Source organism: Spermophilus citellus (genome assembly GCF_964194105.1).
Source record: "Spermophilus citellus genome assembly, chromosome: 8".
In the NCBI taxonomy this organism is placed as follows: domain Eukaryota; kingdom Metazoa; phylum Chordata; class Mammalia; order Rodentia; family Sciuridae; genus Spermophilus; species Spermophilus citellus.
Window position 1 is genome coordinate 133,609,007 of NC_138189.1, and position 576,716 is coordinate 134,185,722.

General features: G+C 39.2%; 5 protein-coding genes across 9 annotated transcripts; 1 reads left to right on the top strand and 4 right to left on the bottom strand.

Annotated features, from left to right (window-relative positions):
- Positions 1 to 46,595: 46,595 nt before the first annotated feature.
- POU4F2 (POU class 4 homeobox 2) lies at positions 46,596 to 48,267 on the bottom strand (the record flags this gene model as incomplete). Its single annotated transcript, XM_081304855.1, has 2 exons — positions 46,596 to 47,537; positions 47,977 to 48,267. The coding sequence occupies 2 exons, from the start codon at positions 48,265 to 48,267 to the stop codon at positions 46,596 to 46,598; spliced, it is 1,233 nt and encodes a 410-aa protein (XP_081160981.1).
- Positions 48,268 to 124,699: 76,432 nt separating this feature from the next.
- On the top strand, positions 124,700 to 382,356 carry SLC10A7 (solute carrier family 10 member 7). Of its 4 annotated transcripts, none has more exons than XR_014023255.1 (12): positions 124,700 to 125,895; positions 132,328 to 132,410; positions 150,938 to 151,074; positions 156,627 to 156,702; positions 220,193 to 220,231; positions 314,456 to 314,491; positions 333,818 to 333,901; positions 345,020 to 345,185; positions 346,128 to 346,179; positions 354,556 to 354,629; positions 370,301 to 370,486; positions 379,734 to 379,819. XR_014023255.1 is itself a non-coding variant. In XM_081303698.1 (12 exons), exons 1-12 carry the CDS (start codon positions 125,796 to 125,798, stop codon positions 382,152 to 382,154), a joined length of 1,023 nt encoding a protein of 340 aa, XP_081159824.1. In that variant the 5' UTR covers positions 124,701 to 125,795; the 3' UTR covers positions 382,155 to 382,356. The 4 variants fall into 4 exon arrangements, 3 of the variants coding, with proteins under 3 accessions (XP_081159825.1, XP_081159824.1, XP_081159826.1); XM_081303698.1 differs by lacking the exon at positions 370,301 to 370,486 and adding an exon at positions 382,125 to 382,356 and having other exon boundaries at positions 124,701 to 125,895; positions 379,734 to 379,879; XM_081303699.1 differs by lacking the exon at positions 379,734 to 379,819 and having other exon boundaries at positions 369,862 to 370,439.
- Positions 136,277 to 146,408, bottom strand: LOC308654951 (mitogen-activated protein kinase 6-like). Its single transcript, XM_081304692.1, is given in 5 exon segments — positions 136,277 to 137,487; positions 144,795 to 144,998; positions 145,002 to 145,394; positions 145,398 to 146,015; positions 146,017 to 146,408. Coding segments are annotated over 5 exon segments (2,163 nt in total). The 5' UTR covers positions 146,308 to 146,408; the 3' UTR covers positions 136,277 to 136,830.
- Positions 382,357 to 406,703: 24,347 nt separating the features above from the next.
- Positions 406,704 to 418,442, bottom strand: REELD1 (reeler domain containing 1). Its single transcript, XM_081304150.1, has 7 exons — positions 418,362 to 418,442; positions 416,606 to 416,821; positions 414,958 to 415,180; positions 412,793 to 412,962; positions 409,303 to 409,552; positions 408,403 to 408,466; positions 406,704 to 407,631 (listed from the first exon to the last, which is right to left on the bottom strand). The coding sequence occupies exons 2-7, from the start codon at positions 416,808 to 416,810 to the stop codon at positions 407,032 to 407,034; spliced, it is 1,512 nt and encodes a 503-aa protein (XP_081160276.1). The 5' UTR covers positions 416,811 to 416,821; positions 418,362 to 418,442; the 3' UTR covers positions 406,704 to 407,031.
- Positions 418,443 to 436,564: 18,122 nt separating this feature from the next.
- Positions 436,565 to 450,206, bottom strand: LSM6 (LSM6 homolog, U6 small nuclear RNA and mRNA degradation associated). 2 transcript variants are annotated; one of them, XM_081303637.1, is made up of 4 exons: positions 448,564 to 448,666; positions 442,734 to 442,837; positions 438,731 to 438,844; positions 436,565 to 436,771 (listed from the first exon to the last, which is right to left on the bottom strand). In XM_081303637.1, the coding sequence occupies exons 2-4, from the start codon at positions 442,825 to 442,827 to the stop codon at positions 436,737 to 436,739; spliced, it is 243 nt and encodes an 80-aa protein (XP_081159763.1). In that variant the 5' UTR covers positions 442,828 to 442,837; positions 448,564 to 448,666; the 3' UTR covers positions 436,565 to 436,736. The 2 variants fall into 2 exon arrangements, with proteins under 2 accessions (XP_081159763.1, XP_081159762.1); XM_081303636.1 differs by lacking the exon at positions 448,564 to 448,666 and adding an exon at positions 450,073 to 450,206 and having other exon boundaries at positions 436,589 to 436,771.
- Between the last annotated feature and the right edge of the window lie 126,510 nt (positions 450,207 to 576,716).

Sequence of the window (576,716 nt, forward strand, 5' to 3'; positions counted from 1 at the left end):
AAACAGATTATAAGCAATAAAGATGATTGCATTGAAAAGTAGGGTTCAACTTGCTATGTAAAAGTACATTTTATGCTTTTAGCTGGTAGTACATAACCTGGTTATCCATGTTACTTTTGAAAGTTTAAGCAAATCCTTCAATCTCAGTACCCTTCTTTAATGTATCTTGCAAATGAAAAGACATGATTGAAATTGTTGTATGTATATAACTTCTGGTCCATGAATGTAGTACGTTACCTGTAATAAAGATGTTCATTCCCATTTAACCTTGGTCAGTATGCATGTGATTCTGGTTCCATTTCGTTGTGGTTTGGATGAGAAGTGTCCCCCAAAGCTCATGTGTGATAAAATGCAAGAAGGTTTAGAGGAGAAATGATTGGGTTATGACAACCTTAACCCAATCAGTGAATTAATTCCCTAAGGGATTAATGGTAACTGAAGGGTGGGTAGGGTGTGCATGGAGGAGGTGGGTCTTTGGGGGTGTGACTTTGAGGGGTATATATTTTGTATCTGGCAAGTGGAATCTCTCTCTCTCTCTCTCTCTCTCTCTCTCTCTCTCTCTCTCTCTCCTTTCTAATCATCGTGTGAGCCACTGCCTTCCACAACACTCTTCCACCATGATGTTCAGCCTCACCTCTGACACACTAAGGAATGAAGCCATCTGTCTGTGGACTGAGGCCTCTGAAACCTTGAGCCCCCAAATAAACTCTTCCTCCTTAAAATTGTTCTTGTCAGGTCTTTTAGTCACGGCCGTGAAAAGGCATTTGATGCTTCCTGATTGAAGGATAGAGAATAACCCTGGAGCAGCGAATGAAGCAGCAGTGGTCACCCAGGGAGGTGGCTCAGGACATCCCTGCAATGAATATGATTCAGGGTAAACACCCAACAACTGTAGGGGAGCCGTATGCAAAAATGTCTTCCAGTGGTGTTAATTCAACCAGAGAGCCAATTTCCACAGCATCCTGACTCCTGAATTGTCCTTCATATACAGACTCCTATGGGTTGTTTTGCCCTAAAATAAAACTGATTCTCTCTTTAAATCAATCCCAGATGTCCACCTTCAGAGACATAGATTACAAAATATTGCAACAGAGGTCTTAAGGAAGGAAGAGGTGTTGAAACACAGGTGGTTAAAGGAGGTCTCTGAGAGTAGACCTTTTCAATGATCATCAGTTATTCTTTTTCCAGAAATGTCCTAGTTTAACTAGAAACAGTCAGCTAAAAAGGGTGATGTTGTCTAGGAACAGATTAATGAAACATTCAAAAGCAGGCTAAATTATAAGTAAAAACTTAACATAAAATAAAGGTGACTTTAAAAAACAATGGGAAAAAGGTGGACCACTGAGACCACAGGAACAGAATCCATAATGTTTCTTTATCTGACTTCATCAAATAAGACCGAACACTCAAATAACAATCCAACAGGGAGCAACATTTTGCTAATCTTGAGCTGGGAAACACATTTCTAAGCAATAAATCAAGGTCAGGGGCAAAACTAAGAACCACTAAAACATACACTTAAAGATCTATATAGTGTCATGTACACCAAAAAAAAAAAAATAGCCCAATCAATAAGTGGGCCAAGGAACTGAACAGACACGTCTCAGAAGATGATATATAATCAATCAACAAATATATGAAAAATGTTCAGTATCTCTAGTAATTAGAGGACTGCAAATCAAAGCTACTCTTAAGGGTTCATCTCACTCCAGTCAGAAAGCAGCTATTAAGAGCACAACAATAGGTGTTGGCAAGGATGTGGGGGAAAAGCACACTCATACATTGCTGGTGGGACTGTAAATTGGTACAGCCAATATGAAAAGCAGTATGGAGATTCCTTGGTAAGATGGGAATGGGAATGGAACCACCATTTGACCCAGCTATCTCACTACTCAGTCTATACCCAAAGGACTTAAAAACAGCATACTATAGTGACACAGCCACATCAATGTTTACAGCAGCACAATTCACAATAGCTAAACTGTGGAGTCAACTTAGATGCTTCAGTAGATGAATGGATAATGAAAATGTGGTATATGTACACAATGGAATACTATTCAGCATTAAAAGAGAATAAAATCATGGCATTTGCAGGTAAATGGATGCAGTTGCATAATATAATGCTAAGTGAAGTTAGCCAATCCAAAAAAAAAAAAATGCCAATTGTTTTCCCTGATATAAGGAGGCTGATTCATAATGGGGTTGGGAGGGGGAAGCATGAGAGGATTAGATGAACTCTAGATAGGGCAAAGGGGAGGGAGGGGAAGGGGGAGGCAGGGCATGGGGATAAAAAAGATGGTGGAATGAGATGGACATCATTACCCTATGTATGAAGACATGAATAAGTATGAATACACTTTATATACAAGAAAAAAATCTATACAGTGTTGTATACACATAATTAATTAATTAAAATTTTAAAAAATTATCTATACAGCGAAAATATTATTAAATAAAATCAAAAGAGCAATGACAACAGGAGAAAAGTTTGCAAAACAAAACAAGCCAATGCCCATAAAATACAATTATTTTTTTTTTAAAAAAAGATGAAAAAGAAGAGGAATACAAAGAAGAAGAAAGAGAAAGAGAACCTAGTAGAAAAATAAAAAGTATATAGACAATTTGAATAATTAGAAAAAATATTAATACATGTAGTAAAAATAACCAAGCTTGACCACTTTTGCAATACTGGTGGGAATATAAAAGGTGTTGTTACTGCAGAAAACAGTATGTCAATTCCTCCAAATATTAAATATAAAATTACCATGTTATCCAGCAATTCCATTTTTATATGTATACCCAAAAGAATTAAAAGTTGGACTTACACATGTATTTATAAAAGAGTAATAATAGCACCTAATAGCACCATTATTCCTAATAAAAAGCAGACCCAACCCAAGTGTCAGTCAATGATGAATGGTATTTACACACAGAGTAATATCAATTGGCCTTAAAAAGGAATAAGATCCTGATACATGCTATAATATGGATAAACCTTATAAACATGATGAGCTAAACCAGAACAACAGGACAAATATTGTATGATTTCATCTATGTGAGATACCTAAAATAAGTAAATTCATAGAAATAAAAAGTAAAATTGTGGTTATCAGGGCCTGGGGGAAGATGGGGTGGGAGTTAGTGTTTAATGGATGCAGTTTAAACTTAGGAAGATGAAGAAGTTCTGAAGACGATGGTGGTTATGGTTGCACAACAATATAAGTGTGGTTAATGCCACTGAACTGTGTGGTTAAAAATAGTTAACAGACAAAAACATAGCCAATTAAAAAAAAATAGCCAAGCTGTCTAAAGATCAGAGAAATGCAAACTAAACATTAAATATCACTTTCTACTAATCAAATTAACAAAAATTTAAAGATTGAAAATATCTAGTTGTGGCTAGGGTTTAGGATGAAGAACATTTTCTTATGCTATTGACAGGAGTAGAAGCTGTATTGCCTTTTTTGTAATCAATTTGGCAAAACTTATCTAAATGTTAAAATTGAATGTCCTTTGAATTAACATTCCTACTTCTAGAAATAACTTCTTCAAGCTATTCAGAACAAGTGAGAATAAGTGCATAAATATTTACATTCAAGAATGCTCAACACATATCATCTGTGATATTACAAAAGTGACCATCTTAAAATTCATTAACTTGGAAATGGCTACATAAATTATGGTATATCCATACTACGATATAATAGGGAGGCTGAGGCAGGAGGATGGCAAGTTGGAAATCAACCTTGGCAACTTAGGAAGACTTTGTCTCAAAATAAAAAGGACTGGTTATGTAGCTCAGTAGTAAAGCACCTCTGAGTTCTATACCCAATACCAAAAAAAATTATGATGTTGTTTAATGTATAGTCAGGGAATTATGTTGTTATGGATTGGATGTGAAGTGTCCCCCAAAAGCTCATATGCAAGAAGGTTTAGAGAAGAAATGGGTTACAAGAGCCTTAACCGAATCAGTGAATTAATCATCTAGTGGGATGAATTGAGAGGTAACTGGAGGCAGGTAGTGTGTGGCTGGAGGAGGTTGGAATTGGGGTCGTGGCTTTGAGGTATATATTTGTATCCAGTGAGTAGAGTCAGTCTCTCTCTCTCTCTCTCTCTCTCTCTCTCTCTCTCTCTCTCTCTCTCTCCCTTCCTGATCCTCATGTGAACAGTTTCCTTCTACCACACTCTTCCTCCATGATGTTCAGCCTCACCTCAAGCCCCAAGAAATGGAGGTGGCCGTCTATGAATTGAGACCTCTGAAACCCTGAGCCTCCAAATAAACTTTTCCTCCTCTACAGTTGTGCTGGTTGGGTCTTTTAGTCGCAGAGGCAAAAATGTTGACTAAAACAGATGTCTACAGGACAAGGATGAGTTTGGGAGCCTTTTCCTTCCCTGCTTGTGACTTGGAGTTCTCAGAATCACTGTTGAATATGTGGGCAACATCCTGAGATGGCCAGACTAGACCAGGCTCAGCTCTGTGACACTTTATTCCAGTAAAATCCAGGACAGAGTGAGCTTTCAGGATCTCTCACCTGTAGTGAGAAATGAGGCTTTTGCCGAACTGGGACATTTCCATCCTGGAAAGCTTTCTTAAACGGGAGACTGACTCTCTGTGAATCCTAGGCTTCTCTGTCCCTTGCTCCCTATCTATGCATAATAAATTTGCTTTGTTTAATTTATGTGGGTGTGCTGCCTTCCCAGACTCATGCAAGTGGATTGATACTGGTGTGTGGTATTGGTGACATGTTTAGAGTCCTCTCCTGTGATTGATACCAGTGCACAGTGAACTTGCTTCACCATGTCCGAGGTGTATTGTTGAAAAAAAGTGGAGATACTAGGGAAAGAAATTGACCAACTTCATCATTTTCTGTTTGCAAATATGAATAAGTAACAATCAATCCCACTATTATGTATGATCATAATGTGCCAATAAAAAATACTCTAGTATGACAGCAAAGAAAGGAAGAAAGAAAAGAAAAATAAATGGGCCCACAGAGAGGAAGTAGCTACACATTCCTTTTTGAAGTTATATCGGACAAAGTCACACCACCTAGTTAGTGAAGCCATATGTTAAACATCATAAGCATGCCAACACTATCAGGATAGGAAGCTCCAAAAATGAGCAGATGACAGCATTTGCTGTAACATGACTGAACTTCAATAAAAATTATAAGGACCATTTCACTACCAGATTATTATATTTTAGCCCTCCCTGTTTTACATGTAAAATTTAAAAGAAGCAGTTTGTGAAAAATAAGATCATTCAAATATAAAGGAGTAAATAAAACTGACTTTTAAAAATTCAAGTGATAAAGGCCAAAATGTAGGAGTTAAAACTATTAAACTTCTGGAAGAAAACACAGAAAATTGTTATAGACTTGAATTAGGTAAATAACTCTAAGAAGACAAAGTTTATGAACTGAAAAAATTGATACACTGTACTTCATCAAAATGAAAATTTTCTGCTTTTCTAAAAATAATTGTTAAAATAAAAAGACAAGACAGACTTGTTTAAAAAACTTGCAAAACAACTAATAAGGACTTGTACTGAGAATATGTAAATAATTTTTATAACTCAATAAAAGACAAAGAATGCAATCTAAGAAATGAGCAAAAGATTGGAACAGGTATTTCAGCAAAGAAAATATATATGTGGCAAATAAGCTTTCATCATCAGGCATTAGCAAAATGCAAATTTAAGTAACAATGAGATATCACTACAAACTTACTAAAAGGGCTAAAATTAAAATGTTTGACTATACCAAGTGCTGACAAGAGTGTGGAAAACCCAACACACTCAAAATCGCTGGTATGAATGCAAAATTGTACGAGTTTGGAAAATAGTTAAGCAGTTCCTTATAAACTTAACAATGTATCTTACGACCCAACAAACCCACTCTAAATATTTACACAAAAGAAATGAAAACGCGTGTGCACACAAATACCTGTATATGAATATTTATAGCAGTTTTACTCATAATAGCTAAAAACTGGAAATAACCCAAACATCCATCAGCAGTAAATGGATAAACAAATTTTGGTACATTTGTAGAATAAAATATAACTCAGCAATAACATGAAAGCAACTGCTGATAAATGAAACAACAGAATGAATCTCAAAAGCATTAGGCTAAGTAAAAGAAGCCAATTGCAATTCCATTTATGAAACAGTCTGGAAACAACAAAATTATGTACAACAGAAACCAGACAAGTGGCTGCCAAGAGCTGGGGGGGGGGGGGCGGATAGGGGGAAGGAAACCAACCACGAAGGAACAGGAGGGAGAGCTGGGGGGGTCATGGAAATGTTCTGTGTCCTGATTGTATGGCAATTGTGTGACTATACACATCTGTCAAAGCTAATTTAACTGCACACATGAAGAGGCTGAATTTTACTATGCAAACTATAACTCAAAATATAAATAAAGCAAAAAAGAAGTACATGGCTACAGAATAGATTCTTCCCAGTCACATTTTTATTTACATGTAGTTATGTATACTTGATTATTTATAATTTTATATGAGTATAAGAAAAAGGGGTGTTAGCAGGTACAGTGGCACATGCCTATAATCCCAGCAGCTAGGGAGGTTGAGGCAGGAGGACCAAGAGTTCAAAGCCAGCCTCAGCAATGGCAAGGCACTAAGCAACTCAGTGAGACCCTGTCTCTAAATAAATTATTTTTTGAATAAAGGGCTGGGGATATGGCTCTGTGAAAATCTCCCCTGCATTCAATCCCTGGTACAAAAAAAAAAAAAAAAAAAAGAAAGAAAAGAAAGTTCTTAGATGATCTAAATCCAAATATGAACTTTGCTTATCTGTAGGAAATGGGTATGAGGACAATTTTACTTTTTATTTTACACATATCTGTATTGCTAATTTTTAAAAAAGATTCATATGTTACAACAAATCCCACATTATGTATAATTATATTGCATCAATAAAAATATTTTTCTAAAAGATTCTCCTACCTTGGTGTACCATGTTTTCTTAACAATTTACATTACTAATATCCCACCTCATCTAACTTAAGAAATAAAATTAACTCTGAGAAATTTTTTTTTCTTTTTATAAGAATAATTCTAACTTCCAAGTTCTAAACTCAAACAGCACATACCTTTTTATTTTTTCTCTGAAACATTTTGTGTAATAACTGCCTTCGCCACAGTGTTGTCTCCTTGAATTAATCTTAAGGCCCCTTAAAAAGATGTCTGGAAAGTTTTGTGAAAATATTTTTAATCAAAATGCCATCTTTGAAAACACTTTGGGAAATTAGATATATCAGACATAAACCTGTCAACAAGGTCAACAGAAACCAGAATTTATAACCAAATGCTAAACAACCACACTGCCATCGCTTCTGATAGATTTAATCAAAAGGTTTCTTTGGCGTTTTCTCCTTAAATTTTGATTTGAGTCATTTTTATTTGTGAAACTGAAAACAAAATCAAGGTTTTATGGGTGACAGATATAAATCACAATTGCATCGAATGCTAGTTTTTATCTATAAAATGTCCTTCTGTAAATAATGCAGCCAGGACCACTTACTGAGAAAATGTAAGTATTTATAATGGTCCCTAATTCCATTTTTATCAAATTGACAGTGCCTAAAATACAACATTCAATAACATACTATAGCTACATTATCTTTTAGTCTTACCTTTCAAAAACTGCTATGATATGATACCTTTTTTGATTTTCAGATTGTTACTAGTAAGGTTCCCTAAAAGGCTGGGGATGTACCTCAGTGGTGGATAGAGCATTTGCTTAGAAAGTACAAGACCCTAGGTTTAATCCCCAGTATCAAAAAATAAAAATAAAAGATAAAGGAGGAAAAAGCATTACAGTTGTTTGTGGATTGCAGAAAACAAATATGTGCTTACTCCGACATTTTATAGATCAGTGAATAGATTCCAGTAGGCATCCTTTAGTACGTTTTTAAAGTCCCCTGAATCTTGCTCGCCTCCCTCCCCTATTCTGTTCCCGGAAGACCTCCTTTCCTCCCAGGACGGTGGTAAGTATTTCCACAGAGGGAGGATGGGATATGTATCAGTCAGCTTTACATCACTGTGACAAAATGCCTGGAAAAATCAACTTAAAGGAGGTTCTCCTTCATGGTTGCTTGGCCCTATTGATTTGGGGCTTGTGGCGAGGCAGCATATCATGGTAGAAATGTGTAATGGAAGAAACCTGTTCACCTTATGAACAGTGGCTAGGAAGCAAAAAAAGAAGGAGTTTGGATCCCAATATCCTCTTAAAAAGCACACCCCAAATGACCTAATTTCCTTCCACTGGGCCCAACCTTCTAAAGGTTCCACCACCTACCAATAGCATACAGGCTGGGACAAAGCCTTTAGTCTGTAGGCCTTTGAAGGGCATTTATGATCAAAACCTAACAGTTTATATCAAAATGTAAAGGTTTGGGGGTGTAGTTTTAGTAGAAGAGCATTTGCCTAACATGTGGTATTGGTTTGCTAACCTGCACTGCAAGGAAAAAAAAAAAAAAAAACCTCAGGTGACGTTAAAGCTCAGTGGTAGAAAACTTGCCTAGCATATGTGATGCCCTGGGATCAATCCCCACCACTGCAAAACAGGTGGGGAGATGCTCACCATCTCCAGCAGTCAGAGAAATGCAAATTAAAACCACTCTAAGATACCATCTCACTCCAGTAAGAATGGCAGCTATTATGAAGTCAAACAATAACAAGTGCTGGCAAGGATGTGGGGAAAAAGGTACACTTGTACATTGCTGGTGGGACTGCAAATTGGTGCAGCCAATTTGGAAAGCAGTATGGAGATTCCTTGGAAAACTGGGAATGGAACCACCATTTGACCCAGCTATTCCCCTTCTCAGACTATACCCAAAAGACCTAAAAAGAGCAGACTACAGGGACACAGCTACATCAATGTTCATAGCAGCACAATTCACAATAACTAGACTGTGGAACCAACCTAGATGCCCTTCAATAGATGAATGGATAAAAAAAAATGTGGCATTTATACACAATGGAATATTACTCAGCACTAAAAAATAACAAGATCATGGCATTTTCAGGGAAATGGATGGCATTAGAGCAGATTATGCTAAGTGAAGTTAACCAAATCCCTAAAAAACAAATGCCGAATGTCTTCTCTGATATAAGGGGGGGTGACTCAAAACAGAGTAGGGAGGAAGAGCATGAGAAGAAGATTACCACTAAACAGGGAAGAGAGGTGGGAGGGAATGGGAAGGAGAAGGGGAATTGCACGGAAAATGGAAGGAGACCCTCATCGTTATACAAAATACATATATGATGGTGTGAGGGGGAAGAAAAAAAAGAGAGAGAGAAATGTGTAGATTGGATAGAGAGGGGATGGGAGGGGAGGGGATGGGAGGGGAGGGGAGGGGAGGGGAGGGGAGATAGGGAGGGCAACAGAATACAACAGACACTAGTATTGCTGTATGTATATACGTGGCTGTATAACCAATGTGATCCTGCAACCTATACACGTGGAAAAATAAGAATTCATACCCCATTTGAATCAAATGTATGATATATCAAGATCATTGTATTGTCTTGAGCAACTAATTAAAAAATATAAAAAAAAACAGGTGGGGGAAGAAATGGCAAAAGCTAAAGATAGTTAATTTTCAAGAGTCATGTTTATTTATTTTTGTTTATTTTTTGCTGGGGATTGAACCTAGAGGTGCTTAACCACAGAGCCACATCCCCACCCCTTTTTTATGTTTTATTTTGTGACAGGGTCTCACTAAGTTGCTTAGTTAGAGCCTTAGCTTCTGAGGCTGGCTTTGAAATTGTGATCCAATTCACCATTTCTACGAGGCTGAGCTTCCCCAGCTGCTGGAATTACAGGTGTGTGCCTCCGCACCCAGCAAGAACCATATTTAAAATTGGAATACAGAGAGTCTTCAGAAAAAGAAATGAACATAACTTCTACTAAGGCAAGAGCTTTTAATGCTTTCTTTCCGATGTTACTTTACCCAGATTTTGTTGTGGGGTTTTTTTGTACTGAGGATTGAACCTGGGGGTACTTTACCAACTGAACTGCATACCCACCTCTTTTTTTTTTTTTTTTTTTTTTGAGACAAAGACTCACTAAGTTGCTGAGGCTGGCCTCCAACTTGAGATCCTCTTTCCTCAGCCTCCCTGAGTCACTGAGATTACAGGCATGCACTACTGAATCTGGCAACCAGATTTTTTTAATCTAATATCATTATTACTGCTTACAATTATCTCCCACCCACCTCCCCCTACACACACATACACATACTTAGATATTATAAAGTATAACCTAGGGAATAATGTGACCATATAATGATTATGAGATTTTTTAAACACTATCTGAATTGACTGAAAATTAAGGAAAGAAAAAGACTCAAATGATGTAGACTAATTAGCACTTCACTGAAAATTGTTTCTCTTTCCAAAAAATTTGCCTTTGTATTTAGCTCCTCAAGCTCTACTCCAAGTAATCTTTCTTGGTGGAATCCTATCTATAACTTCTAAAACTTCAATGACACTGAGTATATTCTAATTACCTCAGTGTTTTCCTGGATAAAAATCTCTATTAATTAATTATTTGCTTGGACAGTCTAGAATTTACCAAGCTGAATAAATATGGTCTCAGAAAACAAAAAGCTTGTCACCAGCTCTAATCTCTAATATCTCAATCATGTCCTGCACACATTACTGATCAAAGAAACACAAAACAATAACATTTCAATCTTTTGCCTACTGTTTCAGCTAAAATTACAAAGATTAAGAATAGTCAGTGTTGAAATCATGGGCAAAAAGAAGGAACTAGAAAAGTAAATTATAAAACAAAAACTATATATATATTCTGAGAGAAATTTGACCAAAAAGTCTGTATTAAAATTCTTTAAAAACTCTTTGACACTGAAACTTTATTTCGGGGAATTTATCCAGGAAGGCCAAAATCAAGGTATCCGCCATGTTGGGCTCTCAGAGAGAATCTAGAGAAGAATCAGCTTGGAAGCGTGTTTAGGTTGTTGGCCGAGTTCAGTTCCTTGAAGTTGTAGGACTGGGGTTCTGGTTTTCGATGGCTACCTTGAACAATTTGAGGACACCTTATTTCTTCCTGTAACCCCTCCCTCCTCACAGGCTTTCTGATTCCCTTTTTTTGCAACCAGCCAAGAAACATCCTCTACTTTTCAGGGCTAATGTGATTAATTTAGGCCCACGGCAGTCATCTTCCTGTCTGAAAGACCAACTGTACCCTATAACGTAATACAACCATGGGATTGATTTTTCTTCATTTGCATAAGTTCCAGAGATTCAGAGGGTGGGGGGGAGTAGTATTTGGGAGGATCATAAATCTATTTACCAATCATGGAACTAAATACAATAACTGAAAATATATTTGATATTTGGTATCCCCATCCAAAAAATATAAACTAGCTATTAAATATTTCTGAAGCAATTTGCAATCAGCTGCTGCTTTAGGTCTCCATCCTCTCCCCAGGCCCTAGATATTCTCCAGCCCCTCCCTGAGAAGACTGGTGCCTGCTATTGCAGTGACCCCAGGCCCCAGTCTGTCCCTTCTGATGCTTGGTGCCCAGCAAGTAATGATCATTAAATATTTTGAACATTGTTCCTGGATTTAAATCCATATTCAATGACAGAAAAGAAAGATACTTGAATACTATTAAGCAAGGTTCAATCTAGGTTTTAAGAAAATAAAAAGGAGATAAAAACAAAGAAGGGAGGGAGGAAACCAGAGCTGCCTTTATTTTGTCCATTTTACGTATTGTAGAAAGCATGATTTCTGGCATGGAGAGATCAGATAGGAGCATAGGCGTCATGCACTATACAAGCTAAAGAATCCAGGAACTGCCATATATTCCCTCTCAGATTTCTAGAGACTTCTTTAAATGCGTGAACTTACTCAGCATTTGCAAACGCTCATAAAACCTGCTGGTGGGACTGTAAATCGGTCCAGCCTCTCCAGAGGGCAATCTGGAAATAAGTATCAAAATGCTTTGAAAGAGCACAGCTTCTGACTGCGTGTTCCTCTTCTAGGAATTTATTCTAAGTAAACAATAATGAATGTGCACTCAGATTTCTCCCTAAGACAATCTATTGCAGTGTTCATTCTAGTAATAAATAATTAGAAATCACCTAAGGTCTACAAATAGGGCATTAAACTAAATAAATTATGGGTACCACCTTGTGATGGGGAAAAAAAAAGATGGTCATTAAGTATCATATTGTGGAAGAGTAGTTAATGGCATGAGGAAATGTTCAAGATAAACTGAGGATTTAAAATTTGTTTTGATTATTTTACCTTCTGTATATTTTTTTCAAATAAGAAGCCAAGTTTTGGAACTTGCTTGAGTGCACTTTATTGGCATGGAAAGCACATGGTACATTTTTAGTGGAATAAAGCAAGTTGCAAAGCAAAACAAAAACAAAACTATAGTTTATTTTTAAGGTGACATAAGTGATTTGAGTTTATGTTCAGATCGTGGGTCTGCCACTTAGTAGCTGAGTGACTTTAAAGTCACTTACCTCCTAATGCCTCAATTTCCTTATCTTTAAAAAAAAATTAAGGTTGGGGATGTATCTCCATGGTAAAGCACTAGCTTACCAGGTGCAAGACCCTGAGTTCAATGCCCAGCACCAAATAAATAAAGAGCTGTGACAACTCAACAATAAAATAAAGCCCAATTTAAAAGTGGGCACGTGATTTAAACAGTTTGGCAGTTCCTCAAATTGTTAAACACAGAGTTAATTTATGACCTGGAGAGTATACTCCTAGGCGTGTACCCAAAGCCATTGAAAACATATGTTCATACAAAAACTTCTAAGTCAATAGTCAAAGCAATATTCTTCATAATATCCAAAAACTGGAACAACCCAAAAGTCCATCAACTGCTGAACTGATTTTAAAAACAGACTATACCAACACAATGAAATATTGTTCATCATTGAAAAGCAATAAAATAGCAATATGTATTACAACATGGATGAATTTTGAAAACATGCTAAGTGAAAGGAGGCAGACACTAAAGACTATGTGCTGTGTGAGTTTATCTCTACAAAATGTCAGGAATAGGCAAATCTATAAAAGCAGAAGGTAGATTAGCTGTTGCTTAGGACCAGGATTAGGGCATGGAGAGGGTGTGAGGAGAACTGGAGAATGACTTTTTGGAGGATGATGAAAATTCTGAAGTTAGACAATGTTCAAGGTTGAACATCTTTGCGACTATACGAAAAATCACTCGATTGTTCAGTTTATAAAAAGGAAAATTTTTAAAAAATATTTTTAGTTGTCAATGGACCTTTATTTTATTTATTTATATGCAGTGCTGAGAATTGAACCCAGGGCCTCATACATGCTAGACAAGCACTCTACCACTGAGCCACAACCCCAGACCTAAGAAGGAAGATTTTATGGCATGTAAACTATATCTCAATAAAGCTGTTAACTTTTAAAGTAACAATAAAAGAATACAGATAATAACAGTACCTATGCTGTGGGTTGTTAAAAATATTTAAATGAGTTAATATTTTGCAAAATGCTTAAAAATACTTGATCCTGGGCTGGGGATGTAATTAGGTAGTAGAGTTCTTGCCTAACATGTGTCAAGTGCTTGAGTTCTGTTCCCAGTACCAAAAAAAAAAAACCACCTTGATCTATCATAAGTGCTATGTAAATTATCAATAAAAGGATGTTTCATCAAGGTAAAAATACATGTTTTGGTACACATACCCACCTACTCTCAACACATAGTACTAAATATAAAAATAATTTGTAATACATAAAACTGGTAAAATATTATATATTATTAATAAATGAATGATTAATAAATGAAAGATATGTAGAATATATATATTATTTGAAAAAAAATTGAACATATAAGATAATGCTATTTACTTTATATGTATAATATGTATATATTGTATATGTATGTGTGTGTGTTATACACATATATGTATACGTAAATTTTTTTTTCTAGTGCTGGGGAGTGAACCCAGAGGTTCTTTGCCTCTGAGCTACATCCCAGTCCTTTGTGTTTTGAATTTTTTAAATTATTTATTTGTTTGTTTATTTATGTATGTATTTATTTATGTGTGTGTGTGTGTGTGGTACTAAGGATGGAACCCAGGAGCACTTTACCACTGGGATATACCTCTGTTCCCTTTTTTGTTTATTTGCAACAGAACCTTGCTAAGTTGCTGAGATGGGCCTCTTACTTGCAAACCTTCTGCCTCAGTCTCCTGAGTTTCTGGGATTACAGGAGTTCACCTCTACACCCTACTGTATAGCCAATAGATGTGTGTATTATATATGTAAAATGTATGTATATAATTCATATATGTATGAAGAACAAAAATACCATGAGAAAAACTAGCAACTCAGAACAGTGTTTTCCTCTGGAGCAAAGGATCATGGAGGGGCACACATGAGACAGCAAGAATATAATGTTATATATTTTTAAAAATGCCTAACTGAAGCACATATAAAGATTTAATAAAGGTGAATGGTAGGCATTTAGGTCAAAATTACATTTTCTAAACTTATGTATAAAGAATGATTTTTAATAAATGAAGAAAATGTATATCTTCCATTCCTTAAAAAGAAAGAATTTTTGTTATACAAAACCATTATTCTTATTATTATCTTATGATTTTTTTCTTGGTAACTCATAATTTTTTGTTTAATTTCTTTCCTATTAGACACAATGGCAAAGTACCTTCTTCTCTCATTAAATGACTATTTTATTAAAAGATAATTTCAGATATTTTATAAAGGATCATAAGCAAATAAATTATTATAAGTTTCTCCAATTGCTGTTCCATTTCCAGATTATCTTTACAGTATTTTTTTATAGCTTACAAATTTTAACATTATTCAATGATTCCAGAGGAAATCATTTGGGCAAATTTCAACACCATTTTTTCTAAATTGACAGGGGAAAGTTGTATATATTTATAGTGTACAGCATAAAGTTTTGACATATACATACCTTGTAATATAGCTAAATCAAGCTATTTACCATATGCATTACTTCACATACTTCTTTTATTATGTAATGAAAAGACTTAAAATCTACTCTTAGCAATTTTCAAGAGTATGTCATTACTAACTATAATCATTATGGTGTACAATAAATCTTTTGAACTTATTTCTCCTGTGTAACTTCAACTTTGAGTCCTTCAACCAGCATGTCCCCAATCTCTTCACTCCTCCAGGTTTCTGTTAACTAACATTTACTGTACCTATGAATTGAACTTTTTAGTTTATACATACGAGATCAGACAGTATTTGTCTTTCTATGACTGACTGACTGCGTTTAACATAATGTCCTCCAAGTTCATTTATTTTGTTACAAATGACAAGATTTACCTTTTCATTTTTTTTAGGCTGAATAGTATTCTACTGCCTCTAAGTCAGTAATATTCATTTGTATTGGTCAGCATTCCATCACCATAATAAAAGGCCTTAGGCAAATAACTTATAAAGAAAAAGGTTTATTTTGGCTCAGAGATTTGGAAGTTCCAATTCATGATCCACTGATGACATTGTTTTGGGTCCCTGGTAGAATGCATGCAGGAGCTGACAGCTCACCTCAGGAGCCAGAGGCAAAGTGCAAAGAAGAGGAAGTGGCTGAGGTCTCACAGTCTCCTTCAAGGGCATGACCCAGATGACCTAAGGACCTTCAAAGCCCCACTTCCTAAAGGTTCTCCCACCAACTAGTAGTGTGATAGTGCAAGCAAGCCTTCAACACATGGACTTTGGACGACCCTTGTCAAACTACAGCACCAAACATCTGCTGATGGATGCTTAGATTGATTCCATCCTATAATTACCACAGTCTTATTAAAACCAGTTTTTAAAATTTGACATAGTATAAGGAAAAATCATTTCTATGTACTGTCAACTGAGGTTGATAGAGGAACATGATATTTGAGGAGTTCCTCATTTTCCTTCGACACCTTTATTCTTTGTATTCTTTCTTATGTCTAGATCAAAGATGATTTATCACAGATGTTGTTGTACATGACTTGGGTTGTTTTCCTGCCTTGTGAAATTTTAACGAGGCAAACTTAACATTTTGCTTTTTATTCATCCTTCATATGTGAAGAATCCCAAAGAGTACTTTTTCCTGAAAGACTCATGGCCTAAATGGAACTAAATAACTAAATAAAAACCTATCAGTACAATTTTAAGGGTTATTTTGTTTGATATTTGGATGCTAATTCAACAAACAATCCCAAAGACTAAGTTCAGCCTTTATAATATTTCTATTCTTTATTATTTAAAATTTATAAATATCTACCAGCTCACATAGAATATAATATTTAAGTTTTCTAACATATTATCTCATAACACTGATATTTATTTTAAATCCTTATACATTTACTATGTTTAATGGTCTGTTCTGTACATAAAACTAGCAGTGTTCACAATCAGCATTAATCACTGTTGTATTTTACTCCTACAGTGTTTATATTTATATTCTACAAGACCTACAGACTGACAACATTTAAATTACATGGAGTTGGGCTGGGGATGTGGCTCAAGCGGTAGCGCGCTCGCCTGGCATGCGTGCGGCCCGGGTTCGATCCTCAGCACCACATACCAACAAAGATGTTGTGTCCGCCGAGAACTAAAAAATAAATATTAAAAATTCTCTCTCTCTCTCTCTCTCTCTCCTCTCTCACTCTCTCTTTTAAAAAAAAAAATTACATGGAGTTCTTTTTCATTCCAAAGTTCATACAGAGTGCAAATCTATATCTCACAGTGAATACGTGGCTAATAACAGTGAACCTGGTTCTGTCCTAAACCTGCTATTGGTTTTGTCATGCAGATTCATTGTGATAGTAACATATGTCAACACCTATGTCAACACCTATGTCACTGATCTTGCAAAATGCTTAAGAATGACACCGAAGTAGGCAATTGGCTAGTCAGGCTTCCAAATGCCATGGCCTAAGCCAAGGGCAAAAATAAATAAATAAAAGGCCAAATAGTGAGGCTGATATCAAACTATGGGGTATCCCTAAAGCTTGAATCTCCTTTATGCCATATCCACATAGATACATATTCTAATTCTATATTTTAATTTGCATGTATATAAAAATAACATGGAAATGAGATACAGAGTTGCTGAGTGGATCATGCTATGGCTTCTCTTGTCCTTACTGATCATAATGATTATTCTCATCTATAACCCACTGCCGCTGTGACATTGGATAGCAGCTTCTCAGGCAACCATCCCTCATATCCAAATCCCAGTGTATTCCCCCATTGTTATAGAACTCCTTCCTGATGAACGTGGACAAAATGGGCTTCCTGGTGAATTCTGAATAAAAGAAGAAAACAAGATTATTTGAAGCATAAAAGGCATTCATATAAATGAATAAATCCTAGGAATCATTATCTGACTGGAATTGAAAAGGTAAAAATAAGACAAGAATGCTCATTTTGGTTTAGCTAAGTGGTACGCTATTCTAAGAAATGTCCATTTCTGGTAAGCAAGATGTAATTTTTCAATAGTGAATAATTGGCCTTGAATCTTCAGACTGTATCCTTTTCCAATTGCCCAACCCCCACATAGAAGCAAGAATAATGGTTTTCAAAGGTTTAGGTCTCAGACCCTAAAAATATATATATTAATGACCCTAAAAAGCTTTTGCCTATAATATAATCTATATTATATTTATATATTGATACTTACTGTATTAGATAACAAAACAGAAACATTGCAAATGTTTATGTGTTGGTCAGCTTCTGGTTGCTGTGTCCAAAGTGCCTGACAGGAGCAAATTAAGGAGGAAAGATTTGTTTTGACTCACAGTTCAGAAGTTTCAGTCCGTTGTTGGTCTACTCCATTGTTTTGGGCTGAAATGAGGCAAAACATCAGGGGATGGGTATTGGCAGTGGAAAGATGTTCAGCTCATACCAGTCAAGAAGCAGAGAGAGGGGCTGGGGATGTGGCTCGGGCGGTGGTGCGCTCGCCTGGCATGCGTGCGGCCCGGGTTCGATCCTCAGCACCACATACCAACAAAGATGTTGTGTCCACCGAAAACTGAAAAATAAATATTAAAAAAAGAAGAAGCAGAGAGAGAAAGAGAGAGGAAAGGGCTGGGGAAAAGAAATACTCTCAAGACACACCCAAGTCCTACTTGCAACCATGCACACCACCTACCATTTCAACTACCTCTCAGTAGTCCAGTCACCTTTCAATGGATGAACCCACTAATGGGGTTAGAGCCCTCCTATCCAACCACCAATGATCACTCTGAACATTTCTGCTTTGAGACTAAACAAACCTTCAACACTCAAGTGAGTCTTTGGGGCACACATCAAATCCAAACCACAACTGGTTTATTTTATTTTATTTTATTTCATTTTATTTTATTTTATTTTAAGGTAACATAATAAACACTTTACAAATTAATATAAAGTTATGTTTTATTTATATAAACTATATTTTCCAAAATAAAAAAAAAATAGTGAGGAGTGATTTACATTTAGTGAAAAGATTTACACTTTTGCAAATCTCTTTGAAGTCTGATTTAACAGAAGACAGCTGGATTTTCATATCTGCGTGTGCATTCAATCTCTTGTAATATATGATTTTGAAGGAAATCCAGCCTCACAATAGATGTGTAATTGGAAAAAGAAGACTATTTAACAGGCTGTTCGATAATTGTGATATCAAAATTTGACAGATGTAATTAAAAATTGCTTGCACTGTGAAATTTGAAAATGCACAAATGAACTTTTCCTGTCTTGTTGCATGAAACCATTGGTTTATCTTACATTTAAATCTACATATGATTTTTATAACATCACACACTGATCATTTGGAAAACAACAGATCAAAAAGTTAAGCAGATCTTCCGAAGGCTGACATTTTTATACAACATTTTTTTAAATCCCATTTATTAACATCACCTCCAACCTCATCAGAAAGTGTTTAAGTGTTGGGAAGCTATAGAGTTGATGATGGCAGATATTCAAGTCTTCCAAAATTCTAATTTTTACTTGAAAACTCCAATTTTATCACTGTCAACAAATACTGTCAGTTGCTCTTCTTGAAGTGACAGTCTCGCTTTGTTCATTTTGGAGAAAATGTCTGCCATTCTTTCAAGTAAAAAATGGTGTTCTTTGGAAAATAAAAGTGGCTGTTCAGCCTACCATTCAGGTTCACAAGTGATTTTCCTTTCAAGCACTGTGGCTAGATACTCAGAAGTGCCTTATGTATGCTTTCCATTTTGTCTTGTAGCATCAATTGTTATGTGGACTCAAGAATTGAGACTTAATAAAATTAATGCATTTTCCTCTTTTATTATAGATAGTAACAGAAAGTGGCTTTTTTTGTTTGTTTTATGTAAGTGCATGCTGTAAAGAAGCCAATGTCCACAAGCAGCTGGTTCAGCTGTCCGGACTTATAACAGTCTAACAATTTTACTCTCCATTCCTTCAGCACCATTCTATTTGCACTGATGCAAATGTCAACACAGTGAAAAGAGCAAATGATGCCTTAGTATCATTATGAAAATAACCTTAGCTTCACCAAGTGCCTGTAAAATTCTTGGAGATCCTCAAGGGTCTGTGGACCACAATTTGAGAATCTTTGGATTACACCGTCTTAATTTACTGTTTTCTGGCATGACTTGTTAATCCTTTCCCTTTCGTGAAAGGAATATCTTACTGTCTGTTTCAAAAACTACTAAACAAAGGCCATAGACTTTTTTAACTTATTATAAATATACATGCTATGGATATACCTGCAGAAATATAAAATCATATATGCACATGTAGCTTTTCCTTACAAAATGTTAGTAAGAACCAAAGATTGAAAACAATGTAGCCATTGATAGATTTGTGAAATAAATCAGGGTACATAACCATAATGGAAATGCACTATACCGAAATATACAAAACTATACAACAGACTGGGGTTGTAGCTCAGCAGTAGAGCCCTTGCCTAGCACATGTGAGGCATTGGGTTCGAACCACAGCACCACATAAAATTAAATAAATTAAGTAATTATTTTTTTTTAAAAAACCTATATAGCAGTAAACAAAACTGAAGGAAAAGAAAGAAAAGAAGAGGAGGAAGAGGAGGGAAAGAGAAGGAATTGAAAGAGGACAAGGGAGAGGTGAGAAGAGTAGAGGTCCTTTTTACACATTTATCACCAGGATAGACTTACTGAACATTTTTTAAAAAGGCAAAGTGCAGAGTACCAAATACAGCATGTGGTGTGGTTTGAACGTTTGTATCCTCTTTAAAATAATTTTTTAAACTTAATCACTAGCATGGTAGATTAAGACATGGGACCCTTAGAAGTAATTATATCATAAGGACTCTGCCCTCCCGGGTAGGAGTGATGCCTTATAAAGGGGCTTCACACAACCTTCACCCCATTTCCTCTCTGTTTTCCATCATTCAAGGACACAATCATAAGGAACCACCTTGTAGAGGTCAGGCATTCACCCCCTGGTGCCTTGATCTCCTGGACCTCCCAGCCTCCAGAACCGTGAGAAATGCATTTCTGTTCATCATAAATTACCCAGTCTTAGTTACTTTTATAGTGTCATGAATGGACTAAGACCTGCTATATGAAAAACCTCCTATTGCTTCTATTTGCATAAGGAAACAATAGGAGGGAACAAAAGGAACCAATAAAAAATGGTTATTAAAGGAAATTGGGGGGTAAAAGGAAGACAGAGACACGGGTAAAAACTAAGCCTCACAACATACATTATGTTTAGTATATTTTAAAAATGTTTGTATCATAAAAATATATTACCCACTCACAAAATATTTTAAGTAAAAAACACAGTATGATCACTTTTGTAAGCTGTACAATTTTAAGTGTTTTTTTAAAATCATTCCATTTCTACAAATCAATGAAGAATAATTTAGGTAATATCTCAGTATAAGCCTTTTGAGCAACTTCAAGAAAGCTTATATATCCCCAGACTCCAGAGTAAATTTCTTCTACATGTGTTCTACTGAAGCACACCATCGGTAGAGAGTACTCAGTATTCAGGCTGGGGGTGTAGCTCAGTGGAACAGCACGTGCTTAGCATGCACCAGGCCCTGGGTTTGATCCCCAGCACCACACACCCACATACAAAAACAGCACTTAGTATTTCCTTTTAAAGAGCAAACTGCTTAAATTATTTTCAAACTATCAAGTGTATTTGTTAATTGACCAATCAATTTACTTTCTTTCCCTGAAAACCACTTTTCTTTCCCTGAAACCAATTTTATTTAATATCTAGTTAATGAATGAAAAATTTACACTGTACTATGCTCATCTATATTTCTGTTTTCAGAGATAAACAGAAATATCTAGTTTTCACAGACTCCTCTAGAATACTTTTTATTGATAGTTTCATCTTTGCTGCTTAAACTCATTCGAATTCTCTTCCAATAATACATGTTCATACATAAAGATGAAAAGTGTAAAACTATTTTATTAGAAATATTGATTTTAAATTTAAGACTGTTGAGAATAAATTGCTTGTTTAAGAAAAGCCAGAGGGAAAACAGAGAACTAGGGCATTCTGTGTAAATAAGCACTGTTAGGGCATGCCATTCTCCTCATAATTTGTATGAGGAAATATTGTGCAATCACGTATAATTCATGTCTCTGAACCTCAGCTGCAAAGAAAAAAGGGATCTGTGACACAATATTGTCACAGATGATGTCTGTCAACTTAAATTCACGGTATGTACATAATACCTACCCACTTATTATTCTCCCTCCTTGTCCACTAAACATCTGGCAAATAAATATTTTGTCAGAAGAAAAACTCTCTCCAAAAACATCTGCAATATAATCTGAAGAACATAAAGGGTGTTTTTTTTAATCAGGTCCAATAAGTAGTGATCCAGCCAGTCAATATCCTTCAGCAAACCCTGCTTAGCCCCAAAAGACCCCTTAGTCACTGGACAGGAAGGGTTCTCCAGGAACTGTCCAAAGGAATCCTAATCAGGGTGACTAGGTTCTTCCTAGTGCATCATTCTATAAAGAGATAAGCTCTAAGCTAGGACTCTGCACACAGGTATGCGAGGATTCTGAAAAACATGACCTTCTTTAAAAGAAAGACAAATCACGCTGCACAGGATTTTAAGTGAAAACTAATTCTTATACTAGTGGATCTGTTAACATGGAAATTTTCAGCAACTCTTCCTGAAAATTCTATTAATTTCCCTGTTATGAATTCCACATGTGTTAGCCAGCTTTTCATCACTATCACCAGAAGACCTGACAAGAACAATTTAGAGGAGAAAGAGTTTATTTTGGCTCACAATTTCAGGGGTTCAATCCATGGTCAGCTAACTCCACAGCTCTGGACTCAAGTGAGGCAGAACTTCGTGGTGGAAGAATGTGGTGGAAGGAAGCTGCTCAACTCATAATAGCTGGGAAGCAGAGAGAGCTTGGGTGTAAGGAGCCAGGAATAATATAATCCCCAAGAGCGTGCTCCCAGTGACCTACTTCTTCCAACCACACCCTACCTGCCTATCACTACCCATTAATCTATTCAAATTATTAATTCTTCAAATGGATTAATCCACTAATTAGGTTATGGCTCTCATTATCTGACCATTTCACCTCTGAACATGCCTGCATTGCCTAACATGAGCTTTCTGGGGAATAATTCCTGTCCAAACCATAACAAGGATGTATTGACTCGTGGAACTAGAAAGAGTATGGATGTCATTGACCTCAGGAATAGCTGAATAGAGGGACTCAACACTCTCCTTTCTCCTGGTTCTGCTTCTTTTCCCAGTTCCAATCCCCCCTCTACTTGTTCTCTTTATTCTCTTTTTCTCCTGTTTCACCCCTCTCCACCACAACTCCCAGGGTCTCATCTCAATTTCTCATTGTACTGCCCATCCCCCAATTGCAGTCCCCCCCCCCCCACCGTAAGGTGGAAGTTCTCAGTTAAACAATCATAACTTAGGAACCCCAGAGGAAGAATATCTCAAGTTTGGATACATAAAAATTTAAGGAAAAAAAAGACTGATGAGCCTAGTCTGGGACACAAGTCTCCTTTCTATCAATTGCTAAGACCTAGGAAGGTATGAAACTGCACCCCTCTGTCCTCACAATCACACTGTTGGAGTGAAGGAAGTCAAAGCAGGGCAGTAGACCTACCAGAAGAGGGAGCAAAGAAGTACGTGACCTACAGGACTTCAGATGTCCCATGCAGAATGTAATCCATTATTTTTGCAAAGTAATTTGAAAACATAGTATCAGCATCCTATAAATCCAAGGCTGCAATCTATGCTAAGAATCCCAAATCAGAAATCATATGTATCAGGAAGCATAGCATAGCCAGGAATGGGGGCTTGCCTGTAATCCCAGCATCTCCAGAGGCTGAGGCAGGAGAATCATCCATTTAAGGTCAGCCTCAGCAACTTAGTGAGGCCATGTTTCAAATTATAAAATAAAATAAAGACCTTGGGATATAGCTCAGGAGTAGAGTTTGCCTGGAGTTCAATCCCCAGTACTAAAAGAAAGAAAAGGAAAAGATCAAAACATCATTATTATACTGTCACTTGTAATCAATCTAAGAGCCTAATAAAAGGAAAATAAATACGTAAATTATGATGTAACCTCAGAGTACAATATAATGTTGCTATGAAGAAAACGGCCTACTGTCTACTACTAGGACCCTGGGTCCAAGGGGGAAAATACAAATGTGTGTGTGTGTGTGTGTGTGTGTTGTGTGTGTGTGTGTACCAGAGAGATAGATAGATACATAGATAGATAGATAGATAGAGATAGAGATAGATAATATCTATAGGTATATAATATAATATATATCTATAGATATAGATATTATATATAATATATTATAGATATATAATATCTATAATATAGATATATAATAATATCATATATATCACAGATATATTATATACACACATGTATGTATGCATATATCCTGAAGAAACAAGTAAATAGAAAAAACAAGAAAGAAAGAAACAACTCCAAAATATTAATAGACTGTGGATACTGGGGCACTGGATGATCATTTATTTTTTACACATAGTCTTCTATTGTCTTCATATTTTTATAACAAACATGCATAATTTTAATGATGAAAAACCACTAACTTGAGACTTAAGAGAAGCTTTGAGACTCACACGTTTAAGTACCAGATGGGCAGTCTCTGAAATTCTCATCTTTCCAAGTTCATAAGTACTCCTCAAACTTGGTGATTTATTTCAAAATATTACCGTGAGTGGAAAGCAATCCAATCGCCTTTACCTATTCTAGGGAAGGAAACCTGCTGGAAGGTAACACAGGAGGTACAACTAGTCAGCCACATAAGAAGGGAGGGTTTGCTTCCCTAATCTCCTCAAATCTGTTTCACAGACAAACGTCATCGGGCAGCAGACACAGCAGGTCGACTGCTTCCATAAGGATGAATTCAAATCATGTAGAATGGATCAGAAACAACCAGGCTCCGTGAGACTAAAGCAAGGTCTAGAGACAATCTCCCCAACCCTACCCGACCTTCAGACTTCCCATCTGCTGACACCAAGCCCTGCGGAGTGCGGACCTTGCCTGCCCTCTCCAGACCCACAGATGCTTCTCTTTCTTCCCAGCCTCAACATAGCCCCTTTGCGTTGTGATTCAAGTCACTCTTGAGGTTTCTACTCAGGAGGATGAGGAAGGTCACTAAGAATCACCTTCCAGTGAAGAGGTCAATAAGGCAATCTGGGCCAACCGGGAAATGACACTTTAGGGACAGAGGTGCACTCAACAGCTGCCCCAGACACATCATGCTACCCATACAGAGTGGACCATTTCTTCACCAAGGTCTTTCAGGGTTCGGCCTCACCATGAACAAAATGAAATCAGGCTTTGAAACTAAGACTGTAGGAGGTACAGAGGTAGTGGTTAATATTTGTGATAATTTACTTTTCTGTTTTTCTAATTCCTTTAGAAGTCATTATCTGAACCATTATAATAATGGTTCATTCTACCTGAAGTCCAATACCAACCGTTTTGCTAACTTTCTATGTGACCTGGAATAAGTCACATCATCTCTTTGTTCCTATAATATGAGAACTTTGAGCTAAATCATCTCTCAAACTTCTTTTGGCTATAACATTTTATTATTCTGTGGAAGTCTTTTACAAAGCCTTAGCTACTGTGCTTCAAAATATAGGACACAATAAATCCGACATCTTTTCTTATTGCTTGTTAACTCTCTTTCCCCAGAGTCTTTCTCACAGGATGAATTTGAAACTTCTCAGTTTACCCATGTGCTTATTATGTATACTAAGACCTTAAGCTCCACTATAAAATCAAAATACTGGTATTAAAAACAAAAAGAATCACGTTCATTTAATATTTTCACAGAAAAATTTTAGCCATTAAAATTTAACTATAGGGCTAAAATTAAAACATCCCACTGTAATGTAAAATAGGTTGCAAATAAAATCTGTGCTGAGAAGCAGGAAGAGAGCTGGGGGTGGGGGTGAATTCAAGGATAGGAGATGGAGCAGTAGAAAGTGCAGAAGACAAGAAAGAGAGAAGTGAAGGAAGGAAGGAGGAGGTTGGTCACCTTGAGACAAAGCAGGAATGGACTCTTTAAATTGAGTAATTAACACTCACTGAAAACTCTGTCATTTACATTTTTCAAATGCAACCTGGGAAGTCAACTTTTGTCACTTTTCATATCACATGCAGTAGCTACTAAGTCACCCAAACAATAAATAAAGATCAAATTATCTTCATTACATGCACTAATTTATTTTGAAACATGATCTCACTAAGTTGCTTAGGGCCTCGCTAAGTTGCTGAGGCTGGCCTCAAACTTGTAACCCTCCTGCCTCTGCCTCCCCAATCGCTTGGATTACAGGCATGTGCCAACGTGACCGGCTATACATTCTTACTTTCTTTAAAAAAAAAAATTGACTTCAAAGAGCGGCCACTTTAATAGACAACCATTTAAAAGGGTGATGTATTAGAATTAGGAGATTGATGGGGAGGTTTTATGGAGAACAAATCCAGAAAGGGTATTAGTCCACAAGAGTAAATGAATTGGGATCCTAATTAAGACAAGTTATACTTATTCTATGGCATATGACATGTCAAAATACACCCTACTGTCATGTATATCTAGAAAGAATAAATAAAAAATTTAAGAGAGTAAATAAATGAAATATGTCCAGATGCATCCAAGTTAACTATGTACAAATGTGTAAGCTGAATGTGTTCAAATGTCTTCCTACTTCAGTAAGTACCACCTGTGCCTTCCATCCCCCAAAGGGTAGCTACATCCACTGGAGTAGAGCTCTCAGCCCCTTGAGGTGTCTCAGATGCTTCCAGCTCTATATAAATTGTTGCAGGCTCCTAGGTCTGCTGAGTATCTCTGCAAAACCCTGCCATATGTCTATATTGTCATCCTTAAAGTTTAGTGAAGTGTTTTAAGACTTATTGTTTGCTGTTAATATGTGCCTGAGTTGAAGCATTTGAAGTATAACTGAAGGAGGGAATCTCTACACATCACTACAACAGGAAAGGGTGAATTAATTAAAAGCTTAACTAATTCTCCTCACTCAACTTCCATACTGCCTTTTCTCATGGCCTGGCTTCTAGCCAAGTCCTGCAGGGCTTCTGACTGCCAAAGTCAGATCCCCAGATATTGGGAAATGTGGGGCAACTTCAGTGGCCAGATTATTACACAATAAAAGCAAATCACAAATAGATAGACTTCTGGCACTTACTGATGTGCTATCATTTTCTTAACTTTACTAGCTCTCTGAGGTTCTCATCCACAAGATGATCACTGTTCACATCCATGATTGTTAAAGCATGCAGATATTTCTCTCCCGAGTGCAATACTTTCCCAAAATATTGAACTGACATGCTTTTCAAGTAGCACTGCAATACTTAAAGTAGTAGTACAGAAAATGAAATCATATAGATCCACAGAAAGTGTGAAGGAGAAACATCTCCCCCTATTCAACCTACTAAATACATGAAAAGGTGTTGATTCAAAGCTCAGTGATAGAACTTATTTTGGCATGTCAAAGCTCTGGATTTAATCCCCAGAACCAAAATAAATCGAACAAATAAAATAAATAGATGAAATAAAATAAAAAGACAATACTACCCGTATAGAACAAAGAAAGGAAAATGATTTCTCTTCCAATTGTAATATGCTGATTTCTAAAAACCAACAAAAGAAAGTACCTATTCTCATTAAAGGGATAATGAATCAAGTTTTTTTTTCTTTTAGCTAAGACAATTTACAGTAAATGTGCATAAAATTATTGAACAAGTGTTACCAAAACATACGCTAGTTAAAATGCCTAATTGCAATGAAAAATATATGCCAAATTCAAAGTCAAAAATAGTTCCTTGAACTATGACCATAGTTCTCTTATGACTTTAACAAATAATTATAATTTTGCAGAAGCCAAAACAGGCTCTGGAGGGGAAAAAAAATCTTCATTCAGCCTAACCTGTCAGTTCAGGCTTAGTGTTGCTGATTGAAGGAAAGAGCAGGTCTATCGCTGATGATAAAATGTAAAGTGCCATGCAACCTTCTTTACTGCCACAAACTTGGACTCCACTCCACAAACATTGGTAACTTGCTCATCAGTCTCTTCAGGATCCTTCTCCCCAAACGACTATCACCTTTTCAAGGATAGGATGTATCTTTTATTCTCAGAATCTTTCAAAACAACTGAAACTCAGTAAAAGGTTGATAGATTAATGGCTGAAATGTTTACTTGACTAATATAAGTCCAGGAATCTTGGTAAAAAAAAAAAAAAGAAGTATCATATATAAGAAGGAAGAAAAAAAAAAAGGTCTCACATCATACTTGAACCATGAATACAGCAACAGAAAATAAAATCATATAGTTCCGCAGATAGTGTGAAGGAGAAACATCTCCCCCTTTTCAACCTACTAATTGTGATTGCTTCCAGAATATACTTTCAAATTCACGTTCATATATATAAAGTCCAAAAAGTCTAAAGGTAACTAGAAAAAAAAAAAAAGATAAAAACTCTGTTCATGTCATTCCTATGCCCCTGCTGATGGTATCATGTGATAAACTGCCCTCATTGTCTGCATTTCTGAGCACCTGCCTTCCTAGAACATCAAGAACTGGTTTCTCATTCCCAGATTATTGATTTAAATCTGAAATATTTGATTTGTTTCTGGTACCTGGTTCTGCTGGAGGATTGTGTACCTGCCTAACAAGTTCTGTTTGGCTGCCTTTTAAATCTTAGCATTATACTCCTACAGCTACCCTTTATATCTGAGCATTATGCCCTTAAAACTAAAGCAGCAATCTATTTCACATTTACCTATATACATTATAACCACTTAGGACTGCCTAGAATGTGAATTATTTTATCATCAATTTCCTCCATAAATGTATGATGAATTTATACCCAAAACACTGGCAAAGTTCTACATTTTTAAGTGATTAATGCAAAATCCTGATCATCAAAACTAGAAAAGATGTTCTCAGCATATCAAGTTCTCTTTTTTAAAGAGATACACATGTGCCTGCTTGAGGTTATCCTTGAGATAATACACGAATATTGCCAGAAAATGTATGTACATTGATACTCTTAACAAATAATTTTGTGAAGGGATATAGAATTATTATCTTCTAAATTTTACAGGTAAAGTAATTGAGAAGGATAAGGTTATTTTCCTATTTTCTAAAAAAAAATAGAAAATGTAAGATTAGCACAATAGGCTCTTTTGTTGTCATAGATTCTATCTACCTCCTTCCAAAAGGGATTAAATTTCGTGCCATAAATGAAAGAAAAAGGACCAATCTTTACTGAGAACCTAAAATATACTAAACACTTATGATTCTTATCTGTAATAAGATACAGAGGTTTCTTTTCTAAGATCACATAGCTATGAAGTGTTAACACTCTGATTTGTTGCAAATACCAAGTCTGTGGAACTGGTGCATGCCATGTCTTCCATAGTGTGTTGACATAGATATCATAAAACTAGATGGCACATAGCAAAAAGAGAGAGATAAACTTAAAATCAAAAAATAAAAAACCAAGTTACAAAAGATCAGAGAAAGAGAAGATATATATTCCAAAGATGTATGTCAAAAAAACCTTTATTTTAACCTAAATCTTATGACTGCACTGTCAGCCGAAAAGAAGGAAATTCACAGGAGTTCAACAGACTTCACCTGCTCTAAAGAGGTTTACTCTCTGGTGGTAGAAGCAAATCACCTAGGGACATAAATATTAACTGTCAAGCCCCAGTGTTAAGAAGGCACTACAAATGCTGAGAGGCAATAATGGGAGACACCATCAAGCTTAAAGCTCACATAGGGAACAAGCTAAGATATGCATCACAGGCTGGATGGTGGCACACACCTGTAATCACAGCTACTCAGGAGGTTGAGGTAGGAGGCTAGCCTGGGCAACTTAGAAAGACCCTGTCTCAAAATAAAAACTCGCCAGGCATGATGGTGCACAGCTGTAATGGCTGTAATCCCAGCAGCTCGGGAGGCTGAGGCAGGAGGATGGCAGGTTCAAAACCAGCCTCGGCAACTTATCAAGGCTGTAAGCAACCTAGTAAGACCCTTTCTCAAAATAAAAAATAAAAAGGGCTAGCAATGTGGCTCAGTGGTTAAGTACCCCTGGGTCCAATCCCCAGTACCAAAAAAAAATTAAAAATTAAAAATAAAGACTGTTCAGAAAAGTGCTGGCAGTGTAGTTCAGAGACAGAGCTCTTGCTTACCATGTATGCCCTGTGTTTGATCCCCAGTATTGAAAAACATATAAAATAAAAAAGGAGAGGAAGAAAAGAAAGAAATGCATCCCTGATAAAGAGAAACACCAGCTGAGCTAGAGCTTGTTTTTGTTAAGCACATAATTAACCATCTTCATTCATGTGGAATACATACCATATGTACAGAGCCACATTAGAGACCAAGGGACCTGGAAAACACATCTTTGAAGGAATTTAAGTTCAATTAGAAAGATACACACAAGAGAAGTTAGTAATACAGGAAAACATCAGAAAAGCATTAAATAAACAGCACAAATAAGGTGATAATGAGTGAAAGTACTGATGAACTGTTAAGGGTTGGTGTGATCCAGAAAGACTTCTTAGAGAAGGCTGGATGTGAACAAAGCCCCACCATGGCGGTTTCCTATGTTCTTGACTAAAATACATTGTAACAAATGCATTTTACCCTGTACCACCTAATATACACATCCAAGTATAAATAACACTAAGCTTTCCTCAAACAAAAGTTGCTTCCACAACCTGTGGTTCATCTGGGTTATTTCTCTCCAATTCCATTTTTTACATGTGTTCTGCATGCTGGCCACAGCCCACTAAATTATGTTCATTATGCACTAATGAGTCACAATCTGAAGTTCGAAGCTTCTACAACAGAAAGAATTTTTGCAGGCAGGAAAGGTTCTTTGCAAAGAGAAAGGGAAAACACAAAATAATTCTCACTTCCTACAAAGGAAGTCCAAGTCCTATAACTCCTCTTTATCTCCTTCACCCTCTCCTCATCCTTGGCAATGAGGACTCCACACCTGGCATTTGGCTACACCATCTCTATTTGCATTATAACCTTCTGCAAGGCATTGGCCCATCCCCTCTACCACAACCACTTCCGGTAGCAGATTCTTAGATGACAGGCACTGAGCTTCTTCACAGAAGTCAAAGAGAAGATTGCAATCAGAGATATGATAAGGTCAGAATTCCCAATCGGCCCTCCATGTCAGGTCCTGAGCTTATACACTGAGTTTTCTTAATTTATCACTGTTCTTTCTCAAAAATCAGATGTGCAAACTCATAAACATAGGGACGTTATCTGGAATGTTTCTTCAGAAGTACTAGTTTTAGGCCCAATTCTACTTTCCAGGTCAGTGCTTTTATCATTCATCAGATCTTCTATTTCATAAAAATATACAAAGACTTACATGCAGACTATGCTGCCAATTCTCATGAATACTGTGGTGGTCCCAAATCAATGCCCACAGTCCTTTTTATTTTTTATGTTGCTGTGGTCTCACTAAGTTGCATAGCCTTGTCTCCAACTTTCAATCCTCTGGCCTCCACCTTCCTTCAGAGTCACTGGGATTACAGGCATTAAAACACTTTTCATCCAGGAAAGAGTTTTCTTTCTTTCCTCATATGTGAAAGGCATAGATTTAACAGAGGACACCAAAAAATCTGATTTCTGGACTAGACCTAAAGGGCCTGAGAAGAAAAGTGCCTACCATCACCAGTTTTATAAAGACTCCACAGATATTCCTAGGTGTTTGAGATTTTTTTTAATGAAGATATATTTTAAAATGAAAATGTTAACTCAAAACAAGATGATAATAATCAGTCTGAATTATATGGGGAACAGGCTGAGAAATGCATTGGTTTCATGTATTGATGCAATGATGAAAATACATTGTATTGATTAGGTATTGAAATTAAAACCAAAACTGTTAAACATAAACGTTCATGTCTCAAGATGCATTCACTTATTTTGCCCTACTCATTTGCAAACCTCCTCCAAAAATTTGGGAAATGGTCACCTTCCTCCATTGCTGGACATAACTAGTGTTAAAAATCTGGAATGAAATAGAGGAATTTCTCACCTGCTCCACACCACACTGTTTCAAAAGCAGCTTTGAACTTACCTCAGTACCAACATTTCCAGTGGAGAATAGAGTTGGTTTCTGGGGTAGTCTGACTCTGGGGATTTTTGTTTGGTGAGGTGGAGGACAGGTGCCTGTAAGGACTCCTAAAGGCATTTAATGCTGTAAAGCTAAAATAGAAAAATGAATGGTTATTTCTGTTTAAAACATAATCCACTCCAAAGTGCAGTGATGTCTCTAGAATTTGCATTCTCCTTAGAATGGACCTGCAAGCCTAAATAGGCCTCAATTTCTTCTAAGCAAGAATAGGAGGGTCTCCCTGGTGACCAGATTCTGAAAGTTATCTGCGGGGGTTTCAGTAAGTAAAGACTTGAATCAGATCTGATTTCTCTAATGCCAAAGATAATGGTTAAGTAGCACTGACCGTTTTTTAACTTCCATGTCATAAACCGGGACCACACTGTTCAAGCTATTTGAATGGAAAGGAAGAAAACGAAGCCTTCTCACTTAGGAATTACAGTATTTGCCTTCCTAGGTGCCTAGTAATTGATAGGTCAGGTTGGGAGCGGTAAATTGCAAAGGTTACATCTTTTTTGCCAAAAGGCAAGAAGATTGTTTCTCTCGGGTCTCCAGTAACTTGTGGGGATGGGTGGACCCCTGGGCCCCTCGGGTGCGGCCTTGGAGGGGAGTCAAGGCCAGGGTGGGACTCCTCGGAGGGACAGGGCCTGGGCGCCTGGAGCAGAGCGTCCGCGATTGGACCGCTGCCCGCCGCAGCCGAGCCTCCGACCGAGGCTGCCCTGGGCCTCCCCGGCCAAAGTGCGCGGCTAAGGCATCTCGGGGGCATCTGCATTCCCGTTTGGGAGAAAAGGCTAGAAACGCCCGAAGGCAGCAGGGTCGATGGGAGGGCGAAGGGGCGGCGGCGCTGGTCCCGGGCGACCGCGGTCCCCGGCAGGCCGCAGCCGGGCGCAGGCGGAGCGCGGGCTGCAGGACAAGAGCTGCGGGACCCACGAGTCCTGGCGACCTGGGAGGGGGCCCCCCGGCCAGGCCCCGGCGCCCTCCTCGCGGTGGATCGGTGGGGCCTGTGGCTCCCGAGGCTTGGGACGCCCCCCGCGCGGCTGCCCGAGACCGCAGCCTCCCTGCGCCTCCCGAATGCAATTTTGACCGGTGTGTCCCTGGTCGGTCGCCTAAGGCCACGGCAAGGAGGGAGGAGAGCCAGGAAGAGAACTGGGAATGGGTGGGGGAGGGGATCGGGAGCGAGGCAGCGGTGTCATTTCCACCAACTGGGCTCTTTCCTGACCCAGCCGCTCATCTGTCACCGCTGTCTCATTCCTGTTATTTACATCTGTCTTTAGCATTCTAATTACTCGCTTTATTACTTTAGCCTGGAGGAATCCTGTAAAAAACAACGGAGATGAGGATCCTACCACACAATAAAACTGCCCAAAATCCCCACTGCACATTATACAGAGCACTTGAGAATATTTGTGCTGTTATATGACCTCAATATGTCCTTAAATTGATCTTATTATATCTTTCTTTCTCCCTTCCCTTTCTCTGCGTGTATGTAATGAACTCTTTTTTAAGGTGTGGAAGTTTCGAGAATAAGCTGTTCAACAAATGATAAAAACGAGATTGGGGAGGGCAAGGGAGAGGAGATAGAGAAGAGTTGGAAGTATTTGGACCAACCCCACATAGGAGTCCAGTTCCTAAACTCTTGGCTTCATTCTTACTTCTGATAAAGTAGCGCCATCTTCACACCCAAACTGCTAAGACTGAAAGAGTCTTGGAAATTTAGAGGAGAGAATAAAATGCCTAATGTCTTTCATTATCTTGCATTAATCTCTGAGATCCAGAAGGTCTCAGGAGGGGGAGTGAATTTAGAGTAGTAATAGAAGTGGGGTTCAAAAATCACAGTAGTTGGAATTAATATATATATATATATATATATATATATATATATATATATATATCCTAAGAGGGGTGTGTGTACATGCAAACTCTGACAAAAATTTCCCTGATAGCGAGATTCACTCAAGACTGGGATCAAAAGAAAGCAGATATAACCCACCAGAAAACTCAGGACTGAATGTAGCTCTCTGTTATTTATTCCTGCTAGTGGAATTATTGTTGCACTCAGTTGCAATTTTCTGGCTGTGCTAATGGTTTTCTTTATTGTGTTACACTAACATAATCTCCTCCAGAAAGAAAATGACAAAATATATGGATTTTTAGATAAATAACAGAGGTAATTTATTGGCCTTTATGCTCTTCTGATGGGGTGGTTGATAGATAATGTAATAATATGTACATAATTAAGCGGGCTTACTGTACCTCAGTCAAAATAGGTTCTGTTTAGGCCTAGGGTTTTCTGAAGGGATATTTACTTCCTGCACCCAGTGGGGGCAGACCTCAGGAAGTAAACAACTATGTGTTAAACAGGGCATGGAGGTGTGAAGAAAAAGAAACTGGTGAGTTCTGCCATCAAGGATACTCCATGTTAGGGCCCCTTTCCCACCCACTCCTCATAAGGTTCAGGAAGCTCCCTTGATATGAATTGAGAAGAAAACAGGGACAGATTCTAATCAACACAGTGGTGATGAATGACCTACACCCAGGTCAGAGAGTAGGCCTTCAACACACCATTGCAGGACGGGAGGACTAAGAGACCTTCTGTCAAGGAAACTTGAAGGCTACTGGGAAACCACTGAGTGAACTTGATCACCAAATGCCCCCTTGCCCTGGCTTCTGGGGGTTGCCCATTCAAGGCATGGTGTACTTGCTCTTCCAAACTCATCTAAATTACATCAATAACAGAGCGCACTCTTTAATGAGCTCTCAACTTTAAAGACTTGAAGGATATTAACAAGCCGCTTGACAAATGGTGCTTAGAAGCACATTAAAGACGCTGCTAATGGAGCGCATAATGACGGCTAATTTTCGATCAGATATAAATTAGAGCCCCAACAGTTATTTGCCTTAAGGACTTTATGTAAATGATTCTGTTCTGTATAAACTGAAAAGCGAAGAGAGCCCTGCCATTTTGGCAATCCTTGTGGATATGATTAATAGATCTGCAACAGAACTGGGCAGAGACAACTGATGGCATTTCCATCTAAAAGTCAGTGTGCTTAGGTAGTAAATATGATATCTTCTACAGTCTATGTGTGCTGCTTCTTCAAGCAAAAGCATAAAAATGTCCTTGGCACCTTCTCCAATTGGCTACAAGAGGCTCACAAAACAAGGGCATCCAGACTCCCTTGGACGTTCACCTTATACCCACCAAGACCCAGAACAGACACAACTCTAGTTCACTGGAACCCAAGTCAGCTTCATGCTTCCCAACCACACAATCCTTCATCATCCCCAAACACAGATAACTTTACTGAAATCTAAATCCTATGTATCACTGTTTAGAATCCCCCCACTTTGGAAAGGCTTGAGATGCTCCTCTTAGCTTGGCACTCAATTCTCATTCTGCAAGCATGTGCTACTCAGGAGAAGGGAATGGGAGAGAGAGGAAGAGAAGGGTGAAGATAAAGATGTAATGGTGAGATGGGAAGGAGAGTTGGCTAGCCTAAGGAGTTCAGCTAAGAAAGGCTGGAAAGAATCTAATAATCCATCCAAAAGATGGATCCTTTAGTTTTTATTTACTTTTTGGCCTGCTGTGCTCTCCTACATTCCCGCATTGTAAGAGTTGCACATTGAGACTCAAGTCATCAGAGTATACAAAAACCTGTGGGGTTTGATTCTTAACATTTATTTCCTTCCAACTTACTCCTGTTCTGGTGGTTAATGGGAAGCTGGGGAAAGTAGTTATCATGAGATAGTGTTACCTATATCCAGTCTCCACTTTGTCATGACTCCATGCCATTCACAGGGAAGATGCTGTGTGAAGCACTGTGATTATTCAGAGCTGCATCTGACTGCAGTTTCAAGGATAGCACCATCTCCTGAACAAGGCAGAAGAGTTTGGGAGTTTGGATGAGTGAAATTGCAAACCCTGAAAAGCAAGCCAACTCTAGCTTGTCAATGGCTTGTTTATTATGAATTGCAAACAAAAACCCAGCCTTGCTGCTGCAGGAAAACCAAACACTATTGCAACTCAGGGTAGGTAAATGCAAGGTAAGTATGGATTTGGCTGGGATTATTTTTATAAGCATCTCATGAGCAGTACTAAAGTCAACAGATATATCCTGCCTTAATAAGTAAGCTGTTTCTATCAGAGACACAGCTTCTAAGATTTCCTTATCCATTTGAGAGATGAGAGGAAAGAAAGAAGGGGAGGGGGAGGAGAAAATAAAAGGATGAGGGATTGGGCATTAAAGAGAGTTAGCCAAGGATGATTAAACCATTTTATCTTGCAGTAACTGATACCTAATGGCCATGAGTTAAATGGTGTGGAGTAAGGATGTTTCTTACCATCATTACTAAGATATGAAGTAGTTTCAAATTGGGGTACAATAAATATTATTGTTCTTAGTTTCTCTTAAGTCTGTCTACTATCTCTTCCAAACCCCCTCCCCAATTGCACATCCTCCCAGCATTAAAAGGACATACAGGAAATATCTGTACATTTCTTCTATCCACTAGGTTAGGATTCTATAGCAATGGGAGTAAATAAAAAGAGAAGCCTCAGGCTTCCCTTTGTCTGATAGCAAAATCCTGCTAATTTTTGTTTCTCACTGGCTCTCTTATGCTTTATGCTGATGCCGGAGTTGGATGGTAAAGACTATTTTTTCAAAAAATAAAACTTAAAGTTATGTTAATAACAAATCCATAGAAACCTACTCTCACCAGTTTTCCCAAGGAAAAGTGGCCGAGCTTTTCAGAATGAGAAGCCTGGTTTAGTCACATTTCAACTCAGAAAACTTGATTTGCTTCTTCCTCCACGTAGTGTGTATATACCATCACCTTTGAGGAATGTTTGATTTTCTTTACAGTGTGCATGCACATTACCAAGACTAATTACCAGCTATCCAGGTATTTGGGGTCATCTTTTCAGAACATACTGAGAATAGCTGGTGAAATGGGACTGATCTGGCTACTGCACAGGAGTCCCATTTTATTAGCACTCACTCCTATTTTATTAGAGCTCCCTTTCTCTTCTGCGCTTCTACACTCTAAGATAGAGAGACTGCGGTCATTCTCTGCATTTCCTTCTCCCTCTGAGGAAAGGTAGGGATCCCACCCCATACTTCCTCACATGCTACCTTTTTCTTATTCACCTCTGAAACTCTGAATGAATCTAAGGGGCAAAAACTGTATTACTGAAAAGGAAAGCAGCATAACAAAAAAAAAAAATCAATGAAGTGATTTAGGAAGAATGGGTCCCTCTGACAATATTGTGATTAAAAGCTCTCACATTTGCAAAGTGAAGAGTTGAAAGACGTGTAAGGTGCCAACTGATTCTTACCTAACCCACTGGGACCATTTCATGGAACTTACAGAATTTAAGAGTGTGAACCCCAGGGTCCAGAAAAACTGCTCTTGTCCCAGAGAGGTTAGGACATCCTGGCTCAGTGGTCTGGCTGAGTTCTCTTCCTCAGACCTCACATTTAGGAGGTGGAGCAGGAAAACAGTTATTCTCATTCTGGCTTCAGGTGCTCACTTCTAGGAACTGATATGGACAGTTAGTCAGCTCAGGCATCATTAGTTAGGATCTTGAAGTTAGTACCAAAATGGAACTTAAAACCAGCTAACCAGTCCATCCCCTCTGGAAGCTAACATGAAGTTCTGGAGAGTCCAGGGCCCAGAGCCCTGAACCAGGACTCTGGAGAATACCTTTAATCTAATTCTGCCCTCATCCCTGCTGAGCCCAGATGTAAGCCAGGCCCTCCTATCCTCCCTGGGAGGCACTGACGTCTTTCATCTTTGGAATGAGAAGTGCTACCACCAAAAGACACCCTGTTGGGCTCTGAGTAAAGGCAGCACGGGCAAGAAGACTTGTAACAAACAAAAAACAAAAAGTCCTGTTAGGTGCACACACACACACACAAAAAAAAAAAAAAAAAAAAAAAAAAAAAAAAGATGATTGTTAGACTAAGAAGGTGAGACTTTGTGTGAATTCGAAAAGTTTCACCTCAAATGCTGGTAGTGGTAAGAGGTCAGGCTCTGAGTGTATGGGTGTGTGTGTGAGAGAGAGAGACAGAGACAGAGACAGAGACAGACACCCAGTTTCCAGGAAAATGCCAGAATTGAAGTAGAGGATATTAGAATCTTGGGGTCTTTGGTTAGGGGTCAAGTCCACAAAGGATTGGGTGTCCTCTAGCTCTCCTCCAAACTGTAAAATGTGCTTTCTCGGTCCTGTAAATAATTTGGCTCCAGCTGATTCTTAGAGAACCTTTACAGTCCAGTCTGCCAAAGGAGAGACATTCCATCCCTGCCCCAGTGCAGCCAATAGGAAGCCGGAGGCCAGGATTAGAGCAGAAAAGATGCCTGTTCTGGGAAAGGATCCAGAGCCTTAAGAAAGCTTTCCCTTATGCTTTAGACTGTGGATTGCTGTTAAAATTTGAGTATAAGGTGATTGTTTTTGCAAGGAGATGCCTCCACTCTCATCACCTCTATACCAGTCCAATAATGACAGCCTTCGCCTAGTTTAATCAAAACGCACAGAATTGCCAACTGCAGTTTAGCAAAGCTAAGGTAGCCAACTGAGAATTGTCCAGTCCTGTGGGCATTAATCTTTCATCTCCAGGTGAGCCTGTCCATACCAGAATCATCTGGATCTTCCAGGAATGCAAACACTACCTTGAGAAAATCATTCAAAGGGTGTCGACTTAAATCTTTTAATTACTTACAAACACATCAGTAAGTTGTTGTTTATTGTTGTTGTTGTTGTTGTTTTATCAAGCACCATTAACTTAACCTGACGACTTTGGCATCTCACAGTTTCAGAACCAGTTGGCTTTTTTTCAAAAATACTGGATACATAGTTTTCAAATTATTCAGGGAGCCCTGTAGGCTGCAAGAGAGCCCCATCTCCAGTCACCAAAGCAAAAAACATAATCACTCACCAATACACCCAAATAAGACTCAGAACCAGAAAGTGGAAAAGTTCGGGGATAGAGGAAAGAGGAAGTATGGCATTGGTGAAAAAAAATGTGACAAAATTTTAAGAACCGGGATTCAGACCCTGTGGGAGGGCGAAGGGGGCACGGGCTTCTGTTAGCTACAGCCAAGTCTGGGATGGGGGAGGGCGCTTGCTTTCCGCCGAGTGACAGCTGGAGTAATGGCTGCAGACCCAGTGAGGGGGTGGGGGTGGGGGCGGGTGAGGCTGGGCGGGGGTTGGGGGGAGCAGTAATTACTAGCCAGGCTCACCCGCCTCCCGACTTTAGAGCGAACGCCTTCTTTTTTGCCGTCCAGCTGCGCGCCGGGTTTGCTGCTCGGCCCCGGGGCATCCTGGAGCCTGAATAGGGGGTGGGATGAGTGATAGAGGACTTTAAAACAAGGTTCCTAAAAGGCTGAACTAGAATCTTCCCCAAGGCCGCATCCTTGCAGGAACGTAGAGCAACGAAAAGCTGAGCAGAGACTCCCTGCCCAGCATCCCTAACTACCAGGCCAGCTATAGGGACCTGCAAAAAGTGAGGACGGGGACGTTGCACAAGGGGTGGTGGCGCGGGAAAAGGTCTGTCTGCACAGGACTAAAACCCTGCCACTCGGGTCGAAAGGACAGGGAGACCAGGTCTCACCACCTGTCCACAAAAGTGCCAACCCTCAGACCGCGCACCAGCTCCCTGGGGTCGCAGAACCTGAAGTTAAGTGTACACCAAGGAGTCCGCGCTGGAAGGGGTGGAGAGGCGGGGAGAAGGGTAGAGGCTAGGTTCTGCAGCTCCTCCCGCCGCCTCCCTCCCGCAGGCTGGAAGCCTCACGTAGTCTGGGATTTTTTCAGAATAATTGATGGGTCCAGTTCTCCAGAGCTTTCCCGGTGAGAGCGCGGCGGACCGCGCTAGAATTTAAATAGACGTGATTAGTAAAATGCAAGGGGGCGAGGAGCCCGGGCCTCTCTTTCTTGCGGGTTCCTGGCTGCGCGCCTGGCTAGGCGCCTGCTCCCCCAGGCTCTGGGGGCCGTGCGTGGCCGGAGCAAGCTCCACCGCGGGAGAGCGGCTCTGCTCCCCACCCCCAACCTTTTGGACTCTACCCCCCCACCCCCTCCCATCCGCCTGTCACCTGCGCGCACCCGGAACCGAGCGGAAAAGAAGGGAATTGAGGCTGGCAGGAACCCAAGGCCAGTGAGTGCAGGGCATTAGGTGGCAGGCAGGACGCAGGGTTGGGTCGAGGACCTTGATTCCTCCGCTCAGCCTGAGCCCTCCGGGCTGGCACCAAGCATTAGCCTTCGCTAAGCAGGAAAGCCTGTGAGTGATCGCTGTTCCTGCACCCTGCTTCTCATCCTCACTCTTCTCCTCTGTGCTGATCCTCCTCTGTCGACCTCTCTACTGGCTGCGGAGCCTGAGCAGCCCACGCCGCGGAACTTAGGGCGCCTCTGCACTTACCCAACGCTCTGAGAAGGTCCCCTCCGCCAAGAAGTGACCTAGGCTTGGAAAAGCCTTCGCCTTCGTTCTCTCCCACGTCTCTATTTTATCGATTTGTTCCTGAAAAGGGGCTGTGCATTCTCATATCATCTACAGCCAATTAATATTGCATTAATTCTATTAAAAAAAAACACAAAAGTACCAGAATACTACACCCTATCAAAGCCATCTATTATTCACGGAAATGTAATTGGAGACCTAAGATATGTGTGTTACGGGGCAATGGAGGAAAACAGAGTCGTGACAATATTTCAGAAAGGAAGGGGATCCGAGGGTATCTAATATTTAATTTCAAGTCTGTGGTTTTCTAATTCGAGATTAAAAGCAGTCACGTCTTTGAAGCCAGACAGTTGGTATAAATGTACAGTTAAAATATTCTATTCCACGGTCCCTAGACAGAGCTCTCTACTCGTCCCAGGCTTCATTAAATTTTTATTATCATCCCAGACTAGAGCAGGGAATGAGCGGAAAGACTGTCCATCTAATTGCAATTGATAAAAAAAAAATGCTCTTAGATAGCCCCCCCCTCATTTTAATACATTAACAGCAGCTTTCTTCCTATAGCCAGGCTTTCTCAGCCCTGTGATACACACAATCACATTATCACACAGATACATTTTCTACTTTCCAACAGGCACCAGGATTCGCCCTCTCCTCTGCCCTTTGGAAGGCCTGGGGGAGGGGGTTGGTGGGAGTAGAGGAAGAGAGGGTAGAGGAGGCAGGCTTCAGAAGGTGATGCTATATGAGAAAAAAAAAAGTGACATCAGTTCTTGAAGCATCTGGTGAAAGATCAACAAGAGACAACATTTGCACTAAACTGGATCTTCCCATGGCAAGATGAAAGCATATTGTTACCCAAACAAAACAAACAGATTATTAGACCAGGCTGCACTTTTCGACAGCCTTTCCACTGTGTGTGATGAAAGCAAAGAGCAATATTTTCATTTTATTTCTTTCTTACTGACTGCTGCCTCCCCCTATCGCAGAGAGAAAAAGGAAAGAAAGAGGGAGAATGCTAAAAACGTTTGTTCTTTTTCAGCCTTCTTCATGTGCTGCTAATCTGACTGTCACACCAGTCGACTGTAGATTCCTGTTCCTGTGCGTTCCGGGAGCTGGTCTCAACAAGGGTGCTTTAAATTTTTCTGAAACTGTTATAAATAAAGCTTTTCATCTTCCGGCATTGAAAGTACAGAATAAAACCCACAGTTTGCTTTCGGAGCAGCTTCCTATTATCACATCGCCACTTAATTTTATTTCTATTCTCTCCAAGTTAAATAGAAAGACTGGCTCACAGGGGAGCTGCCATGTGCCTACAGACTGGGGATGTCAAGCAGAGAGACTCACTGTGCAAAGTTAATTTCAATTCCCGCGGAGGATTTCACATTCCGGCTGGCTCTGACCCACAGTAATTAGCTGAGATAACTAATGATTACTTACTTATTCCTTGTAATTATCTGGATTTAATAATTCGCTGTGTAATTTATTAATTCCCTCATAATAGACTTTCAGTACTGGGAATGGCTCCTTAAAAGGGACAAAGCAGGGGAAATTTAGCAATATTTTTCTCATTGCCATAAATTTGTCTCCTGACAGATGTGGACTTCCAGGAACACCAAAAAACTACCTGGAAACCTTTGTCTTCTTTTTTATCCTATCAGCATCCCAATCCAACTTTCCCCCTTGTTTTGAAGCTTCTCTCTTCCAAGCCAACTAAAATGGAAAATGAAATTTTGAGTTCTAATATTGCATCATTTACCTGGAAAAATGAGATTGCGTTGCCCAAATAATCACAAAGACAAATTTCTAAACTCATTGTTACTGATCGCCTAGAAAATTTGAGATTCACCCTCTGAAGAATGTGCTTTATCAAACCAAGTGAATTTTTTCAATGACTTTTCCATCATCTCCTTAAAATCTTACCCAATAGATCAAAATAAACTGATTTACTTTAAGTTTGAAGTAAAGCATTAAATCCCCCAACTTCCAATTTTCTTAGCAAAGAGATCTCTGGGTCTGTCCTAAATAGTGAAAAGACTTAGTTATGCATCATTAATTTTTAAAATGCATTTTATAGAAGATAGGCAAATATTATGCTGTATGTAAATCTTATTAATCTTCTTTCATTTTCTTTTTCATACTTGCATTATTTTTGCCCAACTTAATGACTCAATGAAACCTAACTGGATAAAGAATTGACCAAGTAGGATCAAATAGTCAACAGAAATTGCATTTTTTCTGAATAATATTATATTTTGGTGTAAAGAGAGCTTAGGTTACAACCAGGGCTTACATGATATTTCCTGTTAAAGTGACTTTTTCCATTTCAGTTTGGTTTCAGATGATCATGTTGAACAAAAAGATTGGATCATTTGCTTTTAAAGAAAAAAATTAAATAAACTACATGGTTCTGAATCATGGAATTTAGGATGACTAGGTGTGCTGGTAAGTCAATTCATAATAGATCTCTTTCAGATAAAATAGTAATTGTGGACCTTGGGGGGAAAGAAGGAAGTGAGTCATGAAAGTCAATAGATTTGATTGATATGACAAGGATTTTCAGACATATTTTAATATTTATTTATTTAAATATTTTGAAGGTCAACACCAAATGGCTATTTGTCAAGAATTTGAACATAGCTCATCCTATTCTTACCTTAACTTTCTTCTTTAAGACTGACTCTTTTCTTTACAAATCTCTTTTATTTGGTTTGTCCCTTCGATTCTAATTAATAAAAACTTTCACAATGTATTTCTTTTTAAAATTCCCCTTTCCCCATAGAATATATATTTAAGCAGGCTCTAAGAATGGAAACATTTTCATCTTGTAGGCAAAAGAAGGTGGGGTTTTCTTGTAATAACAGAGAAGATTAATGTAAATGTGACACAGTTTTTAAAATCCAGAAACACAAGAGACAAAGAACACTTGGTCAATTAGGGGAAATATAGGTCTTTACTATCCACTGTAAAGAGCAAATAGACAGTAGTTGTTATGTAACTTCCTCACAAAAAAACTTGGCCATGCAGGCATATATACAAGTTATCAGGTACTTTCCAAAGTACCAAAAAGAATAAACATACATTCTATCTCTGTTCAGTATATTTTCAACTTTTAATACTTTTAAAAGATTTATCTTTTCTCTAAAAGATGCCATGTTTGAATACATAAAACACTAGCACACCTGTCTTCTCTCCAACTAACTCCCCTTTCTCTTAATGCACATAACCCAGCTCCTCCAATAAAAACCTACATATGGGAAGGTATTTTTATTGAACATCATTTTTATCTTAGATCAGCAAGTCTGATCTGTTATACTTTTGAGTTATTTTACTCACTTTCTCCACTGGGAGAAATGCTCACAGAAAGTTCTTTAGTTGGTTAGAACTACTGGAGCAGGACTGAGATCTGTGGTCACTACCATGGTGCTGAAATCAGTTCTCAGCAAATTGAGACTGGAGGCTGGCTATTTAAAATTATTTTCAGGAGAGTTGAATGTAAGAATAGGGTGGAAATGGAAGTAGTAATTTTCAGCCTCCAGAACACAGGAATAAAATTAAACTATCGGTATTACTATACATGAATTCACAATTCTATTATTTTAATCCTTAGGCACCTATGTAATGCATCCATTATTTCAAAATAGACACTTGAATTTTTTTCTTCAGGTGTCCTCCTTATTTCAGTTATGGAAAAAAGGGTCTCTCCATCCATTCTCCATCCAACTTTCATAACTGTTAACATTTAATCCCAACTTGAGGCCCTATAAGGATTTTCATTAAGTTATAGACTCTTTCCAAAATTCACTTCAAAACAAGAAACATCCCAAGACAGTTTCATATCAGAAGGGTCATACTTCAGATTATCAGTGTTAATCCTGCAGGATGCTCTCATTTATTCCTTTTGTTTTGTTTACAGATTAGCATAATGTTTTAATACTAATTAATAGTATGAGCTATTAATAAAATAAATTTCCAAACCATTGCCTTCCTGGAAAAAAAAATAAACTCTAAAAACTTAATATATCACTCAATCCTTGAAGGGAATCTGAAAATTATTAAAATAGGTGGGAAGATATCTTTAAACTAAGCTCAAAAAAAAAAAACAAAACAGTCTCAATCAAATGGGCAGAATTTCCTTGTGCCAGTGTTGAATCAGTGTTAGATTTCCATTAACTCTAGTGTCAGACAGTCACAGAAAGGGGTAAAAATTTGCTCTAACAACCCAGGGGCTTCTTGCTAAGGCTTGAGTCATTGCTCTCCAGAAGTGGTGACTGAACTGAGAATTATGGTGGGTCAACCCCTGGGCCTCAATCACAGTGCCCTACTCTCCCAAATAGTCCTTGGCACTTGCCACACCCAATCTCCCAGTGCTGCTGAAAGTGAACTAAGTCCCTTTCTTCCTTGTTACCCATGGGAGAATAGAGGGAATGTTGAAATTGTTTCCATCCAATATCTCTGCTTTCCATCCAATATCTCTTCACAGAATCATTGCAGGTCTGGAAAAAGGACCCCAAGGGAGATATTTGGAGCCAAATATCACAATTTCATCTGAGCAGAAAAGCAAAGTACTCTGCAAGATGAGCTTTGGCTATTAAAAGGCTGTTATAAATTCTGTTCTTTCATAATTTTCAAAAGAATCATCCCCTACTAAATCTAAGCCATACTTTGATAACAATCACTCCCAATAAACCATCAAAATGTGCTTCTGTAAAAATCTCCCACCAAAACAATTCCCACATAAATGATTAAAACAGCATCACATTTTAAAAGCCATTTAATATTAATAGCATATTTTAATGAAAAACAGCATACTTTGCCAATAAAACATTAAAATCATCTCTTCAATGAAAGACAATCAAACACCAAAAATAACTTAATACATTACCATAGTAAATAAACCATCTATTAACAAAAACAAGAAACCAGGTCATATACAGAACTCAAGACTTTGGAGAACCTCAAATGGAACAGCAATACAGCAAAATTTGTAAGAATATATCTATATGTGCATCATTTTGAATGAAATATTTACAATAATAAGGTACTGGTCATTGTGTACCTAATTATTTTTGTTCCAAAAGAATTCTACCAAACAATGTGAATTTACAAGCAGTGCACTGTCTTTCAAATAGTTCAAATTCACTTTTCTACAAACAAACCTCCAAAAGGAAAAACTGAAGGGTTCCTACAAATGTTAAAATGTAGTCAACAAAGCAATTGAAAACTGGAAGATTGCAATATTTTGGTGAAATCTTAGAATCGGAGGGGCAAGCACCAAGTGAAAAATGCACCAAATGCTAGAAAATGATGCAGGACTCAAGCTTCCAATTGCTTCTTCTGTTAGGGATGTGTGAATATGTGTTTGTGTGTGTAGACGTGTAAGGGTGAGAGAGAGAGATCGAGCTCCAGTGTAGTGGGGACAATGTGGGAATCCCCATTAAATATGTAACAAAGTAAACAATACTTCAGGACAGTGAATCAGGTCTCCACGATTAAGACATCCATTACTGAGTGTCAACTCACAAATCAGAACACTACCAGTAAAAACAAAGAAAAAACAAGCTTCATTCAAAGTGAGAATATACAAGTAGGCCAAAAAGAACACGTTATAAGAGGGAAGCTGTAAAAATTCAGTGAACTCATCAAACAAAAATTTTTGAACACCACTAGCTATACGTTCCCCCCGGTTTTTTTTTTTTTAGACTAAAGAGGTTTAATTAATTAGAATGTGCACAAATTAAGTTGCTAGAGAGATAAATTAATAATTTACAGAGGGTTGTTCGGCAATAATCTAATAATAGCTTTCAAGATCAGTGAACACAGCAGGAGCAACTCCTTTCTTAAGCATTAACACTTCAGAGAAAGAAGAGGGTAAGAACCACAATAAAAATATATATATAATATACAGTGTAAATGCAGAAAAATCTGCCATCTTTTTAAAATTCAAAATACTTTAGAGATGTCTCTATCCCATTAAGCATCAACTCTAGTTTAAAGTTTTCAGTTCTGAATCAATTTCTATTTCTGAAAAATAGCTGCAAAGTGTACTTTTAAACTTGAACAAGGGTGATGTCTGTAAGAATAAAAACAAATCTTACTTGCTCATTTTTGCGGACTTTTAAAAGGCTGTCTCTTCTGCCTTCCTGCAAACAGCCAGCTCCACACTACCTCTGAAGAAGCCGAGGTGGGGTTAAAAGGGACAACTTTTCTACAACTTGACAAATCCCATCTTTTGTTTCTCTTTTCTTTCAGAAACCTTTTCACATTCTCTCTGGCTTGGGCTCAGTTGCTCGCTCCTTCGTTCCCTCTTCAATCCTCGCTTTCTCTGGATTCACATTTACTGGAATTGTTTCTGGTCGCCAAAAGTGGAAAGAAAAGAGGCAGGAGAGAAAGAGGGAGAAAAGGGGGGACAAGGAGTGGGCTGTCCCTGGAATGGCCAAGGGTCTCCTATATGCCGGCGGAATATTTCATTCTTTTCTGTTTCTGCCTCTGGTTGCAGAACCAGACGCGCACCACGTTTTTCTTAAGATCCAGCTTCTCCGCTATGGCGGCGATCTTCTCCGAGGAGGGTCGCGGCTGGATGGCAAAGTAGGCTTCAAGCGAGCGCTTCTCAGGCGCAGCTATGGACGTGCGCTTGCGCTTCTTCTCAGCGCCATTGAAGAGCTCAGGCTTGGTGAGCTTCTCACGGTGGGACTTCTCCGCCTCCTCCAGCCAAGCCTGCAGGATGGGTTTGAGCGCGATCATGTTGTTATGTGACAGCGTGAGAGACTCGAACCTGCAGATGGTGCTCTGGCTAAGCGAGCCTACGCCGGGGATTTTGAGGTTGGCTAGCGCGGAACCGACATCTGCTTGGGTCACCCCTAGCTTGATACGTCGCTGCTTGAAGCGCTCGGCGAAAGCCTCCAGGTCCCGCGGGTCGGCGTCCACGTCGCTCATGCAGCCCATGTGCGAGGGCAGACCGTGCGCATGGGCCATGCTGAGCGCTGCTTGGTGCATGGGGTTCATGGTGGCCATGTGCGGAGCATGAGCCGGCGTGGACACCACCGCGCCGTCGGGGCCAGCCATGGCACCCAGGGCCAGCCCGGGACTCAGGTGCTCCAGCAGCTCGCCTTCGAGCGCCTGGTGCGGCTGGTGATGGTGGTGATGGTGGTGATGGTGGTGGTGGTGGGTGCCGGCCAGTGCAGACGGGTGCGAGATGGGTACAGATGAAGAGGAGGCAGCCGACGTGCACGGGATGGTGTTCATGGTGTGGTAAGTGGCGTCCGGCTTGAAGGGGCTGTGGTGGGGCGGGTGGTGGTGGTGACTCTTGGTCTGGGAGACGATGTCCACGGCGGCCAGAGCCTCGGCACGGGCCAGCAGACTCTCATCCAGCCCGCCGAATATATTGCTCTGCAATTGCAAGTAGAAGGCACACATTACGCTCAGTAGGGAATTATGCACACTCTCTCCGGAAGCCCCGGCCCAGTGCTCCACACTGCCACCGCGCCTACAACATTCCCAGAACGTTAAAATAGTAATAATGATAATAATCCTGAAAATAGGAGTTGAGCATAAGAGGCAAGCCACCGAGAGAAGCCCAGAGTGCAGGAGGAGGAGGAGGAGGAAAGTGAGCCTGCAGACACAACACAACACAACACGCGCACAGGCAACATCCCAGGTCATAAAAATTAATATGAAAGACAAGACCCGCTGAATACTTAAGAGGGAGAGGGGGGAAATTGGTTGGAGGTGTGGGGTGATTTGCTGTGCAGACATGAAAAAAACATCAAGCAGATAAAGGGGGCTGTCAAAATGTGCCTTTAAGCGGTGATTATGCAGAAATACGCACCGGTGGGGTTGGAAGACAAGCTCTCCGCATCGCCTCCGAGCCCCCGCCGCCGCCTCCGCCGCCGCTGCTGCCACTGCTACTGGAGCTGCTGCTCCGGCCTCCGCCGCCGCCTCCGCCGCCACCACCGCCGCCAGCATTGCTGGAGCTGCTGGGGGAGCTGGCTGAGGGCGCCGCGGGCGCGGAGGAGCCGGGCGAGGCGCTGTGCAGTGCTGAGTACTTGGGCTCCACGTGCAGGCTGCCGCCGTGCGGCATGCTGAACGCCTGCTTGCTGTTTAGGGACATCATCATCATCTTCCCGCCCGCCGGGGCGCTGGTCGGTATAGCACTCTTTGGCCCCAGCTGCCGGGACCTTCCAGAAAAGTGTTCGGTTGGAGCGAGAGCCGGGAAGGGCAGTGCAAAGTTGTGCTCAGCCACCGCCGCCTCCCGGCTCCGAACGCCCAGTCTCCGCTACGGGCTCCGCTCCTCCGCTGCCTCCACCGCCAGCCGGAGCGAATGCTAGGCTCGGGGTGGCGCTGGTTACAGACCTCAACGTCCAAAACTGCCCGGGCTCCTCGAGGAGGCCGCGGAGTTATACTCCCCTCTCCCCGCGCCTGCCCCCGCGCCCCCTCCCTCCCTCCCTCCCTCCCCCGCGCCTCCTCCCTCCCCTACCAGGAAGCGCCTGCTCCTGCTTGGTTTCTAGCGTCGCCCCTTCTCCCTCTTTACTCCCCCCAGGTTCAGCTCCTTTCTGTTCTCCCAGCACCCGCCTCCCGCTCCCCTACCGCGCCCTCCGCCTTCCCTGCCCCCGCACCGGCTCTGAAGTCGCCGCCCCTCCGCGGCGCCGGGCGGTTCCTACTTACGTTCGCGCCCTTGCTGATCCCCACCCAACCCGCCAGGTCCGGTGCTTCAGTCACCAGGCTGTGCCTACCTACGGGCCGGCACACAGCCCCTCCCGCTTCTTCTACCGACTCTGAACCACTCTGGGCAAAGAAACTCCCAAATAAAGTTGCGGCCCAAACCAGCCTGGGGTGGGTTCTTCCCTGGACTACTCCGAGCGCCTCCTACCTGACTGCCTCTCCCCTGCCTCCTGCTTACCATTAAGTTCCAGGCCTTCGCCCCCACTCGGCCCGCCCCTCTTGTGAGCCAAGTGACCCTGATTCCCCACTCCCTGCCACTGCTGAGGACTTTAACGCAGCGGCCAAGCCCGGTCCTCCGTGCTGCTCTGCGCTCCCGCCTTGATGTGTGCGGAGGTCGGCGCTCGGCTTCGCGCCCCCTTGGCCGGCGGGTGCCTGGTGCGGAAAAGACATGGGTCGGCGGGGCTGCAGGGCTTTCTCTCACTCGATTTCTCGCAGCTCTCAGCGGATTGGACAGCTGCAGAGCCTGCTCGGGTCGTCTGTGCGCATGCGACTCCCCCCACCCCGCATCTACCACCCCCCCCCCCGCGACACCACACACACACACACACACACACACACACACACACACTCCCTCTTGCCTCCTCCTTTCTCTTTCTCCTCCTCTTCCCTGTATTCAATACACTGTAAGATGGGTCTTGGGAGGATCCACTGGCAAACCCTGCCTCTGGATTTATTATTCTTCATTAGCTACAATCAAAGGAAGAAGGGTAACTGACAGAGGAAGAGGAGGACCAGAAATTACAGAGCGCATGTGCTGCCGCCTACCACCCCCCACAACATACACACGCGCGCGCACACACCCTCGGGGGCTGGCACAAGCCCCACTTATCTTCATTTCCACTGTCGCTCCGCGCCTGGAGAGAATATTTTTAGCCGACACTTCACCCGCACTTTTGTCCAGGTCCAGACCACTTTCCTGGAAATGGACGCACATTCTTAGTTCCAATTGCAAATGAAGGCGATAAACACCCACCCCCGCCTCACACACATACACAAACACAAACATAACACATGCACAAACTCATCGCCTTCCTCACCTTCACGCTCCCATCTCCTTTCTACTTTCTGCGGTGTTGGGAGCTGAAGGCGCGGGGTGCCAGCAAGGGTGAGAAGGCCCTGTGACCCGGTCTCAGGAACCCGCGGGTGGCCCAAACCGGACAGGGTTGACCAGGAGCAGGTGCAGGCCCTAGGCGCCTGGGGAAGACGAGCAGGTGCGAGAGCAGGCGGCAGGCCTGAGAGACGCTGGCGCGCGCTAGGACAAAAACAAAGTGGAAAGGAGCGTGGAAAGTGAGAACCCTCGGGTGGTCAGCACACGAAAGCCCCGCGGCGGTAGCGGCGAATCGGGAGGTGTCTGTCCGCCCCTAACCTCGGTTGAGCGGGAAGGGTTCAAGTTGGGAGAGCTGTCCTGGGGAGTGATCGGCATAATTCGAAATCCACAGCTAGAGTGCGCGGTGGGCTCTGTCCATGGTCCTTAAATCCCTTTAGCTTTCCTTCCCACTCTCGGGCTTGCCTTTCTCTGCCCTTGTGTGGAGGGAAATAATAAATACAGCCAAAGGGGATTCCTAGGAGCAGTGTCCCTGAGTGTGAGCCTGCAGAAGCCTGAGTGCTAGACTGGGAGAGGGGGGTGTTGACATGAATGAACGTGACTTGTGCCGGACGGACGGTTCAAGTAAGTGCTTAGGTGTTTAATTTCTACCTCAACGGCCAGGATAATTTTCAAGGAAATAAAAAAAAAAAATAACATTGTATAGCTCTCACTGTCTTAAGCTTCGCAAAATGAAATAAATCAAAGTTAAAAGCTTGAGTATCATTTAATTATAGTGCGAACAGCGCTTTGAAAGAAGTAGAACAACATCTCTAAACAAATTATGACTGGGCCAGGAAGGAATTATTAGATTGAAATTTCATTTAGACTCGGGAGACGCCGCGCTTCACTGTGTAATCTGCTGTGCTTCATCTGATTTGTATGCTTAATTCAGCTTGACGAATTTATTAGTTTTCATAATAGTGAAAAAATTGAGCAGCACTATGGGCTAATGCATTGTGTATACTATAAATTGTATGTCATCGTGGAGAGGCTGAAGTCTATAGAAATCTTTTATTAATGTTGGTATAGTAGGGAGAATTTTCGTGCAAGCCTTGGAGAGGTTCATGCCAACTCCACTGCCCCTGTGTCTCACTGGTCCATTAACATATCGTCATACTAATTAGACCACTTCATCAGTGATATAATTTCAAACTTCAAATTATGTTCTAATTAACAAGGGTTGTCCAATTTGCTTAATCTTCAAAAGGCTTTGGGTGATCTAATTAGGATAAACTGTTAAGTATTTCAAAAGCTTAATAAAAAGTCATAAAAATATTTTGGGTGTGTTTTCTATCTGTACTTTTGTAAGGGCCAAAGGACCAAAGTGAGAGTGAAAAAGGATAATAACAGGAAGACAAATGTCTTCATCTCCCATTATTCCAGATTATTATAGTAGGTGAGTCACAGGAGAAACTTTTGGGCATTACAATTCCTAAATAGTGTGTTTATGTGTTTAAATAAAAGCACAAGAATATCAAGGAGAAAAACCACAGGGGGAAAAAATTCTTCTCTTTCATTAGGTGCCTAATTAGATGTAAAGTAAAAAGCAACCCTGAGGAGTTTCCCAAGCATTATTGTGGCAACAGTCTGCTGAACTTGAATTGCAAAATCAAATATTTGGGGTGTTTTGAACCTCTCCTTGTCCCCTCCTCCTTCATTGAGCTTAATTACTTGCAATAGTTGTTTTAATGTATGTTGTCACCTGGGAGTATTGAGAAATGCATATCGTTAATATGAATTAATCTTGATTTTAATAGCAACTGACAACTGATCTCCAAAATGCTAAACACTTGTCACCACTTCGTATGGTAAATAAGGTGGCATAATAAATTTATGAAATAGAGAGGGCACTCTTGAAATGACCAGACAAACTTTGTTTGATATGGAGTGAATTGACTAAAATTATTTTAAGCAAGAAAACTCCCAAGAGAATATTTTCCTGATTATTCAAATCCATATGTCATTAAATTAACCTTAATACCACTTTTTTTCATCTCTCAGATATTTCTTAATAATATCTCTAATTCCAGACAGGAAAAAAAGGAAACCCTTGTTTTCCAGCTCTCAAGTAGAGGCAAATTAATATGTGATGGTAGAGCAATTCAAGAGTTTGTTTACCTGTATTTTCTTCCTGCTAGAAAACACATACATTTTTAAAAAGTCAAGTCAGAGCTAGACTTCTTTTTTTTCCCCCACTCAAAGTGAAAAATGAACAACAGTGATTGTGTTGCATTAGAGGGAAAATGAAATTCTCCCTTCATCACCACGACTTGCAATCTTGCAATCTCTTCCTTCAGGAGTGTCCAGAATACCAACGTCCGTGCGGTGATATCAATAAAACACATTTCGGTTTTGCCCACAGGCATGCTGCGAAGTGCTCCAGCGAAAGTGGAAGCTGCTCTTGGAGGAAGGACTCCAGCCCCCTAGTTAGCAGGGGCCATCTAAACAAGTGGAAAGTTGGCAATAAACCCCAGGGGTGGAAGCAAATGGCTCTAGATTAGAAACGTGCTTCCTAAAACCTCAACGTACTCTCGCATGCCCAAGCCCCATCCACACTTGTGCACATCTACAGACTTATCTAAGTAAACGGAAAACCGAGAAACTAGAGACTAGAAAGCACAGGGATGGGGAATGCATCAACTGTGTGGTTTCAGGAGCGTCTTTCTCTTCGCCAAGCCTCTTTGTTTGACAATAGCTTCAGTCCCCTTCGCTGGCAGATGCGGACAGATGTGAACCGCCTCCCTCCCTCGCGGCAAGGAGGAATCCACCAGTGCTTCCCAGCAGTCGTCCGAGCCATAGGCTGCCCACCACCATTGACCCGCACCCAAGCCAACTCGAGGGGAGAAATCACTGTCTCCTCCTTGTTTCTGGGTCTTAATTTACTATTAAAATTTTAAGCAGCACATTCATATTTTACCGGACCTAATGTGTTTTATTAAAATTTAATCTATTAAGGGCAATGTGATTTCTTTGTATTGCAAACAGAATTGAATTGGACCAAGAGAAAGATTTCTCAAAAGATAGATCTGGCCCTATTGTGCACCATTGTGCTCTTGAGGAGGCAGGGGTTGTTGGAGGAAAGAGGGAAAGGACCCATTCTGTCATCCCATTTCCAGCATTATAGGGATTTCAAGATCAGCCAATGTCCTTCATATTCTGAATAGAAGATGAGCGTCCTGAGCTCCCTTCCGGACTCCGTGACTTGGGGCAGATGAGAGGGAACTGGTTGGTGGCTTAAACTCCTCGGATATGGGTGTTCCAGGGAAGAAGAACATTATCCCTGAGACCCAGACTTCTGGGGACTCCCGGGGACCTGGCCACAGAATGAGGTGCGGAGAAAGGGCACTCCTGGCCTGGAGTGTTGAGATAGGGCTCGATGTTTAAGAAGTGATTGGTGCATTTTGTTCCAACATCTTCTGAGTATGTCCACCACTACCCTGTGCTTGTCCCTTTCCTTCCTCAATGGCTCCCATGAACCCTAAATCCCCTTTGCCTAGAGGTTAGAAGGAGCCCCTATTTTACTCAAAGATGACCAGCACCTCTGCAGCCTCCTCTCTGTGTCTTTCTAGCTAAGTCTCACTGACAGCCTCCCAATGCAAGAAGTAAGCGAGCTCCAGGAATCTCCACATCCACCAGGACCTGAGCCTGGGCTAGGGACCTGTAGTAGCCAAACAAGCCACTTAGGGCTCTGTCTAGGTCGAAAGAGGCTAAGCAAGGACAAGGAATGAGGGGAGGCACGGCAGAAAAGAAAGCAAGGGCTCCCTCCCTCTTTTCCCGGTGGACAGAGAAGAGCAGAGCTCGGTTTCAAGGAAAGCAGACCTGGAGGCAGGGAATGCGTGAGCCTGGCAGTCCCAGGACAGCTGGATGCCTCCGAGGCTCCTTAGGCGCCCTCAGGAACCCACAAGGTAGGTTTGCTGGGATTGAGCGGGGTCAGGAACTCCCACGTGGGGACTGCTGATTGAAGGTACCAAAAAACCAAAATTTGCCTGAAGCGACGACTCCAGCCATCGGTATCCAACTCCAACCTTCCAGAGAGCAGGGACGAAAATTCACACATTTTCACAAGGACGCACACACACAAACACATACGCGCGCGCGCGCACACACACACACACGCTCACACTCGGGAACGCTCGCGCTTACTTGCTTCTCTGCTCTTCGTGTGCTACGCTTGGGGGGTGCTTCGCTTGGGGGTGAGGGCAGACTTTGGTTTTCTGTGCACCAGCCGGTTCCCCTGTGTTTGCTTGTCCTGACACAACTGTTATGTTTTCGTCGCAGTGAATGTCCTTGGTCCACGTCTTTACCTCTTCTCAAAGTTAAGTCCAGTCACGAAACCAAACTTACAGCATTGGAACAATCAATGAAGACTTCTGCAATCCATGGCGCCTTGCGCTTCCTGGAACTAAAATAAATGTAAGAAATCGAAACTTAATTACTTGAAAGAAATCCAGAAATCCTTCTGCATAATTTATCCAGTCATTTTTTTAGTAGCTTTTGTGTTCGGTGCAGTGTATGTTAACTCTATACTTTTAGCTACAAACCGGCTACGATCCTATCAGGGCTCCCTTTGCGGGCTCCTTGGGGTTCCTGCCCTCCAACTCAGCCTGGGAATTTTGTCCTGAACACTAGGCTCCAGCCTCCTGCCATTCCTCACAGCTGATCAGCTTTCCTTTGCAGACAGGAATCCCCAGGGCTGAGTGTTGTGTGTAATTAATAAATGTAAAAGTTCATACATCCTCTCTTCTCTTTTTATTCACTAAAACCATTATTTAAAATTTTTTTGTGTTGCTTAATACTAGATCTGAAACCAGGCCTCTTAGTAAATATAAGCCAGGGCAATTTCTCTGAGGGAATAGTGCATTATCAGAAAGTGCCATACTGGTGGCACTTTTCCCACGAGTGATGGGAAAATTGGTTGAAGGATGGATTTTTTTCTTTCTTTCCAGGTAAGTTTTTTAATTATTGTTAACTTTTTCCTTGAAGTGTTATTATCTTCCTAACAATTAAGTACTTAGTATTTGCTCTTCCTAAACCAGTCTTCAATGCACTGGACACTGATTTCTTCCCCTGATATCTCTTCCTTTCAAACTCACTTGTTTCTCCTCTCCTCTAGTTTCTAATTAATGGAAAATCTTAATATGCATAAAGTGTTCAAAGATCTCTCATCTGGGGGCACCAGATAAAGTAGATGTTCTTGTCTTCAGCTTAAAAATGCTGGCTAAGATCAAATGACTTTTGTATATACTGTGACTCTAGCATTAGGTACCACTGGGAATTTGACAATCTGATGATAGCCAATGGTATGGTCACTAGATTTCTATCACTAAATAGTACCTGATTGTGTTAACATGGTGAGAGGGACTCCATAGAAGCAAGATTTTTTTTTTATAGACACCTCATAGAAATCTGAAGTAATGTTATGAAAGAATGAAAAATACATTGGGGAACAGCTTGGGAACTGCAGTACATTTTGATTTAACTTACATTAACAGAAATGTAATGTAAAAGTGAAAGGATCTAACAAAACCATTAATAATTAAAAAATAATTACAGATAGTCTATCCTTACTATTCATAACCACTCAACACTTTAGACAAAGAAAACGGAGTACTCTTAATGGGAATGAGGTGTGAGCAGACTGCTAATGAGAAGTTAACCAAGGACTGTGCATCTGTCAAAGGAGACGACTTTTCTTCCTTACCCCCACCTGCATATTTTTATTCCTTCAGAGTTAGCTGGGACCTTCATCTTGCATCAACTTATACACTGAGTATCAGAGTTTATACCAGAGAAGTCTCTTGAGCAATAACAATACAGACCTTATTGAGTTCTGAGGATCGGGGGCACTAGATGGCTTGTCTATTAACCATCCTCACTAATAAATATTTACAGGTGCCTATGAAGAAATACCTGTATCTGCAACAGATTTTGGTCAGACAATCCCTTCCCATAAGGATTACCCAAAACAATGACTCTCCAAAGGCAGCAGTTTGTTCCCTGTACCTGTTTGTGATTTTTTTTTCCTTTAATGGATAAACCATCCTTTAAGGATTCATCATCAGTCTTTCTCTTGTACTCCTCATGAAAAGAGTAGTGCCCTAGTATTTTTTAAATTGTGTGATTGTATTTTTGTGTTACCTAAATTGGATTTATTCCATTTTCAGCATGTATTTTTCAACATCCAAAGATTTTAGAGCAGTATCTTCCAGATAAGCAGGCAGTAAACCTTTAATCCTGCACTAGGCCTTAAAAAAAAAAGAGTGTTGGAAAGAAGATATTTTCACTGAATATTCTCCTTTATTTTGTTTGAACAACACAGGGGACTGCCCCCAGAGTGCTCTGTTGATGTTGGAGGCACTGGGAGGAAATCAAAGGAGCCTGGGGAAAGCAAACTTCACTGCCTCTTTTCAGAGATAAAGGGAAATCTTACAAAAGGAGAGATTTGCAGACATACATCTGGAATTCAATGAAGTCATGGTTGAGGCATCTGCTGGGAAGCCACCAGGAAGTGGAGACTTGCAGCCCATGTCAAATCTTATGCATTTGAAGAATCTGAAGCCTCCTTCCTTCCTTCCCCATCCCCAGATGGATTAGAAACAAAACAGCATGTCTTTTGTAGGAAACAGAAAAACCTAAGGAGAAATGCTAATAGGTTGACTGTGAAGATTATGAATACTTCTTAACTATATAAATATGAATTGAGTGCATAAAACATGTGAAATTCCTTGTAGGCATACATTTTCACTTTTTTTAATTGCATCAGAAGGTCATTAAAACAACAATGACAACTTAAACATTTATCCTGTTTAGAAATTGTATATATGGCTCATGATTTACCTATAAATCTCATAGATACAAAAGTGTGTGAACCAAACACAGAATCCTATTATTTGTAACCAAATGTGTGTCAATGTTTCCCTCTTCCTTTCTCTCTTTGATATACATGTATGGATCTCCAAGAAAAAGTTTAATTGATGTGTGCTTTGGTAGATGCTGTCACTTTGCATCTTGACTAGTTTTTCTTATAGGCATATGGGACATCAGTGGGCCCAAGCATCACATTAAACATGTTGTACTTGAAATCATTAAGAACACTCTTTCTCAAAACACTAATACTATATTTTGTGATGTCCTGTGCTTTTTTGGCTTTGAAGGCCAAAGTCTGCATTATCAACATTACACTCACCTGGTGTATTCCTATCCTCATATTTCATTGATTTCTGCTGGCCACATTTAACTACATGCTTCATCTAGATCACATAATCAGTTATTTCTATACAGGGCACCTTGATCTATTTGCTTCCTTACCTTCCACATCAAATTACCCACTTCCTTCAATTTTGTCCACAGACCATTGATTTTACTGGAAAGGGTAAGCACAATAAGCTAGTTTCTTCCTGAATTGTAATTTGCAATATATTTATGCTAATCATCTGTAACAGCTATGGTAGCTCCATGCTCAACATCCCCTCCAGTCTCCTTCTGGTGTGACTTCCTGTAGTGCAGAGTCTGTGAAGCTAAAAATTACATTTCCCAGATGCTTAGAGCTCAGATACTGGCTGGGACCAAGAGGCAGAAGTGTGGGTCATTTATTCTCAGTTGGTGAGAATCTATGAGGAGTGGCACTTTTTCAGAGCCAACAGTTATGTGATGGTAAGAGGGTATATTACTGAAGCCTGTGTTTCCCCAGTGCCTTCCTTTCTCCCTTTCTTCCTGATGGCAGTGGAGCTCACAGCTTTCCTGACAAGCTAGATCTGCAATGTGCTTATAGGAGTCATTCCTGGAAGTTTAGCCTAGAGTCTGCTACTTCAAACTTTCCGAAGATTTGTAGGCATCCACCTGTATTCAGTCTGCCTCTGCTTAAAATAGGTAAAAGTGGGTTCCGTTCCTCTCAGCTAAACCCTGACTGACATTCCAGCCTTAACATTATTTTCTCTATAGCTCAGTTTGCTTTTGACTCACTTTTAATTGACTCTCCATCTCATTTCCTGCAGAATCCATTACAAACATTTTCCATTTCCGTCATCATGACTTTGAGCACATAACTTCACAATTTACTAATAGTGCACTGCAATATGTCCCTGTAAGTGTTCTACTGCCACCTAACTATATTTTCTGTGTTTTTGCCCAAGATTCTCTCCTGTAAATATTAGTCAGGTTACTCCTTCCATGTGCTTATGAATTCTTACTCTCTTTCCAATTTCAGGACATTCATTTATCAATTGACTCCTTTCTTATCTATCTCTTCTCACCCTACAAATTTATCCATGGCACATTAACCTCAGAATTTAAATAAAGCAAAAACTTTCTTTTAATTTCTTCACTCCAGTGTCTCTCTTCTTCAGCATCAAATTTTGGAAATGGTAGTTGCATTTACTGCTTCCATTTTCTTACCACCCAATCAGCTCTTAACCTCTGCCAAGATTATTTCAACCCTTAAATGTACACTGAAGGTGTTCCCTCTTAGGGTACTGATGATATTTTATATCACCAGTTATGTGGCACTTTTTTCAAAAGCAAGAGCTTCAAACTTAACATGTTGTGCTGGCTCTGTCAGTTCTTACCTCTAATTCTCATTTTGCCTCTCTAAAAGATATAATTAATAATTGCATGTTCTTCCCCAGGTTAGTGAATGGATTAAATGCTACACTGTATGTAAAGGACTTAGCATGTTTCCTTGTATGCCATGAGCACTTAATAAATGTCAAGTAACAATATAACAATATTGGTAACAATCTCTGCACACTGTAAGGGTTGGCCCTTCTCTCATTCTTGAAATGAATTGGTATAGCTCTCAGTGCATAATATGTAAAGGCAGGACACGCCAGCCTTAGCAGAGTCATCTAAGTCCTATTTTCTCTTTTCTCGGTTTTCCTTCCTACCCTCTCTTGTCTATTAAACAAGACCAGCTCCCCAACAGCCTATCTTCTCCAGGCTTTTATATTAAAAATGTGGGACTTACACAATGTATTCATTAATTCAAAGACCCATTCAGAGAAGCAGAGGACTAATTGTTATTGGCTAAATGCTTTATTTTGCTCTCAGAGACCCAAGTTTTTGTGACCAGGCTTCCTTTTCTGGTTTAACATCATTTGTAGCTTATTCCCTTAAAAATTTTCTGAATAAAAAAAAAAAAGCATATATGGTATCTGAACTTAAGCTTATCCAGCATAGTTTCTTTTCTCAAGAGTACTCTGCACATCTACCTTCCAAGACACTGTTTCTTTTTCTTTTTTTTTTTTTCCCAGTTCCTGAAAGGTAGTGATTACCTAAGAATCTACCAACTTTGTTTTTGCTCCTTCCTTGCTAATTCCATTCATTTCAATAGTTTCTACTCTTACCAAAATACCTTCCTAACACACAGGACTCTGACCTCTCCTGAAAGTCAGTTTCACCTTCCAACAGTTTATAAGATATTTCCATAGACTTACCTATTCTGCCTTCAAGCCCAACCCCCATAAACACACATCACTTACCAGTATTTCAACTATAGAATTTATTACTTTCCATTTGTATTATTTTTTCTCTTCTCTAACCTCCAATGTGGAAGAGTGAGGTTCCTAAAGACAGGGTCTATGTTTAAGTCCTTGTGGCCTCAACAGGACTTGATGATTAATTATTATTATTATTATTATTATTTCCTGTGTAGAGCAGGTATTTGATATGCATTTTCTGACTGACTGAATGCTCACTAGAATAGCATGTAATGTGAACATTGTGCATTAAAATCTCATTAATGCTTGTCCTCTTCTGAATCTTTGTTTCCTTTTCTTTTGGTTTGTTTTACTTGACCCAAATTACATTAATAGTTTATATAATAGACTGAGGGAAAACATTTGCACTGACAAAAAACAAAAAACCCCAAGGCAGGGTGGGGTGGGGGGGACAGACTATAACAAAGCATTCTTGAAAAAATAACGTTAAAAGAAATCTCATAGAAAAATGGACAAAGGATGTAAATTGGCAGATTACACACTGGCAAAGCCAAGTGCTAACTAGGATTGGAAAGATGCCAAATCTCACTAAGTATCTAGACAAATGCTAATTAACAACTGTAAGGTACCACTTTATAGCTATCATCTACATAAAATTTGAAAGTTAGATAATAATAACAATTATTAAAAATGTGGGCTAGAAACCATAACATGATGTTGATAAATGTAAAATATTGGTACAGCAGTTACAAAGACCAAATTGGCAATCCTTAGTAAAAATGATCATGAAAATACTGTGGCTTATGAATTCCACTTCTAGGTCGTACTCCCCAGAAATTAAAAGGTGACATATTTGAGGGTGTTCTTGTCAGTGTTGTTTATAATGGCTGAGAGGAAGAGGCAGCAGATATAAGCAATGTCTCTTATGAAAATACAGAAAAGTCTTGAAAGATTGAGTGAAAAGTTGAACAAAGTCTAGAGTATAATGTCATTTGTACACATGTACACAAGAAATGAAAAACTGTGCATCTTTCAAGGATATATATATTTCCAAAGGATATATTCAACTCAATATAATAATGTCTTAGTTTATGCTACTATAACAAAATATCTGAGACTGGGAACTTATGAAGAACAGAAATTTATTTCTCACAATTCTAGATGCTGCATCCTCCAGAGGGGAAGAGCAGAGGAAGTGAACCCACTTCCCCAAACCCTCTTATCAAAATCCTAATCCATTCATGCCCTCTGCCCTCATAAGTGTCATGCTCTACCCTCATAGCTTAATCACTCCAACTACCCTTATCACTTAAAGTACTCACCTCTTACTATCACATTGGCTATTAGGTTTCAACACTTAAACTTGAGAGGAGATACCATCATTCAAACCATAGCAGGTAAGTACTACTTGTTGGTAGGAACTGTGAAATAAATTCATTAAATGCTTTAAAACAGTGCATTTCCTTATACTGATGTTTCTAAGAATCTTTCCTTTGAAAACAATAAAAAAAGCACAAAGATAAAAGACAATAATGTTTATAATTGTGAAAATTGGAAACAATCTAAATGCCCAAAAATATAGAAATAGGTTAATAACCTGTAATGCTACAATACTATTCAGTGACATTCAGCCACAATAATCATGTTTTCAGAGAAAATTTAATAACACGGGAAAATGCTTTAAAGTGAAGCAAATAAAAATAAAGTGAAGCAAATATATAAAACCATAATTCTTTTTTATTCAAAATAAGGATGTAAATGCATGAAAACAGTAAAAAAAATAAGTGGTTTTTTTTTTTGGTTTTGCATGTTGATCTGAGAGATTTTAATCTTCCAAATTATTAACAATGAGCTTTTATTCCTCTTAGTACCCAAATTATAGCCATATTTAGATTTAGAGATAGCTCCAGATGTGAATCAGGCTATATACTCTTCATACGAGATTCATTGCCTCTCTTATTTAAAGTGCTATAACTAAGTGACCCATCAACTGAACTCATTCACTGTCACTAGTTGCAGTGAATATTTATAGATTGGAAATGATATTTAATTAACACAAGAAGGTATTTTACCATTGAAGTTTTATAGTACATCTCTGAAATGTGGGAAACCTCACAGACTTATACATAGGAACCAATTTTGACTATCACATATTCAGCTGGGGATTGCACAAATATAACCCTCTATATATGAGTTAAATATGCAATCCATATTGCTTCTCTTTCTCTAATGCTGGACCAAGATACTTCCAAGGTTGCTGAGACACAGGACAAGAAAGGATATATTATCAGATCCCTTATCCTCCTCCCCTTTCTAAAACTTTATTAGAGAAAAGAATGCACATTTGGCTAGTTTAAAGGAAAAAGATATCTTATTAAGAAGTTACAAGAAAAAAAAAGAAGTTAAAAGAACATTTGTACTCTCAGAGGCAGGATCCCTCTTCCTTGGGTTCCCTAGGTGAAATATATGTAGAGAATTTTTGTAAACTTGTCATTTTTAATTTAAAAAGCAATACCCAATGCAGATTGGATTTATACCCAAGAAGATACAGTTATTTCAATCTTTGACTACATATACGTAAACAATGGCAGTTAGGTAAAATGTTTTTTGTTGTTGTTTTTTTTAAAGAAAACCCCACAGTGGCAAGATAAGGAAGAGGTGCCATCTCCTATGTATTAGTGGCAAGGAGATAATATAGACAGTATTTTCATTTTTAACAGAAACACACCACAAGATTTTATGCCCATAGTGTCCAGGAAAGCAATTCCTGGTTCTTTAATTAGAAATTGGATTCAATTAAACACACATCACCTCACATCTCAAGACAAAGGTTCAAGTGTGAACTGGTGTCATTCTGGGGACTTACACTCTTCCATCAACCAAAGAACATATGGACAGTGAACCATATGCATAAGGTCGGTTGGTCGGTTGGTTGGTTTTAATCTAAGGCAGGAGTAATGTGATTCATATTTTTCTCTTTAACATCTCTTAATACTTTACTTAGTTGAATATAGATTAGTGATTTAAGTTCAAATATTTCTTTAGATGAAACACATAGAGGAAATTAAGAGACTCAAAAAATTCTTCTCCTTTTTTAAATTTTACTTAGAACCAACTGGTCTCAGAGGCTCTAAAGCAAGGGGGCAGGGAAGAATTGAGTAATTTTATCATGAAATTAATTTGCAATTGGATTTGATGAATTAATACAAATCACTTTTTCTCAGATTGTCAACTTAATTTTTCAAATTACGTATTCTATACAATTTGCCCAACAATTTGCTTTATACTGATTTTAGAAAAATATGACCATTCAATGTTAAAATAAATATGGTCAAGTCCAGGTAAAGTCTAAAATTTAGATTCAGTCACAGTTGAAGCTTCATTTAATTACCAGGTAATTGGCATCAAGTGAACTGATTTTCTATGTTTATCTCAATTATTAATTTTAAAAAGTATTTGTTGAGTCCCTACTCAGCACTGGAACTATGCTAGACTAGTCTATAGATAATAAGTATAAGCCTATGACATTGGAAAGCTCCTAAGGAATCACCCCTGGGTACCCAGGAAGCCCTCAAGAAGGGAGGATTATAGTTTCAGAATTTTTGGACCCCAACTGAAAGCCACAGTGAGATCGTTTTTGGAAGAACTTCCTAAAGCTGAATGGGAAACTGGAACATATAGATCAGTGACTATTTCTGTCTCATGATTTCAGAAGGTAACAAATTTGTGGGGGGGAGTCCATGGGAGCAGTTTGTAGAAGTATATACTTGCCCTTCTTTCTAAATCTAATTGAGTAGTCCATTGCTCCCACCACAGTTAAAATGAAAAAGATAATTATAAAAGTGAGTTTTCTAAGACACTGGGGAACTGTGGAAACAATGAACTTAGGAACAAATAAAACTGAGGATAAGAAAGAGCCCTCCCTCATTTAAATGAGATCAGATTGAAGGCTCTTTCTCCTGCCACAGGTGACATTTGCTAATTCAAAGCATGAGCTGCAAACCACGCTTGGCACAGGCAGAGTGGTTCTATTGCAGAAGGGAAACTGGAGGAAGCCACACAGCCACCCATGCTAGTGTAACAGATTGAGACAGGGGCATCACCTCCGTGGTGTGTTTTTTCATATTACATGGTGCTGGGCACTAAGACAGCTAGTGAGGCAGGACAGCTGGGCCACAAAAGCAAGACATCTTCTTTGTCTTGTAACCTTAGGGATCAGAGTCCTACTAGATTTTGGATTCATGTTGGGTGGAATGCCAAAGATCTAAATTCAAATCCTCTAAAAGTTAGAACTATGAAGACTATGAAGAGAGAAACTGGCTAGGACCTCCATCAAAACCCTGAATGCAGGACCACCTTTGAGATATGGGGGCCACTAGTAAATATGTTGTGCAGGGCTTGTATACATAAACAGTTGATTAAGAAATATAAAATTCATAGGTCCATGAGAGGTAGAGACTTATTGTTGAAGATTCAGAATATGATGGAGAAGAGGTACTTATTTACTTGTCTTTTGCATGCATGTAAGCATTCTTTCTTCATAGTATTCAGGGATGATCTCTTACCATCCTAGTGCAGGATCTCTTTCTTCATGTTCTTTGTTGTTACAGAAGCTGTTCCTGGATGATTTTATGTCTTCTACCATAAGCAGGCTGTAGCTCCATGGAATCTGTTTGTATTGGTACAATACAGATTTCTTTGCCTCTGACATCTATTTAATGCGCATTGATTCAATGGTGAGTGCATCATTGTTCATGCTGCCCCCCATGCATCTTGCTGCTCATCAACACTGGCTTGCATCAACGCTCTCAAACATTCTTATCATGCTTTGTCAATCGTGACCTCAAATCTAAGTTTATCCATAGCATGCAGGAAAATGTGATTTGCAATTTGTTTTCTGCTAATATCAAATTTACTTTTTGGAGTTTTATAGAATAGAGATAAGACAATATATTTTATGATCCTATTTTCTTTTGAAACTTTTAGGACATGATCACTGCTTTTTTGGATTGTGATTATTTTTTCTATATTGTTCATACCCCTGTCTTCCACATACCACCACCAGTAGGGACAATAAGTAAGACTCATATAGGCAGAAAAAAGAATGATCCTACTTACTCAAATATGTATATATACACACATATATGCGTGTGTATATTGTGTATACACACACATATACATATATCCCTCATTCAATATGACATAAAACGATCCAGGGAAACATGACATCACCACATCTGTGTGAGAACAGAGGCAAGAGAAGGCATTGTTCAGAAGAACCCATGGCATTCTAGAGTCTTGTCATAAAAACCCAGAAGACCAAAGCAGACTCAATATGTGGTATGGAGTCTACGAAGAGGGTAATGCAGTCATATCTTGTGCCATAGAAGAAGGGAAAATAGTAAAATATGTCTAGTCCTCCCTCCCCTCTGTGCTACTGCCCTTAAGGGCTGTAAACCAGAGGTAACATTATGATCCTAAGGTAGATGAGTAAGTGAGTACACAAGCCCAGACACTTGGCTCAAGCCCAAAGGTTGGAAGCAGACCACTGAGAGTCCACAATTCTGAACTCATCCTGTGTTTAATGTGACAAGAATAACCTAAAATCAGACAGTCAGCAGCATTCTGGTGGCCTAACTTTGTACTATTATGTGAAAAAATACTATATTGGCCAGCAGTAGTAATTGAATTTTAAATGTGCCCTTCTGAAATCTAGGATGTCCCTGTAGACTCAAGTCCTAGATCTCTTTGGGTATCTGGTTGAATTCATGTGTAAAGTAGAAAGTTTCAAAGCAAGCTGAGGAGAGAAACAGGGACTAGGGTCCACGGGTCCCAGTGTAGGCATGGGATGCATTGCACAGACAGTCCTGCTGGCAATAGAAAAGGAATTGGAAAATTAAAATAAGTGCTTCTGGCATCTAGGACCCAGCAAGACCAAGACTGGTCTTGGCAAGTTTCACCTGGATCAAAGTTCTGGTTCTGGGCAACCCAAGGTATTGGAGGACAAGTTAGAAATTTTTAGGCAGGGTACTCCAAAGCCTAGGGCTCTGGAAGTATGGGGCCTGCCATGGTGTCCAGTTTAAAAGCTATTCTGCCTGAATGAACCATGACAGGAGATGATAAGTTTTTGAAACAATTTACAGTAGTTACAGAAAAATTACCAGTCAGGCCAGGAAATAAGACCAAATAACCAACAACAATGACAACAACAACAACAACAAACCCAAAGGGGAAAAAACAACAGATGATAGAATGAACCCAATAGGTGGTACAGATATTTAAATAATCAGACAGTCACTTCTAAATAAGTATGAATAATATGCTTAAGAAACTAGATCACAGTTGTAATTCACAAAATTCTAGAAATTAATGAAAGAATAACTGATATTAAGAACTCAGTGAATTATACATAGGAGAAGATAGGATTATTGGCCTAGAATATGAGTTTGGACTAATTGTGGAAAGAAAAGAAGAAGAAAACACAAAGAGAACCACAGCTTCAAAAGAGTCTGTGGATGTCCAGCAGGATAAATACAAAGAAAACAATACTCAGACACATCATAGTAACACTGCTGAAACCAAAGAGAAAGTCTTAATACAACCAGAGGGAAAAAACATGAGCTTCAAAGGAACAAGACTTATAGTAGACTTTTCAAGAAAAACATGGAATAATATAGCTAAAGTGCTGAAATACAATAACGGCCAATCTATAACCTAATAGCTGAGACAATTTGCTTTAAAATAAAGATGAACCAAAGACTTCTCAGACTAATGCTGAAAGAATTTTTTGCCAGCCAAACTATAGCCAAAGAAATTCTAAAATGAATTCTTGAAGAAGGAACATGACTCAAGAGACAGGCATCAAAATTCATGAAAATTGGAGAGCATTGTCAAGTATTAACAGGGGTAAATATAAACCTAAGCAGAATTAAAATAATGAACAACTCCAGCACAGAAGGATGTCAAGGGGTTAAATGAAACTAAAGTGCCCTAACATTCTGTGCTACTCAAGAAGAGATGAAGTGTTAATGTGTAGTAAATGCCACCAAGTTAAGGATGCATGTTGTGATCCTCCAGTAACAAAAAGAATAATAGGAGCTAAGAGGGGAAATGGAAATTTTTAAATGCCTGCTTAAGATGAAAGTTAATAATAGGGAACAATGACCAGAGACAACAAACAAAACAAATAGTAACAGGGGCAATTTAAACCCACATAGATCCGTAATTGCATTAAATGCAAATAGGCTAAATATCCCATTTAAACAAGCACCCTCTAGTCACAGGGTTGGTAAACTTTTTATGTTAATCAGCCAGATAACATTTTAAGTTTTGCAGGCCATATATGTCTCTGCTGTCTATTCTTCTCTCTTTGATGTTCACAACTCCTTAAATATATAAAAACCTTTGTTAGCTTTCAGATTGTGCAAATCAGATAAACCAGATTTGGCTCAAGACCCACAGTTTGCCATTCTCTGCTCGACAATGGTGTAGATGATTTCCACGATGATATGTATTTAGGGCCCACCATGTACTAGACACATAAGAACATCATATGAATTAACTCATCTAAGCCTCATATTAATCATGTGAAATAAATACTGCTATAATCTCTGCCTTCCTGAAGAGGAACCTGAAGTACAGAAAAATTAAGTAACTTGCTCCAATCTTAAAGTAAGTGGCCAAATTAAGGAGTCTAGCTCCAGAGCTGATTTTACTGCGTTATTAGTAACAGTTCTAGCTAAATGTGTAGTCCTCAGGAAAACAGTAGCAATATGTTTGCTTAAAAGAATCTTGCCTCTGAAGGCTAGAAAATAGGTCTAGCTGGGGACTTGAAATATCCTAAATAAGATCCAGCTTCCAGCAAGAATTATTGGCTCTCTTAATTTATATTGCAAAAGTCAGGGCTGTTGATTTATGCCATAGCTCACTACATCTTGGAATCCATTTTTCTTTATCAAGTCTAAATTTCTTCAGTGTTCATGAAAGGACATTTTTTAAAAAAACTACTGTCTCAATATGATGCTGACCTGAGTTACTTTTAAAGACAATCCAGTCAATCTCCAATACTATTTCTGCCATCTTAGAGATGGGTGTGGATCAACTGTAGTATGGCAAGTCTACAAATTTCTTGGAGCAAGTGGTTCATATCAACCTGAAAATAATTTGCAAGTAAGTACAGATGCAGTCTACATTTCCATTAGTAACGTGTTTATATGTTTATAAAAATAACAAGTATGTAATCACGTTGTTGTTTCTTGCTCAAATTTATAGGGCTAATGTCCTCATTAGATAATGAGCATTGTATAGGTGTTTATCAAAGATCAATCCACAAAGAGTTATTTTCAAAAGCTTTATGAAATATTTTTATATAAAAGGATGTAATTGAAATACACAGTTTCCAAGTGGTCATAGTTGTTAATAGCAGTTTTATGCCTTTTTTTCCAGAAAAAAATGTAATTACAAAATAGTGATAGCATAATACAGTAAGTTTTGAGTTTATGATATTGTATAAGCATTTTATGTCCAATCATTTAAACAATGAAATATATTGTTTTAGATTTATAGCTTAGGTATTAAGCAATGTGTCCTAGTCAAAATTTCAACATAGAAATCCTGTAATAAGGGCATTTTTGAGGCTAACTTACCAACAAACTTGACATATACCTGGAAATACCTTTATATTCTCAATTATTTCTCCCTGAATATTTTTTAGCTCTTAAATAGGCACTAGTGCTGTATTTGATTATTTTATGTTCAAAATATTATTCTGAACAGAAATAATTCTGAAAAGAAGTACTAAATCATCAGAACAATAATATAAAATATTTCCTCTTAAAGCTCAGCTCCTTTTTGCAACAGCCAAACCTCTTAGTAGTTCCCTTAGGTGTTGTGAACCCATTAAGTCAATGAAGTTTTGCCACAGTGAACACGGAAGAAAAGAGTTTAATTCCATTTGGTGCTAAATGTATAAGCACAACTTTCTACATTCCTTCCCTTTACAGGTGGACTGCAAATCCCCAGATGTAGATTCATTTTAATTTTGCTTGTTTTCATTCTTCATTCCTCCTGGCAACTTCAAATTCTTGCCAAATAACTATCCCTATCCTTTGGCCCAGTTTCTCTGGCAACACAAAAAGAGAGAGCAAATCACTGGAGATGTTCTTGCTGAGACCAAACATGTGGGGCTGCAGCAGTTGGCAGGGTTTTTTAAATTATTATTATCCACTAACAAAAGCCATAGAAGAGGTTTCTAAGGTGGTACATTTTGTTCATTGAAGATTTCCCTCTGAAGACGTTTTCAGTCAGAAGGTACCTTCAATGTCAAACTAACTCCCTGGATTTTTCAGCCCCACCACACACTTTTTTACATGCTTCTGGTTGTTTTACTCCCTCTTTCTGATTGTTTTACTCCCTCTTTCTGTTGGAGCCCTCCTTCTTCCAAGCTCTTCAAAACCAGCTTTCCAGAAAAGTCTCTGACACATTCACTCACATTAAGGCACAAGTGGCTTATTGATACATTAGGCAGCCATCATGAGCCACCTTCTGTGGTGGTTAATTTTAATGTGTCAACTTGACTGAGCTAAGGGATGCCATTTAGCTTGTGCCACAGTTTAGATATAAAATGTCCTGCAAAGGCCCATGTGTTAAAGGCTTTGTCCACAGCCCATGGTTCTATTAGAAGGGATGGGACCCTCAAGAAATAGGACCTACTGGGAGGTCGTAGATCATTGCAGGTGTGTCCTGGATGGAGACTTAGAAATTCAGACCCTTGCTATACTCCCTTTCACTTTCCAGTCACCCATAAGGCAAATAGCTTGCCCCACCATGCACTCCCCACTATGATGTTTTGCCTTGAACCTCCAAAACTTGATCCTTTCCTTAAGTTGATTTAACTCAGGTATTTGTTAGTGATGGAAAGCTGATTGATACAACTGGTGAAACATTATCTCTGGGTATATCTATTAAGGTGTTGCTGGATGAGGTTAGCATTTGAATGGGTGATTTGAGTAAGGATCATTCTCACCAGTATGAGTGGGCACCAACCAATTCATTAAGGGCTCAAGTAGAACACAAAGGTGGAAGAAGGGCAAATTCCACCTCTCTGTTTGGAATGGGTCATTCATCTTCCCTCTGACATCGGAGCTCCTGATACTTGGGTTTGGGGACTCAGACCAAGACCTACACAATCAGCTCCCTTTGGTCTTAGGCCTTTGGATTTGACCTGAGTTACATCATTGTCTTTCCTGGTTTTCCAGCTTACAGACAGCAGATCATGAGAATTCTTGGCCTTTAAATAAATATTTTTTAAAAAAGAGATAGGAAGGGTAGTAGAATGAAACAGACATTATTATTACTCTGTGTATATATGTAGAATGCACGACCAATGTGATTCTACAACCTGTATAATCAGAAAGATGAGATATTATAATCCCATCTGATTCAAATGTTTGATATGTCAAGGTCATTGTACTGTCATGTGTAACTAATTAAAACAAATTTTAAAAAATTCTTGGCCTTTATAATAATGTGAGCCAACTTACATAAAATATATGATAAATATTTGGATGTGTGTTTTTGTTTATCTAAAGAACCTGACAATTATATCTTTTCTGGTTAAATTTGCATTTAAACAGCATTCATCAAAGTGCATCTATAGTAGAAGAGTGTCTAACATTAACAAGGAAGGCAATGGTAGAGAAGAAGTGAACCTAAAATTTTATAATTCTACCTACTGAAAGAATATATGATACACAAAGGCTGAACTACTTACATTCATTTGGTAAAACAAGTGGAGAGTTGTCCTATTGCTAACTAAACTTTAACCATGTGAACAAGCAATATGTAAAATTAAAGACAATTTTCTTCAATATGTCAACATGTACTAAAGTATTTACATGAATATAAGACTGATAGAAGATGACACATTTGCAAAAAGAAATTTATATTTAATTCAAACTGGTTTCTTAGAATCTAGTAGAAGCTACACAGCTAACAAGCTGAAATTATTTGAAATTTTACTCATGTTGGCCTTATTACTTCAATGAATTGCTCTTTTCCATTTTTATGGCTAATGAAAAACATGGTTTTCAAATGATGAAAACTATGAAGGCTAAAGCTGAAAATTTTTTTCTTAAGGAAAGTTCTTTTGTACTTGTGCAATTTGAAATGGCAGCAATTAATTTCTTAGTGGGAACTAATCACTTGCACAAAGGGAAAACATATCATTTTAGATACAGAATCAGCATTTGATTTGATCAGCAAATTCCTAATTTGAAGAAAGAAAAATTGCTTCAGGGCCTGGGTGGGCCAAGTAGTGAACCACGCATGTAAAATATTGAGCTTTGATTAGGAACATAAATAATTATTAGCTTATACCACATGGTATTTCTCCTTTCTTCTCTTTCATTCTCTATATCTGCAGGGTGTTTTATAAAATTTAACTATGGGGAGGAGGGCGAGCTATCCAAGGGATCCTTGTCCTCCCTTAACTCTTGTTAACACGGATCCTGAAGGCCTTGGTTAAATGCAGAGTCCTACAGTCAGAGGGGTAAGAAAAATCAGATATGTCAGCCGTGGTCAGAGTACATAGCATTTTGAAGTTTCAAAGACAAATTGTGTCTGGTTCTTTTTTTTTTCCTAAAATGACAACTAATTGTCAAAACTAAATATGAACATATTCAGTTTTAGGAATAGAGCTTTTATATCAAAATTACCATTGGGATCATGCAGCCCTTTTCCCCCCCAGACTTTATATTTATGGAATTAATTTTAATCAAGTCATTCTATTTATCCCCAGTGATAAAGCAGTACTATTATCTCAGTTTTTTAGTTTAAAAAAAAAAGTTTGTTTTGCTAAACATTTTTCTGAGACTCAAAACACTGACATTTCATGGAGTGACTTTCTGAACTTTCGAAATATATTGTGTATTTTAATTTAAGAAATTCTGCCTAAATATATAGACATAATGAATGAACTGGTTGATTTGGGTAATTATTCAGAAAAATTTAACACATACTCTCGGTCAGTTTCCTTTTATGAGAGACAGTCTGAATACCTCATATCCACAATTTTCTGTGTTTATCAATCTAGGGCTGAATTGCTAGATAGAACCAAGGATTGGAGAATCATTTTTCACAGGATGTGACATTACTCAAATGTCTGACCAGAACATGCTGTTCACCTCCTTAATATCTGAAGGAATTGTGTGAGTTCTGTACTGAGACAACATAAGGATAAGATGATAGCCCTATGGATAAGCAGGTAATTCAAACCAGAAGAAAAGCAATGATGAGAAATGTCAATGTGTAGTTGACTTTGGGCTTTGGTCATTTTTGAACCAGTGCTGGTGGGAATCTCCTTTGCTCATTGGCCAGTTCTGTGTGTCTTGCCCATCCTTTCTTCTTTTTAAATTAATACATATTAGCTACCCAGAATGATGTGTTTCATTGTAGCATGTTTGTACATGTATACAATATACTTTGATCATATCTATCCCCCCTTATTCTCCCCTCCCCCTTATAACCTTTTTCTCTTCATTCTACATATAAGGCAAAATGTGTCTGAGGCTGGCTTAACACGATGCTGTTTTTGGTGCTAGGGACTGAGCCCAGGGCCTTCTGCATGCAAGGCAAGCACTCTACCAACTGAGCTATCTCCCCAGCCCTTAATGATGATCTTCAGTTCCATCCATTTTTCTGCAAATGCTGGGAAAACTGGATATCCATATGTAAAAGATTGAAACTAGATTTCTCCCTCTCTCTCTCTCCCACCCCCTGAATAAAAAACCAACTCAAAATGGATCAAAGACTCAATATAAGACCTGAAACCTGGAAACTGCTAGAAGAACACATTGGAGAAACACTTCAAGACATAGGCACAGACCGTGATTTCCTGAACAGTTCTCAATTAGCTCAGGAAATAATAGAAAAATCCATAAACAGAATTGCATCAAATTAAAGAGCTTCTGTACAGCAAAGGAAACAATACCAGTGTGAAAAGAGCCTTTATTCATCTTACTTTGATCCACACTTACCTATCCTCTTTTAAACACTAATATTAACTCAGCAATTACGGAGAACTTGTTATGTTGTTCACAATTGTGCTCAGGTATTTCCTTAGATTATAGGCTTTCTGATTCACACTAGAGTTCATTAATTATTGTTTTCTCTGTTTCTAATCTTATTGCTGATTTCCATGGCTCAAATGCATACAATGCAAGACACTCCAGAAGAGGATTCTCCTGGGTCACACTGTTTCTACAGGAGTTTTTCTTTCTCTGATCCACTTCTTCAAATTTTGAGAATGATTCATATTCTACCATGAATACAGGAAAGAAGAAAAAGAAACCTTTGGAAGAGTGTGGAAAACTTTAGCCACTGTTTAACATTTTAGTTTCTTTCCCTTCACTCTAAAGGTTCCTTCTGCTGTGGCAGTGTTTTCCATAGAGGAGAAAATTGGTGGGCATATACATAGGAATAATAAGTAATAACACAGTCCGTGTCCTTCAATCATCATCATCATCATCATCATCATCATCATCATCATCTTGTTTGTGGAGTTCTATTTCAGAGGTAGAATGCCTAATTAGAAACTTCAACTTTAAACATCTGATATGGAGATTTTTGAAGTATAGATGTTTAAAAATATCAGGAATAGATTTATGTTTACCAACATTTTCAGTTTTTGCCTACACTGAAGAGACAGAAAAAAAAAGGAGGTCTAACATGATACACATTCTTTATACCAGTCATTCAACTCTACATGCTTCATAAAACAAACAAAAACAACAACAACAACAACAACAACAAAAAAACTCTCAATAATTCACTTGACACAATTTACCAAATACCTACCATGTTTGACTCTGGAAGGCCTACCAGACCAAGTGCTATTTAAATCCTACAGGAAGCGAGGAAGCCAGCCCTATGGGTTTATGGAAGAAAAACAGGCCAGGAAGATCAAAGAATTTCACAAAGGCCTGAAGCAGGAGAAAGCATGATTCCTGAAAAACAGCAAGAAGGCCACTAGAAAAACGTAGTGTAGGGTTGGAACGATGGAAGAGTTCTCAAGGATGAGCTCAGAGAGGTTGCAGAGAGATAGACCATATGATACCTGTCACATTAGAATGGATCTAATCTAATGTGACAGGGAGCCACTGTAGAACTGAAAACAGAGAAGTGTATAATATTCTTGAGACCAGAAGTTTGGATTACATGAATATATACAGTCATTTGGAATCTGTGATGTGATGGGACAAAATCTTGATTAGTTAGAATATTCTGTTATGGAATATAGTAGCTATTTGGTTTTTCTGACCCAAATCTGTTTTGGCTCTTATTGTTAAGATGCTTTTAGAAGGTATACAGCTAATCTGATTATAGTAATGAAGGCAGAGTAATTCTTTATGCCTCCTTTTCTAATGGCAAAGACTGTATCTACCCTGAAACGTCCTTAATTATGCTTATGCTGTTCAGTGGGAGGGAAATGATGGAATCTACCTACGGTGTGTTAAGTATGTAATAATCCCTTCCAGACCTAGTAAACTAATAATTTTTTATTAGATCATACAGTCCCTTCTAAATATGTTTCTACAATTTGTATGATGGTCTTAGTGGTGGTCTCCATAGGAAAGAAATTAATGAAACTGATACACTTTTATGTATGAATACACAATTATTAATAATGAATATGGAATTGTATACCCATGGAAAATAATTCTGCACAACAGTAAAAAGGACTGAACTGTCAATACACACAATATAATGGAATTTCAGTAGTCACCCTTCTCTTGAGTTTCACTTTCAGATATTTCAATTACCCATGGTCAAATGCAGTTTGAAAATGTGAAGTGGAATCTTTCAGAAATAAACAATTAAGAAGTTTTAAATTGTGTACTGTTTTGCATAGCATGATATTATCTTGTGCTGTCCCACTTCATCTTGTTTGGGATGTGAATTATTCCCTTGTTAGCATATTCGTGCTGTATATGCTACCTTTCCATTAGTCACTTAGTGGCAATTTTTTTTTTATCAGACCAACTGTCATGGTATATTAGTGTTTGTGTTCAAGTAACACTTATTTTACTTAATAGTGGCTCTAATGTGCAAGAAGAGTGATACTGACTATTTGGACATCCCAAAGAGAAGCCATAATGTACTTCCTTTAAGGGAAAAAATTACAATGAGATATTTTTGAGAGAAAAATTATTTACATAATTTTAATTGCAGCATATTTTTATAATTGTTGTATTTTATTATTATTGTTTTCTTTTTGTGCTCATGTATAAATTAAACTGTATCATAAGTATGTATGTATAAGAAAAAACATAGTGTGAATATGATTTAGTGTTCTCTTGTGATTTCAGGCATCCACCAGGATCATATATTATATCTCATATGGATAAGAGAAACCACTGTGGTTGTTACTTTTATTCAAATTTGGATAATCTAAAAGTAATATGAAGAATATTCAAAATAAAATTTCACTAAAACAGGACTTAAAATTGGTTAGGTATTAGATAATTGATATTTTCTTACAAACAAAAAACTCTTTGCTCACTCAGGTTAACTATTCCTTCTTCTCTTCTTTGCTCTGCTTTTTAAGTGCCTTTTTAAATGCCTCAAATTTAATAATTATCTTAATAATGTAACAAATATATATAAAATCTAATATAATTTGTTATGTTTTATTCCAAAAGGAAAAATAAACCATCAACTTTTCAAAATGATTTATTTGCATGGTTTCTTTACAATTATGAAATCCACATATTAGCATTCCAAAGAGCAGAATTACCTTAAAAAATGTATCTTTCTGAGTTGTGGGCCTAGCTCACTGGTAGAACACTTGCCTAGTTATATGTGAGACCCTGGTTTTATCCCCAGCTCCCCCCACCACACACACATGTGTCTTTCTACCAAAAGTACTAAGAAGCATATCAGCAGAACAGTAAGAAAAGTTGGTTGTCTTTTAAAGGCTATCCCTCACTATTTCTGCCAATGTCTGGAAAAAAGAGGAAGCCTATCAATCAATAGGTACTGCATTTCACACAATGCCAGAAGCACCTTCAAAAGGTATTGGAAAGCCAGTAAATCACCTGAGATGATCCTCAAATGATTAGGATGGAGGTGTTCTTCTGACATTTCTGGCTCATCTTGGGGCACTGACAGCAGACCCAGAGCATTCCCCTGAGTCTTGTCTCAAGAGTGTTTGGCTATTGTTCCAATATGATTCTGCCCTTGCAGCCATCTCTTTGCTCTCTTTCAACATGAGTGACTAGTGATTGAAAAAGAAATTTAATTTGGGGGTTCAGACTTTCACATGTATTTATCAAATAAAGCTTGCTCAATGTGTTCTCTAAGTCTTATTTATATTTGGGACTTTTCCCTCCTTTTACCTATCCTTCATTAAAAGGAAGCTATTGAAATTTCTCATTTTAATTGTGACTTCATCAGCTTCTCCTGTAGTTTTATATGTTTCTCTTTATAAAATTGAGCCCTTATTATTATTAAAAACATGTGATTTAAGAATTATTATATCTTTATTATGAAGCAGTGCTTCCTTCCTTCCTTCCCTCCCTTCCTCCCTCCTTCCTTCCTTCCTTCCTTTGGTGCTGGGGATTGAACCAATTGAACCCAGGCCTTGTACAAGCTAGGCAAGTGCTTCTACCACTGAGCTACACCTACAGCCCCATGAAACAGTCTTTTATCTCTATACAATGTTATCAATGTTATCACTTATCCTTAATAATGATCTTTAAGATAAAGTCTATTTCATCTCATAGTAATATAGGAACACCAGATTTCCCTTCATTAATTTTATTTATTTATCTTTTACCTTTAAAAAGTTGGCTTCAGTGGTTCTGGTTTTTTTGTTTTTTCATTTAACTACTTTGTTTTTGTTTTTTTAAAGGTAACCCTTGAACTTTTATCATGGATACTTAACAAGTGGAAAAAAATTTAAAGTTAATTAATGTATTCACCTTTCTTCCAAAAATAGAAACATCTTAGAAAAATCTTATCCCAATTGCCCCCTCCCCAAATTATATTGATTTATTTTTAATAGGATTACTTTGGCTTCTGTGAGGAGGATAGAGGGTAGGGAGGGCAAAAGGGAATAAGAGGAAGCTAGTCAGGAAGCACCGGCCCTGGTCTAGGCAGCTGATGATGGTGGCTTAGATTGATGGATTGAACGCAGTAAGACCATTAGGTGCAATTGCTTCCCAGCATAGGATGAAATCAAAGTACTATCTCATACAAGGTATCTCCTTTCAATGTGTATAATAATAAATAATAGCAAATATTTATTGAGGGCCCTTAGGAGTCAGGCACTACAGTAACACTTAAAATGGATTTCTGCTTTAATTCTTGAAAAAATCCTGTAAATAGATTTTTTTTGCTTTATTCCCCCAAAGAGAGACCCAAGGTTGCAGCCTAAGTATGTGGCCACCCTGAAGCATGAGAAAGGTAAGAAGCCAGGCCACGCCATGACAGATAAACTAAGGGGCTGTGATTGACATAGGAAGAAAATCACCCCCTGGGAACCAGCAATTTAAAATCACCTTGCTTATTTGTTCATTTGTGTTATATTTTGAAGGTTAAATACTCTCTTCTTCTTTCGAGGACCCCCAGCTTTGTACTCCTGACATTCTCTCTGTTGCCTTTTTCCTTTCTCTTTTCTGATTTGTACAGAGGAATAAATGCTCACATTGTTGCATAATCATACATATATAATTATGTATATTTAATGATTACTGTAAGTGAATAGTCATTGAAAACTCCCTCTGTATTAGATGCTGAGACACTTGAGAGTTGTTTACTGTCTGTCCCACATTAAGAGAGTTTTTGTCATTGAATACTGTTTAAAAGTGATAAAAAATTTTAGTGAGGTTTTGATTATGGGTATTCATTTCCCCAATTTATAGATAAATAACATTCTTAAAAGTTGTTTGAAATCTCATCTTCATTTCTGCATATAGCAATAATTATAGTCAGTACTTATAAACTTCCTCCCGTGTATTCAGTACATTATGGATGATTATTTAATCTTCCAGAATAGTATGAAGTAGGTAAGTGACGAGCTAACAAAAACTGCAAAAGACTAAGTAATGTGCTGAAGGCCACACAGCTTTAGGAATGGCTAAGTAGGAATTTTCACCCAGTTCAAGTTTTGGCCTCACTCCTAGAAACTCAAAAAGTCTATTGAAGTCATAAATGCAGCGTCAATAACACTTCTTAGGAAATCAGAGTTTACCAATTCTCCTTGATCTTTTCTAAACCCTGAGTACTGACTGAACTTGAAATCTTTCGTGGTTCAGAACTTAATTCCTCTAAAGTTGAGCAGTCCCTAAACTAGAACTTCTCTAAATCGGAAATGATGCAGAATAGGTGTAGCATGCCATGAGGCAAGAGGAGACCCCGGTAATGGATAGAGAGGCTAGAAGGAGGAAGAGGCAGGGCCAGGAGTGCAGGCCTTGATGCAGGAGGCAGAGGCGGGGACTTGGATCTGGGCAGACTGTAGCAGGTACTAGCTGAAGAAACCTGATAAATAGGTGTAAGTACACGATAAGTGACAAGTGACCTATATAGTATATTCTGAGAGACGTTCTGCTCTGGGGGTACAGAAGTTTAACTTAGAATCCAGTTTTTAGGTGTGAGCATTATCAGTTGTTCCTTCCTTTCCCCTCCAAAGACATTCTAAGAAATAAGTTCAAGTTCATTTCGGCAAAGGGGAAGGTAAGAGAATTTTGGTGAAGACAATTTAGAGGTCACCCTGTCCAATGTCTTAATAGAATTTTATTTATAATATTCTTGTGGGGCCTAGGTTATACAAATTATTAATTTTTTGGCATTTTATAATGACTTTTACATAATAGGTGTCCAAAACACATTTGATGAAAGAAAGTGAATTCTCAAGTCATCAATACATTTTCCTAATCACATTGAAAATGTTTGAAGACCGGATTACAAAAGCAGTCAGCATTGTAGCACATTAGCAGGGTACATCTCTTAGACTTTTATTTTAAGCAAAATATTTAAGAAATCATTTTATTGCCTCTCTGCTAAAACAGGGATCACCATTGCCTAAAGGAGAAAGTCACAATTGCCAATCATGGGTTGTTGGCCAACTAACATCTGGGCTGTTACTTAACTCTGGAATCTTCTTTCTCTTTGTGGTGCCTGCCCCAACTTGCCAAAGGACGCCCAGCTTTGTACTCCTGCCATTCTCTCTGTTGTCTTTCAGAAGAACTGAGAGTCAATTCCCCCAGGGGTTGAAATTCTCATGTTCCCTTTGTATCCTACACCAACTTCAATAGCATTTTTTTCTTTTACTTGTCTATTTCTCTGTACTAGATGAAATTATTTTTTAAGGGCAAAAATCACATCTTGTTCAGCTTTGTGTTCTCAATGAGCAGTGTAGACTATGCTTACCATAGATGTTTATTATCATTATCATTATTATTAATTTTGGTACTGGGGATCTAACTCAGGGCCTCATAGATACTAAGCACAAACTTTATCACTAAGCTCAAACTCCAACCCAACAAATTGTTTATTATTAGATGCCTATCAGCAGCTTTTTAGGAAAAAGAAGAAATGTGTCAGCATTAAGAATTAAAAGAATCAATCATTTATTTTTGCTGCAAACTCAGAAGGCTAGATGTGTAAGGATTTAACAATAAAAACTGGAACAGTTGAATACTGGCCATATTCTATGGAAAGTCAACATCTGCATCACACTTTATTCATTCATTCACCAATGAATGAATAGGATTTTTATAGCACCTATCCCAGGTGCTAGGATATCATTTGGGATGGGAAAGGCAAGGTTCCTGTCCACATGGCCTCACAATTAAGAAAAAGAAACAGATGAAGTAAGTGATCATACATATTATTTTGCAGGAAAGATGGTGGAATGAGATGGACATCATTATCCTAGGTACACGTATGACTGCACATGCGGTGCGATGCTACATCGTGTACAACCAGAGAAATGAAAAGTTGTGCTGCAATTGTGTACAATGAATCATTAGACCTAATCAATTTAAAAAAAAAGAAATGAAGATTGTGTGGCCCAACGGAGCAACCGATAACCAGTCTGACTATAGATTAGAAGTGGAGTGTGTTCTGAGAGGTTTTAACAGGGGGACTTAAACTGGTCCAGAAACCAACCAAGGGTTTTCTAAGTGATGTTAAAAAGGAAGACAAAGTCGAAAAATGCTAAGTAGAAGGCAAAGCATTTTGCTGCTTCTGAGTTAGCAGCAAAAATAAACAAAAATAAAAATAAACAATGGATTCTTTTAATTCTTAATGCTGACACAATTTCTTCTTTTACCTAAAAAGCTGCTTATATGCAACTAAATATCAGTTTGAACCCCAAAATAAGAAGGATTCAAGTGTGCCTGTGAACAGAGAGTGGGGCTTACTACTAACAACCAAGGAAAAGTGGGTTAAAAATTTAAAAACAGGGGCGATGTTGGAAAAGCCAATGAACACGCAATATTAGTGGGCATGCAACAATTTTTTCTGAGGGCAAATATGAACAATATGTATCAAAATCTGACATGTGAATATCTTAGATTCTGAAATACCATTTAACCACACAGGAACTAGTCAAATGTGCAAGGATCACTTTGCTGTGATGTTATTTCTGTTAGCAAATATTTGGAAACTATTTAAATATTCATCAGTAGGAGATAAGTGGATTAAATTATGGAATTAAGTGGGTTTTTTAAATAAATATGTAGAGCTGTGTTTGTCATTAAGCAAAAAAGAGCAAGTTTTAACACTGCATTTATAATGTAATCCCATTTTGTGAAAATGTGGCAGGCATTTCCAGTGAAGAGGGCACAGAAAACTTCTGGTTTGCTTGAAACAATTATGAAAGGAAGTCATTCAGCAAGAAATCGACAGGATCCAGAGGGACACACGGAGATGTAATAACAACAGTGAACCCATAAATTGGTAAAATTGATAACAAAAACAATTTATATTACTAAGTTGGAATTAAATTCCAGGCAGCAACAAGACAGATGGCAGAAGGGTTTTCCGTGTACAGGTTAAGCAAGCCAAAGTCTCTCTTACTCAGGAGGAGTACAGAGATAATGAACAGCTTGAGATCATTGGAAAAACTTATACCTGGGTATGCATCCTAAAATTTTAAATGTAAGCATTTCCACATAGAGCTACATAAATAATTCTAACAAATACAATATTGAGTAAACAACCAAACAAATGGTAGAATAATGTAGAAAGATTATTACTAACTTGAAGCTTTAAAGTTTATAAAACCAAGCTGGGCACACTGGCATGCTCCTGTGAACCCAGCCACGTGGGAGACTAAGGTAGGAGGGTCTCCAGTTCAAGGCCAGCCTGAATGACTTAACAAGACTCTGCCTCAAAATAAAAAATAAAAGGCTGGGGATGTGGAGCTGGGGCTATGGATCAGTGGTAGAGCACTTGCTTAGCATGCATGAGGCACTGAGTTTGATCCTCGGCATCACAGAAAAATAAAACAAATAAAATAAAGTCATTCTGTCCATCAACAACTACAAAAAATAAATAATTTTTTTTAAAAAAGGTTGGGGATGTATCTCAGAGGTAGAATGCTTTCCTAGTATGTGCAAGGCCCTGGGTTCAGTCCCCAGTACTACAAAAAGAACAAGGGGGAGGAGGAAATTTATAAAACCATATTTTTATTAGTTCAAATATATATAAGGAAAATATAAAAATTAATACATATTAAACTCAACTAATGTAACTTCTGGAAGAAAAGGAGGGTGGGATCATGGAAAGATACAAAGGTCACTAAAAGGTCATATATATATATGAAACAAATATAGTAAAATGTTAACATTTATTAAATCCTGCAGTGGGCCTGTGGCCTTTGCCCATGTGGACAGTGGCCTCTGACTTGAGCAATGAAGGACTATGAGTTGAATGCCATACTTAATGTCAGCAACATACACTCTCACAGTTCTGGTTATGTGCTTGCAGTTGGAGTGAAATGAAATAGAAGTGTGATTTAGGGCCTCACAGGATGCTTCTCTTGGAGGGGCCAGTATGCAGGTCCAGAAACATGATTTTTCTCCGCTTCCCACAAGGAAATAGTCAGCCATAGGGTCCCTGAGTCACACTAACTAACCAGAGCAGAGCCAGTATATTCATCTAAGAGTACAACCATCAAAAGGGCCAGACCACTCATGAGAGAAGATTACTTTGGAAAGCCAGATTAAAGGTTTATTAATCTGATGAATATGCATATTAATTTACACTTGATTAACCAGATAGAAGTGTTATTTAGTGAATGTGCAGCTAGGGAAATTCTTAATGTTAGCGCTATGGACTATTGTGATAGACAGGCCACTGTATCCATTTCAAATAGAATTAATTAGTTTCAATAGTTGTCTGTTGGGTATCCTCCAAAGCCCTGCCAGGAGGACCAGGCACCTGTGATGGCAGGTTTGTGCAGCCTCTACCCCCATTTCCTGGAAGACACATGACATTTAATCTCTGACTCTTTGCTCTCTGAGCTTCCTGCTGCTATACCTCATGGTAGCATCACCTTTTCTGGAACCAATACATCAAGGTGTAATATATTAGGTTTAAGCTCTCTAGCCATGTCTTCAAGTGACCAATACCCACCTCACTCAAACTGCACCTGTGTTCTCAAATCTCTTTATCCACAATTGATAGATAGTCACTTGGATTACTACTTTAGTTGATAGTGGCATTTATTGTGTTGGGTCTTGCTAGATTAACTCTTTTTATTTGGGATGTTGAAGATTGAGCCATGGGCCTTGTGCATGGTGGGCAAGAACTCTACCAGAGAGCTATACCCCCAGCCTGAAAGTCTTTTTAATGTTTTTATTAGTGATTTATAGTTACACATAATATTGGGGTTCATTTTGACATAATCATGCATGCATGGAACATAATTTGCTCCATTTCAGTCCCTAGTACTTCCTCTTTCCCTCCCTCTTTCCAACTCCTGTTCTCCTTTCTCTAGTGGTCTTCCTTCTATTTATCACTTTTAATAGGTGCTTTATAGGTATACATAAAGGTGGAATTCACTGTGGTATGTTCTTATGTGCACATAGCATAATTTGGCCAACTTCATTCCATAGTTCCTCCCTGTTCCCATCCCTCCTGCCTCTTCTCCCCTGGTTTCCCTTCTATTAGAAATTACTTTTATACTAATATGCACACATAGTGTGATATTCAACCCATCAGGATGCATGGTGCAATCTCAGCTTCTCTTCCACCTCTGTCTTATGATTATTGTTGCTATTTATTTTGGCAGCTACTGAAATAGAAGCTATAGTCAATGGGGAGGAACTTAGAAAACAGGTTGTGGCTCTTCTCATGTGTGCTCTCCCAGCACCCAGTACTTTCCCTGTCCTTGTTATGTAGTTCTCACTTAGTTGCTTGTGTCTACTATACATTGTCAGATTCCTGAGGAATAGGACCATCTCTGGCTTGTTTATTGTTTTCTTCCCAGCATCTAGCACAGAAATGTACCAAAGAACATGTACAGCAGCTATTTGTAGAATGAAAAAAATATTATCAGTAACTACCATTTTTAGTAAATGTTTACTATAAGAAGGAATAAGATATATTGTGCTAAAGTCATTATTTACTATTTACTATGAAGTGGAATAAGACATATTGCACTAATGTCATTATTTATTGTAGCAGATGCTTTTAATGTCTTCCTCATTTTGGTATCCACAAGACCAACTTCCAAATGCATTTATTTCCCTGAGGGCTTCCTTCTGACCACCTGAGCCCCAAATGCAAGGGAATGAATGATCCCACCACCATCACCAATAATCCTCCACCAATAACTGATGGGAGTCAGGGTATAAATACCCAGTTTGCTTACTCCTAGGGTAGGATAACTTTGAGGCATCTTCTACTTTTGTTCCCAGGTTTCAGAGCAAGATGAAGTCCCAGGTACTTAAAATGGAAACTTTTTGTGAAATGTACTAGTTAACACCAGTTTCCTAAAGTTAACCCCCTTGTCTCCAATTGATCTCACTTGGGTCATAAGCCCATCCTTGAACCAATCACTATCCCCAGAGGGAGACAGGGTTTTGATCGGCCAGACTTAAGTCACGTGTCCATCCTTGGAGTTAAAGGTAGCATAAATTCCATCAGAGACTGAGAATGAAGGATAAAAGAAAAAATAAAAGAAAGGAAAGGTAATGGGAGGAAGGGAAGGGAAAGTCAGAGGCCACTTCCAGAAAGCACTGTGATTAGGTGTGGAATAGCTAAAGAACAACTATATCCCATTAAAGATGGAGGACACCAACTCACTGCAAAGAAAAAAGAAAAATTTTTTTTCATTGCAATCTATAGCTGGTCTGAATTATTTATTAGACCTTGTAAGGAAATAATATTTCTCTATTTTAAATTTTCCAGAGAGCCTAAAATGACAGATTCCTTTTCTAAGTAAAATAGATATTTTTCTTTGGTTGGAAGATGATAACATAAACTTCTAGTGAGGCCAGAGCCAAGCATTTAGCTTTTAGAAATGTACTGAAATATTATTCACTTCGGCAAATACACCTGAATGGACACCATTTTTCGAAATAAAATCTTAAGGAGTTTTCATAAAGAGATGAATATTTTGAGGAGTTGGCCCCAGAAGCTTTGAGGTGTCAGCAACTCAACAAACTTGAAGTTTCTCCCATTAAAAAGCCTAAAATTTCTGAACTTTATTTCTTCAATGTTCCTTTTCTGCTATCAGTAAATTCCTCAAGACCAAAAGATGGACCTGTTTGTGAACATTTCTAATTCTTTTACCTTTTCAATTTCTATGGTCCTAGGAACACTAAATTTCTCACCAACTCAGAGTTTTCAAACATAATATCAATAATAACATCCTCCATTTCCAAATTACAGTTTAATTAGTTAGGGAAAATTCTAGATTTTTGGCATAAATGGATATTTGACTGGGTGTGGTGGCACATGCTTATAATCCTAGGACTTAGGAGGCTGAGGGAGGAGGATATCAAGTTCAAAGCCAGCTTCAGCTACATAGGGAGGCCCTAAACAACTTAGTGAGACCCTGTCTCAAAATGTCTCAAAAAAAAAAAAAAAAAAAAAGAATAAAAAGGGCTGGGGGTGTGGCTCAGTGGTAAAACACAGCTGACTATTTGGTACATGTCTCTTCAATCAAGATGTCTAATGGAGGCCTATCCCCCAAATACCTACTGTGAGTTTCTTTCTCCCGAGAGGTGCAAACTGGAAATGCATGTGTACTACCCCTAAGAAGTTCAGAGAGAGACTTGGGGTGTAGCTGAGAGGTAGAGTTCTTGCCCAACATGTGTAAGACCCTGGGTTTGATTCCTAGAACCCTCCTGCCCCCCACCCCCCACACAAACGCACACATACCAGTGAGTGGAAAAATCACTTATTCCCTCATTGACTGGTTTTTCCTGATAAGAGCTCATAAATAGTGCCTAAAAGATAATAAGGAAATATTGATTAGGAATAACAAAATCGGTTGACTGGCACATTTCTCTTGTCTTTGGAGAACAACTTCAAGGTGCAACAAAGAAAATGTCAGTAACTTAAGGCCTCAGACTCCTTTTGGGGTCTATAGGAATCAAGAGGATAATTAGGAAGAGGACAGAAGGAGACCTCCAAACCTGGTGTGACCCAATAAATAAAACTGCAAAAACTCCAAAATCAAGATGAATCAATAGAGGCCCCTTGAGTAGAATATTTCAGGACACAGAGCATCAGGGAAAGAAAGAAAAGGAAATTTCTACAAAAGTTAATATACACAAAATAATAACATTTAGCAGGCAATTTTGCATCTTTCTTTGATATGAATATATAGAAATCCTGCCTCTCCCCTCCAGTGCTGCTGGCTGGGACATTTGTGTCCCATTGGTAATTGACCAGAGCACAGTTGAGGTCTGCTTAACTTCAGTCATATCAATGTGCAGGAAAGTAGGCCAAAAAAAAAATCTGTTTAATGAAAAGAAAAGACCCTGTGGTGACAGTAATTGTGACAATGAGATTCCAACCTGACATCCATTCCGTATTCACCTACAGCTGCTCTTTACCTAGTTAGAGGCAGCTGGTAACATGGCAAAATATCCGATGAGTGAGAGATGCATCTAGGAAAAAATTTTTCTCTTCCATCTCCAGGTCATAAATGTGAGCTCCAAAGTCATACCATGAAGTGCCAGAGGTAGTACCTGCACCCAGACCTTCTGATTCTGAATGTGTATCTTCTATATTTGCTATGGACATTGTAACATGTTCATGAAGCTAACATGTCTCTTGTTGATGGACCTTTTTTCATTTTTTTGTACAATAGCTTTATTGAGATCGAATTCACACATTATAAAAAGTACATTTATAAAATGTACAATTCAATGTTTTCTAATATATTCACAGAATCATGAAACTTTCACAGCAACCCAATTTTCGATTTCATCACTCTAAAAAGAAATCTTGCATCCATTAGTAGTCACTCTTCATGATGTTCTTTTTTCACAGCTCTGGAATAATGTGATGTATTTATACAATGGAATATTATTTAGCCTTAAAAAGAAAAGAATCTCTGAATGCTATAACACGAATGAAACTTAAAGACAGAATGGTAAATGAAAGAAGACAGTCACAAAGGACTACATATTGTAGAATTTCGTGTATGTGAAATGTCTAGGTAGGATAACCAGTAGAGCTTGCTGTGATTTGGTTAAGTGTTTTCCATAGGCACGTGTGCTAAAAGACTTGGTCCAGCCCAAGGTGCTATTAGGAGGTAGTGGAACCTTTAAGAGGCGGGGCCTAGTTGGAAACCTTCAGATCTCTGGGAGCATGACCTTGGAGAGCTTGTGGGATGCTCTTCAATTCTCCACCACACCCTTTTCTCTCTCCCTCTTTACTTCCCGACTGCCATGAGATAGGCAGCTTCCTCTGCCATGCACACCTGCCATGATGGGGTACCTCACCACAGGCCCCAAAGCAAAAGGGCCAACCAACCATGGCTTGAAACTTCCAAAATGGGGACCCAAAATAGACCTTTTCTTTGTTTAAGTTATCTCAGATATTTTGTCATAGTAACAGAAAACTAGCACAGAGCCATACCTATTAAAAAAAATTGGAATGAAGTATGCACAATAAAATGTATCATCTTAACTATTTTTAAATATACGCTCAGTATTATTAATTATATTCACATTGTTGTTTTGCCAATATCATTCACCATCCCTAGAACTTTTTCATTATCCCAAATTGAGATGCTATACTTTTTGCACACTAATACCCCATTTTCCTTCTTTTAGGCCCCAGTAACCACCATTCTACTTTCTGTCTGTGAATTTGACTACTCTAAGAACTTTGTATAAATGAAATCATACAGTATTTGTCTTTGTGTGACTGATTTACTTCACTTTCCATTACTTTATTAAGGTTTGTCCACATTGTAGCTTGTGTCAGAATTTCATTGCTTTTGAAGGCTGGATAATATTCCATCACATGTATACACCGTATTTTGTTAATCCATTCATCTGTGAATGAACACTGGGTTGATTCCATCTTTTGGAAATAATACTTCTATGAACCTGAGTAGACAAACCAGCACACACATCTCCTAGACCCTACTTTCAATTATTTTAAAAATATACAGGTAAAATTTCTGAGTTACATGTATTATGGTTTGAATCTCTACTGTCCCCCGAATAGTTCATGGGATAGGCAATGAAGGAAGCTCAGAGGTGAGATGATTTGATTATCAGAGCTGTAACCCCATCATTGGATGAATTCATTTGATGGACTCCTAGGTAATACCTGTTAGTGGATGAGGCATGACTACAGGAAGCAGGTCCCTGGGGGCATGCCCCTGCCTAGTATCTTATCTCTAGTTCCTTCCTCATCTCTCTGCTCCTACAAGCAGGAAGCTTTCCTCCACCACACCCTTCCTCCCCCACCACCTCCATGATGTTTTGCCCAGCATGGAGTTGGTGGACTCTGGACTGAAACTCTGAGCCAAAATGAACTTGTCCTCCTCTAATTTGTTCCTTTCAGTTATATTGGCCACAGAAATGAAAATTGAGGTCTAATTCACACATTATAAAATGTACATGGTGATTCTATTTTTAATTTTTGAGGAACTTCCAAACGAATGCCTTTGTTCTTTGAAGCAGTCCTGGGAGCTTACAGTAGTGAATGCTTCAATCCTGACATTTACATACGGGCAGGTAAAACCTGCTGAGAAGAGTTTAAACCAGTCTCCCAAACAATAAGGTGAGGTATGCACCATCTCTTCATTACCACTAGCACTGCTTTTCGTGAACTATTAAGTTAATGAAATGTCTCACTTGTAAGAATTCAATGAGTAAAACCGATTCCAATCTCAGTTTATTGTCTGTTGACTTCAAGGAAATTTTAAAGTATTGCTTCATTTTTAATAATGCTGTAAGTCAAACTTTTCTCCCTGCTTGGGCAGAACCTGCCTACAAATGTGCAGAGGCAGAGCCCGTTCATGAATGGGTGGGTTTTGCGCGTGGCTCAAACACTATGTTATACACTGAATTTTAGTCAGAGAAGATTCAATTTGCATCCCCTAATGGCCATGCCTCAAGGCATAGAAATAGACTGGATTTTGTATCACTTTATTTTTCTGACTCAGGAGGGAAAAGGAAGATTGAGGCATCTTCTTATTTGGAAAGAGGGAGAAAAGTACTACCCTTCTCCCTTTATCCTCAAGTGCCTTTATTTATTTATTTATTTTAATCCTCCTAAATGTCACTCTCCATGAAAAAAAAAAATGGTATTCAATGGCCTTAAATTCCTCAATTCATCACTAATATTGTCTTTGTAGAAGCAACAGAGAGAAAACCACCCTATGATTCTCTGGCACCAGTGCCCTTTGGGGGAGGCCATTCAGCAACATGAATCAGTTGTCTGCATCTGGAGACTCTCTGAGGCCAGCCCTAGGGTAGGCTCCATTTTAATAAGCCAGGTGAAGGTTTTCCATGGAAAATGATCCCCTCCTCCATGAAATTTTACAAAGACACTTCAGAATTACTCATGTCTCAAATTCCAAGGCAAGAAAGATAGGAATCTCAAGTTTTTATATTTTAATTTAAAGCGTGCCTCCATTAGGTACTTTGTGGGCCACTCATTTTCTTATTAAAGAGAAATCAATCGGGTCCCCTCTTCCAGTTAGTCAGCGTGGTGTATGTGCTCTCCAGAGTGATGAATTAGAGATCAGGGAAAACATTCGTTACCTTATTCTTTCAAAAGGAGAAAACGGATTTGTCCATGCTCAAGGAAGCAGGAAGGACTTCCCTCTGCCCCTCACAAACTGAAGCCCCTTTGTATAAATTGACTATGGGAAAGGCCCGACTGACCAGGTGCCTGATGCCACCACATTTGGGTTCACCCTCAAGTCATTACATCAAAATGACTGACCCATGATCCCATAGTGTTCTGCCTGTCTTAATGCACTCATGGCCTCTTTGGCATCCCCTGCCCCAAAATCCAGAAATAATCTTGGTGTATTCTCTTTGTATACTTCAGCAACCCCAAGACCCCAGGGCTCCCAGACCATGTCTCTTAATTTAAACAGTCCTCCCTAAATGGTTCTGTTCATAATAATAATCTGACCCAATCTTTTTTTCCCTCTGCAACCAGGAACCTTCCTCCATTACCCTTGGAACTCACATCTGTCATCAACAAAAATCTGTCTCTTCAATCTCTTCCCGCAGGGACGCTCACAGCTCCAGGCTGACACTACTGCTGCTAGAGCGCCCCCAGGTGGTGGCTATTTTGTCTCCTATAAGCGGGTCCCGGTGTGGTACCTGTTCTCTGTGTCCTTCCTTGCCACTCCCAACCAGGATTTCTCTTCTTCCCTAAACTTCCCAACTGCTTTGAAGACTTTGAAGTCTTTGTCGTTTCCACCAATGACCCTTCCTTGTGGCAGCCACCAACAGCCCTGCAGGTCACTCTCCATCAGTGCTTAGAGCGTTCTATTCTTGGCTGGCTGCAATCTCTCCAGTCATCTCAATATCACCAGGACAGTCCTTCCATGAATGGCACTGAGTCATCAGATCTTGTCCTTCATTCCTCAGTCACCCCTTCCAAGTCATCTGGACGTTGTCATTGCCTCTCCCATAACTCATTGTCAAGCATTAGGCTTCTTGACTCACTGTGGTATCCTGACACCAACAATTCTCCAACCCCCAGAACCTCCTCCACCCATTTTCCCAGCCACTTTTCCACTCAGCCTTACTCCTCTCGTGTCCTTACTTCCATCCTAAGACAGCTCGGTTTCAATTGCTCTTCACTAAAATAATTCCTTACACCAGTCCTCAACTCCCTTGCTCTTCTCTCCTCAAGCACTAGCGACATGGGAAAATCAGCCCCTGGTTAAACCAGTCTCCCCCTCCCCTGCTGGTCTGGCTATAAATTCATCACCACTAATCTGGGGCTCACTTAGTACTGCTCCCTAGCCCCACCTCACTTGCCTAGTCCACTGCTCATTGTTCCCTCTAGATCATTATTTCTTACCTCGTGCCTCTTTGATTCCATTTCCTGTTCTCCATTCTCAGTTGATAACCTTAATTCTTATTTCATTGAGAAAGTAGAAGTAATCAGAAAATATTTTCCATTTGCTTTTATAACCAAATCTTCAAAACTACCTGTATCAGTGCCCACTATTATGTTTTCTCTTCTGTTGTGAGAAAGAAAAACTGTTGGTTTACTCCTCTGTTTGTCATGTAAGGCCAATCCCCAATTCCATTTCCATCCCATTCAAGCACCTCACTCTTCCGAGGGTCTTCTCTCCTCTTTACAGGATCACTCCCATCCGCACGCCAACATGCAGTAATATAGTCCAAATGAAATAAAAAAAATCTTTATCCCAGATCTCCTTCCATCTGCAAGCTCACTTCCCCCCTCTTTATAGCAAACTTCTTAGACAAAGTTATCTATTCTCACTGCCTCCACTTCATCTTCTCCCATTCTTTTCTGAACCACCTTTACCTCCCTTTTAAGTTGCTCTTGTTGAGGTCACTACTGATTTCAATGTTTCTCAGTCTTCCTCTTACCTGACAGCTACATTTGGTGAGATAATTGTTCCTTCCTTTTTGAAACACTTCACTTGGCCTGTGGGAGTCCATCTTTTCTAAATTCTCTCAGAGGCATTTGCTAATTACTTCCTATTTTTTAAGAACTCTTCAGATGTCTTTTCTTTTATACTAACTCTCTAAAAACTTCATCCAATCCCTTGGCTTTACACACTATCTGTTGAGTCCTTCCCAATTTGTATCTTCTGTCCCTATGTCAGTCAGATTTCTGTTACTGTAACAAAATACCTGAGACAATCAGCTTATAGAGAAATTTATTTTGGTTCATGGTTTTAGAGATTTCAGTCCATAGTCAGTTGGTCGCATTGCTTTGGGGGCCTCTGGTGAGGCAGAACATTATGGCAGGGAGCACTTCAGGGGTATACCCTCAATGACTGGAATTCCTCCTACTAAGCCCTGCTTCATAAAATTTCAACACTACTATAATGTCAAGCAGGGGATTAAGCCTTTATACATGGGCCTGTGGGGGACAGTTCAGATCCAAACTGTAGCAACCTGTATCTCTTCCCTGGACTCAAAATTCACATAACCACTGCATACTGTAACTCTTTCCTTGAGTGTGTAATAAAATCACAAAGTTAACAGCTGAACTATAATAATTTCTGGATTTGAGCTCTGTCTCTCCCACTAAAACCTGCCGTTTTTACAGAGCGGCAACTCCAGCTAGTGTGGCTGGTGCAGAGAGAACCAGGGAGAGAGGAGAAGCTGAGAAAAGTCAGAAGCAACAGGACCAGACCCTCTGGGATCTTACAGGTAAGACTCAGCAGGCTGTCTTTTACTCCCTGTTGGTCAGCTTTTCACCACTGTGACCAAAACACCTGACCAGAACAACTTAGAGAAGGAGAAGTCTATTTGGGGCTCTCAGTTTCAGAGGTCTCAGTCCATAGTTGGCTGAGTCCATTGCCCTGGGCCCAAGATGAGTCAAAACATTATGGTGGAAAGGCATGGCAAAGGGGGACTTCTCCTCTCCTGGCAGCCAGGAAGCAGAGGGAGGGAAAAGGGAAGGAGACCTAGGGAAGATGATCCCAGGTCCTCCAGCCACCACACACCTGCCTACAGTTACCATCCAGTGTATTCCTACTGGGATGTAGTGGTTAGGTTACAGATCTCACCGTCCAATCTTTTCACCCCTGAATATTCCTGAATTAACCTAGGAGCTCCAGAGGGACACTATATCCAAACCATAGCTTACTTTAGGTGACATGGATTGCCTTTGAAAGGTTGTAAAGAGATAAGTCATGTTCCTTGCCTTGGGCTTTTCGGGGATAATTCTGGTTCCTGTGCAAAGAATAAGGGCAGAGGGTCAGGGCAGAAGAGAGCAAGGCTAAGGCAATCACCTAGATGAAAGATGAGCCACTGGGACCGGAGAGGTGGAAAGCAGAGGGTGAGACGTTTCACATTTCAGTTGTATTTTAGAGGTGGAATTGTCAGACTTTCAGCTTTAACTGGAAAGGGTTGTTCAGAAAATCAAGATGTCAAGGATGGCACTAAGTGTAACTGGCCTGGACAATTGGAGGGAAGAGGTGCTTTAAACCATGATGCTGAAGGCTGCCGAAGGTGACTTAGAAGGGACTCTCAGCAGCCTGATTTTCAATATGTGTAGATTGAGGTGCCTGCTATACATGTATCCAACTAAAATGTCAAGCAGCCGTGGGATATGTAATTCTGGAAGAGAGATTTTTGGATATCGAGGTCGAATTTGTTGTCTACATTGTTTTTTTCATTGCAATAAAAAGTTGGAAGCAGCCTGTATCCGTCATAATAATCTAGAAATTTATCCCTGGGAATTGGAAGCTTATGCAATTATTGAAAGAGTGAATGTGAGGGAATATTTTTTAGGAAATCCAGAAATAGAAGAAGTACTAGTGATGATCACTTCCATTATCCTGATACAGTGGGACACAAGGTGACATACTGAGATCAAGGTGGATCGGGGAGGCTGATGAGGAGTTTGAGAAAGTAATAAAAGTTGGACTTTCATTAAAAAGATGCCTCTCCACCAAGCCTGTTCATAATTTGTCACAGAATTAGCGAGGATTGTGACATCCTGGGGTTTCATGCTGTTTTCCTACCCTGTGCAACTCTGTGAACATGTAGCTTAACAGTTCTCTTGGGAGCACAGCAGCATGTGGGGTACTAATAGGAGATACAAACAGAGATTTAATTCTGAACTCATAAAATTCAGGTTTTCAGCCCACTGCAAAATTTTGAGTCATTAGTTCTAGGGTAAGGTCCAGGAATTTTAACAAGTACCACAGATTACTTTGCACACTGATAAACATTGCTCTAAGTTGCTTCCAAACTGGAAGTATTGATAGAAACAATTACCAAGAACTACCAGTGCCCTTAGTTGGTGCTAGGAACCACTGTTGCCCAAGAGCAGTCTTTGGAAGCAGTGGACTGCTCCGTGTCAGAGAGAAACAATCTTATAACAAAATGCTGAGATCTCTGTCCTCCATTATTCTTATTTGTTTTGTGTAGTGTTGGGGATCGAAGTAAGCACCTTACCATTGAGCTAGACCCCTAGATCCTAAGTGATTCTAGAATGAATCATCCTTAAGAAGGAAATAGACCAAAACCCAAGGTCTATCTACTGGTTAGAGGAAAAGTAGATATTTCTGGTCTTCTGCTGAAATTTTCAATAAGGGAAAAAAATGTCAGTTTTCATCAGAAAATGAACCGAATTGAGCTCAGAAACTCTAACCTTTGAATCTTCTATAATTTTTTTTCTATTTTTAAAAATTTATCTTTATTTTATGTTTATTTTTTATGCTGTGCTAAGGATTGAACCCAACACCTTACACATGCTAGGAGAGTGCTCTGCCACTGAGCTCCAGCCCCAGCCCCAGCCCTGGAATCTTCTACAGTTCTTAAAATAATAACCTGACTCATGGACGCCAGGATGATATGTCCAAGAGAACCCTAAGTAATCCCTACCCCAAGCCTGGTATCAACTTTGAACTGTATTTGACCAAATAGGAGATGTGGATAGAAATAATTGCATAATATTTTAAATGTTCCAATAAATTCCAAGTAGATCAACTTTATGTGATGATTGCAGAGTGTTTCCTTTATATGACCAATTTCGCCAAGGAGATCTTTTTTTTCCCCCCAAAGGAGATCTTTTTACCCTAAAGGATTGTTTCATTAAAGTATAACAATACTAACATTACTCAGGTGTGGTGGTGCACACCTGTAATGCCAGAGACTTGGGAGGCTGAGGCAGGAGGATCCCAAGTTTGAGGTTGGTTTCAGGAACTTAGTGAGACCAGTCTCAAAATAAAAATTAAAGAGTTGGGGGCGTAGCTCAGTGGTAAAGTGTGCCTGGGTTCAATCCCCAGTACCCCCTCCAAAAAGAAAAAAAAACACCCTAACATTAAAGAAACATTTTAGCCAGGCACTGTGGTGCATGCCTGTAATCCCAGCAGCTTGGGAGGCTGAGATCAAAGCCAGCCTCAGCAAAAGCAAGGCACTAAGCAACTCAGTGAGACCCTGTCTCTAAATAAAATATAAAACAGGGCTGGGGATGTGGCTCAGTGAACAAGCGCCCCTGAGTTCAATCCTAGGTACATTCCCCCCTCAAAAAAGAAACATTTCGATGCTTAAATAAAACCAGCATGTCAGTATGTACTTGGTATATTCTCCTAAAAAAATTATAAATTTTCTACTTATTACTAGCAACCACTTAACAACCCATAGTATTTAACTCAATCAATTAAATGAATCCCATGAAATAAAATGTGAGGTACGGATAATGTCTGAAATCATTTTTAATTCATGGCTAGAGACCATGAAGATTCCTTTGACAAGCCCTTAAAAACCTTGTGGGTGATGTTAAAAACTTCAATGTACAAGCTCTACTTCCATTTGGGGGTGGAGTAGGGACCTTCCGATTTGGTACAGTCGATTCTATATAGAGACCTCAAGAATAGGAACTCCAGGGCCATCCAGAGGCTGCTGGAGTTTTCACGGCGCATGACCTGAATTTTCTGATGCTGAACAACTGAGCAATATGAATATGCAAAGCTCCTAGACTCTGACCACTATCTGCCTCTTTCATCCTGTTCTGAAAAGCAAGTCATTGTGCCTTTGGCCAATATGGCTGAGTTCTGAACCCCCAAACCAACAGAAGACAAAAGAGAAGGAGCACAGTTTGTTTGCTTTTAAAGAGGAACAAAAATACAGAATTTATCTTTTCAGAACATATGCTTAAATATCAGATTCTAGCCAGTAACTTCTTAAGAACTCATTTACCTAACAGAATCAGTGTATATGGTTGTCCCAGAGGCAAAATAAAAGAGATCTCATGGCTTGGCATCCTGAATTGTCTCAGGTGGCCTGCCAATTCTTTCAGTTTTCATCTTTCTCTGTTCTCTTTTTTTAAATAATAAAAAGTATAAACATCCTCATTTGTACTTTATATATTTCCATAATTATCTCTGTGCTCAAGTTTTAAAAAAATGTCTCAGTCCTTTCTGAGATTTAGTACCTGTTTGTCAACTCTATCAAACATTAATTTTGTATAAGAATGGTTCATTCAAAAAGTGAGATCTCCTCAATCTACCAGCATTTCTTATGCAAATAAGTGGAAGAAAACCGCGCCTCTTCTCCCCATACCCATCCTGTGACCTCCTCCTCTTCCCTTCTCTGTGCTGAAGAGGGACCAGCAACCAAACTATCTTTGGCCAACAGCACCACCTACTGACCATGTTGTAAGTTACTACGACTGCTCTAGCTTATGCACAAGCCTTGTTCTCCCGTCACCTTGTTCTCCCTTGTTCTCAGTCACCAAAATAAACTCCAACCATTATTTGTTGTTGCAAATCACATCCCCACATAGCTCTGGCCATTCCTTTACATGAGTCAATCTCACACCTTCCAATGCCCAGGTTCCTCCACTGTGTCCTCTAGAACCCACCACCTGTCATCAGCAAAATATCCTGTGTCCTCTAGGTCTTCTCTACATCACCTCCAACCCTTTATTCTAAATGAAACCTGGTCTTCCCAAGTCGTGCATACTTGCTGCCAGTTCCACGTCATTCTCCTTTCCTTTTCCCTAAATACCCTGGCTTCCTTTGAAGCTCAGTCATGGGTCACTCCACTTCTCCTCCATGTGTCAATCATCTACAGATTTTATAGTCACATCTTACCATGATCCTTGAAGATTCTCATGCCTGACCTACTGTCAGTCCCTCCAACCATACTCTTGTCCTAATTCTTGGTGATTTCAACACCATTGAGAAGATCCTTGTAGTAATCTAATTTTTCAGGCTCTTGATGCCTCAACCTCCTGAGTATTACAGGTGTAGGCCACCACACCTGACTATCCTCCCCTCTCATGGTCTCATTCTCCACGTCATTCCAGCCACCTACTGTTACAGTCACACTCTACACTTTGTCATCACCAATAACTGCACCTCCATAATGTCAATTTCAGACACTACATGCTCCCATCACCTCCCATCTCTCCGTCTCTGATATTTTTCATCCCCTGGAGGAAAACCTTAGCTTTTATCCCTCCCCTATGCATGTCCCGATTTACCTCTTTCTTTTTTAAAAGAGTCAACAGTTCAACTTGGTAATCACTGCCTGGCACACATACCAGATTCCTTGTCCTCTCCTACCATAAACTTACTTGTTCCTAGTTATATCCAAATATCCATTCACTCCTTCCTGTTCCTGAACTGGTAAAGGTGGTTGAAGGAAAACACACACTTCTGATGGCATATCTGACTGTGATTCCTGATTATTGACCTCAAGTGGGTCTTTGCTGTGGACAGGTAATTTTACCACCTTTGACTAGTTGCTTTCCTCTCATACTCTCCCAGACAACTATTCTGCACCTTTCTTTTCTCTTTGAACCTAGAACACTTCATCTTTTATTGTCACACAAATTCTCTTTATTCCCTTTTCAATGACCTTGCTCTTTATTTTACCAAAAAAATAGAGGAATTTATAAGGAGTTTCCTCCTAAAACCAAAGTACATGTACTGTCCTCCCTCTCTGCCCCTCACATCCTGCCCTTCCTACTGTTACATTGAACACATTGTCTCTACTTCTATTTAAGGAAAATTCTATGGAAAATTGATATCCCCATCTAATCAAGAACATTCTTTCTAAAGTTGCTCCTCTTTCCCACATCTTCAATATTTCCTCTCTAACTGGATCATTTTTCCTTCAAAATCAAAACCTGACCTTGACCATACGTGCATCTCTAGGTACTATCTGATCTATGTTCTTTCCTTCATAGCAAATCTAATTAGGTTACAGGTTGAATATTTTAATCATTTTAATTTTGAAAATTCCTACATTAATAGGAGCTTCTGGAGGACACCCCATAGCCAAACTGTAAAATATCCTGGTTACTGGAAACCCACCTTCAATGGCAGGCTATATTTGTTGTCTGCATTTCTTGTCTTCACACTTCCTGAATCAATTTCAATTAGGCTCAGTGCCCTGCCAATCAAAAACCAATAGCAATTTCCAGGCTGACAAGCTAATGATTATTTCTCAGTTGACATCTTCCTCCATGACCAGCAGCATTTGGGTCAATCAAACACTCTATCATCTTACAGCATTTTCTTTGTTCAGCTCTGTTTTGTCTTCCATCTTTCCCTGATAATATCCTGTGTTAGTCAGCTTTGAATTGCTGTGACTAAAACGCTTGACAAGAACAACTTAGAGGAAGAATATACTATTTTGGGTTCATGGTTTCAGTCCATGGTCATCCAACTCCATTGCTCTGGGCTCAAGATGAGTAGATCATCATGGCAGAAAGACGTGGTGGAGGAAACCTGCTCAGGTCATGTCAGCCAGGAGGCAGAGGGCGGGGAGGAAGAGAAGAGAACACTCCAGAGACGAAATATGAACCCCAAAGGCACAGTCCTAGTAACCTACTTCCTCCAGCCATGCCCCACCTGCCTACAGTTATCACCAAGTGAGTTAGTTCATTCATTTTTTTTTTAAAGAGAGAGAGGGAGAGAGAGGGAGAGAGAATTTTTTAATATTTATTTTTTAGTTTTCGGCAGACACATCTTTGTTTGTATGTGATGCTGAGGATCGAACCCGGGCGGCACACATGCCCTGCGAGCGCGCTACCGCTTGAGCCACATCTCCAGCCCAGTTCATTCAATTTTTAATCCATCAAATGGATCAATCCACTGACCACATCACATAATCTAATCACTTCACCTCTGAACATTTCTACCTCCCCTCTCATGCTTTCCTCCCTAGTCTGGCCTCCTTTCTTCTCTAACCCAGCAACCATGCCTCAGCTTCAGGGCCTTTTGTTTGCATTTCTCCTCTTCCTGGATTGCCATTCCTTTAGATTCTTCAAGTGTCTGCTCAAGTGTAACCTCATCAGAAGTCTCTCCCCATCCACCATATATATTAGAATATTCCATTATTCTTGGATCATCACTTGCATCCTTACTTTTCTGTCCCTCCTTCCTCTCATGTTTTGTTTTTGTTTTCACCTCCTTGTGTGTCTCACTATATTACCCAGTCTGGCCTCAAACCCCTGGTCTCAAGGGATCCTCCTACCTCAGTCTCCTGAATAACAGAGTGAGGGTCTACCCAGCTTATTTTTCTTCCTCTTCCTTATTTCTAAGGACAATATTTATTCATTTGTTTTATATTTCTCCCACTAGAATGCAAAATCCTTGAGAGTAAGAACATTATCTGTTTATTTTTATTGTGTTTGTTCAGTTGTTTTGAATAGCTCTTGGTGCATAACAGGAATTAAATAAATAGTTGCCAAACAAAAATCTTTTTCTCCTTTGCTATTCTTTCAACCCTTATGGATTGGACAAGATAATTTCTTCCTCCTTCCATTCCCATCTCTCCTTTCTTGGTTCACTCTCTTTCACTACTTTTCTTAATGTGTGGGTCTTGAAGGAAGTAATGTAACCAAAGGGCCCAAAATAAACACCTTCAGGACCCCAATGCACACATGGAGTAGCAGGGTGCAGAGCTGCAGGGTCCTGGGGTGTGTCTGTCCTCCTCCAAACTATTTGAATTTTCTGAACTTAAACAGTACACTTAAAGGCAGGCTTTGGTCTTTTTACTGAAAAAAAAAAATATATATATATATATATATACACATACACACACACATATACACACACACACACTACACACACACACACACACACACACACACACATCTGAGCTACATCAACTTAAAGAGAAGAAAATTTTATTTGCAGCTCACAGTTTTGGAGTTTTCAGTGCAAAGATCACTTGCCCTGTATCTTTTGGCCCTGAAATGAGCCAGCACACTAAGGCAGGGAACATGTAGCATAGAAAGCTGCTCACCTCTAAGAGGCTGGAAACAAGACAAAGAAAGGAAGGAAGAGACCCAGGGTTCCATCTCCCCTTTGAGAGCATGTCTGCAATGACCTTAAACTTCCCACTAGGCCCCCCTCTTAAAATTGCTGCCACCTACCAATACCTCCATGCTGAGACTGGCTGTTTAACGTACTGGCTGTTGGGTACGGTCCAGATCCAAACTACAGCAGGTCTGTAGGTCCTACGTCTGCCATCCTCCCTAATCCTAGCACAGAAGCCCAGGAGTGGTGGTAGAATTAGATAGTTCTTGTATTGAGGAAAATATAAATTTTAGATTAAATTTGACAAATTACAAGTACACAGTATTCACCTTCAGAATCTGATTGGGTTTCTCTCTTCATCCACGTTACAGCCCACCTACTTTCCTCAAGTTCTAGCATTTGAGATGTTTTCTCTGAGATTCACTGTTTTCTTTGAATTTATGACTAATCTCATTGTTATTCATCTACTATTTTTCAAAATGAAGTTAGTCGTCACCTAGTTATGTAAATAAGACTACTATTTTTCAAAAAGAAGTTAGTCTTTGGTTCATCCTATTTTAGAGATGTAAAGCGTTGAGCCCCCTAACAACCAGCTGGTGACTTTCCTTCCAGGAAGCAAGGAGATTAACAAACTGTGGCCAGTGTCTATTTTTCCTAAGCAATGTAGACCAAAATCCGAATTACTTTCAGAAACATAGACCTCAAGGAAAGAACACATACAATGTCTGAAAATCCTCTGCTTAAAGTTTTTCTTTCAAAACATTTCTTTCTTTTTTTTTACTAAAGAATAGGGAAACTACTGTCCCTCAGTGACTCCAACAGGGTAAGAGCAGTGTCGAATGCTCACACAGACCCAGTGTCTGCCCTAATGAAATACTGAAATAAATTAGAACCCAAACCATGACTACCTCTTTATGTCCCCCTCCCTCTGAGTCATCACTGCGTTATGTAAATAAGACGAGAGCCACCCTCTGTGGTCTCCCCAAAAGCTGACTCCTCCTGAAGGTGTCCCGCCATTCCAACAAGGGAAGAATTCCGTCTTCAGGTCAAGGGCAGGAACAGCAAGGATACACTCTGCCTATTCCAGGACATTGCATTTGGAGGGAGTAAAGGTCAGGGTTCTTGTGGTCATAGGAATTTCTGTTTCACAGAACTTTTTAAAAAACATGGGTTCTGCTCTGCATGCTTCTCCTTAATAGAACTTGTCAGATCCCCAAACACCCATGTTCGTATCTAGTCTCTGATTTTAAGTTTTCATTGAAAAATGATTCTAAGCAGCTAGCTAATGAATGTACCCTGGGAGCATAGTTCAAGTATAAATGAGAATATCATTCCTTCTCAAATAGAAGCCAATTCAACATTAGAATTTGGGCTGGGGATGCGGCTCAAGTGGTAGCACGCTCGCCTGGCATGTGTGCAGCCCGGGTTCGATCCTCAGCACCACCTACAAACAAAGATGTTGTGTCTGCCGAAAACCAAAAAAAAAAATAAAATAAAATAAAATAAAAATTCTCTCTCTCTCTCTCTCTCTCTCTCTCTCTCTCTCTCTCTCTCTCTCTCTTCTCTCTCTTTAAAAATAAATAAATAAAACAACATTAGAATTTTCTGGTCTGTCTGGGTAACAATAAATGAATGGGAGAGGTGTTATCAGTATAGGTAGCCCCCTGCCCCAAGATAGCCAAAAAACATGAGTTTTTTTGTTGTTTTGTTTTGTTTTTCCTTTCAAACCTGATTTAAAGTTGAGGACAAAGTTATTTTGCAGAGTTAACCAGACAATACTCAGACTGGGTCGTGGAATTTTATAAGCAAGTCACTCTAAAATAGACCCCTCCCCCCAAAAAAAGGCTTTAGATGCTAAGCCCTAAATAGGAAATTGGCCCAGTTGTGAAATATGTTGGCAACAAAACTTCACTCGATATTAAGTCTGACTCTTGAGCTCAGCTATAAGATTTTCTACTTCTGAGCAGAATTCTAATATGCAAACCAAAAAGTCAAACTATGAGGCTAACAGGAAATTGTGTCTTCTCAGAGGTCAAATTTGCTGAAATTTTTGAATAAGGTACAAAAGGGCAGAAGGACCAAAGACCCTGGTGAAATCAGGACCCTGTCCCCTGAAGCCAGTGACTGAATGGGAAAATAATTTCATATCCTCATGCCTGGATTTTAAGTGCAAAAAGCAATATACTGTGGCAAAAATATAAGACATAAATTTAATAAAATGAGTTTTATGAGTTGGGGTGCTGCAAAGCTTCCCTAATTAAACTTTATACTCACGTTAGGGCAACCTTCTTCTTTTGGAGACCAACCTACCCTTTATTTCTTAACTTCTTGTCATTCTTTTTATTGGTAAAGCAATTATTTTTGCTAAAACCGGTGGCCAGAGCTCATAAAGTAACATTGTTTCCCTTACACTCTTCATTGTTGGAAGATATAAAGAATAAATATATACTTTTGGAAGGGAAATAAATCATCCGACTATTACTCATTTCAGGAGATTGTTCCTGTCATTATAACTTTAAACTAGTTTTTCTGGATGAATATTGGGGAAATATCCTTTTAACATAAAAAAATATACTTTTGGAGACATTTTATCAAATAGTTTAGATTAAAATGTGAATTCATAGGATCAAGGGAAAATATACCTGGGGTCCTTGAATATACTCTCTTATGTCAGAAAACTGTACTTAAACCAGTCCCAGTTGTTAAAACTGCTTTATGAAAGCATCTCAAAGTGATTTTCTAGAACTCACACCCCCAATTTTTATCTGCAGTGTAAATGAACTCGTTATACAAGTCATTATAGACTTCCACTATAAATAAACATACCAGGTCTCATCATTAAATAACATTTTTAGCTCTTAAAAAGTCAACCAGATAATGGGGAGTGAGGGGTCATGGGAAAAATGGAGGAACTGTGATTGGGAAAGATAGGGTGGGATCATGGGGGCAGGAAAGATGGTGGAATGAGATGGACATCATTCCCTAGATACATGTATGACTGCATATATGGAACGACGCTACATTGTGTACAATGAGAGAAATGAAAAGTTGTGCTGCAATTGTGTACAAAATGCATTCTACTGTCCTATATACCTAATTAAAATAAATTAATAAAAATGTCAACCAGTTATGTACTGAGCTTTACGCAATGACTAAAGTATCAGTGCTAAATAGTCATTACATAAGGCAAAATCCACATAAGAAGATCTTACTTACAATTACTTGTTTTATTATATGTGTTTAACCCTTGATGAGACAGATGTTTAGGAGGAAATTTAGAATAATGAATTCTGATTCCTTCAAAAATAGATGTGTTGTCATTTGTAGGAGAGGATGAGACAGGTAATATCATGAGACTACCGTCTTACTGTTGTTTTAAGGTAAAAGACCTTAAACTATATGTAGTGACATGCATGCCACATTTTTCAAGTTAAGATTTCTCAAGATATCGTTGTATTCTACCTGCTGAATTTTCAGGAAGAAATGCCCAATTATATTGACAACAGCCTCTAACTATTTCTTGGAAAAAAATAAGAATGATCCTCATCTATATCCTGTTACCAAATCAGGCTGGTTTTAACTGCCAGGCAGTATGCCAATCACTGAAACCATGAGTTTTGCTCAAGAGGAAGAGTTTATTCACAAGGAATTAACTATGCAGAGACTGGGACAAGCCTCAAATACTCCTATTCTCTAATCTCAGGATAGAGGATAAGGAATTTAGGAGGAAATTTAGAATAATGGGTAGAGACTAGAGAATAGGAATATTTATGGGATAAGAAATAGGGTGGTCTGAGGTGATAGGGGCTAAGAAAAAGTGAAGCAGCTGTGTTCCATGCTCACATTGTCAAACTTCATGGCTCTTCATGGCACCCATGTTCAGAAAATAGTGATGTTAGCATGACCTGAGGAGGGCAGCCCTTTGGTGTCAAAAAGTCACCCACTGGTCACCTGTGCAGCTTCAAGTGAGGGGTTATGGTTTCAACCAGTTTGAGATAGAGGAAAGTGACCTCCCAATTCCTGAAAAACCTAGGCCATCATTACCATCATAAACTGTACATCAGAGGTGTGACCTACAGGAAAGCTAATGGGAGTATACTGCCTAGTTATGTCACCTCTAAAATTGCTGATAAAAGCAAGTAACTCAAAGCCGTTGGAGCTAGAGGTGCCAGGCCCACCATATGCCATATTGTGAAATTTTTATAGGGAGACCACAAAAACTGGACTTCTAAAACAGTCTGTGCAAACACGAATATGCTTCCACTGACTGCTTTTTCATGAAAATAAAATGCTCCCTAGGATTTTTGTCATCTCAGGGGATACAAGGAACTGTGACGAAATGCCAGTAAGAGTAGGAACTAGATGGAGGATAAGAACCTGAAGAAAGGGACTCAATGTATTAGCATGAAGGCTTTTCTCTCAGAAAAAAAAATTTTAAACACAAATATAAGTGGATTATTTGCTTTGGGCTATGTTAAATAAAACTTAAATAAAATGATGCCAAGTGTTGATTCAATCAGTGTCTTTTAGCATCAAATGATGCAGGATTTCTTAATTTTAAAAGCAGAAGAAGATGATTTTAAAGCACCCCAACATTCAGGAATATTTTACTTACTATTTTAATAAACCTTTGTTTATGCCTAGAGGTGCCATTAATTTACCAGCCAGACATTAATATACAGCTCACCAGGGACCTGTGTCTACACAGTGATTATTGCTAGAGTTTCACTTGGGGCTCACTCACCACTGTTTATACACAGTTACTGGACAAAAAAAAATTTAAAAAGTTTGTGCTTTCTTTATGTCCCATGATTATTCTTCTACCAGACTTGGAAAAAAATAGCTATTTATGATGGGGATCAAATAACCATAGCAGGCTTTTAAGAATATTTAATACATTTATTTTTCCTTAGTTGTAGTTGGACATGATACCTTTATTTTACTTATTTATTTTTGTGTGGTGCTGAGGATTGAACCTCGGGCCTCACATGTGCTAGGTGAGTGCTCTACTGCTGAACCACAACTCCAGCCCTATATTTAATGCATCTTTAGAAAGTATTTTTATGGCTATAGTAAAGAATAATTTGCTTTTTTTTAATTTGAAGAAGTGATTGAGAATAGAGTGGTTGATACTGAATAATATGCCTTTGTGTTATTCCAGTCTATGGCTCAGAGTTTAGCATAGAGTCCAAAGGTAAAAGACCTTGTGTACCCAAGAAGATGACCAAGGAGGCACCAATTTCCACCTGTGTATATATATGATAATTATTATAAACTTTGGAAAATCAATCCGAACAATGCCATGAAATCTTATCTGGATAGGTTTGGTTTGTTACTGCTAATTATATATATATACTGCACAACGGGTTGATGGCATAACATTTATTTGATGCGTGATCTTGATTTTTTTAAACATTCAAAACATAAGAATGCTGCCAAGAAGCTGACTCATAGCTCTGAACCTTTTTTCCAAGTTCATAATGCAAATCAGAGCAAGGACATTCTATTCAATGATTTAAAATGCATCTTTAAGCTGCTTTCAGGTGCTGGAAGCAAGGATCACAGCAGTGTGATGAAAATCAGAAAGCAATGCTGGTGAAATGGGGCCATTTTTTTCTCTGCTAAATGGAATGCAGAGAGCATTCTTAACTCCAAGGACTGGGGGAACTAAGTGAGTAACTTCCCACTGTGGCTCTCAGGAGCTATAGGTGAAAGCTGTCCTTGGCTGCTTGGCATAGCTTTGGAAATGTGCTTATGCAACTCACTTTTTAAAAAGAGAGGTGACTGGATTAATGAGTCAGGTAAAACTTAAGTAATGACTGAATTTTTCTGGCATCCCTAATAATGCAAATACTCGGTTGTAATTATCCCCAACTCTGTGTGCATGTGTATGTGTGTGTGTGTGTGTGTATGAAAACATGAAAAATAAATATTGGATAATATGCAAAGGGAAATGTAAACTATTAATGTCTTTTGAGAATGCAAATCTGGCCATATCTAGTAAGAGTGCAAATACATATGCCCTTACCCCTAGAAATCCCATAAAAATAAACAGTCAACACCTATGTGTGCATGTATAAGGGTGTTTACTGCAGATTTATTCATAGAATGCTCCTAATTAGAGGTGTAGAGGAATGGTTCATCCATTAATTAGTTTAACCATTTAAAGTCTATATTGTTGTTAAAGGTGGTATAAAAATAAGAATCACTCAGGAATCCAATTCAAATTCATAGGTCTTGTAGATAGTCAAAAGGTAAGCCTCAATGGATAAAGTTGTAATTCTTGGTTGTTATTTTCTCTTGATGACTTAACTGGGCAGACTAATAGAAATATTTTTTTTTAAAGGTGCTATTCAATGTAGGTAAGAGAAGATTTTGATACAATAGCACAGACTGAAACCAATGCTTGACTTCTATGGAATGACTCTATACAGGATAGCTCAGGCAGGGAGACTGCTACACAGGTGGGCTTGTTCTTATTTCAAACTCTAAGGGTTCTTCTTAGAATCCACAATTGTCTTAGAAATGGGTCCAGCATCCTGGTCCCCTGAGGGATCAGTAGCCCTGATCTTCTCTGTCTATTGAAGTGTTATCAAGGTCTCCTGGGCTTCTTTGCAAAGGTGGGTACTGGAGTTGGAGATATCACAGGAAGGGCACCTCACCTACTGCCCTGGGGACTTCTTAGAGAAGACACCTGAAGTGAATCCTGAATAATGAGAAGAAATTGTCTAGAAGAGCAAAGCTACTAGAAAAAGAGAAGGTGAACCAAACCTATAAAAACGGAAAGAGATCCAGTTTACAGAGGGCCTCATATTCTATGCCAAGGAACTTGGGCTTAGTGTGATAAACCCACCATAACTTGATTGGTCTTAAATAGAGCAATTATAACCAGATTTGAATTCTAGGTAAACAAGGTAACTCAGCTGAAGGCCTGGTGGTAGAGGTGAGTGGTTGATACAAGAGACCTACTGAGAAGCTACGTCATGGTTCTGTTTTATGACTGATCCCAATGAGTAGGGGTTGGTAGAAGAGGGTGAGGAAGAGGAAGTGACTCCCTGGCTTTTGACTTTGGGTGACTGGGAAAGCAGTACCATAGTTGGGCATGTTTACTGGAGAAGTTTGGCAATTTTTAAAACACAGCTTTACTAGGAAATGAAGGTAGACAAAAACAACAGCCCAGAAGCACAGAAACAGAATATTTTTAAACAACACAAGCTTTTCACTAATCAAGGTTAATTGGCTAGCTGATTGTTTTTTCAACTTTTGCATGCATCTAAATCCTGTTTGAGAAGCCAACTTTGGTTATTTTCCCTTCTGTTGTGTTTAGTTCTCTTCCTCCATGAAATAGAGTTAGGTTTATGTGTCTATCCCCCTCAGGTGGGTATATATACCATATATATATATATATATATATATATATATATATATATATATATATACACATATATATATGTGTGTGTGTGTGTGTGTGTGTGTGTGTGTGTTCAACCAATGGATCGGATTCTTAGAGAATGAAAGCTCTATATGAGATGCTGTCTTTATGGGCAAAGTTTTAAGGATCGCCAGTTGGAGACTTAACTGAAAAAGAAAAATAAAGTAGAGATTCATAAACTACATTTTTTGAGATTTAAATTCATGTATACCTTATAAATATTTTGTATTATGAAAATAATATAAATATACATGGAACAAAAGTTTAAATGTCTATTTTTTTTCAATCTTTTGATGTAAAGCTAAGGTATTTTCTTTGATTTTTGTATCATCTTTCTCAAATAACCATAGCCATATGCCTCATCTGTAATTTCCAGTTTCTATTTCTTTTTTTAAATTTCTTTTTTTTTAGTTGTTGATAGACCTTTATTTTATTTATTTATTTGTGGGGTAGAGAATTGAATGGGTTCAATCATGCCTTACGACAGGAAAGTGTCTACTGCTGGGCCATAAACCCAGACCTGGTTTCTATTTCTTTAAGTTTCAGTAAAGATTGTGAAGCAATCTCAATGTAAAATCCTAGATTTTTATGAATTAACCCCAATATTTTGCAAGTGCATCACCCACATATATTTGAAAGCAATTTAAAATGGTATTTCCAAAGCTTTCTAGTTTCCACAGAAACAATAAACTTCTTTCTTCTGTATTCATATTTCATTTAATTAAATGATATAATCTAAATAAAAGGATGTAAACTAGTTTGGGGACCAATTCAACTGCTTCTTGGTAAGAGAATTTCTGTTGTGTACTTGAATAGCTTCACATTAGCATATGGGATCAACCCCAAAATAGCTTTTAGCTAGAGTTGAGGAATTAGCAAGGACTGGGTTAAATCAGGCTCTGTAGTTTACTAATTGTGTTACCTTCAGTAAGTTGTTTGTTCTTTCTGAGCCTCAGTTTCTTAAAAAAAGAACATGGGAATCAAGCTTCCACAATTCAGTGTTAAATAGAGTTGCATATTTGAGGTCATCAAAAAAACCCTTGGTATACTACAGATTCTCAATAACTACTCATTTCCTTCCTTCCTAGTGAGAGAAAAAGATAAATTTCTGTCATCACTCTTCTTGCTAATTCTTTGTCAACCAATATTATGTCTGTTTACCAAAGTTTCTACTGAATAAACAGTTGAATCAAGCTGATTGAATCCTAAAATATAAAAGTTATTAGGATATGCTTAATGGATTATCCTAAAGACTTGAGTATTTTACAGAATAAAAATCACTTGGTTTCTAATCTAGGACACCACTGAGCATTTCCAAAGAAGGAACAGGATCAATATCTCTCGGGCTCACCCACCTTCCATACCTCCATGTCTCCCCTCACTCCTTTTCTTAGAGACACAGTAACTGGTTACTGGAGAAATAGAGAAAGAGGAATGCAGACAGTAAGGATCTTCAACACAATAGGCTCATTTTGAAGCCTTCTCTTCCCATGCCCCTTTCTTATGAGAAAACCTTTTCTCTTGGAGGAATAGTCATTACTCCCAAAATGTTGCGGGAACCATATGCAACCTTAACAGGTCCTTGAGTCCTGTGTGAGTCCTGTCCTGGTCCTCTAGGAACCCTCCATGTTGGGCCTTTGTGTGCTTTCTTTTGAACATGGGCTGAGGTGATGGTGGGGGAGGGCAATATGGATAAATGAAATGATCTTCACACAGCACTTTAGGATGTTCTTATGAAACGCACCTTTGTAAATATGAAGTATTCTAAAAGGCCACTGACTGCAACTTCTATTTAAAATAAAAATCGCTGACAACAATTTCAACCCTGGAAAGTAAACCCATCAGCTTGAAATTGAAGTGCACTTTGCTGGGTAGCAGTAGGCTGATGGCATATCTGGGTCCTTACAGCACATAAGGCTAAATGTTAGCATAGATCGCTATGCACAGTTCCCACCCCTGCTCTGTTATTTAAAGCATCTAAAGACAAAGGCCTGGCCCTGCCTTCTTTCTAATTCAAAAAAAAATTCTGAAAATGGGGTTTTGTCTTATCTTGGAAAAACTAAGATTCGAGGCATCCTGAGAATCCTGAACTGCAGAAGGATCCAAGTTTCCTCCTGTGATGGACTGTAGTCCTTCAGGACACATTAACATCATCCATTGGAATTAGTGTGAAACCTGACCCAAGTGACATTCTGGAAAACTTTCATCCTGGAGAGAGGAGCAAATTCTTATCCCTCAAATGGCCACTATGTGGGAATGAGGCCATTCTTCTGGAACACATTTGCTCTCCACTTACGCACTGGGAGATATTCTGACATTGATATGCTTTATATCATATCAAGCGAAATATGGCTCAGGACTAAAGATCATACAACTAACTAATTTATCATTCTGAGTGAAGAGGGGATGACCTGGCAGCAGGGAAACCAGGGTGAGTTAACAGGGGACCAAGCCAACAAATGCAACAGGGAGAACTAGGAAGAAAATGAGTCTTGGGTAGTGTGGCCCTGGTAGACATCCCGAGCCACTATGCAGTTAGGTCCTAGCTCTGGAGTGAAATAGAATAAAGCCACAAAGACCCAGCAGTGCAAAAACAGAAATTTCAGTAAGAGGCAGAGGGCAGCGATTTCAACAACAACAAAAGAACAATACAGCTTCTCAAACAACTCCAGCCATGGATGCTACATGTGTACTTGCCTACTTTAAATCTCATTCTTTCCACTGAGAAGTTCTCCTTAGGCCTTCTGCTCATCTCACAGATATAATATAGAATAGGGTATCTACTTTAACATTTTACAGAAGAAGGATACAACCCCAAAATAAATGGTGATTTTACCACTGATTTGTATGCTAATTCATTTATCAATATACCATTCTTATGGTGTGTGCTAAGCACATGCTTTTTACCCCAAAGGACTATAGTCAATCACAGGAGCAGATCTGAATCCTTCTGCAGTTCAGGATCCTCAGGATGCCTCTAAGCTTTTTAAGATAACATAGAACAACATTTTCAGATATTAAAATCTCTGTTAGGGTTGTATGTGGCAACCCTAATTGGAGATTTTAATATTCTTTTTCGGATTTGTTCTTCATTAACTTCAGAGAAGGTGTTAACATTTTGATGCCAAGGTATAGCTCAATGGTAGAGCATGTGCTTAGCACACGTAAGGCCCTGGTTTTAATTCCCAGCATCAAAACAAAACAAGCCTCCCACTCTGCAAAAAAAAATTTTGGGGGGTGCTTCTACTTCTGTTTTGGAAGAAGAAAAATTGTGCGGTATCTGCCCTATACAAAGATCTGAGAAAGGCTTTAGATGTCTTGTCATCTTATGAATTGAGGATGAACATAAATTCATCATTTAAAAATTTGCGCCTACTTTTTCTTCTAATAGACAAAGTGTCTCTGGTTTAATTCTTAGGTCCTTGATCCACTTTGAGTTGTGTTTTGGGCATGGTAAGAGATAGGGGTTTGATTTCATTTTGTTGCATATAGATTTCCAGTTTTGCCAGCACCATTTGTTGAAGAGGCTGTCTTTTTTTCAATGTATGTTTTTGGCACCTTTGTCTAATATAAGATAACGGTAATTATGTGGGTTAGTCTCTGTGTCCTCTATTCTGTACCATTGGTTTACCAGTTTATTTTGGTGCCAACACCATGATGTTTTTGTTACTATTGCTCTTTAGTGTAGTTTGAGGTCTGAAAAAAAACAATGGGGGACTTTTGTCCTATTCTGTTCCTAAGTCCATTCCACCAAGATTAGTATTTACAATCACTGTTGACTTTTCTCTTCATTGAGAAAAAGAAAAAGACAAAGAACAGGGCAAAAGAGTAAGAATTTATTGACCATTAACTCTTGTGCTCCATTCATATTTAACCGTCACAATCACCTTAGGAAGTAGACATTAATCAGGATATTTTCACCTGTAGTAAAAGTGTCACTTCCCTCTCAATGAGATAATAGGAGATTTTCACATAATTCTTAAGAGTAACCACAAGGATATGTCTTTCCTATGATTTTTGAGAAATTAAATGTTCCAGATGTTAATAACCTTGCTCCTTGGTTATTAGTTGTATCAATGACAACAAGGATTGTCACTGTGGTTAGGTGATTTACTCAAATAGTAGATAGGTTTGAAGCCTCCAGGTTTTCACTCTGTCTTGTGTTCTTAAGTGTTTCAAAGTTAGGCATTTTAAATTCATTTCAGAAGTACGTTCATCTGTAATCGCCACTTAGTCTTCAAAATAAATCTTTAGGTAGATGACTAAAGTGATCATGAGAAAGTCATAAAGCATAAAAATGGAATCATTTAAAACATGTTTATTCTTTTACTCTTTATGGCTTTTAGAATTTGGTTTTAGGAAATTCAACAAGTGGGAATCATACCACGAAAAGTGATAGACTCCAGCTGTTTGCCAAGTGGTAGATACCAAGAGATGAGACATGTCATTTCAAGAAAAAATGTACTAGGGAACATACAGCTTACAAAGGACCTTTTTTTTTTTTTTTTTTTTTTTTTTTGCAACAGAAAATGGCACAGGAAAGGGTTAGTGATTTCTTTAGGTCTCAAGGTTTACACATTGTGTTCTTCAGTTAGATAGCTGGTGGGTTTAGGCATGCTTCTTATAACACAGACGTCAATATAGGCAACCAAGTTGTGAGGAGATCAAAGTGTTGTCAGATATTTCCAGCACTTCCTCGAGTTAACCCAATAACAGATGACACACATCCAGAGGAAATGAAGATTTTCTTCTTTGACAAAATCCCAGTCTTACAAGCTCATCAAAGCAGAGAATCTGAAACAGCTTTTTTACAAGATCTTTCGGTTTAAAACACAACTGATGACAAATCCAGTCCCAGAGCCCTCTGGGGATTTGGCTACTGAAACCCCATGTACCAGAGAAACATTTATTTTGTAAATAATGTGTATGATATTCTCTGAGCTCTGTGTTTATTGTTTAACACTGTTATCATTTATTGATGACTAATGGCAGATAAACAGAACCCCTGCCTTCACTCTAGCTTCTAGTCAGTATTTATGGACTAGGTCCATTAGTCTCCTTTTGAAAGCCATTGGCACAATGCAGCTGGTACCCAGCTGAAGAAGGGGTGCAAAAACCATCAACTGCCACTGAGGTAAAGAAGTTGTAGGAAAGAAGTCCTGCTGCAAACACAAGGAAGCACTATCTGTAGGTACTATAATGACCTAATTAATATTTCTGAGTATCTGGTAGTATGGTTCTTCTTTTAACTCTAGCTTCTAAAATACTGATGTCTAATAGCTTCCATATTCTCTAATGCACTTACATAAGTGTCTATGGGAAAATTGTGATTGACAAGAGTCTAAGGAAAAAGCATGCCCAGACCTTTAAGAATGCAGAAAATACAGACACAAAAGAATGAGCTGGGTGTGGTGGTGCACACTGTAATCCCAGTGACTCAGGAGGTTGAGGCAGGAGGATCACAAGTTCAAGGCCATCCCTGGCAATATACAGAGACTCTTATCAAAATGAAAAATAAAAAGAACTGAGAATGTAGCTCAGTGATACAGCACCTCTGGATTCAATCCTCAGTACCCCCTCCCCCCAAAAAGAAAAGAATGACTAAGGAATTTAATTTAATTATTGGAAGTAGACAGTAAAAGAAAATGGCACACAATTCAGAGGGAAATATACTACAAGGACACAATTATTGAAACACTAAAAAAAATCTTATTAATGTGTTTCCATCATAGGGAAGGTAAAAAATATTAGTGGTGATTTCCCCTTCATCAATCATAATCTGAAGATATATGTGTTATCTGACTCTGGTTACATTATAATCAGTCTTCAACTAGCACATGTATACTTCAGAATTGATTTTATCTTTCAATAAACTCCTGATTTTCCAATGGGTACTGTAAATCCCTAAAAGATTTTATGTTTTATCTCTGTATCTAATAATCTCTACCATCAAAATGCTTTTTTTAAAAGAGTAAGTCATTTTGTAGTGAGCACAGGAGAAAGAACACAGATCAGCAACTGGGATCGTTGGCTATGTTACTGTACAGCTTATAACTTTTTATATTTGTGTCCTTGATCTTGTGTTGATCCCATTATTCTATATTTTTTTAATATTCTAGAAACAAAAATTAAGTCATGATATCCTCTGGCTACCCAAGGACATAACTTTCCAGATTTAGTCCTTAAGTTCCATTGACATATTTTTGGCTTCAGATCTTTATACTGCATTTTTATAAATATGGTACTTGTTTGGGATTGATGCAGAAAAATTCACCGGAAGGATTTCATAGGAAAATTCATACGATCTAACAAAGCATGCAGTTACTTACACCTGGAGTTGATGGATGTGGGGAGTTATCTTGGAATACAAAGGGCTTAAGAATTAATAATGAAACCTAAGAACTTTAACTTTTTCTTACCTAAGGCAGTGCAGCGCAGGAAAGGAAGAACAACCTTCCTTTGCCAAGGAAAGCTTGGGTGATGAGTCAGGTAAGAAATACCTCACCTTTGCTGGCTAGTAAGATCTCAACTCTACTATTGTAGTGACAGTCACAGACAATACTACATGATGGGTATGGCTGTGGCTACTTTTCCATAAAAGTTTATTTACAAAAAGATTTAGACCAAGGTCTTTAGTTGTCTACCCTTGGTATATGACAAAGAATTCTGGGTTGGTAATGATATCAGGAGATGTGGGTTTAAGAGCTCTGCTTTGTTAAGTTGTATAGATTGGGAAATATCATTGATCCGGTTATTCAATCCTTTGTTGATAGGAAAACACAAATGCAATAGCCTTTGAAACAGAGAAAGAATAAGTGATGCTTCCCTTGGAGAATGGTAATGAAATTTGTTTTCTTCCTCACTGTTTAAGAGTTTCGATCTCATTACCCAGAGTTAGTCTGAGGTCAAGCACCAGCCTCATAATTGATATTTGGAGACCCAGTATATTCAAAACTAGTATTTAGAGATGCCTCACCTGGTGTGATTCTAAGGTGTCCTCAAATACAGCTTCTGGCTCTTTCTTCCTCCAAGTATGCACAGATTTGATTTACCAAGCCAATCACATCAGCAAGCTCCTCCCTTGGTTTTCTATTTAATAATCTGTCTGTTGATGATTTCATTTCTACCTCATGTAAGTTCAAAAGACTGTGCATTGAGGCAGTCAATCGGGCATTGGTCGGGGTTAGCAATTCACTTCGTTGAGTACCCTTTAGATCAAGAGATAACTGCTTACTTTTCTATTTTTCAGAAATGCACATTTATTGAAGATTAGGCTTGTCTGTAAATAATAGAAAACTCAAAATAAATGCTTGCCTGTCGTCAATCCACGTATACTCGGGAGGTAGTTTGGAACTCACATGGCAATTCCAGGATGCCTTCATCTTCCTGCTGCCAGTCTTGGAGGAAGATGTCTGCAGGAATTTCAGCCTTTATATCTGCATTTCAGCCATTGCAAAGAAGGAAGGAATAAAGAGGCGAATGTCCCACTCCCTTATGGAACTTCCTAGAAATCAGGCCCTTCCAGTTACAGTCCATTGCTTGAACTCAGTGACGTGCTCATTTTTTACTAGCTTCAAAGAATACTGCAATCTTTATTCAGCAGCCATGTGCCCAGCTGGAACGAGGGGTTCTAACACTAAGGCAGAAGGAGAGAATGGACAATGGGCACCCCCTGCAGTCTCCAGTGCCATCCTAATTTTTTCAGTTAATGTCCTACCTTGGAGGACACATGGAGATATAGCAGCTGTATATAATTTTCTAGGAGGAGATAAAAATCCCCTCTGGAGAATTTTAATATATTTGGCATTTCCCTGGGGAATGAGAAGTGGGCAATCACTCTATAAATAACCTTGATCTGCCCTAGAGGAGTGTAGGCAGCTATCTTCCCCCTGGAAATCAACATTTTAAAAAATTACACAGGTAATTGTTATTCAATAATTTCTTTTCTGATACTGTAAGGGAAAGGTATATATTTAATTTATTTTAAACAATAAAGCCTATATTATTCATATTACTCTTACAATCCCCCCCCTCAATATATGCCTTTGGATTTTCTGTTTTTCTCAGTTATCCTTCATTAATGGTGCCAAGTTGTGCCTTTGTTTTTAGCTTAGCTAGTTTTTCCGAACGCTTCTGTAATATTGTTATGCTCAGAGTGTTGGCTTTACTTCTTTTACTCTGTCTATCCTTCATCATTTATTAATGACACAGATTGTGTGATGAAGAGTTGTCAACATTATCATTTTTCTATATTTACAGGTATAATAACCGCACTGAAGTGGATTTGTCATCTAATAGCCCCAAATGATCCTTCTCGTTCCAACTGCATTTCCCTCCATTATTTACTGTGCCTCCCAATAGCTTATCATCCACTACTGTCTACTCTCCTCTTTCCCCTTAATTTCCTGAGACAGATTTCCACTTAAGAGACTGAAAAACTATTAGATGGAAAGGTTCCACAAACCACCAGAGCATAAGGTCCTCTGCGAAGAGATACATTCACCCTCTGTGGGTTAACAGTGACCAATCCAGTTGCCATCCATGTGGTGGTGGTGGTGGGGAGGCACAATCTCATTTGAATTGAACAAATCTGCATGCATAACTCTCACTAACACGAACACAATAGACACAAAGTGCCTAAATTACTGTGCAGAGAAAAAGAGAAGTGGTTATACTGCTAGTCTAATGTAAAACATGGCTCCCAATATTTGAGTTGGAATTTTCATATCTGCTTAATATAGTCAGTAAGTTGTTCTAGGGAGAGGCAATATCAAAGAAGAAAATACTATTCCATCTCCGTAATGCATTTTAGCAATGCTCTGAGAAGTGGACTACCAGACATTTATTTTGGAAATTATCTGGTGAGCCACAATATGTTTTCAAATTATGCATTTATTGGTACTATTTTGCTGTAATTGACAAAGCCACTATATATCTTTATCTTCACTGTATTTGGGATACAGGAAAAGAAGTCAGCATTTTTGGAGCTAACAATATTTGCTAGTATAAAAAAAGCATTCCCTGATCAAAAAACAGTTGTTTTTAAATATACATTGTTTAAAGATTACATATGTCTTTGTGGATTTTTCATTTAATTTATGATTACTTCAAATGATTAAAAAGGATACAAAGGACTTACATAATTTCTTTAGAGGAAAATAGAAAATAATAGTACCATGCCATATATGTTCTTCACAAATTATCCATCCAGGAGAAATAAATTACATGGGTTGATTATAGAACCAAATACTACATTTAGATTATGTTTCTATGCATTGCAGGGTGGCATTTTACTTAATTTGTCAAAAGGGAGTCTTATATTTCCAATGCCCATGCTAAGACTTGAGAAATTCTTTACAGAGGGTATGGGATGAGTTAAAAAAGCATCGTGAGGACAGGACGGTGTTGGTAAAGGTTAGGCAAATTATTACAGCATATAGGCAGCTGAATTAAAGCAGGGTATGAAAGTTGTGTTTGGTTTTTTGTTTTGTTTTGTTTTGTTTTTTTGGGCCTCGTGCATGCTGGTCAAACACTGTCTCACTGAGCTACATCCCCATCCCTTCTTAAAGCTTTATTTTAAGGGAGTGTCTCACTAAATTGCCCAGGCTGCTCAAACTCGTGATCCTCCTGCCTCGGCATCCTGAGAAGATGGGATTATGGATGAGTGCCACTATGCTCAAGAGTCCTTTGACTTTGAACCCCAGAATTAATAGGCACAAAATTTTAAAGGTTTTGCTTATTTTTCATCCCTAAAAATGGTGATAGTAGATATGTATTAGGCTCAGAGACTTATTTGCCTGATATGTCTTTTACTTCAGCAGATAATTCTCATGGCTCTGGTCTAAATGGTGTGAAGTCTCAAATTTTTATGTTGAAATAAAATCCTGGGCTGGGGATGTGGCTCAAGCGGTAGCGCGCTCGCCTGGCATGCATGCAGCCGGGGTTCGATCCTCAGCACCACATACCAACAAAGATGTTGTGTCCGCCGAGAACTAAAAAATAAATATTAAAAATTCTCTCTCTCTCTCTCTCTCTCTCTCTCTCTCTCTCTCTCTCTCTCTCTCAAAAAAAAAAAAAAAAGAAAGAAAGAAAAAGAAAATCCTGAATTGATAGTATTGAGAGGTGGGGCCTCTGGGAAGCAATTAGATTTTGAGGGTAGAGACCTCAAAAGTGGGATTAGTGACCCACTAATAAAAATGTCTGAAGGAGCTCATTCACCTCTTCTGCTCTGAGAGGACCAGCAAGAAGCCATCAACTGGGACTAAACAGTGAGGCCTAACCAGGTGCTGAAACCTCTGGCACCTTGATTGTGCACTTCCCAGTGTCTTATGCATGCTGGTCAAGTGCTCTGCTACTGAGCTACTTTCACAGACCTTTTTAAAATTTTTGTTTTGAAATAGGATCTCACTAAGTTTCCCAGAGTGGCCTTGAACTTGAGATCCTCCTGCTTCAGCCTCCCAAGGTGCGGGGATTACAAATGTGCACTACCTCACCTGCCTAATGGATCATTTTCATATGCATATCACTCAACTTCAAAAGAAGGAAATTCTCTAGTCTGCATCTCTCCATGATTACCAGGTAATTCCTCTGGTCTCCAGCATTACAAAACTTCTTGACTGAGTTGTCTATGCTCACTGCAGGCACTTTTCAATCCTTCCCAATTTGGTTTAGGATTATTTATTACTGCATAATGAATTATTCCCAAATTTAGCAGCTTACAGCAAAAAAACCATGTATTTATCTCACCATTTCTGGGCTTGGCTTAGTTGGATATCTCTTGCTACTATTAACATGCAGTATGGGGTTGCAATCCTTTTAAGATTTCCCTGGGGGAAGATCCACTCTAAGGTCATTTTAGATATGCTGATGGCTACTCAATGTGGGTCTCTAGCCCCAGATCTCCCCTGATTTCACAGTCACACACTCAGTTGCCTTCTTTTTTTTTTTAATTTTTATTTTTTATTAGTTGCTCAAGACAATACAATGATCTTGACATATCAGACATTTGATTCAAATGGGATCAGTTGCCTTCTTGCCACCACAGATGTTTAATAAGTATCTCAAAGAAGTCCACAACAGAGCTCATGGTTTTCCTGTGAGTTTTCAAAAATCCAGTTGTTTTAGGCAGCTTTTTTGTTGCTGTGACCAAAAAACATGACAAGAACAATTTCAGAGAAGGAAAAGTTTATTTGGGGCTCACAGTTTCAGAAGTTACAGTCCATAGATGGTTGACTCCCTGGCTCTGTGCCTAAGGAGAGGCAGATCATCAGTGCAAAAGGGTGTGGTGGAGGAAAGCAGCTTAGGACATGACACCAGAAAGCAGAGAGAGACTCCTCCACTCACAAGGGACAAAATACACCCAAAGTCATGCCCCTGATGACCCACCTCCTCCAACCCTACCCACCTGCCTAGAGTTAATCACTAACAGAAGATTAATGCATTGATTAGGTTAACACACTCATAACCCAATCAATTCAGCTCTAAACTTTCTTGCATTGTCTCACACATGAGTTTATTGGGGGGATACTTCATATCTAAACCTTACCACCAGTTCTTTTTATTATTATTGTTATTATTAGCGGTACTGGGGATTGAACCTAGGAACACTTTACCACTCACATATATCCCCAGCCCTTTTTATTTTTTATTTTGAGACAAAGTCTTACTACATTGCTTCAGGCTAGCTTTGAACTTGCTATCCTCCTGCCTCCATCTCCCAAATAGTTAGGAAAAATCCAGTCTTATAATGCTAGGAAAATAAAACAAACAAACAAGCTTCAATCTAAAATGAATGCAATTAACCAAATAAATAAAAAAATCCCAAGGAATCAAGACAGTTTAAAAGCATCTTTAGGGACTGGTAATGTAGCTCAGTGGTAAATTGCTTGCCTGGCATTATGCTCCCCAGAGTTCAATCCCCAGCAGTTATATATATATTAAAACATGAGTCAGGCTCTGTGGCACATGCCTGTAATCCCAGGGACTCAGGAGGCTGAGGTAGAAGGATCAAAAGTTTTAGGCCAGCCTTGGCAACTTAGCAAGACCCTCAGCAACTTGTGAGATTGTATCTCAAAATAAAATATAAAAAGGGCTGAGGATATGACGCATTAGTAAAGCACCACATTGGGTTCAAGTCCAGTACAACCTGTATACTCAGAAAAATGAGAAATTATATCCCATCTGATATATCAAAGTCATTGTATTGTCATGTATAACTAATTAAAACAAATTTAAAAATTTTAAAAAAGGAAAGAAAGAAAAGAAAGTGGAAATATGAAAAAAATTTATTCAATGGCATCATAACTTATATAATATATTTTATATCAGAATCACTTGAAGTCTATAGAAAATTTTGCAGACATGAGACCTATAATATAAATATGTTATTCCTTCAAGCAATTTATATATATATATATCTCATAATACATATATGTTTTGATGTGGACATATATACTATGGAGGTGGATATCAAAGGATGAGTTAGATGTGTGACTTTATACCATTTAGAAGAGACAGAGACAAAAATGCTAAGGAGTTAGGGAACAGAATGATTCTTTCATAACAAAAATAGGAAAAAGCCTTCATGGCATGGTAGCAGTTTCCCAGGGATGCTATAGCAAAGTACCCCAAAGTGGGAAAATTAAGAGAAATTTGTTGTCTCACTGTTCTGGAGGATAGAAGTACAAAATCAATGCTTTGGCAGGACCTTTCTCTGGCTGGTGGTCCTAGGAGAGAATCCTGCCTTACTTCTTTCAATTTTCAATGTTAGCCACCAGTCATTAGGTCTCCTTAGTGCATCACTCCCACCAAAGACCCTCTTCTTTGGCTTCACAATGTCTTCTTTCTTTGAGTGTCCCTCTGCAGGGTATGCAGGCAGCAAGAAAAGGAAAGGTAACTCTCCCTCCCAATCTCCAGAAAGGAGAAAGCCCTGCTGACATACTGATTTTAGCCCAGTGACATCTATTTTGAATTTATGGAATCCAGAATTGTAAAATAATAAAACTGTGTTATCTTAAGCCACTAATTTTGTGATCATTTGTTACAGCATCAACAGGAAACTAACACACATGCCAAGATCATTTCTACCTTAGGGTATTTATTTGAGTTGTTCATGAACACTTGTTAGACCAGGATGCAAGAAAAGACCACTGACTCCAATTAAAATCAAATTAAAGCAAGCTTATTATTTCGACCGGCCGGGCTGCCTCTCCCTCCCAAAACAGCGGGGGAAAAAGACAGCAAACCCATCTTTCCTGCAGCCCAGCTTTATAGCCTAGAAAGTTACACAAAGGGGGGGTTACGGATAACAGAACTCTGACAAGCATCACACTAATGGTAGTTTACATTTTTTGCTGGCCCCAACATCAGAATTTATGAGGACCATTAGAGCTTCAGAGAGGGTCCTTGTCTGGCCAGGGAGGGCCAATATTTATGAGGTGTCACTAAAGTTTCAGAGACGGCTGCTGTCTGGTCAGAGAGCCAGGCATGGGTGAGTTGAAGGCATGGGCAGGCATTCCGAGCAGGTTCAGAATTTGCAGTAATTTACAGTAAAGCCGAAATTATCTTTTCATGGCTTTGTGGCGAGATGGCTCCCAATTTTAAGAAAAGATCAGGTTGGGTCTATCACACTTCCTTCTACTATAAGTACTCATCTCCCAGGTAAGAGCATGGTAGGATTTTCCCTGAGATTTGGTCTCTGCTTCAGTCATTCTCTTTCAGAGGTCTTCTGTTTCAGACTGAATGTTTGTGTCTCCTCGCCCAAATTTACATCTTGAAATCCTGACACTCGGTGGGATGGTATAAGAAGGAGGAGCTTTGGGGAAGTAATTAGGTAATGAGGATGAAGTCCTCCTAATGGGATTAGTGCCCTTATTAGATGAGACACTGACTCTTTCTGCTCTTTGCCAGCTGAGGACATAGTAAGAAGATGGTCATCTGTAAACTGGAAAGTAACTCTCACCAGACTGAGATCTGTTGGCTCCTTGATCTTAGACTTCTCCAGAAGGGAGGGAAATTAATGTGTCTTGTTTCAGACAAGCCTATGTGAACTTGGTGTATCATCCTGAACTAAGTCACCTTTCTTGACCATTCAGTTAAAATTATTATCACATGAAGTTGTTTTATTCATCATGGACCTCACCACTACTTGTTACTTTTCTTCTTTATGTCATTATCAGAACACTCAAGGAGAGCTCACACCATATTTCTTATTTTTTTCTCTCATCACTCCAGTATCTAGACTAGTGCCTAGTACATAACAGGAACCCAACAACTGTTTGCTGAATGAAAGAATGAGTGAGCAATTATTTCACAAAAGGAAATGTACATGTGTAAGGGTCCGGCGAAACGTCGGAGAAAGAGACCACGAGACTAGCTTCATGCAATTGCAAGGGGGATTTATTGGATCCGTTCCAGCGCGCTGGGACTCTGTGCTCACTCAAGAAGGGAGAGCAGCCCAGAGCCCAGAGCAGAGGTCAAGCAGAGCTTAAGTACACTTTTTGGAGAGGGTGGGGGGCTTTGCATACATCAGAACAAATCATCATGAGGCGCGGGAAAATTGAACAACAACTCTGATACATGATTAGTCCATTCATTGGCGGGAACAGGCTGGGCAGGGGTGATTGGTCACTTCTAAACTGGGTACACATTCAAACTGATTGGTTCGGGCCCTGTGACGAACTGCACAGGGCCCTAGGCTGAATGGCCAGTAGGGCGTTGTCTTAACTATCTCAGGAATCTGGGTGTAACAGAGGAACTTAATAGTACCTAATCTTTTACATTTCAATTCAAGGTTTCCAGCTTAGAAACTTTACCCTTTCAATACAAATTGTTTTTACAGCTCCATGACTTAGTCATTTCTTCCTGCATTACTGTCCAGGCTGTTTCTATAATAATCTCTTTGACAAAATTGGGCATGCTACTTGCAAGTTCAAGATTCATTAGTTAAAATTCTTTAGCATTTGATAAAAATCAAATCCTTTACCACAACTACCACAACCTGGACGTGATCTCAGCCTGGTAAGCTCCCACCTTTCTGACATGCCCCCCCTGCTACTGACTAGTCAACCAAGCTCCTCCCTGCCTGGGCCTTCTCCGCCTTTCACTCTTCAAATCTCAGGGATACCTTTCTCAATCCAGAGTGTTCTCAATATCTTGCTCTTTTCCTTCCACAAATCACAAGTTGCTCGAATTTTGTTTCCTTTACTGGATTATAAACTCTGCAAGGGCAGGTTTTGTGTTACTTTTTGTTCACTATCAAATGTGCAGCGCCTGATATGTGCTTGGGGTACAGTAGAGTCACACTCAAAATTTCTTCAATTAAAAAAATATATTTGCTATGGTTTAAATGTGTCCCCCCTACCCTCCACCACCCTCAGTCCTAGTGTGGGAAACAGTCCCCAAACTCATATGCAAATGTTATTTGGAAGCAGGGCCTTTGGAGGGAGGGCCATTGGGAGGAAACTAGGATTAAGACAAAGGCATGAGGGTGGGGCTCCATAATAATAGAAATTGCTTTATAGAAAGGAGGAAGAGAGGCTGGGGTAACAACTTGTTTGGTCTTGTCATGTCATTTTATGATGGAGTGAGCAGCCTCTCTCCAGATGCCAGTCATGATCTTGGGACTTCCCAACTTCCAGAACCATGAGCCAACTAAACAATTCTTTATAAATTATCTAGTCTCAAATATTTTGCTATAGCAACAGAAAATGGATTAAAACAAGATTGATTGAGTCAACAGCTTTTGTTTTTGAGATATGTGGCTTTCTCATATCTATTTTGACTAGGATGATGTCAGGAGAAGTGGCTGATATAAAAAAAGCAAAAACAAAACAACAACAAAAACCCCCGAATGTGAAGAGGCAGAGAAAATGCAACAAAGAGAAGCTAGGAAAGAGTCTTGTACTGAATTGAATGGTGGTTACACCGAGGAGAAACATATCAGATTCTTGGAACTTATAACTATCACTATACTGGTGACGAGTCCTTGCTTCCCCGAATGCAAGTGTAGAGTGGGAAGTAGAAGCTTTATTAAAGAATAGCAGAAAAGACTTCTCCCCAGAGGAAGAAGGGGACCCAAGAGGTGCAATCCATGGAAGGGAGAGGTCTTCCCTCTTTTATAGCTAAGGTCTTCTCTCAGCTTTCCCGAATTCCTGTCCTTAGTTCTGTTGTCTTGCAGTGATGGAATGTAGGTGGGAAGGCCCAAAGGGTGGGGGACAGGTGGGCTGAAGGAGTAATCCGGGCAGGGTTGGCTTTTGGATTAGTATCTCCAGTTTGCTGGGAGCTGCTTCATTAACATTTCCTTGGGATGGGCTCTGCACCTTGAGGACATTTTCAATTCCCCTTTTCCTGGACTCCATTCTCAATATGACCTTCATTTTACTCAATATTAGACCCGATTTACCTAACTACACTAACTACCTATCTGTAAATCTGGCTTCACTGTCACAAACTACTGCAAACTGTGTGGCTTAAAACAACATTTATTTTCTCGGAAGTTTAGGAGGGCATAAGTCTGAAATAGGTGTCACCAGTTTCCTCCTGGAAGCACTGAGGGAAAGTCTGTCCCATTTCTCTCTTAGCCCTGGTGGTGGCTTGCAGTCCTTGACATTCCTTATTTTGCAGGTACATCTCTGCTTCCATCTCTACATGGTCTTCCCTTCTGTGTGTCTCTCTTGTTTATCTTCACACTATAATCTTAAAAGGATTCCAGCCATTGAACTTAGGCCTTGCCTTAATTGGTAAAGACCTCATCTTGACTAACTAAAACTGCAAAAATCTGATTTTCAACTAAATTGGAAATTCTGAGATTTGAGAAGGATATGGATCTCTGGAGGACACTATTCAACAAAGCAGTTTCCTAATTTGGGGAAAGGATATACATGGATGTAATTAAGTAAAGGATTTTGAGAGCTTTCTCTGGATTAGGTAGGTAGGTTCTAAATCCAATGACAAGTGTTTTTATAAGACAAATCTGAAAGCAGGGTAGACTAGAGCACAGAAGGCATAAAACCAGGGAAGCTAAGGAATGTAGACAGCTACCAAAAACCAGAAGAGGCAAGAAAGTGAAGCCAGATTTAAAGTTAGGTAGTCAGTGTAGTTAGGTAAATCGGGTCTAATACCGAGTGAAATCTAAATTGGAGGCCATGCTGGGAATGACTCAGGGAAAACACAGGACAATTCATGGAATGATGACGAAGTCCCAAAAAGGCCCTAGGCCAAAGTCCACCTCAAAGAAGTGTTAATAAACAGCCCCCAGCAAACTTAAAGATAGCCCATCACAAAGAAGTGTCCCACCCCTCGGGCTCTCCAACCTACATTTCATCACCAAACCTATAAAAAGGGGAACACATCTGCCCACCAACTGGATTCCATCTCTTGGGTCCCCTTCTTCCTCCGGGAGAAGTCTTTTCTGCTGTCCTTTAATAAACTTCTACTTTCTACTCTGACCTTGCCTCGGCGTGCTTCTTTGGTGTTATTCTTCAACATCGGGGAAGCAAGGACTCGTCACCGGCCAACAGCGGTAACAAAAGGATGCTTCTCTAGTGTGTGGCCTTGACAACACCTTGATTTTGGACTTCTGTCCTCCAGAACTGTGAGACAACAAACTTCTGTTGTGTTGAAGCCATCCATTTTGGTATTTGTTCCTGGAGCCCCAGCCTTCAATGCAATGCTTTCTTTTCCTTCAAGTACTTTTAAAACCAAGACGGAAACATGTCTCTGAGATAGATTCTAAACAGATCGATCTTAGCAAATAAAAATTTGTGAAGAGCCACAAAGTGAAACCAGCTCAATTCATGTAATGATCTTTAAATACCAAAATACCCTTCAATGTCCAAGATACACAACTCTTATCGGAACAAGTTACCATAAGAAAATAATTTGTGTCATAAACTGTATTTCATATTCCTCCATTTTCCTTGTGACTGCCTTTATAATTAACATCTGATTTTATCACACTTCATGTGCTTCTCTCTTTTCAGGGTAAATTGTTTAATATCATCTGTGTCTCCCTATTCTTTTTATCTTGAGACTAACTTTTCATCACGCTGTCTGATGTATAATTTACATGACACGGGGTGCTGTGTAACCTACAACTGATATCACAACTGTTGAAGGCAGCTGAGTTTTGGGGGAGCAAGTCATGTCATCATAATAAAGCTAAACTAAACAGGGGAAAGTACATGATGAATCTCTTTCAAGCTTTGCATAAATTCGGAATTCAAAGTCTAGCATCACCAAACCATCCCTTTCAAACCTAAAATTCCACAGTTAATCATTCAAGTGGCAGATGTCAGGCTACCCCAAAATGTCACAGTAGTTTGTGTCTTTATTTGGATACACAATGGAGAGGAGTTGGGGTTCCTACAGTGTGTACCGGTAAGGAGTCCATTCATGAGGCTCTCAGTGTCACGGTCACTTAGAAAACACTTGAAGAGATCGAGGAGCCACACCCCTCAGTCCCTCACTACTTTTGCTTTGGAGTCCCTGACCCCTCCCCAGGGCCGTCCTGGGTGGTCAGTTCTGGGGAGAAAGCGAACGCCCTCCCAGCCCCTACCCAGCCCCGGGCGCAGGTGCTGGCCGGAGATGGGAGTGGAGGCGGGTCGGGCGCCCACCCTCAGGCGGCCTATCCGGCGAGGTCCGTTCCTGCCTTGCTCCCGCAGCGGTGGCTGCTGGAAGCAAGGGGTCTGGTGAACCTGGGCGTCCGCTCGCGGCCCGATGGTGAATCCACCCCCGCATCCCAGACCAGGAGCCGCTTTCCCGCGCACACGTCCGAGCGCGTCTGGGTCGGGCAGTTCCAGCCCGGAACCCGGCGAGCTGGAGCGGCCGCCCCTCCCCCGCGCAACGTCAACGCCGGCGTCCGGGAGGCGTCGTAATGTCCCGAAGAAGCGCGCCTCAGAAGCCTGCGCCCAGCCAGCGCCGCTCCAACCCAGAAATTCCTGTCCAAACCTTGCACGCCCAACCTTCCCAGTGGCTCATGGCAGTGCAGAGGAGAGAACCTCGGTGCGTGCATGCTCTAGGGGCGCGGGCAGGTTTTCCTAAAGGTTTATTGCAGAAAGACCCTTGATGAGGCTGGGTATCTGCGGCGCCAAAAGACAATTTTAAGTCCCCTTCATTCCCTAGCTTTGGCAGGTCTGGACGGCAGCGCGTCTGTTAATCCCAGCCGGTGGCTAGCCTTCCTTCCCCATCGCCTGCTATCGTCAGTCTGGGCCAAGTCTCCGCTGCAGATCCTCTTCGCTTGGGACCCCGCGGCCGGAACGGCTAAGGGCGCGTGTGCGCGCCTATTAGGAGGTGCGTGGTAGTGATGGCGGCGCTCAGTGAGACTTTCCTGTCACTGGATACTACTACTCCCAGCCCTCCTCCAAGCCGCCGGAGCAACCCTCTGGTCTTTAGTTTACAAGTGGCAATTTGACTTGCTCTGCTGCATGTCTGGAGGGATCCAGGAAAGTGTGGAGACGCCCCGGGGATTCAGGGATCGCAGCTTGAAAAGAAAAAAAGCCAAACAAATAAACAAAACCCACCCACCCTAACAAACATGCGGCTGCTAGAGAGGGTGAGGAAAGAATGGTTCATGGTCGGGATAGTGCTGGCGATCGCCGGAGCCAAGCTGAAGCCGTCCGTGGGCGTGAACGGGGGTAAGTCGCACCTCCGCGGGCGGCGCGGCGGCTCCCGCGTCGGAATCGGCCCGCGAGTCCGGGGAAGGAGGGGCGAGCCGCAGCCGCAAGTGCCTCTCGCCGGAGCGGTGGCCAGCCCGGCGGGTCCTTCGGCCCTCTGCTCGGTCTGTCATTTTCCACCCCTACAGGGGACTTGTAGTTAGGAGCGAGGCAAAGGCGTTTGAGTGCAGGTTGCCTTTTCTTGGAGCAATCCATGACCAGCCTCACGGTCTAGGAGTGAGGTTACAGAGAGTGAAACTTAACTCCTCTTGCCTTCCAAGTAGCATCCCATCCCCAGGGACTCCAGGCTGCCCTTATAGATAAGAATTCTTATCTATCTCGGAGTGACCCTCATTCTCTAGTCGATTTCTGACTCCTCCCCCTCCGCACATTAGGGGAAAGAAAATGTGTGTGTGTGTGTGGGGGGGGGGGGGGGATGGTCACACTGCCCCCAGCTCAGATTTGGTAGCCCACGTGTTGGAGAGTGATGATTTGCTGGAGTTGCTGCCACTCCAGAAACTCCCAAGCCGACTGACACGTTGCACTCTTTCATTTCAGGACACTACTTCCGTGTGCTGCTGGGATTCAGTAGCTATACTAGCAGTCTAACAGATACAGACTGTGTTAAACCATAAGTGATGTGTATTTTGGCAAGGAAACGCAGATGGGCTGAAAACCTACCTAAGTCTGTATACTGGAAGCTTTGTAATGTGGCCTGAGGACACTGGTGGGAACCCTGGAAATATCATTAGCCTTTTAGAACCTCCTCCTTCTACCTTCAGACAATCTCGTCCTACTTTTCATCAACATTAATTGAATTTCTTCATTTATTTTTGACCTTGTCAATCTTCGAGTTTATTTTTTGATTTAATATCTAAGTCTCACAAGGATGGCAAATAAGGATAGAAGAGAACACACAATCTTTTTATAGTAGGAAGTGCTCATAGGATATTTGAAATTGTTTGTACCTCTTTATGAAAACATGGTGGAAGTGAATGAAATAGTAGTTCCTTCTAAGTTGCTTTTGGAATTGTTATGTGCTTTTCAGTTTTTGTTTTTTACAATGCTGGGGATTGAACTCGGGCCCTTGCACATGCTGGGCAGGTGATCTACCACCTCAGCTCCGGAATCATTTTAAATGGAATGAATTAAACAGTGATCTTGTAGATGAAAGCTTTTCTGTTTGTTTAAAATGTTTTTTTTTCTTCTATACATAGTGCAAAATATGTACAGTACATAACTGTGAGAACAAGCCTGTTATTCCTAGTGGTTTCTCCCTCTGAAGATATGGGTTTCTTCTTTGACACAGCCTCTTGGTAAGCTTTTGAGAAATTCTTCTGAAAGCTGGTATTTCAGATTCTGTCAAAGGAAGACCTTCTGTGCCTGGAACTAACCAAGCAGTAAGATTTAGACCATGTTTGTAGCCATCTGCAACATACACTTCACTAGTTAGAACTTCTGGTGTTAGATCTGTTTGCTCAGTTTTGAGATGAAATCACTGGTGACGTATGATCTTTAAGTTTAAATCTGTGGGGGCTAGGTTTGCAAATTACTTTTACCTTATGTTCCCTAAATGCTGTGCCAGCAGGAAGGTTGTTGAATGGTGAATCAGTTCCCTCCAGCTCCCCTGGCAGTGGCAGATATGAGCTAGATCCTGTAATCATGTTTCTTCCCTTGGCCATTGCTTATTGAAGTTCTGGTACATTATTGTATCTTAGAAATATTGTTTCCCATTTCCATTCCTCCTTATGGCATTAATAGAGGATAATTCATTTCTTTGCTTAATTATAAGAGAGTAGAAGTAGAATATTAAGAGCTGGAAGTATTTTAAGCCAGCGTGTGGCTTTCTTTCTTTCTTTCTCTTTTCTTTCTTTTTTCTTTCCTTTTTCGTTCAAGTGCTGGAGATTAAACCAGGGCCTCGCACATGCTAAACTAATCTACCACTGATGCTCTACCACTGAGCTACATCCCCAGCCCCAACACTCTATTTTTAAGTGTAAGACTTTTTAAAGTATTGCACATATGTGTGGTCGGACCTCCCTTAAAAAAAGTCTTTACTGACATCTGGTGAGTTAGTGTGCTAAGAAATTTATAGATTTAGTAATCCTAAAATTAAATAAGTTGAATAACTTTCCAAATGGAAAGAAGTATAGTAGATATTAGCTTAGATAACTTAATTCTTAGTTCACTGCTCTTTTTACTCATTTGCCTTTCTTTCTTTCTTTCTTTCTTTCTTTTTTCTTTCTTTCTTTCTTTCTTTCTTTCTTTCTTTCTTTCTTTCTTTCTTTCTTTTCTGTTTTTGGTACTGGGGATTAAACACAGGGGTCAGGGGTGCTTTGCCACTGAGCTATATTTCCAGCCCCTTTTATTTTTTATTTTAAGACAGGGTCTCACAAACTTGTTGAGGGTCTCGCTAAGTTGCCCAGGTTGGCCTTGAACTTGTGATCCTCTTGCTTGGTTCCCTAGTTTCTGGGGTTATAGGCATGCACACTGTCCCTGGCTTATATTTCATTTTTAAATATATAGGAGGCTAAAAAAATGTCTTAGAGGATATAAATATGTAGATCCTGAGATATTGACAACCTATTCTAATGGGACCCAGGAAAGCCTTGCATTATTATTGCACACCTTAGAGTTTATGGCAGTTCAACACTGTTCTATTCATTCTTGGGAAGAGAAATGTTTCTTTGGAAGTATAGAGGAATTTTGTCCTTTCTATTTGTGTATTAAATTATTGTTGTTAATAAGACATTAACCCTAAAAAGGAAGTTGCTTTGTTTTTCCATTAAAAAAACTGGAGCTGGGTGCCGTAGTGCATGCCTATAATCCCAGCAGCTTGGGAGGCTGAGGCAGGAGGATCATGAATTCAGAGCCAGCCTCAGCAACTTAGTGAGGCCCTAAGCAACTCAGTGAGACATTGTCCCAAAATAAAAAAATAAAAAAAGGGGCTGGGGATATGGCTTAGGGATTAAGTGCCTTTGGGTCCAATTCAAGTACCAAAACAAAAATAAAAACAAAAAATAGAAACATGATATAACCTACATTTATTGCCACAGATATCTTAGAATATTTTGGATTATGTTTGAAAGTGTAATTTACTTTGATAATAAGTGGCTTTTGTGAAATGGTAATAATTCCTTGCTTTTTTAAGTATTCCAAAACATTTTCTTTTTTCTTCCTATTAGAAATTGCCTCATTTTTTTTAGTTGCCAGTTTTTCTTTTGATTGATGTGCTACCCATTCCATTTTTTGGATGAACATTTTTTGGATTTTGTTTAAAAGAAAAGTAAAAATATATTTTCAGGTTAGCCATTTAAGATCGGAATCTAGTTATTTTGGTGACTTGGAGAACATAATTATTAGCTCAAGGAAGGGCCAGATATCATTTTTATGTCTCAGCTTCAACTCTTTGCTCTGCAAAAATTTGCCAAGTTTTTCTTTCTGCTCTAGGTGACTTCCAGTTCCACATTCCCAACTTGAGCCGTTTGTTAGCCTATTGGTTGAGTATGTCTCAGAAGTGACTTCTCTGAAGTCAAAATTAATTCCTCTTTCTCCCTCACAGGTATATTTTAAGGAGCCCTGGAATAACCTCATTGTGTCCTTTTGTAGATTAGAGTTATTTACGTGTGCATCTATTATAAAAGACAACATACCTAATCTTAGGGATTTAAAATATTAAAAGTCCAGGATTATTTCATTGAATTACGCCAATTTAGTTAAATAGTTCTGTGTATTTATGTATATATGTGTAGAGCATGGGAAGAATTAGCTTCTTAAAAAGTGAAATTATGTGGGCTAGAGGTATAGCTTAGTGGTAGAGTGCTTGACTAGCGTGAATGAGACACTGGGTTTGAGCCTCAGCTCTGTCAAAACAACAACAATAACAAAAAGAAGTAAAATTATTGGTCAACAAAAGTGAATGCCTGAGCTATCCAAAGAGCCATGTAATCCAGGTAAATACCTCCTGCTGGCTTTGCAACTGGTCTGTGGTCTCCTAGCTCTCCCCTGCAGCCATATTGCTAAATCTGACCCTTCCTGTATAGAAATTCTGGAGGCATCACTGAGAACAGAACCACAATTAACAAGAATAAGATCTCAAAAAAACAGGGCATAAGAGGAAAATAAAAATGACATGAGTTTCAAAAAGCAAGGTATTTAAAATTCCTAGGAACCATCCTCTTCCAAAACAAGCCAGATTCCTTGGATTTAAAATCTGCTCTTGGCTGGGGATGTGGCTCAAGCGGTAGCGCGCTTGCCTGGCATGCGTGTGGCCCGGGTTCGATCCTCAACACCACATACAAACAAAGATGTTATGTCCGCCAAAAACTAAAAAAAATAAATATTAAAAAAATTTCTCTCTCTCTCTCTCTCTCTTTAAAAAAAAAAGACTCAAATTTTATAAAATCTGCTCTTAAATCACCCTTCTCAGCTGTTGAAGTAGTACGTTTGAGTTGCTGAGCAGATTCACAATTATAAAAAAAGTACTTCCTGAGAAAAGTTGATGAAAAGCCTTTATTGTCCCCAAACATCATGCTTTTCATACTTGTATTCATCCTTTGGCTCCCTTTTCTCAGATCTCAGCAAAATGGTTTGTATTAATGCCAGGTATATAAAATAACTTATTGCAGTGTTTGATGAGATCTTTGTTTCTTTTATGCATTGTTGTTCTACAAATGCCTAACACACAGTAGTTGCACAATAAATATTTGTTGAATGAGTGAATGGTAGTTTTTATTTCTGAGCTTGGTCTTCTCTCTATTTTTTGAGCAGTGTCTGTGGATATGGCAGAAGGTTTTGGAGGATGGAGGAGCCACAATTTTTGTCTTGTTTTGCTTTAAGGAAAATAAATTAGGCAACAAACGACCTAAGCATACATATCAGGTGGCTTAAAACAGCAGAAATGTATTCTGTCACAGTTCTGGAGGCCAGAAGTCCAAAGTCAGGGTGTTCTCCATTCTCTGGGGAAGTAGCCTTCCTTGCTGCTTCTGGCTTGCTGTAGTTGCGGCTGTCTTTGGCTTCCTTGTCTCGTGGTGTTATCACTTCAGGCTCTGCCTCAGTCTACACGGGGCCATGTTCCCTGTGTGTGCCTGTATCCAGGTTTTCCTATTTATTAAATATGGGTCATTGGTTTGTGTGTGTGTGTGTGTGTGTGTGTGTGTGTGTGTGTGTGTATGTGGGTGGGGGGAGGGGGAATATCAGTCATTGGATTTGTAACAATCCCAATCCAATAAGACCTCATGTAAATTTGATTATATCTGCAAAGATTCTATTTCCTAATAAGGTCACATTCACAAGTCCTGGGTGGACATGACTTTTGGGAAGATACTACCCAATCCAGTACAGAGGGCTTTACAGAAAGTCAAATATGAGTTGATCTCAGATTTTAAGATCTTGGTATATACGGCGTATATCAGGGTTTCTCAGCTGGGATATTAATGACATTTTGGACATGACAATTTATTGTTAGAGGGGCTGTTGCACGCCTCCCAGGATATGTATGTAGCAGGATTCCTGATCTCTTTCCACCAGATGCCAGTAGCACACCCTCCCTGCTGAGTTATGACAACCAAACACTTTTTAACCATTGCCAGATATCTGTGGGGACAAAATTGCCACTGCTGGAAAACTGCTTGTACACAGGTATAAAATGGCATTTCCTCAGAATTGCATCTTTTAAAGGAGAATTGTTCTGTGGTTAGCACATTAGGTCTTCAAGCTGATTGTGTGGAAGTCAACAAATGATACTTAAATATCAGAATGGCCCCTGTTGTTCTCATAGCATTAATATAATTCTAATGATGCCAGTGTAGCTCCAGAGGGAATTTTCTGGAGGGTAAGGACCAGGCCTGTCTGGTTCACTGTCATGTCCCCAGGACCTAGCACAAGTAGTTAAGTGTTTTGTGTGCAGTATCTCACATAGGATATGCTCAGTACATTTTGGTAGAAAGAACACTCTAGACTAGAACTGAAGGCATGTATGGATACATGCTTTTATTTCTGCTAACCAAAATAAATGAAATGACATTCACTATATTAGAGAAAGGAACTTCTTTCATTGATTCTCTTTATGAGATTGGGTTATTTTGATTGTTGTAGCAGCAGTCATGAGTGGTATACATAGGACCTGTATTGAAGGCAGGTGCTTTTCTACTCTCCTGTGAGCTTTTTTATTCTTCTAGTCTGAGGATAATGTGCTGGGCCAGAGAGCCCTGATCCTGGTCTTCTGGAAAAATCTTCTCTGGGGTTGGGCTGCATTACAGCAAATGAGCAACTCCGCTGGGCAGGGGTGGGGTGGGGTGGGGTGCGGTGCTAATATTTAAGGTAGCATTCACTCTCCTACAAGAGAATTTTCTTCCATGCCAAATTTTCTACTGGAAATTCTTTTCTAACAGTAGCTAATTTCTCTCTTTTTAGGACCACTGAAGCCAGAAATAACCGTATCCTACATTGCTGTTGCAACAATATTCTTTAACAGCGGACTGTCATTAAAAACGGAGGTACTGTCACCTATGGGGCACATGAAAAAAGGGTAGAAATTTAATTTGTACTTCGGTTTTGAAATTGCAGGGTACTTTTGAAGAGCCATTTATAGGTATGGTCTGAAGGCTTCACTGTGACAGAAGAAAACTTGGACTATGGCAGAGGACTTGTGTTTTGTTTCTACGTATTATAGAAACTTCATAGTTGAGCAGCATGGACTCTAAGTATGGCGTTAAATGAATATCTTTTGTCAATTTAGTAAGATCCTGTCATAAATTCATGAGTGAAAAGGGCTGGGGTTGGAGCTCAGTGGTAAAGCACCCCTGGGTTTAATCCCCAGGACGACAAAGAAAAAAGAAACAACATTTATTGCATTCTGTTGAATATCAAGCTAAGTAACCATTATTTAATTTTCTAAATTCACAACTACTTGCTTTTGAATAACTAAATCTTAGCCTCATTTAAAAAATTAAATGCTTATTCAACAAAGCTAATTGAATGAACATATCTATACAAGTTTACATCCTGGAATACCAAACAGGTGACATTATTCAAAGATGAATAAAAAAGTCCTGTTCTTTGTTGTCATCTATGTGGTCAAGTTGCAAAGGACAGGCTTTTCTTTTGCTCTTCCTGAGCCACTGCTTCCTGCTGCTTCAGGAATCTAATTCTCTCTTTCAGAATCTTCAGGAGATAGCCTGGAGAGACCTCTAGTTCTTTTTTTGCCACTTGGAGTTGGGCAGACACAAACTGGATTTCTTCCTGCACACTTATTTTCAGCTTTTCTTGATGAGAGTGATAAAGAATTAGTGACAGAGGTGGAGGAACCAGGGGCCAGAAGCCTAGGGGCTCTAGCCACACTTTTCTGTAGGTGCCTAGACACAGTCTGCTTTAGTTGGCATCAGGTTCATAGAAGAGGAGACAGGAAAACACTTTCCACCTGAGGGTGTTTTACTGGACAAGAGCCTCATGAACAGCCCTTTTAATGAACACAGTGGTATGAACAATATCCTAGTGAAGAATGCAAAGAAAACAGAAAACCAGAGAACAATAAGGTAGCACATCTCACCTGCTAATTTGGAAAAAATTAAAATATCTGATAATACCAAGAATTAATATATTTTTTCTTTAAAAAAATTTTAAGCTGATACATAAAAACATAAAAATTATAAGAATGAGTGTTTTAAACATCTACTTCACATCTTCTTCTGGATGAAAATGACAGGTGCCTGCTGTGCTTGGGCACATTTGTGCTGTTGAGGTTTGGTTTAGTTTCCATAACTTTTGGGGATCATCTTTTTTTCCCAGGACTCATGCTGTTCAAGTGCTTCTTTGGTTATAACTTTTAACTAATTTTTATTTTTTAAAATCATAGGTTTTCCTTGCTTATCTATTAAATGTTAATAGTTAAAAGAAATACTGGTATTTTTCATACCAAGTCACAGTCTGTCATCAAGTCACAGTCTGTTGTGCTTATTGATAACATTTACTGATCCAGGCTTCACCCAACATGGTATTCTCTTAGAAGTAAAGAAATCGGGCTGGGGATATGGCTCAAGGGGTAATGCGCTCGCCTGGCATGCGCGGGGCGCTGGGTTCCATCCTCAGCACCACATAAAAAGAAAATAAAGATGTTGTGTTCGCCGAAAACTGAAAAATAAATATTAAAAAAAATTCTCTCTCTCTTTAAAAAAAATAAAAGAAATCGACACATTTTTACATCTGAGAAAGGAATGAATTGGATTTGTGATTCTCTTTTGATGATCATGAATGAAAAAAAAAGAGGAGAATATACCCATTTGTTCTTGAAGAAATAACATAAAGTTATTCATTCTAACATACTTATTCTTATGCAGTTGGGAAAATATTACTATAAAAAAGATTTTTTTTTGGAAATGTCTTGAAAAGTTAAAATTCTTGTTCAGCATTATTTCTTGCCTTTATTTATTTAAGTTTATTTTTTTAATTTTAAGTCTGTTTGTAGGCTAAATTTAGTTATCTCCTCCATAGAGCACTCTTTAACAACATGGAAAAAACATGATTTACTAAGTTTGTGCCTTCTGTGTCTATTGGCTTGGTATAAATATTTTTATTGGGGTATTCTTTTTGATTTACATAGGATCAGTGTAGTGTTTATAACTGATAAATCGTATCTCAAGAGTTCTAAATGTTCTCACTGATAACTCACTGTTCTGAAAATAACTGGGATAGGTCTTCATAAATATGTCAAATTCAAGATTTTATAAGAACTGTTGATATGAAAGAACCATTATTACAGGGAATAGACCTTTTTTTTTTTTGTCAGCACCCCAATATCAATATTGGTTCTGAAATGTGGGGCACAGTGATACTGGGAGATATTTGCCACTGCTGTGGCTCTGGGCTGATCCGACTTGGAGGTCTTCCTGCTGACCTTGGCTGATGCTTCTTGTGGAGCAGCTGCCTTACCCAAGTCCTCTGTCGGGACCTTGCTCTAACTACGTCTCCTGGTGGCCGCTTAATGGCTACAGCTGTTACTTAGGCCATGGGAAATCTGGCAAGAGTCTTGATGTCTCTCACTCCTTAGCTTCTTACATCATGCTCTTCTGTAAAGCAGCCAACTTTGTGGGATGCAAGAGTTGCAGAAAGAAGAATGTCACAGCTATCAGCGTCTCTCTAAGGACCAGCTACTCTAAACACCTAGGAAACCTTCAGAGTCATCCAGCTAATTTGGATCTAATGATGAAATGTCTCGATCTGTGCTTTATCATGGTATCTAAGTAGCCATCAAAGCCATTTCCTCCTTTTAGGCCCTTTTCAATTCAATACAACATTAAGTAATTTTTCAAAAGCCATTTAATGTGCTAGATAGCATCGCTGTGTAATATTAGACCATCTCTATTTTCTTGGGCAAACAAACAGTTATAAATTAGGAGGTAGCATCTTGTTATTTTCCAGTTAATAATCCTGAATTAATTTCAATTGCTATTATGATTTGTGTGTCTTAGTAGGTCCTAGAATAGTGTATTTTTGCACACAAGAGACACCCAGTAAATTATTGACTTGAGGTTATTTGGAAGCACTTATTTGGTTCCACTCAAGTTTGATTTATAAAATTGACCATTTCAATATCTGTTTTTCATACATTGGTTTAGTGATGTGATTCTAAAATTTGTTTTACCAATTTATTAAAATTATAAAGGATACTATGCTAATGCAGTGCTACATCTTCAATTTCATGACTATTGATTTCTAATTAAAAATTTTTTTTTAGTTGCAATTGGTCACAATACCTTTATTTTTATTTATTTATTTATTTATTTTTTTACATTTAACCTAATTTTATTCATGCTTGCCTCGGGATGGGGAATAGATCATTCGGTAAAAACATACAGTAAAAATAAAAAATGTCTTATCATGTACAACTTTAAAACTACAATAATGATGTACCTTAATTACTTCCATGCACACAAGTCTAACATTACAGTATTTTTTAAAAATAAACACAATTAAGACTTCTAGGAGCATTTTATAATAAAGTAATTCCTAATTTTTCTTTGTAGATAGATCAAACACCTCCAAAATACAAATTCCTATACACAGTGAGTACTTTACTTAAAATGAACACTTAAGTAAATTAAATACGTGGACAGCCTTAGGATAAGCTGATATTATATATTCAGCTAGGTAGGCAACAAACCATAGTGCCAAATGGAAAAAGTATAGTTGCAAATAAAGTTTTAAAACTAAGTTAATTTTATAATTAAATACAGAAAATATACTGATTTGCTAAAATAAAAAAGATGTGATGTATTAACACTTCACTTTAAAGAATGAATACCAGAACATTTATAAACAATGAGTCTTAATAGTTTACTACAATAAACGCTGGCTAAATAGAAGTGCATATTGTGAAGCACTATGGGTGGTATATGTTTTGCCACATACTTTTGTTACCTTGAGGTAGATAACACATGTGTACCAAAATCGGCATTCATTTTCAGTTGCTGCTGGTATCATGTGTTTTAAGAAATGTGTACAGTATGAAAAACTGGAAAATACTAATGAATGAAAAATGTTTTAGGGGAAAAAATAGATATTTTCATGCAATTATGTACAGTCTCACTGTGTAAATTTCAAGGCAAGATTTTTGTTTCCTGTAAAACAGATCATTGTTCTATGAGAGAATGTTTTTTACTTGTCTTAGTGCATTTCTTTTGTCTCCTCCTGCATTGCATTATTTTGCTCTATTCTTTTTTTGTGTGCAAATGACATGCCAATTAAATGAAAACTATCTCATGTAGAAAAAAAATTCTGGATTTTAAAAACCAAGAACTAATAAAAATCCTTACTAAATGACACCATCTGATTCAAGTAAAAAATGACTTAAACACTAGTAATAAAAAAAAGACAAACACATTTCATGAAGAATACAAAAAGAAATGTCTGCTGAGTGTTTTAGTTCAGATGTTTCAGAATGCTGCTGTATGTTTTATGAGGAATTTGAGGGGAAGATTTCATAGCAGAAGGTGTTAACGTGGCCTGGATTGACTTAAGTGGTGACCCCACTGGACTATGAAACTGTGGGATGCCTATGGATTCAAGCTGCTTGTTAAAAAGGAACTCCCCACTGTTGTTCAGAAATCCTTCCTCATTTCCTCTCTCCCCAAGTTTCCTATCCTCTACTAGCTCAGTTTCTAGCATTTCAGTATCTTCTTTCCTGCTAAAGAACTTGTCCAAGTAACTGGTATAAGTGTTTTCCTTCTCAACCTGTTCATCCTTCCTGACCTCACAACAAAACTGATTGATGAGAAAACATTCCTTCTTACCACTCACAAACTGTCTATCCCAAGAAGATTGGTACAAGGCTTCTAATTGAGCCAAATTTGCCATTCCTTTTTCCAGTTTTTCTCGGCTTACTGACTTTGATATCAAACTTTTCAACTCTAGTTGGGAAACTGAGCTATTCAAGTCATTTAATTTATCAACAACATCAGTAGGCTCATGTTGTGAACTAAGTTGAATAGTTCCTGCAATAAAGGAATCAAAATCAAATCCCTGATTCTTTTCCCTTTCTTTTTCAGCCACTTGCTGTGATGCTTCCTCTAGCGCTATCTGGGCTTTTTTTTTTCTTAATTTATTATTTTTTTTATTAATATACAAGACAGTCTGTTCTTTATTGGTTGTTCACAACATTACAAAGCTCTTGACATATCATATCTCATACATTAGATTGAAGTGGGTTATGAACTCCCAATTTTACCCCAAATGCAGATTGCAGAATCACATCGGTTACACATCCACAATTTTACATAATGCCCTATTACTAACTGTTGTATTCTGCTACCTTTCCTATCCCCTACTATCCCCCCTCCCCTTCCCTCACATCTTCTCTCTCTACCCCATCTACTGTAATTCATTTCTCTCCTTGTTTATTTTCCCATTCCCCTCACAACCTCTTATATGTAATTTTGTATAGCAATGAGGGTCTCCCTTCATTTCCATGCAATTTCCCTTTTCTCTCCCTTTCCCTCCCATCTCAAGTCTCTGTTTAATGTTAATCTTTTCTTCCTACTCTTCCTCCCTGCTCTGTTCATAGTTGCTCTCATTATATCAAAGAAGACATTTGGTATTTGTTTTTTAGGGAATGGCTAGCTTCACTAAGCATAATCTGCTCTAGTGCCATCCATTTCCCTGCAAATTCTATGATTTTGTCATTTTTTATTGCTGCGTAGTACTCCATTGTGTATAGATGCCACATTTTTTTTATCCATTCATCTATTGAAGGGCATCTGGGTTGGTTCCACAGTCTAGCTATTGTGAATTGTGCTGCTATGAACATCGATGTGGCAGCATCCCTGTAGCATGCTCTTTTAAGGTCTTCAGGGAATAGTCCTAGAAGGGCAATAGCTGGGTCAAATGGTGGTTCTATTCCCAGCTTTCCCAGGAATCTCCATACTGCTTTCCAAATTGGCCGCACCAATTTGCAGTCCCACCAGCAATGTACAAGTGTACCCTTTTCTCCACATCCTCACCAGCACTTGTTGTTGTTTGACTTCATAGTGGCTGCCAATCTTACTGGAGTGAGATGGTATCTTAGGGTGGTTTTGATTTGCATTTCTCTGACTGTTAGAGATGGTGAGCATTTTTTCATGTACTTGTTGATTGATTGTATATCCTCCTCTGAGAAGTGTCTGTTCGGGTCCTTGGCCCATTTGTTGATTGGGTGATTTGTTATCTTATTGTCTAATTTTTTGAGTTCTTTGTATACTCTGGATATTAGGGCTCTATCTGAAGTGTGAGGAGTAAACATTTGTTCCCAGGATGTAGGCTCCCTATTTACCTCTCTTATTGTTTCTCTTGCTGAGAAAAAACTTTTTAGTTTAGGTAAGTCCCATTTGTTGATTCTTGTTATTAACTCTTGTGCTATGGGTGTCCTATTAAGGAATTTGGAGCCCGACCCCACAATATGTAGATTGGAGCCAACTTTTTCTTCTATCAGACGCAGAGTCTCTGATTTGATATCAAGCTCCTTGATCCATTTTGAGTTAACTTTTGTGCATGGCAAGAGAAAGGGATTCAGTTTCATTTTGTTGCATATGGATTTCCAGTTTTCCCAACAGCATTTGTTGAAGATGCTATCCTTCCTCCATTGCATGCTTTTAGCCCCTTTATCAAATATAAGAAAGTTGTAGTTTTGTGGGTTGGTTTCTGTGTCCTCTATTCTGTACCATTGGTCCACCCGCCTGTTTTGGTACCAGTACCATGCTGTTTTTGTCACTATTGTTCTGTAATATAGTTTGAAATCTGGTATCGCTATACCACCTGATTCACACTTCCTGCTTAGAATTGCTTTTGCTATTCTGGGTCTTTTATTTTTCCATATGAATTTCATGATTGCTTTATCTATTTCTACAAGAAATGCCATTGGGATTTTGATTGGCATTGCATTAAACCTATATAGAACTTTTGGTAATATCGCCATTTTGATGATGTTAGTTCTGCCTACCCATGAACAGGGTATATTTTTCCATCTTCTAAGATCTTCTTCTACTTCTCTCTTTAGGGTTCTGTAGTTTTCATTGTATAAATCTTTCACCTCTTTTGTTAGGTTGATTCCCAAATATTTTGTTTTTTTTGAGGATATTGTGAATGGAGTGTTTTTCCTCATTTCCATTTCAGAAGTTTTGTCGCTGATATACAGAAATGCCTTTGATTTATGCATGTTGATTTTATATCCTGCCACTTTGCTGAATTCATTTATTACTTCTAGTAGTTTCTTTGTAGACCCTTTTGGGTCTTCTAGGTATAGAATCATGTCTTCTGCAAATAGTGATAATTTAAGTTCTTCTTTTCCTATTTTTATGCCTTTAATTTCTTTCGTCTGTCTAATTGCTCTAGCCAGTGTTTCGAGAACTATATTGAATAGAAGTGGTGATAGAGGGCATCCCTGTCTTGTTCCGGATTTTAGAGGGAATGCCTTCAACTTTTGTCCATTCAGAATGATGCTAGCCTGAGGCTTAGCATAGATAGCTTTTACAATGTCAAGGTAAGTTCCTGTTATCCCTAGTTTTTCTAATGTTTTGAGCATAAAGGGATGCTGTACTTTGTCAAATGCTTTTTCTGCGTCTATCGAGATGATCATATGGTTCTTATCTTTAAGTCTATTGATGTGGTGAATAACATTTATTGATTTCCGTATATTGAACCATCCTTGCATCCCATGGATGAATCCTACTTGATCATGGTGCACAATTTTTTTGATGTGTTTTTGTATTCGATTTGCCAGAATTTTATTGAGGATTTTTGCATCTAGGTTCATTAGAGATATTGGTCTGTAGTTTTCTTTCTTTGAGGTGTCTTTGTCTGGTTTCAGAATCAGGGTGATGTTGGCCTCATAGAATGAATTTGGAAGAGCTCCCTCTTTTTCTATTTCCTGAAATAACTTGAAAAGTATTGGTATTAATTCTTCTTTAAAGGTTTTGTAAAACTCTGCTGTATACCCATCCGGTCCTGGGCTTTTCTTGGTTGGTAGTCTTTTGATTGCTTCTTCAATTTCATCCATTGATATTGGTCTGTTCAAATTGTGTGTATCCTCCTGACTCAGTCTCGGCAAATCATATGACTTAAGAAATTTATCGATGTCTTCACTGTCTTCTATTTTATTGGAATATAGGTTTTCAAAATAATTTCTAATTGTCTTCTGTATTTACGTAGCATCTGTTGTGATATTGCCTTTTTCATCCCGTACGTTATTAATTTGAGTTCTCTCTCTTCTTCTCTTCGTTAGCATGGCTAAAGGAAGGTCTGTCGATCTTTTTTTTCGAAGAACCAACTTTTAATTTTGTTAATTTTTTCAATAGTTTCTTTTGTTTCAATTTCATCGATTTCTGCTCTGATTTTAATTATTTCTTGCCTTCTGCTACATTTGCTGTTGTTTTGCTCTTCCTTTTCTAGGGCTTTGAGATGAAGTGTGAGCTCATTTATTTGTTGGTTTTTTCTTTTTTTGAGGAATGACCTCCAGGCGATGAATTTCCCTCTTAAAACTTCTTTCATTGTGTCCCATAGATTCCGATATGTTGTGTCTGTATTTTCATTTATCTCTAAGAATTTTTTGATTTCCTCCTTTATGTCTTCTGTAACCCATTGATTATTCAGTAACATATTGTTCATTTTCCATGTGATGTAGGATTTTCCTTCCTTCTTTTATCATTGATTTCCAGTTTCATTCCATTATGATCAGATAAAATGCATGGTATTATCTCCACCCCTTTATATTTACTGAGGGTTGCCCTATGGCATAATATATGGTCTATTTTTGAGAAGGATCCATGTGCTGCTGAGAAAAAAGTATATCCATTTGATGATGGTTGATATATTCTATATATGTCAGTTAAGTCTAGGTTATTGATTGTGGTATTGAGTTCTATAGTTTCTTTATTCAACTTTTCTTTGGAGGATCTGTCCAATGGTGAGAGAGGTGTGTTGAAGTCACCCATAATTATTGTGTTGTGGTCTATTTGATTCTTGAACTTGAGGAGAATTTGTTTTATGACTGTCGCAGCACCATTATTTGGTGCATAAATATTGATAATTGTTATGTCTTCTTGGTGAATGGTTCCTTTTAACAGTATATAATGTCCTTCCTTATCCCTTTTGATTAACTTAGTCTTGAAGTCGATTTTATTCGATATGAGGATGGCCACCCCTGCTTGCTTACGAGGACCGTGTGCGTGGTATATTTTTTCCCATCCTTTCACCTTCAGCCTGTGTATGTCTTTTCCAATCAGATGTGTCTCCTGGAGGCAGCATATTGTTGGATTTGTTTTTTTAATCCATGATACCAGCCTATGTTGCTGTATTGGAGAGTTTAAGCCATTAACATTTAGAGTTACTATTGATATATGGTTTGTACTTCCAGCCATGTTTGATTATTTATCCTTTTTTTTAAAATTTAGTTTGTTTCTCCATGATTATCTTTCCCCCCCACGCCCTCTGTCTTTACCGAGGCACTTCCCACTGATGGTTTTGGTTATTGTTTTTCATTTCTTCCTCGTGTAGTGTTTTGCTCAAGATGCTTTGCAATGCTGGTTTTCTGGCTGCAAATTCTTTTATTTTTTTATTTTTTTTTATTGATTGTTCAAAACATTACAGAGCTCATGATATATCATCTTTCATACATTAGACTCAATTGGGTTTTGAACTCCCATTTTTACCCCAAATACAGATTGCAGAATCACATCTGTTACATACTCACATTATTACATAATGGCATATTAGTGACTGTTGTATTCTGCTATCTTTCCTATCCCCTACTATCCCCTCTCCCCTCTCCTCCCCTCCCCTTCCATCTTCCCTCTCTACCTCCTCTGCTGTTGATATATGGTTTGTACTTCCAGCCATGTTTGATTATTTATCCTTATTTTTAAATTTAGTTTGTTTCTCCATGATTAGCTTTCCCCCGCCCTCTGTCTTTAGTGAGGCACTTCCCACTGATAGTTTTGGTTATTGTTTTTCATTTCTTCCTCGTGTAGTGTTTTGCTCAAGATGCTTTGCAATGCTGGTTTTCTGGCTGCAAATTCTTTTAACTTTTGTTTATCATGAACGATTTTTATTTCGTTGTCATACTTGAAGCTTAATTTTGCTGGATACAGAATTCTTCGTTGGCATCCATTGTCTTTCAGTGTTTGAAATACATTGTTCCATGACCTTCTTGCTTTCAGCGTCTGTGATGCAAAATCCGTTGTTAACCTTATTGGTTTACCCCTGAATGTAATCTGCCTCCTTTCTCTTGTAGCTTTTAATATTTTCTCTTTGTTCTGTATATTGGATATCTTCATAACAATGTGTCTTGGCGTTGGTCTACTGTGATTTTGTGTGCTCGGTGTCCTGTATGCATCTTCAATTAGTATATCTGTTTCCTTTTTTATTTCTGGAAAGTTTTCTGTAATTATTTCATTCAGCAGGTTACTCATTCCCTTGGTTTGAATCTCTGTACCTTCTTCTATCCCGATGACTCGTAAGTTTGGTTTTTTTATGTTATCCCATAACTCTTGGATGTTTTTCTCGTGATTTTTTACCAGCCTTTCTGAGTTGGCTAGACTCTTTTCAAGATGATATATTTTGTCTTCATTATCTGACGTTCTGGCTTCTGCTTGCTCCACTCTGTTAGTGATACTCTCACTTGAGTTTTTAATTTGGTTTATCGTTTCCTTCATTTCTAGAATTATTGTTTGATTATTTTTTATAATCTCTATCTCCTGATAAAGATGCTTAACTTCTTCTTTTATCTGTTTATGTAATTCGTTTTCAATGTGTTCTTTCACTGTTTGAATTTGCTGTCTCGTATCCTCTTTAAGGTTCCATTCCATCTGTCTAAGGTGTTCCTTGAGTTCTTTATATGACCATTTTTCTGATGACTCTAGGTCCTCCTGAATATTTAGGCTGTCCTGCATTGTTTGTACTCCTTTTCTTCCTTGCTTTTTCATGCTGCTCATGTTACTTCTTGTTCTGTTTGACTGCTGAGTTACTGTTTACTCCTATAAATTAATTTGATGCTTGGGAGGAAAGGTATTAGAAGGGAAGGGAAGAAGTCACTGAAGAAAATGAGAGTAAGCAGGTAGAATTCAAGGAAGGGGGAATAAGAAAATTGAAAAGAAATGAAATGACAAAAGAAGAAAAAAAATAGGAAATAAAAAAAGAAAAAAAATTTAAAAATAATAAAAATAAAAAACAATTAAAATTAAAATTAGAAGAAAAAAATAAAAATAAATAAAAAAATTTAAAAAACAACAAGAAAGAAACATGAAAATATTAAAAAAAAAAGCCAAATCAAAAAAAAAAAAAAAAGAAAAAACTAATAAATGCAGTCTTAGAGTTTGATTTACTTCTCTTCCAGTAGGTGGAGCTGTACCCACCAGGCCAAGCTTTTCCTGTCAATACGCAGGAACCAATCACTGTGCAGCAGCTCCTCCTCCCAGACTGGGCGAGTCTCCAATCCTGAGTGCCTAGGGCCTCCTCTTGTGTCTAGTCACTTCCCACTTTTCCTGTAGCCAGGCCCCTCTCATGGGTGCCGCTCACCACAATACTGGCTACACGCCAGGTCTGCTGCTCCCGGGAGCCCTGTTTTCATGAACGACTGGGCACACTCTCCCTGTTTGCCATTCCCTCAGACCCTAAGTTTGTAGAGCTTGGGGCTGAGAATCCTCAGCAAATTTTACTTGCCCTCTGGTAGCCACGCCCCCGGTAGCTGGTGCAAGAGACCTCAGTTGTCAACACTGGTGGGAGCGGTAGCCAGGAGTTCTGTGCCATGGGTCCCGCGCCACTCCGGATTCCCTCGATCTGTCTATCATGCTCACGGGAGACCTGGGAGGGGCCCTTAAGGTTTTCCCGATGTGTGGAGAGGGAAGGCTAGGGAATTACACACCTGTAGCCGCAGGTTTCAATGAAGTTATCTCCTCCGCTGCAGTCTGATGACGTCAGTTCTCTGTCATGGTGGTATCTCTTGCAAATGGCGACAGTTCATTTCCCTTTGCCGGGCGACCAATGCAACGGGTGGGTCCTTACTGTCTCTCCCAAGCCCCGTTTCAAACCTGTGGTCACTACCTATGAAGGCTCGGTAGGCATTTACCTCCGTAGGATCAGAAGGGCTGACCAGTTGTTTCAGCCGGATGGATTAGTGCTGAGTCACAGGTGTTTGTCTGCGGGAAGCAGGTGAACGGGAGCTTGAATTCAGCTGATCTGGGCTCAGTGTGTGTTCTGAGAGGCCCAGACTGTTCGCCCCAGATCCACGTCAGCTCAGCATTGCCTAGTGATCCTGAGCAAACAGAATTTAGACTGTTTACAACTCCCTATGCCCGCACAGGTGAAGAGGTCAGAGACTTGATCTCTCCGAGCTCGCCGCCATGTTGGATCTCCGCTATCTGGGCTTTAACCAATGCATTCCTTTCACATTTTGACTTGCCTTTCTTAGCAGATTTTTCTTTGCTTTGTTCTTTCCAATTGGAAAGATCTATAATAAGTTTGGGTTCATAATAATGATTAACTTCACTCTCTCTCCAAACTAAATTATCTAAATATGATGATGACCTTGTTTTGTAGTTACAAGTATGGCTGCACTCTAGATCTCAATATTTGTTTTCATGACGATCTGGGTACTGCCAACAAGGCTCAGTGGAGTAATTGGTATCAAAAGCAGGATCCTCCAGATACTTTTCTCGATCTCCATCCAAATATTTTTGAGGATCAACCTGTACTTCTTCTTCATCAGTGACATCAGACAGAGCTCGTGGGTCAAGCTGAACTTCATCAATATCGAAGTTGTTATGTATAGGCCAATCATGCTCTGAAAACTGACAATCATGGTACCTTTCCCAGTTATAAATGTGAGTGTGAGTTTCATCCATAAGCAAAATATCATCAACTTCATCTTCAATGTGCAAAGGATGGCTTGAAATTGGCTCATCCATTGGAAAAGAATATATACTCATATAAGGATGGGAGAGTGCTTCCTCTGCTGTCAATCAATCCATGGGGCTAAATGTCAAAATTTGTTCCAGGAAATCCCGTGCTTCTCGACTAATTCCTGGAAGCAGCTGAGTTAAAGGTTTGTGTGGCTCAGTCATATCATTTCTAATGTAAACTGGAATTACACTGAGAAGCTCCTGACGATCTTCCTCATGTACAACAGGAATAGATTCTAAAATCATTTGCATCTGTTGAAGTTTATGTGCACATGCAAAGAGGGTTTTACCAGTCAGCATTTCGGCAAAGATGCAGCCTGCAGCCCACATGTCAATGGCTTTAGTATAGTTATTAGGAGAAAATAAAAGATGTGGAAATCTGTACCATTTAGCAACCAAACCTTCAGAAAGATGACCCTTATGGGAATAATGAGGATCCATAATCTGTGCAAGACCAAAGTCACCTATCTTCAGCACCAAGTCTAAAGTATTAATGAAAAGATTAGCTGGTTTGAGATCTCTGTGCAGTACATTTGCAGAGTGAATATACTTGAGGCCCCGTAGCAGCTGATACATGAAAAGCCTGGCATGCTCTTGCAGTAAAGGGCCCTGCTCCAGCACATTAGCCAAGTCTGTCTCCATGTACTCCTGAACAATGTAAACACTGTTCAGTTCAGTTAAGAGAGCCCACATCGTCTGTTAACTGGCTTCCACTGGGGCCAAGAATTTCAAACACTTTTACAATGTTATCATGGTCAAGTCTTCTAATAATTTTGATTTCACGGAGAGCATGTTTGACACTCTGGGGATCAGTAAGGACAGTTTTCTTGATGGCTACTCTTTTCTCACAGTCATTGTCTACAGCAGAAAAAACCAAGCCATTGCCTCCACAACCCAATGGTTTTAAGTCCATATACCTAGAGCCCAGATCAAAACCATGAATGTTCATAAGACTTTCAAATTTCTCTGCCATTTTGAAACCCTTACTATGGCCTTTTCCTTTCGAATTGTTGAACTTGTGTAAACAAGGAAGAAAACAGGCATCAAAAGGAAAGATCTTTCAAAAAGGGAGAAGAAAAATAATGATGCTTCCACAGCAAGTTGGTTTCTTGATGTTCATTGCATATGCCAACCAGGCCTGTTGAGTTCCCCTCAGATTTAAAGCTCAAAAAGCTCTAGTCATATTGAGACTTAAAAAGATTGCAGTACTCATAGTTCAAGAAAGGGGCAGGAATTCTGCAGACATTTAAAGAGAACACTCAAGAAACTCAAACGGAATGAAATGACATACTATGCACTCAGATATACTGTGCTAAACGATTTAACATTTAACAAAAATGTGAATAAATATGCACACAACAGGCTTCTATGAACATTCTCCTCACAGTGCAGATACATTCAGTGTTGGACTGGTTCTGAGCAGCATCATTCTAAGGTGCTGGTAAGCACTATTTCCGTTTTGCTTCTTTTCTTCCTTTGTTGCTATATATTTCAACAGGAAGCCCTGGCGACTGTTGGTTGACAGATGTCTTTTGTTAGTGATCAGGTGGCTCCAGCTCACCACAATCACAATCAAAGTCACCATGCATCTTACTCTGATACAACGGGACTTCTCCGACTCATCAAGGGAGTGCGGGGCCCGTGGACAGTCCCCAGTGTCGGCTCAGGTCTCCGGCTGTACTGGCGCCAGCAGCGTCTCCGAGGAGGCTCTCGCTTTGCCGCAGTCGCCGCCATGTAACCCCGACCCGCCTATTTTTATTTATTTTTATGTGGTGCTTTTATGAGGATTGAACCCAGCACCCCGTGCACGTGCTAGACAAGCGCTACATCAGTGAGCCCCAACTCTTGCCCTGATTTCTAATTTCTGAAATACCTGTTGAATGGTTTCTGAAGTTTTGTTATATTGAAATAAGGTTCCATTTTAAATTTATTTCATATTTATCTAACTTCAAACATATTTATCTAACTTCAGTTTCAGAGAATATGTCACAATAGGTATGGAAGGGCCAATTCATTTAAACAAATACCTTTTAAGTGTCTGTGGCTCCAAGGCACCCTGCTTGGTGCTGGGGATAGAAACAAAGATGAGCAGGAAGCTCAGGTCCTGAAAAGGGGTCCAGAGTAGGGCAGAATACATTTTCTTTATTTTTCTAAACCGATTATGAATTTTTAATCCCTTTAGCTGAAAAATAAATATAGCAAATTTAAACTTTAGGCTCATGCTGCTTGTTCGAAGCCCAGAGCTATGAGGCTGACTCTTGGAAAGGGAATCAAATAAAGGTCAAATAAGGGCTAGAAGGGAAATTGGTATGTAATGAAAATATTTCTACTTCCCAGTCAGAGCCCTGGTTTTCTTGATGCCGTCAGTGAGACTCTGGCATAATCAGTACATTATGTGGAGTATCTCCTTAAGTTTATTTTAATGGAATTTGACCTGTCTTACATGTGAATAAACAAAATGTCATGCAGGGTCTCCTTTTTAATTATTCATGATGGGATTTATTTGAATGTATGACCATCTATACGTGGGTATGTATGGAATGATACTATTTTGGATTTTACAGGGTTTACTTATTTTTTATTTTCCATTGTTTCCTTTTCTTACCTTTATGATTGTATGAAGAAGATATGGAAGATATTTGATACTGGATTTTTGTGAGAGTCTTAAAAATCTTCCTTAGAAACACTTCCTGTCTGTTCTTTCCTGTGCTTCAGAAGCCCCTGGTGGCCCATGGTAGGCCATCATGGCTCGTTTTGCTCAGTTCTTTACTGTTCCATTGTTCTTTTACATTTGCAGTTGCTTTTAATTTTATTTGTTAAGAGAGTTAGTATTTTTAAACTATAGTTTTATTACTTTTTACTGATTTAAAAAGTGACATTTATTTATTGTAAAATGATTAGAAAGTTTAAAAATGACTGCTATTAATATCATGTGTTTTTTAGTCCCTTTGCCCTACAAATGCTTTATGTATATGATATTTTTAAAATAAAGTTTTTGTTTTTAAAAATAAAATTATATGTATGTATGTATATCTGTATACATGCTTGTAGACATATATGTAAATATGCATACACATATGACCTTACCTTATTTTTCCATGTAACAATGTAAAACAATTTTTCATGTAATTTAATAATATTAATTAATTTTTCATCACTTATATATGAAAATAAAATAACTTACATTTTGTTTACTTTGAGAAGTATATGATTTATTTACATAGTTCAGAATCAAAAGGTACAAGATTTTTTAGGATGAGAAGTCTTCTTTTTACCTTTTCACCACATATCTGGTTCTTTTCTCTGGGGACAACCAATTTTTATAGTTTGTATGTATTTTTCCAGAGATAGGCTATGCAAAGCATAAACGTGTAATCCACCCCCGTACAAGTTGTATTATTTATGTTGTTTGGTACCTTACCTTATTTTACTAAAAAAAAAAAAAAATGCCTTGTAGGTTGTTTTACATTAACACATCAAAAATACTATTTCTTTTTATATGCCAAATAGTGTGCTATTGTGTGGATGCACTATGATATATTTTACTTTTTACTTTTCTTCTATTGATGGACACTTAAGTATTTTTACAAAGTTTTGCTATTACAGATGTGTTGTGAAGATTAGCCTAAATATATGCCATTTCCCACATTGGGAATATAAGTGAAGGATAAATTCCTAGAAGTGGAATTTCTGGCTCAAATAATATACACATTTTAAGTTGTGATGTATAGTTTAGGTAATAATATCTACCTAATGGGGTTGCTGTGAGGATTAAATAAAATAACATGTAAAGCCACGAATTCACATCATCATGGCATATGGTTATTATTAATAGAATGGTCCTATGTGCTCAGCAAGTATTTGATGAATAAAGGAATGAGTTGCCAGAATGTTCTCCATAGGCTGTGCCAGTTTACACTCCTGTTGTGGAGTAGGGTAACATTTCATACTCCGACATCCTCACCAACCGTTTTAATAGCTCATAACACTGTGGTTATACTTGATCTATTTAATTTTTCTCCCATTTTTGGACTTAACTATTTAAGTTGTTTTTAGATTTTGGTCTAAAAGATAGCTGTGATGATAACTCTGTGCATAGCTATTCATTACTACTTTTTATATTTGTGGAGTAAGTGCCTAGACATGAAGTTTTGGGGTCTAAGAATGTGAATTGTATTATGGGTCTTGTTATAAATTTCCATGTTACTTTCCAGAAAAGTTATGCCAGTTGATATTCCTATCAGAAATAGATGCAAATGCCTCAGTTGTTGCATTCTAGCTAATCATTTTACTGCTTTTTTTCTAAATAAAAAAATAATATTTATTTGGCATTTGTGGTTTCTTTAGGTCTGGTGTTTCCCAGTGACCCTTTATTAGACCCAGACTGCCAGAAATTTTTTACATTTCTTCAGAGATGACTTATGATCAAATAGGAACTGCTGTGTGCCTCTACATGGGGAGATAGCAGAAGCTAATGGGATAGATCAGAACGTGGCATTAAGTCAGTGAGTCTCCGGGGCTGACTCTTTATCATACCATGAATGTCTCTGAGTTGAATATCTCCTCAACATCTTACTTGAACTAGGGCCATAACCAGTGAATTTCTGACATCTTTGAATATGTTTTCATGGTTACTTGTTTTCAAGGTGTATACTTTTTCTACTACTTTCTAAATTTGTTTGATTTTAACTGAATAATCACATAACACAAATTCAAATAGGCATATATATTTGAACTCTGGAGATGAACTAATTATTCCTTTTTAGCTGTGAGACTCAATAACAAGTACCTGTTTATGTTTAATGTACATTTTCCTCCCTAGTGTGCCAAAATGGATTTGATAACTGATTTTCACTGTGTAGTAGCTATCAACCTCAGTTTCCTCATCAGTAAAATAAGCATAATATTATCTATCTAATGGGGTTGCTGTGAGGATTAAGTGAAATAACATGTAAAGCCACAAGCTCAGATCATGGTCTATGGTTATTATTTAATAAATGTTACAGAATACAGTGACTGTACTGTACAGGGAGTCATTTTTAAATTATAGACTATCATTGAGGCGATTGTGTAAGAAATTATTATTTGTAGATCCAGGAACATCTTGAGAAATTGAGGCCTTATAAATTTGGTATAATGAATAGAGATTAATTAATTAAAATGTGATAGGCCTTATAAATTTGATGTGATGAATAGAGGTTAATTATTATACTTAATTAAAAAGTGATAAGTCCGGCAAAGATTTTTTTTTTTGAAAGATTAATTGTAGGTAAGTATGCTTATTTGTTTATGGAGTCAACAATCTGTAAATCTTTAGTAGTGTGATTAGCTTATACTGCCTGGTCCAGAGTTCTACAGATCTGAATTGTTAGGCCATATTGTGTATTTGAAAGATGTTAAAATATATTTTGGAAATTTTTTATAAAAGTACTTTGTAACCATCATGAGTGCCTTTTTTTTTTTTTTTCTTGAGGTCTGTCTCTTATAGATGTGCTCATGGATAAAACTATGAAACAATTCAGAACTAAAGACGAACTTGTGATACTATCTTTTTCAGAAATAATTTTCTTACCTTTATTTATTTTGTGTCCTTCCTTTTCCAGGAGCTGACCAGTGCTTTGGTACATATAAAACTGCACCTTTTTATTCAGATCTTTACACTTGCATTCTTCCCAGCGGCAATATGGCTTTTTCTTCAGCTTTTATCAATCACATCCATCAATGAATGGCTCTTAAAAGGGTACGTTTAAATCTTTTGAAGGGTGTACTTTTAATGTGGCATGTGCTTTCTTATAAGGAAATAAAAACATTTTACATTAGCATTACTATCCTTTAAAACAACAGTATTTCATCAAAAAGATTCATAAGAAATAGTTTAATAACATCTTAAAATACATCCCCATGCTTAATCTTAAGATACTACGATAAACTGGGCACTGTAGTGCACACCTGTAATCCCAGCAGCTCAGAAGTCTGAGGCAGGAGGATCGCAAGTTCAAGGCCAGCCTCAGCAACTTGGCAAGGCTGTAAGCAACCTACTGAGACCCTGTTTCAAAATAAAAAATAAAAAGGCTGGGTATATGGCTTCCTAGTGGTTAAGTTCGTTGGGTTCAATCCCTGGTACAAAAAAAAAAAAAAAAAATCAACAACACACACACAAAAACCTTAAAAGATACTATATGCCTTTTTGTGAGTTTTAAAGAGGAAAAAAAAAATTGAAGAAACTAGAGGTCATAAGATGTATGTGCATGTGTGTAATGTAGGCTGTCCATTGGATGCTTTAACTTTGCATTCTGCATCTTAAAAAATGTATACAGATAACGATGGAATATTTTTTTTTCAAAATGTACAAGAAGGGAAAAATATGTATATATTTCTGTAAATATTTACTTTTCCATGTGTTTTGTTTTGTTTGATGTAATAGTTGAGTTAACAGTAGATTTTATTAGAATCCTTTTCATTAAAAAGTCATATTTGATGAAAATAACAATTAAAGAATTTTTAAAGTGATTTAAAACTAAACCTATTCTAGAATTGTAATATGACAGCTAAAATACTGAGCTTAGAGCCTGAAAGTTGGTTTCTGATCCTATCCCTAACATGCCTTTGAGCAAAGTTATTTAATAGTTTTGAACCTCAATTTCCTGGTCTATAAAATGTAATCATACTTTTACCTTCTACTTAAAAATGATGTGGGGATATCAATTAAAATCACCTATTTATTCAAGTCACTTCTTTAGCCCCTACTATGAGCCATGAGTTTTTATAGGTAATAGTAGAGAAACAACAGCAAAACTGGCAGCATGCCAGTTCATTTTGTGTGTTGGGGAGACTTGGGGAACGACTGTCTATAAACAAGTAAATAGGTGAGCAAGATAAAAAAGAGGTGTGAGAAGAGTTCAAACTGTGATGTGGTTGAAAGCTGTTAGGCAGGCTGGTGATTAATTTGAACTGCAGAATTCTTAGGGCAGAATGTTCTAGACAAGGAAAACAGAATGTGTGAGGCTCTAAGGCAGCGAAAAACCCGGTGTGTGTAAGGTCAGTAGAACAGCCAGGATGGCCAGATCTTGGTGATGTGGAGGAGAGATAACATGGTGTGGAGGTGGGAAAGTCGGCACGAGCTGTGTATGCAGAGGCTTATAAATACCCAATAAAGAATTCTGACTTGATACTAAATGCTATGGGAAGCTATTGCAGGGACTGAAATGAGGGAGAAATGGAGTTTGATTTATATTTGAAAATGATTCTTCTGGCTGCTCTGTGGGAAGTAGGCAGTAGAGGCAGCCGAGAGAAACATAGGAGATGAGTTTGGACACCAGAGGGGAGAGGCAGTCGTGCAATAGAGAGGTAAGTGCACACAGGGTAGAATTTAACAGAGCTCTCAGAGCCCAGGGGTGGAGAGGCTGTAGTGAGGACTTCTAGGTTTTAGGTACAAGCCACTGAGTAATTGGCAGTGTCATTTACTTAATTGGGGAGAGACAGGTTAGGAGCAGAGGGAAAGTGAAGAGAGCCACTTTGGCCAGATTGAGTTCTGAGAGGATGAGCATTAAATTCATCCCAAACCATAAGAGCTCATATAAGTAAAATGGCAGCATTTTAGAGAAACACTGTATGTGCATCAAGAACCAATTGTAGTTGTGGGGCATGATGGTGCAGGCCTGTAATCCCAGTGACTTGGGAGGCTGAGATTGGAAGATCGAGAGTTCAAAGCCAACCTCAACAACTTAGTGTAACCCTAAGCAACTCATTGAGACCCTATCTCTAAATCAAATACACAAAAAAGGAGGTGGGTGGGATGTGGACCAGTGGCTAAGCACCCTTGGGTTCAATCCCCAGTAACACACACACACACACACATATACACACATCACACACAAACACACACATACAGAACCAATTGTATCTGCCACATGTAGGCAACTCAAAGTATAGGGACATACTAACTCGGTTTCCTTGTCTTCAGGGACCTTCCAACCTAGTTGCATACAGAGGATAATGTACATGGTTGTTTCTTATAATAAAGATGGGGCCGCCTATGTTTATCAAATGAATGGTAAAACCAGCTAAAGGATAAATGATTCAGCAAGGGTTGTATATGCTTTAAAGTAGAAAGTTAAAAAATGAGACATTAGTAAAAGTCAAACATAAAAAATATTTCCTCTGGACCACGTCAGCAAAGGTCTGCACTGAGGATTTTGACTGAGGAGTTTGGGTTTGAAGCTACAAGTGACGGGGAGCTCTTAAAAGTGCTAAAATGAAAAGACATAGTGCTAAAAGGTGGTCATTCCGGGAGATTGGTCTGATAGCACTGTACTGTGTTTATTATTAGAAGAATAGTGCTTGCAATTCAGTATGCTAAATAAAGCAAGCATATAGTTCTCACTTTGGGAAGTTAGACTTAAAAAAGTACATCCTTGGTTTAACTCCAAGAAAGCTCTCTCCTAGCTTACCTTTTCCTCTGCCCCGTCAGAGAGTACACACTTAGGATGTTAACTTGAGGGAGTTGCAGACTCAGGATCCTGTTAAATAAAGGTATTCTGAGCACACTCTCCTCACTGTGCAGTGGTGAAGGGTCAGTGTGGAGGTAGAGAGCATTCAGTACATTTGAAAGTTTCTAGAATCCAATGAAAAGCATCTTAACAAGAATGATGGCAACAATCATGGAGAAGAATGGGAACTAGGATGTGGGGACTGGTTAATTTATAAGGAGCAAGTGGAGTTGCCTATAACTCTGGAATTTCAAATTGGATCATTAGGTGAAAACTGGTTCCTGTGGTAAAGTCACAGGAAAAAATTGATTTTTTAGAAAATATATAAATTTGTTCTGGAGATCTATTGTACAGCCCAGGGACTATAGTTAATAATAGTGTATTATGTACTGCCAAATTTTTGGGAGAGGTCTTAAGTATTCTCACTGCACAACACACACAAAGATAACTTTGTGAGGTGATACATATGTTAATTAGCTATATTATGGAAATGATTTCACAATGTAGACATTTTAAAACATTTTATATGTAAATATATTCAGTTTTTATTTGTCAAATTATGCCTCAATAAAGCTGAAAGAAAGGAAATATGTAAATTCAATATTAGACGTGTTTAGTTTGAGGGAACAATCTGGCTATAAATTTGGTGGTAGTAGTTAGGGCTAGAAATGTAAATTTAAAAATATTTCTATGGATTAAAAATAAGGTTGAAAAGACAGCAGGAAAGCCAGCAAAAAAAAAAAAAATAGTTTAAAAGGGGTAAATGAGTAAATGAGAATGATGAAGTAAGCTGGTGACCAAGAAGATAAGAATAAGAGTTGCCTGGAGAAGCGAGAATGTAAATAGAGCGAATAGGGAAAGGATGTTTAGTTTGGAGATTTGGAGATAACAGGATACTTTCAGATCACTTCTAGACTAGTAGAAGTGGGGAAGAAATCCAATTCCAGAGACATTAAGGGAAAATGCATTGTTGTGGGGTCATGGGGGTAGAGTATTCTTTAAAGACCAACAGTGAGTTGCAATGAAAAATATAGGATTGGATCTTGAGGGGGGAACAGTACTAATTTTGCTGTTAGTTATCTACATTTGTGTATTGAATCTTCTTAAAGGCAGGAATAATATCTTATGCATTCTGTTTTGGATACTCTTACGTAGTACCCTACTCGTATATTCCATATATAGTTCAATATACAATTCAAAGATTTTTGTTTTTTAAGATAGGGAGAATTCTGTTTCTTTGTAAGTTAAAGGCAAGGGACTAGGAGACAGAAAAGATTGAAAAAGTTAGAAGGATTGAAAATGCTCTACAGGACTCACCTAGTATTGGTGGTAGGGGAAATAGAAGGCTGAAGGAGTCCTAGATAAGTAAATCTTTGACCCTGGAAGCCAGAATAAAAGTTTTAACTCTAGAGAGCTGGCTTTGGGAGTTTGCGCAAATTATTGACCTCCTGTCTTAACTTTAGTTTTCATTAAAGTGAGAATAATACTTGAGAGGAATAGATAAGACAATATGTGTCAAGTGTGTAGAATTGGATCTACTACAAATGGTAAATGCTTTGTATTAGTGAACCTGAAGAAGGGGCAGAGGCTGGGAATTCATAATAGGACAGACTACATTAACCTCACTTAGGAAACAGACCTAAGACCAAGCTGGGTGTGATAGCATGTACCTGTAGCCCTAACTATTCAGGAACCTGATGCAGAAGAGTCGAGTGAGCCCAGAAGTTCCAGATCAGCCTGGGTTAACATAGCAAGAGGCCACTCTAAATATAAAAACAGTGGGAGGAAAAAATATATATATATTGAATTGAATGAGTTGGAAATCCCATAAGTTGAGTTTTCTTATGTTTTAATCAAAAGGAACTAAAACATTTTTTTCTTATTTCAGAGCTAACATAAATTTACTGCATAAATTTTAGATAACACATTCTTAAAAGAATCAATAAAAGTCATCTATAAGTACATTATTCAAAATCTGTTTTATGTCAGATGCTCTTTGTCCACTATGCCCTATATGAATTTCCCCCTAGTTAGGGTAGCTCCTTGCTCCTCCTATATCTTTTCCCTAGAAAGGTATATTCTATATGAATTCTGAATATTTTTTTTAAATTTTTAGTACTTAGATATAGTACTCATTATTTCATTTTCTTGTGCAATTTATTTTGTATCTTTCTTTAAGAGAGTAGACTTAAACATAATTTAATAAAAACCAAATTTAGAACAGATATGAGACTATCACTATAGAATCTAAATTCAACACATATGATTATGTCATGCCTATTTTTATAATGACAGTACAACATGAAAATGTCTTTTATAAGGTGAAAGTTTGAGAATTGCTGTTTCATAGAAAGAAATTGAAAATGTAAGTTGTGTTTTATTAAATATTTTTCAACTTCAGATGTAGTTTAGAGCTTTATTTTTACTAAAAGATTTCTAAAAAAAAGTTTAAGGAGCATTTTTACTTTAACTGAAAATAACCTGAGATTATTTATGTTTCAATGACTGTACTTACTATAAGTTGGCTGTGTTTTGAATTGCACAATCAGAGCTTAAATAACTACGAAACTAAAATCACCCTCGCTTGTAGAATGTAACAAGAGCTCAAAGGCTGCACGTTTGCTGCATCTTCTAAGTAATGTTGCTTCATATAAAATCGTCTAAACTCACCAGGGAATATGCATCAATAAACATTCTCCTATTTTTATTTGCTCAGTTCTGCTATTTTAGAATAAATACAGTGAAAGCTGTTATAATTGGGGGAAAAAAACTATTTACAATTGGATTTTCTTTTATTTTTCAGTTTGCAGACAGTAGGTTGCATGCCTCCCCCTGTGTCTTCTGCAGTGATTTTAACCAAGGCAGTTGGTGGAAATGAGGTGAGTCCTGGGGGCTAACCTGATTTAAACATAAGTGCGTGCTGTGCTTCTATTTTGTTCAAAACCGTGTTTTGAACATAAAGCAGTCATGTTACAGAAAACTCATAACCATAGCAGCTTATGAAAGAATTGGTTGTATTCATATTAAGATGTACTAAAATTGGTGATATTGAGTGGAATTTAGGATTTGAGATAGACAAGTAAGAGAGGTGGGTGAACCAGAGATGGCAATTTTTCCACCTTAGTGGGAAATCGGGCGACCAAGGACAGAGAAGTCCAAGGAGGAACGTTCCGCACAATACTCACAGACTAAGAGCTATGGCCATTTCTTAGTTCCTATAAAATTTATAATAAATTAAATTGGTGGGAAAAGGCTCAATTTGTTTAATGGCAAGTGAAAAACAACATAAAAAGGAGAAATTAGGTCAGGTTTCTAAGATGGATTCAAAGAAATCATTCAGCTGCTGGGAGACTGTGGCAAAAGATTCATGCTTGTGTATTGGGGTGGCAGCTGTTCATTTCAGAAGTGATTGGTGGTTCTTCCTTGGTTGAAAGCCCCTATAACTTTATGTTGAGGGATATTTCTTTGTGATGGGTTATTCCTCCTTTCCTACCAATATTCTCTCATTTAGAAAAGAACTCTGAAGGCTGGGCACAGTGGCACCCGCCTATAATCCCAGCAGCTTGGGAAGCTGTGGTAGGAGGATTGCAAGTTTGAAGCCAGCCTCAGCGACTTAGTGAGGCCCTGTATTAAAATAGAAAATAAAAGGGATCAGGGATGTAGCTCCTTGATAAAGACCTCCGTATTCAATCCCTAATACAAAACAACAACAACCAAAAAAAAAAAAAAAGAATTCTCCGAGGGAGGATATAATGGGTTTCCACTTCTGTTCATTCTTGGATTCTGTTTTTTAACCAATTTTATTTTATTTACTGTATTCTTTCCAAAAGTAAAGTACATGCTATATTTTATTTTGATAATAGGTTTGTTGAAATATCATTTTTATTCACTAATTTGCCACAAATTAACATATTTTCATGTTTTGACATACCCCTACAAAACCATCACCACAATTAACATGGTAGACATAACTGTTACCTTCTGTCTTAACTTCATTTTGGTCTACTATAACAGAATACCTGAAATACCTGAATACCTGAAACTGGATAATTTATGAAGATTAGATTCTGGACTTAGGAAAGTCCAAGGCCAAGGGGCCTGCATCTGGTGAGGGCCTTCTTGCTACCTCATCCCATATTGGAGGTGGAAGGGCAAAAGAGAACATGATGGAGGGAGAGAGGGATTCATAGCCTCAGGTCCTTTTATAATTGGTCTCATCTGTTCTTGAGGGTGGAGTCTTCATGACTTAAAATACCTCCCATTAGGCCCTCCTCCCAACACTGTTGCATTAGAAATTAAGTTTCTAACACATGATTTTTGGGGGACATGTTCATTTATTGTTTTTTTTTTTTTTTTTAAGAGAGAGTGAGAGAGGAGAGAGAGAGAGAGAGAAAGAATTTTTAATATTTATTTTTTAGTTCTCGGCGGACACAACATCTTTGTTGGTATGTGGTGCTGAGGATTGAACCCGGGCCACACGCATGCCAGGCGAGCGTGCTACCGCTTGAGCCACATCCCCAGCCCCTTGTTTTTGTTTTTTGAGACAAGGTCTCACTGTATTGCCCAGGCTGGCCCTGAACTCTTGGGCTCAGTGGATCCTTATGCCTTATCCTCCCAAGTAAGTGGGACTGCAGGTGTGGACCACCATACCTGACCTGGGGAACATATTCAAACCATAGCACCCTCAAAGCTTCCTGTGTCCCTTTGAAATTCTTTCCTCCTGCCATTCTCAGCACCTCTCCTCCCTAGGCAACCCCTGATCTGTTTTCTGTCACTATAGCTTATTTTACAGTTTCTTGTTTTATATGGTGGAATCATACAGAATGTACTTTTTCTTTTCTTTTTTCCATTTACTGAGCATAATTATTTTGAGATAATCTACATTGTGTCTATCAGTAGTTCAGACCTTTTTATTGCTGAGTAGAAGTATTTTGTATGTATGTACCACAAATTGTTCATTCATTCACCTGCAGATGGACATCTGGGCAGTTGCTAGTTTTCAACTATGAACATTCAATATTTAAATGACATATACTTGCATTTTTCATGGGAATACCTAGGAGTGGAATGGCTGGATCATCTTTTGACTAAGGAAGAATTATCTGTATGTAGTTTTTATCTGCTATAAACAGCTTCTGAAGTAGACAATTTCCATCCATAATATGTAAATACCCTTCTTTTAACTCGGACATATGTTTAATTTTTTAAGAAATTACCAAACTAATTTCCATAGCGCTTATGCCCTTTTATAGTCCAACCATTAGTGAATGAGAGTCCCAGTGTTCCACATCCTAGTTAGCACTTGATATTGTCAGTCTTTTTGATTTTTGCTATTCTAAGATGTGTATGGTGTTATCTCATTGTAGTTTTAATGTTATTTGCATTTGACTAATAATGTTAAGCGTCTTTTAATGTGTTCATTTACTGTCTATCCATATGTCTTCTTTGGAAAAATGCCTATTAAATTTTTGGCTCATTTTCTTAAATTGAGTGGTTTATTTATGTACTGATGAGCATTGATAAAATCCTGATCACATATATGCACTGTAAATATTGTCTTCCAGTCTGTGGCTTGCCTTTTCATATTCTCACCCTTGTTTTTTCAAGTGCAGAGTCGTGGTGAAGGCAGTGAAAGGTGATAGGATTCCGGATGTAATCTAAAGACATAAGATATGCTGATAAATTGGATGTGGGGTGTGAGACAAAGACACAGATCAAGAATGACTCCAAAGTTTTTGGCTGAACAGCGAAGAATTTGGAGTTGTTGATACAATAAAGAGTACTACGTGAAAGCAGATTTGGGGACTATTAGCTTAGAGAGGATAGGCTATACTGAGGTCCCTAAGAATGTAAAAATCTTGGTGGCTAGATGTATACGTTTGTTTCTTTCTCATGGCACATACCACTTGTGGGTCAGTAGGAGTGTCTTTTGCCATCCCTAAGGGAGGCTGGTTGGAGGTACACCATCTAGATGGAACAGGGAGCATTTTCAGTTGCCATAAGAGAGGGGCAGACAAAGAAAAAGAAGCAGAGAAAGAGATATTAGGGAATTACGAACAGACTTCACTGCCCAGGCTGGTAGCGATACATAGAACTTCAGTTTGCATTAGATTGGCCAGCAGAAGTCCCATGTCCTTACCATTCTTATGCTCTGGAGAGAACTAGATCTTGGTGAGCACTGTTAATGTCAGCCATACTGATTAAGAGTTCATTTTTGTGGCGAGCAGTAAGGCTGCAGCCCCAGCTGCACGGCTCTATCGGCCCCATCTCCTTCTCCTCTCCGCCTCTCCGCCTTGCTTCTCCCCAGCTGTCTCTCCTCCCAAGCTCAGTCTCTAAATCTAGATCTCAATTTCTTTCCCCCACCCCGCCCGCTCTCCCGCGTGTCCGGTACCCGGCCCGCGCGGCCCCGAGGCGCCGCCTCCCCTCCCCCAACCCGCACCCCCTCCCCGGGGGTCCCGAAGGCCGCTGCTGCCGCCGCTGCCGCCGCGGCCTCCCACAGAGTACCATAGAGCAGACTCTTCACCGCGCGAGTGAGCTGCCGAATTAAATGAAACAGCTGATAAGATGAGTGACAATTTAAAATCCAAGTGATCCGAGAACACGCACTGAGCCCTGATCGGCTGAATTCAAACTCCCGGTCACCTGCTTCCCGCAGACAAACAGCTATGAATCGGCATTAATCCATCCGGCTGAAACAACTGGTCAGCCCTTCTCATCATACAAAGGTAAATGCCTACCGAGCCTTCATAAGTAGTGGCCACAGGTTTGAAACGGGGCTTGGGAGAGAAGGACCCACCCGTTGCATTGGTCCCCTGGCAAAGGGAAACGACGTCATCAGACTGCTGCGGAGGAGATAACTTCGTTGAAACCGGCAGCTACAGGTGTGTGAGCCCCTAGCCTTCCCTCTCCACACATCGGGGAAACCTTAAGGGCCCCTCCCAGCTCTCCCGTAAGGGCCCCTCCCAGCTCTCCCGTAAGGACCCTTCCCAGTTCTCCCGTGAGTGCTACAGCCAGCCCGAGAGAATCAGAGGTGGTGCGGGTCCCCGCGGCGCGGAACTCCCGCTCCGACCACGGCTGACTGCTGAGGTCTCTTGCACCAGCAAGAAGTGGATACCGGAGGGCAAGTAAAATCCGCTGAGGATTCTCAGCCCCAAGCTCTATAAACTTAGGGTCTGAGGGAATGGCAAACTGGAAGAGTGTGCCCAGTTGTTCATGAAAACAGGGCTCCCGGGAGCAGCAGATCTGGCGTGTAGCCAGTATTGTGGTGAGAGGGGCCTGGCTAGAGAAAAAGTGGGAAGTGACTAGACACAAGAGGAGGCCCTAGACACTCAGGACTAGAGACTCGCCCAGTCTGGGAGGAGCTGCTGCACAGTGATTGGTTCCCGCGTATTGACAGGAGAAACTTGACCTGGTGGGCACAGCGCCATCTACTGGAAGAGAAGTTAATCAAACTCTGACGGCATTTATTAGGTTTTTTTTTTTTCTTTTCTTTTTTTTTCTTTTTCTTTTCTCCCTTTTTTTTTTTTGATTTGGGTTTTTCTTTCATTTTCATTTTTCTTTCTTGTTGTTTTATTAATTTTTTTTTACAAAATATTTTTTTTAATTTTTTTTCTACTAATTTTAATTTAAATTTTTTAAAATTATTATTATTATTATTTTTTAAAGTTTTTTCTTTTTTAGTTCCTATTTTTTCTTCTTTAGTCTTTTCATTTTTCTTATCCCCCCTTTCCTTGAATTCTACCTGCCCACTCTCATTCTCTTTAGTGACTTCTTCCCTTCCCTTCAAATACCTTTCCTCCCAAGCATCAAATTAATTTATAGGAGTAAACAGTAACTCAGCAGTCAAACAGAACAAGAAGTAACATGAGCAGCTTCAAAAAGCAAGGAAGAAAAGGAGTACAAACAATGCAGGACAGCCTAAATATTCAGGAGGACCTAGAGTCATCAGAAAAATGGTCATATAAAGACCTCAAGGAACACCTTAGACAGATGGAATGGAACCTTAAAGAGGATACAAGACAGCAAATTCAAGCAGCGAAAGAACACATTGAGAATGAATTACATAAACAGATAAAAGAAGAAGTTAAGCATCTTTATCAGGAGATAGAGATTATAAAAAATAATCAAATAATAATTCTAGAAATGAAGGAAACGATAAACCAAATTAAAAACTCAATTGAGAGTATCACTAACAGAGTGGAGCAAGTAGAAACCAGAACGTCAGATAATGAAGACGCTGAAAGCAAGAAGGTCATGGAACAATGTATTTCAAACACTGAAAGACAATGGATGCCAACCAAGAATTCTGTATCCAGCAAAATTAAGCTTCAGGTATGACAACGAAATAAAAATCGTTCATGATAAACAAAAGTTAAAAGAATTTGCAGCCAGAAAACCAGCATTGCAAAGCATTTTGAGCAAAACACTACACGAAGAAGAAATGAAAAACAATAACCAAAACCATCAGTGGGAAGTGCCTCAGTAAAGAAAGAGGGCGAGGAGAAAGACAATCATGGAGAAACAAACTAAAATTTTTTTTAAAAAAGGATAAACAATCAAACATGGATGGAAGTTCAAACCATATATCAATAGTAACTCTGAATGTTAATGGCTTAAACTCTCCAATAAAGCGACATAGGCTGGTATCATGGATTAAAAAAACAAATCCAACAATATGCTGCCTCCAGGAGACACATCTGATTGGAAAAGACATACACAGGCTGAAGGTGAAAGGATGGGAAAAAATATACCACGCACACGGTCCTCGCAAGCAAGCAGGGGTGGCCATCCTCATATCGAATAAAATCGACTTCAAGACTAAGTTAATCAAAAGGGATAAGGAAGGTCATTATATACTGTTAAAAGGAACCATTCACCAACAAGACATAACAATTATCAATATTTACGCACCAAATAATGGTGCTGCGACATTCATAAAACAAATTCTCCTCAAATTCAAGAATCAAATAGACCACAACACAATAATTATGGGAGACTTCAACACACCTCTCTCACCATTGGACAGATCCTCCAAAGAAAAGTTGAATAAAGAAACTATAGAACTCAATACCACAATCAATAACCTAGACTTAACTGACTTATATAGAATATATCAACCATCATCAAATGGATATACTTTTTTTTCAGCAGCACATGGATCCTTCTCAAAAATAGACCATATATTATGCCATAGGGCAACCCTCAGTAAATATAAAGGGGTGGAGATAATACCATGCATTTTATCTGATCATAATGGAATGAAACTGGAAATCAATGATAAAAGAAGGAAAGAAAAATCCTACATCACATGGAAAATGAACAATATATTACTGAATGATCAATGGGTTACAGAAGACATAAAGGAGGAAATCAAAAAATTCTTAGAGATAAACGAAAATACAGACATAACATATCGGAATCTATGGGACACAATGAAAGCAGTTTTAAGAGGAAAATTCATCGCCTGGTGGTCATTCCTCAAAAAAAGAAAAAACCAACAAATAAATGAGCTCACACTCCAACTCAAAGCCCTAGAAAAGGAAGAGCAAAACAACAGCAAATGTAGCAGAAGGCAAGAAATAATTAAAATCAGAGCGGAAATCAATGAAATTGAAACAAAAGAAACTATTGAAAAAATTAACAAAACTAAAAGTTGGTTCTTCGAAAAAATAAATAAGATCGACAGACCTTTAGCCATGCTAACGAAGAGAAGAAGAGAGAGAACTCAAATTACTAACATACGGGATGAAAAACAGATGCTACAGATGCTACAGAAATACAGAAGACAATTAGAAATTATTTTGAAAACCTATATTCCAATAAAATAGAGGATAGTGAAGACATCGATAAATTTCTTAAGTCATATGATTTGCCCAGACTGAGTCAGGAGGATACACACAATCTGAACAGACCAATATCAATGGATGAAATTGAAGAAGCCATCAAAAGTCTACCAACCAAGAAAAGCCCAGGACCGGATGGGTATACAGCGGAGTTTTACAAAACCTTTAAAGAAGAATTAATACCAATACTTTTCAAGTTATTTCAGGAAATAGAAAAAGAGGGAGCTCTTCCAAATTCATTCTATGAGGCCAACATCACCCTGACTCCGAAACCAGACAAAGACACCTCAAAGAAAGAAAACTACAGACCAATATCTCTAATGAACCTAGATGCAAAAATCCTCAATAAAATTCTGGCAAATCGAATACAAAAACACATCAAAAAAATTGTGCACCATGATCAAGTAGGATTCATCCCTGGGATGCAAGGATGGTTCATAATACGGAAATCAATAAATGTTATTCACCACATCAATAGACTTAAAGATAAGAACCATATGATCATCTCGATAGATGCAGAGAAAGCATTCGGCAAAGTACAGCATCCCTTTATGTTCAAAACATTAGAAAAACTAGGGATAACAGGAACTTACCTTGACATTGTAAAAGCTATCTATGCTAAGCCTCAGGCTAGCATCATTCTGAATGGACAAAAGTTGAAGGCATTCCCTCTAAAATCCGGAACAAGACAGGGATGCCCTCTATCTCCACTTCTATTCAATATAGTTCTCGAAACACTGGCCAGAGCAATAAGACAGACGAAAGAAATTAAAGGCATAAAAATTGGAAAAGAAGAACTTAAATTATCACTATTTGCAGATGACATGATTCTATACCTAGAAGACCCAAAAGGGTCTACAAAGAAACTACTAGAACTAATAAATGAATTCAGCAAAGTGGCAGGATATAAAATCAACACGCATAAATCCAAGGCATTTCTGTATATCAGCGACAAAACTTCTGAAATGGAAATGAGGAAAAACACTCCATTCACAATATCCTCAAAAAAAATAAAATACTTGGGAATCAACCTAACAAAAGAGGTGAAAGATTTATACAATGAAAACTACAGAACCCTAAAGAGAGAAGTAGAAGAAGATCTTAGAAGATGGAAAAATATACCCTGTTCATGGATAGGCAGAACTAACATCATCAAAATGGCGATATTACCAAAAGTTCTCTATAGATTTAATGCAATGCCAATCAAAATCCCAACGGCATTTCTTGTAGAAATAGATAAAGCAATCATGAAATTCATATGGAAAAATAAAAGACCCAGAATAGCAAAAGCAATTCTAAGCAGAAAGTGTGAATCAGGCGGTATAGCGATACCAGATTTCAAACTATATTACAGAGCAATAGTGACAAAAACAGCATGGTACTGGTACCAAAACAGGCGGGTGGACCAATGGTATAAAATAGAGGACACAGAGACTAATCCACAAAGTTACAACTATCTTATATTTGATAAAGGGGCTATAAGCATGCAATGGAGGAAGGATAGCATCTTCAACAAATGGTGTTGGGAAAACTGGAAATCCATATGCAACAAAATGAAACTGAATCCCTTTCTCTCGCCATGCACAAAAGTTAACTCAAAATGGATCAAGGAGCTTGATATCAAATCAGAAACTCTGCGTCTGATAGAAAAAAAAATTGGCTCCGATCTACAGATTGTGGGGTCGGGCTCCAAATTCCTTAATAGGACACCCATAGCACAAGAGTTAACAACTAGAATCAACCAATGGGACTTAATTAGACTTAAAAGTTTTTTCTCAGCAAAAGACACAATAAGAGAGGTAAATAGGGAGCCTACATCCTGGGAACAAATTTTTACTCCTCACACTTCAGATAGAGCCCTAATATCCAGAGTATACAAAGAACTCAAAAAATTAGACAATAAGATAACAAATCACCCAATCAACAAATGGGCCAAGGACCTGAACAGACACTTCTCAGAGGAGGATATACAATCAATCAACAAGTACATGAAAAAATGCTCACCATCTCTAGCAGTCAGAGAAATGCAAATCAAAACCACCCTAAGATACCATCTCACTCCAGTAAGATTGGCAGCCACTATGAAGTCAAACAACAACAAGTGCTGGCGAGGATGTGGAGAAAATGTACACTTGTACATTGCTGGTGGGACTGCAAATTGGTGCGGCCAATTTGGAAAACAGTTTGGAAATTCCTGGGAAAGCTGGGAATGGAACCACCATTTGACCCTGCTATTGCCCTTCTCGGACTATTCCCTGAAGACCTTAAAAGAGCATGCTACAGGGATGCTGCCACATCGATGTTCATAGCAGCACAATTCACAATAGCTAGACTGTGGAACCAACCCAGATGCCCTTCAATAGATGAATGGATAAAAAAAATGTGGCACCTATACACAATGGAGTACTATGCAGCAATAAAAAATGACAAAATCATAGAATTTTCAGGGAAATGGATGGCACTAGAGCAGATTATGCTTAGTGAAGCTAGCCAATCCCTAAAAAACAAATACCAAATGACTTCTTTGATATAATGAGAGCAACTATGAACAGAGCAGGGAGGAAGAGTAGGAAGAAAAGATTAACATTAAACAGAGACATGAGATGGGAGGGAAAGGGAGAGAAAAGGGAAATTGCATGGAAATGAAGGGAGACCCTCATTGCTATACAAAATTACATATAAGAGGTTGTGAGGGGAATGGGAAAATAAACAAGGAGAGAAATGAATTACAGTATATGGGGTAGGGAGAGAAGAAGGGAGGGGAGGGGAGGGGGGATAGTAGGGGATAGGAAAGGTAGCAGAATACAACAATTACTAACAGGGCATTATGTAAAATTGTGGATGTGTAACTGACGTGATTCTGCAATCTGCATTTGGGGTAAAATTGGGAGTTCATAACCCACTTCAATCTAATGTATGAAATATGATATGTCAAGAGCTTTGTAATGTTGTGAACAACCAATAAAAAAAAAAGAGTTCATTTTTGTGATGTGTTAAGATGCCTATTATATGTCCAGGAATAAATGTCAAGTAAGAGTTATAGATATATTAGAATTGGTAGTTCAGGGAATGGTCTAAACTGGAGGTATAAATTAAGGAGTCATTAGTGAATATATGGTATTTAGAGCTAAAACTGGGTGAGATTACTCGGCTAGACAGCATAGGTAGAAAAGAGAAGAAGCCAGGCATAGTGGCACATGCCTATAGTCCCAGCAACTTTGGAGGTTGAAGCAAGAGGATCACAAGTTTGAGGCCAGCCTCAGCAACTTAATGAGATCCTGTAAAGCTCATTGGTAAAGCTCCCCTGGGTTCAATCCCCAGTACCACCCGCTACCTTCCTTAAAAAAGAAAGAGAAAAAGGAAAAAGAAAAGAGAAGAAGTTCAAGGACTGAGCCCTGGGTCCCTCCATCAGGGTAAAGGTAATGAGGAATCATCAGCGAGGCAACAGAGGAAGCATAATTAGTGAAACAGTAGAGAAAACAGGAAAGCATTTCAGGGAATTCTGGTGTCTTGGAAGCCATGAGAAGAAAGTGTGAAGGAGCAGAGTGTAATCAGCTGTGTAAAAGTTAGGCTGATATATTGTGTGTGTTAAGATGAATTCTGAAAATGAACCCTAGCATTATGATACATGGAGGTTATTGGAAAACTTGGCCAGAATTGTTTTGATGAAGCACTGGGGCAAAAGCTTGTTTAAAGTGAGCTTCAGGATAAATGGGAAGAGAAGAATTGGAGCCTGTTTTGAGATCATTTGTGATGAAAAGGAAGAGGGAATGGGGCTGTAGTTAAAGGGCAAGGTGGGGATTTTCTATGTGCACTAATTGAAGCATGTTCCTATCATTATAAGCATGTTTCAGTAAGGAGAGAATTGATATGAGGGAGAGAGAGAGAGAGCAAGCAATGGAGTGATAGATTGAATGAGAGAATGATATGAGTTTCAGGATGGGTTTAGACTGTTTATTCATAATAATAGGAGTGAAGGCAGAGTGTGTAGACACAGATGCAGTTGGGAGTTTCCTTTTGATGACTTTTCTAAGTGGAGTAGGAAACAAGGCAGCAGCCAACTGTGCTGATGGAGTAGATGGTACTGAAATTTGAGAAGAGAGGAGAAAGTATGCAATTGACATCTAGGTAGAGAGAGAGATTAACTTGAGAGTGGTAGACTGCTAGGCAGCACTGAGGCCCCAGCTGAGAGCCAGAGATATTCACCCAAAGTGAAGTCAGCCATCCATCATGGTTGTATATTTTTTCTTGACCACATTTAGCTTTGTGGGGTAGGAAGTGAATTGGTGGATGGTTGGACTTAGCCAGGGTTTCTTATGCCAGGTATTTTCTGTTGCCACATATTATTGAAATAAAGGAGTTATAGAAGTTTTGTTCTGGTGCCTAGTATTTTTTTTTTTTTCTGTTATCCTGAAAGAATTTGAGGAAGGAGTCTCCTTTGATATATCTAAGACCTGTGTTAATTAACTTGAAGGTGTCATTTGCTACATTCTTTTAAATGTGAGTCTCTAAAAAGATATAGAAGTTACACTAACTTAAATACCTTTTTGTTTTCAGATGTCTTTTGGCAGAAGTTTAAAGTTCATCTGTTTTCCTGACATTGATATATAGCATTGAATTCTTTTAAAGTGTATTTATATGTCCATTCCATAAAAGATATTTAAATTATTTACATTGTGTTGCATATTAATAATGTGGAATTTACAAATATTTCCTTAGTTTTCTAAAAGTTGCAGTCTACTGTTTTAAGTGCTTATATTGTACAGCTTATTGATATTTAAACATTTTGGAGGCTGAAGGAGTAAGATACAATTTTTTCATAAATTTTCTAAAAAGAACTTCAAAAATGAAATTGAGGGTCCAATGAGGTCCAGTGGAACACACTTATCTCAGCAGCTAAGGAGGCTGAGATAGGAGGACTGCAAATTCAAGGTCAGACTCAACAATTTAGAGACCCTGTGTCAAAAAACAAAAAAGGGTTAGCAGCTCTTGAGGCCAGAAGTCACTGGTAGAGTGCTGCCGGGTTCAATCTACAGAATCACAAAATAAAACAAGCAAACAAACAAATAAATAAATAAATTTACATGTCACATCTGATGTGAAAGGAAGAGACCATTTCATATTTACATTAGATTATGGGAGAAAATGATCTGCAAGTAGATGATTTTATATTTAATGTTTTTTCTAAAATCATGTTAGCAGGTAACTGAATATAGACTTTTTTTAAAAAGGAAATGTAAGAGATTTATATTTTCTATAATAGGTTGGGAAAAATCAAATCTGAGAATGTGAAGTGAATTTGCTGATGCAGGTAAATGAAAAGGTTCAATAGCTATGTCCAGTGTCATTTGATGAAAGCTCTCTGTGATGGTGTCCTGCTTGGCATGTAGTGTCTCTGTACTCACTTTTAATTGGACTAAGGTCCTGGTTGCCCCTTACTCAAAAGCCTATATTTGAAAGATGAGTTGGTAGGAAGGAATATGGGTTATTTACAGGCCAGCATCTTAAGAACATGGAGGGGCTGACAGGGGGTCTTTTTTATTTTTTGCAATACTGGAAATTGAACCCAGTGCCTCTCATATTCTAGGCAAGTACACTACCACAGAGCTCCCCTTTTTTCAACTTTGAGATGGTCTCACTAAGTTGCCTAGGTTGGCTTCAGACTTGTAATCCTTCTGCTTCAGCCTCCTGAGTAGCTGGGATGAGAGATGTGTACTACCAAACCCTGTTGGAAAGCACTTTCATAGGGAGGGGAAGGACGTGTAGAGAGACAGTGGGCAAGAAGCCTATGTGCTGAGTGGCATGCTTGTGCTAAGCAGTCTTCATAATCAGTGTCATGGATCTCTTTTTTTTTTTTTTTGTTACTGTCATCTGGCTGGAGCTTTGCAATAATCAACCTTTACCTTCTGGAGCTTGATGCTGTATTTCTTTAGACAGACAAGTTACTTTTCTGCAAGTTAAATATCATAGTACTTTGCATGCTTCCTGTTATACTTGGGAATAAAGACTAAGGAGGGATCTTACAAAGATCACCAGTTATTCTGGATTCTGTAATTTTAAGGAAGATGATATAGCAGTTAACATTTTAACCATTTAGGTGGGGTTTCCTTTTAGAACTTAGAAAGACTGGCAAAAGGAAGGGAACTGAATCCTTACAAAAGGATCAGGGAGGGAAAACAACCTATGGAAGAGGAGAGGGACAGTGACTTGCCAATGACACCTCCAAAAGAAGTGGCCCTGTTACATTATTGCCTTCAACATGGTAGTAAAATTACTGGGGCACATTTCCATGTGTCACTGTCCTTTCAAGCTGATTAGTTTTTTTTTTTTATTGGTTGTTCACAACATTACAAAGCTCTTGACATATCATATTTCATACATTAGATTGAAGTGGATTATGAACCCCCAATTTTACCCCAAATGCAGATTGCAGAAGCTGATTAGTTTTGACAGTGATTATGACATGTAAGAAACTATCTCCCTAAGGATTAACTTCTTTATATTTAGTTCATGATCTTGTGTATTTATGTTTACATCTTTATATATATTACATACCTGTTTAGTATATGCTTTCATGTATTAAAGAAAATGTATGTGTAGTATATTTATTTTTAAGGATTTAGGGATAAGTATATATTATCATTTGAAATGATGCTTTCATATGTGTATTGCAAAATTGTTACATAACTTAGAGAAAAATTTTTCTGTTAAATAATATACCTTTAGATGATTTTCAGTAAAATTATTGGTTATCAAAATATTTCATTATGGATTGAAATAGTTATTTCATCCCTTTAAAATCACAGCTTAAAATTTGGTGAAAAGTGTTTTCAATACTTTTTGTCAAAATTAAAAAGTGATTTATGTTTTTATAACAAGTTATTTTTGTTTCAGCAAAACAACTAGAGTTTCTAATAGTTTTTAGCAGTGGAGGGAATTCAGTGCATGACAATGTTTATCCACTCAGATGCCAGTATATCTTTTAGGTATTTAAATGAGACTACATTTTGTGGCATTTAAAATTTAAGCTATCTTTATTTAAATACTAGAAATACACTTAGGTTCTTTTTTGAAGTTATATATTCATTCCAGTATTTTAAATGCATTTTTTTTTTCAAAATTGTAGAATTTGAGTGTGCTGTTGACACAGTCCAACTGGTGGTGGTGGTGGTGGTTTATGTATGTACGAGCACACACATGCACATGCATACTCACATAGTTGTATTTTTTTTAAATAATGGAAAAAGCAATAAGTGAGGACCAACTTAATTGCTAAATATAAGAAGATAGATCAAAACATTTTAAGTTTTATTCTAACATGGGAGACATAGGATGAACACTTTTTCGTTGTATAAAATAAGATACATGTATTTAATTTAGATTTCTGTTCCAAATATAAAGGTCTGTGGTAAAAAATTTGATTTTCCCCAAGAACCTTTGCAAAGGTTTTAAACCTATGAGACTTGCTGGTTGAATAATTGTATTTAAATCACAGTTATTTCTGCCTTTTAGTAACTGCCATAGGGATTCCTTTTATAAAATAAATTTCTTTTTTAAGAAACTGGAAAATTATTTCCCTGTGTTTAGAGATAGAGTCCCCCTCCCCCATTACTGTGGTTATGGAGATATTTCATCTCTGTCATTCCTGCTGGTGTTTAGTTAAAGAGAAAGAAAGTATGGTTTGGGAGATGCCCTGACTACTTTTACCACAATATTTCTTCTTTTTCAAGCTAAGAAAGGGAAGGTTTCAGCTAAAAGCCATTTCCTAAAGCTATGAAGTGAATATGAGGTCTTAACTCCCAAATAAAGTTGCAAAACTATGCAACTTTGTAAAATTTTGAGTCTAGCATCAAAGCAAATATGAAAAAATATAATTAATGATTTCTGCCTTTGAAATCTTTGAATCAAAAAAGAAGAAGAAAAGCATTAGGAATCCTAATGGATAAAAGTTGGCAAGTTAGGAAGGAGTTTCTAGTCTTACCTGGGAGTACTATCTAGGTTGCACCCTGTTATCTGTGTTTAAGGCTAAGTGGTAATTAGAGCTATGACAATAGACACCTTCAGCACTAAAAGCACTGTGCTGATTCTAGGCATGACATTTAAGCTTGCTTATTTTGTTTCTTTGTTTCTCAAAATGAACTTCAGGGATCACTTGCCTGAGCATTATCTAAATGACTAGAAGGATAATCTTAAATTATTCCTATCCTCCCTATACCTATTGAATTAGAATGTGTGGTGGATGGGGCTCAGGATTCTCTTTTTAAAAACTGTGAAGTCCATGATGTCTACAAAAGGGCATGTAAAACATGTATACACTTTAAAAACATAGTACACACTTCTGTGTGTGCCATCTAACATTAGAAATAGAATGTGATATTTAACCAGTAGTTAAGCATCCACTTTACTGAAGACACTATCTTCTACCATAGGGAATAAGAGGTAAGATGTTGTATGGGAGAAAAAATAACCTTTTCCTCATCCATTACAAGGTACATGGCTGTCATCCCTATAATAAAACACAGATTAACAAGATAAAAGTATAACAAATCTGTTCAACCAAAGTTCTAACGTGACTTGGGAGGCTTCAAAAAGAAAGAGGTACGGATACAGAAACAGGAAAGGTTAGAGAGATCTTCTTGGTTTCAAGACCCTCCTGTCTCCATCAGCTTAATAGTACTTAGGTGTCATTCGCTGGGGTTTGAGCACCAGCTGAGCACCAGCAATCTGTGCTTGCTTTTGAAAAACTTATATTGAGTGTGACATTGGTCTATTCAAAACCTCTATATAAATAGGGAAAACAGTGAAATTGTTCAAGATTGACCTTTATTATTAAATTATTGTGTTCCTATTTTAGTATAGAAAAAAATAAAATACACTCAAGCCCTCTGTGGGTTGGGTCCCACCCAGTTTAGGAATTTGGGCTGTGTTTACTACTTGGAGGCATTAGGTTGTTATTTTGCCTAATACAGGATTAAGACCCCCTTGCTTCTTTTAACATAAACGTAATTAGGCTGCTATTTTAATTCTATTTTATTTATCAGGTTGAAGGATTTCAGAACCCTTTGATAAGCATGTTGAATTCCAATACATATGAAAGAAACTTTTTGATTTTGGGTATAGAAGAAAGGTAATAAGTAAAAGTGTGTGTGTGTGTGTGTGTGTGTGTGTGTGTGTGTGTGTGTGTTTCACCATTGGGATTGGTGCCCTAATCTCTTCAAAGAAAATTTAAGAATGTCTCCTGAGCAAAGAAATTTATAACATGTGATGAACTCTTTAAGTTATGGACGAAGGTCATGCAATCTGAGTGTATTTTAAAAAAGATCTTCTATCTGCTTGGAAAGCAAATGAAGCACTCATTACTAACTTTAAAAGTATAGCTATGAGATTTTTGCTAAAGGTGAAAGATCAAGATCATCACAGTCCAATTGGAGACCAAAAGTTCAATTTCTGGCTTATCAGTGAAGCATGAAACATTTCAGGGTTATTTTGCATTATCAGTGGGGAGTTGGTCTTGCTAATCTAATGCATGAAGATAAGATTCATTGAAACATTTATAAAGGCAGTTAGAGTAGATCTGATCAGCAGAGGGAGAGAGGACTTGGAGTGAGAAGGAAACTTGATCTGTCAGTCACCCTCTCTTCGCAATCACTTAGCCTTTCTGTTCCTTGTCTTCTCTTCTGTTAAATGGGGTTACTGCTTTCGCTTGCAGTGGAAGGTTAATGGCCTCCTGGAGGAATCTTATATCTGAAAAAGGCTGTCAGTGCTGATCCATCTTGGAAACTGTAAGATGTGTGTTTTTCAGTTTCCAGCCTCTCGTGGTCTTTGGGAAATAGTAATCATTTTCCTACTTTGACAGAAGAAAGAACAGGTATAGCAGTAGTAGCAGCAGGAAATTCTGTGCTCTACCCTTCTTTCATGCCTGCCTTTGATTTAAGTCTCATTTTCTGGGTTGGATTTGAGTTCTTAGCATTAGAAAGACTTGACTGTTTTAAGCTGCTATAAAACTAGTTGAAAGGTGTCTACATTTCCCAAGGTTTTTGTGCATAACTTAGAACTTTTTAATTTAACCCTGCTGCCTTTCCATTTGTCTTTCATTTATATCATGCTAACAAAAGGGTCTAGTGGTTAGCAGTAGTTTCTAGGCCCTGAGCCCCAGTGGTCAGTTCTCAGTTCTCATCTTCCATGATTTAACTGCAGTTCTTGATCCCTAGCTTCCAACTTCCTTTTGCTTCCCTAGCACTGTTCTCTCCTAATTTCCTTCCCACATCTCTTTTCACTTCTTTTTCTCTTTTCTTCTTGTCTTCTTCCCCATCCAAGGGGAATATATGCCTGAGATCTGATCTTGAAATACTTCGTTTAGCACTGCCGGATTTCTGTTTCTGAGTCCTTCTTCTCTCTATAATAAAGCCATGTGACCCTTCAGACCCAACCAGGATTCAGATATTAGGACCATTGCCATCTTGGAAATATTTGAACAACTCCAGCTTAGCATGCTGTGGCTTGATTTCACCACCTTGGCTGCTATCCACCTGACCTTGAGCATTGGATACCCTTGTCTTGGCATCAAAACGTGTTTGATTCTTGCTTTTACCATATTCCTTAGTTGCCTCAGTAAGCCCTGGACCTCTCTGACCCTTGGTTTTCTCATCCAAGGATATTTCATAGGATTGCTTGCAAGGATTTCATGCCTGTATATGGCAAAGTATTTGCAAATGACAGGGGAACTTATCAAGGAAAAATCAGTATTATCATCCAAGTGTAGGCAGGTCACTGATGAAATCACATTACTTGATGGCTTTTTCAGGACTTTGATTTTCTAAGTTCATTCATTTACTCACTTCATTCATTCATTTGTAGGTAGTATATTTATAGAATCTTCAGTTTAATAAGTCATTTAAAAGAGATGAATGGTAAATTACAGGATAAGATGCATGATATTTAAATAAATTTACAAGATGGGGCATGGTTGATTTTTATTAACATCCATTTTGTATGATTAGTTGTATTCGGTACTTTTATTATCATATTTCCTTTCATAACCTGGAATACTCACATCAGATATCTAAGATAAGCCTTTCTGGGAATGAAAGAGCATGGGAAGCCAAATTAGGAATTGAAAGATTGCTTTTAGAATTTAGAACCAGATGAAGGGGATTGAATAGACTTACAGAATGTTTCCCCTAAACTCTACAGCCCGGAGGACCATCCTAGCTCCATTCCAGCAAACAAACAGTACAAAAATAACCACGTACCTTTTAAACAATTCTGCAGAAACATTGAAAATTTGTTACTAACCTAGTTCTCCTTTTTAAATTTCAAGAGTTTCTGTAATATGCTATGACTAACAAAACATCTTTTGATAGTTTGGTTTACTTTGGTTAGTTACATTTTTAATATTACATTTCCTTTTCAAGGAGACACCCTAGTCTATCAGTGATTTTGAGGAAACATTATCTAAATCACAGCACACTTATCTTTCCTCTCTGCTAGTCTTATCTGATTCGTGTTTATATTTTTTTTCTTGTTATAAAGAATTTTGTTATTTTTCCTTTATTTTCAAATTCTAGGCACATACCTTTTTTAGGTTCTGTGGCATATCTGTGCACTGATTACCTGTCATTTGTACTTGTATTTGTGTATATTTATGGAGTTATTACTATTGAAAATAGCCTTAATCTCAACAATTTATTGAACTGTAGAATTATGGAAATGTCACTAAATTAAGCTTCAAAAAGCAGCTTTTTCTCTTGGCCCCGTCAATAACTCGCTCTGCTGTCATGGATGTTATCTTTTTCAACTTTTAAATCAATTCTGTACAGGTAGAATTTTTTTTTATTTCTTTATTTCTTTACTTTTTGGTACTGGGATTGAACCCAGGGGTGCGTAATCACGGAGCCACATCCCCAGCCCTTTTTTATATTTTATTTTGAGAGAACGTTTTGCTGAGTTGCTTAGGGCCTCACTAAGTTATTGAAGCTGGCTTTGAACTCTGATCCTCTTGCCTCAGCTGCCTGGGAGTCCCTGGGATTACATGCACGTGCCATCATGCCTGGCTGGCAGGATTGTTTTAGATGAAATTATTTTGGGAAAAAAACATGTAAGAACGTATACAGATGAGAGAAGGTACTCTGTCACTTGAAGCTGTTTGCTTCTTGGTGAAGTATGATCTACTTTATTGCCTTAATTGTAGATCTTTATGCTTCCTCGAATTATTTTCCTCATGAGATTACATGCTTCCTAGAGGTGTTACATGCTACATGTTGTCTTTGGCTTGTAGGAAGGTTTTGGCTTCTGTTGGACTATTATTAAGGGCATGGCAGTTGTGGAGATAGGCTAACAGAATCAGTCAGGCTTGATCTTTGCTGCTTTGCTGCAAACTTTGGAAATAACCCTTTTAAACTTTATTTGTTTCATGAAAGCATCAGCCTTTGTCTTCTAAGTATCTGAAGAGAACATTCTGTAGTGAGGATGCAATAATATTTTCAAGTGCATTATTCATGGCCAAGAACACTTGGCTCTAAACTATGGTCTTCGTGTATTGATTGGGCTGAGGTGTGTTTTAATCAAGTGCTGAGATATTGAACTTGCAGAACTCTCTAAATGAGTGAGTTTTATTTTTATTTTTAAATAATATCCTATAGGTAGAAGCTAAAAAGCTTCTTAGAATGTAGCTACTGTGGATGTCATTCTGACCCTAATCTGCCTTCCTGTTTCTCCTCTTCCTATTCTTCCCTCTGCCTTTCTCTTTCTTTCCTTTTTTTCTTTTCCTTTCCTGAGGTGGGGGAGAAGCCAGTCCATATTCACTAAGTTTATTTCGTGAACCACAGCTTGGAAAACACTACTCTCAACTGCCCTGGAAACCTGCCATCTACCTTGCCTCTTGAGTCAGCTCTTTTTGCTCCCTTGCACAAACTTTTTGGCTTTGTTCTGTGCATAGGACATGGGTGGCTTTCTAGGACTTGCAGATGGTTTCTTTGGTGTTGGGCTGCTCACCATTGTGAGGACTTTGTTTTCTTGATGACTTCTTCCACCATTTGTTGTCACCTTACTTGACATGGCTGTTCCTATAACAGCAACCTCTTCATCATCCCATATCTTAGTTGAGGCCCCACCCACAAGTCAAGGCCCAGTTTAAATACTAGTTCTCTCTCAAAATCTCTTTTCCTTCCACAATGTAGTTCTTTCTTTGTGCTTTTGTTGTAACACTCACCCTTAATCAGATCTTTTTTGCATGTATTCAGCTCTTTAGCCAATATTTTAAAAAAAATTTTCTGTGCATGGACTGCTTTTCTTTGTGACCCCTTAGTGCAGGACAAGAGTATCCATAATAAAATGGCCAAGGAGACTTTGGGGAAGCCAGAGCATGATCTAGTTCTCTCCTGTTCACATCACAGTCCTAGAATTATTTAGAACAATGAAGTCACTTACTTGAAGTAATTCCAAAACGTGTGTTTTCCATCTCCCTTTCAAGGATCTTTTCATGTATTTACTGTGCCAGAATAAAAATGGGATAGAATTGAACAAAGTCTTAGATTAGACATATTTTCTCATTTATGCAAGTTCATTTTAGAGAGCTTATCACGTTCTTTATTTAAGTTTATGCTCAGAAGGATTTCTCATTTAATGATCCTTCCGATATGGACCTTGAGACAATGTCATTACAACATTCAGTCTAATTACAGTTACATGAAGTTCACACTGGTTTGAGGCTGGTATACTTTTTCAAATAGGCAGATCAGGATAATCTAATTCTGAAAAACAGCCCGAGAAACTAATGATGTAAAAGAAAGCCCATTTATATTTTTATATGTACCAATCATTGTTTAAGTCCATTACAAGTTAGTTAGCCTATTAAAAATGCTTTTTTGACTTGTGTGGCCTTCCTTATCAACAACAACAGGGGAGCTGGGCTTGGTGACACATGCCTGTAATCCTAGTAACTTGGTGGCGGGGGGGGGGTGGTGGTGGTGGTGGTGGTGGTGGTGGTGGTTGTTAAGGGCCGAGGCTGGAGGATCTCAAGTTCAAAGCCAACCTCAGCAACTAAGCTAGGCCCTAAGCAGTTTAATCAGATCCTGCTTCAAAATAAAAAATGGAGTGGGGATGTATGAGGATGTGGCTCAGTGGTAATGGGCCTCCTGGGCAGGTGGGTGGGGGACTGATGTGCCTTAGCTGTCGTTTGTGTTTACAATAAGTCCTTGTCAAAATAACCTGATATTAATACTCATTTATGTTCCTCCAAAGTTTGATATTTTCAGTTTCTCAATTATTAAATTACCAACTGTCTGCCGTGTGTTTCACATTTGTTGTTAAAGGTAGTAAAGGTAGTACATAGTCATTTTTTGACATGAAAAATGAGAACTGGTATAATCATTAAAAAAGAAATCTGCTATGCTCAAGTTGTCTAGCGAGACATTCTATTGGTTTGATTTTTTTCTTTTTGATAAAATACGGAATTTTTGTTAGAGGAATTATGTAGCTCTCTTTAAAAAAATTTTATTTTCCAATTATATTTGAAAACATCAAAGGGTAAAGTAAAAAAGAAACTGTTGGTCTATGGTTGATGAAGTTTTACAATTTCAAGCCCAATTCATTATAAATTGATTATCAGTAGAGAAATAGGAAAGAAGTTAATTGAGCTAGAAGCTTATTTGCTAAATAAAGGAAACTTGTATAGGCTGGGAGAAGCCTAACCTCAGCTTTTATAAGCCCCGTAGGGATGGGAGATAATGCTAGCATTTTCCTGCACCTTCCCAATTTCCAATCTAGAAGGAAATAAGGAGGACTGTGGGATGATGGAATAACTCAGGACTGCCATCATGCATAGTACAAGGGGACACTTTTAACTTTTCAGAGCAATCCCCTGCCCCTGTGGGTTTGGGGGGCTGCTACTCTGCACATGAGAGATGACTGTAATCAGAGTAAGCTGTCGCCATCACAGTAGTAGGACCAGCTGGTGTTTGCTCTGTATCAGGTCTTGTTCCTTTAATCCTATGACCACCTTTTGAGATAGGTACTATTATTATTCCTATTTTACAGAAGAGAAAACTGATACAAAAGAGATTAGGAAACTTCTCCGCTGTTATCAAGTATAAGAAAGGAAGAGAGAGGATGTAAACCAGATTCTTTTGTCTTCCATGCCTATACCCCACCCCTTCCCTTTTAGTTAACAGTGGAGGTAGGACAGACATATAAATGGGATGGATTCAAACTAAAAAGTTTCTTCTCAACAAAAGAAACAGTCTGTGAGGTGAATAGAGAGCCTACATCTTGGGAACAAATCTTTACCCCTCACACATCAGATAGAGCACTAAATTAGAGTATATATAGAACTCAAAATGCTAAGCACCAAAAAAACAAATGACCCAATCAATAAACAGACACTTCTCAGAAGAGGATATACAATAAATCAACAAATATATGGAAAAATGTTCATCATCTCTAGCAATTAGAGAAATGCAAATCAAAACCACTCTAAGATATCATCTCAATCCAGTCAGAATGACAGCTATTATGAAGACAAACAACAATAAGTGTTGTCGAGGATGTAGGGGAAAAAGGTACACTCATACACTTCTGGTGGGACTGCATATTAGTGCAGCCAATATGGAAAGCAGTATGGAGATTTCTTGGAAAATTGGGAATGGAACCACCATTTGACCCAGCTATCCTTTTCCTTGGTCTATACCCAAAAGACTTAAAAACAGCATATTACAGGGACACAGCCATATCAATGTTTATAGCAGCACAATTCACAATAGCTAAACTGTGGAACCAATCTAGATGCCCTTCAATAGATGAACGGATAAAAAGATTGTGGCATTTATACACAATGGAACATTACTCAGCAATAAAAGAGAATAAAATCATGGCATTTGCAGGTAAATGGATGGAGTTAGAGTAGGTAATGCTAAGTGAAGTTAGTCAATCCCACAAAACCAAATGCTGAATGTTTTCTCTGATATAAGGAGGCTGATTCATAGTGGGGTAGGGAGGGGGAGCATGGGAGAAATAGACAACTCTAGATAGGGCAGAGGGGTGGGGGGGGGGAAGAGAGGGAGCATGGGGTTAGAAATGATGGTGGAATGTGATGATCATTATTATCCAAAGTGCAGGTATGAAGACACAAATTGGTGTGAATATACTTTGTATACAACCAGAGATATGAAAAAATGTGCTCTGTATGTGTAATGTGAATTGTAATACATTCCGCTGTCATATATACATAAAAAATTAATTTAAAAAAAGCTGGAATCTAACTATTTTGGTGGGAAAGATAAAGTTGCCCTGAGAATAGACTACAGAGCCCATGACTTGGTAGAATGTGATCCTAAGAAGTTTACACTTGATCTTCTGTCTGACTGGAAGCCTCCCTTTAGGAAGCTTTCCCCGTCTCCCAGGGCCCTGTGGTCCTTACCCCATCCAGGCACCTCAGTGCAGAATATTGCAAGGACTGTGCATCTCACCAAAGCTCTCAGTGGATGACCAGGGGCGTGTGCTCCTTATTCACAGTTGTATCCTTTGCATCTAGTGCAGTATTTGGCATGTATGGGGCATAGTAAATGCTTTTAAATAAATGAATATTTTTTGGAGAAATTTGTTTAAATTTAGCCCTGAAAGTGTCTTGATTTAAACATGTGATATCACCAGGCATGGTGACTCACTCCTGTAATCCCAGCAGCTCGGGAGGCTGAGACAGGAGAGTTCAAAGCCAGCCTCAGCAAAAGCAAGACATTAAGCAATCAGTGAGACCCTGTCTCCAAATGAAATACAAAATAGGGCTAGGGATGTGGCTCAGTGGTTGAGTGCCCCTGAGTTCAGTCCCCAGTACCCCTAAAAATGTGATATTAAAGTAATAATTCATATTCAGTTATACTTTGTCCTGTGTTAAATTTTTATATAAAAATCAAGATACATAATTGGCTGTATTTTGGAACATTTTTGCCTTTCTCAGTCATTTGTACCTATTCTGCTTGTCTAAGCCTCAACAGCCACAATTTTGTGGTAGCAACTTCCCAAAGTGTCTGGCATCATGCCTGGAAGGAAATAAGACTTCTTTTTAACAAAATTATGGTTATTAATGCATATTAATTGTACAGAATAATGGGTTCATTTTGCCAATTTCATGCATGCATATAATGCACTTCCATCATAGCCATTCTCCTTAGGATGCTGGACTTTTAATGCCTGGAAGGAAAGAAAAGGCTTCTATAGGGTTGGTTGTGCATTTTCAAACATATTGAGTGGTGAAAGGGATATACAACAATTTTAATACCTGAATGGAATCTTAGTCTGTTTTATGCCATTTCTAATTTTGGATGACCTTAAATCATTTCCTTAAGTAACTATGTCAGAAAAATGATTCAGACATTAGTAGATACTTAATAAATATATTTTTTTAAACGAATTGATGAAGTAGAAGTTCTTTTTCTTCCTTTCAGTAACTGATGAGTCCTTGTGGAAATTTCAGTATACACACAATGAAAATACATATGAGAATACTTCTTTAGGTTGTGTCTTATTGTGATAAATACATTTTTAAATCATTATGCATCTCTTTGGAAATGCTTTTGTCTTTGTTTTCTATTTTCAACTTCTCCCCAAATTGTGTGAAGTCCATAGGACTGGTATTATATTATTCTGATTTTACAGTTAGGCAAATTAGGATTGAGAGGTGAGGTGGCTTGTCTGAAGTCCCACAACTGGGATGTTCTGACTTCTGCAGGACACTTTTATCCCATTATACATTTTTCAAGCAAAATTGGGAAAGCTTCAGAAACCAGCTCTATAAGATCTAGGTCTCGTGTTGGCTCCTCATTACAGGTGAATGACTTGACATCTGTCTGAAGGGTGGATGTCAGTGTACTATTAATTTAAAATGAATTATGAACGCCTAAAATTACAGAGGGCTAAGTTAACATTCTGGGAGTGAGGCACTAGAATACAGACCTCAAACCTCATCTGCTTTCAAAAAGCTTGGTAATGAAGTGCAGGAATTGGCAGGAACCCTAACAACAGGTGAGTGTGAATGAGCATGTGGGCTGAGTAAGAGACATAGACATAGGGCTGGGGAGGTCTCTGGAGCTTGAGTCAGGCTGTGGCTTAGATTGTTGATTCTTGGAAGTGAGAGTTTCAGGTTCTCTCCCAGGGATATTAGACCTTTTTGGAAAGGGCTTTCTGTGGTCAAGATAATGAACTCGATGGAAGATCCAAGAAGCTGGATCTGATGGAAGGGGTGTGTTATTCAGAAATCTTCCTTGGAATAGCGTTATCTGGGATGGGAGAGGAGGGCAGACTGGCTGAGGAAGTAATTGCATTTCTGTTGACAATTGGACTGCAAAGTTGCTTCCTTATGGTGAGTTGGTGGCAGAATGATTGCTTTCTGGGCCCCGTAGATACACATTCTGAATGGAATCATTGAGCACTTGGGTGGGCATTATGGCAGTGGAAGAGCTGAAGGAAAGGGGAAATTCTCCTGTTTGTCTCAGGAACTCCTACTTCCTATAGCTGAAAGCCAAGCTGAGGTTTCCTTCCATACCTCAAACATGAGGGAACCATTGTCCTGAAAATTTGTTTTGGTAGCTGAGATCCAAATGCTCTCAAGAAGCTATTCTCACCCAGGAACACATTCCCATGTATATCCTGTTCTAACAAATGTTTTAAATGATGTTTGAAACTATAAGACACCATGTACATGTTTTTTTTTTTTTTCCTTTAAAATTTGTTTGTTTAAATAAAGGAAAAAATAATCAGTATGGCCTGGGATTGTGGCTCGTGGCTGAGCATTTGTCTAGCACATGTGAGGTACTGGGTTCAATCCTCAGCACCACATAAAAAATAAATAAACAACAACAACAAAAAAGGATTATGTCCATCTACAACTAAAAAAATGTTTAAAAAAATCAATTACAATGTTAGGAACCCTATTAGGCTATACCTTCTTTACTCCTGAATTTACTCTATTCATTAGGTTATATAAAACATCCTGGCAATTCACATATGTTTCTTAGTGTAATTTTGTTAAACAATTAAATAAATGTGTATGTGCTCAGTAAATTATGAAACATTATACTGTTATGTTATTGTTCTTGCTACGAGAAGACTGGCTTTATACTTTTTTTTTATTAGAGTGCCTTTTGGTTGTAGTTAATTGGTGATAAATTAATTATTGCTATCTTGACAGCTTTATTTGAATGACCTACATTTTCTAGTAGTATATTGAATTGTCTTACTGAATGTTGAGTTACTACTTCAGAGTTTAGGAATTCAATGTCATGTTTACTACTTTTGTGTATAAAATCATAGTTTTATCATGACAACTGAAAAAATATTCTCTCCCCTTTGCCTGTGTTGCTTCACACATGTCTTCTTATCCCATAAAGCCCAGAAGAGAGAATACCATAATAGTTTACCTGATTTTTTTTTTAAAGTTTCTTCATTTTTTTGTCTTCATATTTTTAAAATTTGTGCCTCTGTCTTCTGCTCTTCTCTCTTTCTCTTTCCAATCCTTGTTCTTGTTTCCTTTTATCTTGTTCCTCCTTTTTCTGGGGAGTTTTTGTTCCTCCACTCACCAGATCTTAACCAAGCTGGGGTCTTTAGAAGGACTCTGCTTGATTCTGTGGAAACTTCATTGTTGTCGTATCTTCCTGTGGTCCTTGTACTCTTTTCCTCTGGACATAACTGTTTTTCAGCCCATAGTGGGGCTCCTGCTTAGATTTCCAAGTCCTGATCTTGGACTTGTAATACTAAAGCATGTGCTTCCCTGGCACTGTGTCTTCTTGTAGAAGTTCCAGTGGTTGGCCAGTCTGTTGCAGCTGTGGTAGACTCTAAGGGTCGTCTAGGTCAGGGGATTACTGTGAACCTGGCACTGGGTGGAGCAGATGTTCCCAAGGTATTCCATCTCCAGCTTCAAGCTGTTAGGAAGCTTTCTTCAGCTTGCTGCCCTGTTTTGCTGCTGCCACAAAGTCCACTCCAAAGCTTGCTGTTGCTGTCATGCTCCTTTGGGACTTTCTGTTAGATAACAACCTCTCAAAGGATAGCTTCCAATGTGATCCTAAAATGAATCACTGCAGCTTTATTTGGATGCTGCAGAAGCCAGGGTGATCTGTGATCGGCAGAAAGGAACTTGGGCTATATCTGTAACTCAGAAATCCCTAGTCACAGTCAAATGAAATTTTCTTCTTAAACTCCCTCCTGGATTATTTTGCACAGATAATTCTCCTTTTGATCTGTGGAATAGACCCTATATAAAATTGTTTGGGTGTCCTAATTTTCACTCTTTTGTCTTTGTGTGTGTGTGTGTTTGTGTGTGTGTGTGTGTGTGTGTGTGTGTGTGTGTGTATTTTTTCCAGTGGGAGAAAGGGATTGGAGGCATGGTGGAAAAATCAATGACTGCAGTCCATACCTAAGGTTATGTTTTACTCCCCACATTTAGCTCTGTCTAAGCCAATACAGAATGTTGACTTATTGGAGGATCTGCCTGATGAATTTATTTAGTAAGGATCCAATTCATACTTAAAGAAATAAAGAAAATTTACTTTGTTGCAAGGAAATTGATACCTTGTGCCTGTTTCCTTAATTGGATATTATTTTTTCTTTTTTTTTTTTTGGATATTATTTTTTCAAATTGACTCAACTTTATATTTCTTTTTTCATCATGGTGATTTATTGATAATTCCTACTCTTTCATCTGAGTTATGCTAATTCAAAACCAGTAATAGGAATAAATTTATTTGCCTTTTTTTTTTTTAAAGCTAGTAACTGACAATTGTGATTTTATTTCTTTCTTCTTTAAAATAGAGCTCCATCTTGCAACCAGGCATACCACTGCCCAGCTAAAGTACCGCATTTATTAGATTTCCTGACGTTCTCTTTGGCCACGTAAGACCTAAATGAAAGGATTGTATGTTACATTCAGGTGTCTTCTTAAAAGAGGGTGGTACAACCTTCATTTTTTTCTTCCTCTTTGTCCTTGTTGAACTGTTGATTTGATGATTTAGGAGCATTCTTGGGCCATTAACCTGCCAATGATAGTGATGCAGCAAGAATAGCACTTTGGATCCTTGGACTATGAAGCTACTATCATGCCAGCTCTGGATTGTTTTTGGACCTCTCTTACATGAAAGAGAAATTAAAATTTCTTTTTATAAATTATTGGTATTTGGAATGTGAGTCTGTGAGTGTGTGCATGCACAGCTAAAACTTAAGCACAATTTATATAAAATATGTTAAGGGTATCATTTTCAAATAGTAGGTTATGTTAAAGTATACTTAACTTTGGAACCATTAAATATAATTTAAAATTAAATGATATCTAGTACATACTTTAATTGCTGAGTTACTTTTTGGGTATATTATAACTTAATAGTGTTCAGTAGTATTCATTAGTTGTTTTAATTTTCTAATCTGGATTCTTTTAGAAATGCAGATTGATATTCAGAAATAGTTTTGTAACTTAGCTGAAATAATTTTAAATTTTTTTATTAGCACGTTATAATTATACATAATATTAGGGTTCATTTTGACATATACAAGCATGACTCTTAATACTAAGTACAAAGTTCTAGACATCTAGGGGAATTTTTGGAGACATTCTTTCCAGAATCCATTTTGCTAATATATCCAGGGACTAGTATTCTGCTTTTTTGTTTGTTTCTTGAATATTGGTGATACAAACCTGTAAACTAAAGTGATTTTGGTATTTTTCTCATAAATTTTATGCATCTGTGGTCATGGAGAGAGAAAGAAAAATTCTCTGACTTTTCATTGTCTTTGAGTTTTCATTTTGTATTTCTAACAATGTTTTTGAATTGTGGTAAAATATACATAATAAAAATTTATTGTCTTAATCTTTTTTTTTTTTTTTTTTTTTTTTTATACTGGGGATGAACTCAGGGACACTCAACCACTGAGTAACATTCTCAGCCCTATTTTGTATTTTGTTTAGAGACAGGGTCTCACTGAGTTGCTTAGTGCTTTGCTGTTGCTGAGGCTGGCTTTGAACTTATGATCCTCCTGCCACAGCCTGCTGAGCCACTGGGATTACAGGTGTGTGCCACTGTGCCCAGCTGTCTTAATCATTTTTAAGTGTTCAATTTAGTGGCATTATGTACAGTCACATTATTATGTAACAATGGCCATCATCGATCTCCAGAACTTTTTCATCTTCCCCTGTTGAAACTCTGTACTCATGAAATAATAAGTCCCCATTAAACTGTAAGTTTTCATATCTCCTTTGTCTCTGGAAGCCACCATTCTACTTTCTGTCTCTAAATTTGACTACTCTGGAAAACTCAAATAAGTGAAATTACTCAGTATGTGTCCCTTTGTGACCAGCTTATTTCACTTAACATAGTTCTTTTGTTTACTTCAGAAGTTATTAAATCACAAATGAATTATTATTGCATAAGATGTCTTTCTTATATTCATCTTCTGAAAATTTCATCTGTCATGGTAAATATAATGGATGTTGGAGTAGGTAATATGATAATAGAATAGGCTTTTGGAGGTTGTTAATGGATATAGTATGGTCTAAGGTAGAAGTCGCTACATAGTTATGTTTTTGTTTCTACAAAGATAGCTGAAACATCAATAAGAAATTTCACTAACAGTAGAGCTGAAATGAGCACATTGGGTATGTTGCCATTCTAGTCAGTTTTCCATCACGCTGTAGAACAATATAAATATCATATTGCATAAAACATTTAATTTCTTATATTATCTAAATCTATAATCATGTAGTAGAAATAGATAAAATGTGATTTTAGGATAAATTATCAAAGTTTTCAAATTAAGCAGTTGTCCCACTTGGTTTATATTCTGTTCATAGCAAATGGTAAATGATTTTTTTTTCTTCCTCAGACTGTATTGATTTTGAGGATTGAACAATAATCCCTAATAAGGTGTTAAGATATTGATGATGATTTGGTGCCTTGGGAAAAATATTAATGATACCATGAGTACAAAAATAACATTTTGTCCTTAAAAAACAAAAACAAAAACAAAAAAACACCTTGTATCATTTCTTGCTCCTTGGTTTCCTCAGAGACAGTTTACAGAAGCACTCTTTATAAAACCTTTCTGCTAGATTGGAAGCTAAACTAAGATTTTTTTATTTTTTAAATCCCAGTTAAAAGAAGAACTAAGATAGGGAGTTGGCATAATGATGGTGGGAGGCATGCAGCTGTGTTTGCAAATCTTAGACACTGTCCCACAGTTTTGGTGTCACCCTTCAGCTGACAATTAAAATCTTTGTTTTATCAGTCATCACCCAACCCTAACAGATGGATGAAGAATTAATCTGATTTGTATTTTTCCCTACAACTTTCTCCTACACATCGTAATTTCTTATGATTAACAATCAGTGAATTCTTAAAGATGATTGATGGGCTTTAAAGATCTCTGTACTATATACATCCTATTTAAATTATGCCAGAATAAAACCACAGAACAGAGGCCCTCCAAAGACCCCTGTAGAAATTTGAAGACAATTTTTACACTCTCGTCCACTCAAAAAGAAATCTGCGAATACTGTAATGTTTTTTCCCTTGCCAGGACCCTCCTTGCCTGGTGTCATTTCTTGAGCTCTCTTGGGAGGAGATTAGTCTAAAACAACAAAGTAGCCAGATGTCTGGTTCTGAGAGAGTCCCAGAGGCCAGGCTACAGTAGGCAATAGAAACCATGTGGGGCTGAAGATCAAAGATACCTGAGAATTACTTATGGGCACAGAGTATGTGTCATTCCCATTATTAGCAGTCTGAGAAAATTTGTTTCTCTAATTAACCCTTTTGTTGGAGTAACCTCAGATTTTTAGTGAGTATATTTATGTTTTGATATATTTTCTTTAGTGTATCTTTGAGAAGTGTGTGGTCTGAAAAAGAGAAATGAAAAGGAACTCATGCACTTGGTAGAAATCTCTAAACTGTAGTGCTTATCCAAAATAATATACTATCAAGTATGTCATCATTTATCATGAAAGAAGTGGCCATTATGGTCCTAAATTAAAATTATAAACCATAGGAACCTACGTGGCTTATATGTACAAAGAGCTTTTCTTAAATCCTTAATCCTTACATTTTAAGCATTGTTGTTTTACCTTTTATCTGTTTTAGAGTGGAGATTTTTAGATCACAGCTTCCTGGTCTTGAAATGAATTCAGAATAAATCCCAGTGGTGGGAAATCTGTACCTTATTAGTAGTAGGCCTCTTTCTTTTCACATTGGTATTACTAATGAAATGCTAATTAAAAATTCTTGTTATCCTTTACCTGTTTGCTTTGTGGGTACATTTTTACATTGTTTAGACATACTGATTTGGAAGCTATGAATGCACTTGCTATTTTAGATTATTCTTAATTCTAGACCCTCTAAAAGCTTTTAGCTGAATTTATTCCAAAGGATGTGTAAAAATCCAATTTTAACTTTTGATGCCTTAGCCTCTTGATGTGAGTATCAGAAGACAGAACAAAAGATTTTGGTTGACCTTGCTACTTGTTTTTGTTTCTGTTCAACAACAGAAGCATATAAAAGCCTCCTTCTTGTTTTCCTTGGGATATAATCATAAACCATTGTTATCAAGAGCATGATTAGCCAGCTTTAGAGCTTTTAAGTGCTACAACACATTCTTTAACATTCAGTAATATAAACTTGGCATAAAAGCTATAAAAATGTCTTTAAATCTAATTGGAGATATGTGTTAGCAATTTAGTGCTGAGCTTTTGTATTCTTTCTGTAGTGGTCAAGGGTTCTTTTAACTCCTTGAGGAAAATGAAGCTCCTAGGAGCAGTTTATAAGGATTAATTGATTTATCTCTTTGTTTCTGGATTTAAGTATTGAAGCAAGAATAAAAATCAGCTTCTTGCACAAAGAACTGGAGAGGCAACTTCGTTTTGTTCAGAGCAGAATTTATTGTTACCTGACAAAGGGTGATGCATGTTTTCACTCTTTGCACCTGTGTTTCTGTTACCGACTTACCCCCATTCTGAACAATACCATTTTCTGTAACTGAACCAATCTAGTTTTCTGTTTTCCTCGTTTGAATGCAGTTTCAGTCAGTTGTGGCCAGTGTGCCATAAATATTTCTGAGCCCCAGTTAATGGATTATCGTAAGCAAGTAGTATTGAGAGTAACACAACATTTCCCAGTACACACTGTTGTCACTCCTAGGAGTTGATTATAGCAAGAATTGCTCCGAGGGACTGAGGGTCAGAGTTTGGTGTGACTGAGGTCCAAAAGAAGATGCAGGATGCAGCATCTACTCTACTGTGGTTCAGGGAACTCTTCTGGTTTCCCTTGTTCAGGGAACTCCATGCCTTTCCCCTGACCCCCGAGACACATATCTGCCTGTACACACACACAAGCACACATTTTAAATTTTATGCTAAGGAGAAGACCAAAAGGTATCTCCACTTTCTGTCTTCTAGAAGTTGCCAATACAATATTGTTGTCCCTTCCATCCGAATGTCTTCATCTTGGGTTGCTTCATTGACTATTGGTTCTCCTCTCCTTCCTGCCTCATCTCCTACCTCCAGGTACCTTATGCACCATTCCTGTGTTGTCATCTCTTTGTGTGACATCTATTTCATGACACTGTATATGAATTGTTTAAATTATGTTTAAAAAATAGGTATTATGTCAAGATGGTTAGTTTTCTAGTTCCTGCTCTTTACTGACTCATTTTTATTTACCTTTGTCTCTCATAGATTTCTTATTACATCACCTCCTCCTATAACCCTATATTTTGTTTCTTTTTTTCTTCATCTTTTAGTTATAAATTCTGTTTCTTCATACCATTTGTATAAAAAGGTATGATCTGAAATAGGAGCTCAACTGTAAGAGCAGATAATTAAGGTCTCTTTTAAAAACTTTTAATAACTTAATGCACAGTGATTTAGTGCTTAAGTGGATATTGTGGGTATTGATGTTGTTTGACAAATTTCTATAGCTTTAATTTAGTCATATTTATCCTTACCTGGAATATGGAGATAGCCTTGGAAGATCTGTTACTGTTTAGAATGGTGGTCTTTGACTTTAAAGTTGGTAAAGCAGTAGAATTAGCAGGTGGGAGGGCCCTTTTCTCAGGTGCCAAATGTGGGGTAGTGTGCTGCTCAAGAGGGCACCCCTGGAAGGTAGGTTGTGTTTTAGGTACAAAAACAATCAGCTTTTGAATATTGTGCTTTCTCACTCTAGTACTAAATAAGGATCAGCAAATTTGAAAAGAAATAGTGGAAAATTAACTACCCTCATCAGTTGCATCCAATAATGAGCAGCTGAAAGAAAAGAAATACTTTGAGTAGATTATTTTTACTTTTTTCAAGTAAGATTTACATGATTACATATGAAGTGGAACTACTGCTGATGGATAATCAGACACCTAAGAATAATGTTTGGGAAGCTGGGTTTCCTGAAGATGTGAGGCTCAGTTATTGTAGCCTGGGGATTTTGCCTGGGGAAAAATGTATGTGCCTCAACAGCTGAAGGGCTATTCAGAAAGAAACAAAGTAAAATGGCATCAACTTCAACGTGTAATTTTGATATTTCATACTTAATTTCATCCTTGGCAGAAATGTCAAAATATAGTAACTGTAAGCTTTCTCTGAAGCTATATCTACACTAAACTGAATGGGGTAGAGAAAGTCCTTAAGAATCAGATAGTTCTCATTGGAGAGAGGAAGGACCTTTCTAGGTTATTCTCTGGAGGGAAGGGAATGCTCTGGGAGAATCAAAACAAGTAACTGACTTATTTCAAATATAGGAATGTACAGCCTAAATAATGTACACTCTAATGGCGGGCAAGGGAACAGATTTTAAAACTGGGATATTATACTTAAGTACGAATATGATTTTTTTCACAGCATTTTTTGTTTATATTTACCCCTATTTAAAAATTTTAAATATACTTTCTTTCATTTATGTTCATTTTTTGGTGTGTTTTTAAAAATTTTAAGTGCATAGAAAGTTGAATTGCTAATGTTAGAAATGATACTATGTCCTCATTGCCTTGTCTACCATCTTTTAGAAACCAAGTTATTTTAGCTGCATAAGTTGCTATTTAAAATCAGTTCTTATTAATGGATTAGCTAGCTAGATTTCTATTTTATATAAATGCTTTTGTTTGGTTTACCCTGGAGTGGAAGTATACCCCTTTAAGGAATTAAAGCCTAGGCCACTATTTATCCTATTACCACCACATAGCTGTTGTTGATCGTTTTTTAATCAAAAATCAAGTTTCTGTATTTAATGACTTGAAAGATCTATTACATTTTGTCACAATGTAAGAATTTATGAAAAATAGAGAGGCCCTGGAATCCCCGAAAGATCAAGAAGGGTATGTATATAATTTTGCTGTTTAACACATATGTAAACATTAATATTTATAGTAGAGTTTAGTATTTTGTATTTATACTTCCATCAACATGTACTATATTATGGTATGCTATTTAGAGACTATTAAATAGCTCAGACTTTACTCACAGAAGAAAAAAGAAACTTTAGGATATTTTTTTTCTCTTTCATTTGAGTTTTCCCAGGTGTTTGGTAAAGAGCAAACAAATTTCTTCATGCTGAGGGTACTTACCTTATATAAACCCCTCTCTGCTGTGTGTGGAAATAATGCAGAGAAGTGACAAGTAATTGAATGTTCACCATCCTCTGTTAATGTAATGCAAAAACTGTTAATGTAGGGTGACAGGTCACACCAGGAAAAGCAGTGCTATGTGTCCACATGGCCCTTGATACTTAATTTTTACTTAATTATTAGACTGTACATAAAATATATCAGCTTGGTTGGCTTAAATAATGGTGTTAGTTTCTTAACATTTAAAATTCATAGAAATATTAGATAAATGTACTGGAGGATTCATTTTTTATTAAAATACCAATAAAAAATAAAATGTACCATTCCTACTCACTCATTTTTACTTAGAAAGACTTGATCAGTAGAAAAGGTTTCCCTAATCAAATTGGTAGCGTCATGTTCTTTTTAATAGTGTTCAAAGCACTTTTCCCTGTATTAAATTACATGTCAAATTATGCACCTTCTTTGCAGCATTTTTAAGGGTAAATTTTAAGGAAGGAGACACTGTGTTTAACTCACTGAAGTGAATTATAATTTCATACTTCCTTTAAGTTGTTTTGAAAATGATCTTGTGTTACATGGTAGTAAATGTGCCTATTTTAGTGGAATATACCCATTGGCTTTTCCTTACTTTATACATATTGTAGCTTGGAAAGTCAATGACGTGTAAAGTAAATCAAAGATTCCAGCAATTGAGCAGCACAAAGATAAAATGTGCATTTTATACATGCAAACAGTAAAAGGTATACCGAGGGGCCAACTTTTCTTTCTTTTTAAAAGAATCTTCAGTAATACTTTGAGATTTAAAAAATAATTTGGCTGTGTCTTTTGCAATCCAGCTTATTTATTGTGATCTGTCTACACACTTCCATATGGGGGTCAGTGTGCAAAGGCTCATCCTTTACAGTGACCTTAGGATATGCCTGGATTAGAATAAAAACCTACATTAAAAGAAGACAGCCATGTAGGATTCCCCTCCTTTTTGTCCCCTTAAGGAAATAGTGATGATTGCCATTCAGGCCCTCCACACACCTCTAGTCCTTTGTATTGATGGAAGAATCTTTAGACAGCTGGTGTCCAAGCAGTTAACTCTTTATCATCTTGGGCTTTTGCATTTGAAATTCACATTTTAGTGTCATTCCTGCCTACTGCAGCAGAATGGCCTTTAGACAACTCGACTTTAAAAAAGTTAAAAGGCAATAAGTCAGTCTCCTGGAAATGATGCAGAAATGTACATTCAAATAATAAATAAGGAAATGCATTGAGTACATTAAATAGACATAGAAAAATGGATTTCTGTCTTTTGTAGTAAGGTAATTGGGCACCGCTGCTTGGCAGGAGCTGGTGCTATTGAGCCAGCTATAGCTGCCACAGGTTGATGGGCAGGTGATAAGGCAGCTTCCACCGGGTCTGCACAGGAGGCCTACCTAATATGCTGTCTGCCCTAAGGGCCTATGGGAACACAGTTGGATTATTATGTTAATGCATGAGCCCGCTGCCCTCTTCCTATCCCAGCTGGGTTCCCTGTTGTTAGGAACTGCTTTGCACTGACAGTGGAGTAATATGCTTCATGATTGAAAGGGCAAAGGGGCTTGAAAGAAAAAAGAGAGAGAGAGAGAGTGAATAGGCCTGCACAGATATGTAAATGAGGGAAGGAAATCTGTAGGAAGATTTTACTCTCCGTACAGAGAGAAAGTTTATTAGAAAGTTCTCCCAGTGCTCTGTAAAACCACTCGTTTCTTAATTAATTTCTGGCTTGCTTTCCTTCCTAAGGCTGGTGTGTATACTGTGACTGAAAATGTTCTCCAAGATGGGCCTTTTGGTTGATTTCTTGGTTGATTGTTTAAACTAAGGTAATGTGGTGTATTGGTACCCAGGTATAGTGCTGACAGAGTGTTTCTTCTTCTATTCATTCGTTCTTTTTTCTTTTCTGGGTTTTTTTTTTGCAACTTCTTTCCTTTAAAAGTTGTTCCTCAGCTATTCCACTATATTTTATAGAAAAGTTATTTTTTAAGCTGTTGAAGGATTTATATTTTGTGTTAAGGCACTACTTTTATTTCCCTTTATTTTTGATGTAGGTTTAGAAAATTCTGTGCCCTTATCTTTTGGGAGTGGGCTGGGAGAGAGGTGAGGAATAATTTGATGAATCAGAGGGATAATTTCTTGTGTTTATGAATTTGTTATGAGTGGTGGTTCGAACATTTTGTATTTAGTGGAGTTTTTTAATCTTGACACCTTCACATTAGTGAAGAGTGTGACTTTTGGTGTCTGTAAGCCTATTCAAATCCTGACTTTACTAATTAATTATCAACTATCTGAATTTAGAGAAATTACTTTTCATTTATCTCAGCTGTAAAAGGAGTCTACTCTGAGTTTGAATGGGAGGATAATAACTGTAAATCATTTAGCCTCATATAGAGCACTCATTAAATGCTTGCCATATTTTGATACCTATTGTCATTATAACAACTGTCATGTTCAGTTATATGCCTATATAATTTCAATGGAGTGAGGAATGAAGATTTTTATATATTTCATTTTCAGCAAGCCTCACCAGAAAATAGGAGTGACCAGCTTCAACCAGAATTTGATACAGGAAAATATTCAGAGAGACCCCATTTAAATTGAAAGAGTTAAAGATTCTTCAAACAAAATGCTAGGATATGTTCCTCAACAGTTTTATAATCTCAACAGTTTTCTAATAAGCTGTACTTCAAATATAAAAAGAAAATCAAATGGAAAAGAAAATCTAGCTGGGCTCATGTTCTAAATAGCTCTTGGAATCACTTTAAGAATATGCCTGTATTTGGGAAAATATCCAAATATCCATGTATTTGTAATTGTTTCCAATATATTTGTTTATTTAAGCTAACTTGAATGGCAATGTGTAGTTGGATGCTATTTTAAATATATCTCGTGTCTTTTGCCTAATTAATACTGCACCTACTGCACGAGACAATATGTACACGAGGATATGTGCATGGTGCCTAGTACACACTGAGGGACTGAGAGGTGGCAGTCACTGTTACTAGTGCCAGTACATTTCCCATACCAAGGGACTGGCTTTCATTAGTAGTGCTTCACAGATTTACAAGGAGGAATTTCAGAGAGATTCTCAAGGTCAGCAAATGAGAAAGTTTGGGGCTAGTGTAGGCTCCTTAGGCTAGTAGAATGGTTTCCTTATAGCTGGTAAAAAAGAATCCACATGAGTGCTTTCACAAAAATATAAGTACATAAGCATCATTTTAATACTGTCATGAAAAATTCATTAAGTAGCTTGTGTGCTATCAGAAAGGAGACTCCTTTCTGAAAAGGCAATTGTGTATTTGACTTTAGGATAAAGGGAGAAGGAACTAGTTCTATCTAAACTATCCTTCTCTGTAGCCATAGGAAAATCCTTTTATAACATGTCTTCAAACTACCTAGTTAATTATGGATTTGGGAGTTTATGTGTATGGCACAGATGTTTTTGTGTATAAATAGGTATATGTGTATATATCATTGCATGAAATATATACACATATATAATACACTTCTGTATGTATCCAAATGTATATGTAATATTGTAATATTTACCTCTGTACCTCAGAATCAGAAGTGTAGCTAGGGATATTTCAGGAGGCGGTCTGGTCCAGCACACTCTTCGATAGTGAACATTTTAAATACTGCATTGAGTCTGAACCATAGCTGTTAAGATTGTGAATAAAAGACATAAAAGGAAGCAATAGCCCATAAGAGAGGTAAAGAAATAGTTAAAGCATTACATCTGTTTTACATCTTTTTTCTTCCACCAACCAGTAGTGCAGGCTCATAGCCATTAGGAAGAAGCCCATTACTGAGTAAATAATATATGCCATTTTAAAAGAAGTCTTATTTTAAGTGAATTCCTATTTTTTTAAAGTGGATTTGTATTTGATAAATGCTCTATTCCCTTATACGTTGAAATGATCTCAAGAACATGGATCATATCTTACATTACAAAAAAAGAAAATTCCCAGTATCTAATACACAGTAGAATTTTAATGATAATACTTAGATTCAAGGAATTCCATAGGTTCAATGTGTTTATTACATGGGCCTTTTGGCAGCTTTGTGAAACTACTGACTGAATGAAATTTCCAGCTTCTCTGAAACACCAGTGATAACTTCTGCTTCTCCTGACTAGCTTCCTGCCTTTACCAACCAACTATGCCTCTTTACCTCCTCCCATTTTATCAGAGACTCAAGAAAGACCAGAGCTGGAGGAATGCCTGTTAGGAGATGGACTTCACAGGAAAGACACACAGATCTTTCTGCCCTCCTAGAAACCATGAGCCTCTCCAGGGGCTCTGCTGACTGGTCATGTTGCAATTCAGCTTTGCTTCTCAGGAAACTTTTAGAAGCACTCTGAATTATTCCTTTTTTCCAAACTACAGTCCTAATTGAAACTCTTAGGACATCTTCCTCCATACAGGTTTGTTTTCTTTACAGTGAGGGTATAATAAAAAAATTGTTGAATATTTTCTTAGGCTTCACAAGTCTATATTAACAAGGAGGTTACAAATAACAAATTATGATTTTAAATAAATGACAGTGAGTTGTCCCAGAACCTAATGTCCATCCTTCCTTCTTTCCCCCTTAAAATATTTGTTTCTGTTTCCAAATTTACCAGAAATTTCACATCTGTATTTCTGGATTCCTAATTTGGCAAGTTATTGATTAATGATTTTTATTGGTGACAACATGGCTAATAATAGCTAATCTTTATTAAGCACTTACTATGATAATGCTTTATATGAATCGTCTCATTTAATCCTCACAAATTGTTATAAGTAGATATTAATATGATGTGATAAGAAAACAGAGGCTTAAAGTAGTTGAATTAAACTTATGAGACGTTCCCTATTTAATCTTAGGAAAACTAAGTTGAGGGCCCTCTGATCCCTGCATAGCTCATGATTGTTTTAGGTGATGAATGACACACTGGAATATCTCTCTTGTCCAGTCTATGTCCTTCTAATCTTGATTTTGTTTGTTTTCTGTTGCTAAAGTGGAATACCACAGGCTAGGTAATTTATACAGAATTGAATTTTGTTGAGCTCATGGTTTTGGAGGCTGAAAAGTACAAGAACATGGTGATTTCATCTGCTTGGCTTTCAGTGAGATTCTTTTTCCTGTTAATAACATGCCAGAGAGCACGGCATGATGAGACACAGCAAACTTACCAGGGTGATAATTTAAAACAAAGTCACACCCATGATAATCCATTAATGCATGAATGGATTGAACTATACATGAGGGCAGAGTCCCCATGACTCAGGTACTTCCCCAAAGTTCAAGCTCTCAACACTGCTGCACTGGAGACCAAGTTTCAAACACAAGGAATCAGTGGAATACATACAAGCATAGCTTGTGCATATCTATCCTGTTGGTGTGTTACGTTAGGCGTAATCACATCACATAGATTGAGGAGGGAGGATCATGGATAGATAAGCACAGAAAGTTGTTTTGGCCTTATTTTCAGGATTGACTGAATAGTGAGGTTTTGGTGGTTCTGATGTTGACTATCTAAAAAGAAAAAGAGCTTGCTTAACTAGTCTCTGTTTTGTTAGTAAAGTGTAGCAGCAAAGTTGTATGGAAACTGATAAATTAACAGCAAAATGACAATGGAAGAGAATGAAAGGCAGAACTTGAATTTGCCTTAGTTTCTTAAAGACAAACCTAGTTTTGGAGTGGGTAGTCTACAGAGCACACAAGCAGACCTGAGTATAAAAGAGGAAGGTCACCAAAAGGAAATTCGCATAGATGGATATGCAGAGCTTTACTTTATGGAGAAGCCAGACAGTGCCTGAGAAGACCACAGAGGAAACCTGACTTTCAGCAAGCTTCTGGCCTTTGAACACAGAGCTCAAGAATGAAACTTCTGGAAACGTTCTAACCAAGCTTACCCTGAGAGATGAGGCTATCACCTGGGGCCACCAATATTCCAGCAGCCAGTTTTAGAGGATTATAGTTACATTGAAAACAGATGTTTGATCCTAAGCTTTTCTCTTAAGGCCTGACTTTTGCAGAAATGATGCTTTTACCTGACAAGTGTATGGGTTTAGGACTGAGATCTTGATTTCACTATCTATTTATTTAAATTTATTTCTCTCAATCACTTGTCTTCTCTGAGCCTTTTATTTTATGTTTGTAAAATGGAATAATACTTTACTTCATAGGGCTATTTTGAGGATCAAAGAAACAGTTGTTGTCTGGAATATACAAGATGTTTAATAAATGCCAGTTTTTTTCTTCTTCTCAAATGCTATTTTGGAAAAAAAAAAGTTAAAGAAGCTAGTCATTCCATTATGTATTCCTGGGTTAGAAGAACAAATTCTGTCTCCTGCCCTTACAGAATTGTATGCATCACGGCTCAGTGAAGACTTTGTGAATTACTGATCTAAGGAAGAAAAAAATGAAATTCAGTTTGGTTAATAAAACCTCTTGGAAGTCAGTTTTTAAACTGCACTGAAGCTAGGTTAAATGGAAACCAAGTGGGGCCATTTTCAGGGGTTTTGGAGGTGAAGCAATTTGTTTTTATACTTGTATCAGTGCTTTTACTCTTTTAAATCTCCTTTCTGGTCCCTTAGGTTCTATAATAAAGTCTTCAGTACTATACATTTTTATTAAACATCTTTTTTTGGACTCCAATTTGCATTTCAGATAATATAACAAAATATATGTGTTTCAAATTCACTGCATAATTGTGATTAGAACATGTAATCCCTCAAAAGATGTTAATTGCAATTTAAATTCACACTGAATTTAATTAAGTGAGTTGGGGATTAGAAAGTAGATGTAAGAAGTAGTTAAGGGAATACATTTTTAAAAGGCATCCACTTTTTTTCTAAAAAAAAAAAGTAAACCTCTTTCAACTTTAAGATTAGAAAGATAAGGAAATACTGAAGAGGAAGAAGCAGGTTAAAGGACATCTTAGGAAAATCTTCAACTATGTTCACTATTTGGATAGTGAATTTAAGCTAATTGTGGTTTGAGAAGAAGGTCTGTTTTGAGTATTCTTCTCATTTATATTCTCGAAGAATCTTTCAGTACATATTAACTCACTTGGCTTCTGTTAAAGACTTCAGTCAAACTGAGATGTTTAAGAACTGCAGAGAAGGATTGGGTGGGAAATAGCAACAGAGAACTTTCAGTCCAACTGTTATTTGGTGCTTCAATCTTCCCTACAATCTACTTGCCAAGGGGGTATTTTTTTTTTTTTTTAAAGAGAGTGAGAGAGGAGGGGGAGAGAGAGAGAGAGAGAGAGAGAGAGAGAGAGAGAGAGAGAGAGAGAATTTTTAATATTTATTTATTTTTTTAGTTATCGGCGGACACAACATCTTTGTTTGTATGTGGTGCTGAGGATAGAACCCGGGCCGCACGCATGCCAGGCGAGCGCGCTACCGCTGAGCCACATCCCCAGCCCCTTGCCAAGGGGGTATTTTATGAATAATTAGATTTAATAGAATCCTGTTGCAAAGGCAATTCATATATAAGCAGCACTTTTCTATGAAGACTCCAGTGTATTCATGGAAATAAAGAGTAGCTTTGGAAGAACCGAAGATGGTCTTATTTTTTCTGATATTGTAAATATATTAAAACTTGAGATTTAAGGTTTTGCAAAGTTGTAAGCAGCCCTGTCTTCCAGTGATTGGGAGAATGAAGTGCTTAAGTTAAATTATTTGATGTTGGCTCAAAAAGCAGTTTTTCAAAAGGCTACCAGAAAACCATTTGTGCCTATAAATCTCATTTTATCAATAATTTTTTCAGGAATGTTTTAAATCAGAGATCAGTTTTAAGATGGTCTAAAATAGTTTAAAAGCAAAAATGTTATTTTTACTTTTAAGTACTTTCATTGTTTTCCTGTGTGTTTAGAAGTAGAAAAATATCAATTAATTTTGTAAAACTGGTCTGAATGCATCATATCATGAATGTGGTGCACAAATTTCTGGCGAGAAAGAGAGGAGTTGGGGAGGGCATGTGTGTTATTCCCACTAACTGCCTAATATTTTGTTAGACTCTATAAGCAAATAATTAAAAAAAAAAAAAAACCCAAATTTCAGAATTTCAAAATGTTGCCCTTAGTGAACTGTTGCATGATAAGATTGAGATGAGAAGCAATGAGATACTGTTTGTGGCTTTAATTATTTAAATCACTATTCATTTTGCTTGCAATGTAAAATTCTACCAAATTTATTTGTAACTTATTTTCCCCATAAATGACTACTTTGATAATGACTAAGATTTCTTTTCTAGTGGCAGACAATTTTTGTTATTCCCAAAGAAATGACTTTTTACCTTTTGATTTTGATTCACACTATCACATAAACATAATTTTGGACCAATGGCATATCAAAGGAAAGGCTTAGCATTTATTCCCTGTCATAAAGCACATTGCATTGTGACAAACCCTAGTTCAATACAGTATTCCATGATGACTGTGTAGTCCACAATGACTATGTGGTTAAAATTTTAAATTACAAAAGCACTATGTACTCCTCATGTAAAGTTTGGAAAATATAGATGAACAAAATAAAGAAATGGCCAATCCCACTTTTCAGATAAGTTTATTGATTTTCTTATGTATATTTCTCTAAACTGTTTTATCTATACCTTGTGTAACAAGATTATATACATTCTTTTGTAATACTATTTGTCCACTTGCCAATATATTGTGACCATTTTTCCAGAATGTTCCACAACATTCTATTTATACACTTTTTTTTTTTTTTTTTTTTAACTCAGGGGTGCTTGGCCACTTAGCCACTTAACCACATCCCCAGCCCTAGTTTGTGTTTTATTTAAAGACAGGGTCTTACTGAGTTGCTTAGCGCCTTGCTTTTGATCAGGCTGGCTTTGAACTTGTGATCCTCCTGCCTCAGCCTCCTGAGCTGCTGGGATTACAGGTGTGCACCTATTTATAGGCTTTTTATTGTTCTCATGTATGGATGTGCAGTGATTAATTTTAGCTCTGATTATTTAATGTGCTTTTTGCTCTTAAAAAATAATAGTATGATGAAAATCCTTTTAGCTAATTATTTTCTTGGATTTGCATTTTTTTTCTTCCTAGATAAGTCTTTAGAAATAGACTTGCCATTAAGGGGTTTTGGACATTTTTAAGACATCAACACTTGTCATCCTCCCAGCCAAGTTAGGAATAATGTGTAGTTACCGCTTTTCTGAACTCTCCTCAATCTTATGCATTATTATTTTTAAAAATCTTTGCTCATTTGGTAAATTTCTCCCCACAGTACTTTTGTTTCTCAGTGCAAGCTAGGTCATGTTGTAAAAATGGCGAGTCCACATAGTATTTTATAACAATATGTATTTAATAAATATTTTAAAAATCTTTTAAACTCCTATCCACTTACATATTAGAGTAAAATCTAGAGAGCAACAGTTAAGATGTTGCCCTATTTCTTTGTTTACTTCAACCAAAAGAAACGCACGTTGAAGTTGCTGAATGCATTATTTTACTGGAGCTCTAACCAAGTGACAAATGGTGCCTCTAGAAGGACCCAGGGACAAGACCTTTATGCTTTTTTTTTCTTTTTCTTTTTTTTAATCACATCTTAAGATCTCAGAGAATCTGAACTTATATAAGAACGTTTGGCCTACTGTTATTACAGTGAAACCTTCTGAGAGTATCTTCTCAGGCCATTTTTTAAGAGAAAGTCACTTACAGATATAAAACGTTTGACCAGAAGAAAGCCTCAGGTTGTCAGAGTTACTTATACACCGTTGTTCAGCTGGGCCTCTTTATTAAATCATCTCTTGGCAGTCCATTAGTTGTGGTGCTACGGCTATTGCATGGACCACTAAGCTAATCTACCTTCAATCACTAACACAAGGATACCCTTAATAAAAATTTGAAGTCGATTTAGTGCTTCACTGCCTGCTGACTAGTGTTTCACTTTTTAGTGTGCCTGTACAATTTCCACGCTGTATATTTTTGATACTCACATATATCTTATCTACATAGTATATTAGAGTCAAATAAAGATTAATGACCTGGAGAAGGAAGAGTGTTTGGAAGCTCTTCCTTGTAATTCTGACCCAGCCACTGTCAGACATTATGATCTTGAGCAAGTCACTTCCCATACCAGGCTGCTGGCTAATCCTTATATGTAAAATTAAGCAGCACAAGTCACAGTAGCCATATTATGGAATCATGCCAGATGCCTGTAAATAGATGAATGGATCAGGAAAACGTCATATATATATATATATATATATATATATACACACACACACACACACACACACACACACAATGGAGTTTTACTTAGTCATAAAGAAGAATGAAATTGTGGCACTTGCCAGTAAATGGAGAACAGCATGCTAAGTGAAATGAGCCAGATTCAGAAAATAAAGAGTTGAATGTTTTCTCTCATATGCAGAAGCTAGAGCAAACTAAAGAAAGGAACTTGGACTTACTTCTGTATAGCTCTATTATTTGCAGAAAAGGTAAATCACATTTTGCTGAGAGTTACACTTTGAAGCTTCTTTTTTAACCTTAGCTTGATTTTATAGAATATAAAAAGAACTGCTGTGTTCTGTGCCCTATGAAAATTTGAGTAACTCTATTGACAAAAAGAAAACCACATTATTCAGTGGTAAATGATATAGGAAAAAGTTTTCTTAAAGTCAATTTTAAAAAGAGAATCAACATTTCATAGTAAAAACTGAGAATACATTTGATCACTTTACTTTGAAAAAGTGAAATTTTAATTTATGAAAGCAAATTTATATTATCATTCAATAGCAAAATTCAAATTATAGTTATTTGCTAATTCTTGGAATGCAGAAAAAAATCAAGTCCTGTTTTTTGGGGAGCAGGAGTTAATGATTTTCCTAAGAAATTTGTATGATGACTTGATGCCACATCATTCTCTCCTATTTATTTTTGCATCACAATCATAAAGAAACAAATCTGAACAAAGAGTTGTCTTCATCAATCTTCATAATCTGATCACTCTTCCAAGCACCTATATATCCTCTTTTCCCTTACTTGTCATTGCCTTGTTCTGATTTCATTGATTTAATTAAATCCTGCATCTTCTGCAGGACTTGAACTTTTTTTTTTTTTTAACAACCTGTTTGCTATTTTATTGATGATGTATTGCCAGGTGTCAAAGTACTGTATAGTCATTGAAGGGTAGAGATATAATACTGTGTGTAGTTGGTTGGGGGTATAGGAATGGAAGGGCAAAGATGATGAAATTTATGTGTAAAGACGGATTCATTTTTTCTTTTCTAATCTGTATGCCTTTAGTTCTTTTTCTTGCTTTATTGCATGGGTAGAGCTTTTAGATTGTCAAAATAAAAATCAAATCAGATTACCATAAAAATTTTAAAGTCTATTATTACATAAAAGAAATAATACCTAGCCAAAGCTGGGGGTCATTTAACCTTTACAGTGATTCAACATAGCAGTGGAAATTTCCAGATAATAGGAGACTGGCTAATAACAATTATTTTTACCATTAAAAAGTCATTTTCATGGCCTAAGTGGCTTCTGCTTGGAGAACTTTAGTCCCAATGTTCTTTTCATTTTACTTTAAAAAGGCCAAAGTTAAATAGAGGTAGCAGTCAGATTAGACATTCTCACTTTGTTCCTAATTTTTTAAAACATCATTTCCATTCTTTTTAAAATACTTCGTTAGTTGTAGATAGACACAATATCTTTATTTTATTTTTTTTACCTTACATGTGCAAGGCAGGTGTTCTACCACTTCAGTCCCACTTTGTTCCTAATTTTAGGAGCGTTTAGTCTTTTGCCCTTAAATACAATATAAGCTGTTACTTTTTGATAGAAAACCCTTTATCAAGTGGAGGAAATTCTTATCAATTCTAGTTTTCTGAGTTTTTATCATGACATACATTTTTCTGCATCTTTTGAATATCCATGTGTATAGATAAGACCATATGTTTGTGTGTGTGTGTGTGTGTATATATATATATATATATATATATATACACACACATGAATATATGTATACATATATATTCATATATATGGTAAAAATAATTGTTATTAGCCAATTTCCTATTATCTGGAAATTCCCACTGCTATGATGATTCACTATAAAAGTTAAATGACCCCCACTTTATATTCATATATATATATATATATATGAATATATATGCACATATATAAGAACATACACACATACATACACATATACATTTTCAAATAATTTTTTTGGGGGGGTACTGGGGATTGAACCCAGAGGTGATTAATCACTGAGCCATACCCTCAGTCCTTTTTTCATATTTAGGGACAGGGTCTCCTTGAGTTGCTAAGTGCCTTGTTAAGTTTCTAAGACTGTCTTTGAACTCATGATCCTCCTGCCTCAGCCTCTTGAGCCACTGGGATCACAGGCATGTGCCACTGCACCTGGCTTGATTTTCAAATTTTAAACCAACTTTGCATTCCTGGAATAAACACCACCTCTTGACACATTATTCGTTTCATATATTCAGTTAGTTCAGATTTTGTAAGGAGTTTTGTGCCTAATTATATGCATAAGGATTATTATTATTTGAAAAAAATTTTTAGTTGTAGATGGACACAATACTTTTACTTTTCTTTATTTATTTCTATGTGGTGATGAGGATTGAACCCGGTGCCTCGCACGTGCCAGGTAAGCGCTCCACCTGTGAGCCACAACCCAGCAAGGATTATTGTTTTGCTTCTTCCTTTATGAGTTTTCATTTGGTTTAGTACCAGGCTAATGGTAATCTCATAGAATGGTTTGGCAAATTTTCCTTCCTTCCATATTTTCTGGGGGAGTTTTTACAGAATTAACATTATTTCCTTCTTTACATGTTTGGTAGAATTCACCAACAAAACCATTTGATCCTGGAGATTTCTTTTTGGGAAAACTTTTAACCATACGTTCAATGTCTGTTATATATAATGATCATATATAATAGGTTATTTATTCTTTCTGAGAGAGCTTTGGTAATTCATGAGTTTCATCTAAGTTGTCAAATTTGGGGATATGATGTTTATAATAATCTTATCTTTTAAATATCTGAAGTATTTTAGGATGTCCAGTTTTCCATTGCTGATACTGGCAATTTCTTTCCAAAAGCAAGAATGGATAAACTGTAGCTTAATAGAACAAGTCAGGTTTGCTGCATGTTTTTGTATGGTACATAAATTAGGAATGTTTTCTACATTTGTTTAATAGTTGGAAAGAAGTAAAAAGAAGGATGACATTTTCATTACATGAAAATTAAAAATCAAATCTTAGTGTTCATAGAAAAGGTAAAGTTTTATTGGAACACAGCCACACTCATTAGTTTAGCTACTATCTATGACAACTTTGCATTTAACAGTAGAAAAGTAGAGCATTTGTGACAGATGGGCCTCAAAGACTAAAATATTTATTATGTGGTTCTTATATAATAAAAACCTGTTTCAAGTCTTTGTTCATGTTCTTGGCACAGAGCTCCAAAAACCTTTGGAATTTGCTGAGAGATGGGAGTGTCCATGTTATGCTAATGAGACAAGCTTGGAGGGTCTCTAGATAGCTTCAGGATGGGTGCTGGTCACTAGAATTAGTAAGCCAATCAATCATTAGATTGAAACTTTCAGCCACTCCAGGGAGGCCTGGGAACTGGAGATTGAGTTCAGTCATGTGATCAGAGAGTTAACACCTTATACCTACATAATAAAATCCTAATTAAAAAACTCTGGACACAGAAGCTCAGTGTTGCTCCCTGGTTGGTAAACACATTGATGTTCTCTGGGGAGAGGATATGGAAGCACTGCATTCCTTCCTAGACCTTACTTCATGTGTACTCCTTACAATAAAATTGTAAGAACAACATTTTGGGCAAGCTCCATGAATTATTTTAGCAAATTATTCAACCAAAACTGGTCAGGAGAACCCTATAATTTGTAGTCGTGTGGGCATCCTGGGGAGTTCCAGAGTTTGCTGCTGTCTAGATGAAGAGCAGTCTTGTGGAAGATGAAGCCTTTAACTTGTGGAGTTTAATGGTAACTCCAGAATGTGAACATCAGAACTGTATTGCAGTATCCCCAGTTGGCATTAGACCAGTTGGATCCATTACAGAAAAACCCCACCAATTCTTATTCTAGAGGTGTATCAACTTTATTGATTTTTTTCCCAGAGCACCAGCTTTTGATTTCATTGGTTTTCTATTCTTTGTTCTAGCCACTATTTTCTGCTCATGTCTTTATTATGTCCTTCCTGTCTTTATTTTTAGTTTGCTTCTTTTTCTAATTTCTTTTGCTTTTGGAATTGTGCCATCTTTCCCATCTTGGTATATAGTGACATCATGTTTGCAGCTTGAAATTGGCCATGGTGGGAGTATTTGCACCATGAAAATTAGCAAATGTCACAGACTGGTGTTCCTCCCCTCCTTCTGGGAGCTAGTTGTTAAATGTTTACGAGCACACTACTTCCAATGCCAATAACAGCTCTTTTAAAATTTTGTCAGGGGACCTAACCTGAAAAAAGGGATCTCAAATGAAAGTTAATTTAGAAAAGAAAATAATTTACTAGTGAAAAAAAATGCGACTTAAAACATACTCTTTAAATCTAAAACTCTAAAAGGGATTGTGCAGTCATTGATCCTGAAGACATGGAGAATAGGAATGGCAGACACCATTTGCTAGTGATTTCAGTGAAGTCCTTTTTGAGAGAAAAAGTACCTTGATTAGATGATCTGCTGAAGTCCACTGCAGCTCTGTGACTCTATGGTAAGTTATTTCCCAGAAGATGGTAGGAAAGCTATTTTATTGCTAATGAAAAGCTGATGAGAGAGTTATTGCTGAGGGATTGATCCATTGCCCTCTTAAGAAGCTCTGAGATTTCCAGACCTAATGGATGGAAAAGAGCAGAAATAACAGTTAGGTAGCTAGAGTCTGAAATTTGTAAGAAACATTAGATGCTTTGACATAGGTTGTCACTTATGTTTTGTGGATGCCCTTCTAAACAAAGCGTTAGGGGAATTCTTGGCCAGTTTCTTTCCTGGTGTGCTGAGAGCTTCGTTCATGTTTGGCATTAAATAGAACTTCCATTAATTGATCAGAGAAATGCTTGTCATATATCAGGAGGAGACACTAAAAAAATTCATTCTAAAGGAAATTTTAGCAGTTAATTTCTAGGCCGCAGTAACTCTTTGATGTCATTGATCTTGCATTAAGCTACGACGATGTCTTTCTTCTGGTCCTAGATTTCGACTTGGTACTGTATACTATTTATTTCTGTTTTCTGAGGGCCTGACTTAATAAATTAATTGCTTAATAAATCTGTGTTGAATAATGAGTAATTAGAGAGGTATTTGTTTTATTCCTTTTTAGTAGGGATAGAAACCCAAAGTTAAACTTTAGGAATATTATAAAATTGCATTTTTGAAAGATAGAAAGTCAAGTAACCTATAACATTTTAAGTAATTTTTTTCAGCTTAATCTTAGATATTTATAAGTGTTGAATAAGCTACAAATAAATATATGTATTTTCAATTTAGGAGTGAGTATTCGTGTTTATATCCACAGTTTGCTGCTCTGAATAGTCAGTGGTAGGACAGCAGTGATTATTTTTCAGGTAGTATCTTCTTGGTAATATCCTCAGTTCACTCAATTTTTAATCAGACATTGATTGAGCACCTAATATATACATAGCATTGTTCCAGGTTTGCCTAAAGATTAAAGAGAGAACCTCTAAAATTCTAATTTATACTTAAAATCTAACATTCTGTTTTTTTTCTACTAAAGATATAATCAGTACAAAAACCTTAAAAATCAAAGAAAAGTATAAATGGAAAGTGTCCACAATCTCATTATTTCAACATAACCCCATTAGTGTTTTGGCCTTTTCTCTATTCCACATCTATGAAGGTGTGCTTAAAATAACATATGAAGTAGACAGTGTGACTGTAACTGAGGGTCCTGGGATTGTGTGGAGATGAATTCTGGTTTGGCTTTGCTGTTATCCAACATGACCTTGAGAAAGACCCTTTGCCTCTCTGGAGCTTTGTTTCTTGATTATAAAGAGAGATTTCTAGTATCTAAGGAGTCTTCCCATTTGAAAATTCCAATTTCATTGAAATTGAACACCTTTGAAGACCTGAGATTTCAGGAGGATGAAATCCAAAGCATTTCATTAAGTCTATATTCATCTCAATGATAAAGCAGATTTAAAAATCTTGAACTAGAGTAAGTTTTTCCTGGTAATACCATTAGGTTTTGTTCTTATGGACTAGTAACACTTAAAGTAACAAATTTCACCTGGAACCTGAACTACCATCTGAATTGACATACTTATTTGAGTTGTTAAATATGTTTTTAGGAAGCTGAAAACAATTCTTTTAAGTTTCGTATGCTACTAGAAATAAGAAATACCAAATCTCCACCATTTTAAGTACACAGTATTTTATCAAAAAAGCATACCAATGAGAAAAGCAAAGCAGTTATGTGATTTGATTCTTTTTGCACTTCAAGAAAATTGATTTTGCTCTCCTTCTCCTGCTCCCTGCATTTTGTGAAAATGTAGATTGGTATGCAAGAACTATTGCATATTAGGCACCAAGCCTTTAAAAGTGTTAAAAGGTGTCTGGTTTGCCTTAGAAGGGTCAGTTTGCACATTAAACGATTTTTGTTGAACAGTTAAGATGTCCTTTTACTTTTACATTTTGTACTAGAATTTTTTGTATGCATTTTAACGGTTATTTAAGAGTCCCCATGTGCTTAGAAAGGAATCTGAATATATGTGCCTTTTTAAAAAAAGGCCTCAGCACAATGTAGGTTACTCCATCAATACCATCAAATGACTGGGAGCTGTAGTTGGAACAATATGTAAAAATACAGCTTGTGAAAGATTTCCTTTATTAACTGTCATCATCCGCAGAATATATGTTCAAATAAACGTTGTGTAATAACTAAATTTGAGATTAATAGGCCCCTTAAGAAACAGCGAAGTCATTCAGAATAGTCAGTGAAAAATAGGCTGTAAGACTGTAACATGAACATATTGTCCTGCTTACGTGCTCTCTCTGGTGTCATTCCCATTTATCACTGTCGCCAGCTCTGTTCTCATTAAAACAGTCTCGCACAAAAGCAACTTAATTTTCTTAAGAGGAGAGGACACCTGATTCAATTTAGCACCCAGAAACAGGAACTTGAATCTATTTTTTTCCTGGCCTGAATTGAGATGAATAGTTACAAATAAGAATACCAGCCCCCATTCGCCTCAAGATTAAGGATATTAAATAATTTTTTTTCCACCATGGAATCAAGAAATGGACCTGTAGAAAGAGGAAGGAGTTGAAGCTTAGTCTTGGAAATGCAGCTGAATGTCAAATATTTACTCCTCACTTAGAGATGTGTAAATATCTGTCTATTTCTATTTCTGTTCATTTCTATAATATTTTTAGAACAAAGAATTAAAGTGTTTTTAAATTAATCTTGCTTTACATTGGTGGATCGCTTTGTAGCAGTACTATAGTTTTCATTTAGATTTCTTTGTTGAGAAGACCCTTTTTCTAGTACTGGTTTCAAAATAATATTCTTACTTTTTAGTCATTACTGCTTAAAAATCACACATAAATGGAATGAAATGAAAAGTGCTCATTCTGTATTTAGCATGGTGTGTAAATTCACATTTTACTTGATATCCTGTAGGTTCAATAATACATAAACATGGTATACAAATGCATAAGTCAACTTTTACTTCTTTTGAGATTTATACAGTGAGAATAGTGCTAATTAAGTACTCAGAATAAAATTAGAAACTAAGTTGCTAGTTAGAGAAGGATAATTGACTTTGAAAGCAGATAATAAACTTTTCTTAATTGTTTTTCTTTTGCCTTTGTTTAGCACTTTATAGAATACAAGTAAGAAGAAAGTGTTTTATGTTTCCACATTTAATTGGAGGCCAAGGATTGGAATTTACTCCTTGATGTTTTAGTCGTCATATGTTTTTCAAACTGAACCTGTGCTTAAGAAGGAAATAACTATTAAGGCCAGTTCTCCTTCCGGGGAATCAGCCTAGTGTGATCAGAGGTTAAATCCATATAGTTGAGGAACTTTTCCAGATAAGGCAGTTCAGCTTTGGTCTCTAACAATCATGACCAATAGCTAAATTTCTTTTCCTTCTTTTGCAGTGATGCCATTGGCAGTGAGAACAAGAGATTGTGTTAAATAAGCATCATCCACCTCCTTAGAGTTATCTTAGGGGAAGCACTTTTTAGTTTATCCCACCTGCTCGGTTAGTCCTTTGTTGTTTTCTTCTGTTTAGGGACATGATTAGGTTGCTTAGGCTTCAAGTCATAGAAAATAAACTAAAAGTGGCAAAGCAAGCAGGGACATATTTTTCTCGTATACCACGATGCTTGGAGGCTGGCCCGCTGGCTTCGGCCTTATGGCTTAACCATACTAGTGCTGCCACTGCCCTGCTCTTTTTACGGATGCAGGATGGCTTTCACCGCTCTAAGCAGGAAGAAGGGAAGACCAGACAGTACCAGATGCTAACCTTTCTAGGTCCCCACTATCAAGCAGGTATCAATTGCTGTTTCATTGGCTAGAACTTGGTTACATGGCAACCCCTAGCTTTTCCTTTTTCGCATGCACTTATTTAAAAAAGCACTTGTTTAGAACTACTTTCTTTTCTCAAGGCATAAAGATAGTTTCATATTTTCTTCCAGAAGTTTTAAAGTTCTGCCTTCCACATCCGGGTCTTCAGTCTATCTAGTGTTTTTTTCCTTTGGCATATTGTGCAGAAGCCAATTGCTTCTCCTGTCCTCGCTGCTCAGTGATATACTCTTGTCATATACAGCTTCTTCCCATTATTCACAGTGTTTCATTGAAAGCTTCTCTTCAGTGGGGATTGTTTTCTCTGGGAACTCACTTTTTCTGGGAAGTGACCCTAAAGAGAAATTTTGCATTTGTTTCTTTTAGGGTGTCAGGAGTTCCACTGGTCCATGATCTATCTTTTCTTTAACCCTTGGTTTGGGATTCTTGAATCACATGGTAGTGTAAATTCAGCTCCTGTACCCACATTTGATGCAAGCCTTAGGTTACTTTCCTGAATGTGTGAGTAGAGTTTTCTAGATGCTCTCTACTTGTGGGTCAGCCTTTCTAGCCATCCATGGCACCCTGCTTTAGACAGGGGTCTCAGCTCCAGACCTCCCACATGGCAGCAGAAGCCTGGGCTTATTTCTTCATGGGCACGTGTGCAGCATTAACTCGCGCAGGTCACTGCTCAGGTTTTACCTGACTGCTACTGGAACAGTGTAATTTTTGTTTTATTTTAGTCAGCTATATATTTAACATACTGTGTGGTCATTGTAGCCCCTTTATCAAATGGTATAAATTTAAGAATTATCTATCTGAAATGACATCTCACATCTCCTCAACCCAGTCTTCCTTTGACAGCAGCTCTGTCAGATCTCATGGATTTCTGGTTACTTTTGGTTCAAAAATAGTCATATATTTAATAACTAGATTGACTTTTAGTTATTGAATAATCCAGGGTAGTATAACTAGTAACTTCAAATTTCATCTTACTCAATCTAGGCCTAACCTGTATTTCCAAAGAATAGAAAATTTTACTTTTTAATTAATAACTGCATACACAGATACAAATTTAAAAAGAGGACCGTGAGAAAGAAACAGCTTCTGTTTTATTATTATGTTTTCACTTCTCCTCCTCCCTACTTCTGCCCTTTCCAGAGGCAGGGTGGGGCCAGGATAAGCACACAAAAGTGAGTGGGACAGTCTTTATTTGTTGGTACTATTGTGATATGGGCCTCAGTGCCCTCTGCCATCACAAGTGTCCAAATACTGTCTCTTGATCTGGTTTGATTGTTAATGTCCCCCAAGGCCCCTATACTAAAGGCTTGGTCCCCAGCCCATTGCACTGTTAGGAGTGGAGGACTGTAGGAGGTAGGACTTAGTAAAGGAAGCTCTGTCATTGGGGGGTGTCTTTAAAGGAGGCTCTTGGGACCCTGCCCCTTCCTTCTCTCCTTTGCTTCCTGGCAACTGTGAGGTAGGTGAGCAGCTTTGCCCCAAGATGTGCTCAAACCTTGCCGTTGTGTCTTTCCACAGGCCTCAAAGCTATGGAGCCAAATGACCGAAGACTGAAACCATGAATCCAAATCAGTCTTTTCTCCTTTTTAAGTCATTTATCTCAAGCATTTTGTCATATTGATGGAAATCTGACTAACATAGTCTTTGCTGGACACGTTAGGGGAGGGGTTATTTTTCTTCTAGTCCTTTCTCCTAGTCAGGTCCTCTAATTGCTGGAGTCTCTTCTTGGGCATCTTTTTGGCTCCTATGGAATTGGCATAACCTTGCCCTTCACACAATTGAAGTAAACTGTCCAAATACTAACCCTCTCTCCTTGCCCTGCCATTGTGGACTATTCTAAGCAGCCTCCCCAAGTCCTTGCTGTTTCCAGTCAGGAAGCAAGTGCCCGCCTTTGGTTTACTCATACAACCTCCCCATTTCTGCCACTAGTTCTAAAGAACACACCATGATATTTCTAGGACTCTTATAGCATGTACTCACTGCTCCAGCATATAACTGTTTCCTCAGAAGACATCTAGCAGGGGACAGCAATACAGTTCTTGCTTCTCTTCATTTTCTCTCTTCATCACTGGCTCTTTTGTACATCATTCCCATCCCCCATTTGGGAGCTGTGGTGAACAGATTAGTTTTTTCCCCTAGAAGAGAAAAAGTCAAAACACTACTTCTGGAAATTTCCTTCTTGAGTCTCTGTAGTTTCTAGTACTCACTTACATAGCCTGTACTTGAAGTGATTCCTGGTCCAGTTTTGGCATCCTTCTGTTAGTACTAAGGTATCTTATTTAAATAGTGGGATATTTGTCACATATTCTCCTTAGTTTGGAATATTTTTAGAAATTCTAAAACAAACATAAATATCCTGTTTTAACATTTTGGAAAGCATTTCTGTGTACCCTTACTGGGATTTGGGGTATTCAACAACAAAAATCAGAAATTTCACAAATTAACTTGTAATAAACCATTCATTCTCAATGTAAGTAATGACTTTTTTTTTTTTTTAACTTGGTGACTCATAAGGAAAGAAAAAGAGGGGATGTTGGACAAACATCAGGAAAAATTTTGACATCATATCATAGGAGAAGATTTGGATAGGACCCATCCGTGTTCATATGTGTAAAATGCATTTTTAAAAGGGACTAGATATATTTGTGTAACTCTGGAGCATAGACTATGGTCAGTGCATAACAGTTATAGGAAGTTGTGGCTTTCAGGCTAACTGTAAGTAGAACATAATGTTTAGAGCCATTCAACAATGGAAATGATTGCTTTTATGAGTTAGAAAACTCTCTGTTCCCATTGTTTTCAGATTTTTTTTTTTAGAAATTTACCCTTTTATTTGATATAATTGTAAATAGGTTATGAAGAAAATAATTTATTATTGAACTTGTTCAATTTTCCCAAATAATTTAATAAACACATGCTGTATAATATATAATAAAACATTAGTACAATAGCTAATATTGGTTAGATACTGTGGTGCATACCTATAATCCTAACTAATTAGAAGGCTGAGGCAGCAGAATTACAGGTTTGAGGTCAGCCTGGGCAACTTAGTGAGACCTTAATCTCGAAAGGCGGAGGGGCTGAGCATATAACTTAATGGTAAAATACCCCTAGGTTCAATCCCTAGTACCAAAAACAGCGACAATAACAAAAACAAAAAACAAAAACCCTTATTGGATAAAATTGGGTTAATACCCAAAGCAGTATATTATCTAAAAATGTGTAATATAATAAAAGCCAATTCTCTCATTATTAAAAAACTACCATACTATGAACATTTTACAGTTAATATCAATCTAATTATCTGTCAAATGTGATTATTCCGATATATATACACTTTGCAGAAGTGACTCATGAGTTAATATGGAAAACATTGTATAAGACATTCAACTAGCACAAGAAGTATTTGTTCATTCGTTCATTAACTCATTCTTTAATTCAGTATTATTTGTAGAGAGTATAGTATGAATCAGGTGCTATTCTGGGTACTAAAGATGTAACCTTGAATAAATTGGAGGATAATTTTATTGAAATGGGGCATTCTAGAGAGGAATGGGTTTTGAAATTATTTCTAGCAAAGGAAATAATAACTTTTTCAGTCAGCTTTGTGTTATTGTGACAAAATACCTGAGATGAGCAATGTAAAAGAAAAAAAAGGTTATTTTGGCCTTTAGTATCAGAGGTTTCAATACATGGACACTTGTCCCTTTTGCTTTGAGCCTGTGACAGTGCAGTACCTCATGGCAGGAGCAAATTGCATAAGAGGTCTATTTACCTCATGGTACCTGGGAAGCAGAGAGAGGGAGAGGAAGGGAAGAGGTCCCACTATTCCCTCTAAAGGCACGCCACCCATGACCTAACTTCCTTCTACTAGGCCCTACCTCCTAAAGATTCCACCACCTCCCAAATTACCACAGGTAGGGGGACTACACCTTCAACATGGACCTTTGGGGTATAGTCAAGGTCCAAACTAGAGCAGTAACAGATGAATTAAGAATCAGTGGATTTCTCTCACTACTTCTGTTCAACATAATGATTGAAATTTTAGTCAGAGCAGTTAGGCAAGAAAGGAAATAAAAAAGTATAAGTAGGAAAGGACAAAGTCAGATTATCACTGTTTGCAGATAATGTGATCCTATACTTAGACGATCCAAAAAGTTCTACCAGAAGGCTTCTAGAGCTAGTAAACAAATTCGGATAAGTAGCAGGATACAAAATCAACAAACAAAAAATTAAAATAGTTTTTCTATAAACCAATAATGATTTACTAAAAAAGAAATCAGGAAGTAAATCTATTTACAATAGCCTCAAGCAAACAAGCAATAAAACAAAAACGTAGGAATAAATTTAACTAGGGAGGTCAAACACTTGTACAGTGAAAATTATGAGACACTGAAGAAAGAAATAGAAAAAGACACTAGAAAATTCAAAGACTTTCCATGTGCATGGATACATAATAAATATTGTTAAAGTGGTCGTATTACCAAAAACAAGATTCAATGCAGTCCCCATCAGAATACTAATGACATTCTTCCAATACCTAGAGAAAAAAAAAAACAGTCTTAAAATTCATGTGGTGGAATACAAGACCCAGAATAGCAAAGGAATTCTTAAAAAAAAAAAAAAATGCTGGAGGCATCACAGTACCCTGCTTCAAATTATGCCACAGAGCTGTAGTCACCAAAGCTGCATGGTACTTGTATAAAAGTACACACACATATCCATGGAACAGAATAGAAGACACAGAGACAGACCCACCCAGATACAGTCATCTCATCTTTGATAAAGATGCCCGAAACATACATTGAAGAAAAGACAGCCTCTTTTAGCAACTGGTGCTGAGACAACTGAATATATGCATGTAGAAGAATGACATTAGATCTCTATCTCTAACCCTGCACAAAAGTCAACTTTAAGTGGATCAAAGACCAAGGGAATAGGCCCAAAACTTTGCCACTCCTAGAAGAAAATATAAGGTCAACACACCAACATGTAGGCACAGGCAATGACTTCCTCAGTAGGACTCCTAAAGCTTAGGAAATAATGCTCAAAATTAATAAATTTGGATGGTGTAAAATTAAAAATGTTTCTGTACAGCAAGGGAAACAGTAAGAGCACGAAGAGAGATTCTACAGAATGGGAGAAAATCTTTGCTAGTTACTTTTCTGACAGAGGACTAATACCCAGAATATATAAAGAACTGAAAAAAGTTATCACCAAAAACCAAGAAACAAAAATAAAATAAAAACAAAAAACATAATCAATAAATGGGAAAATGAACTAAACATACTTCTGAAAAATAGAAATACAAATGACCAACACATATATGAAAAATATTTCAATATCTTTAGTAATCTGGGAAATGTAAATAAAAACTATATTGAGATTTCATCTTATTCAATTAAAATGGCAGCCATTAAGATTATGAATAATAATAAATATTGGAGAGGATGTGGGAGAAAAGGAACTCTTATACACTGTTGGTGGGACTGTAAATTAGTACAACCACTATTAGAAATCATTGTGAAGGTTCCTCAGAACACTAGTAATGGAACCATCATATGACCCAGCTATATCATTCCTTAGTATTTATTCTAAAGAATTCAATTCAGGGCCGGGGTTGTGACTCAGTGGTAGAGCACTTGCCTAGCACTTGTGAGGCCCTGGGTTCGATTCTCAGCACCACATATAAATAAATAAAATGAAGGTTTATTGACAACCAAAAAAAAAAGAGAATTCAAGTCAGCATCCTGTAGTAATACATGCATACCATATTTATATCAGCACAATTCACAACAGCGAAATTATGGGACCAGCCTAGGTGTCATATCAGTGGGTGCATGGATAAAGAAAAGGTGGTATATATACACAGTGGAGTTTTATTCGCTATAAAGAAGAATGAAATTGTGGCATTTGTAGGAAAATGGATGGAACTAGAAAACATCATGTTAAGCAAGGTAAGTCAAACTAAGAAGGTCAAGGGTTTTCTCTCATGCGGAGGCTAGAGATGGGAGCCTGTGTTTCTGTCAACCTAGGTTCCTTTAGCCATGAAGAAGAATGAAATTGTGGCATTTGTAGGAAAATGGATGGAAGTTTGAGATTATTTTATTGAATGAAATAAAGCCAAATTCAGTAAGTCAAGGTTCGTATGTTTTCTTTCATATGTGAAAGCTAGAGAGATAAAGGGGAGAGGAGAGCGGGGAGGAAAATTATGAAAATAGAAAGGAGGCAAATAGAGTAGAGGAAGGGAACCCGGGGGAGGGGTGGAGGAGAGGTATTAGGGAATGAAATTGACCAAATTATATTGTTCTATTGTGTGCATATATAAATATGTAACAGTGAATCCCACTATTATGTATAATTATAATGCACCAATAAAAAAAAAAAAAAACCAACGAATCAGTGGACTGTTCCAGGAATGGCTTCAAGGCAGAAAAGAAGAATTTCATATCCCAAGAGAATCTGGTGTATAGCCCAAGGGGTCTTACCTTCAGAACAAATTATCTTTGGTGGCTTGTGTTTGATCTCAGTTCATAAAGTTTATATTCTCTATAGCTATTTGTTTTAATATAAAGACAATAGTGGATTTTGTTTTCAAAACTGAGTATTCACATTGCTATTTATATTTCTAGAAAATGCCCACCATTCATCCTGTAGCCACCCAGCACAGTGATGTGTGCTCCAAGGGTGCTCAGTGGCCAGCTTGCAGGCGACCAGCAAGGGATACTAACATGCAAAGTAGGAATTGAAATCTTTATTGTATTTTACAATGAAGTATTATATATATATTTTTTAACACAGAGGGGTTCAAAAAGTAAATAATAAGTGGCTTAGCATCTTCCTGCCCTGATAATCCTCGTTGAAATATACAAAGACAATGTGTTAAAGAAAATTAAAAAGTTAAACAGGACTAACAGAACAAATGAAACAAAAATGACCTCCACCCCAGTCCCTTTCAACAAATTTAATCACGGGTGGGATGTGTTTTGTAATCCCTCTGAGAAAGATATTGTGTGTTTATACTGTCTCTGTGTGTACATATTTATTTACACAATGGGAATTATACACATTGTTTTGAAACTTGCTTTTTCACTTAATATATCTTGACCTGTTTTCATTCGTATCAGTGTATGCAGATCATCTTGTAAGTGGTTGTAGAATATTCCTTAGTAATTCTAGATTTTATTTAACTAACTTGATTGCTGTGTAGCAATGGCAAGTCTCAAACATTATGCCATTATCTCCCTGTATCATAACAGGAAAACAGGATGTTGTGAAAAAGATTCTTAGATTGGATGGGAGACTGAAAATCTGAAATTTGAAATGGGAGACAGAAATCTAGATTTGTCATTGCTTTGTAGTACCTACCACATGTGAGATCCAGTCTTCTCTGCCTGCCTGTTCTTGGATTTTGCCAAATATAGAATAACTTAGTAAAAGAGGTAGACTTTGGACTTTCTTGGGCAATCCTGCTTATTTCATTGATTCAGTTATTAAACATATATATGCTTATGAAGAGCTTCCTTGCTTTCCTTAGAATACTTTTGACTCTGGTGGGGCAGGGAGGCATGTCTGTAGGTCATTTCAATATCATACGACAAACTCTATGGCAGAGATAAGTTTAACATGTTCTAGCAGAAGGCCTGGGGGGCATTTAGTCCACCTGGAAGTGAGATGCATGTTTGTGCTAAAGAATGATGCCCAACATTTGCAGGTAAATGGATGGAGTTGGAGAATATAATGCTAAGTGAAGTTAGCCAATCCTAAAAAACCAAATGCCAAATGTTTTCTCTGATATAAGGAGGCTGATTCATAAGGAGGTTGGGGGGAGCATAGGAGGATTAGATGAACTCTAGATAGGGCAAAGGGGTGGGAGGGGATGGGAGGAGGCATAGAGCTGGAAAGACAGTGGAATGAGATGGACATCATTACCCTAAGTACATGTATGAAGACACAAATGGTGTGACTCTGTATACAGCCAGAGATATGAAGAGTTGTGCTCTATATATGTAATATGAATTGTAATGCATTCTCCTGTCATATATAACAAATTAGAATAACTTTTTTTTTTTAAAGTATGAGGCCCAAGCTGAGTTGCAAGATAGGTCAGAGTCACCAGGTAGAGGAGGGGAAAGGGCATTTCAGCTCAGGGAGCAAAGAGGTAAGAAGTAGCATGAAGAGTATGGGGAAACTGTAAGAGGTTTAGTTTTCAAAAGATAAAAGTTGAGGCAGGAAGTGAGATGAACAGAGACCTATTCATGGAGGGCCTTGTGCAACCATGTTATTCGTGATCGTTAAGCCAATAGATATGCATGTCTTTTACGTAATAATAAAATACTCTATTATTATTCTTCAGAACTCTAGAAATCATAATTCTCTAATTTGCTACAACTGTAAAATTGAGCCAACTATTAACTTAATTTCGAGCCCAGGATCCTTGGTTTAGTCTGATTTCACATGGTCTTCAGAGCACCTGGGACAATAAGCGACCATTTTACAAAAGTTCACCAGAGTTGACTGCATGGGAGAACAGCACAACAGAGGGAGCTCAAATCCATCTCCACTGTCAGGAAAAAAGCAAGAAGGAGTTGGCCTGCAGTGTCTTTGAGGGCCCAAGATGTCCCATCACTGGCACCACTGTCCTGTCAGAAAATATAGGAACATAGCCAACACACATATGTGTTGGATACAAAAGAGAGTTGGACAGAATCTGGGTGTGATGATCCCATCTCATTAACAGAAGTTAATACTTATTTTACTTTGACTTCTGAGTCTCTTTACTTCTAGTATTTCCATATTTCCTTAAATGCTAGTTATCAAGTATAAGGTTAATGAAAAGCACTGGAGAGAATACAGGATCTCAAAGGAAAGACCTCATTACTTTATTAAAAGGAGAGAAAAATTAATTTTATGCACAAAATAGGGTCAAGACTGTTATGGAGAAGTACATTTTGTAGGAAGGAAAGAAGCGTTCCCTGTTGATCTCACCACAATTCACTTATTTATATCTTTTTATTTCTCTCCATACATAAAACTTTCTTGGAATCATCCATAATGGAATTCCAGGAAGATGTGTGAAATATGTGCTATAGTTTACAGTTGTCATCTGTAATGTTTTATTTAGCTGAACCTTTTTCTTTAATTTTCCCTCCACTGCTCCCAATACAACACAAAACACCATATGCCATTGTCCCTGTTAGGAAGCAAAGGTCTCCCTGGCCTGTGTCTGTGCCTTCGTTTATGCCACAGAGGAGCTGTGGTCCAGTGCCATCTTTTATTGATAGGGCCAGCAAAGGAGAAATCTAATGAAATTATCAAAGCTTTGAATTAATTATGACCTGGAAGAGGAGAGCTGAGCTCTCTGGAGCCAGGGATCTCATTACCCATTCACTCTCATTGCCTCCTCTTCTGGAGCAGAAGGCATTTCAGCTGCAGCTCTTAGCCTGGGCTTTGGACTTTATTCAAACTTACTAAACTGACATCCTCCTTTTACTACAGTGAGGCTGATAATGTCCACGATGATTAATTTAGCTCTGCTCTGGATCTGCTGGAGATGTAAATAGGTTTTCTCTACCTACCCTTCCTTTTCCCTTTTCCTATTTTTCCCCTTATTTTCTTTCATCAAATTGGATGTTATACGGTTTTTCTTATTTTTGGGTAATGTGAGAACCTTTCAGGACTGTGGTGTAGCTTCATGGAATATAGTGATTGGTGCAAAATTAAGAGCTATATTGCATCTACTGTGTATTTCATGGATGTTTAGGTAAGCGAAAAGTCAAATATTATTCTTTGAATTTTGAGTGCCAAATTGAAGTTTTTCTTGCTTGTTTCTACTGGAGAGATTGATGGTTTAGCAATGCTCTCCTGGTCTTAACTGCATCATTCACATTTCCGAAGTGTGTTGTGTGGGAACAGATCTCCCTCATGGTTATAGTTATAGGACTTCTGCTCCCTAATAGGGAGTATTCATGTTTGCCTAAAGATTTTTTTTCCTTCTCTCACTAACATGAATTTTCTGATGCATAAATTAGCCTCTGATTGTTCTAAGTCTAGCAGCAAAATCAATAACAACAAGGTTTTGATTTACTATTGGTGAAGATTCTTTTGGTGCTGTCACACAGGTTCAGAGCATCTCATGGCAAGCCTTTCTGCCAGCTTTGAGACCCATTATTTATGAATTCCTAAGCTGCAGCTCATCTGTCTTAGTAAACTACAGGCCACTGGCAATTTTTGTAAGCAGTGACTAACTCTGCTCAATAGGGTCAATGTTTTAAGGTTTTGAGTAGTGGGGGAAGGGAAAATGATAATCTTTGCTTTTCCTATTCTTGTTTACTTTCAGTGAGCTTTTCCTCCCATTTATTTTTTCTATAGGCAGCTGCGATATTTAATTCAGCCTTTGGAAGTTTTTTGGTAAGTAAACATGGTTTAACTTTTCTATTATAACTTGTTGTGATGTTGTTTATATGAAAGATTTAGTAAAAGATGGACATTTTTTACTTTTTGGTTTATATGAAAATTCTTGAACCTTTTTATGTGCCATTATCCATACCCTAAAGAAAATTGGTTAATGAATAAAGTAAATGTCCTCTTATAATTATTTTGGAGGCTTGGATTTAATATTCTATGTAATGGATTCAAGGAATCAATTAAAACACTATGTATCTCCTTATAGAGGTTATGTCAATATATTGATCAATTAATGAGGTCTTTTAGATTATTATTATTTCGTATCATGGGACTGAGATTTTGAAAAGGAAACATGACCCAGCTGGTCAGAAAGGGAATGCTAATTTATTTGTTGACATGTCATTTATTTTGTACCTTTCACTGTCAAAGAAGCTACTGTCTTGGATACTTCTGAGAAATCTTTGTGAAAAAATTTTGACATGAGGGTATAATTAATGAGCGATTTGCAAGATAATGTAGTACATTGAGAGGTTTGAATTGAGTTAGGTTAAAAAAGATTGAAAAGTAGTTCAACTTTCATAAGCAGAACTAATATTAAGCATGTTACTTTAGCTTTTTAAAATAGATGATATAACAAAGACTTGATTTTTTGTTATGAAAGAATGGAAAAGAGACTGAATTTTCTGTTAATGTTATTATTTATATCATAAAACTTTGGTAAATTTGTGAAAATAAATTAGAACATTGTATTTTTAGGTGCATAACTCATTGACAATATGTGGTATGGTAATTTAGAAATGATTGAGAATAAAATCAGTGGGGTATGATGACCTGTTTTATATAAAATAAGTAAAATATCAATTACATATTTTGAAAATGCCCTTTATGTCACCTATTATTGTATTGTATGTAACTAAATTTAGTTAAAGCTTCTAAACACACTGCTACATGGTGCTCCATAGCTTTTAATGTCTATAGCCCTACAGAACTTTTAATGGTGTAGCTTTCACAAAGTGCATGATATTTTACTTGAGCAGTAATGTTTCTAGTGATGCTGTTATTATTGGATTTTAGAGAAGTAATAAAGCCTATTTTTAAAAGAGATCTCTTATTCTACTTACTTTAGACTCAGTAATATTTTGTCAAATCATTCTTTCTTGTGTCCAAGTGTTATTACCTATGTTGTCCCAGTTGTTTGGCAGAATAATATCTATAAAATATGATTTTTCTGGAAGCCAACGTTTGTATGGTTTGAAATTGTACATATGCACCACAAAACATGGCTTCTTGAGTTAGGGGCTCTTAGGCTTGAAAATGTCAAGGCTAACTGATAAAGTAAAACTCAGGCAATTGTCTGAAGCAAAGTTTATTGTCCCTTCATTGGAGGACAGCTTACTAAGGATAATTTGAACTTCACACCGACTGTCTGAGCCTATAATGATATTTTCCTGCCAGGCCCAGTTGTTCAGTAAGGTCCTGTGAGGTAAACCTCCATCCAGAGTTTCTTTAGGAGTTTATTATTGCTCCTTCACTTTAAGAAGTTGTGTATTCCCATTCCTTAATCTCCTCCTCTTTTTCCTTTCTTTACTTTCATTTCTTACCTTAATACAGTTAATCAATCAAAAGTATTTATTGATCTCCTGCCACACAGAGGTAGTTTTCTGGTAGCTGTGGAAAGGTACAAAGAAATATGAGGTATATCCCACTAGGTTGTGGAGGTGACACATAGTGAAAGAAACAAAAGATGTTGCTGAGGTGTAGATTGTCAGATGAAGAGCAGAGGCAGTGAGCACTCTGAATTCAGGGGCCTCACAGACCAGATTTCTTTGATCTGGGCCTTGAAATACTGGTAGGACTTGGTGGCCTTCTACGAGGAAATGGCACCAGCAGAGACCCAGAGGCAGAAATGCCTTTCCCACTTCCCTCTCCCATTCCTTCCCCTCCTCTTTCTTTCCCAAAGCTGAAAATGACCGAGAGAGTCTGAGAATGGAAATGGTGATTGGATATATTTTGCTTCAGTGTTTGTAAGGAAAATAATTCTATTTCTTCCCCCATTCTTTGACAAGTAATAGCAAACCTTGGATTTTGAAATACATGTGGGTCCAAACTGTATAAGTGAGCATTAGGTTCAACTTCTTTAATAGTAATCCCTTTACAAATGACAGTGGCTTATACAAGATAAAGATCTGTTTCCCTATTATATAAAGTCTGTGGGAAGGCTGTCCAAACATGGTATAGCAACTTGCTAGTCAAGACTCCTGTCTTTCTCTTCTACCATTCGCAGCATGCAGCGTCCTTCCTCTGTTGCCTCATGGTCCAGGGTAGTTGCTGTAGCTCCAGCCAAAACATCTGGATAGTAAGGAAAAGTAGTGGAAAAGGACAGAGAGCCCCCTAAGGGCCAAGTCTTCTTTCTTTAAACAGCATTCCTGGAATTCCAACACCATACTTGCATTAATATCATGGTGTTATAGTTACTTGGGAATTTTCTATATGAATGGAAGCTAACCCCCCTCTCCTTAAAATGTATGATTACGAGTCGTAGTATTTTAGGAGTTTCTGGAGTCAGACTATCTGGGTTTAGATCCTCGCTTGACTGAATACCAGACTGACCAGATGCCCTTCCCTATGTATAAAATGGCGTATGATAGTACCCACATAGAGAGTGTGGTGAGGCTAAAGTGCTATAATCTATAGCAAGTGCTTGTATGATGTGATAAAAATCGCTTTGAGTGATTTTTCTCTGATTAGGAGCAACGATTCATGTTATATATTCATATTAGAATTTGAAAAGTGTATTTTTTTCAGATTACCAAAACTTTGAATGAAAGGCCTTTAATAGAAGAATTTTTGAAGAAAGAACTCTGAGGGTGTTCTTGTTGATTTTCAGGCATCTGGGTATACCAAATAAAATACTGTACATATTTATAGCTAGTTTAATAATGTCCCAGGTCTAATTAAAACACAGTGTTTTTAAAAAGTAATTGATGCAGAAAATTGTTTTTTTTAAAGAAATGTAGCTAGACTGGTAATAACTAATGATAGATGAATTCAATTTACATAAATTTCAGACCAAGAGAATATTTTAAAATTGTGCCACAGAGGATTGCTTAAGTTAAGAAGTTAATGTCATTATCTCTTCCTCTCATTTAAATTGTTCAGTTTATAATAATTGTGGAACATAATAAGTGATTTGAGATTTCCTTCTTGATGATGCTTTAATAAAATTTGATAGTCAAGTGCACCCTGAAATGCTATCAAAATTTATATACATATACACTTTGTGTATGTAAAACCATGTGTTTCAGGTTCAGTCATCTTACATATTAAAACTCCCCATCAGAAGAAGGGTTGTTTGCTTGTTTAGATATTGGCAAGTTTTTGAAAAAATTCCAGTTGAGAAATTATTTTCCAAAGGTTTAACATGGTTAAATAATTTTTTCCCAAAACCAAATATAGATCACATTATTTGTTAGCATTTAGCATTTTTTTTTGTTTGTTTGGAGGTTAAATTCGGTGTTTCCATGTCTCCCAAGACTTACAGATTAAAGATTAAAAGGAAAAGAAAGAACATTTCTTGTTGGATTACTCAGCCTATTTTGTTATTTGTGGTGACTCCTGATCTTAAAGAGAAACCCTAGTGAGTGACAAAGTTAGTCGTGCTGTTGCCTTTCCAGTAACCGGTGTTATACAACACTGGAGCAATCCACGGCAACACAGATGTAAGGATTTCTGAAACCGCAGCAAAGAGTCAGAAGAGAGGTTTGACCACCTTGTGAATGCATAACAGCTGGTCTCATAAAGACCTATGAATCACTGTTTGCTTTCTTCATTTAAAATGTCAAAAAAATGGGTTTATTTCACTTTTTTTTTTTAATACCCACTGCTACAACTAGCAGGCTATTGTACCATGAACATTCCTCCTTACAAGCAAGGCCAAGGTTAAAAAGAACTCCTTCCCTTGAGCTGAGGGACTAGCCAGCACAGTTCTTCCTTCACCTGTCTGTTTTCTTTCTTTGCTTTGGCTGGTTCCCCCATCACTGCCCAGCTTTGTAAAAAGATTTGAATAGTTAACTGATGTTATGGAAGTTGCTGGAAGAAAGGAAGTTGCAAACACTAATGCCACATTTTAATAACTTGAGATGTATATTTATTCCCTCATTCTTCCTTTCTTCTTCCAAAATACACTCAGCCACATTGAGAATGTTGGAAAGGAAGCATGTTAACTTTGCTGCATGACACTGCTTTTTAACAATTGGAGCAAGAATCTCAGATGTGAACTCAGAGGCATAAGGGTGGTACAAGACAAGACACGGTTTTTCTTCCACCTAAGTCTAGAATGTAAGTCATTTGTGGTTTTGGAGTATTTCATTTTGTGCAATAATGAGAACTATGCTGATTTTGTTGTTGTTTAATTTTCTTAAAATCCCAACCACTCCAAATTATTCACTTAGGATTTTGCCCCTCCCCAGTTCATGACTTCTTTAAAATTTTTATTTTTATTCAACTTAAATGCCAGAAAAAACAACTTCTTTGTTAACTGGTGTTTAGTGTCACCATGTAGAATACTGTTTCAAGTTCATCCTTGTACTGATGAGGACTCAACACCACCAGAGTTTGAATGGCCCACCTGGTCTTTAAAACTTGTCTTTTGAACTATGTTCAGATCAATGGATGCTGTTTTCCACCTTACAGAACAGAAATCCCATCATGCCATGCATTTCATTTGACCACCTTTTGGGGCAGATGAATATTATGAGAGCTGAACTAGTCTTAGCAGACTACTTTTCCTTTTAAAAATACTGTTGGTTTAATTTGCAGTGTGGCACAAATAGGAAAATAGGAGAGGAAATCAGCACACATATACTCAGAGCCCATTAGGTTCAAGACATATTTCTAGATACTGAAGCAAGACATAGAATAGAAATATGTGAAAAAATAAGTAACAAGAAGTGATTTAAGAAAGGGGGAGGACAGGAACTGCCTTCAATGCAGCGTTTTCCAATGTTCAGGCACCACGATGGCTTCTGTCATGTCAGCCCACTGTTTGTTGAATAAGATCCACTTTTTAAACCATTTCAAGTCAAAATATCAACACTATAAATAAAAAAAAATCTTTTCATGAATAGAAGCTTACTGAAATTAAATCAAATGGGGAATAGAAGCTACTATTACTCTGTAGCTCTGCTCTGCCATCTACACAGGCTGTCTGGGGCCTACCCTCCTTTTGATAAAGCTGAAATTAGCACAGTACCAAATCAAGACTTTCCATCTCTGAACTCTGCAGGTTTGAAAGGGATTCGAAAAGAGAGTAAGTTTAATGACTAATTCTGACAGTGTGTCCTTTGAGTCGCTTTGCTTTGCCTTACAATTTGGGCAGCAGTGTTCTTAGAGGTCATTTCTCAGTCACTTCATCCAAGAGGTGAGTGACACTATTTGGGAGAGGCAGAGAGGAAACTCCAGGAATCAGGGCCTCTGGCAGTCTGAAGATGCTCATGTCTCTTTCACTGGAGCATTTTCTGTTTAACACTTGACTAGAAAAGCAGAATGCACACCATGTTTAGTTAAAAATGTGCTATAATGCTGCAGGAAGGAAGACCCTGCAATAGCCATGCTTGGATTTAGTTTTTAAACAAACTCTTATCTGAAGTATAGTCATTGTAAGTAAAAAAAAATGGCCTCATTACTCAATAAAAATGTATGGAATCTTTACCTACTCCATTTTAGCAGCATAGTGCTCCCTGTGCTGTCTGACAGGACTTGTGTAGCAGTAAATGCATTAGTCACAGTGACCATTTTTCTTGCAAATTTGTGACACAGATTTAATTATATGAATGACCAGCAACTTACAAATCTAATTTTGGTGGAGGCTGAGGCAAATTTTTTTTTATTTTAATAATGATGGATTTTTTAAAGCAATGATTTCATTACTATTTAAAGAAATCTACTGGTGTAGAACTAGCCAATTGACTGGAGTTATTTTATTACCCTTTAACAAATGCCATGTACTTTCATGTTTATTTTTATTAATTTTTAAAATGTCATCATTCTCAAATTGGAAAAATATTTGCTCCTATACCCCTTTGGGTAACAATAAATAAGTATAAATTATTCTGGGCCAAGATATTTGTAAAGGGCCTTCTAAGAAACATGATCCTAGTAGTTGGTTAGAACCAAAATTAAATTTCCTTAATTTGAATCCAGTCCACTTGGAATTGCTTCATTATGGACTGAAGTAGGAGGGGCCCACCAACTATTAGCTGACAGTAATAATGTGACAGATAGTTCACATTTTCTGGCTTCTGTTTCCCCAAACTGAAAGTTTACCATGGTTAATCTATTTATTGAGTTAATATTTTGGGGATCTTGGCATAATAACATAGTTAGCCAAACAGTGTAGGTTTCTGCCTACACAGCAATACAGACTCTTAAAGTGAGAAAGTCAAATCCCAATTAGGGTATGGGTGGAGGGGGGGCAGGTAGAGAGAGAGTATTAAATATTTGCTTAAAACTTCTTAAACATTTTTCCACTATTGCTATATCATTGACTCATATTTTTGATTGACAGAAACTTATAAATTCAGGTCAAATTTATTGAGGTATAACTTTTATACAGAAAAATTTACTTTAGGCATACAGTACTAAGCTTTAACAAAGGCACACAGACATGCAACAGTCACTTCATTCAAGGCAAAGGAGAGTTCAATATTTCAGAAAGTTTCTTCTTGCCCTCTTGTAGTCAATTCCCTCCCTCTTTCTTAGCCTCTGAAGTTTTTCCCTAGCAGCAGGCAGGCAGTTGGAAGCATGAGACATAAAAGAAAATACAGATTAAACTCAATTTATTTAAAGTTTAGATCTTCTGCTCTTGAAATTCACTGTTAAGAAAAGGTAGAAAGAAGCTACAAATTGGAAGAAGCTACTTGTAAAATACATATCTGACAAATGAGCGGTGTTCAAAAGACATTTCAAAACCTCATTATAAGAAAATAAGCAACCCAATTAACAAATGGGTAAGAAATTTGAAAAGACACTTCACCAAAGAAGATATATAGGCAAATAAGCATATTAAAAATATACAACATTACTAATTATTAGGGAAACACAAAATTATACTGACATGTCTATATAGCTCTTGGAATGGCTAAAATAAATGCATATTGCTAATACCAAGGGCTGGCAAGGATATGGAGCAACTGGATTCTTTATGTATTTACTCTTGGGATATAACATCTTGGGATATTCTTGTGCAAAACAGTTTGGTAGTTTCTGATAATGTTAACATACTTACCATATCAGCAATCCCATGCCTAGGTATTTCTCCAAAAGAAATGGAAATACGTGTCTATGCCAGAACTTGTAAATAAATATTCATAGCAACTTTTTTCTGTATACAAATATTCATAGTGACTGTATTCATAATCAACAAATATAAAAACACTATTAGTCAGCTTCCTATTCACTATAACAAAATAACTGAGATAATTAACTTACAAAGAAAAAAGGATTATTTTGGCTTACAGTTTTAGAAGTTCTAGTCCATGGCTGAGCAAACCCATCTCTTTTAGGCCTTGGGTAGAAGTGCCACATAGGAATAAAAGGGAGCATGTGGCAGAGTAAACTGCTCTCCTCATGGCAAAAAAGAAAGAATAAGGGGATCTGGTATCATAATCTCCTTTAAGGGCATGTCCCCAATGACCTAAGGGCTCCCTTTAAGCCCCTCCTAGAGGTTCACAGCACCTCCCAATAGTACCACCCAAAGGATCAAATCTTTAATACACAGGCCTTCGGGGGATATTCAACATTCAAAGTATAGCACAACCCAAAGTTCATCAACTTATAAATGAATGAACAATGCAATACTACTTAGCAAAAGAAGTAGATTCAAAACATTTACACTAGCCATTCCAATCATATGGCTATGGAAAAGGAAAAAGTATAGGGACAGGGAAAAAATTCCCTACCATAGTGTCAGACAAAGCCCACATTTTCTTTTAGTTTTATAGTCAAAATGCATATCTGATATATGTTGAAAGGCAAAACCCATCATCTGGGGGTTCTGTAGATACAAGTAATAGTTTGGAAGTGCCTCTTCTGATGGTGAAACCATTGGTTAATGAATTGAATCTGTTTGTTGCTGCCTTTACTGGTATTTTTCCCATGAAAGTCCAGCCTCATCGTGTTATTCTCACATCTGCATAGTGATAATATGCTTGTCTCTGAAAATAATTGGATCAGTATTCATGACTGTTAAAAATTATTTCTCTATCTTAAGATATTACACATGACATTAATACAATTACTTAAGATAAAATTGTTTGTATGGAACGTAAAATGAAGATGAACATAGAAGAGTAATTGAAAATTCTAGAAACCTCATTTTGATCTCTATCCATTTAATTTGCAAATATTCACATAAATTAACAGTAAAATTTGGAAAATTATGCACTTAGGTGAATGGAGGTTCCGATAATAGAGGACTTTAATAAAACAAAATGTATTGTGAGGTTAGTATTTATAAAATGTATATCTTCTGAGCTTAGAGTTTATATATTTTCTTTATTTTTTGTTATAACTACACTTGTGTTTATTTTTCCATTGTAGCTTTTTTGGTGATGTTTCTAATAAGTGTAGTAATTAAATTTAAAATGCTGTGTTTATAGTTCAACTTTATAATACTGCTTGGTCTACCAGTCAAGACTTATTTTTTTTTTTAATCTTTTGGGCAATTCTCTTATAAGTAGTTATTTTCTAAAATGTTCTTAGTTTTCCCTTGAAAGCTTAAGTTAATATGTTTATGCATTTGCTTAGGAGGGGTAATGTTTATAAATATCGTTGTGCTTTGGTCATTTCCAAGAGCTAAGGTGATGAATCCTATCTTCTTTCTCATTATCTTCACAAGGGTCTAAGACAGACTGTCATCACATACTACTTTTACATGTCCCCTCCATGCCCCAGTGCCTTCAGTTGGCTCTTAATAGCCCTCCACAAGATGGACCTTTCAAGGGTCCTCCCTGTTTCGAACTCTCTTTTTTGTCTTCAGTGTATTTCATCCTCATATTAACTCTTGATTCACTCTCCTTCTTTCTTCCAGCACTTGGGCATTTGCTTTGCTCACCTCATAGTTGCACGTCTCTGTCCTCCATTATTCTAGCCATCTCTCAAAGCCTCTTTTAAAAGTAATTTCTCAGGCTGGGGATATAGCTCAATTGGTAGTGTGCTTGCCATGCATGCACAAGGCCCTGGGTTCAATCTCCAGCACCACTTAAAAAAAAAAAAAAAGTAATTTCTCTTGCTTTTAAAAAAATGCTTATTTAATGTATAGAATGTGGATTTCTCTGTTTTGCTATAATGAAATAACTGAGGCTAGGTAACTTAATAAAGAAAAGAAGCTTATCTGACACAGAATAAGTGCTCAAAAATATTTGTTAAATAAATAGAAATAATTCATTTAAAATATCTTCTATATAGCCAGGTATGGTGACATCTACTTGTAATTCCAGTGACTAGGGAGGCTGAGGCAAGAAGATCACAAAGTGCAAAGCCAGCCTCAGCAATATAGCAAGGCCCTAAGTAACTTAGTGAGACACTGTCTCAAAATTTAAAAACATAAATAAATAAAAAAGGGCTGAGGACGTTACTCAGTGGTTAAGTGCCTCTGGGTTAATCACTGGCATGCATGCATGCATGCATTAATAAATAAATAAAATGCACCTCAAATGTATGTTCATTTATTAAAATTATATGTTGAATTAATTCAACAAAAATCCCGATGTCACTTTGGTTGGTCACCTACTGAACTATGTTAAAGTGATTTTACTTTGTTTTTACGATGTTAAAATGATTTTAGATCGTGAGCTTTTAAACTTCTATAAAACATGGACTACAGCCATAAACATTTGTATTGCTTTACCATCACATGTTGATTGAGAATTGGGGTAAAAATTCATTCCCACATTTTATTTGATATTGGATGATTTATAAGATTTTCTTCTAATAATAATCTCTGCGAAATAGATTAAGTCAGATTATTCCTACATAATAGATTACTAATCCATATGCCCTTATCATTGAAATTATTGATTTTAAATATCAGAAAGTTTTCCATAAAGATTACTATATATGTGATCACTACATATATAGCTAGAGATTTTCTAATAAAATGTTAAAACAGGTGAATGCCATTATATACATTATAGAGAATTGTTACACTCTTGGTAATGAAAGAACTACTGTTTTAAAGTTAAATTTAAGCTTTAACAATTTGTGAAATAGATCATATAGTCAAATTGACCAGTGAAAGCTGAATTTTTGGACAGTACTGAAAAAAAAAAACAGTATCTCAGAGAAAAATTACATGTTTGAAAGATTAAATAATCAATTCAGTAGTGTGTAAAAGCTAGATAAAAATCATATCTAAGAGGCACTCGAAGTACTTAGAAAATGGAAAAAGGGGTGGAGAGGAAAGGTAAAGAAAAAAACCCAAGGTGATAGTGAGGAACCAGATAACTTGAACTTGCCACATGATATGAGAGCAAATGGAAGCTAATGCAGTTCCTTCTTTAGAAGCATCATGTTACATACAGAGTTTTGCAGTTGAGTTTGGTAGATTCATAGCTCAGAGTATTGCTTTGACTTTTGTCTTACCATTTTATTAGAGGTTAAATTTTGTTAAATGAGAAAATAATTTGTGACTGCTGGAGGAGCTTTGGAGAGTGATATATATCTTTATATAAAGAAGAAAAGAAGATATAGACTTTGAAGATACCCAGAGAAGGGATGTATAGTTAATCAGACGTGATTTTTAATGGGAAAGTTGGTTCTACTTTCTTATAGCATCTAACAGGCCACTCAGAATCCCTGATCAGTAGCCACTGAGGTCTATAAATTTGGAGTAGGACAGATTTTTCAAAAATTAAAATCAGCAATAGAAAAATAATATATTTTTTGTTTATTGAGAAAATAGTAGTTACTACTTTTTCTCTTCATTTACTTCTGTTTCTTTGAAGAGGAATAAATTAAGTAAGGATCATGGAAAACATTGTTCATACAGGGCCATCTTTTTTCTTTTTTTCACAGATACTTTTCCTCAAAGATAGTTGAATCCTGACTCTACAACATTAAGGATCTATAGAATTTGGCATCCACATCTCTTGTAGTTTCAGGCCAATTATTGAAGTCAAAAGGTTAAATTTTCAGCTTAAAAAAACCCTCACCAGTATAAACAACTGGTTAAAAAAGTTTCCAAACGTATTAAAGTAGAAAGCAATTCAGATTAGAAATAATTCTTCTTTTATAATAAAGTGTGTTCTGTTTTTTTTCTTCTTTTATATGAATTTCAAAGATATATTTGAAAAATAACACCAAGGTCTCCTACAAGGAATAATCTCAATAATCCTTAGTCCTAAAGCAAACTTTCCATCATATCTGCCTTTTAATTTTTTTTCCAGATTCTGTCAATCTGGTGTCATAAGCACTGTGAGTTTTCTAGAGACAAAAATATCATAAACTTTTGAATATCTCAGACAGCACTGTTGTTGCTTCTCTTAGTTTTCCTAAATGTCACTAACCTTTCATTTGTATATGAGAACTGTAAGGAGTGGGTCACCGAAGTACTTATTTTGATATATGGTTTTAAGAATCTGAACAAATCAGAAAGAGAACTCTTTCAAGAATGAGACATTGGGTTCCATAGTCCTTGAGGAAGTTTTTCTTTGTCTGCTGGAGATAACTCTGGCACCCCAACATCTGTGAGCTCTTCTCCCTTGGCTTTGGTGACAGCAGATGTCATCCCCAAGTGAAATCGTTTCCAGTACCGTCATCGTTCTTTTCCATCATCTATTTGAATCCTTTTACATTTTCAAGGTACCGAGCTCTTCACTGTCGGGGACACAGGTGTCATACACTTTGTACATTTACTACGGTCCTTTTCAGAAACTGATTCTGTAACTCCATCTCCCAGGAATGGACTAAGTTATTCCTACTCAGATAATGATATATAAAGCAAGTAACCAGTTTATTAATTAAGTGGAAAAATAATTATGGGAAAATCTTAAGAAATTCGAGTTGTTGCATTCTCTCTTCATGGTTCATTCACATGAGAAGTATTTTAACAAGAAGTTTATTTGGTGAGAACGGGATTAGAGAAAGTTGACATAGGGAGATAGTTCCCAAGTTTGATTCTATCGGGCTCTTGTAAATGGATGTGTCTGGCTCCATAACAGGGGTATGTTACCCTTGGAAACAGGTCCATCATTTGGACCAGGGATATTCTTTCCTAGATGATGCTTAGAGATAGGTGTTCTTAATACTGGATTTTAAGTGTGTTCTCTTTTCCATTGCTGACTGCTTTCCCTTTTTATTGACTCACTGTACCTTAAAGTAGTGTCTTGCTGACATTGAAACCTTCCTGGTTTGCATGTGTCTGCTGTAAAGGCAGTTCCTTTATTTTGCAGTTCAGGAAGGGGAAGACAGTTGAATGCTATCATTTCATATCATTCATAGCTGCACTGACTAATTTGGTAGCCACATGGCAGTTTGACTAGGTATTTAAAGTTAAACTGATAGAAATTAAATTAAACTTTAGTTCCTCAGTCACACTAGCCACTTATGACTGGTGGCTACAGCATTGAACAGCTTAAAGTGTTGAACATTTTTATCGTTGCAAAAGGTTCTGTTGGATAGCACTGAAATGTTTATTATTACAAACTATTTTGCAAATATAAGTATAATTTGGTGTCTACTTTTATATGTCTTTATTTTTTAATGTTTATTTCAGGTAATAGCCCAACTTTCCACTCAGATCTTCTTATAGTGACTCAGCCGTACTCCCATGTCCGGCTTGCAGGGATTTATTGTTCGGATACTACCTGGTGCAGTATTCAGCATTTTGCCTTATGAAAAGTGCTCATGAATTTAATTTGCAGTTCCCCTTTAGTTTACTGAGAGGACTATTTTCTTGAGGATATTAGAAAAAAAATCCAGTGCATAGCCAAACTTTTTTAGTGGTTAAATTCCAATAAATATATATATTTTAGCTTTTCATAATGGTAGATTGCTTTTCTCCCCCAACACTGTGCTTATTTTGATCAACTACTAATACTCTTAGAAAATGTTTACAGTCTCAGGAAAATAAATAAACTAATAAATAAGACTTGGGAAACAGATGATATTACAGCTAACATCCCACAAGTTAGTTTATTTTCAGAATCTGAATATTTTTACTTTGTGCCTTCCTCTGTATTCATGGTACTATTATATTTTTTAATCGAATCTACTAACCATCAAAAACTACTTTTTAGTAGTAGTGGTCTCTTACGTGGCAGTTTGACTAGGTCAGTGATCTTCTGACTTTTGGATTTCACTGATCAGTAAAAGTTCAAAAGAAATTTTAGTAAATGCCCAGTGTTTTCAGTTCTTTATGTTGATAATTAAGAACTACCATTTGTTATTATAATTTTTGAAAGAATATTTAAGCCTAAAACCTAAAGGATATATTTCAGAGTAACTTTAATGAACAGCTTTCTGACAGTCTGACTGTTCTTCTTACCTTTCCTATTCTATTCCTTTCAGGCATTGAATAGTCCCAAACCTAAGCTCTTCATTGTAGAAATTACCAATTTTTGTTGGATTTTTTTTGTTTACCTCTTTGATCTTCTTACCACCCCTCTTTAGGGGTTTGAATACTGATTTTGATTTAAAGTTAGGCAAATACTATCTCTAGTCACAGAAATCCTGTGTTGTAGTCCACGCTGGTCAGAACATTTGACAAAATGGCAATTTATCAAAAAGTTAAAAACAGTCTTACCTATGCTGATTTTTATTCTTATTTTCATTTTTCTAATTCATACCTGAGTTACGTTTGTCCAAGTTATTATTCTGTAGGGGCTCAGAAGAAATGATTTATCTTTCCAGAAATGTAGGCAGAAGAAAACAAAGGGATAAACAGAAAAAGAGAAAATAACTAATTAAGTAGATCTAGGAATCATTTTCAAAGAAAAAATGCTTAGGGACTAGGATAATTCAGCCAACTTGTCAGGAACTTAAAAGTTTTAGAAAAAAATTATAAAGTTTGTAAAAGTGCATTTTAAGGTGCCATTTAAGTTATGGACGTAATTTTTACTTGTAAAATTTTTGATGTACTTGTTGGATTTGTGAATGAATGTCTTGGAGTGTGTTTGTATAGATGTGAATGTTCATCTATATTTTTATACACAATTGTTCTTATCATTAGAAAAGATCACTTTTTATTGAGTACTTGCATTAAAGGAAATGGATCTTGGAGCTGGGAGGAATATGATGTCACCAGGCATAGATCCCAGTCTTACAGAGTGTACCCTGCAGTGATTAAGTCTTTACAGGAAGTACACATAAAAGATAAGTGGAAGAATGGATGACTGGAGAGATCTCCTAGTAGAGATGGTGTGAGACGAAATCTTGCAGAGTGGATAGATTTGGGAAAATAATGACATTCATTCCAGACTAAGGGGATATTACTGCTGTTGATTCTTGTTTTAGTCAGCTTTTTTTTTTTTTTTTCCTGCTATGACTAAAGGATCTGACCAGAACAATTGCAGAGGAGGAAAGATTATTTAGCATTCATGATTTCAGAGGTCTTAATCTGTAGAAGGCCAGCTCCATTTCTCAGGGCTGAAGGTGAGGCTGAATATCACAGCGGCAGAGGGTGATGGAGGAAAGCCAGCTCCAGATACAAAATATATACCCTATGTCCACGCCCTCATTTAACTACTTCCTCCAACTGCACCCCACCTTCCTCTAGCCCCACCCAGTTAACCCCATCAGGGAATCATTTTGTTGATTGGATTAAGACTCTGGGGGTCTGATCATTTCTCCTCTGAGAATTCTTGCATTGTCCCACACGTGAGCTTTTGGGGGACATCTCATATTCAAACCATAACATTAGTTTATGATGAATTATAATGTTACAGCCTTGTAGACAAAATATAGTATAAACCATCAGAATAACCCACAAGGAACTAATAGTTCATTGAAGGAAACCTAGTCTAATATTTGTTACAGCTGATTTTCTGTAGGAAAGTTATATTTGATATGAAAAGCTTGCAAATTCATTATTAGACTTTTTAGTTACATTTACACGTGGTTAAACTATGCTAATGTTCTTTTTAGGTTAATATTATGAATACACACATAATATTAATCTTTGCTTCTATTGAAAACTGGTTTTTCTTCTAAATAACTAAAGACTTAATTTGTTTCTATCAATATTATTGACATCATTGCAGAACCCTAATAAATTTGGTCTATGATATGGCCTCTAAATTATATTTTATAAAATCTAAGAATTAAAGAAAAAGACTGATATTTAATATAACTTATAAAATACTATACATTATTGGCAATAGCTATACCAGAGCAAAAGAAATTTTCCTTTTTGTACTTTTTTCATTTGTAAATCTATATCTTTCCTAGAGTTTTTTTTGTATTTCCATTTTCAAAGATAAATTAGATCTTGTGTGTTATTATTTTGACTTAATATTTTTAATTATTTTCAGTATTGAAGATAGTTTTCCTACTTTTTACTTATTTATTTTTTGCAGTGTTGGGGATTGAACCCAGGGCTTTGCATGTGCTAGGCAAGCGCTCTATCACTAAGCTACACCACCCAGCCCTGAAAGATATTTATTGGCTATACAACATTTCCATGCCATTGATTTCAGTTTAGTTACATTCAGTTGTGTGATGCAAAAGAATAGAAGTCACAATTTCTGTACTTAGTGTAATGGAAGAAAGAAGATGCATAAAAGTAAAGCATTTAGAGAAAAACACAATATGAAATGTGATTAACTACTTAAATGTATGATATCATCAATCAAAAAAGGGAGAGCATGATAGAGCAAAATGGCCAGGAAAGGATTCCTGGGGTATGTTAGGCATAAGGTTTTGAAAATCAAGAATAGCCTAAGTGGGAAATCAACCTGAGAGTGGATGTGTCCCCAAAAGGCAGAGACCATGCCTGTTACCTTCACTGTTATATCTCCCTGTGTATGGATAATGGCAGATACAGCACCTCGTATACAGTAGATAATCAGTATAGAATGAATGAATGAATGACATACTGGATAACAGTGGCTTACTGGATAATCAGTATAGAATATTATAGAATGTAGAATCAGTGTGGAATGAATGAATGGCTTACTGTAGTAAGCCTCTTCTTATTGATGACCTGGAGAAAAAAGGTGAGAAATCTAATGTAGAGGCTTGAATGGGAGGCTCAGCTTGCACTTGATGCCATGTAAGGTACTGCTGTTGATTTTTCAAGAAGCATATTATGTAAAGGTATATACTGGGGAAAAATGGCCTGGCAGCAATGCATTTGTTAGTAAGTGAAGGACAGAAGTGCAGGGCATTCTGAGTCCAGACAAACGATGATGAGCACTGAGCCTTTGAATACTCTTAGAAAGAAAGAGGGAAAGGAAAAATTTTCTTGGTCATTTCTTCAGTGATCTAGTGCCTCCTGTGTGCTGGGCCCTGATACAGGAGCAGTTTCACAACTAGTTTTAAAAGTTTTAAATTAAGGATGCCTTGCTTCCCAAATTTTTAAAGAGATGAAATAAGACCAAGTATCTGAAATCCTTAGTAGAGTGACCCATTAGCAAGCATTCATCAACGTTAGCTGCAATTTTTATCCAGTTTATTTTTAAAAAGGTGTATTCCCAACCTTCTCCATCCCTGTGGCCAAAACTCTGTAATCCTGTTTTGAAACTTTTTTTATCTAGTCAGTGGTATAGTATTTCTTCAAAACCTCTGGCCCTTTGAAACATTTTTTTTTCACTAGAAGTTATGAAACATTTGCAGAGTAGATCAAATAATATTAATGAGCCTTGTGTAGCCATCCCTCAACCTCAGCAGGTGCCATCTCAACCCACTCTTGTTCCCTCAACACTCCCATCCAGTCTCCCCCTCTTGGGTATTATTTTGAAGCAAGCCCCAGTATTTGTCCCTTTTTAGTAAGTGAAGGACAGAAGTGCAGAGCATTTCTCTCCAAATCTCTAATAGATAAGGACTTTTGTTTTTTAAGCATTATTGTAATGCTCTTTTCCTACTTAGATATTTATTCTGGCAGTTTTTCATGAAAGTGTCGTGGTACTGGGTGGTAGAAAGAACAGGACATGTAAAGAGCATAACGAGGTAGGGATGCCAAAGATTTTAGGATTAGTTAGTGTGGTGTTAAGAACAAAATTAGTGCATTTAGGTGAGATAATCAAAAGTCGGATTTGATACCTATTAGGTATGTGGTTTCCAGGGGTGAGCATAGCTGATTCCTGTTTTTTCTTCGTGAATGAAAGACAAATAGTTATTAAGTCAGTATAAAGGTGAGAATTCCATTCGTTCCCCCCCTACCCTGTTTTGTTTTTCTTGACTTCTTTTCTCATCCTAGACTCCAAGTCCCTGCCTATACTCTCTTACATTCCCATACATTTTCCCATATGCTTTGTAACTTCACTTTTCTATCAGTTATGTTATGTTAAAAAGTTGACTTTCTTAAAAAACATTTTGGCCCTTTTGACAATACTTGGAAATAGTGATGATTAGGCAATGAATAAACATTTAAATAGAATGGATGATAGATTTAATTTTAATTTTACACTGATTTCAGTTTAAGATCATTTTCAAAGTAAAAATGTAAAACTTTTCTGTGTACATATATGAATGTACCACAATTAATCTCCACATCATGTACAACCACAGACTGGGATCCTAATTAGAATAAGATGTACTCCAGGTTTTTATAAGTATGTCAAAATAGACTCTACTGTCATGTACATCTAAAAGAACAAATAAAATTTAAAAATATTATTATAAACAAAAATCCCATTTATCAAAGGAACACACAAATAAATGCCATTGATTCCTGAAGTTAAATTAGAACCAAAAATGTCCCTAAATGAATAACTTTAATTCTTTAAAAAAAATCCCTTCCTCTTTCTCTTTTGAAAATAGGATAAGCAATTTAGCTTTTAGGTCAAACTAGAGATTCTATTATTCTTTTTGATGCATGAGTATCATCACGTTAATACTGATTCAAGTTATATGTTTTTATCCAGAGTAAAAATTAGCCTTGTTTTTGTTCCTGATTTAAGCCTGCAGCAGATTTTCACATCAGAATTGTAAACCCTAAAAATTAGAAATTTGTATAGAAAGTGGAAATATATATGCCTAGGACTTCGGCTTTATAACACACTCACAATTATTAGCAGTGGGATCCATGCTGTTAACTGGGGACACTGTTTGAATGTTGTGTGATAATTTATAGAGTTGATTATTCCAGCCTCAAGTGGAAGCTTAGAAGAGGAGCAGCAAATGGTAAATCTTTGTCACAGTCCCTGGAGCAACATTTCCATTGGAGGCTCTGAGTTATGTGGGTCTCAACCTCTTTCCCTCCCTAGCCCTTTCTGTGGCTTGTCATCCTCCTCATCATCATTCGTTCAGATAATGTGTGTTCAGAAATCACAGGTCCCCAGGGACGAGAGAGAGGGGCGAGTCCTGTTGTAAGCAAGCTCGCTTCGAACCTTTCACCTTGCTGTCAAGGTGACAAATGTTTGTCCTTAAGGGAACACTGGAGGTTAAATCACCAGTGTTTCTCTCACTTATCTTCTTCCCCATACCCAAGCTCTTAGCCAAATTTGTAGCTAAAAGAATATCAGCAAATTAGGCTACTCTTAACCTTTATGGGTCTTATTCAGAGAGATTTTTTTGTGCATGCTCCAAGTACTAACCATATGACATACTGGTGTCTCAGTAATGAGAATTTGTGAAGTCTTTATATCAGTGCATTCTCATGTGAGGGCTTATTCAGAAAGAAAAAAATTTAGGAAAGAAATATTTAAACTTTTAGAGACAGTATTGGAAACTTTGCAAATACAATGTGATAAGGTGAGCAAATGACTTATTTTCATTTGCTAAGGGTGTACAGATTAATCACATAGATAGATGCCAAAGCTTGTGTGAATCCCAGGGATGGGAGTTGACCTAAATTTCTTCATTTCTTATTTTGGTCCATTCCACTCCATTCCATTTTCCATATACAAATTAAAATGATCCTGAAAGATATAAATTGATCATGTCATGTTTCTGCTTAAAATCTGTCAATGGCTTTCTCGAGATAAATACCAAAATTCCTTTTATGGCTTATAAGGTCTTTTGCCTTAGCTCCTTCTCCAGCTTCACTCCACATCACTTTCTTATCTCCAAGATCTGCCGTGAGAATGTAATACATGTTCACCAGTTCATTCATTAAACAAAAGAGGAAAGCTAGTGGAGCTTGCATTCTAGGGAGGAAATATTCTTAGTGTATGGTTTTACAATTTATTTGTATATATACTTCATATGGAGAAAATACAGTAATTTATCACTTCATGGGGGATTCTAAGAAAGGTGTTGTTGGGCAATTTCATTGTGGTATAAACATCATAGACTGTACTTACACAAACTAAGTTGTCACTAAGCAATATAATCTCATGGGATCACTATCATATATACATATATGCAGTCCATCATTTTCTAGAATATTTTTAGGTGGTGCATGACTGTAGGGAAAGGGAGAAGAATAGAGGAGTTGCAAATATGTAAAGAGTGATAGTTGACAGTCTCACCCATAAAAGAACATTTGAGCAGACACTTGAAGGAGGTGAGGGAACAAGCTATGGGTTATTTGGGGAAACAGTGTTCCTTACGAAGAGAATCCACAGTGCAAAGGTACTGAGGTGAGAGAGTGGCTAGAACAGAGAGAGCAGTGGAGAAAATTCAGATATGTGTGACAGGGGTCCAGATTATGTAGTTAAGGACTTTGAAAGGAATGTGGCTTTAGATTTGAATCTAAATGAGCAGAGCAGTAACATGATCTCTCTGGAGAAGCAACTGTAGAATTGAGGCAGGAGCAAGATGGCCAGGTAGGCCTTGGCTGCTGGAGTGAAGTCCGGAAAGCCTGGTGGCTCTCAGCAGGATGTAACTTCTGAGTCAAGCTCATTGTAGTCTCAGGGCATCCTCACAGGTTGTCTCCCAGATGGCTTTTACATCTCTTTATGGGACCCATGTTTAGTGACCAACTTATTTCCCAAGTTCCAGCTTGAACATCACTTCCTCAGAGAAGTGTTCTCTGACCCTCCTTTTCCAGACCAGGTGTTCTTTCTGCACTCTCCCTGCACACAGTAAGTTCCTTTTAAGGTCTAATCAGAACTTCAAATAATTATTTGTTGACCTTTTGTTTTTTTTCTTTGATGCCTCTCCTACCCTTTGAGGGCAGGAGTGAAGTCTCACATCCTAGCAGAGTTCCTCAAATGGTCAGATGAGAAGATGAATATGTTTTGAGTTTTCTGATTTACCCTTTTAAACAACTCATCTAAATTTTTTTTGGCCACAATTAATAAAATTATTTAGAAGTATGTTATATACTCTTCAATCTTCTTTAAAACTCTCTGTGGTTTAATCTTTTGTCAATGACTCCATTGGTCATTACCATGACAGTCATGCTGTGCCTCAGCTCCCATACCAACCATGCTGACCTCATGGCGTGGTCAAATGTCTTGGGTCTTTTCTACTACACTCAATGGCTCCTATACTGCAGTGCTGTCTGCTTTGGGGTGTCTGGGCTGCAGTATTGGGCATCTCCCTTGCTCTGAGTTAACCATCCTCATGCATTCAACCAGGTATCTGCCCCATGCCAGACCCTGGGCTGTGCTGTGAACATACCTGGTAGGAGGAAGAGTGTGCCTGGTAAGAGCAGCCCACTGGCCTTCATTTCTGTGGATCTGAAAAGTAGTTTGTTCAGATTGGTTTCAAAAAGGAACAGGTTCTGAGAGAGGGAGGGAGGGAGGGAGAGAGGGAGAGAGAGAGAGAGAGAGAATGCACACATGTGCCCGCTCTAGCTTGGAGAGTTTTCCTTTATGTATGTGCTCCTTGGGTCTGTATTTCTTACACATTCACAGTTTACCTATTTCAAGCCATGTTAAAATGGATTTAAAAGTATATGATACACACATATACTGCAAGTAATTTTAATATACTTGAGAAATAAATTCAATATTTTATACTTTACTGATTTAATTAATTAGAATTAATTAGATTGATTCTGCTAATTCTTAATGAATTTTTATCTATTCATTAAATACTAGTGATTTCTTATATATGTATAGCTTCTTAAGTTTCAACACTGTTTTAAATGTATTTTTTTCAGGCAAGCACCAGTCACTCCTGCGAAGCAGGCACAGTACTGCTGAGCACCAATAGCACTGATGCTTACTCAGACCCTGGGCTCCCTGTACCTCTGATTCTTGTAGGGGGAATACAGGAAATAGTAACTTTGAGAACCTTGTTGGTTGTTGTGCAGATTAAATGAAAAGTTTGGTGTTAATAGAATGTGAAGCATGTCAGTAAATACTCAGTAAATATTAATTCTCCATTATTTTTGCCATTTAATAGATAATGAAACTGAGATTCAGAGAGGTTAAGTAGTTTGTTCAAATTTACCCAGCAGGTAATGAGAAGAATCTCAGCGAGGATCTACTTCCTATTATTTCTTTTACAGTCAATTTTGTATCATGTCACAGATGAAGGAGTTCCATTTTACATCAGAGGTTCATTGAGGTTATATAAAGTAGTAAATGTTTTTTTCTTTTAAAATATTCTGCAATTTGAACTTTTCAGTACTCAATCTTGACTTACATAATTTCTTTCTGATATTCATTCATAAAATGAGATTTCCCCATGTTACTACTATTCATAAAGTTATTTGTAAAGTTTATTCATAAAGTTTCCCTTAAGTAGTTAAAAAATTTGTATCTTCAATGAATTATTAAAGTCATTTACCTCTTTGGAAATTGTTTAATTTCTTTCTGTTCTGTTTTCACGCGGAGTGAGAGTACAAAAGCTGGAACTATTGGATTAAAATTATAAGGTTTCTGCTTCCTTACCTGACATTTCTTTTGTTTTGCCCTGCCTCTCCTGTTGGTTAGTTTACTTACTGAGGAACAGTATAATACAAGTCCTATAGCACTCTCGTATGTCCAGGCAGGTCTTAGGTGTAGTTTTCTCTGGATACTGTGAGTCCTGGATACTGATAATCTCTATGTTGGCCCTGGCTGAATCTTAGAATAGGCTAGAAATTTGTGAAAAAGCTATATGATGGCTATTGTCATTTAAGAGCTGCATTTAATGTTCATTTATCTAGAAATCTTTATTTCACCAGAGTAGATGCTGTTGCTTCCTAGTCCTCTTGAGCTTGGCCCAATGTGAGATTTCTAGTTCTCGGCTTCCCCAAGGCTATGCCTGAGGAAGCTATTGATTAGCACCATCTTTCTGGGTTCTGGATATTTCTGCTTCACCATCTGTTCCAAGGAATGTCCTCATATTTGACCTTCCTACCCTGCTCTTCCTCCGTGCATTTCTGTTTCCCTTCCTGTGGTTCAGAAGCCTTTTCAGCCTGCTCTCTGGGTCATGAAGAGTTCCCTGGCATCTCATCCTGGACTTTTTCTACATCCATGTTTGTGTTAAGCATTGGCTTTCAACTCTCCTGAACTTGATCCTTCATCTGTAATAAGCATTTAAGGACCTTAAAAAAATCTTTTTTTTTTTTCCTTTGAAAGATACTGAGAATATTCTTCGGGAATCTTTTCTCTGTAGGAACTGAAACCGAAAATTTGACTGTCCAAACTGAATAGTAGGGCTGGGGATGTAACTCAGTGGTAGAATGCAAGCTTGGCATATGTGAGCCCCTTGGTTCCATCCCCAGCACCACAAAACAAAACTCAACAAAACCGGAATTGTAACTTGCTGCTGTAGACTACCCTCACCCCATTTTGGATAATGAAATGGTTTAGTTTGAATGGAAACACTGTCAGTAATATTTACAAATGGATTTTTAAAAGATATATTTTAATATTTTCATAATATTTCTGTTAAAGGTTTTTTAAATTTATGGGACAAGATTGCTTTAGGAGAGCCTCTCATTCATCCTAAGTGATAAATAATAACTTATGAGGAGCAGGAACCTGTAGTGAAGCAGCAGCTAGAAAGTAAAATATTGAAAACTGCATTCAGAAAAGGAGACAACAGAAGCGAGTCCATATTCATAGGTCTTCTTGGGACCCAGGCGTGGAGACACAAAGCCTTACCTGCTTCACTAACATCTGAGGGAGTCATGGTATCATATGGAAAAACAGAAAGTTTTAATGAATAATTTTGGTTGTAAGATAACAATAAATGATTAAATTACATGAAGCTTATTTTTTTGAAGGTAGAGAAATAATTATATGTTTGACTCACTTAAAATAGTTAAAATTCAGCTGTCTTGATATCTTTAAAAGGTCATTTTGCCATTTCTGGCTATGTGAGAATATCAGCTTATGTTGAAAATATTATTCTATAGCAATGCTAGTTAAGTGGGGATTTTCCATGTGTATGTGTGTGTGTGTGTGTGTGTGTGTGTGTGTGTGTATCTGTGCATTTTAAAGGAAACAGAGAATTGGAAATAGTTCTTCAGAGTTCCTTCTTATTCAGTCTGATTGGGATTTTAAAAATTTGATAAGAACTATTTACTATTTGCTGTGGGCTTGGAGTTCAGCTAGACATTAAGAACAAAGCAGTGAATAGCCAACACACTCTTTGCCCAAATGGAGTTTATATTTAGATGGGGAGACAGACAACAGATAAGATAGTCACATTATAATTATATGCTATGGAGGAAATAAGGAGAGAGACAAGAATCCAGAAATTGTTTAATTTTATTTCAGTTTTTCCCACTACTCCCATTTTTCCTCCTCTCAAGATAATTTTCTGTATTGGAGAAAGGCTTAAGTCCTCCATTTAAAGTTGTATAATACAGGGCAAATAATGTAAGTCATTGACAGTAGATTGAGGGTCAAAATTTAGCTGATGTTTGTTGATATGTATAAAATTTGAACTTAGGTAGGCTAAGCTAGAAAAACAAGCAATATAGTAAAAATGAACTTAGAAGAGATATTTGTGTATTTTACAAATGGTATCAGTCATTACAGTTAGGTTTTTTCTTCCAGTTGTACCTGAAACAGACACTCATTGCAGAGGAAGTAGATTCTGTTATTTTTGCTCTACACAATTAATATTAATGTTTCAAGGAGATGGATACTATAAAGAATGACAACATTAATTAGTAACTTGTTTTAAAAATTATCTTTTGATAAGATAAAGGAGAATCCCTTTCAGAAGATTGTGTGAATTACTCCCTATCCATTTTAGGCCAAGTAATTATATTCTATAATGTAATTTTTTTTTGTTAGATGGACAGAGTAAAGATAAAAGATGACTATAGAGATAACAGCACACTTCACAGCTGACTGAAGCAGGTGTTAGAAATGCAGATGAAGTAGGCTGACTAAAGACTATACAAATTTGAAGTGAAAATGCCCCTGGTCTGCATGCAGTGTTCTGCACATATGAAGTTTCAGGTAGTTAAATTATTCATTTTATTGTGTGAACTAGTTCAGGAGTTAGGGAAAAGGTGCCTTTTACATTTAAACTGTTTCTTCCCTTCTTCCTTTTATCTGCACTTGACAAGCAAAACGAACTTCGTTTTGTAAGTTTTATTCCAGCAAGTGAATGACTTACATCTCTCTCTCGCTACTCAGGAAAAAAAAGCACCTAGAGTATAATTATAACACACCAATAAAAACATGGACAATTAATTTTTAAAAGAAAGGCAAAAATATAATTTATGGGCTACCAAAAATATATCTGAAAACAGAAATGCTGAAATGACAATATAAAAAAATAGAAACATGAGTAGATTAGACTAATGGTGAGTGATAGCCTACACTGGCATGTTGTTGTCCTAAAGAAAACAAGTTCTCTTGGCAGATAAGAAGGCAGGAATGCCTATTAGGTAGGCAGTTACTAGGGTCTCATATAGTAACTGCTTAAATGTTATATTTGATTTTAGAATATGCATATTTGGATTTGAATAAAAACATATCAGTTTCTCTCAGAAGTCAACTGCTAGAGAGTGTAAGGGAAATGGGGCGTTTTGGGATAGGTATAAAGTTTTAGTTCTATAGATCTGCAGTAAAGCAGCATATAGTTGACAATACACAGTTGTGCATGTCAGAATTTGGTAAGAGAGTAGACCTCATGTTAAGTGTTCTTACTACAAAAACAAAGGCACACGGGAAACATTGGAAAGTGTACCCTGTGCCTGTGACCTTGATTGGTTATAGCATCGTGGCTATTTGCAGGTCCAGACTCATCAATTGTACTGTACACAACTGTGAAGTTCTTGCTATGTCAAATAGACCTAAATAAAAACTTTTTTTTTTTAAAGAGGGGGGGGGAGGAGGAGAATTTTTAATATTTATTTTTAGTTCTCGGCGGACACAACATCTTTGTTGGTATGTGGTGCTGAGGATCGAACCCGGGCCGCACGCATGCCAGGCGAGCGCGCTACCGCTTGAGCCACATCCCCAGCCCCTAAATAAAAACTTTTAAACAGTCATACAACTGTATTGTGAAAGAGGAGCTACAAAGTTGCCTTCTCTTTTCAGGTATGCTATCTGCCTCATTTTTGATAGTCTGATTCCTGCGTGCATTGAGCTGTCCTGCTCACCTGTGAAGGGAAAGTGAGGGGCAGAAAAGGGCCCATCACCAGCACGGTTTGGGCTTATATAAGAGAGGGCCAAAAAGCATAGTAAACTCATAAGGAAGGATCTTAGGAGGCAGGCACTGAGCAAACCCACATGGTAGCTGACTTACGTGTCAAGTTCTCTGGCAATTAATTCATTAGGTCTGCATGTAGTTGAACTGGATGCTTCTTGTGAGTAGTCAGTAGCAGAGAGGAGACCAGGTTTCCGGGCCTGAAGAGGCTTATCCCTGCAGAATACCAGTGTAGAGTTTATGAATGAGAATGTGGAATTTTAGGTCTTCTGTGCTTCAAAATAAGTAGATGGAGCGCCTAAGGTAGAAACAGGAAATGACTTCATGTATTAGGTATCTGGTTTTTAAAACAAAATTAGAAGGCAAAAATAATACCAAAATTTGCTCTGGAATTCCTTGGCCTAGAGGCTTGAGATACTTATGGTTAAAATTTACTGTATGATTAGATATGGGTTTTTGTAGAGGGAATGACAGTAGCTCTCACCTCCTTTTCAAAGATTAAGAAGTGAGAATCAATTGAATGTTAATTAACCCAGATTTAAAGCAGTCTTCCAGATCTTATGAGTTATTCTAGGAGATTGCAGCTCCTAATTGTCCTATGACCTGGTAAGCTATTTAAATTGTAATTTTCCTTTGTTATACAAGGTGCTTTACAGTTTGTACTATGTATATCACAAATTGCTTTATAGAAAATTGTATGCTTTTCTACAGAATATTCATCAGCCCTGAGTCCACAAATTCAGTTTTTCCTTCAAAGAATTTAAAATATATTTTATGGGATGAACAAAATGATATGCTATTTTATAGGTAATATTGCAAAGGGGCCATAAAATTCTTTCTTCAACTTCCGAGATTGTATAGAATTAAGAGTAATTTAGTTAAGCCCAGGCATGGTGACTGTGAGAAATAGAAAGTCCATTTTCAGAATACACTATTTAGTCTTAATTGTAAAATTGTTGAGGATGCAAGAAAAATCAGCTGAAGAGGAACTAGAGCAAATGGTTACCAGCAGTTAACACAGTTAATATAACAGATTCACAGCCCCCTTGACAAACAGGAGGTAAGGAGGAAGGGGCCAGCCTGACCCATACAGATAAACTTCAAATTTGTCAAAATGTACTCCTTCCCAGAAAGGGCTTCCTGCCACCAGGGAACAAAAGGAGGTGGGAACAACTAAAGGTATATTTGTTTAAATAACCCAATAGGCAACAGTAAATTGGGTTACCTTTGGGAAGATTGTGTACCCCATAATACTCAGCCACCAAGGAACTGGGGAAGGGACCCTTCTAGAGGATAAAATGCTGATCATAACAGCCCAGGGGTGTGCCCCCTGCCCCCCAGTCTTTTGCAAGATTGTCATTTAAGTAAAGATTCATTGTACCTTGTATCTTTTAGTCCATTTGGGGGAGTTGGACAGGTGAGCATGTTTCTTATGGTGACACACATATATAATCCCACCTACTCAGGAGGCTGAGGCAAGAGGATCCAAGCTGGAGGCCAACTTGAACAAGCTTAGTGAGAACTTGTCTCAAAATTTAAAAAAAATTTTAAAGGGCTGCCAATGTAGCCTGTTGTTTTATAAGTACTGCCAAAAAAAAAGAAGAAGAAGAAGAAGAAGAAGAAGAAGAAGAAGAAGAAGAAGAAGAAGAAGAAGAAGAAGAAGAAGAAGAAGAAGAAGAAAGAAAAAGGAAAAAATGATTTAGTTAAAATAATACTTATTTACTAGTAGCTCTTACAGAATTTGAATATCAAAGATATTAGGTTAGCTACCTAGTTAGGCTTGTAAGCATAACAAAATAGAAGTGATAGAAAGAGAAAGAAAGCTGGACAAAAGAACTATTTTTCTCTACTGTAAAATCATCCTTGGTATTCCTTTAGATGTGTGTTTAAATATACCCTGCCCCCCCCCCAACCAAGGATGAAGCTGACAGCATTTTCCAAATTGATTTTCTATCTGTAACATTCCAACTGTTTTTCAAACCTCATTAAAGCCCTTTTCATCATTTCTCTGACTCCATTAGTTATGGAAGCCTCTCAAAATCTGATTTCTCAGTAAATTTCATTATTGTGGTTACCAATTCATTATAAAATGATCAGAGGAGTAGGAGGGAGAGAGGAGGAATTGACATATGAGGACAAAGTGAAAGATTAGGACTCCTTGGCCTAGAAAGTAGAAATCTATCAAATCATAAGATGGTATGGAGGTATGGGAAAGGTGAGCATGATCAGGATGGTAGATCTGGAAACAGAAAGTTGGGGTGACATTCTTAAAACTTTCTTGAAAAAGAAGGTCAGATACCAAGCAGAAGCAGGAAACTAATTTAAAAAGCTATGGATGAATTTATTTCACAACCAATGAGAAATTCTAAGAAATTTATCTTCCTATAAACTCTGATCAGACTTTAATTAATTATATTATAATGCTAAACATAATTTCTTATTATTTATATTATTACATTCTCTGGGACATTCTTAAGGATCAGAATTTTACACTGGTTCTAAAATTACTGGTAATTACTTACTTACTAGCAAGTAAATCTAACTTGGCCAGATTTATAGAGTCAGATGTAGAAAGATAATCCCTATGCTGTTTTGGTTGGAAGCAGTCTGGCAAGACTTAATGACTAAAATCACTACAGAATGCAACTATAGAAATCACATCTTTAGTATATTCTTTACAATGGTACCTCTGGGAACTCATCCTCTGAAAACTAAGTGCTTTCATATCCAAAGTTCATGTAGCAAAAATCAACATGTAGATAAGGATGTTTTTATCTTTAATATATATACAATTCTTAAAGATCAAGAAGAAATAAATACTCATAGAAAAATGAGTAAAGATCTTAAATTGGCCATTCACAGAGAAGCAACTTTGGATGAGCAGCATACTTACGAAAAGGTCTAGCTGGACTGGTAACCACATCATTGCAAAGAAAAAATGGTAATTCTCATCTTTGAAATTATCAGGTTTCAGATTTACATGACCTATTGGAAATGGAAAGATGTGGAAACACACATTGGTTGTTGGTGTATAAATAGGTATAGTCTTTAGTTGGTAGCTTAGCAATATGAATAAAAATTGAAAGCAGAATAATAACAGCAATAATAATAGCATCTATCAAAGCCACCTTGGACTTGGTATTATGTTAAACACTTAGCAAGAATTACATTTCTTCCTCACAATAATTATTATTGCCCCAATATTTAAAAGTGATGAAACCAGGATCCAAAGAACATGCCCCCCACCCTAGAAAGATTTTAAGTGAATTCAAGATTTGGATTTAGCCAGGTGTGGTGGTATGTGCCTGTAATCCCATTGACTTGGGAGGTTGGGTCAGGAGGATCACAGGTTCAAGGTCAGCCTCAGCTACTCAGTGAGACCCTGTCTCAAAATAAAAAGTAAAAAGCATGGGGATGTGGTTCAGTGGTAAAGCACCCCTGTATTCAATCCCCGGTACCAAAATATAAAATAAAATTAAAAGATTTAAATTTACTTTTTTAAAATTCTAGATTTTAGGATGATAATCACTTTGTCATTCAGCTTGGTCTTGTTTAATTAGTTTCACTTCTAGGAATTTATGTCGAAAAGACATTTATCAGCTGTCCAAGTTCTACACATAAGAATATGATCAACTTTCATAATTAGCTGCTAAGTACACAAACAAATATGTAAAATGTAGCCATGGGCATGTTCAAAGTAGTTAGCTGGCACTGAGATCACTGAATAATCTAGAAACCTGTCAGGTGTCCCTCAGTGAAAACCATACCAGAAAAACCCTACTCAAGATAAGTGAGAGTGTCATCCTAGTCTGGTACTTTGTATGAGAGGAAATAAGTCTCCCTGGGAAAACATCATACCTGTGTTACAGGTGATTGTAGAATATCAATTTATGCCATTTCCAGGGGGCTAGAAACTCCAGGCCTAGCTATTCTAAGCAGGAAGTGTGAATCAGGTGGTATAGCGATAACAGATTTCAAACTATATTACAGAGCAATAGTGACAAAAACAGCATGGTACTGGTACCAAAACAGGCGGGTGGACCAATGGTACAGAATAGAGGACACAGAAACCAACCCACAAAACTACAACTTTCTTATATTTGATAAAGGGGCTAAAAGCATGCAATGGAGGAAGGATAGCATCTTCAACAAATGCTGTTGGGAAAACTGGAAATCCATATGCAACAAAATGAAACTGAATCCCTTTCTCTCGCCATGCACAAAAGTTAACTCAAAATGGATCAAGGAGCTTGATATCAAATCAGAGACTCTGCGTCTGATAGAAGAAAAAGTTGGCTCCGATCTACAGATTGTGGGGTCGGGCTCCAAATTCCTTAATAGGACACCCATAGCACAAGAGTTAATAACAAGAATCAACAAATGGGACTTACTTAAACTAAAAAGTTTTTTCTCAGCAAGAGAAACAATAAGAGAGGTAAATGGGGAGCCTACATCCTGGGAACAAATTTTTACTCCTCACACTTCAGATGGAGCCCTAATATCCAGAGTATACAAAGAACTCAAAAAATTAGACAATAAGATAACAAATCACCCAATCAACAAATGGGCCAAGTACCTGAACAGACACTTCTCAGAGGAGGATATACAATCAGTCAACAAGTACATGAAAAAATGCTCACCATCTCTAGCAGTCAGAGAAATGCAAATCAAAACCACCCTAAGATACCATCTCACTCCAGTAAGATTGGCAGCCACTATGAAGTCAAACAACATCAAGTGCTGGCGAGGATGTGGAGAAAAGGGTACATTTGTACATTGCTGGTGGGACTGCAAATTGGTGCGGCCAATTTGGAAAGCATATTGAAACTAGTTCTTGACAGGAGTTAGAAAGAGAATGGCTGAGAAATTTTTGGAATTACTGAGACACAAATCCTCAGGTTGAAGATCACAAGTTCTAAGCAGTCCATTTATAAAAGAATCGACACTTGTGTACATCCTAATAAAACTTAAGTACGACAAGTTCTACTACAACTGAGAGCACTACTAGCAAGAGCAGGCACTTAGATAGTGGACCTTGTGCCTAGGAATCTTCTAAGTACTTTATATATATACAGTCACCCTGACCTGAGGGTTGCTCAGCAGTAGAGCACTTGCCTGGCATCAAGTACAAGGCCCTGGGTTTGATCACCAGCACCTCTAACAAAAAAGAAAAAGAAGAAAGGAAGGAAGGAAGGAAGGAAGGGAGGGAGGGAGGGAGGGAGGGAGGGAGGGAGGGAATAATGGCAAGGGGAAAAAGACTGTACGTGTTTACTACAGACATAATTTTTTTTCTGAATATTTTGGACACATGGTTGGTGATATCTGTAGGTGGAGAACTTGAGGATATGGAGGGTTCATGTACTAATTCACTTACTTGTAGATATAGGATCATTATTATCCCCATATTATTGAAAAGAAAAATAAAGCAGAAAATATTCACAAAATTTCCCCATGACCACATAAGCTAATATGTGGCCAAGCATGGATTTTAACTAAGATATTCTAGGTCCCAAGTCTATATTTTTACTGCACATACTGTTCAAAGAGGAAATATTTAAAACTACCAGAGTGAAAAACAACAACAACAACAACAACAACAACCTTCTTTTGAAGAACAACAACAACAAATTAGTCTGACAGCTGACTTCTCTAAAGCAATAATAGCAGCCAAAATAAAATGGAATATCTCCAAGGAAAAGTGACTACTAGCCTGGGAGATTAATCCCACATAACAGTCCTTCAAAAGGGAAAGTAACCTCTTCCTCTTCTTCCTGCTCCCCTGACCCCTCCTACCTTACCTTACCTTACCTTACCTTTTCTTTTCTTTAAAAATTCTGTTTTGGTTCTTTCCCTCCACTTGCGGAAGCCAGGGTTGGGACAGCTTGTGGTGCTGGGGCTGATGTGGTGACTGGTCTTGGGAGGGGGTAAGGTTAAGAGGCTGTGGGAGCCAGTGGACAGATGAGGGATGGAGGAGTAAATCGAAGGTAATGGAAATCTGTTTCTCACCATTGGGAGGACAAGTCTAGAAAGGGTGGAGACTAGAATAAGTTCTGTGCTGTTGGGTTGGAGTTGTTGCTATCAGTATGGGCTCATGCTTTTTAAATAGACATAGGTAGGTACATAAAGAATAAATAGAGGTGTTTGTGTACACACATATATCTTTCTGTCCTGTGTCTGCTAAAAGAGTATAAAGTCAATTTTACCCTAGTGACAGTAAGCATACCTAGCACTCCAGATCTTGGTTTCTCAATGCTGTTCTCCACCAAAGAATATTATGTTTGCAAGTCACTTTAAAATCTGAAGATTGTGTGTTTATGTGCATGGCTATGTGTGTGTGTGTGTATATGTCTTCCAAAGTGATTGTGTGATTTTAAGTTATTTTTCCATCCCAAACAGATCTTTATACTACCTAATTATCATCCTTTAATCTTATTTTTAAAAAAATGCTTCATAAATTTTATTTTTATCTAGTTTTTAGCTTAGTTGACCTGTGCAGAAAAAAAAAGCTGATTCAAAGCATCTCAGGTTACACATAAATTTCAGTTATATTTGACTTATTATTTTCATAAAATTTCTTCCCAATTGAATACATTTTAAGCATATTTAACTCATAATGTATTGTGATGGGAGAGGGTGATATTTAGGATCACGTAGACTTCCTTTATGACTCAGTTGTGTTTCTGTGTAGCTGTGTGACTTAGGGAAAAATTCTTACCCCTCTTTCATCACAGGATTGTTTAAAATATAGGAAAAGCCTAAGCAGAGTAGATGTCATGCAAGAAGCATGCAATAAGACTTACCGTCTTTCATTTTATTTGTTTTATTCTTTTTCTTGTCAAAAGTGGCCATACAGCTCTACTGGGCATAGGGATATACAAAGCTTATTGATAAAGAACCATAGTGAGAAGACTGTGTCCCTGCCCTTTTGTTCAAATTTGGCCTCTCTCCTTGTATCTCATTCTTACCTTTGTTTCTGTAATTAAGTCATCCATCATCATCCAGAAGATGAACCAAGCCAGACGGTGGCCATAATTTGCGGGGAGGATGAGGGGGATGTGGAGGGGAAGGGGGGCGTTGTAAGCACTGAGAGCCACTAAAATGCCAGAACCCCCTGTAAGTGGGGAGGTTAAAATAGGACATCTTTCCAAACAGAAGACGGCTATTGTCTGCTGTCAGAGTCACTTATGATCTCCAAGAAAAATACTCATTGATCACAACTGGATGACTCCGCCAGTGCCTCTCTCTGACTCCTTCCTTGGCAAGCAGATTTTAGCTCCTCTGAATATAGGGGACATTCAGTGTTTCAGTTTCTTTTCTTTCTTACATTGATGTGTTCATTTTGTTTCCTTTGGGGGAGGGGTTTGGAATATTTTCCTTATTGCTAGCTTTTGTATCTACTTTTATAGAAGTCTGTATTCCCTAAATATGGATATATATTTTGTGCAATTTTTATTGAATATTGATTCATTTCTATGTCTTTATATTCCTCTTTTTTTTCAGTATCTTTAAGTTCATACTGATGATGCAGGTTTTTTTTTTTTTTTTTTTAAGAGAGAGAGAATTTTTTTTTTTTTTTAGAGAGAGTGAGAGAGGGGAGAGAGAGAAGAGAGAATTTTTAATATTTATTTTTTAGTTCTCGGCGGACACAACATCTTTGTTGGTATGTGGTGCTGAGGATCGAACCCGGGCCGCACGCATGCCAGGCGAGCGCGCTACCGCTTGAGCCACACCCCCAGCCCCAGATGATGCAGGTTTTAACTAAACTACACTCATAGAAGGTAGGAGCTCTTATTGACAACCTGTCCATTCATGGCTGTATTAGATGGGAACTATAGTAAGTTCAGCAGGACCTGAAGCTTAGCCTGCTCTTTTTGGTTTGTTGGAACCAAACTTTTGGAAACATCCCACAAGTCTAGGATTAGGTTTGCTGCCAAGCAAGAGCTCAAGCGCTGAAATTCTGAGCCCATATCTTGAGTTCCAATCCTGACACATGACTTGCATCTAATAGATGTTAAATGTTTCATTGTTTATTATACCAGTGACTCAGTAGCTCAGGATTCTGCTTTCCATCACTCATATTTGTATTTGTACTAAAGCCTAAAAACCAGAATAGAATTGACCATGAACCTCTATTGGGTCACGCTGTGGTAACACGTCTCAAGTTCTCCTCCAGCCACTGCCCAGTTTCACTTCTCAAGCACAATTTGAAACAGCTGTTCCAATCTCCACTTCTGATAACACCCTCTTCCCAGTTTCTCTAATTGAACCTCCCTAGCACTCTACCCAGCACTAGACTCTGCTCTTCTCAGGGTCCCCAATGACCGATCTCCTTCTTGCCAAATTCAGTAGTGGTCCTCCTGTCCTTGTCTTCCTCAAACACCTGGCACTGGTGGACACCACTGGCCGCTTGCTCCTCGCAGCATGTTTTCCTCTTCACCTCCATGAGGCCTCCTTCTTTTGGGGTCTCCGTCTCCATCACTGAGTGATCCTCAGTTTCCCTCACGGGGCTCTGCGTTCTGCATGTCCTCTAAATGTGAGATCACCTTAGGGCTTGGTTATGGCTTCTGGTTTTATTTTTTCTGTCTGTATTATCTCCTTAGAAAAATTCATCCAATCATGGTTTTATATCACACCAAAATCTTTGTTATATAAAAAAAATTGACATCTTCAGCTCTGTGGGACATCGGATAGGCATTTCAGGCTTGCCATGTGTGAATTAGAAGTCTTGATCTCCCCATCCTTAAACTGTTTCTTCCTCTCTATTTCTTTTTTCGGTTAACTGCCCTACCCATTACTTGGATTTAGGATTGTTTCTCAGCCTCTCCTTTTCCATCATCTTCCCCTCCGCATATCTGATTCATCAGAAAATCCTATTGGGATTTTCTACCTTCAACATGTATCTTGAGTTTTTTTAATTTCTCTTCATCTTCACTGTCACTGTCCAAATCCAAGATGCCACCAGCTCTTGCCTGTTGTGCTACAGTTATTATTCCCCAACTGGTTTCCCTGCTTCTTTTCTAATCCCCCTAAAATTCTGACTCTACCGTTCAGCTAAAGTAAGCTTTTTAGCATGTAAACCTTACATTGCGCCACCAGACCCTCCCAACTCTTCCCAGTGTCTTGTTGCCCTCAGGGTAACGCCTAGACTCCTCATCTCAGCCAGCAGAACCCCGTTTTCCAGCCCTGTGCTCCAGGCCCAGTCTTTCATCGTGCCCCAGGCTCAGGGCACAGAGCAACACAGATTTTCTTTCCTCAAACACGGGGAGCCTGGCTTCTCCTCAGGGCTCTGCACCAGCCATGCCCTCTGTCCCACATTCTTCATCAGCTCTTGCCTAGTCCTCCTTGCATCCTCCTGGTCACTCAGGTGGCAGCTCCTCCCTGAGGACCTCCCGGGCACTCTTAATCCCATCAACCTTCTTTCTTTTCTTCACAGTCCGGTTCCCACTTTCAAAAGGTGCCTTGTTCACTTCTCTCCTGTCTGTCAGGCCCCGCTAGATGCAAGTGCTGAGAAAGCAAGGTCCTCGCCTGCCATTTTTACTGCAGTATCTTCCCTGCATACACAGTGCCTGAAGCCCGATGTGGCTAAATATAAGTAGAGTCAGTGAACCACTCTCCGGGACTCAGCTGGGACAAGAACTCTGGGACTCTGGAGTCTCACCAGTCACTGCTCCGTGCTCCTTAATCACATGCAGGGTTTCACCTCTTCCATAATGGCCACCTTTTCTCTTCCCCCAGAATGGACTCATCTTTTGTTTCTGTCTCTAAACAGCTTTTACAAAGCCACATTTCATTCTTCCTGTCTTTTGACATCACCCAGAGATTTTTTTTCTGAAGCATAGTAATTTCAGTCCCTAAGTCTGTTTCCTATTATATCAAATTAAAGGACTTCCTGATCACTGGCCCAAGGCTTGTCTACTTTTCGTACAAGAAATGTTCCACTGTTGGTAAGATGTAGATCGACTGTAGATCCGTCTTTGTTTTTTATGGCTTTCTTGATATTAATTTTTTGACTTCTTTTGTGATAAAGAATCTTTCAATACCACCTCTCTGTTTTAAACCGTAAAGATAACTAAATATTTAAGCTGTAGTGGATGCCTGTGTTTATTATATTTGTGTGTCTCAGTGTGTGTAAGTGTATGTGATCAGTACTTTTTTCGCATGATTCTTATATCCTAATTGGTATTTCATTGCCAAAATGAATGTCAAATTGTAGCACACTGACTTCTGTCAAGAGATTTACCTGTGTTTTTCAGTACAAAATGAGTCTCTTTTTCCCTAGTTGTTCACAGGCACTTACTCTTGCATGCATATAGCCACATTTTCAGAAGTCTCCAGAAGCTCCTCAGAGTTGTTGTGTTCTGACTGCATGATACTGTAGAAAATACCAATGCTGTATCAATAACGCGTGGAACCTGTGTGACACTATACATCTGGGCTGCCTGAAGAGCTGACTAGCTATGTAACTCCACCTAGAACTTCTTTTGTTATTGCTCTATGCGGTTTTCCCTTTAGCTTTAGTTCCCTCCCTCGTTTTGTATTATTCAGTGCTACTCAGAATTCTTAAGGTGTTTCTTCCACTGTCCTATTTTAAAGCCACTTCAGATTAACTCACTGTAAAATGACTGCTTGGGCATCCTGTTGCAATATCTTATTAGCTCTTGAACAACCCATAGGTTAATGGTTCAACACTGTTTTAGTGTAAGTGAACTGGCCATAATGAAGAGTTACCTGGGAGTGACCTCCCTCTGTGACTTTAAGTTCAGGAGTGGTGTAGATGAAAGCTTCCAGCTCCCCAACTGTGGAAACCCTGTACAGATAGTCTCTGGTGCAGCCTGGACCATTGTCATGGTTTCTGCAAACTGAAGGAAATGGTCCCCACAGCAAAGACCAAAGAAGATACCTGTGAACAAGATTATATATATTATGAGGGCCGTGCTTCTAAAGCAGACTTATCTTACCCTGAAATTCCTGGGTGACTTTGTTGTTGCTTGTAGTTGTTAAGCTGGAAGAAATTCCCAGATGTCTGAAAACTTTTCTGACATTATTTTAATTGACAAATACTCTGCAAGTGGCCCTGCTTTAAAATAAGTATTATTTAATCCACAGTAAACCATCTTTTAGCTCTCACATCAGTCTTGACTTTATTAAAGTCAAAAGTAATGTTTAGGGAGGGTAAAATCATAAATATGATTCATAAATACTTAAAAAAACAACAACAACAGAGCTCCTAGTTGAATAGAAATCCCACTTAGAATTGTAGTTTATCTTTGAAAGAAAAACTTCTGGGATTGAGGGTAAACCAGTTTTAGAAAAGAAATCAAATATTATAGAATTTGAAAATCTAATTTAGTATATATTAGATTAATGCCCTGTAAAATCCCGAAGTCTGAATTCAGTTAGCAGGGTGTTTGACTTAATTCTCTTGTTTCTTTTCCTTCTTATTCTTTTGTTATTTGTGTTTAAATCTCAGTGACTTTTCCTTTTATGGGTTTAAACATTTAGTACTTCATTTCTAAAGGGGCCAATCCTTCCTTACTTTTCAGGGAAGTTTTGAGGAAGTAGCGGTCAGGAATGTGTGTGTGTGTGTGTGTGTGTGAGAGAGAGAGAGAGAGAGAGAGAGAGAGAGAGAGAGAAATCACTCTCTTTATGAACACATACATAATCTTATAATTTTACCAATGTACATATATTTTGCTTGCAAATAAGCAAGGATTTAAAAATTGTGTTCATAAAGAGCAAGGTTGATAAAGGCCTTTTCATATATCTGTATCCTAATGTGTTTTTGTTTTTTAAAAACATGCTGAAGCTGATTGAAATAAATTTGATTTTCACTTGTGCCACAGAACTGTAATTCCTTCAAAAATGTGTCAATATGCAGTATATTTAAGGTGATGTCAGCAACAATTCCTTCTTTATTTAGAGTAATGTAATCTAAAACTATCAGCCTTTTCTGCTTTCATGAGCTTTTGACTCTCTTGCCGTAATGCTCAAAGTAATTCATTTTGTTTAGAGCTTTGGGTAAAATGTCCATCACTAGAGGGAACTTATTTATTTATTTATTTAAATATGTGCCTTCTACTAAAGGCTTTTCTACCTATATCTGCGTTTCTTTTAATTTTCTGAACCCTTTGAATTACTTTTGTTTAGTTAGTTTTTTATTTAAAAGTTAATATAATGGTCCCCTTCAGTGGCCAAAGAAATGAACCAAGCACCAAGATTCAGATGGGGAATTACATGCCAAATGCTTTCAGAATCTAGTTACCCTATCAATCGTCTTCAGATGGACATCACTAGGTAACCTTTTGGATGGGTCTGAGTCAGAAAGAAGAAGAAATAATTAATGTTGGAAGGCTGTGTGAATGTGTGTGGGAGGAACCTAATTATTCTATAATGAGAACAATCCATGATACATATATTTAACAAAGAAGAATGATCAGTGTCTCGAATTCAGAAACTAACTTGGCTTATTTTTATGAGGAAGTTTTAATTAATTTTTATGATTATGATTTTCTAAAAAGTCCAAATTGAGCAAGAACAAAATGGCATATATGGTTATCTACAAGTGAGGCATGGAGGGATGGGGAACTTGAGGGATAGAAAAATACATTGAAAATTTTAATAAACAAAGTAGAAACAGGCTAGCAAGATATCCATGCTGTGCATACACATTTGGTTTTGTTTAGGGGTTTTGGTTTTTGTTTTGTACTGGGGATTAAACCCAGGGTCCTGCATGTGCTAGGTACACATTCTACCACTGATGTATATCTTCAGCCCTTTTCGTTTTTAAAAATTTGAGACAGGGTCTTGCTGACTTGCCCAGGCTGGGCTCAAATTTGAGATCCTCCTGCCTCAGCCTCCTAAGTAGCTGGAATTACAGGTGTGTTCCATGTGCCACCATGCCTGTCCACGCTTGTTTTGATTTTTCATTTAAGTCAGTACATTTTATCACTAAAGAGCACGTTTGATGTTATTATATGTTGGCAGAAGATATATATCTGCACATTACTCCAGTTTACTCATAAGCAACCGTTTTCATTTATTTGTGAAGTGAATTGTTTTCTTATGTTCATTCATTATGAAAAGTACTGGGGACATGAGGTGGACACAAAATGTATCCAGTTAAAAAGCTTGCCCTGGATCAACTTTTGGCTTCAGCGGGGAGCCATGGGCACATAAATATAAGAAATAAAAAATAGTAGGCACTGCATGTTTTAACAAGGTAGCATGTAATGGGGAAAGTGTGACTTAGTAACAGAGTGGGAGTTCAGAGATTTAGGGGGGAAGATGGAAATCATCTGGGATTGCTTCATGGAAGAAGTAGAGGCATTTACTGGAGAACAATATTTCCTTTAAATATTTCTGATAGTCAAGCAAAATTTGTTTATGTCTAATGAGGCATGGATTTTTAAAAATATATAGAGTACAAATGCTCATGAATAAGAATATGGAGAAATGTGATCCCATGGGAAAGAAAAAGAACTTAGAAAGAAGGTATCTTTCAATCTTTCCCCAGTTCTTCCATATTTTCATTTGGTCATGTGGTTCATATTTATGTGTGTATACATGGTTGGCCTCTGTGAGCTTCCTAAATTAATATATTGCTAACAAAAACGTTTTAAACATTTGTCTTGGTGTTTTCACATACATTCTGATGTAGCCTAACTGGTCATTTGCAATGTGTGATTTAAATTGTAATATTTATGCTCTTTGGAAAATTTTTTCTGGCAAGTTTCCTCATATTCTTGGCCATTTCAATACTCATTTACTCATTGTAGGAAGGAAGAATAGGAAATGAGACCTGTTTATTTTGTTCTGGTGGATAAAAAATTTAATGAGGTAGGATGCTGAAATAAAGACTGAAAATAAAGAATGAAATCAAGCTTTCATTCAAATTATAACCATGGTTTATAGCAATTTGAAATTTGGGGCTGACTTTCACCAGTCCTCAGAGTCAGTGGAATTGGCCTTCTGTTCTAGGTTTGAGAAAATATGTAACCACTCTATTTAGATTTCCTGAAATAATACAGAGTAATACTGAGTCTGTTTAGATGCAAAGGTTAGCTATATTCATTGAGGTAGCTGTTCTAAAGGCTTAGAAACAATTTTACTTTAATTATACATACTATTTCAATGAGATTTTTACATTTGTTTACACTTTGGAATTACAGTCAGGAGCTATGAAGCCTACTTTGAAAGCTATAGATAACTGAATTTTCAAAAGGTGCCCTGATGACTCTATACCATGTACAGCCAGAGAAATGAGAAGTTGTGCTCCATTTGTGTACAATGTGTCAAAATGCATTCTACTGTCATGTTTAACTAATTAGAACATATTTTAAAATTAAAGCAAATGAATAAAGAAAAAAACACACAACAACAACAACAAAATGTGGCCTGAGTAATTGTACACACCGCATTGCTTTCCCCTACAGACCTTTCATGTAGTTCACGATCAGGCTATGTTTACTGTGAACTTGTGTGGACTGCATCTAGGACTTAAAAATAATTTAGACCTATTTGAGCTTTTTAAAAAATATATCTTTAGGTGTAAATTGACACAATATCTTTTCTTTTTTTTTTTTTTAAAGAGAGAGTGAGAGGGGGGGGAGAGAGAGAGAGAGAGAGGGGGGGGGGAATTTTTTTTAATATTTATTTTTTAGTTCTCGGCGGACACAACATCTTTGTTGGTATGTGGTGCTGAGGATCGAACCCGGGCCGCACGCATGCCAGGCGAGCGCGCTACCGCTTGAGCCACATCCCCAGCCCAACACACACAATATATTTTCATATATTTATTTTTATGTGGTGCTGAGGATCAAACCCAGTGCCTCACAGGTGTGAGGCAAGCGCTCTGCCACTGAGCTACAGCCCCGCCCCTCTATTTGAACTTTTTAAATTCAGCCCTTAAATCGGCTGGGTAGCAGTGTATCGCAAACTGTTTTCAATTAGTGTCTCTTTTCTCTGTGCTAGGAGTTACTGAGCGTGCCATGCTGAGTAATTTCAAAAGGAATATTGCTTCCCCTGTGTTCCCAGCACTAGCACAGTGCCTCTCCCGTAAGGAACAGGGTGACAGTTTCTGCCTTCATGGAGGTTAGTGTGGAAAGCAGACATTAAATAAGCTACTGATTAGGTGATGGTTTCACCAAAGGGTAGAAAGATGTAAAGAGACAAGGTAATAGCTAGAGCACCTCTGTCAATTCCTCCTCCACCATTAAAGAACTGAGTGATTGCACATGTTCCTTAATCTTTCTAGGATTCATTTTTACATCTGTAAATAGAGGTAATAATAATGAGGGTTGTGAAAGCTAAATTTTAAAAATGCATATAAGGGGTAGGAGACAGTGCCTAACACATAGTCACATGTAGTAATTATTATCTATCATTATTAATTTATTCATTTATTTTGGTGGGGGGAGAGGTTCAGGGAAAACTTCTGTGAGCAATTGAGATCTCAACAATGGGGAGAATCTGCTAACTGGAGAACATTTCAGAAGAGAGAACACCGTGTTCAAAGGCCCTGAGGCAGGATTGCCACGATGTTTTCAAGGAATTAAAGAAAAGCCTTTGCACCTTGAGCTCAGGAAATGAAGAAGAGAGTGGCTGCGACTAGGCTGAGGTGGGTAGGGGCAGTAGATCGCATAGAGTCTTGTGGGCTTGTTGGAGGATTCAGCGTGTTTATTCTAAGGGCAGTCTGGAGAATTTTCATCAGGGAATGGCATCATTCCATGTGAGTTTAGGAAGACTGTTCTGGCTTTAGTCTTGAGCAGTGTTCTCCCATCGGGGAATGGTTCAGTGATGGAGCTCGGGCTTAGTATGCGCAAAGCCCTAGAGTCAATCTTCAGCACTCCCCACCTCCCAAAAGAAGGAACTGAGGATCTGGCTTGTCTCTAAAAGGACTTCCTGGGAAAATAAATATTGGTGAATATTTTTGCTAGTGTCACCTTCATGAGTGATAGTCCCTGAGTTAATAGTGACATAGTTGACACTACTAATTTCTCCTTTTTCAGTAAGTCTGAGGGTCATAGTATGTGAATATGTACATGAGTGTGTACATCGTCATCTGTGTCCCTAAACATACATAAACGTAGAAATACCCTTACACACACACACACACACACACACACACACACACACACACACACAGACTCTCTCCCAGCAGGGAAAGAGCCAACATGTTTTTCTTTCCTTTTTCTGCTTTCTGACCATTCAACTTCAATGTCTTTTTAAGAGATGAGGAAAATAGAACAAACTAACCAGTCCCTTTTGTCTATGAGGTAGGGTGACATCATGAGGCCTGCTCTTCCTGTGAGAATGCAGCGTGTTCTATTATGCATAATGACTTTATAACATAGATTCAAAATTCCAGACACTGCAGAGGTGCGGCAGGGTCCTGTGTTGTGCGTGTCATGATGAACGCAGCAGTCACGCACATACACAAGAATAGATCATACTGAGCATCCCCTGAGCTACGTTTGCAGACAAGTCGTATCTCCACCATGACAAAATTCCCACAAGATTTTGAATTATTAATGTCTTGGAATCTGCGGGATTCAGCAGATATGTTCAGTGTTATTGATGGCAAACTTTATCTCTTTTATTTCTGAGACATAATGAAATAGGGAGTCCCTCAAATAACCACAGTTAGTGTTTAGGCTAATTTTATAGGGGCCTGTGGGCTTTTGCCTTAATATGTATAAATAAGATTTTTCTCTCTCCCAGCAGATTGCATGGTAGATAGAGGGAGAAAGAATTGGCACTAATTTATGAATCTTCCCAGCCTTCTCAGTGCAGTACACCTGGTGAGGGCAAGATGCTCTAATTACACTTACTACATATAATGAGAGCTTTTAATGACAATTACTGATTAGAGTTGGGATGTTTGGGGACCTTAGAGAAGTGTATTGACTCTCAGAAGACAGCAGTTCCTCTGGATACCTCAGTCCCTACCAGTTGTCCAGCCACACAATGAAACTCAGCTCTACCGACTTGCCCCCAATCCTGGAGTAGACTGAACTGCGGGGCTGAGACACACTTTGTTTCTCAATCAAATTAGGTCAGAGAGTTCAAGAATTTGGTTTGCTTTTAGCAGCGTCTTCACACTTTTTCTTCCTTGGTGATGATCACACAGATTGTTTTCCTGTTTGGTAACAAGAATAACCCATAGTCCAGATGCTCTTTTTAGACATTGATTTGCACTGTCACAAATGGATACCTGACATTGATTTCCTCTTAACACATTTGCAGTGTTCAAACTTGGGAGCCAACATTGAAAAGCTCTGGTATATTTTATATAATATGTATATGAGAATTGTAATGAAGATTTAAGAAATTACAATTTTAGTTAGATAGGTAAGTAAGTTAGTAAGTTCTTGGGTGCCCTTGCACAGAAGGGTGTCTAAAGATAACAGTAATTTATAGTAGCTTGCAACAGTCCAGAAGAAAGGATCCTGAATGTTTTTACCATAAAGAAATGATAACTGTTCAAAGATATGTATATGTTTAATGTTATTTAAACATTACTCAAAGCATATATGTATTGAAACCTCAATTGGTATCCCAATAATATGTTCAAAGTTTGTTTTATATCTCAATTAAAAAATAAAGAAATGTACTAACAGCATGAATCTGTGTGGTTTACTTGTCCTTTTGGAGCAGAGCAGATGACATATTATGTGCATGCCACATTTTTATCAACACGAGCATTTCGTGAACACAGCACACTGACAGTAACTAGCAGGATGACAGAGCCCTTTCTAGCTTCAGCATGGCCCTCTCAATGAAAGATCAAGCTTTGTTTGCTTGCTTGCTTTTCCTTTTCAGGTTGCATTGGTTTCTTTTAAAACCCCTCTTGCTTTAATATTTCCCACCTTTATAGCCATTTTTATTTTCTTTACAAATTTTCTATCTTCATGCTTGGCAAATCTGAAGTTAGATTTAAAAGCAAAAAGTGCTTGTAACACAAGCAGGTGTAAATGTGGTAAATTCAAAGAACTTACAAGTAGTGTAACTGGTAATGTAGGAAGGGAAATGGCTCCTGTTTCTTCCTCTTGCTCACAATCTCCCCAGTTCCCAGATTCTGATTGAAATCACTGTGGCTGATTTATTCTGCCTCCTCCCCGTGCCCTCCCTATGCCTCCTCTAATTGAATCACTATTAGCTTCAGCAGTGCAGATACCAAGCAAGGGCTTGCTGACCAATGTGTGTAGAAGCCAATACCAAGGCACTTGGTTTTACAGAAAGAAAGAGCTTTACAGAAGGTTGAATTGAGGCACTAGGTTCGATCGTCAGCATCACATAAAAGTAAATAAATAAAATAAAGGTATTGTGTCCATGGGCAACTAAAAAGATTATTAATTTTTTTCCTAATTTTGAAAGAGCCCATTACAAAATCATACCTCTACACTTTTGTGATATTATGTACCATTATAATTTTCATCGTCATAGCCTTTAAAAATCAATTTTTGAATCCCTGTAAGTTGTGTTCAGATACACTTGTTGATCATCTATTAAGCCAGGCAGCTGTACTAACTGCTCTCTTATCCATTATTTCAAGGACAAAGAAGGCATTCTCAAATCTGTCTCCCAGATTAGCCAGTGAAGAGGGGTTTTAGGGCTTTGGGAGTTGATGGGTCTTGGGTTTTGACAGGATAGTATTGTATCTTTCAAGGTTTTCACTGTACTGTGTTGTAGTTTCATGCTCAGCACCCAATGCTCTTGATTGTAATTCATGCTCCTGGTCCTGAATCTAATTTTCATTGGTCTGAGCTTTTTAGTTCCATCCACCTCAGGGTCATCCCTTAGGTCAGACTTCATCCCAGAACAGCATGTTCCATAAACAACTCACCTAATAGTTTGGAATTAGGGATTTATTGATTGATTGATTGCCTAGCAATAGGAGAAAGTTCTTAGCTCCATTTTGACTTGGACTTTTTTAAGGGGGGATTCTGGGGGCTCAGAAAACTGCAGAAGTACAAAGAATTTGTTAGTGATTAGGCCAGCTGTGTTTATTAGCTGGCAGTTATCAAAGTTAGGCCATGCCTTCTCATGGCCTTTTAATGGTTACTTTCTTGGGAATGATTCTCAGGTCCTTGAGAGATGCTTCTGAATTGCAAGAGATACATACTTACAGTTGGAAGCCCTTTCTACTAAAGCCTGGCAGGAGGTTGTGGCCTCTGGAGCAAGGGCTGGTGGCAGTACTAGGATCGGTAATTGAAACCATAAAACATGGTTGCATTCCGTCAATTTCCACATGGTTGTTTCAGCAGGTTTGCTTATAACTAAAGAACCTGTTTTCTTTTATTCATTCAGTGAACACATATATTCACTTACTCATTTAATGAACACATATTTTTTGATTGATCATTGTGGATAAGGTGTAAAATTAGTCTTTCAAATTGCAGAATTTAGGATGTCTTCATCAAATTTTAATACTAAAAAGTTAGGTTAAATATGTTTTCGAAGTCCCAAGCCAGAGGCCTGACTCTGGGGTATCAATTATGGTCATCCACCATCTCTAATCTCTAATTAAGGAAAAGAAACTGTGATGAAGAAAGAAAGGAATTTATTCTTGGCTTGACTGAACCTGGAAGATGCTCAGTTTGGAAGGTAACTCTAGGAATGTACAGGAAAGGACGAAGCTGGGAACCAGTGTCTGCTGTACACGTTTTCCTGTGTCTGCAGTCCTGCTGGCGCCAGGAGTAAAAAGCAATTTAAAGAGAACAGGTTAGAAGGCAGGATATTGACTGAGTCTTCCTTAAAATTTCTGAATTTGGGGCCTGGGTAATAGCTCAGTGGTAGAGAGCTTCTTAGCACATGTGAGGCACTAGGTTCGATCCTCAGCATCACTTACAAGTAAATACATAAAATAAAGGTATTGTGTCCATCGACAACTAAAAAAATTATTAATTTTTTCCCCAATTTTGAAAGAGCCCATTACAAAATCATACCCCCCATGCTTTAGTGATATTATGTACCATTATGATTTTCATTGTCATAACCTTTAAGAATCAATTTTTGAATCCCTGTAAGTTGTATTAGGTACATTTGTTAGTCATCTGTTAAGCCAGGCAGCTGTGCTAACTGCTCTCATATCCATTATTTCACAAATCCTAACAGCCCACTGGAGGAATGGTCATGTGCACTTTATAGCTAAGGGTTTTGAGGATCTTAGAGGTTAGGTCAGTGATCTGCACAGAGGTCATAGCCCCGAGGTTGACCCACCAGGCCTCCTAATTCCAAGCCAGGAGTTCAAATCTATGTAAAACCCTGTTATGTTAAAAACTGATTCCCTGGCCTTCAGAAAGTCACTGAAACTGCACCAAAGAGAATGCCGTTCTCTCTGGGAGTGTTGGGCTCCCGCTTGTCTTGGCCTTGCTTACAGCTTTGAAAAGACTGTGTAGTTCTCAAGAGTATATATTTCCTTACTTTGTCTAGGCTGCAGTAACAAATTGCTATCATCTGGGTGCCTTAAACAATGAGCATTTATTTCTTGAAATTCTGGAACTGGAAACTGGAGATGAGGGTCCCCGCATGATTGGGTTCCAGTGATGGCCCTTTTCCAGCTTGTAGCTAGCCAACTTTTGCCTGTATCCTCTGATTGCACAAGGTGGACTAGCCAGCTCTCTCGCCTCCTCTTATGAAAGCATGAACCTGATTCATGAGGCCTCTCAAAGGCCCCTCCCCTAAATACCATCACATTTTGATTACACTTTCATCACATGAATTGGTGGGGGGAGGCAAATCAGTCCATTGCAATGTTCAAAACTGAAACTCAGCAATGTCTTGGAAGAATGTCTATATACTGAAGGGAAACAAGAAATTTGATAATCTATGCACTAAATTTTTTTCTTATTGCATTTTAAGAGCAAGGCTTATCAGTGACTTTGGCATTAGGCTTTAAGAGAACTGAATAATTGCCCAATTATTTCAGGTTTCAAAGCCCTTCTTAGCCAGGAAGGTTGTACTTGACCCACAGACTTCCCTGAGTTGGGAGCTGGGAACCAGATCCCCTATGTGACAACAAAAGGCAATGACACTGGACTTTGGGGCTGAGCCTTTTCCAAGGTACTATGTTTGGTAGAGAAGTTACAGATTCTCATCTGAGGGGTTTGGTAGAATGGCCAGTTACACAAGAACAGCAAACACTACCTAGCTTATAACCAAAACCTGCTCCTCTCCCAAAGAAAAGGCCACTCAGCACTGCGTATGTTTTAAGTATAGGCCTTAAGTATACACATAAGATATTCATGATAAATCAAAGTTTAAAGCTAAATCAAAAGAAGTGAAAGACCTCTACAATGAAAACTATAGAACACTAAAGAAAGAAACTGAAGAAAACTTCAGAAGATGTAAAGATCTCCCATGCTCCTGGATAGGCAGAATTAATATTATCCAAATGGCCATACTACCAAAAGTGTTATACAGATTTAATGCAATTCTTATTAAAATCCCAATGACATTCTTCATAGAAATAGAAAAAGCAATCATGAAATTTATTTGGAAAAAAAAGAGATCCAGAATAACTAAAGTAATCCTTAGCAAGAACAGTGAAGCAGGAGGCATCACAATACCAGACCTTAAACTATACTTGTTGAAGGCCACAGCTGAGTCAGGATGACGCATGGCATTTTTGCCAGAAGTAGTAGTTGTGAGGTGATGCCAGCGAGCCGTTAAGATGATGACTTTTGAGTTCTTTCGGAGTTCCTGTTGAGTTCCGGTTGAGCTCTTGTGGAGATTCCTGAAGAGTTTTTGTTGGTTGGTGAAGTTCCGGTGGTGGGAGTTCCGGTTGGTGTGTGGTGTGTTCCTGGAGGAGTCGCGTGGGTGGCATTCGGGAGAGTTCCTGGGGAGTGTGCTGGTGGAGTTCAGAAATAAAGTTTGTTCCTGCTTGAGTGCCTCATGATTTGTGCCCAGCCAGACTGCGGCATATACTACAGAGCTATAATAATAAAAATGGCATGGTATTGGCACCAAAATAGACTTAGGAATCAATGGGACAAAATAGAGGACACAGAGACAAACCCACATAAATATGGTTATCTCATACTAGACATTTTTTGTCAGAAAATTCACTGGAGAAAAGATAGCCTGTTCAACAAATGGTGTTGGCAAAACTGGAAATCCACATGTAGCAAAATGAAATTAAACCTCTATTTCTTACCCTGCACAAAAATCAATTCATCAAAGTAGATCATCAAAGACTTAAGCAGTAGAACAGAGACCCTGCATTTAATAGAAGAAAAAATAGGCCCAGATCTTCACCACATCAGCCTAGGATCTGACTTTCTTAACAAGACTCCTAAAATGCAAGAAGTAAAATCAAGACTCAATAAATGGGATGGATTCAAATTAAAAAGCTTCTTCTCAGCAAAGGAAACAGTAATGTGATACAAGAGCCTACAGACTGGGAGAAAATCCTTAACCACATGCACCTCCCATAAAGCGTGAATCTCTAGAATATATAAAGAACCAAAAACTTAACACCAAAAAAGAAAAAAAAAGAACCCAAATAATCCAATCAATAAATGGGCTAAGGAACTGAACAGACACTTCACAGAAGAAGAAATACAGCTGATCAACAAATATGTGAAAAAGTGTTCAACATCTCTAGTGATTAGAGAAATGCAAATCAAAACTACTTTAAGATTTCATCTCGCTCCTGTCAGAATGGCAATCATCAAGAAAACAGGCAACAATAAATGTTGGCGAGGATGTGGTGAAAAAGGTATACTCATACATTGCCAGTGGGACTGCAAATTGATGCAACCTCTATGGAAAGCAGTATGGAGATTCCTCAGAAAACTGAGAATGGAACCACCATTTGACCCAGCTATCCCACTCTTTGTCTTATACCCAAAGGACTTAAAATCAGCATATTATAGTGATGCAGCCACATCAATGTTTATAGCAGCTCAATTCACAATAGCTAGACTACGGAATCAACCTAGGTGTCCCTCAATAGATGAATGGATAAAGAAATGTGGTATATATACACAATGGAATATTACTCAACTTTAAAGAAGAGTAAAATTATGGCATTTGCCAGTAAATGGTTGGAGTTGGAAAATATCATGCTAAGCGAAATAAGCCAGTCCCCTAAAAACCAAAGGCCGAATGTTTTCTCTAATATGTGGATGTTAATTCACAATAAGGTGGGGGTAATAGGGAAGAATAGCATTACCTTAGATTAGGTAGAGGGAAGTGATGGGAGGGCAGGGAAAGGGATGTGGGGAATAGAAAAGAGAGTAGAAGGAAATAGACATTATTGCTGTATGTATATATGTGACTACATGACCAATATGATTCTGCAACATGTACACTCAGAAAAATGAAATTATATGCCATCTATGTATATCAAAGTGCATAAATAGATTCTACTGTCATGTATAACTAATTAAAACAAATTAATTTTTTTAAAAAGCCAAAACAACCTGTTACAGAGCCCCAAAGTACATGATGTCAATTTTTGTGATAACAGAAAGTATCAGCTTTTCTTTAGTTTTCTTTTATGAAGTCTGAGTTATTTTGTTGTTGTTGTTGTTATTATTTTGATTAAATTGAGTTCACGTGTGCGTAAGCAGGCATAAACACTCAATTTTAAACAAGTCCTTCTACGTTTATTGAATACCTCCTTCAGGTCAGGGGAACCATACAGACAACGCAGATGAGCAAGATAAAAATCAGAAGCCAGTGCCTCACCTGTGTGGCCTTAGACATGGTACTTGATCTTGCTCACTTGAGTTTCCGCTTGAAATATGATGATAATGTCTACTTCATAAAGCTGTTGTGGGAATTAAATGGCACAGTATGTGTGAAGTGCCACATCTTGGGAAAAAAAAAGAACTGGTATTTTATCATCAATATTATCACTGCTAATGTTAAGTAATGTACTTAAAGTTTCTGAATGGGTTAGTAATACAGTCTAATATCTCCTGATTCTTTTGCACATGAACATTTATTCCGTGATTTTTAATGGCTGATTTTTCAGAATATTTGTTATATATCTCCTCTCTGCAAATGACTCTTATAAGCTCTGAAAAATATAGCTTGCTTTCAGATATGCTTCCTAGTCTCCAGTGGTCATGGACTATTAGAGGGTATGAGAAACATACTTAAATAACTGTGCTGCCAAGAAGAAAGCAAGAAGTGGTCTAAAAGAGTCACAGAGAACAGAAGGAAAATTTTTTCCAAAAAATATTTAGGGCAAAAAAATATCAAGGTATGTAAGAAATACCTAATCAATAGGACAATCTATCTAGTTTTAAAAATGGGTAAGAAAATATTAAAATCAATATCAATAAACTAAAATATGTTTAACTTCTTAGGAGTTAGAGAAATTTAATTTCAAGTAATGAGATAAGATAAAAATGGGGGGAGGATCCCACAAAAATAGAGGGAAGATTGGTGGAATAGAGGACGGAGTTTGAGGGGGAAGGACGAGGGATGGGAAAAGGGAAGAGCTGTGGAATGAAATTAACCACATTATGCTATCTGCATGTGTAAACATACCACAGTGATTCTACCTTTACGTACATCGATAAAGACCCATAAAACAACCAAGCAAATAAATAAATAAATAAAAGGAAGACCAGTAGAGTAGAGGAAGGGGACCAAGAAGAGGGAGGAAAAGAGAAATCACTAGGGAATGAAATGGAGCGAGTTATATTCCATGCATGTATCAATTTGTCAAAATGAATCCCACTATTAAGTATAACTACAGCGCACTAGTAAAAACATTTTTTTTTTAAAAAAAGAAAACTAAATGAGGAAAAAAATTTTAATGATAATACTTTCCACCTATCTGATATTACATTTTCCCCCTTTTTTCAGTGCTGGGAATGGGACCCAGGGCCTCTTGCATACCAGGAAAGCTTTGCTACTGAGCCATAACCCCAGCCCCTGATCACACCATTTTTTAAGTGTAATGTATTGTGGGTATTTGGGGAAAAGATGTGACTGTCTTCTGAGATTGCTATAGGGATTAGAGAGAAAAGATATGAAATACCTGCCACATAGATAAACTGGGACAGTATCTCCTTCTGATGTTATCATCTCGCCAAGGGTCTCCTGGCAAAGAGTGTGGAAGGCACTCAACTGGACTTGGCAACATAATTGTATCTGAGGGAACAAGGAGGAGGAAAGAGAGCTCAGGGCAAATCCAGAAGTGTTTCCATTGTTTGTGAGAGAAAAATTTCTTAGGAAAAGAAGATATTGCTTTGGAAAGAAAGAGAGAGAGGGGAAAAGAGGGAATAGAGAAATTGATTTGTTTGCTGTATTATTTGGAAATACTCTGAAGGAGTCGTCCATAAGAGTGGTTGAATCTTGGAATCACTAAAGATAGACCCATAATTTAAAGATTCCTCTCATAAATGTTCTGCTTTTAAAGATTCTATTCTTTAATACATAATATAGGCACATTTAAAAAGGTATATAAATGTAAAAAGTGAAAATATCCCATTTGTCCCTACGGATAGCCACTAAGTTCCTCATGTTTTCTACCAGAAAAATGTTTATGCTGATACTAGTATAATATATGGATATGTACATGTATGTGTCTGTGTTTTTAAAAATTCACACAAATGGTAGAGTATCGTGTAATTTCCATGCCTTCCTTTAAAACTGAAAAAAAGAAAAAGAAAACAATACCATCTTCTTTTATTCTGTTTAACACCTGCATAATAGAGCACTGACAATATACCATATTTGATTGGACCAGTCCCTTTTAATGAACAGAGAAGATGATTTTAGTTTTTTACTCTAACAAACAACTGGTCAAGAATGTTCGTACGCATTGACCTTGCTGTTGGTTTTTCAGTTTTTGTTTAATTTGTTTTGGTTTTGGTTTCTAGTAGAATTGCTGAGCCTAAAATATTTATTTTTTAAATTTTGGTAAGTAACTTTCCTATAAAAAGGTTCTACCATTTTATCTTCCTTCCTTCCAGCAGTGTGTGAGAATACTGTTTTCCCTACACCCTACTAATAGTGGGTGTTATTGACGTATAAATTCCTTAAGAGACAGCATTATTTTGTTCAGATACATATTTGTCAATTATTTAAATCATTTATCATGACATTATTTAAATGTTTCTTATCAATTACCTACTATAACTGAGGTTGAACCACTTTTCAAATGTTGGCCTTTACTTTTTTACCTTTTTAGTACACTATTATGTGTTTATATTTCTGCAAAGTTCTTTAATAATTCTGTAAAATTAACCAGCTATTATTGTTCCAATTTCTATAGATAGGTTGTGTACTTTTTTATATTAAGCCTGATAAAGAGACTATAAGAGACTATAAAGAGACTATAAGATCACATAGTGCATGTTCATCATTGGTCTTTTGACCATTTGTTTCTTTCAAGAAATCTAGGCTAAGCACCAAAGATTCAAAGAAATATGTTCATATCTCTTTACCTATTTTCCCATTAGTCTTTTACATTGATTTTATAAGCTAGTCATAAAATAATAACCCATGTGTTTTGCATGTGTTGCAGATATTATTTCCAATCATTCGTCTTTTGACTATATGATCTTTTTGTCTTCTGGGATTTTTTAAAAGTTATATAATTAAATTTACTAGTCTTTTCCTTTATAGCTTCTAGGACTTAGTTTCATTTTATGTTCTGAATTAATCTATCAAATAGTTTTGAGCACCTTATGAAATACTGTTGTCAATGACATTGTTTGAACAGTATTATCATTTTGTTTTGAGAATAGAAAGGTAGTTTCATTCAGGTGCTCCCCTCCCCCTCTCAAGAGTCTCTTGCACTGCCCTGTTTATGGTATAAATGTAATTTTAGACCTCAGAGATCATTTGGTACAATACCTTCAATGTAGTCTGGAAACTGAGACCCAGAGTGGTTGAAGAGACTTCCCCAGGTTACATAGTTAATGAGGACCAGCATTTGGACTAGAATTTGACTTCTGATCTAATGTTTCTTAAATAAGTGAGCAAATACATTTAAAGTGCTTAGAACTTGCCTAGCATATAATGAGTGTTCCCTGAGTATTAACTGTTATCATCACTCTGCTGTTATCATTATCATCATTATTAATAAAGAGTACAGATTCTGGAGCCATACTGAGATTGAATCTCCATGATCTTAAGAGTTGATTGGTAGCCTTTCTGAGCTTCAGGTTTTTTCATCATAAAAATGGGAGCTCTCATAGGAGGTTTAGAGAATTAGTAAAGCACAACCTGAATCAGAATAATCATTATATAAGTATTTAGTCTTATTATTACAGGAACCACCTCAGTCTCCCAAAAGCAACCCGAACCACCTCATCTTGCCCAGTTTCTACCTTCTGAGTTCTTGAATATAAGCACAATCTAAAGGGTCACTGAGATAACAGAAACGCTTTTATATTGTATAATGATGTTGTAGATATAATAGATTAGGAGACAAAATTAGCTTCATGCACAAAGAAAGAGAGGCTGTCATTGGAAAAAAGAAAATGTGGGAGCCACGCATGGGAAATAGTGCAGGAAGTTAGAACGTATCAAGCAATGTTCACAATATTGGTCACATTTAACACCTCCCTGCTACCACCACCAATATGATAGAATTCTGCCTCAAGATATCCTGGACCCATAATCGTGAGTCAAGATTGAGATTTGGGGGCTGGAGTTGTGGCTCAGAGGAGAGCGCTCACTTAGCGCATGCAAGGCCCAGGGTTCAATCCTCAGTGCCACGTAAATGTAAATAAATATAAACAAAGGTGTACAAGTAAAAGAAATAAATATTTTTAAAAAAGATTGAGATTTGGATTTTTCTGATGTTCAAGTCTTCAAATATTATGGAGTGGAATATCAGGAGACAATTTTATAAGGAAATAAGTGATATAATTTAAAATGTATTTGCAATATTTTAAATCTCTTGAGTTCTGGAATGTTTTTCTAGGAGATATTGCTATATAGGCATTGCTGTATTAAAAATCACTCCAGGGCTGGGGATGTGGCTCAAGCGATAAAGCGCTCTCCTGGCATGCATGCGGCCTGGGTTCGATCCTCAGCACCACATACAAACAAAGATGTTGTGTCCGCCGAAAACTAAAAAATAAATATTAAAAAAATTCAAAAAAAATCACTCCATACATAGGACTGGTCATCTCATCAAGAGCATCTTCTGTACCAGCTCTTTATAAAGTGACTTAAGTGTTTATCTTTCCAGTGTGCCACTCCTCAAATATTGGTCAGGTTTCTTGCCATTCACATTTAAATTGAATAACCCAATTCAAAGTCAGTTTTTGAAATATATAAACCTCACAATTTAATTTTATCCATTCCGTAACTCTCCTTCAACGAATTTCAACTGTGTGTCAGCACTTAACTTATCACTAAGAATACAAAAAGGGAAGGAACCCCAGTGCTTCTTCATTAGCCCATCCAGTGCCCTAAAGTCTACTGGGTGAAGCGGTTTAAGAACCAGGTACTTTGTCATGTGATGGTATAAATTCAGGGATGACACAAAGGAAAGACCACTTTACACATTCCTTGAGCAAATTTAGTCCTTCTCTGGGAGCATAAAAATTTCAACTTCTATCCCTTCATATGTGTTATTTTGTACTATTGCTCCAACTGCACAACATGTATTGTCTTCCTATCATATGGTAACAGAACCCAGACTGCTTAGTTTTTGCAAAGGTCAAAACACAACCTTTTCGACAAAGCCCTTTGTTGGAGCAGAGTTTTTTCTTATCCCATGAATTTAGAGAGATCAAATGCCTTCTATAAGAATGGAAGACATTTTTCTTTTGGGGTTTAGAAATCATTATTTTCTCAGTCATCTTCTATAAACTATGGATACCACAAATGCTTCCTAGAAAGTCACTGAAATGTGTACTTTTGTAGATTTTAGAATCTAGGGCTCAGCAGTTGTCTCCTGACATTAGAAAGCAGGCCTAGAATAAGGTATAAACGTTGTCTCAGTGATTGATAACGTGGCCGTCAGTCTCAGGGGCTAGCTTCTGGAGAAGGGTAGTGTTAAGAACAATCGCCTAGGGCTGTCTTGGGCTAAGTGTGTGGTAGAAACAGACCTTGCTCCTTTGGGGGAAGGGAAAAGAAGGCCTGGCATCCCTGCAGACTGATGGCTTCTCTTTGTCTGACGACAGAATGGCATTGACAGAGTGCAGAGTGGAACATAACAAATCTTGCTTGAGATTTTTCTTTGGTGGGGTGGAGGGATTCGGATTGTGAAGTCTATTTGGGATGAGTTATCTGTAATCTCTCCCTATCCCTGGAGAGAAGGAGAATGACTAATTGAAGCATCCCATAACAGTAATTGAGACGAATTGAAAGGGGAAATGAGTGATTAACCTTGAGCCTCCTCCTGACACTGTGCATGTTCATGCTAGAGTGGGTTTCTGGGGGTTCCTTCGCAGTTATCTCACAAAAGCCCACATAGCTCTTATAATTAACTTTTTAGGTTTCCGCCCCAACTTACATTTCAGATACTTGTTGCTCTGCTTTACATCATGCCATTAATGAAAGTTGGCTACTGGAGGCTGAAAACCAGAGGCAGATTTACTCAGGATTAATGAACCTAGAGGGCCCCTCATTTGCATCAGCCCCGTTGAGCCCTGAAACTAATTTTGTGTTCCTTTCTTAAAGAAGATCCCACAAAACCTGAGTCTCTCTCTGCTGATAAAATTCCAATTTTAAATGAACAATATAGCATAAATTAAAATGTTTGACAATATAGTGGCCAGCAGTTTTTCAATCAAGGATTTTGGAACTGTTTAAATGGCTTTTAAAAGAAGAAATGCTTAGGTCTATAAATGTTTACTCTAAATTATTTATATTCTGAAATTTTAAGAATTAAGGTAACATTTCATTAGCTCATTATGTGTTTTTGGAAATATAATGATTACTTTGTTCCTTTGAGATAGTATTTGTAATGTTAAAAAGGGAAATTAGAAGAAAAAAATCTGCATGATATAAGAATATAGAGGTTTCAGTTCACATATTTCTGTGTACTGGTACAAGTATAAATAGGAATCAAATGGATTAGTTTCAAAAAAAATCTCAGCAGACTTCCTGCCTTCTGAATTGTGATGCAGTTCGGCTCTGTAGCCTTTCTTTAGCCACAGCTCACTTAGTACCCCAGGTGTAGTAGGTGGTCAAAGAAGTGTTTGCTAAACCAAAACTACTTTGTATCTCATGAACTGAATGGCTTTTAAAAGAAGAAATGTTGGCAGGATATCTCTGGTTTGAAAAAAATAAAACACATAACCTAAATATAAAGGTTTGCACATTGATGGTAAATAACTCTTTCAAGGCAGAATTCTCCTGCTTTCCCAGAAGTTATGTAATCATCCTTTCACAAGCAAGATTAATATAATATCACAAACCTACTACCACATTATTACTTGACTAGTGAGTACATGATTAATTCAGGTGACCTATATGCCTTGTGTGAAAATTCACATATGCTCAGAGATGGGTTTTTTCCCTTAGCTTTTATTATTAGTGTTGATTTTGTTTTTCTGCTTTTGACAGGATTGTAGATTGACCTGGATATATGCCTGGTTTTACATTTTGGTATAGACTTTTACCTGAAGCTCATCTTTTGAATAACTCTCTTCCCAGTGGGTATCAAAGCTGCTCCAAGAGCTTTCCAGGAGACAGGAGTTAGCTCTCGTTTGCTGCACTCAGGCACCCACACACCCACACACCCACCTACACAGCGACAACTGTTTGGCAAGCAGATAACTATGTAGTATGCGTCCCTGAAGGAACTCTGAACTGCATAATTTGACAAGAACTTGGGGCCATTCTTCAAGCTATCAGGAATATTATACCCCTCAGCTAGGAGTAATATATCTGATTCAGTTCTCATGGTGGAATGGTCTAGAAGTACTCAGTAAAGGTGTATGAATTCTTATTACTATGTTCTTCATAAAGAATACAAGACATAAGAAGGAATACATTGATTTGGAGCAAAGTATTTGATTCCTGGTATCGATGTTGTTCATTTAACATTTTTTCTCCCAACTGAACAGTTCTTAAGCTTGGAATTTTTGTCGTTGGAAAAATTTGTTTCTTACATTTTTTTAATCTCTGTTATTCACAGTTTCATAGGGGATTAAGTGAGAAAAAAATGTTTTATTGTTGTAGACCAGCTATATTAGTTTTGAATGTTTGCTTGTCCTATCACCAGCAGCAATTACAATATTAATATGATCAATAACTTTTTCATTGGATGTCTTGTTTACCAAAGACTTGTATATATTGATGATCTTACTGAGGCTCCTGATGAACGAGCATCAATAAAAGATATTGTATCTATCAGTGAAGCACAGAGCCAAAGCTGCCTATGCACATATCCATTTGTCAGAGATTGCTACTTTTGATAGGACTACAGGATAAATATTGCAAATTCACCAACAAATGTGAACTATGTAGAGCTGTTGGATCAGCACAGATCTGAACAAATAGGACTTTAATGGTTTTGTGAGCTCAAAGGTAGAATGAAAGTAATTTGGTGGCATTCCTAAGTCTGCCATTCTGTTAGGCCAGTTCAGGCACTCTCCACAGGAAGCGGCCATTGAGGTCAGAAGTTGGGTCAAAGCCTTTTAATCATGAGCCTCCAGGATGCCTCTGGGCTTGGGTCAATAGCCTGAAAGGCCCCGTTTGTGGGCCTGGAAAGGGTATATTATGAGGGCTCAGGTGGTCTCTTAGACTGTTCTAATGCTCAATTGTGAGAAGCAGATTATCTGCTTTGCAGATTATCTGATCTTCTATCATCAGCCTTCCCGTTGGGCTTTCGGTTGCCAGGGATGAAGCTGAAATGTGAAGTGCAGGGTTAGACACGGGGAATCCACAGTCCTGTTACCCATCCAAATCGGACTCTGTCAAGCACTGCTTTGTTTTATTTGGTTTGGCATTTTCTCCATCTTAATGTGTATTCTCTAGAGTTGCCTAAGCTTCATTTATTTTATTCTTATCTGCTTGAAATCTTTAGACGAGAAGTGAGACATGTCATGAAGTCCGACAAAATGAAGTGACTCCAACACCTTTCTTTCTTTTGTGTTCTTTGTAATGCAGGCATAGCCTTATGTAGGAGCTTGATTTCTCTGGAAATCTGTGAAGTCATTCCAGACTAGCTGTTGTTGGTGTCCTGGAACTCTTGGTCATTTGTGCTCATTCAGGGCAGCTGTGGTTTGGTAAAAAGAGCAGTGGTTTTCTAAGGGAATCAAAGTCTCCATGGATTAGGAAATAAGAGCTGAATTGTGAGTTATGTTTTTATTAAACATCAGAGAGTTAGCATCATCCTTCCATGTTTTCTGAAATGAGGAGAGAAAGGGAGGGAGAGACAGAGATATAGTATCCCAGATACATTGTTAAAAAATTGATTCATGCCTTGTTTGTTTTTAAGAAGACCACATATTCCCAACATATTTAAAAGCAAAGTGACAACTGATAGACTCTTAAATGCTATCTCTGTTCATTTCTAGGTCATTCCTCTCTCCGAAAGTTAGTCTTTTCCCCCTGAACTGGGTATTCTTTTCTGTATTTCACTCACCCTTACAGAGATACTTTAAGAATAAAGAAACGTCAATTTGTTCTAGTAAACAAAAAAATTTGACTTTCAACAACTCTCTCACTTATCTTTTCTAAAAAACAATCGGTTTTGATGACTTGCTTTTATATTAGTATCATTCACATAATATTGCCATATAAATCTATGAATTTTGAATTTTGTTGGCAATTTGGAAGTCTTTTATTATTCAACAGATACCCATTTCATACCCTGTCTGGGACAGGCTCTGTTCTAGGATACTTGGGATATACAATTTAATAACACATCTCCACCAGGCATGGTGGCACATGCCTAAAATCCCAGCAGCTCAGGAGGCTGAGGCAGGAGGATTGTAAGTTTGACACCAGCCTCAGGAACTTAATGAGGCCCTAAGCAATTTAGAAAGACTCTGTCTCAAAATAAAAAATAAGGAGGGCCAGGGATGTGGTTCCATGGTTAAGCACCCCTGGGTTCAATCCCCAATACTAGAGCAAACCTGCAAAGAAAAGAAAGAAAAAACACATATGTCTGCCATTGTGGAATTTATAACTATGATAATGTGATATATAATAAGGAATATTTATTGGGTCTCTGTCCTCTGGTTCCTGGCACAGAGCTCCTAAAACCTTTATATGTAGGGATTATAGGAGAAACTTTTGTTCTGTTTGGTCCTTGGCCCTGGGTACCTGAATAGAGTTCCTGCTTGTAATTTTCTGGGTGATAGGAGCATTTTAAAAATAAGTTAAACTCCATGGATGTATACCTTTATTTTATTTATTTATTTTTATGTGGTACTGAGGATTGAACCCAGTGCTTCACATGTGCTAGGCGAGCACTCTACCACTGAGCCACAACCTCAGCCCCTAGGAGCATCTTTTGTTCCAAGGAGACCACTCTTGGTGGGCTCCAGAATAGCCTCATGATGAGGGCTGGTTGCCAGGGAAACCAATCATGTGATTAGAGGGTTGGGACTTTCAGCTCCACCCCCAGACTTCTAGGGTGGGAGAGGGACTGAAAGTGGAGTTGATCACTGATGGCCAGTGATGTGATCAGTCACAGCTATGTAAGACGCTTCCATAAGCCCCCAAAGGACAGGGTTCAGAGGGCTTCTGGATAGCTGACTGCGTGGAAGTTTCTGGAGTGGGGTGCACCTAGAGAGTGCTTGGAAGGTCCACACCCCTCTCTGTCTCACGTTGTGCATCTCTCCCTTCTGTCTGTATACCATATAATAAATGTGTAAATGAAATTAAAGCATTTACTTGAGTTCTGTACACCACTCCTGCATGTTAATCAAACCTGAGGAGGGGCTCATGGACACTGTGGTTTACAGCCCAGAGACATAACTACTGGTCACAACCTGAGATGTGTGATTAGCATCAGAACTGGATGGCAGTCTCAGGGGAGTGAGTCCTCAACCTGTGAGATCTGTCACTATCTCCAGGCAGGTAGTGTCAGGATGGATGGAAGTAGAGACACCCAGTTGGAGGAACAGCCCCCCCACACACACCTGATCTCAGAAGTGCTGTTAAGTGAGAATCGCAAACACACTTGAGGGTTTTGTTTAGCCTTTGCAGCTTCCTGTTGGGAGTAACAGACAATAAAATAGTAAATAAGATAAACAAGTTACAAGTTACAAAAGAGATAAGTCCTAAGGGGGGGAGGGAGGGAGGGAGTAAGGGAGGGAGGGAGAGAGAGAGAGAGAGAGAGAGAGAGAGAAGGAGGGATGGGGAGACACCAGAGTTAGGGTAAAGGTTATATGATACAGGGAAAGGGCACATGTGCTAGATGGGGTGAGGAGGTTACTGTGTGAGTGGGAGAGCAAGTTGGCCTCATTTAGGAGCAACAAAACCTTGAGGGCCATGAGGGAATGAATTTGAGGATTGCTGGAGGAGAACATTCCAGACCAAGGGAACAGCAAATACAAGAGCTTTCCTCCAGGTATTCACAGACCTTGTCCTTAAAATTTAGACCAGAATGCTTTTCCTAAGACCGATCTTTTATTATCAGGCAACTTTCCACGTTTACTTTTGTTTTTTGAAATAATTTAAATGTTAGAAGCAGATAGTTTTTTTTCCAAGACGTCCATGTCTCCAGAAATGATGATACACTGCAGGGCGTGATGGCACACGCCTGTAATCCCAGTAACTTGGGAGGCTGAGGCAGGAGGATCACAAGTTCAAAGCCAGCCTCAGTAACATAGTCAGACTGTCTCAAAATAAAATATATTAAAAAGGGGCTGGGGCCAGGCATGGTGCTGCATGCCTGTAATCCCAGGAGCTCAGGAGGCAGAAACAGGAGGATCAGAAGTTCAAAGCCAGCCTTAGCAAAAGCCAGGCGCTAAGCAACTCATTGAGACCCTGTCTCTAAATAAAATACAAAATAGTGCTGGGGATGTGGCTCAGTGGTTGAGTGTCCTCGAGTTCACTCACAGGTACAAAAAGGGGGGGGCTGGGGAGGGGGCTCAAAGGTTAAGCGCCCCTGGGTTAAATCCTCAGTACCAAAAAAAAAAAAAAAAAAAGAAGATAAGAAGATAGAAAGAAAGAAATGATGATGATGACATATTCAAGACATCGTTAAAAAAAAGTCTTACATAAATAAATGATGGTGCATGTTAAAGGATCTCATGTAGTGAAACAAATTCAGTTCCTTTAGGAATCTAAACCACTACACCTGACCTTTCATGGTAGCCTCATCTGGAGTAGCATGAGATGAAAAGGAAGAATATTTACAGGCCCTGTTCTAGGTCCCTTCTACATGTTATCTCATGTAATCTCTACAGTTTCTCTGTGAGATGTGTTATTATTACCTTTTTGTACAGTATTAAAATGGATTAAATAATCTTCCCAAAGCCTCAATATGGAAAACAGACAAGCAAGATCCAAACCCAGGTCCATTACAATCTGAGGCAATGAATAGCACCACAGTTTCCCCCTTTTCCTGGGAGGAATCTTCTGGTGATTTTGACTGTATTTCTCTCACTTCCCCCAGGTAACCATTACATGCTGTTGATTTTACCATCTTAATATCTGTCGAATTTATCACATTTCTGTGTTTCTACCCCCAGGACTCCAGTTCAGCCATCCTGCCTCATAGCCTTGCTGGTCTCTTGGCTCAGTTGGAACAGTGGTTTCAACCTTGGTGTACATTAAAATAATATGGGTGGTTTTCAAAAATGACTGATGTATTGGTCCCACTCTAAACCAATTAAATTAGGATCCTGGTATAGGGGACCTTGGGTGATTCTAATATTCTAATATTTACTCAAGGTTGAGAACTACAAATGGTCTCTGATTTAGGATGAGTCAACTTAAGATTTTTCAGCTTTATGAAGATTTGAAAGCAATATACATTCAGTACAAACCAAACTTCAAATTTTGAACTTTTCCCAAGCTAGTGATACAATGCTGTTTCTAAATGTTGAGCAGCAGGAGTGAGCCACAGCTCCCAGTTGCCACATGGTCACAAGGGGTAGCAGCAATTACTGTACAGCATGCTGTGCTGCTACCCTGTGATGTTTGGTAGGTTCCTGGATTCAATGCATTTTTAACTTATGATTAATTGTCAGGTTACTCTGGGCTTATCAGGCTATAACCCCATCATAAGCCGATGAGCATCTGCACTGTCTTAGACTTTTTTATACCTTGTATATTTTACCGTTAGAACCTCTTAGTTGCTTCCTATTCTTCTCAGAATAAATTTTGAACTTCTGCTCTGCTGCTGCTTGGCCTGCTGCCTGTGCTTCCCTTGCCAGCCCTTGTATCGTGCCTGCTCCTGTGTTCATGTAAATCCATAAAATTATTTTTATAACTTCAGAAATATTTATTTTTATTTGTCTCCAACATTTTGCTTAAAGATGGTTTTCCTCTGCAGACGAAGAATGCTTTTTTAGCATACACAGGGCCCTGGATTGTATCCCCACCCCTGAAACACAAAGTGAAAGGTGAAAACTGTTTTCCTGTATGTCTTTCTGTGGAATGATGATCAATGAATCCTTAGGTGCACTAAGAAACTGTAAGTGATTTCAATGAAAGAAACCATTTTGTGGAGCAAATAGACTCTCTGATGTGGCTGATTGATATTCCTTAAGACAGACCTACCAAAAGCAAATGTATTGTAGCAAATAAAAACTAGATCTTCCTAGTGATAATGTTGAAACCTTGATAAATTAGTTGGATTTTTCATATCATAATCTAATAATTTTTCATATCATAATCTACATTTTTCATAACATAATCTAAATATAACTGAGAATATAGTTAATAATGGCAGAACAACTTATTCTGTCAGTGTCGTAATACTCAATCCAGAAAAGGAGTATTCTAATGTTTAATGAAACTTTGAATTAACTTGCCTTTCTGTTGTTCCCTGCTACATTATGCCTTCATCATTGCAAAATATTTCATAGCTTATGAAGAAGGAAGACATAATCTTATTAATGCTTTATGCAAACAAATCAGTGTTTTTTTATAGGATTAAAGCTAGAAAGGAGGCTAGTAGTCTCATGAATCTGTTATTATTAGATAAGCCACGTTTTCAGTGGGCAATAAGAGCAAGACATACTGACTTGGTTTCCAGGTAGACCAGAATGAATGTCTCCAAATATGGCTGTTCATCAGAATCACCTGGGAAGCCTTTTAAATAGAGCAGATTCCTCAGCTCTACTTTAAATTTATTGAATAAGAATCTCTAGGTTTAGACTTAAAGGCCCTGTTTTTTATTTGTTTTCCCAGGGGATTCTGATGTATAGCCAAGTTTAAAAATCACTAGACCAGAATATATTTAGCAACAGAGAGAGACAGAAAGTGTCCCGATAGAAATAAACCATTCACCCCCCCTTGAGATAAAATATTGCTTCCAGGTTACTAAGCAATAAGAGGCCTGGAAGTCAAATGGTAAAATGAGAAACACTACTCTCAGAACCCACACTTATCCTTTTTTTTTTTTTTTTTTATGCTTGAACCATTCCCTATCATCTGGACTTCTAGTAATGTCTTTATTAATAGAAGCTCCAACAATAGCAGTAATGATGTTTAATATGTGCGAGTCCATGTTTATTTATTTATATATGTATAAATATAAATCTCCATTTAATCCTTTTTATACCCATTGGTTTAGGTTATGTTTTTATTTAGGCAAAGCACATGAATAAAGTGAAGGCAGGTCACCCCTAGGGGGCAGCAGAGCCATGATCCCACCTCAGGCAGGCCAACTCATACTCCTGACTACTTCCTTCGGCACCCTCTGAACATACCAAGTACTTTTTCTTCTTGTTGTTGTCTTGCTAAATTGCCCAAGCTAGCCTTGGACTTGCCATCCTCCTGCCTCAGCCCCCAGGAGTTCTGGAGTTACAGGTGTGGGCCACCATGCCAAGCACAATGTACCTTTAACAGCTCTATTTCTTTTCTCATGATGCTCCCTTTGCTAAGAACCCTTTAGTTCTCATTCTTCTCTACAAAAATCCCACTTGTTCTCCAAAATCCAGCTTTTGCTCTTTATTTTGCCCTTTCTCCCATCATTTTCACACCTTTGGACCAGATGAATTGTATACAAGGACAGAAAAGCCTAACATATATTAATGCCTGTCAAGGTCACCTTGTAAGGTGAATATTATTATATCTATGTTATATGTGGGTACAATGAAGTTCAAGAGAGTGGTACCTTTTCCTCAAGTCCTCCAGTATGTGACAAAAGGAGATCTGGACACAGTCTGTCTCACTTCTACACTGTCTGCCTCATGACATGACGTTCTGTCCTGTGACTTCTTGTCCATGTCATAATGATACATTATGTTGTAAGATAACAAATTATGAATTCCCGAATGGGAAGAGCCATGTACGTCTTTGAAACCCTAGTTCCATAAAAAGGGTACTGTGTATAAAATATGAGCTCTGGAAAGTTTTCAGTGAATGAATTCTAAGATTTTCTATAAAGTAGATCTGAGCAACTGTTATGGTGCTGTGAAGGACACCATTAACAGAAGGCGTCAACTTTATTTTCTTTCTTTAAGTGTACAGATTACTTCCCAAGTCATCAAGAAAATGTCAGAGTCACCTCTAAGGTTAATTACTGGATCCTCTCTCTCTCGGTATGAAATGATTAGTGACTTTATTTGCCTCATGATTTTTCTTTTCTTTTTTTTGGGAGTAAACATTTAGAAAGACGAGTAAGGGAGTAAGGGAGACAATGAAGATGAGTAAGAAAGCAGCATGGGGCATAAGAAGAGTGGTATAAGATAATTTTTATTTTCACAAAGCCATGAAAAGCAGCCCTGAGCTGTGTGAGGGAAGAGAAAAATAAGGAAAGGTTGACTGCTGGAACTGGCTCTGCTTGCTTGAGAATTCTGCACTTCTCTCTGTGCCCCGCAGTTTAATGGAGAAACACTGACAATTCTGATTTGACCTTAAGTGCCTGGCCAATCTGCTCAGGGGACTCCCTGTAGGAATATAAGCTGACACCACCTTGCCTGAGCTTCTTCCAATCAATACCATGGCACAGCACACATGATCCGAGTAGGCAGACCGATAAGAAAGAAAAGTGTTATCTGTTGGTATAAATGGAGCAATAAATGGACTGGCTTCTAACCAAGGACTTTGAAGGACAGATCAAGATGGGGCAGGGGTGAGGGGAAGAGCATATGTGAATGTATAGCAAATTAATTTTTTTCTAAGGGATGATTTTTTTTTATTACATTCAGAAGAGAATGGTCAAGTTGCTCTATGCATGAAAGGACTCTGTTACTCTGATTTTTAGAGTTACTCTGATTCAGGCCTCTTGGGAGCCTGCATTTTGTGACTGTAAATCTACAGTGGCAAAATTGTGTTAATTTGACTGACTAGAAATATTAACCATATTAAATCAAATAACTGCCAGAAATAATTCTCCAGCATGCCCTGTGACTTTATTTTAATTGATTTTTTAAAACTTTCAGCTTCTGTGATTTTTGTTTATTCTGACATATATTTATTAAATACATGAAGAAAATTGTTTTTCAAATTATTTTTGGTGTTCTTATCTTATTTAAATTGGTAAGTTAACTATTTTTTTCCCAGAATTCCAGTCTTTTTTTTTTTTTAATTTTTAACCTTGATAGTGCTGATTTAGCTTTTGGGGCCACTAATGACATTATCATCCACATCAGCAGTCTCTACAATTAAGCTGTATGCTTAGCAGTATCATTTGATGTTTCACAAAGATTTGAAAGTTAAGAACTGAATATGATTGATTGCTGCAAGATGTGTTAATAATAGGATTCCTGAGCTATGTTATGGAATAAATCATTCACTGTAATAACAAAGATAATTCCTCCAATATTGCTCGTTTTGTCAGTAATCAGGCCTTGAAGATCATAGAAACATTATTTATGACAGGAGAATTTACCTGTCAATATTGCCAGTAAATACATGTTCAAAGGAAGAGAACTCTATTTCCTTTACACCCTGTTTTCTTCTCTCTATTCACCTCGACCTCTGATGTTTAAAAATGGAGCTATATCTGTCCAAGTGCCAAGTACCATAGGATGCAATAGCATATTCATTTAATCCTTCTCACAACACTAAAGGGTAGAAGAACTGTTGTTATTGCCCATGTTACTGAGGAAACCGAGGCCCGGAAAGGTCAGATAACTTGCCTAGTAAGTGGTAGGGGAAAATTTGAACCCAGGATGTTTTTGTTCCTTCTGTGGGATACCTGCTGGAAAAACATATGAGGCATGCTTACTTTCTTATTTTGGTGATACTAACCGTGAATAATGAGTTACAGTAGAAGACAGACTAGTTAAGTAGCAGAATTGGTGCTCCCCATAGGTGTTGCAGACATTGGAGAGTAAACAAAGACTAGTCAAGACCAAGTAGCTCTGAAAGTAACTTGTCATTGTTTACTTAAAACTGAAATGCCTAGGAAAAGTTTTAAAATTCCAAAATACTAAATGTCAATACTGGAAACAGTTTTGTTGATTGCAGTATCTTGATTTTTACTTGTGACTCACAATACTGGTGAATGTTATCTCTTACTGATTCCAATTTACTCCCAGATTATTTTGAATATTTACACATTTTGGGAAACTCCATTTGTAGAACTTTTACCTGTGATGTAAATTAATAAAAAATATGTTGCACGATGCTGATTTAATATCTAGTGGGTTTATGAAGGGAGGAAGTAGCACAAGTTATATTCTTTTATAGTCTTTAAGTATTACTCCTTTCAAGTTTTAGGCTAGACAAAATAGCCTTTATTTTCTTTACATAATCCAGTCAGTGCAGGGTTGATACCTTTGTACAAATAATAACTTGCTAATTTAATGTAAGCTCAGAGTGGATTAATTTCAGTGATTGGCTGTCAGCAGCTTTGGAGGGTTTTAGCAGTTCTGGTTAGGAGAAGCTCCGTGGCAGTACCATTAACAGAGCATTTGTGCCGCTAAGCCTTCAATTCTTCCTCAGCTGTCAACACTTGGGCCCTTTCTGGAGCCAGCTTCTCTCATGCTGTGCACTGCCTGCAGCTCGCCGGAAGCTCGACTTTGACTAAAAAGGGTTGATTTCTCCTCTTTTACCCTTGTTCTCATTTAGTGATAAAACCTGCTTAAAGTCCTCCTTTTATTCTGAAAAGTACACACACACGTGTCATCTCTTAAACCATTCTGATGTCAAGGTAAGGAGCTCCAAAGAAATGCTAGACTTCTTAACGAATAATTGATTAGAAAGGAGTCTGGCAGTGTTAATTGTGAGCTGTAGCATAATGAATGACGAAACAGCTTTCTGGATCTTTCCAGAAACGGGGTAAGATTGTTAGTACTGAGCAATATGGGCAGTGTGCTAAGGTGGATTTTAAAGGGATCTTTTTTTATTTTCAAACCATGATAGGCTTTTCAGTTGTTTTTGTCACTTGCAGTAGTTGTTTGATTCAAGATTCATTTGTTAAGAACTAACATTGGCTTTTTGTGGTGGTTTTGTTTTGTTTTTAGTATTTGTCTTCCTGGAGCCACTTTGTGGATATTTATTTATTAGACATAATTGGCAAGGTAGGGTGACACATGAGCCTAAAGAACTTACGAATACAGAGAAGCATCCACGTTGGTCAAGATGATGAACTCTTGTCAGCTATCCCAACGCAGCACCCCAAAGCAGGAGCCTCTCATTCCTGGAGGATGGAGGGTCTATTTGGAATTCAAATGATTCTTTTTAAGGAAGATTATAGGAAAGAGCTCTCAAATTTTATTATACAGAAAACATTACAAATAGTTTTAAAATAGAACTGGCATTCAGTGTCTCTGTTAAAAAAGACTGCACAAACAATTGAGGTTTTGTGGAAAGCAGTATCTAATACATTAGTAAGCAGCCACATGTGGCTAATTAAATTTAAACTTAAATTAATTTAAAAATTAAATAAAGTTGAAAATTTAGTTCTGTAGTTTACCACTAACCACCATTCAAGCTTGGTAGCTACATGTGACAGAGGCTGTTGTATTGAACACTTCAGATTATAGAACATTTTATTACAGAAAGTCTTATTGGACAACACTGTACTGGACAATAATAAGGACAGTCAACAGAAGTATTTGTTTGTTTCTTTACTTTGTCTTGTTTGCTGTCTTTGGTTTTTTTTTTTTTCAAGGTGATTATAACTTTTATTTTTTTTTCTTTATTGTTGGTTGTTCAAAACATTACATAGTTCTTGATGTCTTTGGTTTTTGATGGTAGCTCCAACTTTGAAATGTTCCTTCATGGAAGAAAAAACTATTGAAGAATTAATGTGAAAATTTTGGTGTTTATCTTGACACCATACTATTACGATACCTAACAGCTCATAGATGAATAAAACATTATTTCAAGAACTAGAGAACCGAGGAAATGCCTTTCAGATGAGCTAAACCATGTTTTTAATGTGAGTAGCAGAATATGCCTTGCTTACAGATTGGGCAGAATGAATGAATGAATGAATGAATGAATAAATAAATAAATAAATAAATAAACCTGTTTTGTTATGAATATAGTAAATGTCCATTACATAGAACTTATAAAGTATGCACAATAAGAAAGTTTGTTTGGAATTCCATTAGTCAACAACTATGACTTTTAACAATTTGTTGTGTTTTCTAGTCTTTCAAAATTGTGATAATGCTGGTGATAGAGCCAACACCAGTACTAAGTATGACCTAGTGTATGCTCTGAGCTCCTCAGACATTTTTTAAAATTTAACACTTATAGCAGTCCCAAGAAGCAGAAATCCTAGGTCTTTCACCCCTTTTCTTCATTAAGAAACAAAAAACTCTGGAAATCAAGAGCAAAACCAAATGTGTTTGAGTCAAAGCAAGATCTAACCTGATATGATATGAGACTGTTTTATTCTTTTTAAAAATATTTTTAGTTGTAGATGGACATGAAATCTTATTTGATATCTTTATTTTTTTTATTTTTATGTGGTGCTGAGGATTGAACCAAGTGTCTCACACAGGCTAGGCAAGCGCTCAACCACTGGGTCACAAGCCCAGCCCTGAGTCTATTTTATTCTTTATTTATGTCATTGGACATGAATCCGAGTAGAATATATTTGGCTATAGAAAGTAATGTGTTTGATTATGGAGTGCTTCCCCATACACCATTGGCAAGGTTATGTAACAAATATAGCCTTTCAAAAATCTGACAAATCTGAAACCCATCTGTCACTGAGCTTTGGGTAAGATGGAAAACTGCAAACCTTCTAGAGCCTGAGCAAAACTCTTAAATACTGATAACATGCTAACCATTTAGTAAGGCAATTCTAATTTGCTCATACTTCAAGACTTAAATTTAATTATCTAATGCCAAAAACTCTGTTAACTGTGCATTAAGTAGAGGTCAACTTTAGAATGTGGTAATAAAGTCAGCTACTATCAACTATGATGTACTAAAATAATATTTTGCTATATACTTTGTAATTTTTAAATTGAATGATTTTTACCATATCTTACAAAGTTAGGTATCAAGTTAAAGATTGAAAGTTGAAATTCAAACATAGATAGTTGACAAAAAGAAAGCAAATATCTGTAATATTATTGACTGCATTCAGTAGTTATATAAATATAAGATGGTGTTTTGCTTTGTACTTTGGTTCCAGAAATATGAAAGATACTTAATGAACAATTTTGGAAGGCTTTTTATATGTTCCCTGTATTTACTGAATCTTAAGCAACATAAGGTGATCTTATTGTACACTCATCAGAGAAAGAATTACCATTTCTGTTGATACTTTGACTAATTCATGGACTTCATAACAAATTGCCACCAAAATTGGACATCTGCTGTTCTGAGTGGTCTGCTTCATTGGGAGTAGAGGGAGAGAGGGAGTATCTCCCTAATGAGAGTACTATTAAAAAATCAAATGGAATGGCTTCCATTGTGTATTGGTGTTGGCTTTTTTTTTTCTTTTTTCTCTTAAGCTATGCAGTTGTCAGGAATTTAGACAAGCAAGCTTGAATCAGCAACCTAATCCTTTTTACCACTTTTACTTTGACTACCCCATTTTAATTGTCTATCAAAATAATTCTTCTGTAGCCTCTGAATCCATTCGATTTATATTAAAAAACACAACCTCGAGTAGTTTGACATAAATAGCAAAGTGTTTGTCCACCTAAAAACATCTTCTACTATGTCATTGGCTATTTTGTAGAAATGCAATCATCTTTCAGTTTACCCAGTTCTATTTATTTTGGACCAACAACATGTGAGACATAATTACACCTGGTACTGTGGAAGAATTTAAAAGACAACTAATGTATGCACTTTCAAGGAGTTCAGAAAAGACAAAGATCATGGCAATAGTTGCAATAGTAATAGTAATAGTAACAGCCCATTAACTGATATTATATGAACACAGATAGCCTTGGCTAACCTGAAGGTATGGTGACTAATTGGGGAGCCTTGTACAGTGATAGAAGAGAAAAAGAATGGTGGCCTAGAGTAAGGTCGTAGCAGTGGGAATGAAGAGGATTAAATATATATTGCAATGTTATTTGAGAGAGAGCATCCTTGGTGAGTAACTAGCAGATGCAGGTGAGCAAGAAAGGAGATAAGGCTGACTCCTAGGTTTGTAGTTTGAGATCACTGGGTGGTTACCCAAAAAAAAGATTGTAAATATGAACCCAACTCTATAAGGACAGTTGTGGGAGATCAACTCTGTTGTAGCTATGAATGGGCCATTGCTAGGTAGGTAGTGACAGAGCAGGATGGGAAATACTTGTAACTCCCTGATCAGCACTTTTTCACTAAGACACAAAAACTCCAATAGCAAATTCCATGTCTAAGAAAATCAAATTATAAGAGATGAACATCTTTGTGTGGATTGCCCTAGGGCATTCAACATATATTCAATAATGGGAAGTATTCTGATTCTGTATAACTATGTCATATCTATAATAAACTTAGCTATTAATCAGGAGTGTCTCATATATTCACTAGGAGGATTGTTCATTTAAAACAGACATGATATACTTACTTCTCAAATGAATCTTCACAGCCCAGCCAAGTATAACTGATTTATTGAAGAATCTAGCCTATTGGTTGTAAGCAGAAAGCAATATTAAAATAGTTCATTAGCATCCCTTTATACTTGTTCAGAGAATTCATTCCTTCCTCTTTTTGGATAAAATTTCAGAATGAACCTATATTTTTTCTAGTCATTTTCAGGTACTAACATAGCCAGTCTGCTAGAGAAAAACATAGGGCAATATCTTAAATCACAAAACAGCCATATGTGAAAAGATTGATTAGTGGGACTTCACTGAAATTAAAAACATCTGTTTTATTATAAGCCAGGCAAGGTTGGGCACCCCTGTATTCCCAGTGACTTGGGGGGCCTCTTATGTATACCTCATATACCTCAACTGTCCTATAGAGTTGGGTTCATATTTCCAATCTATTTTTCGGTAACCACCCAGTGATCCCAAACTACAAACCTAGGAGTCAGCCTTATCGCCTTTCTTGCTCACCTGCATCTGCTGCTGTGACCAAAAGACGTGACAAGAACAATATTAGAGAAGGGAAAGGTTTATTTGGTGCTCATGGTTTCAGAGGTCTCAATCCATGGCTCCATTGCTCTGGACCCACAGTGAGTCCTAACATCATGGCAGAAGGGTGTGGAGGAGAAAAGCAGCTCAGGACATGGACCAGGAAACAGAGAACTCCTTTTACCTCAGACAAAATATAAACCCCAATGGCACGCCCCCAGTGACCACCTTCTTCAACCATAACCTACCTGTCTACAGTTACCTCCTCATTAATTCCTAGCAGAGGATTAAGTCACTGATTTGGTTAAGGCTCTCATAACCGATCATTTTACCTCTAAGTTTTCATGCATTGTCTTGCATACGAGCTTTTGGGGGAAACCTCTTATATAAACCATAATAATGAGCTACTGCCCCCCACAAAAATGGTTAACTTTCACAGGCATAAATCTGAGAAAAACAAGCCAGATACAAAATGAGTTCTTACATATGATTTCATTTATGTGAAGTTCAAGATAAGAAAAATTAATCTGTGATGATAAAAGTCGGGTATCTTTGGCAGGGTAGTTATTGACTCAAAGGAAGTATAAGAAATCCTTCTGGAGTACTAGAAATGTTTTATATTTGGATCTGGCTTGTGCTAACACAGGTATGTGTAAGTATGCATGAGATATACATGTAAATTTTGCACTATGTTTTACATCAATAAACAAAAAGCCCACTTAAGTCTAATGCAGAACTTCAGTCTCATATTACCAAGTAAAACCTTTGCCCCGTTTCTCTTTTCCCACATCAGCTCATAATCAAAGTCTGCAATAGAGAAAAAGAATTGTGATGTTTCTTTTCTCATCATTGGTTCACCTCCTCTTCCATTCTTGAGCTGTGACTTTGTCCTTTCAGGATCAGGAAGATGGAGAAGGAAGGATTAGAGAAGAATGGGCAAAGTCTCATGTGTCTCCAGTTGTAACCTGGCATCAATGCCCTTTGATGTCCACATTTCCAAAGCCTGGATCTTTCTCTTGTGGGGTTGCCTCTAGGAGATTTTCAGTGGTCCTACCTCATTAGGAGCAGCCTAAGCTAACGTTAGGCATGGACAGGGGTCCTCTTAGAACTTCAACACCAGCTCTGGGCTCCTAGTGATCTACCTCTTTAGGTGGAGAACTGGTCAGGATGACTCAAGTCCAGCTCTTTGGATTACCTGACTTGCGGGTAAACTGACATGGCTTTGCATGGCCAGTTGGAGAACTCTCATTTGCTTCCCTTGTAGCCCTCTCCCCTTCCAGTCTCTCATGCTCAAAGTTCTCCAGGAGGGAATTGGGTCCACTCCCTAGCATTCTCCCTGCTTCCCCAAAGTACAGAAGACAAGTGGTTCTCTGAAGCACCCCTCTAACACCTTAGAGAGGGGATTGGGTATCTATAGTCCAGTGTCAACTCTCATCAAAGAAATTCCTTCCACCAGTCTTCCTTCTACCTTTTGTGTAGCTGGAAATTGGATAACAGGTTATGGTAGAGCACAACTATTGGGTTTTTGTTTTTGTTTTGTACTAGGGATTAAGCCCAGGGATTCTTGAGCTACATCTCCGGACATCCCCAGCCCTTTGCATTTTTAATTTTGAGACAGTGTCTCACTAAGGTGCGTGGGGCCTCCCTAAATCACTGAGACTAACCTCAAACTTGCCATCTTTCTGCCTCAGCCTCCTGAATCACTGGGATCACAGGCACGTGCCACTATGCCCAGCATTGTTATTCTTTAAAGCTAGATAACAAATGAAAGGTTTCTGCCTAGAAAGAGAAGTCATCCTTTTTTCCCCTCCTCTCTCTGCCTTCTCTGCTAGTTACATTAGCCTTTTGCAAGTGAAAAGAAGCTTTCTGGAATCCCAAATACTGTGCAGTTGTTTTTGTTCTGTAAATGTTTCACTTCAAAAATATTCTGGTAGAAAATAAACATTGGTAAAATATAGGTTTATCGTGGATTCATACACACATTCACATGCACAGACATCATCGGGACTTTCTGAGTAGTTGCAAATTACTCTCTAAGTCAGGCATGCACACACACACATACACACACTCAGAACAAAGTGCACAGTTAGTGGGATTTACTTTTTCTTTCTTCTGATGATGTGACTGTCATCCCCTTTCTTTTAGTAAAGCAGCTTTCTTTAGTTATAGGCTGTGGGTAGAACAGAGAGAGAGAGGGCTATAAGATTCATTGTAAAGGTGTGTCACTTTCTTTTGGAAATTTTTAATGTAGGTACACTGTATTTGAAGTTAAACCAGCTATAGTAAAATAAACACAAACCTAGAGTTAGAAAGCTGTGTATTTAAATCCCAGTTCTTATAACATCTGCCCATTTGTTTACTCAACAAGTTTACTGAAGGATTACTTTATGCCAGATACTGTTGTAGACACAGAATACAGGGTCGGGTGGGGTCTCTTGTAGAACTTATTTGGGGTTAGGGTAGGAAAACAGTGAGGCAAACAGATAATAAGCAAATAGCTAAATATAATGTCAAGCAATAATAAGTTTTATGGACAAAAATAAAACAAGATAAGGCACTAGAAACTGGTAGTGGAGGAAACATAGGGGGCAGGGCATGGGGTAGTAGTATTGGTTGGGTGGTCAGGGAAAGCATTATAAAGAGACCTGACTAAAATGAGAGAGGAAGATCTAGAGGAAGAAGGTAAAAGAGAGGAATAGAATATTCCAGAAACCAAAGTGTTTGAAGAAGGAGGACATCAAAAGGTATTGAGTGATGGAATAACAAGACAATCTCTCAGTAACCATGTGACCCTATTTATTTACCTTTTAAAGCAATAGTCAATAATATATTTTTGAGTGTTGAGATAATTGATGTAACATGGTTGACAGTGTCACATGATAGACAGTGATTTACATCACTTCAGACAGATTACTGAAGATTTTCTTCACATTTTATCTATGTAATAAAATAGAAGTTAAAAAATTCATAGTGAAAGATTTTTTAAGTGGTCTCAAGTCAGTTTCTAAATTTGCAAAATGTTTAATTAACCAAGTATGTAAGCCAAAATATGGAAGTCAATAAGTTTAGCTGTAATAGTTGTGGATTTGTAACTTTGTCTTTTTTAATGCACTATATTAGTAACAACTGGATGTGTAACAATTTGATGAGTTTTGGGTCCAACTGACATGGATTTAGATATGTTGGAATTTGTCATGCACAACCTGGCAGAAACCATTTGTTAAAAAAAAATAAGAGCTGAGAAAATCAAATATTTCAGCATTCATTGAGGTCTGTTTTGCTAAATTATACTTTCTGTGAATGATCAGCAAATTATGCCCATTTTAAATCTAAGAAATAATGGAATTGATTTGGTTCTCATCTGTTTCAGGCATTTCCTAATGTCTTAGCATTGATTTTTAAACATGCTTTCAATTTTACAGAATATAGCGGAAGATGTGGCGTGTGACCTAACCTAGACAGTTATGACAAAATGAAAGCACTACACACTCTTTAAAGTGATATGAAATCAGAATATCCTTGGCTACCTCACAATATTAAATGCCAACTAAATTGTTTTATAGAAATCAGGCATTAAAAATTCTACCTTGAAGCTGTTAAAGAATGAAGATGTATATTCAAGAACGTGTGGCTCTGGAAATTTCACATGCATTTAAATGATATGTTTTTATGTACTGTAGTTTTCTCCAGAAGAAATCTATATGCTTTCTGAAAACATGACTCTTAGATGTTTAAAAGCCTGTCAGATACCTTAAAGTCATTTTACGTAAAGTAAATCATTTTTCCAAATTTTCTCAAGCCCATTTATGTAGTTACTGAGAGAGAACAAGAGTTCTTTTTCATGTTTAAATACACAACACACCAGCTGCTACCCTAGCTATCCACTGGAGAAGGAGCAAATAACTAAATTTCTGCAGCAATGTATAGAACTAAATTTATTGAAATCCCAGTGAAAGCTTTTGCTGTGCTTGGTATAATAGGGAAAATTCCATAAGATATCTTAGATTGCATTTTGTTCATGTTGATCTTCATAGTCCTGTGCTCCCAGGTCAGTTTGTAAACATGCTTCATTCATTTAGGATGAAAACCCACACCTCAGAAGCCAGTCCATTTTGGTAATTTCAAGACATTCTATTTCAAATAACACAACTACTCCTTGTTGTAAACGCCGAATCCATTGGATTTGGTTCAGGGAGGCTGGAGCTTGGTGACCCCATTTGTTATTTTTCTGCAAATATGTGAGAAATGGATTTGTATTCTGAAGTGTGTGGTTCTGATGAGCCAATGTCAGCCTTTCTCGTATCTATTTGCAAGGCTTTCCTCTTAGCTATATTTCTGATTTCATTTTAAGTGTTTTTTTTTTAAATTCATCTTTTTGCTTATTACAAGTCAGATATATGTATTGAGAATTAACTCTCATTTTCTTTCGTGGATCTTTCTCTTTTCACCTATCCTGTGTTTTCTAAAAGTAGACACAGTCAAATGTTTTTGTTCCTCTTAAGAAATCCCTGACAGGCCCATGACACTGGCTACTGCTGTAGCTGTACATTTCTATACATAATTGATGACTTGGGGCCGAGCAGACAGCACCACTACACAAGCCATATAGATTACCATACAGTGAGGTTTGCAGGTCTTTGAATTTTCCATTTCTGAATAGAAATAACTCCTTGCTAACAAAAATTCCAGCAGGAGTAAGTTTACTCTAGTAATAAATATTCTTCAGAGAACAAAGCATTCGCCAGCATTAGAAGACTCAAGACAGTCTTAACATCCTAACTTTATTATCTATCTTCTCATCCAGCATGCCTCACCTTAGCATCAGTGAGAGTATTTGTTTTTTTTTTTTGCATTTTGCTAGGAATATTTTTTAAAAAGTTTTGGTGCTGAGGAAATTTAAATTTCAAGCAGCATTTATGAGTTATTCCTTAATCTAACTGCCCTTCCCCCTTTTTTATTTACTAGAAGATGAGAAGGTGAATAGATAAAGCTGTTTATCTTTTTGTGAGGGTTTTCAGAGATTCGTATCATGGAGTGGTGTTTGTGTGTCCCCTTCACTGTGACTTCTCTTTCTTTCCCTCTGAGCACCAGGAGCGCACTTTCTTGTCTACAGACATTTGTACTTACTGTCCAGTCCACCCCAGCCCTCACCTCCACTCCCACGCAAGGCCATTTTCTGGTACTTCCTGCTGATCCCCTTCTCTTGGACATTCCTATTCACGGTTTGCTTTTGTTTAAATGTCATCTCCTTCATGGTCCCCTGTGCAGTTAGCTGAGCTCAGCCTCCTTTCCTCTCCCCTGTAATCTGACTTCTGCCTTTTCCCTTTGCCATAACTAGACTATAAGATCTCTTAGGCCACTTTATCATTGTTTCCCCAATTTCAAGGACATGCCTGACAGAGTAAATTTTCAGTAATTTGTGGTTGAATAAAACTACAAAGATTCTAATAATATAAAATGGAACTTTAAGCATATAAATAGTATGGGCTATTAAGTTTCAGATGAGCAATTATTAGAATTTATAGACTTCCTGTATGTTTTACTTTTTCTTATAGCAATATATATTAAGTGTGCTGTGATAACAGAAAAAAGATTGAAATTGTGATTGTTATATATTTAAAGACTTATGAAACTATGTTTTAATTTCAGATGACCAACTTGACATAAATAAAACCTGTGTTAGTTAAGAAACAAACATATCTGAAAAATTGTAGTTTAGATTAAACCCATTCAGGGAGGGGGATATATATCTGTTTAATTCTAAAATTATAGGTGCCTTTTCTTATTTTGATTCACTTCCTTTTTAAAAATCAGATTTCATAGAAGAGAAAAGAATTTATTTAAATCTGTACTATCTAGTTCTAGATATCTATCTAGATAGCAAGTGCACAACAGCCAGAAGAGAATATAAGTTTTGGTCAGTATTTCTTGGATTGCCTTTAAACTTTCAGAAAATAGACTATATAATTTTTTTAATCAATGAAACATAGTAAGTTATTAAAGCTTTCACACAAAATAATTGTTTATTGCTTTTTAATTCTGTTTAATTTTTGAACATCTACAGCTTAAACACATTTTAAAACACAATGCTTATTAAGTCAATGGAGTCAGCCATCAGTTTGCAAATTAGCTTCCTAGAGTTTGTAAATTAGTCATCGATTTCTAGGAGCAGCAATTTTGAATTCCAACCTTACAGATGGAGACTAGGCCAATTTTTCATAAGAGAAATGAACTACAATAGGAATGATGTTGTGGGCTCTAGAATCTCAAATCCTGACTTCAAAAATAACTGTCTGACCATGGACAAATTATCTAGCCTCTCTGTGTGCTGGTTTATTCATCTGTAAATGAAGATAATATTGTACCTATCCTTTGGCTGTTTTTCAGAATTCTATCACGTGGGGAAAGTGCATAGAATAGTGTCTGTCAGGTATGCTTAACCAATACTACTTGTTGTTATTATAATCATTAATCAGTCCTAGAGGCAAGAAATTATTTATTCCATCATTCATTAAAGGCAGCTGAACCCCTACTATGTCTCTATGTCCCAGGCAGATTACTAGGTAGAAGGAATACAAGATGGAGTAAAAAATAAGCACGGTCCCTACTCTTAGAGACCTGGTGGAGGAGACAGACGTGAATGAAGAAAGCACATAAATAATTGTAAAATTGCTGCTGTGATACAGGCTGCAAAGAAGACCTATGGTGCCATGAGTGTGCATCTTCAGGGGGAATTGCTATTGGCAGGAAGGCTTCCTCAGAACTACAGGAGGCCAATGTCTGCAGATGAGAGAGAACATACGGCAGTCAAGGAGTAAGCTGGAGTATGGAGAGCCAGATGGAGAACAGGGGAGATAGAAATGAAGAGGCAGTAGGAGTGGATCATACTGATGTAGACCATGATCAGAATATTGGTCTTCAGTGACCAGTGGGAAGCGAATGAAGGACTGTATTTCAGTGTGGAGACTGGATTGGAATCTCCTGGAGTATAAGCAGCAAGAGACGGTGTAGTGCCGACCCCTTCCTAGGTGTAATATCAGTCCCAGACTAAATTTGAAGTCAGAACGTTTACCAGCACAAACTCCTGATGCTCTGTTTCTTCTACTGCCTGGGTCATTCCACCTAGGTCTGTTTACTACCCCTGTGTCAAGCTAGTCAGGCTCACCTTGCCCTACAAGTGCTGCAGCCAACATACCCAAACTCTCCTCCTAATCAGATCTTTTTCTGGGAAAAATCTTAGGTTCACGGCAGTATAGAGGAAAGCGTACCACCTAGGATGTGAACAGCTTGCCTCAAGAATAGCATTCTCAAACTTTTGGACCCCTTTTACAGTCTTCACATTTGCTGAAGTTCCCTGACAGCTTTGTTTTTGTGGCTTACATCCATTGCTGTTTATCATATTTGAAATCACAGATGGAATTTTGTTTTCATTTAAAAATAATGCTAAATCTCATGATATGCAACCCTATCTTTTTATGAAAAATAACTATATTTTCCAAAACAAAGAGAAAAACTTGTGACAAGAGTATCGTTGTTTTACATTTTGCAAATGTCTTCTCATGCATGGCTTAATACCAGACAGCTGGATTCCAGTATTAAGCCAGGTATGGAGCTTCTGTATTCAATCTGCTTCAGTGTCACATGTCATGTAGCCTCTGGAAAACTCCACTGTACAACTGTGAGAGAAAGAGAGTGAAAAAGGCAAAAAGAGTGTTACTATTATTATGAAGATAGTTTTTATCTTGCTGGCCTTCGGAAAAGGTCTGTGGGACCCCTGGGTCCTACTGGGAGACTATTTGTGGACCACACGGGGAGAACTGTCATTCCAGAGAGCAGCGTGCAATTTTAAAACAAGATGCTTATGAAGCCAACGATTCTCATCTTCGATGGCATTGCAGGTAGTCTAAAGAGTAAGTCAAAAACATTCAGGCAATGGAGCTCTAAGCTCTTTGCAGCACGTCTTCCGTGTGTCTGCGTTTGAACCCATTAGATTCTCTAAAAATTCCAAATAATGTTTAATGTTGTTAGGGACTCCTGCAAGTGTTTAGCCAGTATGGTATTTGAAATTCCTGAAACATGATCTTTTTGCCTTGGAGGCTGGTGGAAGGCTTATTCCCCATTCAAAGTAAATTGTGATTCCCACACGGCTTCCTGTGAGCATCAGGTCACTTCGCTTTCTGTGACACAGCCTCACCTGGAGACTGCAGCTTCACTGTGTTTATCTTTCAAGAAGAACTGATTTGTGAGGTGTAGCTAAAGCAACGAGAGGATTGGTTTGTCTCTGAGGTCTTTTCCAGTTCAGAAATGACATAACTTTATATTATTTTCTTAGGTGGCAGAGAACCACTGATGTACTAGTGCTTCTTATTCACAGCCAAAAATGTCTGGAATGATGTATCATCACTTAAAAACGGGGTTGGCTTCTTTCACTGACAAGCCTGAAGAGCAACATTCCTATATATAAATTTTGTTGCATTTGTTAAAAATTCACTTTCATTCCTTTTTATCAGACTTTGTAACTTAGTATTAAGTTCTGTGATCACCATTTGTGGGAATAATTCTTTTTTCATTTAAGATAATCATACTTCTATCCATTGAATATTAGATACTTCAGTTTTGTATTTTTCCTTCACAATCATAAGAGTACCTGCAGGGAGAGGAAGACCAGGCAATGAAAAAGACCACTAGTATGTACTTCTCTTTGAGCCAGTATCTTATCAGGGACAGTTAATACTTTCCACTACTTAGTTTATGTCTCCCAAAGCTTTAGTAATTTCTGTTCTTTAAGAATGACATACATAAATGATAAAACATTCTAGAGGGACAGCAAGAAAGTATCTCTTGAACCGAAATTCTTGGGTTATTTTTGAGATGTCTCACTCATAGATAAATTGGCCAGGAAAATGTTTGTCTTGGTTAGAGGTCACAAATGAGTGGCCCCACAGGCCATGTGCAGACCACAGATGTGCCTTCTTTGGGTTGCATAATGTGGTATATGTGTGTGCACATGCACAAGTGTGTGCACGTGTGTGTGTTTGTCTGAATTTGGAATCTTAGGTGCCCCCACCCCATTTCTTACCCATGACCCAGTTCAGTTCATACATTTACCATGCCAATCTGAATTACCATCTCTGCAACAAGCTGGGGAGAACAGAAGATTATAGCACATACTGTGATATGAGAATTCACCTAATAGTTTCTTGACAAGACTATGGAATTACTGATATATTTATTCATGGACATATGAAAAATAACTTTAAAGATAAATGGCAAATAATGTTTGATTGAGAAGCCTGCATCAAAAATCCATTTATTATAAAAGATTTTTTAATAGTTTAACACAGGAATTAGGACAGGGAATTAATTATGAAAGGGGGTTGTGTCTTCCTGAAAGAAATCATCGATCAAAAGCTCTACTTTTGCATTATGTTAATGTTATTATTTATGTGCTGTTGGTTTACCTATACAAAATATTTAATGTACATTTAAATATATAGAATCAACCACACAACTGATTTGTCCAGAGCACAACTTTGCCATGCTAGTTTATCTGGAAGGTCCCACAGCACCACCTAGTGCCCTAGAATTTATTTTGCATAATATTTTTTATAAATATAAAAATTCTGATGACCACATTTTAAGTGAAAATATTGAAATAAATACATTGTTTAAACATTATTTAAGCGAAATGATATTAAACGAATTCTTACATGTTTAACTGAAAAATTTAAGTGGCATTCTAAAAGAAATGATGATTGTACAACAACTGTATAAAAATTCCCTGGTTTAAAAAAAAAAAAAAGTACTAGTGCTTCCAATTCACAACCAAAGACATACTTTAGAAGCTTGTTACATTGTGTGTGTCCTAATAAAACTATTGGTAATTTTTTTTTTGTCCAAAGCAGCTGCTTATTCCTTTTATTTTTTATTTATTGTTCTATGATAAATTAAATTCATTTTCCCAGGCTGTCTCTTGAAGTCTGAATCCTAAGTCTTCATAGATTATACCGATTAATACCACATATCACAGTCTTTTCAACATAAGACAAAATTGTGTAACCACTTTTAAAACGAGTTTGTGAATTATTTGGAGACGGATATTAAGTGAGTCAAATAAAAGAATGAGGTGTTCTTATTTATTCTTTTATGGAAAAAAAACTCCAAGAAACATACCAAAATGAGGAAATACAAGGCTATGTTCAGATATTGTGTATAATATAATTGTCTTAGGAAAACTATGTAAATTTGAATAATTTCTGGAGGCTAGATGGATAAGCTGGTAGGGAGAGAAGTGAATGGATACTTATTTACTTGTGTTACTCTAATTTCTGAAAGGAGTCACAAGAAACTCAATGTCTGTGGGGTGAGCAGGATGCTGGAGAATTTTACTTTTCATTTGTACTTTTCTATACAACAGACTTTTTCTAAAGAGATTCATGTATTATTTTGTTTAAGGTCAGTAAGGCTTAGTTGAATATGAAAATTATGAGCCACTTCATTTTTTCTATACTATCCCCTTCATTAGAAACAAAGACAAATGTTTTCATTTGAAGAAGAAACTATAGAGTTGCAAGACTAGGTAGACATTCATCTTATAAGCCTATCTGTTCAGAAGGTTTTACAATAGGTTATTTTTTGTTATATAGCATGCAGGCTCTAAGAGGGCATAGAATTTTGTCACTTTTTCACACTGTATCTTTGATCTCTAGGATAGTATATGCCACATAGTAAGTGCTCAGTAAATATGTGTTGAATGAGTGAATGAATGAGAATATATTGATTGTATCACAACTATTTGGAACACTGTATAGTAATGTGGTATATTATAGTGGAATTTACTCTATTTGCATATATAAATGTATATGTATAGTTACATCCTTATATCTAATGTCTTTAAAATATGAGCACTGATAAGGATTAGTTTAAAGTTTATAATATCAAAAACAATTATATCTTCAAATGTTTGTGTATGTCCAGTTTTTCCTTTTTGCTTTTTTCTAATACAAGAATATGCATTTATGTTAACTATATTTGTACTCAGCCATAATGAAATTAAATCCAAATGATTACTAAAGAACAATAATCATCTCCCTTTTATATTTCAGTTACTGATAATTCTATCATGGTGACTTAAAGATTGCTTAAAGTTGCTTAAAATTCTATCGTGGTGACTTAAACAGTTTCACTTATATTATAAAATGCTAACTATTCACTAAATATACTCAATTTCTAGTTACTTATTTAAAATTCCTTCATATTTTATAGCTTACTTCTTGGTGAAAACCCATTCCTAGGCATAAGTTACATTGTTTTATTTTAAACATGCAATGGTTTTCCTCATGCTGTGTGCATACATTTTTTTTTTAAACTGTCAAAATGTGTAGAAGTTGCCCTCTACTGGGGAAGTAGAAAAATTATGTGACATAGAGTTTTCAATTTCTTTAAAGACTCTTAGTTGAATTCATTGATATTATTTACCAGATGACCACTTCTTGCTCTCTGTGACACTTTTAAGTTCCAAAGATATTAAAGTACTTAGTAGAAAACATTTATCTGATATGAATATATGTATACCCATTTCTGATTTTTAAGAATTCCTTATCTGTAACACCCAAAAGCTCTAAAAGTAATTGTGTTAAGATGAGTCTTTACTGAAGCATTAAGGGAAATTAGCTGTGTATAATTATGCAAAATGAGACAGTGCTGTTTTTAACAATTCACCCTAAGAATTTTGGGGATAAAAGTCTAATTATTCTAAAAGTTCTTTTAGCTAGCTCTTTTCCATTTTCCTGGTCTTAAGAGGAAATTTGATTTGGGTAAAATGATCTGCTTGTTCTATTAGTCGTTCAACTTATTATGCACCAAAAAAGGTCACGTGGCCATTAATGACCAAGTCCACTCTCCAGTTCTATCCTAATAAGACGGTGCTCTTCTTGGTCCCAGTATTGCCTTTCCTTCTGCCTCCAGGAGTTTGGTCATGCTTTGGGTGGCACTGCCCTAGAGAGGTTCAGAACCCAGGCTCCATCTCCAAGTTGTTCAGACCCTGGTATCACATTTTCTTCTGTCCATTAGTAGTTAATAAAAATAAATATATTAAGTAGTAACCAATTTAAAACTGACATCCTTGGTAGGAGTAAGTAGGGAAAGAAGAGACAAGAGTCTGCCCAAATCCTACTGCCTCTTTGTCTGTTAAATGGGGATTTGAGGACCAGTGATGTTCATGTGGGGTTCAGATCTTTTTTAGAACCATTGGCTCATCCTCCCTCCTCTCTAGGCCTCTGAGTCACAAAGTTCAGGGCCGTTTTCTAGGCTACAGGAATAGTTCTGGTTAAGGAATATTATAAACCAGAGTAACTCAGACTAGTGATATATGAGACAAGGCAAGTGGAGTGAGCTGTCTCCATTCATTTTGTCCATCTAATACTAGTATTGATCGTCACAGCTAGACCTAACAGCAGTGTGGGCTGTCACTTAGACACATCCAGAAGGAATGGGTGAGCTGGGCCAGATGCATTCCTTGCACGTGTATAGATGGCCGGGTTTTGTCTTTGTTGTTGTTGGTGGTGGTGGTGTTGCTTTGCTTTGTTTCTTCTCTTTGGTCTGTTTGTTTGTGTTCAAGGTTTATCATAAGTCTGGACACTAGTTTGTGTTAACCCATTATTTGAATGTCTTATTTAATAGGGAATCAATTTTAATTATTCTAGAAATTTGTTTAATATCCAGAGGCTTTTGTGAAAAGCTGCCTTTTTCCCAAACCTCCCACAAGTTACTTTGTTTTCTCTCTTCTCCGTCCTCATTGGCCCTCATACTATCCCTGGTCTCTGTCTTCCACATTTCTACCTCATTTCTGAAAAATTTTGCAAAAACAAAAAAATGTTCTTCCATGGTCTTTCTGGCAATTTATGGACTTTCAGGGAGGGAGGTACAAAGGGAAGAGAGCACCTGTTTCAAGATTATTATATGGAATATTATAAACCAGAGTAACTCAGACTATTGATATAAGAGACAAGGCAAGAAACCTTTCTCAAGTCTGTTCTAATTTTTCTGTCTATTCATTTTTCTTCCTTGTGTGTGTGATAAATAATGTCATCCAGGGAGCACTGTCAGGTTTCCATGTGTGAGCTCTGCTGCACTCCTGTGATTTGTAGGAGGCAGTGTGGCATCAGGAGTACAGAACTAGGCAGGACTGGAAGCCCCGGATGCCAGTCCTTGTGTTTCCATGAAGCTGAGTGAGAGAGATCACCTTCTTGGGCCTTGACTTCACGATCTGTAAAATGATGGAGCAGATTATTTTTGATGTCCCTTTTAGCTAGAATTCCTTGATTTCTATAATTCTTGAAGAACTCCTTACCAGTGTATAAAAAAAAAAGAGACCATGGATTCTGGAGCAAGAGAGTATGGCTTGCTTCCCATTCTGCCTTTTTGCTTGTGCTTTCTGTAAAATTCTTTTCTCTATGTGCCTCAGTTTTCTCTGTAAAATGAGAATCATAATGGTGCCTTTCCTACCAGTATGTTGTGAGGACTGAATGAATTAATATACATAAAGAGCATGGAAGAGTTCCTGATGAACAGTAGGCATTCAGTAAACATGAACTAGCCTCAGTATCATTACAAAACAAGGATCTTAAAGCATTTCAGAAAGTTTCTCATCAGACGGACATGCTGCTGCCTGAGAGAAGCGTTGGTGAATATTCATTAATTTGTTCATTGGTTCAGAGAAAAGACTGATTTAAGTGCCTAATATTAGCTGAGTGTTGTTCTCATGAGTGTCAGATTCACTCCAAATATTTAAAACCAGTAGTAATAAATATTCACTGTCACTCTAGTGACCCAAGAGAGTTAGTTGCTGCATTGACTTCACTTATTCCTACACCATGGCAGGTGATAGATAGATAATTGATAGATAAATAGATCATTTTTGACCCTATTTTTTTATATTACATGTTTTGTGTTGATTTCCTACAATCTATTTCCTGAATATATTTTCTTTCAAATTTCCTACTTCCTCCTGTATGATTTTAAAAACACCTTTTCTTCCTCTAGAATCATCTCCTGATCCCTCAGCTTTTGTTTTGATTTCTTTGCTGGGTTCTACTTCCTGACACTTCCCACAGCTTAGCCATAGTCTCTAAGCCCCTTTTTTCTCACCTGTGAAATTGAGACAACCAGTTTACTTATGGGGATTTTAAATTAGATAATGTTTGAAAAGCACTTAGCACAGTTCCTAGTACGTAACATACCTCAGTAAATGTTGGCAGCATCTGGCATCAACTGAAGCAATAATTCCAAAGCAAGAAATGCTACAAGCTCCTGTGAATGTTTCAGCCATAGGCGCTTCGACCAACCATTGGTAACATGGAATCTTGCACAGCTAAGATCTTGCCTTAACTGTCTTACCTGTGTCTTTATAATTTGTCATCAAAAACTAAAATTTTATTTGATTTCCTCTTGCTGTCTCCTTGGTCTATTACCTTCTTGGGAAGGCCTCATGGATTGCATTTTAAATCTATAAACTAAGAAAATACTCACAGGAAAATTCATTGGAAAATTAAGAAAATTTCCATATCTATTTTGCTTTGGGTTTTAAATAAATTTCAGATCATTTTTGTCACACATAATCTAGATATAAAAAAAAATCAGGTCAGAAGTTAACAGTTTAATACAGGTCAGTGAATTTACATGGCCTGAGAAGAAGATTCACTTTTTCAGTTAAAAAATAAATGGAGAAATCATGAGTTTGGTTATTATTTTTCATTTTAACACCTATCACTATATTAGTTGTAATTAGTACTGTACATATTTCTCTTTTGTGTTTTGGGGAGTATCCTTTATCTACTTTATAGCTCTGATATTAGGACCCCTTCAGCATCCTAATCCCCACCCCACCCCCCAGCCCTTCCCTTTGCTCCACCATCCTTGGCAAGAAGAACCATCTTCAGATTAGAAATGGTAAAGTCAATATTGACCAAAGGAAACTAGGCCCAAGATAAGTAGGCTGTATTTGCTGGCTTGGACAAATTACTTCATAGAGTCCTGAGAAAAGTAACATTTGAGAATGCTGAATGTTATTTTTGACAAATCATAAAGAAAAGGAACAGAACCAACAGCTGGAGAGGTACAGATATCACTCTAAATATCAAAAAGAGGAAGAAAGTGGACTATGCACACTGCTAACTAGTAATTTTGATGTCTGTCTAGGAAAAAAAAAAACGATTGGTTAATTATATAGTAGCTTATAAGGAGTCACAAAGGAACAAACTGTGATGTTTAGAAGTGAACACAGGTTAAATAAAAGCCAAGTTATTAAAAATAAAAGTGTGCTACACTTACCTCTTTTTGAAATATAATTGCTAATTCAAAGCAGTACTTTGGAGCAGAGACCTGCCAACCACAGCCCTTGAGGCAACTGCGGCCATGCCCGTTTGTTTACCTGTTGTCCTTGGCTGCTTTCCAGGTGCAACAGCAGAGTGGAGTAATTGCCACAGCATGGCCTGCAAGCGTAAAATAATTATTATCTGGCCCTACACAGAAAACATTCGCCAGCTCCTGCTCTAGAGTCTAAAACCATTCTTTCTGAATTTCACTGTGCCTACATATTATCCAGAGATCTTACTAAAATGCAGATTATGATATAATAGGTCTGGGTGGAGCCTAAGGTTCAGCAGTTCTGACGAGCTTCCAGGGAAGGCCAATGAAGCTAGTCCCCAGACCACATTTCAGTCTAATGAGGATCTGGATTTCAAAAAGACAGCAGATTCCCCTATTTAAAAAGACTGTACACGCAAAGGGGGGGGGGGTGTGTTATAAGAGTCAGAAGTTAGTTCAATTGATTAGCATCTTACCTGTTTGAATGAAAGTGACCAAAGAATAATAGAGGATCAGTGTTACCTAGGAAGGTAACATCAGTGTTACCTAGGAAGGTTACCTAGGAAGTTAACATCTGGTCATTTCAATTGATTATCCTTTCTTTGCACAAGGATATTAGCCCAGTGATGATATGTAAAAGCAGCAGTAATGAACTTGATAACTCACATATTTAGATAACTAGCATAAACTGCTGTGCTCTTCTGGATGTTTCCTCTGTTGGAAGACAAATCTTGATGTGCTTATATTCTTGTACATTTCTTGAGCAGAGACACTGATTGCCCTTTATTGTGAAGTTCTTTACAGGGATGTTTGCATAGCAAACAGCCTTGAAAGAAAGAAATAGAATTCCACTCTCAGGAGCAAAGGACAGATTTGCTTCCTACCTATTATAAAAGATTCAGGTTCCCAAAGTTTAGTATTCCTCACCTGTAACAGAGCCCACTGCCTGTACAGTATCCCCTGACCCCATACACATCACTCTGCTTAACTTCAGGGTGGGAGAAACCACGACCAGCAACAAGCTTAGACTGTGACAAAATCCTTTGTCTTTGACCCCAGAGTCTTATGTCTTCTGCCAGCATACCTGGAATGTGGCAGACAAGCATCTTATCTGCAAAGTGTGATAAACTTCAGACACTCCCCAATTTACACATGCTCACTCAGTAGTCCTAACATAGGTCTCCATTTGCTGACTTTTCCTTCCTCTGTACCCACCTTCCCTCAATAAAATCTATTACTGACTACTTAATAAAGAAGAGAGAAGCTTTTAAATGAAATTCCTTCACCTTTCTGACATCAAACTTACAGGTCTATCTTCATCTGAACCTCTATTATCCTTTTCTTGTACAAGGAAGAGATTCACATTCCCCCTCCCACCTTCTTTCTGTAGCTAAACCCTCTAGCTGTGTGCCAGAAAGTCTTGCTGCCTCTGTTGGTGCAGTATGTATCATTCTTTTTCTCCCAAGTTTCTATTCCTCCGACCCGTTTTACCTCTTTTCTATGAATTTTGAGACTCCTCAAGTTTCCCTATCCAGAACAAACAAAACAAAACAATCAAGAACAACAAACCTCCTTTACCCCTCATTCCCCTCAAGTTCCTGCTCCATTTCTCTCCTCCTTGTTATACCAAGATTTCTTGAAAGCATTGTCTTCCCCACTCTGCTTCTTAGCCATCAATCCACTACAGTTTAACTTCCACACTAGTCATTTCTTTGAAATTGTTTTCTTCTAGGCCTCTGATGGGCTTCAGCCTGTATTTTATGTTCCTTAACTTCTTTCATGTGCTGGGGACTCAGTCACTACACCCAGATTCTACTCTGAGCTTCAGTCTCATCCATCCAGCTACTTAGAATATCTCCAGCTGGAGACCTTGAGAATACCTCAAATTTATAATCTTCCCATAAGATTCATTTCCAATGCTACCTTGGCTCAGAAATTGGCTCTATGATGTCCTCTTTAGTCAAGAATGACTTAATTCAGAAAACTAAGGAATAATCCTATCTTTCTTGTAATCATTTACCCCATACTCAGTTAATTGGCCAGTCTGGTTTCAAATTCTTTTTGCATCTGGTTTATCTATATTGATCACTAAGATTCCATCACTTTAGCTCATATCAGTTCCTGCCTGGAGTATGAACTGAACCACCTCCTTATGAGTCTCCCCCTTCAGTTTTGACTCCTTCTCTAAGCTGCACCCAGAGTGATTTTAGCCTAACTGTAGATATGGTGTCATTGCCATAGGCTCCGCTCCCACACTCACGGCTACCCTAGTTCTTTCAGTGACTCCCTCTTGCTTTGAAGTGAATCCAAACTCTGTGGCCTAATAATAGTTCCTTGCCACAGATTATTAGGCCTGACTGCCTACATTATCTGACTTTTAACCTCATCTCTCACAACCACACCCACACTCTATTCTTCACTTTTCAGTTTCTGTAGGTTCTTCTCACCCCAGCGCCATTATTCAGTCCCTTCTCTGTTCTGCACCTCTGTTGCCTGGTTAACTCCTAATTCTCCTCAGTTCTTACCCTAATTGTGCTCACCTCCCTATGGGGCACTCTTGTAGCTCCCTGAGCCGTTTGTGTATCTGTCTTCTCTAAAACCATGGAGGACACTGGTTGTGTATGCATCATTGACCATTATGCCTCAGAATCTAGCAGGGTCTGGCCTTGTGTGAGTTGAATGGAGCAGCGACAGACTGAACTCTAAAAGGATCCTGGGCCATATCTAATAAGAAAACACTTAATATGAATATACTTATAATATCCTTAACTTTGGTCTGAAAAAAATTTATGATCTTATGAAAGTAAGACGGTAGAGATATTTCTTTGTGGAACAAATTTCGAGTGCTTTCTGTGATGAGAATCCCTTTTGGGCATGGACCTTCACCTTTTCCCTCTACACCATTGGAGTCTGTCTGGTACACAGCACTCAATAAATGCTTGTTTATGGAAATGTAATGTCACTGGGACAAGCCAGCTGTCTGTCATGCTGGTAAGGCCTCGTGGGGCAATGTTGTTGTTGTTTTAGGTTAAAGCTTATTTGTTTGTCTATTTATTTATTTATTGGTTCTTTTTAGTTAAACATGATAGTAGAATGCATTTTGATATAGTTTTAATAAGCATGGATTATATCTTATTCTAGTTAGGATCTCATTTGTGTGGATGTACATGATGGTGGGATTCACTGTGATGTTCTCATATGTGTATACAGGAAAATATCTTTTTTTAATGGGGCCACCACAATCCAAGAATAGGGCCTTAGATTTGCATGTCCAGAAACTCATTGTCATTAGCACACTTCAGTGTGATTTGAGTTTCTTGTTTATATTTTTTAATCAATTTTTTATTTGTTTTAACTAGTTATACATAACAGTAGAATTCTTGTTTATATTTTAATGCAACTAAATCTCAGTATCTCAGATTTGACACTTCTTTTCTTTCCACTAAAGTCATTGAAATATATTCACCCAATCATTCACATCAGAGGTGTAAATGGATTTTCTCAGACTATTTCAGGAGACAAGGAAAGCCATCACTTTGTGACTTGACTGCTTCAGGTGTTGCCGTCCAAAAGCTTTACATGCCATCCCCGATGCAAGGATGCTAAAAACTATGTCTTGACCTTGCATCTGCAAGGAGGGCTAACATCTTTTGCTAGAAGTGCTCTTCCACCACATATTTTGAGGGTTTTTTCCCCCCATTTGTGTAGAATTCTCTTAGGAAAGTGGAAGGAGAATAAATTAAACTGAGACTTTTTTTGGCGGGGGGAGGTGGTGCTGGGATCAAACCCAGGGCCTTGTATATGAAAAGCAAACACTCTACCAATTGAGCTATATCCCCAGCCCTAAACTGAGCCTTTTATTGACCAATAGAAAATAAAATCTTGATTTGAATTTCCCACTTTCAATGATTATTGCTGTCACAGTTTAAATTTTTATTTCATCCTTTTTAACATTGATATTTGCAAAAACTTGATTTTAAAAAAATGTGTATCATCCCTATCACACAATGGCCTATTTCTCAATTTGTTGCATGTCATCACAAAGACATACTGAATCTAAGCTCATCTCAGATTTACTCTTAAAATATAATGCTAAAGAAATAGCTTCATATTGCAAAGATTTTATGTACACCATTCAGAAGTCACAGACCCTGGAGCCAAAGAGTTAGAGGCTCAGTACCTGGCATTGCCACCTCCCACATCACCCAGCGTCTCTAAAGCTCACTAGGTAAGCCTAGTGTTTGAGGATAATAATAGTACCCATAAGTATTAGCTATTGTTATTTTAATAATAGTTATGATGACTTCCCCAAAACCTAATTATGGTGCTCTTGTCAGAGTTAGTGGCATCATGGCTGACTCATTTCCTGATACAACTGAAAAGCACATTTCAGCATTATATAATAATTCAGTTTAATTAATAGACGTGGACATCCATTCTTGAAAAAAGAATGAGGAGTATTTAACTCACAATTAGAAAATACATCCTACTTAGTAACATTTTAGAAATAAATATTATAAGTCCTTGGAAGAGCTGCAAAGAAACTATTGTGTGTTGGTGACTGTAGATATTTAAAGTGTTCATGCTGAGAAACCTGCAGATAACTGTGCACTGCTTTCCAGAAATGACGGCATCTCTAAGAATCTGTTGTCAACTGGAGACAAAGATCATATGGCAACTAATCCCTACATGCATGTTAAGAATAGAACTCTGTAGAAAACCATACTGGTAGCTGTGATCTGCTTCCCAGTGACCAGTGGTATAATGGAGTCAGCTCAAGATTTAGAGTTGGCTCAGGCTGGCTCAAGTCCAGGATTTGCCATTTATTTTCTGTGTGGCCTTGGGTTTGGTTGCTTGGCTTTTCTAAGCCTGTTTCCTTGTGTATAAAATGGAGCTGGTATGTAACCTAAATCCTTCAATAGGGAATGGTCAAGTCTTCAAATATACTTAACAACACTGAAGCAAGATACCATTATTAATAGTACTAGTATTATTACTAATATAATTATCATTCCATTAACAAAATGAATATCCAGAAGAACATGTGTCCCCATGTGTGACATGAATTCCTCCAATACAAGACAAATGTCCAGAATGGTCACAGTGCTCACTTTCTTGTTAGGTAAAAAATCTTATTCTATCATAACTCTTGTTATTTCTTAGAAGTGTTATTAGTGTTATTAGTGGTATTTCATAATTAACATTAATTCAAGTTTTCAGTTTCTTTTACCTGCATTTAGGTGAACTGATAGAGAAAGAGAAAACCAGGTTAGGTTATAAGCCAAGTCACATCCATTCTCCATATACTAAATTGTTTACCAACTCATTATACCCTCACCTTAAATAATCCACAAATTTCCTCTTGTTAGTAGGATGAACTTCAAGCTCCTTCTCCTGGCCTGTGAGGCCTTTGGTGATCTGGTCTCTGGTCCTCTACTTCACATCTTTCTTACCATTGTGCTCAACTTCTCATAGCTTTGAGTGTCCCTCCCTCTTCCTGCAATAGCCCTGCCCTTTTTCAACTAGATCAGTGTCCATTCATTCTTCCTGTGTGTTCAGAGTCTCCTCCTTCTCTTGATCTCTCAAAGAGAGATAATCACCACTTCTTTCACACCACTTTTCCTCTTACACCAGTACATTCACTCTTATACCTCACTCGATATTGAACCCTGGTCATAGATGAGCATCCCCCTCTGGATTATAAGTTATTCAAGTGTAAGCACCACGTTGGATTCACTCTTGCCCTCCACTGATTCACCCTTGCCTTCCAGATAAGTGGAAGTTCCATAAATGTTTAAACAAATTAACTTGAAATTGGGTGACTCCATCATAGCCAGATTGTTTTATTTCCACGTCTCCTTGTAAAGGTTGAAATTCATCCTAAAGTCTGACCACATTCCACGTCCTTGAAGAACAGTGCCTTCTAAATTTTGGCATTTGGCATGTTTGTCTCTCTGAAATGTGCTAGTGAGAACCTGTTTCATAGACACCAGTGGAGTTGATAAGCCACAATACATGTTTTAATAAATAGATTTAAAAGCATTACACTTAAAATGTTTTACTCCTTTTTGCCAATAGTAAAAGTTTACATAATAAAAAGCATTCATTCTATTATTTAACAGTAAAACAAATTTGTTTGAGAATATTCATGTGTGTATATACTCAAAAAAGTCCTGGTTCAACATCAGACATGGTAAGCCAGTCCCTCGTGCAGCACAACCAGAACAATAAATACCTAGAGCACTGTTTTCAAAAGTAACAAAGTGCTCCAGACACGGATCCTGGGCACAGTGTATAGTCTGTCTGTCTGTCTCTCCCTTTCTCCATTCCCTCACACACACACACACACACACACACACACAGAGAGAGAGAGAGAGAGAGAGAGAGAGAGAGCGCCTCAGACTCTGAAATTTTAAAGTTCCAAGTAGAATGCATTAATGAAAATATGAAATGCTTTTTCTTGTATAAATCATAATGAAGTGTTGAGAGATAAAGGAAGAACTAAGGGGGTGGATAATCATCTGCTGCTCTAAAACTGAAACCTGTCATGTAAACTCCCAACTCAAATGCTTAGTTTTAAAGATTTACCTTCAAGAAACCTTAAAGCTTGTATCCCGCCTCATCGGCAACAGCCTCAAACTGTTCCCTGTCATTGAAGAAAACAAATCTTTTGCTCATTCCTGCCTCGGGGAGGCAGAGGGACCGAGGTGGTCCTGTGTGGCTGAATTAGATGAAAGACTTGCCTTCCACCATGGAGACATGGAGTCTAATCAAGTGAAATGAGTTTTGAGATCCCAGCTCATTTCCTAGGGGAGATCAGTTCACATTACAAAATCACGACATCTCATTCATCACAGTTGACGTGGTCTTTGCTCAGGAGAGGACCCCAACTGGGACTAAACCACCTGTCTTCTCTGAAAAGGGGCACTTTATCCAAGTTAGAGTTGAAAGCCTTGGAGTGAGCAAGCATGCCAGCCACCAGCTTCCATGGTGTGGAAGGGAACTTAAGTTTAAAAGAGAAAAGCAAGTTTAAGGAAGATTGGTGGTTGTATTCTTTTTTTTTTTTCATTCTTCTCAAACTTTATTGAATTTGTGGTACAAAATCAAATTTTGCACTTGAATATGTTCTTTTATATCTTGGCAAAATTTCACACTTTCTTTTAGAACAACATTTCTTCCTTTGAAAACAACAGGACCTCATGATATTTCAAACACAGCTGCATTTCACACATGTGTGTGCTTCTACAGGCTCAATTACCTGTAGGTATTATATCACTTAACCAAATCAATTGACTTATATTTAACTGTGAAGTAGGTAATTGTTATTGTTTACCATAAACTAGTAATTTCGTATAGTAGCCAAACTCACCCAACACATCAACTTCATACCTCTGAAAACTGATAAGAATAGCAGGGTACATTCATTTACAAGACCTAAAAGTAGAGCCACTCTGTAAGACACTAAAGTAAAAATCAAAGTGACTTGTTTCAAAACCTGTGCCTTCAGATATGCCAAAAAATACAAATAATCTAATCTAATGGAGATACCGATGCATGGTGGTAGGAGAGCCAGGATTGGGGCCTCCCTCTTCTTTATCTCCCAGATTTTATTAGAGACAAGGATAGCATTTCCTTGTATCCAGATTTAAATTAGCAAAGAAAGTGTCTTTCTTGCCAACCAACAAATGATCATTATCTCTTTTATTTCTTTCAGGGTATCGTTATCACCCCCCTGTTACTGCTGCTGTTTGTGAGTATTTTGATGTTGTCTTTAATATCTCTTATGAAAGCCGTCTACAACCCTTTAAGAGAGATTCTTAGAATAACATTGAAGGTTGAATTCTGCACCATTTTTCGTCACAATTCGAACTGTCCCCCCAGTGGAGCTGTATCCAGTGGTTACATGCCGATACAAAGAGCTCCATAATCTTGAAACCCAAGGACAACTTCAGTCCCAGTTATTAGGCCTCCTGACTAAATCATTCATTTCTGCAAATTAATGACCTGTGACAGAGGTAAAAAATCTGCTGCTCTTTATTTTCTCATTAATAAAACTAAAGTGATTGATAGTGACCCAATGTTTGACAGAAAAGAACCGTGGGCCAGGGCATCAGAAGAAGCTGAGGTTCCAAGGCTGGTACTGGTATCACCTAGGCTCCTCACCCTGGGGGAGGTTGCCTTGGTTTTTTTCATCTGTAGAATGGGAAACAGTAACATCTTCCCCAGTCTGTCTTCCAAAGGTAATGGAATGTGCTTTCGAAATTAAAAAATAATAATAATAGTGGAAATAAAAGTAGATACAAGCCACTGGTTAACTCCATAAGAATTGTACAGAAAACAAGGAATGCTAATTAACTGTCTTATTTCTTTTGGCACTAAGCATATGAGAAATTAGATGAAAGATTATAATAGAAATTAATGTTATCTCATGCTGAGCAAAGCATATGTAATCATGAATGATACCTAAAATATTTTATGAACTGTGCATTTTTTCATACACACATCTTCCAAATATAAATCACTCCACTTATCACTGAGATGTAGTGGGGATGTGTTTCTGGGAGTGAAATAGAGCTGTTTGACTAGCACTATTTGTCAGTGAATTGAAACTATGGGGAGAATTTATTTAATTATAGTGTAATTACCCAAGTTGGAATTCAATTAGAGTAATAGAGTGAGGGACTTCATTTCTTACCAGCTGTGTGGGAAATAGAGAGGGATAGATATCCTACTAAACAGTTGGATTCTGCATCTTTCATGAAAGACATTACCTTCAAGTAATAAGCCACAGCCTCACCCTCCCTCCTGAAATGCCGGCTCCTATTTGAGAAGGTAAGAAGAGTCAAGTAATCAGATCACTTCCCACAGCAGAACAAACCTCATTATTTTAGACTCCACCAGTTTAGAATTTGCAGTGAGTCAAATTAAACCTAAAGTGGATATTTGCATTAATTTGGAAGAAAAGACATGTGCTTACCTACTTGCTCAAACTAGAAGTGAGGACCTGTGGGTATCCATCTGTGGTGCTTTTATTTGACCAAGACTTGAGTCAATGACCTGTGACAGAGGTCAAAAATATGGTGCTCTTTATTTTCTCATTAATAAAACTAAAGTGACTGATAGTGACTCCAGTTTTCCTGGAGCTGCTCTCAGTGGGTGCAGGATACAGACCTGACTGAGCATCAAGGGACTAGGACAGAGCTGCGTATGTAGCACATGCACAATAAATGACTGCACAGCCTAGATGTTCTGCACTGCAGACGAATGGCATGTCTTACCCTTGAGATTCATTTAAGAAGAGCAGGACACAAGCTACAGCCACAACAGGTGATTGAACCCTGGGGTAATATTTTTAAGTGTCTCAGAGCCTGGAATCTCTGATACCCTGTTTCAGCTGGTGGCTGAAGTAACCAAACGAGCACTTTTCTCCCTCTCCTTCCCAGCTCCCTGCCATAACAGATGTTCTCAGCTGATTACTGTTGTGGCATCACATTACTACAAGCTTTCCAACTCAGACCCATGAGCTTGTGAGCTGTAGTTCAACATTTTAAACTAATAGAGCTATAAGAATAGTGAAAGAAACTCCAAGACCCTCAACTTAAAAGTTGAATACTTCCCTTCTGAGCCAACTGGACTCTCCCAGTAGGTTTAGGAACATCATTGCACATTAATAGGTACTTAATAGGTTATATGACTTTAAATCACATGCACAGTACATACTTTTTTTTCTGGTTAGGTCATTGTGAATTTTATAAACCATGAATTTCTTAAACATGGGGGCCACCTTAAAATACAAACATGTGCATAAAAGGCATACTGTTTTTTTCTCTGCACCGCTGTTATGAGTTGAATTGTTTCCCCAAAAGAATACATTAAAGTCCTAAATTCCAATAAGTCGAAATGAGGCTTCTTTTGAAAATGGGATACATTGCAGGATGTAATTAGCCAAGATGAGGTCATATTGCAGTAGGATAGGCCCTTAATCCAGTATGACCAGTGTCACATGAGGAGGCGAACACAGAGGGACAACTTCATGTGGCAGTGAAGGCAGAGATTAGAGTGCTGCACCTCCAAGCCAAGGAACACCAAGGACTTCCTAGCAAGCCTCAGAATCCAGAGGCGGAGGAGGGCTCCTGCACAGACTTCAGAGGTGGCATGGTTCTGCTCAGTTTCAGATTTCAGACTTCCAAAGCTGTGAGAAAATACATTTCTGTTGTTTTACACTTCCCAGCTTATGGGCTTTGTTGCAGAAGTCCAAGAATCTAATACAACCCCTGAAGATTGTATTATTTTATCATATTTTGAAAATGGACATTTCTCATATTCAGGCCTAGTTGCCATGAAAGGCAGTATTTGCTGATGGAATCTCAGGTCCCTGTATTATTGACCTCTTCTCAGAATATCCCCTTCCCTTTCTTGCTCCAACTGAAGTGTGTCTTCCAATTTATGTTTCTGCCTCAAGCATGTTTCCTGTCACTGAGTCTTGAAGTGGGGTATGGTGTCTTCCTTGTGCCTCACCACAAATTCCAGGTCACTTCCCATGCCTTCTGCATAAAATCCCCTGCTTCCTTTGTATGTTATGCCAGTACACCCGGTGTAGTGGTGCAGACCTGTAATCCTAGCTACCTGGGAGGCTGAGGCAGGAAGATCACAAATTTGAGGTAACCCTGGCTCAAAACTTTTAAAAAGGGCTAGGGATGAAATTCAATTGCAAAGCACCGCTGTATTCAATCTGTGTGTGTGCGTGTGTGTGTGTGTGTGTGTGTGTATGTGTGTGTGTGAACGCTATGCCAATACATCAATTCCATCTGTTTCCCCTCCTTGTCATAGTTTTCAGTAATAACCAGTTCATTTTTTATCAGTCTAGAAAGGTATTAGCATCCTCCATTGTTTTCTTCTTAACAGTGCACCAGTACTTGGTGTTTTCAGTCTTCACATATATGACCTCCTGTACTCTGGCATCTGAGTTCTCTTCTCCAAAAAGGTTGACTTCTACTTCATCTCAGACAACTATCCCAATAGTCAGTCCCTTGACTTTGCTACTGCTGAAAAGCTTCATTCCTCTATAATCCTATTTTCAAATATCCTCTCTGTCCTGTATTCATTCATGACTTACTCTCCAAGTCAGAAATTCTTCAGACTCACTGGAATGGTGAGATCATTTACCTTGTCACCTTTATAATTCCTTGACCCATCCCTGCCTACCCTTCTCCTGATGCCCTCATATCTCATCATAGGCAGCCCAGATCCCATCCCTCAGTACAATTCCTTTATTATATGCACCATCAACAATCTTGCTCATCCCAGGGCTTAATATTTACCTGGTAAAGTACTAAGCCTGCTGCAATTCAATTCTACCTCTTCCCACATGTGCACCTGAACACCCTGACACAAACACTACCATGACACTGGTCTCATTTCAAATTCATGACAACTGACTTGTAGTGAGCCTGGTATCATGCTACCTTCCCCTAATTCATTCACTTTTCTACTTTGGAGAATTATTTCACACGTTCTCCTTGCCTCTCAAATCTCTAATGTCTCTCTTTTTGTATCAACTAATGCTGAAAGGAAATTAAATGATAAGGAAATGAGAAGCAATCAGAGAAAATTGATAAATTCCCACCTACCCATATTCATAGTCATATTCTTTACCACCTCTCCTGTTTTCATAGATAAACTGTTTTTACTCTCATCTAAGGCCAGTCCCTTTAGTAATGCTATCTCTTCTTGCTCACTTAGTGATATAAATCATATAGATTTCTCTTTCTTCTACATCATCAAATTTTCTCTTTCTTCTGGGTCATTTCCATTAGCATAGAAGCACTCATCTTAAAAATTAAACCTCACTTTTTTCTATCTGAACTCTATTTCTGTGCATTTTAAAAAATATTTTTTTAAGTTATTGGTAGACCTTTATTTTATTTATTGATATGAGGTGCTGAGAATAGAACCCAGTGCGTCACACTTGTCAGACAAGCGCCCTACCACTGAGCCACAGCCTCAACCCCTCTATGCATTCTTTATAAATTTTTATTTAAGTTATTTAAACCTATTCATCACTTGTTCAATCTATGTATTAAATTCTTTCCCTCCCCCTTCAGTACTAGGAATGGAACCCAGGACCTTACACATGCTAGGCAAGCAGTCTACTACTGAGCTGCATCCCCCCATCTATATTGAGTTCTTCCTTCTCCAGGCACTTTCCTGGGTGCCAGGATATAGGAATGAGCAAAAAGAGGATAAAAAAGGATGTCTCTGCTCTCATGGAAGTTATATGCAAAAATGGAAAGAAACAGCCAAGTAGAAATACAGTGTGGAAGGTGGATGCTAAGTGCTGCAGAGAAAATGAAGTAAGGAAGGGAAATAAGAAATGCCAGGGTGGAGTCAGGGAGAAGGTTCTGTTTTAATTAGGATGGTCAAGTTCTGACTCTCTGTGAAAGGGATATTTGAGCAAAGACCTGGCAGAGATAAAGGAGTGAGTCTTCTGATGTCAGAGGCATAGGAGGGGCCAAATGATATAGAACCTCAAAGTCCTTTGTAAGGACTTGCAATTTTAATTTGAGAGAAATGGGATATTATTAAATGGGTTTTGATCAAGGGAACTGCATGTTCTGGCATACCTTTTAAAAGGATGATTCAGGAAAGGTGTCTCTTGAAATGACATTTGGCCAGACCTGATGAAAGTGAAGGAGGGAGCCATGTGGATACCTAGGGTGGGAAATTCAGGCTGAGCCAAGAGCAGATGTTAAGGCTCTGAGGATAGCCAGTCCAAGTACTTCACTGGGATTGTATTAACAGGAAGCTAGTATGTGAGTTTGATCAAGGGAATGGCATGTTCTGACATATACTTTTTAAAAGGATGATTCTAGATGCTGGGTTGAGAATAGATTGTAAAGGGATGAGTGTGGAGGCAGGAAGACCATTAGATAGATAGTTCAATATCATAACAAGAGATACTATTAGCTTGCACCAGAGTAATTGGATAAATGTGGTGGGAAGTATTTGGAAATAGAACTTGAAAGTAGAACTGAGACTGAACGAAGGTTATGAGAGAGAGAAGAGTCAGGAAGACTCCAAGCCACAGTAACTGAAGAATTTAGTTGCTATTTACTAAGACAGGGAAAACCTGTTGAGCAGGTTGAAGACACTCTAGAGTTCAGTATTCACTGTGTTCAGACTAGCTGCCTTTTAGACAGCTAGGTAGAGACCTCAGGTCAGCAATTTTGACAGTGTGAGTCTGGAATCCAAGGGGAGTCTGAACTAAAGATATTCACTTTGAGAGGTCAGCACTGAGGTGGATTTTAAGTTAGACTAGAAGCAAATGGAGAATAGAAAAGGAAGATACAAGAGTTCAAGGCCTAGAGCATTGCTGTATCAAGAGAACAGCAAGGAAGGCCAAGGAATGGCCAATTTGCCTAGAAGGAACACCAAGAGATTTTGATATTCCAGAAGTCTAGCTGAGAATGTATTTCAAAAGGGGGGCAATGATCAACTACTTCAAATGCTGCTAATAGTTCAAATAAATGAAGTTTGAGAAGCAACTATTGGTTTAAACAAGATAGTGGTCATTGTGGGCCTTTCCAAGAACTGTTTCTGTCATTTTCTATTTGTAGAGAGTTGGCACAGTAAAGTGACAAAGCATAAAATTTTGGTTTAATTTGCAGTAAATACCAGTTATATAATTATAATCTTCTTTACCTTTCTTGGTCTCAGATTTTACCTCTGTAAATTGAAAATTATGATAAGAAGTAGTGAGTAAATGTATGTGGAAGCATGTTATAACCATGCAGATGTTAGCTACTTAAATTTCGCACTTCATAGAGAAAAACAGAAAATAATTCCAAGAAGGACACCCAGGTTCCTCTCTCACATCTGAAATGCAGAAACAGTTCTACCGCTTCAGACCTTAGTGATGGGCTGAATTTTAAACCATAAGATTCTATAACCATGTATAATCTATAATCTTATAATCATATATGTAAATTCTACTATGAGTATCACAGTCACAGGAAGAACAGTGAAACTTTTCCTGAAATATTACCTTTTATTCCTAAGATCCTATCTTAGTGTGTTCAGGCTGCTATAACAAAATACCATAAACTGGGTGACTTTACAAACAACAGATATTAGTTTCTCATGCTTCTGAAGCCAGATTCTTGATCCTTCAAGATCAAGGCAGATTCTGTACGTGGCGAAGGCATGCTTTTGGTTCATAGATGGCTCCTTCTTGCTGTATCCTCGAGTGATGGAAAGAGCCACCTGGCTCCCTAGGGTCTCCTGTATAGGAATACTAATCCCATTCATGAGGGCAGCAGTCAGGACCTACTCCCCTCCACAAAGCTTACCTCTTAATGGGCTGGGGGTTCAACTTGTGAACTTGTTGTAGGGCATGGTAACATTCAGACCGTAGCAGACCCAAAGCCCAAAGCATTTTCATACACATTACCTGTTATCTGACTTGGGCAAGGGCAACCATTGCCTTTATTTATTTTGTGAGTACAAATACCTCAGTCCATGAAATTTGTCTTGGGGGTTAATTAAGACCTTGTCCAGCTTTAAAAACTGCACATATAAATTTACTACTTGAAATCTTTTTAGTCATTTTCCTTATGAAATAATATTATAAGTGGTAAGTGTTCACAAGATTTAGCTTCTATTGGACTAGGAATCATGCATGTCATATTCATGATCTTACCTCCAGTGCCAGGTATTCAATAAATATTTGCTGGAAGGAGGGCAGTAGAAAGATGGTTGAGTAATTAATGACTAGAATGATCCAAACGGTAAATAAATAAATGGTTAGGAGGTTAGATCACAGCCATACTCATAAAGTCTTTTATTTGCTCTGAAAAATAAATTACTTTTTTGAATATTATTAAACAAAACACCTAGTATTTTATACCATATTTGAGTATTACAAAGATAATCTGACACTGATTATTTTAGTTAGGTTGTTTTTTTTTTTTTTTTTTTTTTTTTTTTTTTTTTTTTTTTGCCTCTGTGACCAGACGACCTTATAAGAACAGTTAGAGGAGGAAGTTTATTTGGAGCTCACAGTTTCATCCATAGGAGAGCTGATTCCATTGCTCCATTGTTCTGGAACCAAGGTGAGGCATAACATCAGGGCAGAAGAGTATGGTGGAGGAAGGCAGCTCAGGACATGGCACCAGGAAGCAAAGAGAGATGAACGCTCTAGACAAGGGACAAAATATGTACCCCAAAGGCATTCCTCCAATTACCCACCTCCTCTAGCCACACCCTACCTACTTACAATTACCACCCAGTTAATCTGTTCAAGTGGATTAATGCTCTGATCATAACCCAATCACTTCACCTCTGAAATTTCTTGCACTGCCTCACACATGAGCTTTTGGGGGAACCACATGTCTAAACTGTAACACTAACCCTTCCCTGAAAGAGCTTTTGGTTTAAAAAAAGACACTAGGATATGGACACAGATAATTAAAACTCAAGGTAGAAATTCTAAGTATCCCCAGTATCATCATATTTCAAAGGAGATTATTAAATACAAAACATTTCATTAAATAGAAGGTGGTTTTTTGCATGAATTTCAGGCTGAAAGAAACATTTTAATTTGAGGAGCAGGGGATGGTGGTAGAAACTGCTAATGTTTCTCAAGGGATCTCCTGCTTGCTTCAGATTTTTTCATAGGCATAGTTCTGATTTTCTGCTATGTCTAACATCACTTAAAAACTTGCATCTCTTTCCTTTCCTTTGATGTGGTTTATCACTAACAGTATGTTTAGCAGCCATTATTATGTTCTTTATTCAGCAGCATATAATAGAGAAGATTGAAGGAGAGAGACTATAAAACTTAAAAGTAGTGTGGTGTGATGTTTAGGTGGACGAGGCCCCCGTGCTGGGTGAAGCAGCTCAGCAGTGAAATCAGGCTGTTGGGTTTTAATTCTGGTCAGCAGTGCCAGGGCCCTCATCGGGCGGAGTGAAGGCCTCCTTATGGGCTCCTGTTCCCTTGAAGTCTCCACAGTAACTACTTCACAACTTCTTCCAGCCACATGAGGCAGACCCTAAGAAGAGGAATGCAAGGAAGCAATGTCTAAACTTCTATCTTACTCCCCTTGAAAGTTAAGGTAAAGAAGCACAGAGATGACTGTTCACACCGTAAAAACAAGTCAGTCTAATTGCACATAATTGTGATTGAAGGAAACCATATATTGGATTATGTTGTTATGGTCCCGAGCTCCAAAGTTTTGCAGCCCACCATTTTATTCAAATAAGTTCATGCTTGGCACAGGAAGATCAGTAACACTTAATGCTTGTACTATGGAAAGCCTTACCTCTGCTCTTCCCAGCCATCAAGGTCAATTAAACTTCAATACCTCTTGAAACTAGGGTCCAAACTTTGACCACTATTGAAAGCAAGTATCCTCAGAGTTTATAGGTGACATCATTTTCCTACGTAGGGGGTATTTGGATATTTGGCATTTACCTACATGCTTACCCATTCGGTATCATGTAAGCACCCCTTAAGTAAATGGGGGCACCACTAGCTACTGGCTATGCTGCTGTGTCGATCAATCTCTTATAACTTGGCCCCTAGTCAAGTAGATAGGTATTTATAAGGCACTGTGGTAATTAGACGTATATACAAACATACAAATGTGAACACGTACACCAATACATATACACACAATGCAGACACACCAGCCTCTTTCCAGGCTACCTCGTCCCCCTGACCTGCCTGTCTCTTCAGTTAGTTTCCATTTCAGCAGTTCTTAAGGCCAGTAGACTTGCATGGTCACAACACTGCATACAACACCTTGTTTTTCCAGGATGGGTAGGAAAGGTAATGTTTATTGAGTAGCTATTATGTGTATTTTATGCATAGGCCCATGTAACAAACTGACTACCTTTAAAGGTTGGTGTTATCCTCACATTGTATGAGAAAACAGAGGTCCAAGAAGATTACGTAACTTGAGACTAACTTTAGTTGTAAAGTTGGTAGAGAACACAAGACCTTTTTTTTACCCTGGGCTTCCTCTCCTTGAATGATCCTTCTAGGTTATTCCTCAAAGCCTGCCTTCAGGGAGACACGGTTTCTTTTTAAGATATATTATCAGCATTCAATTACTGTTTTTTAAACATCTGTAATCTAAGTAATGTGGGAGACAAAGAAGAATGAGGCATAATTATTGCTTATTGTGGGTAAACAGGAATAAAGAATATGGGAAGAATTTAGAGAAAAAAGTAACTGTTAAACTGTCATTCAGACTGAGTTTAATAGAAATTCATAGAAGGGAGAGGTCTGGGTCAGAAAGATCAGGGGTGGCCTTTGAATCTATAATCAACAATTATTTCCCTGGTAATTGGCTGACTGTGATAAAAAAAAATTTTAATTGCATCACCATCAACAAAAGTAATATATACAGCCATTAATGTCATGTATAATACGGGGATTATTTTTTATACTGTGTTCTCAATTATGGTTGCATAATTGATGATCACATGTGTGTGAGATACATAAAATGTTAAAAATAAACATAAAGCACTCAAAGAGGAACTAGCCATTTGGTTGCCCCAGTTGCTCCTTAGAGGAGCCAGTTTCTCAGCCTCTTGCCCAGAGTGTTTGTTCCTAAAGAAAGTGAAGATGAATCTTCTCCTCTTGGAGTCCTTAATAGCTTGTCTTCTTACTGCATGTGTAAATCACAGAGAGGTTGTTCTCAGAATTTAGTGAAGGACAGTAATCACTGGTAACTTTAATAAATGCTCCTGCCAGGGCTCCCCACCTTACTGACCCATCATTGGAGGGAATGCAAGGAGAAGCCTTCTAAGCAACTTTCAAACACATTAGAGGTGACATTGATCAACTCCCTCCCCTCTTAAGGACCAGTGACCAGAGATATCAATTTCATTGCTGGCCTGAAACTCCTGCGACCTAACAGGAGTGAGGTGGAGACACAAAATGAGCTGGCGGCAGCTCTCTCTTAGCCTCCTTCTCCCTTGCCCTTTGGTCCCCCTCTAGCACCAGCTCTGGGGGGGCGTAGGGTCCTGCCAGAATGGGAGCCACTGCAAACCTGTTGGTTACCAAGCCTTGAGCACCCTCCTAGAGGAACGTAAGCATTTGTTCTATTTGAGGGAGTAAATTGAGCAAGCTCTTTGGTTCCCAAAACAAACTCCAGATTGACAAGATCAAGCCTTTTGTCAGGGAATAGGGAGCAAAATTTGTTCCTAGACGCCTCTGCATATACCTGCCTCTGCTCTCCATGTCCTGGAAGCTGCCCTCTTTATGTTAGAAAAAGCCAATTTACAGTTTATTGTAACCTGAATCCATGACCATGACCATTAAGTTTCCATCAGGGCTGGGGCATAGCTCAATGGTAGAATGAGATTTTAAGTATACACTGGGCCCTGAGTCCCCCCCCCCGCGCTCCCCCCTCCCGGCACTGGGGGGAAAAAAAGTTTCTATCAAAATTATTGGAAGATAAGCTTTTCATCTTACATTTTAAACTAGTATTTTACGTGTTATTAAATTACAACCCGTATAAAGCTGGAGGATTTTAAGTTAAATTAAATAAGCCAGAAAGACAAATACTGCATGCTGCATGATCTCACTTAATATGAACAATCAAAAAAAGTCAAACTCATAGAAACTTAGTAGAAGAGAGGTACAGGGTTTGGGGCAGGAGAACTAGGTACCAAGGTGCCGTTGTAGAGCTGGGGTTGTGGCTCAGTGATAGAGTGCTTACATAGCATGTGTGAGGCACTGGGTTTGATTCTCAGCACCACATATAAGCAAATAAATAAATAAAGGTCCATTAATAATTAATAAAAATACTTAAAGAAAAAAATTGCCATTGTAAAATGAATAAGTTCTAGACACCTTGTAGCATTTCAGCTTGGTTACTTTAGTTAGTAATCATTTATTGCACAATTAAAATTTGTTAACAGTAGATCTTAAGTATTCTCACCAAATAAATAAAAAGCAAACTAGATGAGATGATAGATATGTTAAATAGCTTGACTGGGGTTAATATTTCACAGTTTACATATTATCAAAGCCTCATGTCATATACCTTGAATTATGTGATATTATCAGTTATACCTCAATAAAATAGAAAGTATACATTTGCATATAAACAAAAGTGAAGCCATGTTGTATATAATTTTTTATCTTTAAAAATGTCATTAAAACCTATTTTGTTCTTGATTTCTCAGAGAAGAAAAAAAGACCATTTAGCTAGAAAAAAGAGCAATTCTTCTACTTAAATACTCCTTCTATGCAATAACCCAATTTTAATTTGATGCAAGCAACTGAATCATTATGACTATATAACCACCATTTTTCCTAAGTTGGTAAAGTTGTCATCATTTTCACATTGAGTCCGTCACCTGATATACAAGTGACTCATCAATTGTGTGTAAGTAGTCAACTTAGTTTGCAGGTATCCCTGTGAGAGAAGGGGCACAGGAAATGCAGGAAAGACAGAACCATAGTTCATGGGGAAAGGCAGAATTCTGGAAAAATTTGCGAGACTCTCCCTTCTCCTGTCTAAATGCTTGGTTTGGGAACAGGAAGGAGATATGAGTCTGAGTGTGTCTGAAAAAAGCAGGTGCAAGAGTTAGATGGGATAGACAGCTTGTCCCTCCCTGCCCTCCTTCCCCCGGGACTGGGGTTCTTGGCCGTGTAGAAAGAATGGAAATAGGGTGGGAAAGGAACAAATCCTGCTCTATGTCTGAAGCTGCTGCTTCCTGATTTTCTAGCCAGAGAGGTTTCATGTTCATCGTTCTATGGTATAAAATGTAAATATCTATTCTTATTTTCCCCTGAATATGATGCTAATGAAAGTGAAGGCCAATCATCAAGGGTGAATTATTTAATACAATAATGTTTTAATAGCTGAGAAGAGACACAAGTAGTGGCGTTGCCTGTGGCTAATGGATTTCCCTGATAGGAGATAAAAGGCTGATTACACAGCAGAGCCAGTGAAGACCCTGTGCATTAATGACAGTTTACAGGTCAGCTCACTTACAGGAGTGATTTAAAACGCACCATCTGTTTTCTAACTGCTGGTTGATAAGTGTGATTCTGCAGACAGTCAGCGTCTCTTCATCAGAAATTGTCACTCGTTTGTCTTCCTGAGTCTGGTTAGTTTGGCCCCATAATATTTACCGACTCAACTCCTCGATTCTTTACAAATGAAATAATTTCTAAATTGAGTGGATTGATGGCAGTCAGTCCTGCTTCCACTTAGCCCTTCTCTGCCAGGTTAGAAAATGAGGCCCTAATGCCCTACGGCATCCACTGTGTGCACTGCATTAACTCCTCTGTGAGGCATCTACCCCACCCCAGCCCTACCAGTCACTACCCTCCTTGGCAGTGTTGAGAAAATAGCCACTCACATCATCTCCTGCTTCCTGTAATTCAGATCAGGAGCTCCAGTCGAGAAAGGAACCTGTTCCCCAACCCATGGAGGCAGATGGACGCATGTGCTCCTGTATGCCTCCCCCAAACCCCCTCGCCTCCCCCCACCCCTGCCATTCTCACATCGGTGAGGAAAGGAGAGTCCAGTTTGGGCTTCCACTCTGCCCCCTTCCCCATTTCTGGTGCCTGTGTCATCTGTAATAAATATGCAGTGGATGTAGGATGAAGTGAGAGGGCTTTGGAGCTACATTTCTGGATTTAGATCCTGGCTTTGTCTCTTCGAACTTTCATGACCCAGGTCAGGTTGTTTAAGTTGTGTCACTGTTGCCTCATATGAAAATGGGGGTAGGAACTAGTTTCTCTCAAGGCATTGCTGAATATCAAACTGTTGGACACACATTTAGCATTGAAAAGCAGTGACTGCCACATGAAAGTGCACAAAAAATGTCGCTGCTGTATTTATAGGACACAGTGGGGTGGGAGGCCAGTGTGATCCTTTCTTAGATCTATGAGTTGAGTGGAACTTTGTAACTCAGCTGAATGGAGTTGGAAGAATGGAAAGGAAACCTTGTCAAGCTCCTTTTTTTTTTTAACCTACTTATTGTAGCCATTCACTAATTAACAGATTTATTGAGTACCTACTATGTGTGCTAGAGTACTGGTTCTCAAAGTGTGAACCTCAGCTTAACAGCACCACCTCCTGGAACCTTTATTAGAAATGCAAATTCTCACCATTCTACCCTCTCCCATCATTCATTCTCCTTAGGCTTTCTGAATCAGAAACTCTTAAGGGTGGGGCCAGGCTGTTTGTGTGTGTGGGGGGGGGGAGGTGTTATACCTTCTTTTTAGATATACCTGGCAATAGAGTATATTTTGACATATTATACATACATGGAGTATAACTTATTCTATTTAGGATCCTATTTTTGTGGCTGTATAAGATGTGGAGTTTCACTTTGGTGCATTCATATATGAACACAGGAAAGTTACATCAGATTCATTCAACTGTCTTTCCTTTTTCTATCCCCCCTTCCTTCCCTTCATTTCCCTTTCTTTAATTCACTGAAATTTTATTCTTCCCCCTTCCCATCCTTTTTGTGTGTTTGAAGTTATATACTAGAGAGAACATTTGGCCTTTGGTCTTTGGGGATTGGCTTATTTCACTTAGCATGATGATCTCCAGATCCATCCATTTATCAACAAAAGTCATAAAGTCATTCTTCTATATGGCTGAGTACTATTCCATTGTGTATATATCTCACATTTTCTTTATCCATTGTAAATTAAGCTGCTATAAACATCAGTGTGGCTGTGTTCTGTAGTGTACTGATTTTAAGTCCTTTGAGTATAGCTAAGGAGTGGGATACCTGGGTCAAATGGTAGTTCCATTCCAAGTTTTCTAAGGAATCTCCATACTGCTTTCCAGAGTGTTTACACCAATTTCAGTCCCACCAGCAGTGTATGAGTGAACCTTTTCCCCTATATCCTTGCCAACATTTGTTGTTACTTGCATCCTTGATAATTTTCATTCTGCAATTGCTAGAGACGTTGAACATTTTTTCATATATTTGTTGACCATTTGTGTTTCTTCTTCTGTGAAGTATCTGTTCAGGTCCTTTGCCCATTTATTGACTGGGGTATTTGTTTGGATGTTAATTTTTTTTTTTTAGTTTTTTGAATATTCTGTAGATTAATGCTCTATCTAAGGTGCAGATGGCAAAGATTTCTCCCATTCTTTAGGCTCTCTCTTCACACTCTTAATTTTTTCCTTTGCTATAAAAAAACTCTTTAATTTGATACCGTTCCATTTATTGATTCTTGGTTTTACTTCTTGTGCTTTACAAGTCTTGTTGAAGAAGTCAGTTCCTAAGCTGACACAGTGAAGAGCTGGGCCTACATTTTCTTCTCAGAGGCACAGGGACTCTGGTCTAATGCATAGGTCCTTGATCTACTTTGAGTTTTGTGCAGGATGAGAGATAGGAGTTAAACTCTTACTACAAATGGATTTCCAGTTTTCCCAACACCATTTGCTGAAGAGGCTATATTTTCAAATGATGTTTATGGCACCTTTGTCTAGTTTGAAATAATTGTATTTATGTGAGTTTGGTTTTTTGTTTGTTTGTTTGTTTTTGTATGTGTGTGTGTGTCTTCTATTCTGTTCCATTGGTCTTCATGTCTGATTTGTTGCCAATACCATGCTGTTTTTATTACTATAACTCTAATATAATTTAAGGTCTGGTGTTGTGATGCCTCCTACTTCAGTTTTCTCACTAAGGATTTCTTTGGCTATCCTTGGCTTCTTATTTTTCCAAATGTAATTTGTGTTTGTGTTTTAACTAGCCCTCCTGGTGTTTCTGATGTGCTAGAGTTTGAGAACCACTGCCCCAGATGTAAATTGTGAATAAGTAGTGTTCTGACCTGAAGGAGAAGACCATCTCTAGGGAGAGACCATTTGTAAACAAGAACAACCGAGGATGCCAAGAGGTTCAATGGAAATGCAGAGGACAGTGGTTCACAAAAGAGGAAGGTGCAATTCAGCATCTTGGGAGAAGTTTTTTAAAAAGACTCTTAAAAACTGAGTCTTGGAAAGATTAAAAAACTGCCAGTTGTAAGTGGGGAAATGACATTCCAGAGAGAGAAGTTCATGTGTACTTGGGATGGGCAGGCATGTGTGTAGACCTCGACTTTTTATGAAAAACAGCCCTTTGAGAGAGGAGGGGTTTTACATTTTGTCCACTGTTATATCCCAATGCTGAGAGCATCCCCTGAGAATGGGCAGCACACGGTCACTACTGAAATGATTGAACACCAAGGTCCTAAATTCCCACAGACTGAGTTTTCATGAATCATTTCTTCTCAGCATAAGATGTGAAAACCAGGAAACCAACCTTCTTGTGAGTCCTCTGCTTTAAAGTACCACATTCCTGTAAGAAATTAGCCAGTGACCGGATTGCTTGTTTAACACACTGTATCTTAAAGCCTGGCTTGGCGGTAGGAGACATACTGAAATCTGCCAGGGTAGTTCAGTAAAGCCCAGAGCTCTTGCTTAATACAAGATGACTCTGAACCTGCAGACTTTACCTGCAAATTATTGATGCTTCTTCCAAGCCCCACTGGTCTTTACAATAGAAGCCACAACTGGTTCCTCATTAAAATATGAAGAACTAAATATCCTAGGCAGCATATTTCCTTCTGCTTTCATTAAGATCAACCCTGCATACAAAATAATCAGGTCTCGTACTTTGCTAGTCATGTTCTCATATGCTGCCCTGAGCCAGATGCTCACTCTTCTTTCTTCTGGATGCCAGGGCACTTCACAGCATCAGAAACTTCCCAAGGGCACTCTGCATCTTCACTCTGACCACAGCGACAGGTCTGGTGGCCAATTCAAAAGAAAGGACTTATGCCAAATTAGACTTCAGTCCTGAGGTTTCCGTCCTTTCAGAGCCACTTCTAAGGGACTCATCCAGGGGGATTTGCTCCCCAGCACCCCTACCATCCCTTATCTGGCTTTGGGTACCTTGTTAATTTCATCTGTGGCTCACTCTGATCTCTCATCTGACAGTGACTCAGAGAAGGGCCGCTCCAGCCTGTCTTTTCAGTCGAGTAAGTCAGAGGTCAGAAGCATCTTGGGGTCATGGACACCCTCCTCCTCGGTCCATTGCCTTGTTCCACTGTCTTCTCGTAGCATAAAGTTTTGCAACACTGAGCACATGATTAGCCTATTATGTGATAGATGGAGAAGTTTAAAAACTAATGACTTAATAAGTAGGCAAAGTATCTAAAGAGATATTTCTCAAAAGAAGAAAAACAGATGGCCAACAAATATATGAAAAAATGTTCAGCATGCTTAAAACAATCAGGGAGATGCAAATCAAACTACACTGAGATTTTATCTTACCCCAGTTAAACTGACAATCATGAAGAATGCAAATAACCATAACTGCTGCTGAGGATGTGGAGAAAGGGGTACACTTATACATTGTTGGTGGGAGTGGAGATTAGTACAACTAATTTGGAAAGTAGTGATTCCTCTAAAGACAAGGAATGGAACCACCATATGACTCAGCTCTCCCACTCCTTGGTACTTACCAAAAGAACTAAAATCAATATATTATGTGGTGGTGCAAGCACATCAATGTTATGGGACCAGCCTAGGTGCCCATCAGTAAACTAATGGGATAAAGAAAATGTGGTGTGTGTGTGTATATATAGAGATATTTATATATACACACACAATAGAATTCTACTCAGCCATAAAGAACAATGAATGGGGCTGGGGTTTGTAGCTCAGTGGTAGAGCGCTTGCCTAGCCCATGTAAGGCACTGGGTTCCATCCTAAGCACCACATAAAAATAAATAAAATAAAGGTACTGTGTCCATATTCAACTAAAAATATTTTTTAAAAAAGAACAATGGAATTATATAATTTTGTTGGTGAAAGAATGGAACTGGATAGCATTGCTAAATGAAATAAACCAGACTCAGAAAGTTGAGTGAGGAATATTTTCTGTCATACAGGGAAGCTAGAGAGAAAAAAGAATAAAAAGGGGGGATGTCTAACAAACAGAAGGGAGATCTGTAGAGTAGAAGCAGGAGACCAAGTGAGAGGGAAGAGGGGAGGGAAAAAAGAAGTACTAAGAATCAAAGTAGAGAAAACTATGTTATATACATTTATAAATATGTCAACATGAACCCCACTGTTATGTGTAACTAATAAAAGGCACTAATAAAAATAAATGCAATACATTTTTTAATTTTTTTTAAATGCAATACATAATAGTTTTAAAGCCAAAGTCAAAATTAGTTCTTCTTTATTCCACTGGATTTAGAGAAGGAATATTGCTTGATATGTTATTCATTTAAAATTTTTAAAAACATAAATTTAGGTTAAGGTAGAAGGAGGAGCCAGAGATACAGGAGATGAGTCATGAGGGTCCAGGTAGAAATGGTCAACTCTTATGTGAACACCATACCTCTAAATCCATGCCTCTCTCCACACATTGTAAACCTTATGGATAGAGCATTGAGACGGATGGTGTTAAACTTGAAAACTTGGTTCATTAAGATTTATTTTTCTATTCATGTGGTGCCTCGATTTATCATGAAATGTTTTTCTTTATTTCAGTTCTTATTCCAGGAACAAATGAAAGGCTAATATTTATGGAGAAAATATATTTGTTAAGCACCTTGTGCTTCAAAGACATAGTTGCTGTAAGATAGGGTATAATTGTTAGCTTTTTACTATTTTAGTTTGGCATAAAAAGAAATGGCTAACAGCCAGGTAGCTGTCAACACTCCAGGAATCCTGTCCTTCATTGGTTTCATTTTTTCTGCTTGATTTTCTTCATTTTTCACTGAAGCTACAGTTTTAGGGGTGAAAATGACAGCCAAGGGTCAATGTTGAAGCTAATATCAAATGGTGTGGGCCACTGGTGGTCAAGATGCCTTAAGTCATTGTGTCTTGTATATGGGGACTGAGGATGGTGACAGTTTTATAAAATTCACCAATATAGAGAAAAGATTTTGGTGAATGATTCATTCAAAAAATCAGAAATCAGTGAAAACATTGGTCTTACATCATTTCATTGTGAGCTGTTAACTTTATCTAAATATTTTATTTGCTTTATCTGACATTCTGTGCCCTCAGTCATCTCCAATGTCCTTTCACAAAATGATTTTCCAAAAGATATTTCTAAGTTAACTGAACTTAGGTCGATATGAAATTGAGACTGGATCTGTAGGATAAGGGCAAAAAGGAAGTTCCAAGGGCCAAGGAAAGCACCACTGACGGTTTGGGAGACCCTGGCTACCCGGGACTCAAGAAAGAGAGAAGCAGGCTACTGTTTGTCAGAGAGATCTGAGAGCCAAGAGGAGGTACTAACAAAGATGAGGCAGTTCACAGGAAGACTTAGCAATGCCTGATGGTGAGACTAATATGCGTGTGCAACTGTGTACCTAGTTCGACACTCCTATGCTACAGGGAGTAGAATCTTTATGAAGCTGAGATTGCAATTTTGTGAAGAAACAACCAAAAATGAAGGAGAAGGAAAAATGGGAGTTAGGAACAATATTAAGACATACAAATTTAGGAGAGAGATATTGAAATTTTAAGTTGTAAAATAAGTTAGGCATTAGGATTTCCCATTTACTAGACCTTGTGCGAGAATAAATTTTGAAGACTCTGAGATTTATTGTCTTTGACTTGAAGGACAAGGAAAGTTAGAAGTTTTTCATTTACAAAAGTAAGATATCATCGTAAGAGAATGAGACATGCTTGTTTCTTTTATGTGTCTATGAACAGATGAAATAAAAAATCACATACATTTTGATTGTAGGTGAAATGTCATGGTATATGACAGTATGGACATAGAATGACTTACTTTTTAGAAATGTATTTAATAATAAGTAATTTGAAGGGATTAAAAATTAATGGCAAAATAATTTTTTCTCAACCATAATCTACTAATAAAATTATATATTAAAATACCTAACAGTCTATTTTGTTTTAAATTTTAAAAATTTGAGGTAATTCACTTTGTTGAAATCTACCAAATATTTGGTGTCTGTGAGAGAAATTTGTGGAAATGAAATTCATTACATTACTTAATTAACAGTAATATTTAATAATTGATTCAGACTGGTTCTAACTCCTATTTTCTAATTTTACAGCTTGGCTCGTCCTCTACTGTGCCTTTTACATCGATTTTTTCTCAGCTTTTTATGACTGTTGTGGTTCCTCTCATTATTGGACAGGTAAGGTCTTCCAATTTTTACCTGTTATTTCCTTAAAAGATCAGATTGTAAATTCTTCTGTAATATCAGGGAAACTGAGGTGGAAGAAACAACTAAATTAAAATACACAGCTATGAAAATACAAGTTTTCATCTACCACAATATTCTCATCTTTTAATTTTAAATTAATATTAATCTTCTTTGCATTTAGCTAAATATAAGAACTACTGAAATGAATCTTAAAATTGGATCTTAGATTACTTAGAATTTCCTTTCAGATTCTTATTTAATAGGACCAATAGAAGTTCTTCTATTTAACTTCTTATAACAAATTACTAATAAGCATTCGATTTAAGTATAAGCATAAAATTTTAAAAACAAGGTTTTTATTTGTTGGTTTCTGGTGGTGTTAAATCACAGGAAACCACAGGAATAGAGAACAGAATCGAATGTCCACCTGAAATGAGTGGGCCTGAGGGAAACAGTGCGCAGGATGACCGAGAGCTCAGACCTAGAGTGACTGGATTCCAGACTCAGTTCTGCCTTGCATCTGGTGTGCGACCATGGGCCAGTCATTTCACCTCCCTAGCTCTAGGTTCATAGTTCATTAAGTGTTATGCTAATAGTACCTGTCACTTAAAATATTGTTGTGAGGATTAAATGAACTATGCATGCACATCAAGTTCCCAGAATAGAGCCTGACACAGATGAGTGCTCTGTGGTTTCTGTGGAGGTTGCCATCATCATCATCATCATCATCATCATCATCATCATCATCCCCATTATCAAATTGCCTGCAAATATTAAACAGGAAGCAGCTCTTTGGAATATTGCATGTAAAATTATTTATATTTATTTATATGAGAGAGAGAGAGAGAGTGAGTGTGTGTGTGTATTTATATGCTCTCTTTGGTCAGATTCTCTGGGCAATAAACTGAGACAGGTTTCTATGCAGGAAGTTTCCTGGGGAGTAAGTACTTTTGGAGGGGTGAAAAAAGTAGATGGGTTAATATCTTCCTATCAAGGCCTACATGGGTTCCCTGGTGAGTTCTGGAACTAGGGCGACCCCTTAGAGTTGCAGTGCCTTAAGGTAAGAGCGCCTGGTCTATACTCTGCTCTGACCAGTCTTTCTGCTTACTCCCACCCCCCTGAGGCCTGTTTAAGGACCTCAACTGAGATCCTTCATCCAAGCCAGGCTTCCTGCTCCCAGAGCCTGTGGGATTAAGTACCTTATTCCTGAAGAGATTGTTCTGGATAGAGCACCACAGAATTCACTACATAGGCACTTTTTTTTTTAATGTTATACTTAGGGGGCTAATTTTAGCTTAAATGATGACGATTTAAAATACCATTTGCTGAAGTGATACATGGAAAAAAATACTTTCTCCACAGTGCTGATCACATAATAGGGATTCTGAATAAATATTATATCCCCTGCCTTCTTCTTCAGCTTCTGCCATATTTTGTATTGCTAGCTTTCCTGGCTTTTCCTCAACTCCTACTTATTTTTTCTGGTGTTTTTGTTTGTTTGTTTGTTTTGCAGTACTAAGGGTTGAACCTAGGGTCACTCTACCTAGTCTTTTTATTTTTATTGTGAGACAGGGTCTCACTAAGTTTCCCAGGCTGTCTTTGAACTTGTGATCTTCCTATCTCAGCCTCCTGGGTACCTTGGATTACGGACATATTTCACAGTACCTGTCTATTCCTTCTGTTTAAAATATCTTTGTGCCAGGTGTGGTGGTACACACCTGTAATCCCAGCAACTTGGAGGAAGCTGAGACAGGAGAATCACAAATTCAAGACCAACCTCAGCAATTTAGTGAAACCCTAGGCAACTTAGTAAGATACTGTCTCAAAATAAAAATAACTGGAGGTGTAGCTCAGTGGTAAAGTACCCCTGGGTTAAATCATGAGTTTAAAAAAAAAAAAAAGTCTTTATGCTCACCCTTCCACTCCAACTTATCACACTCATTTAACTGTAATTCAGATCTTCTTAGAACCACCTGAAGTGTTTTCCTGGTTATTCTTTTTTAATTTTGTTTGTTAGTTGGTTGGTTTTTAGTACCAGGGATTGAACACAGAGGCATTTTACCACTGTGCCACACCCCCAACCCTTTTTTATATTTTTTATTTTTTTAGATAGGGTTGCTTAGTGCCTTGCTAAGCTGCTAAGGCTGGCTTTGAACTTGTGATCCTCCCACGTCACTGGAATTACAGATGTTTGCCACTGCACTCAGATTCCCTGGTTATTCTTTGCAGCACCTTATTTCATTTTTTGTCGTGGTCCTTCTCACAATGTTTACTTATCTTTTGTCCCCCACTGGACTAGAAACTTCATGAGTACAGGAACCATATTTGCTTTGTCCACCATTACATTCCCAGACCATAGGCACCCCAGAAAGTTGTGTTGAAAGAGTGAAAGAAAAGTGAGAGTTATGTGATCAATTAGGGGCATGCTTTGCCTTCTAGAGGCATATCTGAATCTACCTGTCCTCATCTCTACACAGTTTTACTACAAATGCATTAGATTAATTCCATACTGATTTTTTTGGTTCTGAAAATAATTCCACCTAATAACTTGGAGCTCATAATTCTCTTAGTGGATCTTGGAAATAGTCCTGTTAATAATTAAATGCTTGGCTTGAAACATATGGACAAATAATATCTAAATTAGTCAATTTTTTATGTATAGGGTCATGTAATTTATGTAAAAAAAAGAATATTCATAGAGAATGAGTTGTTAGATTGCTCATTCTTTGTGGGCCCAGTAGTAAATTATTCCATAAATCATAAAGTAAAAGAGACAGGAGACAGTCAAAAAGTGGAATATGTAGGGGTTTTTTGTTTGTTTGTTTGGTTGGTTGGTTGGTTTTTTTGGTAGTGAAGTATTTTGATGGTGTTTTTCAATGAGGAAACCTATATGCTTGCACTTACCCCGCCCCCCAGTGTATTGCATTCTTAGGAATTAGCAATCACCAACTCATCTCCACATCTAGAAACCCCTAACAGCCTTGCCTCCTCCCTCTTCTTGCCTCCTTTCTCCCTTACATGCAGGCAGTTGTCACATGCTCCCATTCAGAAATCTGTCACATATGGCACCTGAAACCCCATTCATACTGCCGGGGAAGATGGCACCTTTGCTATCTCTTGTCTAAGCTTGCACTTCCTGAACCAGTATTTGCATAAAACCTGTGCACTTCCTCCTGTATCATTTAAACCATATCTAGATTATTCATAATACCTAATACAATGCAAATTGTTATTATACTTTTTTTGTTTAAAAAATAATGACAAGGAAAAAAGTCTATACAGTTTCAATACAGAGTTTGTTTTTTCCAAATATTTCAATACAGGATTGGTTGAAGCCACAGATACAGAACCCATGGATACAAAAGGCCAACTGTATGTAATTTTTTAGGTTATCAGTTTATGGAAAAATAGATTGTTCCAAATTTTATGTAAAAGAAAGACCACATTTTTAGCACACTCTCTTATTTTTGGTCTTTGAATGAACTGTGCTGTGACAGGCCCACAGATACTTTAATATAAAGGACATAGCCACATATATGAGTACATCCTGGTATGAGCACTGCTTCATGGAGAATGATCCCCAGGTCCTTGAGTACCATAGGGAGGGATGAGCATCTCTGCAGGCAGTGGTTTCCAGGACAGGCCGAGCCACCTCAGTCACCTGACCTGTGATCATAGCTTTATGGGTGTAGGCCCACATTTGTGTGGATTGTATAGTGTACATGATGCTACCTTTCGGAGAAATGTATTTGCCTAGAGGCGTCATGAATCTGTGTACCTGTCACTAGAATTTTCTGGCAGAAGGAAATCTAGTATATTAGAGAAGGGATTTCCTTTTTCAAATGTGTGTGGAAATGCTTTAGGACTTCACAGCAGGCCCGTTTGATCTTGATCAATTCCAACAACTCACTTCTGTGGTACCACTCCTTACCCTGTAAGCTCAGGTTCTCACTAATTCTTCAACCTCATCAAGGCCCCTTCCCCTGTCAGTTGACCTTACTCTCTACCAGCCACCGTCCTCATGACTTTCCCTTTTTACTCAGCTTGGATTCCATAGTCTATCACTATGATCACTCCTTTGCTGATATTCTCAGTTCCTGCATCTTTTCCCCCTTTGTTGTACTGCTCAGAAAGGCCCAACCCTGGTTAACCCCACTCTGCCACACCAGCTATGCAACTGAGCTGCTTAGATGCCTGGTCCATTGTTAGCCTCACTTCTTGGCAAACTCCACTTTGTTGACTTGCTGTCTGTCTGTTTTATTTACTTCATGAAGACCCAGTGCATGCTTCTACCAGAGCGGCAAAGCTCTGCTTCCAAGAAAGCAATACACATTGTTCCCATTTTCTTTAAAATTCAGGACCCCAAATTTAAAATTCAAATGTCATGTAACACCTCCCAGAAGGTCTACTCTACTTCCTTTTAAGGTTCTGTTTCTACTCTAAAAAGATTATTGTGCCCATCCTCAACCTTTTACTTGCCCTGCACACTCCCAACATACCTACCTTTGACCCTTGGGTATCACTGACAGCCTCTGTTTTCTCAAACAACCCAGCCTCATTCCTTCCTTAGAGCTGCCATTGGCTCTATATGACACACCTGCCTCCTCCTGCCTCCTCCCCTCTCCTCCAGGAGCTGCCCCACTGCCACCAGAAACTATCCTATCACCCAGTTTAAACTTTTGCTTAGTGTGCTTCATTATCTCTTCCTGTTTGTTGTTGTTTTACTCTTTGTTTATCTCTCCAATCAGAATGTGAAATCCATGAGAACAGGGACCTTGTCTTTCTAGTCTCTCTCTCTCTCTATTTTAATTTATTGACTTGCCTACCTGTGCAGTATGACCTTTGAGGGCCTTGCCAAAACCACTCATACACACTAATCCAGAGCAAAGAGATTCCAGGCTAGTTTCTCAGTTGTAGCAAAGAGGGTGCCAAAAGATGAAAATAAATATTCCCATATTGTTATATGCATCTTTTAAAATGAGATTCTGTCATTACATGTTAAACAAATAATGGAAACTAGAAGGTGAAAAAAAAGACCCGAGTATAAGCTGAATAAATTTCTTTAATCTCTAACTAATAATAAAACTTTATCATTCAACTTTTGGTTTATATTTCTGAGAGGGAATTTGTTTTACATATACAACACTCCCTTTGGGTTAAGTCCTCGTGGACTAGCTTCAGTGTGATATGAGGCCTAGTTTGGTCTTCATCACTCCCCAGCTGCACACATGATTTCTAGGCCTCACTTTTCAATCTGTAGAACAAACAGATTTATGTTTTCCAGCCCAAAGGTGCTGTGACTCTGTGAGATGAGTATTCTTTGCATAGATGATGGTTAAGAGATTGCTGCTTCTCTCGGTTCTAGAAAGAAATAAATTTTGTGCTATTGAAACATTTTCCTTCCTTTTCCAACAAATCCTTTTAATACATCCAAGTGCTGGTGACAAATACTTATTTTATGCAGTATGTGTAAAGCAATTTATGAGTACATTTTAATGATACAGAATTTCTACCACTTTTCATTATTTTCTGTCACCTTGGATAGTTTTCTAAGCAACCCAATAAAGTCCACATTTCCCCCTATAAATAATAAATAATAAAGCTTATCTATACATTATCAATCATGCATTCTCTGGTCTTTCCCTCTGTAATTAGTTTCACTGTTTGAGGTTGGTCTTTCATATTAACTCAGCTTCAGCCAAAGCTGAAGTTGGTATTCTTAATGCTAGTGAAAATTTTCACTTATGAAATATTAGATTTGAACTATTTCTACTGCTTCATATGAACAGCTTTGAGAGAAAAGTGTACCTTTATAAATGGGATATATACTGGTAAACATTGATAGAAACATCACCAAACTAAAACCAGGAAATAAGAATGGGGATTGTTTACTATCTACAGGCCCTGTTTTGAAAGCATTATATAGTCACTTAATTATTTAATCATCAAAACTATTATTATATCCAATATCCATTCTGGAGATGAGACACAGGGAAGTAAAGGAATTCACCCAAGATCACAAAATAGAGAGTGGATCCAGGATTTAAGGTCAAGCACATCCTGGATCCAGAATCTATACCTTGACCCCTATGCAATGTTTCCTCCAAAAATAGAAGTCATAGTCATACTCTTCCACCTGACTTTTTAACATTTTATGCAAATTGTTTGGGTTCTTTATGCCTCTGTTTGCAGCTCTAAACAAGCAGGATAATATTTGCACAATCTTTCTCCTAAGAATGAAATAAGAGTAGCACTGGGAGAGGATTTTCAAAAAGTGAAGTAGGTAATGGGTGTTTATTATACTCATTTATTATTATCTATGCTTTATAGAATAAATTAATATGATTTGAATCTAATCAATAAATTTAATAAGACCTATCTTTAAAGAAAAGTGTTATATACATTGGATTTGATTTCATCTCTGACAACAAGATATTAACAAAGAGACAAAAGACTTTATGAAATTATGTGGATTCAGTATAATAGAGGTTAAAATTGAAATAAGAATCTAAAGCCATCTTGAAGAAAAATAAATTTTGAAATTCAGGCTTACTATGAAAAATTATCTATCATATATCCTCACTCAAAAATCAATTTATAAATGTAAAGACAGAATAGAAAGAAAAAGCAAGGAAATACCGTGACCAAAAAAATTTAAGAAAACTAAAATGATGAATATACTACCCCATGGTTACCTTGGTGTCTGAACATTCTTCACATAAGACATGTCATTTTTCACGGTTTCCAACTTGGAAGTCATACAGTAATTGCTAGGTAACCCAGATTATTAGAAGTACAGAGTCAAATTTAAGTGTTCTTTTAACCATTCCTGCTAATTAACTTAAAATAAAGAAGATAAAAATGCTGAAGATGAGACAATAAAATAAAAAGCTTCCTGAGGAAGATTTTCTTTTTTTTTTTTTCTTTCTCCGAAGGGAAAAGCAAACAAGTTAATGAGGATGTGTCACTTAATCTTTAATGCCTAAGTTTCTCTGAGCCATGAGGACGAATGAATCAGTGTAGATCCTAAGCAAAGATGCAGCTGGCCGCCTCCTCGGAAGGCCTTTGTCCCCGCATCTTGCTCTGTTCTTTTTCCCAAGAGAGAATGCTGAGGTGCTGTGTCCAGTTGCGTTAGGCTACTCGGCAAAGTCTTGTTACCTATCACGCTATTTAAAATTCCTATAAGGCATAGGAATGGTAGCAGAATACAACAATTACTAATAGGGCATTATGTAAAATTGTGGATGTGTAACCGACGTGATTCTGCAATCTGCATTTGGGGTAAAATTGGGGGTTCATAACCCACTTCAATCTAATGTATGAAATATGATATGTCAAGAGCTTTGTAATGTTGTGAACAACCAATAAAAAAAAATTCCTATGAGGCAAAGAAGTTTGGAGTATTTTAAATGGTATGAATTCTTGACAAATGGAGAATGATTGTGTCAAAAGTGTAAGTTGCTAAATTACAAGAAGATGAGGTTTCCTGGAGTTTGTAGCCAAAGCACATCTCTGAGGCACGTCAACACTACTCAACCCAGTCTTGTTTATGAACCTCGTTAACATTTTTCTAGCTACACAATGCACAAGCAGCTGCTTTGTGAGTTTAATTTTAGAGAAAGAAGGAAACACTCATTGGAGCCTGGAAGATATAAAATGGCTTACTTCAGAAACACAGATAAATATAAAAAGAAGACTAAAAATGATGAAAGACAATTTGGTTTCCTCTAGGGTTACTGTTTCACTTGGGAGTCTGTGCAGTTATTTTCTTTATGAAGAACAAGTATCCTTCATTAACCCAGGGATATGTTTTAAAAAAGACATTTTGGTGTAGCATATAATATTTGTTAATAAAAGATCAAACAACCCAACCCGATTAATTGGTGAGTGTAATCCATTTACATTGATAGTGATTATTGACATATTTCACTGAAGACTCATCTAAGACAGAAAGACTCAAAAAAGTATAAAATAAGAAGATATAAATTTAAAACACTAACAATATAATTGGCATTAATAATAGAAAAATATTCTTTGAAGTAATAAGTATTATTAGAGATAAATGAAGTCCTACACCATATTAAAATTATCAACTTTGTTAAAATTTCTATAAGGGGAATTTTAAAAAACTAAAACTTGCATGCACTTATTAATATAACTGCAAAAATATTTTAAGGGGCTGGGGTTATAGCTCAGTGGTGGATCTCTTACCTTGCACATGTGAGGCACTGGGTTTGATCCTCAGCACCTCATAAAAATAAATAAAAGTATTGTGTCCATGTACAATGAAAAATTAAACCAAAAAAAAAAAAAAGACATTTTGGCCAGGAGGATTCTTTGTTTCTTGTTATATCAAAAGAGTTCTATTCCACCATGAGACTCTGAGAATTTTGTAATGAAGAAAGAGAGACTACCAAGTTTTATTAAATCAAATTGCTACTCATAAAGTTGATCCACAATTAGATATTTGTTTTGGTTTTAAAATGGCTTTGGCTTTTAAGTTATACCTCATTCATATTTATTTTTTGTTCTCTTGGGGCCATGATATTGGGATTACTTTTGAAATTGGGATCATGCATTCTATGGCCTGTTGCAGAGAGAACTCGTGTGTGTTTTTGTTTTTGGTGTTTTGTTTTATTCTGGTACAGGGCCTCACACATGAGCATTCTACTACTGAACTACATCCTCAACATTTTATTTTGTTTTATTTTGAGACAGAGTCTGAATTGTCCAGGCTGGCCTCCAACTTGCAATCCTTCTGCCTTCAGACGGAGAGCAGCTGGGATTGCAGGCATGCACCTGGAATATATGCGTATTTAACCAGTGTATATTAAAATAAGATTGAAGGACAGCATAAATTTCAGTGATTCCATGTATTTTCCATTTATTTTATTTCCAAAAGGAATTGAGTAGTGTTAAGTTTGACTTTCTGCTACCAAGCACAGCAGATTATGAATTGACCCTCTAAGTGAAGTTCCCTTGGTAGCCTCCTCATAAGCACCAATGGAGACATATTTGAACACGGGGCCAACTGAGCAAACTATGAGACCTCTAGTACTGCTATCCAAAATTTATGTTCTAATACATCAGTGCATCATACTGTGCAACAGAACTGCTCTTCTTTCTCTATATATTCTGCATTTTTAATTTTAAAGAAAGAAATGGACAGATGAAATACTATGGGATCACTTCTACCTTCCCATCATAATATTTTATAAATCCATATAACTTCAATAATATGATCCACTTTTAAGAAAATCACAGCTGCTCTCTGTGCATTACACTCTTTCGCCTTCATTCCCAATCCACCCACCTTTAATGGTTTTTCCTCTACCTTGAACCAACTGATCTGCTTTCCTCCAAGACTCTCTATATTTTTTTCTTTTTTCCCCCTCCACTGGAGATTGAACCCAGGGGCTCTCTATCACTGAGCTATATCCCCAACCCTTTTTACTTTTATATTTTGAGATGGGGTCTTGTTATGTTGCTGAGGCTATCCTCAAACTTGTGGTCCTCCTACCTGTCTCAGCCTCCCCAGTAGCTGGCATTACAGGTGTGTACAACCACACCCAGTTTACTCACATTATTAGGACACTTAGTGAGTCCTAAACAGATCCAACAGCCATTTTTCTGAAGTTCTAATGAGAGTACAGTAGTCCTTCCATATCTTCAGGGGTTATATTCTAAGACCCCCCCCCCATAGATGCCTAAAACCATGGAGAGTACAAAACGTATGTATACTCTTTTCTATACATATATATCTATGATAAAGTTTGATTTATCAATTAGGCACATTAAGAATATCAGCAACATCAATAATAAAATAAAATGATTATAACAATACACTATAATAAAATTTATTTGAAAAAATAAAATAAAACAATTATAACAAATACTGTAATAAAATGTATTTGAAATTTATGAATTGCTTATTTCTGGAATTTTTCACTTAAACATTTTCAGACAGCAGTTGACCATGGGTACCTAAAACTACAGAAAATGAAACTGAATCCGGGTGGAGGGGACAAATGTAGCTTATTTTGTTCTTAAGTATGTATAAGGATATGCTCCATTGTGAATTAAGCCCTTTTGGTGACAGAGTAGATAATGTCAAAACCCCATCAGCCTTATCAGGAGAAGTTCCCTGACCTCATTATTGCTAATGGATCCACAGTAACTCAGCCTGTTGTGAAATCTCATGTTCAATTATGCAGGATAATGAGTGAGTCAAAACTTAATATGTCTCCACTATCGTCCTTCTGATAGGGCTAACCTAGCTTCTTTCAAAAGCCAAGCAAAGTTTTAAGTAGAGTTGTTCACTTTTATGTCCCAAAAAAGTTATCATCAGTATTCAGACTGTCCTAATTTTATAATCTGATTTGAATTTTAAATGAGAAAGGATTGTTCTATAACTTTATATTTCACTGATCCTTTTGTAGGAAACTTCGGACAGGTTTATTCATTTTTAAGTGTTAATTTTGGAATTCCAAAAGCATGCAAATGGCATTTGTCTTTGGATTCACAAAAACTCTAGATATTCAGAGTTTGAATTATTTAAACTCCCACAACACATGCACTTTTGCTTTTCAAGCATGAGTTATAATTTAATTAAAAACTTCTGGTGCATTGCTAGCATTTTAAATATTAATATGTTCCATGGATCACTTTCGATTATCTACCGTCTTGAAATTCTTGAAGATGTCAGATTTTTAAGATTCCCAACGTTGCACTTGGAATTGTCTGTTGAGGCAAAGGGGACTGTGATAATTACACACATCCATTAGGATCGGCAGAGGAGATAAACTTTGGGGAGGCTTAATGGGCATGTCTCAGTGACAGCTAGCAAAGAGCATTTGGCATGATTAAGGATGGATTTGAATGCAGTTGAAAATATACTCTCATTATGGACACCCAGTGGAAGTTGCACTACAAATGTTAAATTCCCCAGAAGAAGTGTGGTGTGGCAGGGAAGCTTTGAAATCCATTGTGGCCATCATCCAAATTATTCCCTTTCCTTTATGTCTTTCTGCTGTCAGAATCATTTTGTGACGCCCAGTTCAACTCCCTACATCTCTGAAAAGAGGCAACCTGTTGATCTCTGTATTTCAGATTGTCCGACGATACATCAAGGATTGGCTTGAAAGAAAGAAGCCTCCTTTTGGTGCCATCAGCAGCAGTGTGCTCCTCATGATCATCTACACCACATTCTGTGACACGTTCTCAAACCCACACATTGACCTGGATAAGTTCAGCCTTGTTCTCATACTGTTCATAAGTAAGTTGGAAGATGGGTGCCCTGGCTGTCCTGCAGTAGCAATGTGAAGCCATCAGTGTTCTCTAAATTCATCTCTCGTGTTGATTTGATTAAATACTTAGTTTATGTCTGTTTGGTGACTTTATCATTTGTATTTGTTCTTTGGAAAGACATCAATTATGCACTTGTAATCTTAATCTCCTTTACTTTTTATGTCCCTTCATCATTTTCTGATTTATAATACTTGATATTAGATGGAAAAAGCCTTGATGTCTTTTAAATTCTAATATTAGGTTGAGCATTTTGTCACCAATTCAATTTATTATAAGTTTGAACAGATCTTATTCCTTATTGTGATTTAAAAGCAGGATTTATAATATTATTTTTATATGTATAATAATTTGCCTCCATCAGCTAAAATGCGAATATTCACATCATTATATGCTAATAAGATATACCAAAACAATATTTCATTTTAAAGAGCAATAGACTATAAAATGCCAGTAACTTCTACGGCTCATAAAACAATCTTTTTTTCTATTTATACTAATATGAAAGATGTTATTAATATTATAGTATCAAATAATCTGTTCTTCTTAAGAATCAAGATGAGTTATTCCAAAATACATATTATATGGTACCACTTTTGTGTTATTTGCTATACATACATATAGTATAAACCAGCTTTTTCTAAATTGAACAAATCAAAGAGGGTTTTAGATTTCCCCTAAGTAGTGGATGACATAACTTGTGTCTATTGTTAGATATTGTTAATAAGAACAGGTCCTAGTCATTGGAATGATTCTATCAATTTAGCAGTGTACATTTGTTTGGTTTTTTTCACCTGTTTTTCTATTTGAGTTCCCTTAATTTTCAGATAAAAATGCATATAGTAAATGTGCTACAGATACTGCTTTTATGTTGCCAATTTATATTGAATCTTTTTTTCTTCTTTGTCTTCAGTAGTCTCTATTCAGCTGAGTTTCATGCTTTTAACTTTCATCTTTTCAACAAGGTAAGTGACTTGGTGTCTCTTGCTGTTAGTCTCCTAAAGGAGGAGTAAAGCTCTTATTTGGCTACTGTGCCACTGTACTGTCCTAGTTTTCCTCCTGTCTCCTGGCCATTGTTTCTCACTCCTCCTTTCTTACCCTCGAGTTGTAGACCTTGTCAAAGGATCTTCCCTGAACGCTGTTCCATATGTCCACATCATGTGCTTGGGCAGCCTTCTCCACTTTCCTGGCCTGAGCCATCAGCTTCATGCCGATGACTCCAAGTCTAGACCTGCCACTCCAGTGCTATTCTCGAGTTTCCCTGCCAGTTATATGTCTACCCCTGATTGTCTTAACAAGACCTTAGACTCCAGATATTCAAAATGGAATTAACCTTTTCCCCCCAAATTTCTTATTTCTTCACTTACCTGTTGTGGAACCACCATCCTCAGAGTTACCCAGACTGGAATCCTTCACATAATCATTTTGTAAATGTTTTGACCCTGCTCCCAAAGCTACTTCTCTCACTGGGGCGCTTGATGTCTCCTTTTCATCTCATCTATTGCAATGCATATCTTGCTCGTAGCTCCATTTCTAGGTGCGAAGTTTCTTATGCTTTTTATACCACTTCCACTGACTCAAAGCTCATCACTCTCTTGATCAGATATCTTCTATTAGTCAGTGCCTACAGAATGATGTCTATTTTTCAAGTGCAAGACCATCCAGTCTAATTACTCGTCTCATGAATTGCCAAAAGTACCCATGCTCCCTAAGCTTTATGTTGAAGTAAAAATCTTTGCTATTTCCTGAAAGAACCCTGCTTTCTCATTTCAATTTTTTTCTTTGAGCTATCCACACATCCAAATTGGCCATCATGTCCAATTTCATCTTTTATGTTCCTAAATGCAGCTTCTTCCACTATATTATTCACTCAACAGATATTACCTAAGCCTTTAGTTTGAGAAAGTTAGCATAGTAAATGCCATAAATAAGAGGTGATTCTGATCCTGCATGAATTTTCAGACTAAATATGTATACTGACAAGTAAGTGTCCTCTGAGCTGTACAGTAAGCCAACCTGTAGTCCATTCAAAGAAGGCGGCACTTCCAAGGAGAATGGTAGAGCCAGCCTTCATGAGAGATGCAGTTTGACATGAGTCATAAGAAAGGCTAATTGTTCAGCAGAGTGGAAGACAGGTGGTTCTCATGGGAGAAAAAGCAATAATACATAAATGAATACACAAAAACAACACAGGATAGGATCGGGTGGCAGGCATAAAGGAAGATCAGAAGTAAAGACAGTCACTGGAAAGGTGGACCTGAGCCCAACTGCAGGGCCCTTGAACTGCAGGCTCCAGCCATGAATTACCACAAGGGCAGCCTCCCAGGCTGTTTATGAGGCTTGAAATAGTATCAGGGCCATGGACAGGTGGGTTCAGGCCTCATATTAGGCACTTGGCTCGTACAGTACTTAGATAGCACTAGGCTGATTGTAAACAGTCAATAAAAACGTATTGATTAAGTAATTTAAAGCATTTTCGCAAGCTTGAGTTGTGATTTATGAAGTAAGAATAAAGCCTGGAGCCCTTAAGTCACAGAGAAAATGTTACTTAATTGGGTAAGTCTGAGAGTAGGAGCTATTTTAAAGTTCTTTTTGTGAATGGCTTGTTATGTCACCCTAGAAAAGGCGTTTGCCTTTCTGTGACTGTTCGCTGGTCCTTGTGGCAGAAGTAATAATCAGGCCAGGTCATCCTACCCGATTATGTAGGAGGCAGATATCCTGTTGGTAACGTAGAAATTCCATGAAAAGATAGAGCATGGAGCAGCCACCACCGGGATTACTGAAGGAAGTAGGGGGACGAGGGAAGTGTCACAAATAAAATAGTTGAATTAAACAGCTGTTAAAAATAACAATTTTTAGCATGCAGTAGACTGAGCTTTCCTGAGAACCTCGGTTTTGATATTTATTTGTTTGTTTGTTTGTTTATATCAGGGATTGAACCCAGGGACACCTAACCACTGAGGCACATCCCCGCCCTTTTTAATATTTTATTTAGAGACAAGGTCTCACTAGGTTGCTGAGGGCCTGCTAAATTTCTGAGGCTGCCTTTGAACTTGTGATGCTCCTGCCTCAGCCTCCCAAGCTGCTGGGATGACAGGCGTGCACCACCACACCCAGCTGAGATCCTTCTTTTCTGCCTTATTCTCCCTTCCATGAAATTCTGTCATGCTTTGTCCCTCCTTGACCCACAGGCAGACATGGATTCTTTGATAAAACATAGAATATGGAAAAGCTGTAAACATGTTCCACAGTAATGGTGGTGTAGCCCCCCACTTTTTTTAAAAGTCCATTAAAAATTGAGGATTTTTTTAAAGGGACATAATTTAGAAGATGGTTTTGTGCTCTGTTGTCTCACTGAGAGACCCCATAGTGCCACAGAATTTTATTAGAGGAACGTAGGATACCTACTCCATACCAGGCACTGTCCTAGGGATTGTGCACATAAGTCTGACAGCAAGACTGTAATATTATGCATTTTCTTGCTTTTTTGTAGATGAAGACCCATCCTTAGAGTAACTTGCCTCAAATCATATCTTAGTAGCTTAATAATTTACCCCAAATCAAAGAGTAAGTAGCACGCCCAGGACCGAAATCCATTTCAACTTGACACTTCCTAAAGCATTTGCCAAGCTCATTTCCACTGCTTTAAACTATTTTTATTACTTTTAAACTCAATGCTTGCTTTAGAGAATTTGTAAGGACTGTTTAACTGAACTCTACAAGTTTATACACCTTACAAACAAGTTTGTGAAAGATACCAGGGATATGAATGAGAATCCACTGGTTTTTGCTGAGTTCCATTTTCTTCTCATTGAAATGGGTGAAATTGGGGTGTGTGTGTGTGTGTGTGTGTGTGTGTGTGTGTGTGTATTTTCATTTTTTCCTTACCAAGCCAATAAATCTAAAATCAATTTGGGTATCAAAAGATAAAAATCTCAACACAGAAATCAGTCTTCTGTAGTGTGGCATGTTACCACATTCTGATGATGGAAATTTAGTAGTGTAAAACCAGGAGAAACCCAGCCCAGGAAATTCAACTTTGCTGCCACACTCTGCTTCCCTGGTAAGCATTTCTTAGATTTACTGACTGCTGTGATACCATTGTAGTGAGTATTTAAAACAGACTTGAGAGTCATTTATCTGTCTACAGAACAGTATCAGGGTTCAAAACTCCAAAACTAGAGCCAGAGTTGAGTTTCAACCCTATTTAATGCCTTTGTAACTTTACAGTTTTCTTGTGTATAAAATGAAGACAGGAGTAGTACCTATCTCAGGAACATTTGTAGAATTAAATAATAAGCACATAAAGCCCTCAGTATTATTCCTAACATATAGTAAGTGTTCAATAAATGTCAGCTACTCTAGGATACTTATCATATCAAAATAGTTTTATATTATATCAAAAACTAATGATAAAAAAGAGTGAATTTGCTGGCTTTACTATATTGTAATGCATCTCATATTTCTTTTCTCTGTCCAGTTGTTAGGAAATGAGAATGAGCAAGCTATCTATAGTGATGTAGGCTTTCTGTAACTTGGGGAATTGTCAGTCAAAAAAAAAGTGAAAAATTTTAGGAAAACAAAATAATGATTAGGAATCTTTTTAAAAATATAAGAACATTGGTAGACTGATAACTAGAGTAACAGAAACCTAGAGTCAATCGTGACAAAAGAACCCCTTAGAAAAGGAAAAGGAGGAAAACAAACATTGAAATAGTTCTGTAGGTATTGTAATTTTTTCCAGTACATTTCCAGACAGAAGTATCCTTACCCCACAGTCCCCAGAGGAGAAGGTGGGCGAGGAGGACAGGCTTTATTATTAGAGGCAATTCTTCTTACCATTTCGGAGATGAGGACACTAAACCTTGGAGCTCCGGGTAACTTGTTTTGCGCCACACACTCATGACAGTCTTCTGAAATCAACCAAAGATAAGACACTGTTACAGAGGTTAACAAAGGAACCACCTCGCATGGACGTTTCCATGTCTAAAAACAGTGGGTTTTGACAGAACTCTCCCAAAGGACCTTTTCTGCTCCACATTCTGTGATTCTGCTAGTAAAATCTGACACGTTTTCCTTTGTGGATACTGCAAAGGAAGGCAAAATAAATATTATGTGGAAAACACTGATTGAAAGCTTTGCAAGAGAGAACAAAAAGACCATTTGGGAAGAAAAGGAAATAAACATCTCAGGGGAAGCCAAAGTGATCAAAAGAATGATGAAAACAGGATAAAAAGAAAATCAATATTAAAAAGAGATAAGGTAGAGTTAGAAATGTGACTCCTTTCAAGAATGTGAGCAGACACAATAGAAATGTTCATCCCTGGAATAGATTATGGTCGTCACTACTTAAATTTAATGTACAGGACCCTTGGTTTTTTTGAGTATTGTCATGACCTATGTCATGAAGCCACCCGTGACAGTATGGCAGAGGGTAGATGACTAACCAAGAGAGCTGCCCTTGTTCATTAAACTTGTACTCTCCTTTTTTTTTTTTTTTTTTTTTTCTGAGTAGGCAAACTGACCTCCAGAATTTGGACCAGCCCACTTCCTAGTTGTGACTTTAGGGAATCTGCTTAACCTCTGTGCTTCAGGTTCTCCTTTTGGAAAAAGCAAGGCCATAATATTATCTAACATCTAAGGCTAGATAATATTATGGAAGGAATACTGGAGGCAAAGTGCTTAGAGAAGTAGTCAGTAAGGTTCACTGATGTGGTCACTCATTATGAATGAAAAGCCACACCATTATGAATGAAAGCATCCACTCTCGGAGCTGCACTGTATAGCTGGAGTTCAAGTCTGCCCTATAATGAGGAATAAGGGTAATAAAAAATAATCTGTTTTATTACCCTGTGGCCCTTATCCTCCCCTCCCCACTGTGGGAGTTTGTGTCAACAGAACCATAGAGTCATGTTCAGTTCCCATAAGCCAGAAATGTCCCAGCCTGGACCTAGGCTCAGTCTTCTTACCTGAAACAGGACAAGTGATCTTCTCTGCAAATCTCTTAAGCCACATTTAAGTGCTGCTGTAGTGATTGGCAGCCAGTGTCAGACCAGTACTTCCTTGGCCAGAGACTTTGACACACTGGAAATGTGCAGTGATCTGGACAGGAGTGAATATGAATCAGAATAAAGTGCACAAAAGGAAAAGTATACTGTCAGACTCTCCCAGAAGAAAACCAATATGTGTAATGATTGGTTATAAGTAAGGGCAGCCAAAGACTGGAAGGTCTTAGTGTTACCAACACCAGTGCACTTTGGGGAGCATCCCAGACTAGGCTTCCTGCCTGTGTGCATGTTCTACAGCCACAGGTGGACACCGGCCTTGCAGGGAAGTTTATTATTCATTGTGAATTGACTGTATGTCTTATGCTCCAATCTGCCTATTTCAAGCTTTTCTAATTTCTTCAGGTCCCAGGCCTCGGTAACCTCACACTCTGTGGAGGTGTGAAATGCCTCTCACTTTATAAAGAAAGTAAAAGCCTAGACATAAGTTTTCCCAGCTTTCCCATTCTCCACCTGAACACTGTTCATATTTTTAAAAATATTACTGATATATTATTATTATATATAATAGTGGGTTTCATTGTAACATATTCCTACATGCACTTAACCTAATTTGTTCAATTTCATTCCCCAGCACCTGCCCTCTCCCTCCCTCCTCTACTTTTCACCCACTCTGTCTACTTTTGCTTTCAGCTCAGAAACTATAGGAAACTCCCGTCTCCAGCTTACCCCTCCAGTCCTGTCTCTCAGGCCCTCTTTGGGGACTTGGAGTCATCAGTTAGTTCTCTCTACTGTACCTTCACTCTCTCTGTGTATACTTCTGTTCATATTTCCCAAGATCCTTTTCTTCTCTTTGCCAGATTTCTTGAAAACACAGTCCCTCTCACTACCACACACCCAGCACCCTCAACATTCGCTCCTTGGCCTTCTCCCCAAACCCCACAAGGTCTCTCTTGCATTAAAACCTTAATCTCAGTCCTGGATGTGCAAAGTTTCTAACATCTCTTTAATTTCTCCTCTTTCCAAACAATATAAAGTAGAAATATCAATCAGCATTATTAAATACTTTTAATGTGTCAGATTCCTAACAAATATTGGTTTTCGTCTACACAAAGGTCCTAAGAGGCAGGTAGTATTATTCTCATTTTATATATAAGCAAAAGGATGGTCTGGATTTAAAATCAGGTGTGCTTGCACCCAGAGCATGTGCTGCTCCCAAGCTGTTGGAAGGGAACGTTGACAAGGTCTATTCATCTTATTCTGAGTCTCTTAGCACCATCTCCTGCTCTTATCCAGGCCCTTCTAGCTCCCCGCTTCCTGCATGGCCTCACCAACTTCAGTCTTATACCATACTGGCTGCTTACTTTTGTATGGTTTTTTTTTTTTGGGGGGGGGGTGTGCTGGAGATTGAACCCAGGTGTGCTTAATCACTGAGCCCTGTCCCCTGCCCTTTTTATTTTTTTATCTTGAGCCAGGGTCTCACTGAGTTGCTTAGGGCCTTACTTGTTAAGCGCATCTCTGATCCTGTCCTCCATTGTCCCAGGTTCCTCACTGGCTCCCCTCATCCCATCTTACCAAGTCCCCACTCCTGGTCACAAGGCAGGCTGAAGAACCTGCTGTTGGCTAGCTGTCCCCTGCACTCCTGTACTGCAGTGTCACCACCCCCTGCCTCTTAAAGGGTTCTCTGTGTACTCCATCAGCATCCTCCACTCCCTGCCAAGCTGGAGGTGGCCCTTTCCACAATTCCCTCTCTCACACATTCCCCACTCTTTTCTCCCTCTTTTATATAAAGTATTCATTCTACTTTCATCTCTCAGTCCATTCATTTACAGAATTACTGAGGTCCTTCCCATTAGAGCTGCCATGCAGAATAAAGGGGAAGGAAATGTGTCAGTCATGTAGCACAATGTTTAAAAAGTTAAGAGTGGATCACCATATGCACAGGCGAGTCAAATGTGGAAACAAAGCAGTCTTACTGTCCTCGGGTGGTACTCATCTGTGGGGAATCCTCAACTGAGGCGAGATCCCAAAACTCCAGTCAATGTCAAGAAAGAGCTGGAAGGAAGTCTAGCTAGGAAACAGAAATGTGCATGTGTTCTCAGAGGAGAGGAGATCAAGGGCCATTTAAATGTTCTCTTAACACCTGCACCTGGAACGAGGGAGAGGAGAGGGCTCTTCTTCCCTCCTGTAAACATTTGACAAAGAAAACAGGAAGTGGGATTTTTTAAGAGATTTTTCTAAATAGTTAAGATTTTTCTCCAGCAAAAGTTATACATGGGGATGAGGAGACTAAGGGAAATGTGGATTCTTTCATTAGAAATCCTTAAAGATCAGGTAGAGGGCTAAATGTGCTACTGTAAAAAGTCCGTTTCTGAACATTTTTCTATGAGCAGACTTTTGTCAGAATTCGAGGAGTAGGGGGGTGATGAATAAATAAACTCATTATATCATTCAAAGCCTAACTTTCCAGGAAGGAAGAGTTTCTAAAATATAAGGCTACAATACTAATAATAGTCACGTCTAACCTTTTTGGCTTGTGTTCTCTAAACCTTACATTCTAGCATAAGAAATTTGATTATGATATTTAACCCATAGCACTGGCCCCTCATAACAGGCAACCAGTTTTGACAGGTAAAAATTGTTTTTAACCGATTGTATAATGATAGTAGAACATAGTAGTTGAGAGCACAGGCATATGAGCTAGACTTGACTTAAATCCCAGCTCTGTCACTTACTATCAGGGCTCTGATAAAGTGACACACCTTCTCTGTGCCTCAGTTTTCTCATCTGTAAATAGGGTTATGATATCTCCTACCTTTTGGTGTTACACACATGCAAAGACCTTTGAGAAGTACCTAATCCCCACCCCGGCAACTTGGAAGAATTAATATATCTGAAAATGCTTCTTCAGAAACAGTATATCTTCATGGCAGCAAACACACATTTAACATCATATTTTGGTAAGAAAAAAAATTTTTTTTTCTTCCAAACTGCTGGATAATGTCAAGTGGCAATCTAAAGATTTATCTAGAAGAGATCCTTGCTACATTGTTTTCATAAAGCCCGATACCAACAGCTAGGTACACGTGTGATCTTAGGTGACCCCCACACCACGTATTATTAAAGCTATTTTCTTTTCAACAGATAAGTGTCTCAGAAGTGGTTCTCTAAAAAGAAATTTAGACACTTCTGTACATTTCAATCTAGAGTTACTTCCGTCACCAAGATTGTTTGAGGGATGTCAACATGAAGGTAGATACTACATTTGATTTAGGATGTTTTAAATGATATTTTATGCAAATATTTTAATAAACCAAACCTTTTTCTTGCTTCTAGGAATAATTCAGGTTTCACACCAGCAGACACAGTGGCTATCATTTTCTGTTCTACACACAAATCCCTCACATTAGGTAAGTGATCCTCAGAGCTAAAACGGTGTATTACCCTCACAGAGTTGCATCTTAAGATATTAAAACTCATACAGAACTCTTCAAATTGAGAGAAATAAGGCATTGTCCATTCTTAGATCAAGAGTGTTAATGAAGTGAAGATAGCCATTCTCTGAGATACTGTCATTTGATCAACCAATCTCTGAAGGCCTACAGTTAATACTGTCAGATTTAGCTTCATTTGTAATCATGTATTAATTCTCATAAAAGTTGATAATGTACAATGTTAACATTAGAGTTGGGGGTGGGGTGGGGGTGGAAGTCTGCTGGGACTGTTTCTAAAAAGGGGATTACAAAAAATTCCCTTTGGAAGATTCCAGAGTTGCCCCTGGAAAATGTTAACTTCTTTATTAGGAGCTCAAAGCAAGGTAGGAAAAATGTTATTCTCTTAATTCAATATTCACATCAGCTTGAAATTCATTTTGAAATATTATGTTGTTTTCTATAGAGAGAAACAGTATAGTGATCTAATATTTACTCAGTCAAATTAGCACTAAGAGTGAAATAAGTATTTGTTTAACGGACAAAAACAAATTAAGAAGAAAAGTGCCATTTTCTGCTTAGCTTTATCCAATTTAGTGCAGTTATTCCAATAACCTCTTAGACACCCAGAATCTATGTTTTTAGTCATTAAAAGTCATTAAGTAATCAGAAACTTTATTGAAATATACATCATACACAAACTCCTTGGGGTGGTAGGCATTTTGTGGCAAAAACTCATATTAAAAATTCCTCTGCATTTTGGCTTCTGACTCACTTAAGAAAATGACATCACTAAAAGAAAGTCCAACTGTAAACTAAAAAGTAAGGAATTTTCAGAATGTTTTTATTAGTCCTAAATGTATTTGCCTGATAGAATCTTTATCAGTCTTACCAAATTTGGAAATGGTTTAAAAATTGGATTAACCCTTTAATGACCTCAAAGAACTCACCCCATATATTCCCATGTGTGTTTTTGTGGATGCCATGTCTGGTGTTCTGGGTCTTCCAAAAATTAAGGGGCTTATATAAAGAAAGGGATTCCAGAGGTGGTGAAGAGTCCAGGGATCAGATGATCCCAGGTCCTCAGAGCACCCACTGTACCATGGTTGGCCAGTGCGTTCCTGCAAAGGGCTTTTAAACCTAACCCCCTCTTAGGGATTCGCTTTTGACAGTAAAACCAAAGTGGATGATTTAGGGTTTCTCCATGATGTTCTTCTGTGCTGCCAATACTTGATATGCTGAAGAGAGGTAGGAAGCATACCCAAGATGCATACTACAGTGTGATCAGTTTTCTTTGTTTTATTGTGAGAGCAAAACTATCCATTCAATCCATTTTTTTTCTTTTTGTCTCTTCATTTTTCTTAATCCCAAAGCTATATACTCTTCCTCCTCCTGCTTTTTGATATCTCATTTGCAGACAAGCAGGTAGGTGCTCTGAAACCAGATCAAAAGTAGATTTTTTTTTTTTTTTGCTATAAATAGTTGGGTAAACCTGGACTTTTGTTTGATTTTGCAGTGTTCTCCCATAAAACAGGTATTTAGATCCTCCAATATGGTACTCCAATAAACTATTGTGGTGTCTGTAACCACGTAGTATAAATCCTGGGTTTCTTTCAGCATGACAGATTTAAAGTCTCTTGAACTGTAAGACCTAGATACTTGATCTGGTCTCAGGTTCCTTAGCAGTAGACTAGGGAATTTTATTTTCAGCTTGATTATCCTGCCATACCTTGATCACACCTGCCTTCCCTCCTATAGTCTCCTTGGTAGCATTTATGAAAAATGGCCTCTTTGTTGTTCCTCTTGTCTCAAGAGAGATGATCCTTATTTCCACTTATATCAATGGATATTTGGATGCAGTTTCTAGAAGAAGTTTATTAAGCCCTATAATTTTACTATGTCCATTTTCACAAGATACAATGCACATTTTCCTCTTCTGGGGACCTGATGTCACTGATACAGAAGATTGACCTGAGCTACAGGCTGGTAATTATCATCCTAAGGGAAATTCTTATTTGCATGGAATTGTAAGAACATCACATTGAGTGTGAAAAATTCATATTCCCCAAAGTAGGGAAAATTTTCAAGTAATATGACTCAGTGCTATTTTCTCTCAGATCTCAATACAAAGGTGAAATACAACAGATAATAATGTAGTTTCTGTGCACTTTAAAAACGAACCTTTCCATTCTGCAATCACTGCCATAGTATTTCTACTAATGATTTTACATCTACACATGCACTTATGTACACACATATACACATCCAAATAGAATACATGAAGGAAGCTTATAAAATACTGTTTATTATTACATCCAATATTTATATATAAAAATAAATCATTGTAAACCAAGTGGTACTCATATAACTAATAAACCAAAGATGAAAACTCTTGCTTGAGAAGCTTTCTGAATATTCTCTTGTGCATACACCTTCAGTTTACTTTATTGTTCTTGCTTCTGCCCTGTCCCAATCCCTTCCACATACTTGCATCTACACACATGCTGAATTTGATTCATTGCTTTTATTAGTGCATTTGCCATTGATTGATTAGTTCTTCGTATTAGTACTTTTTCTATTGATTGATTGCAGATGAAGTGACTATTTGACCTTTAATTATGAGGCTTCCTATTGAAAATGACATTGAGCTATGGCTTCACATAATCCATCTGGAAAGCCTGACATGATGCCATTCCCTGGAGTTCGTTCAGTAAGAAAGAGGAGGCCTGAAGGAAGTGCAGAGCTATCACTGTGCTTCATCTAAAACAATACTACAGGGCTTGTTTGCTGCGCTCCTATAGTTTCAACTCAGGGTTGGAGGCAATTTTATATTTTGTCAAGACAGCATCACTTGCTGTGGGTTGCCATAGAAGCCACGAACTCTCCCAAATTATTCTCTAGTTTGATGGTGATATTTGTACAATAGCAAGAAGATATTATATGTGGTAGAGATGGAAAAACAGCTTGCACCCTGGTTAAGAGTGGCTCGGTGCACAGTCAGTCAATAGATTTCATTAAGAAAGAGATTACATCCCAGATATCCCATGGAATTGGTGTTCTACTTATCGTTTTCTCTTGAGTATTTAAATCGTTTTGCTTAGAGTTTCAACATATGTAGAAATTTTTCTCACTACACCTAGAAAGAGACTGTTTCAGGATGTTTGAGGTTATTAAGTCAAGCATATGTTTATGTTAGTTTTCAATTTTTTTTTAAAGAGAGAGAGAGAGAGAGAGAGAGAATTTTTTTTAATATTTATTTTTCAGTTCTCGGCGGACACATCTTTGTTTGTATGTGGTGCTGAGGACCGAACCCGGACTGCGCGCATGCCAGGCGAGCGTGCTACCGCTTGAGCCACATCCCCAGCCCCAGTTTTCAATGTTTTTTGAGTAGCAAAATGAAAGTACACAGGACTATTGACAGCCAATTATATATTGCCAGTTTTTTGTTATTTGCAAATGCATTTCGAAATTCAATGCATGCAATTTCAATTCTAGATTGTCATGAGATTTACTAAATGTTCAATACGTGTCCCATCCACCCCCAGTGCTAGGGGTTAAACCCAGGGTGCTCTATTACTGAGCTACAGCCCCAGGACTTTTTTTTTCCCACTTTTTAAAATATTTTATTTTGATACAGAGTCTTGCAAAAAAAACTATTGCTCAGGCTGGCCTCAAATTTGTAGTCTTCCTGCTTCAGCCTACTGAGTTGTAGGATGGCAGGCATGTACTTCCCCACCAGCTGTCCTGGCTTTTCTGGACATGTGTACAAAGGCAAATTAAGGTAGCTATTCCTCATGTCTATACTTCATTGTGGGTCTGTGGTCACACTTACATGGCTGACAAGAAACTATGCATTATGCTAAAAGCATGTAGCATTTTTGTTGACATATGATTCAGGCAAGAGTGGAAAGAACACAACCTGATTCTAGCCTGTGTTCCAGTTCCTGTCCTTTCACAGCAGTTGGAACAAACCACTGAACTGCTGTTGGTCTCATTTACCCATCTGTACTAGGAGAAGATGGGCAAAATGATACTTTCTTCCAGGTTTAAGTTTCTGTGAGTCTACAATTAATATTTCTGTCCTATGAAATAACATTTCTCTGTATTCAAAGGAAAGGAACTCTTGAAAGGAATAGTTCTGTAAATAGTGTCACAGGAAAGGAAATATGGCTGGTGCTACTTCCTACATAGGTCAAAACATATCTGCACTCTCCAAAGAGTTGTTTGAGAGTCAGAATGTTAAGGGGATCTTCTTTTCAGTTTTAATTGGAAGTTTTTCAGGAATGTTAAAGGACAACCTACAATCTGGGCCAAAAGTATCACTTAATAACATCTGGGTCACCTTCCCAAGAGGAAACAGAATTGAAATACCATTGAAATTGAAAGTTTGCTTTTCTGGTATTCTTTCACACCAAAGCTTATCTGAGATTCTATTAACACATGAAGATTATCTTAACAAAACTACCCCACAATTGCACAGTAGTTTCTGAAAACAACCTATGTTACCTAACAATCTTGAATTATTAGCAAATCAGTAATTATCTCACCTTGCATATGAAGAATTGAAAGCATAGAAAAAACTGTTAAAAACTTATCTCAGATCATGTAACTTAGAGAAACTAAATTCCAGTCCTCTTAACTTTCAGAATTGAACATGGTTATAGGGTATGAAAGCACTTTGAGCAAAGAATAGGTTCTAAGTTCTAGAGATGTGAGATCTTGGCATGGGTTTGAAATGTTCTATTACTTGCTCAAAAAGGAAAATTGTTTCTGAATACACTGCTGCTTGTAAGACAGCTTCAAAATTTAACATCTGCATTTGTTCCCATGAACATGTATTTCCATGTGGCCCAATCATGAACTGGCACATGTTCCTTATATTTATTTTAAACAAAAGGTTATATGCTACTTACAATGGGTCTCGGTGAGCCAGCCTTACCTTTTATGAGGCTACACTGTCTGCACTCTGATCTCGCAAAGAGCCACAGTGCTGTTTGACAATACGCTGTTAAAGTGGAAATGGAAATCCAGAGTCAAGACAGAAAATAGAATCTTTGGAGTATAGCCCATAAATATATTCCTGCCCTGCAGTTTGCCTCTGTTTACAGTTCTGAAAGGAAAAGCAGTGTGGGAACCTCTGCCATTTGACAGATTCTTAAAGACGCCATTGAAATCGTGAATCCTGTAGATTTTGCCACCAGGCTAAAGAAAGTTAAGAAGCGTCTGTCAACATGTGCTATTTCTCAAACAAAGTAATGTACTTATCTTCCTGAGAAGTTTCTGGACTATTTTATTTTAGATTTTTTATTAAATTTGATGTCTCAAAATCATTGCTAGCATACCTAGGTTTTGTGATCAAAATTAGGGAAGACCCTAGGGTTCCAGGTCTAGGGTCACAAGGATGAACTTAAGATAATAAAACTCATTTGAAGGATCCCAGCCAGGCCCTCACATATTATTCATCTTAATGATATTCCAGATGTTTGCCAGAAGACCGAAGCCTGGTACCACACACTTCTCCTCCTACTCTCTTTTCTAGACCAGGGGCTGTCAAATGTTTTAAACCACAACATACACTTAGGAATTCATCTAATAATGTGATCCAGTGATTAGTGATTTTGCAACTCACTAATAGGTTCTAATCTAAAGTATGAAAAATACGGTTTGTACCTTGCTTTGTTAGATTTCTTCCCCTTTCTTAGAGTTACCATTAGGCTGTGGCTCCAGCTATCCCTCCCTTTGTCACCTGACTCTACCCACAGTTCTGATTTAGAAAAATCAGAGCTAAATTATGACTTAGAGTAATTCTTGAGTTAAGTAATGTAAGATTACTTTTATTTAGATTATTATTTTATTCAACTTACGTAAGAGTTTCTATACCTTTTGTTGGTATAGAATGTGTTTTCAGTCGCAGTAAATAATATCAGCAAACTTCAAGTGGGTACTTCACAGGCCAACATTGCATCAAGTACTGTTAGGGAAGTTATTTGCTTTAAAATACTTTTGTGTTGTGACAGTGTGGCAGTTTTGCATGTACTAGTTCATTTACACTTCAGCACCAGGGACAGCCAATTGCTCTAATAGAAAATTCTCACTGGAGTGTTCAGCTACTGTTTATCAGAAAGGAAATACTCCAAGGGCAGCTACAACAAATACTTTTGTTGTCTATCTGTCTAACAGCTAGAGACTTTACTAATTAGCATAATGAATTCAGAAGTAGGTTTTGATTGGTGAAATACTGACATGCTGCTTTACATGATAAATGTAATAAATGGGTTCTCATTAGTATGCGGACTGCCTAAAAACTTTAGAAACACTTACCACTTGCTAGAAGAATCTAGCAAATTCCACAGCCTGCATATGAAATCCTCAGGGATGTGCTGAAGGCTTGATCCCTCCTGGGTTTGTGTTCAGCTCAGGTAAGGAGGAGCTGTGGTTGCCTGAGGCTGACTGAAAGGAGCACCCATCCTACACTGGAATATAACAGTGTGGGGGCTTTGAGAGACCCCTCATGCATGGTGCTGGAGGGCACCTGAAAGGACAGGGCTGGGACTGCCAGTTTACAGGATAGTTTGCACTGCCTATTTTTGTACTTGGATGGTAATACATATTGAGTTAAAAAAAAAAAAAAAGATGCCTGGATGGGGGCAGTTTCCTTTCATTGAAGCCTGCTGGCACAGTGGTAGAGGTGTTGCTAACCTTTACCGACCCTGAACTTCTTTGGCCCCTGCACATTAGACATTAGCTACCTGGAAAAATCTGAAAGTCATGCACACCAACTAGAGGTCACTTCCCTGAAGTACTTTGTATGCACCAGCTCACATGACTCCCACAGTCACCCCAGATAACAACAATGAAGTTCATAGTGACAGGTAACTTCCTAAGACACATGATCCCAAATGGCAGAGCCAGGACTTGACACAGGTCTGACTGTGAGCCACTGCGCTGAGCCACAGAGAGAGTGGCTCTGCAGAAAGCTCCCTGCACAGTGAGCCTCTCAGTCCTGCTGTCCACTAACCACGAAAAGTTCAGGCCACATGATCTCTGAGCCCTTTTAGTTCTGTCATTTGATAGTTTTCTAATGGCAAAGGGCTGAAGTATTTAGTTTTAGAACCTGGGCCCCCTCACATGGACACCATAGATTTCATACTCCCCAAAGAATGGTCCTCAAACTTATAGTGAATGCTTCCTAAAAAAAAATAAAATAAAAATCAGGCCTTGGCTTGGGCCTAGTGATTCAGAATTTTTAAGGATAAGACTCTGAGATCACAGACTTCAAAAGATTACTGTGTGCATTCAAGGGTGAAAGCTGCCCTATGACACACACCCAGGATCACCTCTCAGCCTCCAGAGACACTGGCTCCTGCCCCGAACCCCTTAGGGAAGCCCAGTCAGGCTTCATGAAAGTGCTTTTTGATGATGGTGGGACAAGTTTGAATGGTTGGTTGTTTTTTTACTTTAGCCTGGCCTTCCTATAAGCCACTTTTAGATATTTATTTCCTCATCATTAGTCAAAAAGAGACACTTAGGACATAAGTGCTCATAACACACTACTAAGTACTGTTTAAAAGTAAATAAACAATAGGGCTGGGGCTGTAGCTCAGTGGTAGAGCGCTTGCTTTGCACATGTGAGGCACTGGGTTTGATCCTCAGCACCACATAAAAGCAAATAAATAAATTAAAATAAATAAACAAACAATAAAAATTAAAAAGAAAACAGCTCAGTAGACCTGAACCCTCATTTCCAGGAACTGCCCACTTCCTTGTTCCTTGATGTCAGTGTGTGATGTTGTGGTCCTAAGAAAGGTAAAACCCTGACTCAAGTCTTTCTGGTCTGTAGGTAGGTTTTCATATTTTTGCCTAACTTCAGATACCCTTTCAAGTTCCCTTTGTGCCAGTCCAGTTACACCTAAGCATGTGCATGTGAAAGTGTACTGGTGTTTCATCAGATACAATTCAAACAAAAGAAAATCATCCATTTCACATTCATCACACCTAGCACTCACTCCAGAAGTGGGTCTCATTTTCCTTAGGACCACATCTTCCTCACAGGCTAAGGGTAAAATTGAAGCTTACTTAAAATAATTTCAGAATGCCTTTTAAGTTATCCTTATATAAAGCTCTCTATGGAAGAAAGTATGTATGATTTTCCAAAAACCCTCTCAGAGCTGTAGATACTGTGGGCAGATTTAAGAGAGAGAGAAGACGACAGAATCCCTGCATTCCAAACATCTCTGAAAGGGGCAGCAAATTATCGTGGTCATATGGAGAATACGCGTAAGCACATGAAGGCAGTGGAGTGGGGGGGAGGCGGTGGGGAGGAAGGCTCAGACCCCATGCCTTGCCACTCTTAAAAAAAGTTTCAGAAGTGCTCAGACCTTCTCCTGAATGACTCTGCATGAGCCCCTTCCCTGGTCAGTCCTGTAAACACTAAATCTGAACCCAAAACTACTTCTAATAATAACAACAGTAGCAGCCTGATAGCTGGGGGTGTTGGCTCTGTGTCAGGCACTAGGTACTTCCCACTCTTTTGTCTCGTGTGAACTTATAGCCACACTTAGAGGTATTTTGTTTTGTTTTACCCTCATCTTGATCAAATGTGCAAACCAAGGCGTACTTAGGTGAGATCACCCTATCTCCTAGCTTGTAGGTGGCATAGTCAGAATTGAAAGCAGGTCCCTGACATAAAAGTCCACATCCTGGGCTTCGGGTGTAGCTCAGTGGCAGAGCACTTGCCTGGCACATACAAGGCTCTGGGTTCCATCCCAAGCATAGCACCACAAAAACAAATAAATAAACCTCCTTCCTTTCCATCACACCAGAAATTCCTAAATGCAGCAAGCATATCAGCTGTCTGCTGTACACTCAGCCTGAATGATGGAGCAAGGGCAGGAGGGGCCAGGTGTCTCCTGAGCTTACCTGCAGTTACCACCCAACAGCCAGTGGCAGGAGATGTGAAAAAGCCCACGTATTCCACAGTGACACCTCAAACTGTAATCGGACTCTGTGGCACTCTGTACTTTGTAATGTCAGCTCTTAGTGTTAAAAGCTTTTAATTCCACAGTTTCATATTCATTTCAAACTAAAACACACCCTGTCATAGTCAAAAGTATCTCTAAGGAGATGCATTTTACACATTCATGATTAGCTCATGTGCCCCAAGTCATATACAGCCCATGTTCCCAAGTGGGAAAGTCCACAATCAATAAGGGGAACATATGCTCTCATCCTGCGTCGTGTCCTCTCTGATGAGGCCTTGACCATGGCCAGAGAGCCAACGGTATTCCATTTCCCAGGACTTCCCATTTATCAGCACCTTCAATGTCAGTTGCAGAGGGATTTGTTTATTATTATTAATATTTAGAAAGTTTGCCTCTAGCATACTAACGAGTGCATTACAGATCGGCTCTGGTTTACTGTCTTGAAGTGAAGAAGCTCACCCAGGAGATCCCACTCACTTGAAGTCGTGTCTCAGTCTCAACTTGCAACCAGAGTTGGATGAATAACAATCCTCCTTTCCACATTGCGTCTCTCCAGTTATTTATTTGATCACATCTCTTCCCAGAAGTTCCCTTAATCGAGCCAGACACTATAAACCAGATTGCGTGTATTTAATGACAGCCAGTGTCATGGTTCTCTACAGTAAAGAAAAACCAAACTTGCAGCTGCAAAGCAAGGGAAGGGCACCCATCTTCATCCCCATCCACAGCTCATCCAAACAGCTCCAGCCACAAATTAAAGTTGGCTGCACACTGGTTAAAGCTGTGGGGTACCCAGTAGGTTTTTGCCAAGTTACCCTGGGGGTGGGAGGATACATAAAATCAAACACAACTCAAAAGTGGCTGGGCCCCAGAAGCCAGTAGGTTTGGAATGTCATCTGTATTGAAACTGAGCATGTTGATGGTATTGTAGTGGTGACACCTCCCATAACAGCCTTTGCTGCAGGTTTGCTCTATAAAGACGCTAGTGAAGAGATACTTTGAAAGTCTGCATTCATCCTTGCATTCATTCTTTCATCAAGTGTGTTCAGTCAGTGCCTACTATGTGGTTGGCTCTTTTAGGCCCCAGAGGTACAACAGGGAACAAAACACAAAAAAGTTCTTGCCCTGCCAGGTGCAGTGGCACTTGCTGATGATCCCAGTGATTCAGGAGGCTGAGACAGAATTTGAGGCCAGTCTCTAAAACTTCATGAGACCCTCAGCAACTTAGCAAGACCCTGTCTCAAAAAAAAAAAAAAAATTAAAAGGACTAAGGATGTCGCCCAGTGGCAAAGTACCCCTGGGTTTAATCACTAGCACCAAAAAGGAAAAATAAAGTTCTAGCTTCCTTTCCAGTGGGGATAAGTAAACAAACCCTTAGGTGTAGAACACTTCTGTGTTAGTCAGCTTTTTCACTGCTGTGATCAAAAGACCTGACAAGAACAGTTTTAGAGGAGGAAGAGTTTATTTGGAAGCTCATGGTTTCAGAGGTCTCAGTCCATAGAAAACCAGCTTCATTTCTTAGGGCTTGAGCTGGGGCAGAACACCATGGTGGAAGAGTGTGGTGGAAGAAAGTGACCCAGGACACAATCAGGAAGCAGAGAGGGAGCTCTGTTCAACAAAGACAAAACATATACTTCCCGGCACCCTACCTGCCTTTAGTTACCTCTCAGTTAATCTCTATCAGGGGATTAATTCACTGGTTGAGTTATGACTTTAATAACCCAAACGTTTCACATGTAAACCTTCTCTCATTGTCTCCCACGAGTTTTGGGGGGACACCTAATATCCAAAACATAACATCCAATGGTGATGTTCTGGAGAGAAATAACAGGAAGGAGGATAGATAGAAGGCCTGGTTGGAAGTAGAAAAGTTTGGGGCTTAAAGGGTGCCATGGATCAAAGATCTGAAGGAAAAGGAACTGAACATGTAGATATTTAGGGGAAGGAGACCAGCCAGAAGTCCCCAGTGTGCTTGGTGTGGTTGAGGAGAGGGGTAGAACAGTATTCAGGAAGCAGACTGCAGGGAGAAGAGAGAACAGCGGGTTAAGGTAATGGGTGAGGGGATCTGTGACATTGGGTAAGGACTCATGGGTCATTGTAAAGATTTACTTTTTGCTCAGAATGAGAGGGGAAGCCATTGGATAAGTGACAAAATCATACTGTCACTTTGAAGGGATGCCTGGGGCTCTCCTGTGAAGTATAGATGGGTTGGGTGCTTGGAAGGGTGGAACAGAAAGAAGTGGAAGGACTAGTTAAGTGATCTGAATCCAGACAAAAGCAGAGGGTGGTTGAGTGGAGTGTAACAGCGGTGGAAGAGGCAAGAAGCCTTACATTCTGGCTTCATTTTAAACACAGAATAAATGGGAATTGCTGCTGAGCTGGAAATATTAGAAGAATTAAAGGATCCCACAAGGGTGGGGTTACCATGTACTGGATGAAGGGAGACTGTAGAGGCACAGATTTGGTGGTGGAAGAGGGATGTGGGAGCAGGTCAAGAGTTCAGTTTGGAATGTGTGAAGTTTGAGGTTCTCTTCCACATCTGGGGCAGTCTGGAGCTCTATTCCTGGCTGGAGTGTTCAGACTGTATTATTTTAAGCTGTTGGACGGGATGAGATCACTCAGAGAGTGGACAGATGGAGGGGAAAGAGCTCTGAAGACTGAAATCCTGACATTCCTCAGAGGATATGGAAGTATTTCAATAATAAAATGATAGAAAGGTTCAAATAAGCCAGACATATAGATATCCAAGCTTGCAAGCCCATATTTTTGTCCTATGTCACAAGGACAAAGTGAATATTAAACCAGAAAGTAGATGTGAAAACATGTCAAATGTTGAAAGGTAGGCCTGGCATTTATTTAGTACCTACTATATACTACACATTGGATTAAATACTTTGCTCGCCTTATTATCTCATGTAATCATCACAACAACCTATACAATAATTATGATTGATCTCACTATCCAAACTGGAAAACCAGGCCTCGGAGAACTCAAATAATTCATCCCAGTTCCCATCATGAGTGAATGGCAGAGCTGGCCTACAGTGGCCCATCTGTCTACCTCAGAGCCTTCATCCTCTACCTCCTTAGCAGACCTGGCTTTTTAACCTGTCCCAGGATACATTCACCTGGGAGCTCTCCAGGGATAATGTTGCCAGGACCTCTTCCCCCAACCCAGGCACCCCCTCTCAGGATAGATCCAGACATTGTCATATTCTTAAAAGCCACCCTGCAGTTCTGATATGCATCTGAGGCTGAAAACCATCGCATTAGACACCTTGACTGTACTTGTCTTTTATGCTCCTCTGTGTTCCAAGAAGAATGCAAAGTAGGACTTTGCCCACTCACTTGTTGACAAAGATGACCATTCTCGTTCGCAGGAGTCTGTGAGAACTAGAATTCTCTGTATCATGATTAAATATGATGGTTAAATATTCAAAGGAGAAAACAGGAAATTAGAAAAACATTTCCCAAAATGACTCCTAAGATATTCTTAACTTCTTTCTCTGCAAGAAGTCTTCTAAATGGGGTCTTTAATCTCCAACTTTTAGCTCATTGAGGCTGAATGGAGATAGGAGGTATGTTATCCGGATATTTATCATCTGGCCAAGAGAAACCACATACTTCTGAGTCAAACTTTTCAAGAGAGATGGATCTAAGGTTAAACTCTGATTTTTATTCCCCAGATCAAAACTGCCATATTCTTGTATCTCAGAAGAGAGGTCTTGTGAGGCTTTTGTTCATCACAAACACGGTGCCATAAGGAAGACGATCCAGGGCCATGCTGACAAAATAAAATAGATATTAAAAGTAGTCAATGTGAATTTGGGTCACAGCTTGCTCACATTTACCACTCAACAGGAGAAGTCCCAGTGTGATAAAAAGATTATCAATGCTACATTTTAGGGAGAACTAAGTTTAGATGGTGTATGTGGTGGCAAAACCTATAGCTCATATCACACCATCAGCTTCTCTTCCCCTCAGACTTAAAATGTTCAAGTGGGTTGGCTTTTTTTTTTTATTTTTTATTTTTTTATTTTTTGGTTACATTAAAAACACATCTAAAACGTTCTGTAAAATAAGATAAAGCTTTCCAGAGCTAGTCAGATGGGACAGTTCTGTGTTGGTGACCATGTTAAATATATTCTTGTGACCTTGTGTTATTTTTGTCACATGAAATTCTCATTCTGTTTTTGGTGTTTTCACACCTTGGAGTGTGAACATTAGCCAGATTTTCTCTTTCAAAAACTAACAACTCTTCATTCACAGCACAGAAAAGGAGGAAAGTAATCTCACTACTTCCTGCCCACCTTATCTCCATAAACATGGTGGCCCCTCCTGGAAGACATAGCCAGTATTTGAATGAAGACTTCATAGCTCAGTTCTTTAATTCATTCTTGAATTCCCTGTTTGCTAATTACTCCTACAATCCTGTCAGACAGGTGAGGGGTGTACCTGCTCTTCTGAGGCAGAAACCTTCAATTGGTAGAGTTAAATGTTTCATTGTTAGCATCTGGTGAGCCGGCTCAGACCATTCATTAAACATCTATTCCAATCAGAACATACCTGTTTCAAAAGAGAAATAACACCAGCTGCTCATTTTGGTCTTTCTTGCTTCTTTATTTACACAAAACTTTCAGCAAAGTGATAGGATTACAGGCCAGGTAATTGTAGGTTGAAACCCAATCTTTAATTTTCCTAATGGGCTGATTCAAGTCATCAACCAACCTTCATTCAAAGAAAGTAAAAACCTGCCAGGCTTTAAGTAGCTTTGTCCAAAGACACACCCTCTTTCTTTCAAGCCTTTCTTACGCAAATATTATTTTCTTTAGTTTTCCACCTTCCATTATTCTGCTAGCATTTTCAAGCATCCCTAACTCCAGGATTCCTAAATACTCTAACAAATTACAATTCAGACACTTTGCTGGTGAAAGTACCAACTCTGCAGCCAGTCTGTCTGTATTCCAGCTGCGACCTGTTACTAGCTGTGTGTGGCCTGGGCCAGTTTTATTGTTTTTGTTTTTTTCCTAGGTTGGGGGGCCTGGGGATTAAACCTAAGGGCTCTTAACTAGTGAGCCACATCCCAAAGCCCTTGTTTTGTTTATCTGAGACCAATCTCACTAAGTTATTTCAGGTGCTAAGTTGCTGAGGCTGGCCACAAATTTGAAATCCTCCTGCCTCAGCCTCCCAAATCACCACTATGCCCAGTGGCTTGGGGCAAATTTTTAATTTTAAATTAAAATTTTAATTTTAATGTCTCAGTTTCTTCATCCAAGAGATGGGGATGATAATGGTAGTTGTGTTTGCATTGTGGGTGAGAAGAGGGAATAAGTTCATGTTTGTATGCTCTCAGAACCGTGCCTGGAACATAGTAAGCACTGTATAAGTATGTGCTACAATCACTGTTCTGCCCTACCAACAGTAAATGAAAACGAAAAATATTCATGAGCTCCAGATATGGCTTCTGAAGTCTTGTGTAAGGTGTGATCGTCAAGAGACTAAAATGTGGATACTGCTCTTTTTACTAAAGGTCTCAATTACTGGAAAGATTAATAGGACTTCCCCTTAACGTTTCTGGAAACTTCCTGTCTAGAAGGCTTAAGGTTCTACTGAATCCCTGAGGAAGGTGGGACAGGATGCCACAGATCCTATAATTCACTCTCGTTGCCCCCCACCTAGATAGAATGATTGGCCTTTTGCTCAAATTCTCAAAGCTTTTTAATACACCATTGCCATGACTTAACAGTTTGTGCTGCCTTACCCATTACCCATCTAGTTTATAACCCTGTTTGTTAATCTTCTTTCTTTTCCAGGCCTAATTTTTCTTTTTTAGGTAAAGGAATCTTTTTTGAATTCTGGTTTTGAAATATGAACGAAAGATAAGTCTCTTAGAAAAGCTATACATAAATATCAATTTAGAAATTCAATAGCTCCGGCCTCCACCAGAAAAGAAATCTGGGCTTAAAATCTTTCCCAGTGCAGAGGACTAGGGCTGGAGAGCAATACCAAAACTCCATGGGGAAGTTGGCCCTGGGGACAGCACAGTGTGTGGGTCATGTGTGCAGTGTGTTGGGATGACGACTCCTGTGTGGATTTCAAAGTGTCCCTTTGCTTCTCAGATGCTACCTACAGAGAGAGCCACGTGACATTTTTCAGGTCTCAGAGGCTAGAAGTTATGGTGCCATTTGCCCATATCTGTAAGACTGATGCCAGGTTATCCTGTTTTCCAGCCGGAGATCTAGCAAGGGCACGTGTCAGACATCCCTGAGCTGCTGTGTCATTGTGTTCAGCAGTTTGGAAACGCTGAATCTTCCTGGATCCCATGAATCCAACCCTGGAACACTGAGAAAACCACCAGGGAGCTCTAAGTCATGTACATCATTTAGCCACACCTCATTTTGGACAATTTTGTATTAAGAGGATAAAAATGGTTTTTTTCTGTGTTTCATAAAGCAACAGTAAGGCTCTGATGCTGTGGTGGGTCACACCCAAGACAACATGGAGGAGTTTCAGAATGCCAAAAAGAGGAGGAAAGCAAGTAAAATGTAAACTTCTGGCGATGATATATTAAACTACCTTTGAGAATTTAAGCACAAGACCAATCACATGGAGAGGGGAGACAATGAAAGCAGATCATATGATCTGTGATTTCCTGTCTCTCTTCCTAAGGAGTTCTGGAGAAAGCTGACTTGCTGTACTTTAGAAGTTTTCAGAATGGTGTGGGGGAAGTCTCAGCATAGCCAGCATGATGACCAGAATGGAATTGTCGGGGCCATGCAGTCTGAACACCACCTGATCCTAAAAGCAGCAGGCCTCTGATGGACTCCAGACCAAGCCATACCCACCAACCTGGAAGTCAGTGGCGACCTTTCTTTTTATACCTTCTAAAAGGGAGACAGAAATTAAAATAAGCCAGACTGCTCACTGAATCTATTTTAACTTAACAGCTTTTGTCCGACCCAGTAGTGCTACCTTTTCTCTCTGCCTGTACCCTGATTTTGTTACTGGGAGTTCACCTGACTTTGACACTGTGCTCTCTACCTTCCTTCCCTGTTAAATGGGAAGAAGGTAGGCTCCCTGAGGGCAGAGGTTGTCCGTGGATCTACTGCACCCACCCAGAAGAGTGCCTGGCACATAATATACTTACTGTGTACAAAGTATTGGCATTATTTCACATACCTTTTATTTAAAACAAACAAACAGACTTATAAAACAGGTGCATGTTACAGATGCGAAGGTTCAAAACCTTCCCAGGCAAGGTCACACAGGTGACCAGTGGTGACCAGGGATTCCAATCAGGACTCTGCCTCCTGCTCCAGGTTTCACCATGCTACACTGTGCAGCCTCATCATGTGGGCCACTGAGACCATAACTGGTACCTGTGCATGAAGGGACAGCTGTTATTACTGTTTTCAGACAATCCTGTGCCTGTTTTTGGACAACCCTGAAAGCCTTTTCTAGCCCGATTCCAAACTCATGGTTATACCTTATCTTGGCATCGTTTCATGATTTAGACAGTGAGGCACATCGTGCAGTGAGCTTGACTTTCTGTGACTCTTCTCTCTGAAGAGAAGGTGTGGGTGCCTGTGTGCGTGCACAAGGGTGAGTGTAGTGGGCAAAGGGACACAGAAATTGGTATTTAGTGACATCTGAAAAGAGTAGTTGTGTTCCTTGAATAGGGATTGCCTCCCAATGAGCTTTAAAGACAAACAGGAGCTTTTCTGAGAGCTTCACCAAAGAGGAAGAAAGAGAATTCAAATAACAAGAGATAGGACATTTGGATAGTAAACTTATGGATGTTTCTAACTAAGAAGAAACTAAACAAAAGTGGAAAATCACCATGACAACTGAAAAGAGAAGCAACTGGATTCCAGATTTGCCAGAAGCTCCCTTCAGAACTCAGTGAGACTGGGAGAGAGCATTTAAATGGAAAACAAGTGAATTCAGGCGGATGAATCTTTGAAAGACAGGAAATGATCCAGGTGATTGGAGTATACTATCCTATCTCTTAGCTAAGTGGGAAAGTCAGTGCAATATTGACTCCAAGAGACAAAGAGTGGTTTTCAGTTTATTTCTTTTCTTACTCCACCTCAGTACTCATTTCAAATTTTGTGTTCTTGGTCAGTCCAACTTCTTTCCTTCCTGCCATAGCACATATATTTTTGTTCCATGAAATATATTCCTCTCCCAGAGGAGTGTATGAAGGCATTCTCCTTAAAGTCTAGTGAAGCAGCTAGTGTTTAGTCTAAATCCTGTCTTTTTGATCCACATAGGAAACATTAGTACCTATTCTTAAATAATCAATTATTAATGTATCATGCACTAACCCCGTGCCTAAATGTTGCAAGAGATTTGAAGAAAGATGTGTGTTGCCTGCATGCAGGGAAATCAAAAGTATGCCAAAGAAAATACTGGCAACATAATCCAAATATTAAATTATGTGATGCAACTAGGAAGAATGTCCTCCTTCAGAAGACAGATCAGTATGAAGGTCACCTTTGTGGCAGAGGAAAATATAAACTGAGCTTTGGTGAATTCGCAGCGCTTAGGTGCATAGAGAGAAAGGCAGAGATCCAGGTGGAGGTTGGCTTTCACCAAGACACAGAAGGGCTATGGCTGAGCCAGTGATAGCAGTTGGCCATTGAAAGTGTGGCTTAATGGCATCAACATAGGTTAGTGATTAAACATACTGGGGCCACTACCAGATGTATGAGTTAGGCAAGTTACTTAACTGCCCTAAACCTCCGTTTTCTCATCTTTAGGTGGGAAAATTGCTATCTACTTCATGGGTCTGTTGTCAGGATTAAATGTGCTTAGCATACAGTAGCACTTACAATGGTGGTGGTAGTGATTATCCTTTACTAAGTTGAATAGGTAGAAAATTTGATGAATGGGCCCTGGAAAGTCATTGCAGTTCTTGAGCAGGGTGTTGGCTTTAATTAATGTAGGTTTGGGGAAGATTAATCTGGCTGTGCTTTGTAGGATTGATGAGGGGAAGAGGCTGAAGACAGGGATTTGTGTCGGGAGGCCATGATGTGATCTTGGCTTGATTTTATGAGGAACTGAATTAAGAAGATGGCAGTGATATCTGAGGGGGAAAGGGAAATGAGGAAATAATCCATAGAATTCCACAACTTGGTCTAGAGGCACAAAGAAAGGGGCTCGTCACCGGTGATCCTCAAGCTTCAAGTTGTAGAAACTGAGTGGCCCAGAGATAACAGGGTTTGTTGATGCACTCACCCAGCAGACAGGGAAAACAGAGGTGGCCAGGGCAAGAGCTACCAGAAAACAACACCAGGAGTACAAGGACCCTGTCTGCGTCCTCCTTCTATCCCTAACAGCCAGGAAAGTCACTCACAGATAGCAGAAGCTCAGAAAGACGGGGGGTTTGGTGGTGGTGGTGGTGGTGGTGGTGGCTTTTTGGCTTTTTAATGAATGAGTGGTGGGAATTTGTCCATCTACAAATACTGTAAGAAAGCTCTGACAACGATGTAAAGTGGATACTTATTATTTTATGAACAATGGAGCAGCCTTCCATGGGGGTGAAACAAAAGTCCATACTGAATCTGGGAAGGAAAATGTCTGTTTCTTAAGGAAAAAAAAAAATTAAAACCATCCATCTAACAGAAAGTAGTAATTGTTGAAACTTGAACATAGATACAAAGGGAATTTTCTAATTCAGAGAACATAAAATAAGCATATTTAAAATAGGGGGGGAAAAACTTGTTCTCGTGCGTATTGTTTCATCCTTACCATCCTGGGTATAGGATAAAAGAAAACCCTTACTTGCTTGTTAGAAGAAGAAAGCTCTTACTTGAAGTTCCTACTTGGCAGATGTCAGTTGAAAGCTCTGCTTATGGAATATGCTGCAGTGTCAAACTCTGTTGGATAATTTTAGACAAATGTGTCATGTGTGACATGGAAATATGGCATGCTGTACATTAGTGATTTCCCAAGTGTTTGGATCAGGTAGTAATGTGCTGAGAAAGTGCTCTTTATCTATCCACACAGTGTACTTGTAGAGCAATGGGAAAATGCTTTTGGTGGAAATTACTTTAGTCAGAAAAGGAATCCATTTACAATATGCGCCTTCTAACATCTTTCAGACAATGCATTGTATTAAAGAGGCATTTTTTGATTAATGTTTTATAAACATTTTTCAGCATGACAGCTTAAAGTCCCTGTAAAATTGTAAATGTGTGCATAGTGTTCACTTCCATAAAGTCAAATGCCATCTCATAAAGTCTAGTTGAATCCTGTCAACCATGGTGACACAGAATCAGTACCTGGGAGCATTAAAATTAATTTGCTTCATTTATATCACTGCAGTGATAGCAAGATGAAAAGAACCCTATATTTAAATTTTACTTTAAAAAGAAAACTCTTTCCAGTAAGTTTGTTTGGGTTTTTAAATTATTGCTATTTTTTTCTAATTAACAAATGTGGAAACAGGGTGATAGTCTGCACAGTAACTTTATGATAGAATCTGGAAAACATACAGATCCATCCATCTTTTGAGCACCTACTATGTGCTCAAAGATGAAGAAGAAACAGTTGCGGATCCTAAGAAGCTTGTGGCTTGGTGAGATTGTAAGTTCAAGGCTAGAACAGGGGAACATGAAATAGAAGGAATCTAGGCCAGCACTGGATCTTCAGGGGGGCTTCCCAGAGGAGGCAACCTAAGAACTGAGGCAGAAGTCAGGCAGGCTAAGAAGTGGGCGACAGGCATTTTTGTTAAAGGGAGCTCCAGTGCAAAGGCCTTCAGCCGAAGCAACATGCTGCACCGGCAAAGATGGGTGGGGAGGAGCCACAGGTGCTCGGTGCAGAGGTCAGGGATTGGTGGCATGTGTCCAAACCCAAGGAGGGGACTGAGAGATGCGGGGTACAGCAAAAAGCGAAGCTTTCATTTAATGTCTGTCTTGCAAGATCCAGTGTCTATGGGAGAGCAGGCACTGGGGCTCTGGGTCCCTCCCCTGGTTCCTCATTGGCTGAGTACTATGGGATGCACAATTTTCCTGACTATCACCTCGGTTTTACTTTCTCCTGTTTGGTTATTTAAAGAAATACACCTTTAGTCATTCCCATCTTACTTTATTCTCTTGTGGCAGGAAGGCCTTCTTGGGGTGAATGCATTCTGATACATATGAAGCTCTTCTTTACCTAAGTTACTATTTTGTAACAGAGAGATTTCTGCCTCTATTGGTTACGCCCACCCTTCCCCCACCTCCTCTTTGTCAAGGGGCTGTTCAGATGCCTGGACTTTGGGTCTGTACATCCATAAGCTACAATGCTGTTGTGTAACTTTCCCTTCTACTCTATTTCCCCCTCTGGCTGCCTTTCTTACATCCCAATTTTACATTGAAGGCTAAATACTATATTCTGAAAATGGACCACGGGACTTCCTGTTTCTCACAAGAGTTGGAGGGAGGGAAAGCAAGAATGGAGGGCCAGGCCGCAAAGTCCTTGTATGCCACCCTTAGGAGTCTCTCTCATGTTAACAACTTTGATTTTATGTAATCAGATTTGCAGTTTAGAATATTCACTCTGGTTGCAAAGTGGGAAATGGCTTCGACAGGGCAAGATTGGAGTCAGAGGGGCTCATGGGGGACGTATGGGAAGTACAACTGAGAGCTAATGTGTCCTGAAAGAAAGTGATGGGGACAGGGGTATTAGTGATCACCAGTAAGTTACTTAAATGCAGGGTGTGTCAGCCAGATTTCTGTCATTGTGACAAAACACCTGAAATGATGGAAGTTTTAAGGAGGCAGGGTTGATGATTTGGGCCCACAGCTTCAGAGGTTCAGTCCATGGTCACTTGGCCCCATCACTCTGGGCACTTTGGTAAGGCAATAGAACATATTGTGGGCGTGTGTAGCTGCAAAGGTCTTCCCCTCATGATGGCCAGGGAGCGAAAATAGAAACAGAAAGGGGCCAGAGTCCCAGTGCCCCTACAAGGACACACACCCAGTGACCTAACTTCCTTCCACTAGGCCCCACCTCTCAGAGATTCCACCATCCCCCAACAGCAGCACAAACTAAGGATCAAGGCTCCAAGACACATGTTTTTGGGGGACACTCCAGATCAAACGGCAACCCAGGCCTCCTTCCTGGTTCAGCTGCACGGTGCTGGTGAATGAATGAGCTGTAAAATGACCACTGAGCTGTGAGTGAAGAGGATGAGAGCACATGGGCCTTGGCTGGAGATCAAACTAGGGCCTCGTGCATACTAAACATGCACCCTTCTCCTGAGCTACTCCCTGCCTCTCACCTCTTTTTTTCTATCCTGACCTCGGAGTAAATAAAATTGTACCAAGTGCGCTGTCTGCCAAGACTGGGGCATAGAGAGGTGGAAAGAGACAAAAAAATCAGGAAGAAGGAAATTTTGAGATACCACAGGAGATTAAGAGGAAATCCTAATAATTGAAAAGGAAAGTGGGTAATTAATAGCTGAATAGTAAGGTAGACTTTAAGACTGAAGGAAAATAAAAGTTCCCCAAACAAATAACGTGTGACCTGAATTGCTAGGTGCCCCTGCCCTCATCAAGTGATGACTTGTGAATTCACCCTATGAAATGACAGAGAGGGGGCTTGGGCCTCTCTGATATGCTTTTCCTAATCATATTTTTAGCTTTAATCACTTGGTGCAATTAATGATAGAAAATGTGATTAATAAGTAACAGGACAGTATCACAGGGACAGAAAGTGATGGGGAGAAATTCCTATTTGACAAATATCTGCACAACAAGTCACCAGGGATCCTGTTTTCCTTAGCTTTTGCATCACTGTGATCAAAATACCTGACAAAAACGACTTTGAAGAGGAAAAGTTTATTTGGGACTCAAGGTTTCAGAGGTCTTAGGCTATAGACAGCCAACTCCACTGCTCTGGGCCCACCTCCTCCAGGCTTGCCCTTCCTGCCTACCGTTACCACCCAGTCAATCCATTCAAACTACAATGGACCGATCAGGTCACAGCACTCACAATCCCATCATTTTGCCTCCAAACATCCCTAATTAACAGGAGCTTCATATCCAAAGCATAGCATCCTGGATCCCTCCTCTTTTCAAGTAAGGCCAATGACAATTGTACAAGGCAACGTCAGAGAAGCTCATCAGGATCCCTCAGCAAAACAGAATCCACCCTTTCAATTCAGAGAATTGATTCCACACTTTTGGGAAACAGAAAAGAGAACAGGGCAACTGAGGAAATACGGGAACAATAAGTGTAGGAAGTAGCTAGAACTGGTGGGGACAAAGGACGGTCAATGAGGTTCTCAGAACCTAGCTGCTTGTAGGAGGAGGTGGCAGGAGTAAAGGTTCAGACCTCAGAGGCAGGGACTGACCCCGGGGGGCTGGCAGAAATCACAAGCAGCTGGAAAGAAGGGCCTCCTCCTGCCCTGCCTCCTCTTGCTGCTGTTGGAGAATATTGCAGGGCCCTGGCCAACAGGACTGATAAGTCCCAGTGAACAGAGGCTGTGATTGATGATGAGAGATCAGAGCTGAGGAATCTTCCAAAAGAAAGCTTCAGAAAAATGGACACTAAGGTCTAAAGAAGGTGGATACCACCAGTATACTAGAAGCTTCTGGAAGGTCACGGCTCATCAATGTCTTTGACTCCATGACTCCCTTGGCATGGTGGGGCATTCCCAGCATCTTTTTTTTTTTCACCCCTATGAATTCTCAGGAATATGGTGGTATGGGTAGCAGGGAAGTCAGACAAGGTCTGCTGCCCCTGGAAGGGTTTCTGCGAGGATGTCAAAAGGAATGAGTTCTCGAAGGACAGCTGGACTCCAAAGCTTCTTGCATATCAGGCCCTCTTCTGCTTCCCAGGTGTGCAGTGCATGTGGCATCTTGCACTGACCTTGCGTAATAGAGCTAGAAACACAGTGTGCCAGTTACAGCCTGGACTGTCACCTCAAATTTCCTGACCACTGGACGCTTCCATTTTCTCATCAGTCAAATAATGAGAATAGTGATTTTCACTGACCTCATGGGGTTGTCATGAGGATTTCCCATCAATATGGGAAAGCTCTTGACAGAACCAAATGCACTCAGCTCTTGGTATACACTTGCCATGATTATCATAATTAGTGCTGTCCCAGCGTACCTACTTTATCACATTAAAGGGAGTTTCTGATGTTGCTTACATTTAGGTATATTGTGTATTTTACAGTTGAGTTTTTATTCACTTACTGTAGCAGCACCACCTGGCAGAGTCTCTGTGGCTGAGCCCACATACGCTTGCTGGAGAAGGATACCGAGCCCAGATTCTTAGCCAAGAAAGGCTATCTTAGATGATTTAGCCCAGCAGCCACAGTCTTTGAATTTGGGGTTCGAAAGCCCTGCTGTGATCATTTCTAAGGACAAACTACCTCCATCCCTCATGTGTTTCCCCCCCTAGCATCATCCTTTGGGCTCAGGAATGAATAATTTTTCTTGGAAACATAAGGAGTTATGTTCAAGTGTTATTATTTTCTCATTATAACAACTTACCAAGACTATAGTATCAGTTGATGCTTTTTAACAATAAGTAGATTTTTTAAAGCTTTTTAATTTTTACAGGAGAGCTCTTTTGTGGGTTTTTTGTTTTGTTTGTTTTTTTGTCATTGCATAGTTGTTTGTTGTTTTTATTGGTGTGAAGGTAGAAATTGTGCACAAATCTAAACAGGACTTTGGAAGCTCTAAGAGGGACTTATGTTTGGGAATGGTTAAGTGTCTTCAGTTTATGGCAATGATATGTGAGGCTGTGAAAAAGAAAGCAGCCATGAAATACATTTTTGCATAAAGGTTTAAAATTTATTAGAAGGTAAAAATAATTGAAAAAGCTGAGCCTTCCTTGTTGTGTTATAAAAATTTATTTATGTGCCATCATCCTGCATGTTTAGGAGCATGGGTCCTTTTCAGAGGCTATTCTTAGAGAAACAAGAAGAAAGCTCAGCTATTAAAGCTATTCAGTTGAAAAAGCTGACATATATGCACAGCAATCTGAAGATCATGGCCATATTAAAACAATTGGTAATAATAGTTAAACTGCTAGGGTCTGAGTTTTGAAGCTGTAGAAGCTCAAAAGGTATGTTCTGTGACAGCTGCTTACAAAATATGCACAGCCTGCCCTTTTATAATAGAATGGTAGATTCACAAAGTGGTATTTATTTGTTGGGGTTCCATTAAGACCTTCACATTCAGCACTAATTTTACAATTTGCCTACAATACATAAAACTGCATGGGTCTTGCTTGATGATCTTAAAGAACTCAGATCCTTGGCCAAAAGAGAAAGTGCAGGACTCAGGGTGTAGCTCAGGGGTAGAATGCATGCTTCACCTGCACAAGATCCCGAGTTCGATCCCCAGCACTAAAAAGAAAGAGAAAGGAAGAGAACGTGCAAATTTTTAATTACATTCATGAGGCTAAACTACCTTCCTACTACAGCAGTGTACCATACATTATCTCCCTATATCCTTTCAACTCCGAAAAGTGACTGTTGGGGCTTTGAATTGGTCTCCCCAAAGACCAACAGACTAATTCACCACTGAGCAAGAAGAGAAATCTTCTTTTTTTGGCACCAGGGATTGAACCCAGGGGCACTTACCATTGAGCCACATCCCCAGCCCTGTTAACTCTTTATTTTGAGACAGGGTCTCCTGCATTGCTGAGTCTGGCTTTGAATTTGTGATCCTCCTGCCTCAGCCTCCCAAGATGCTGGGATTACAGGTGTGCACCACTGCACCTGACTAGAAGAGATCCATTCTTAACCTCTACTTACCAGTGTTTTTCCGTCTTCTTAAAGCAACTTCATTATACACGATCTTCTCTCCTCCCCTTGGTAGATGGGGTGCTCCTAATTCACAGGGAGAGGTATTGGTGCCCTCAAACACTGGCCATCTTTTCACTTTCATCTGTTGTTGTTAGAGTTAAGAGCTTGTCCAGTGAGAGGAAGATAGAGAGGCTTATTGACTCACTTGAAACCTTCCCATTTCCATTTTGTGAATACACCGGGAAAGTATGTGGATAATCTCCTCCAAAGTCCTGATTTAACAGTGTGCCTTTAATTTGATGACAGCCTGAATTTGCCTCCCGGTTTTCTGTCTTCTTTGTTCATCAGGAATTCCTATGCTGAAGATAGTGTTTGCCGGCCATGAGCATCTCTCATTAATATCTGTACCCTTGCTCATCTACCACCCGGCCCAGATCCTTCTGGGAAGTGTGTTGGTGCCAACAATAAAGTCCTGGATGGTGTCAAGGCAGAAGGTGAGACTCTAGAAAGATCTTATTCGGATCAAGATCAGATTAAAATGTGGTGCCTGGATCTGAGCTGTCTGTGTTCTTCCACTTTTGCTAACATCACTCTCAGGTACATCTTCTCTTAACTAGCTACAACAGTAACGGTGCATCCATCAATTTCCATTTGAACAGAAGGATTGGTTTTAAATGTTTTCAGTTGTTATACTTAAAATGCAGTCTTTAAATGCTCCTTTTAATTCACTCCCACTGAAGAGTATATTGCAGGCGGTACTCCAAATACATACCCCTCTTCTTGTGCACACTGTCTTTGCCCCACCCAGTCTTCTGTGTCCTGATTTCACATGCCTTTCTAAATATGGTAGAACTTGGTTTTATCTAGAATGTTAACTACATTTCCAGTTTCCAGACACATAATAACTTCTTTGTCTGGCAAAACTGTGTTTGGGTGTCAAAAAAATAAGTAGCAAAGGAGTGTGCACAATTTTAATTTCAACACACTTAGCACAGAGTCTGGCTACACGTTGCTCTTTGTGAATTTCATTTCCTAAATTATTAACCAAATTAAGCCAATCAGTTATTCAGAGAAGCTCAGATGATGCATAGAACATGGTAGCACTGCTAGAGCTTGCTCCTTCCCAGTGGCTTGGACATATCATGACTTATTTTTGTCTGTACATGAGGCAGTGACTGTTATCAGATTTGTGGGAAGAAGAAGCATTCAGTGATAAAAACACACGGTGTAGTGTCCCTGCTGTCCTGAAAGCACAATGGCCACAGTACCTACATGACCCATTAGCTGTGTGTTCTGAGCAGGTCCATCCTTTACCTGGCTCAGAGGAAGGACCTTGACCAACCTGTCTGGGCCTAGTCCCTATCAATGACCATGTTCATAACAGACTTTGATTCCCCATTTTACAGGTTAGGAAAAGGGCTCAGAGAATTGAATGAATTGCCAAGGTCCTGTGGGTAGCTTAGTAGGGGCAAGATTTAGGACTCGGGCCACAACACAGCAACCCTCCAGACAAAAGTAGGACATCACTTCTAGAAGGCTCACCGAGCTAGGCCCTCAGGATCCTACCTGAGAAGGTCAGCCCATCCAGTGTATTCACTAATTCAGTTAGTTAACAACATGTTAGTGACTGCTGTTCTGCCTGGCACCACTCCTGGCTTCTGAGCCTTTTACTCAGAGTTGGCAGAGTAGTAACTTAGTGTCTTTTTCTTTCTTCTACTCTTCATCCCCTTTGAAGACTCTTTTATCTTTATTTTATGTTTATCAATGTGTGTGTGCATTGCTGCTCAGAATGTATACATATAAATTTTGACAAAGAATGAAGAAAATTGAAAATCCTAATACCCTTATCAGCAATGTGTTGTAGTAGTGAACAGCAAGTTAAATCAGAGTGGGGTTTCCTTCTAAATGTTCCAAAACTCTGAGATTTATTCTACAGAGTAACAGAAGCACTTCCGAAAGGGAGACTAAATTGAACAATATTGTTCATTTTCCCTTTGCACAGCAACCCTGGCCAAGTTGGAATTATCCAGAAGGCCTACAATATTTGACCACTAAAATAAATACCAAGAGTCCATCCTCAGGGTATCCAAGAGTGACCCAGAGGCATACTTCCTCAGCTTTGCAAACGATGCTGATGAGAGTGAAAGCCACCATCTGGTGCAGAGCAGAACTGTACAAATAGCCAGGCAGACTGGGGGCAGATGGAAAAGTCTGTTGGCCAGTGAGATGGGCAGGGAAGTCTGAATACAGAGGTTTGGATTACTGGTTATATCATGCATCCAAGCGAGTATGTCAATCAGCTTTCCATTATATAGTAATGGAAATACTGAGATAATCAACTTACAACAAGAAAAGCTTTATTTTGACTCCCACTTTTGGAGGTCTCAGTCCATGATGCTTTGGCCTGTAGAGAGGCAGCACACCACGGTGGGAGAATGTGGTAGAGCACTTCACCTCATAGCCAGGAAGCAAAAAGGAGAGGCAGGAAGAGACCAGTTTCCACAGTCCCCTTCAAGGGCATGTCCTGAAGCCCTCCCACTAGCCCCCTCTCTTAAAGGTCCCACCACCTCCCACGAGCACCAACTAGAAACCACGCCCTCAACACACAGGCCTGTGGGACATTCCAGATCCAATGTGCAACAGTGGGCTTCTTCCTTCTGGTAGGAGAAATTACCTGGCGTCCATTTCACTTGATTCCGGATTCTGTCCAGCTGAACAGCGTCTTTTCCTTTCTTGCAGGGAGTGAAGTTGACGAGGCCACCAGTGTAACAGAGGAGGCGCCTTCGTGCAGCGGTGTAAATATGTACAGGATTGTACATACAAACAATTCTGAAGACTTGTACTTGTGAATGTTGCTTCGATGCATATTTTATTTTTTTACAGAAAAATATGATACACCTGTTCAAGTGCCTTAAAATGTGTCCAACGAGAGCGTCATCTCCAACACATACTCGTTGGCTACTGCCAGGGCTGGTGCAGTATTTGAGTTAGTGTTTTTCCCTAATGCCGAAAGCAGTCATGGTAAGGGATGGAAAGCTAACGGGTTCTCCTGCGCCACCTTTTGTGCAGTACCACTCTGGAAAGTTACTGTAATGCTGAAATGAGGTCACACCGTCAGGAAAATACCCTCTGATGACAGTGAAAACTTCCAAAGTCTTACTCGCACGTACTTTGATTCACTGCGTGATTCTTTTTTTCTACAACTGTGACATGTCTCTTCCTTATCAACTCAGCAGGGGTCATGGATCCAATAGATGCTGAAACGTAAGATAGCTCTGCATTCCTTGACATCGTGTTTTTTTAGACATTCCTTCAAATAGTTTCCACACAGAAATTCTTCAGTCCCATCAGAAGAGAGTGTGGTGTTATATCTTAAATTTATTATAAGCTGCTTCAAAGAAAGGGCCTGATGTTTGAGTTATGTGTGAAGCACATGAAGTTTTGAGGTAAACTACAGGATTTCGAGGGTTTTAATTATATTGTGATATGTTTTGCCTCTTTCTTCCATAATTTCTTTCTCACCTGTTTCTCTACAACTTGAACGCTCATAACAGCCAAATGGGAGACACAAAAATGTTACCATCCGTTAGACAGCAGCAAAGAGATTATATTCACATTCCACAACTAAGCCCAAAATTCTTTTCCTGTTACACAGATGTGCTGATCCCTTACCAGATTGCCCCTTTTTGCTGAGAAGCAGCCTGTTACATCCTTGGATTAAGCACATTTACGGCATTTGAGGCCATTAGTTAGTGAGAATTTCCTTCTCTGATTTGACAGATGTTTGCAACATTTTTTAAGAAGTTAATGATTGCTCTTATGAATAAATGAAAATATAAAGGTCATGGATGCAAACAAATGTTACATGTACACACTGTATCTAGCCAGATGGAAAGAAAGACACAGGAAATGCAAGACCATTCATTAACCAAAATATCAAGTGAATTATGCCCATAATTTAATAATGTAATCGAGCATCAGTTTTCAAAGGAATATCCAATGTTTGCTTTTTTTATGGGTGGAAGAAGTTGAACTGGACCCAAATAGAAAATAAAGCAATATATTGAGTTAAGGGACCCTTTTTCTGTGATTTCTACATACCATTTTGTCTCATTTCTCTACGTGTCCCTTCTGGATTTGACAAATGACATTAGCATCCTGGGTCTCACTGAGGCCATGCTTAGCCCAGCAGCTGTGGGTATAACCCAAAACAACACAATCATTCCTTCTAATCCTTCCCAGTTCATCAGCAGTGTAATTGTATTATTGTTACCACCAGGTCTCATCTTTTGTTACTTCTGACTCATTCAGAGGTCACTGAAGTTTTAAAGTTCTAAAGCTGGTGCCAGACCTGCAACAATCCACACTAAATGCACTGTGGTGTACACTGTTATCAAGAATTACTGTCTAAAACACCAGTAATTTTGCTTGATATTATTGATGCTTACCTAGGGAGCACAGAAAGGTTTTCCTGTTTTATTCCTGTAAGCTTCTTGGAGTTTTAGAGTGAATGGAAATGTCTTGTCTGTCTCACTGTCTGAGCTATCGTAAAAATCTTTCTCCCCTTTTATTTGAATACTGAATTTTTCCTTCAACCTACCTACCTCTATTGTCTTAACACCTATAGTAGGTGTGATTATGGGATAAAATTCAACTGAAAATGTTATAACATTTTATCTTTAAAAATGTGTTTTGTTTTCAAATAATCCTCTTTACATTGTGAATTTTGTGACTTTAGTGCTACATTTATGAAAATTTCTGTTTTACACAAATGCTGTAGCATATTTTTCCACAAAGAACAAAAAAATAAAATAAAATTTTATTTTTAATTCATACTTATCAGGATTTAATTATTCAGAGTTGAAAATATTTTATTATGTTTATGCACTGTCAAGCTGTTTAATGCAGTTGTTTCGTCCAAATGTATTTATGAAAGAAATACATTATATTTATGTTTAATCATTTTCCACCTGTGTTTTTTTAAATGCTTATGATTTTTAAGTAATGATAATGTTGATCTTTACACATGTTCTAAGTTTTAAAATTTTGTAGATTTTAAAAATTCTTCTCTGTTCTGTTGAAAAGTAACACACCTCCGGTTAATGTCCCGTCTTTATGCTAAATACCAAATCTTTTCAAAAGGATGGCTAAGTAAATGAAGTGGATTATTTATGATGAATGGAAGATGAAAATAATTCTATGATTAAAGAAAGAGATGCTTGAGAAATCTCAAGAGAATCTGTGGCTTATTTTCAACCTGATTTCAAATGCCCTCCGATGCCTTCCCGGTGGTTTTTGGATTCTCTGGAGCACTGTGGCACCAGTTGTGGATAAATAGAGGTGGCTCCAGAGTCTCCAGGCATCCAAACCCGTTCTGCCACCACAGCGTGACATTATAATTCAGAAGCAGCTCTTGCTCTTTCATTAGAGAGATTTTCTCTGCATCAGAGTTGAGGACCCAAAGAGCAACACACGAAACAGAAAGGACAAAATTCAGGTGCCCTGAATGCCAGCCACCCTTGTCATTTTTTTGAGCACGAGGCAGGCAGAAACTTTAGCAAGCCCAGTGAGTCTTCCAAGAGCAAGTTACCTTGTGTGGAGTTGCATGCCTTTGTTTTCCTGTCCCTTCTGTCTTCTTGTCCTCTTTCTTGGGAGCCTGACAGAAATGTCACCTCCCCCCGGAAGCTTTCCCACTTCCCAGCCATCTTCTGAAGCCCTTGCACATTCTGCATCCCTGTCTCCTCCACTGTGGAACGTCTCTGTTTCTTCTGTGCCTCACACAGTGCCTGGCTCAGAGTAATACAAATTTCTAAAAATATGATGGGACACAAGCCTTCCAAATTATGTGCTCCCTTCCCTACACAGAGATCGTTACTAAGTTAGAAGGAAAACTGACCTTTCTGCCACCACTCCTCTCCAAGGAAAGCCAGGATGCTCTGCGTGGAGCTCTTCCGAGGGACGTGCCGCTTCCTGGCTGTGTACTACTACCTCTCCCCTGCGAGACCACAGGTGTGACACGCACACAACTTTCATCTCCCGTGCTTTGACAAAAGGATAAACTCTCAATAATTCAGGCTAAGTAATTATTTGATTCAGATCGAATTAGGTTAGTTTGATGTGAATTATTTTTTATACATAAAAAAATAAAGGCTTTCCTTATAAAAATTCTGACATACTATTAAGACTAGGTAAAAATTATCATGTTCATCTGTAGACAATAAACAAAAGGTCTTCTAAGACTTTTATTTTCTTTCATAAATCTTACACTCTAGGATAGTTTTTCTCAAATGTGAGTAAAATATTAACTTTGTTTAAAGGAGAAAAAAAGGGCTGGGGTTGTAGCTCAGTGCTCAAGTGCTTGCCTCGCATGCATGAGGCACTGGGTTTGATCCTCAGCATCACATAAAAAATAAATAAATAAAACAAAGATATTGTGTCCATCTACAACTAAAAGAACTAAATGTTTAATAAATAAATAGATATTCTTACAGACCCTGGAGAACTTGTCTGGCTTAAACACGAAGCACTGTCACTTTAGGGGTTCATCAGTGCTGGTGTGGTTGTCGTCAGTAATGCACATGAGGGCACTGAAGTCACAGGGCCATCCTGAACCACAGATGGTCATCAGATGAGCCCACGTAGCCTTTCCCAGACCTCCACCCCCGGGGCACTCCCTCGCATCTCAAATCCCCTGATGGTTGTCCGGGGTGCACTCAACCCACCCAGGCATGAAATTTGGCTCCCATCACTGGTTTCTACAGAATTCTGGACATGCTGAATGTTTGGGGACATCCTAACTTAAAACTGAGCAGTACACATCCTGTTCTCACCACCTCCCAACCCAACCGTCCTGCCACCTAGAATTCCCACAGACCTCTCCTCCCCATCAGCCCCACCTCCCCACCCTATTCCCTGCTCCTCCTCTTCTCTCTCTTCTTCCCTTCTCCCCAGCTCCCAAATTCAGACATTTAGCTGTCTTGTGCTCTCCTGACTTCTTGGACCTGCCTCGGGGCCTACTTGCAACATCCAGGGGACGCTTTAAAAACGCCATCTTCCCTTGATGACAAGGTAACCTGACAGGCTTCCTCGTGTCCATTTCCTCTGGTTTAGACTGGCTCCCATCCTCCCACCAGGCACTGGACAGGGTTCCTATGAGGACCCGTGTGCTTCCTAGACAAGTCGCACCCAGAGAGCAGGAAGGAGAGGTAGGTGCAGGTGACTGACTCTAGGCACACTAGAGAGAGGTAGACGATATAACTGGGCCACTCACAGTGGACAAAATAAAAATGGTAAGTAGACATGTTTCCAAGTATGGGTAAGAGAGAGATACTCCTAAATGAAATATTTTTCATCTATGAGATTGACAAAAGTTTGAAATTTAATAATTTCCAAAAAGGGGCAGGGATAGGGGAAAAGGGCACTCATGCCCTGGTAGTGGAACCCCAGCAAGATGGAATTTGCAGAAGGCTATTTAGCAATGTATATTATTTTCTTTTTCTTTCTTTCTATTTTTTTTAGCAGCATCTCAACCCAGTTCTTTCATTTCCAGAATCCACCTTGCAGAAAGTGCATAATGATCTAGCAATAACGTTTCAGAGCACTGATAAGGGCTGAAAGCACCACCCAAGTTCCCCCAAGCAGAAGATGTTTAGATAATCAATGGTATATCCTTAGAGAGTGTTTCTGAGCCATCAAAAGGCCTGAGGGTAGATTACCTTGTAATAACAACATATTGTTGAGTAGGAGAAAAAATTAAATTTCAGGAAAAGTATCCGTTTTTTTATCTGCTTTCCTCTCACATTTTGTCAACTATATGTTACAAATGTTAAGGACACTGTATAGTTTCAAAATGTTTGGAAAGATAGTTATAACTAATATTTATTAATTTCTTCCTTTATGCCTGGCACTAATCCAAGCACTGTGCGTTATCTCATTTAATCCTTTCAACGGTGCTATGAGGTAGGTAGTGTTATTATCAGATGAGAAAAATTATCAAGGTGTAAGTGGCTGGCTTAGAGCCACAGAATGAATAAGTAGGACTATTTGAACCACTATTAGACTATATCTAATGGTGGTTACTCTGAGGAAACAGAAATGCAGAGATGTTTAATTTTACATTTGACTTTAGTCACACTTTGATGGGGTTATAAGCATGTAACACAAAATGGAGCTACTACTTGGAGAAATACCATAATTCATGTCAGCCCTAGCCCATTTATCAAGCAGAACATCTCTTTTTGTAGAAGGAGAAGGAGGAGGAGGAGGAGGCAGCTGTCTGAAGATGGTAACTGAACTCAGGTAGGAAATGCCTGGCACGTACTTAGTAACCTGTATAAGTGGAGAGGTGATGGTGGTGGTGGTTTTTATCATCGTCATCACTTATCTGTTACTTTTATAATTTATTTTTGGCAATTCTAAAATATTTGCTTTTCCCATCCAAAACCCCACAACCAAAAAACAACCATAGTAAGAACATGTTTTACATTAGAGGTGTTCATCCATTGGACAAAAATGAACTACACATATTCAACATCCACTAAGAGGTGATATAGAGAAGAAAAAATAGAACCTTCTAGTAATAAAGACGCCAAATCACAGGCAAGCAGTTCTGTTTATGAGATGATCAGAAGAACGGAAACCCCAGAAATTTGGGGGAGACAATACTTCCCACACAGAACATGAAATTCATTCTTAAGCCATAATACACGTATGAAGATGTGAATTTGGTGTCAACATATCTTGTATACAGAGATATGATAAATTGTGGTATAAAGGTGTATTAAGAATTGTAAGGCAAAAATCTTGAAAAAAAGTTAACATGTACTCAGATGGATGGGGGGGATTTGCCATTGCAGGGGGCAGAGCTCCCATTATAGCACCTGCCCATTTCTGAGGTGTAAATGCTCCAAGCTGGCCAATTTCAAGCCAGGCTGTTGCTGAAGATGGAGTTAGGAAGAGGTGTGTGCCCAGGATTGGCCCTCATGATCCCAGCATACCGCTATGTTACAGTTACTAAATTCCTTACTTACAGTTTTCATTTAATTATTTCATTGACCCTCAGAGGAGATGCACCATTATTATCTGGGTTGCATTGGTAAGGAAGGAAACTAAGTCCAGAAAGGTAAGTAGTGAGTCCAACCTCACAAATCCTACAGGGGTGGAGCTGGGATTCAAACTCAGATTTTCCTGACTTTAGGAGCCCACCGGGACCTAATCACTAAGCAGATTTCTTTCCAATCCCCAAGCCACATGGTCCTTGCAAGATTTATTTTCTCATGCTTGGAAATTCTGGAAAATAACAGTGATTTGGACCTCTACTTGAATTCTGCAACCAAGGTTTTGATAAAGGCTGTTGCTCTTTCTTTGGGTGGAATCAAAAGCCCTACAACCCAGAAATACCAGACAATGGGAAGGAAAGAACCTGGGGTTGGTGACATATGTACCAGGCCTCAGAGTCCATGGTAGGGAAAGACATGCTAGAGCTGAAGAAATGGATCATTTCCTTGTCAACGGCTGTTCCAAGCTTGCGATCCTTGCAGCCATGTGGACTGCTGCCACTGCTGGAAGATCTAGACCCGATTCTGAGTGCTCACAACCATCTCTTGTCAGTGCTCACAACCATCTCTGGTTTTGCCAGCTCAGCCAGAACTTATCTTTTCCACCAATACCTGTTTACCATGACTTAGAACCCCGTTACATCTCACATGTCAGGCATTCAACATGGACCCTGAGCAGCTACTCTGTGTCCACACTGAGGAAGTCCCGGTCATGTTGAACACAGGACAAAGAGTTCACTCCTCTGCTCACAAAGCCAAAGTGACAATTGTGTGACAGCACAGGGTTGTTATTAGGGTGGAATGAGAGAATCCCCACAACTAGCTTGTCACATGCCTGCCAGGTGGTAAGGGCTCCATCAGTGGATGGGACCTGGGCAAACCGAATTGGATATGTGGAATCATACCTGTATTGGCCAGGGTTGGATTCTATTCTGCATAACTTCTAATCTATTACAGAGTCCAGCAAATATCACTGGTCAAGTCAGGAAGGGACCTGGGCAGGAGTCTATACCATCAGTAAATGAAGACTCTGGATTCTGAATCTTAAGATCCCTGACTTCCAACAGGCGTGCCCAGGAACACCCAGGGGAAGGACAGATGGAAAGGCCCTCCCAGCCCACCTCTGCCGCCTGGGCTTGTCTTTTCCTTCCTACTCCAAACAACCCCAGGAAGAAATGGTGCCCAGCTCTCTCCGAGTCTGGCGGAGAACCCTCTGATTACACAGAGCTGCCCTCACTGATTCCATTAACCAATAGGAGATGTGTTCTCCCTTTGGGGCCGGTTCCTGGAGCAGGCTGACCCTTGCACTCCAGCTACATCCAGGCCAAAATGTCCCCTTTCTGCTCCATCAAGTGCATCATAACCAGGAGTGGCTGTCAGTCCCCTTCACAGACTCTTCAGTGTTACCAGTTCCAGGAATTTGGGCCTCGGAACTTTCTTCCCAGTGTTCTCCCAGTGGGAACCTCCCTCAGAGAGTGACATGGTGTCAATCTTCTGTTGTAAACCAGCAAATCCATTGCCCTGAGCTCCTGTTTCCACCCGATGCCTTCAGACGCCTCCAACCCCACAGGCCCTGAACACTCAGTAACCCCGGCACTCCATCCTCCCCAAACCGGCTTCCTCTGTTGGCATAGCAACCACGAACTTCATAACATCCCCCGCGAACTTCTCATCCCACTTTTCTTATTCCGATCGTCACCAGTTCTGTTGATTCCATCTGAACTGCCCCCCACTGACCCCCTACCTCCCCAGCAGTCCACTGTCGCTGCCTTTCTCTCGTACCTTTCCTAGAATGTTCTTTTGTTCTGGCCACAACCCCTGCTGGCCAATCCATGAAACTGCTGACATTTTCAACCCTCTACTGTGGGCTGAGCCCTCTGCTACATGCTCCAGTGCTTTAAATGATCTATCCACCTAATCCTCACACCAATTTTTGACACTGATGTAATGATTCCTGTTTTACAGATTAGGAAATAGAGTCCCCATGAGACCAAGTTCCCAGTTCCATGGCTTGTTAGTGGCAAAGCCCGGATTCCACTGGGTCTCAGGAGTGGTCCACCCCTGTGCTTCCCTCCACCTCTGTGCTACGGCTAGCCTGGACTCCAGACCCCCAGACCCCCACCACCATGAGACCCCAAGTGACACAGTCCTGGGTTTTCAACTATCTACTGAATTCCTCTACTGGCTCTTATGTCACTCATCAGATTGCACCAAATCATCTTTTTCCACTTCTCTCTCCCTCTAAATAATTCATTCCAATGGGGACCTTATTATGCTTATCTCTGTAACCCTGGTAATTAATAGAACACTTATCAGACAGGAGGAAACTCAATAAATGTTTATTGGATAATAAGGTAACCCTTGAGGTCTGCTCTCTGGGCTGTTTTTCTGGTTCTGGATAACAGATATCTTCAGATGGTAAAACATGATTTTGGAAAAGAGGCATGTAACTCTCAATTATCATTCACTGAATGGGGGTCATGGTGCTAATCAATTTACCGATGCTCCAGAGAGGTTTTTTTTTAATTATTTAAAAAAATCAGTACAAATAATGATGACAATTTCACCCCAGATTACTTGAGACCTAAAGAATCTCCTCCAGACCCACATCCCTTATGGCTTTGGCTGATCTGTAGACACGCAAAGGTCCTGGGGAGGCTCAGCTTAAAAGGAGCATATGGCATGTGGATCAAGCAGGCCTTGCCTCTCTGCCTTCCATTTCCCATCCCCTGGGACACAAATGCATCCCCTGCTCACACAGGGACATCAACAACTGGGCCCCATGCTAAGTTAGGACCAAAATGCACCTGGATGAGAACACACAGGCAGATGCAAGAGAGATCTGAGCCAGGCACAAGGAGGCGCGGGTGGCTGGTTACTGTAAAGGAGCCCTACATCCGACCCTTCACCTCTGGGTCACAGGTTCAAATCCAGCCAGGCCTCGCCTGACAGAAAATCATTACCAACCCTGTGTCAGACGATGTGACAGATGGGAAATGAGTTTCTGTCTCCATCCAGCAGGCACGGGTCCACATCAGGCTTGGCACTAAGCAGCCCTTGCCTCCGTGGAGACAGAGTAGAAGTCCTACAAAAGTCACCCCTTGTCAGGCAGGGCTCTGAGGTCAGGCCCAGACTGCATTGTGGCATTGCTGACGGCTCCCCCAACCCCCACCCCGTCTCACTCCTTTCACGAGCACTTTATTAATCAGTTGGTTTTCCTCTCCTCTGAAGGCCCTGTTTAACAAGCAGCTTGAAGTAACAGAACAGCGGGAAAAAATCTGGGTTCTGCAGCATTGAAATAAGAGCACCAAAAATCACCTCAGAAAAATATCTAAAGAGAACATTTAGCCTCAGCTCTAGATTGAGTTCACTCAAGTGCCTCAAATTCTTCAATATTTTTTCAATATATTTTAGGTGTATATGGACACAATACCTTTATTTTATTTTTATGTGGTGCTGAGGATTGAACCCAGGGCCCCCCATGTGCAAGGCAAGAGCTCTACCACTGAGCCACACGCCCAGCCCTCACCCCCTCACATAACTTGGTCCTTCCTAGAGACACCCAAAGACCTGAAATAGGACTTGCTGACTGCACATTGGGGTGGCTCTCACAGGTGGATTGGACTCTTCCCTCAATATAATTCCCCTCCCTGAAGGACAATCACTCAGAGTGAGGTAAAGGTGGTGTATTATTAGTGAGCTCTCTGTCACTGTGACAAAATACCTTATAAAGTCAACTTCAAGAAGGAAAGATTTATTTTGGTTCATGGTTTCAGTCCATGGTCAGTGGGCTCCATGGCTTTTAGGTCCATCCCAAGACCAGAAACAACATGGTGGAAGAACATGGTGGAGGGAAGCTGCTCACCTCATGGCAGCCAGGAAGGAGGAGGTTGGGGGTTAAGGGCCAGGGACAAGATATAGTCCCCAAGGACACTCCCTCAAGGACCCACTTCCTTCGACTAGGCCCCACCTCAGTTTCCACCACCTCCGTAGTGCATTCAGCCCTGACTCCACCACTGGATTAATCCATTGAAGAGGTCACAGCCCTCATGATCCCTAAAGCCCCACCCCTGAACACTGCTGCACTGGGCACCAAGCCTTCAACATATGAGCCTTTGAGGGACATTCCAGATGCAAACCATGACAGATGGCAGAGCATCAAACAACATCTGACGGCCTGTCTGGGAACCGCTCATGTGGGAAGGGCCTGCCATTCGCGCCATCAGAAGCCCAGCTCAGGAATGTTCTCTCAGGGTGCGTATCTCACCACAATGAGCTTTCTCCTCTCAGCCCAGAGGAGTCTTAGTTGTGCAGGGTTTAGCTGGGTTCGACTAGGCTGGGCTGGGTTGCTAAAAATCTGTCCACATGGAGGGCTCAGGGCAACCGGCAGGTCAGGCAGGTCAGGCAGGACAGGACAAAACAGAGTAGCTTTCTATGAAAAAAAAAAAAAAAAAAAAAAAAACTATAGAACTCTCCAGATGAAAAAGAAAACACATCCTGAGATAAACCAACTTATAAAGAGGAAAGGTTTCTTTTGGCCCACAGATTTGGAGATTTTCATCCATGGTTGGTTGGCTTCCTGCTTATAGGCCTCTGGCAGCACATCTTTGTGGGTGTATGTGGCAGATGAGGCTTCTCACCTTATGGTGACCCAGAAGAGAAAAAGAGACAGGAGGGATTGAGGTCCCAATATCCCCTTAAGGGCATGCCCCCAGGGACTAACTTCATCCTCTCAGTCCCCTCTTCCTGAAGGTTCTACCACTTCCCGGATAACACCACAGCCTGACGAGCACGCCTTGAAGGACCTCTGGGGACACACACAATTACGGCAGGCATATTATTTTCACCTCTTTTCTTCTCTCTCAGAATCATCTAAGTCATCATCCTAAATAACATTTCAAGTTTGGAAAACCATTCTTCCCTTCCTGTACACAGATAGGCCCTGCAAAATCCTCCAAAGGGGACTCACTAAACGCATATACCCTGCACTTTTCTTAATACAGCCTAGTAGGAAGAACTCACCCACTCCCGGATTGTTCTGGAAAATGTACAGCATGAGTCAACCTCACTGCATGAGTATTTCCAGATTCTGTCCCCCTTCCTGGGGCCATGAAACCTGACCCTGTACAATTTCAGGCTGGGCCCTTGGAGAACTTCATCGAAGGAGCTGTCCTGCTTTCTAACCCTTCCTGGGATTGCTGCAGAGTTGTCCCCAGCCCCCAGATCACTTGCTAAGTGAAGTGATAGTTTCCCAATTCATAAGTTCAGCTGGCTTGTGGGAACCAGGCAGAGGTGTGGCATGGGACCTGCTGAGCAGACAGAAAACCAGGAAAGCCACTTTCTGTTTCCCTCCTGAGGAGAACCACTTCCTCCTTCTTCCTCCATCCCTCCAGCCTTGTAGAATGAAACACGTGCTCCCCTGACCGCGCTCCTCTCACACCTTATTGCAGGAACTGGAGGGAAAAGCCCAGAGCATGGGAGAGGCCCGAGAGTGGCCCAGCAGCCATTGCAGCAGGCCAGGCTTTGTTCCCGCCTCCCTCACATCACCATCTTCTTACCACCCTCCTGGGAATTTCCTGAAGTCTCCCTGGTGTGCATTTCCTATTCTGCTCCCACTCTGGTGGACACAGTGGCATTATCACACAATCACACATACCAGATGCTTTCATTACAGATTTCCTGCTGGGTCTGAATTTCGAGGGTGCAGATATTGCTGCATTGGGAGACAAAGGAGACAAGAACAGGTTCCATGCCCCTGGGGGGAAATTCAGCATGGCCGAGAGTGAACCAGAAAGTTGGAGAGGCCACCTCCAGCTTGTGCACTTGGGGAACCACTGACCGGGGCCCCCTCTTTGCTCCTGCCTCTTTGACATTCTCTGCTGCAGGTACCTTAGTGTACAGAAGAGCTCGTTTGCAGCCCTTTTGTTTCTTCCAGGAGCCCTCACTGTCACCCTCAAATACAACATTTAGGCAGAAACAGTGAACCTCCAGTGCCAATTTCCTGGACTTGCTCCCCTGTTCATATATGGGCATCCATAAAGGGGGTCAAGTTCCACAGAGAGGATGGCCCCTAAGAGGGGCAGGACAGTGACGCAGGCTGTGATCTGGGACACCTGGAGCTGCCCAGGTCTTCCAGAAAGTGTTCCTGCGCCACGAGAGGGCGCCCCCTGCTGGCCTAGCCCCAGCAGAGCTGCTCCTACTACTCCGGGAAACACCACGTGGACAATTTCCCCAGCTGCCTGGTGCTTCCTCCCCTCGCTGAGCTTCTGGAAGACTAAGAAACGGTTCCAAGTGAAGTCACAGGGCTTGCCTTGGCTTTGCCTGTTTTTAAGGACGAACAAGAAGCTGCATCTCGTGCACACCTGGCCCCCAGCTTGGCGCTGGCAGATGCTCTGGAAAATGTTACATGGAAGAAGTGAACCAGTTCCAGCCCAGCCCTCCCGCCAGGCTGCACAGGGGGCCCATTCAAACACCCCTCCCTGAGCTTGGGGTCCCCTCCCTAAAGGGGGACGGCGGTGAAGACACCTATCTCACCCGCTGTTTCCAGGATGAAAGGAGGCCACTCCCTTGAGGGGATGGTGTAAAGTCTCCAGGGTGAGGCCAATGCCTGGATGGGAGGGTTGGCTGCTGGGTTTCAAATATGATCCAGAAATGGGTTTAGCGGCTAAAAGGCAGTCCTAATGGACCCCTGATATTCTTCTGCTCGTCGAGGAAGACATCTAAGTTGTAAGAATGATCTTTACCCCAATCCCCACCCCCAAATGGAACTTTCTTCCTGACCACAAATTAAAAGTCACACACACACACACACCACACACACACACACACGCACAGAGAGATGTTCTGAAAAAATAAGGAATAGTTCTAAGTAAAGGCAAAAAAAAATTTACTCTGAAATTTAGATGGTTCTTTTATGTCTTTAAGGTTTTTTTTTAAGTATGTGTGGCATTCCATACATGTATGGATTTGTCAGGATGAGCCCAATTACTATGTATAACTATAAAGCTCTAATTTAAATATATATATATATATATATATATATATATATATATATATCCTCTTTTTTTTCTAAATTGTTACATGGAAGAAGTGAACCAGTTCCAGCGCAGTGTGCAAAACAGGGCGCGGGGTGGGGGCTGGCTCCACCGAGGTGCCCCCCTGGCTTATTTACCCTTATTTACATGTGCAGCGAGCTCTCCCTGGCTGCCCGCCTGGGAGCCCTATTTTTAATTGTCTGACTCCCCGGCGCCCCTCTGACCCTTCCTGTCTCTTTCTGAGGATTTCCGGCCGTTGCTAGTTTGGGACCAAGAGCAGAAGCCCAGCCTTGGCACAGGGGACCCCCGCGGACGCCGCACTCAACCAGAGGCCCCCAATCGGGACCTCGCGGCCTCTTCCCGGAGATCCGCCCCGTCCACCAGGGCCCGTGCGGAGAGGAGGGGTCTGCCTGCCACTCGCCCCCTCCACGGCGCGGGTCGCCAGCTGCATCCCACGTGGACAAAGGGACAGGGAGGAGGACAGCAGGTGCATTGACATCCCGGGCTTTCTTCTCTAGTTGAGCTTCTGGAAGAATGAGGAATGGTTCCAAGTAAAGGCAAAGACTTTACCCTAAAATTTAGATGGATTCTTTTCAGTTTTTTGAGTTTGTTTTTTTTTTTTTTTTTAACAGCACCATTTCCTAGACAGAGCCATAAAATATAGACTTATAAATATTTTCCAAGACTGCCCTCTAGTGGAAATCTGCGGGCAGTAGCAGCTCTTACAAACAAGCTCGTCGGATTCCAAACTTTGAATAAAAATACGCAGAGTCTAGTGAGCCCTCCCTTCCCACGTGCCCTGCAACCACAGCGCGTTTCCCCCACCGGCCCAGAGAGCAGTCCTCTGCCTAGACTGGAAATGAAGGCTGCCTTAAGTCTTAAAAAGAAATTGCGTTTTACCTTTAGAACTGGAAAGCACCATGTTATCAGTATGATACTTTTTATTTGCAAGGGCAAGGAAGTGTATCCGATGGGACAGTGGAAGAGACCCGTGGGTGTATTCCTACCCGTGGGTGTATTCCTGCATCTGGGACAGGCCAAGCACTTTTATTTTGGCTAAGGAAGAAGCCAAGATTGCAAGAGCATCCAGCCCCAAAGGCCACACACACTGCTGGGTTTTCACCTTGGAGGATGTGGAACAATGAGTCATCTGTGCCTCTTCCTGCTCTTCCTGGCCAAGGTCAGCTTTCCCACTGGAACAGAGCAGCTTGGCCTGGTGCCCCAGCCGTCTGGAGCCTTTCAGTGAAGCAGAGCCCAGGGAGAGGGTGTGGTCCCCACCCTGCACCGCCCCAAGGGCCCGAGTTCAGGCGGTGAGACAGCCCTTATCCTCATCATGAAACCTCACCCACCCTGCTCAGCTTGGCATGAAGGGCACCAGGAGTGGAGGCCCGAGGAAATGTCCTATGCAAAGGCTCCCAGGCAGAATTCCATGGGGAGGAAACTGGAGTGGATTCTGACCAGGCTCATCCTTTTGATGAGCTTTCCAAAGATGATTCAATTTTATCTGTTTGGGCTGGTTCCGATACCTTGTAAACCTCCACTGCTACTGGCAGTCATAAAACAGCTGCCGTGCATGTTTGTATTCACTTGACAAATACATGTTTAGCAGCTACTCTCTACCAGGCACTGTTCCAGACTCCGATCAGCAAGACAGAGTAGGTATCTGATCTCATGGAAATTACAGTCTAGCAAGCAGACAGAGGATACACAAGTAAATGAATCTGGTCCAGGGCAATGAAGAAAACTGGCATTACAGTGAATAACAGGGGGATACCTATGTAGGTGAAGTATTCAATCAGGCCTCTCTATGAAGATCTCATTTAACCACCTACTGTGCGCCATGTGTGGGGTTGAGGGTACAGAGTTGAAGAAAACGCATTCATGCTTTCAGAGAATGCAGAGCCCAAAGGTGAAATAGTATTTTTATAGGATTTCAAACAGCTGAGCCTTAAGATCTATTGCTCACAACAAATCTGCCAAGTAAATCATATCGTCCCCATTTTATAGATGTGAAAACTGTGTTTAAGGAATGTGAAAGTACATACTAAAATGGTTATGTTCATCTACAGAGCCATCAGGTTTTGAATTAAGCGCTGTCTTACTCCCAAACATTTTATTTCTTGTTTTCCTAAGCCAGGTAACTTGGTAGAAATGAGGTGGGAGGGGACATACTCTGAAATTTCAACATCTCTGAGCCCAAAGGCTGTCTACAGGTGCACTTCCCTGTCTTGAGCCGGTTGATAGTACACTACTCCACCTGGTTCTCAACAAGTAGCTGAAGGGCCCTTGTTGGGGTGCAGAGCAAGCAAACTAACTTGATCTATCAAGTCCACACTCAAGGTCCCTCTTTAGCTTCCTTTCGTGATACATCTCTCAGCCAAGGGGACAAGTCTCCTGACTCCAGCAAAAGGACACTTTCTACTTATGCAAAACTCATCCCTGACCCTACCCTGAGCAGGAGCAAGAAGGAAGGAAAAGCCACCAGATGTGACCTTTGATTCTTCCTCAGCCACCAGTGGAGAAAGATAACAACCCACAGCAGGCTGTGTACAGACGGCAGCAGGATGGCTTGAGCCTCCTCGCACCCTAGAACCTTGTGGTCACATCCTTAAGCCCAGAGAAGCAAGGAGGATGATTGGATTAACTTCTTCAGTGACAGGGTTGTTGATTTGGTGGCAATCAAAAAACCTGGCTCTAGAGAGAAGAGGTTATCAGATCAGTAGTGTGCAGCCCAGATCCTCAGTCCCTGAGGACATAAAGGGTATTTTGGAGAAGGGGTGACAAGAAAGCGGTAAAGGAGAGGTCAGAGAGCAGGGCTTCCCTCCTATCCAAAGTAACAGTGCTTGGATTTGACTTCTGTAGTGGGCTTCCATGAACAGCAGATTCCTTTTGGAGAAAAGGCTTCCAATACTTGGAGAAGAGGGAAAGAATGGGTTGGGAGCTGGAGGAGTAATTACCCTTAGCTTAGGTGGCTCTAGAGATGGCTTTGAAATCAAATAATATTGCCACCTGCATGGGCTCAAGCCTCACTTCCCTGTGTACCCTCAACCGCCAGCGCGAACCCCGTCATGTGGTAGGTACTAATCAGGGTTTGCCTAAGGGACCCCAATTAGTTTGGGGTCCATTTAAGTCTTGACTTTAGGATTTGCTCAGTCTAAAGCTTCTCTTCTTACTCCTTTATTTCTCGATGTCCGGCTTCTCCAAGTCAGCGTTGACAGACACAGGGAAGGCTGGAGCTCAGCAAAGGATTTCCTCCAGGAGGGACCTGGAGAGTTCCTTTCTGGGCCATTTTCTGCAGTTGATGGCTGCACAGGTACAAGTTCTCCTTTCCCCCAACAAGAGCTGAGGGCATGGTGTGTGTCTACTCACACTGGAACAACCAGGGACCCATGTGTGCCTGACGGCATGGCACTTGGAAGCCAGAGAGGTGACTCTCCTCCACAGGTGTGTTGTATGGCCTAATTAATATTGTTTCCATTACAGAAAAGTTTCATCTATTATTTTTTCCTAGCAGAAATTGAATCTGTATTCAATTTCTATCTAGTACAGTGTCTGGCATATAATAGAAGTTAATTCAATTTCTACTCTGTGTTGGACGCTAGATTCTAGGGATATAGCAGAAAACAAACATAGAAGTCCTGCCCTTATGGAGTTTAAATTCATTAGAAGCCAAGCAGTGATTCTCAGGTTGGCTATACATAAGAATCACCCATATTTAAAATATGGATGTGGACTCCATTCTCACAACGTCTGATTTAGTTGGACTGGGCCCCTGATATCACAGTTTATATTGGGAGGGTGTGTAGTCAGATGAGGGAGTTTCTAAGGCTCTGTGGACAAGATTGTATTATTTCTAATTGTGCAAATGACCAATCTCCCTCCTGGCTCACTCACTGAAGTTGAATCTTTCCTCTGTGTATTAGTCAGTTTTCTATTACTATAACAAATACCTTGGATAAGGTAATTTTAAAAGAGAAAAGGTTTATTTTGGTTCACAGTTTTAGAGATTTCAGCCCATGGTTTGTTAGCCCCTTTGCTTTTGGACCAGTAGTGGGCAGCACAGCATGGCAGGAACATGTGGTGGGGCCAGCTTCTCATCTCCTTGCCACCAGGAAGCAAAGAGAGAGAGAGAAAGGGGCTGAGATTCCACTATTCCCATTGAGAGTTCTCCCCAAAGACCTAAGACCACCCACCAGGCCCCATCTCTAAAACTTTCCACCACATTCCACCAGCACCAAGCTTAGCACCAAACCTTTAACACATGGTCCTTGGGGGACTTTCAAATTCCAGACTACAGCATGGTAGGGCCAGGCTGAGGAGAGAAGGAGGGGAAGTATATTGCTTGTTTTTTGTTTTTTCTACAATTTCACTATGGCTTCATGTCTTACTTTTGTTGACTTCATTTCCCACATCAGGGGATTTTTCTTCTGAAAGTCAGACTTTGCCAATTGAGGTCAAGCAATCTGGACTTCAAAGATGTTCAGTCTCTGCCTTCAACCTCTCTGGGCTTCTAATCAGTTGTCTTTGACTTTTCGCCTTCTCATTTATTTCCTTGGCTTTGTTGCCTGATCAGTAGCTTCTTCGTTTTCTTTATGGTTCTGATAGATAACAGTGACCTGTGAGCAGGAATAAAGGACATTTCTCCTTCTAAGGCCTTCTGATATCACCCAGCATCTCTCTCTCTCTTTGATCCTCCTCCTCATTTTTTTTCTTTTCTTTTTCTGCAGTGCTGAGGATTGAACCCACGGCTTTGCAGATGCTAGGCCAGTGCTCTGCCACTGACCTAAGTCCTCAGCCTTTCTTCTTTTTTAAATTTTGAGACAGAATCTTGCTAAGTTGCTCAGGCTGGCCTTGAACTTGTGATCCTCCTGTCTCAGCTAAGCAGCTGGGATTACAAGACTGTGCCACTGCATAGGAACCCCCTCACCCCACTTTACACCCCCAGATCTATCCTTTATCCCACTCCAACTCTATTCTTCAAGCTGCTTCTAGACATTTCTACCATAATGCCCTTGGGCAGAGAGAAGGTGGCCTGTCATTAAGCTTCTGGGGGTAGAAATTGAACTTTCTGAAATTCACACCATTTTCACCTGTGTCTACCCGAGAAGCAGACACAATATCAACGAGCATTAAAGACAGGAAGAAAAAAAAGATTTTTTTGTTGTTTGTTTAATATAAAAAGGAGTTGATTTTCAGTCCCAGAATAGTCTGGGCAAGTAGGGACTCAGCTTAATCAGAGGGCTTGGGCTTACATATGCCCTACAAATAATAATAATAATAACATAATAGTACTAATGCTTGTGGTACATTTGGAGCTTGAAATGATCAGTGACATTTCCCCTGATGAGGTTAAACAGCCTGGCTCACGGGGCTGCACATTTGCATAATAAAGATCAGAAGTCACTGCCTTCTACATTTCTCTCAGCACCAGCCACCCGGTGTCCTTGATTCTGGGACACCACATCCTAATGTACTTCCATACGCGGTCCTGTGCAGTGATTCTAATCTTTGGCTTGCATGTGCAATGTCAGCTTTTTATTTTTTTTCCTGGTCTGGGAGAACAACAAATTATGTTTCTAAATGAGAAGGTGCTGTCTGTAATGGATAATATAATCTGAAAGCACAGAGGCAACATCTGTGACCCATGGTGCTAACCTAGCAAGCTCTAGTCTATTTTTCCAGCCTATCAGTTGATAGGAACGCATCACTTTAGATATAATAATTAATCATTAGTCAAAATGGATATCCCCAATGGTTCCTTGACTCTCAGACAACCCTGCCTTGCCTGTCTATAAATCAGGGAAATACATTCTTTAATATCCAATGGAATATATTTCCAGGCAGTCTCTCCCTTCTATAAAGAAACAAAACACTTTATGCTGAACATCTGTCATCAGCTGAGAGGGGAAGATGCTCCCAAGGTGCCATTTGAAGGAAAGAAAATGTGGAGCCCAGAGAAAAGGAGTAGTGAATTCAAGATGGTGGCTGTAAAGCACTGAGAAGCATCTTGCAGTGGTGAGCACTTAGCTGGCTAGAACGGTAATGGCAATCAGCCCCTTCCCCATGCAGGCCCTTGGGGCCCTCTCCCCTTTGTTCTGTCTCTTCCTTGTAGCTTCTGCTGGACTCTGTCCTAGCCTGGTAGGTCACACCCTAGCCTGGCCCATTTTTCTCCTTGGTTCTAGTCCCTCTCTGGATCCACAGGAATATTTATAACACCCAATGCGCTCCCAGAAAATAAATGAGCTGCCAAGAATGGTGGAAAGGAAAGTTGATTTGGGAGTCAAGATGGATGGAGGGAATCTGAGGATTACTCCAGACTAACTTGTTTGACTGTGACCTCTGGGGGCCAGGTTCATCAAAGAAGGTGTCCTTAGTGGTTCTCAGGCTGTGCCTGTTGAGGCCCCAAATTTCAGTGCCTCAGGGAAGATGAAAGGCAAAGAAGAGGAAGATGTCCCCCACTTCATCCCTGAATGTGGGAATGACTTAGGAAATGCCACTTCATCTGGAACCTGTAATTGCATCTCTTAGTTACTAGGCCAGTGGTTCCCAGAGAGGAGGTTTTGCCTCCAGGGGACATTTGGCAAAGTCTGGAGCCACTTTTGGTTGTTTTAAGTGGGGAGGAGGGAGATACTGGCATTACTGGGTGGAGGCCAGAGACGCTGCCAAACATCTTACAAAGCACAGACAATGACTCAACCCCAAATGTTGATTGTGTGGATGTTGAAAAACCCTGTACAAACTGTAAACTGAAGAAAACATGCTAACAGAGGAGCTTCTGATTGGGGAAGACACCCTGCAGCTTTTTTTTTTTTTTAGCCCTGGGTCATTACAAGGTTAAGTCTAATCTCCCCTCCTCCCTGGAGCCTTGGATCTGAGATCCAAGACCCAAGAGAGATGCCCATAGAACTTCTCAGTTTACCTCTAGGGAGAGAATTCACTTTGCCTGGTTCCCAAGCACCTGGAGCTGCTCAAGATGCTACCTTGTCAGCTTTACTCTACACAGAGAGCTGGTGAAAGTACCATGAATATTGAACTCCTTGTTCCCTCATTAACAAAGATTTATTATCTATGATCTTCGATTATTTATGGATTATGTACGGACCAGGAATGATACAAGGAACTATGAACTGAGATCTAACAGTGAATGAAACAAAGTCTGTGCAAGATCCAAGTCTGGGGGACTGGAAAGCAGAAAATAAAAACAAATAGCTACATGACTCAGTGGGTGATAACGGCTATCCATGCCCCCACAGCAGGGTAGGGGCTTTGGAGTGGGAAGAGGTGACGATGGTCTAGTGAGGCAGCATGGGAGCAGGGTTCTGAAGCCTTGTGAATGTCTGGGGGTAGAGTTCCAGACAACAACGACAGCGAGAGCCAAGGGATGAGTGGACCTCCTTGGGGTGTCCCTGGCCACCCAGAGACTGTGCTGGAGCCAGGAAAAATGGGTGATGTTGGAAGGCCACGTCTCCCAGGACCTGGTCATCCCCAGCAGATGTTGAACTCTTACCCTGAAAGAGATAGAAAGCCTTTAGAGAAGTCAGAAACAGTGTGACATAAACCAATTCATGCTTTTCATGGTTTTTGTTTTGTTTGTTTGTTGTTTTGCTTCTTAAAGCTCCAAAGGCCTTTGAAGACCGAAGTTGCCTTCCCTGGGACCAGGAGTCTCTAAATGTTGACATTTTCTTTTTGCATTTAAAGAACCTATGAACAGGGCTGGGGATGTGGCTCAAGCGGCAGCGCGCTCGCCTCGAATACGTGCGGCCCGGGTTCGATTCTCAGCACCACATACCAATAAAGATGTTGTGTCCGCCGAGAACTAAAAAATAAATATTAAAAAAAAAAAAAAAAAAAAAAAAAAAAAAGAACCTATGAACAGCCAAAACATTAGCATTCCTTTTATTACAGAGTTCCTCCTGATAGTCTAACCCAGAGATTGCTATGGCTGATTTTGCAAAATGCTTTGGAATATCTTAAGAAGAATGGAGCAGCGTTCAAGTTTAATAAGACGAATTAATGCAGACTCATCTCACTTGAATAAAAGAAATTTCTAGCTGTGCACTACTTGTAGAAGAGGGATAGATCAGAGTGAAATAAAAATTTTAAATTCTGCATTCCAGAAAGGCTGAAATCCATAATTAACACGGGAAGTTCAAGACAGAAAGAGGGTCTGACCATCATTTGTTAATTTATTCAGAAATTGCCAGCTCTTCCCAGACAACTTTTCAAACAAATCCTGACACTTGTTTAAATATTTGTTGACTTGATGACCTTTGTTTTGTTTTGGTTTGGTTGTTGTCATTATCGTTGTTAATTATTTTTTTAAAAATAAAACAAACATTGTAACAGCAAATAAATGTTGACAGCTTCAACTGTGAGTAACTCAACCAAGCTATGCCTAGGTGTTAAGTGGTGATTTACCAAAATTGTATCTGTGGGGAAAAATTCATTGGCAATATCAGAAATAGTCTCTGAATGTAGAAGGGTTAAGGCCCATTCTAATCCCTGTCCTGTGGTTATTAAATCAGTGCAATAGGTGTAAAAACATCTGCTTAAGATACAGAGTTTTCAGCAATTGTTTTTCCATTATTTTCCCTTAAATATGTGTTTAGTCTCAAACCCCTTTCCTTCAAGAAGAGTTTGGCTGAAGGATTCTATAGCTGTGCTTACAAAACAAACAAGCAAAAAGTTATTTTAAGATGTTGCATTTGAGTCCTTTGCCTCTTTTAAACTTTTAATGGCTTTGTGATTTTGTAACAGCCTCCAGATTCAGTTAACACTTCCTACTCACTCCCTTGGGGCTGCTCTTAAGCCAGGCTTCGGGGGACCTTGAAGAACACAGTGACAGAGGGGTTTGATGTGGCTGGACTGTGTGGCTGTGCTCCAGTTGACCTTGCCAAGACAGTTGAGTCAAAATGTCACAGCAAACATATCTGATACATGGCAGGAATTGTAGCCAGTGGCTACCATGGCAACTGGTTCCACACTACCCCTCAAGTTGCAGGAAAGTGGGGTGGGGTTGGGGCTGCACAAGGGTGGGAGTTGCCATAGCAAGGGAATGACAGTTGTCTGTGGTCACAGAATTCTCTCTAAATGGGCAAGATTTAAGGACAATATTGAAGCTGCAGGATGACATTAATAGCAATGGCATGTCAGATCCGTTAGCTATGGGTAGACAGCCAAGTGTGCAAGCATTTAATATTTACAACAACCAAAAGAATGATCTTGATTCCCTTTTCTCTGATGAGGAAGCCAAGGCTCAGAGGTCTACCTTGTCTTTCAGCAGAACGTCACTCTTTTGCCTGAGCCAGAACCCACCAGGAGAAGAGAAAAACCCTGAGCCTGGAATCAGAGAGTTCTCTCAACTGCTCTGATGCTCTTCAGGGGAGGCAACTGAGGGCATCTACCTGAGATAAACAGCTCCTCCTTCTACTCTCAGGTGAACCCCCAGAGCAGGTCAGGGTCTAACCAGAACTAGTGGTGAATTAAAGATAGTTGCAAATCCTTTGACAACTCACCTGTCAAAAATGTGAAATTGACTGATCTTCAATGGGGGCTGGTCCTGTGACTTGCTCTGACTGGCAGAGAGAAGCAGAAGTGAAACCAAGGTGAGGTCCCAAGAGATCTGCAGTTTCGGGTTATATGTTCTTGGAACTCTCCCTCTGCAGGCAGCATGGTGTAAGAAGCCACAAAAAAAAAAAAAAAAAAAAAAAAAAAGAGCCAGATGGCTTCCCATTTTCAACAACAAGCCCAGCCAACAGCCAACACCACCTGCCAGCCAGGTAAGCCATATCCAGATGTCCCAACCCCTCAGCAACTCAAGGAGCCTCAGAAAGGCCCAGCTGAGCCCAGGTAACTCCAGAATCAGGAAGGAGAAAAAATTTGGTGGTAGAGATTGTTTTAAACCACTAAGTTTTAGGAAAATTTGTTCTACATCCATAGCTAACAGTTTAACATAAGAAAATTGCCCCTTGGACCTGAAGCTCTTGAAGGTGATGTGGCTGGATGAGAGCAATGACTAATGAGCTCCGTATTTGCTTCTTGGGAGGAAGGTGGTCTTTTAGGAGGGTTGGGTATAAAGGAGGGCTATCTGTGCCCCCATTGTGGGACAGCACATGTGGGTTCTTTCCATAGCCTTCTTAGAACATGTTCATTCATGAACACACAGATTACCAACCAGTGCCTCAGGATTGAAGCTGGGGACAGAGTTGCCCAGTCCAGGGTGCAGAAGGAGCTATGCCCAATGAGCTAAAGTAGGCTGTTGAGATAGCTGGAGCTGTGATTTCGTACACTCTCAGTCTTTTTAAGGAAATGTTTTTTGTTGTTGAATTGGGGTGTCATGAATGCCTTGCTGTCCTTGGAAAGTTACTGAATTTATTACTTATTAAATTATTGTGACGACCAAATGTGAAAAACCTACGCTAATTTACCAGTATCCTACCTCTCTGAAATAGGTGCAAGATAACTAAATATCCTTTCCGAATTTCTGGTGGTGTTTGTTTCCATATTAAAATGCACGATGACTTGTAATGGCGTTCTCTCAGGAGAGGCCCTTAATTCAACTAATGTATTAGTTGAACGTGTTTAAGAATTCTAGTCAACCCTAATGTCTTGACACTATTTAGATCCCTGGAACCATTCTAAGTCAAAGTGAATTTCATAAAGAGAGGAGATCAGATGGACCGTGTCCGTCCATGAAGGTTTCTTTCTGACATCCCCTGAGAGAAAAGGTAACAGCTGTTCTTCAAACTCTGCTGGTAATTTTTTTTTTTTTTCCAGCCTCACCTTTGGCAAAGGCAAGATGTCTGACACTTGTGGAGAAACACAAGTCTTTCCACCAAGTGTGAATGGTTGGGAAGTCCCAGATCCATTTACATCTGATAGGGAGGCTCCTGCCCTGCTCTGGGGCTTATGTTTTCCCAAAGATGTATTCATCCAGACTCTCTAAACGGTCTTGCTTTGGATTAATTTCTATGGCAGATTTGCCAGATTGCTGAGTTTTAGCAGACCAAATATACTCCCATTGACCTAAGCAACTGAACAGAGTTCCAACTTGGTTTTTTGAGCCCCAGTTTCAAAAAGTAAACTTCTAGGGTGGTTTAGAGAGGAAAGAGAGGGCTGCAGTTCTTTTTTATTGCAAAAGCCACAAACCCAACATTACTTCTTTTCAAAGAGTTAGAGGAGATGAGGCTGAGACACTGAGGAGGGACAGAATTTCTATTCCAGCGGGTTCCTCAAGGCAGCGGAGGAAGCTTGATGGCCACAGGAGTCTAGTTAATGAGCAGGTTATACAATATTCATTGTGTCGAGTTTAACTCTTCAAACAGAACGTCTAATTGCAAAAAGGAAAAAAAAGAAGCTAAATTACAGATGTTAAGACAACAAAGCTGGGCGAGAACTCCCTCTGTTGATCAGCCGGGCCTCTCGCTGCCTCCTCCACTGGCTGCGTGCTGACAAAGGCGCCATGAATCCCCATCCTCATCAGGAATTCTCATTAGTCCTGTTTGGACTGAGCCGCTCTGCAGAGTGTCAGGAGGCCACTGAGAGCCCAGAGTCCTTTCAGAGGACTGCTTTCCTGCTACCCTCAGAAGGAGAGATCCTGTTGTATTCCGCTTGAACCAAAACAAACCTGTTCTCCCCAATCTTCCTGACGTGAACAGTCTCCCCACCGTCGCTCCTGGCGATGGCATCCGCGGCTGGCTCACTGAAGGACACTTCTGTTCGCTTGTGGCAATGCTGAGCATGCAGGTAGCAAAGGCCAGCCACCAGGGCCATGCCCAGGGTGGCTGACAGACAGAGTAAGGTGCCCAACTGCGGCGTGCTGAGCTGGATCCCCAAAGGGGCACTGGCACCCTCCTGCCCTACTGCAGGCCTCACAGTCTTGCTAGGGTGTCCCACACCACCTTCTCCCTCCCCTGTCCCCATTCTGGAATCCCTGTACTCTGACTCAGGTACAAATTTGGCAGAGGGCCTTGATGCCTGGCCACCAGCCACTTGACGCTGGGAAGCACTAGAGATGTGAAAGTCAGGGGTTGTGTTGGATGCCCCCACTCCACTCCCAGTGGACGCTTCAGAAGACCAGAGACTTCGGGGCTCAGTAAGGTGGCCAGTGTACAGAGCAAGCCTCACTGGTGACCTATGAGAGGCTGTCATCTCATCCTAGAAAAGAAAAGATAAGCTAAAGGAGCTGATCTTCCCCCCAATTTGCCAATAAACTTTACCACTAATTTGTGTTCCTTTTAGGCCCAACCTCTTGCCTATTCCTAAAAGAGCTGAAAGTAAAATGCCCAAGTAGATAACTATGCATTTGTTATCAGCGGGGACAGAGCAGCTAATGGAAACCCCACTCAGAGTGTGGAGGCCAGTTACTAGAACAAGCTTAGGATCCTTTAAGAGGCTTCCAAGCCCACAGGGGACCTGCATCGTTCCTGGTGCTGAAGGCTTTGAGTATGTTTTTTGATGGCAGGACCCATGCAGGAGGGACTGTTAATCTTGCTGAAGGTTCTAATAAATTCAAGCAAGAATATTATACTATGTTTTATTTTGTGTTCCTTCTAAGGCTTCAAAGGAAGAGTAAATCAGGGGGCATGTATATTTTATATTGCCCATTGATCTACCCTCTGAGCCATCCATGGTGTTTCCAGGCTCGTGTTATGAAGGAGAAGTGGAGGGGGAGAGAAAAGAAATTATTAACCACAGCTAAGTGGGCAAACAAATCTCTAAAACCATCCATTTCTACAATTGCTGATAACTTCAGAGATACTGCATAGAAAGCAATGGCTGGTATTGATCAGTACCAAGACACTTCGTATATATCATATCCTTGCCTTCTCTCTTCAGCTGCTAGTCTCATAGCTCTGTTTTCCTGGAACTTCCCACTCAGGGATCAAAATACCAACCTTGACCTCCACTCACCATTCAAGCTCTTACCTGTTCATCCCTATCCAAGGGCAGGCACGTTTCCAAGGAATGAAAGCTTGGATCATCCTGAGTCCTAAAGGGAAGAATGGGAGGGCTGAGAAGGGTCATTAAGTATTTGGATGAAAAAGTAGTATCTCCTACCATGTTTTAAATGCTGATGGCTTCAGATTTTCCTGGAATAACTCCTGAGTTTGGGACGAGAAGACAGAAGGAAAAGTGAGGGGTGGGTGAGTGAGGATAGTAGTAAAGAACTCACCAGGAACTATAACTTATCATTTTACATAATATTTATATATCATACCATAAATATATTTAAACACTAAATGATTTCATTTTACTTATAGCAGCCTCTCAGAGACCTCACCCGTCCAAGAAAGGAGGTTTCCCTGGGTGATTATCATACCCAACTCTTCTGACCAGTAGCCTTGCTATGATAAGGGTGTTTTTGTGCACTTATAAATAAATATGGCTGAGATTTTTTTTTCATCAGATTCCAAGTGCCACAATATTTAGCTTCATCTCACCACCTGTACCAAATGACCCATGTGTTATGGTTTGGATAGGAGGCATCCCCCAATAAGCTCATGTTAGATGATGCAGGAATGTCCAGAGGTAACATGATTAGACTTTGAGAGCTGTAACCTAATCCTACATTAATCCTTGAATGGACTACCTGGGTAGCAATGATTGGCCCCTCTTCCCTTCCTGGCTGTCATAAGCTCAGCACTCTCCTTTGCCATGCCCTTCCACCATGGTACTCTGCCTAGAGCAATGGAATCTGCCGACCATGGACTAAACCTCATAAATCATGAACCTAGAACAAACTTTTCCTCCTCTAAGTTGTTCTGGTCAAGTATTTTGGTCACAAAGATGAAAAGCTGATTAACGCACAACTCCATCACCCATTACCTATGGTGGGTGCTCAGGCTGGAAGCAAAGCCCCCTGAGGAGAACTTCTTGAGGGCCCCAAGCCGCTCCAGCCTATGGAAATCCAGGGATGGTTCTAGGATTCGATTGCTGTCTCCCCTGGGTTGCTGGCCATGGCTGCTTGCAGTAGCTATACGTGACGGTGATTGGGACAGAGTCTCTGTGTCCCCAGGCAACTCTGTCACCCCGATACTAGCAGGGACAGGATGTGAATTGTCCTCTTCTGAAGCTCCTGTAAAAACAACAGCAACATCTCTGTGCCATCGCTAAAGTGTGATGGGGCCCTGGGAGCTGAGCCCAGGCCTGAAGACGGTGAGAGCATTTTCCCCATATTGATTTGTACAAATGTCTACAAAAACAGGGCAGATAGTGGATACTCTAATGTGCCTTAAGAATGGTCATTAAATGTGAGGCACTCAAAAATGTCAACAGGAAGATGATCTGCTCAGTAACATAACCTCCTAACCACGTAGCGAAGCACTGATTTCTCACATCTCTTTAGGGAGGAAGTCACTGGCTCTTCTGGACTTGTATGTTCTTAATTGCCATCACACAGGGAATAGAGAAGCCACTGGAACACTGTATTTTTATTTTCACCTCTGCCAGAAACTCTAGCTAGAAGAAAAGTAGAATCCACAAATCAGATGTCTTAAAACCCTAGATCTTTTGCCATGTGTCTTTTGCCATATATTATTAACACTCTAAATCCCCCGGTGATGATAGTGACTTGAGTGTCTGTTATGGGCAGAGGCGAGACCCATGCACTCCACTGCCCTCCACCAGCTGATTCCTCATCTGTGACAGGCTAACACAGGGCTCAGAGCATTAGAAATATCTGCAAACAGGGCAGCAAGCAAGCAAGGGCTCCTTCTGGAGTCAGATTATGATCTGGGCTCCTTGCTCCTCTCTGCCAACTCCTAGCTTTGGGCAAGTCTTCCCAGAGCATTAGTTTATTTGCATAATGGGGCCAATAACAGAACCCCTAGTGCAGAACTGTTGAGGGAGGACATAAAATAACTGAAGCGCTGTGGTTGGCACACAAGCAGCACTGAGTAAGGGGTAACCACAGTTATGGTTTAGATGACAGGGTTGGCGTTGACCAAAACAGTATTGGCAGAGTTCATCTGGCCAGTATTTGGTGCCCCTTTTTTTCCGATGTTTTCATCATTCAAAAACACTGAGGAGAAGAACAAAGTAGTATAACCCAGGCACATACAGCAACGGACAGTTTGGAATTCCTGCCTGAACTCAAATTGCACTCAGATGTGGTGGACAGACCCAATGCATGCTGGGAGTTTTTCTGGTGTCTGGGCATGGAGAACTGAGGCAGATTCATGATCATTGTCCCTGAACTCAAAATCTAGGAGGTGAGACTCTACATGCTCAACTTATGAAGTATAAATGTGAAGAGGACTTCAATTCCAGAGCTAGGGAAGCAATTACTTTTGCTGTTATGGTCTGAAGTGTGTTCCCCCAAACTCATGTGTTGAAACCTAACCTCAATGTAGTAGAGGGCCTTGAAGAAGGCGATTAGCTCATGAAGGCAGTACCCTCGTGAATGGAATTAGTGCCCTTACAAAGAGGCCTGGGGGGCTTTGTTTACCCCTTCCATCATGTGAGGCACATAGAAGGCGCCATCTATAAGGCTTGATCCCTCACCAGACACTGAACCTGCTGGTACCTTGATCTTGAACTTCTAGCCTCCAGAATTGTGAGCAGTGAATTTCTGTTGTTTAGAAATAACTCAGTCAAAGATATCTTCTGACAGCCACCTACATGGAGAAAGACACTAGCCTACCAAGAAGTATGAGAAAAACTTCTGTCAAAGAGGTAAGAGATGGGGCTGGGGATGTGGCTCATGCAGTAGCGCACTCGCCTGGCATGCGTGCGGCCCGGGTTTGATCCTCAGCACCACATACAAACAAAGATGTTGTGTCCGCCGAAAACTGAAAAATAAATATTGAAATTCTCTCTCTCTCTCTCTCTCTCTCTCTCTCTCTCTCTCTCTCTCTCCCCCCCTCTAAAAAAAGATTTATTAAAAAAATAAATAAAAATAAAAAGAGATAAGAGATGAGCTGTGTCCTGCTAGCAATGTAGATCATCATGAGGAACCGCCCATGTTGAGGGAATCTCAGAGAGAAAGCTTGAAGTAGAAGAGTAAATCATCCCCAGGGGTGCAGTGGGACCCCAAAATGTCCTGAGGGTCTGTGGCAAATATGTTTGAGAAACACAATGTACTATTTTTCCAATTTCAACAAGTCTTCATTGACATATAACTACTGAAGTCTTCTTACGCTTCCTCCTGATGTCTCTCTTTTATTCACATCCGTATTAAAACAAACATGTTCGTGCTTGGGGCTGGATGCAGCATTTTCCTGTTTTATAAAATAAAACATGAGACTTCCGCCATGTTGGGTCTGCAGGGTGTTTCCTGGGCCACCTCTCAGACCCTGAGTTCTTCACTCTGCTTTCTAGAGTGTGTTGGCAGAAAACTGGAAGAGCTGTTCTGGGGCAAGAGTAGAAAACAAAGTTTTGGGGACAGGGACAGAAAAGGGAGGGTGGCCCTTGATTGTCCCTGTGCCTGGGTCAGCTACCCTGAGCACAGGCAGGGATTTGGTTGGAGTTTGACTTTTTAATGTATCAACTAAGAATTTTAAGGAAAGAATCAAGAACAAAGGAAACTGGGATTGAATGGGTTAAGGATGGAAACTTCTGTGGAGGTGATTGGGTGTTTTCATGAGAGCGTCTGCTCAGCACCCTTAACTAGAAATAGATAATGAGAAGCGGCTCCATGTCACAGGATGCCAGGGAGGTCAGGCCTTCTCTGGCTGGTTAGGGGATTTTGGTCATTTGTTTTGTTTTGTTTCTTTTTTTTTTTTTCAGAAGTTCATGGGCCAATAAAATCATGAGGATAAAATCATGCCATAAACCAGGGGAAAAGTTGATTCCTATTGAAACAGTCTCTTATTCTTCATTCTGTTCTCCAACCCAGGCTGCAAAGAGCCATCTGCCTACCATGGAAAGTAACAATAAAAACTGGATGAGGTTTTACAAAGAAAGAAAGAAAGAAAGAAAGAAAAATAGCTCATTTCTTCTTGGTGCTCCCTGCGTAGCTTCAGGGGACTAAGGCAGTCCTATGCGGACCAGCAAAGATGAAGGTAGAAGGGTCTTGTCATCTTTTGGTTTTGCAATGCAGCCCTAACTGTCCCCCACACACCAGGGTTTATCTAAATTTGTTGGGTTGAGCCAGAGGAAGTGTGTTTGCTGCAACCAATGAAGCAACCACGAGCAGCACCCCCTCTCACCACCCAGTTATCGCGTTTCATTCCTGGGATGTGCTGCAGCCGCGAGAGGCAGGTGTTTATTGCTTGTTTTGCAGGGACAGGAAACTGGCAGTAGTCACTTGTAAGTGAAAATAGATCACTGTCAATAACGATGGCAACCAGATTGTAAGCACAGTGGTCAGCTGTACCTGGGACTGTCCCTTCAGAGTCATCCAGCCTTCGCCCAGGGGTTGGCACCAGCGTCCCCAGCACAGCGTGGTGGTGGTCATCAGAGAGGGCTCTGCTACGTGTCTGTTGTGACACAACAGCTGATTCAATCCTTGCCCAGTAAACAAAATACGACTGGACTACTGATAAACTGTGGGAAAAGAGCAGAGTGAGTCATGGATTTAGTTTCCCCTAAATCATACCCTGGTCCATCCAAATAGCAAGTTGTCAACATGCTGGACACTAAACCTCAATGATTAGAAGAACTCAAGAGAGATTGTTTTATTTCTTTTTGAGTGACTTCATTGTTGGATAAAACAAAAACTCAAGAGTTGCAAGTAGTTAGACTAGGAGAGGATAGATACAATTGACAACCCTTCCTAATAAATATAGGCATCAAAAATCTCTTTTGGGGGCTGGTAAATCTCTGGCTGAGCAGTTATGAAGCACAGGGGAAAGAGTTCGTTTTGACTAACAGGTGTCTTCTTGAATTGTTTAGACCCAAGTAAAAGGTTGCTTCTTCAGCTTTATTTTTAACCCTCACTGAGATACTACCAATGACATCATTAATTTTTCAAAATTCTGTGGTACACTGGTATGATTCTATTGTAATTGTAGATTCTATTGAAGGTTAGAGAGAAATCATTACTATTCAAAATAGCATTTGGAACCCACAATGCCTTTCTTCAGTGCAAATCACTTTCACAAACGTTATGCCATTTATTTATCCTTCCAAATTTTCAGGGAGGTAGGTATTCTTGGCGAGTATCATTTTTCCCACTTTACGTTTTCCAAGGGCAGTCACAGCAGGACCCTGTGACTCATGCAGCTGAGGTCTCCCAGAGAGAGAAGGAACAACTGGGAGTCCTGGATCAGGCCTCGGTCACCAGTGCGTGGCAGGGATTCCAGGAGGGGAGAGTCCACGGTGACTGGGAACGACTTCTGACCCAGTGACGGGGCTCCTTTTCCTGTCACATGGAGGCAACAGCCTTTAAACCACTTCCTGTGAGCACAGGGCAACTGTGGTGGTGAACCCCAGAATAAGAACGGAGGGGCTTTGAGAGGGAAAAGCCACTGGAGAGATTGAGGGAGTTCATGCGGCAGAATCCCCTGCCCCAGATAAGAACTGAAGCCAGGACAGAGGCTGTTACACTCAGCATCCTGCAGGCCCCTTCCTGACCACATGGCAGCCCTGTGAGGGCGCAGTGTTCTCTTCCTGCTGTCCTGGCCTCCAGGAAGGGATGGAGGAGGGACAGCACGGGGTGGACCATGACCCTTGTCTCTGGCTCCCAGGGCAGAGGGCAAACATGGTGGAGAGGCCTCCACCCTTGGGTGCAGTCTCCCTTCTGTATTTCCAAGGGTGTGGGGGGAAGAAACTCAGGGACACACTCCCCTTACCCAAAGGATGAAAAATTCTCTCTTGGTAAATGGCAGAATCTCAAAGGAATGATAAAACAAGTATTTCATTTGGAGGAATGAAGATAAGATATGAAGCTTGCTCTTACCGGAACTGCCCTAAGTACTCTGCATGCATGGCTTTTCCTCCTTACACAACCCCAGGAGGTGGATGGTATAATTAGGATGCCCTCCATTGATTTTATTAATTAATTTTCATTTTATTTATTTATTTACCTGTGACATTGCCCAGACAGGACACAAGCCGTCCTGTGCCTCAGCCCCCAGGGTACCAGGACTAAGGCATGTGCCGCCACACCAGGCTCATTCTGCCCATTTGGTAGAGAACATGCCAAGGCACAGAGACTGCAGTGGCTCTCCTTGATCCAGGGAAGTGTCCATTTGTCCATCTGCCTCTGTCTCTCTCTGTCTCTCCTCTCCTATCACCAGCTCTTTTGTCTTCTAGTCAGAATTTCCTGGAGAGAAATTCTGGAAGAGGTTGGCTAAGGTTCACCTGCAGCTCCGGGGAGGGAAAGAACACGCCCCAGGACTGTGGATAATGGCGGAGATCTGAGGCCAAAGCCCTGTTTAGTGGCCCTCTGCATAGGATGTCTGGATTAGGTAGCCGCAGGAACCCTGTCCTTGTTCTAAGGTGGCTACATATGGCAAAGGGGACCGAGGATATGAAAGACTCCCCGCCCTGTCCTCAAAGTGAACTCAGAGACCAAGAAACAGCACCTCCCTGACTTACAGGAACCTGATGTCCCCCACAGGCTCAGCAGGGGCCTTCCACACGAAGGAGAGGTTTCTCTTCGGGGACTTGTCAGAGTGGGTGACTGCGTCCGCCTCTTCAAAGCAAGTGATCAGTTTGGAGCGAGGAGGAATGAGGACAAAAGTGCCAGCCATCTGATGATCAGACACCCTCCGAGCCTGCAGCAGGAACCCCATGAAATCCAGACTGCTCCTCACGGTCACTGCCACAGAGAACACTCGGCTCAGCTCCCATAGTGGGTGATGGGGGTGTTTTCAAAGCTAAGAGTGGAAGACCTGTCACCTCTCCCAGAAAGTGAGCAAACTATTAGGAGGAAAAACAGTCCAAGTTTCACACCAAAATAAAGTCTGTTTGGACCAAAGGTATGTAAAAATTAAATTAAAAACTAGAAACATTTCTTTTTACACATCAGAAATAAGTACACCTCTCTAAGCAAAACCCATTTGCCAAAAGGAAAAGATGAGTAAAGTTTACTATATTTAAAAAAATATGGATGGAGATGAAATAAAAATACAGATAATAAACTAAGTCTTTATAACATTTAAAACAGACAATGGCATAGAATTAAGGTGAATCAGTACATAGATGATCCCTCCCAAAATAACAAAAGGACACTAATAGAAAATAAAACAAACTGGGTCATAATTTTAAAAGCAGTTGTAAATGAGTCACTATTTTGTATCTATCATATTAGCAAATATTAAAATATGAACATGACTAGTATTGGTAGCACTGTGGAAAGATGAGGATATTCATTCTCTTGTATTGGACTTAAAAACTGTGTATCATCTTCTGTATTTAAAACACAATTCCTATGATATATCCTACAACATCGATGGACCCTGAAAACATAATAAGGGCAATAAGTCAGATGCAAAATGACATATGAATCCATGTAGGCAAGATACCTAGAGTAAACAAACCATTAGAAAGAGGTGAGCAGGGGCTGTGTGTGGCAGGAGGGTACATATAGCACATGCTATAAAACTGAGCTACACACACCCTCATCCCTGTATTTTATTTTTAATTTTTTTTCATATTTTTATTGGTGCATTATAGTTGTGTATAATGGTGGAATTCATTACCACATATTTATGCATGCACACAATATAACCATATAATTTGGCCAATATCATTCCCTACTGAATTTTATTTTTAAAGATTTTTATCATATATATTTAAGGTATATAACATGATGTTTTGATGCACATTGCAAAATGGTGACCATAAGTCAAGCAAATCAACACACCTATAATCTCACAAGTGTTAACTGATGGGTGAGTTTTAGTTTTAAATAATGAGAATAATTATATTTTTCACAACCAATATAATATTGGGGTACCATATTTCCATCTATGATAACATATATTTATCTTATGATAAGGACAAGATCACGTTTTATAATAACATTACTTTGTTCTCTTTTCAAGATTGCTACCAATACAGAGATTCATTATCCTGTGGTTTCCATGACACAAAAATTTCATGCTTAGTTTTGGCCACATAATTGCTTCTTAGGAATTAGCCAAACTTCAGTTCAAGAGGTTCCTGCCTGGGGTAAACACAACTGGGAGGACCCCCCAGGGCTCCGGGGCTCCTAGAGTGTCTCCGATGCTCCCATACCTACCTGGAATCTTGTCCCCTGGTGAGTAGGACCTGCTGCTGTGGATGGTGAGGTGGTGGGAGCTGGAGCGCTGGGGCTGGGCTTGGATGTGTCTGGGCTGCATATCCCCACACGCCACAGCACCAGCCCCATGGGAGAAGGCAGATGAGCAGGAAGTCAGGAAGAGGGAGGCACAAGCCCAGCCTGCAAAGGTAGCTGGGACCTTCATCCTGCCCTTCCCTATTTAGTGACAAACAAGGGCTTTAGTCCAAATGCTATTTAAGAAAATGATACAAGTCTCTTTGAATGTGACTGACCTGAATCCCTCACTCCCTTTGTACCTGGGATGCTTTTAGTGCTGCCTCCTCAAGGTCAAAATCAAACAGACATGCCAGGCTACAGGAAATGTTTCATTTCCAAACACTTAAAAAAAACCACTTTTCTTCTTGTAACTTTGTCATAAGACCAAATTGCCGTTTTTTAGAAAAAAAAAAAAGCATTGATTATTAAGTCAAAGAAATAATACCTGAAAACGTTTGGATCCTGAAGTGAACTACTTGCAAGCTGTCTATATCCAGGGGCTGGGTGGGGGTACTAAGTTATTGTTGAGGCAGACCCCCCCACAACGTTCCAATAAGGGCAAGCGAATGACAGACATATGGGGACTTGAATTAGCGTCTTACCTCTACAATCACAAACTACAGAATTAAATGCTACAAAATTTCTACCAAATATCAATTATTTAGAAGCAGTTAAGTTTGCAATGCTTTGATGATTCCCTTTCCCTTTCTCCTGTCCTTTTTTCAGTTATTTCACTACTTTCAGCAAAGAAGATGAGCCGAGAGATCACACCCAAGATGACTCATCCTGTACCTGGTTTAATACGTCTGCAAAGCCTTTGACTCAGGGGTAGAACACAATGATGGGATTTGACAGCACCAATACAGTAAATTTCATTTTTGTTTACTACCTCAGATGCCCACCCATAGAAAGAATGAGAAGTATACAATATAAAGAAGTTACACCTAAAACTAAGGTTAAAGAGAGCAAAGCAGGCAGATAAGAGCTCTCTGAATAAATATTCAGGACTTTGGGGTATTTTTAAAAATAGTTCTATGTTCTTATTTTTTGATAGTGTTATACCTAGGTATTTTAAAGTTTAATACTTTGATCTGTGGGACAACGGAAGTCAAAGTCTTCCCCTTTAAAAAGTTGGTTTTTGAAAGGTAAAAATAAAATCCCCCAAATTTAGTGAAACTAGCTATAAAAACAGTAGGACAATCCACACAACCCAAAGGCGAGGTCACCCGTCTTACCCTCCCACAACCATCACCGCCAGCACCAGCCACAGAGAGAGGGGAATATGATCTAACAGGTCCCTAGGCTTGTCTCAAGAGTCCTTCAGACAAGGTCTTTCTCTTCTGGATTTGTTTTCCAAGGGGCACAGGTTAAAACCCTGTCCCATGCAGCGCCATGTTTGCTGCTTCCTCTAACGGGGAGAGAATGACCATGAGCTGAGAAGCACAATCTCAGCAGAGGCTTCCCAGGCCCTGTTCTCTCACAGGGGTCCCTAGAAAGTGCCCCTGACCCCTTGTTGGTGGCACAAGGTGGTGTCCCTCCCAAAGGCAGATCAAACACGGAGGCTAGAGAGGAAGGGAATGAGTATGACATCCCTTCCACAGCCACAGTCACAAATCTCACCCTTCCCAACCTCAGCTAGTGGGGTCTTCTTTCCTACCAGCACCTTATCTATCTGAACCCCCCAAAACCATCCACTTACCTTGGGAGACGCTTTCCTTCAGGCTTGATGGAGCAGTTTCCCCCCTGAGTTGCAAAGTCACACTCTTTAAACAAAAGTCCTTTCTTCTCCTTCAACCATGTCTCTAATGAGGAGGGTAACAGCTGTTACCACTAATCCTCAGCATCTACAGGAAGCATCCCTCAGGGTCCAAATTCAGCCTAAATCATATTAGTTGTCCCTAAAGCCATGATCTCACACACAGTTTCCAACCACATCTTCGTTCAAGCCTGTGTGAAAAACTAGAAAAATCTGGGACTGGTTTTGTACATGACAGGCATCCATATCCTGGGATGAAGCCGGATGTCTCCAACTTGGACTCCTTGCCAAGGGGAAGATGCTTGATTCAAACACTTCTTAGCATTCTCTGCTTCTCCAGTCAATATGGGCTGAAGAAATTAGCCACGGTGAAGTGGGATTGACACCCCAGAGCAGTGTTTGGTATTAAAAAAAAAAAATCACATAGTACATTCTTTCCCATATTGATGGCACTGAAGTTGGATTTCACAAACTTGCTGTGCATTTAAAAATCACACAGAACTTTTGATAATAGCACACATCCTATAGGTGGCTTTTAAAGTGGGGTCCTGAGAGTACAATACCAGCATCACCTGAAAACTTGCAAAGGTGACAATGGGAATAAAGAAAGTAGAATGGACTAAGGAGATCATTTGTAGGCAGACTTAGTGGGGTTTGGTAGCTGACTAAACGCAGAGAGCCCAAAAGGTAATTCTAGAATTGATGGTGCAGAGAGATATGAGCTGGGGACTCCAGAAAAAGCAATGGTCTGATCACTAAGCCTAGTCTCTACATCAGAAAATTTGAGACTATCTATCCTACAAACACTAAGGGAAGTTGACCTTCCTTGGCCTAGGACTCCAATATCCACCCCCAGCCCCACTGAATTCCAACCAAATTTGCTTTCTCTGAGCCTCTGTCGTAGGAGGATGGAGGGAATCTCAGTCTCCCATTGAGTCATGAGAAAATCTGGAAGACTTAAACTATTAGGCTGAGGGTCTTCCATTACTGATATTCACCTACTTTTCCAAGCTCATTTGGCCTCTTGGAGGCTGTTAATTCAACAGCTTCCATGCAAAAGAGGGGCTCAAATCTGTAGCAATGCAGAAGATTCCCCTGTGAGGTCCCCTACTGCGCTCCTCTGAGCACCTCACCCTGCTGCTGGCGGAGCGTGGCTAACCTCTTCTCCACTCCCTTCTGCTCCAAATGTCCCCCCACCCTCCTTCCTCCTCAGCATACCCCCTTCCCTCTGGTCAACTGGAATAATTTACCTCTGAAACCTACCAACCCCTCTGCTTTGGCCTTAAAGCACAACTCCCCTGAGGTTGGGGTTCTCAAAGGCCCAACTACTAGTTTAGAAAGGGGTGCAAAGATTCAAGAAAGCAGACCTAAAACGCTGAATATGTCACCCCGCCATTCACTCAGTTGACATTTCTGGTTAGAAACCAGGAGGACCTCTTCTACTAGACACGGCCCTTACTGCCTGTCACATCACAGCCTTCACTGAGCTGGCAGCAGATGGGGACAATACCTGGTCCCAGGGGAAGGCACTTTTGAGCAGAGTTGAACCAGACACTCCTTCTGGGAATCTGACGGAGAAAACAGAAGGGAACTTTACATGAGCACTGCTCAAAAGAAATATAATGCAAGTCACGTGTTAAAATTTCCTAGTAACACTTTGGGGAGGGAAAAAAAGTAAGAAGTGAAAAAAGAAAAAAAAAGACTAAAACAAATGATGTTTATTTTAGGATATTTATTTAAATCAACATGTTAAAAATATTATCACTTCATATGCAATCAGCATAAAAAATGTGAGACATTTTGCATTCTTGTTTCCATAGTAAGTCTTTGATAGCCAGTGTAGATTTTGCACTCATAGCACATCTCAATTTGGGCGAGCCACATCTAGGTGCTCAGGGGCCACCCATGAGGCCGTTACCCAAATGGGAAGTGCAGGTCTGTACCAGGAGAGGGGGCGAGCAAAGCCGTCACGATGTGGGGTTGGGTCTGACATGTGGTACCATGTGCAAGGTTCTGAAGGGGAGACAGTGTGGTTGGGAGGATCCCATTGTAACTAAACATAACGGCACATTTATTCAGGGCTTGTGTAGGACCAGCACTGTTCCAGTCAACCTGTTAGTAAACTACCCACTGACACAACACTAGGCAGTCTACCCATTTTATGGATGAGGAAACCGAGTCCCCGTGTTTCCATAACTTGCCCAGGTTCAAACAGCTTTCAGGCTGTGACAGGTAGGATTTCTCACCATGACTTTGCCACTGAACAGCTTTGAAGCCTCTTCTACAAAAATGAGGATAACAATTAGGCAGTGGCATGAGGTTTGACCCAAAGGAAGTGCTCAGTACACATTTTGGGGAAGATGGTGATGGGGCCTGTGCACCCAGAGGAAGCATCCTACACCAACCGCGCCCCCAAGCTGGAAAGAGACAGTGTGAATGTGAAAGAAGCAAGAACCAAACCAGCCCAAGAGAGAGACAGCAATTCCACTCTCGGCCTCCCGTGGAGGAGCCCAGCCCAGTGCATCCAAAAGGGGAAACTTCGGGGGCTTTTTGGTGAATCTGCTAGAGGTCATTTCCCACTAGCAATCTGGCTGAACTTGATATATGAAGAGAACTAAATCCATTATATTAATATCCTATGGCCATGACTATATTAATGTCACACACAGGGTAAGTCTCATGGTGGTTTTTATGGCTATAAATCAGCCACTTTCTGTCCTTCGGCAAATCACTTAACTTCTCTGGGTAGCGTCAGGTATGAAGTAAAAGGTTTGGATTAAATAATCAGATTTCTTCCAGCTAGAGCATGGTACATATTTTTAAAGTTTTATGTAGCCATAAGGTATTGGAAGGAGTTACTCTTAAAACGTCTCGAGATGACATGAGATGAAAGTCTGGCACGTCAACATCACCTGTATCAACACCTTCCCTCATCACCTCAACTGAAGAGCCAACCTTGAAAAGTCTCCAAGCATCTCAGGAAGAAGACCCGGCGGTGCTCACTATTCCAGCCCTGTTTCTGGACACATAGATGTTTCCTCTCGTTCACGGTCTCTGGTGATGGAGAACACGCCAGGACATTTTCCTCTTTTCATACCTTAGTCATGAATTTCCACTGAAATTGACCAGTGTTTTTACACATGCTGGGTAGACTAGTGTCGTTATCAACGTTTTAATGTTCAGATAGATTAAACAAATCAATAAACACACCAACAAATTTCTGGAATGCTGGCACCATCTGTGCAAGAAAAGCGAAAAAATTCGTAATAATCTTCAAACTCTGATTTACATAAAAATGGGAAATCAATGGACATTTAGCAGGCTGGTTAACTTTGGCTTCATTCTCTATACAACCACTTTCTGCCATTAAAACAAAAGAGCCAGGCGTGGTGGTGCACACCTGTAATCCCGGTGGCTCAGGAGGCTTAGGCAGGAGGGTCGCATGTTGAAAGCCAGCCTCAGCGATTTAGCAAGGTTCTGAGCAACTCAGCAAGACTCTGTCTCTAAATAAAATATTAAAAAAGGGCTGAGGGCATGACTCAGTGGTTAAGCACCCCTCGATTAAATCCATGGAATAATAATAATAATAATAATAATAATAATAATAATAATAATAATGGTTTAGTGCTTTTATTCTACCATTTATCTTCTCTTTCATTCTCCCCTAAAGAATAATGCAATCAGGGTTTTAAAATGAATTAATATTTGAGTGTTTACTATTCATAAAGCAATATGGAAGAAAGTCTCCTGATAGAAGAAAGTATCAACAGAATCTCTCTAGAAGGTGACATTTTACTTGAGGTGAATTACAAGGTGTAGAAGAAAGAGCTCTGGATTCAGACCTTGGACACATTCATGTTGGAGCCCCAGTTTTCCCATCTGTAAACTGGGGAGATTCTTAGTTTTCTCACAAGGACAAGATGCACTAGAAATGATGCACAGCAGTTAGTAAAAGCTATTATCAGAAGAGAGATGTTATGGTTTGGATATGAAGTGCCCCCCAAAGGTCCTGTCCGTGTTAATGCGAGAATGTTTGGAGGTGAAGTGTTTGGATTATGATAGCTGGAACCTAAGTGGTCAATCCTAGTTTGAATGGACTGACTGGGTGGTAACTGCAGGCAGGTGGGGCATGGCTGGAGGAGGTGGGCCACTGGAGGCCAGGATGCATCTGAGTTCCCTTCCCTTGCTCTCCTCTTTTTGCTTCCCAGCCCTCCTGCCCTGAGCAGTTTCCCCCCGACCATGACTCCCTGCCTCACCTTGGGCCTGGAGCAACGGACTCAGCAGACCACGGACTACATCTCTGAAACTGTGAGTCCAAATCAACTGTCCGTCCTCTAAGCTATTCTTTTCAAGTATTTTGGGCACAGCACCACACAGCTGATTAACACCACCAGATAGAAAAGCCAGCTATAAGAATCTAAGAAACCAGAATTTTCAACTAGCAGTGAGAAAATATGGTGGATCTTAAAGGCTGGGAGGAGTTTGGGTAGATGGAGAGGGTAACAGGACATTCAAAGCTTGAACAGGGTGTGAAGGTGGGATGTAGGGCATGATTACCCAGACACCAAGTGAGGCACACCTGACGGAGACTGTTGGGGCCTGAGTGTTGACTGAGTAAATGGCTGCAAAAGGAAGAATCTGTAAGATTTAGAGAGTTTATGGAGGCAAAGGCAGGATCAAAAATGATTGGCATCTAGAGGACCTGGACTAATAATAAAATCTATACATTATCTGAAAGAGGGAAGTCCCGGCGCTGGGTTGTAGATCTGCTGGAGTGCACTTGGCTCTCATTTAATCCTTCAGGCAAACTTCACTCAGTGGCTACAAGTGCCGACCTTGAGCTCATAAAGATGAAAAACACACAGTTTCTTCCCCTTTAGGGCTGGCAATGGAGACAAATGAGTCAACAGGTACAAAACAAGGAGACAAACAATTAGGAGAGGTGTGAGCCCACATCATATCATTACAGGCACAGGAAAAACAATCTCCTGGACTTGATGAAGAATTTCTCTTTTCCTTTCAAAAATTCCAAGCATTCCCATCGTGGGATTGGATGCCAAAAATTAATCTTGAGGACTAATTTTAAAATTAGTTTTAAAATACTGAAATAACTCTGAGGACTCCTCCATCTGAATGATGTATGGTGTCTGCTTAGGATCCTCCGCCATGTGCACCATTCCTCTTCAAGTGGGCTCCGGGTCTCCTTCGCTGCCCTGCATTGCGACTGATCAGCTTTATTTATGCTGTCTTTTCTATGGACCTAGCTTTAAGCCCTGGAGGGTCAGAATCATCTTAAAATTGCTTAGCCCCAATGCACAATACCCTGCACATCATAAGTCATCTATTAAAACAAATTTAGCATAGACATAAACCAAGGAAGACTAAGATGTGTGCAATCTCTCTGTTCAGAGCTCTCTCCGGCTCATTTATTTTAATACGTCCTTCTTCCAACCATTGCAGGGTTGGGAGGATGAGCTCCATCCCATGCTTGAACAGGAACAGAACTAACACTCATGAACTGCTCACAAAAACCCAGTAAAACATGGTCTAATTCCCTCCCCAATGTACAAAAGAGGAAACCGGGATGCAGAAAGATTCAAGTGCCTTGTCTGAAGTCGCACTGCCAAAGAGTGCAAGAGCTGAGTGTGGGACCCTTGTAGAGCAGTGCCAGAGCCTGTGCCACCAAACTATCCTGTTACAAGTGTCAAGAAAACTGCTGCAGAGGGTGGCGTCCCACAGTTCTAGAAAGCTCACTAAAGAGGAGGGGCAAGAGTTCAGTTTCCTGCTTCTCCAGTCCCGCCAAGGTCTAGAGGGGCACTTTGGGTAAGTAAGAAATCTCTCTGGAACTTTCTCTCACTGCAGACCAAAGACCCACAGACCCAGAAAACCTTCCATAATCAGGCAAACTGACCATGAAATCCACTCCTCCCAGGTGTGCAGGTAAAAGCCATCAAACACACTTGGACTTCAGAAGCCCTCACTATTGAATGCTGCCAATGTTTTCCCTTCCTTTCATCCGTGGCAAACTTTCTCAAATTAAACAGCATTTCAGAATTATCTGGATGGATTTCCTTTGTCTCTTTTTTTAAGTTGAGAAACGCAGCATCATGGTTGAATATCTAAATATCCTTCACTATTTTCTCACACTCCACGCTGTATTTTCATCACCTACCACAGAAGCAATCACAACAAATTAGGCTGGGGTGGAGCTCAGTGGTAGAGCGCTGGCCTAGCATGTTGGAGGCACTAGGTTTGATCCCCAATATGGCAAAAATGCTTCTCTAGTAGGAAGAAGAAAATTGGTTGGTTGGCTCCTGTTCTTCCTTGGCAATGGGGATATCAAAATGAGAAGTCCTTTATCAACACTTTTAATTTTTCTTTTAAGATATTTTTCAAGGCATCTACAAGGATCAAATTCCAAAAGTGATTCTCTGATTCACTTTCACAGACCATTTCCACAGGAAAGATTCCTTCTTTTGCTTCATGACCCACTGAAGTTTGGATCTGAAGTGTCCCCAGAGACCCGTGTGTTAAAGGTCTGGTCACCAGCCTGTGGCACAACTGGGAGGTAGTGGAACATTTGGTGAGGGGGGGACTAGTGGAAGGGAGTTAGGTCATTGCAGGTGGACCCTTGAAGGGGATATTGGGATGTAGACCTTCCACTCTCTCTTTTGCATTCTGGCCACCATGAAATGGTCAGATCTCTTCACCACTTGTGTCCACTGTAATGGATTGTGCCACCACAGGCCCAAAGTGATGGTACCAATTGACTATGTACTGAAAGCACTAAAAAATGAGCCAAAATAAAACTTTCCTCCATAAAAGTTATTTTTCTCAGGTGTTTTGTCACAGTAATGAAAAGCTGATTGACACAGACTCTCAGCTTCAGGGGTGGGTCTATACTTACCCCAAATCAACTGCAAGACTGCTGTTATAGCCCTTCCTTTTACTACATGACATCCAAAATTGACAGACCTCAACGTGTTGAAGTCAACATGTTGGGAAGCACCCCAATGTCCCAAAATGTTGCACCTGCTCTTATTGCCAGAATCTGAACTGGCTCTCTAGAGAAAAAAACTGCCTGGTGACATTGAATTCTGTGAGTCCCCTACACACACCTCCAGCGCACGAGGGTGGCCCCTTGTCACCAGCTTGTGGCACTGCAGAGAAGTTTAATCATTTGCTCCTGATCAACTGTAGCAGTCCCAGGAAGCTGGAAGGAGAAATACCAGAATTCCCAATTCCCCAGTCAGTGTTTAACTCTTCCTTCACATAAAATAGTTGGAATTTACAGGGCCACCGTAGGCCAAGTCAATAATAGCACTCGAATGCCATTTTCACTGCACCTCAACTTGACTCTTCTCCTTATCTCACAAGGTGAAGGAGCAGCAGTATTTGGCAGTATCTTGTCCACAGATTCTTCCTGCCTCTCACTACTTCCGGGAAACCAGGAAGTGAGCAACTTTGCTGAGCGTGGTCTTCCACCATGTTGTACTGCCTCACCACAGACTCAGAAATAATAGAGTCCACTGACCATGGACTGAAACCTTTGAAACCATGAGCCAAAATCATCATCATCATCATCATCATCATCATCATCTTTCCTCTTTTAAGTTGTTAATGCCAAGAATTTTGGTCACAGCAATGAAAATCAGGCTAATACAATTGGTCCAGGCTCTGAGCCTCCTAGCAGCTAAGTAAAAAAGGTAAACATAATCAGTTTCCGACTTCTCCTTATCTTTATGGACCATAGAAACAAAAATGGCCAAAAAACATTCAAGCACAACTGGATGGAGTCTAAATTGTTCAGAGGGTCTCACCAAAAGGAATGCTGATTGTCAGCTTCATCCTGTCACCTGGATGGGACTCTTTCTGTGGCGTTTGTGCTGGGTGAAGGAGCCCTCAGACATTCAACTCTGGCCTGTGGGTAACCAGCCACTGGGTGAAGCAGACAGATGACTGCATGATGGAATAGTGATGAAAAATGATTTTGACAGGCCAGAGCAGTGAGCTGAATCCAACAAGATGAAATTAAACAAGGACAAATGTTAAATGCTTTTCTTAGGTCAGGGGGAAAAAAGGATGGCATAAACCCAGAATAGAGGAGACCTGGCTCATCAGCAGGCAATTAAAAAAGAAAACACACACACACACACACAAATACACACACACACACATACATACACACACACACACACACAATACCTGTAGGTTTTACACTAAAACCATGATACTCAAAACAAAAACAAAATCAAAGTTTTTTTTTTTTTTGGTGCAATTTTGCACAAAACAAGGGATATAATTGTTCCATCCTTCTTTGAGATTACTAGACTACCTTTGAGATTAGATTCTGGGGACCTTACATTATGTCTATGGAAAATAGGGTACACGCCACCATTAAAAACAGGTTTTGAAAAAGCAAATTATTGTCAATAAGCTCCTCTACCTAACCTAGTTATTTCCATAGCTTACATGTCATTTTTTGTACTGCACACTATACTTTAAATAAAACAAAGCAAACACATCCTACTAGAGCACATTTTGATGAGTGGTTGATGGACCACAAACCACAGTGGTTCATGGACTCCACTCCATGGATTTCAGAAGGACAGTTGAGCAGGCAGAGGGTTTCATGATGGGGGAGAGATGGGCAAAAAAAGTTTAGGCTGGTCCCAGGTTACCGTAAGGGTCATAAGGAATACTGGTTGTAAAATCCTCATAGCTTTTCAAGTGCCTTCTCTTTTAAAGAATTGATCTTATCCTCACAATAGGTTTGGAAAGTTTTGTTATTATTAATATTTCCATTTTGATAGATAGGCACATTCAGATGAAAGATGTAAAATGATTTCAGAAAAATCACACAGCCAGTGTGCAGCCAGCCAGAGGCACAAGCAATGTGTTCAAGTAAAGCACGACACATTTAAGTTCAATCTTCAAAACAAATATCTTCCTGCAATTCGGACTTGAGCAAAGACAAAGCAGTCATGTTCAGATTTCCATGTAGACAGTATCTCTAATGGAGCGATGAAAGAAACGTATTGAAGAACTGACCATTGCTATGGCTTTCAAAATTTTTGACCATAGCCCTATATAAGAAAATATATTTTGTATCATCATGGGCACACACACCACGTCAAAAGTTTAACACACTAGATGGGTGTGGTGGCACACATTTATAATTCCAGCAGCTCGGGAGGCTGAGGCAGGAGGATCCCAAGTTCAAAGGCAGCCTCAGCAACTTAGCAAGGCCCTAAGCAACTTAGCAAGATCCTGTCTCAAAATAAAAAATATAAAGGGCTGAGGGGCTGGGGCTGTGGCTCAGTGGTAGAGCGCTCGCCTAGCGCACGTGAGGCACTGGGTTTGATCCTCAGCACCACGTAAAAATAAAAAATAAAAACAAAAAATGGTATGTGTCCACCTACAATTAAAAAGTAAATTTTTTTTTTAATAAAGGGCTGGGGATGTGGCTCAGTGGTTGAGTGCTCCTGGGTTCATCCCAAGAAAGAAAGAAAGAAAGAAAGAAAGAAAGAAAGAAAGAAAGAAAGAAAGGAAGGAAGGAAGGAAGGAAGGAAGGAAGGAAGGAAGGAAGGAAGGAAGGAGGAAGGAAGGAAGGAAGGAAGGAGTTAGTTTAACACACTAATGCAAATAATTACTATGCATTCGATTCTTTTCTATTTAATTGTCTTTAGTGCTGACCTTTGCCTACTAAATTGATCTCATTTCCCAGGCCATTTCACCCAGATTCACAAACATGGAAGTAGAGAACTACTTATTGGGACTGCTTGGGTGGGTTAGAGAACCAAAAATTTCTCCCCAACAATGAAATGCAAGAGTACTGGGTCTCCCAAATTCTGTTATATAACTTTATAAAAAATACAAAGAACCCCAAACCCTCCATAGAAACGCTTTTTTTTTTTTTTTTTTTTTTTTTTTTTTGTCTCCAGTTTATTGTCTTTGCTCTCGTTCTGGTTTAGTGAATGTTTCCACTCTTGATCCTACTGCTTCCAGGATCATCTGTCCCCAACTATATACTACGTCATGTGAAAAACCCTTTATTACTTGACATTACCCCACCCCCAGCAGTTACAAATCCCTCGATCACACTAACAAACAACTCTATTTCATTTTTGTGCACCAAGTTGAGAAACTTTTTTCAATGTGGTTTTTGAGAGGCCATGACCATGACCTTGAATGGCTGGTGCTCAGGGTCAAAGGAGGCAGTGTCTGCTGAGCACCATGGACAGGCCCGGCCCAGGCCAACCCAGATGATGTTGAAGGAGGTGAAGCTGATGGTGATGAGGTTACCATGGTGAGGCTCCTCTCCTCTAGAAACCAAACCTATTGAATATCCCATGGTCTTGACACGCCTTCTTTAAGCAAACACAAACTGGTTTCTAAAAATCATGCCTTATTATTGTTTTTTTTAAATCTCTATTCTTTTGAGTATTTCAAGGTCTTACATTAAGCTCTATGGTCTGCTGTCTCCCTGCCTTTTCCTTCTGGTTTTAAGCAGGACATCTGACCAGTCTCATTTTCTTCAGTCTCTCATAGGCTCCTGTGCTTCCTGCATCACTGGCAAGTTGCTGTGTGCGTTGAGATGTAATTCAGTGCCGTCAGAGACCAGAGTTAGACTAGAGGAGCAGGTCTTCTGTGGTTTGGTGGCTTCTGTTCTCTCCTAGAAATGTTTTCAGCTGGAGATCATTCTTTTTGAACAATAAAGAAAAAAATATGACACTGAGCAGTTCAGTCCTCAGGCCATCTGTGAACACCATGCTACTCTCACTCACAGGTGGGTCTGTCTCTTTATTGTTCAATTTATTTTGAGAAGTCTCAGAACATTTGGGGTTTGGGCAGCTGCTGCCGCCACCACCACCACTCCTCCTCCTCTTCCTCTTCCTCCTCCTCCTCCTCCTCTTCTTCCTCCTCCTCCTCTTCTTCTTCCTCCTCCTCCTTCTTCTTCTGTATTGGGCACACTACCACTGAGCTCCATCCCCAGCTTTCTTCTTTTTTTGAGAATGGTCTTACTAAGTAGCTGAGAAACTTGCTAAATTCCTGAGGCTGGCCTTGAACTTGGGGTCCTCCTGACTCAGCCTTCTAAGTTGCTGGCATTGCAGGCATATGTCACCATACCTGGTGGGGTTTGGGCCTCTTGGCACATTCCAGTGGTAGGTATTTAAAGTCCCTGGCCAGACTGCTGGATTTAAACCTCAGTCTCCCACTTACTAGCTGGGTGATGTTGAACAAGTTTCTTCACCTCTCTGTGCTTCTATGTCCTCATCTGAAAATGGAAAAAGACCTATTAACAAATAGAATAGGTCTTATGCCATCTATATTGCAGGGGTTTTGTGAAGTTTAAACAAGTAGAATACCTATAAGCTCTTGTTAGCATTATTTGGAACCCTCTAAAGGCCTCTGTTTCTCTTTGCAGATTATGCACTGGATGAAACTCCACAAAGGCCCTTAAAGTTTTGCAATCTCCTTCCACAAGATGCTTTTACTGATAAGACAATCCCCGCAAACCAAATGTTCTCTCTGATGTGTGGATGCTAACACACAATAAAGTGTGTGTGTGTGTGTGGGGGGGGGGTGATAGAAGTTCATTGGATTAGACAAAGGAGGATGAAGGGAAGGGAGGGGGATGGGAATGGGAAAGACACTGGAGTGAATACGAACATCACTTTCCTGTGTTCGTATGTGAATACGAACATCATGTACAACCACAAGAATGGGATCCTGATTAGGATAAGTTGTACTCCACTTATGGGTGATACATCAAAATAAACTCTACTGTCATGTATATCTAGAAAGAACAAGTTTTTAAAAAGTGGAAAAAAATGATGTTTTTCCTGGATCCTTTGATTCCTGCTTTCATAATGGCCAGGATGTGTTTGACTACACTCAACATTTATGTTGTTCTCTGGTCAATACACCAAGAGGAGAAAGCCACTTTGTCTAATTCCAGCCACTTCCCTGTCAGGGAGCAAGGCCCCTCTTTGAGTCCAGTATGGGCCATTCTTTGTGTTTCTTCTGATTTCTAAGTGACAAAACCTTGTCGGCTAGGCAAGCCAAAATGCATCAGATGTGCAGCTTGCAGCAGAACAAAATTCCCGTGTGTGATAGGAAACCATGCTCCCTCTGCACCGTAACATGCCTCCCTGCTGTGTGTCCAAGCTTTCCAATCCAGATAACCAGGGGACTTGGGGGGTGGGGGGGACAAAAGATTCTTAGAGATAATCATCTCAAAAAAAAAAATGCAAGTCTTTGCACACAGTGCCTGCAGACCTGAGTCCAGGGGCAGTTTTGTACCTTGGCCATCAAAGAAAGGGCTATTGGCTGCTTATTGATCTTTCCTGTCACACTGGAGCAGAGTGATAACAAATCACTGTCACCAACATCATCTTGGAACGTGGAGGACAGCAGTCTATGCACACATTATGCGACCTTCTTCCTTGCACTACTAGGAGGATGAACAGGAGGAGAGGAAATTAATTTATTGATTAAATGCATGCTAGAAGAAGGAATATAGGAGGCCAGCACTTAAGCACTTGACCAAATAGCAGAAAGTGATTATTCTAGTTGCAGGAACTTCCCAAGTGACTCAGGGCAAGTCACTTAACCTCTTTGCCTCAGGTTTCCTCATCTGGAAGAGGACTACCTTGCTCAATAACCATGTTGGGGGAACATGGGGACTCGCTCAGGTGGCTAATGAATCAGGGTGGTGGGGTTGACCTCCGAGTGGTTCCTCTACTGCACCTGTGTGGGGAAATCCCTGGGAAACTTCTGCACCTGTGCTAGTGCCAAGGCTCAGGAAGGGGCTATGAGGCAGGTTTGGCCAAAGAGGTGCCATTAGAAAAAGGAAGAAAAGCAAAGAGAACATCAGGTCCTACTAAGGGCACATCTTTGAACAAGACAGGTGGCACATGCACTTTCTCAGGATGAAGATACTCATAGAAGGTCATGCATTTACTGAAACATAAGCCACGTACACCTAATGTATCAAAAAGCCAAGTTTTGGATGTGATGTACAACCTGCCATTGAAACACATCGGTACTGGGGATTGAACCCAGAGCCTCATGTAAGCTAGGTATAGCACTCTACCACTGAGCTACATGCCAGCCCTGAGACCCATCTTACACAGAGCATGGTGTTGATGTACACCAAAAGCTGTGTGATCATCTCTCCACAGTATAGAGGTAGCTGACATATTTGATTGGCTTGGGACAATGTTTACCTGATCTATGGAAAGGTTGTTCTTAAATTTTGCATTTTCTTTTAAATCTAGAAACATAATAATTGGGAATTTGTAAGTTAACCTGGAACAACAAAATCAGACCCAAACAAATCTATTCAGTCCTAGTTTTTCAAACTATGAAAAAATCAGTCACTCTTTTTCTTTGGTCTAATGAAGTGATTAAGACACCAGGAACACAAGTCTCTTGACCCCAGTCTTAACAAAGAAGGATTCTTTTTTCTATGCAATAAAAATTGCTTTGAGATTTTTATGCCTCTGTATGCTTCATGAAGGATGATTAAGAACATCTAGAAGGCAAAGGACACGGTACCACATCAGGATGGTTAATTTTATATCAACCTGACTAGGCGCCACTGCACCCGGATATTTGGTCAAACATCACTCCAGATGCTGCTGTGAGGGTACTTTCTAGATGACAATACAGTTCAATGAGTAGATTTTGAGTGTGAGTGAAGCAGATCACTTTCCATCTTGCAGGTAGGACACATCCAATCAGTTGAAGACCTTAACAGGAAAACACTGCATTTCTGGGAGGAAGAGGAAATTCTTAGCAGACAGCCAGAGATCCAAACTGCAACCCTACCTTGCCCATGCTGGACTTGTCAAGCCTCCACAGTTGCATGAGACAGTCTCTTAACATACATCCCTCCCCATATCCATCCCATCAGTCCTGTTTCTCTGGAGAAGCAGACACTGAGATAGGTATTACCAATGTGTACCAACACTTTTTTTTTTTTTTTTTTTTTTTTCCTCCTGAATCCATAGGATTGTACTTTCCTAAAAGCTCAAAATTTAACACCGGTCCTGCAACTTGCTTTGGATATTCAGGTGTCGCTTCTAAGCCAAAGCACTTAAGGGTCCCGGAGTGATTCTTTATGTGCTCCCACTGTGGCAGCAATACCAAAACCTTGCACTGAGATGGTGAAAACATCAGGTTTCTGTGTATATGGAGCATGAATGAGAATTGTGTTGTTTCAAACCACTGAGATTTGAATATTTTAACACCATTTGGTGTGTGGGGCAGGTTGTCCTGTGTCGCAGTAACATCTAATCAACTATACGTATTACAAAATTTGCAGTTTTTTTCAATAGGGCTTCTATTTGATGTAAGTCCTGAATAGTGATTTGAAATACTGTATGTACTTGATGGTAATAAAACCGTTTCTCTAAAATTATGTTAATTTTTCACAAATTGGTCTTGCCTTTAATCCAATTATAGGTATAATATTTTGCCACAATGATCAGCATCCATTCCATTAAAGCCCAGAATACATGGAGTTCATAGGGATTTTAACAGTTTTGGAAAGTAGGCCTTGAAAACTGGTCTATCTCCACTGTTTCAGGGTTTTGTGATTTTATGAAGTTCTAGAATATGTCCATCTTTCTATCTGCCATAACTCTGAAATTATTGAGAATAAAAGGAGAATGTTCAATACTGCAGATGTATCAAAACTGATCTTCAAATAAAATAACATCCATTGTGACTGTTCAGTTTAACCATAGAAAATCTGGCTTGTGCTAGGTGGGGAGAAAGAGAGTTAAAAATAAGAGCTGAACCACATGGGCCTGCAGAGAAACAAGAGATAAATAGATGGAAATAATTAGATTTCAAAATTATCCAGTCCTGAATTTATCTAGAATTTTAAGATAGAAACATACAGTTAAGGTGATCAAATTGGAAGTATTCAGATTTTAAAAAGAAGTCTGTTTTGGTCCAATTAAGTGTAGGACCACTTTCCCACATAAATATGTAAACCTAGAATGGAAACTCTATTGCTTCATTGTACGTGGAGGATGTGAACAATGTCATACTTACTTTTCTATCCCCATGAGGCACAGCAGTATCTGCCTACAGCTGTTGTTCATTAAATGCTAAACTGATTTCTGCCACTGCTTCCTCAAATCCCTACTTGCTGGCCACCTCCCCTACCTTCTAAAGGAAGGAACAGAGCAAGGAATGGTCAGGGCTATCTCCACTGTTCTCTCCCATGTGGAGTGGATCGCTCCACTCCTACAGTCTTGCCCCTTTGGATATCTGGCTCCAGTGGTGAGTCAACTGATCTGTCAACATCAGCGACACTCACGGTTGCACTGCCATGTACCAAGAGGCAGCAGCTACTGGAACTAAAGTAGCTACTGGATATTCAGACTCCAGAGAGGTCATGGCTAACACCGCACCTCTTAGGAGTCTAGTTCAACAACCATCAGGGCAACCTCACTAAGGGCAGTCAGCGGCATGCTGCCGAGCACCAAGCCTCCTGAAACAAGGTCGGAAGAGAGAAGAATTGCACGTTGTCTTTCTTTCATCAACAATTTCTTTTTGTGGAAGAAGAACAAGGGTCGAAGCAGTTTGGCTGTGAACTGCAAGGTCATTGTGTGGGCTGTAATCTGCCTTGGAATACAAGTGTGAGCCAATACTCTCGAGGGTTATTTGCTTTGAGGACAAAGGTCAGTGCAACGAGAAAGGTGTTGTCTGACCAGAGTCAGGAAAAGTCTGGGTCCTCAGGTTGGAACACTGTACTGAGGTCACCAGAGAGTCAGTGTGCTTATCAGAGCCCATTCCCCTCTTGAGGTTGCTTCTGTGCTTAACATGTAGATTACCACAGCCTCCAGGGTGACAAGCCTTACACACCAAGTGGATGCTACTGTGTTTCCAGGCCTTAAGGAATCCCTTAAGCATTTGTTACTATTTGCCACATAATTAGAAAACTCCTAGCATGCACTACATATTGACTCAAACAAGAGGCTCAAGATGTAAACCATCTCTCAGTAACATTCCCTCCCTGAATGCTGAGATGGAGAACATGAAAATCAGACCACATGTCTGCCATCTGTATTTGTACTTGTCAACAGCTCTGTTTTGGGATAAACAGTTTTGAAATAAGAATCAATTCAACTTGTTGGAAGATTAGCCAAGGAATAGCTCAAAGACCAAAACAGAATGTGAAGTCAGATAGTCTAAAAATCAACCACAATTTTGTTTCTCACTAAACATTCTGTTTTGTCACAGCCCAGGAGAAGTGTGGCAGCCAGGGTTTGAGGTGGGGGGCGGGGGCGGTAGGGGGCACAGAGACAGGGAGAACATATTTAGTCAAGTGAAAAACTCTTCAACCTAGAACAAATATCTTTGCTTTGCTGCAATTGGAAATCATTCACTGACCTCTAGGAGACTACAGTTAAGGAAAAAGTAATTTTGGCATTTGTACTTTGTTTCACAGTTCTACTACTTGAAGGTATACCTGGGAGACAGCTTGTGCTGGTCCAAGTGCATAATGCAGCCTTTATTACCATAAAAATAGTAGCATTTCCCAAAGTCGATCTTGATTAAAAGTAGTTCCATGGATGAAAACACTACTTTACCACAGAGCTATTAAACTGGAGAGATGGCAGGGGAAAATAAAGACTCATATACTGAAGGGGAGGTCAGGAAAGAAGTTAGCAAAAATAGGATGCTAGATTGGTGGGAGATAACAATGGAATTGCTTTTAGAGGTGGCTGATGTGAGTGAGTGAAGGGACAGTCACTTGGCTGGCCCACATACTCTACAAAACAAATGAGAACATGTGTCCTCCACGTGGAGGGACATCCATTTTCTCCTTAAAAGAAGTCATTTATAAAAGAGCAAATTGGTGATTTGTACTTACAAACTGGACCCTTTTCAAGCCCCTGTCAAGAAGTGATAAATTATTGAAGCAAAGTATAAAGTGTTTTATTTTCCGTGTACACACAGGAAAACCTGGTGAAATGTTTCTGTTCACCTTTCCTGAGTTATTAATTTAAAAAAAATGTTTCCAATTATTCTCTGATCTTCAAAATAAAATGGCACAAATGCCACACATGCCCCTCCAGAGCCAGCACTCCTTCCCACCTCCCCCCCTCGCGCCCCCACATCCTTCAGCCCAGCAACTGTTTCAAATTGCACCTCAGCTCTGAACAGGGATGCTGCTGAGACTGGGCAGGGAGGGTGCACGCTCACACAACTACCTGTGTCCATTCCACCGCAGCACCAGATACATTTGTTGTTACCAGAGACAGAGTGGAGCTATTCAGAATACGGAAGGGTGGGGGAGCTCATTAGTAACTGTGCAGATGCCCTCAGCAGGAGTCACATGATCCAGAGATACTGCCTTTTGCCAGGCGATATGAATGCCTGGGGTTCCTATCTGGGACAACTTCACCCTTTTAAAGAAAGTTTTCCCCAAAGCCAATGGCTAAGCAAGTTAGAAGAAATTCTTTCCCAATCATAGCTTAGCAACTGGAACCTGAATGAGTTTATGAGCCCTGGGTTTTGCTTTCATATAAATGACTGAGTTGTACGGAATGGCTCTTTCTCTCCTGTGGCCACGAACTGATTAACACTGATGCTACACTCCTAAAAGGAGAAAGGAAACCTAAAAGGTCTAATTGCACAGGCGGAGTCACAGGGTGACTGCTGACAGGAAGGTTTTTGCCCAACTGGCATATGGTTAATTCTTTAGAATTTCTCTCCCAACTCAACTGGGATTTCCACTCAGTCTGTGGAAGTGCCACTGTTAGAACCCCCATGCTATTTTCTATCTAGGTGACTGAATCAGCAGCTGAACTTCTGACCTCATGGCCCCTTTTTATAGTCTCCAAGGGAAACTGGATGCCTTTGTTGAACATTTTTCACCCAAGTATCTTGTATGTGAGTACAAGGGGAGAGGATAAAGGAGGAAATCTCTGGAATGTTTTAATTATATACCCATACACGCACCACTGTAGTCTGCTGAATAAATAAGGCAAAGCGAATGACATGACATTTAATAACCTTGTAGGAAAAAACAGACTTTGTCTCTTGTTTTTAATTATTATAGCATTCTATACACTGACACAGAGGTAAAAGAAAATGACTGAAACTTAAATGTGAAAACTCGTAAATTTACAAGTCAATCCACAACTTTATACATTTATCTTACTCATATGTCAGTGAAAAGTCACCAACTACTATGAAATCAGGATAACTTATAGCACAAAAGAATCAAAAATAGAAAAACTTTCATTAAAAAATACATCCAACTATGAAAAGAACTGCTCCTTGGTGTCTTCACATCCTTCTCTTCTGCGTACTTATGTATAACACTGAAAAGACAAAAATAAATATTTAGCAACTGCTGTTAAGTATCGTAATAGCAAGTTTTAAAAGCAAATTTTGGCTTGACACCTCTGCAAATTTAAAAGGAATGCTCACAGCATACAATTAATTCAGGAACAACTACACAACTTGTTTTATGAGTCTAGATCTGGGTTTGATTTCTTATAGGACTGCAACTAATCTTTTCCATCCACTGATTGACTTCACAAATTGTGGCCAGAATGATAAACAGGAAAGTCCCTTAACTATAAGACTTGTTCATTAGTAACTGTGCAGATCCCCTCAACAGGAGTCACATAATCCAGAGATACTGCCTTTTGCCAGGCGTTGATATGAGACTACTCTATCATTAAAAGTACAATAATGGTACTTTTATTATCAAAGTAAATCTACCAGGCTAGATTTCAGATTAGGAATAGTGTTTTTACCCATCTCTCCAACATAATTGTAAACCTGCTGCTCACCTTTTCAATTGCACCAGGATCAACAAAAGCTGAGTTTTTTTTGTTGTTGTTGCTTTTCCAGGCACCAAAGTCCTTAGTCTGAGTTACCTGACAGAGACTCAACCTTTGGTATTATCCAGTTTTGCTTTGCTAGTCTTGTCATGACCACCAAACAGAACTCAGTGGGGTATGTCATATGTGAGAATAAGACAAAACTGGATGATGGGTCACTGGTCAAGCTGTCACCAGAGGTACATTCCTTCCCTAATCCCCACCATGAGTATTCAGATTCTGACAGGTTTGTTCAAAGTGAACATTAATGGATGTCTTGGCCAAAGAAAACAGCTCAGATTCATCAATTAAGTCAGGATTCTTCTTAGGAGCTGAAGAGGTAATCCAAAGATAACAACTGCATTATAGAAAAGGCCATATGAAGGCAAGCACTGAATGCCACAAAAACACCTCTGGGGAAACTGGACAAGTCTTAGGTACGAGGAGCAAGTGAAAGGCTCCACCTGTCATCACTCACAGAACGTCCCGTGGACTGTTGCTATCAGCTGTCTTAAGGCAAGATCATAACACTTCTTAGTAAAAAGAACACGAAAAATAGGAGAAGAAATTCTATACCCTGGAAGCATCAAAGCATGTATATAAAGACATGATGCAGAAATGTGGTCCTGCAAAGATAGAGGCTAGAGTATCTACTATATGACTCTGGAAATTTCACCCATACCACAGAGATCCAACTGCTAAGGGAGGCAAAGATCTCCTTGCCAAGAAGCAAAGAAATCAAGAAAAAAATCTGAACTAAAGAACCTGAGAGCTCCATTTGGGGAACAGGACCAAAATGTGGGAGTTGGTCAAGGGATAAATGCCATAATTCAATTTCTTCCCCTTCCTGCCAAAAATTCAAACATGACTTTACTGAATAAGTTAACTTGTGTTTTGAAATGAAGTACTTAAAAATAACCATAGTAATCATAGCAATATATTAGCAATTAAAAAGCTGAGTACTTCAGAACCATATTTCCTATTTTTCCATTTTTGCCCGACTTAAGGTACAAACCTCTAAAAAAGCATGTGAATGCTTTATAGAAAAAGGTCAAATAGGATAAGCTAAGCACCAAATTATGTAAACTCAACAGAGCAGGGAAACAGCACCCGTTCTTACAGCTCCAACTTCCAGACTGTGAGAAGCAAGAATATGTGTTGGGGGAATATAAATATATGGGAGAGAATGGGGTTCCGGGTCAGTATACCAACATCCCTCATCAGCAAGAGAGGGAGAAAAGAATTTCTAGTTCCACAATTCCATGATGCACCTAAAAAAAGAACTGGCAACACTGAAAATCCAAGACTCACAATCATTTAAAAAGAAAAAAAAAAAATCTAAAACTCAACCTTCAAATGATCTAGAAACCCCCCTAGTACTCCTGATTATAAACATTTGAAATAAAAGGCTTATTTCAAATGCTGTAGAACTGTAGAGTGAAGAAATATTACCATTGTTTCCTCGGATAAATGCATCCCCATACTTATTCTTCAGCTGTCCATTAACATATTCTTCTGTCTGCTCCAGGGCTATGTTCATGTAGCCATCCAGGCAAGCTAAGACCCCTAGAGACAGAACGAGTCAAAAACAAGATATACAAAGTAAGTAAGAGTTGAAAATTATAGGGCATATCTTAGAACTGACAATTTCTTTATTCAATAGTCCTTAAATGTATAATATAAAAATTCACACTGATAACAAAACCCAATAGACTTAAGCACAAAACAAGCCTTTATTCTATGGCACTCTGAACGAAGGCTAGGAAGTGCATAATGTGAACATGGTCACACATCACCACTACAGGACAAGCAACGAACTGTCACTTCCCTCCTGGAATGCATGATCACCACAGCAACTTTAAAAGCCTTCACAAAAGTAACAGAATAAGAATATTCCAACTAAAATGCCATTCTCTGGACGCCAAAGAAAGGAGTGGGCAATTATGCATGGACAAATGATCCTCAGTTCCAGTGGCATTTCTTACTTTAGCCACTAAGTGAAATACGGGTCTGGCAGATTTATTTCACTCTTTCACAACATCTACTGCAGCAGATGAATGTACTCCAGGGTTAAGAGGAAGTCTCCACAATCTGTTAAAATAATAGAAGAGGAGACAGCAGGTGCTCCTGAAAGAACATCTCAAAGCTGTGACTCACACTGAAGAGCAGCTTGAGAATACAGGGCAACATATTGCATTATAACACATCCCATTCTGTTTTGTTACAGTTATAATATTTTCAAATCAAAACTAATAAGAGAAAAACAGCTAAAAACATTCTAGGGAGCTTTCAAGGAAACAGTGTGAGTGAATCACTTTAATTGTGTTAAGACAGTATAAATTTTGCAAAATTTGACCAGATGATTTGTTTTCAAAGGCTGAAAATCTGTAAGCCTCTCTCAGCATCTAATTTAAAGTGCTATTTTCTAGGGAAAAGAAAGAAAGAAAGAAAGAAAATAAAGCAAAACCACACACTACAGATTCAATTTGATTAACCAAGTCAACAGTTTCATTTAAAGTCTTAACTTCATTAATATGCACCTCACTCTCTGCTTCTGCCCCCATTATCTTCCACACAAAAAAGTTTCTTTTCAAAATTGTGTGTGTGTAACGAGAGCACAGACATTAACCTAAGGGAATTCAGAGAGAGGCTATAAACTTTCAAAGAACGAGAATGGACTGTGAACTATTAAGAACAATTATTTCCCAGCAAAAGAAAGCTTAAGACACAACTTTGCAGTCTGGTTCCTGCTGGACTAGATTACATCCAAATCACAATCCTAAATGAGCAGGAAATGTCTAAGATATGATATGCAACTATGAATAAAAGCTAAACAAAATGATTATTTCAAGATGCAAGGTTTACTTCTAATGGGAGTATCTGTTTTCAAAGCAAAAGTTAAAAAACAAACAAACAAACAAACAAACAAAAAAACCTGCTCAGGAGGTTAGAGTTATAGTCCCCTTCCTTCTCTAGGAGATTAAAAAGTACTACAAAATAATAGGAAACAATGTTTTCTTCAACATTAAAGAGAAAGAAACTCTGTCAGAAAGTTACGATTTTGGGGGGGGGGGGGGTACTGGAGATTGAACCCAGGGGCACTTTGCCCCTGAGTTTCATCCCTAGTCTTATTTATTTATTTAATTTTGAGACAGGGTCTTGCTAAGTTGCTGAGGCCAGCCTTAAACTTGTGATCGATCCTCCCACCTCAGCCTCCTGAGTCACTAGATTACAGGAGTGCGTCACTACATCAGGCTTTTTTTTTTTTTTTTTTTTTAATTATTTGTGGTTAAATAATAAGCACATTCTTTTAGTAAGGCCCCCTACATAGTGTAAAATATTTTGCTTTAAGAACACAGAGATCATGGACAGACAATCATAAATGAAGAAAAAAGTATGGTTATTTCCCATGTAAAAGGCTGTTTGGTCTTGTTAATAAACAAAGAAAATACAAACAAAATTAAATATCACTTGCTGCTACTTAGATTGGAAAAGAAAAATAAAAGCTCATAAAGGCTCTGAGAACACAGAGAAGAAAAAATGTGGGACCTAACGGAGGACCAGCCACCTGGCAAACTCAAAAATCCCAGCCTAGAAGATTTATCCAGAAAGACTCTACACACTCAAGATGTGCTAAAAAAGCAGTTGCTTTTAATGGCAAAAATTTGATAAATAAATCTCAGTGGTCATTAAAGGAAATCAAGTAAAAACAAAACTGGTATAGTCACATGAGGGATTCCTATGTAGCCACTAGAATTTTTTCCATACTGTCACAGAACTAAATGTGTTAAATAAATAAATCAGGATCATGTGCAGTTGATTCCATTTATGTAAAATAATATACAGAGAGATAAAAATTGGGAAGGCAGATTATCTCTGGATGGTAGAAATTGAGGAGATTTTGTTTTCTTTTTCTCCATGATTTGTTTTTAAATTCTTTCTTTCTTTTCTTTTTTTTTTTTTTTTCATTACTAGAGATTGAATGCATGGATGCTCTTCTACTGACATGTCCCCAGCCTTTTTAAATTTTTTATTTTGAAAGAGGATCTAAGTTGCCCAAGCTAGCCTCAGATTTGTGATCTTTCTGCCTCAGCCTCCCAAATCTGTGGGATTACAGGTGTGTGCAACTGTACCTAGCTCTATTTGTTTTTAAATTTCTAAAACTAAAACTAAAACATGTATTACACCTTTATAAATATTTTCCTTAAAAAATACAGAGGAAACAAGGTTAAGAAGACTGATGTCTTCAATAAAATGTCTTCAAAAATATCCCCACCCTAATCAACAGTCAAATATACTCAAACCTGAAAAATCTATTGATCACTTTATCAACTCCATAGGGCTCATCAATAAGTCCATGGGTGAAAAGCAGTATACAGAGACTTTATAATTTCTCAGTAACTGGTATAAATCCACTAGTTATAATACAAAAATTAAATTAAATTAGTCATTAATGTCAACAAATAAAGCAAGCTGGGCATGGCATGTGCCTGTAGTCCCAGACAGTCAGGAGGCTCAGATGGGAAGATCACTTGAGCTCAGGAGTTCAAGATCAGCCTAGGCAACAAAGAAAGAAAAAGAACAAAGGAAGGGAAAAAGCAGTAAAGCAGTGGCTTCTTAACAAGGTTCCTGACTTAAGCCTGAGTTTGAGTCCCAGCTCCTCCCTTTCTATGTGGGTATAATCAAAAGACACCTCAAAGGATTCATGTTCGGATAAAATGAAAATGTGTTAAAAAGACCAACACACTGACATGTAGCAAGTTCTCAACAAAATGATGTCTGCATGTGCAAAAAGAGAAAGCTCAAGAGATTACCATCATTAATTATCTAGAAGTGACCAAGGCCACAAAACTTTGCTAATGAATTAATTATCTATACTTGTGAAATAGATTCTAAGTAATTTCATGTATCTTAACTTTGCAAGATTTGGGGTTTAGCAATTTTTTAAAATGAAATTTGGTATCATTCCTTCTGCAAAGTTAATTTCAGAGCCTCTTAAAGAGTATGCTCTACAAGAACAGAAAGGCACCACCCAATACCCCACACATCATATGATTGGGAAAGTCAGGCTACAAAATGATGCTGCTCAACAGCCGCCTGCCAATCTGGAATACTTCTGCAAAAACAAAGGCTGCTGCATGAAGGCGTTCTTCACTACTCAGTTATTCCTATCTGAGTTGACTGTGAGTCCCTGGCTCCCACCAGGGAACTTTGGTATGTATCATCTCCAAAAGGAGACAGAGTTCACACAACTAACAGTGGAAGTCAGAAGAACACACTTTGCTGTTAGATTTTTCTCTCTAAAAGGAACCATCTCAGAGGTACAAAGAGGTAGAAAAAGAGCTGGACATAAAAAATGTTGATGATCAATGCTTTTTTGGTCTACTGGGTACCCTGAGTAAGTCACATTGGCTTATTTAATTACACCAGTGAGGATAAAACATGAAAATATTACCTCGATAATCCACTCCAGAATTTAATTTTACCACAACTGGCCGTCCGATGATTTGCTTTAAGAAGTCACTAGGGGTTTGCTTCCGCAGACTCATTTTAACAATCCTGATTAGAAATATGAAAGGAAGCAATAAATGTAATGACAAAAGTTAATTATTCAACCAAAAAAACCTTGAAGCTAGGAAGCTGAGTAGCTAAGGACCACGTATTATTCCACTGCTACTACTACATGATCACTAACAAGTTGTCAGTGCTTACTATGAAGCCAAGTGTTTTACATGCATTGTTTCATGCAGGTCCTCACAATATGGTTTCATGGCAGGGCCTCATTAGAGCGCTCTGTATTCACAGAGCAGCTACTCCTTGTCACCTGTCACTGCTATCTCACACACAGCATACCCATTACAACCACTACTACACTCACCATTTAATGAACACATATTTTATGCTGAGCATTCTATCAACATCTTTAAAAGCACTATCAAATTTAATCTTTACAGGAACCTCAGGGAGAAGGTCTTTCTATCCCCATTTTGCTGATGAAAATAAAGATACTGAAGGAGTAAATAATTTTCCTCTAATGTGATGAAACCAAAATATGATGAAACAGTCAAGTTCTAACTAGTCTCATTTTAAAGTCTTCTCTATATACAAAGGCACATTATGAACAACTGATGTCTAAACAGTACCTATGAGAGGCTGGCGATGTGGCTCAAGCGGTAGCGCGCTCGCCTGGTGTGCGTGCGGCCCAGGTTTGATCCTCAGCACCACGTACAAACAAAGATGTTGTGTCCGCCGATAACTGAAAAATAAATATTAAAAAAAAAAATAAAAAAAAATAAAACAGTACCTATGAGGATAATTATTATAATCGTTACTGAAAACTAATAACTGAGTATACTACTCAAATTGGTTTTTTGTTTTCAATCAAAATAGTCAAACATTTTACTTCCAGTAAAATCACCCAATGATCTGATTCGAGTTCAGGATCATTGTTTGAGATGTTCTTAAAGTGAATCTGTGTATCTAAGCAGTTTGGTAAGCTGAAATGCCAGGAACCAGTTTTCATTGGTTCAACAAATACTCATATGCAAACACTGTGCAAGAAATTCAAATATACATCACACACAGAAGCTGTGACCTTAGGACCTGAGAATCTAGAAGAATCATCCAAACGCTTGTTGAAGGGTCATAAGTAAATAAGTGATCACATTTTAGGTAAAATAATTTTCTCTTAACAGGAAAAGCCAACACCTAGGTTAAATAAAATACAAATTTAATAACTATCATTTGGACCATCCACAGTACCCACCTACAAGGATGGTAATATTTTTTAAAAAATATGATCAAGTAACTATTTTGTTCAGCAAGATTCAACTTTGCCACTGAATTGCCAGCTCATTTTTTTAAAGCAGCACAGCCTCAATAGATAACTAAAATTACAACAACTACTACTACTACTTAGACCACATAGCAATTTTATTTATGTGTTTTGAGTGCAAAGAGAAAAATTACAAAGTAAATACTGTAACAGATTCAGTTACCTTTAATGAGTTTAGTAAAAACAAACAAATGTTCTCATTCATCTATAAACTATCTATTTATGTCCCACATATTTACCGTTTTATGGCTAAACAACGATACTCATCTCATCTCATGAATCTTAGAATCATTTCCTATTGCAGATGTCAAATCCCATTAATGCCAGTTTCTTCATGTACAAAATCGAGATAAGATCAGCTATCTATTTAGCATTTAAAAAAAAACACTAAAATACACTGTGATGGGAAAACCTAGTTCACAGGTTTAAGTGTAAGGGATTAATTAATTATTAGTAATTTCACCTATTCCTAAGTATTTACAATTTAGGATGAAAAACACTTGAAAAGCAAAAAGTGAGAAGCAGAGTTAAAAGTTAATATTGGAAGAGAATACAAACCCAGATGACCAGTTGCTTGACATTATCCCTTAAAGGCATTAACTTTCTGTATCATAAAAAAACAAAACAAAACAAACAAACAAACAAAAACACAGATATGTTCTAAGCTCTCCAAAGGAAATACCTCCATTAAGCCTCAATTTTAGTCCAGTTAATATCAATCTCTTCCTGAAGGCAATCAAGCACTGAAACTCTCATGGAGCAGCTACAAAGTGTCAGACACACAGGCTGGAGATGCAACCGCAGCCCTTAGCCCTTGGAGCTATACTCCAGAGGGAGGTTAAAAAAAAAAAAAAAAAAAAATCAATGGAGATTTTTACAAAGGCTGCATGCAATCGGGTAGAATATTTATGTATAGAGAAGGAAGTAGGCAAGATAGATCAGAGGATTTCTGGAGGTGACACCTGAGCTGAGTGTGAGGGAAATGGAGTGCACCAGCTGAAAGGAGAGAAGTCTCAGCAAAGGCACTGGATGACTGGATGGTGTGTATGGATTTGAAGGTCACATCTACACAGGCAAGGAGGACACAGCTACATTCCTTTGTGGGGATCATAAGCTTGAGCTTCTGCGTCAGTTTCCCACATTTGAGTCACTTGAAGATTCCTGTCGGCGGTTCTAGAGAAGGACTCAGGGTCTGTTCGCACAATCCTAGGAGACTGGCATGAACTGGCAAGCGTGGGAAATACTGTCGTCAAGGACAGGGAACAGGGAGGTTTCTAAGCAGAATTGCCTGATTCCACTTTCTGCTTTAAGCTGCGGAAGAGAGCAGGCCATCTCAGTTTTGGTGTCTTGGTTTGGCATTTGGGTTGTATGTAATACAACCTGGAACTATTTACTTTTTTCACATTATTTACTTTTTTTTTTTAACAGGTCTTTTCTCATTCAAAGACCCATAAGCCACATGAAAGGAGGGGCTGGTAACAAGCTTCTCATTTGTTTCCTAGAATATCTACATTCTGTTAGAACTCTTGAAAAAAATAATATTTTAAAAGTTATTTGGAAAGACTATGGTTGCCTCAAACACATTTTATCCATCACTTTAGTAGAGCCATATCTTTTACATTAGTCTTCATTAGGCCTCCTTGGTACTCCCTGTTACTTAATGACTTGCCCATAAATCCATTTTGTATGAGTAAATTGGTCTTGACACCACAATTTTTCCCATCACTTGGCTCAAGTAATTTTAAGTTTTCATCTTTTAAATTGGATAAGGCAGAAAGAAGGGTTCTGACAATTTCTGAAGCAAGAGATAAGACTCCTGAACCATAAACACGTAAGAGGAAAAAGACCTCCTTTCTGCAGGGTCACCTTGGTAAAACTTCTCCCTTCAAAATTAAAGCCATCATCACCTTCTATGACTCCTATCCCTCCCCTGACTCCTACTCAGGCTTGTTTTAAATGACCTATTTTCATAAATGGCTATTAAGTCAAAGGCAGTGTACTTTCCGTCAGAAGCCACAGAAAGGTCTATCGAGTATGAGGACATCTGCATACTGCTCTGTAGAGGTTTTATTTGTTTGCTTTTTTTGGTAAAAGAATCAGGGTGAGAGGGATCAAACTTCAATCATCCAATGGTGTGCTTATGGATTCATAAGCAATTCACACAGAAACCCTGTGAAGTGGATGATGAACCAAGGCTTGACCCCCAAAGCTCAAACCTTTTCAAAAGTACATGCTGTCCGTCGCCTTTTTGAATACGCCAAGATTCCCCTATTAAACCTGTGGAATGGCCGTGGAGACATGTAGTTCTTATTGGATAAGAGTAACAAGGAGGGAAAATTACCCAGTGACAAAGTACTGTAAATTTCCTGCAAAGAAATATAATAGCTGAGTGGAAAGAGATTTGATGTGATTTTGAGTTATGCTATTGAACAGAAAACCTGGAAGTCCTTAATTCTTGGCAGTGTTTTCCTATAAACCTTTACTTATGCCTAGTGTTTACAGTTTAGGGTGGAAAAAGAAAATCTGAAAAGCAAAAATTTGCATGGAAACATAAGTTGTAATGTTATAAATTAAATGCAGCATCATACAAAACTGTCAAGGTCTGAGGAGGGTGCCCCACTGAGAACAGCTCTCCACACAGCACCCTACTGAGACAGAGGAGTGCCTGCTTTTCTGAAGAATTCATACCAGTCCTTCCACCCCAAGCACAGGATTACTGCCTCCTCTCTCCAAGGGCCAAGAGAGTCCCCTCAGAGCACCTCTTTCCACTGTCAGTCACTACCCTTCTCAGCTAGTTGCCCTTCTCAGGCCATTTTGTCATTTTCCCATTTGCCAACCAATCTCCCACAGTAGATTCTAACAGCTCAGGGACAGAGAAGGCATCTTCCTCATTTGGTATCCTGGTTACCTGAGCAGACTGCCTGAGTCTGTGGAAGAGACATTTAAGACCAGTGCCAAGCAAAATCCCTGTCTCATTCTCTCCCCAACCCCACCACTCAAACTACAGGTTCAGAGGCTAGTAACTATCATTTATGTACTTCAGCAGTTACCAACTTAGAAATGTCTCTGTTGTTGAGCACCAAGTAAGAGAAAGAGAAGGGAAAATAGGAAAATTTCTGTGTTATTGAAGAAAGCGAAACATCCAAGTCTACAGAGATGCTTGTTAAAAATGCAGAGTCCTAAAGCCTACCTCAAGCAAAAGGTAGTTACTTACTTGTAAATTACTGTAATTTACAATTTTTCAAGTTCCCCAGATCATTCTTATTATCCACTGGTTCTCAACTAGGGGTGACTTTGCACACTACTGTCAGGGACATTTAAAAATGTCTGGATGGATTGGGGTTGTGGCTCAGTGGTAGAGCGCTTGCCTGACATGTGTGAGGCACTGAGTTTGATTCTCAGCAGCACATATAAATAAATAAAATAAAGGTCTATCAACAACTGAAAAAAATATATTTTTAAAAAATGAAGATTCTCATGTCTGAGGGTGGTGCTAATGGTATCTGGTAGATAGAGGACACAGATGTTGCTAAATATCCTACAATGCATAGGAAAGCCCTCCATAACAAAGGCTTATCTGGACCAAAATGTCAATTGACAAAACTTGCTAACTAAAATAAAAAACGTTGTTCTCTGGACTTAAAGCAAAAAGGAGTTTTAAAGAAATCTTTGAGCCAGGCACTGTAGTGTGTGCCTATAGTTCCAGCTATTCACTGAGGCAGGAAGATCACTTGAGTCCATGAGTTTGAGACTAGTCTGGGTAATAAGTGAGACCCTTTCTCCAAAAAAAAGAAAGAAAATAAAAGAAGCCTAAGAAATGAGAACCAATAATTATGTCCTAGCCAAATAATGGATTATAAAATAATTAGCTCTCCAGATCGTGTGATTTTCATGGATCACAATACTAAAAAAAAAAAAAAAAAAAATCCAGTTAGACCTATACTGGTTATATATAAAGTCAACATGACTTTTGACGTTATTTCCTAAACAATCCAAAAGAACTATTTACGTTGTGTTAAGTAATCCAGAAATGATTTAAAGTTATAGGGGAGGATATACATAGGTTATAGACAAATACTATGATGTTTACATAAGGAACTTGAATACCCATGGATTTTAGTATCTGTAGGTGTCCTGGAACCAATCCCTCTCAGACACTAAGGGACAACTGCATAGCTTACTAGGAATATTTTATTCTAATGTATAGAGAATCTGAAAGCAACTGAAAAAAATCCTGAAGGGAACTGCCTTTCTAAATAATGGGTTTCTAGTCCTAGCCATGGAAGTGGTCACTTTCCCATTTTTCAGTATTATAATCTCTTCAGACAATTAAACTCTGTTACTAGGTAAAATTCTAAAAGGAAAGAATAATCCAGATGATGTAAAATTAAAATTCTCTTCTATGCCACATTTAGTGAGAAAGCATCTTGATGCAGATAAGGGTACTCACTTGGGAGGCAGGAAACCTGAATTCTAATCCCATCTCTGCTATTTAATTAGCTGTGTGACTTGGGTAACTCATCATTCCACCACTCAGGCCCCAGGTTCCTCATCTGCAAAATAAGGCAGTTATGCTAGATGACCACTGAAGTCTCTTCTGCTCTAACATCCAATTAGTCTACATCATAACTCTACTAATACACACACAGACACACAGACACACACACACACACACACACTCTCTCTCTCTCTCTCTCTCTCTCTCTCCTCTCTCTCTCTCTCCTGAAGATTCCTGCAAAAAAATTTTATCAAGCACAATCGCTAGGCATCACTATTAATAATAAAATTGCAAAAAGAGGCTTTGCTAGTTGATGTGTTAAGAAATATACCATACAGTCATACCTGAATGATATCAACTACTAATACTTGATTGAAAAAAAAAATGGCAATGTTTATGAAGACCTTAAAAAGACTCTGTTAGAACACAGCATCTGATGATTTAACTTCTGAGAATTTAGTCCATGGAAATAATTTTCAGTACAGTTGAGGGGTAAAAAGTTTATCAAAGTATCATCTGAATGTATTAGCTGATGCTGAAATGGAGCAAAAACTCAAAAACAATCCAAATGCCTCACAGTCAGGGAAACAACTGAATAACTGATGGGACCCACGAAATGATAAAGTAGCCAGCCAACCAAAAGAAGAAATGGAATCAGAAATGATACTTAGGAAAGGTTTTTAAATTAAAGTGGAAAACTAAATATACTGTTAAGTGATAAAAAATATGCAGAGTCTTAGCTAAAGTTGAAATTAGCACATACAAAAGAAAAAGTGGGTGTAGGTTGAGGGGTTTCGTGCATATTATTTTCTTTACCAAAGACTGTATTTTCAATTTTTTTTTCCTACAATAGTCATGCATTAGTTACTACGGAGAAGAGTGAGGAGGACATTAAGTCACCACCAACATGAAACGCATCATCTTAATCCTAGACACCCTAAATAAAACACCCTATGCACACGCGCACAAGGACACAGAAAACTCCAGGTGACAGGACTTCACACCGTGCAAAAAAAAATCGTGAGGCTCCTGACTTGACAATTCGGTGGATGGGCCAGACGAGTTCTTAATTCCTGGGGCTAGGCACAGTGACCCAGGCCCCGCAACTCCCTGCTGCCCAGGGAAGCTGGCGAAGCTGGGCCTGGGTTTGGGTCCTCTTTCCCGCCATACCCCGGGTGCCCAACAGGGCGGCCCGGGAACCAACCCCGAGCCAGCCGGAACCGCGCCGCTCCTCCAACCAGAAACCTCGTGGCCATACCAGGCGCCCAGGAGAGAACGCGGCGGGGCTCGTCGCGGGGACCCGACACCCCCGGGCGCCGGGGCCCGCTCCCCAGGCCCTTTCCGGGGCAGCCCGGCCCGGACCGGTCGCTGCAGTCGCCGCCCGGCGCGACACAATACTGGGGCCTCCGACCCAGGGCTGCACGCGACCCCGTCCTCGGCCCGCGAGGCCGCCGGGCTCACCTAGAAGCCGGGATCCAGAACTCTCACTCTCCGCGCCCCGCGAACCCGGCCTCCGCGGACAATCCGAGCGAAAACCGAAACCGCCGAGGCAGCGGCACTTTTCTGCCTCAGCCAATCAGTGCTGTCCTCTACTACGGCAGCTCGCGGGGACCGAAAAGCCCGAGCGGGCCGGAGCGCGCCAATCCAAGAACTCTTGTTTAGTGGCAACATTGGTGCCATAGGGTTCGAGTAGTAAGAACTGGCGTTCTCTCTTGTAGTAGAGAGCCGAGTGCAAAAACCGAAATAAAATTATGAAACAAACTGGAAATGATCTTTTGGATAAGATTTCTTAACAGAAGTGTAAGAAATAGTAAGGCATAAGAAACTGAAATGCATTCTTAAATAATGGACTGGTATGTACCCAGAAATGCCCTTGTGTCATTTAAAGCAAATACATAAAACAACCTCAAGTCTTTAAATACACCTTTGAATGTTAATTAAATATATGAAGGCTCAGACACTATTAGCAAGAGACTGTTTCCATGGGAATGTTAAATGTTACAAAAAATTAAAGTCACTAAAACAACTGAATTATAAATGATACAAGTTGTAATGCATTACAAAATAGTTCCAGTTGAAAATAGTATGCATACCAGTGTAACTCTACATCGTGCACAACCACAAGAATGGGAAGTTATACCCCATGTCTGTATAATATGTCAAAATATACTCTACTGTCACGTATATCTGAAAAGAACAAATAAAAAAATAAAATTCAATTTAAAAAATAAAATGGTATGCAGATATCATTTAATTGCTACTATGGGAACTTGGTTTGGAATTTTGCATGAATTCTCTATAGTGTAGCTATTAATGGGAAGGGAGAGAAAAAAGAAAACTATTCCCTACACACAAAAATCCTGATCAGCCTAAAATTTACACTTTAATTCTATTTATGATATAAAACACTATAAACAAAGTAATAATAGCTTCAAACAACAGATCCTTAACCCTAGTAAAAGTTATAGAATTTAAGGTACAGAATTTTTCTCAGATGAAAAAATGGGTTCCCCTTTTTTTAAGTCTAACGGCAAAAGAAAGGAAACTTTGGTTGATATTATGGAAAGAGAACAACTAGTTCAGACCAAATAGTTACAGATTTATTGGAAGGTCTGTATTTGAAGTTCTTGCAATATAAAATCGAATGTAAATAAAAAATTTAAGTAAAGTACTATTTAAATCAAATAGCTAGCTGCAAGGAACAAATATGGTACCCTATAAAACCCTGTCCCTAAAAACTTTCTTCATAAACGAAGTCAAATTGCACCACATTCCTCACTGATCGTTTTAATTATTCAAAAAAGTGTTTGACTCAAAGCTGCTTTCCCTCTGCCCTAGTCCTCTGGGAGCTATGAAGCCTGGTGTGGTGGGAAGGAGCAGGGGGGCATTCTCAGGACTTGGTTCATCTGCAGAACAGCTGCCACCTTCTCCAAGGGACACAGATTTGTAAAGTCTCAACTAGACAAATAGTTTGGGCCAACAAACGTATAAAAAGTGTGGTTGGTCCCAGAAACCCCTGAGCAGCTTAGATTTGGCCTTTACTAACTTGCAGGCAACTTTCCATTTGCCACATTTTTTTTCATCCTCTTTTATTATACGAAGAAAACATGTGCAAAACTTTTTTAGCATTGGTTCAAAAACTTGTCTTTGAAACCCTGTACATAAGCCTTGCATTATTAAGGAGACTTAAAGTCATAAAAAATGATTTGGAAAGACTGGGTTTAATTCACATAGTTTAGTCTGGTTGCTACAATTAGTGAATTTACAGTGGTATGTCATTATCATCCAAAGTCCATAGTTTACATTAGGGTTATATATCATGTGGGTTCTGATAAATGCATAATGATGTGTATCCACAAATAGTTTCACTGCCTCCCCAAATTCTCTGTGCTCCACCTATCCAGCTCTTCCTCCCCACTAACCCATGGCAACCACTGATCTTTTTACTCTTTTTCCCTTTTCCAGAATATTGTATAGTTGGAATCATGTCATACAGAGTTGGTGGCACACCACTACATTGTCCCTTCTCTGTAGCCTTTTCAGGTTGATTTCCTTCACTTAGTAAGATGCATTTAAGAATCCTCCATGTCTTTTCATGGCATGACCACTCATTGAAGTGCTGTATAATATTCCATTGTCTTGAAGTGCCACTGTTTACTTATTCATTCACTTACTCAAAGATATCTTGGTCGCTTGGAAGTTTTGGTAATAATAAATAAAGGTACTGCCAATAGGCAGGTTTTTGCATGAAATTAAGTCTTCAACCCATTTGAGCAAATGTCAAGGAGTATGATTGTGGTAAGAATATGCTTAATTTTGCAAGAAACTGCTAAGCTGTCTTCCAGTGTGTCTGTATCATTTTGCATGCTCACCAAGCATGCTCCTAATTCTTACCAGCATTTGGTATTTCCAGTGTTTTTGATTTGGGGCCATTCTAATAGGAGTGTAGTTGTATCTCATTGTTTTAAGTTGCAATTTCCTAATGACATGTGAAGTATCTTTTTGAATGCTTATTTGACATCTGTATATCTTTGCTGAGATATCTATTTTGGTCTTTGGTCCATATTTTAAATCAAATCATACTTTTGAATAACTATGTCTTTAAATGTTTTATGTTCATAAGAGAAGGTATCATGTCTAACTTATTTTCTAAAATACCAAGAGCTCTGTGAACATGTGAGCAATTTTATAAAGATGATGATGATGATGATAAATAAAAACATAGAATTGGATTGGCCAACACTTTCCAAAGCAAATTTCAATACTTACCATCACTGTTAAGCTTCTAAGAATACTGGTTGGTCTCATCTGAGCAACACATTAACTGGTGTGAGGTGCTGGTGTAGACCCAGACCTTTCCTTGACCTTCAGACTGGGCAACCAAAATACCTCAGCTATGATGCTCTCATTTGGGTACTTAAGGCACTGTTATCTACTGTTCCTCATGGGATGTGAAAATTACTTGCTAAAGAAAATGGGAAGAAAGACACTCTATGTTTGTTGACTATCTTGAGACATAATACAAGCTTATTGGTTGATGGGAAAATTTCTCAGGAAAAGCAGGTCTTGTTTTTAATCCCAAGAAAGGCTATGATTCTACACCCTGGGTAAGTGGTTTCAGATACCGTATTTGAGATGTTGAAGTAAATGTTTGGACTCCATCAGCCACTATTTTGGTATGACTTGGATTTCCAGAGAAAGGCTCAGGGTCTGAACCCCCATGAACAAGGTCTCCCAAATGCTGCGACGTTCCCTGCTGCATGGTGAACTACGGAAAACCTCTCTCAGCTGTAGAACTCAGTGAAATTGGTGTGAAGCTGCCCTTGTATTTTAATCAAGATGAACTTGAAAGGTGAACATTGTAAGTGGGAGAAATTATTTATAATTTGGTAATAAAAGTTTATGTCTAACACTCCAAATTTCATACATCTGCTATGTGCGGCCCTGAGATATAAAACAATTGAAGTTGGCTTTACATTTGGCCTCATATGAAAGGTCATAAATTAGAATGATGGTGTTCATCCTCTTTCCTAGCTCACAAAATTTCCATATTAACATCTTCACCTCGAACATAAATGGTTACCCAGCTACAAAGAAAAGAGTTGTATTGGCCTTTATGAATTATAGTTTATGTTGGAAATCTGTGGGTACATAAGGCAGCAATTCAGCTTGCAGTGGTGCATACCTACTTCAGTGAAGCTAATTCTACCACAGTGAAACTAATTAAAACCGTATGGCTAATTTAAATAAATAAAGTGCAATATATAAAAATTTAGGAATATTTTAGATATCAGCAAATGCTTGCCAAGGTATGTGATTCTTTTAACTCATAATGCATATCTTCCAGGGATTTTCTTTGCTAGAAGACCTCTACTGAGTTTATTTAAAATTAAACTTGCTTTCAATTTTCAAAATGTCTCTTTCTAATGTGGTTTTAACTGATAATGTGAAAAATCTGACTTTTTTTTAAACTAAAAAACACATTTTATTATGATATATAATAACTAAATTCATTCCAAAATATTGATGAATTGAACCAGTACTTTATGTTTAGACTTTTGAAAAATGTTTATAGCAAAAAAAAAAAAACCAGATGTCCTTAATTTTCCAGTGTGGAATATCAAATCCATATGGTTTTTTGGTGTAGGTTTCTTTCACCAACCCATTGGTGTAGTTAAAATACAATATGTTATATACTCGCAGGGTCAAGTTCAAGAACAACTTTCGAATCTTAGGCCTTCATCCAGGCCTTCATGCAAAACTTTGAGAAAGTTAGTTCTCTGTAATTTTAAGCATTAGAATCCATTTACCAAATTCTGCATTAGAGAACATAATGTACTCAAAGTTATAAATATGATTGCATGTCTTAGTGTTCAGGCTGCTATGACAAATTACCTCTGACTGGATAATTTATAAACAACAGAATTTATAGCTCCATTCTGGAGGCTGGGAAGTCAGATCAAGGCACCAGATAATTTGGTATCTGGCGAAGTCTTGTTCTCTGTGTCATGGATGGTGCCTTTTAGCTGCACTATGCAGAAAAGGGCGAGGGAACTCACTCAGGCCTTTCATAAAGGGCACTAATCCCATTGTTAGGGAGGAGCTCTCATGACTTAATCTCTTCCCAAGGCCCCACCTCTTAATACCATATCAGGAATGAGATTCCAGCATATAAAATCTGGGGGAAAACAACATTCAGATCATAGAATAGTATAAGCTCTTTTATCTCATCTTTGCTTTTTCCTAAGTAGTTGACTTTTTTTTTTTCTCTCTCTTTTATCAGGACCACCAGATGTCTTTGTAGTCACTGAATTCCTTGAGCCAAAAAGTACACCCTTCATCACCTAAAACTCTCAGGGACAAAGATTAGAGTTGTTTCTGTTGGGATAAAATTTGCACAAATATCTGGATCTGTTTCTAGAAGATCATCCATCCATAGAAGGTGACCACTTGTCTCACAAACACAACATTGTGTCTGTTCATATTTTTCCCCCAAACAACTGGGATCCAGGTGAGGGTCATGCACACCTGTAGTCCTACCTACTTAGAATGCTGAGGCAGGGGGATCAATTGAGCCCAGGAGTTAAAGGCCAGTCTGGGCAACAAAGCAAGACACTGTCATTAAAAAAAAAAAAAAGACTAAAATAAAAATAAGAATTGGGGAACTAACAATCATTTCATAAATGATAACCAGAGGGAAGAGTAATAGCCTCTTACCTTGAGAATCTTCCATATAAACTCAGTTGAGAAGAGTCTTAGCTGCCTTCTTTTGGAAGGAGAAGCAAGACCTTCTGATTCATGCTGAGAAACTGAGCCAAAATTTGCAGAAGATACAAAGTGTGGGGAGGACTAATACCTTCCAACTTCATCAACGGCTAGGGTGAATGTTATAATGCTGGCTTTGCTTTATTGACAGTGGGTGGGTGAGGTGCTAAATAGTGGATGAATTAGGATCTATCCTGACATTATTTCCAAACTGCAACATGTTTTTTTTCTAACTTTTATATTATCTTTTTGTGCTTGTCAAAGAAAATGTGCTCCTAAATGTAAGTAGAAGAATAAATGACTAAGTGAATAAATCGTCCATTGATCCCAGAATAAGATCCTCTGTGTACTGCAGATTTAATAAATATTTAATGGAATATAAAGGAAAATGAGGTGTGTTGATGTGGACTCTACCAGAATTAGAATCTAAGCACATCTTGAACTTTAATCTCCCAACCCCATCACACAATTAATTAAAAAATATTTCTCCATCAATGATTAAGTGGGCTGAAACTGATGATTAAGGTCCAAATCTGACTTTTTGCATCCATTTTTATCTCAGAGCAGCAAAAAAAAAAAATCTGAATCCTCAATGAATCTTATGTTGCTTTCCTTTGTACACAAAGGACACGCCAGTTTCCCTGCAGCATATAAAGTATTGATTATACATGAAGGGAAATTAGGGTCTTATAAGTACCACCCCACTCCCAAAATCACTCAAAGAGGCTTTATAGTATAATTTATTGTGAGAACAATTCAATAGTACATTTATAAACATTCAAAACTAAGAGAAAAAGAGATTCTGGAGGAACTCTTTTATAAAAAAAATTGATTGCTTTTTCAAAATAGAAAGAAAGATGGCTTCTGTTTTCTTGGGAGTCTCAGTGAAGACCTTTTTCTTTTCTTCCTTCCTTTCTCTTCCTTCCTTTCTTTTCTTTTCTTTTTTTTTTTTTTTTTTTGTGTGGTATTGGGGATGAAACCCAGGGGTGCTGTACCACTAAACTACATCCCTAGCCCTTTTTAGTTTTTTATTTTGAGACAGGGTCTCTCTAAATCGCCCAGGTTGGCCTTGAACTTTGACTCTCCTGCCTCCGCCTACTGAGCAGCTGGAATTAACAGGCGTAAGCCACCTTGCCGGGGATTCTCTCCATCTTTGAAGTTCCTTGATTCCTAAATCACTGACATTTTTCTGTTAGCTCAAGAATGCTTGCCTAACTTTGCTATTATACGACCAAATGTGAAACCCTGAGTTTTGACACATACCTGCACAAAGTGCCACAGAAGAAAGAGTGAATGAACATTTTGCCTGGAAATAGCTGTTTCCAGGCAATGGAACAGCGATTGGTTTTATCCTGTGGACATTTTCAAGACCAAAGCCAATACTAAAGCTGAGTCCATACATCTGTCAGAACCTGAAGGAGGGGGAAAACTGGCAATCATTAAACAGTGTGCATTGTTCTCCCTCAGTCTGTTCTCCTCCCTCACCATTAGTTCAAGATGTGGACTCAAATGTCCATCTCTGGATGAATGAATGAGGAAAACATGGTATATACATACAGCAGAATATTATTTAGCCTTAAAAAAGAAGGAAATACTAGCACTGGCAACAACGTGGATAAAACTTGCAGGCATTATGTTAACTGAAACGAGCCAGTCACAGAGGGACAAAAACTGCATGCATGATCCCACTTATCTGAAGTGTATGAAATAGTCAAACCCACACAAGCAGAACGTAGATATGGATGCTGGGAAACTGGGGAGAAGCAAATGGGGAGCAGCTGTTCAATAGGGTAAAAAGTTTCAGTTGTGCAGATGAAAATGGTCTCGAGACCTGCTGTGCAACATTATGTATAGTTAGTAATATTATGCTGAGTACTTGAAATTGGTCAAAAGGTTAGATCTCAGGTTATGTTAATAATAATAATAAAACAAGCTGATTCAAAAAAGGGGAAGTAAGGAGGGACAAAGGGACATGGGTTATATTTTATTCGACTTTAATGCTGTGCATTAAAACTTTTAAGCCACTCACTGTCATCCCTGGAAAATGAAAAGCCTCCACCCCGATCTTCACCCAACTAGAATAGTGGCAGCTCTCATGAAGTCAAGGGCACCAAAGACTTTTGCAATGAAGATGCCTGTGATTATTTTCAAGAAAACCCACCAGTTAAACCACAGCGTGACACATTATTTTATACTGTTAGCATTTTATTTGTTTATTTGTATTTTTGGTTCAGAGAATTAAACTCAGGGCCTTGCACATGCTAAGCACCCGCTCTACCACCAAGCTACATGCCTGGCCCCTCGGTTAGCATTTTATACCACACTTTAGAAGGTAGTTCTACTCTGTCCATGGACTTGGATTTGGAAGGGCAGAGGGTCTTCCAGAAAGGATTTGTGTCTTGTTAGCTCATGTCCAGCCTTGACTAACAAACTTGTATTTCAGTATATGACAACACATCCAAACCCAAACCAGAAGGTTATTCCAAAACTGGAAAAACTGACAGCTTATTAAATGTGTGTTTTTATTGAAGATGGATCAAGAACTGAGGGCAAATATGAACATTTAATGAGACAGGTTTATTACTCTTAAGGAACAGGCAAGTCCTAAGTGAGATGTGATCATTCTTTTTTTCTTATTTTTTAGATTTATTGATGCTTATTAGGCAAGTGTGGCATATATTTTTAAATAAATAAATTTGATGAAATTACAGACAAAAAAGAGGGAATGTCAGGACTGATCCCATATTTCACCACTCCCAGGCAAAGAGCCTTGGAAGGATGAAGCTTTCCATATGATTCCTCACATCTTTTTCTCACTCTTGTTTTTTCTCAGCAAGATACACACTATTTTACAATCTAATTTGCTTATTTGATTTTACCTTATAGAGATCTTTACATTTTTGTAGCAGCATAACATTCAACAACAAATTGGTTAACCCATCCTTGTTAACAAATACATAGTTTGAGTTCTATGTCATGAATAATAAATATATCTAAATGTCTGAGTATGGGCATTCTATGTATACATAGAGAAAATATATATACATATTCACATATGCATATATACATATGTATATATATATATATATATATATACATACGCATATATATATATACATATACATACACACATATAGAAATATAATAGATAAATCCCACAAAGTAGAATCACCATTTCTAATGCTTTGTACATAAACATATTTTTTTCAATAAAAACACACATTTAATAAGCCTAGGGAAGCCAATTTATACTCTTTGAAGAATAAATGAGAGTTCCCAAACACAACTGTTTTACAAATAATCTGACTAATTGGTAAATGTCTGCTTGTTTTTCTATCTTTGCTTGTAGAGGACAAGCTTCTGTAGGACAGGAAAATGTCCAGTCATGCTCCTGTCCCTAAGCCTCACTGCATGCCTAATCCTGAAGATTCCTAGTCATTGTAATTTTGCATATTTGTATAAGGGAAACCCAACTGTATATACTCCAGACACTACAGAATCTGAAATTCTCCTGCTAACACTTGGTAAGCACTTCTTATTTTCCAGGTACTGCTCTGTGAATTTTATGGGTATCAATTAATTTAACCTTCATACAAACCCTTGAAATTACTATAGTTATCATCTCCAAACTATTAATAAGTTGACTGAAGCTCAGAAAAGTAACTTGCCCAAGATCACACGACTAATAAATTTGTGGATATGAAATTTGAATGCAGGGAACTAACCTTTCCAATTCATGATCTTTAAACACTTTCTTTTAACCCAGCTGTCATGGGTCAAATAGCTAACTTCTTTCTAGCTGTTATTGCATTTCAAATCCAAAAGTTAGTGATTTTGTATTCAGTGAGTGAAATAGCAACCATCTTATTATTTTTCAGGGTTGGTGAGTAAGATTTTGAAACAGGCCCCGATTTTCTGGCTCAGGGTCTTCCTAGATTGTGATCAGATGGTGGCTAGAGCTAAAATTAATGGCAGACTGCAGCGGATGGGGGTTAGCTGAGCATATCTCTCTTTGTGTGGTCATGAAACCACTCAATATGGTCGCTCTGCATGGGTTAGTTGTGCTTCCTCACAGCATGGCAGCTTTAGCAGTCAGATAACTTACAAGATGGTTGAAGACTTTGGGGATGAGCATTTCAGCAAGTGAGGCAGAAGCCTTTTATGATCCAGTCTTAAAAGTTACTTAGCGTCACTTCTGCAGCATTCTATTGATCAAGACAGTCAAAAAAGCACCTCCAGATTCAAGGGTGCCAGTCATCACACCTCTCAATCTGAGAAGCCTCAAAGTCACACTGTAAAATAACATGAGGGGTGGGAGAGCTTGTTGCTGCCCACTTTGAAAATTACAATCTGTCGCACAACTAAAAATTTCTTGTCTATAAAATATGCTTTAAAATCCATTTTTTGTTACAGAGCTGATAATGTGTGTGCTGATTCATTCTTGTTTGTCAGCAACCCACCCTTCTGATTGATGGAATATACTTATAAAATGACACATTGGCAGTGTATATTTATAAGGCGGAGGTATAGTTTATGGCTCTGAAACAAAATGAACCCACTAGCCTGTATGTAAATTGAGCCTGGGACCCTGGCCTCATTGTTCAGGATTTTCAAGTTATCTGCAGAATTTCAACAGATTTTTCTGCTTCTAAAATATTATCCTTATTGAAAAACTGTTTTTTATTACATACTGGAATTGGAGTCAATGTTGCTGACTGTAGCAGAGCTGCCGTTCCTCTGTGGGGCCAGGGATATCCAGTCAAGTGTTTGCCTCTGGCAGCAGGCCAGCAATAAAGGGCTGGTTGCAGAAGGCAAAGGCAACTTGACCTCTTCACCACGCAGCAATGCCCACTGCAGTGGCTCGTCCTCTTCTAACTGTGGGTTTTACTTACTAAACAAGGCCGATTAAGGAAGATGTTTGGAGAGCCAAATAGTGACCTCTGCTGTACTATTTACTCCTTTGGTTCTAGGTGAAAAAGGTAAAAAGTCCCCAGAAGGAAAGTGTTCAGAGTGATTAAGTCCCTCCTTTGTGGCTTGGGGGATGCTGCATTTCCTTCTGTCGGTTGGTTTGTTTTATAAAGCTGTCACTGACCTCAAATGAGTGTCGTTGGAGGACCCTGTGTTTCTGGGCAGGTTAGCAACCCTGGCTGAGAAGTCGATGCTGCCACTGTGCTAACTGTCCCTTGGGGCCTGGAGGAGTCACCAACCGCTCCAGCGCCTGGCTTACTACTTCTAGAGTCAGGCCGTGACAGGGGCACTAGCCCATTTTATGGGAAAGCGTGACCGTGATTCCAAAAAGAAATGGCAACCGACAATAACATCTCCCACCTGCAGAGCCCAGCTAGAGAAGAGCTTTCTAGACCCAAGCCAGACTCTGCAAAGCCCAAAAGGTGAAGATTCCCCCTCCCTCCAATAGAAGGATCATTAAGTCAGGGATTCCCTTCATTGATGATTGAATTTGACGCTTAGGATGATGATTTGGTTTCATTTTGAATTGTGATTCCCCCCTGGTCCAGACTCCCCTTGGATAATTTTCCAGGTGATGGCATCTGAACTGCTATTTTCTACCATCAGCTTCTATACACTGTCATTAGTTTTAAGTTGTTAATTTTTGTAACGTGGTCTAAATTTTCCAAGAGGGGGAGGAGAGGGCTGAACTTCCCCTTGAGAATATTCTGTTGATAACTTGAAACATTGCTTTGCCTCACTAGATAGCTGAGTGCCCCAAATTCCTCATTTTGCAGCATTGTCAAAGAGGATTCTTTGCCCAGAAGACCACAGAGTCTTGTTCCCTGTTTTGTTTCTAGATATTTGCAAACCTTGTTGACCATCCTCATCTGGATTTCTTGCTTTCTTGAGACAGCTACAGAGTAGGTCCCAGCAGGTAAGGCTGCAGCTGGGACAGAGAGCACAGAGTACCTCAAACCAAGTTATCGCTGCATGTCTGATCTCCAGCCACCTCTAGGAGATTTTTGTTTTTTGCTCTGAGAAATTGAATAGTTGGTTGCTTATCCAAGCTTTTCTGTCTTGTATAAGCATGCCTTTTCTCACTTGAATTAATCTGTTAACTCATTTGAGGTTCTAGTCATAAGTCAAATGGTCGAGACATACTGCATTACAGATAAACACTATACACACAATTATTTCACAATTTACCTTCAAATATTATAATGTGCAGTCTACACAGCATTGTGTCAAAGCAAGGGAAGAAGATTTGTGTCATTTCTATTCTTTTGTCAATGTGATAAATATAGATTGTTATAGTTTAGCTTTTTCTGACTGCAAAACAAGCTAATTCCATCCTATGAAAAGTTCTGGATTCATCAGCTTTGAGAAGCTGGATTATCTGTCTTTAAGGATCCGTAGAGGAAGCCAGCTGCCAAACACAGCTGTGCTAACTTTTTTCTCTTAATGGGATGCCCCAAATAACCCCACATTGATCTTAGTGGTCACTTCTGCAGAAAGAAATAATAGTATCTAAAATCTTACTTCTTTACAGCTACCACATCAAAATAAACTTCGGAGACGAACCCAGAGATTTAACTGAGAATCACTCCTTGACTTCACGGATGGATGGATGATCACACACATGCCCTGCATCTAGTGGTGTTTGAGGGTTCAATTTAGGTCTTTAACTATGAGATCCCTGGAAACTCTAAGAGCCTCCTTGCCTGCAAAGGGTTTATTTGAAAGGCTGAAACTCATGAAGGGAATGGGTTACAGGAAGAATTATGAGTCCCTCAATATTTTTTTTTCAAATTTTTAATGTTAGGTGGAAACTCACCCCCACATCTTGTGATAAGATTCCTTCAACCTCACCTTACGTATACACAGGTACAAAGCAAGCAGGTCAAACCAGTTCTTCCAGTGAGTGATGATTTGGCGGTAGTCTTCAAATATACAAAGAAAAAACTGCCATCCAACACAAAGGCTGCTTCATGTGTGCACTGAAGGTGAACTGCGGGTTAAGTATTCCTCTGCTACTTTTCAGACTGGACAACTAAAAATGAAGGGCTAAAATCATTGGATATGTCTAATGATTTACTATAAGAGCAAGTGTGAAATGCATGCATTAATAAATCTTACTCCAGCTCTATTTCGTAGCTAAGCTATGCCAGCCAACTTTTTAAAGCCTGAATTTTAAAAACTTAAAAAAAAAAAGAGAGAGAGAGCTAGCTCTTTGAAATTTGCTTATATAACACTCAGCTAAGAAAATGTATATTTATTTCTTAAAGTAATGTCATTACTAGAAGTCTACCTCTTTCCCTTTGACAGTAAAACAGAGTGCTTATCTTCATAGTTTCATAATGAAACCTCCCCAAGCTCAGGCTACTCTGGCAGATTTACAACCTTTGAGCAGGAGAACTGACAGGCATTTTAATATGAAAGGAGATATGATGTCTTTAATGTACAGTGATGTCACTTCTAACAAGGTGGAAGCAGCCATCACAAGTCAGACCCAGCTGCCTGCAGATGAGACCTCTTAACCTAGAGAAAGGTCACCCATAACGCAGGAAAGAAGGGACTCTCAACTCAGGGGCAAGGGCACAGTTGGAGGTTGTGATCGCAGCCTATCGTGGGTGTGCATGCAGGAAGTTAAAGCTAGGGGCTGTCTAGACAGGGCTGACCTTGAAGAGGGAATCGGTGAGGCACGGTAGGGAAAGGGTCATGAAAATCCTCCCGGGAGTGTTACAAAGAAAGCCGATTGCCTGTTGCCCATCGTCTTTCTCCCCTTTATCCTCCCCTGAATAGGTCTCATCTTGAAAGTAATATTGACAGCCACACCATCATTAGCAGGGTGCTCCCTTATTATGCCTTGAGAAGTGACAGTAAGCAAAGGCGAGGAACTTGCCGTCTTTTATTTGCAAATGAGACCTTAAAGGTTTAGCATTTTGTGTAGAAAATATTGGTTCTGGTTTGGAAAAGAGCTTTAAATTCTCAGAGACTGTTATTCAAATGTCCTTGTCCTAAGCCCCTACTTAAAACCCGCTAGCGACTTCTAACTGAGCAGGAAGGATTTTTATCAAATAATCTGAGAGCTGCTACATGGCTAAGTCCCTCCTACCTGGAAAAGAGTGAAAGGGCCTCATAAAGGCCATTTCCCATGAAACCCTAAGCACACCACCAGGAAGTCAGAGAATGGGGCTAGGTGTGGAATTTTCAAGGAAAATCTTAATATTCAAAAGTTGGGTAAGTTCTCTATTAAACAACAACAACTACAACAACAAAACACCACTTTCATTTATTCATCAAAACTTCTGGAATTTCAGGGGTTAACTGAAGAACTTGGAAGGTTTTGCCAGCTCAGAGGATAGCCAAGCATTTAAAATTTGCCAGCACAATTAAATGTACTTCTCTTTAATTAAACGTGGGCACATTCAGCCATCTACACGCTCAAAATTAAGTATCAAAGATTTATTGTGCAAGGGAGCCAAACAGCAAAGGCAAGGGTCAGAATTGACCAATATCACAAAGGACTATAATTTTTTTATTATGTTATTATCTAATTAATTTTAATGCAGTGAGACAGCAGTTATGAGCTTGGGCAGGCATTTCTGGGCTATGCTTTCTCTCTCTCTGCCGCTTGCAAGTTATGTGATTTGGAAAACTGGCCTAATTTTGTTAGGTCTCAGTTTCATCATACGTAAAATGGGAATAATCACTTCATGTGATTCCTGTAAAAAATTAATTGAGCTAATAAATAGAAACCTCTTCCTTACCCTTCTGTCTAAAGCACGGTTGTGTTAGTCAGCTTTCCATTGCCATGAGAAAAACACCAGAGAAAATCTTCTTTAAAGAGGGAAGATTTATTTTGGCTCACAGTTTTAGAGGTTTCTGTCCATGGTTGCTGTTTCTGGGGCTGCGGTGAGGCAGAACACTATGGGTGGAGCAAAGCTGCTCACTTCATGGCTGTCAGGAAGCAGGGAGGTGGCAGGTGTGTCAGGAAGAGATAGAAAAGAGCCAGGGTCCCAATATTCCCTGCTAGGACACACCCCCAGTGACCTACTTCCTCCAGCAGGTCCCCACCCACTAAAGTTTCCAATACCAACCTTGCACACATAAACCTTTGTGGGACATTCTAGATCCAGCTCTAACAATGGATGAAGCACTCAATCTCCTATTAATAGCACTATTAGTATTTTAGAAAGATAAATATCCATCCAATCATCCCACTATAATCTCATTTTAATACTTCAGAATATATAAAATTATCTTATTCACAATAAGTACACAGATTGTAATAGAGAATATTTTTACTTCATTTTGCTCCAAGTATCATGCTTCGGTCTCTAAAACAAAACATGTGGCCCTAGGACCATAGATTAGAAATCCTTGCCTGTTGAATTTGACCCGAGAATGGGTACAAAGCTGTGTTCAAATCTTGCTGATATCAACAACCCCTGAGGCATGTCCTCCCAACCTCCATGTGACTCTAACCCAGTGACTCGCAAGTTTTGATGTGCACAAGAAAATCAGCGGAACTTATAACTTCAGATATTCTGACTTGGTTAATTTGGACAGGGGCCCAAGATCACCATTTATTCTGACGGAGGTGTTACTTGCAGAATGATGCCTGCCTCCCACTTGTCAAGGTTAAGAGGGTGAGCTTTTGGAAGAATATGTAGCTTCCTTCCTCATCCTGGAGAAGACTGGGATTACCTTCTGCTTAGGAGGTACACTTTGATCCTCCTTAGATCTGGAAGATCAGGAGTGGGTCAGGTTAGAATAGAGAGGGGAAAAAAATAAGGCAGATTTCTTAGGCCATCTTTTTTCTAGATTCTAAGGGAAAGAGATGAGATTTTATTGATGATTTCACTAAACCAGGAGGGGTGACAAGAACATGGCTAGAATAGTGACACAATGCTGAACACTGCAAATGGCTGGAGCATCCTTTGCTTTTGTGACTTGGGTTCTAGGTGCGACAATAGGAGGTAGAAGAGAGTTCACTTTCAGTGGAAGTAAGGGAGCCAAACAATAGCCTTGGGACGTAGGGGTCAAGGTGACAATACATAGCCTATACTCATCATGACCCATGTACCACATCAGTTCTAGCCTTTCATTTCCTTCATGTTTCATTACATGTACATGTTTATACATTTACAGTGAGAACTTTACAATACTGTAGAACATGGTGCAGCCTTGTGAGTAAAAATACTGAATCAAACTTCCCATTAGCTTATAAATGACAAATAAAATAAGAGACAGTTTCTGGTCCAACAGGTAAGAAGCATGGAAGTCATCCCTACTGTCCATGCACCAAGAAAAAGCTAAACAAACTGGAAAACCAACAACACTTCCTAGACCCATCAGAGTATTGAAGTCATAGAACAAACTGTTGCCCTAAAACCTGGAGAGACAATCAGGTGGGTAAGGAGAATTACAGTTTACTGGGGCAAAAACCTAACTGTAATCAATGAATTGCTAGATCTTGGTGTGGACAGCCTGAGAGTGAAAAATACCATCATGGAGGAGGTGAGGCCAACTTGGAGACCTCCATACTTGTATGAGTTCTTCCTCCTGGAGCCTACAGGTTCTCACAGTCAGGATTAGAAAACAAACAACAACAACAAAATCCCTTGTGCTTATTGCAGCAGGAGGGGAAATGTGATCATTTTGAAATAGCCCAGAGTTCTACTCTCTTTAATAAGGCCTGTCCTCAAGGGAAACATTTAGGAGGCTAATCAAAGTGAGTTTTACCAGAGCCTGACTGACCTGTGGAAAGAGAAATATTCAACGTGAGCCCCTTCTCACCTTCCTCTGTCCTCTAAGAGGGAGAAAATGTCTGAGAAGTACTTAGAAGGTCACAGCTCAAGGAAACAGACTCACTAAAATACTGAGACCTAACCATAGGACTATAGAGTGCTTTTCCTCCTATCCCCACATCTTGCCAACACATCATTAAACATCCTCTAAAATCATAGAGGATTTCAACTGAAATAACTGCTCTTACCAGGTTTTCTTTAAGAAGATGTCTCTAGGGAAATTCAAACACTTCAAAAAAGACAAAAATGTGGCCATTCGAGGAAATTTTAGCCTCTGATACCTATAGCTACAGCAAAAAGCATACCAAGTCTAACTCCTATCCAGATAAACATGAAACCTTATGCTCTTTATTTAGTGCTTAGTTCTTATTATGTAGTACATCATGTTCTGCTTTCAACAAATAATAAGGCATAATAATCAAGCAAACAAAAAAATTGTTTGAAAAGTGAGCTTCAGAATCAGACTTAGATATGGCAGAAATTTTGGAATTATCAGAATAGGCATTTAAACCAATTGTGATTAATATGTTAAGGTTTCTAGTGGAGAAAATGAACAATGAGTAAGAACAGATGGATAATGTAAGCAGAAGAATGAAAATCCTGGAGAGAATCAAAGGAAAATGCTTCAAACCAAAACCATTATAAGAGAAATGAATGCCTTTGATGGGCTTTGAATGGACTTGACATAGCTGAAGAAAGAATCAGTAAACTGGAAAGTGTATCAATAGAAACTTCCCAAACTAAAACTCAAAAAGAGGAAGAAAAAAAATTATACATATCTCAGAATATCCAAGAACTGTGGGACAATTATAAAAGGTATAAGTTCCAATCACTAGTCACTGTGGAGGAAGGAGAATCAAGTTCCCCTGATGTCATACGTCCTCAAAATAACATATAACAGAGTATATCTCCTGAGCTGTTCTCACCCCTCACTTTTCCCAATGGTGGGAGATATAACTTATTTAATTGGTGAGTTTGGTATAGGATTTAAATATCTTTGATAATACTAATTCTCTCTCTATCCGTTAGTTCTTCTCCACCATGCAAAAACTGACCTGCCTCAGTAGGGAACACTATATTTTTCAACTTCTGCCTTTTATTATGTGAGTAAATTTTATTCTGGTAGAAAACTTCAGAAACTCACTTTTGTTATATATTATTTCAGCACAAGTTCCATAAGAAACAGAAACTGAGATGAAGTTTCACATGCTAACTTTTGTGGAGAAGGGGTGCAATCAAAGAACAACTGGAGGGAGAGTAAATGAAGAAGAGAAGGAAGGAGAATGAATATAAAGAGGTTTATTATCAGGCTGTCCAGAGCATTGGGGGAAAACAAAACCACAGCCCATGACTCCATCATACGCAATATATCCATACAGAGTAAGAAACCACTCTCAGAAAAGCCCTTTGTTGGGTGTAAGGAGAAGAACTAATTGATAGTTAATCCCCAACCCATTCTGCGTGCTGTTTCTCATTGATTATAGTCTGCCCCATGGGATGTTTCTGCCTTTACATTTCTGTGTTGCATGATCTGTCAGATCTCACATCCTCTGGATGGGTGAGACCAGATCCTCAGTGGGACCCATCAGTTTGGTCTTAGTTACCAAAGCTGTTGAAGCTTCCATAATGGCACCCATGATGGAGGTAGTATTAATGCCTAGCTGGGAAAATCTGGCCCCTGGGGATGTTAAATGAAGAGTAGCCAGGGTTGCCTCAAGACAGTCAGAGCCCCATTCCCCAGGCACATTTGAAGAGTGCTTGGGCCGTAGTAGCACTCTTAGCTTTTCTTGATAATCAGGGTGAATTATACCAGCAGGATAATTTACACACACACACACACACACACACACACACACACACACACACACACACACACACATTTTGCCTGCTGTTCCACTAGCATAAGGCCAAGGTGGCCAGGAGGTAGTTGCAGCTTCTAGTTCAGCGTTTCCTCTGAACCAGGACCCCACTTCTGGAATCAGGATCCTTAACATAGGAGAAGCTAAGTTTGTAGTGTGTGAGAGGCCAAGTTTACTCTTTAATTGTCTCCCTTTCACCCTGTTGGAGAGGGGGATGGGGCTGGCCAAACATGACAATGCTGGACAGATGAGACTGACAGCTTATGGGTCACATATACTCACAGCCTGTGGAAGGAGAACATCACCCTCCATGAGGGGCCACATAGGGCTGCACTTGGGAACAGTGAACAACCAGAGGCTGTGGGAGACCAAAGTCTTTGGATCAAATTTAAATCCTCTCTTCCTCCATCCGCTGGTTGTAGCCATTTCCCTATGAAGCCATAGTGCTCATGGTCTCATATTCATTAAAAGAGAGCCATTGGTGCAACAGAGATAGGTGACATGAGATTTGGGTCACCTATATAAAAAATTTTTAGTATCATCTGCCTCAACTTGAGCCTACGTTTGAATTTACCATTCCATTCAAATGAAGTTTTTGCCTAATTTTACGGCTCATGAATCTGATAATATTGAGAAAAATGTTCATGGAGAAATATTCTCAAGTGAAATATCAGCTGTATCTAAATCCAGAAGACAAAATTTCACCATACCTCTTTCTTAGTGGCAAGAAATACAATAGATAATCATTTTTTCCCCTTTTCTGTAGAGGAGCTGTGCTGGTGTGCTTCAAGAAACTTGACTCCTAAAACTTTCATCAATGTGGGAGACCCTAAATTTCTGTGAAATTTATCTCCCACCATCTGGCATGCATGTGACTTTCTAGGTACCCAGGGTTCTGGAAACCTTCCTCTGATCATGTCTGATTAGCATAATTTTATCCATATTGTAGATTAGTGTGATGTGTCTTATAACAGAGAGCTGACATAGGACTGAGGCAAGACCATGAAAGTATCTTTACTGCTTGTGTTAGGCCCTTTGGACAATTATAACAAAAATACCATAGCAGATATTTATTTCCCCAAGTTCTAAAGGTTGTAAAGTCCAAGATCAAGGTGCCAGCAGATTCAGTTCTTGGTAAGGACCCTCATCCTGGTTGGCAGATGGATGCCTTCTTAGTATATCCTCACCTAGTGGACAGAGGCATCATCTCTCCTTATAATGGTGTAATCACGTTCATGAAGGCCCCACCTTCAAGACCCAATTACCTCCCCAAATCCCTATTTCCTAATACTATCACTCTGGGGATTTAGGCTTCCACACATATTTTGGGAGGATACAAAATTCAGCACATAGCACCACTGTTGGAGAAGCTAACCCACCATGAGGCCTGAGTGTCCCTGAGTATTGTTTCTGATGGGCCAAGAATGCAAGGCCCTGATCACCCTTTGCCCAGGTGATTTTTCAGGGTGCGTTTGCAGTGAGCAAACTTGAGGGATGAGGTAACATATCCTTCTAGGCAAACAAAAGATTTAGGACAAAGGCAGTATATTTCCCAGGCTCAGAGGTCCTCTCCTGTAATGCAACCCACCAAATAATTAGGCATCCTCCAGGTCCACCTGTGTCTTCGCCCCTTTCCCTTCTGTGGAACTTGGGTGGCATCAGGAGTCAATACAATGAACACAAAGCCTTGGTTACTGCTCTTTCTGTTGAGTGATGAAGCCCTTTGTGTCTGACCCCGGAATCTTATGTCTTTTTCCAACATCCATGAAGCTGACAGGACAACTAAGCTTGCAAATAAGGTGAAACCTCAGGTCCTACATAGTTTTTGACAGTCAAAGGAGAGTTGCTTCAAGTTGCTTCTTTTCTTCCCTGCTGATAGCTATTTAGAAGAAAATCTTTGCTAAATCAGTAGTGATCTCTTCAGTGTTAGAGACTTTCTCTCTGTAGGTCTGACATGGTGACTCTGAACAGGTCTACCCCTTGGATAAGTTTGTGAGAGTCCACTGTCATTCTTTATGATCCACCATATTTTTTGCAGAAACTAGAGGGTTGAATCAAAAGAGAAAAATCATGGGAATCCCTCCAACTTGTATAACAGTGTTAATCTCTAATTCTTCAAAAATTTTGCTGTTACTTTTGCAAAATTTACTTTTCGTTTCAGCTGTGCCACCCTTATAATCAAGCAATTTCAGAGGATTATGCATGGCCACTAGTTCTCAGTCAGGGATGATTTTGCCCTCCCATGAGACATGACAATGTCTAGGACCATGTTTGTTTGTCACATAGAAGGTGTTACTGGTGTGTAGTGGATGAAGACCAGCAATGCTAATAAACAACCTACAGTCCCCAGAAAAGTTACCACAGCAAATCTTGCTGGGCTTAAAATGTAAACAGTATAGAGATTGAGAAAATTCATACCTAGCTCACAATGACCCTTACACCTCAGGACAGGTAATCAATTTGAGGGTACTGCCAACAGCAAAGTATTTGTTTTGATCATACATTTGGAAACCAGATAAAAAACTGCAAAGTGGGTACCCCCAACCACTGAACCAACCAATGGAGAGACTTGGTCTCCATAATCCTCTGTTCTAACTAAGGGATCCTGATGGTGTTTTCGGTCTCTTGATACGGATTACCATCTCATACTCTATAGCTAATAGTCTTTGAAAAATCTAGGGGTTTATTCTTTCCTTAACATGCAGACACCCCAGCAAATCTCTCCTGAAGAAGAAATAGGGGAATATTTACTGTACATACTTCCAATAGCATTGTAGGCTTCTTCTCAAAAGGATCCAAATCTCCGTCAATCAGTGGGCTGTGGGTTTGTTAACTGACAGGCCTGGGAGCTCAGTGATGGAGCAATCATGGAAGTCACTGATAGCTTTTAGCTCAATGACTCTTGATTTTAAGTTATCTGAATCAAGTGTCACTCTAGTTAATTTCCCATTGCTTCATCTTAATTCATATTGGGGTCTTGCTGCTCATTATGGTAATTAGGTCTATCTTCCCTTGGATAGTTAGTGGGTGCCACCTGGTATTTGATAGTCCAGATTAGAGTCTTACTGGAGCTTTTAGCACTATGAATAAAAGGGGCCCACTTCCACAGGAGCATCTCTCACTATGAACCCTAGAAGACGCCTACCACCGAGCTTCTTAAATAGGCTGGTGGTCCACCCACCCCACCCCTATTCCCATGGTTCTCCTATTGCCTTATGAAGGGCACCCTCTGGAAAACATCAGCAGGTGGCAGATCTTGCAAAGTGAATGCATTCTATATGCCCATTTCCTTGAAACTTCTGACACCTTTCTCCCAATTATGTCAAAGAAGTTCCAATATCTCTTCCTTGTTTACTTCAGGCCATCGTGGTGGCTAGACTTGGGGGAGTCATTACAGCAGCATAGAAGGACCAGCTCCAGGTGTCCTTGTCAGACCACCAAGTCTAGAGTCACAAATAAGTGTATCATAGCAATTCATTGTCACCTATCCACCCTGGCCTAAAGATCCACCCCCACGGGTGTTCCCACAGTTCCTGCCCACACATTTTGTCAGGTTCAACACTTTGGCCAGTGCCTGCTGCTTCTTCGGTGGGACCCTTACTTCCTTCTGTGTGTTTTCCTGGAAAGTATTGCCATGAGGGGAGGTTCCTGAGGGTCTTGAGGAAATCCTGAGAACAAGCCTCACTTTGGGAGGCATCTACTGCAGGTGAGATTGCATGCTCCCCAAGCAAGGAGTGGTTCTTCACCCCAACAAGGGGAAAAGACCTGTTTCTGCCAGCCAGGAAGATCCAGGCTTCTCTATGCAAATGTCCCCATCCCAGGTCTCAATTTTCCACTCTTTCTCTATTAGACCCTGACTTCAACATGGGAGACCCATTGAGGCTGCACATTTAGTTTTCGTTTCAGCTGTGCCACCCTTATAATCATATCCTGAGCCAATTTTAAGTACAGCTGCAGGATATGAAGAGTCTTATTTAGAGCTTTCGTGGAGGCCCTCTGGGTTTCAGAGCATGACTTAAATTGATAATCAGATACTCTGAGCCTATCATTTTCTTTTTGCAAGACCTCAAATGGCCCCAAAGCAGACACCCTATACTACAATCATGTTCCTCTTCAAGGGTGAAGAATCATTCCTGGCCTAGAGAGCATTTATTGATCAAATGTGGAAGATCCATGATTTTCCAAAGCTTTACTCCCTAACCATACTTCATCCCAGTTAACTATGAGTGAAGGAGGAGCAACCGTGAAGCCACTTTGGGGCTATTATCATCCATTTACCTGACCACTTCAGACAGATGGACATCAAATCCAAAGTCCTACTCTGAGGGTTTTCTTTCTAGGACACCTCTTGTACTAATTTTCTTAGTAAACAACGCATGAAACAACATTTGTGTGCTAAGTCTTTATTTATCAGTAGTCTAATTTCAGGGTAGCCGGAGTCAAGGAAAGATGGAAATGAGGCAGAGAAGGAGGGACAGCAAATACCATGACTGAGCCGGTCACAGATTCCCAGGGAAGAAAACAAAGCCAGTTGCTTAGTCATATAAGAAGTATTGCTCCATACAGGCTGCATGAACCACCTTCCAAGAACAGACCATTGAAGAGAGGTTTTGTTATGTAACAAACTGCCCAGGAACACAGTGGCTTAAACAGCCATCTCCTTTTGCCCTTGCTTTTGTGAGTCAGGAATCTGAGAAGAGCTTGTCTGGATGGCTCCTCTCTGATCCAGGGGGCATCAGTACAGTTGCTGAGCTACAACATCTGCTCCTAGGATGGCTGTTGGCTGGTTGCTGGCCCTTGACAGGGGGCTCAGTCGGGTTTTTTGACACATGTGGATTCTCCATGTAGTTGGGACTTTTCTCAACTTTGTGGTTCAATAATTTAAATGTCTTAAGGAAAACCATCCTAAGACAACCAGGCGAAAGTTGCAAGGTGCTTTATGAACTGTCCTTGAATGTTCAAGAATGTGACTTTCATTATTAGTCAAGTCCCCAAGGCCACTGTAGATCCAAGGAGAGGGTTGAGTAGACTCTATTCAATGGAAGGAGTGACAGAGAAATTGCAGCTATTTTTTCTTTGGCTTTTTTTTAATTGATTTTATTTTTTTTAAATACATGACAGCAGAATGTATTACAATGTATTACACATATAGAGCACAATTTTTCATGTCTTTGTATAAAGTATGTTTATGCCAATTCATGTATTTATACATGTACTTGGTTTTTTTGCATTACAATTATTACACATATATACCACAATTTTTCATATCTCTGTATATAAAGTAGGGTGATGCCCAATTCATGTCTTCATACATGTACTTTGGATAATGATGTCCATCACATTCCACCATCTTGCTAATCCCATGCCTCCTCCCTTTCCGTCCCTCCCCTCTTCCCTATCTAAAATTCATCTATTCGTCCTATGCTCCCCCTCCCTACCCCACTATGAATCAGCCTCCTTATATCAGAGAAAACATTCGGCATTTGTTTTTTTGGGATTGGCTAACTTCACTTAGCATTATCTTCTCTAACTCCATCCATTTACCTGCAAATGCCATGATTTTATTCTCTTTTATTGCTGAGTAATATTCCATTGTGTACATATACCACCTTTTTTTTTGTCCATTCATCCACTGAAGGGCATCTAGGTTGGTTCCACAGTTTAGCTATTGTGAATTGTGCTGCTATAAACATTGATGTGGCTGTGTCCCTGTAGTATGCTGTTTCTAAGACCTTTGGGTATAGTCTGGGGAGAGGGATAGCTGGGCCAAATGGTGGTTCCATTCCAAGATTTCCAAGGCATCTCTATACTGCTTTCCATATTGGCTGCACCAATTTTCAGTCCCACCAGCAGTGTATGAGTGTGCCTTTTTCCCCACATCCTCGCCAACACTTATTGTTGTTTGTTTTCATAATAGCTGCCATTCTGGATGGAGTAAGAAGATATCTTAGAGTAGTTTTGATTTGCATTTCTCTGATTGCTAGAGATGATGAGCATATTTTCATATTTTTTTTTCTTATCTTTTTTTGGCAGCACTGGGAAATGAACCCTGAACCTGGGGCCTTGCATATGCTAGGCCAGTACTGAGATATATTCCCAACCCTTTTACAAGCTTTGAGACAGGATCTTGCTAAGTTGCCCAGGCTGGCCTTGAATTTATAAGCTTAATGCTTCAGCTTCCCGAGTAGCTGGGATTATAGGCGTGTGCTTCTGTGCCCAGCTGCAACCATTTTTAATCTACCCAAGTCCACAGGCAGTGATAGACCGGCAGCAAATATCAAGGTGGTGCATTATCGAGTTGGACAAAATTTCACGGGAAAACAGCCAAATGTTTGAACATTTCAGTCTCCAAAAGGGATGTCTGAGAAAACCATCTTGGAAAATTCCATCAAGGCCAAGAAGAAAGATGAAGGTATCTGCTTGTTCCTCACTCCTACATTCTCTTTTCTCTTCCATTGGACCACATTTGCCATACAAGGTGGGAACTCCCCTGCCCCTCTGGGTTGAGTTACTTAGCTTCCCATCTCCCCACTGTGCAGCTGGGGAAGTCATGAACCATGATCCACTGCAAGGTTCTTTTGGAAGAAAGCAGAAGGATCCACGGCCTCTGAGCCTGGGTGACAGACAAAGCATCCTTAGTGCTAGCAGTGGTGGGCACACTAAATCAGAACACGAGGAGTCAAGATACCTGGTGGTGATAGAAATTGGTGCTGATAACTTAGGTGACAGTGGCAATGGAGAGACAGTGACATTCCCCACTGAGAGCAGGAGGGGCCAAGTGAACCTGGGGAGATGGGTAAATTGGGTCTAACACACACAACTAAATTTGCCATTCAATCTACTTTCGTGAGTACTAAAACAGATGTTTTACATTTGTCTAAGGTCTCTCTGGGTTGATTTAGAATCATGTGTCTCTCTCCATTGGTTCCAAACTTGAGAGGAGTGGAGGGTAATTTCTGTCGCCTCTCCATAAGCTGTGCTTATCCATCCTGTCTAATGTTTTAGAAGGCTGTCTGTCAGCACTGTACCTATAGACTCCTGTTCTCTAGCCTTCTGCTGAATTCATCCATAAAATGCCCCAAGAAGATGGCAGAGCATGAGATAAGAGTAAGATTGCCAGGGCTGGCGGTGTCCCCTAAACAAAGACTACCACTCCCGCCGAGAAATCTCCTACAGCAGTTCTCTAATGATTCCAGCAACTTCCCCCTCCCTTCCCCTAACAGTTCTGGGAATAGTGAGACAGCTCAGCCCAGTTCCCAGCCTGCCGTACTACACATCCCTTGTAGGTGTCCTTTAATGTGCCCCTTACTTTTATAGAGTCTTTTTTGGACATTCTCCTTGATTACAGAAGTTTGAGTGTGCTTTCTGTTTCCTGTTAGGGCTCTAATAAATGCAGGTAGGGACAGGAACTTAATTATCATCCTTAGATCCTCAAAAGTAAGCCCTAATAACCATTAGTGGGTTACTGGTAAATACTCTTTTGTTGTGTGTAAAAATAAAAGTTATATTATTATCTCATTGTTCTCCTGTAAGTAGAAAATAAAAGACTTCATTTTAAAATCAGTTTGAGGCTCATTGGAGGAGCCCCTGGGGCTCAACTAGACAATCTCTGGGCTGGAGTGAAATGCCAGTGGTATTCTCAGGGGAAATAGATGAATCTTTCTTTTCCTACCATCTGCCAGCAAAGAACTGGAAGTAAAGAGGTAATGAAAATAGTTACTCTTTTTTTTTCTGGGGGGAAATTAGGCAAATTTCAATATTGATTTTATTAATTCAAAAAAACATTTCTAGGTGGCAAGCTTCCAAGAATATACTTTTATACTTTTACCTGAATATAATTCAACCAACTATAACCCTAGAGGTGGGCAGTCCAATATGCTAGCTATCAAGCTGTGTGTGCTGTCTAAACTTGAATTAATTACAATTAAATATAATTCAACATTCGGCTCCTTATTTACACCAGCCACATTATACATGCTCAATATCTGAATGTGACTAGTGGTCACAGTATTGGACAGACAGATACATCGAGTATTTTTATCACTGCAGAATATTCTATTGGACAGCACTGATTAGAAGGCTCACCCCCACATTTCTTTGTGTTGTTTTTTTTTAAGCTATCACATTTATTGACAGTAAGTTATCAGATGCAGAAAGCTATATAAAGTATGAGTGTGTCATGCAATCTTCAGAAGCAAGAATTCTTTCTGCATTGTGATCCTTTAGAGGAGAAAAGACTTTTTTTTTCCTTGTTTTATGAACTTTTAAAGTATTTGTCTTAAACTTTGTTCATTTGATTAAACAAGACAATGAAATAGGAAGATATTCAACCTTATTTTCTTAAATACATACATATTTATATGTACACACACACACATATATTCTTAGGTATTAAAGTCAGCATATTGGGATCTTAACTGATCCTGAAATTAATTTTGGGGTGAAGATAAAGTTTTAGAAGTCATGTATAATATATTCAAAATTACTTCTATTCTAGCATACTGAAAGGAAAATTTCTTTTAAAATAAAAGCATGAAAATACATAAAGACACTCTACTCATTTATTCCAAGCAAGGTTAAAAATAATTACTATTTTATCTACTTTTGAAATGTATTTGAGAATAATTGAGAATATTAATCATCAAGCATCCAGTCATCATAAGACTGATGGAAATATGAAAAAAGGGGGGAAAGTCCATCATTAGTTAGTAAAATATCATGTTAGAATGGTTTAGTATATAAATGAATCAAAATGAGTGGTAAGTTTAACTTTCATGGAAGGTTTTTTAATTACTTTGCATGCAGCTCAGACTGCATCCTTTATACACTTGAGATTAAACCATTTTGCAATTTTTCACTTTTAAACTCTGAAACAGAGGAGCTAGGGTTTTCTTAGAAGGGTTGTCATCATGGCTGAGTTGTACCACCTCTGGAAAATATGTTAAATGCCAGACCACATGGGTAGGCTCTGAAAGTACGCTATTGACTATTTAAAGTTGACATGCTGTTTTTCTGGAAGAAAAACAAAATTGAGGGACTTGGAAAAAAGGTAAATTGAGGTCATCTTGGACTAACATTGGCTGCTAAGATTTTTTTCAAGGAGTTTTTTTTTTAATCACACTTTTTTGCTTATTACAAAATAATTCATATTCTTTACTATAAATTAATTAGAAATGAAATGAGTTAATTATGTTAGAAAACACAACTAAATAGATAGAAGAATATGAAAATGATGTTCACCATCCCTAGAGATAAACTGCTAATAATGTAGTATATATTTTTCCAATATTTTTGTTTCCTTGCATAGAAAAAATATAGTGATTCCATCACTTGAGGGAGCAAAGGTGAAAATTTTAAGTTGAGATTGTATTTTAAATATTGTTCTTTATTTTTTTTCAAAAACATCAAAACATCTTGTATCATTAAAAGTGTTTATTAAAGCACCATTTTTTTTTACAAGAGCAGACAGAATCATTCCTGGTTTCAGGACATGAAGGGAAATTTGATGTAGTTCTGGTATTAGAAATTGCATTTTCCTAACTCAGTCAAGAGAGCCTTATTCAGACTATTTGGTCTAGTGAGTCCCCAAACTGCTGGCTTTCAATTTTCTGTGGTCAAAAACAAATGACTAGAAAAATTAAACATCAACAAATGCCTCCTACTTTTATGCTCCCCAAACCTCGCTGTAATTCTTTCAGTAGCTTTTCGAATCCAAGAGAGACACATTCATATCTCTACAAGAAGGTAGAGGACTTTTTCTTTAAAGTACTTAGAAAACAAGAGAACTTCAACCCCTAATCTTAAGTTAGACATGGGATACCATCTAAGGGGAGAGTTGCAATTTTATCTGTAGGCAACTACTGGTGTTAAGCATGAAAGTAATATCACTTTGTGCTTTAGGATCATCTATTTGGTAGCAAGGAGGTCCCTGGAAGCAATACAAGCTCTCTCTCTCTCTCTCTCTCTCTCTCTCTCTCTTTCTCTCTTTCTGTGTGTGTGTGTGTGTGTGTGTGTGTTGGGGGGTGGTTCTTTTCAAATCAATGAAAAATGGCAGGGCAGGGCTGAGGCGGAGCTGAAGGGAAAGAGGAGGAAACTCCTTAGGCATATTTTTGAAATAGTTGATCCATCAGCTCTAGGTAATTAAACCGGTAATCGTAGAGTAATGAGGGGAGAAAAAGATTCTGCGTGGTCTCCCAAGTTTATTTCTCATGCTACACAAGAAGCGACCACAGAAAGTGAGAGGGATTATAGAAGCAAAGGGAATGAAGAGGAGAAGCAGCTCTGGATCAGGCAACATGACATTGGTTTTGATCATACTAAGCTTGAGTTGCCGAGGGATGTCTTGGTGCAATAGACAGCAATGGGAAACCCCATTCTGAAACTCCAGAGAGGCACCCGGCTCAGAATGTAGATTTAGGGCAGTGTTTGCCAAAAGATGTTTTCCAGACTGCTACTGCAGGACTTCACAGAGCTTCCGGTTTGGCAATGCATGCTGTGAATCTCCAAGAACCAGAGATGTAAGCTGGCACTTCTCGAATTTATTTGAACATGGAACCTTGTGCTCTCTGGGGCATCATTTTAGAGATATTGGTATGTTGTCATCATTGAAGGCTGATAATGAATGGGAGCTATGAAGAAATATATTAAGGATGAAACTTCAGAGAATAAATATGGATATATATATATATATCTTCAGAGGAAAAAAATATATATATAATGTCCAAAGGCTTTGATTTCTCCTTATTTTAATTTTGTATCCTGGTAAAAATTTTCCTATTGTTATGTTTCCCCAGAACAAATAAAATCCTACCTTAAGTTTCACAATTTACTTCAATGCATTGGGTACATTTTACAGTTTAATCTCTACTCAGATATCTTGTAAAATTCATTTTAACTCTGAAAAACTCTGTACCCCCAAACTCAGATGCATGCTGGAGAATCTATGTTTTTTAGAGATGGGCTACTGGAAAGAGAGGCTGGAAAGAGACTTGTGGGGAAGGATCCAAACAAGCAGGAGAGAGGCCCCACTGAGAAGCTGAGAAGTGAGGGTTACCTTTGTGTCAACTTGGCTAGTTATGGTGCCGCAAATAACTAGTCTAGATGTTGCTACAAAAGGTATTTTGTAGATGTAACATTTGCAACTAATTGAGTTTATAAGTAAAGAAGATTGCCCTTGACGGCGTAGATGGGCCTCCTTTGATAAGTTCAAGGCCTTCAGAGCAAAGACTGAGGTCTCCTGACAAACTCTTCCTCAAGACTGCAACATAGAAACTGTTACCATCACAGTGTCCAGTGGGGGTCCAGGTCCTTGGGGTCCTGAACCAAGAATTGAGCAACACACACACAAATAACAGGCGAAGTACAGATTTATTAAAGGAAGGTGAAGGTGAAAGAGCAGAGTAAGGCGGCGTGGCGGGGGGGATGCTTAAGGGGCCGGATCTCTGCAAATTAGCATCTTATATGCTGAGATGTGAGGGGGTCTCTTCCCTGTACGGACCTGATTGAAGACTCTACCTAATTTGCTCCCAATGGTTGCCTTATGATACCTGATGAAAATATTGTCCACTTTTCACCTCTGGGTTACTTTAGAAAACCTAACTAGAATACTGCCCACTTTACCTCGGCTGGTTGTTTTAAGATACCAAACCTGTGGCAGGAGTTCTCATGGTGAGAAGTCTTCAGTGGTAGGAGTTGTCATGGTAATGGAATTTATTATCAACAGGGACAGGACTCCTCTCCTTGTCCTGTCCTTCAGTGGCTTCCTTCCTCCCCCCCCCCTTCCTTTTTCCCCCCACCTTCCTTCCTTCCTAATTAGTTATACATAACAGAATGCATTTTGGCACATTGTATACAAATAGAGCACAACTTCTCGTTCCTCTGACTGTACATGGTGCAAAGTCACTCCAGCAGTATATACATGTACATAGGGTAATAATGTCTGTCTCATTCCTCAGTCCTTCCAACTCCCACACTCCCTTCCTTGCCCTCACTCCCCTCCACCCAATCCAAAGTTCCTCCATTCTTCCCTACAACCCACGCCCACCCCACCCCCCACATTGTGGTTTGGCTTATTTCTCTAGGAATGATAGTCTCCAGCTCCATTCATTTACCTACAAATGCCATAATTTCATTCTTCTTTAAGGCTGAGAAATATTCCAGTGTGTGTGTGTGTGTGTGTGTGTGTATTACATTTTCTGTATCCATTCATCTGTTGAAGGGCATATAGATTGGTTTAAGTAGCTTCTTTCTAATACCCTGTCTCTGACATCTTGGTGTCCCTGAACTCCACCTAACAGAAACCTAACTTTCCAGCCTGCTGACTCAGCCTGCTGATTTCAGACTTGCCAGTCCCCACAATCCTGTGAGCCCATTCCTTCAAAATAAAGAAATCCACCCTCTACCACCACTTTCTCGCTCACTGATATAGAAGCCAGGAAGAACACTGTAAAGAGAAGGCTGTGACCAGCATCATCCAGTGCTGGAGAGGGTCAAGTAAGATAAGGAGTAAGACATCACAAATCCAGTGGACTTTCAAACTCCCCCTCCAGTGTTCTCTGAGTGTGTGTGTGTGAGGGCACTGGGGATTGAATCCAGGCCTCCCACATGCTAAGCACATGCTCTATGCCTGAGCTACACCCCCCAGTCCACTAACATTCTGTTATTTCGATGTCTGAGAAGCATTTCAAGCCAACAGAGTCACCTCTCAGCTGTGATCTCACTTCTTGTTGACAGGGTTGCAAGTTGAAACACCGAATTCTCCTCAGGTGTCAGTCCCTGGGAGAACTGATTCTTTGGAAGTCCAACAGCCCTTCGTATGGAATCCAGTGCAGTCGAAGAAACTCACCTGAATTCTCTTTGACGCCATCTTTTTTTTTTATACAAAGATTGAATTTAGTAAAATAAATTATCTGAATATTCATAGATTTTATGCAATTTTAGTTAGAGTGGATTTGCAGATTGTGGGTCTATGTGAGGTTGTAAGTAAGATGGTCTTATATTTGTATAGAAGAATAATTATTTTGAGAATGGTCAATAAAATCTTTTCCCCCTTTTGTTTGAGGCAAAAGGGTTTTAATGATTTACCTCATGCTACCTTCTTTTTCTTTCTATGATGCTATTTTCTCTTTCATCATCTGTAACTAATTAGGCATGAGTCATAATCATGGCTTCCTTCTGGCTCAAATCTACCTTGTTTTTCATTGTTGTTGCTGTTTTTTCTTTTCTGTTCCCGTGGGTGTCACTGTCACCCTTTGCCTTCTTGTTGCCTGTAGTCTCAGGAGCTTGGAGGGGAAGAAGGACTTGAGGTGGGTGGCAGTAAAACATATATAGGAGGCCCCAGGACCCCGCTGGGGAAGACAGGCACGTGGTGTGGTTCAGGGCCACCGCCAGGCTCAGAGTAGAGAAGTTCTTGGGCAGCATGGATGTCACTGTCCCCTGTGCCCCACTTCATTATCATGCTTGGGCCTGATTCCTCCACATTGCTTGGGGGCGGGGGTCTGGAAATCCCAGGCAGAACCTAGTTTTGGAAAAACAGAGGAGAATAATGTGAAAGATGTGGGAAAGGTTGCATCCACGTTGTTTCAGAACACAGAAGCTGGGCTTGGGTAGATTCAGGCAGTGGTGTGCTGGTCCGTGTTCAACAGCTCCCTGGGGAGAAAAATAATTCGAACCTTAATTTAGATCTGGCTGGTTTTCATGCTATGAACTTTCCTACCATGGCCAGTTTTGAGCTATCGATGTGCTGTCATTAAGCTGGGAAGAGGTGGGTATTTGCATCTTTATGCAAGATTTTCTATACAGATACAATAGATGGAAATAACCTAAAGAACATAGAGCATAGAAAAATAATTAGGAAGTGATGAGTTCTGAACATTTATGACTTTGGTTTTTAATGTAATTTATTTAATTGATGGTTTATACAATTTAATTTCTAATAATGGTTTTGTTTAACAACCGCAGGCAAAATTGCTGAGCATGTAACAATCGGCTGTCTCAGCCTGTCCCCATGGGCTCCGGCATATCACTGACCCAGGGCTCTCAAGCAATGCACCTGGGGCATCAGCAGCACCCACAGCCACGGCTCTGACAACTCCTAGTGCACAAGGTTTGCTTTGTCTGATGCTCACTAGGTGAACTAAGGAGGCTCCTTGGCCAGATCAGCTGCGGCAAGTCTTCAATTTGCATTCATTTCTGTGAAGGAGGCCTTGGTACTCTCTGGTCTAAGATGGGGAAAAATAGTAGAGCAGGGAAGTCCTCTTGCATTTCCCCAGCACGCCTCTTCCTTGCCAGTTGTTTTCCCTTTATTTCAACGCCTTTGCTGGCCAAAGATGCCTATTGAACTTTGTTCAAGTCTTGCAAATGCGTTTGGCTGTAGTTTGCTTCATTTTTATACCTTGCCATCTTAGTTTTTCAAAATGAAGCTTTTATCATTGCATTTATTTTGTATTCAAAAAAGGAATCATGCTTTTATTTCAGGGGAACAAGTGGGGAAGCATGGTTAACTAAAACGGCTGAAGAGCAGAACAACCCTTAGAGGAAAAGTCCCTATTCCTAAAGTCATCACCCCAGTTTGTCTGTATCCCGGGACTCTGCAGTGCTCACCTGAATTTGTGTATTAACAAATATCATTTCCCCTTGAGGAGGGTTCTTAAAAGGTAGGGCAATTTTTTTTTTTTTTTTTTTTTTTTTGGTTCAAAGCGAAGTTTCACAGTTCCTTTTCATTTACTAAGCTCTTCAACTAATGGGAAGTTATCGCTCCTATTCCATTCCTGCATTCTACTGATCCCCTGGACATTTTTAGCTTCTTCTCTCAGTTGACGCCATATCTTTGACCCAGAGCAGGGACTTTGTCGGGACAGGCAGCTCCCAGGTATTTTCAGTTCTGTTTCTTCCTTCTCGACATCCATCAGACCCACAAGCTCTCGGTCCTGACACCAGCACACAGAGAGGGCTGTGCTTGTGTGTCTGTGATCCTGCCAACCTCCGTCCCAAGACAGGTTGTATCTCTGGGCAGGAAAAAGATGCTACACTTCTTCTTGTGCCCTCTGTGCTTCTCGATGCCCACATGGGTTTCTTCTGCTTACCAAAGAGAAATTTTCATGTTAATAGAAGAATCCTGCAGCCACAGAATTCTTTAATACTAATTTCTTTCCTAAAAGAAAAACAATACCGTGAAAACAATATGTGGTGATGAGAGATTTCCATGGCGACCGTTCCCTGGAGTGAAACATGAGGTTCTACTTTGGCCTCGCTGTCCACCAGGAAGGCTCTTCATGGACAGGCCTTGTCACTTGCTTCAGCCCCTGTCTGAGCCGGGATGGGACTGGCACATTGCCTTGTTGAAATTGGCTCCACACCTTGTTGAAGTGGGCATGCCGCCATACTAATTGGTGGGTATGAGCACAGACATGCTAGAGAACTCTGTGCACATCAGATCTGGGTAGGAGAAGGGTTTCAGCCCACAAATGTCAAAACAGCCCATTGTGCGAACTTTGTGTGCCCGGATGAAGAAGATGGTATCATGTCACTGCGATAGCTCAGAGCTGAATTTATTTTTAAATGTCCCCCAAAGCTGAAAAACACCAGGAAGGTATGGCCTGAGAAGAAGGAGGAAGAGGCAAAATTATTGACTTTCAAAAGAAATGGGTGGTACCTGCCAACTGGAACACAAGAAGGTTGTTTATCCAAACAGTTCCTCGAGGGGGGTAACTTCCTAGCTGAGTACTCCGGCCGACCTAGAAGTCAGAGCTACTGTGTGGTGGGGTCCCAGGTTGATCACAATGGGGTCTGCTGAGGGTGGGGGCACATATAATTTCCCATCTGAGAAATGTCTTTTGAATGATTCCTTTTTTGAATACAAAATAAATGCAATGCTTGTCCTTGATGTCACAGTCCCCCCCCCCCCCCCCCCGGGATCAGCCAGCTCACCATCAAGTGCATCCAGCAGGACTGTCCCTTACCACCTGACAGTACCACCATCAGCCCCCATCCTTTGGTTAAATCCTTTCTTTTGGGGATGGAAGAGTTTCTCCCTTGGAAGGACAGCTTGGTACCAACCCAGTTTTAGTGCAGAAGAGAGAAAATTGGCAATAACAGAATGAGGGGGATGCTGCAGGGTGTTCTGAGTGTAGGTTAGTGGGCTATCTGTCCTCTGCCTCTGTGGCTGGCAGGGACTTTCTCAAACAACCTGGTGATAAATGGCCCAGGAGAAAATTCAGTCCAAGGATTCCAACACTGAATAACAAAGACAGTGGATCATCACAATACAGGACCTGGGGAACTACACCTACACCTACACCTACACCTACACCTACACCTACACCTACACCTCGTGGAGATGTAATTTGTACCTCAATACTGCCACATTGAACTTAACATACGAGACCAACGTACAAAGGAGAGTTGACGTAGGGTTAGGAACGTGCCTAGTTGAAGACTTTAAAAATTCACTCTTTGAATTGCTGAATTGTTTTTTCAATGGATTGACCATGTACTGGAATAGGGACACATCACCCATTCAGCCTCCCTCTGCTTTTGAACTGGCTCCCTTATGTTAATCATTGAATTTTTGCACAAAGTAGACTGGGAGAAGCCATGCTCTGACCCCCATTTTACATCATTTCTACCTTCCCAGTTGCCAAAGTGCTTCATATTTTTTCTACTATTGAAGCCATGAAGTCAAGGTGCAGAGCTGCATAGTGGTCAAAGTTGATGTGATCATGTTTAAATCACTTTTAGTCCCCTTACCCCTGCTTTTTGGGAGGGAGGGGTATCGTTTTGTTTTGTTTTTTTGTTTTTGATACTGGGGATTGAACCCAGGGGTGCTTAACCACTGAGCTGGGGAAGCCCTTTTTTATATTTTATTTTAAGATAGGGTCTCCCTAAGTTCTTAGGGCCTCACTAAGTTCCTGAGACTGGCCTTGAACTCTCAATCCTCCTGCCTCGGCCTCCCTAGCCACTAGGATTATAGGCATGTGCCACTGCACTAGCTGGTATGGCATTTTATAAAAACCTAAAAGAAACAGAATCAGAATCAGGGTGGGGTTTGTAGAAACCAAACTAAAAGTTCCTTAGTTTCAGCTAAATGAAAATAATTAGAAATAAGATTATTTTGCTTGTACCCCAAGGCCTCCATCATTCATTTCCAGTCCATGGAAAGCATCGAATTCAAGAACAAAAACCAAAATAAAACCCTCTGTATTATACTTGGAGACAGTAATGAAAGAGCAGGAAGAAGTTGATTGGATTGCATTCTTTGAAAGGTAAGCAAAATCTCTGGGTTTAATGGTTCTGCTTCTAATGTCTTCCAGTTGGGGATGGAGTCTCAGCCTCTTGCATAGAAACATGTGTCTGTAATTCCCTCCAGTCCTCATTAGCATGACCTATGCAGGAGGATGTTTCCTTATCTTGGATTCACATCACATACGTTTTGATGGGTCCAATCAAATCGCTAAACTGTCACTCTGTCCCTCTTCACACAAACAGCCCTGTTCACAAGGAGCTTTGAAAAGTTCCAGGTTGGTGGGAGTGACATGGGAATGTTTCAGACATTTTCTCTTCATGGCTAATTAAAGGTCAGAGGATAGAAGCCGGTCATTTTCCTCCTCACTTTTCCTCCTGTAATTTATTAATTTACCCTGCCTAATAACCTTTAAAATTCTAATTCCACAATTACTTCTGACATTCTAAATGCTGCTCAGAACAGCGCCCCACCCAGCCTTTCCCTTTTTGGTGCCTACTTCTGGAACAGAGGTGGTCTGTGATTGATAACTCATTCAGTTTTGAGTGTTTTCCTTCTCAATTCTGACTCCTCGTACACTCAACAACCAATTCCGTGCAGAGTTAGAAATGATTTCTTTTTTCCCCAAAGGCACCAATCTGCATGAAGCGGAATTCATAATTCTCATCGGCCAACCCTGTATTTTTTGGGCACAGCTCTCTGGATTCATTGGTGTCTATTACTTGCAGTTCCATTCACGAATTCCCTGAACCTGTCTTGACTCCATGCAGTCACCAGCCCAGGCCTCTAGCTGGTGGCGTCTGCAATTAGCTCTGCTGCCTTATACCATCCAAAATACTTGGAGCGAGTCTTTGGACCCAAAGGCCACTGAGTGACCCCCACCCCTGTTACGGTTTCTCAGAGCTACTATGACTAAGTACAAAGACTGGGTGACTTAGAAGAAATTCAGTGTCTCACAGTCTTCAGGTTAGAAATCCAAAATCGAGGAGTCAGAAGACCCTTGCTGCCTCTGAAACCTGAAGGGAAAGGCTTCTTCTTTGCCTTTTCCAGGTGTGGTAGCCCCAGGACGTTGGCTTGTGACAGCATCACTCCAATCCCCACATGGTGTTCTCATCCTCTTCACGTGATCCTCTGTATGTCTGTGTCTGTGTCTAAATTTTCCCTTTTCATAAGGACACCAGTTTTACTGGATTAGGGCTCATCTTAATCACCCACATCTGCAAATACCAAATACAGTCACATTCCAAGGCCCTGAGAGTTAGGACTTCAAAATATCTTGTGGGCTGAGCCCTATTCATCCCTCTGACCCTCAGTCATGCTGGCCCAGTTCATCTGAGTTCATTCTGCAATTACTTCGAATTGAGTACCTACTATGAGCCACACACTGGTGAGGCCCAAGGAGTGGTGAAGAGGCCTAGGACGTTCCCCATCCTCATAAAGTTTAATGGCAAAAACAAAGGAAAAAAATGTGGTGAGAGATAAAACAAACAAACAAACAGAACCTCCAAAAAGGACACAGAGGCTGAGGAGCTTCTTTAGAAAGGTCAGGGGTGTTAGGGGTGTAGCTCAGTGGGAGGGAGCACATGTGTGGCCCTGGATTCCCTTGAACACTACAAGAAAAGAGGAGGGAGGAGGAGGAGGGGGAGAAGGAGGAGGAGGGAGGAGGGGGAGGGGGGAGGAAGAGGGGAAGAGGGAGGAGCAGGAGGAGGAAGAGTAGGAGGAAGAGGGGAAGAGGGAGGAGGAAGAGGAGGAGGAGGAGGAAGGGAGGAAGAGGGAGGAGGAAGAGGAGGAGGAGGAGGAAGGGAGGAAGAGGGAGGAGGAGGAGCAGGAGCAGGAGGAGGAAGAGGAGAAGGAGGAGGAGAAGGAGGAGGAGGAAGAGGAGGAGGAGGAGGGGAAGAGGGAGGAGGAAGAGGAGGGGGAGGAGGAGAAGGAGGGGGGAGGGGAAGAGGGAAGAGGAAGAGGAGGAGGAGGAGGAGAAGGAGGGGGAGGGGAAGAGGGAGGAGGAAGAGGAGGGGAAGAGGAAGGAGCAGGAGGAGGAGGAGAGGAAGAGGGAGGAGGAGGAGCAGGAGCAGGAGGAGGAAGAGGAGGAGGAGGAGAAGGAGGAGAAGGAAGAGGAGAAGGAGGAGGAGGAGGAGGAGGAGGGAGGAAGAGGGAGGAGGAGGAGCAGGAGCAGGAGGAGGAAGAGGAGAAGGAGGAGGAGAAGGAGGAGGAGGAAGAGGAGGAGGAGGAGGGGAAGAGGGAGGAGGAAGAGGAGGCGGAGGAGGAGAAGGAGGGGGAGGGGAAGAGGGAAGAGGAAGAGGAGGAGGAGGGGAAGAGGGAGGAGGAGGGGGAGGAGGAGGAGGAGAAGGAGGGGGAGGGGAAGAGGGAGGAGGAAGAGGAGGGGAAGAGGAAGGAGCAGGAGGAGGAGGAGAGGAAGAGGGAGGAGGAGGAGCAGGAGCAGGAGGAGGAAGAGAGGAAGGGCTTGATAAGGAGGCTGTCAGGGGAAGGTGAGGCTGCCATAGGAAGAAGGGAACAGTGCTCCAGGCAGAGGAAAGGAGAAGTGAGGGTACCTGAGAAGGGAAGAACATGGGTTCTGGGAGCTGTCCAGTGGCCACTGTGGATAAAACGCAGCAAGAATGCGCCACAGTGGTCATCCCACTGTTTATAGCAGCTCAATTCACAATGGCTGAACTCTGGAGTCAACGTAGGTGCCCTTCAACAGATGAATGGATAAAGAAAATGTGGTGTATATTCAGAATGGAATATTAGTCAGCCATACAGAAGAACGGAAGTATGGCATCTGCCAGTAAATGGACGGAACTGGAGACTATATGCCAAGTGAAATAAGCCAGTCCCAAAAAAACCAAAGGCCAAATGTTCTGATATGTGGATGCTAACTCACAGTAAGTGGGAGGTGGAGCAGGGCAGGGGGTGAGAATAGAAGTTCAGTGGATTAGATAAAGGGGAATGAAGGAAAAGGAGGGGGGAGTGGGAATAGGAAAGACAGTGGAATGAATCAGACATAACTTTCCTATGTTCACATGTGAATACACGACCCATAACTCTATATACAACCACAAGAATGGAAAGTCATACTCCATATGTGTATATGTCAAGTCAAAATACATTCCACTGTCAGGTATAACTGAAAAGAACAACAACAACAAAAAAAAAGAATGTGGCACAGGTGTGGCCAGGAGCAAAGGCAGCTGCCTGATGGAGCAGGACCTTGCAGGCCATTGGAACCCCTGGGTCTGTAACTTTGGGCGCAGTGGGAGACTATTAGATTTAGGCAGACATGAGCTGACCACTCCATCTTGTGTGGAAAAGGGATTGAAGAGTGAGGCCACAGTGGAGCCAGAGACTGGCTAGAAGGGTGTCATGTGGTCCTGTTCTGCAGGCTGAGGGCGGCAGTGAGAGGGATCCAGAGCAAACTGGTTCAGAGCCTGTTTAGAAGGAGAGCTCACAGGGCCTCTGTTGGAGAAGAGGGAGAGAAGGGGACGTTAGCCTGAGGGATGTCACCCACCCAGCCCTCCAGCTCTCTGCTGGGACTGCCTGTGTGGAGCCCCTTCCTGCTGGCTGGCCAGCCATTCTGGCCCCATCTTGAATCTCTAGTCACCATCCAGAAATCCTGCTGTGAGGCCCCGACTGGTGGGGCTCATGGTGCCACCAGCTAATATGAAGCACAAACCCCTGCCTGGAGCCCAGGCCTCTGTCTTGCCTTCGAGTGAGAACGAGGTTTGGATTTTAGGCTCAAGTTCTCTCATCCCTCACTGTAGTTGGCCTCAGCGTCCTCTGTTTTCCTGCCTGTTGTTTTGTGGAAGTGTCCAATCATGTATAGAGCCCCCAACTCTGATGAACTGTTTTTGCATCGAGGAGCCTAGGTTGACAGCTCTGTTCATTGCAAAAGACGATGGAATGAGGAGAACTGACTTCTGTCGGGCAGATGCACGTGCTATTGAGTCAGGGTCAGATGTCATTCTTATGGAAGTCAAATAAGACTTGTATCCTAGGCATAGGCAAGGCTGAGAAGGACCTTCACAGGCATTCTGTTTGGGGGTACTCTGGGGGACCTCCGTTCCATGGCTCCTTGCCTCTACAATCAGGTGTGTCCTATGCATATTGGAAGATAGGCTAAGAATAATGAGGGATTTTGATGAATACCTCTGACAATCTTTGTTCTTATAAATTGTTCCAGGGAAGTGAGAGTGGAATTTTGTCTTCCTGGATGCTTAGACTAGTTTGACATATTCTGGGTTTTTTGTTTGTTTTTGGTTCCGGGGATTGAACTCAGGGGCACTTGACCACGGAGCCACATCCCCAGCCCTGTTTTGTATTTTAGAGACAGGGTCTCACTGAACTGCTTAATGCCTCACCATTGCTGAGGTTGGCTTTGAACTCATGATCCTCCTGCCTCAGCCTCCTGAGCAGCTGGGATTACAGGCATGCGCTACCATGTCTGGTACCAGATTCTGGTTTTTAAAGGCCAGTGAAGCTGAGTGGTTTGTTTCTTGAAGGAATCGTCTTTTAGATAAATGATAGCCAGCCATTGGTATTTCCCACTTCCTGACCAGGATAGGGAAACCTGTCCTCTAACGGAAGTGGACTCCTTATTTCAATGAAATGATGGTTTTGAGGAGCAGAGATCTATGGCGGGGAAGTGTGGCATTATTTATTGAAGACCTACGCTGTGGAGGTGCTCCGTATATCTCCTCTCTACGTCCTGTAAGGTGGACTTCTCCCCTCCTAGCATCTCCTCACCCTCCTCTTAAGAAAAGTTTCATCCATGATTCAAATGACGTGAGTCAAATTAGCCTCATGGAAATCAAAGAGTCCTTTCCTGAGATTTTAGAATCTGGGAAAAAGAGTATAAGGCAGGTCCTTCTGAAGACAAGCGATTCCAAGTAAGAAACAAGGAATCTGGGGTCAGGGAGAGTAAATGAAGGACAGAGGTCACCTGCCTTTCTTCCTGATTTGGTTTTTAGTGCTTCCTATAAGATACCACGGAAGTTTTCCATGGTATGTAACCTCATTTTTTAGTATAAGCTGGAGTTTAAATAAATTGAATCTGTTATCCCATTTTACACACAAGGAAAGCTAGTCTTGAAGAAGTAATAATTTTCATGTGAATACAAGGCTAGTAAGTGCTAAGGGCAAGATTTAGATCTGGGTCTAGGAGTCTCCAAATAATCCCACTAAACACTCTACAGACTTCTTATAGAAACTAGATCCAGTTATGTGCTATTTCCATTAAATATACTTAAAGCAAACTGCCATTAGTTGAATGTAAAAAATAAGCAAATAAATATCAGCCCAATGTAAGCAAAATATCACATAAAACTTGCTATAAATTTGAATGCAGACATCATTAGATAGCGCAATGAGATATTTTATATTGATTTTAAAATACAACACACAAAGAAGACATAATAGGCAGAAACCATTTTATTCCAACAACCATGATGAATATATATTAAAACCAAAAAGTTAGAAATGCAAGAATTGTCGAAACCACAATCTTAATGGGAGACTCAGACTTCTCAAAACCGGGCAAGTCAAGTTGTCAAAAGTCTACAACGTTATAGAGAAGTTGAATCACAAAAACTAGCAAGTTAGCCAAGGTCCAACAACTAGACATTTTTCCAAATCCCCGTGAACCATTGAACAATTTTATTATGTACCAAGCCATAAAGAAAGTCTCAATAAACTCCAAATATTGCATTCATCCACATTCTCTGATAGTTATGTAAGAAAATAAGATGTTAAGAACAAAATATAACCCAAATAAATCTACGTGACAGGAAAGACTATTTTAATAATTCTGGAAAAAAAGAATCATTCAGAGTAAAATCCATCTACATATATGGCTTTGGCTATATCACCAAATTAAATTAAAAATAATATAGGTTATAAAGCTATATAATTTTATATGTTTAAAAGAATATTCACATATATGATATTAAATACATAAATAAGCTTTTTTGGAAAAACGTACATGCAACTGTTGGTGTTAGCTACTTAAGTGAAAAAAAGATGTGTAGGTCAGAGGCAAGGAAAAGAACTTCATAGAGAATTTAAAGCACTCACAATTAGCGAACTATCCTTCTATAAAACTATACATTCTTTCCAAATCCCTATGGAATACTTAAAAAAATATGTAGCAGACCATGAAGAAACTAATAATTCTAAATAATACCATAAATGCAATGAGATAATTTATATTGATTTTAAAATGTAGTCACCTTGTTTCTTGAACTGTTCAGATCCTTCTACCTAAAGAAATATAAGATGAAGACCATTTTATAATGTCTTATTTTTAAAAGTAACCATTAACACAAATATCCAAATTTTCTGAATTATTATCAGAACCACACACACAAATCCAAAGTATCCAAGTAATAGAAATACTAATTATTTTTAGTCAGCTTTTCATTACTGAGACCAAAATACTTGACAAGAACGATTTAGAGGATGAAAAGTTTATTTTGGGTCATGGCTTCAGAGGTCTCAGTCCATAAGGCCAACTAGGCCCCAGGTGGAACAGAACATCATGGCAGGGTGCATGGCAGAGGGGAACACCTCGTGACATGGCAACCAGGAAGCAGAGGGAAAGAAAAAAGCTCTGCTCCCCAGGAACAAAATAGAAACTCCAGAGTCTTGCCCAGTGACACACCTCCAGCCACACCCTACCTGTCTACAGTTACCACCCAGTTAATCTGTATCAGAGGGTCGATCCACTGATTAAATCACACCTCTCACAATCTCATCATTTTACTTTTGGAAATTCTTGCACGGTCTTACACATGAGCTTCTGGGGGATACTTGATTTTCAAACCATAATAACAGGTACCTATTCATGAAAAAGCGTGTCAAGCTGTATTACAAGGAAGATCCAATTCTATGTTAAATATGTAAAGAATACTTAAATGATAGGCATTTAACAAAAGTTAACAATAAATTAAAGAACAAAGCATGTCATAAAAATGTAAACAAAAAGAATCCAGAAGTCATAATCTTACTGTCTAATAAAGTAAATTTGGAGCATAAAGGAGTCAACAAAACAAAAAAAGATAATTTTCTAATGTTAAATAGTGTAATTCATATATATCTGGTTTCAGAAAATCTATCTAATAGATGATTTTACTTCTTACAAAATTGACAAAGAACTGTATGCAGTGGTGCATGCCTGGAATCTAGCTACAGGAGGCTGAGGCAGGAGGATTGCAAGTTCAAGGACAGCCTGCACAACTTAGAGAGACCCTGTCTCAAGATAAAGTAAAAATAAAATGGACTGGGAATATAGTTCAGGGGTAGTGCACTTGCCCAGCAGGTGCTAGACTAATAAATCTAAGTCCAGCCCTCCTCAAAAATGTTCCCAGTTTCACATAGCAATGTAAATGAATTTCTAAAGAAAGATAGCTAACTCACACAATTGACAATAAATTATCAGGAGTCATTTAATTAGAAAAGACAGTATAAATTTTTTCTTGACTTTATCTGAAGGAATCAATGAGTCTGAGCCTTGGAGGGCATGGCCATGGTTGTCATGGAGGATAGAACTGCTTTAGCTCTCTTCCTCTTGGACAAAAGAGGAATCTGCACAATCACTAATATATCCTGCTCTCTTTGGAGCAATGCCTTTGGCCAAGTGGAAGGCCAATGCAGAAATCTGAGGGGGACTGTGGTGGTGTGGGCTTTGTTTAGCTGATTGGACTGGAACAATGGGGGCCACAGTTGAAGCCAGTTCTGTAGGCTGCTCTCATCTTGCTGCTTGGAATCTTGTTAATTAATAATAGCCTTAATTGTGGTAGCTTCCCGTAGCCTCATAAACGTTGCATGAGACATATTAAATAAATTTGGTCCCAGCTACTGTCACTCAGATTACTCGAATTAGCCAATGAAGTGGTATTCTGATGAGGAAAAATTATCCAAAAGTTGAGACAGTATAAAACAAAAGGCAAGAATTTGGGGAAGACAACTCTCTTTTCTGTCTATCTAGAAAACAGGAATGGATTGCTCTCTACTTCAGATTATCTTTTCAGAGATGTTTCTACAACAAACGGTCTTGGAATGTGAAAATGTTGTTTCCCTCCAAAGCAAAGGTTAGGTTTGTTTACGGTTTGGATGATAAAGGCAATGTCATCCTCTGTAGCAAAGATCAGTTGTGCTTACTGTCTAATAGAAAAGATTCAGTTCCCCTCAGCTACTGGTTCCTCTCCTATAATTTAACTCACTGCATGTGCATTTGTCTACTTGGGCCTTCCTGCATCACTCTCACAGGACTTGGGAGCAAGGATAACTCATGCACATATGCTGATGTCCATGCTTATGGCTATGCAGTGAGTGATGAAGCCTTTTATCTCTGGCCCAGGAGTCTCTTGTCTTCTGCTAACATCTATGAAACTGCAGCAGGCCTATGTGTTAACTTGCAAGCAGGATAAAATCTCAAGCCCTTCATACTTCTTAAAAATGATAGAACTTAAAAATATATATATATATATCTAACCTAGTTCACCAAGGAAATTATTTTTTTAAAAATCAAAAAAAAAATCTAATAAGTATATTCCTTACACCTGGTGGAATTGCCAAAACCTTCCTATGAGATGCCTCTAAATATTGACCTCCTGTCCACATGCCAACTCAGACTCTTCCATTCCACAGTTTCTAATATTTTCTTAGTTTCTTCATTTGACCCTGTTTGGAGAAGGCCCTTCTTCATTTGACCCATGAACCTTCTCCCCGGGGGTATTAGCCCATCTTCCAAAAACATTGTACTGGTTTCTTCATTTTTCTTCTGGGGATGTGTGTAGCCCCGTATTCTTGGAAATCAAATAATCACTAACTCATCTATGTTCCCAACTATTCATTCATTCTTTCATTCACCAAATGCCTCTAACACCTCACATACTTAACCCGCAGTTAAGTGCTCAGTAACTACTTATTGAATGATTAAATCCCACTCTAGTTAGGGGCTAGCCATCAATCGTATAAACACTCCAATAATGAATAAACTTTGAAAAGTGCTATGAAGGAAAGATACTGAGGAAAAAGACAACATTAGCAGCAGCCATAGGGAAGTGGCATTTCAACTAGGAGTGAAGAATCGGAATTAGATTGGCCAATGAAGTGGTATTCTGATGAGGAAAAAGGATGGTAACAAGCAGTGGATTCCAGGTAGAGAGAAGAGCACTGACTCACTTTTTTTGGTCTTGTTCCTTTTTCCAAGTCATATTCCATGACAGCTGGGAAAGTTGGCTTTTCCTTTTAAGAGATTCCAATTCTTGGGGTTGGGGCTGTAGCTCAGTGACAGAGCACTTGCCTAGCAGTGTGGGAGGCACTGGGTTCCATCCTCAGCACCACATAAAATAAACAAATAAAATAAAGGCATTCTGTCCATGTACAACTACAAAAAAAAAAAAAAAAAAAAAAAGAGAGAGAGAGAGAGAGAGAGAGAGAGAGAGAGAGATTCCATTTCTTTCTTTTCACAGTTCTAAGGATTGAACCCAGGCCGTTGGACATGCTAGGCAAGTGCTCTACCACTGAGCTACATCTCCAGCCATTTTTCAATTTTATTTTCAGACAGGGTCACACTAAGTTGCTGAGGCTGGCCTTGAACTTGGGATTTCCTCTGCCTCAGGCTCCTATAGCTGGATGACAGGCCTGTGCCACCACACCGAGCTTTAGCGCTCCCATTTCTGTATCCCCTGTTCTAAGGCGGATTCCATGAGTCACTGCGCCATCATCCAAATGGCCTCTGTGTCAGGTGTCATCTTTTCTGGGGTTTTCTCTGCTTCATCAGTTCCCCCCCCCCCCCCGCCCCCCGACCCCAGGCAGGCTTCTCATCTCAGCAGCTTCCAACAAGCACTGGCTCACTGCGGGGTACATCTCACTCTCTGCTTATTTGCATACGCTGAGCCCAATTACTCATGCAACCTTTATTGGTTACTGCCTTCACACACATCCCCACATTCTCACGGAGAGCTTATCCCTTAAGTGACTTCAAAGAAATGAGAGTCACATTAGGCTTTATGATACAATATATCTTAAAAAGACGACAGAAATGACACGACTGAAAAAAACAGAGTGCCAACTCCTTACAGAGTCATCTGTGAGCTCAGCAAATTCCTCCACTAATTGATCTGGTGTTTTTCTGAACAAAGTAAATAGAAAGTTAGCCAGCCACAAAAAAATGTCTGCTGGCCAATGGTAGACCTCATTTGCTGTAGCGAATGCGGCTACCTTTAATCATATTAAAGTAGTTGCTGTTGCCTTGTCTGAGCGTTGGCAATAGGACTTCCCAAGCACTTTATAATAACGCGCAGGAACGTCTGTGTTTAAATATCCTCCTTAATCATTCGGATTCGAAGAGCGATGTGATTTTGAATGGAGGAAACCAGAAGCTGACATTAAGTATGGAATAAGCCTGTTTCATAAGTAAGCTCTGGTATAGGTCTGGGGAAAGCACCCGTTCTGGTCAATGGCAGCCAAATTTACTGTCGATAATAAGATAAATCTGAACAGGGGAAGAATTGCTGTCTTCTACAGAAAACTGCTTCTTGTTAGCGACATTACTTTGCTGCTCTATGACCTGCTCATAGGGGTGATGAATAATCTGACAGGCTTTTTGTGAGCTGGTCCAATAAAACATATCGTTCCTTACAGCAAAATGAAGCTGGGTGTTCAAGTGGTGTACAGTTCACGGGTTGATTGTTTTTGTTTTGTTTTGTTTTGCTTCTAACTAGAATAATCCTGGTATGCTATTTTGATTTGAAAAATAAAACATACGATTGGTTTTTGAAGACATGTTTTCTGAGTCTATGAGGATTCTTCACTCAGTCTTTCTGAATTAGAAGAACAATACCAAATACAGGAACTCATGATTGTTTTAGGGCCTCTTGTCTGAGAAGTTTACACTCTAAATTCCACAGGTCTTTGGTTTCCAAACTGCAAACGAAATTAGAGCTAATGTGAGTGGTTATTGTAAAAAGATCCCATCAAATATTCTCTTAATATTGATACGAAATGGCACCAAGAACACAACAGATAAGGAGCTTATGTGGACATAATGGAACTGGTGGTGGAATTCATGGGGTATTGAAAAGAAAATCAGTAAAGCCAAAAAAAGAGGCTGGACCAGGAAAAGGAGCATTCAAAGGAGCATTGCAAAGTTCAAGAGGGAAAGAATCCCGGAATTGATCACCATTGGCTGTGAGAGGCCACCAGAGAGAGAAAATCCAAACGACGTCCCTTCCCCACTCTCACCTTGCAGAACTCTGTGGTTTACACCAGACAAGAGGCTGAGGAGACCTGTAGATTCAGAACCCAAATCATTGGTGCCAAGGCTTTTGATGAGCAGGTTTCCATAAGGAAAAACCAAGTTCAGGTTAATGTTCTTAAAGAGAGAGAGCAGCAAGAAGTAGGTCGTTGTCCACAGGAGCAGAGTCTAACCAAGTGTCATCCTGGCTCTAATTCTGTGGCATTCCCACAGATTCCTGCCACCAGACTTATCTGTGAGGCTAGGACCCTCTATGTTCTTTTCCTCTGCAACCCTCTCTTATTCCCACAGCAAACCAAGTGTGCCCACAATTCACACAGATAAGCAGAGAAAAGGGAAAGTCACTGCTGGGTAGCACTCACTCAAAGTACCTTCTTCTCGGTCAAAACTCATTGCAAACCCAAATCACAGCTGTTTGCTAGGTGTCCCTAAGTTGTCCCACAAGGGAGTCCAGCACTAGAATTCTAGAATTGTCCAGCACTAGAATTCTGTCATGAAAAGACATTGGATGGGAGTTAGAATCCAATAAGAAACTCTTTGAAAGATTGCGTATGAAGTTTTCAGAGGCAGACCAGAGAGGCCAAGAGCCCCATAAGAAGAAGGGACTAAGCAAAACCAGTACAGAGCCGAAGCCATGAGCAAACAGAAATCCTGAGATAAATGGAAGGGATTCACAATACTACTCAATCACTGTAGTAACAGGAGAAGAAAAAGAAACCAGAGAAAGTAGGAAATTAGTTCTAGGGAAAAAAAATGTAGATACGCAGAAGGGAAGGATCTGGACCATGAGCATGTCCAACAGCTGGAGAAAACTATTAAGTCCTTAGACACATGGGACAGCTTTCATTGCATCCTAAGTTGACTTACTTTAAGTTATTTTGACCTTTTCCGGATTTTCTTACTTTCCTGAGTAATCTTACAATAAGCTCTGTTAACTGAGATGATAGACTATTCTGAATTCCTTACATCCTATAAGAGCTAAGAATTCTTCAGGTCACCTTATAAACGTGCCAGAGCAACACACTGAAATGCAATATACTACCTACAGCATTTAGAGATCCCCAGAGTCTACCTGTTTTAACAGGTACCTACCAATCATGCCCTTTGAAGAAGAAATTCCAACATCTCTGATTCCTGGAAACTTCCTGGAAGTGCAGGAAGATGTAATCCCTTCTCTCTTACATAGATCAAGGCATCTAGGATACCTCTTAATTTCTGCTCATCAACTCTTGTCATAATGACATCATCAATTTAGTATCCCCAAGGTCCCAAGGTGTCCTGTGCAAAAGTGAGATATTGAAGATACTGATGTACTGTGTTGCAGAATAAAGCCTGGGATTTGATATAGCTGTTCTACTATTCCTACCAGACAAAAGCAAACTTGACTCTTCCCTCTGCTTCATGGGATAGAGCAGTGGTCAGCAAAGTAAAGTCTGAGGGCAAAACATGGCTGCTGACTTCCTAAATTTCATTAATAGCCTTTAATTTTATTACAGTTCTATATTTACAGAAGAGTCACAAAGACAGTACAGAGCTTCCATATGCCCACAGTTTATTATTAACATCTTATATTTATATGACATATTTGTTTTAATTAATGAACCAGAGCTGAAGTATAATTAATAAATGAAGTCCATAGTTTATTCACACTGCCTAATGTCCTTTTTTGGCCTAATATCCTTTAATTTTTGTCTAATGTCCTTTTTCTGTTCCAGGATGCCATCCTGGATACCACATTTGGTGTAGTTGTCATGTCTCAGATGGCTCTTGGCCATGAAAGTTTCTTGAATTTTCCTCTTTTTTGATGACCTTGGCAGTTTTGAGGAGCGGTAGTCAGGTATATTGCACAGTATCTCTCTGTTGGAATTTGCCGAATGATTCTCTCATGATTAGAATAGGGTTATGAAATCCTGGGGAAAAGGTCACAAATTTAAAATGTCATGTTTATCACATCTTATTAAGGGCACATATGATCAGCATGATTTATGACTGTCAATATTGACCTTGAACACCTGGCTGAAATAATATGTGTGTTAATTTTCTCCAGTGAAAAATTAGATTTTCTCAGCTTTTCATACTGTAGTTTTTGAAAAGTATTCACTGCACAGCTTATATTTAAGGAGTGGAGAGTTATATTCCCCATCCCTTGGGGTTGAGCATCTATGTGATTTATTTGGAAATCTTGTGCATGAGAGATTTGTCTCTGCTCCCTATTTATTAATTTCTTCAGTCATTCGTTTATCTCAGTATGGACTCATTGACATTTATTGTATACTTTAGGTTATAATCCAATGCTACTTTATTTTTTGAGACTTGGCTATTAGAAGTTCTTGCAGTTTGCTCTTGTGTCCTTTTGATATTCCCCCCCCACCCTCATATAAACACGTGTATTATTTGTGTATGTTTTTTCTGCTTTTTTTTTAACACTTCCTTACTTTGGGGAACTACAAGATACTCCAGGCTCATCTTGTATATTTCTTGCCCTGATCCTAGAACCAGCTATTTCTCCTAGGAGCCCTAGTTCCTTTGATTGGAGAATGGTATTAGAGACCAAGGTCTGAGCATTAGATGTGCTATGGCTATTGGAGTTCTTATTGCCTGTTTGGGGGAATAAAATCTTATTGGAGCACACTCCACATCCATTTGTTTATGCATGGTCCATGGCTATTATTGTGTGTGTTTTTTTTTAAAGAGAGAGTGAGAGAGGGGAGAGAGAGAGAGAGAGAGAGAGAGAATTTTTTTAAATGTTTATTATTGTGTTTTAATGGCAGAGTTGAGTAGTTGTCACACAGGCCGTATGTTCAGCAAAGCCTCTAATATCTACTATGTGACATCCTACACAAAAAGTCTGCCAATCCCTGGGATAAAGGGAAAACTATAAATAAAAGCAATAGCTGTGTACATAAATAAATCAAAGGTATTGTGTCCATCTACAACTAAAAAAAAAGATTTTTAAAAGCATTTTATGCTTCTGGCATTTAATTTGGCACTAACCTTTACAATTCCCTTTTGAATATTAAATTGCTCAAATTAACTATTTGGATAGGACCTTGTAGAAACCCTGGACTATCACCCTCTTCCCAAGATTAAGATAAATTTTCTTGAGTTTAAATCTATATTCTCATACTCCTTGACCTACACCCCCAAATCCATTTCCCAATCATATCCCACAGATATTTAATTAACACAAATTAGGAAAAAATGATTCTTTTTTTTTTTTTCTGGAAAGATCTTTCTTTTGGAAGTTGCCTTTGTAATTGCCCCCGTCCCCAACACACACACAAGGCATGCAAAAGATGAAGGATTTCGGGAGGATAGAAATGAAGAATTACCATTTCCTTGTAGACCAAGTTCTCAGATTGTTCATATAAGGCAGGAAGAGCCGCTTTAGGTGATGGATACTCATGAGGATACAAGTCAAGCCTTTCTACCCTTTGTGTTGTTAAAATTTACCAGAATTTGTAAAGGCTGGTTTCTTTGGAGGACTGCAAGGACTGTGACTTATGGATGTACCTTCCTCTGTGACAATTGGAGGATTGGAAGCTCAGTGACAATTGGAGGATCCAAATATTCTGAGGCCTCCAAATGCTCCCACATATTCCCATGTCAGTCCTCAGGGTCCTCCATTTTTTATATCTAATATTTTACTGGTAAGGCTGAAAATTCAACAGATAAAGCAAATCTCAGAACTAACCATTGCATTTGGTTGGCAGCTATTTTGCCCTGCTGCAAGAGATTATTTTAGCATAATTATATATGATCCCCACTTTTATTTCTGTGCCTTGAGCTGAGAAAATGCCTATTTAGGTCTGTTGTTTTCTTCACGTAAGCTGCTCTGATGGCCACTCGTAACCACTTCATCCCACTGTCCTGTGGGCCTCTATTCATCTGCTGCTCAGGGGTAATGGCTTCTTGGCTCCCCAGACACTATTGCACTCCTGTAAGTCATCAGCTACCAAATTCTCATTCTGAAGCTTTACTTAAGTTACTGCCCTCACCCCCAACTTTCCAGACAATTAATCCAAGAATCCTTTCCTGTCCAGTTTTCCTGAGGCATTAGAATCACTCCTGGTTCCTATTTCTGAACTTGTTAGGGTTATTAGACAGAAATTAACTGTTTTCCCTGGGTTATGCTACACTTAGAATAAACAATGTGGCTTTCAAAAGAGACCTCAAAATACAGTGGCTCAAACAACACTGTTTTATTTCCCTTCACGTAATAGTCCAGAAGAACACTTGCTGAATGTAGTTGTTGGTTTGACTCTGTGACGTCATCCAGCAGCCTGATTGCTTCTCTCTTCATTGACCCTGAGCCAAAGTCAACTCCCAAGTCCCAAGTACCTATTGAACCCTGCCATCATTTGGTTCTTGAATGTCTCCCAAAGGCCCATGTGTTAAGGACTTGGGCTCCCACCTGTGGAGCCATCGATAGTTGGGGGCACTGTTAAGAGGTGTGGCTAGGGGGAGGAAGTTAGGCCAGGCAGGGTGTGCTTTTGAAGAGGATCATGGGACCTGGCTCCTTCCTCTCTCTCTGCTTCCCGACCACCAGCGGGTGAGCAGCCTTCTCTGCCACCTGCTCCTCTCATAGGCTCAAAGGTGACAGAGCCAAGTGACCATAGCCTGAAACCTCTGAAACTATATGCATCAAAATAAACCTTTTCCTCCTTAAAATTTTATTTATCTCAGATATTTGTTACAAAGACAGAAATCTGACTTACACAAGTTCATAAGAGGAGGGAAACGGAGAACGGGGAGTGCAGGTTAGTTCCTTCTGAAGAAGGGACGTGGAGGTTGTCCACATCACTGTTGCTCACCTCTCCCTGATGAGAATTTAGTGGAGGCTATGCCTGGCCACAGGAAGTCCAGCTGGAAAATTTAGTCTCTAGCTGTGTGGCTGTTTGTCCAGCTGACATTTGGGGAAGGAGTTTTGATACTAAAGGGGAAAGAAATAATGGGAAATAATGATAAGCCTAAGAGTGGTTGATTAGAGAAGAAACTTATTACAAGTAATCACAGAGCTCATAGAAACACCAGGAAGTTTTGAGAAGAAGGTTTAGCAACTAGGCAGGAGAAAAAGAGTCTAGATCCAAAGTGAAAATCATGGCAGAGTGAAAATCATGCCCCAGAACCGTAAGCAGAGGGCATTGCTGGTGATACTGGGCACTGGTCCTCAGAGCCCATGCTCTTGCTACCAGTACAGGAAGCCAGGTACACAATGAAGCAACCACAGAGCCACATCGGTCAGATCTCCTTCACAAGCTCGGCTACAGGCAGCACCAAGGACTGAGCCTCCAGCTGCTGCCTCAGTGTCACAGAGGTCAGGCTTCCCCAGGACTGCTCACAGAAAGTGACTGAGCCTTTCGGGGACACCCAGGCTCATGCCTGCCCAGTGCAAGATTCCTCTGAATGACACCTCTGGTTGGCTAGAAAATGGGTCCCACAGATGCCCAGGCCCTAATCCCCAGTACTTTTGAAATCTTACTTTATATATCCAAAGAAACTTTACAGATGCCATCTTGAGATGGAGCGATTATCCTGGGTGACCCAGGTGGGCCTGATGTAGTTACAAGGGTCTTATCAGAGGGAAGCAGGAGATCAGCTGGGGAATACCAGATGTGATAGCAGAAGCATAGATTGGAGGGAGGCAGCCACAGGCACTTTGGCAGTCTCTAGAAGCTGAAAGGGGTAAGGAACAGCTCCCCTGGAGTCCCCTGAAGGAACCAGCCCTGTTGACACCTTGATTTTAGCATTGTAAGACTCATTTCACACTTCTGACTCCAGAGCTGTAAGATAATGGATTAATGAGCAAGCTAACTAACATTTCCCATAACTTGAATAATTATAATTTTCTTTTTCTTCTTCTTCTCTCTTTCTTTGGTATGAGAAGGATAGTTAGATCTGGCTTTCCTATTGATAACCGTACTCACATTATTGCACATTAGAGCTCCAGAACTTTCATCTCTCATGACTGAGTCTTCATTACCCTTTGACCAACACCTCCTCTCACCACACACATTTATATCAAATCGCCAAGTTGAACACTGTAAATACATACAATTTTAACTTAACTATACTTAATAAAACATGGGCTTAAAAATTCCAGGTTTACTGGGTGGAGAAGACAGGAACATAGAGGAGGAATGGGGTGTGACTACTTTAAAAACAAAATAAAACATAAGCCAAAAAAAGAGACTATAAATAAACTATATTACTGTTCATTTTGGGTAAATTGCATTGTTTCAAGCCTCAGAGTTCCTGGTCATTTGTTTCAGTGGCAATAGGAAACCCACCCAGCAGCTTTTTTTGGGAGAAGGAGTTCTGCTACTAAAGCTTCTTGAGAACCTGAACTAACAAATCTAACAACAAATGCCACTAACCAGCTCACTCTCCACCCCAGGAAGCTCCACCCCACTCCCCAGATAGGTTCTCCACTGCCCTATCTTTGACTCATGAGTTTCCAATTCATAGTCTTGGAATTGGAAGACTCTGTCTTCCAATCAGTTACTGATTGACCAAGTCTGGGTGACACACCACCACTTTTGGACTGTGTAGGTGGGGCTGGGAAAACAAATGTGTTTGGTCTGTTTGGCTTCCTTCGTGGGGTGGGGGTAGGGGGTGGCTCTTAACTGGGGGAAGATAGGTTTCCTAAATAGGCAAAGCAGGCTGTACACTGCAGAGTTCCCCCAACGGTGAATGTCTTAAGTAATTTCTCTGTCTCGAATAATCTGAATCCTACTCTATATGACCAAGAGATGCCCAGTCTTCTTTCCCAAGAATTTGTGAAGATTTATGGGCAGGGCTCACACTGGCTCAGAGCTTTTACCATCTTTTTGCTTGAGTTGGTTGGCATCAATTTTTTTTTACTTTTAAGCCTTTTTTAATAATACTTTTATAGTAATATGTCTGGATCATTGCACATATTTTATTTAGATGGACTTCACAGAGAGTTTCATGGTCTCTTTTTTTACCACTTAAAAATTTTTTAATGTGACAGTATATTTTGAAATATTATACGTACATAGAATAGATATAAACTTGTTCCAATTAGGATCCCATTGTTGTGGTTGTACATGATGCGGAGTTACACAGCTCTTGCCACCTCCTGACCTCACCTCCTTGTTGCTTGTCTGCCCCAGGTAGACCTCAGCTCCTCCAGTATTTCAGGAACATAACTAATGCCAGCCATTGAACATGACAAAACCTTACTGAAGTTCTGAGAAGAGTAAGAGGAGCTGTCCCACAGACAGGGAAATAGACAAGTCCATATTATTGCTCCTAAAACCCATCGGTCACAGTCCATGAGGAATTCCTTGGAATTCAACTCTGCTCTCAACCTCCTGCCTGCCACTATGATGCCAAAGTATACATCTTCTCTCCTCTGCCCTCTTCTCTGTCTCCACTCTGCTCAGCCTGTTTCTTTCCCAAGAAAGCCATAAAATCTATTAGAGAAAAAAAAATCATCTCTGGAGAGCAAGATGGCTTTTCTCAGTCTTGATTTTTTTTTCTTTAAGAATAGAAGCATGGCTGTGCCTTTGCTTAACTAAAAGGCCCATCACAGTGTTTCCCCAATCAAAAGGATGATCTCCCTGAAAATGAATTGCCTCCACCTGTAGAGCAACAGGCACGAATTTGAGGTAGGTTTAAAAACAGCAGCATTCCCAAACCTACCTTATTCCACGCTCCCCAAATGTACTTATAGGTGGATAGATAGATCAGTATGTGTATATATATATATATGAATCATGAGCTTCACATTGGCTTTGTGTGGCATCCTGCCTTCACATGTCTGAATCTGTTTTGTTTTGTACCAGAGATTGAACTCGTGGGCATTAACCACTGAACCACATCCAAAGCCCTTTTTGTGTTTTATTTTGAGACAGGGGGTCTCACTAAGTTGCTTAGGGCCTCACTAAGTTGCTGAGGCTGGCTTTGAACTTGAGATCCTCCTGCCTCAGCCTCCAGAGCCACTTGGATTATAGGCGTGTGCCACCGCACCCAGTTCACACGTCTGACTTTTAATTAGCACTTCCCCTTGGTCTCTGCTCATAGGCCAGGTGGCCCACCATGGGACAACATTGCTTGGAGAGGTTAAATTTAATAAGTTTGGCCTAAAGTTGCCACTGTACATACCTTAAATTTGCCTAAAGTTTTCTTTGTCTCTACTAAACTGTGTAACCTTACAATAAGCTGTAAACAGACTACAACCTGCTCTTACCTTTGAGTATGGACAAAGAAACCAAGCTTCAGTCAACCACAGACAGGCAACTATTCAAACCAGGTTCAAATAAGGCAAATGCCAAACTTTAACCAATCCACTGTCTTTGTGTGTCACTTCTGTTTTCTGAATATCGCTTCTTTTCTATCTATAGTTGCTATCCAGCTGTGTGGCAGCCTGCTAAGTCATTCTGAACCTATTCTGGCTCTGGGATCTGCCGGTTTGTTAATGGTTTCTTGCTCCATGAAACTCTGTTGAATTTAACGTGTATAGTGAAAATTGTCACTGAACACAGGGAACTGACTTTCAGGGATGCTGTGCTTTCCCACCATCTAGGACCCCCATATATGTATGTGGTGTTTCAGGAGCAAAGAAAGCCTCCTGGGCTCCAGCCATCTCACCAGACAGCAGTGGTCTGGTGCTCGGCCACTCCATGAATTGAGCTCCACTGAGGTCCATTGCAGGGCATAAAAACTACCAAGAAGATAAGCTCCGTGGAGTAGCTTTCAGGGATAAACCACTCCAAGCAGAGGGGATGGCTACAGCCAGAAGCCCCCGCTATCCCCTGAATCTGCCTACTTCCCAGAGGGCTCTCAGTCAGTCCTCACCACCCCTGCTGAATGTACCCCACATTTTCCTTCCATCACAGATATAGACACACCCAAAGGGGAGGAGGAAAGACTAGACTACTTCAGAGGTGAGTGGACTTAAAAACCTGACCCCAATTCTTTTCTTTTATTCAGCAAAGCTAACCAAAGGAATAGAAGTTCAAATTTCTTTTGTTTCTTGTCCCAGCGAAGTCTGTTATCTTCAAAATGGACTTGGGTATAATCAAAAGAAAACAGTAAAAATTAATTTTAAAAAATCCCCAAAGACCAAATTCACACTGGAGAGATTTCTAATAACTAGTTCTGGTAACAGGTGGGTTTACTTGAGCTAGAACTCTTTTCCTTCCAGTTCTGCTCTTTTTAAAAATTCTTCTTGTTCTGATGTTTGCATTTGTTTAGTGTCATGGATTTTGGATTTCTTCTCATTTCGTCCCATTGGTTTTCACCAGTGTGAATACAAAAATGTGCCTGTTAATAATAATAATAGCTGCCATTTATCGATTATGTGCCATATCCAGACACTATATTGAATGCTGTCTGTGTCTAATAAAAATACCATTAAAATAATGCTAGGTTTATTTTCATTTATCCTCACAACCATCCTAGAATGTTGGCAGTATTATCACAATTTTTTTTTTAGAGATGAGAAGATGAAATGATTTTATGGTTAATTTCATTTTTCTGATGAATAGACAAAGCCTAGAGAATTCAAATCTCATAACTAAGAAGTAGCAGAGACAAGGTTTGAACTCACATCTCCGATTTTTTTAAAACCCACCTTTTTCTAAGTGTTGTACTCCACTGAAGAAGTTAACACAACTCTTTACAACCAGAGAACCCTTTTCAAAGAGGCTGCATCTGCATCTTGGATCATTTGCAAAGCAGACACATAACACAGGACTAAGCTCACTGCCAGGTTAGCACAGCCCCATTCAAGTTCAGGTTCTTAAAGTTACACTCCCCTCTGAAGAATTCCAAAGAGTCTTTTCTTCTCTGGTTTTGGGCTGTGCTTTATCCTCTCTGGGAAAAGCCCTGAGTTCCCAGGACAGTTTGCCATATTTATATCCCAAAACCATGGTAGTAGCCTCTCAAAGGCAGAAGGAGGAAGAATGGCCTACCCACTGGACGCGGTGGCGCACACCTGTAATCCCAGTGGCTCAGGAGGCTAAGACAGGAGGATCGTGAGTTCAAAGCCAGCCTTAGCAAAAGCGAGGCAGTAAGCAACTCAGTGAGACCCTGTCTCTAAATAAAATGTAAAATAGGGCTGGGGGTGTGGCTCAGTGTTTGAGTGCCCCTGAGTTCAATCCGTGGTTACCCTACCATAAAAAACAAAAGAGAGAATGGTCTTCCTTAAACACCTGGGGATGTGAGAGCTCCTTGTCCACATGTGGCTACTTCCCTGGCCACAGAGCGAGAGGTGCACTGGCCCCATGATGCAGACAGTATCTTTGCAGTCAAACAGATTCACCTTCTGGTGGCTTCCTTTGTCAAATCCCCCACTGTGCTTTGGGTTCTTCATTTGTAGACAAGATCAGAATCATCTTCAAGTTACAATGTTATAAGCAGCATAGAAAGAGGTCTCAGTCATAGCAGCTGAGATACCTGGCAGCTGTTATTACAGACTGAAGTCCAGGCCCCTGTTTTGCTTCACCTGTATGTTTGGGAGAAGTTACAATTGTGCTAATAAAACAGTTCCATAATTGGTATTTAACTTTGGGGATGATTTGAATGTCCTGGTTTTTGGGAAGATGGATCTGGATGATAATTATTTAAATTTTTAGTTAGGTTGAGAGCTTTGTATCATTACAGGAAGGTCCTACACATTATTATTTCCTCTTTGATTATGTATTAGAGTGAGTGATTTAATGCCATCAATATTCCAAATAATCCTGCCTGTGGTGCTTGCCTGAGACCCAGGGATATGAGCTGCTCTTAGAATATGCATTGAGGCAGAGACCCTGTTTCAGAGGAACTAAACTAAGGTTCACAGACTTTAACTAACTTGCCCAGAGTCACAGAGCTAATAAGTGACAGAGCCACATCCAAGCCTAGGTCTGTCTTCATTTCAAAGTTTATGGAAGGAATGAAAACAATTCTTAGTCTAATTGTCTGGGATTTCTATTTTGCTCTCTCTTGCTTCTTTGGCTGACTTTCTACATCAGCCTAATACTGCTTCAAGTCTAACTGGAGCTTTTTCCTGCTCCTGGAAGTTTTCACTGTCCTTGAAGGCTGAGTCAAGTGGCTCCTGAGTTCCCACTATGTCCTACGCAGAACTGATCAGAGGACATATTATCACACTAAAGGAAAACCGTGGGCTTTGGCCTGTCGGGCTTCCTGCTAGACCTACTACCTTAGGACAATATCGTCTTTGTTTCCATAGCACCTCGGATTTAGCAGGGGCTCAGGGCAAATCAGTGGACTTGAACTGCCAAATTGAAGCTATAGGTCAGTATTAGACCTGAATACTTAAGTGGAAACTTTAAGATGCAAATAGACCCATAATACCCAAGTTTGTTTTCAGTTATATGTTGGCTTGCTGTGTCAAGCCAACATGGAACTAGGTAGCTGTCTTCAGGACACAAGGCTCACAATTTATATCTATTGATATACCTACCGACCTACCTACCTGTGGCCATGTTTGGGGGTTGGGGACAGTGGTGTTAGGTAAGTTTGGGAACACTATTATTTTTAAGGTGTGTGTGTGTGTGTGTGTGTGTGTGTGTGTGTGCTGAGAATACATATCACAGGCTTCTTCTTGCTTTTTTCCTTTACTTCGGATAAAATATGAGCCCTAACCTCATCTTAATAAACTCAGAATGGACCACCATTTGTTTCCTGTTGGAGATAAGCAGGGCTCATTTCAAATGAACAACCCAGGCCTGTTGTTCTTTGAAAGTAACAGCATAGCAAAGATATGTAGCAGGGAATACCCTAGGCATTTCATTTACCCTAACTCAATCCTACAATGACTTTCTTAGGTTGGTGCTGTTATTATATCCACTTCATCAGCGAGGAGACTGAGGTACAGATAGGAAATGTAACTTCTCCAGGGCCACACAGCAAGTAAGTGGTCATCAAAGAGCAAAAGCAGGCAGGCCAGGGTATCCCACCCCTGCTTACCAACGCTGGGGCCTTTTATTTTATTATGAAATCCAGTCGAAGACATTACTAACCTTATTTCAGTTGTCCAAATTGGAAATGAGAGAATCTTCAAATTAGAAGGCACCTCGTGGTCCACCCTAACTCAGCTTCCTACTCACTACAAAATACCTTCTGGAACTTTCCAGACTGGTATACATTCATTCAGCTCTGCTTGAGTACTCCCAGTGACAGGGAGGAAACACTGTAATATAGACATGATACATAAACCATTCAGTGATAAATTATTGCATAATAAAAATATGCTAAAGGGCTATGCTTTCCTAATACATGTATTTGGTAGTTACTTTTTATAAATATGCAAACTCATTTTGGTAAAACTTCTTTTAAAAGTCTTAATATAATTTGTCTTGAAATATCTCAGTTTTCTTTTTACACTTCCTTATTAAAGGGCTTATTTTCAGGGAGGAAAGTACAACAAGTGTAAAAGAGAAAAAAATAGTTGCATTTGTTCATGTTGTGATTGTTGCTGCTTCGGGCATAAAAAAAAATAAATGCAAACAGGGTTTGAGTGATCTTTTTAATATTTCGGTTAATTTCCCACAGAGTTGTAAAAGCTACTATGGTACCGTTTTCTCCCACTATTGAAAAAAAATCTGTTTGAAATGAACTACTGGAAAAGTTAGGACATCGTAAATCATGCTAAATAGTACAATTTCTTTGATATTTAATCCCTAATTAAGATGAAAATATCAATTGCAGCTGTTCATTAGGTATGTTTTTATTTTGAGTTTAGGTCACAGCAGGGGAATAAAACCCAGAATCCTATAATTTTTTAAAGAGATTTCAAAATGCTTGCATTACACAAAACTTCCAAGTATAGCATCGTGGGGGATAGTGGCAGTGTCACAGCTGAGACTATGGATTCTGGGGTCAGATTGTTTGAGTTCCAGTACCTGCAGTTCCCAGCTCCTTTGGATGTTGAAGTACTGAATGTCCTTAGCATAATGGCTAGTGTTTCAGGTAACCTTATAAATCCTAATGATATTATTTTCTATTTCTATGAAATCCTTTTTAGAAGTATAAGGAAAACCTGGGCCTGAGAATGAAGGGTCAGGATCCAAAAATTGTAGTTCAAAGTTTTCTGTTTATTTTTCAAAATACTTGAAATTAAATTGAGGATAGCCCATGATTAACACCAAAATACCAAAAAGACAGGTCTGAGTATGAGGGAGTACGTGAACATTTTAGGGTTAAGATGTGGCCCAGGTCAGGTAAAAAGGTACTATAGTTTGCATCTGGAATTTCCCCAAAGGTCCATGTGGTAAAGGTTTTGTTCCCAGTCAATGGTGCTATTGGGAGGTAGTGGTCCTTAAAGAGATAGGGTCCAGGGCTGAGATTGTAGCTCAGTGGAAGAGCTCTTGCCTCATATGTGTGAGACCCTGGGTTCAATCCTCAGTACCGCATAAAAATAAATAAATAAAATAAAGATATTGTGCCCAACTACAACTAAAAATATTTTTTTTTAAAAAAAGAGACAGAGATGGAGAGAGAGGGAGAGAGAGTCTAGATGGAGGAAGTTAGGTTATCGGGGGTGTGCTCTCAAAGGAAATTATGAGACCCTGGTCTCTTCATCTTTCTGTCTTTCATTCTTGGTCACGAGTTTAATGACTGTTCTGCCATCATGTACTGCCAAAGGAAAAGGACCAACCAATCATGGACTGAAATTTCCCAAACCATGAGCCAAGTTAGACCTTTCATCCTCATAAGTCTTTTTTTTTTTTTTATCTCTAGCATTCATTACAGTAATTTCTGTACATTTCTGTTACAGAAAGCTGACTCACATAGAAGGGATACCAGAAGCCATAGCTCCAGTTCTGAAGTCACTGAGTGGACAAGAGCAGAAATACAAGCTGAAGTTACCTTGAAACTGAGCAATTTCCTTACAAGACCTCCCTTTCATAGAGGACTGGCCAGGCTGCCTATGACCTTGATTTTAATCCTGGGGTTGCCCTCTGTCTGATTTCAGGCATGTCACTTACATTGTCTGAGCCTCCTTTTTCTCATAGTAATATATATTTTTCCTGACCACTATAGTGTTACTGAGATTCTGTGTGGGAAAGTGCATGGAAACAAAGTCTCAGAGCACTATCTGTACAGCTGCCACATGTTATCACTATTAGTTCTGCTTCTAATACAAGTGTGACTTCCCAGGACCCAGCAGGCAGGGCCTGAAAGGCAGGCTATTGCAAAAGCAACCAACCACAAGTGATAAACAGGCACAAACTTTCTTTTTCCACCTCACAAGCCTGGTTTAGGGCTGAACTTGCAACAGAGACTAACAAAGCTTCATGCACTGATCTGAAAGGGTTCACTTCAGCCAGCATTCTTCAGGAAGCACTTACGGAGCACTTTATCAGTGGGCAACTCTGTGACATCAAATGCTCAGTTAAAAACATCCTTCCAGATAAAAGGAGATTTGACCTAGAAATGACTAGAATTGTAGAGTGAAAACAGCTGGTTCCTATAGGTGCTTTAGCACAAGGAGACAATGAGGCAGTTTGCTATGTACTTGATGATAGGGTTAAAGTTAATAGGCAATCATCAGATATTAGCCAATAATAAACTATGGCCTTATTTCCAATTCTCTAAAATGTCTCTATATTCAATTTTTAAATATAAAAGTTTCCCTAAAGTGAATGAGGCTTTATGGCATTTTTCATAATTAAACATGACATTTTTCCCATCATAATGAAACAATTATTTTTGTTCAACTGGAGTGGTTTTATTAATTAAAAAGGATGATGGGGGAGTGACAGCATGGTCACAGAGTCCTCAGAGAGTCATAGAATTTTAGGGCCAGAAAAGGTCTCGCCAAAACCCAGTTTGGTGTTTTCAGATGGCATGAAAGTCTGTCTGCATCTGCAAGTCAAAAAGCTGAGTTCTGATATCATCTGGGCAGTAACTAGCTGTGTGAGACAGGGCAAATTATTCAAAATTTTCTTTGATTCAGCTTGTCCAACAAGGGATCTCAAATTCTATGAGACTTTAAGTTTTCTATGTTGGCATCTGTTTGTATATTTTAAACTAATAATGTGTTCCAGCAGAGTATGGTTTTCCACTTTGACAACAAATGAGGAATCTGGCTGTATTTGAATTCTCCCCATTAATGGGAAAAACACAGTTTTTCTTAATAGGCTGTAAATACCCTGAAGGTGGCATCTGTGGTTGGTTATTTTGTGTCTCCCGTGGTGCCTCTAACCTACTAGGTATTAAAGAGGAATGAAGGGCTGTAGAATTTCATTGTTGCAGGTTTCAATGTATTTTTTTTTAAAGAGAGAGTGAGAGAGGAAGAGAGAGAGAGAATTTTAATATATATATATTTTTTTAGTTATCGGCGGACACAACATCTTTGTTTTGTATGTGCTTCTGAGGATCGAACCCGGGCCGCACGCATGCCAGGCGAGCGCGCTACCGCTTGAGCCACATCCCCAGCCCTCAATGTATTTTAGATGAAAGCATCCTGCTCTGAAACACTCGGGGGAAAAACATCCTATTGTAATGTGGGTTTTCAATAAAGTGATGCTAATCGCGTTGCCCAATACTAATTTATTAATGCTTACTGACACACAAGTGCGTACAAGCAGGCGTGCATGCACTCGCACACACACACACACACAAACCACACACACACATGGTTTTTATATAGTTTTTGAAAAGAGAATCTGGGATTTTCTACTACACACTGCTATTGGGTTGGTACCATCCATTCTTCATTTGTATGCAGAGCAACAGGTCCCAAAGTTACTTTTTCAACAACATGAATGTTGACATGCAGTTAAGATGGATCATGTAAATACAGCCATTTGGAATAGTCTGGATATCCTGTTTTATGATTTGGAATGTTCAATATGTCTGAGATGGGTCAGGCATTATCATTTCTCAAGGGAATCTCACTCAACAAGTTTACGGATGTCCAACTTAGGCTCCCCGTGCTACTCAGTAACAAGACCGACTGGGTCACTTCCAGGAGTTATGTTCTGATGGGGCTATTTTTAAAGATGCCACTGGGGTTCCCACTCCCATTTTCTGATTTCTGTTGTGCAGATACCCCACTTCTCTGGGAGCGTGGAGCTCCCTGCACGGTGGCAACATAAGCTCAAGCTTCACAACACGTGTGATTCATTTTCCACCCCTAATGACTCAAGAAGAGATTTTTAGAATTCAATCTGAGACTTAGTAATTCAGTTTGTAGAAAGGAGCAGGCAAAGCTCTAATTCTATCATAATTAGTTTCATGTGTGAATCTATTAACCCATTAGCTCATTGGGAAATATATTAGGTAAATAGAATGTGAGCATGATGGATACAGGTTATGAAAGAATCCTCTAGAAGGAATTCAATTGTTCCCTCAGGAAGACCCCCAAGTGTCTTCATTAGGGCAGGCAGTTTGGGGCAACCCAAGCACTGGCCTGTGTGCTGGAACTTGCAAGCAACACTCGAGATTTCTGTCTTCCTAAGCAAGTAAAGATTGGTTTTGCATGCCCTACCCACACACATTTTATGAAAATGTAACCTTTTCACTCACTTTCTGGGCTACTCAGAAAAAAATCAGCTTTCTCCTATTAGTGATTAAACCAGCTATTGTAATACTTAGGTTGGGTTGCAATTGCTTCTCTGTGAGCTGCATGACCATCTCCTCTTTGTTTCAAAAACCTAGTGCTTCCAGCAACCCCTGTGGAACTGGTAAAATATCAACGTGACCTCCTCAGTTTCTAAGCTAGAACAGAGTGGTTGAGGAGTTTCAGTGGTCCTGGCAAAAGCCTGACTGGCGTCCATAACTCCATCTTTGGAGTTTGCAAAAACCAATTCAGGAAATAGCTATTGCTTCCCTGGTTGGTGGCTAGCATTGACCATTATTTCCTAAGGAGAAATCACTCAAGTCTTTCCTGAAATGCTAGTATTGTGCTATCTGGAGAATCAGCTAAAGGGTGTGTGTGTGCAGAGGCAGGGTGAGAAGGGTCCCTGCTAGTATAAATCTGGAATGCCTGCTTGACTGTCTTTTATGTTGGACTTATTCCTCCCCTTTGGGCATTTTCCCCAGTCATTTTTGGCCTTCGTTTATTTTCAAGGAAATGGAAAGATCCACAGAGCAGGAGAAGAATATGGTCGACTATAAATTGAATTAATGTGTTCTCTTTCTCTCTCTGTTACACAGCAGATCTATAATACTACTGCCCCTGGATCAAATGGTGGGGATTGAAGTTCCCCAATTACAGGGTGAGGTGGGAGGGAGAAAAAGACAAAATTTGCACATTTTAAAGATAAAGAATAGATATCGGTAGGAAATGTCTTAACACATAGGCGGCTTTGGGCAGGTCTCCACTCACTTATAATTTTCTAAGTTATTGAAGAGTGATTATTAAGGTACAGTAGGGGACAGCCCCACCCCAAAATCTGGAGAGCAGCAAGTAGCCCAGATCCTGAATGGTGGGTCCCTGACTTTAGGAATGCTTGGGTAAAGAATATAATAAACATGACTTTCCTACTTGAGCAACACATATATAGCTGGGCTGTGAGTTTTAATAATCCTTGGACATAAAGCACGCTTATTATTCCCTTGAGAAAATAAAGTGAGGCCCACAGAGATACATCCACTTACTTAGATTGCATTTTGAGATGGCAGAGTAAAACTCAGCCCCACATTTTTCTCATCAGAAGACCCTGCTCTGGTTGGCCACATCTCACTGTTGTCCACACCACTTGCCATGAGTATCCGAACCTCTTATTTATCTCCTCCCTCCTTCCATTTCTCTGTTGCCTCTTTCTTAGAACCTGGAGGTGGAGGAAGGAAAGGAGCTGGTTTCCCCCTCCCTCATTTGTGAATTTCCTATTTCATTCTCCCACATACGATCTCAAAGTCTCAATCACCTCCAAGCAAGCATATTTCAATGTCAGAACCAGTCGCAGCACGAGGGCTTTGTCCACAGAACTAGATTCAGAAGGGATCACTCAAATTGGTTAAGTCATTCAAAGCCTGGATTGTATGAAGACTTTGATGGAAATTGATGCCCTCTGCTCTCAGACACCGCCTTTCTCGACACTCGGATGGTCTTCATAAAGAGTCCTGCTCAGTGATCCCTTTGACATCCAAAGGGGCCCTCAGTCCAGGTGAGATAGACCAGGAAGAGATCCTTTTTAGATAATTCTTTAGAACGCACATGGAAGAGCATGGGGAATAGGCATTTTTAAAAACTACTGTCAGGCATGAAGAATAGAAAGATCCCTCTTGGAATTTGACGATTCATTCATTTGATCAAATTGTACAGTTTTTATGTTCTTTGATCAGATGACACATCTAGAAATTTGCCCTGAGTCAATAGCCATAGACCTGTGCAGATATATGTATGCCCAGAAATGTTCATCATAGAACTGGACTGCACTAGTGAAAAATCGGGAACAATTTGTGTCAAAGATGGGGCTCAGCTAATAAATGATGACATATCCATATATTATAATATTATGTAGCCATAAAAAGAGGTTTTACAAAGAATATTTAATGATTTGAAGAAATGATCATGAAATATTCAGCAAATAAAAAATATTTCAAGAAAATTCAGTTCAATATGATATCCACTAATCTGGTCCCCTGTGGCTACTTAAATTTTAATTAATTATAATTAAATAAAATTAAAAATTTAGCTCTTTGGTCATGCAAGGCACATTTCAAATACTCAATAGTTATCTTATTGGACAGTACAGACATAGAACATCTCCATTATTTGCAGAACCAAGGGCTCTAGTATAAAATACAGAATATGGTTTCATTTTTTCCAACACACACACACACACACACACACACACACACATATACACAGAAAGAAAAATATTAGCAGTAAATATACCCAATACCCAATAATAATTACAATGATCTTAGATTGGTGGGATTAGATAAGAAGTGGACAAGCATTTTCTGTAAAGGGCCTGAGAGTAAACATTTAATACCTTGTTAGCTTATAGTCAGGAACACAACTACTCCACTCTTGCTCTCAGGATGGAAGCAGACATTAGCAGTAAATTAATGAACATGACTATGTTCCAATAAAACTTTATTGGACAGAGACAGGTGCTTAATGTAATTTAGCCTATAAGCCATAAATTGCTCACCCCTGGTCTATGTGATTAAAAGTGATTTTTTCCCCTGTACACTTATTAATATTTAAATTTTAAGAATAAATAACTTGTATATCTTTTACTTTAAAATGAAATTATAGAGAAATGTGTATGTGTATGTATATAATATAATATTATAAATAGTTATATATATACTCTCTATATAATAATCTGTATCTATATATCTGTATATAATCTATATAAAGATATATACATTATATATTATATATAAGTTCCCCCCATATCTGTGGTTTTACTTTCCAAAGCTTTAATTACTTGCAGTCAGCCATGGTTCAAAAATATCAACTGAAAAATTCCAGAAATAAATGATTTATAAATTTTAAATCTTTTACTTTAGCATATTATAATTGTTCTACTCTGTTATTAGTTACTATTATTAAGCTGTTAATGTGCCTAATTAGACTTTAACATAGGTCTGTATGTATAAAAAACATAGTGAATAAGGGGTTTGGTACCATCCCTGGTTTTTGGCAACTACTGGAGTTTTGGAATACTTCCTTGTGAATAAGAGGGAGATTACTGTGTATGTGTGTGTGTGTGTATGTGTGTGTGTGTGTGTGTGTGTGTGTGTGTCTAGACCTGAAAAGTCTGGTACAGATACGTGGAATTCTTTGCCAAGCAATTGTAAGCCATTGACTTATTCCAACCCCCATTTGCCTGTAATTCCATATAACTCCTTCCTATTCCTGCTCCAGTCTGTCCTGCCTCTCAGAGTTTCCATCCCCACTTGTGGGCATGGGATAAGATTATACTTTCTGGCCTCTTTTGAAGAAGTCCTGCCAAGCAAAAGTGACAGGAGTGATTTCTGAACCTTATCATTTTATCTCATCTATAACCTCAGACTCTCACTTCCCTCTAGGACAGGATTGCAAAGTTCAAAATGGTAGTTGTACCCTAGCAATTTTGGTCCCTAAGTGATTTGTGAACTGAGATCTTTACATGATAGACAGCTATTATGAGTGAGGAATAAAGCTATGTTGTTTTGAGCCCTTCAGGCTTGGGGTCATTTGTTACTGCAGCATAACCTAGTCTATCCTGACCACTTAGGTGTCCTGACTGATAAATACTGTTCCCAATCCCCCAGGATCCACTCTCCAAACTTCATTTTTCCACTAGCCAACCACACCTCTTCTTTCTTTGAAGTCCTTTCCCTTGAAGCTGAGCACAAAGCCAGAATATTGTTAAGCGTTACCTGCTGTCATTTCCTCATTTCTTGGCATTGCTCTGCACTTGAACTTCACTACCCTTTTCTCCCCTTTTATATAATAGATTGGAGGTCACACATGTTCCTACTTTGAATAATTCATCCCACAGAATCTCAGTATTTCAGTTAGAACATTTATGTCTTTCATTTTAATATTTTAGCATTTTTGTCCTAAATGTATGACCTTAACTGGTTGCCATGCATTTCATTTCTTCTTGCCTTAAATATTTTAGAAGTTTCAAAGTACAAACATTACTCATAGAGGGCATAACAAAAATGTTCAGTTTTAGTTCTGTATTATTTAATTATAACTGGTTTTCATTAAAATGATTATTTTCCTCCTTCTGATTTCTTTCTGCTTTGGCCCGGGACTTCATCTCCCTGGGAATATTGTACTGTTGGTGCTTGGCCGCAGTGCCCGCAGCTGGAAGGTGGACTGCGTGGCAACAAGACCTCTGGGCCGGTTTCCATGTTAGGCTACCCAGGCTTTTGGAAAGTTCCAGAGGCCTCAGAAGTCATGGTCAAGAGTGCAGACTGACGAAAGTTTGAACACTAAAGATCATTAATATAGTCTGGATCTCAAATGTTCCCCAAAGTCCCATGGGTTAAAGGCTTGTTCCCCGGGGGGTAGCACTATTGGGAAGTAGCAGAACCTTTAAGAGACGGGGCCTAGTGGGAAGTCTTTAGGTCATTGGGGTTGTGCCCTTGAAGGGATTGTGGAACCCTTTGCCCTTTTTGTTCTTTGGCTTATTATGTAAGCTATTTTAGGCTACCACACATTCCCATGGTGATGTGTTGCCTCACCACAGGCCCAAAGGAATGGAGCCCACAGATTGTGTACTGAAACCTGCAAACCTGAGGACCAAAATAAACCGATTCTCTTTATAAATTGATTATCTCAGGTATTTTGTTATAGTGACTGAAAACAATCATGTTTTCTTCATCTGTTACCACTACAGAGAATAATAGATCATTTTTTTAAATTTAAAATTTATTTTTATGTGGTGCTGAGGATCAAACCCAGTGCCTCAGGCATGCTAGGCAAGTGCTCTACCTCTTGAGCCACAACCCCAGTCCCTAATAAATCATTTTTAATGACAATATCTAACATACATTATATATTCAGTGATGACAGGCAATACTTTAAGGGCTTTATATGAACTATTGCTACATCTTTATGGAAGAGGCACTGTTAATTCTCCATCTCACAAATAAGGCAAGTTTGTTATTCAGTTTCTCTAATCCTTAAATAGGGAGGGTTTCTAGAATCCTTCAGGTAGGGAGGTCCTGGATACCATAAGAGTCCGATACAGATAAAGAAGGTAAGTGGCAGGGCACAGGGAGATCTCATCCAGATTCTTGTTCACTCACTTCATTGATGAGAGTTGACTTTTCCACTCTGCCAGGGTGAGTGTGTGTGGTGGATTTGCCACACTCGGGCTGGGTGAACTGTTGTCAGCTTTAAATGACTACATTAAATAAATGTCATAGCATCACACTTTCTCACAGTAGCTGCTTTTTCTCTCATGTACCTGCACCTTCTCCTCTTTATGGCCCACTTTAACATGTGTCTATAAACGGGTTCCTAGCCTTTCTTCACTTCATGACTCTCTCCTTACTGTTTCCTTAAAAAATGCTCTACCAAACCCTAAATCCAATCTTTTATTTCACTGCTCGGGTTCCTTAAAATATGTCCATCATAAAGTAAAAATCCGAATGCAAAGTAAGAGTAGGGAAAAATATATATTTTCAACTTAGCTTTGCTTTTGTGAACCAGATGGGAAAACACCAGGTATATAGTTGTACCCTCCTCAATTATAAAATGGCAGCTGCATCCAAGACCCGATCCATCCCGAGTTCTCCCCAAGGGGCCACTCAGCTAAGCATATCATGTGTCTTATCTGTCTTCTGTCACTACAACAGAATATCACAGACTGAGTGAATTATAAATAACAGGGTTTCATGATTTTGGAAGTCTGAGGGGCTGCATCTGGTGAGGGATCTGTTGTTGCATCATAACATGGTAGAAGGCGCCATTTGGTAACAGATTTTACCATATGAGGGCTCTCACCAATGGGAGTGGAACTCCCCCATTTTATGACTAACTGACTCCTGTGATATTGGCCTTCACCCCTTCACAGAGGCCCAATGACATAACCACCTTCTACAGATCTCACCCCTTAATGCTGTTACAATGACAGATGTCAACATGAGCTTTAGAGGGGCCTTCAAAATACAGCCTCATGTGTTGAGTAACTTCATATCTGATGGGCCACAAAGAGGTCACTTCTGCCCAGCATCTCATCTCCTCCTTCTGCTACCTCACTTCCTATCCTGCATCACGGTGGGCAGCCCCCAGGATGAGTGGTCTAATTTCTGCTCAGGATGAATCCCTGGTCTGAAAGAGTCTCCTGGGCTCAGCAAAAGCCTCCTCAAACATGGGATTCCTATTCCAGCTGCTACAGAAATCACATTCCCTCCGTAGGGTCATACTCAGCCACTGTCTCCTTAATTGAGCTGCTTATCACCTGAACTTTGCATAGGTAATACCTATAACACACATGCGTCCTTTAATTTTAAGAAGGTATCCAAAGTAGGAGTCTATAATTCCAACTTAAAGTCTAATAATCCAAAGATAATAGAGAATCATTAATGAAGTATCCGTAATTCTGTTAAGATCAGCTTTATGGAGACTGAAAAGTCCCCAATGCTCATACCGGAAGGATTTCAAGGTCCACTGACACATTGTGCCTTTGGGCACCAACAAGCATCCTGAGCTACAACATCACCAGGTAGATGTTCCTCTCCACACACCACAGGAATCTCTAACCACCTACGGCTCCAACTTACAAGGGAAGAATCAGGAGTCAATATCCTGAAGCCAAGGAATCAGTTCCTTTGTATTTCCTCTTTACTTCTTGACCTTATAAATCTCTTATTTCCATTTCTTCTTCATCCTAAATTTGCTGGGTTGTTCTCTTTCCCGCCATTTCTGAGGCATAGCCACTGACTTCCTTCATCTGAGTGCCCATCAGAGCCATCTGCCTGCAGAAGTCTGCTCCTGGGGCGGTGGCTTGGTAAGACTCCAGCCGTAGCTCTGTGTCATAGGATAAATGGATTGCAGCATGGCCAACAAGGCGTTCTTGCTCTCTGCTGGCTGGTTTAAAAATTGGTGAGGCTGTGCTGATTGGGGAGATTGAAGGCAGCAATCTGAATCAACTGGTTTCACTGCACTGTACTGAGTCCAATGTCTAAACAGGGCCTGCACCTTCTCTTCTTTACGGCCTTCTTTCACGTCTGTATATAAACCCGTTCCTGTCCTTTCTTCACTTCACAACTCTGTCTTCACTCTTTCCTTAGAGATGCTCTACCACATCCTACAGCCAATCTTTCCTATCATTCTGTAGGTTCCCTAAAATATGCCCTTCGTAAAGTGAAAATATTTATCCAAAGTCAGACTAGAAAACAATATATTTTCAACTTAGCCTTCCTTTGTGAACCAGATGGGAAAACACCAGCTATATTGTCAGGCCTCTGATATAAACAGGGATATCAAATCACAATCCTTGAATACTCCGTTTTTAAAGTGTTCATTTAACTCCTATTTTCATTGTAGCAGTATTCGTCCTGGCTTTCACAATTTGACCTTGAATTATAGTTGTTCTATCACCATTTAGTGATCCCAACCAGCCACTGGGTGCGACCTTGGTTTGTGTTCAGTTATCTTCCTAAATATCCACTATTCCTCCTGGACCACAGATTGTCTGAGTCTCACCTACTTGCCACACCAGCTATTTGAGAGCAAAAAGCCTGGAGAGCATAAAAACACTATTTCAGTTCACATAATTACCTATGCCTGTGCAGAATGTTCAGATATGCATAATCTAATTTAAAAATAATGTTTAAAATCATAATTTTCAAGCAACCAAGCTTAATTTGCTCTACAGTGCCATCTAGTGATACTGGATTCTGCACCAAGTGTCCCAGTTCATTAAACTCCTCAGAGACAGTGTTTTTCTGTTGGTTTCTAGGCCCTAAATGGACAGCTCTTCTACATTTTTACAAGTTCTCGCTATGCTTAATAAATTGAATATATACGACTGTAGTCAATGAAAGCAAACTCAGTCTAGTACCAAGAGGTACAATACTTCTATTTCAGAAATTTATTAAAATTCTTCATCCATATGTATATTTTACCCTCAAATTGGGTATAATTTCTTCCAGCCCTTTTTTTTGTCTTCACATCAGGTCATAAATGTCACTTATGACTGTTAACTGTGTGTCATGTTTTACCTAAGGGGCTTAGTATGTATTGCTTCACTTAATTTTCACACTGACCCAGTGAACTGGTTGGTGTTTAGTATCCGTGTTTCATATTGGTGCAAATCAAGGCACAGGTAGCTAATGTCACACAGCTAGGAAATACTTGTCTTTATAACTAAGTGGGGTTTAAAAAAAACTTTGTTTATTCCTCTTTGCAAAATGTGTCACAGGGAATAAGAAAGACTTTCAGGAAGGCCATTAAATTTTTTCAGTAAGTCACAAAATCAAACGTCCTAGGCCTAAAAAGTTAAAAGAAGTTCCTTCTCTCAGGTCAGGTTGGAGAGAGAACTCCTTCTACAGGTATGAAGGGAGATTTTGTGACAGATCTTTTGTAACTTGGAAGGAAGGTAGTCTCCGGTCCAGGAAAGTAGCCATCTGTAGCTGTCACCTAAACATTATACTATATGGCTGTGGCAAGAATAAATGATCAAAGTAGTAAGATTATACCATGAGGGAGATAGAACATGAAAGTGATAAAAACCTGAGAAAATTCAAATCATTTTGATTTGAATTTTGATTGTGTTATACGCTTGTCAAAGAGCAGGAAGATGTTTATAACAGAACTTACAAAATATGGGCTAAAAACCTTTGCATGTTTTTCTAGAAGTACCTGAGGGTGGTGAGATTGGAACCCATAGACAGTTCCCTTGAGTAAAGAGATATGCTATGGTTTTTGAGAGGGGGTGGTTTATTAGATTTTACGTGGCTTAAATGACACCTTTTCTTTGAACTAACTTCTTGCTAACAGACTTAGCACCTGTGCTCATTATTAATTGATTGCCTCTCAGCTCCAAATCCACCCTTCATCGCCTACTCCGTGAGAATGGAGCTGGACCCTATAATTAGTTCTCCTTTGCCATCGGGCAGGATGCTGTTCCTGTCAGTAGAGGGTGGAGGAGTGGAAAAAGGGAGCTTTCCTCCTGATTCTGCTCTGTTCTCCTGATTCCTTTGGTGCCCATGACACCTCCACTGCAGGGTTTCTGTAGCACCCAGTGGGTTACAGCACCCAGAGGCCAGCAGCTTCTGCAGAGCCTCTTGAGTAACTGTGCAGTGGATTCCAAGGGGTGACACCTTCCTGGGGATGACTTCCCTGACACCTCTGAGGGTAGGTTTCCAGAAAATGTTCCTGGCAGGGATTCTTGGTGGCTTGGCTGCCACCTAATGAGCAACAACTGCCCTACTCCTATAAGACCTGTTTCTTCCTCAGGGGCTTATCTCAGCCCTAGGAGTAGCACCGGCTGCATATATTGGCTATTCCTATGTTCTGTAGATTTTTTTTTTATTTCCTACCAGTCAATCCCTTATTACCCCCATTCTCTATTATAATTAATAATTCTTTACATGAAACATTCCCAGTTGGAATCACTGAATGGTGTTTCTCTCTCATGATGCTGTATCACCATCATGGACGCAGTGAGAGTGTTGGTGGAATTCATTTAACTTCCCAGAAACCAAGATTTTTTTAAGATAGCAGTCCCTGAACACGGGACATAAACAATCTGTCCATAATATAGCTATCTGACCACTATCAACAGGAAATCAGAATACTGGTTTTTTTTGCACCAATCTCTTGTGGGTTTGGTTGTTTGCACATCTCCCTCAGCCTGGTCAAATCAGGATGTGCAAACAGAACTGATTCTAGACCTGAAAATCTGAGTCCAGACTTGGGACAGTAGTGACCTTTTTAGGACACAACCTGAGTGTGACCTGAGTTGGCTCAGGTTGACTTCTCTAACACCTCTATTTGGGCTCTTGGAATTACAATGCTTAATGCTACTTTGCTCCATCAAAAAAAAAAAAAGATATGAATTTACCAAAATGGAAAATTGTAATGATCCAAGGAAGAACTTATCTTCTGGTTCATTTGCTCTGTGGTCAGCAGGAGAGGTTAGGATAATATGGTGGTTACTGACAATGAACTTAACCTCCTAATGGGTCACAAGCCAGTAGTCATCAATGGGCCATGAAAACAAGCTGTGGACCTCTCCGAATACTTACCATTCCATTTTATAGATTAAAATTCTTTCTCCGCTTAATGCAGTGATATCATTATAGTATTCACCCCCAAAGACTTACCAAATCTGGATCGTGAGGAGCAAGAAATCAAATGTCAGTCAAAAAGACATTTCTACTTTGAATTTGCAATGCAAACTCCTCTTTAATCTGTTGGTGCTAGTTTCAAATGAAAGAGTCTAAAATAGACCTTGACCATATTAGGTCAAGAACTTGATCTCCAAATCACATTTTTAAACAACTGCCCGGCATTGCTTACATCAAAGTCTCTCTTTTCAGATGTAGAGCAAAGCATTCGGAATACTCTGGAGTCTTGCCGTAATTAAGAATTTAACTGCACATAAGCACAGTGATAAAGAGGAGCATCCATGAATGAAAGAGACGCTTGCTTTCTGCTCCTCTTCCTTGAGTAGCACCCATCACTGTGGATCACACACCCTTGAAGCTAAAGAGAACTCGCGGACATTCTTTTGATTTCACACAAAAAGAGAAGGACCGTTAAGGGGTCTTACTCACTCTGCTTTGCCAGCCAAAGCGATGAGGCTCAGGTTGTTCCTCAAAACTCTCTGCTGCTTGGTTTCCTTCTCTACACACTTAGTGAGCTCTCGCAGAGCTGCAAGACTGCGCACATGGTGCTCCTTGAGATGCGTTCACTCATGGAAAGATGGGGTGCTGCCTTAAATGTATTTTTGTCCCCCAAATGATGCGAGTCACTTTACCTTATCTTTTTAATACAGGAAATTATCTAATGCAGATATTGATCTGCTTTTTAAATTAGATGTGCTTGCTTATCACATGTATTGCTATTGAAGATCAATCCTTTAAGTAACTTGCACAGGTCAGTAAATCCTATTCAGTATGCATGGGTTCTTATTAGTTTCACTCTCTTTATTTCCATGATCTTGGGAGGAATCTCACTGAATAAAACTGTATATTATCTCCACTAGAGACTTTCATTCTCTACAATCTATAACTTGTTTGTATAGTGAAATAAGATTGGGTTCCACTCATAGATTGGGGAATTTTCAGAGACTGGGGACTCTTCTGAGCCACTGGATGACTTTTCTGTTCCTTACTTTGACACCTCTCTTCAGAACACTGTGTGTATATGCAGTTGTCCATGAGAATGGTGCTCTCTGAAGTTGTGCAGTGCATAACATACGTGGCAGTCCTGGGTGATTTAGCCTCTTCTCTGCCATTCTCTCTACCTCTTCTTCCTCCAGGAGTTAAGTTTAATTATAAGATACTCTGAACATCAGTCTAGAGACATAAACATGGAATTGAAGATTAGTTTGATTTTCAGTAGATATTTTACACAATCCCCAAAGAACTATGACTTTTACTTTCTTTATCTTTATATTTTGCTGCTAATATTTTGACATTTGCATTTTTCTTCAACAAATTCTCTAGCATGGAAAAACAACAAAAAGAGGTAGTTATTCTGATTTTATTTTCTTTTCCTCTAGTTCAAATGGCAATTGAAAAATAATACTTGCTACTATTGATGCAGACGAAGTTTCTGGATTTTCCACAGCATTCTGATATCTCCATAGCAGGGATAATTGGAAGCTGACCACCCAAAACTGTCCTCATTTTTTTTTGATGTGAAAGTCTGCATAACTATGAATGCATATATCAGAAGAATTCAAGCAGCAAGCTCTTTCTCAACTTTAGCTAATTTTCAGTTTCACTGTAGTAGGATTCTTTTGAGTCTGTAAGTTGGGAGATGCTTCGTGTTTACATGAAATTAAACGCACGGCTTTGCCATCTTTCAAAGGCTTGGCCTTTATTCCAAAGCACTTGTGAAATATTGCGTATGGGTATACATCCACATTTCAACATCTGAGACAAGACAGGGGTTAAAAAGCAAAGATAAGACAAATGGAAGATATGCTGCCTCACTGCCTCCACCCAGGGCTCTGTCCTCACGTGCCTAAGAAGTTTGAACCAATGTTGCAAGACAGTACTTGATATGGTAAAGGGTGATAGCATTTGTGGTGTTTTCTGTGCGCCAGGTGCTTTAGATGAGCTGCCCTGGGGTTCATACTACCCCCAAGAGGTGGGTATAGATGAAAGAGGCAGAAAGAAGCAACCTACTTAGATTCATTAACTTACCCAAGGACCTATAGTTAGTAATTACAGAAGCTAAATTGGGACCCAGATCTCTATAAAACTCAAGTCCATTCTTTTAAACATTTGTAGGCCTGTTTGTTGTTTCGTTATAAAAATCACAAGCATCAGAAATAGAAAGAGCACAGATGTTCCTTGACTTATGATGGGACTGCATCCCAATCACCTTATTGTAAATGGAAAATATTGCAAGTAGACGTTCATTGAATACACCTAACCTACCGAGCCTGGTAGCTTAGCAACAGAGTACGCTGCCCTGCTGGTCATTCATGCTGAGGATGGTGGGGCTGACCAGGAGCTGTGAGTCCCTGCCTGCTGCTACCCAACATGACATTTGAAGCAAGGTTTCTCCTGAGTGTGCACTGTGTTTGTACTCTCTTCAAATGAAAAGTCCAAAGTATGGACCAGCTGTGTATCAAATCACCGTGTATCCATCACCCACTTAGTAGATGCCACTCTTGTCGAATTTACCTCAGATTCTCTCAGCTTCAGAATAAAATGTATCCAACAAAATGAGCCACCTATTTATTCCTGTCTTTCTCCCTTCTCTAAAATCAGCCACTAGCCTGAAATGGCAGGCATCTTTCCAGTCAGGTTGTCACATTACTCATATATATATATATTTCCGTTTCATATAAATGTATCTATAGAAAATAGAACATACTGCTTACTTTGTATTCTTACATTAATGACGTGATGCTCGTAGGCTTTTTGTAATTTGGTTTTTATAGACAAAATTGTGCTTGTAAGATTGATCCATGTTGATAGAGCACCACCAACGTTCTCTGGTTTGTTCCTTTTAACTGCTATTGATGATTCCATAACCACTTCTTCCATTTCCTAACAGTAGCTATCTAGATTTTTGAAAATTTTGACATTATAAATAACACAGTGATGGATGTTGTCGTCTCTAGAAAATGCTTCTAGAAGTGGAATTCTGGGTCCTAGGGTACATGCATTGCTATGAACTAAATCGTGTCTTTTCTAAAATTCAAATGCTGGAGCCCTAACGCCCCTCCCCCCCTACCCATGGGACTGTATTTGGAGACAGGGCTTATATGGAGGTGACTAAGGTTAAATGAGGTCACAAGGACAGAGCTCTGCTCTGACAGGACTCGTGGCCTTACAAGAAGAGACACCGGTGAGCTTGCTCCACCCCTGCGCACAGGAGTGCAGAGAAAGGACATGTGAGGACAAAGGGCCATCTGCAAGCCGAGAGGAGAGCTCTCACCAGAAAGCAGACTTAGCTGGAACCTTGATCTTGGACTTCTAGCCTCCAGAACTGTGAGAAAATAAATCTGTTTTCTAAGACACCCAGTCTGTGGTATTCTGCTACGGCAGCCCGAGCAGACTATTACATGCATCTTCAGATCTTTAGACTGCCAAGTTGTTTCCCAAAATGTACTGACTCCCACCCCACCAGCAAAGAAGATAGCTCTTGTGACGTCCAAGCCTCACTAGCGCCTGGCCTGCCCACGACCTTGACACCATGCCAGGCCAAGGACTCTGATTCCTTGAATGACATCCCCAAGTCAAGATATGCAGGAATGTTGCTGCATAATGATGTGTGGTAATTTTAGCTAAACTCTGAGTCTGAGAGGTGTTTTGAAGGATCTGTTTCCAGACTCTTATATGCACTAATTTTTTCCTGGTGTAACCTCTTCCAAATAAAAATAATAGCCTGAATGAACTTATTACATCTCTAGATAGAGTTCTTCAGAATTTCAGAATTCTTATATATTTTTAATAGGGGATGTTTTAAGCTGTGATTAATTCTGTTATCTAATGAAGTTTTCAAACTTAATTGTTCAGGACATTTTGTTTGAGTTTTTTTTTTTTTCCTTCAAGTCTTTATCAGATGTGGTCTGAAAAAGTTACTTTAACATATTTTCTCTGCAACAAAAATCTGATTCTCTACTTGAATTCTACTTGCTGTTATGTTACCTAATTTTATTTAATATTTTACTTAAGATTAGTATGGACTTAAGATTAATATTGACTTAACATTGCCTTAATGTAAATTATTCAAAATAACCACTGATAAACAGACATTTCTCAAAAAAGACATGCAAATTGCTAACAAATATATGAAGAAATGTTCAATATCCCTAGAAATAGGAAAATGCAAATCAAAACTACACCGAGATTTCATCTCACTTCAGTTAGATTGGCAATTATCAATAATATTAGTAAATTTTGGCAAGGCTGTGGGGAAAAGCTACACTCATACATCATTAGTGGGACTGCAAATTAGTACAAGCACTTTGGAAAGCAGAATGGAGATTCCTCAAAATACTAGGAATGGCCAGGAGCAGTAGCACAAACCTGTAATCCCAGTGGCTCTGGAGACTGAGACAGGAGGATCTTGAGTTCAAAGCCAGCCTCAGCAATGGTGAGTCTCAGGGAGACTCTGTCTGTAAATAAAACACAAAATAGGGCTGGGGATATGGCTCAGTGATCCAGTGCCCCTGAGTTCAATCTCTGGTTACTCCCCTCACCCCCAAATGGACCCAACATATGACCCAGCTATCCCACTCCTCGGTATTTATCCAAAAGAACTAAAATCAGCATACTATAGTAATACAGGCATATCAAAGTTTCTAGCAGCGCAATTCACAATAGTCAAGTTATGGAACCAGCCCAGGTGCCCATCAGTACATGAATGGATTTTTTAAAATGTGGTAGATATGCACTATAGGGTTTTACCCACGAAATCATGGCATTTGCTGATAAATGGATGGAAGTGGAGAACATATGCTTAGTGAAATAAACCAGTCTCAGAAAGCCAAGTGTTGACTCTTTTCTCTCCTATGCAGAAGCTAGAGCAAAATAAGGGTGAAAAAAGGAGTGAGGGTGGGGAGGATCCATGAAAATGGAAAGAAAGAGGAGGGGGGAATAGGAAAGGGAGGAACTGCAGAATGAAATTGGCCAAATTTTGAATATTATGAATAGACCACAGTGAATTTTACCTTTATGTGTATCTATAAAGCACTTATAAAAATAAATAAGTAGAAGGGAGACCAGTAGGAGTACAGGAAGGGAACAGGGGGAGGGAGGAGGGGAGGGAAAGAGGTCCTGGGCATGGAAATGGAGCCAATTGTATCCCATGCCTGTATGATTATGTCAGAATGAACCCTGCTATTATGTACAACTATAATGCGCTACTAAAAACATTTTAAAAAACTAAAAAAGGATTTTCAGGGAAAACGTCTCACAATCTTGACCCTAACTTTACATTAGTGTAATTGTAACATTAAGTAAGAGACGAAGGTTGTTTTTATTCGTGGCTTTTTTTTTATTATTATTTTGATGATGGTGTAACTTTTTTTTTAAACCATGGAATAATTTCCTTTAATGTGATAAATTTATAATAAGAATTTTAATAAGCAAAAAAAAAAAAAAAATGAATGGCCAGCAAGAAACTCCAAGCTGAGTTCACATTTGTAACTACCTCTTTGTTCTAATGCCGCCTTCCTGAGAAGAGAACTCTGACTAGGAGTCCTCATTGTTGTGGTCATTCCACAAGATGAACTGGGCAGGTCTCCCCGGGTTCTTTCTGCTGGTGTCATTTCAAGCCAGCTCATATAGAATTCTCATCTCCACCTTTACAATCGCCCCCATGTTCACTGCACATTAAAAGCCTTTAATGAAGGGGCCAAAACCCACAAAGGCTGGATTTCAGGAGAGGTGGCACTGATACGGTCTCCTGGAATCTCTAATATCTAAGCCAAAGGACCACAGATCACTACAAGGGCTCAAGAAATTAACTTTTCTGTCTCTCCCTCTCCCCGCCCCACCCTGATCCCCTGCTGCCCAGAGCTTTCCTCCACACGCCCTTCCTACCTTGATGTTCTGCCTCACTCAAGCCCAGAACAATGGAGTCCACTGACCACGGACTGAACCACTGAAACTCTGAGCCCAACTGAACTCTTCCTCCTCTAAGTCGTTCTTGTCACGTATTTGGGTCACAGCGATAGAAAGCTGGCTGACACACAGGGGTTACCTGCCTTTTCCAGTGTGTTGGCGTTGATTGTGTGAGAGAGGTGGCATTATAACTTGCTAGCACCTCAGTCCTAACCCAGGCAGCAGCTCCAGCTACCCTGGCTGTCTTGCCTTCTGCCCGGCCAGACTAACGCTGGGGCAAGTGGGGGAATGGGGTTCCCTTGAAGAATATCCCTGATGAAGTAGTAAAAAAAAAAAAAAAGATTCAACGTATTAACTCCAGACCCTTGACTGCAGATCCTGGAGAATCTTCTGGGTGAAGAAATGGGAACACATGAAGTGTTGCTGCTTCCCCAAGTGCAACGGCTGTCTCAAGGCACAGCACAGGAGGGGGTTTGAAGGCAGCTGAATTAACTGCTTTTTCCATACAGCACTATTTTTGCTTGAAAAAAATGACTCAGACAAACTGTAGTTTTTCTGATGTCTATTTGGCAGAATTTTTTTTTTTAATGAATGAAGGGATCCTGCCACTTGAATGAAAACAACCGAGAGTTTTTGTTGCCACTGACAAAATTTGAGATTTCAGTGGAAATTAAAATTTTCAAAACCCATATTTGCCATTATTATCCTGACAATTTCCCAATAATTAAGGAGTTTTCAAAATGAGTTTGGTGGGGACACTAATGGATGTCATTCTGGTATTGTACAGTGAGGTGCGTCAGCATTTGGAAGATCTGCATAATTTGGTAGACCAACACTTTTCAAATGACCAGCGCATGTTACAAAATCTTAATTAAAAATAGATCTTAATGTAAAAAATCAGGAACTTTTTATTGACATGGTTTCAGATTCCATATTGCAACTAATCTTTAAGATTAAACTATCCCTTGTAAAGTTTTGTTATGCTATCAAGGAAGAATATTCACAAATATCTGATAAGGCTATTAAAATACTCTTCTCTTTTCCAACTACATGTCTTGGGGAGTCTTCAACCCCCACAATGTGTAACAACAGATTGAATAAAGAAGCATATCTGAGAATCTCATTGTCTTCTCTTGAGTCAGAAATTAAGCACATTGGCAAAAATGTAAAACAAGGTCACTCTTCTCATAATTCTTTTTGTTTTAGAAAATATGTTTTTCATTAAGTGTAATAAAAGTTAACAAGTAATGAAGCTAATAATTCTATTTGTAACTGAATTAATAACTACATCATCTACAATTTGTTTTAATTTCCAATAGAGTGGCTATTAATAGATATAACACATGCAAGCCAAAGCTCTTCGGTGTCCTCAATAATTTTTGAAAATATAAAGGGATTCCAAGATCAAAGACTTTGAAAACCTTTCTATTGAGCCATTATAAATCTATGCAGCTGATTGCTGATCTAAAATGTCAGGTAAAATCTCACCTTTCATAAGCAAGGTTTTGCACTGTGTCAAGTTCTTGATGGTAAGCAACAGAAATTAATTCTGCCTACTTCAGAAGGAAAGAAGAATTGGAAAGCTCCTTGCTAGCTCATAGAATCAGGTGAGCTGGAGGCAAGGATGTTGGCTATAGCCAAGATCTCCTCTCAGCCACAGAAGAGTCTTCATGTGATGGCGTGTTACGGGCAGGCAGGTCTGGCTGGACAGAGATGCTGTTCCCGGCAACAGCACCTCCATACATTCATTCCGTAGGCCCTCCACTCCACCATAGCCCATCTCCATAGTCCCCCATCTTCTTGCCCTGCAATCAGCACCTGAGGGGGAATCATTTCATTCACTGAGCCTCATTTACACATCTCTACCCCAGTTGCCAGGGAGATGGCGAAAGACACATGTTTTCCCTTCAGGTTCCAAAATGGAAGGGAAGGATTTTCCCTTTGCTTTTTGTGGGATACCCCCCAAATAGGCAAAGGATTTTAAATAATACTGGGCATCTGCAAAGAACAACTACCTAAATCTTAACTTATGAAGCACAGGAGAAGCAGTAAAGTCATTGAAGTGTGTAATTTTCATATTTATCAGTTTTATATGAAACAGTAGGAAAAAATAATAGCATCATCTGTAATTTCCTAATATGTCATTAGATGTTATATATGCAACAAACTCCTATGGCTTACTCTTTCTTCCTCAGGGAATGCTATTGAGACATTCCTAGTTTCTTTTGCTGATTTTTTTAATTTATAAAATATCTTCCCTGCTAATACAATATATCAATTGTTTATTATAATAGTTAACAATATTTCATGTGAGGCCCATGTAGGAGAATAAGGAACAACTTGAAGGAAAAATGTAAAAAGACTTTTCTTTTTTCAGATTGTCACAGCCAAAGCAAAGCCCAAATCGGTCTACCCAAATTTGGATAAGGATTGTTTTTTGAGTTATGTGGGACACTGCTTCAAATCTCAACCAAAGTAAAGACTTGGGTTGTTTTGATGGTTAATTTCATGTGTCAGCGTGGCTATGTTATGGTTCTCAAATACTGATCAAATACTTTGATCAAATACTTTGAAGCTATTTTGTTGTTGCTTAGATGTGAGTAAATTTAAATCAGTAGACTCTGGGTAAAGCCGATTACATTCCACAACAAGGGTGGGCCCTATATAATCAGTTGAAGACCTAAAGAAAAGGATGGAAGTCCCTAGAGGAAGAAGAAATTCTGCCTCAAGATTGCCTTTAAACCTTCAACTCTTCCCTGGGTCTCCCGGCTGTTGGCCTATCCTGCAGATTTCAAACTTGCAGCCTTCCTAATTCCTGATTAATTTCTTAAAATTGATCTCTCTCCCTCTATGTACACATCCTTATTGGTTCTGTTTCTCCAGGGGATACTAATACAGTTTGGAAGTCCTACTTACCATAATTTTTCCAACATGTCAATCTCGTTGCAAAGAATGGACGCTTCATAGGATTAACTGAAGAAAATTATGTTCCAAGAGAAAAGTCTAACACTATACTCTCTAATACAACACCACTAGCCACATGTGGATGTTGGTACTTAAAATGTGTCTGTCCCATGTATTGAAAGGATGATATTTTGAATATACTGGATGAAATAGATTAGATTGGTCATGTTAATTTCAAACAGATGACTTTTTTTTTGTAATGTACCTACTGGAAAAGTTTAAATCACCTGTGTGGCCTCCAATCAGTGCTAATCTAACCCAACTCTCAAACTCTGGGGCTCCACAAAGATCTCCTCTGTTTCCTCCCTACCACTGGCTGCCACGTACTCATTCTGAATGCAATGATTCCTTTGATCTCACTGAGGTCTTTGAGATGTGGTTGGTCTAAAAGCAAGGGTGGGTGTAGCCGGATCCAGCTGCCAAGAGACACAGACAACAGGAGCCAGGTATGAGTGGCTGTCCTAACAAGGTCAGAACACTGTTATTCAATCTGTAATCATCAATCAAAATACCGGTCATGACCATTTGCAGGTCAAGGAACAACCTTGAGGGGAGGCACATTGACCTTGCCAATTTTATTGACTTCATCTGAGGTGTGAAGATTTTATTCTCTGTGCCTCTGATTATTAAATGAGTTTGGAGTACTTTGCTCTGTCCCAAAGGCATGGTTCTGTTGGAGTAGGGTGTTGAATGCAACCATTTGGATCATGAAAGATACAACTCCAGAGAATGTGCTTGAAGAGATTCTTAAAGGGGTTGCTCATGGATAGTTCAGGTACATTCTCATGTGACCGGCAAACATTCTAACATTTTTTGGCCAGAATTAAAACCTGAGGGCTATTTACGGATAGGGCATGTCCTTGTCTTCTTATTTGGGCTGAGGTAGAGAGGACAGTGTGTTCTTTCCCATGTTGAAATGCTGTGGTCCTACTTTGCTAGGGAACCATTAATAAAGCTTCCAGAAATTTCTAATATATGCTGCTATTTTTCCTGTAATGCTTGAATTTTGTTATTAACACATCACAGTCTTCAACTTATGAATTCTTGGAAATGTAGAAATTTTTTTATACTAAGACCAAGAAGAAGAATAGAGGAGAGAGATGAGACCAGGGATGGAGATGTGGGTTCAAGTTTTAGCTCTAGAAAAATCACTTAACTCGTCTGTGATTTGTATTCCTTATTCCATTAAAATGGGAAGTTCATCATCATGTTCTTTGAGGTTTTTCCCTCTTACCTCTAATATTTGATGAAGTGGAAGGAATTCAGGGGACTGTCTTTGGAAGTCTACACCATACGATCTTTCTAGCAATTGAAAACGTTAGGCAAGCTCACTTTTGAAGTGTCTTCTAGTTCAAAGATCATTTAACCCTTTTCTGCTCAAGAAAATCAAATGTATGCCACAAAATGCCATTCTTCACATCCCCTGGCATAGCAGAAGATGTCTTAAGGCTTTCAATCATTAGGGATAGTACCTGTGGTTCAGCTAGACAGATGGAACTTGTTGATTTGAAATAACCACATTCTCCAATTTCAGGCTGAACTGTGGTTGCATGTGTGCCATCTGGATTTTGCAGAAGGATCCAGGGTAAATGCAACCTGGTGCCAAACCCTAGGTCCTGCTGAGACCCTAGGTCATCGGGGTGGATCCAGCAGAGTTTTTTCTAGCAATAAAGCAGACAAGCCCAGTTGGAGGGAGATTCTCAGTGGTGGGTTTTAAGCCACCAGGAAATAAAAGATGAACACAGGTCAAGTAGAAATGGGGAGGCCTTCAGCCCAGTTTGGAAGGCAGCCCAGAGATTCTGAAGGAGAGAGCAGTACGGACAGAACTGCAATGGAGTTGGAGACCAAGGTGTGCTGGAACTTTTTGCTTAAAAACCTAGCTAAACAAAAATGTCCCTTACTCTTCTGTTTCTAAATGTGGAAATAAAGAGCAACCTGGCTTTGTGTAGTTTCTCAAGTATTCTGAAATTTAATGATTCTAGAAGCTGCTGAAATTTGTGACTAGAAGGTGCCAGCATATGCAGAGAGTCACTGCTGAGGTTTGTCATCTTTATGTAGATATATACCATTTTGACCAAAATTGCCACAAAGCTCAGGAATATCTATATCTTAATCCACTAATTTATCTTAACCCACTTCTTTTATGTACAGCAACCATCGATGATAAGCAGCTCTTTGGGGACACTTGGAAATCCTATATTGACTAGAACTTGGAGTCCACAGAATGAATTTAAGATGTGGTGTCGCTTTCCCTATAAATGTCTAGGATTTGTAGTTCTATGTCAAAAGCTTTACATTATTTTAACACTGCCTTGAATTTTGTTTTTTACCTTAACTAATGGAAGCGAAGAAAAGTTGAGAATTTATCTGTTTGGTGAACTAAGAAATTCTGTGTGAGCATTTCATGGTGGTTTTTTCAGTGTTAAAAAAGATTTCTCCTTTGCACAATACTCAGAGGACAACCGGAGACATGGAGATCTTGCACCTCTGTTGTAAATGAATGCAAAATTGGCAAACAAAATTAAACATAAGAGTTAATATTAATGGCTTAATGTTAAAGTGAGACTTTCTTCCCAATAAGGTGTTGCAGCTCTTTAATATTCTTAAATAGACTCATTAACATTGTAATAATAACTAGCAGCTTAGAAGATAGACTGGGGTCCATACTGATAAAAATGTGAAGATGCTGGAAGAATCACAAATGCAGAAGGAATTGGATTAAAATTCATAAAATCATGACAAACAGAGCAAAGGATGAGATCAATAAAATGAGTTTAATAGTGATAAATATAGAAGAGCCATCAGAAGACAGTAATGATTCAATGTGTGAATTAAGTAGACAGAAAGGGTTAGGAAGTAATACAACAAAGAAAAATATGATCTTATGTGGGGTGAATATTTTAAAAAGACTCTACCAAAATGAATTGGGTCCTTGGAGCCTGTGTGAGCCCTTTGTTTTGAGGACTGTGATTTTACACAAATATCCTCTCAGTTCAGATTTGGACTCAGTTCAGATTTCCCCAGTGGGAGAAGGCTTTGGGGGGAAGGTGGAATGGTAGGGTTGATGGAGGTTGGCATGAAAGGATGATGCATTGAGAAGAAAAGCAAACAACAGGGGAACTCATGAGCTTACAAGGGGGAGCACACAGAGAGATGGTAGTATCAGAAGAAGTAGGTTCGATGTACCCTCTCTTCTATGTTTACAAAAGTTGCCACATTGCCCTCACACAGTGTCTTGGTTTGTGTTCTGCTACTACAACAGAATACCAGAGATTGAGTAATTTATAGAGAACAGATTTATTTCTTACTATTCTGAAGACCAGAAAGTCCAAGGTTGAAGGGCCTGCATCTGGTGAAGGTTTTCATGCTGCATCATTCCAAGGAAAAAAGCAAGAGGAAGTGCGAGCAAGAGAGCTTGAACTCACAGCTCCAGGTCCTTTTATAATAAGCCTTAATCTATTCATGAGCATGGTATACTCAAGACCTAAACACCTCCCATCAGGCCCCACCTCCCTACACTGTTGCATTGGGGATTTAAGTTTCCACCACATGCTTTTTGGGACTCATGTTCATACCAAGCACATGCCATGGGTCAGCAGTTTGTAAAGGAAATCCCATATGCTATGTCAACTGTTAGATATGCTGAATGAAGACTTTCAATGAAATTCATTTGCCCAACTCGGGCCATTAATAATCAATGGGTGAGAAGTTCCTGACTGACTCTCTTTTTGTCCTAACACCCTGTTTATTTAACTTTGTGATTCCCAAGCCTGCCTACGTCTAATTCGGTGAGGAGCCGTTTTTCAAATACCAATTCCTGTGCCACCAATGCAAATGTACTAGATCTGGAATGTTTGGGGACTGGGCCCATACATTTTTTCTTTCTTCTTAATCTGCCCAGATGATTAAGCTGTAACCAGGTTTGGGTTCTGATTATGCTGATATTCTTAGCTTTCATTTAGAGGTCTTAGAGTTGTAATTTGTGGCGCTGCTAAATTATTGATTGGATTTATCTCTTTTTAAAAAAATATTGGTAAATTTTTAAAAATCTCCCCTTTGCCATATGAAAAGTCTATGGAGTATTTAATTTGTTTGCATGAATAGAAATATCAACATGGACAGTATCTATTAATTTGCTGATTGATGAGCATAAGCAGTGATGATAAACAGTTGAAATATGGAGCAGAATTTATCCCTTTCATCACCTTTAATGACTGTTGGCTTCAATCATTTCACTCAGCATGAAATGGAGCTCAGAATTTACTGCTCGCTTCTTGAGTGCTGAGATGCTGGATACCCAAGGGTCTTAGGGAACTGTAATAAATATAAAGTATTTTTCCTAGGCTGATTTCTTATGGCTAGTTTCACTTAAAGGCTCTCATGAAACTGCAAACAAATATTGGTTTTGAAGTACCAAGAACTGACTGATGGGGAAAAAACCCTGTGACAATGACACATAAAAGTTAGGGCAAATCACCTTGACTCACATATAACTCCATTTCCCTTTCCACAAAATGAGGGTAATAGCAATTGGTAACTCTATATCATAAGTTGAATTAACAGGGTAATAGCTCTAAACTCACCTGCACAGAGCTGAGCCAAGAGCTCTAGGGGAAGGATGTCATATTAAGAAAGTAGTATATTTTAAGTAAGAGAATGTGAGAATATCGAAATTCATAGTTACTAAGCACCTACCATGTGCCATGAACTCTATAAAGCATTGTCCTATAATATTTAATTTGTTAAAATACTTTATTAATAAAACCCTGCATATAGTCATTTAAGGCCTTTTAAAACGGGGACCAAATTCTTCAGGGAAACAAACATTATTGTATGTAAGTTTCCATGAAGAAATATCTATAGGGATCATACTAGTTTGGCTTGAGCCAATGTATTTGGTTTGAGCTAGTCTCAAGGTCCTTGAAGATACAAAGCACTTGTTTTAGACAGCTTTTTCAACTGCTATGACTAATGGACCCCACCAGCACAGTTATAGAGGAGGAAGAGTTTATTTGAGGACTCACAGTTTCAGAGGTCTTAGTTCATAGAAGGCTGGCTCCATTCCTTAGGGCTGAAGGTGAAGCTGAAGAGCATGGTGGCAGAGGGTGGCAAAGGGAAACAGAGAGATTCTACTCGCCAGATACAAATAAATACACCAAAGCCATGCCCCAGTGCCTACCTCCTCCAGCCATACCCCACCACTTCAGTTACCACTCAGTTAATCCCTATCAGGGGATTAAATCACTGATTGAGTTAAGACTCTTACAACCCAATCATTTCTCCTCTGAACCGTCTTGCATTGTCTCACATGTGAGCATTCTGAGGACACCTCACATCCAGACCATAACAGTACTCTTCTGAGATAAAAATCCTGCAGAACGCTACTTCACTGAATGAACTGTATTATCTTGCTGGAAGATGGGCCACGCTAAATCAAAAGTTCTTAGCGCTAATGAAAGTGTGTTAAGAAGGAAATCAATTTAAGGAACATTGGACAAGTCCATTCACAGAAATAAAAGCAGAATCAGAAGCTTCCTTTGACCATTTTGGGCTACAGTGAGGGAAAGAAGCAGAATGATGCATAAGCAAATCATATCAAGCCTTATGGGAAAATGGAACAGAGAATGGACATTATGTGAGCCACAGATTTGAATGTCGTGGTCCATTTTGAGCCTCAGTGAGAAGGTGGCACTTGAGTAAGTTGGGGGCACTCCCCATGTGAAAATCTTTGAGGAGAACAGTCCTGGCAAAGGGAACAGCTCTAGGTAGATGCTCAGGTAGAAACATGGTAGAGTGGAGCAGGGAGAGCAAAGACCATTGTTGTTAGAAGAGAGTCAGCAAAGGGGAAGGTAACAGGAGGTGATGGCCGCAAAGTGGCAGGAGCTAGACGACCTGAGCTCTGCAGGTCTTGGAAAAGAGTCTGGCTTTCACTCTGAATGAGAGTGAGCCCTTGAACAGAGCAGAAGAGGAGCATCTGACTTAGATTTTAAAAGAAACCCTTCAGTACCTTCAATGAGAACAGACTGTGGAGGGAAGGAGGGGAAAGTGGGAAGACCAGTTAGGAGGCTACAAGAAGCAAGAGGTGCTGGTAGCTTGCATCAGGATGGTATTGGAGTGGAGATGGCGAGAAATGACTGCAACCTGAGGACCTTTCAAACCTAGAACCACGGGGCTCCCTGACTGGATGGGTTTCAGATGCAAGAGAACCACAAAAAATGAAATGATGACCTCAGTGTGTCCTCATCAACCCGAAGGAAGCTCTGGCCATCAACTGAGTAGTGCAAGGGTATGGAGAAAGCAGATGTGGAGATGGGGAACATCTGGAGCACAGTTTGGATCCCATTGAATTTGAAATGTCTGTTGGCCTTCCAAGTAGAGGTGCAGACAGCTACACCATTCTGGAATTTAGGAGAAAGTTCTAGTCTGAATGTATAATTTGGAAGTTCCTGGGCTCATAGATTGGGATTACCAGATAAAATGCAGGCACCAAGTGAAATCTGACTTTCAGATAAACAACAAATAATTTATTTCATATAAAAGTATGCCAAATATACTATAGGATATGATATAAAATAACAAATTAATATAATGGCTAAATATTGTTAACATTAATAACAAGAATCATAATAATTGATAATAGTTCTATAAAGTTAGTTGCATGATCCAACCAGTGTTTTGGACATGTACTAGAAAGTTAAGTCACTGTTATGCAAAATTCAGATTTCACTGGTTATTCTGTTTTTGTATTTGCTAACTTGGCTAACCTAACAGAGATGGCATTCAGAACAATGAGTAGTCGTGATTATGAAGGAATTGAGTGAGATAGAGATCAATTGTTTAACCTTGGATCACTCCATCATTCAAGGTCATGAAGAAAAAGAGACCCTGATAAGGAAAACTGATAAAATCCCTCTCAAGATGTGATATTCTAGAAGAGAAAGAAGAGGAGGGTGTGGTAATCTTTGTCAGATGCCACTGATTGGCCGGGTATCCTGGGGATTGAGAAATGACCATTGGATTTAGCAACGTGGAGATCATTAGAGACTAGAGGTCCAGTGAGAACAGGTCAGACATGTGAGAGGGTGAATTAATGTGGCTTGAAGAAAGACTGGAAGGAGAAGATTTAGAGACACTGAACACAGAGCAGCTCTTCTGAGAAGTTCTTGTTGAAAAGAAAAGAGAACAGGTGGGAAAAGTGAGTTCAAGAGAAAACTTTCGAAAAAAATGAGGCCCATAATAACCTGTTTGGGTTCTGTGCTGTTCTACACAATAGTAGTTCTCACTCTTTATGTTCCTTAATGTTTTGTTTCATCTCATATCACTAATTCATCTTTGTGTATGTGTGTGGCAAGAACACTTACTGTGAGATTTACCCTCTTAAAAATCTTAAGTCTACAAAAATTTTGCGCAATACCTTAACCATAGGCACAGTTTGTACAGCAGATCACGGGAACAAATTGGTCTTACATAAGTGAAACTTCATATCCATTGAACGGTAATTCTCCATTTCCATTTTCGCCCAGCTCCTAAAAACCACCATTCTGCTTTCTACTTCTGTGGGTCTGGCTGTGTTAAATGTATCATTTAAACAGAAAGGTGCAGTAGTATTGTCACTTGGGTCTGGCTTATTGCGCTTACCGTGATGTCGGCGAGGCTCATTCATGTGGTGTCAAAAGGATTTCCTTCTTCTTTTTTCTTTTAAAGGAGGAACAATATTCCAGTGTATGAATATACCACAAAGGAAAGGTGTCTCTCAGACTTTCATGTGTGTGTCAGAGGGCCTGTAATAACAGAAATTGCTGAGTCCCAGCCTCAGAGCTTCTGATTTTGTAGATTTGGGATGAGACCTAAGAATCTGTATTTCAAACAAGTTCCCAGGAGATAACTGATGCTGTCATTCAGGGGCCATTTTTGAGAACTATCTAGACTCTGCCCTGCACATAATGTGAACCCAAATCACTTGCTCCAAGACAGGAGCAATGCCAAGTCACTCAGAGATGCCCAACTTCCACCCAGGGGTCTTTCCTCTCTTCCCTGGGATCTGGCTTAAGAATCGTCCCAACGGTGAAGAAGTACAAATATTATCCAGAAAGAAAAAAGTTCAAAGACCCGCCTAAATATTATGAAATTACAAAAATTAATAGAAACATCCCATTAGAAAGTAGTCATTTCTTTCAAGTCAAGGATAAGAAAATTATGCTGCTTTTGCCAATATTCTTCATCATTATTTGGAAAGATTAGCTACTTAAAAAAGAAAGAAGAATCAGTATGCACATCTTACAAGGAAAGGTAAACTTAGATATATTTGCATGTGATATGATTATGAACAAAACCCCTAAGATTCTAACACGATAAACCCTATTATGGTTAGAAAGATTAGACAAAGTATTTCAAATAAGGTAAAAAAATCATTTATCTTTCTCAAGATGAATAATAACTAGTCACAGATTAAAATTCATTTTTAACTGTTACACAAAAACAATATATATATATATTTTTTTTTAAGGATAATATCATATATAGGTAACAATAGTTTAAGTGCTCAAGAACTACATACTCTGCCTTTCAGATAATGGCTCTAAAAAGAATTAAGATGAAGCAATGTTAACACATTATTTATTACTTTGTGTATTAAATTAGGAAATCTCAAAGATGTCAAAATGTTAAAGCTGTCATGAGTATGAGGAGACACATGTTGCCTTGATCTTATGTTCTATGCTTTTCTCCATATTGAAAATATAGTATTTAACAACATAATTTAAAATTTGAAATGTCTTGATAAAATGATAATAAAAGAGCAATAATATCTTAAATATTTTAAATAATAAAGCATATGACCTATATAAAAAAAAAACCTTAAAAATATTTCTTAAATTATAGCAACTAAGATAAAATCGGGTAGAGAGACTTGCTCCAGAAAGGTAAGTGCTCATGTCTTATAAAAATTAATCTAAGAGCATGATGCAGTTCCCGTTAGAATCACATTGTTATGTCCTAGTCCATTCAGGCTGCCATAACAAGATATCATACACAGGATAATCTCTGAATACCAGAAATGTATTTCTCACAGTCCTGGAGGCAGGGACTCAGGAGGCCAGGATCAGGAATCAGGCCTTCGCCTAGTCTAGTGGCCCACTTCTTGGCTTATCGAGGTTGAATCCTTGCTGCATTCTCACCTGGCAGAAGAAACAAACAAGGCCCCTCAGGTGTCTTTGATAAAGGTAGAATCTCACTTATGAGCACTCTGCCCTCAATCGAATCACATTCTAAAAGCCCCACCTCTGATTACATCACCTTGTGGATTAGGGTTTCACCATAAGAATTTCGCAGGAACACAAATACAAAATGGGAGCTAGACATCCTTCAACAGATGAATGGATAAAAAAAATGTGGCATATGAACACAATGGAATATTACTCAGCCTTAAAGAATAGTGAAATGATTTTATTTGCCATTAAATGAACAGAGCTGGAGAATATCATGCTAAGCAAAATAAGCCAGTCTTAAAAATCCAAAGGCTGAATGTTTTCTCTGATATGCAGATGCTAATTTACAATATGGAAGGGTGACTAGGAAAAAGACAGAGTTACTTTGGATTAGGCAGAGGGGAGTGAAGGAAGAGGTGGAGAAATGGGGGTAGGAAGGACATATATGACTACATGACCGGTGTGATTCGACATCATGTACAACCAGAAGAATGAGAAGTTACACTCCCTTTATGTAGGATGTGTCAAAGTGCATCCTACCATCATGTATAACTAATTAGAACAAATCAAAAATTTAAAAATGGGATTAAATGAATTTAAATCTCATATGAAAAAATGAATGAATACCCAAGAATTGGCAAAAAATTATACAATGACCATTATCCTAGAGTTGTGGAAAAGGAGATTGAATGGATGATTTTTTTTTCTGAGAACTTAAATATGGACAGAACACATGGGCTTAGAAGGGATACATGAAATATAAGACACAGACCATGCTCTTTGCATAAAATCTGATTGAAATCAAATTATAGTGCTTGATATGATATTAAGTAACATAATATAAGGCCTTTGAAAGCTGTTAGGGGTGTGTGTGTGTAGTTTCCTTTTCAATCAATGGAAATGTGAACTTTCCTTAAGATGTTATAGAGCCAAAATATTGAATTATATTTTAGAATAAGGAGTTGTAGGAATTATGTATAGATTAAAGCTGTTTTGGGGGGGATCTTTAGGAAATTCTTTGAGCAGACACACATGTTCCCTCACTTTGTGGAACAAGAATCGGCTAAAAATTAGATGGTCACATTTCTGTAAATGGCCACCGTTCCCCGTTTTAAAAATGTAGGTGTTCTGGGTTTTAACACGTGGAGAAATATTTTTGTTGTCTTTATTTTAGTAGCCCAGACAGAACCTAACCGGCAGAGAGGTCTGTTTGGATGCCTGCAGAGAAGCTGGACTTCCAGAGGGCTGAGCAGATGAGAGGGGAGTTGTCAGGGCTGTCCAGATGGAAGGGGCAGGAGTAGGTGGGAAGTCCCTAGGCTGGGAGTCTAGTCTGACACCTATGAAAGGAAAAAGAGAAGGAAGGGGCACTGGGTGAGAAGAAGCCACACCTTGGTGCAGCCCACTCGCAGGAGAAGGACAGAGCAAAGACTGTCTGTGGAAGAGTCCTTGTTACAGGGATGGCCAGCCACCCATACCACGGCCATTCTGAAATTATTTAAGAAAGCATGGTTTCTATGAGTATGAGCATGGCACAGGGTCTTCAGGTGGAGACCACCATCTAAATCCAGTCCTCCAAACAGGCTTTCTCTTAAAGGAAGATCAAGTGGCACAAAAACATGGCCACTGCAGTTCCCCCTAGGTGTCCCCTTTCTCCGCGGTCAGGAAGCAGCTCCCTATGTTACTGTGAGTTTTGTTTCCTGAACAGAAACTCAGAAGAGGGATGAGCTTCGGGCTCCATTACTGAAGTTGGTTTGGGGATTGCAACTGGTGCTCACTTTCTCACACCTCCACTGGACTTTAAATGTCCTTCATCCTCAGCTATTACCCCCACGAGTCTTGCAGACTTACCTGGGGATGTGATCCAGACTACATTACTGCAAGGAATCATACCCTTCCCTAGTCAAGGTTGCTATATAAGGGGGCCCTTTCACAGTACAATTAAATAAGGAAATAGCAAGAGGCACCCAAAGGGATCACCGAGCTCGACACATGTACACACCTATGCCCCTTGTGCAATGGTATTTTTATCTCCTCTTGCTGGTCAATCAATTGCTCCGGCCAAGATGGTGACTTCTTACTTGCTGGTCTCTGAAGACAAAGAGACCAAGGTTCCCTAGAAGCTGCCTCAATTGGAAACCCCAGCTATGTCCCCCTGGCAAAAATGTACCCCTTTTAAAGACCAGTTGTGTGGCCAGAAAAGGCCTCTGATTTGATGCATAGTTTGCATCTTTGGAGGATGACGTCCACTCTTAGAGTACAGTATCTGTGATGGCACTGAAGTTGAGCCATTAAAGGGTTTTCCAGTGCTTTTCAAGGTTGACTGCTTCTGAATGGTGTGGTTAGGGGTTTAATGATTTGGTCTCATGGTCATGGGCTTCCTTTAGTATGGAGTGGGTCTCCTAGTGGATGCTAATGCTGTGTGAAATTCCATGCCTGTGGATCAAGCATTTCATAAGCTCCCCCAAAGAGTGGTGCAGACTGAGCATCTGTGTGCAGGAAATGCAAACTTATACCAGAATAGCTATCCGTTCTGATGAGAGTGAATGACGAGCCCTTCAAAGATGGAAGAGATTCAATATACTCCTCTTGTCACTAAGTGGCAATTTGGTCTTCTCAACAGATGGTGCCATGTTGCAGGCTGGGTGTTGGTGTCTGTTGCTGGAATATTGGGCCTTCAGAGCCAGCAGTAGCTGGATCTTAGGAGTTCATGCTGTGGGACCCGTAAGTAGCTCTGCTTCCATGGTTGCTCCATTTGTGTGCCAGTTCTGGGGTAGCCAATGACAAATGCCAGCTGACTTCATCTGACCAAATCATGTCATCTACTTGCTCATTCAGTGTCTCTTCTACAGTAAATGTTTTCTGGTAGGGTCATAACTTCTCCATTTTTCTAAGAGTCACCCAGTCATAAATTTGCCTTATCTAAGGTCCTGGTCAAGGTGTTGAATTCCAATGTCCTAAGACTATGAACTCTTGCTTTTCCAGTTTTACACTCTGGCCTCTTTAATCAGACACCTTTAATATCAAATCCACATCACCTGCCATTCTTTGCTGGCTAATACCTCCTCTTTCCTTGGGACATAATCTTCTTCCCTTATCAGACCCAGCATATCCTCAGCAAGGTATGCTGGAATCTTACCCTACTTACCCACTTGATACCAGGTGAAGTTGTATCCTGAGGAGACACTGGTATTGAAGGAATGAGACCTCCGCAGTGTCCTCCATTTGGGCATGGACAGGTCAGGGCTCAGAGGACTCTAATGTTAATGTTGTGTGAAATTCCATGTCTGTGGATCAAGCATTTCATAAGCTCCCAAAGAGCTTATGAGTGTGCATAGACACAGGGCTCAGGGGACGATCACCCAGATGTCTCGACTCTTTGTTTCAGAACCCCAGGTTTTCTCAATCAGAGCCTGGCCCTGGCCATCACCTAGCAGACCCGCCTTGCTTGACCATTCAGTCGTCTTTGTAGCTCTGTGACCCTGTTAAGTGCTGTCTATCTTGGCTGTGCTCACTTTCCACTGCTGAAGATAAGGGGTGCATTGCAAGCTACCAAAAAGGACCTTGGGTTTCCATGCTGAGTTATTTGTTTTTAAACTCAGTAAAGTAACATTTGCACACAGTAACATATAGATGTACAGTTTGGTCACTTTTGACAAATGTAAGCAGTAATGACCACAATTGAGATAGAGACCACAGCCATCCACTCTGAAAGATTCCCTCATCGTGCGCTTTTGCAATCCATCTTCTCCTCCCTGACCCCAACCCCTGGCAACCACCAATCGGTTTTAATCCTGTGACTTTTTTAAAAGTATCATAAAATGGAATCATAAATGAGGTCTTTTGCATCTGGTTTTTCTCACTTTAATGCATCTGAGATTTACTCACAGTATTGCCTGTATCCAGTGTTCATTCCTTTATACGGTTAATAGTACTCCATCGTTTGGCTAGATCACGATTTGTTTATCCATTCCCCATCAGGCATTTGATTCGTTCCAGTTTTTAGTGCTTAGGCATAAAACTGATATCAACTTTCACATACAGGTGTTTATGTGAAACGGTTTTCATTTCTCCCGGGCAAATAGCTATGAGGGGAATTGTTGGATTATATGATAATGTGTATGTTCGAGTTTATTTTTAAAAATTGGCAAACTATTTAACAAAGTACCATTTTGCATCCCCAGTCTAGGAGGAGAGTTACAGTTGTTACACATCTTTGTGAAGACTTTGTATTGTTGTATTATAAATTTTAGCCAGTAGAGGTATAATCATAGGGCCGGGGTATGCCAGTACATTCTATCGAGTATCTTTCTTTGTGCTTTTTTGCCACACATATTTTGGAGTGGGATTTAATCCACCTTATTTTTTAAAGTGACAGTTTTATCTTTCACACATTGTATTTAGTGGCCCTTTCCCATAATCCCTCCACAGGTCATAGAACAATTTGGAGGGAATAAAATCCCTCCAAGACCATTGTCCTTGTACACCTTGTTCCCCTCATAACTTTTGAAGGCTTGATTTCCCAGGTCTTGGCCAATGAAGCCATTAGGCCACCACCTTGCACCAAAGGTTACCCAGGCCACACATCCTACTCAAGATGGGCTCTTCCAGGAGCAGTTGAGAGAGGAGACTCAGCAAATACAGATCAAGGAGGGACTTGGGGAGAGTGTGGAAATATCCAGGGAGAATTTTCTTGGCCTCTACTCCCAGGATTATATGGTAGTCCCCCTTATCTTTGGTTTTTCTGCCTAGGGTTTTGTAACCCATAGTTGACTACAGTCTGAAAATATTAAATGGAAAATTCCAGAAATAAATAACTCATAAATTTTAAAATAATTTATTATAATATATTGTTATATTTGTTCTATCTTTTTAATGTTTGTTGCTATTAATCTCTTACTGTGCCTAATTTATAAATTAAACTTTATCTTAGGTATACATAAGGTTTATAAAGGAAAAACATGGTATATAGAGAGTTTGGTACTATCTTTGCTCTGGGGCATCCATTGGGGGTCTTGGAACATATCTCCCAAGGATAACGGGGGACTACTGTGCAATGTGGACCTTCTCCTCTTCCTCCCCACTAAGTCACTTGTCACTTCAGTATTGCTTGGTCAGGAGGTGACAGAGTGATCAGCCCTGCTCCAAGCTCGGAGAAGGAAAGTCTTACAGTTTTACATGAAACTAACTTTGACCCCATTTTACAGTTTAAAAAAAAAGAAAGAAAAAGCACACACACAAAAGTACCAATCCTTTAAACTCATATCTTTAAATAAAACAGTATTCTAGTCTTTCCCATGTCTGACTCATCCTTCACCCAGCTACCAAATATATCTTCCTAAAATATTTCTCTGCACACATTTTCTTTTGACTAACCTGTTACCAGGACTCAAGCTCCCATCTAGCTCTCCAAACACGTCTACTATTCTTCTATACAAACCATCTGCTCCCGGTCTCCCCTTCACGTGTCTCCCCCGCTCTGCCTTTGCTTACAGCATGTCTATCGCTGAAGTCTTGCTACCCGGAGTCAGCCAATAGATATGTTAGGTTTGCCTCACATTGTCTCATAATTTTTTAGAGTCATCGTCAACATTTTTAAAAACCACAAATTTTACAACAAAATTTGCATTTCTCGCTTTTTCTGAAAAACACTGGAAGATGTGATAAGACAGGGACCTCCCCTGGTGGTACCCATCTGTTGGGCCGCCACCCCAGCCTGGCCCATTTGGTGATGGCCCTAACAAACGTTTGAGTTTTCAACCACCGATCTGCCTGCTTGAATACACTTGTGGTTTCTCTCTCCTTCCTTTCAGCTCACCTCCCTGGCTGATCTTGCTCTTCCTTTCTGATTTCTGTTCCCTCCTCTGAAGGTACTTGCTATTCACACCACTTCTCTTTTAATTGAGATTCCCCAGAATTTTGTTTGTCTTTGTGTCCTCTCGGATTCCTTGAGAGTGGACCCAGTGTCAAGCACTTAGTGCCCCATCCTTAGTAGAGGAATAATAAAAATTTGTGTATCAGGCTGCCTCCGACTAATGTATATATTGTTTGTGATTTGGGAGGTTGCTATAAATCCAGCTGGAAACTGCTTAAGCAGAAAACAAGGACTTCTTGGCTTGTGAACTAGAAAGGCAAGGAAGCAGTTGGAGACAGACCAAACCAGGAACTTGAATGCAGTCAGTTCTTGATTTCTCTCCCACGGATCTTTCTTGATCTCGTCCTCAGATTTCTCTGGGTCTGAGTCCCTACTGTCTAGTACCTACTGTGGGTAGGATTTTTCACTCCAAAGGAGACATACCTGATGGCTGCTCTGGGGTTGCATTTGCAGACCCCTCTTTCTCTATTCAATTCAAAAAAAATTTCCAGGATAGGACTCAGATTGGCCTGTTCTCATCCTGCTGGTAACAGGAGATGGGATACTAGTATAGATAATTCCAAAAGTGAAAACAAAAGGGATGTGTCTTAGTCCATTTTCTATTGCTGTAACAAAATATCTGAAACTTGGAAATTTAAAAAGAATAGAAGTTGGTCTGGGGTTTTTTGGCATGTGTGAGACATTGGCTTCAGTTCTCGGCACCACATATAAATAAACAAGTAAATAAATAAATAAGTATCCATCAACAACTAATAAAGTATTAAAAAAAATAAAAGTTTATTCTGCTCATGGTTCTGGAGGCTGGGAACTCCAAAAGACTGGCAAAGGTATCTGCCAGGTATCTGGTGAGGGTCTCCTTACTGCATCATAACATGGTGGAGGACTTCACAAGGTAAGACAAAGCTCATTTGGGTCTCTCCTCTTCTTATACAGTCACTAATGCCATCATGGGAGCCCCACCCTTATGACCTCATTTCATTATAATCCTCCCAAAGTCCCTGCCTCCAAATGAATTGGGAGATTAAGTTTCCAATACATGAGAGACACATTCAAACCACAGCAAGGTGTATTTCCTAGAAGAAAGGAGTAGTGTACGCAGACCAGGCTACAATATGTCAACAGGGCGATAGCACCTTGAAGATAATTTCCCTTATTTTACCTCTATGAGCAATTATACCACGTACATATCAGTTAGATTAAGTATGATTCGTGATTTTCTTTGTGGTACTGGGGATTGAATTCAGGGTGTTCTACTCCTCAGCCACATCCTCAGCCTTTTTTTTTTTTTTTTTGAGAGAGAGAAAGAGAATTTTTGTTTGTTTGTTTTGAGTGGACACAACATCTTTATTTTATTTTTATGTGGTGCTGAGGATCATACCCAGCGCCCCGAGCATGCCAGGTGAATGCGTTACCGCTTGAGCCACATCCCCAGCCCTCCTCAGCCCTTTTTATTTTTTATTGTAAGAAAAATAAAGGCCTTGCTAAGTGGCTTAAGACCTTGCTAAATTGCTAAGGCTAGCCTTGAACTTGCAATCCTCCTGCTTCAGCCTCCTGAGTAGCTAGGATTACAGGTTTGCCCTACCAAAACTGGTTTCATTCGTGATTTTCTTTTCTATTTTGGTATGGAGATGTTTTTTTCATTTGCTTTCATTTCTTATTCTAGTTTAATATTAGAAAATAAATTCATGTACTTAAGGGTTTTTTAAAATTTTTTTTATAAGTCTTTTAATTAAAAACAACAACAAAGCATCCTCTCTCCATCCTGATTTCTGTTCCCAGAAAGAACCATTTTCAAATCTTTTAGTGGTCACTTTGGTATTTATCTTTATATTCTTAAGTGGTACTGCTCTGTAGTTTTATCTTGATTTTAAACATTTAGACATGATTTTTACCTTCCTTATCTGAAGCTGAGGCTCCTGGGTCTCCTTCCTACAGTCTGTCCCTCACACACTATATCTCTTCTTACCTTTTGCTAATAAAGTTATTACATAATTTGTGGTTATACCATCTTACGTCTATGAAAACATTTTTAAAGTTGAAGAACATTGGGATTGTGTTTTATCTTTTCTTGTCCACTTGTTTTATTTCCTACAGAAATGCACCCCACAGGTTTTCTCTATTATTCTCACTTATCACCCCCAGACACTATACAACCGCCTCTGGCTCTTTAACATGGTTAAATGCACCAGGCAGTCTCTCTGTAACATTCCCCCTCTTCAGTGTGCTCTTCTTGGAGCTCTCTGTCCTCTCTCCAGGTGGCCTGCGCAGCTATTAGCCCAGGACTTCCTGGCCCCGTCACCCTGTGGATTCCCAAGGGCGCTCTGGTGTTGGATGCCTAGTTTCCTCTTTCTCAGGTTATTATGTCATGTTGATGGAGCACATCCTCCAAGAACTTCTTGGGAAAGAAATAGGGAGGAAATCTGTTGAGGTCTTGCATGCCTGGGAACATCTTTTCTACCCTCAAACTTGATCAATTTTCTAGATACACAGAGAATCGTAGATTAGAAATATTTTCCTGTACAGTTCTTGCAGGCATCACTATTGCGTCTCTCAATGTATAAGAAAAGACCTCAAGGGAGTGAGGGAGTGGGCTATAGAGGGAAAAGCATTCCAGAACGTGATTTTCCAGTGCAAAGAGCCCGGGGGAGAAGGGCTGGAGTGGGCGTGGATTCTCAAGGACCTTCAGGGCCAGGGAGCTGTGAGGTGGGGGGGGGGGGTGATTTGCGGAGAGCAGGAGGTGTCAGTGGCCAGATCCCATCAGGCTTTGGAGATTGCTCTAAGGATCTAGCTTTCATCCTGAATAAGCTGGGGAAGCGATGAAGGATTATGAGCCGAGAAATGTCATGATCTGAATTATATGTTTAAAGGATCATACCGGCTGCTGTGTGGAGAGTCGACTGCCCGGGCTAAGGGCAGAAGCAGGCAGGGGAGACTGCAGTACCCAGGCAATGACAGGCTTGTGCCCAGCCAGTGGTGTTCCAGTTAGTGGCATAAAAATTGTTGAAAAGTGCTCAGTTTCTGGATAGGTCTTGAATGGAATGTGGTACCAACAGGGTATGCTGCCAATTGTAAGGCAAATGATGTTGATGTGGGATAAAGGAAGACAAGAGTCCAATAGAACACGGATGGTTTTACCCTGAATGAATAGAAGGAAGGAGTTGTTTTGTGAAATGGAGGTGTCTGGAGGAAGGGCAGGAACTCGGTTTGGAATGTATCAGTTTGAGACGTTAATGGGACATCTGTGTGGAGATCTCAAGTAAGCAGCTATAAACCTGAATTTAAGGGGAAGGCTTAAGCTGGGGGATGACTTTGAAATCATTAGCCTATAAGTAATGACAAATGGGTGGGAAGAGCAAGGAAATGAATGAATAAATATAGAAAAGAGGTCTGAAAACTGAGATCCAAGGCATATGGATCTTTATTAGATCTGTATTATTTATTATCACTTTTTAGATCTTTATTAGATCAGGGAGACAGGACAAAATCCACTCGGGAGGCTGAAGAGTGGTCAGAGATGTGGAAAGAAAGTCAGGAGACAGTTTCAAGAAATGAGTGGTCAACTACAGACTGGTTAAGAAGCTAAATTCTGAGATTTAGCAACCTGGAGGTCCCCCGTAGTTTGCTTAGCTCTGTGTGTGAGAGTAAAAACACACTTGAGCGCATTCAAGAGGAAGTGAGAAGAGACGCTAGAGCTGAGAAACAAAGACAAACCTTGAAATTTTGTCCCAAAGGGGAGCAGAGAGAGAGAAGCAAGAAATTTTCATTTGTTTAAATAGAAGATATGACAGGGCAGTTGCTTGCTGGTCAGAATGATCCAAGAGAAGCAGGGAAAATGATAAGAGAAGAAAGCAGGACAATTACTGGAACTTGCAAGCAAGGAGGTGGAATCAAGGCTCCAAGAAGAGGAACCGCCATAGCTCAGAGGATGGGCCGTGTGTATGCAGGGCAGGCAGAACAGACCAACAGATGTGGCGGGGATTAGCAGAGGTGCTTTTCAGATCGCTTTTATTTTCTTAGTGAATTAGGAGATAAGAACATTAATTTTAAAGATATGGTAGGAAGAGATGCAAAATAGTCCTTTAGGAAAGGAAACAAGCTAGGAGAATAGGACCATGACTAGATTACAAAAATGTAGGGGGCCTGTTGAGCAGCACAAAGTGCTCATGGGAGTAAGTGATAGTGAATCCAAAGTAGTAGAATCAGATTAACTAATGTTCAGTCCCAGAGGAGCTGAAATATTTTAGGAGCTGAGATGCTGTTTTAGTCAGCTTTTTCACTGCTGTGACCAGAAGACCCGACCAGAACAATTTTAAGGGAGGAAAAGTTTATTTGAGGGCTCGTGGTTTCAGAGGTCTCAGTCCATAGACAGCAGGCTCCATTCCTTGGGGTCAAGGTGAAGAGTGTGCCAGAGGGAAGCCGCTCGCATGATGATCAGAAGCAGAGAGACACTTCACTGGCCAGATACAAAATATATACCCCAAAGCCGCACCCCCAATGCCCACCTTCTCCAGCCACACCCCCAATGCCCACCTCCTCCAGCCACACCCTACCAGCCTTCAGTTACCACTCAGTTAATCCCATCAGGGGATTAATTCACTGGTTGGCTTAACCCAGTCATTTCACTTATACACCTTCTTGCATTGTCTCCCACATGAGCTCTTGTGGGACACACACATCCAAACCGTAACAGATGCTAAGAGAATGAAAGAGAGCAAAAGCGGGGGTGGGGTGGGGGTCAGTTGTCATCAGAAACGGGGAAGCTTGAAGTCAAGATTGTCAAGTTCATATCAATGCAGAGTTGGCAGGAAAAATGGTGAAAATTAAATCATCAAAGGAAAGGAAGTCGAGGAGTTGACGGATCAGGATTTTAGAAGAAAGATCTACATAGTTATTGAACTACCAAGAAAGCATTCTGTGGGGATGTATTAGGGACCTCTACAAGAACAGAACCAACAGGATATAAATATTTTTTCACATATATTATGATTATAAAAGGAGGATTTATTACATTGGCTTACATAACTCGAAGCTGGAGAGTCCCACAATGGCTGTCTGCAGGCTGGAGAACTAGAGGAAGTAGTAGCTGCTTGTTCCAAAAAACTGGAGCCTCAGAACAAGAGGAAAAATTGATGCAGCTGCAGTCCAGGATGGAAGGCCTGGAAACTCCCTGGAGAGTCACTGGTTAGAGATGGCTTTGGAAGAGCAAAGGAGCTGGAATCTGATGTCCTCAGGCAATCTCAGCCTCCATAGAAACACCCCTCAAGAAGAACTGGCTGGAGTCTGCTGCGCCTCCTCCTTCTTCCACCTTTTAGTTCCATGCAGGTCCCAACCTATTGGCCTGTGCTGCCCACATTTAGGGTGGTTCCCCTCTCCATTTGCTGTCTCAAACACCAATCATTCCTAGAAACACCGGCATTGCCACACCCACAAGCCTCTCTATTTTAGCATCTCTTAATTCAATCAAGTTGACAATTCAGATTAACCAACACAGAGGTCATCAGTACTGGACAAAGTCACTGGAGGTCAGAAGTGGCTTCTTGTATTCATTGTACTAGTGCCCATGAGTCTGTCACTCTGGAGACCCATATTCTTCAGCTTTAGAAAAGTTGGGTTTTTTTTGCTTTTTTTTTAAACCAATTCTTTACTAATTTTTTCTTCTTTTTTTTTTAACACTTTCTTTTTCTTAAAGTTCCATTAGTGAACTATAGGTCTCCTGGTTTCATTCTCTAATTTATTTGATTCTCCTATTTTTCTGTCTCTGTCTTTTGCTTAGCTTCATGAAGATTTGTTTTCCAGTCCTTTTGTTGAATCAATTATTTCTGTTATCCTATTTTTATTTTCTAAGAAGCACTTCTTATTCTGTAAATGATCCTTTTCTCCTTTACCAGCATCATCTTATTGCATGTGTGCAATATTTTATCTTATATTTCTGAGATCGCTAATATAATTTTTAATAAGTCTTTTCATTGCTTTATTTTTTTTAGTCTGATATAGTTTTTTGTTTGTATCTTTACATTTTATGATAGAGACTTTCATCATATGTCTGACAATACTTGATTGTTGTTCACATTTAAAAGTGAATCGCTAAAAAAGTTGAGGGAAAGTATCATGTATATTTGCAAAGTTTGTCAGTTGCTACTATTTACCATGAAGCAACCAGTCAGGCATCTGGTCATTTCACTGGGAAACTTTTGAACGTCAGTATATAAGTCTTTTCTCTGGCCAGTTGGTTTTGCCAGAGAAGACTCGTAAAAGGCCTTGTCTAGGGAATACAGAGGGTGCCCTGTCATCCAAGTGAGGAAAGGAGGATGGGGACTCACTAATCAATATGGCATACAGTTTTGATTCAGTCCTCCTTTTTCAGCTTTACTCCCATCTTCTACCATACCTGGTATCCTTGAGTCTGAAGACTGTCTGATTCCATTTTCCTTCTGTTTCCTTCTGGCCTGTTGGGGGTACAGAGGTGGAAAGGAACTCTGAGTTAATTTGGTATCTCTTTTTATCAACTCCACCCTGCACATCTTCCCTACAGAAGTGTAGCAGTCAGTTTTCAGTTACTATAACAAATACCTGAGATAATTGGCATATGGTGAAAAAGACTTCTTTTGTTTCACTATCCAGAGGTTCCAGTCCATGATGCATTGGCCCCCATTGCTTTTAGACCTACGGTGATGCAGCACATCATAGTGGGAGTGTGCAATGGAGCAAAATGACTCACCTCATGGCCAGAGAGCAAGAGAGAAAGAGGAAGAAACCATATTCCCACTGTCCTCTCCAAGGTCACGCCCCCAGTGACCTAAAACTTCCCGCCAGGCCTCACCTCTTAAATGTTCCACCACAAGCCTTTACTACATAGACCTTTGGGGGACTTTTGAGATATAAACTACAGCAAGAAGTAACAAGTGTTTCCAGTTTTTGAGCCTCTCTAGGATTTTTTTGTGGGGATGCTTTTGCTTCTGGTAGTTCCCACAGCAAAGCAAACTTTCTTGCTGCTCTGTTAACTTCGTTACCACCCATCCGTCTGCCCTCTGTCTTCCAACATTTTGCTGCTAGCTCTTATCTGCTGTTGCCTCTTCTGTTCTCTTTACCCTTCCAGATTTTATAAATTTCTTTTTAATCCCTTTTCCATCATTACAGAGAGACTTTGGGATGGAATTGTGATCAACACATGTATTCAGTCCCTAATGTTGAAGAGGAACTTCTTCCTTATTTCTTTATATGAATTACCAAATAGTTGGTATAGAAGATGCTCTTGAAGCCCTAACCCATCGTGCCTTGATCAACTTCTGAGTTGACCTGCAGCTGCTGGGAACACCTCCTAAGGAGGCTAATAGCATTCTAATTCAAGCCCCTGCCTCTTTCTGCTTCTCTCTGAGGATTTTCTTTTCCAGTATTAAAGAGCTTGCTCAAACCTTACACAAGGTATCCTGGAATTTCTGTGAATTGAACTCCTCTGAGTTCATACAGACTGGGAATCAGTGGCTCAATGGCCAACTCACACTTTGGTGGGACTATTGAGGTGATCCAAATAGCTTTTCAGAGGTCCCCTGAGGACTTTGGTCTTCAAATTGCCCATAGAAGCAACCCATTCATTCAGTGGGTTTTCTATTTTTTTCTTCTCTTATTTTCCACTCTGTCTCATTTTTCCTTCCCAGGATTCTCTCCAAGATAAACTTCTTATATTGAAGGTCTTGTCTCAGGGTCTGATTTTGGAAGAACTTAAACTAAGACAACTAATGGACCTAATAAAGTATATTATAGGAAGTAGCCCCATAAAGTATATTCTTGATGGTATGGAGGCAACAAAGACCCCATTGGTGATAGTGGTAAAGTGGCAGTGACCCTATCACCTTGAGGTGTCACAATTTCTAAGAATTCCACCCACATTGTATTTGGACGGGAAAAAAGTAAAGGAGAATCTTGGCTTGTGCAATAGAGCTAATACCTGTTAAAGATATGGGGACTGGAGTGATCACAGGAATTGGAGAGTTGTCTGGTTCTTGTCAACTGCTCTAGATGAATTGGGGAAAGAAAGAAATGGGTTTACATCACCCAATTCACACTTTGGAACATAGTAATGAATGGCAGCAGCCCTTTTTGGAAGCATCTAAAGATATCTCCATTTCCTGCAACCAGAGGGCAGATGGTTCTGAAAACCAAGCCCAGGGGTTCACTGTAAGAGCAACAGAACCACAGAGCAGAGGAAGGCACAGTCTAGGCAGGCCTCCTAGGCACAAGTCAAAGAAAACGCACTAAGAACACTGGAATGTGGGCATCTGGGTAGATTAACTAGAGAACCTTGAATAATTTTTTTCCCTGAATCATCTAGCCTAGCTGAAGAATCCTTCTCCCTGTAAGATGAAGAGAACAGCATCCCCACATCTTGGAACTATACCGAGTCCTCCTCTGAAGCACCTGCCTCACAGATCACACTCACCACCTCAAGGTCGGCTGCTACCCATCTTCATGCCTCTGTTCTGAAAACTAGGAACTAGTCTCAGCCTAGCCTGATCAAGTGAGCAGAGTTCCTACTGTGAGAGACGTGACAGAGGATATTTTCTAAAGGTGGCTGCCACAATATTCCTCATCCCAACTGCTTTTCTCCAAAGCAACTTTGCAATTCTCCTACCAGGTGAGCAATGTGGCTGATTCCCTTCCCCTTGAGTCTAGGCTGGACTTACTTGCTGTGATCAATCATGTACAACCAAAATGATACTGTGTTTTAGTCAGTTTATTGTTGTTTTTGTTGCTGCTGTGACAAAATACTCTACAAAACAACTTGGAGGAGGGAAAGGTTATATGCGGCTCAGTTTCAACAGTCTCAGTCCATAGACAGCAGACTCCAGTCCATAGACGGCAAATAATACCCAATGTGAGGCAGCACATCAGGGTGGAAGAGCATAGCCCAGGGAAGCTGCTCCCCTCATGGCAGCAAGAAAGCAGGTGCGAGGCAGAAGGAGCCACAGGGAGAACAATCTTTCCAGGATTGCCAGCAACCCACCTCCTCTAGCCACACCCCACCTCCCTAGAGCTATCACCAGTCAGTCCATTCAAACTAGGATGGACTGATCAGGCTATAGCTCTCACAGTCCAATCATTTCACCTCTGACTATTCCTGCATTAATTGGAGGACATATCACATACAAACCATAACAAAAAGTGATAGAGATTCTGCCTTGTGCAGGGGAACATTTGCCTCTGTAGGCCTGAGCTACCATGTCAGAATTTAGCTTACCCTGAGGCTGCCATGCTGTAAGAAAGACAATCCACACGAGGAGCAAGAACACTGGTTGTTCTCACAAGGTACCTCAAGTGCTCCCAGATGCTCACTCCATCTTTCTCACATGAAAGCTGGCTGCTTTTGTAACAGCCTCCTACTAACTGCCCAAGGCTATTGTTTTGGTAAATACCTTCTCTTTATCATTCACCACCTGGTCCTAGGAATATGTTAATGCTCCTTCTATTACAATATATTCTACAGGAACCTTGTTCACCTTGTCATTCTGTAGTACACCATCCTGACCCAATATATTATGACAGAATGATAGTTGGGCTTGATTGTTAGAAGGTAGAAAGTATGCTGGTTGCTTTAGTAAAACATTTCATGCCAGAAGATGAGAGATATGCCCTATGAAGTTTCTGGAGCCTGCCACACCAGGAAATGCTTTAGGGGCCCAGCAATCGAGGGATATGTTGAGACATCCTATCTAAAAAGATGTTTTGCATTTACCATCACTAAGAAAGAGACACATGAAGTAGTGAGCTACTTCAAATTCTTGGGGACAAAAAAAAAAAAACCTTACAAATAAAACTACCCTTGAGAATACTGCTGTCATCCATTTATCAGAAAACCATTGGTTTTGAGGGTCTGAGAGATTACATGAGTAATCATCATCAGTGTCACCTTGGGGTAACACCTTATGTGCTTGAGTCATGATCTTCACATTTAAGATGTGTATGGAACCAACTAGATATAGTTGCTCTTTAAGGCATGTCCTCAATGTTTAGAATATGTGAGAATGGTGATTAAAGGATGCAAGAAAGATTAAATCACTACATTCCCAGCGACCCATTAGTGGATATTGTGTTATTCATTTAGGCTCTTCCCAATTAAAGACCCCGATCTCAGGGTATGTGCGTGTGGAGAGAGGGCATTTCCACCAGGGATACAGCATCTATATTAATGGCTCCAACTGACGATGTGTGTATCCTCATGTTGATAGATGGGTAGGAAAAAATAGGAGTTAGTATACCAGCAGGGACAACTGACTTTGATTATCTCAAGGAGTTCAAGTTGCTGCTTTATCACTGAGATGGGAAGGAAGATGCAGCCTGGAGTGACGAACTTGGGAGATCCACTGAGGTACCCCTTAGTGCTCCTGTGTCTGCTGGTAACAGAGTAAGGAAAATTTAATCAACCCCAGTCTGACAAAGGCAAGGTCATCAAGGCTCAATCTCTCAGAGCAAGCAATTTAGACTAGTGGATGTGCTGGCCAAGGATAAGGAAAGATCTAGAATGGTAGGTAGAAGAGAGCCATGAGGAGTATAGATGATAGCCTTGGGAGCAGCTGTAGCAATGAGGATTTTGACTTGCTCCACGTATTCTGGTATTTTCAGTCTTGCTGTCTTTTGTTTTTGTAAAGATTGCAGCCATCCATAAGATGTCAGCAACATAGTAAAATCAAGGTGGGCCCCAGAGAGATGTCAGAGGAAGAGATAGGCTGGGAGGGTAGGGAGATGGGCCCCTGGGTAGAGCACAAATAGCACCTGAAGATATTTACTGAGAAACTTACAAAAAAATTATTTTAAAAATCAGGACCTGTGTGACTGGGGTCCGTGCCTCTCCAAAGAAAGGGAAAATGCCTGATTGATATTTTGATTGGACTGAAGGCTTCATGACCACCTCATGGACACTGGATGTCTCACCCAGGATTGGGCAGGGGGTAGACTTCCTTAAACCTATAGATCTGTATACACCCCTAGACAATAGCACCCTTTGGTATCCCTCTCTTGGTCTCTTCTCTCCTTGGAAGCTCTGCTTTCTTTCTATTACTCTAATAAATCCCATTACTTTGCTCTCACTCTTGTGCCTGTGAATTTTATTCTTAAAATTCATAAGACAAAGAACCCAACCCCACACTCCACACTACAAGAGGATGTGAACAGGGCAAGGAGTAAACATGATAGTTGCTACTGATAACCTGTTCATGACCCTAGGTGTACCTGTGGAAACATTTCTCTACATGCTGATGGCTTTCTAGCCTGAGTGCCATAACTCTCTGCTTCTCTTAAAGCCCTTCTTGGTCCACAGTTAGGACAGCCTGGAGGTGATGCCTATTAAATGCCCCCCAAGGTCAACCCTTAACCAATGAGGTCCCAGAGTCAGAAGATAAGTGCCCCAACTTCCCCATCCCTTGGTGGATTAGCTCTGAGACGGGTTCTACATATTTTCTCAGAGGATCCCAAACAGAAGAGAGACTTAGTTACCCAACAAAGTACAACCTGCTCATTGATGCACACTTTCATATTTTTTTCCACTTTTCTTTTTTCCTTCCCTCCTTTTTCCTACTCTATCCCATCAACTTCCCAGATCATCAAATAAACTCCATATCTATAATCAAATTCATATCTTGGTTTGCATTTTGGAGAACCCATATGAGCATGGTAAGTTCTCATTATAAATTTTCTTATCTACGCTTATTTGTTCTTTGCTACCAATATTGCTCATAATTTTGCTGAGAAAAAATAGTGCAGCATCAGTTGGTAGGCTTAAAGGATACCTCTGTGTAGTAATAGTAAAAATGTGAAGAAAAGTTTTGAGAGTTATTTTCATTAGTTTATAAAGAATGAAAACATTGAACTTTTTAAAAATGCAGTAATATATTCTAAAGCCATATGGAGCAGAATACTTTATTAACTATAGAAGTAGTGGGCAAGGGCTGTCAACTATCCAGTGATTATTTTAAAATTGCTGTCATTGGCCAACTCCTATGATTAATGAAATCAACATTTTCATGATGTGGGTAAAATTAAATGTAAGTCCAATTTAATAGGTATACTTTTTTTTTTTTCCTTTAAAAGTTGTTGAGCTATCTAGGTTATTTGGCCCTCCAATTAACTTCCATTTGTTGAAACCCTTCGCAGCCACAGAAACATACTTGCATGCAGACACACATTGCTTTGTATTTCAAACATTTTCAAAGTGTGGCTCTATGGATTCGTGCATTTTAACTTAGGCATTGCATACAGATTGCCTTTGGAATATAGCTCACAAAGCAGTCCACACTGAGGGCAAGGCTACAGTAGTTCTTTCTTTGTCTCCTGAACGTGCTAGGAAATCCTCCAGGAGTGCTGTGACTAAGTCAAATTTAGAAAGGCCTCCTCCTTGACAGCGAGGAAAATATCAGTAGTGGCAAGAAAAGGCCAGAAGTGGTCAAAAAATCAGGAACAAACAAGCTTTGATCATTTCAAACCATATAAATATTTGTTGAATAAATCCCATTTTATTTGTTTTCCCTTTTGATGGAATGTTAGTTTCTGAGACCAAGTGATGTCCAGATTCTTCGTTCCCATAGGCCTGTTGAATATTCAAATGTCTTCCATGGCGTATTTGCCCTGGTACACAGTCCTTGTTGACTCTCCATTGTTTTTGTCTACCTAGGACTGCTTATTCCTCTTCTGACAGTCATTGCCTGGCTTTCTGGGGGGGGGGGGGGGCTGTTATTTCTCCATTTCTATCACGTGGTGGTAGTGCAAAGTTCTAATTATAGACCCCTGACCTCTCGGTTCCTGTCACAGGGACAAGGATGTGGACAGTCCCCATGCATCACGCACCATGGGTACTGACTGCTCCCAGAGGCTATTAAAACTAAACCAATTAGAGGTCTTCTCTAGGGCTTCAATGGGGAGCTAGGAAGAGAAGGGGAGAGCTCTTTCCCTCCTAGTGATGATGCCTGAAATAGTTATGTCAGTCCACTGCGTGGAGGAAGCTGGTGTAAAGAATGAGGGCAAACCACAGAGATGCAGGATACCAAGTATTAAGTCCTCAGTTCTGGAGTTTGAGGTCCTCGCTCTGCCCTCCCTGCTGTCTTCTGGGGCTTGACGGTTCCACTCTTGGCTTTCTGAGCTCCTCCAAGGAATATCTGATTGGCGTGGTTTGGGGTCACATGACTGCCCTTCCCTAGGCCATAAGGCAGGGCACCCACTTTAGTCGTCCAAAGATCTTATCCTGCAGGAAATGGTAATTCTCCAAGTCAGATCAGATACTGTGGGTAAGAGGAATGTGCACTAAGAAGCCAGATAACCACGGGCGGGCGCCCGCTGCAGAGCTTCCCGGGCTTTCAATGGAACTAAACTGAATGCAACTGGATGTTGGATGCTCCCCAAAGGACACTCACCCACAATATGCAAATAAATGGATTTCTCTTTCAATTTTCATTTAGCCTTAAATAGTAGTCCTGGAATCTTTTCTTCTCTCGTTTTAGTCTTTTTTTTTGGGGGGGTGGGAATTATTTTTTTCTCAATACTAGAGTGCTTGCCTGGCTCATGTGAGGCCCTGAATTCAATCCTCAGCACCACATATAAATAAATGTATAAAATAAAAGATCCATTGACAATTTTTTAAAAATATATATTTTTTAAAAGCCTCAAAAGGAAAATTTCTTTTAAAAATTACTTTATTGGATCTATCTTTTCCAACGTGGAAAGGTGTGCTGTTAAGTGAAAACAAGCAAATTACAGAATAGGATGAAATCTTATTTTGATAAAATATTTAAAAATACAGGTGCAGCTGTATATATACAAAAGAAAGAAAGAAAGAAAGAAATCCATCACGAATATGATAGTAGTGTGGTAGTAGAATAATGGCCCCTCCAACTGTCCACATCTGAATCCTGGGAACCTGTGAATGTGTTTCCACACGTTGGCTAAAGGAGCTTTGCAGACAGAGAAAACCAAGGATCTTGAAGTGAGTTTAGCCTGGCTTATCCAGGGGGCCCATGGAGGCCTGAGAGTGCAGGTCAAAGAGGGAGGGAGAAGGAGCCCTTTCAGATAGATGCAGCCTGAGAAAGAGTCTACTGCCATTGCTGGCTTTGAGGGTGGACAGGAGCCCCAGCTAAGGAGCCCAGGCTGCCTCCGAAGCTGGAAGGACCAGGAGCCTGAGAAAGGAATTCCTTCCTCCCAGTCAGCACCTGAGCTTTATCCACTAGGATCCTCACCTTTCATATTTCTGATCTCTAAGACCAAAAGATAATACATTTGGTGTGTAGGGGTGTGTGTCTGTGTGTGTGTGTGTATGTTTAAGCCCCTAAGTTTGTGGTAATTTGTTATAGCATCAATAGAAAACATGCACACAATTACTCTTGGGATGGGTTGTTTGTTTGTTTGTTTAGGGGAGAGAAATGAGAAGGGAGATTAAGGGACATTAATACTTCCAAACCAGGAACTTTTGCACAAATATATTACTTGTGTACTAAAGATTAATATATACTTTAAATGATGTTGTGCAAATTAGCCATACAAAAACTAATTTTTTAAAAAACTCCCCTAAATTTGCTAAAGTTATTAGTTTTCTAACCAGGGAGGACTTTCTATTTAATGTTCATAGATTTTTTTTTAAAAAAATTACACATATAGGAAATTTGTGTCATTTAAGATATATGTCTAGCTGCATTAAATACGTAGATGTGTGCGATTTTATGTGTTAATGTACTCACATATTTATTTATTTATTTGAACAAGATTAGGATTTCTTTTTATCTCATGTAACTTGAGGATAAGAAATACAGAGGAAGGAGACACAGGGCTAGTTGAAGTTTTCTCAGATTCCTTTTAATTCTGTTCTGCCATCTGTATACATGGTTTCCATTCTCAAGGTGGCCTCATGACTGCAAGATGACCACAGGAGCTCCAGCCATGGTATCTGTGTTCTGAGTAAAAAGAAAGAATGAATACAAATAAGCACAATCTAGATGAGTCATCCCCTTTTAAAGAACATTTTAAATTTGTACTGGCAATTACCTAACCACATAGCCACCTCTGTCCATAGGGAGGCTAGGAAATGTAGATTTTTCAGCTGGGCACATTGCCACCCCCAACAAAATCAAGGTTCTCTTAGTGAGGAAGAAGCAAAGAAATTGATTTTGGTTGAACAATTAGCAGCCTGTCTACAGTGACAACCAAATTATAAAGCAAAGGCCTTTGTAACTATGTCTTTAATGATAAACACAATGCCATAATGAACATTCTTTTATTGTTCAAGGCAATATAAATAAGCACACATATATCTTATAACTGTTCAAAGCTAACCCCTAAAGAGAAAAAAAAAGCAATAAAAATTAAAAACCTAAAAACAATACGTTGCATTATGAATTGGTTTTATAGAACATCGACTCAGTAAATTTAGTTTGGGTTATTTATTTTTTTTAAAGATCCTAGTTTTAAGATGAACTTCAGAAGGGATATGAACTACACCCTCTTTGAAATTGTATGCATAATTTATGTGTCTGAACTTTTTTTTTTTTTCCTGATTAGATGTTATGTAGAGCCTCAAAGGAATTGGTGACTGAAAAAAAAAAAAAAGGTTAATAACGTTGCATTTAGGTGTTAGGCCTGTTTGGAAGATGCCAAATATAAATCTAGCTGAACTCAGAGATGAATTGGGGGTTTTGCTGTCCTACAAATATTCTCAGGCCAGGAGAAATTCCAGGATGTGCGACACTGTCTGATGCAGTGGAGAGGTGCAGGCCACAGCTGGAGCCCAGGGGCTGGTCAAAGAAACACATTAAATAGCAAGAGGCAGAGGCTTTTGGCCTTTGAAGGAGTAGAAACTGACTCTGTGCATTAACAACCCCACAGACTGAGCCATGGGGCTGTCCCTGGAGTGATTGAAATCCTAGAGAGGGCAGTGTTTCATTTTGAGTCTGAGAAGTAAGAAAAGAACAACATGGACCATCTGTTTTGACATCTCTACAAACAGAGATATTTGGCATATAGTATTAAAACTGTTTATCGAGTTCCTAATGCGGATGATTAACAAATAGGAGCCTCGTGGACTGTGTTACCCTGTGGATATGGGGGAGGGGGGGAGGGGCGGCCTTTAATCTGTCAATCTCATGAATCTACCAACACAGGTTTAAGAGGACTTAGAGACTGGGGTAATAGGGCAGAGTAAATCTGATTATTTTGTCAAAAAGGCCTCAAAAGAAAAAAAAATGTGGTGTAGCTGCAGCATCATGGTTGTCTGGCTTTGTAGATAGCTGGGACTTTGACAGGGGAACGGGCAATTTCAGGGCTCCACTGGGGGTGTCTATCCCCTCCTGTCCCCTGTTCCTCTTGTGGAGGAACAACAGAGTGTCTGCTCTGGAGGTCTCCAGAGTGCGGCGTGAGTGTCCCCCCCACAGTACTCTCCACACCCTCATTGGGGTGAAAGAAAACAAATATTAAAACATTTAAATTTATCTGAAGAACAGGAGAAATACGCACTACAAGTAGTCAATATATGGATTGACAACTGGTGCCAACTCTAGGCAAAGATGTCAGGGTCAGTCCTCACTGTAGGGGACATTTCCCTGGGGGCGCAGGGGCTTCCCCGCTTGGAGAGACTGGCCATGGCATTCCCTTGCCCCTCCCCCACTCTTCTAGGGTCTCAGGACACATTGTCACTTACCTCTGCCAGGTTACATGGGCTGATAGGTCAAGGTGTCTAACTGATGGAAACCAACCCTCACAAAATATACACATGGCTGTCAAAGATTGCAGAAAATAAGAAAACCCTCTTGTGATGGAAGACTTTCTTAAAGCAAGCAAAATGGAACCAGGTAAGATCAGAGCCCGAGTCTGTGCCCAGACCAAGTTTTTTTCATAGAACAATGACAGGGCAGCTGGTTCAAACTAACAAAATATTGCTCTCACCAAAGTAAAAATATTCAGAAGACTACCATAAATAGGGAAGTCTATCTGCTATCATACACATAAATCTCAAACTAGGTATGTCTATCAAGCTTATATTGTGTTTTTAAAATGTCTTTTTCAACCCTGACAGCCACTAAAACCAATGACAAAACAAAACCGACAGAAAAACAGACCTTTGAATTGCTGTAATCACAAACATGAAACTACAACTTTTAAAAATAGTGAAGGACAGCCAGCCATATGGCACTGGTTAAAATAGCACGTTTAAGAAAAGATATATGCCACAAATAAAGATTCATAAATATTTTTATTGTTGCTTATTTCAAGTTTGACTCATCCTTTCAACATACCTATTTTATGTTATGTTTGATGCATATAATATATTAGTGCAGCCGTGCATGTATATAACAAAATACAAATATACATACTCGAGAGTTGCTACCTCAAGATTTTATTTACTATGCGTCTGTAAAATAAAGTGTTTAGAAACCACTGCTCAAGAAAACGCTGTGTGGTTGTGATCTGCTCTTTAGAGGATGCAATCCTTGGCGATTTGGTGATCCTCCTGGATAACTGTGTTAGTAAGATTTTAGTCACTGTGATAAAATACCTGTCAATCAACCTAAAAGGAGGAAATATTTATTTTGGCTTAGGGTTTCAGAGCTTTCAGCCCAAGGCTCTATTGTTTTGGGACCTGGGACAAGGCGGCACATCATGGCGCGCATGGTGAAGCAAATCTGCTCACTCTATGGTGACTAGGAAGCAAACTGAGTGTCAGGAAAGGTTCCAACATTCCCTTTAAGGGTACACCTCCAGTGACCTAACTTCCTTCCACCAGGCCCCACTGCTAAAGGTTCTGCATTCTCCCAGCAGGGCCAAGGCTGGCGATCAAGCCTTCAACACATGGCCTTTGGGGGACACCTAAGGTCCAAGCCATAACAATGACTTAATACCTTAACCCAATTACGCTGCCATCTCCCCTCCCTCATGCTCTCACAGCAGTGGGCCCTGGAGGGAGCTGTCTAAAACTCTGACTAATCACCCTTTCTTCTTGCATTGTAGTTACTGGAGTAGAAGTGCCATCATCCCTAGGGACTTGAAGGAAAGCTCACTGCAAGCAGCCATGGGGTTGGAGTCGCCACTTGGCTCAATTCCTTATCCCATAGCAATTAGCATCTAGAAAAAGTCCAATAAAATTACACTTAGAAGTTATAAAAAAAAATTAGTATGTGGAAGTTATAAAAAATGAGTATGTGTCCAGAAGTTCCTTGGGACTAATGATCACAGTGGGAAATTTCATAATGTGGCAAATCATTGAGGTAAACTGGGTCTTACCCGGAGCACAGGGTCTCTGTGTGAGAGGTGCTTCCTCTCATCCTCTGATTTTATGGACTACTGTTTACTCAGAAGGATGCTTATTTCTGCAGAGAAACAAAATGCTGATATATCTAGCTGTTATTTGTGGCTTGGAGATGCCTGGCTTATTTTCATGTGTTTCCCTATTGAATTACTGGGTAAGGCACAATGTTTCGTGTTGTTCTCACCTTGATGCTTAAACATATGTTCATGTGAAACAAATATAACCTCACAGTTTGGTTTACGTATGTAATATTTATATAATATAATTTAGCTAAGTGTAATATAGATATATAGATTTTTTAAAATAAACTTCAGTGGCAGATAACCTCACTGTTCAAAATAACCCTAATAGCTCAATTATTTATAAACTATGCAATAAATTCTAATGAGCTCCTTAAGAGTAGGAAATAAATAGAATTTCGTCTTATGTGTTGGCCTAACTATAGTTTAACTCCAGACATATATCTGATTTTCAATCTCTCTTTCTGTCTCTCTCTTCTGCTCTCATTTGTCAAAAATATTTTAATATAATCTCTCTGCTTAGAACAGGCACATAGTTTCCCCTGGTTCCTCAATCACTTCTCCACTCATAACCCCATAGCTAGTAAAAATTTAAAATTTTCCATTTGCTTTTGCAAGAAAGTCAGTGAAAATTTGGTAATAATTTTGGGGCAATTTCCACCCTACTAAATTATGAAATATAAGTGGGCTATGAGGCTCAATAAAGAGATATGTTCTTTCATAGTTTCTGTACCAATTTGCCCACATTTGGAGATACCACACAGCAACTTGTTTTTGACCTGCCAAAGAAATGCTAACATGGATGGAGATTGAGCTGCCCTTCTATGAATATAGCCCCACTGCCTGCCAGGTATAAGCTGTGTACCTTTTTTCAGAAATAAAAAATGAGGCTGGATACTGTGGTGCACACTTGTAATCCCAGCAGCTCGGGAGGCTGAAGCGAGAGGATTGTGAGTTCAAAGCCAGCCTCAGCAATTTAGTGAGGCTGTAAGGAACTTAGCAAGATCCTGTCTCGAAATAAAATCTAAAAAAGATTGGGGATATGGCTCGGTTGTAAGTGCCCCTGAGTTCCATCTCTGGTGCCAAAAAGAAAAAGAAATGGGGTGAGCTATCCCATCCACAGTCATGCACTGAGAGTACCTAGGGTAGCGTTTTGCACACATGAAGTATCTTGGTTCATGTATGATACCCATGAGAATGAGATGGAAATTCCTATTCTCTGGCAGGTCAGGTGGGTTATACAGAGTCAGGCTACCACAGGTAGGACCCTCTGGAAAATATGTGTCTCTGTTCACATGGAAATGATCTAAGCCTTAGGTCTCTCTCAAGTTACGCAGCAAAACAAAAATCGGTCTGCAAAACTGGAAAGAATTTTTGATAGTGATTTTAGTTGTGAGGGTGCTGTTCAGCAGAGGGTCCTGATGAAGAAAAAAATTCTGTCCACCAGGATCACAGAATGGAGAGCACACTGGTCATTAAAGAAGCCATCCAGCCTCTCTTTGAAAAGAATGCCAAGCAATGCTACGCATGTCCTGGCTTTCTGAGCACCAGAGAATGATACAAATGAAGGATATTAAGCAAACAAGTAAAAACCAGTCTTCTTACCTTGCTCAGTGTCAACGCACTGCAAGTTTTCTATAATGGTTAAGTTTATGATAATAAAAAGAATACATTCTCATTGTACGACATTTGGAAACTACGGGGAAGAACATGTCAATTATGCTTAATCTCACAATTTGCTTTTTCTAGCAACAAATGTACAAAATCATATGTCTTACTAGGAGCATAAGAGTCACTCTTCAGTAATGTTAGTTCCTACCTGATTTATTCCCCAACTTTTTCTCAACACACTTTAGATAATAATTTTAAAAATCAGATTTTTTTCACAGTTCTGGATCTTCCTTTTCACTTATATAACAAATCTTTTCCCAAATCATCAAATACTATTCCAAGCTCTCTCTCTCTGTGTTCTTTCTTTCTTTCTTTCTTTCTTTCTTTCTTTCTTTCTTTCTTTCTTTCTTTCTTTCTTTTTTTGTACTGGGGATTGAATTCGGGGGCACTCGAGCACTGAGCCACATCCCCAGCCCTATTTTGTATTTTATTTAGAGACAGGGTCTCACTGAGTTGCTTAGTGCCTCGCTGTTGCTGAGGCTGGCTTTGAACTCCCGATCCTCCTGTCTCAGCCTCCCTAGCTGCTGGGATCACAGGCGTGTGCCACCATGCCCAGCTCCAAGCTCTTTCTTTAAAAGCTGCATAATATCACTCACTTGAATTTATACTCATTTATTAGATCGTTCTACTTGGGTCATATGAAATTTAAAATTTTTCATTTTGCAAATAATGCAGTTACATAGTATCCTTGGGCCTCACCCCTGATTACGTGTGGAACATTTTCCTAGAATTTGGCTTGCTAGATCAAAAGCTTTGAACATTTTGAAGGCTCTAAAAACACAATACTCAATTGCTTTCTTGAAAGACTTAACTGTTTTAATTCTGCCCTAATGGGTGCCTGTCAATCACACAGCAAGACCCCATTCTTCAAAACAATGAGTATTCTCATTCAAATGTATATATACACATTTTAACATAGAGTAGCACACTCTATGTACATATATAATGTATATAAATATAAAATGTGTATATATAATGTATATATATGTATATATGTGTATATATACACACACACACACACTTTTTTTTGCCAACTGAGTCAAAATGGGTTTTCTTTTAATTTATAGTTCTTAACTGATAAAGAAAATCAAACTTTTTTCAAATAATAATTTTTCTTTATTAAATTATGTACAATGCTAATATTTTTTTCTCAGCATTAGAGTTTAATATTCTTCAGGAAAGATCTTTTCTCATTGCATTCTGAGATCTAGCCCCTCCTTACGGCTGAAGGAGGTGGGCTGGAGAAGAGGCTGGGAGTCGAGACCAAGTCCTCTCACTTGGTCCTGCCCTGAACAAGGTCTGACCTACAGCAAATGTTTTGACATCTCTGGGCTTCAGTTTCCTCCTCTGTAAATAGAAGGAACTTCATTAAGTTCCCTTCTAGTCCTATCAGTGGGGTGTTATCGGTCCATAGTTTCAGAGCTTCCTTTGCTCTGCTGATTGTGATCAGCTCGGCAGGGATTGTTAGTAGGTCCACATCATCTGCCACTTGCTTCCTCACTCCCAGCCCAGGGCTCTGCCACTTGCCACCTGTGAGCCAATCACTTCCTAGTTTCCCGATCTGTAAAGGGAAACCAAGTTTTCCAGGTTTCTAGTAAGAACTGCAAGCAATAATAAAAACAGAAGTGTTTAGGTTGTCATATGCCAAGCCTATCTATACCTACCTGCTCACACACTGAGAAGTTGCCTCTTAAAAGCATTTAGTTTTCATAAATGTCCATACACATAAAAGGGAAATTTTTTTTTTCGCCCACTTGCATGCACCTTTCAAACTAGGGTCAAGCTTCCAGTGCTCTAAAGAGAAAGAGGCCCAGAGAGAATGTAAATAGAAGCGAAAGAAGCTAAACCATTGTGTCTGTGCTTCTAAGCATGGAGCCTCAAGAGATAAAGGCAAATTTCTAAGATAATTTAGAGTATACTCGATTTTCACACACACACACATATGTATATATATACACATACACATATATGTCTTACATATATGCTTCATATACATATGACACACACACACACAAACATGCACACAGCCACGTGTGTGCATCCTTTCCATGAACATATGGGAATGAGAGGAGAAAATATGATCAGAAAAATGTAAACCACTTTTCTTTAATTCTTGCCTTTAATTTTTGTTCTTTAGAACTTGCAGATTTGACAGACTCTGTTTTTAAAACTATCTATGGTATATTTATATTGATTTGCATAAACAACCTCAGTTTGTCAGCAGAGTGTACTTCACACCACAGGTAAGTATAGCACTGTTCTGAGCACTGAGAGTACAGAATATGGACCAGACACTGGCTTACCGTTGAGGGGAGACAAGACGAATAAACATGTAATTACCTAAATGTGTACATAAATACAGCTCTTGATGAAAGAGTGGACAGACGCCAGGAGGGGCTTCTTGCCGGGGCTGGTGATGATTGCACTTTCCTTCCCTGTGCTAGCCTAGCATTTTTCTTTCTGTATCTTGGGACTGGGATTGTGTCTTGTAGGGGCATTAATTTGACTTGCATATCACATGAGGCTAAGCAAACGGTCATTAATACAAACACTATTTAAAAACTAGCCAGAGATATCTCTCCACAAAATAGACCAGGCTTTTCTCTCTGCAAAAATAAAATAGTGCTTGGGGAAATATTTCTGGACCGAGTTCAGCTCACACACACATACAAAATAGATCCAGAACTCTCCTAGAATTCGTGGATATTCTAGGCAAAGAAACCTGGATGCAGCCAAGGCCCCACCCTCCATGGTAGGAACTGGGTGTAGAATATGACCTGTGTTCTGGGGCTCCTATTTGCTTTTCTGCTCAACCTCACCACCCATGACATGCTTCATTTCCCCCAGGGAACACGTAGCGTGACATTTCCAAGCACTTTACATGTATTAGCACACTTGATCCTCATATGAATCCCCTGTGGTAAGTACTGAATCTCACCCCCATTTGTCAGATGTGGAAACTGAGGCCCCCAAGAGGTTAACTGACTGTCTTGAGCAGCTGGAATCCAGCCCCAAGCCGTCTGGCTTTGTGGCCTACATTCTTAACTATAAAAGTTGCACTGTCTCAGCTGGATGGCGAACTTTATGCATCTGAGCAGCCAAGGGGATGTGGGTGGAGTGAGGAGAGAAAGGAAGGGCTTTCAAAGTTACCCTGACATTTGGCCAAGAACTTGAAAAGAGAAAAAAAAAAAAAGGAAGGGGGAAGCCCAGGTTAGTTGTGAGAGGCTCGGAAGAAGTGGAAGAACAGGAAATGGAAGAAAAAGGCCAAGAGAGATCACCTTTGCCCTGGTAGGCTCCTTGGCAACCAGAGCTAATGGCCTATGGCTGCAGTTCAGGAACTGGGTGTCTGTTTTTTTAGCACCAGCATCTAACTTCTCTGGGTCCAGGCTGACTCCTTCTGCAGCCACCCCACCACGGCCTCTTAAAACTGATGGGGGGAGAAAATACCGCTCACTTATTTAGGTTAAGGAGCTACCCAAATAAAAGCATTAGCCCAAGGGTAAGATTAAATTCCTGGCCCCAAATGGCAGTTTTCAGAAGGTGTCCTTTACCATATGTAAATGGGAAACAAGATAACCCGCTGTGGGAGGTGGAAATAAATGCAAAGTGCTGGGGAGACTTGGGTCTCTCTGGAGAGTTCTGTGACACACAGACATCTAACGGCCCTTGTTCAAACCGTACCTCCAGCAACACTTTTCCCTGTGACCTTGGATCTTAACTTTGGCTCTGCTCTTAGATGACCACAGAACGGGAATGAGATGGTAAGCTTTTGTCAGCTAGGGGGAGAGGCCCCGCTAAAGAACTTGGTATCTGGAAGGAAAAATGAGATTGTTCTTCAAGAGCTAAACAACAAAATCGATATATATTGTAGGCAGCAGAGACGTGCAAAGTCATCCTGTTAAACATAGTAATCTGATTGAGGATAATAACACAGCTAGAGGAATAATAGCCCATTTAGGGTAGGATTGGATGCCATGGGAGAAGAGAAAGGAGAAAAAGCAAATTTTGCATTCCATACAGGTTTTGAGGGCTTGCTAAGTACCACACTAGGGAATGAATGAATTCTACCCTTGCCTCCTTGGGTTCTAGGGCAGGTTGAAAAAGTCCACCCAAGGACAGCTCAGGAAAAGAAGTCACCTTGCCGGAGGACATCCAGGATTCCTAGCCATGGGCGGAGCTTGTCCTTTAGGGGAAATGCATGGGGCAGGCCAATCAGGTTGGTCCTACCCTATCTTCAGTTTGCATATCAAAAGCTATCGCTTTGGCATCTGGCCCAAGTTGAAGTCTCCAGCTCTGAGCACTGGGGCTTAGCACAGTGTACTGCTTTGATCTCTAAACAGTTCCTGTGTCAGTTCTTCTCACTGGGAACCTACCTGGGTGAAGGGTGAGGACCGGCAAGCCCCACCTCCAAAAGATGTCGTTGCGGGCCATTGTTCACCAGAGAAACTTTCTGTTTGGATTTTGAGTTTCCTTGCATTGATGGGTCTGGCTGCAGTGATCCGGACTGTGTCCCAGTTACTCCCATCATAAGTTAATCCGGAAGCATCCTGGTTGCCCACACTTTCACTGTGAGCTTGGGTGACATGACCTGTATCTGAACCAACTGAGCTTGCTGACAGACGTGGGTGTCTGAGCCTGCAGAGCTGAGGGCAGTGTTAGAGTCACCAGGTTAATGACATCTTCTGGTCAACCGGCTTGTCTTTCCCATTAACACCTCAAAAGCGATAGTTGCTGTCCTTTTAGATACAAAACTTGCATAAGAACAACCTTGCAAGGTCTCCAAGAGGATTAAAGGTAATGTAGATGGAGCACTTAGCAGGCACCTGGCACCCAGAAGACAATAACCATGGGCGTTATTGCTGCCATTGCTACTTATTAGTATTTTGCAACTACTTAAGCACACACACACATCTCGAGTTACTCCTAAAGGAGTAACAAATAATTACTGTCTATAATAAGTCTGAGAAATTCTTTCCCATAATAAAATTAGAAATTCTTTTGCAATATATCTAAAGTCAGTTAGGCAGTAGCAGTTAGGCCACAGTATTTTTAAGGGCCTATCATTCCCTACTCCTCTTATCACTCGCGCAATGATTTGGTCTGAATGGTTCCGTCCAGCCTGACACTCCAGCTGACCATTTATCTTCCACATTATACCCAGATTCCATCTGTTTTAGTGGCACGCATTTATGATTTGCTTCAACATCCAAGTCTATCCCCGCAGCACAGGCCATGGATTTAAACCATGTATGTGAAGGAGTTGTGGAATTCCAGAGGAGTTCAGTAATGCTCTGAGCAGTAAGAAGCACACAACCCAGTGCACACGATGTGTACATTCACACACACACACACACACACACACACACACACACCCCTATATATGCCTTTAACAAAGCTTTATAAAAACAATATTACTATATTTTGACTGGGGTTTTGTTCTCTTGGAAACTCATTGAAATTTCATCCCCATTGTGAGGTCTTCAGAAGATAGAAACTTAGCCCTACTTAGAGGTCGTGGGACATTAGGATTAAATAAGATTATGAGGGAGGAACCCATAATTGAATGCTGGTGGCTATATAAGAGAGACAGAAACCAGAACACACAGGTGCCTTTGCTGCATGTGATGCCCTGCATGGCCTCAGGGCACTGCAAGCAAGGCCACTACCAGCAAGAAGGCCACCACAAGATGTAGCCCTTTGACCTTGAACCAGAACCATGAGCCAAATTAACCTTTTTTTCTTTATGACTTACTCAATCTATGGTGTTCTGCTATTAGCAGCAGAAAGAGGACTAAGAAAAATACCCTTACATTGTAGATTAATTTTATTTTCTAGTCTATTCTTTTTTATTTTTTTAATACTATCTGAGACCCACTAAAGTGATTTCAAAACCCACTAAGGACTCAAGTCTGGCTATTTCAAAGGACATTGTTTTGAGGCCTGTACATAGTGGTCAATGACCCTGTGTTGTGGGCTTGGCCAGTTTTGTTGTCTTATTTTCTTCTAGCAAGTTCTGAGAGGGCTCAATGCTCTTGTGAAGCATCGCTGCTATTTTTGCTCTTGTTATAATGTTTTGATTAACAATTGATGCTGTGGTGTGGCTTAAATGTTATTTTATATTAAAAACATACAAAATGTGGTTCCTGGGAAAATTAGTTTTATTAGTCAAAACAAAGGCTTCTGAGAAGCTGGGTATGTTAGGTCTGTCCACAAGGTGGAGACAGGGGGATGGTGATGAAGATGACGATGACCGCTTTGCTCTATCATAAAGGATCATTGTCAAAGTACAACCACAGCGAAAATACTTTCCAAGAATCTGGCAGCGAGTTGGGTCCCTGGGAGAGGAGCAATGGTTCCCCATAGACCCATGGGCCTGTCAGGGGCTAGAATAGAGAGTGAGCTCAGGCTTCAGGAGTCAGACCAGGTTCCAGACCCAAGGACACCATTTACTGACCACACAACCTGGAGCATACCATGGAATCTCTAAGCTTCCATTCCTCCATCTGTGAAGTGGGCATTATACTAAACCCACGGACTTTTGAGAGTGTTGAGCATGGTTGTATTACGGGTATATCCATAGACTCATTGTGAGGACCACCTGGCTCAATCAATGGAACTTCCTTCTCTTCTAAATTCATATATATATATATATATATATATATATATATATATATATATATATATATATATTTCTTTTCTCTTGTTCTTTTCTTTTTTTCTTTTTTCTTTTTCTTTTCTTTTCTTTTTTTTTTTTTTTGTACCAAGGATTTTGACAGGTGGGTGCCATGGCACCTGGTTCCTCCTTTAGATATATATATTTTTTTAATTTTGTTAGTTGTCAATGGACTTTATTTTGTTTATTTACATGTGGTGCTGAGAATCGAACCCAGTGCCTCACAATACTATGCAAGTGCTCTACCACTGAGCTACAGACAGCCCCAGCCCTCCTTTTGATATTTTGAAATTGGAAATTATGTCAGAAATTCAGTGATGAAATGGAGGAAAATGAGTCTTTATTTCTTTCCTTTTCACACTCAGGAACTTAGCACTGGATTGATCATAAGCCTTGACACACTCCCATTATTAGGTCACACATAACTTTCTTTTGCTAACTTGTTTTTAATAATAACCAGTAATACCAGTGAGGGGCTCACTGCCTCTCACCAAAGCCAGAACCTTGGCAATAGTCATTACTACAGTGGGTCATGCAGTTCCTATACCTTCTTCTCACCTGCTGCCAAACTCACCCCCTTGCCTCTTTCCATCCAAAGTAACCTTCATTTTTTTCTCCTTAATTCTTCCAGAGTCAAGAACACCTGGAGTAGAATTCATGCCCATACTGAGCTAAGTTTTGTCTCCATCCTAGATTAGTTCATTATTTAGCCTGGTTTTTCCTTCTTAAACATGGGGTAAGGGTAGCAAGTATGTTATAGGCAACGGAGTCCTGAATGGCCCTGCAACCTGAGATTTTAATCATGGCTCTTCCTCTTACAGGTAGCAGAATGATCTGCTATGGTTTGATTATGTTCCTGGAAAACATGCATTGCAAACTTAATCCCCCAAGTTGTATGTTACTGGTATACCAAGGTGGGCCCTTTAGGAGGTAATTAGAATTAGATGAGACCCCCATGATAGCATTAGTGGCTTTATAAGAGGAAGAGATACTGGAGCTGGCAGCTTACTGTGTCTCACCATGTATTGCCCTCTGCCATGTTATGATGCAGGAATAAGTCTTCATGAGATAATGAGAAGATGCCATGCTGTTGGACTTCCCAGCCTCCAGAACCATGAGTTAAACCAACCTCTACTATGTATAAATCACCCAGTGTCAGGTATTTTGTTATAGTAACAGAGAACAACTAAGGAAGACTTCCTTTTCTTCTTAATCTGGTTGTGTGTTCATTCTATGCCATCCTCAGAAAAACAACATGTGGGAGGTGCTGAGAGGAAAGATCCAGCACGTGGTAACTAGGTCTCTGTTTAGTTCTCAGAAACTCAATGGAAGCTATTCCAAGGAACATTGTCCTTGGCTGAAGTAAGCTCTGTATGTCCAGATTGTACTTCAGGATCCATAGTTTCAGCTAAGTGGACTGAGAGCATCCCAAGTTGGCAGGGAAAGACTGATGGGCTCTCCTTGTTTAAAGAAATGCGGAATCCCTCAGCAGAGATCACAGAAAATTACTACCACAACAGGACAGCTCCCTTATCCCCTCTGCTTGTGCATTTCTCCACTCTTCCTCCCTCATCCTGTCTTTCCTGGGGTTGAGGAGTGATTACATACTATCTCTTCATGGACAGGAAACTTTTAATTGTGCACATGGTGGCATTTAAAAAAACATCCTAGATTAAGTTCCTCTGCTACTCTATACCACTATTCCCTTTTCTGACCCTGCTCGTACATTCTCATAAAGCAGGCGATTCAAACTCATTATAAAATTAGCTAAGTCAAGTGTGCCCACATATGCATTTCATAGTTGTTCGTAAATTTGGGATTATCAAAGCCACCACTCTGTTTTCTCAGGATATAAAAAAAAATTTATTTGAAGACTATTAAATTGTTCTTTACCTTTCTCTTTCCTAAAATAAATCATCTCAGTTTTTTTTTGTTTGTTTGTTTGTTTGTTTGTTTGGTTTGCTTTGCTTTGCTTTGTTTTGTTTTACTCTCTGCAGCAAGAATAGGAACCATTCTACCTCCATTCCACCCCTGGACTTCAGATTATAGGGTGCAATAAACCCTGTCAAAGAAATCGATCCTACAGAAGTATAAGAAAAATGGATTTCAAAACTTCTGCCAGATGTCATTAGGAATAGATGGCACTTTTGTTCAGCAAGATATTGTTGATATTGAATAGTAAGTTCAGGACCTGATTTGGAAAGACATTGAGAGTTAAAGTGGTTAACATTTATGTAATGAGGTAGGGAAATAGCGGTAGCAGACTTTGGAATGGGGAAGAAGATGTCTCTTGGGGAGAGAAAGAGAGAGACAATCAGATACATAGTTGAACTCAAGTAAAGCATCCTCAGAAATAAAGAACGAGTATGACACGGCTGCCAGCCAGGGCCTGAGGAAAGAGATGACCAATGTGAGCCACTCCTGGTATAAGACATGGAAGGACACCAGATAGTGGTGACTAATCTTGAACTTCATTTTAAGTTGTCTCCTGCTCTGATTTGTGCTAAAATGTTCATCCATCCCCTCAAATTCTTATACAAGTGACTGTTCCCAATAGCCCATGGTAGTAGTGCTTTGGGGACCAAAAGGACAAGGAACATGGCCACACTAGGAGAGCAGGATGGAAAGAAAACCGAAGGCCTGGGAGGACTTGGCTGTTGGGGAAGCAGCCGCAATCGCTGCCTGCCACAGAGGAGAAACTGTGCCTTCCCTCATCAACAATCATCTTCTGATTATTGAAATGGGCCTGGGATGATACTAAATATATAGGAGAAACAAGACAGGGTCCTGCCCTGTGAAGCTCACAGCTTAGTAGAGAAGTAAAAAAAAGAGCCAATGTAGCTCTGAGGGTTAAATATGATAAAACAATTTATGAATATATAAGGTACATTAATAGTAG

Bases quoted from the DNA above. Each gene is read 5' to 3' on its own strand.
- REELD1 (XM_081304150.1), bottom strand. From the start codon at position 416,810: ATGAAGGTCCCAGCTACCTTTGCAGGCTGGGCTTGTGCCTCCCTCTTC. The intron at 412,963-414,957 runs GTAAGTCAGGGA...CTTTTCCCACAG, and splicing joins GTGGGGGACATCAGGTTCCT to TTTATCAGTAGTCCAGTCGT. The intron at 409,553-412,792 runs GTACAGCTGACC...TTGTTTTTACAG, and splicing joins CTCTGAAGGGACAGTCCCAG to GAGCTTCAGAAGAGGACAAT.
- SLC10A7 (XM_081303698.1), top strand. From the start codon at position 125,796: ATGCGGCTGCTAGAGAGGGTGAGGAAAGAATGGTTCATGGTCGGGATA. The intron at 151,075-156,626 runs GTACGTTTAAAT...TTTATTTTTCAG, and splicing joins AATGAATGGCTCTTAAAAGG to TTTGCAGACAGTAGGTTGCA. The intron at 156,703-220,192 runs GTGAGTCCTGGG...TTTTTTCTATAG, and splicing joins AGGCAGTTGGTGGAAATGAG to GCAGCTGCGATATTTAATTC.
- LSM6 (XM_081303637.1), bottom strand. From the start codon at position 442,827: ATGAGTCTGCGGAAGCAAACCCCTAGTGACTTCTTAAAGCAAATCATC. The intron at 438,845-442,733 runs GTAATATTTTCA...TTCTGTCTCTAG, and splicing joins TTCTGGAGTGGATTATCGAG to GGGTCTTAGCTTGCCTGGAT. The intron at 436,772-438,730 runs GTAATATTTCTT...TTGTCTTTTCAG, and splicing joins ATTTATCCGAGGAAACAATG to TGTTATACATAAGTACGCAG.